Genomic DNA, 576,716 nt, shown 5'->3' with positions numbered 1-576,716 from the left:
TATAAAAAGGAAGTCCAAATCTAAAACCTGGGAAAACAAAGGAATAAAAGAGCAATCTTTGCAAGGTGGAGTGGTGATGGGTCCCAGATCGAGAAACATGAACAGAGACTCCAACCACAACCACCCTGCCCCTGCTCCAGGAGTAAAGTAAGACCTTATATCTGAAAACAGAAACCACTTTCATAGAGGAAACTGAGGACCATTTCAACCACCTGCGTATTGTCAGCTAATATTAAAATTAAGGAATGTGGAAGACTATACTTAGTATGAAGGTGCCAAAAGAAGGGGCCATTACACCAACATATTGTATACTGTCAGTCTAGCTAAAACAACCACATTGTGGGGGTGTCTCGTTACGCACGAGGAAACAATGAGCAATGTAGCGACGGCATAAGGCAGTGAACTCCTTCCGAGAGGAGCCAAAAGACCATGGGAGCGACAGAGACCTTAGGATCTTAGAATAGGTCGATCTTAATCCATGGTCGGGGTACCATCCAAGGGGGAGGTCAGTGAGGAAATATATAGGGCGCATTCCAGTGAGTGAAGATGAAGATCCCAACAGAGGAAAGGGAGACGCATTCCAACTGGCACCCACCCATGTGCAGTTATCAGGAGGGAGATATCCCGCATTTGCAAAGAGGACAGGGTACACGGGATGGTCAGGGAATCAGCGAATGGCAATTGCGTAAGAGACCAGCAGTTGGCTCCATCGTATTTGAGGAGGGGGAATCCCCACTTCTGCAAGGAGATTGTCAATGGGACTAGCGCGAAAGGCGCCAGAAGCCAGATGCACCCTACAGTGGTGAAGAGGGTCAAGTATTCTCGGAGTGGAAGGAGCCACTGAGCCATAAACTTGACTACCATAGTCTGGACAAGACCAGAGCACGATAAACATGCAGAAGAGTAGCACCCCAAGATGTGTGGGCCAGGAGGTGAAGCGCATTAATTTTCTGCGTGCATGTAGTCTTCAAGTGGCGAATATGGGGCAGCCAAATCAGCTTTTCATCAAAAATAAGGCCCAAGAAACGGGGCTGTGCTGGCCGCCTAAATAAATTTCTGGATCAGGGGGTCGACGACAAAGATGCCTAGCCTGCGTTTTGGAGGGAGAAAACTGGAATCCATGGAAAAAGGCACATGCAGAGACCCATTGGATGGCGCCTTGGAGCCGGCGCTCAGCAGATGCTATCGAGTGGGAGCTACACCAGATGCAAAAATCGTCGACGTACAACACGGGAACAGCAGCAGGGTAGCCAGAGGCCCAGCAGAGGTTACAAGTCGATTGATGGCTATGAGGAAGAGTGTGACAACACAGAACCCCATGGGATACCGTCCTCCTGAACCCGAGGGGTTTTGAGTGAAGTGCCAAATAGAAAAGCCGATGGGATATAAACTCCCGGAGAAAAATCGGAAGGGAGCCACGAAAACCCCATGGAGGGTAACTAAAATGTCATGACACCAAGCCGTGTCGTATGCCTTATGTAGGTCAAAGCAGACCGCAACAAGGTGCCAATGGTTAGTAAAAACCTGTCGCATTGCACTTTCCAATCTGAGTAAATGATCTGTTGGAGTTTGTCCTTTCCAGAAGCCACACTGATATGGGGACAAAACGCCCCGAGATTCGAGTACCCAACCTAATCGGAAGTTAACCATCCTTTCAATCAGTTTACAAAGAACGTTTGTCAGGCTAATCGGGCAGTAGCTCCCGAGAGATATCGGGATCTTCCCAGGTTTAAGGACGGGGATAACTGTACTGTCTCGCCATTGTGGTGGGAAAGCACGCATGAACCAAATGCGGTTGAAGACCCTGAGTAGATATTTCCTCTGAGTAACGTCCAAGTGTTTGATCATCTGGTTGTTGAGGGAATCCGGGCCTGGGGCTGTGTAATGTGAAGAGGTAAGAGCCTTCAAGAATTACCACTCACTGAAGAGTTCATTATAGGGTTCAGCTTGGTGGGGGTTGAAACGAAGGTGGGTTTGTTCAACTCAGCGTTTCTGATGGAGAAAGGTAGCAGGATAGGAAGAGGACCATGATACCGTCACAAAGTGTGTCGCGAGTTGTTCTGGAAGGACCAATGGATCAGTAAGACCCTAGACAGCTGACTGACGCTGGCGGCCCAGAAGGTTCCAGAGCTTGGACCAAACCTGCGATGAAGAGGCACACCTCCCCAGGGAGGAAAGATAAAGCTCCCAGCATTCCTTTACACCATGATTAATTAGGTAACGAGCTTAAAAACGAGGAGGTTTGTCTGTGAAGGGTGTCGTCAGCGGTCCTGGATAGCGACTGCTACGTCATTGGTCCACTACAATACCAGTCGACGACGAGGGGGACCTGTGGATAGGGGCAACAGTGCCAGCAGCATGAAAAATAGTGACAGAGACGCCCTGCACGACCGCATCAATGCAATCCGAGAGAGGTGTTAAAGTGAACAGCAGACGTATATAAAGAATTTCTAGTAATAAACAATAGCATCGAACAACGGTTGAAAAATTCTGACTCCTTCAGACTTTTGCACTATACATCTCAAGGTAAGTGTAATCAAAATGTCAAACACAATAGGTAAATAAAGGAAAACTTAGTCCATCCATCATACGTTACTTTTCTCAAAGAGTAATGAGAGATTGAATACTACAAAAAAACACAGTAATGTCCAATTGATTCAATGTATTTTATTCTGCTGAAGTGTAGGGTTCGCAGGGATCGAATGAGGGGTAGAGCCACGGGTCGTAACACATCTCAAATGTAACGTCCACTGTTCAAAGTGCCGTAAATGTGAACAAGAGGTGACCGAGATGTGTAACCAATGGCACCCTATACCATCACGACAGGTGATACGCCACTATGGCGATGACGAATACACGCTTCCAATGTGCGTTCGCCGTGATGTAGCCAAAGACGGATGCTACCATCATGATGCTGTAAACAGAACCTGGATTCATCAGATAAAAAGTTTTGCCATTCGTGCACCCAGGTTCCTCGCTGAGTACACCATCGCAGGCGCTCCTGTCTGTGATGCAGCGTCAAGGGTAACCGCAGCCATGGTCTCCGAGCTGATAGTCCATGCTGCTGAAAACGTCGTCGAACTGTTCGTGCAGATGGTTGTTGTCTTGCAAACGTCCCCAACTGTTGACTCAGGGATCGAGACGTGGCTGCACGATCCGTTACAGCCATGCGGATAAGATGCCTGTCATCTCGACTGCTAGTGATACGAGGCCGTTGGGATCCAGCATGGCGTTCCGTATTACCCTCCTGAACCTATCGATTCCATATTCTGCTAACAGTCATTGGATCTCGACCAACGCGAGCAGCAATGTCGCGATACGATAAACCGCAATCGCGATAGGCTACAATCCGACCTTTATAAAAATCGGAAGTGTGATGGTACGCATTTCTCCTCCTTACACGAGGCATCACAGCAACGTTTCACCAGGCAACGCCAGTCAACTGCTGTTTGTGTACGAGAAATAGGTTGGTAACTTTCCTCATGTCAGCACGTTGTAGGTGTCGCCACTGGCGCCAACCTTGTGTGAATACTGTGAAGAGCTAATCATTTGCATATCACAGCATCTTCTTCCAGTCGGTTAAATTTCGCGTCTGTAGCAAGTCATCTTCGTGGTGTAGCAATTTTAATGGCCAGTAGTGTATAACAGCCGTCGCAACGTTGCGATGCGAGCTGGCCTGTCGAGTTGTGGAAAGCCCGAGTAAGCGCATTTCCGAAGCGTATAAATACCCAGCCATGTTACACTGAAGTCACTTGTGTTGGTATCGCGCTCTGTCAGCACTGCGGGGTGACTACACACAGGAGGCCGCTGGCGGCCTCAGCTATGCAATACAGGAAGCGGCGGCTGGGGAGCCGTAATAGAGCAATTTAAAATTTCATGCTGTTTGTCTGGCGCGGCAAGGCGTCCCCCTGCACGGCAAATCCACCAGCTGTTGCAGACTGAGGCAATCGGTACTAACCATACCTTATACTAGCTTTTCAGATTTGAGCAGGGACTTCACCCATTTATAAACAAACAGACAATAGTCTGTCCAAAGAACTAAACAGCCCATAGTCCGACCAAATAAAGACACTAATCTTAACAACACCAGTAAGTCCCAGTATATGGCAGTATGCTTTAGTAGTAAAGCGCGCTAATTTATCACTAAAGAATTAGAACAGTTCTCCAAAATGGTGCAAATGGCTCTGAGCACTATGGGACTTAACTTCTGAGGTCATCAGTCCCCTAGAACTTAGAACTACTTAAACCTAACTAACCTAAGGACATCACACACATCCATGCCCGAGGCAGTTTAACATATTTTGTATGGGATCTAAAATTTAAAAAACCTCTCTCACACCGGCCTGATTTAGCTTCACTGATCAGGATAGTAAAAACATGCGTATAATAAGGGAATTTTCATAAACAAAGCAGGCTTATCACATTCACACAGTTCAATACTGTTCTATCCTGATTAAATTGAGCTTAACTTAAATTCCATAAGGCAGTGAAGCAATTTCAAAGTCTCGGTGCGACGAAAATTGTCAGTCGATCTCCTGGATACATTTGTAATAATTATTAACTTTCGGTGATCACATGGGGAAGACCGGAGATCTGCTGGTAAGACCGTGTTAGCCCATTTATTTGAAGTAACTGGATATCTTGAGCATACAAAACGGCAGGTTCGTCCAGTGTAAATCAGACGTTCCCCACTGATCCCGTGCAACACAGCGTAGTAAGCAGACACTGTCAATAATAATAATCCGTTAAATAATACGCGAACACACTTACTTTAGTTTAGTTCATGTATTAAATTCCTTCTCATACAGAATGTCATCAAGATGGCGACTAGCCCAACAATACATACATATACATCATTCTTTTACGACTAATCGGCAAGAAGTCCTCTTTTATTTTTCCTAAGAGAAAACATAGATAGCAGAGAAGCTATTCCATGGAGTAAATGGACGCTCCAAGGAATAATTGGGCTTGAAACTACTTTGCCTTGGTAATCGGTAAGATAAGAAGAGATATTTCGAGATATGTATTGAGTTATATGATTTATAAAATTTCTGTAAATATCGCGGAGAGACCGCTGCAAGAGACATTACATCGCCCCTCGCAGCGAGCAAAGTTGATATGTATCCACTTTGCGAGCTAACTATTGGCTTAGCTAACTCGTTAGAATTTGTGGAACATACGTTCCTATAAATTTTAAGAAGTTAGTAAGAATTTTTTGATTACAAGAATTGAAAGAGATTTGGTATCTTCGTTACCTAGATACCTAGTTGTTACTTTCACGTGTACTGGGGCATACCCGCATCCCACGTACACAACCAGGGAAGATGGACTTATATAGTTGTTAATCAGGTCTACCTATTCAGGAACTGGCCTTCGCAGGGAAACCCCGGAAAACCTGGAGGCTTAGACCCCAACTAGGTATCACAGATGATAGGAAAGTCAGAATAATTTAGAAATTTGAGAGTTATCTAGAATTCATAGGAAAGATAAAATCTGCCTCATAGCCAAAAAAAAAAAATCTTTACACATGCAAATTTTTTACAATCTTCTGAAAAATTTTCTTCATCGATGTCTTGCTGAACTGCGGTGAAAGTGATCGAACAGGAACATGGGACACGGCACGGAGGACAGGCGTCGCGTTGGCATACCGCACAGGAGACGTAACGGATTTGAGAGACCAGAAGGAACCTCAGGAACAGGTACTCAGGATTGTGGCATGAAACAATCGAAATTCGTCTAAGGAATGGTCAACTATTAGAGATTCCTGGAAGAGAATGGTTAGTCGAAATTTTCCAGATTCATTTTGAACTCAAATATGGACCTGATCCATCCAATCTTCCATCTGAGGAATGGGAAAATCCATTCGTCTTATACTTTCCACACCTAGGTGTCTTAATCGATACTGTAGTTGCACAATATCACAACTCCAGATCGGAAAACAATTTTGAAAACATGGATAATTTCATCCATCTTCTTGAGTAAGCCGAAAGGTTCTAATCCTGGTTTTAATTATTTATTTATTTATTTATTTTTCGTTGGCTTTTCCAGGTGGATGTAGATCTGAATCTTTCCTAATTTGGTTTCAAGTACGAATGTGGATAGCATGTCAGAATGTTAAAAACTTTATTATTGGAGACAATTTCCAAAAAAAATTATATCTTACTCATACATGATTAAAATGAAATTTTGCTGAAAGAGAACGTTTGATTAAGTCTTGCTGCATGACCTCTCCAGCTGAAATTAATTTTTCTCTTTTATACTCCAAATGCCGCATTTTCTCATGAACATATATGAATGCAATATAACAATAAACAAATCCAACTGGAAAATGACACATTATTATAAATTCAATGAAGAACTTTCTTATTAACTCTAATTTTATAAACACACACTAAGCTGGTTAATTAAATTCTCTTGAATAGAATTTAGCTCGCGCCAAAAGAAAACCAGCGAGTCTTTATATCTGTGGACAGTAGCAATCGATTCTAATTTCCTAACGCGGTTCATTTGTTCTCCTGTGAACTGTCAGTTTACAAACACTAACTTCACACGCAAGCGCCGTATTCGACCATATAGTTTCAGTAAACTTATTCTCACTGGAGATTAACACTCCCTGAATGTATATTATTTCACACGCACAAGCTTCTTTGGTGATCATCGCGTAGACAGATAAACCGTAAGTCTTCACAGCAGCAATTGTTGCAGTTCCACTTACTTTTCTAAATATTCCTATACTATCACAGAAGCAATCGCTTACTGTTCATTGAACTATCACAGATGCTTGGCATGCTGTCATTTAACCTATCACAGTAGCTGAGGCATACTGTCCTTCGCACCTCATTTTTAACACCCAAATACTTCATACAGACTTTTCATTTAATTTGAAACACTTTTCTTAAAAGTACCTCTTTAGGTCTACATGGGGAAATAATCCTTTTATTCTTCCAGAATCCGGATATGCTAATAAATACGCACCAGGATTCGGTATATCAACTATTATATATGGACCTGTATAAATTAGATTCCATTTTCTGATGGTCTTCTTCAACCTTGATGACTTGATGTGTCTTCTTAAAAGAATTTTTTGTCCGATATTGAAAGTCTGAATCCGTTTGATGTTTCTGTCATGGATTTCCTTTCGCTGTCTTGCTTTCTCCGTAATATTAATGAGAGCATTGCGAATTTTTTCTTCCCATGACATTTTGGTGTCCTCGAGTTTAGGCAAGTTATCTACCCAAAAGTTTCTTTCGTTATCTCTGAACATCAGTTCATTCGGGGTAAAGTTTGTAGAACTATGAGGTAAATTATTATAAATCTGCTCAAACTCGGTCAAATAGTTTATCCAGGTAGTTTGTTTATCATGACAGTACGTTCTCATGAATCTGTTTAGTTCTCGAAAAACCAGTTCAATTAAATTCCCTTGTGGATGATAGCAAGATGTAAATATCTGTTTTATTCCTAGTTGTGATACTAATTTTCTCCGTAAATATCCAGTAAATATCTTCGCATTGTCAGAGATTATAAATTTTGGAATCCCTGCATGAGGAATGTAGTCATTTACAAACTTTACTGCGGCAGCTCTTGCAGTTGCTGATTTTATAGGATATAGTTTAACATATTTTGTAAACACATCACAGAATCCAATAATGTACTTAACACCACCTCTGGCTCTAGGGAGTGGTCCACAAATATCACATGATATAAGTGATCTTGGTGCTTCAGGTATTATTGAGTGAAGCGCAATTTTATTTCCCTTGTTGTCCGGCTTAGCCTTTTGACAGAGAATACATTTCTGGATGACTTTGTGCACTTTTCACCTTATATTTGGGAAGTAACAATAATATCTAATCTTATTAGCACACTTTACAACACCAACATGACCACAGGTCAAATGTGTAAACCAAATTAATCGTTCTTCACATTCTTCGGGCATGCAGATACACCACTTTGGATTCTCAGCCTTCCCAGGTTTAAAAAATAAAATATTATTCACAAGTCGGTAGTATTCCAAATTGACCATAGGATTTTGTTGATTGAATTGTCGTATTATAGCATTCCATCGTCGATCCTTCTTCTGAAGCTGAGCCATTGTCTTACATAAATGAATATAGTATAACTTGTAATTATTTTCTTGAAGAAGAAGCACTGGAAATTCTGCCTTATTATTTACATCCAGTTCAGGTGTTATTCCTTCTGGAGATCTTGACAACGCCTCAGCTATAATATTTTCTTTTCCGGCTACATGAATAATTTGAAACTGATATTCTTGCAGCGCCAGCGTCCACCTTGACAAGCGAGGATGCAGCAACTTACAAGTTTGTAAAAAGGCTAGTGATTGGTGGCCACAGTAAACGGCTATCCTTGAGCCATATACATAATAATTAAACTTTTTCAAAGACCAAATAACTGCTAAAGCTTCTAATTCCGTAGTGGTATATGCTCTTTCACAGGTGGATAAAACTCTGCTAGCAAATGCAATTGGACAAAAGGTTTTTACACCATCGATGTACCTAATTTGAAATAAACAAGATCCTAATCCGACATCTGATGAATCAGTGGCTAAACAGAATCCAACATTCATATCAGGGTGGTATAATCAGTTGATCCTTAATTTCACAAAAAGCCTTTTCACAATCATTAGACCATTGCCATGGTACATCTTTCCTCAGGAGCCGGTTTAGTGCTTCAGAGTTCATTGCTTGAGTTTTAATAAATCGACGGAAAAATGAAGCCAAGCCTATAAAGCCTTTCAGTTGTCTTCTGTTTCTTGGAGTTGGAAAATTTTTTATCGCACTAATCTTCGCTTCTGTTGGAAGAATGCCTTTTGCATTAATCATATGTCCTAAGAATTTAATTCTCTGTAGAGAAAATTGGGATTTTTTTAGATTTGCAGCTATACCAGTTTGTTTGAACACAGCAAAAATCCTCCTAATAAGTTGTACATGTTCCTCCCAAGTTTTAGAGGCAATTAATAGATCGTCCACAAAAATTGTTATTCGACTACGTAGTTCTGGTCCTAGGGCATAGTCCAGCGCAGAAATAAAAACTGCAGAGCTGATATTGAGACCAAACGGAACGACCTTGAACTGATAGCTTCTCCCTCCATATGTAAAAGCAGTATATTTTCTTGAGTCCTTGTCTAACTGGACTTGCCAGAACGAACTTCTCAAATCAATACTGGTTAAATAGGATACATCTTGAAATTTCTGTATTAACTCATCGATGTTCTCCGGATGTGTGCGCACAGGTACTATAATTTTGTTAATTTCCCTTGCATCTAATACCAATCGAACTTTTCCTCCTGGCTTTGGTACAACAAGCAACGGAGAACAATATGGGCTGTTCGACGGTTCAATAAGATTCCAGTTTAACGTTTTTTGTATCTCTTCCTGAACTGGTTGTTTTAATCGCCAGGAAATGGGATAGTGTGTGCGGCAAAATGTCTTATGGGGCTTAATCTGTAATGTACAAACATATCCTCTAACAATTACGGGCTTTTCATCGAAAACTGACTCATATTCTGTTAATATATTGAATAATTGTTCCCTCTGACTATCCGTTAGGCAATCTGACTCAGCAATCTTCTGTTCGACTGTTTGTCTGAAATCCTCTTCTTGAATTGACTTGATCGGTCGTCGGCACATATTATTATTTTCAGCACAAATCAACTGCACAGCAGCACCACGGAAATATCGCTCATACACTGCCTCCTTTCTCAGTAAGATCAGTGTAACAAATTGATCTTCGATTTTAAAATGCACCTTTCCTTCTACCAAGTCCAACTTGCAATTGCAGGCTTGCAAAGTTCCAATGCCAAGAATACAATCTACTAACAACTTTTCCACTACAAGGAATGTGCATTGTTTAGCTACATTTCCCAATTTTATCTCTATAAGCGTTTGTATCTTGACGTTCCTGGATTTTGCTCCCAGATTTTGCTCCCACTGCACCTATAACTCGGCAATTTTGTACTGGTAGGACAGGGATTTTCTTAATTTTACTAATTCTGCGAAACAAAGTTCCGGATACTACGTCTGTAGATGAAGCTGTGTCCAATACAACATTGGTTAAAATTCCTCCCACTTCTGCGATGATCTCAGACACAGGAACCTTTTTATCTTCGACTACACAGGCCTCTAAGTCTCTTGTCAATTCATCTGTCATTAATTCGCCTTCATTATATCTCAACATGGCCACGGAATTAATTTCATTTAAAACAGGTTTGCCCCTTTTGTATTGCCCGGCCGACTTTACGGAGCATAAAGCGGCCCTCTTCAGTTTAAATGTCGATTATTATTTCCTCTTGAATCATCTACTACTTCTGTTATGACTGGTTGTTGTTGATGACTTGTTGTGTTATTTGCTTCAAATCTAGGGTCAGAATTTCTGTACGCATTATTATTATTTGAAGACTACTGGTTCTGGTAATCTCTTGCATTTCCAAACATTGGGTTGTATCTGCGACCCGTTCGATTATCTCTGAATATGCCCCTCGCAGCACTGTTATTGAAATTTCCATTTCCGTTGTAATTGTTTCCGTTGAATCTCTGACTATTCCTAGTATAATAATTATTAAATCCGTTTCCATTCCGGTTTGCATTTGGCGCCTCAATCGCTCTCCTCTGCATAACCGGTTGTCTTGGCCGATGTTCATCTTCCTCGATCATATCTATAGTGTCAAGCGTAGTCATGAAAGAGTCAAGGTCATGCTCATTAATATACAGCATTCTATTTCTGATGCTGGCCGGAAGTCGAGATTTTAATATGCCAATCACGTCTTGTAGAGGCATAGGCTTATCCCAATACCGCGATTTGTTTATATATTTCTCAAAGTATTTCTTTAAAGACCCACGTGAAAAAGAAAAAGGTTCCGGGTATCATACCTCCTGCCTTAAACGTTCTTGTACTCCTTCGGACCAGTATTTGGATAAAAATGCTCGTTCAAAATCTTCATATGTGTCCCAAGTTGATATCATATCAGATGCCCATATAGCTCCTGACCCCTGAATATAACCGGTCACGAAACTAACCTTTTGCCACTCACTCCAAATTTTTCGCAATACTCCCCTAAAACTTCTTATAAACACTACGGGATAAACATTTTTCTTGTCTGGGTTGTAGATCTGAAATTGACGTTGTTTCAGCATTTTCTCCTCAGTATTGCTTTTACAATTACAGGCATTATGACTACCCTCATAGTGTTGTGATTGATGTTGATTGCAAAAACGAACGTGTGCATTAATGTCCCTGTCTGTACTTGATCGGGTAAAAAATGTAGCTTCATTGATAGATCTTGTCATGGGTTCATTTCCTTGCGTGGAACACAAATCTCCTCGAGATAGATTTAAAGATTGGTTAAGTTCTTCGCCTAGTTGTTCTTTGGCTTCTCGAAAACTTTTATTAAATAAATTTTCTTCAGAACACTCGGTCATGGATTGTATAGCTACTCAACTAATACCGGAATTACCGCGATAGAACATTGCATCTGTTCTTGTGCTTGAACTATCTGTGGGATTGACTCGACCTGCTCTTTAATAGTATCAAGCTTAGTAGCAACATACTCAGTTAGCTCTAGGCGTAACTTCTTCGCATTTTCATTACACTGCTGAGTGACTTGCTCAATTTGAGCAGCTAATTTTAATTCTGTCTTTTCATTCTGAATTTTCAATTCTTCCGCAGTTTTATTTAATTTATCATCAAGTTTCTGGAAACTCTCTACTAATTTATTATTTAATTCCACTTTATTGGTTGCTAATTGTTCATTTATTTCCCTTTTAGTCTCTATTTGCGCTTTAGTTAATTCCCTTTTAGTCTCTATTTGCGCTTTAGTTAAGTCTGTTACATTTTTGGCTAACAGTGTTAACTGCTGCATGATTACAGTCAGTGGGTTTATTTCGTCCTGCTCAGATGACATCGAAACACTTAAGCTTTGTTGTGGGGCCTGACTAATGCTGCCGCGAGGCACTACTTCAGTTAAGCTAGCGTCTAATGTTTCACTAACCTCAGAAACAGGTGAGGGCTGTTGTGATTCGCTCTGCTGTTGCATTGCCATTTTATAAGCCGCCCTAGTAAGAACCATTAATACACAGAACAACAAACATATAAAGTCACTCGCATCTGAGTTAATAATGTCACTGACCTAAACTTTGTGTAATACTCACTTCTAATAAACACTTCGTATCTAAAGCTCAACCCAATCAATCTGATTCAAACCGATAGACATTTAAATAGTTATTATAAATTTCTATCTACAAAAATTTAATTGTATATTGTCTGGCCTGAACGACGTTCACGTAGGTTGTGGCGAAATTGTGTCTTCTGGAACAGGCCTCGTCTTCTTTTGTCTCGTGCACATGCAACATAAAATTCACACAATATTTAAGTAATGCTCAAAAATGAGTCCTGTCACAGTGAAGCCAAATTTAATATACATTTTGTATGGGATCTAAAATTTAAAAAACCTCTCTCACACCGGCCTGATTTAGCTTCACTGATCAGGATAGTAAAAACATGCGTATAATAAGGGAATTTTCGTAAACAAAGCAGGCTTATCACATTCACACAGTTCAATACTGTTCTATCCTGATTAAATTGAGCTTAACTTAAATTCCATAAGGCAGTGAAGCAATTTCAAAGTCTCGGTGCGACGAAAATTGTCAGTCGATCTCCTGGATACATTTGTAATAATTATTAACTTTCGGTGATCACATGGGGAAGACCGGAGATCTGCTGGTAAGACCGTGTTAGCCTATTTATTTGAAGTAACTGGATATCTTGAGCATACAAAACGGCAGGTTCGTCCAGTGTAAATCAGACGTTCCCCACTGATGCCGTGCAACACAGCGTAGTAAGCAGACACTGTCAATAATAATAATCCGTTAAATAATACGCGAACACACTTACTTTAGTTTAGTTCATGTATTAAATTCCTTCTCATACAGAATCTCATCAAGATGGCGACTAGCCCAACAATACATACATATACATCCTTCTTTCACGACTAATCGGCAAGAAGTCCTCTATTCTTTTTCCTAAGAGAAAACATAGATAGCAGAGAAGCTATTCCATGGAGTAAATGGACGCTCCAAGGAATAATTGGGCTTGAAACTACATCTACATCTACATCTACATCTGTACTCCGCGAGCCACCTTACGGTGTGTGGCGGAGGGTACTTATTGTACCACTATCTGATCCCCCCTTCCCTGTTCCATTCACGAATTGTGCGTGGGAAGAACGACTGCTTGTAAGTCTCCGTATTTGCTCTAATTTCTCGGATCTTTTCGTTGTGATCATTACGCGAGATGTATGTGGGCGGTAGTAATATGTTGCCCATCTCTTCCCGGAATGTGCTCTCTCGTAATTTCGATAATAAACCTCTCCGTATTGCGTAACGCCTTTCTTGAAGTGTCCGCCACTGGAGCTTGTTCAGCATCTCCGTAACGCTCTCGCGCTGACTAAATGTCCCCATGACGAATCGCGCTGCTTTTCGCTGGATCATGTCTATCTCTTCTATTAATCCAACCTGGTAAGGGTCCCATACTGATGAGCAATACTCAAGAATCGGACGAACAAGCGTTTTGTAAGCTACTTCTTTCATCGATGAGTCACATTTTCTTAGAATTCTTCCTATGAATCTCAACCTGGCGCCTGCTTTTCCCACTATTTGTTTTATGTGATCATTCCACTTCAGATCGCTCCGGATAGTAACTCCTAAGTATTTTACGGTCGTTACCGCTTCCAATGATTTACCACCTATGGCATAATCGTACTGGAATGGATTTCTGCCCCTATGTATGCGCATTATATTACATTTATCTACGTTTAGGGAAAGCTGCCAGCTGTCGCACCATTCATTAATCCTCTGCAGGTCTTCCTGGAGTACGTACGAGTCTTCTGATGTTGCTACTTTCTTGTAGACAACCGTGTCATCTGCAAATAGCCTCACGGAGCTACCGATGTTGTCAACTAAGTCATTTATGTATATTGTAAACAATAAAGGTCCTATCACGCTTCCTTGCGGTACTCCCGAAATTACCTCTACATCTGCAGATTTTGAACCGTTAAGAATGACATGTTGTGTTCTTTCTTCTAGGAAATCCTGAATCCAATCACAAACCTGGTCCGATATTCCGTAAGCTCGTATTTTTTTCACTAAACGTAAGTGCGGAACCGTATCAAATGCCTTCCTGAAGTCCAGGAATACGGCATCAATCTGCTCGCCAGTGTCTACGGCACTGTGAATTTCTTGGACAAATAGGGCGAGCTGAGTTTCACATGATCTCTGTTTGCGGAATCCATGTTGGTTATGATGAAGGAGATTTGTATTATCTAAGAACGTCATAATATGAGAACATAAAACATGTTCCATTATTCTACAACAGATTGACGTAAGCGAAATAGGCCTATAATTATTCGCATCTGATTTATGACCCTTCTTGGTAATGGGAACGACCTGCGCTTTCTTCCAGTCGCTAGGTACTTTACGTTCTTCCAGAGATCTACGATAAATTGCTGATAGAAAGGGGGCAAGTTCTTTAGCATAATCACTGTAGAATCTTACGGGTATCTCGTCTGGTCCGGATGCTTTTCCGCTACTAAGTGATAGCAGTTGTTTTTCAATTCCGATATCGTTTATTTCAATATTTTCCATTTTGGCGTCCGTGCGACGGCTGAAGTCAGGGACCGTGTTACGATTTTCCGCAGTGAAACAGTTTCGGAACACTGAATTCAGTATTTCTGCCTTTCTTCGGTCGTCCTCTGTTTCGGTGCCATCGTGGTCAACGAGTGACTGAATAGGGGATTTAGATCCGCTTACCGATTTTACATATGACCAAAACTTTTTAGGGTTCTTGTTTAGATTGTTTGCCAATGTTTTATGTTCGAATTCGTTGAATGCTTCTCTCATTGCTCTCTTTACGCTCTTTTTCGCTTCGTTCAGCTTTTCCTTATCAGCTATGATTCGACTACTCTTAAACCTATGATCCTTTGTTTCCGTAGTACCTTTCGTACATGATTGTTATACCATGGTGGATCTTTCCCCTCGCTTTGGACCTTAGTCGGTACGAACTTATCTAAGGCGTACTGGACGATGTTTCTGAATTTTTTCCATTTTTGTTCCACATCCTCTTCCTCAGAAATGAACGTTTGATGGTGGTCACTCAGATATTCTGCGATTTGTGCCCTATCACTCTTGTTAAGCAAATATATTTTCCTTCCTTTCTTGGCATTTCTTATTACACTTGTAGTCATTGATGCAACCACTGACTTATGATCACTGATACCCTCTTCTACATTCACGGAGTCGAAAAGTTCCGGTCTATTTGTTGCTATGAGGTCTAAAACGTTAGCTTCACGAGTTGGTTCTCTAACTATCTGCTCGAAGTAATTCTCGGACAAGGCAGTCAGGATAATGTCACAAGAGTCTCTGTCCCTGGCTCCAGTTCTGATTGTGTGACTATCCCATTCTATACCTGGTAGATTGAAGTCTCCCCCTATTACAATAGTATGATCACGAAACTTCTTCACGACGTTCTGCAGGTTCTCTCTGAGGCGCTCAACTACTACGGTTGCTGATGCAGGTGGTCTATAGAAGCATCCGACTATCATATCTGACCCACCTTTGATACTTAACTTAACCCAGATTATTTCACATTCGCATTCGCTAATAACTTCACTGGATATTATTGAATTCTTTACTGCTATAAATACTCCTCCACCATTGGCGTTTATCCTATCCTTGCGGTATATATTCCATTCTGTGTCTAGGATTTCGTTACTGTTCACTTCCGGTTTTAACCAACTTTCCGTTCCTAATACTATATGCGCACTATTTCCTTCAATAAGCGATACTAATTCAGGAACCTTGCCCTGGATACTCCTGCAGTTTACCAATATTACGTTAACTTTTCCTGTTTTTGGTCTCTGAGGACGGACGTTCTTTATCAACGATGCTGATGTTCTCTCTGGTAAGCCGTCAGGTATTTTATCGTTTCGCCCAAGGGGGGGTCCCTCTAACCTAAAAAACCCCCGTGTGCACGCCACACGTACTCTGCTACCCTAGTAGCTGCTTCCGGTGTGTAGTGCACGCCTGACCTGTCTAGGGGGGCCCTACAGTTCTCCACCCAATAACGGAGGTCGATGAATTTGCAACCATTATAGTCGCAGAGTCGTCTGAGCCTCTGGTTTAGACCCTCCACACGGCTCCAAACCAGAGGACCGCGATCGACTCTGGGCACTATGCTGCAGATATTAAGCTCAGCTTGCACTCCGCGTGCGATGCTGGTTGTCTTCACCAAATCAGCCAGCCGCCGGAAGGAACCAAGGATGGCCTCAGAACCCAAGCGGCAGGCGTCATTCGTTCCGACATGTGCTACTATCTGCAGCCGGTCACACCCAGTGCGTTCAATAGCTGCCGGAAGGGCCTCCTCCACATTACGGACGAGACCCCCCGGCAAGCACACCGAGTGCACACGCATTCTTCCCCGACCTACCCGCTATTTTCCTGAGGGGCTCCATAACCCGCCTAACGTTGGAGCTCCCTATAACTAATAGGCCCGCCCTCTGTGACTGTCGGGACCTTTGCCTTGATAATCGGTAAGATAAGAAGAGATATTTCGAGATATGTACTGAGTTATATGATTTATAAAATTTCTGTAAATATCGCGGATAGACCGCTGCAAGAGACATTACAGCAGGATTCGAACCTGCGACCGTAGCGGTGGCGCGGTTCCAGACTGTAGCGCCTAGAACTGCTCGGCCACTCCGGCCAGCAGAACAGTTCTCACTGTAGGACTTTGCAGATGAGACCTCTAAAGAGCCGCCATGGCAACGAACGCATATCCGTTGTTCCTAACGCAACGCAAGGGAACAACTTCATAGATATGCACACATCAGTAAGGTAAGCAACAGAGACAAATATACCAAATGTTCATATAACAAGCAACAAAGATCTAGTTCCAAGTCCCCAAGCCATGCGCTGATCAGGACACGACATCGACTTAAATGCGCTGACTTATATTCAACACACAAGTAATATCAAAATCGCGACGAGAATGCTGAAAGCAAACTGAACACGACAAGGCGATGAAGCAACTAAACATGCCTATGTTCGTCCAACAGCAGAAAAGTCAACGTTAACATAAATTAATAAAACGCAGCCCGTTAGGTTTAATACACTGTGGAACACAGCTGTCGCAAACCACGTGTCATCGAACAACACCACAGAGATATCACGTAACGCACAGTAGTGCCTCTACTCTTGATTTAGTTGCTCAGAGTTCGACATGAAAAAGCGAGATCTTCTTGCCGCTTCTCTCCTAAAACTTACTACGTCACCACTGAGGCACGGAATCAGATTTCAAACAGATACCACAAGGATCTCAAACAGCAGCTAATACAAGACACCAGACAAACTATAAACCACTAATTTCTCACGTTGTTGGACTACTAAAACACACGACACGTGTGTACGTAATCACCGATCACATGTCACAGCAGAACCCCTCACAATGGAGCTATTACCAAATGGTTCAAATGGCTCTGAGCATTATGGGACTTAACATCTGAGGTCATCAGTCCCCTAGAAGTTAGAACTACTTAAACCTAACTAACCTAGGGACATCACACACATCCATGCCCGAGGCAGGATTTGAACCTGCGACCGTAGCGGTCGCGCGGTACCAGACTGAAGCGCCTAGAACCGCACGGCCACACAGGCCGGTAGCTATAACCGATTCCCGAATAAGTGATACATAACAGACCAGGAAGACATACGCCAACCAATCCCCCTACAAACCCACGCTGACAACAGGTTACCGGCCGAGGTGGCCGAGCGGTTCAACACGCTACAGTCTCGAACCGCGCGACCGCTACGGTCGCAGGTTCGAATCCTGCCTCGGGCATGGATGTATGTGAGGTTCTTAGGTTAGTTAGGTTTAAGTAGTTCTAAGTTCTAGGGGACTGATGACCTCAGAAATTAAGTCCCATAGTGCTCAGAGCCATTTGAACCATTTGACAACAGGCTGTCGGTACCTGTCGCTGAAGACAAACTGCCCTGGTGCTAGAAGAACATGACCGAAGCTAGCCAGCACTTTAACATATCAAAATAAGTTACCAAGCATTGTGACAGGTTAGAGAGGGAACTCAAAAACACTTCCTATTCCAGGCGCATGCTGCATAAAACCTAATGCCGTGCTGATTTCGTTGCCCATGACCGAGCACAATACGCGTCTGCTGCAGTCACTATTACCGAAATCGAATACAGGATTTCAATCGAATTGCACAATTCAGATCGTAATGTACAGCTGAAAGTATTAAGCATCGGGAATAAACTTCAGGGAGGCTGAAACTCCATGCGTTACATACGTACCGCGAACGTAAATATCCCATTAGGAATGGAATTTCACGCTGGAGAACTCGCCAAGCGATTTCTTTAGACTTTGTGCCAAAATCTACCGTCAGCACACACGCTCACTGGTGCAAAACAATAGATTGACGCATAATTAAAACTATTCCTACACGCGATTTGCACACCAAACAAACACCTACTCCTAATCACTAATCACGTGTCGTTTGCTAAACCACTCCAAGTTTTCAAGAAAAGCTATCTATGACCTGTTGGGAACACACACACACACACACACACACGCACACACACACACACAACACACACACTACATTCACCGTAAATCACGAAGACGTTAACTTGACGATCCCTACACGAAACAGCTGTTACTACAGATAGCAAAATGTAAAAATTCGTTCCTAAGCTAACAATCGACGAATGAGTAAACACGATCAACCAGCGTTACAAAATACTTTAAGCACTTCAGTTACATGGAATACTAAAGAGTGCGCAATCCCAGTGACGACACAATGGAAAGCCTGTTATAACACACAGTAAATGACTTCACGCCTCGATGGGACAACGAGAAAAGCTATCATCACAACGTCTACATCTACATTTACATCTACATTTACATAGATACTCTGCAAGTCACATTCAAGTGCCTGGCAGAGGGTTCATCGAACCACCTTCACAATTCTCTATTATTCCAATCTCGTATAGCACGCGGATAGAATGAACACCTATATCTTTCCGTACGAGCTCTGATTTCTCTTATTTTATCGTGGTGATCGTTCCTCCCTATGTAGGTCGGTGTCAACAAAATATTTTCGCATTCGGAGGAGAAAGTTGGTGATTGGAATTTCGTGAGAAGATTCCGTCGCAATGAAAAACGCCTTTCTTTTAATGCTTTCCTGCCAAAATCCTGTATCATTTCTGTGACACTCTCTCCCATATTTCACGATAATACAAAACGTGCTGCATTTCTTTGAACTTTTTCAATGTACTCCGTCAGTCCTATCTGGTAAGGATCCCACACCGCGCAGCGGTATTCTAATAGAGGACGGACAAGCGCAGTGTAGGCAATCTCCTTAGTAGGTCTGTTACATTTTGTAAGTTCCTACCAATAAAACACAGTCTTTGGTTAGCCTTCCCCACAACGTTTTCTGTGTGTTCCTTCCAATTTAAGTTGTTCGTAATTGTAATACCTAGGTATTTAGTTGAATTTACGGCCTTTAGATTAGACTGATTTATCGTTAACCGAAGTTTAACGAGTTCCTTTTAGCACTCATGTGGATGATCTCACACTTTTCGTTATTTAGGGTCAACTGACACTTTTCGCACCATTCAGATATCTTTTCTAAATCGTTTTGCAGTTTGTTTTGATCATCTGATGACTTTATTAGTCGATAAACGACAGCGTCATCTGCAAACAACCGAATACCGTTGCTCAGATTGCCTCAAAAATCGTTTATATAGATAAGGAACAGCAAAGGACCTATAACACTACCTTGAGGAACGCCAGAAATCACTTTTGTTTTACTCGACGACTTTCAGTTAGTTACTACGAACTGTGACATCCAGCCACATAACAGAGACGATATTCCATAAGCATGCAATTTCACTACGAGCCGCTTGTGTGGTACAGTGTCAAAAGCCTTCCGGAAATCCAGACATACGGAATCGATATGAAATCCCTTGTCAATAGCACTCAACACTTCAAGTGAATAAAGAGCTAGTTGTGTTTCACAGAAACGACGTTTTCTAAATCCATGTTGACTGTGTGTCAATAGACCGTTTTGGTTCAAATGGCTCTGAGCACTATGGGACTTATCATCTCAGGTCATCAGTCCCCTAGAACTTAGAACTACTTAAACCTAACTAACCTAAGGACATCACACACATCCATGCCCGAGGCAGGATTCGAACCTGCGACCGTAGCGGTCGCGCGGTTCCAGACTGAAGCGCCTAGAACCGCTCGGCCACCAGAATAGACCGTTTTCTTCGATGTAATTCATAATGTTCGAACACAATATATGTTCTAAAATCCTGCTGCATATCGACGTTAACTATATGGGCCTGTAATGTAATGGATTACTCCTACTACCTCTCTTGAATATTGGTGTGACCTGTGCAACTTTCCAGTCTTTGGGTACGGATCTTTCGTCGAGCGAACGGTTGTATATGATTGTTAAGTATGGAGCTAATGCATCAGCATACTCCAAAAGGAATTAATTGGTATACAGTGTGGACCAGAAGACGATTCGAATTCTGGAATATTTTCTTCGTCTTCTTTTGTGAAGACTTTTCGGAAGGCTGGAAGATGAGGACTATACTGCTGGCTAGTGCCGCACTATTCCACGTCACTTAAGAGAATCCCTAGTCTCTGCTGTTGTACACCTCAGTTCGCGGAAACAACCACCAGAGAGCGTCATTTCAACAGCAGCACCGTACACGGCAGGTGGCGGGATTTTAAGTCATCAGAGGGTAGGACGACAAGGCACAAGCAGTACAGAAGAAATCAAATCTGGAGAAGAAGTTGACTGAACAGAGTAAGAACGAGAAGTAATAGGGTAAGATTAGCATACAAGATGGAAGGAAGAAATCTTGATTGATCAGGGAAAAGAACGGATAGTATTGACTTTGTAAGAGATAGTTATTCATTGCTTTGTAGACGGAAAACATGTGATATACGCTGAGTGAGAAACTAAAGACATGACTGAAGTTAAAGCTTTAATGTCTCCTTGAATGCAAAGGAACTCTGAATGAGACGTAGGTTTCTGGGTAATTTCGTAGGAAGTCGTATGGCTGAAAGGAGGAATGAGATGAAGAAAGATTTAGCGTTATGCAGAGGTGCAGCCAAGGTGCTGGACGTATCCGATTTTGTATTGCAGTAATGGAATGATAGATGGTATGTGTTTGCTATGCGAGGAGGTATACTGAGGACACTAGTCACTAAGAAACCGATGAAGAAGACAGAGCGTGTGAGAATCACGTCGCCTGTCTGGTCACATCCACTGTAACTGTGCAAACCTAGGACTGACATTGTCAGACATCTGGATATTATATGCATATTTTAAGCAAGCATTAATGGCTAGCTCGAAATTTGTGTCGAACTTTAGTGCTGCTTCAAGGTTCGTTAGGAAGGGTAGAGTTCATAATTTATTCCTGCCTCCGCCCCCCTTAAATATACAGGGTGTTTATCAATGAGTATCGGGATTTTAACGCTTTATAATACTTATTATATTAAACTTACAGTTATAAATGATATGTCAAATGAAAGAGTAACTCAAACAGTTTTACCAAGAACCTTATAAATGTTCAATGTGAGCACCATATGTCACACGGCACACATCAAGTCTATAGCCGAGTTCTTCCCAAACGTTGATAAGTGTGTCTTCAGTGATTGTAGCAACAGCTGCTTCAATCCGGTTTCTTAATTCAGGGAGGTCTGCTGGTAGCGGAGGCACGTATACTCTATCCTTGATGAAGCCCCAAAGAAAAAATCGCATGGCGTTCGGTCGGGTAAACGTGGAGGCCATGCAATGCAAGCCCTGTCATTGGGCCCCTTGCGAGCTATCCAGCGCGTGGTACAGTGAAGTTCAACCAGTCGCGTACTTCGCTATGCCAGTGAGGCGGCGCACCATCTTGCTGGAAAATGAAGTTCTCTGGCTCATCTTCTTCCAACTGAGAGAAGAACCATTGCCCTAGTGTATCAAGGTAAGAAGTGCCAGTTACAGTAGGTTCACCAAAAAAGAAAGGCCCATAAACTTTCCGCCGGGATTCCGCTTCATCAAGGATCGTGTGTACGTGTATCCGCTATAAGGTTCTTGGTAAAACTGTTTGAGTTGCTCTTTCATTTGACATATCATTTATAACTGTAAGTTTAATGTAAGAAATATTATAAAGCGTTAAAACCCCGATATTCATTTATAAACACCCTGTATTAGGTTGGTGCATAAGTTCGAAGCGCTTTTGTTTTGCATGTTGGTATTCCGGTTGCTGCGAGTTTATTTATCGGTTGACATTTTTTATTTGTAGTTCACTGTCGCTACTTGGGGCTACATATCTGAAGATAGTGAGTGGACCTGTGGACACTAGAAAGTGGAGTGCCAAATGGAGAATCGGAACATTCCCGCCATATTCTTCTGTTTGAATTCAATAGAGGGGTAACAGCAGAGGAGGCCGCCAGGAACATTTGCGCCGTGGATAGGTAAAATGCCATTGGACAGAGCGCGGACAGAAAATAGTTTTCCCCCTTTTAAAGTGATCGTTTTGACATTAGGGTCTCTCCACGTTCAGGAAGACCGAGATTTCATGAAGATCACTTAACCCCATTCATCCAGAACGATCCACGTCAGTGTACTAGAGAACTACGATCATTTCACCATCGTGCGACATATGTGTGCAGCGGGAAAGGTTGAGAAATCGGATGTATGTGTAACGTATGCCGGCCGTTGTGGCCGAGCGGTTCTAGGTACTTCAGTCCGGAACCGCGATGCTGCTACGAACGCAGGTTCGAATCCTGCCTCGGGCATGGATGTGTGTGATGTCCTTAGGTTAGTTAGGTTTAGGTAGTTCTAAGTCTAGCGGACTGATGTCCTCAGATGTTACGTCCCATAGTGGTTCAAATGGCTCTGAGCACTCCGGGCTAAAAATGGTTCAAATGGCTCTGAGCACTATGGGACTTAACATCTGAGGTCATCAGTCCCCTAGAACTTAGAACTACTTAAACCTAACTAACCTAAGGACATCACACACATCCATGCCCGAGGCAGGATTCGAACCTGCGACCGTAGCGGTCGCGCGGTTCCAGGCTGTAGCGCCTAGAACCGCTCGGCCACACCGGCCGGCGTCCCATAGTGCTCAGAACCATTTGAACCATTTTGTAACCTATGTTCTCAGCCAAAATCACAAAAATCAGCGGGTGACCATATGTGCTTTTGTGCTTGCTCGTCATTCGGCTCGTGATCAACGCCAACCACTCCTATCCAGTATCGTTACTGGTGATGATAAACAGTGTCTTTACGCTAACGTAAGGAAAAGAAAAGAATGGCTGAGCGCAAAAAATTCATGAAACGCCCCCGTACAAAGACCTGAGCGCACCCTCAAGAGAAAATATTATGCATCCGGTGGAACGGCGACGGTGTGGTGTACTGCGAATAGCTTCCCCGAAGTGTAACCATCGCTGCTGACATTTATTGTCAATGAGAGGTCTTGCGGACACAACCAAAAAACGATGACCAAGAATACTGCGTGAATTGATTCTGCTCCTCGATAACACCCGCCCGCTTTCTGCTAGACTTACAGAAAACACTATACATGCGTTGGGTTTGGAAGTCACTTCGTACCCGCCTTATTCACCTGATCTTGCGGTCATCTTCTCCACTCTCTATCGAACAACCTTCAAGGAACTTCCTTCCCGGAACATAGCTCTACGAGTTCTTCGCTTCGAAACACCTAATTTCTACAGTCGCAGAATCGAGAAGCTACCCCAACATTGGCAGACTGTTTTATATAGTGAAGAAGAATATGTTATTCATGACTAAAGTCTCTGTTATAAGTATGTGTTGCGTTTATTTAATTCGTGGAGAAACGCTACGAAATTATTCACCATTCCGATAACTTGTCGTCATCCCCCACTTTTAAACTGCCACGGATACCTACAAATTCTGAAAACAATAACAACAAAATATACGCACTTTTTTAACTAATAGCCGGCCGATGTAGCCGAGCGGTTCTAAGCATTTGAATCTGAAACCGCGCAACCGCTACGGTCGCAGGTCCGAATCCTGCCTCTGGCATGGATGTGTGTGATGTCCTTAGGTTAGTTAGGTTTAAGTAGTTGTAAGTTCTAGGGGACTGATGACCTCAGATGTTACGTCCCATAGTGCTCAGAGCCATTTGAACATTTTTTTTAACTAATAAAAATAATAATAAATTTTTAACTACAATAAAATATGCCTGTGAGTGTGTGTAAATGAGGGATTCTATTTCTTTCCATTGCTTCCTCCTGTGTTCCGTTTGTTAGTCTTTCAGTTTGTTTCTTTTTTTTCTGGCAGCAGGTACGGCTTGTCTATGAAAGGACGCATTTACGTCGATGAAATGCTGCTAGTCAGACAGCAGGTTTGTCGACGTGTTCAGGGCCTCTGCAAGCAACTGAAAGGTATTTGTGTCGAACCTAACTTGTAATTTCTGCATTTCCTAGGCTTTTGGGAGACACTTAGTTTTCAAGCTGCTTCATTCTCCAAACGTTAGTGGTAAATTTTGAAAATATATGTAAACTTATGAACACTTCAAAAATATACGAATATGTGGTTGCGCGGCGATATATGCTGATAAAATTCTTTCGAACTTCCAGCCGCATCTCGTGCTTTAAAATCCACGAACTTTCGGACGAGTCCACCTAGGCCATCGTCCAATGCTGTGTCTTTTGGTTGCTGCCACCTTCGTTAACATAGACGCGCCGCGTTCTGTGATGTCGCTAGTGCTCGTTCCAGCGACATGTAAGTAATGGTTTCGTTGCGCGCCCGCTTCAACCTTCCGTAGGTCGAGTCGCAAGCCCTTCTTAGCTGCAGGCCGCCGTCTTTATTGGGGGTGTTGTCAAAAACTTTCATATCGATTGCTTCTTTTATTACACTGTCCCAGAAAATATTGGTGCTTGTAATAAGAAATGTCTCGTAGAATGCAAAAAATGGTTCAAATGGCTCTGAGCACAATGGGACTTAACTTCTGAGGTCATCAGTCCCCTAGAACTTAGAACTACTTAAACCTAACTAACCTAAGGACAGCACATACATCCATACCCGAGGCAGGATTCGAACCTGCGACCGTAGCGGTCGCGCGTTTTCAGACTGTAGCGCCTAGAACCGCTCGGCCACGCGACCGGCTCGTCGAATGCAACACGATGTCTGCTTTCTAGAGCATGCTCTGCTACCGCTGGTTTCTCAGAGTACAGAAGGTGAAAACATATCTTGTGTTCTACATGGCACTGTTCAATATTACGCACTGTCTGTCAGACATAAAACTGTCCACGCCAACACGATATTTTCACCAGACAGACGGCGCCGCAATGGAAAGCCCATTAGCTCCAGTTATACCCAACATGTTTATGGAGTACTTTGAAGACATTGCCCTGGACACAGCTCATGCAAAACCTAGTCGCTTTTATCTTTACATCGACGACGATTTAGTTTTCTGGTCTCATGGACGTCAAAATCTGAGAGAATTCTCCGACCACATCAGTAATATCCATGTCAACATCAAGTTCGTGATGGAGAAGGTGCACCGCTTCTCGTCTGCTTGTGTCCATATTGGTTGACTCTAGACTGCTAGAAAACCATGACCTGGTCAGATTAGTCCCGATTTCAGTTGGTAAGAGCTGATGGTAGGGTTCGAGTGTGGTGCAGTCCCCACGAAGCGATGGACCCCAGTTGTCAATAAGGCACTGTGCAAAATGGCGGTGGCTCCATAATGGCGTGGGCTGTGTTTGCGCGGATCATTGACTGAAAATGATTATGTTCGGCTTGTTGGACACCATCTGCAGCCATTCGAAAGTCTTGTAGGCCATGTCGTGTAAGGGTAGCTGCACTACGCCGGGCAAAAGGAGGTTCAGCACGATATCAGGAAGTATCTCATGACTTCTGTCACATCAGTATATAAGGATAGTATCACCAACCTAAAGACCGTCACCTCTCGTCAGTAGCTCAGGACTACTTCGACGAATGAGCGTGGATTTTAAACCACCTGCCGCGGCTGGAAGCTCGATACAATTTTATCAGTTCTACTAAAATGTCTTTTTTTGGTACGAGACAAATACGACCCACATGAGACCCTACCCTTTCTCTCCCTCTTCGATCTGCAACTGGTCAAACTACATCACAATAGTAAAGATGTGGCCAGAGTAAGGACTACATTAATTTTGTTTTATCTATGATGAAAATTTCTCTAATTTTCTGGATTACATGTAGGACAAAATTTTCTGCAAGCTGTGGCGCTTTGTTTCTTCCAGTTTCGCTGTTCATCCAGGGTTATGATGAGGTTTTTTACCATTGGGGTGCCAGATGTGGCGATGGGGCGTAATTGTGGTAGACGGCTAGTGGCTCTTTAGCAATTGTCTGAGACTGCTAGATGTCAATCAGCAAGAGTGAAGCAGGGTCTGGCGTCTGGAGAGCTGAGTATTCTTTGCGTTGGCGGTGAACGTGCAATGACTCCACACCGAAACGACCTTCGGTGGTGCCCAGCCTGGCTATGGTCAAATGTTGGTTGCAGGCTCTCAACTGGCATCCTTTTAATCAACATAAGGCCACCACTGGCGACAAAGCAGAACCACCTTTCACCAGAAAACACAACGTTCTCCACCCTGCCCTCCAATGAGCTCTGGTTTGACACCATTGAAGTCACACATGGTGCTGGTTAGGGGTCAGGCAAAGGCCGCCTGACCCGGAGCTGTCCTTGAAATAACCAGTTTGTGAGAGTTAGTTTTGTCACTGTGGCTTTAACTGCTGCTCAGTTTCCTGCTACAGATGCAATACGATGCACCAGAACCATACGACGAACAGGATGGTCCTCCCTCACAGTAGCGCCATGTGGCCGTTCAGAGTCCGGTCTTCTTACGACCTTGTACTCCTGTGAACACAGCTGCCAGCAATCATGAACAGTGACTGCGTTCCTGCCAAGTCTTACTGCAATATCAGAAGGAATATCCAGCTTCTCCTAGCCCTATTACACGACCTCGTTCCAAATCACTGAGGTGTTGATAATAGAGTCTTTGTCGCCTGAAAGGCATTCTTGTCTAACGTCAGCTCACAAGGTCTAATCTCAAAGGTAGCTAACACGACCGTTACAACGTGTATTTAAAGCAAACCTGACGTACTTCTCCATGGTGGTGCTACTAGCGCCAATCTTATGCGTTGTTGTTGTTGTTGTTGTTGTTGTTGTTGTTGTGGTCTTCAGTCCTGAGACTGGTTTGATGCAGCTCTCCATGCTACTCTACCCTGTGCAAGCTTCATCATCTCCCGATACTTACTGCAACCTACATCCTTCTGAATCTGCTTAGTGTTATTCATCTCTTGGTCTCCCTCTACGATTTTTATCCTCCACGCTGCCCTCCAATGCTTAATTTGTGATCCCTTGATGCCTCAGAACATGTCCTACCAACCGGTCCCTTCTTCTTGTCAAGTTGCGCCACAAACTCCTCTTCTCCCCAATTCTATTCAATACCTCCTCAGGAAGAGCAGTTGAACGGGATGGACAGTGTCATCAAAGGAGGATATAAGATGAACATCAGCAAAAGCAAAACGAGGATAATGGAATGTAGTCGAATTAAGTTGGGTGATGCTGAGTGAATTAGATTAGGAAATGAGACACTTAAATTAGTAAAGGGGTTTTGCTATTTGGGGAGCAAAATAACTTATGATGGTCGAAGTAGAGAGGATATAAAATGTAGACTGGCAATGGCAAGGAAAGCGTTTCTGAAGAAGAGAAATTTGTTAACATCGAGTATAGATTTAAGTGTCATGAAGTCGTTTCTGAAAGTATTTGTATGGAGTGTAGCCATGTATGGAAGTGAAACATGGACGATAAATAGTTTGGACAAGAAGAGAATAGAAGCTTCCGAAATGTGGTGCTACAGAAGAATGCTGAAGATTCGTTTATGTCGCACAACTCCTTCTAAGTGTTGAGATTTTTTTCTATCAGTGTATGTAATCTTTGGGCTAATTCTTTCGTATGAGCCATAGGTGTGATCCAAAATGACTTACGACCCGTGAGTGAAGGACCTTTACTTACATATTGTACTGTGTTAATGCATAAATAACAGCAATGTCAGTCTGCTCACGTCTATTTACAAACAGTTCAGCTGTACATAAAATAAAATTTGTGAGGGGACGCAGTTGGCTAGTTTGACGCATTGGCATTTTTGTACACTTGCACATCTCAGGATATCGCCTGGAACATAGTCTACCATCAATAGAGGCGTGACCAGCAGGTTGCCGAAGCTCCAGCACCCACCAACAACACAATCTCGACAAGACTGTATGAGAGGAATAGTTCGGCTGACCACAACACGCTTGTTCGTTGTCAGGAAGAACTTTGGCGGACGTCGTGGAAACGGTAGGCACCCAATTCGCCAACAGGCAGCGCTAGTATCGCTGCTGGGGTCACAACATTCGCGGTCACTACTTCGCAACCGACCATCACAAGTCCACCGAATGTGGAACGGATATCCGTCCACTGGTCGTGTATTTAAGATGACGTACAGCTGATAAGAGGCACTTTAGTTCGCAAAGCCAAGCAATTTCGTCCCAGAGGCAAATCTGGATCTACACCTCGAAGGAACAGCAGTTCCAACCACCGCAGTAAACAGGAAGTTATGCCTCTGCAACCACTATGAGCAGCCAGCCGTCGGTTCCAAGCTGCTGTCTGTCCAGCATTAGCCACCTGTGGACTCTGAGCATCAGAACTTAATATCCGCTCATTGTTATTGACTTTTCTGGCTGTGTTCAAGGGCTGCTGTCCAAGACTGGGTCCGATTGGACTTAGACTTTTACTATTAAACCCTCTGCAGTACCAGCACAGAAAGGCCATTTTGGTTAGTGTTACAAGGCCAGATCAGTCAATCATCCAGACTGTTGCCCCTGCAGCTACTGAAAAGGCTGCTGCCCCACTTCAGGAACCACATGTTTGTCTGGCCTCTCAACAGATACCCCTCTGTTGTGGTTGCACCTACAGTACAGCTATCTGCATCGCTGAGGCACGCAAGCCTCCCCACCAACGGCAAGGTCCATGGTTCATGGGGGTGGGGGGGATCGTTAGAGAATTGATTATTCCGAGATCCACAGTGCCAAGAATACCAAATTTAGGCATTATCTCCAACCATGGACAACACAGTGGCCGACTGCCTTCACAGAACGACGGAGAGCATTGGTGTTTGCGTAGAGTTGTCAGTCCTAACAGACAAGCAACACTGCGTGAAATAACAGCAGAAACCAATGTGGGACGTGCGAAGAACATATTCGCCAGGACAGGCGGTGAGTGCCCTTGCTAACAGCACGATATTTGGTGCTGCACCTCTCCTGGGCTCATGACCATATCAGTTGGACCCTAGACGATTGCCTAAGCAGATGAGTTCCGATTTCAGCTGGTAAGAGCTGATGGTAGGGTTCGAGTTTGGCGCAGACCCCACGGAGCCATGGACCCAGGTTGTCGACAAGGCACTGTGCAAGTCGGTAGTGAGTTTACAATGGTGTGGGCTGTGTTTACATGGAATGGATTGGGTCCTCCCTTCCAACTGAACGTTCATTGACTGTAAATGGTTATGTTCGGATCCTTGGAGAGTATTTGCAGCCATTCATGGACTTCATGTTCCCAAACAACAATGGAATGGATGGCAATGCGCCTTGTCAATGGGCCACAAGTGTTCGCAATTTGTTTGAAGAACGTTCTGGACATTTCGAGTGAATGATCTGGTCAACCATTTCACCCGACGTGGATCCCATCGAACGTTTATTGTACATAATGGAGAGGTCAGTTTGTGGACAAAATCCTGCACTGGCAATTATTGAAAGCTATAGAGGCAGTTCGGCTCAGTATTTCTTCAGGGGACTTCAAGCGACTTGTTGACTCCATGCCACGTCGAGTTGCTGCACTTCGTCGGGAGAAAGTAGGCCTGGCATGATTTTAGGATATATCTCATGACTTTTGTCACCTCAGTGTACCTCTTCGGAGTGTGCGAGAGAGGATACCAGAAAACAGTGAATCACCATTTAGGTAACAGTGTGACGTAAACACAAAGCTACATGTACAGGGCTATTACAAATGATTGAAGCGATTTCATAAATTCACTGTAGCTCCATTCATTGACATATGGTCACGACACACTACAGATACGTAGAAAAAAACATAAAGTTTTGTTCGGCTGAAGCCGCACTTCAGGTTTCTGCCGCCAGAGCGCTCGAGAGCGCAGTGAGACAAAATGGCGACAGGAGCCGAGAAAGCGTATGTCGTGCTTGAAATGCACTCACATCAGTCAGTCATAACAGTGGAACGACACTTCAGGACGAAGTTCAACAAAGATCCACCTACTGCTAACTCCATTCGGCGGTGGTATACGCAGTTTAAAGCTTCTGGATGCCTCTGTATGGGGAAATCAACGGGTCGGCCTGCAGTGAGCGAAGAAACGGTTGAACGGGTGCGGGCAAGTTTCACGCGTAGCCCGCGGAAATTGGCTCATGCCACAACTGGAGACCGACAGCGCCGACTTCATCTTTCAACAGGATGGTGCTCCACCGCACTTCCATCATGATGTTCGGCATTTCTTAAACAGGAGATTGGAAAACCGATGGATCGATCGTGGTGGAGATCATGATCAGCAATTCATGTCATGGCCTCCACGCTCTCCCGACTTAACCCCATGCGATTTCTCTCTGTGGGGTTATGTGAAAGATTCAGTGTTTAAACCTCCTCTACCAAGAAACGTGCCAGAACTGCAAGCTCGCATCAACGATGCTTTCGAACTCATTGATGGGGACATGCTGCGCCGATTGTGGGAGAAACTTGATTATTGGCTTGATGTCTGCCGAATCACTAAAGGGGCACATATCGAACATTTGTGTATGCCTAAAAAAACTTTTTGAGTTTTTGTATGTGTGTGCAAAGCTTTGTGAAAATATCTCAAATAATAAAGTTATTGTAGAGCTGTGAAATCGCTTCACTCATTTGTAATAACCCTGTAGTAACTGCACCTAAAGATGAGACAAAAACGCCTTTCAGGAGGCAAACTTCGCATGAAGGATCTGTCTAAAGTCCTGAAGCTAAACTTTAGGCCAGTCAAGAGAGCTTGCAGGGTCAGAAAATGGCAGCACATTATTTCACTCATATAGGGGGACGTCATCGACTGCTATAAAATTCTCGCCTTCCTTCAACTCAGTCTCATTGCCTGACCATTTCATCTGCATTATGGATACCGATGGAAGGTCTGCTCTACTAGTTGCAGGATGCCCTGGTGCATACAACGAAATATCTACAGGCACCACCACCTTGGAGACCACTGCTACAAGTCTGCAGGAATCCGACTGTGGAGAGAACTTCGACTCTGTGAGCTGCACTCCTGCCAGTCACAATGGTGACTGAATATGAGCGCCAGGCCGGTCTTCCATGAATGAAGAACCGATCTTCCCAACTTGTTTGACTTGGGAGTATGGTGCTTGTGCCACCACTCCTGGGCAGTACGAGTACCGCCTTACCAGCTCTAAGCTGGGACTGTCACTCAGGCTGTCCCTCATGTCGCTGTTGGGTCTTCCACCTACACAACATCTCAGAAACCGACAACATGGACGTGCAGATTTCTGCAGTTGAGCCTAAGTGCAGCTTCTCTCAATGAGAGTGCCGACGCTCCAGCACACTTCCACAGCCATGCCCGGCTATAGCGACATGCCAGACGCAGGACCATCCTACAGCAGGGCTGCCGAAATAACCCTGGACTACGCCAGAACCTGCGCCTGCGACGAATTTCTCGCCAGTTGGTGACATGTTACTCTGTGCCTTTGTGCAATGTGAGCTCAGTACGACAGCTGCTATTCAGTGCCGAGAAGAATACAGAATGAATGTAAAACTCTTGCTAATATATGACTGCTGATTGAAAGATGTCTCATTAGCGTCCTGTCGCTCCACATGACTCCATCACTGTGCTCGTATGTCTTGCACTCGCGTAGGCGGTCACATCTGGTGGGATCTTACAAATTTGGCACCAACAAGCGGTCTTCTGGTAGGCTCGTGCCTACAACTTTGGTGTGAAGAAGTGGTTCTGACACGCTGCATTAGTGCCAGAATAACCTGCAGTCCTAAATGTTGGGCACCACAGATGCTGATGTCGGCTGTCACCGTCATCAAGGAACCACACCTGCCCATCAGCAGCCATCGACGGTGAGTGACCAGTTTGTGTTGACCTTTTTTTTCTAATATTGGTGTCATTTTGAGTCAGAAGGATCTGCATATGAATTTGAAAGTGACATTGCATAGGCGACAGATGTCTCCAGGTTCAAAATGGTTCAAATGGCTCTGAGCACTATGGGACTCAACTGCTGAGGTCATTAGTCCCCTAGAACTTAGGACTAGTTAAACCTAACTAACCTAAGGACATCACAAACATCCATGCCCGAGGCAGGATTCGAACCTGCGACCGTAGCGGTCTCGCGGTTCCAGACTGCAGCGTCTTTAACCGCACGGCCACTTCGGCCGGCAGATGTCTCCAGACCTTGCACAGTTCTGGGGTAACGGTAGCGACGGGTAATTACAGCCGACTAGGTGCCAGTGAAGTGTGAAACTCTTAGAAGGCTTGGCAATGAAGGACTGTAGTGCTGTGAGTCAAATGGCTCTGAGCACTATGGGACTTAACTTCTGAGGTCATCAGTCCCCTAGAGCTTAGAAAGCCTTAAACCTAACTAGTCTAAGGACATCGCACACATCCATGCCCGAGGCAGGATTCGAACCTGCGACCGTAGCGGTCGCGCGGTTCCAGACTGTAGCACTTAGAACCACTCGGCCACCCTGGCCGGCGCTGTGAGTCCCTCTGGGCTATAATATGTAGGAAAGAGTAAAACCGTTGAAGTTTTGGAATGTCCGGTAGTCACATTACTACAGAGTAAAACAGAACGAAGCCAGGCTACTGAAGAAATGCAGAGAGAGCTAGAAGCATTACGTGCCATGACCGGGTTGACGCAGTCGCAGGGAGATACCAAGACCGTAGTAAATGTATCTGTCCCATCCATTGACTCTTTTTGTTTCTTTTTTGCAGCTAGCCTCACTACGCCTTTTTCTAGGAAACCATCTGAGGATGTATCAGCCCTTCTCAATGATGTGATGGAAGCAACTAGATTAGGGCATCGCTCCAAAGGTAGATGGCCGGCCGCGGTGGTCTAGCGGTTCTGGCGCTGCAGTCCGGAACCGCGGGACTGCTACGGTCGCAGGTTCGAATCCTGCCTCGGGCATGGGTGTGTGTAATGTCCTTAGGTTAGTTAGGTTTAAGTAGTTCTAAGTTCTAGGGGAGTTATGACCTAAGATGTTGAGTCCCATAGTGCTCAGAGCCATTTGAACTATTTGAACCAAAGGTAGATGACTGTCTGCGGCTAAATTATGGTCAACAGGCAACGCTAAAATGTATGTCACGAAACCCTTGGTAAAACACAGACATTTGACCATTTGGGCGAAGGGCTTACTCAGCATCGCAAGCAAAATAGTGCATGATTTTTCAGGGAAAATCTCATGAGATTAACACAGAAACGCAATGAGTCTGCAGAGGCATTCTCTGAGAGAATTGGTAAGTCAAACTCAAAGACTTTCAAACTGATACACAACTGAAAGACGGTAAGTTATTGAGGATTGCGTCCTGTAATTTTTGATTAATTCAGTCAGGAGTATATACATTTATGAGTATGTATGCATTTAAGGTACAGTGATCTATGCAAGAAGGCATTAGAACATTAGGTCATTTAATAAATTTGGTCGACAGTGATCGCATAGTGCTCACCTCGGCGCCTAGTTGCTGTAGGTAATTACAAAATGGCTCTGAGCACTATGAGACTTAACATCTGAGGTCATCAGTCCCCTATACTTAGAACTAATTAAACCTAACTAACCTAAGGACATCACACACATCCATGCCCGAGGCAGGATTCGAACCTGCGATCGTAGCGGTCGCCCGGTTCCAGACTGTAGCGCCTAGAACCGCTCGGCCACTCCGACCGGCTAGGTAATTACAGATGACAGGTCTTTCTTTCTTCCGAGTACCCTTGAGAACTGTTTGTGTTGGTACTGTGTGTGGCGAAATACGTTTCTCAGAGAGTCACCACAGAGAGGCCTTAATGGGCTGCAGCTCTAGGAAGGTGGAGGCGCAGGGAGTCAGGTACAGTTCCAAGGGCAGTGCCGAAACCGCTCGCTGCTTTCGCATCACAGAGATGGCTTGCAGAAGACCAGTTCCAACAGGGAGAGTCTGAGGAACACGTCCTGTCCTTAATGCACTGTGGTGCGTTGTTCCCAGTGCTGTCCACAGCACTTTTCTTACAACTTTCAGCTCTTGACGCACAATGAGCCAGCGCCCTGGAAGTTGTTTTCTGTGAGCACAAAGAATTTCTTTGGAATTTGCAGGTTTTCGTGAACCTGTCTTCAGATGACCGTCTTTTTTTTTTTTTTTTTTGAGACAAGCATACCTGTTCAGCTGTTAAAACATTTCCCCTCATAACCTGAGATAGCCCCACATGCTGGGTGATAGACACTGTGGCATCAGTACAGCCGGCGTATTTTCTAGAGCTCTTGACTTTCTGGCACCAAGTGGTTTCCCATGCACACAAAAAATAAGTGTCGTGATTGGAAATGAGATGGTGATGTCAGAAGATATACTGCAGGCATCTGTAATTCTTGGCGGCAAGCCACTCTATTGGTGGGAATGATCTTGCCTGCCTCGCGGAGGAAGGCTGTGTGTCAGAATACGTTTATGCAACCGGCGTAGTGAAACCTGCCACATGTTCAGTTGTTAGTGTGTATTTTCAGTGACGCTCTACATGGAGCACATTTTCGGCGAGTATGTTTTTCCGAGAGAATTTTGGAGAGGGTTCATTCAGGGACACCAGTGTGAGAGTTGGTCTGAGGATGGCCTGGAGAGAGGATCGAGATAGCAGCGGTCACCTGGGGTGAGACAATCACAGTGGGATCCATCATTCCAGTCTGCCCAGGGGCGTGCAAGTCACACACTCGAAGATTTGCTGCTGCAAACACAGACCTACTCACGGGAGGCAATTGTGTACAGTGAGCATCTGGCAGCTTGATTAATTTCTACCCCAGAAGTAGTCTTTACACGGAACCACACTTAAGAAACACAACTGCAGGAATTTTCCAAGTGTTCCGTCGCCTCCAGCAGTGTATTCTTTCGATCCGCAGCAGCAGACTCTAGTTAATGCATGCACCACACTCTTATAGTATAGTGGTTCATGCTCACTGCCGCTAAGTATACTCGCAGAAACAATCAGACAGCGTTAATGCTGATACTCGAAAAAGAGAAGGCGTTGTGCACAGAGCTCCATCCCTTCAAGCCAACTTGATCAACATCTTTAGTACTTATATGATTTTGATATATAGATGAACTCCATACGTGCTTTTTTATTTTTGTGTTTAAATGTCAAATTACATCCACGATTTATTCAATAAATCCGTTGTCACGATGAATAACCTTTCATTTCATATAAATTAGCATACCTTGATCACTTAACAAATTTTGGTCTTTTTCTGTGGTGTGTTATTTATTATTTTATTATTTTATGAAAAGTTTTGTAACTTAGGATTCAGTAATAGGGCCACACATTTTTTTTAAAAAAATTTGCATTTATGCTGCATAGTCCATTGTTCAGAGATTATAGTTGTGTTTCTTATATGTGGTTCTGTGTCAAGACTACTTCTGGGACAGAAATTAATCACAGCTAGTTCCTACATTATCTTATCACTGAGTATCTTGTAGAATAGAGAGACAGAGTCCTGTTGTGGGAAGTAGAGAACGGAGCTTTAGATATATTTGTACAGGGTATGTTGTTACACACTAATGGAAACAAAGGGATTGATATGGTAAAACTTCTGCTCGCACACATTTATTTTCATACGTCCATGTACAGTTAAGAGTTATATCCGCTGCAGAGAGCAGCACAATCTACAGACCTAACAGAACACCAACAGATGGCGTAGGAGTCTTTATTCCCTGACATCCTCCCCACCCTGGTCCACCTCGAGCGGGATGACCAGCTGGACTGGTCGATAGATCTTCATACCATCTGGTTGGCGGAGGACAATACACTGTATTTTATTGTCTCTGCTGCGCCGCACTTCTTCCACCACAATCCTCTACCCCAAGTGCCATGATTTGCTGTCTTCTTGGAGCAGAACAACCTCTCCAATTCCCAGTTTCCTTTGCGAAGGGCATCCCTTCACCTCCTGGTATTGTCTTAGCAGCAGGAGGTATTCGGTCTTCCACCTACGCTAAATGCCCTCATTGACCTTTTGTCTAAGTCAGAACTGCTTGGCAAGGTCTCTTCTAGTTGTTGGCTCTGGCCCACATGGAATTGTTATTAATATCCCACCATTTAGAAAGTGGGCTGGCGTCAATGCAATATCGCTCTCTCCTTGATTGATGGGTCATGACTTTATTGCGGCTTCTATGCTGATCAAGGTGGTGTTCAAACTTTATCCACCTAGGAGCGACCAAGAATTTTCCTCAGGCAGTGTTTGACAGAGCCTATCATGTGTTCCCACCAGCATCCTCATCAAGCCGCACATGGTGGTATGAATTTCCAAGTAATTCCATGGTGGGCACAGAAGAGTTGTACTTTAGTATGCTGCATGGTTTCGAAAAGCTTTGACAGTTCTGAATTAGCTTCATGGAATTGCTTGAGTAGACAGTGACTGGTAGGCTCCTACATCCTGCAAGGCATTTCACTGCCATCAAAAATCTGTCAGTGGACGTATCAGTGGCAAGTTCAATATGAATGGCCTGTGTTGTGGCTCATGCGAATACGACCATGTAGGACTTCTTTCTTTGGTGTCCAGATTTCACATATAATGGTCCAGCAAAATCGATGCCAGTTACTGAAAATGGTCTCGAAGGTTGAACTCTGTACAGAGGTAGTGGAACCTCCATCTCTTCGTACCAGCGACTGTGCATTATCTTGCATGGTAGGCAAGAGTGAAGAACTCTCCAAACAGCTTGTCATCCTTGCATAATCGAAAATTCTTCTCGCAGTTCCCCTAACACAATCCGCACACAGATATGATGCAGTCTTACATGTGTGTGTCAGCTCAGTGAAATGGCGGCGTCCATCCAATATGACTGGATGCTTCTCTGAGTGTGACAGTGCAACACATTGCAGCCTATGACCAAGTCGAAGGATGCCATCAGATATCAAGGGATTGTATCGAGCGATTTTTGATTCCTTTGCGCAATTGTTCTCCCTTACGCAGTACAGACAGTTCAGTAATGAATATTTCCTCTTGAACTCTTCTGATCCAGTAGATGCATGCATTTTGTAATTCCAAAGCACTGATTCTATTATGAGTAAAAAATTCTATTACGATTAAAAAATACAAAGGCAGTTACATGCAGTACTCGCCAATGTGAACTAAACCTTGCTATGTCCAGCACGGGTTCAGTGATGGTGATCAGAGTGATATTTGCTCTTGTTTTGGCTTCTGGCACTGATGGAGGTGGGGCTGAGGTGTCCAGTGGCCAGAACTGCTTGTCCTCTGAAAGCCATAGTGGATCACACCACCAGATATCAAGAGTGACTAGCAGATTTGCTTCTAGTCCCCTTGTGAGATGATCTGCAGGATTTTGCTTCCCAGATAGTACCTCCATTGGCTGAGTGTGTCAGTATCTCTGTCACTCAATTACAAATAAAGGTTTTCTATTTGTTTGTATCACTCTTTACCCATTCAAAAGTGACTGTTGAGTCGCTCCACAAGGTAGCTCTGCTGGCATCAAACCCTGTTTCCTGGCAAAAGTAATCAAGGAGTCGTGATCCTAACAATGCACTAAGTAACTCCAACCTAGGCAGAGTTACCTTCTTGAAAGGAGCCAGTCTGTTCTTGCTACAGACAATCCGCACAGTGTATCCAGTTTCGGTAGCTGTCCTTATAAATTCAAAACAGCACAGTAGTCAATTTCAGATGCATCACAGAATACAAGCACCTCCACAGAGCTACCTCTGCCTGGCATCCCTATCCATCTAGGAATATGCAATGATGACAAATGATGAAGCTTTGAGACCCATGAATGACAACGACATGCAAGACCTGTCGGCAAAACTTCCTCCCATGCAAGACCCCTCAGTCATGTGTCTTGCAAAATTAGCTTTGAAACGATCCCAACAGGAGTGAACACACCAAGAGGATCATAAAAGTGAGTGGCTGCTCGAAGAAAATTTCTCTTGGTAACCAGTTTGTCCATTAGATCTTCAGCTATCTTCCTGTAGTCATTGCAGATAGAGCCATTTTCCGTGTTCCAATTAGTTCCTAAAACTTGGTTTGTGAACTTTGTTTCAAGGCCTTTGACATCCCATATTGCCTTCACATCATTTGAATTAGTCGCTCATTTGGACTGCACCTTCCTCCTTGAGAGGGATGAACTGCAAGTGGGTTCGAAAGCTGTTATCTCCAGAGTAGTGCTTCCAATGACACTCAATTGGAGAGATTCGGTCAGTGAATGGTGAATGAAACTCGATTGACTCCCTGTGTCCAGGATGGCACGTGTCTGTTTGCTCTTATCAGTTGGTCCTATGATACTCACAAGAGCAGTCTGCAGGTGTGTGAAGTTGTAAGTCATAGTTTCAATTTTATTTACTGTTATAGTATGGCTACAAATGGTGGAAATGTGATGCTCATCCTTACATTTCGCACAGGACGCCTTTCCCTGTTTGAAACACTGATTTTTGTTGCGGCCACGTCTAAGGTATAGGAAGCAGCGGTTCATTGTCTTGAGGGCGTCTATTCTTGCCTGCAAGCTTGCAATCTTTTGGCAGTCTTGGCCCCAGTGCCCTCTTTCGTCGCAATACATACAGTAGAGCTCTGACTTTTGTTGTTTCTTCTTTTTGTCCCCCTTAGTTTTAACCTTTAAATGGAAGGCAGATGCTGTTGGTACACGAATTTTTCGTTTGTTGATAGCTCCTTCCACATCTTCATTTAAGAACTCCATAAGGTGTGTGAGGTTCCCTTCTTCAATCTTTTGCCTTTGGGCATGCCCAAGCTAATTTTTGCAAATTTCTTCAGGAAAGACTCGAAGAAGTTTGGGTGCAAGCACTCTCCCATAAGAGTCCACTTTTTCTCCTACTGCTTGTAGTGCTTGGATGCGCTTATGGCACTCAATGTAGGTGGAATTGAGAGCCTCCGCACTGCCTGAAGTCAGAGTGTTAAGATTCTCCAAGAAATCCAGGTGACTTTCGATAATTCTGTTCTTATCCCCATATTTGGATTTCAAAATTTGCTTAGTCTGCTCATATGTCTCAGCTGCAACAGCAGTGCCATCGATCAAGTACTTAGGTTCCCCATCAAGATAACCGTGGACGAATAGATGCTTCTTCATAGTCGACACCATCGGATTCTCGTCTATTAAAGCTGTGAACTGCTCCCAAAATCGAGGCCAAGCTTCTGTCCCCTGAGAATAGGTGCAGTTTGATTTTATGTCCATACAAGCGTGTTGTTGAGCCACTGACGTTGCACTTCTGTCCCCTGAGCGCGCTCCTCCTAGAAGGCCTTTCGCGTTTTGGAGGACGCGTTTGCATTTATCAGTATATTCCTCACAAGCTTCTGTGTCGTCTTCGTATTCAGAGGCATCCAGCAAGTCTTGTATCGTCGAATCTGGCCAACTCTTCCTATGTTTCCTGTAGGCGTACCTGGAAGTGTTCGACTTCCTCTGTTACTGTAGAACCATCGAACGCGTTTACAGTATTTGGCTGACGAAACGCGTCGCGTTCGATCGCAAAGTCGTCTGCTTTCGTCGCAGCCTCTCCAAGTTTGTAACTACTGCTTCTGTCATGGCGAGTTGGTGGTTTTGCTTTCTGTCCCGAGAGTGAGTTCGAGGTCAAGACACCCCCATCAGTTGGATGCTGTCGCTAAGGGATGGCGCTGTCGCGGAGTGTGAGCCGTTAGCAGCCCCCAAGTGCAGTTCTCAACAGATGGCGCGGCCGTGCAGGATACATGTTCCGCAACCCTTAGAAGTGGTCGCTGTTGATAACAGATGCCGCTGCAGTCTGCTAATACTTAAGCAGTCCCCTTTGTGCTTTGCAAAAATACGCCAAATGCTCTATGTCGCTCTGCCACCAACGAACATGCACCAGGTAACACCATATACAAATCAGTCGACCTTTGGCGTTCTTTGTTACAGTTTCAGAGCAACGCCACAACTTATCTGTGTGAGCTGAATGTGACGTGACGTGACCGGCTTTTGAGATCGAAGTCGCTCGAAACCTTCTCTGCCAGCGTCGAGTCCTCTGTAATGTGTAGTAGCACTCTATCTCTTCATGTATTCCCGGCTTTTGGCAGCTAAATGTTGCCACACACTAGTGAAAACAAAGGGATCGGCATGGCAAAACTTCAGCTCACACACATTTCTCTTCACACGTCCATGCACAGTTAAGAACTTATATCCGCTAGAGGGCATCACAATCTACAGACTTAACAGAACACCAACAGATGGCGTAGGAGTCTTTATTCCCTGACAGGGTATTGGAGAGGGAGGATGGAGAATTCTAATGATTTGTCCTCAGCTATTAGAATTGCCACGCAGAGGGAGGAGGTAGACACGGCGACTTAGACATGGAGTAACCATGGTGTTTCTTCTTTGAGGTTAAATGCCACAGATGTGAATGACTGGGCCAATTGAAGAAGCAGTGCTGCCAACCACAGTGCTTTTAATTGGTGAAGTTGGACATAATGCATGTGATTGCAGAAGTGGGAAGCAGGATACGTGCAATGGAAAGAAGCTTGTGTTAAAAACAAATGGGGGTGCCTTGCACTGTTTGAGGTTAAATTGGTGATAGACACAAGTGCACATGTGTCAGCTGTTATTCTGAACCTCTTGGGTAGGAAGAGACTTCCATCTTCACAGTATACCAGAGGTTGAAAATACCACTGCAGTTACAAATTTCTTTTATTTTCACACGACCGGTTTCAGGCTCTCATAAGCCCGTCCTCAGGTGTCGCAACTGTGCTGTGGCCCCAGAGCGCCGCGGTGGACGTGTACTAGGTGCAGTGTGCTACCTATGAGCACAGAGAACCTATGAGAGCCCGAAACCGGTCGTGTGATAATTAAAGCAATTTTTAATTGAAGCAGTAGTTTCAACCTCTGGTATAATGCTCAGTTGACGATGTTCTTCCAACAGGACTGTTTGCTTCACAGTACTGGTTAACTAGAGTTGGTAACAACAAGGTGAAATCATTGGCACTGCTCACTTTTAGCATTGCGGCTGGAAAGTTTAAGGAGTGTATGGAGATGCTCTCATGTGTTGGTGAGAGTTACTGTGAAACTGTCAGACCTCAGTAAGGTCGTGCGGTAGCGTTCTCGCTTCCCACGCCCGGGTTCCCGGGTTCGATTCCCGGCGGGGTCAGGGATTTTCTCTGCCTCGTGATGGCTGGGTGTTGTGTGCTGTCCTTAGGTTAGTTAGGTTTAAGTAGTTCTAAGTTCTAGGGGACTGATGACCATAGATGTTAAGTCCCATAGTGCTCAGAGCCATTTGAACCATTTGAATCATCAGTAAGGGAGCCGCAGAAGTAATCAAATTTCTATTTTCAGAGGTTTTTTGCTGTAACGTATTTTATGTAAACCATGGCTACCCCGCCCCTCCACCCCCTCCCCACACAACTCAGCAGCAGACGGCAAATGTGGTGGATCTACCATACGCTTTTCAGTTTCAGTACCAACGAATTGCTGCTTTGCTGACGACGGTACAACAACTACTGGCTGAACAAGCTCTGTCTGCCGCACAACCAACCAACCAGCCCAACGAGTGCCGCCGACCAGCATGCCAACATTCCGGCAATTTAATGATACAGAAGAATACCTGACACAGTAACAAGCACATTGTGAAGTTCATCGTGTTCAAGGTTCTGTAAAGCTACAATACTTTCTTTCGATTGAGGAGTCCGCAGTGTTCAAGCTAATACAAAAACTATTCACAACCGCGTCTCCCGAAGAACTCAGCCGTGACAGAGTAATCGCTGCATTAACTCAGCACTATGACCAGCAGGTCCACGTAGCTGCAGCTAGATATCAGTTCTTTCGTTTGCAGAAAAAGCCGGAACAGACGTACCGTCAGTGGTTCACAGAATTAACGAGCATAACTAGGAAGTGTAAATTTAAGTATAGCTGTGGCAACTTTTATAATGATCTCATGCCACGTGATTCTATAACGTTCACCGTACCAGATAGTAAATGGCTCTGAGCACTATGGGACTCAGCTTCTCAGGTCATTAGTCCCCTAGAACTTAGAACTAGTTAAACCTCACTAACCTAAGGACATCACACACATCCATGCCCGAGGCAGGATTCGAACCTGCGACCGTAGCGGTCTCGCGGTTCCAGACTGCAGCGCCTAGAACCGCACGGCCACTTCGGCCGGCACCAGATAGTAGAAAACAGGAACAGATCTTAATGTTCTCAGCTCCATCACTTCCACAAGTATTGCATATCTTAGAGCAATATGATTCGCCGTCCGCTGTGACCGAGCGGTTCTAGGTACTTCAGTCCGGAAAGGCGCGACTGCTACGGTCGCAGGTTCGAATCCTGCCTCAGGCATGGATGTGTGTGATGTCCTTATGTTAGTTAGGTTTAAGTAGTTCTAAGTTCTAGGGGCTAATGACCTCAGATGTTAAGTCCCATAGTGCTCAGAGCCATTTGAACCATTTGAGCAATATGATTCGGGTGCCATACCGGCCCCGATTTGTCGGGTCCAGTCGCCCCTTGCTCGCGACCGCTCCAAGCAGCCACAACAACGAGCGCATACACAGCTGCGTGGACAGCCACGTAGACATGTAAACAGGCCTGTGAATTTAGTGAAGTCTTACCCTAGGTGTTTTGCTCGCCAAAAAGACAGGATTTCTCGTCAGGTAAAATGGTTCAAATGGCTCTAAGCACTATGGGACTTAACATCTGAGATCATCAGTCCCCTAGACTTAGGACTACTTAAACCTAACAAACATAAGAACATCACACATATCCATGCCCGAGGCAGGGTTCGAACCTGCGACCGTAGCAGTCGTGAGGTTCCGGACTGAAGCGCCTAGAACCCCTCGGCCACAGCGCCGACAGGTAACGCAGCGTGTTAGAAGCGTGGAAAAAAAGGTCGTATCTAAGCAGTTTGCAACGGCAAATAACCGCCAGTTCTGCCCGCTCCCAGAAAAAACATCCTCATGCGTACGCAGTGAACGCTATGTTTTCCAAACCTACAACATGTTCTGACAAAAGCAAAGAATAAGGGTGTGCCTCCTTCTCCGCCCTAGTGCTGTGCAACGACGTTCTAACAACCCGTTTGTCTCACTGCGAATTGTTGGCCGTCTTGTAAACTTTCAGTTAGACACAGGTGCCACAGTAACTTTGCTCAATCGTGCCAGTACGAACAGTTAGGCTCACCATGCCTTTCTAAATATAGCAAGCACCTCACTACTTACAACGGACGGGAAATTTCCTTGCTTGGACAATGTAGTTTGCCTGCCACTTACAAATCTCACAGCCGGCCGCGGTGGTCTAGCGGTTCTGGCGCTGCAGTCCGGAACCGCGGGACTGCTACGGTCGCAGGTTCGAATCCAGCCTCGGGCATGGATGTGTGTGATGTCCTTAGGTTAGTTAGGTTTAAGTAGTTCTAAGTTCTAGGGGACTTATGACCTAAGATGTTGAGTCCCATAGTGCTCAGAGCCATTTTTGAACAAATCTCACACCAAGACAGTGAATTTTACTGTGTTGAAATCAAGAGACAGTGAGAACATATTCGATTTAGATGTCTTTGATTTGTTTGGCCTAAGTATCCAAGACAATGTACTTTCAGTATCGGCCTGTGCGCCGAAAGACAGTGTCGCTAGCTTGCTTAAAGAATTTCCTGAACCGTTTTCCGAAGGAATAAGAAAATCTAATAACTTCGTAGCGCATATTACATTGAAAGACAATGTACAGCGTAAGTTTATCCGGGCCCGCCCCATTCCAACTGCTTTAAGAGACAAAGTAGCTAGTGAACTGAGATAATTGCAAGATAATGGTGTAATTGCTCCTATTCAAGCTAGTCGTCTCGTTTTGTTGCCTAAGCCTTCTGGTCGAATTCGCGTCTGTTTTGACTACAATCCTACAGTGAACCCACAGACAGTAGTTGACACTTATCCATTACCTCGCCATGGGGTTCATGGACAGGCTTGGTGCAGGACGTTAGTTTTCTAAGATAGATTTGAGTGATGCCTACTTGCAGATTGCTTTGGATGAAGAATTACAGAAAGTGTTTGTTGTAAATAAACACTTAGGACTGTTCAAGTATTTGCGTTTGCCCTTCGGCAATGATTCCACACCCACCATTTTTCACTGTTACTTGGAACAGCTGACTGCAAAAGTGCCACTTCGTTTAAAATACCTTAACGATATTGTCGTTTCAGGTCGTACACCAGAGCTGTGAGTATGGAGGACTGCATACTCCCGACCATACCCCGCCATCTGGCTTGCGAGGCAACAGGAACAGGCTCCAGAAAACTGCTACCAGGGCACACGTCCAGATCTGAGGGCACCTTCTGGGGCGATGACGGCGATGATGATGGCGATGGCTGGTCCTGGTCCATTGGGTCGGCGAGCTGGGACGGTGGGGACCAAGTTGCGAGTGTTGTCAGAAGCAGGACTCAAGTGTCCTCTCGTAAAATGTGACTTTTTTCAAATTGAACTGCAATACTTAGGTCATGTGATAAACAGGGTGTTCACCCCTTCCAGTCTCATTTGCTTGCAATCCGTGACCTGTCTGTTCCTCGAAATCTATCTGAACTAGGCAAGACGACATACTACATTCGATTCATACCGAATGCCGCTGAAATCGCTGCTCAATTGCATCGCAAAAACGTACCTCTCGTGTGGACCAAAGAGTGTCACGACGCATTTCAGAAACACAAAAATGCTTTGCTTAGTGGCAGATGTTTAGTGCGTTTTGGGTTGGGGTTGGGATGTGTGGGGAAGGAGACCAAACAGTGATGTCATCGGTCTCATCGGATTAGGGAAGGGCGCGGAAGGAAGTCGGCCGTGCCCTTTCAAAGGAATCATCCCGGCATTTGCCTGGAGCGATTGACAGGTGGCTACACTGAGCCACAGCGCCAGAGATCGCGCTAGAGAGTATTGTTCCGCCGCCTCCACTGGCAGTGATTATTGAGAACTCGTAGTGGGCAGTGCTTTGGGAGAACTCGTGGTAGTCAGTGCTGAGATGTCGTAGTGAGGAGTGTTTGTTGAGATGAGCTAGTAGGCAGTGCTTGCTGAGATGTGATACTGAAAAGTTCTTGTTGAGATGTGATAGTAGCGAGTCGGTGTGGAGAGATTGTAATGTCTAGAGTGCTTTTCATCAATATAAATTAAGGTAACAAACTACTTTTCTTTTCTTTCTCATTATTTCAATGTCCTGAATAATGCATCATTACAGGTTCAGTCAACAAAGCATCTGGCTTGTGTTCTTGTATTAGAGTGTAATTCTGGTTTTCTTGAGTAATTATGGTATTTCTATTTTCTTTAATTAATTCAGTATAAATGATATTTAAAATTTCTTGTGTTGTTGAAGAAGAACCGTGCCAGATGCGTACGTTGAGTCATACTTCCACACACAGAACAGTTACACTTGTGCTTTGGTTTCGTAGGTTTTATAGTTGCTGGGGACTTAATTAATTAATTGTGTTAATGAAAATTTCCATTTCATTCTTTGTTGTTGTTCTATGCAGTCAGATTGCGTAATAATACTAGTCAGGGCCAACCGTTACGAGACTTCGTAACCGAACAGACAGCTACTGAAGCAAAAAATTAAAATTATTTGCATTATTTTTTAATTAAGCCCCCATGCACGTAGCGACCGCTGCTTCGGATCGTCCCTTGGAATCTTCTGATTGTAAAAATAGTAGACAGTAGTATTGTTGTAGTAATTTGTAGTTTAGTAATTGTAGTCTATATTGCATGTGTAGATTTGGTAATTGGCATTCTTCTAATGGTATTTTTCAAAATTTAATTTTTTTTGCCTTGTATACGCGTTTGACAATTTAGTGCAATTATTTCAATTGTTCGTTAATCGTGTTTGAAGGAAACATTTCGTGTGAATGGTATTGTTGGAGATAAAGTGTCATTGTGTGCAATTTTCATATAGTGACGAATTTTGTATGTTTTATAAATGATTACGCGATCGATGAAAAAGGCAAAAATGATGGATAGTCAGAATGACGAAATTGTTGACATGGCGAACTCGCCAACACAAGAGAACAGTAGGTTGAATAATGAAGTGGAAAACAATTTAATAAGTCGGGAAAATAGTCCGGAACCATTTCAAAATTTTTCTCAATCAGAAAATTCACAGAATCCGAGATTAACGACAGAAGATTCTGGAATAGTATCGAATTCAGATAGCTTTACAGCTATGATGAAGGAAACTGGTTTCGCGGGAAATGTTACGAGCGAAAGGAATTTCGAACGAGTTAATATGGAGCAGTTGATGAGTGTAATATTAAATTTTCGATCTGAATTTAAAACTGAGATGGGAACAATGGGAACACGGTTAGACTCACAGGGATCACAAATAGGAACAATTAAAACTGAGATAGGAACAATTAGAACTGAGATGGGAACAATGGAAACACGGTTAGATTCACTGGGATCGCAGTTGGGATCACAAATAGGAACAATTAAAACAGAGATGGAAACAATGGAAACACGGTTAGATTCACGAATAGGGACATGTTTCAAAAACATGAAAGATGAATTAAAGAAAGAAATCAGAGAAGAAATACAACCGATTTTGAATTCTCACAATAATAGATTAATTGCAGTAGAGATTAGACAAAGGGAACAAGATAGAGAACAGGAAGAAAGAGATCGTGTGATAGTACAAAAATTTTCAGAGTTAAATTTACAACGTGCACACGATAAGGAAGAAATATTTGAGAGAATCGAGGAATCCGTACCAAATGACAGAATAAATAATCTAACACAACAATATGAACAGTTAACTACTAAATGTGTTAATACTGAAACCCGAGTCGCGACACTTGCGGAAGACGTAAATAAACAGAAAGAAAAAATAGGTGACTTATCGGAAAGAGTTGAGGAGATTTCAGACAAATTGACAAATCTTAGTTTAAATGGGGACAGAGATTCAGATGATACAGCACCATTGCCATTTGCAGAAACCGAAGAGTACCAGAACATAAAGAAGCATGTTGAAAATCAGGGAAAATTTAATGAACGCGTTAAAAGGGAAGTTGAGGCATTACGGAAGCAAGTCAAACAAATTGAAGGCGAAATCGTAGGGAAAGACAGCAAAAGAAATTTGGAATCACAGTTAGCAGAGGGGTTTGAAGAAAGTAATTTGTTTCATTTACGGGATGCAACAAGAGAGCGCCAGGCGCGCGAACTTGACAATAATCGACATTGGGACAGGGACAGACGCGGTAGGTCTTGTCGCCACGAGGCGAAAACTTTGACTATAAACACTTTTTGACTGTTCGGAAATTTAAGATCTTCCGCAATTCTAAGAATGACATACATCCATGTTCATGGTTAGATCAGTTTATGTACGCACTTCCACCAAATTGGCCACTAAGTCACAAACTGGAATTTATGTGTGGATATTTAGAAAATGAACCGGCGACGCGGATGCGCGCACTCATTAGAGATTGTAATAATCTGAATGATTTTTGTCATGCATTTCTATCGGCATATTGGTCCGAAAACACGCAAGACAGAGTCAAACACAGTCTTATTATGCTGCGTAATTTTAAACAGTCTGAGTTCCGCACGCCGGCAGAATACTTTGAAGACATGATTCGAAAGAATCAGTTCCTGTCCAACCCTTATAGTCCGACTGAATTAATTCGCATTTGTTTAATTAAGCTGCCACAATCCATAAGACAAATTGCTTTAGCAGGAAGATGTAAAGACGACATTTAGACTTTTAAGACTTTGTTACAAGAACTGGAGTATGACAACGACGACGGGACTTCTTGTAATTTTTTCAGTAACAGTAATTACAATAGATTGTCAGAGAAAAGGGATAGTGATCGGAACGGGCGTTATATGGGTAACTTTGAGAATGACAGACGTAACAGACAGGACAATAGATACCAGCCTTATGACAATAACAGACGTTCTAACAGAAATTACACAGACAATTATAATAACGGTAATTCGTACCGGAATGATCAATCATACGGAAACAGTAATCGGTATCATCAAGACAGAAATTATCCATACAGTAATAGAAATTCTTACTACAGAAATAACCAGGGTAGTAGGTCTAACAGTAATTTCAGAAGTGACAGTCGAAATTATACAAGAAGTAATTATGCAGACAGACAGGAAAACAGAAATTTTAATAACAGACACAACCAAGAATTTGCATCTAACAGACAGGAAGGACCTAATTGGCATCCTCCGCGTGACAGAAATTCAGAGAGACAAGTGGAAATAGTAGAAATTGATCCGCGAAATGACGGGAATAATCAAAGACGTGACGCAAACAATCGACCATGACTTGCAGCTTCGGGTTCTGGCAGCAATATAGACGGTTCAGAAAGTAATGACACTACAACTTTACACTACGTACGCCAGGAAGATATGAGAGACATTTTGCTAGGCGAAAAGGAAAATAATGTAGACGCATTTTTACATCCTGTTATTGAAGTATGTGTGGGTAAGAAAAAGTTCACTGCAGTTTTAGATTCTGGGAGCCCATTGAACGTCATTAGTGAATCAGTTTTTCGTATATGTGAAAGAACTATTGCCTGTCCTGTGTTACCTATTTCTAAAACTACAATTCGAGGAGCGATTTCTGGAAAAGGTGTGGAAGTTAAACAACAGACCAACCTAAATTTCATTGGTCAAGGATACGAATTGTCTGCTAATTTTATTATTGTTCCATTACTCAGTACACAGATTATATTAGGTATGGAGTTTCTTAACACACATAAGGCAATTTTGAACTTTAAAGAAGGAAGTGTGAATTTGACTGTTGCCGGAATGCCGAAATGTTTGAAATTTTTCGAGTGTTTAGCAAGATCTGAATCAGATACAAAATGTTTAAGGTTTCTTACTTCTGATGTTTTCGTTGAGCATTATGACGACAGTGTGTTTATTCATGACAATGACAATAGATACAGAGACGCGATGGAGGATGTAATTAGTAGCGAAGAATTAATTAATGAAAAGGTTAAGAAAGCTGAAGTGCCAGATGACGTTGCAAGAGAAGAGCTGCACCATATTTTGACTTCACATGCTACAGTGTTTAGTCATCACACAGGAACTATACAAGGCTTACAATATTTATATAAAGTAAAAGAACACACACCATTTCGCGGAAAAACGTACGCTATTCCTTTGGCTTACAGAGACAAGGTTAAGAATGAACTTCAATACATGTTAGATCAGGGCATTATTGAGCCAGCAGTCAGCCCTTATACCAGCCCATTACACGTTGTTCTTAAAAAGGATGGGTCAATTCGTTTGGTTCTGGATTCCAGACAGATAAATAATATTATTATTCCTGAAACTGACCGTCCACAAAATTTAGATGAACTTCTTCAACATTTCCATGGAATTAAAGTTTTATCCATGATTGATATGCGCGCAAGTTTTTGGCAAATAGAACTCCACCCTGATTGTAGAAAATATACTGCCTTTTTAGCCTTTGGTAACTGTTACCAGTTTCGGAAATTACCGTTTGGACTTACTGTATCTTCTGCAGCATTCATTCGTAGTTTAAATGAAATTTTACCTGTTTATCTTCGTGACAATATTACTTCATATGTTGACGATATTCTTATTGCTAAACGTTCTTGGAGTGAGCATAACAAAATTTTGGATTCATTATTACGTATTTTTGCACGAGTTGGCATGACAGTGAACTTGGAAAAATCTGAATTTGGTCGTTCTCAGGTGAAATTTCTCGGTCACATTATTTCTACAGAAGGTATTCTTCCTGATCCAGAGAAACTAGACGCTATTCGTAATTATGCTGTTCCTACCACAAAACGTGATGTTCGTAGTTTCCTTGGTGTCTGCAATTTTCTTAGACGCTTTGTTAGATTGGACAATTTGGCCACACCTCGTTTATGTGAACTATCTGGAAAAAATTCTAATTGTTGTTGGGATGAGGAAGCTCAATCAGAATTTGAACAACTTCGTGATGCTTTAGTTGCTGCTCCACTTCTTTCACATCCGGATTTATCTAAAGATTTTTGTTTGGCGACGGACTCATCATACAAAGGCCTAGGTGCACATTTATTTCAAGAGATAGAAGAAAACGGCGTTGTAGTACAGAAGACTATTGCATTTGGAAGTCGTGTTCTCTCTAAATCCGAAAAGAATTATTCGATTACGGAACTTGAAGCCTTGGCTGTTGTTTGGGCTTTCACAAAATTTCGCACATTTTTGTTCGGTAGACATACTAAGGTTTACACTGATCATCGAGCTTTGGAATTTCTTATGTCGACAAAATTAACTCATGGCAGATTGTCACGATGGGCGTTGTACCTACAGGAATTTGATTTTAGTATTGTTTACATACAGGGATCTTCAAATATTGTTGCTGATGCTTTATCACGTGCACCTATGGGTTTGAAACAAAGTGCTGAAGAGGACTGCAAAGAAAACCATTATTGTTTGATGTACATTCAAGGTGTTGCGTTTGAGAATTTTATTTCGTCTTCGCTCCAGGACATCGCTAAGGAGCAAAACAAGGATCCAATCTGGAAGGACATTAAGGAGAAGTGGAGGAGAAAGGAAAGCGTAGCGATCAGACAGTATTATTTAGTTCACAATGATATTCTTTTCAAACGAAAATCGTTCGACAACTCTATTTGGTTAGTTTGTATTCCTGATGAGTGGGTCAATAAATTGATTTGGTACACACATTTCAGTTATGCGCACTTTGGTCCCAGAAAATGCTTTCATAAATTGCGAGAAAATTGCTACTTCAGTAATATGGAAAAACGTATTCGATCTGTTCTTGCCAAATGCAAATTATGTCAAAAGGCTAAGCCGCCAACTGTTTCTCACAGAGCACCGTTGTTTCCTATCATTCCAGCGAAATTAAAGGACATGGCTGCAGTCGATTTGTTCGGTCCAGTGTTTCGTTCTACTAATGGTTTTGCGTATATTTTCGTAGCAGTGGAATTAACATCAAAATATGTGTGTTTTACACCTTTACGCAAAGCAACAGCTCGTTCAGTATCTAACGCTTTCATCAAACATTTTCTTAAAGAAGTGGGTCATGTTGATAAGGTTATATCAGATAATGGATCACAGTTTCGCTCTAAAATTTGGCTTCGTACTCTACGGCGTCGTAAGATTAAACCAATTTTTATTTCACTTTTTCACCCTCAATCTAATGCTTCAGAGAGATGGATGAAGGAAATCAATAAATTGTGCCGTCTTTATTGTCATCAGAATCACAGAACTTGGGATCAGTATCTTCATATTTTTCAAAACATTCTGAATGAACTTCCTAATGACTCAACTTCTTTACCGCCTCTATTGATATTAAAAAAAAAAGTACCAACAAATCGCATTTCTGAAATCGTTCCTTTTCCGCCTTCACGGAAACTGCGGCATTCTGAAGTTGTCAACCTGGCTCTACGAAATATTGCGTCTGCGGCTGCAAGAAGAGAGAAATCAGCTAAACGTCCTGGTCGTTTAAAAATTTTGTCAGTTGGTCAAAAGGTATTAATTAAGTCCCATCGTTTATCTCACAAAGGAAAAGGCTTGTGTCGCAAATTTTTTCTGCTTTATAACGGTCCATATAGAATTCGCAAAATTATTCATGATAACACTGTTGAAGTAGAAACTCTTAAATCTCGGCGCTCTAAGGGAATACATCATATATCGAACGCAAAAATTTTTGTGGAATTACATGCTTTAGAGAAACTAACAGCTACATATAAACATGGAGAGAGTACAAGGATACCGCGCTGTGTTTTGGCGGCGGCACATACTCAAAGCAACAGTCAGTCTGCGCGCCGCACAAGGCAGTCGTTGACCGCAAACAATCACTTTCTACGTCACGCGTCTACAGCTGATCAAGCGCTCAGTGCGAATGCACTGACAGACGTAAACAAATACACAGTCTAATTTCTCCGACTAAATTCTGTATAAAGCTATGGTGACTTTATAAATTATGTTATTAACGCTCAGTATTTTTCAGGATACGGTTGTATAAAATATTTAAGACCTTCAGGTAAATTCTGTGCATGTCCGACGTTAAGACGACTTGCTATGGAGAAAATTTCAGGAAGAATGTAATTTCAAAAAAAAAGTAATAAACTAAAAAAGGGTAACTATTAATTGAGTTTATTTTTCAGGTAACATATTTCCACTTAGGTACGTATTTTAGATGTAATTTGCTGCTTGCGATTACGTGACTCATACTTTGTGCTAAATTTCATGTTCTATGAATTTACCTGTGAAGCGACGTGCTTGCGTACATTTACTGATCTTGACAATGTTTTATTAATGAACAGTGTTATTACTTGCGTATATTATGCATCGCTTGGCTGCTATGCTTTTTCACTGATGTCATATTTTTTTTTATTATGTGCCTGCTGTGCTTATTTATTTAAATTATAATTGTCACATGATTAATTGTGCTGATATGGTTACGTATGTAAGTTACACTTTGTAATTTATCTGCTTGCGCCTTCATGTTTACTTATTAAGATTACGTATGAACATTTATTTGCTTATGCTGATATGATGATAATGGCCTGTTTATTATGTAAGATACATATTTGCTGCTTTGCGTATGGATTGCATATTTACACATTTCTGTTTTGTTGTCATAACTACTCTTCAATTTAGTATATAGAAATGCTGATATACTGTGTACAAATATAGAGTTTAGGTTACACTATTGTATTAATTGTAGATTGTTCGCTTGGCAGAGCCTCGTTATAGGGATTGTGCTGCATCCACTTGTTGACATTCTGTTCGCTACTGGTATGTTGTCGCGATATTGCATGTTTTGCTTACGCTCAGTGCCTTATATTTTTAAGATAAGATAATGAACTGCTATAATTCTACGAACGACATTAGTACAAGAAACTTCATAGAAGTCACATGAACTGGAGGTTTTATGGAAGCTGTATAAATTTATGCTAATAAGAAGGAAGCTAACGACATGACATACCAACACTAGGTTAGACCATTGACAGTTATTACACTGCATTTTTCGTGAGTAATTGAAATAGGAAGTAACACTTGACACAAGAAATACTCCACATGTTTGCTTCTGTTTGCCATAATTTTTGAAGTGGTGTACACACTGAAATATCACGATCATTAACACTTCGTAATCATACTTAATTACTGAGAGTTATTCGAACTAAGTCTGTTAGAGGTCATGTATGCATTTCTTTTATTTAATGATGGACAAGGAACCAAAATGTATCTTATAATTTATAATGAGTAGAAAATTTGGGTCAGATGGATTACACAGAGGTTGTGTGTGGACACTGTGTCTTCGGATTGTATGGGATGCTGAATTGAAGTTGCACTAGGATTTTGTCTGTACTTGTTCGAGGAGACTGACTAGAGGAAAGAGTTGTTATGGAAGTGAAATGATATTGGTGCTGAGGTTTATATGTATCAACGTATTGAAGAGATATTATAGAGGTATTGAGATTATGTGAAGTTGATGATTATTGGAGTTTTCGTGGACAAGAGGTAAGGTAAATGATTGCATCTGCGGCTGCAAGAAGAGAGAAATCAGCTAAACGCTTTGGTAGTTTAAAAATTTTGTCAGTTGGTCAAAAGGTGTTAATTAAGTCTCACCGTTTGTCTCATAAAGGAAAAGGCTTATGTCGCAAGAGGTTTATATGTATCAACGTATTGAAGAGGTATTATAGAGGTATTGAGATTATGTGAAGTTGTTGATTATTGGAGTTTTCGTGGACAAGAGGTAAGGTAAATGATATTGATGATAAGGTTTATATGTATCGACGTATTGAAGATGTATTATTGAAGTATTGAGATTATGTGATGCTGATGATTATTGGAGTTTTGGTGGATAAGAGGTAAAGTAAGTGAGGAGCATATTATTTTTTGTTGGTCTATATGGAACAAGGAGGATGAAGATAGCAGACTAGAACACTAAAGTAGAAGGAAGATAGTCTATACACACACTTTGTTAAATCACTAAGCAGTATATACTTTTTTTTGAAGAGAGGAAGTATTTGCATATCTTGGCTCACTGACAGTTGTTCAGCAACAGTACATTTGATCTGGCTTGGCAAACATTGGTCTTGACATGATGACTATGACGTTGACTTAACTATTATTGACTGTTATACATTGCTGCCACTACTACTTGATACACATGATGAACATCAAATTTTGACAGAATTACATTTACACAGTTAACACTATTCAACTACACAGGAGCACTAAATGTGGATGAAAGATGAGTGAGTGTGTTTTGTGTGTTTTCCTTTTATAATCCCAGAGAAGTGATCCCAACCTATCTCCTAAATATTATTTTACTTGTTTGTTGTGGCTTGCACTGACACCCATAAATATTATAGGTTTACTGCTATTTGTGTATTGTAATAGTTAACATGACAACTACCTGATATCATTTGTGCATCTATTATGATTTGTATGTTTAGTGTAAGAGCATTGATAATAATTTTGTTAATTGTGTGTACATTCAATCTATTGTTCATGACTGAACTGTCTCATTAGTGATAGGGAATATTATGGACTGTTATTTGCACTTTTTCTACATGATTGGTGCCACTAGGACATGTTTAATTTCTGCTCATGAACTGTGTGATTAGTGATAGGGAATATTATGGACTGTTATTTGCACTTTTTCTACATGATTGGTGCCACTAGAACATGTTTAATTTCTGCTGATGAACAGTGTGATTAGTGAAAGTGAATATTATGGACTGCGGTCAGCACCTGTTCAACATTGCTGGGTGCCACTGATGGACTGTTTCTACTGAAAAGATGTCACCTGTTGCTGTCTGCACCTGCTCAACATTGCTGGGTGCCACTGATGGACTGCTTCTACTAAAATGATGTCACTTGTTGGTGTCTGCACCTGTTTAACATTGCTGGGTGCCACTGATGGATTGCTTCTACTGAAAAGATGTCACCTGTTGATATCTGCACCTGTTCAACATTGCTGGTGCCACTAATGGAACTGCTTATACTGAAATGGTGTTACTTGTGGGTGTCTGCACCTGTTCAACATTACTGGGTGCCACTGATGGACTGCTTCTACTGAACAGATGTCACCTGATGCTGTCTGCACCTGTTCAACATTGCTGGGCGCCACTGATGGACTGCTTCTACTGAAATGATGTCACTTGTTGGTGTCTGCACCTGCTCAACATTGCTGGGTGCCACTGATGGACTGCTTCTACTGAAATGATGTCACTTGTTGGTGTCTGCACCCGTTCAACATTGCTGGGTGCCACTGATGGACTGCTTCTACTGAAATGATGTCACTTGTTGGTGTTTGCACCCGTTCAACATTGCTGGGTGCCACTGATGGACTGCTTCTACTGAAAAGATGTCACCTGTTGATATCTGCACCTGTTCAACATTGCTGGTGCCACTAATGGAACTGCTTATACTGAAATGGTGTTACTTGTTGGTGTCTGCACCTATTCAACATTACTGGGTGCCACTAATGGACTGTTTCGATTGAAATAATGTCACTTGTTGGTTTTTGCACCTGTTGACCATTGCTGGGTGCTACTGCTGGAACTGTCAACTACTTGTTTCTTGAGCTATGGAAAGCGTTTATGTGAATATTTGTATAAACTGATTTTTTTGTGTATTACTGTTTGTGAAAAGTTATGAGACTCTTACCTGCACATATTCGTCATTGATGACGCTATTGATTGAACTGTTTAACCACATAATACTTGTGTAAACTATTATGTAAAGTCACATGTATGAAAGAATTTGTATTGCTTACTGTATTCTATATATTAGGTTATTGAAAGGTCAGTGCAAAGCCAAAATTTTATCTAGTTGTATGATATTTACGCATTAATATTATCTTTTATTTTTGTCTGTATTTTTTTGACGAATTTGGTGGTATTTTCACCACCAATGCTGGCAAAAATACCATCAAATTCTAGCCCGTGGAGGAAGGGCATATGAAAGGTGGCTACACTGAGCCACAGCGCCAGAGATCGCGCTAGAGAGTATTGTTCCGCCGCCTCCACTGGCAATGATTATTGAGAACTCGTAGTGGGCATTGCTTTGGGAGAACTCGTGGTAGTCAGTGCTGAGATGTCGTAGTGAGGAGTGTTTGTTGAGATGAGCTAGTAGGCAGTGCTTGCTGAGATGTGATACTGAAAAGTTCTTGTTGAGATGTGATAGTAGCGAGTCGGTGTGGAGAGATTGTAATGTCTAGAGTGCTTTTCATCAATATAAATTAAGGTAACAAACTACTTTTCTTTTCTTTCTCATTATTTCAATGTCCTGAATAATGCGTCATTACAGGTTCAGTCAACAAAGCATCTGGCTTGTGTTCTTGTATTAGAGTGTAATTCTGGTTTTCTTGAGTAATTATGGTATTTCTATTTTCTTTAATTAATTCAGTATAAATGATATTTAAAATTTCTTGTGTTGTTGAAGAAGAACCGTGCCAGATGCGTACGTTGAGTCATACTTCCACACACAGAACAGTTACACTTGTGCTTTGGTTTCGTAGGTTTTATAGTTGCTGGGGACTTAATTAATTAATTGTGTTAATGAAAATTTCCATTTCATTCTTTGTTGTTGTTCTATGCAGTCAGATTGCGTAATAATACTAGTCAGGGCCAACCGTTACGAGACTTCGTAACCGAACAGACAGCTACTGAAGCAAAAAATTAAAAGTATTTGTATTTTATTTTAATAAGCCCCCATGCACGATTTAGGGAAATCACGGAAAATTTAAATCAGAATGGCCGGACGCGGAATTGGACCGTCGTCCTCCCGAATGCGAGTCCAGTGTGCTAGCCACTGCGCCACCTCGCTCGGTTAGTGCGTTTTTGCCCTGCTAAGCCGATAGTTTTGCAATCCTACAGAATCGGCGCTGTGCTTTCGCACAGAATTGGTGCACAAGACAGAGCTATTGCTTTTGTCTCAAAGTTATTAACTCAAACTCAGTGCAATTATTCTCAAATAGAAAAAGAAGCTCTCGTTATTGTGTATGGTGTGACACAAATCCATTACTATTTGTAAGGTCGCAGCTTCTTTTTACTGACAGATCACAAGCCTTTTCAGTCCTTGTTTCATCCGCCTAACCCGGTTCCTTCAAGTATTGCTCGAAAATTGCAGCGATGGGCCTTGTTGTTTTCGCAGCATCAGTGTGAAACAGTATACAGATCTACGGCAAAGCATGGCAATGCCGACGCCCTATCTCGCCTGCCGATTGGCTCAGACTCTGATTTTGATGCATCTGTCGCCTCTTGTTGCCACATCGACCCGCAGGACTCTGAATTGCTGGAAACTTTTCCCTTGTACTGCAGACAAATTGCGCAGGGCACGGGAGCAGACCAAAATCTCAAGATTCTGTTGCATTACATTCGCACGTCCTGGCCTCGTTCATTCAACAGTATCCAGAACTCGGTTGAGCGCCGATATTTTGCACGTTGGCATAATCTTTCAGTTCATCAGGGTATGAACCTTGTTCAAAATGACAGGGAACAACCGTGTGTGCTTATTCCCAAAGATTTGCAAAACAATGTGTTGCGATTGCTCCACCAAGGACATTGCAGAATTGTTGGCACTAAACACTAAGCGCGCCGGCACTGTACGTGGGAGGGCATAGACGCCCACATTGAACAGATGACGTCACAGAGTTGTGTATGCGCGGAAAAACAATCTGCTCCGCCACAAACTTTCTCAGCTTGGCCTAAAACTCAGCCGCCATGGCAATGAGTGCACATAGACTTTGCAGAGCCGTTTTGGAACACTCATTGGCTCATAGTGGTGTACTCTTAGAAATTCTCCATTTGCGGTGCCTGTGGATTTTACCACATCACATAGCACCATTCAAACGTTATCCTCCATATTTTGCATAGGTTTGCCAGAAGTCCTTATGTCAGGTGACGGACCACGGTTCACTTCAGGTGATTTTGAACAGTTTTGTGAACGAAATGGTATTCTTCATCTAACAAGTGCTCCATTACACCTCCAGTCCAATGAAGAAGCAGAACGCTTCCTAAGCACTTTTAAACAACAGATGGCCAAGCTCCGCACCACCCTCACTCGGGAACAGGCGCTGTACTCTTTCTCGCCTCCTATCGCTCCCACTCACGAGACGGCCCATCACCGGCGGAACTTCTGCAGGCCGCCACCATCCGACGCTACTCCACTTGCTACACCCACCGCAGCGCCACCAATGGTCGGCAAGTATCGCTTTGCGCGGCCCGATCTTGTTCTTTTCATGGTGTACGGCAACCTTGGGCGCTGGTAAAGAGTCGTAATCTATGAACGCATTGGCTCTTTTATGTACTTGATTGCAGGTCCTGATGGTTTTCAGGTCTGCCACCAGAACCAAATGCGTGCGTGTCATTTGCCGCGTGATTCTGCTGCTTTTCTTCCGCCAGACGCCCGCATCTCGTGGTCGTGCGGTAGCGTTCTCGCTTCCCACGCCCGGGTTCCCGGGTTCGATTCCCGGCGGGGTCAGGGATTTTCTCTGCCTCGTGATGGCTGGGTGTTGTGTGCTGTCCTTAGGTTAGTTAGGTTTAAGTAGTTCTAAGTTCTATGGGACTTATGACCACAGCAGTTGAGTCCCATAGTGCTCAGAGCCATTTGAACCATTTTTTCTTCCACCAGATTCACGGCCCTGGGGCCACCAGGACACCCCAGGAGGAGCGGATGGACGATGTGCCCCCACCGTCCCTTCTCGCCGACCCAATGGACCTGGACTCGCCATCGCCCCAGAACACGCCCTCAGGCCTGGACGTGTGCCCTGGCAGCAGTTTTCTGGAGAATGTTCCCTTGCCTTGCAAGCCAGATGGCCGGGTATGGTCAGGAGTACACAGTCCTCCACAATCAGGGCTCCCGACTCATCTCTACATCCAGCGTCCTTCCCCGTTGTCGTTCACATCTTCCCTACTTCCCTACACGACAGTGGTGCAACGTTTCGAGGGGGGAAGGGGGCTGGAGGAATGTGCTGGCGTAAACTGTCGCGAGCACACCAGTCCGCAAAGATGTAGCAGGAAGATCGATAGCAGGCGCTGGATCAAGCGCACATATCAGGAGAGAGGCCAAAGACAGACTCGCAAGCAACGCGCTGCCAAATATCCTCTTCACCGCAAGTATTTAGATCGCCACTGCTGACCGGAGGGCCTCAGTGTCAGTCACTAGAGCAGTCTCAGTCACCAGCTCAGTCTCTCAGTCACTAGCTCAGCCACTCAGTCACTGGCGTACTGATTCGCACTCCAAGTTGGCGTCTGTCAGTACATTGCGACCAAATTAGTGTACATAGTGGGACTTATGCTTTAGCCAAAGCATTATTAAAGTTTTTAGTAGCTGGAATACCGATATTGTCTACAAGATGACTATTCCGGAAGAGCTTGTATCACAACACATGGACTCTCTTAAAGATAAGTAGCTTCCTGTTTATGTAAATGAAGAACCCTGTTGATAGATGTGTACAGTTGTGTTTTAGCAAGAGGATGCCGGCCACCAAACAACATCCTCTCCCTTGGTTAATATGGTGCAAGACATTACAGTGGCGAAGAAGACACTACTGTGCAACGAGGATACCACAGTGGCGATGAGGACACTACAATCTTAATAATTTTGTGAGATATTTTGCGAAAATCCCTTGGGATATCTATTAAAAAAATAAGTGAAATTGGAGGGCAAAGCAGACTGTCAAGCCGCATTCTAGAAATTGAAACATGCTTTCATATCTAATCCTGGGTTTATATACTACTGGTCATTAAAATTGCTACACCAAGAAGAAATGCAGCTGATAAAAGGGTAATCATTGGACAAATATATTATACTAGAACTGACATGCGATTATATTTTCACGCAATTTGGGTGCACAGATCCTGAGAAATCAGTACCCAGAACAACCACCTCTGGCCGTAATAACGGTCTTGATGCGCCTGGGCATTGAGTCAGAGCTTGGATAGAGTGTACAGTTACAGCTGTCCATGCAGCTGCGACACGATACCACACTTCATCAAGAGTAGTGACTGGCGTATTGCGACGAGCCAGTTGCTCTGCCACTATTGACCAGACGTTTTCAATTGGTGAGAGATCTGGAGAATGTGCTGGCCAGGGCAGCAGTCGAACATTTTCTGTATCCAGAAAGGCCCGTACAGGACCTGCAACATGCTGTCGTGCATTATCCTGCTGAAATGTAGGGTTTCGCAGGAATCGAATGAAGGGTAGAGCCACGGGTCGTAACACATTTCAAATGTAACGTCCACTGTTCAAAGTGCCGTAAATGTGAACAAGAGGTGACCGAGACGTGTAACCAATGGCACCTTATACCATCACGCCAGGTGATACGCCAGTATGGCGATGACGAATACACGCTTCCAATGTGCGTTCGCCGCGATGTAGCCAAAGACGGATGCTACCATCATGATGCTGTAAACAGAACCTGGATTCATCAGATAAAAAGTTTTGCCATTCGTGCACCCAGGTTCCTCGTTGAGTACACCATTGCAGGCACTCCTGTCTGTGATGCAGCGTCAAGGGTAACCGCAGCCATAGTCTCCGAGCTGATAGTCCATGCTGCTGCAAACGTAGTCGAACTATTCGTGCAGATGGTTGTTGTCTTGCAAACGTCCCCATCTGTTGACTCAGGGATCGAGACGTGGCTGCACGATCCGTTACAGCTACGCGGATAAGATGCCTGTCATCTCGACTGCTAGTGATGCGAGGCCGTTGGGATCCAGCACGACGTTCCGTACTACCCTCATGAACTCACCGATTCCATATTCTGCTAACAGTCATTGGATCTCGACGAACGCGAGCAGCAATGTCGCGATACGATAAACCGCAATCGCGATAGGCTACAATCCGACCTTTATCAAAGTCGGAAACGTGATGGTACGCATTTCTCCTCCTTACACGAGGCATCGCAACAACGTTTCACCAGGCAACGCCGGTCAACTGCTGTTTGTGTATGAGAAATCGGTTGGAAACTTTCCTCATGCCAGCACGTTGTAGGTGTCGCCACCGGCGCCAACCTTGTGTGAATGCTCTGAAAAGCTAGTCATTTGCATATCACAGCATCTTCTTCATGTCGGTTAAATTTCGCGTCTGTAGCACATCTTCGTGGTGTAGCAATTTTAATGGCCAGTAGTGTATTTCCTAACTTCAAAAAAGAGTTCATCCTGTTGTGAATTTTAAAATTTTCCCGGCGAATTGACTGTTCAAACAAATGTCGGGCTTGCAGCCGGTCGTCGTTCAATAGCTCGCACGATATTTCAGCTGGGCACCTGCCATTCATCTGTCAGGTGCCCAGTTGAAATATCGTGCGAGATATTGAACGACGACCGGCTGCAAGCCCGAAAATTTGTTTGAAGAGTTCACCCTGTGGTGCAAGTAATATGGCAATCGGTTGTGTTTTGAGTAAAATCTTGTGTAACAGGGAACATCCAATAGCTTATGCAACGAGACAATTGAACACGGTAAAACACAACTATTCAATGACAAAAAGAGAAATGCTACTTGTTATTTACAGTACTAGTTGGGGTACATGGCTTCACTCAGGGAGTTGATATGAGGCTGAGTTGTATTAGGAATAAAAGGATAAACTGTGCAAGAGGTAAAAGGAATTATTGATAACATATTCTAACTATTTACAATACTTACTTATAAACAACATGTTTAATTTTATTATCGAAATTATATATGTACAAATTTTTCGAATTTCCACTTCGAGAGCGTTTTATGCATATTTGCCCACGAGAAAAGCAGGAGTCTTTGAGGTTGATGTCATAATATTTTAAAGTGTCTCCTTGCACTTTGTTAATTGTAAAATTGTAGGCTAATTTGATTTGAAATCAAAGCTTTTTTTTTAAATTGGAATGGCAGTGCAGTAGAGATCAGTAGTGTTCAGAGGTTAATGGTGTGTATCCTTTGCACTTTCCACTCATACATTTGACTTCTATGATGTTATTTGACAACTATTTGACAATCATTCTTGCTCGATTACATAGTTTTGGTGAGGTGTGATTTCTCAGTATTATGATCAGAGATCCAGTTTTAAGTTTCTTGTGATTGTCTTACGTAAAACATCCATTCCACTTCTAGTTTTGCATACGTATCTACCAGGAATTGTTGGAATAAACGGCGAGTGTCGAGAATGTGATTGTATATTTCATTACCTCTGACCATTAAGCGGTAAGGAAGGGAACCCCTTGGAAGTGACTTTCTTCTTTGTTACTGCATCTGTTTCAGGTGGGATCTGGTTCACATTAAAATATCTGTCCTCTCTGTGGTTAAATATTAATGGATATTGGGGGGCATCATATGAACAGTGTGTCTCTGCAACGCGTTATAGTCCTCTTCTTCATCGTACAAGTATGTCAAGGCTTGTGTTTTCACTGTCCACAATTACAATGGCTACTTCGTCTGTCTGAGGTGCATTAAACTAACGTTTGTGTTCTCCGTGTCGTCTTTTGTCAGCTCGAATTATCACTACATAGTCATCAGAAATCATTCGGTCAAGTGCTGTTTTGAATATGTGAATCAGTTTATTGTTTTCGTGTATGATCCCCTGTGCATCTCGGACTACTTCTCGTGTCCATCCACTGATATTTGTAAATCATTGATCACTTTCTGTTTCTTCATTTTCGATTAAATATACTTGGAGAAATTTATGGTCTTCATTGGATAGTGGTAGTAATGATCCCATGTTGTGATAGATTTGTCCTTGGATGGAAAAATCATAGTCGATTTCATCGCTGTTGGTGTTGACCGAAGTGACAGCAAAAGAAGTTATTTGGAAGCAGGCATTGTATACTTTTATATTTTGAAGGAAGTGTTTTGATCCTGGAGCTTCCCCAGTCATGTAATGTAAAATTCCTGCGGAAGTGCTTCCAGTGGTGGTAATCGAATTTTTCGGGTCAAGTGACAAAATACTCATGTTTTTCTAATGAATTTTTTCTCGTAGCAAAATTGCCAGATGCTAGCGATTCTTCCGATTACAATGTGTTTGTTATATTCCTTCGTCGGGCATAATGGAATGCTTCATTTGTTAGGCTGTACTGTTTACTTATTCTCATCTGCGCTTCTCGTAGGGTGATATTTTCATGGCTGGCTTGAATTCATAGTCTTTTATTATAAGATTGTGTTGCAATTCTTGACTCTTCAATCCGTTCTGTTCGTTGTTCATCGGTTTCTCTGTTTCTCATGCTGCTTATTCTCATTCTTTGGGAACTTAAACATGCTTCGCGCTCTTCGTCTGTTTTGTTTTTCGCTGTTCTTTTTGTTTTCGCCGTTTTGCTTCAGAACTGGCAAGATCTCCTTCTCTTTTACGTTTGGACATTGTCTAAAATATAAATAAAATTACATTTTATTAACAAATACACTAATACACTTTACATATTTCCACACTTTATTTTCGATTTATATTCAGTCACTCTATTACTTGGACTACTCACTCTTCAGTGTTTGTTTCTATTCACTCCACTACTTTTTCGATTCCTCCCCTCGTCACTGATAAGGAACTGACGTTCGAATTCACGACGAGTCTTCCTTTATACAGGTTGATTTTTTCCTCTGTGTGCAAAACTCTTGGGACTGATCGATGAGAGGATGCAGAATAAAAACGTCTTATGAATTTATGTTCGGAAATGTCATACATTGTAACAGAGTCTGCAATCTAATAAGCGCTGTACCATGCAACCACAGCTACAGTATGTGTTGAAAGTGGTTTCCATGTCCTCAACAATGCGTGTACACACCATAGCACTCTCTGTCTCACAGATTCACATTGGCCAGGTAGCATGCGAACAGTGTCAAAGGTAGCATTAATATGCTGCTCCACTGTCTCCACCTCCAGGATAAGCTCTGCGTACACGATACTTTTGAGATGGCCTCATAACCAGAAATCACATGGGTTGAGATCTGGTGAATGTACAGGCCATGCAACTTGAACCCCTGTCTGATCCACTGACCATGGAAGACATGATTGAAATGCGTGTGGACGTTAACGGCGAAGCGGGCTGGAGCACCACCCCTCGAATCATCAATGGCACTTCTTCCAGCAGGGGAGGCAAAGTCACCCCAAGAAACGCCAACAGTTCTGGACTGTTAGGCGACATTGAAAGAAGACTGGTCACAAAATACTGTCGTCAGTTATCCTGCCTCGCACATTCCGGCTGCACCAATACTGATGATTCTCTGTCTCCATACTGTGGGGGTTCTGCATATCATCCCACAGATGACAGTTATGAAAGTTGAAGATACCACTCCACGTAAAGATGTTCTCACCAGTGAATAGGATGGAAGACATAAATCCCGGAATTGGGGTTGCCTGGTGAAGAAACGAGTGATAAAACTGCCCTCAATGTGGAAAGTCTGTCGCTAGTGAGTGCTGCACACACTGTAAGTGACAACAATAGTAACTATTCTCATAGAGAATGTACCACACAGTCGTCTGGCTTACCCTGTACTGCCAGGCCAACTTCTGTTACTGACATGGCAATGGCCTTCAATAGTGTTAATCACATTTTCCTCCAAGTCTGGTGTCCAAACATTTTGGGTAAGTCCTTCATGATTTGCTGCTTCCTGAAAAGACCCTGTCTCAGACAAACGCTGAAGCACTGTTGCAAACATTGAATGCTGTGAAACTTCCTGGCAGATTAAAACTGTGTGCCCGACCGAGACTCGAACTCGGGTCCCGAGTTCGAGTCTCGGTCGGGCACACAGTTTTAATCTGCCAGGAAGTTTCATATCAGCGCACACTCCGCTGCAGAGTGAAAATCTCATTATTGAATGCTGTGGTTGTTGCCAGCAGGGATATGCCTCCTGATACAACATTGTTGCCCACTGTACATTGCCATTTCTCTTTCCATACATAAACAACATGTTGGCAAGATCTCGATTCGAATGCAGAACCATTATGTACAATGTTCTATCACATTTTAATACAAGACGAATCAGCAATAAAAGTGAATCTGACACAACATTACCGACTACTATGGTAGGAGAGAGCGTTAGGACATGATGTATGAGGAACAGTACCAGCGCTCTCTGAAATACCACACATACTGTAATTGTGGCCACTTGTTACAGTGCGTATTAGACCACAGTTTCTGTAGCAAAGCATGATTGAATAAATGGTCTCTAGCATGGAAACCATGAATTACCAGACACCAGTTCATTAGACCTTTTCTGTTCCATAACCTCTCATTAACCAATCCCTAGAGTTCGTGGAAAAAAATCACCCTTTATATTCCTACCAATGGGTAGACCCACCAGTGGCGGATTCCAAAAATCACCAAAAAGGCTTCGAATGATCCACAATGTTCCAGAATATTCCACGATATCTGGCAGTGTTCTGGAATGAGTCGCAATGATGTGGGATGATCCAGGATGTTCCAACCATTCTGGAATCTTCCTCAGTATTTCAGATTATTCACGAACATTCCAGAACATCCCAGAATATTGTAGAATATTCCAGAACCTTCTGGAATGTCGTGAAATTGTCCCTTTGCATTGGTAAATTTCGTGGAAAACTGATCCTGAAATGAAAATATCTTACTTTGTAATGTTATTCCTTGGAAACACTGTGCTTGCTGCTCTTTGTGGGCCAGCTAAAATTGCTAACTACAGTTGCTGAGAGCTTAGTGCAATGCTCCAGACAACAAGTACACTATTTTGTACACATCATTGAGCGAGACACTAGTTTACATAAAAATTACTTGGATCGAGGATGTGGAGAATGCTCTTAGATGAAATATTCCTTTAAAAAACTGTTTTTGAATTATCTGATGTATTATTACTTGTATGCAAATCATATTACAACACTCATTAACATTAACAAAAGCATCACTGATACAAAAATCTTACTCTCACAAATGTTAGACAAACCTTATGAACATGAAAAATACCTTAAGTGAAAATTACTCAGTCTTTATTGAAAAATTTAAACTTCCCTTATATGGATGTCTCATTTAACAATGATTTTAACTATTCTTTACTGCAGTGCCAACAAATAAAAATATTACCTTCATTCCTCTTTTCGCTCTAATTCACAAATCAAATACTTCTTCGCTGTTTCACAATATTCAAACACAAATAATTTTACTTAAACACAATGAACTTATTTTTATGTCTACATTACCACTAGCCTTCTGCTCAGCGTCTGTCTCACTACTACCCTAATGATAGAACCCCATGTTCCTCACTGCCATGCAGCCATGACAAAGCAAACACTTCTTCCACTGACAGAGCGACTCTGACCAAAAAATGTACGTGATTCAAAATTGTTGCTTAGCGTTTGAGACATCCAAAATATGTATGAATTCCAGAAATGCTAATGACAAATGTCCAGTAGACCTGTCTCACTACCCCACAGCCTCTCCAGCTAGTATTTTTCAGGATCATTTTTGCATATGGCAAGGATTGTACTGAATAATTAGACTCAACAATATTACACAAAAGTAGTAGTAAGGAAGTCGTAGAATATACCATAGAGACACATAAAAAGATTACAGAATATATATATATATCGCCGCGACGAAAAATGTCTTTGCTGTAATGACTTCCATCCCAATTCGCATATCATATCGGCCACACTCTCTCCCCTACTACGTGATAATACAAAACGAGCTGCCTTTTTTTGCACCCTTTCGATGTCCTCCGTCAATCCCACCTGGTAAGGATCCCACACCGCTCAGCAATATTCTAACAGAGGACGAACGAGTGTAGTGTAAGCTGTCTCTTTAGTGGACTTGTTGCATCTTCTAAGTGTCCTGCCAATGAAACGCAACCTTTGGCTCACCTTCCCCACAATAGTATCTATGTGGTCTTTCCGACTGAAGTTGTTCGTAATTTTAACATCCAGGTACTTAGTTGAATTGACAGCCTTGAGAATTGTACTATAAATGTCTTCATAACAATCATAAAACGTTCGCTATCCTCACTTCTTATTATCTCATCATACCCTCATTATAAAAATACATAAATAATACCTTCATATACTTAATCTATAATAAATGCTTAAGTCTTCACTTCAGATATGACACGTATAGCAAAATTCTTACAGTCAGTGAAGAAACCTGCATTATAGCTCAGTGTTAGCAGTCCAAGACGCTGAAATTAAATATCTCCCCCGCTTACTGACAGTACATGCTATACCTGTGCAAATATATAATACACTACATGTTTTATGATTACTATCTGGACTCTATTATTCCATACTTCTAAACATTAGCCTGTAAGAGAAATTTCATTATGACGTGAAAAACTAGATGTTATTGTTTCTCATGTTGCTTTCATCTTCTGTGGTGCCTTTGCTTTAAGGAAAAAATCATTGCTGTCCTCATTTATGTAAACTCTGCTTCTAAAATGATGGATTATAAAGATCTGGGTCAGATACTTAGAACATGATGTTCTATATATTCTGTAACAATCATTGTATCTATTACATAAAAGCCATAACACAGTGAAAATAAACATACGAAATGGCTTATACTTACAGTACTGTATGAGACAAAAAAACTGTTGTGGTTACATACACATGCATGTGAATAAAAACTACTAATTATGTACAAACTGTCGATGTCAAAAGTAAATGAAATACGTGTTGTCACAACGTGACTGCTATGGGAACAGAAAGTCAAATAATTATTCATTGAAGGTTTTTATATTTGTGGTGTGATGAAGATCGCTCGAAGCTTTTGTGCCTGGTGTTTCAAGATGTACACGTTGGGATGTGGAATTCGTCGAATCCGAAACGATCGGCTATAAAGTAACCCAAATTTCTGACACTTGTTCTTTGCATTACAAGAGAATGGGTGTGCTCAAACAAAAACTTAATGTCCAACTTCGGATTTTCTAGTGTGACTTACCTTCTTTTGTAGCATTTCCCTCTTCTCAGCTGCCTTTTTTATAGTAGTAATTGCAATGTCAATGTGGATACTGTGACTTGTGGAAAGAAACAAGTTCTTTTATTTTGTCTGGCAGATTTTTATTCTCTAAAACTAAATGTGGTGAGAGCGAAATTGAATCATTAGGAGTTGATATAATGGTATCCTGAAAAGTCTAAGTACATCTGTTCCATCCAATGTGTTGTTTGTGCAATAAAGTGTACATAGTTTTCCTATCTCTGTCATTATTCTTTCACAGGGGTTGTAGAAACTGGTGTACCTGAAAATACAAATGGGTTTAATGTTTCTGTTGTACAATGTACTTGTCCAAGTTGCGGAACGAAATTGTGTTACACTGTTAGATATAACCTTTTCTACATATCCTACATGTGGTAAAAATTAGCTATAGCTCTGTGAAGTGATGAAAAGGAAACAAATTTAGATGTTAGCTCAGCTGCAATAAATATATAAGAAAAACCTTTTTTGCTCTTTAGAGTAGACCTGTAGAGGTCGACCGCAACTAAATAACGTAATTTAATGGGGATAATCGGGAAAAGTGTGGCCAAATGTGATCTAGTGGAAGATTTTGCTTGCTGTCAGAGTTTACATTTCGCTAGAACACGTCTAATTCCTTTCTCCATGTTGATAAAATAGGAAGTTTGACAAAGTATGAGGAAACACTTTCTTGGTCCATAATGAGCATAGCTCAGATGTATAGGCCTATCAATTTGTTGACAAAATCATCAGGGGTACAGAGAAGCCAAGTAAAACGGTTGGGTGTTAAATGTTTGAAAAGGATGTGATTTTGTACCAAGTAATGACGTCTAATAGTAGAATTTTGTTGTTATGCCATAATTGTTTGTTATTCTTCCACACTGAATACTTACCCTGTTCTTTGGCAATATCTTTTACCACAGAAGACATGAAGTTTTCAAATGCAACTTGCTGGATGTAGAGAAGACTGAAGTTTGAATGACAAAATTGTGTGGAAGCAGTCGTTTGACAACCAGTAAGAGATCTTGATAAAGCGTCAGCGACTACATTTTTTGTGTCTAGAATATGGATGACAGTGAAATTAAATTCCTGTTGATAACGTTTCCATCGTTCCAGACGTTCAAGTGAAAATTTAGCTACCACAAGGAACTGAATTGCACTGTGGTCTGTATACATTTTAGTATGTTTGCCACACAAAAAATAACGAAATTTTTTAAAATCCAATACGACTGACAACTTTTAGAGCTCCGTAATAGAATTATTTCTTTCAGCTGGGGAAAGTACACAGCTGGAAAAGATAATTGGAGCTGTCTGTTGCAGTACAAAAATCTTTGGAAAGATCTGTGTGTGATAATAGAGGAGCTTTCAATAAAGCACATTTCAAAATTCAGAAATTCAATTAGTGCCTGATCATCCCAGGACTTAGCTCACAAAGTCTTGATATATCCAAAGCCATATAATGAATTAAACAGCTAAAAAAATTGATGAGGCCAAGAAAACTTCGCAGTTGTTTTTTAATTGTGGGAATAGTGATGTCTCAGATAGCTTGAAGTTTATCTGGGTCTGGTTCAATAATGTCAACAGAGATAATTTGGCCTAAAAACTTAATAGACGAATATCCAAAATCTGATTTATATAGACTGACGTAGTATCCTGGCATCAGAATGTATTGAGTAGTGCATTGAACTTACTGTTGTGTGTATGCCGAGTTGCTTCTGGGGTAAGTATGTCATGGACATACTTTGTGATTTTTTCTTTTAAATCAGATGGAGGAATAGTATTCATGCTACGAATGAAAGGTGCAGAAGATTGGTAAGGCCGGAAGGTAATTTGCAGAATTGATAACAATTATCAGAGCATAAGAAGGCAGTGCACTTACGACAATTGGGTGGGAAGTTCTATTTGGCAACATTAAGACTGAAAGTACTGTTAGTCTATGAAACGTTTGACACACTTCATCAAGTGTCTGTGGTCTGTCTGTTTCTGTAACTATAATGTCATCAATCTCTGGTGAATCTAACACAAGCCCTAATGATCTGTCTTTTTTTGGAACAACGTGTATGGGCTCATATACGGAGTTGCTGCCGATTCAATAATGCCTTGTGCTAGCATGGATTCTAGTTCTTCTTTCACTTTGTCTCCATAAATAAAAGGTATTGAAAAATATTTTGAAACAAAAGTCTTATAAGGTTTAACTTGGAAAACATACACAAATCCTCCCATAGTGCCAGGTTCATTGTCAAAAGCGTGTGAATGAGATTCTAAAACTTCTTGTAACTGTTGTCTGTCTGCAGCTGTTGCTATCTCACAATTGTCTACCTTGGTTTGGATTGTCTAGAGAACATCGCAATTAGTTTCTTCATCTGCATTGTCAGCAGAAAAGGATGTGCCAGTGAAAAATGATTTACACCATTGTGTATTCTTTGTATATGAAAAAAGCTCCAAACTATTAATTTCCTGTTTCTCCATCGAAATGCTCTGCTGAAACTATACTGCAATGTGCTCGTTATTGTTACATAGAAGAATATACACTGAAGGACCAAAGAAATTGGTATAAGCATGCGTATTCAAATACAGAGATATGGAAACAGGCAGAAACTGTGCTGCGGTCGGCAACGCCTATGTAAGACAACACGTGTCTGGTGCAGTTGTTACTCATAGATCAGTTACTGCTGCTACGCTGGCAAGTTATAAAGATTAAAGTGAGTTTGAACGTGGAGTCACAGTTGGCGCACGAGCGATAGGACACGGCATCTCCGAGATAGCGATGAAATGCGGATTTTCCCATACGACCATTTCACGAGTGTACCGTGAATATGAGGAATCCGCTAAAACATGAAATCTCCGACATAGGTGCGGCAGGAAAGATCCTGCAAGAACGGAACCAATGACAACTGAAGAGAATCGTTCAATGTGGCGGAAGTACAGCACTCCCGCAGATTGCTGCAGATTTCAATGCTAGCCATCAATAAGCGTTAGCAAGCAAACCATTCAACGAAACATCATCGATATGGGCTTTTGGAGCCGAAGTCCCACTCGTGTACCTTTGATGACCGCACGACTCAAAGCTTTATTCCTCGCCTGGGCCCGTCAACACTGACATTGCACTGTTGAAGACTGGAAACGTGTTGCCTGGTCAGACGAGTCTCTTTTAAATTGTATCGAGTGGATAGACGTGTATGGGTATGGAGCCAACCTCATGAATCCATGGACCTTGCATGTCAGCAGTGGACTTTTCAAGCTGGTGGAGGCTCTGTAATGGTGCAAGGCATGTACACTTGGAGTGATATGGGACCCCTGATACTTCTAGATACCTAATAGGTGACAGGTACACCCGACAGCAAAAAAAGTGGGTCACACCTCAATTCCAACGTGTAGGCTGCACCTGAATGTATACAACCAACATAGCATATCTGTGTTGCACATCGTCGCAACCCTCCACAGTACAGTCGTTGTGAGATACACAATGGGTACCACTATGGACTACTAGAGAACACCAGTCTTTATGACAGTCCGTCCAGATGTAAAATAACACCACAGTAGTACAGAAGAGATCAGACAGTCCTTATCGTTTGTAAACTAAACTTGATTACAATAAGTGACATTTCAAACGTTATGGGACAACTGATTTTGTCACATAAATCGTTCAGTAATCCTTAGGCACCATTAAATATTTGAAACAGTATATGGATTTATAAAGTTGTACGGCAATTGGAAACAAGTTCTTCGCTGTCTAAAAGGTTTACCCAACACATGCTGAACGTCGTTCAACGATCAACGGGGAGTGGTTTCTCATCAACTTTATGTAATACTAAGCAGTTAAAAGAAAACGTGATTAACGGCAGCAAGCAGTCTACGGAAATCCCAACATTAACAGCGAATCACAAGTAATATCACTGTTCACATTACTCATCAACAGTTACTTGTACACAAAGTTGTACTTTAAATGACATGACCAACGTCTTCGTTCTGGATCTGGATGCAAACCCAGAATGTAAAGCCATTGTTAACCAAGCAAAGATTTGTGCCTTATCGAGACTCGATCACTAGTCAGAAAGAGACGTCAAATATTGACGTTTCCACCAGTATCAGTTAACAATTCTCAACTTGAACGTAAATGACAATAATGTTTGTACGAAACCAAGAACCCTAACATGACAATTACCTTCTTGGTAATTAACCTCGAAAGACGCTGTATATTGTTGCATTGTCAAGGAACAAAGGATGCACATGTTTAAAATTGAAATGCCATCATGTAATGCTGGTGACAAGGATGCGAATCCAGCACCTAATCAGATTGTTGAATAAGTATGTAAAATCAGAATGTAGATATCACCGTTTGTCACCAGTAGTGAGGTTGGAACCTTAAATGATGACTGAAGTTGTATTGCCTGACCGGGATTCGAACCATGAGCCTACCGCCGTCGTTGTCTAACCAGGAACAGACGAGAAATGTCCAATGTTGGTCCACCATTAGTGAGATATGCGCACGTTTGACTAGAAATAAGGCGACGAAAACGTCTATGCTGACTGAGAGTCGAACGCTGCACACATGGTTATGAAGACACGTTAATAAACAAATTCTTATTCAATAGTAGCTAGCAGTAGCATGTTTAGTTGCAAACCTTAAGGCCTTTCTCTTCCCTAGTAACGTGTTGCCTAATATCTGCGATATCATGGTGTTAATTTACAGGTGGATTGACTGCCGTAAAGAGCAATGTTCTCTAGTAGTCGTGTATCATTGAGATGTGAATGCAGTGCCTCAGCAGAAAGTAATTTCCGTCTTGCAGCACGTATTGTTTCAGAGACACTGAGTACATGTTATAAGTGCACAAAACGTGTATTGCATACTACATATATACTATTATTTGGAGAAGCTGCCCCCAAACCTGTTTACTTTTACATTCCACTTAGTTGTCGTGGTTGAATACACGTTTTCTTATGGCTACATCTAATGCAGAGCGCATGCAAGAAAGAATAGTTTCCTGCGTCATGCTATTGCTAGCTAGGTGAAATATTTTGTGGTAGCTATGTTTAAAATGAATGTATTTTTGAACGTATTGTTCGTCAAATATTTGAATGAATCGTCAACTGTAGGTGTGCCTGCACATTTTATAGTATAATAGCTGCAGCTGCGTTGGTTTATACTAGAGACTTGGGTAGGTTAGGTGTAACTTTTGATCCTTCAAGGGGTCTGCGGCCCGGGTCTGTACTAGCAGCGGCTCGCGAGCTACGGGCCAGCCAGGCTGGCCGAGGCGAGACGGAAGTGAGCGAGCTGGCTGTGGCGGTGGTGGGCCAACAGCCCGGGACGAGCCAGCACGGCTGCGCCGCATGCCCCTGCCTCTGCCGCTCCGCTTGACGTAAATATGTTTACCTCCTCTCCTGGCATCAGTATAAGAGCGGCAAGCAAAAAAATGGCTCTGAGCACTATGGGACTTAACATCTGTGGCCATCAGTCCCCTAGAACTTAGAACTACTTAAACCTAAGGACATCACACACATCCATGCCCGAGGCAGGATTCGAACCTGCGACCGTAGCGGTCACGCGGTTCCAGACTGAAGCGCCTAGAACCACACGGCCTCACCGGCCGGCAGCGGCAAGCAGAAATACATATCGGGTTGTCTGCCGTAATGGCTCACTGGGAGAGGTCTATTCGAGATAGAGTCGTCGCTCTCATTGAAGAAGGAAGATGTTCCATCAGAGAAGCTGGCATACGGTATGGCGTACCACATACGACTGCAACGAGATGGTGGAGGATCTGTCTTGAAAGAGGCACCACCTTCAGGGCTCCTGGCTCAGGCAGGAAGAGAGTGAGCTCACAGCAGGAAGACAGGGACCTAGTGTCTATAATGAAGGATTCTGGATAAAATATTAGAGTCCTTAGATTGTTTTGTTATATCTTTTTTTTCGTCATTTTTCCTCATTGGGAGCTAGTGGAAGATCGCGTGGCAACAGAAAAGATACAATATGGGCTAGTTTTGCTTTGAGTTGCCATTTTAACCCAAATGGGTTTCTTTTGAATATATAGTTTGTTAAATATTCTATTTTGATTTAATTTATACCCTCTCTAGATACTTACAAACTAATCAGCGTGGATGGACTCTGTCACAGTATTTTTTGTTATTTCAAATACATCTCTCTCTTCCCCTCCATCCATGAATACACCCTCCGTCCTTCACACAATACGCAAACGATTTCATATTAAGTTTACTCGTTGTTAATATCTCCTCTATTCTCTCCCACACACTCTCTTTCTCTGACACTATCGCCGCAAGCGCCCTTCTATTCCATTCCCCCAAAACATTATAAACAAATCTAGCGGTTTCCACTGACGCTACATTTTCTCTTTTAATTGCTGCTGTCTCTACTCTCTATCATTCCTCTCAACACCTATAAAACCGTATTCTTTGATCCCCCATTCCCTATAACCCATTCTTCGTTCTGAAAACAGTCCTTCCTTATATCTCGGTCCTAAGATAAAACGAACTGTGGCACACATCTAAGTAAGCAATACTTCGCAAGCTTTTCACGCCTACTTGCACTTCTGCACTTCTATCCATTCCCAGATCCCGCCCTCTTTCCTGTTACCCGTCCCTTAACATCTGCATCTACATCTAAATGAATACTCTGCAGTTCACAATTATGCGCTTGGCAGGGGGTTCTGTGGTCTGGTGGTTTAATCTTGTATTGATGTGTAAAACGTGTAGGTTCACATCTATTGTCTGGCGTAGATTTGTAACACACACAAGTAACTCTCCTGGACTCCTAGTAACGCCAAGTGCAAAACGCCAGTAAGCTCCGTAGTTCAATATCCGCAGTAAAGGTAACATCCCTTCGCTGCCGACTGGGGCAGAGCGGCATTCGTTTGAGCTGTGACAGATGGAGAAACCCCGAAAGGCAGAGCCTCTGTCACCAGCAAGCCGTCGTAAACTAGAAAACGTATTTCATTTAATGAACCAATGGCCATACAAGTTCACAAGGCTCTTACTTTCCTTGAAACTGAGACGCTGAAAATTGTGGTGCTGGACTGGGATTCGAATTCGATTTCACTGTGTTCCCCAAGATTGCAAGCTCTTCTAGGCCTCCTCGAAAGGCACCCATCTGGTTTCGAATCCTGAGCAGCACAAAATATTTATTATTTCATTTCAAGCCCTAGCATGTGCACTCCAAACTGCTAGTGAAAAATAGTTGCACTTTCAACGTCTCTTCGTGCATTGTCAGCTGTAACATGTTCGCTTCAACTCACAGCCACATGATGAGCTTTCTATCACAACATTACAAAATCAAACGTTTCCTTACATCTTTTCAAGTTCAAACATTCCTCTCCATCCTACTGGCGAAAACGGATTTGGGTTTGACGTTTTGTTCGTTGTGATCACCAACGACGATATGTTGCGGATGCAACTTCTAGCCAGCAGAGTATTTTCCATCACATCATTGAAAGTACAAACATGCCACTCCTAGCTATTATTGGAAAAGAATTTGATAGTTAAAGTGTCTTCATGACCACGTATGCGGGGTTTGAATTCCAATCAGCACAGAAACATGCGCACATCTCGCTACGGTGAACTAACAATAGTTATTTATCGTCTGTTCCTGGCTAGAAAACGACGGCGCTAGATGCTGAGTTCGAATCCTAGTCAGGCAAAAACAATTCTATCGTCATTTAAGGTTCCAACATCTCGCTATTGGTGAAAACATTTGATATTTAACTTCTGATTTTACGTACTTCGTTAATAATCAGATTAGGTGCTGGGTTGGCATCCCTGTCACAAGCTTTACATGATGGCATTTCAATTTTAAACATGAGCATACCTTGTTCCTTGTGAATGACACCATATTAAACGTCGTTGGGGGTAGTTCCCAGGAAGGTAACTGTTATGACAGGATTCCCAGTTCAGTAGAAACATTTTCGTCATTTATTTTCAGGGTCTTAATTGATAACTGATACCGGTGCTAACGTCTATACTTCACGTCTCTTTATGCCTATTGATTGGATCTCAATAAGTCACAAACAAAGCTTAGCTTAGTTATCAATGGCTATAGTTGCTGGTTTTGAATCCACGTCGAGAATGACGATGTTGGTCATGTCATTTAAAAGTTCAAATTTGTGTACACGTAGCTGTTGATGTGTTACGAGAACAATGATATTACTGGTGATTCGCTGTTAATGTTGAGATTTCCGTAGAGTGCTTGTTGCCGTTAATCGCGTTTTTTACCGGTTCGTCCAATATCCAGTTTCCAGAGCCACTCGCCGTTGAGCGACGTTCAGCACATGGATGGAAAACCTTTTCGAGAGGGAAAAACTTTTTCCAATTGCCGTACAGCTTTGTAACTCCATATATTGTCTCAATTATTTAATTTTAACTAAGAATTACTGTACGATATATGTAAAATAATCCTTTTTCTCAGAACTTTTGGAATGTCACTTGTTGTAATTAAGGTTAGTTTATGAGTGTTATGGCGTGTCTCATCGCTAAGAACGTGTTTTCTAATACGTTTTGTATGACGATATTAGTTGACGCAAGACACTGCCATAAAGACCTTTGGTCTCTAGTAGTCTCTTGCGGTACCCATTGTGTGTAGTCAAACGACTGTACCCCACGGGGCTTTGGTGTTTAGAGGACCTGCAACACAGCTACGTTATGTTATGTTATGGTATTCGACAGCGACCCACTTTTTTTGCTGTCAAGTGTACGTAAGCATCCTGTCTGATCACCTACATCCATTCATGTCCATTGTGCATTCCGACGGACTTGGGAATTCCAGCAGATCGGTGCTACAGCCACACGTCAGAATTGTTACAGAGTGGCTCCAGGAACACTCTTCTGAGTTTAAACACTTCCTCTGGCCACCAAACTCCCCAGACATGAACACCACTGAGAATATCTGGGATGCGTTGTATCGTGCTGTTCAGAAGAGACCTCCACCCCCTCGTACTCTTACGGATTTATTGACAGCCCTGCAGGATTCATAGTGTCACTTCCCTCCACCACTACTTCAAACATTAATAGAGTCCATGCAACGTCGTGTTGCGGCACTTCTGCCAACTCACTGGGGCCCTACACGATATTAGACAGGTGTACCAGTTTCTTTGGCTCTTCAGTGTAAGAGTTTCTAAAATCCAAAATGGCTTTATGTTCTGTCAAGAAATACGTACCTATCATAATTTCAGTTATTAAAAGTGCGACAATACAAAAGATTTGCCTAAAATGTGTGGCCGTAAATGGCAAATTTACATCTACTTCTTTTACAGAAACTGCTTCTCTAACTTAAGTCTTTTTTAATGGGAATGCAGAGCAAGAATTATTCGCATTACATTTATTACATGCTACAGCACTAATCACCATAACTGGAGATCCAGACTCAATTACTGCGGTGAAATTATGTGAGTGAATTTGTATGTTGATAATCGTATGGTACACATCCGTTTGTGGCTGTTCTTTTTGCTGCAATGAAGTGTCGCTTACGTCTTCCAACGAGATAATACGTTCTGTTACTGTGTTCATATTGTCTGCAGATGATGTCTTGCTGTGGACAGCTACTGTATGCTGAGCTTCTAGTCATTGTCTGTCAGGAAGATGGAAGCGTCTATCTGGTTCATTCAACATGCAGTGTTGTTGCTGTCCATAACTATCATTTTGCTTGTTGTCATTGTGGTTGCTGCGTCTGTAATTCTGACTGTGGTTCTGTTGTATGTTGTCTTACTTTCTTGTGTATGCTACGTGACGACTGGAATGTAACTCATTATTTCGATGAACATCATTGTTTCCCTGATTATTATTACTGTAATTATGCTGTGACCCGTAATTTTGCTGAGACGACTTGTGATTGCTATTATCTTGCTGCTGAAACTGTTAGTTGTTGCCAGCAAAATTTTGGTTTTGTTGCCTAGTGTACTGAGGCTGTCCATTAAAATTGTTTCTCCTGTTGTAATTATACTGATACCGCTGAAAAAAATGTTCAAATGTGTGTGAAAACTTATGGGACTTAACTGCTAAGGTCATCAGTCCCTAAGCTTACACACTACTTAACCTAAATTATCCTAGGGACAAACACACACACCCATGCCGGAGGGAGGACTCGAACCTCCGCCGGGACCGCCGCACAGTCCACGACTGCAGCGCCCCAGACCGCTCGGCTAATCCCGCGCGGCGATACCGCTGACTATTACCGTGTCGTCTGTAGTGTCTATTATTAAATGATCTATTATAACCTTGATTCCTATTGCTATTGTAGCCTTCGTTGTTTTGAGAGAAATTTTATTGACGAAAGAATAGTCAGACTGCTGAATTTCAAGTAACTGAAGTAGGTCGCGGAATGCATTGATATTTTCTTAATGTTGACCTGTGAATAAAGAAACACCTGGTGAACGAGTAATTTTTGAGATACAGAGCCGAATGAGGACTGATTGACTGAATGGCTCTGTTAAAGGCTGGTTCTGTTGCACCACGTATTAAAACAAATTGCGTAATTTTCACGAATTGCGAATTCTCAAAACTGGGTCGGCTGATTAACTGATTTTTGACGACTGGCTGTGTCGTTTCCGATCAATAAGCACCTACAAATGCGTTCTGGAGTTCAACAGAATAGCATTGTCTGGCCATTGGGTACATTCACTTGGCGAGTCGCCTCCTAAAAAGCTACAGATGAACTCTAATTTGTGAGATAGTGGCCAAGGTGGAGGTAAAGACAAAGAGAATTTGCTGGATCCGATCTAATGGATGCAAGTCAGTATTAGCATTTTTAAAAACTTTGAATTTTTGTACGGAAAGAAAATGTTTATAGTCGAATCCGTCGTGTCTTGGAGAATTTTGTAGATCGTTTCCATTGTAAAATGTTTGCGATTATCGCTGTTCTGTTGCAAAGTCCTTGATTATTCTCATTTCGCCTACGTTTTGTTCATATGTAAATCCATCCGACTGACCATGAAAAGTATTTGGAGAATCACAAGGGTTTTGTTCATATGACATAGTTTTCGCAATGTTGGCAAGACTACTTTTTAATCTGTTAATCTCATGGAACTATAAAAGGATGGGAGGTTGCACTATTCCAAAAACACCTGAGGACGAAGTAAAAGCGCCCTAGAAGAACTGGGCCACACGATCATCTCGGTACATGAATACAAAAAGAGAAATCGAGGCACACGCGAACTGATCCACCAAGGGATGTACCAGGTTTCCACACCTATGCACACAGGAGCAGACCAACTATACGACGTACAATTCCTCCTCAACATGAAAATAGTCGTGGAAATGTACAGGCCCCGAACTGGACCCGCACAATGTCACAGGTGTCAAAGGTACGAACACATGGCCAACTATTGTAAGATGTCGGCCAGATGCCTACATTGTGCAGGACTACACCAGTCGAAGGACTGCGACAAGAACACGGAAACCCCAGTCTGCGCAAACTGCAAGGGGCCACACCTGGCAACCTTCAGAGGATGCGAAGAACACCAAAAACGCATCAAACCATTTCATCGCTTTCAACAAACACAACCCCTAAATCAAAGACGCTAAGGGTTCGCATCCTACTACACAACTAGAGCTGAGAATAGAAACGAGTTCCCGACACTGCCTCGAAACCAAACTGGGCACCAAGACACACAAGTCGCCCCAACAGCAACAACTCGCTCCTTTGCAAGGGCCGTGTCGAACGCCCCTGAACCAATGGGCAATACACATGAGCAACCTGAACCATGAGAGGCACACCAGTCAGAACAGCCACAAATTAAAACGCAAGAAAGCAGCCAACAACAGGACGAAAAACCAAGACAAAACTCCCAAGAACAGCGAGTGAGACACAACCCACAAGAACGCCCCCAACCCTGCGAGGCAAGCCGCCAGCAGAAAAATGAACAACCGATACAAAACCCTCAAGAACAACGAATAAGACACAACCCACAACAACCTACCCAACCCCGGGAGACTGAACTTGTATCCGCAATTAACGAAATCCTCAAAACACTACGGATATTCACCAAGGATACGTTCATTAGCACAATCATCACCACTGTCAACAGACTAAAAGCAACCCAGGACAAAACGGCAAAAGCCGCTATAATGTTGGAGGCAGTACTATTACTAATTGAATAGAAATGGCAGTCCAAAGATTGCAAAAAAGAGACACGACACTCTGTATTTGGAACGTGAATGGGATTAAGCGAAAGAAAACAGAACTGTAGGCCTTCATTTCTGAACACGACATGGACATACTCCTAGTAACAGAAACACACCTGCGACCTACAGACAGATGCAAAATAAGAAACTTGACTTGTCATCGCTATGACCGCCAAAATCAAAGAGGTGGTTGCACAGCCATATTCTTAAAAAAACTCCATTACCCATGATGTGGTGGTAACGCCGGAGCTACAAAACACAGAAGCCACCATCGACAAAATAAACTCACATGACAGGGTGATGTTTGCTAGGCGCTGTCTATCTGACCCAAACAGAGAGCTCCAAGACGAAGAACTACAAAAGCTCGTCGATTTCTACCCAAAAATCATACTTGAAGGAGATCTAAATGCGAAGCACCCGTTTTGGAACTCCCATGTAGCCAACCCCAAAGGGAAAAAACTAGCAGGGCTCGAAGACGCCCTACATATCACGGTGCAAGGCCACGACGACCCCACCCACTTCCCGCTAATGGCAGAACACAGCCCTGATGTACTGTATATTTTAATCACCAAAGGAGTCACGGAAAATATCACACTGGAAGTAAAAGAAGATCTAACATCCGATCACAATCCAGTACTCGCAAAAATCCATAAAATAACCCCATCTCCACCGGCAGCACAAAAACTTTATGAAACAGACTGGAACCAGTTCAGATCTCTCATCACTGAAGAAACTCAACCAACGATGGATCTCTCAAGAAGCGATAAAATAGATGCACCAATAGACACCATTACTAAAAACACCCAAAAAGCAAACCGCCTCTCTACCACAGCCATCACCCAGGACCAACAAAATGACAACTTTCCCCCACTCCTCCGCGAACTCCGCCGCCAGAAAAATAGAGCAAGACTGACATGGTAGCCCACCCGCGACCCTAGTTACCGAACAGAAACAAACCGTCTGCAGTGGGAACTAGAGAAGCGCCTAACAGATTGACGTGCCAAGGTGTGGGAGGACAAAATGGAGCTCATAAAACTCCAGCAGAGAGACGAGTGGCACATAGTAAAACGTCTCAAGGGCACCCAAACAGCAAATAGGGCTTTAGCAGGCAACCAAGGATCAGTATACGACGCCTTGTCGAGGGCTGCACTTCTAGCCAACACATTCGAAGCTCAGAACACCCTTCCAGAGTTCGATGTAAGATCCAGGGAAGACCATCAGCACGACATGGTGGTAGATCAGTCAGTCTCAGCGCTCAGAAACACGGTCCCAATCACTGCACCAAGACTTGCCACCCCTACAGAAATCCGCAAAGAAATCAGCAAGAGGAAAGGAAACTCTGCACTTGGCCTCGACAAGATCACACACATGCATCTCAAAAACCTCCCCCGAAAAACAATAGTGCTGTGAACGAGAGTCATCAACAGATGCATGCAGTTAAGTTCTTTTCCCTCAGCCTGGAAGCTAGAAACACGGTCCCAATCACTGCACCAAGACTTGCCACCCCTACAGAAATCCGCAAAGAAATCAGCAAGAGGAAAGGAAACTCTGCACTTGGCCTCGACAAGATCACACACATGCACCTCAAAAACCTCCCCCGAAAATCAATAGTGCTGTGAACGAGAGTCATCAACAGATGCATGCAGTTAAGTTCTTTTTCCTCAGCCTGGAAGCTAGCCAAACTGATCACAATCCGAAACTAGGAAAAGACCCAAGAAATCCAGCTAATAACAGACCCATCAGCCTACTGCCAACCATGGGAAAGATATTCGAAAGGATAATCCTGCGTAGAATCCAATCCACTCTTCTGGAAGACAGAACTATCAGGCCAGAACAATTCGGGTTTGAGCAAAAAGTCTCAGCTGAACTACAGGTACTCAGACTGACAGAGCATATCGTCCAAAACATGAACTTGAAAAACTCCATCCCAGCCATCTTCCTGGACTGGCATAAAGCCTTGGACAAGGTGTGGCACAACAATCTAACCGGGAAGATAATACAACACACCTCTATACCAGACACCTACGTTAAACTCCTTGATGACTTTCTTTCCAACAGGCATTTCATAGCTAAAGTACATGGCAAACACTCATCTCACAGAACACGCCATGCGGGTATACCACAAGGATCAGTAATCTCCCCAACAATATTTAATATCTACGCGAACGACATCCCCACCATTGAAGGCGTCCATATCGCCCAATTCGCGGACGACACCACCTTCATCACAAGTGGCAAACGACACCTGGTGAATATCAGAAAAGTCCAACAGCAACTCAACACAGTAGAGGTTGCATATGATGGGGAACAGCTAGCCAAACCAAAAGGTATGAATTGCAGACAATACAGAACAAAGTCCTCTGATGGATCCTAGATGCTCCCCTATGGACCAAAACTACAACCCTCCATGAAGCCGTGGAGATGGACATTGTCCAAAAAACAATAAAAAAGTTAGCCACAACTGTCTATACAAAGCTGGATATATACAGAGACAACAGACACCTGCAAAACGTCAGAACAATCCAACCAAGACGTAACACAAACAAAGAGCTCCATGAAGCAACATAGAGCCAGCAATATAGATTCGTGCCCGCCAGCACCAAAAGAAACCTCACTCCCTTAGAAAATCACCACCTAGGATAGGCCAATTACCAGCCCATACTAGATCAATAGGATGTAAACAAAATCATGGTGATAAACTAATTAGAATAGGCTTACTAAAATCCATTTTAGATCAGTAAGATGTAGGATAAATTCATGGTGTACAATCAAGTAAAATTGGCTATCCACAAACACAAGCTAGAAGTCTAAGTAAGTAATCTTAGATATAAATAAGTAATCTTAGATATAAGTCAAACCAAGACAACATAGGAATATTGACCTAGTGACAAAACTGCTAGAAAACGCATGAAGGAAAAAAATCAAAGCCTCAACCCAATAAGGCACAGAACACCACTTATGGCGGCGGATTGGCGAACTTTTAAGTTAGATAATTCATGATCCTGTTCCCAAAAGTTTAAATAAACGGTGCCACCACAGCACTAAAGTCACACCACAGGTGGAATGGAATGTTCAGGGTTCACGTAACGTACTGTATGCATCATGACCATGTGTTTGGTTTTCTTTTGTTTGTTTGTTGTGAAAATTTAATCAAGAGGTTTTTATTGTTTTGCTTGGGGGTTTGTTCCTCGTTATACTAGTTAGGTTAATGGCATTATACTGTCATAGTATTTGGTAGTATTTTATTATACACCAGCACTTTCAGAAGGAGGGAGGGAAGGCGATGAGAAATTGCTTCCTCTCAAGTGGCATGACAGCACGGGCAGCCACGAAGAATATGGTAATCTTGCTGTTCCTATATCTCATCCAGAGCAGAGTAGGGGGTGTTTTCAAGAAACAGTCTCTCAAATCAGGAATGGTGTTCTCCATGCAACCTGATGTCTGTTAACAAATCATCAGTGGATGCTGGAATTAACTTAGAATGTGTGGAAGATGATAAATGAGGCGTTCAGGTTAGAAGACACATTTGTGGATTACAGAAGGAAGCAGACAAAGAGGGAATTCTGGCAGAAGTCCAGGAAGAGTACTGCAGGTTGCAACTCTCATATGATAAACTGAGTAGCAGTTGAAAGAGGTAATCGACTTGGAGCCGAGAACACTGATCCAGAGAAATAGTGGATGAATAAAGGCAGGTGGAAAACTGTTGAAGATAGTGTTCGGAACAGCAGATGGCAAGAATATATGGAATTTAAAAAGTGCACTAGGCCAGGTACAAGCAGCAGCTGATGCTACAAAGACTAAGGTAGTATGGCATACCATCCAACTAGTTAACAAAGAGTGGCTGTTCTGAAATATACAAGGTTGCCAAGGGAATTGGCTATAGAATTGGTGTAATATATGCAAAACACGAAACAAACTTGATACAATAGCTGGGCATATAGTTGTTACAGATTTTGACAGACTGTATTGATGATGGAGTACTGGAAACAGCAGCATTACAGGAATCCATCTTCCATAGTATTTGTGGCAACTAAGTGCTACACTATTGCCAAACAGCAGTTCTTAGCAGGAGTATGGGAAGCACAGAAGAATTTTACAACTGATTACAGATTATAGTGGAACCAACTGAGGGAAATTTTGTTATTTTCCCACATGCTGGTAGTTGAAGTGAGGACAGGTGGAGTGAGACTGTATGTGTCACAACATTTTCTTGTAGTAGGCTCGAATGCCCTCTCTCAATGTTTTATTGTATAGATTCGTCCAGTAAAATGGGGCACTTTAAGGAAATAGGTGCAAGTACACTGATGTCAAGGCAGAGTTGTGGGGTTGTCAACAGGAGAGTGTCATGGTCTTTCCAACCTGAGTAGTGCTGACTGACACTTAGGAATGTGAGGTACAATTGTTCTTGGAGAAAACTGAAGCTACAGACTGTTGGAGACAAGCATTAACCCCCTACTTGCATTTTCAAAGAATGGGCATGCACTAAACATTTTTGTTACACACACAAGATATATAATTCTTAACTGTTACGAAAATGGAAAGCCACAGGATATGACAGTGGAATCTTAATGAATGGAACAGTTTGCGGCGTAGCCAAGATAACATTTTGCCTACCAGCCATAATTATGGGTACGACAATGACAGAGCTAACACATTCCTTGCTGTTTTGCCCAGAAAAGCCGTTAGAGATACTGTCAGTCCAAAACTTAACATTTCTAAATGATACCCCGTACCTGAATATCCTTCACTCATTAGACCAACTAATAGCACCACAGAAGTGGTGAATCTCCACCGAACAGAAGTTGCAACACAACCAATGGTACCATGAGAAACAGCGTAATCAGGTTGTGTACAAAATCACTTTCTGGTACTGTAATGATTCTAATCGCAAACTGTGTAATTTATGTTTGCTACAAGGGTAGAATGGTATCACACCAAGAAGTAAGTGTGTATTGGTTACCTATTGCCTGGTTTACAATATAACAGGAAGCGCTACAGAGTAATTAAAGCTAAATCATAGGTCTAAGCAGACTAAAGATCTGATTAACATAGTTTGATAATTGAATGGGATTAAGACTTATGAAATTAGCTTCAATTTTTGAAACATATATCCCATGCAGGATGAATTAAAAGAACATACATACTGGTTAGTAAAGTGCAAAATTCAGGATGTATTTTATGAAGGACAGAGAATGTTACACAGCAGAATAGTAATTACCTTTTAGAATAAAATTTTCTTACACCTATTTGGGACGACACTAAATGGAACACATCCACTAAGTACATAGCGGTGGCTAACCAATGTCAACACTGGAAAGGCCAAAGTAAGTAAGACAGGGAGCTTATTGCCTTATAGCACGTAAGAGAAGACTCCGGGAAACACCAGATTCATAACTTTACACAACAGTGTCCAGCAGGCCCTATCTAACGAGGTTACAAGTAGTAACTCAACATAAGGATGGCACAACAACGCCTTTCAAGTTGCAAACTTTGATTAGGGGAACGATCTGAAGTCGTGAAATGAAACATTAGGCCAGTCAAGAGTGCTGACAGGAGAGAAGACAGGAACACATTCAGTCACCCATATTGGGGGCGTGAGGAGAAATGTCGTTGACTGCTATAAAACCCTCGCCTTATTTCCATTCACTGTGAAAGTTATCTCACTCCATTTGCATCACAGATACTGATGGAATGTCCGATCTGCTAGTTGTAGGTTGCCCTGGTGAATACAACGAAATACCTACAGCTACCGCCACCTTGGAGTCCACTGCTACAAGTCTGCAGCAGTCTGGCTGTGGAGGGAACTTCGACTCTATGAGCTGCATCATTCCAGTCACAATGGCGACTGCTGAAGATGAGAGCCACACCAATCTTCCACGAATGAAGAACCGATCTTCCCATTTGCAACTTGTTTGACTTGGAAGCAGTGTGCCTGTGCCACCACTCCTGGGCAGTAGAAGTACCTCATTACCAACTGTATGCTGGGACCATCTGTCAGCCTGTCCTTCACATCGCTGTTGGGTCTTCCACCTATGCACCATCTTGGCAACAGACAACATGGGCATGCAGATTTCTGAAGTTGAGCCTAAGGGCACCTCCAGTCATCAGGGGCACTAAGGCTCCTACAGACATCCACAGCCACACTAGGCTTTAGCAATGTGACAGCTACCAGACCCTTTTAGGGGCACAGTACTGACTTCTGAAATTGCCAGAGCATGTGCCTGCAAATTCCTTGCCAGGCATTGATGTCCTACTCTGTACATTTGTGAATGTAAAACTCTTTCTAATAAATGATTGGTAATTGAATGATGTATCATTAGCATCCTTGTGCTTCAAAGGACTACATCACTGCACCTCCACTTGTCTGTCCTACACTCATGTTGGTCAGATCTGGCAGGTTCCTACAAATTTAGTGTCAACAATTAGCCCTCTGATACCTGGTGTCGACAGTACTAACAGTCAATTAACTACTCAAAAGTCAGTGAAACGCCACCACCTGTTTAATAGATCAATAGTTAGTGATAATTATTCCACAGCTTTTGTAACTACACAGGGCACCAGGGCAGAATAGTCATCATATGTCCCATTTGGCACATGTAGCTGCAATGACAGTTCATTCCATTCCGCCTTGAATAATGCTACTGAAGATTGCCACAAAAATTTATACAAATTACGCCCTGAGTGCTAAAGCACTGTCTGCACTGCAATGTAACGAACTATGTTTGCAACAAGAAGGGACAACTGACATCCATGGGGCTACGTTGGTCAGTGATTTTACTACACCACAATGTGTCACTGCACAAAATCGCCCCACTGTCCACTATACCTGCTGAAATTCATGGCAAGCTAACGATCGTCTTATAAAGTGGAGTTTACGAGTGCAGCAGTGTAACTCACGAATTTCAACACATATGAGAGTCTGCACTCACTGCTACACCTATCCCCTCAGAGGGATACCATTCTAAGGACAAATTAATTTAACAAAGAAGTACACTTAACTGTAGCATCACCAGCATCTGCTAACATTTTTGGCCTGAGTGGATTTCTGCCACCTGATTTGCAGAATCATGAACTTAATTCTCTCATCATATTCTGTTCAATGATCTTGAGCAGTTGTTTGAACCTCCACAGAGATTTTCAACTCTTCTCTCATTGGAAACTTCATTTCAGCCATATTTTATATCTGATTCTATGTCCTGAAGAATTGCTGGTTAAATTAGTTGGGGGGCAATTATTTCTCAAAAACAGATTTAGCAAATGTATATATGTAATTCCTACTAGGTGCTTAAATGCAAAGTGTTTTTCTGCTCAACATACCATTCGGAATGATCAAGTGCAATAGATTACCGTTTAGAGATGCAAGCAGGCCTGTCATTTTTCAAGTGTTTAGAACATTAGCACAGCTCATCTAAACACAATGTCCTAATTATTTGTATGATACCATCATGACATGGGATGCAAGGGATCAACACTTGAAGAATCTAGAAGTACTTTTTCAATTATGCCAAATGGTACCCACTGTTGGCTTGATAAATATAATTTCTTCTGGACAAATATAAAATATGTGCGATATATGTTAAGCAAAATGAAGCTCATGCCAAGAGCATCCATAGGCATACTAACAGCTCCTAAGAGTGTGAACATACTGACTTCCTTCCTGGGTTTAACCCCAAGATGGCGGAAACTGCCTACTCACTCAACCATTTACAGCAGAAGAGTACAAATTTATGTGGTCTGTGACCAGCTACTAAACTTTTATGCAATTGAAATGGTATCTTGGAACCACATTACGCATTCCCAAATTGTATAGGAGGCACTGGTCATTGTTTGTAGGTTCAAGAAATTTCAGGTTTAATTTTATGGCACAAAATTGCAATTCATGATGGACAATAAGCTTTCCCTGTTTGGGTAACTGGAGACCAAGTCTTAGTGTAACAGCCAAAAACTGATTTGCAAAGGAAAATAACAGGATGTTCTTGGCCTAACTGGCCTTACTCAAATGACCAAGTAATTTCCGTTTCTATCAGTTATCAAAAATCAGATCTAATACTAAATAGAAATTACCTGTTAAGTTCAGAGAAAGGCGACTGTGTTTAATGCCAGTGTGCTGGCTGTTTCCTGTAAATGATGCTGTAAGATCTGAAAATGCATTAATCATTGAATAAATAACAAATTGGAAACATTTATTCGAAAAGAATGAAACAAATGAACATCAACAACCATGTGCAATTTCATATTTTATCTCTGAACAATGGAAAAGATATACAGTTCCTAAAAGATTTCTAGTAAAGACAAAGAAAAATACAGTATTAGCATTATCTTCAAGAAAAACCAATTAATATCTCATTGACATTGCTAACATACAGTCTTCTCTTTCACAAAAATTCAACATTGTGTGAACTAGAATAAGGATACTTTTCTTGTTGTCATCAAACAACATGTCAAATATGATCCAGTTGTGATTAATCACAGAATTAGTTTCCATCTCCTTAAAATGCGAAAATAAAGACCACATACTGTTAGAGCATACCCCAGCCACCTGCATTTCATTCTAGAAATCTATATTTTCTGATAATACGTCAATATATACTTATTTATTACATATATCTTATGTTTTTTGGCTAGTAAAAAGTGTTTAAAACTGCATACTGGTACTTTAACAGTGATCCCATGAATCACTTATTTGAGATACCATTCTTATGACCATAATTGTATTGCAATAGATTAAAAAATACATTAAATCGTTGAAAGTACATTAAAGCCTAATTCCTTGCTTCGAACATCCTGCTAGCAAAGCATATGGAAGTGTGACTACTTTATATATTAACCTCTTTGAATATTTCCAAAAGCAAATTATAAAGCTTTGTGCCTTCACATCTCCACCACCTTAAATCAAACCAGTTACCAACGATATAAAATTCCAGAAAAAATATAAGAACGTTAATTTAATTGAACAAACCTAAAAGGTCATTTAAAAAATTCATAATGGAATTTTATAACTTCTTTATTTTTGTTAATAAGATGATATATAAACAGAGGTATTGTTTGCATCTTTTCCTGTGGTGTTTCTTGATTATATTGGTGCTAATTTTTTTTCTTATTTTGTGTCTTTATCTCTATGTACTACTGTTTATTTTTTTTATTTTCATTTTAACTGGACTTGTCTGTTATTAATTCTAAATAGGTCACTGTGAAATTCACTAAAGCAGAGAGTGTCTTGAACAATTCCAACACTTCCACATGTACAATCATTTCAGTATTAAGAATTAACACAGTCATGAATAGAGGTTATTAGCAATTACCACACAAAATGCATATTCTAGTGAAAACTCTTCCCATTAATGTTTTATGAGAAAAATTTGTTTTCCTATTAATTATCTTCAACTCACATAGTTGCAGTAATCTGCTAAAAGATTCTACTTCAATTTTCAATCTTACTCGTAAGATCCTGTCTCATAACTAGTAACTCATTTTCATTAGACCACAAGAACTTGTTTATTGTCAACAATACATTGTGATTTTAACAACAACACATAGTTTGTTTCACTTTTTATTCAACTATTCGATGAAGTGGGTGGATCATCACGCATTAAATGATAGCTGCACTTATGCACTGATGGATAAGACAAAAACCATGTATTTGACTGAAGGAATCTACACAGCAGTAACTAACATACTGATCACTTTATGGCTGCCAAATATACATCATCAATTAAGACTCGGATTATTCAAATGTGTGCTAATTTAACAGTAATTTTACTTCTAGTATGTGCAGCTAGGATGTTTTGGAATTTGGAGCATGTAATCTTACCATCCCACATATCACTATTATATTTTTCTTAGAGCCTTCATGAGTTTCAAAAACTTCGATAGGTGTAAGATATACAAAAGAAAAACCTTTTATTGATCTTCATTTTTTTTTGGTTGTTGTTGTTGTTGGCCGCAGTTCATGTCTATGGTTACATTCTTACAGCTGAAATTTTAACTTACTGGGTTCCAGGTAATTAAAAAAATGATGAAGTACTATCTGTTGTTTTCTTTTATTTTATCCCATTCTTCCACATCGCACTGACTTCACAATCTCCAATTACATACAACCATCAATTACACTGTTGTAGACAAAATCAAAGAACATGTGCACTTCCATCAGAGGCATGCCCACTACTGCTACATTCTGCATTACTCACACTATTCCAAAGAGTTTAAAAAGCAGAAGATTTTACAAAATTTCTTGCAAAAGAAGAATCATCACCAAGATAATACATTACTTTATAATTGAATCCAGAAATAAACTTAATAATTAGCTTTAGATTGTGCAATTAATAACAGGTATTTTAAATATGCTGATAATCCATAATTTCAAACATTTATAACAGAAGAGTAATTTTAACTGTATGTAAAGAGTACTAACAAATTAGTTTCCTTTTACATATTTTAGCCTGAAACATAACACATCGTATACAAAATTATATGAAGTTCATTCAGTTAAACAGCTGATATAATTTTCACCTATACAAGAATGGATAGTATACCTGGTACTGGTTATTTCTATAAAAAAGTAATGTTAGGAAAAGGTGTCCCATTATAAGCATCAGTTGCATAACAATTACCTTTTTGTTGACAATGTAGAGAAAACTTTTTTGTCTCCAAAACGACAAAAAACAAAATTTGATCAAAATGTGTATATTTCTAAAACAAACTGATTTAAGTCATTCATTTTCATACTTTAAAAAATACTTCTCTCATGGTAAAAGTGTTCCAAACGTTATTCAGTAGAAAATTTAGTTCCTACACCTGCCAAAAAATTTAATTTACTGTATTGTGGAGACATTTTGCAATACTATAACTACTACATATTACAGAAACAAAGAATTTCACAAGCAAAACAACATTTTCCAAAATGTGCTCAAGCAGTGATATATTTTCACTTTTTAATCTCATCATTTACGACAACTGTGCAGAAGAAGCCTTTTCCAGGTATCAGGCTAACCACAGTTACATAGTCTAAAGATCGAACTTAGAATAGGTGGCATTTGACTCATGCCGTAATATTATTTGCCATATTTTCATTTCATACTCAGATTTGATTATTCGTAGAAATCAAGCAAGGAAGTTTCTTTCCATCATCATTTTCCTCAGTACAGTCTATGTTTTATGCATATATGTTGGACTGTAGTATCCCATTACCATAATATCCATAGAAGTAATTTTCTACCTGGTTAGCGAATCATTTTATCACTGAGTAAAATGGTACTGTAGTTAGCACAGTGGACTCACATTCAGGAGGACGACAGTTTAAATCTGTGTCCAGCCATTCTGACTCAGGTTTTCCATGATTTCCCTAAATTGCTTTAGGTAAATGCTGGGATGATTCCTTTGAAGGGGCATGGCTGACTTCCTTCCCCTTCCTTCACTAACCTGATTGGACCTATGACCTCACTGTTTGGTCCCCTCCCCCAAATCAAACAAACCAATCCTTTATCAATATATTTGTTATTTTGTCTTGTGAAGTGCTCTAAGTGTCTGCAAAATTAAATTACTGATATCACTGTCAGTATATGGACTTATTGTATTTATTGCTGACACATGAGATTTTCCTATTGCTAAATAATGTTCACATTGGTACTCACATATTGTGGAAGATAGCTAGAGCTGAATGGGTAGTTTGAAATTATGTTTACTAACTGTTTCACAATCTTTGGAGGAAATGTATTCTTTTTCATGTATGATAGCCCAAAGGCCAATTCACATTGGCTGCCATGTCATGACACATCATGTCACTGTCACATTAGGATCTATTCACGCTATCTGTCACATCACATTGTGCCGCATCGGTTCACTTTGCCCTGTACTGAATGGTGAAAGTGAAGCTGTCATTTACTATCCATAATGCAGAAAATCGGAGTGTAATATTGGAATCGAATGACTAACAAGTATAACGTTTGCTAATGGCCAAAGCAAATTTCATAACATATGTTCTTGATCAGTTTTTTGTGGTAAAATGCCAAAAATGAAATAACAATGCAAAACACAGACATTTATTTTGTGGCAAAAATATGTACTTGCAGATATACCAAACAATATTTGTAAGAGTATAAATAAAGGCCATTTACCTTATCCAATGTGTTTTTTTGCTTAGGTAAGTAATAACATCGAAAGAAACTGTATTGTTCTTCTTCATTATAGCTGACTTTTTCACTTAAAATGTTATTTAATAATAACCGCTTTATCAACTAATGTTCTTATTTATACACAATGGGGGCATCAGTTCTGAGCTGTTATTGTAAAACCAGAGTCATTTTGCACTTTCTGATATCAGACTGTGTCTGTGAAAGAATAATTAATTGGAAAAATACACAACTTGTTTTGGAACATATGTAGTTTACCACTAAAAAAAGTATAATAGCAAAATAAAGTGAATATATGCAGTGAAATAAGTAAATTTCCGGCATTAGCAAACGGTGAAACCATCAAATCTTTCTTCCCATTAAACCTTGATGTGTCATGATGTTGACAGTTGTGTGAATATAGGCATTTGAAATGCATTATGAAATGTTTCGATGTGATGTGACATGAAGTGACAGCAAGTGTGAACTGGTCTTAATAGACTAATGTGCTAAATTTTTTTGGTCCTAAAAGTACATTGAGAGAAAAAAATGGCAGTTGTCTCTCATTTCATTGGAAATTTTCAGAAAAATTTTACAGGGAAATTTTCATATTTAGAAGCATTCTGGCATTCCTTAGAACACACATAATTATCCCTGAAAACGGAATTTTTAAGGGTATATTTGAATTTATAATTATGTTTAAAGTGTAATTTTCAGAAATTATGAAACTGTTGTAAATGATGATGTTCATTTTACATTTCATCACTGAGATGTAGAGAAGCACATGGTTTAGCATAGTTTTTTTGGCGCCCATTAACTAATTTATCCATTTGGATAACAGAGATAGACTCTGGAAAAGATTAATTACAATATTTTTTCAAATCTAAATTTTGTTGTAAGACATTGTTACTGAAACTGCTAACCTAGATACTAAATAATGAAATATACATATGATACTCAAAGTTAGTAATCACTGAATGGTGTTGAAAATCTGTTAACTTAATATTTGTGAACTAAATAAGCTAAAGCCTGTTATAAATTTATTAGTAGTCAGCTATTGTAAACGAAATACACATATTTGTAGATGAACTAAGTTTACAAAATAGTTAATTATTTAGGAAAAACGTATTTTTTCTTGTATATCATATGATACCAAGTATTTATTTGCCGCTCTTTAAGCTAATTTTTGTATGATACTCGTATAAGTATTCAGGTTGACAATTAACAACAAAAATTAACATGAGTGGTGCTTAAGATAAAATTTATTATATGCAATTATTTTTTTAGTCTTTATAGTTATATCACCAAGCTAACATTTCCCATTATATAAATGAGCTCTTCAAACATGACAATTCTAGAAATGATAGTCACACTTATACCCATTTATCAGGCTTTCTTCTTACAGAGGCACGTTGTTGCCATTTGTCGACATTAAAATTTTCCAACAAAATTTTTCTCTGGCGATGCAATAAAATGGCTTGGATTCTACAATTAATATTGAGTTGCCTTTATGCAGTAATAGTTAATCTACTATTATGTATTACTGTCATAATCATTTATGTTTTTACTAGTAGTATGCTCGGTATATGGTATTGGAAGACATTAATTATTTGGTCGCACACAATGTACGTCTTATTATTATTTTGCCACACATTAAACTTTCAGATACATCATGTATGCCTAAACAACTTTCAGTGGCACACTACACATAACTTGTTCACTATTTCTTCTGTGAAAATGTTTGTGACCATACTATGGTACTTTGAAACTAGTTATTCTGGTGTATTACAGTCCATATTCCGTGTTCCTAACTGTAATATACATAGTCCTGTAATATATTATGACTTTGCCTGACGTTTCACAACCTCTACTCTATGAAAATACCATACTTTATCGTTACTGGTGGACACATTTTGCCACTTACAAGAATTAATGCCTTGTACCTTTCCTTTCTAGAATACAGGAGGCTGTTGACGTCAGTACAAGACAAAAATTTAACATATAGGTTCTGAATTGCAGAACACTATTAACAAGGTTTCGTAAGGCATAATAGAGAGGTGGCAGTCGATTTCTTGATATCCCAAATAATCGTATACTGTTTGATGTAAAGTGCTACATCACCTGACTCCGTTTTACTACGACAGCGAAAAGTTTAAGTATCCCAGTTCCCTTCACTACTGCAATGAATTCTAGGGAGATGTTGCTAAAATGCTTTGAAGTGAATCCTGGAAATCTTCATTGGTATTCGCTAGGACACTTGTCTTTGTCTGTCAGTGTCGTAAATACCTGCAAAAATCGTTAAATTATGTTTCGAATGCTAAATTTCTTTTCCGGTTATTCATCAATTTGTTATGCCCAGCCCTCATTTGAATTTATATCTTGGAAGCTCACAGAAGACGATAGTTAAAAAGGAGAATTTGATGTAGCGAACGATATCATTTTCTTTGTCTGCCTTGGTGCATTATATTTTTCCATGATTTTGGCACTTATATTGTGTAATCTTTGCGCAGTTCTGATGTACTATCATTGAAGTTGCCGGTGAGACGTCATCTATGATTTGCTTTGTATCCAATGATTACAATTATATATAATATGGCGGGTTACATGTTTTGAAAAGATGTTGTGATAGTTGATAACAAAGGTGTTTCAGCACGATAATAGGTTGAAACGCAACAAGGTAATTACTGTTTAATATTGCCCCTATAAATCTCTAAATAAATGTGTGGCAGCTTTACAGTGTATTATTTCTTACAGGAGAGAATACAAGTGATAGAAGTCAACGTTGATGCATTGTTCCTTGATTTATTTGTTCTGTACATTATGTTTATGAGTATTCAAGAAAAAATGAAAATCGTTGTGTGATAGTAATAACAGTGCATTCTCATATTTACGTCTGACTCTTCAAGATAAGACACTATACGCAGTTTCGTGTGCACTAAGCCTTCCGACGCTTGGCTGTTGTGCTTCAGTGAAACTGAAATGTGAGGTTTAGTGTGTTGGACATGTGTGCTTTCTCTTTTATTTGAAAGTTGAAATTTGTCGCTCATTTTATGGCATTTTACATGTATCCTCGTTCGCGAGTGATTGCAGACATGCGTCTGGATGCTCTTCCAATAATTGTTCTTCTGTATCACCGTTGACGTTTTCCTCTTTTGTATTTGGTGCCTCACAGCCATTACCTGGTTCATGAACGTACTTTCTTTCGACGTTTTCTGTGATATGGATGTTGCACTCCTCTGTTTTTATGTCACTTTTGATTTGGCTACCTACGTCAGTTGATGTATATGTAATGCCACACATATGATTGGACTCTGCACTTTTTTCGTTATATGATTGTTGTGCTGTAGTGTCACATTGACGCTGAAGTGTCATACCTGCTTCCGTGTGTTTTTGTTCTTCTTGCTGCTTCATGAGGTACTTCTTGAATTCATCTCGAAAGTAACTGTCCATTGTCTTAAACACACTTGTGCTATACCATAATAAAATTCCTATGAGGAACACTCCTCGAAACATACCTGCGAGAGGAAACATAACCGTTACCAGTTTGCAAAACTTTGCAATCCCTGTGATTGTCTGATATGTGACCAGTGTTTTAATTTTACAGAATTTGAAATTTTCTTTTAGTTTTTGTGTAGTATCATTTAGTTCAGTCCTCAGAAAAATGACCTAATGATATCCAAAAACTGAGACATGTGTGGCCACGCCATTGTCAAAAAGACCACAAAAGAATTTGCTATAACAAAGAGTCTCATGTATTCCACGCCTTCCGAAGAACGCAGCCAACTTCCAAATCCTTGATTTTCATCACTATCAGAAAGGTCACCTGTGTCAATAGGCTGAGCTTTTTCTTCTGTAACTGCTTCTGTTGTGTTGTTTGCCTGTTTACGTTTCTTCATTATTAACTGTAAATAAAAACAATTCTGATAAAGAAGGTGGTTGTTGAGTGAAATCTTACAGGTGAAATATTTCTTCTGCCTAGTATTTTATGATATACACTTAAGTTTTACAGCAAACCATAACACTATAACTGGATGTCTTTGTTACTTAATACCTTTATTAATTGCTAAACTGCTCATTTAATTTATCTAATGTAGTCATATCTTTGCATATAAGGTGTCTTTGTTTTTACAGAAAATAATTTACAGCTGATTTGTGTTTCAGGTTTTGTATATATTCTCATTAGAAATTAAAAATTATATCCAAAGAAGTAAGTCTGAAATCTGTTCTTAGGGATAACACAGGTACATTACTGTTAATGTTGTGCAGTTTATTTTTTATGTATGGTTATATAATTGTATTACTCTTCAAAGATGATTTAAAATGGTTGAAAAGCCTGTTTAAAAGGTCTGTGTCATTATATAAGCGGTTTGGCAGGAGTATTGCAGACAAAATTTTTAATTATTTCTGAAACACAAAGCAGGCAGGAATGTGAGTGGCCAAATGAACTCCTAAACAAAACAACTATTGATAGTGTAATAGCACTGAAACATAATAGAAGCAGTCTTGCTGTACTTGAGATGGGACTGCCGGCCGTGGTGGCCGAGCATTTCTAGGCGCTTCAGTCCGGAACCACGCGACTGCTATGGTCGCAGGTTTGAATCCTGCCTCGGGCATGGATGTGTGTGATGTCCTTAAGTTAGTCAGGTTTAAGTAGTTCTAAGTTCTATGGGACTGATGACCTCAGATGTTAAGTTCCATAGTGCTCAGAGCCATTTGAGGTGGGACTCTCACATTTATTTACTGTTTAAACAAGTTTGGGCAAAATAATGCTTTTACAAATAACCTCAATATGATTAACCAGGTTAATTCCTCTGTTTTTCCTACAATGAAAATCAAGGAAGTAATGTTGCTAGATAAAAGACTGCTAGAATCAAGTTGAAAAAGGTGTGTCACACTGTGGGAGAGGACTTTGCTAGAATGAAGTTACTGTAGCATTAGTCCATAATAGGCAGGAGCTGATTTCATATTTGCACAATTGAATGTTTGCAGTTTACGAGACCTCATGTGCATAACTTCTCAGCACTGATGAACAGCTGTGAGGATGAGACGTGCATTGTTAGGACTGTAGAGTTTCCAATCAAAGAACAACAGAAGATGCTATGAAGCCTCAGAGTGTGGGTATGCGCTATGTTGTATCAGAGTAACTTAATAAATGTAAAGTTTTACTGCCTTCATTGTTTTGACGGTTGAAGGTTAGACAGTAGCAGCATATTTTACTTTTATGCTGGTAGTATCCCAGTCATTGTTGAAGAGAGAAGGAAGAAAGAAATTTTTTTTTCAAGACATTTCAAAGGCAGCCTTGCAATAACTTGCTCTGAGTGATAGTAAAGAAACATATAGTATTGACCTAGATCCTTCAGCTTGAATGGTGATGAAACAGTTAAAATAATCTTGTGTTTTTATGGGGGAGAGGGCTGATCACAGTAAATCAGTGTTGTGACATTCTCTAGGTCACACATTTCTGTAGAAGAGTTTGTATAGTAAGACATGTTGTCCCAGTCAAATACAACAGTGGCTTCTAAATTCAGATCCAGTCGTGTTGGTCAGTTCTGTTACTTAAGGGAAACTCCCCATTTCACCCCCTCAGATTTAGTGGTAAGTTGGTCCATTGGACGGTCTGTCAAAAACAGAACACAGATAAAGCATGAAAACAGGAAGAAAGTGTACTGAACTGTGGAAAAAAAGAAGAAAAATAGAAACAGTGAATGGTCCAAAATTAATATCTGCAACATTGTTATATGTAGTGTCTTGATTGTGTGATCATGGTGTCAGACCGTGAAGCAGCAGGTGTGGATTCAAATCTCTCTTGTAACCCATATACACAAAATCACAAACTGTCCATCTGGTCATTGACGTGTTTGTTCGCTGTCTTCAAATCTCCGTCTGTGCCGTGGCACAATATCGATTTGCAAGAGTGACATGTAGCAAAGGGACCTCCAGACGTATTTATCTCCTATTTGTTCTACATAGACAGGTACTACATGTTATGCTTCTTGCATTCTATTTTGGAAGCTTTGACTCTTGAATTCCTTCATTGTAACATAGTTCACACCTGTTCATTTGTTTTTGTCGTTTCTGTGAGAGATCTATTCGTAATCTTGCCTGCTCTCACTATTCATCAGAGAGTATGTCATGTGGCAAGAATACACTGACGTTGCAAGCAAATGTGATGAATAGTGAGAGCAGGTGAAATGCCACATAGACCTCTCACAGAAATGAAATCAACAAATAAATAAGTGTGAGCTATGTGACAACAAAGGAATTAAAGTGTCACAACGTCCCATGTTGCAGCAGACATTACACCATGACGCGCGCGCGTACACACACACACACACACACACACACACACACACACACACACACACACACTTGAATACAGCAAACACACACATCAATGACCAGGCAGACAGTTTGTAATTTTGTGGAGAGAAAAAAAATGTTCCTATTTTTCTTCTTTTTTCTACAGTTCAGTACACCTTCTTCCTTTTTTCATGCTGTATCTGTGTTCAGCTTTTGATGGGCTGTCCAATGGGCTAACTTACCACTAACTGTGAGGGGGCGGGGGGTGCAATGGGGAGTTCCCCTTTTCAGTTGGACATGTTACATGGCTGCGTGCAACTGATGTCTGTAGATGTGACATTGTTAGCTCCTAATCCTAAAAAAGAGCCAAGAGGGGACAAAGTTAGAACAGTACCAGTGATTGTTTGTAGTAATTTTGCTCTCTTTTCTCCATTGTCTTTCTTTCCCTTCTTGAAAATTTTGAAAATGCTTGATTATGAATATAGAGTTTCTCCTTTTCAGTATTTGATAGGGACATCTCTCTCTTTTAAGCCATTTTATCTTGCAGTTATTTATTTATTTGTATTGGTGAAATATATTTAGACACCATAAAAATATATGAAGAGAGAGAATGAAAGAAATAATCATATAGAACCATAACACTTTTTATACCAGTGCACAGTTTTGAATATGACTTGCTGGTAAGTTACATATGGCCCTGCAGGTGTAATTCTGCCACAAATATGTGTTCTTATGCCAACAATGGGTGCTGAGTATTAATTGTTCGCTCTAAGAAGACTCTTCGAATAGTGGCTGCAGGAGCAGCTTATCAATTGAAATCAAACATTTGACCCCTGTCAAATGTAAACAAGGCTGTATTATTAATTATAAATATTGAAACATGAATGTTCTCTGTATACAATTGTAACCATAGGAAAAAATTGCATGGAAACAATGTGGCTTTAGTGTACCAACACAGTATTGAAAGCTAAGGTTCATAATCATCAGAAACACATGAACATGTTTCAAAGTCATACACCATCTTCTAACTTTTTTGGAAATAGCTACTCTTGTCAGTTACTGTGTCAAGAGTCTTCTTAGACTGAACACTCAGTAAGTAGTGGTCTGCATTAGTAAATAAAGTTCATGATTAAAACTGTTTGCATATGTTTTAATTTTGGATCAACAGTTAATACCAAAGGTTATATAAAGCCTGAATAATATTTAGCTGTTATAGCTGGACATTTTGGGCATTCTGAGAAGTATAGGTAGAAAGGTCTCCCAGGCAATACTGCCATACCATCATCCTCTCCCACCCCCACACAAATAAGGTATGTCTACAAATTGTTCTGTCACTGTATATGATGCTCATGGATGTTGCTATTCAGGCTGTGATTTAATGTTTCAAATATCACCAGAACAGTTTCAGCACAAGCATACCAAGTCTGGAAAGTTGTTATTTAATTTTTATCCAATGAGAGTGGTATGATCTCCACAGGGTGGATGCAGAATTGCTAAAAGATTAGTGCTAATTGACAGTTTGTGAGTTTGAAAATGTATAATTGCTTTGGAAACTTTCAGTTGAATGTTGCTTCAATATATGAAAGTAAATTATTTGTGAAGATTAATGTTTATTGTATTAGCCAAAATCAGAATTTATCAAGGTGCACGCTCATGTGATCATGCCCATCCTAGTTTTTGATTCTTACAGAATCTGCTTTGCCCAATGGTTTCCTGAAACTAGAAGTAGAAATAATAACCATGATTGAACACACTGCCACTCTGTCTGGTATCACATTTGTCATCGCAGCATTATTTCTGAACCTGTTTCCCATTGGTAATGATATTTCAACATTTATCTGTTCTGATTAAAAAATATTTATCAACTGGCAGATAGTCTAGAATAGTTGCACTGCTATTACTTATTTGTTTTGTGCAGCAATGTTTGAATGTTTGCCATGTGGTGTTATGTGAGCACAAGGAAATATGTCAACTGTTGGTTGTTAGTACCCAATGAAAGAAGCATGGAGACAAATTGTGTCATAAGTACTTGCATAAAATCTGATCAGATACATAACTATTCAACGAATTAGCTAAAAGACAAATGGTGGTCATAACCTTTAAAGTTTACAATATTTTTTGTTCCATAGAAATAATAAGTTTGTGTCACATGATTTACAGTTGAAATCACAGTGTAAAGTATATTAAACATCAGAATAACGGAGTTACTGACAGCTAGTTGTTTACAGGGCAGCTATAACAATGAATCAGTGCATGAGTTTGGTCACACCTTCCCTCCTGTCCACAGTTGTCAAATCGTTCTACTGCTTCAGCTGTGGACGACAGTTGTGTTCCTTAATATTATCGTTGTTATTTTTTTGTTGTATTTTTTTGTTTCTCTGTTGGTGTGTTTCTTGTACAGAACATGTGAAATTAATTATTGAAGTGATAAGACTAGCATGTTCCTGCAAAGAGAACTTGATACTGTATGTTAATTGGGAACATATGAACGTACTCAGCATGGAACCGTACAGCAGAAGCCACTCGAGTCATATTGAGCTTGTGCGTAGCGGCGATCCAACATCCGTTCCCCCCTTTCATGCTTAACTGTCATTTTGTTAGATTGAGTCTGGTATAATGTCAGGTGTGGTGTCAACATTTGAACTGTGCAGTAGAAGTAGCTGAACTGCTAACATCCACATTCATTAGCATAACCAATTCTGTCAAATTGCCTCATTCCAACCTAACCTACAACTGAAGGTTGTGCTACAGATCAGTCTACCATCACCTCAACCTTCATTCTAAAAAAAGGGCTGTAGTTGTTTATAAAATTTGTTTGCAACTGTTTAAGGGAACCTCTTCTAACCTACTGTAAACCATGAATAATGTGCAAAGAATCTTCAATAATTTCAATTTTGACAATCAAAATGCATTGCCTCTGTTCTCATCTGTCATTACATACAAGATTGTGTTAAGTTTTTGGCTACGTTAAACTAATGCATGTGAAATTTACATACCATAGAGGTAATGTACCCTGTCTGACATTACTCCTATCTAGGCTGTATCTATGTTAGTTCCCAGGCATCACTTGCAGCAGCTTAGTAATGCAGAAATAGTTTTCATCTTCATGAGTTAAAGAATAATAATCCAGTATAGTAAGGTGCAATTGAATTGGCACAAAGTAAATAAATTTAGCCAGAAAATTGTGCTTAATGCAACTCAGGCTTATTGATGTCTAGTTTATTTGATGGCCATATTTTTATAGAGCAACATATTGTAACAAACAGCAACATAAACATGGCAGTGAATGTAATTTGTGTGATTTACCTTCTAGAGTTTTGTTCCTAGATCTGAAGCAAAATTGTTCAAGGCTCGTGGAAATGTTCTGTGCAATTTGCAGCATACACCCTTAAACAAAGAAATATGATTGTGATAAGCTGTCACACAAGATAGAGGCACGATAAGCAGAACACAAAATGAATCGAACTGAAAAAAATATTTTGTAAAATATACCCAGTAGTGTGAAATTATGTTCCATGTTAGTTTCTGGGTAACTTACATGTAGACCAGTAAGCTTTAAAGAGTTTGTGTGTTTATTGTACCTACTCTGTAATTTAAAATTAGGTGTAATTCACTAAATGCTCTCTCTCTCTCTCTCTCTCTCTCTCTCTCTCTCTCTCTGTGTGTGTGTGTGTGTGTGTGTGTGTGTGTGTGTGTGTGTGTGTGCGCTACATATGTACTGGTTTCATTGCTCTTTCATTAACACTTTCTGATAATTATCTGTTCGATAGCAAATAAGCTTGCATCGCCACGACCACCACCATCACCACCACCACAAAACTGCTAAGAAACAAAAAGTACTCGTTTCTGTAAGGTAATGTTTAATGTTAGGTGCATCCAGTTGGGCTGATAATATGGCATTTTGAAAGATATGAGCTGATATCTAAGAACATTTTCATGACAATTGAATTTTTGCTGTCAGCTACACTAAAAATAAAAGAAAACTGGGAGTGATATTTGCAGTAAGATGCTGAAATAATAAAAACTGCTAAAACGTGTGGAGGGATTATCTTCACTGAATGTTTCCGCATTTAAAACTGTTGCTTTTCTTAAAATAAAATAACTTGTGATGTGAAATACAGTACATTATTCTGATACTTGACGAATTTTGCTTCCGAAGAAATGAGAGAAACCTTGGACACCTGCAACTCCCCGCTCCCTGCCCTCTTGTAACTTATTCACTAAGCTGTTCATTTACTCTGCTGGTAAGTCTTTTAAAGTAGTTGGTTTGTATTTCTCGATAAACTAACAGTGAGTGACAGTTTATCTGTTCCTAATATTTAGATTTTTGAGACTTGGGCAAATATCGACAAACATATAGGGTGAAGTGGGGTAAGTGTAACCATGGGGTTAGTGTAACCACGGCTTATGGTGCCTTAAAGAAGCTGTATTTTTACCTCTGACCTATCACACATGTTAATTTACTCCTTTCTTTGTTATATTTAACCATAAGTTGTCAAATCTGACATAAATTGGTAATTAATTTTTGGACTTGAATTGGCGTCTACATTTTCACTCTGCGAGAGAGTGACATGCTCAGAATTTGGTGGTCTGTCATTTTTGCAGTTTTAAAGATAACTGCACAATTTTTTGGTTACAAACTAACTTTTGCATGATAATTTCAAATATGAGACTCGTTTTACTATACTGATAAAGCTCTTGATATGCCAGGTGTGGTTACACGTACCCCAACTTTTTCCCATGTGGGGCAAGTGTAACCAATCGGCTGGGGCAAGTGTAACCAGGAGGGTTACACTTGCCCCAAACAAACTTACCGGAACATATTTATTTATTAAGCCGTAACCCTGTTTTTGCCATCACACTAGATCAACTAAACTGGCCTTTCTGTGTGTGAAATCTACTTGGGACCAAAAGTTAACTCATCACCAGATACATCATCAAGGGGTAAAAATTAGCAAATGTGACTTTTCCAATCTCCTCACTGCTGTATGGAATGAAACACTACCTGAATTGTTGAAAAGTGGTTTTCAAAAGCAGGAATATTCCCTTACAGTAGAGAAGTAATTGATAAAACTAAATATGATCCGGAGGCATATAAAAGATATGTAGCTCATACCATATCTTTGGCAGAAACAAATCCATTGCCAGCTCACGATAATGCAGCCATAGACTGTGTGGAAGCTACGTCTCCAACAGAAAGTACTCAGATGTTTGGGAACCTTCCAGCTGAACAACCTCCAGAATGTTATAGGCCTACATCTACTGAGCCCCGTAGTTCTCCCAGTATCAGAGTTCTTTCTCAACCATTCCCAAGCTAACCAATGTTTCATTATGTTCTGGAACTTCTGATTTGTCATTTGAAAGGATATTATTGGAAACAGTCCAACAGTGTAGTCCCACTGGTAAAACAAAGAAGAAAAGGATTGCACCAGGAACTGAAGTTATCACTTTTCAAGATGCCATCTATAAAGAAAAAGATTTTAAAGGAAACAAGAATAATAACGAGAAAGCAAAACAAAAAAAGCATTATCGGCATAAAAAAGGGCTTGGTAATGAAAACTAAATCTTCCAAACAAAGTGCTTTTACTTCATCTGAAGTGGCATCTCAGAATGTTGTGGAAAAAAAAAAATCCTGGATTGCTCATGTGTATAACAAGAAAAAAATACTGGAAGTTGAAACAAGTGAAGAAAGTGAAACTGAAGGAGGCCTTTCTTTAATAAGTAGTGATGAAGATGATAACACTGGATGATCTCAGGAAAGAAATGATAAGCTGTGAAGAAGAAGAAAAAGAGGCAAACTTTTTTGAAGCCAAGCTGTGAAGAAGAAGAAGAAAAAGAGGCAAACTTTTTTGAAGCCAAAGATAAAATTACAGTTGGAAACTATGTTCTGGTAGCTTTTGCAACAAAATGTAAGAAAGTTCATTTTATTGGTCAAGTTACCAAAATTATTGATTTAGGAGATGCAGAAGTGATTTTCCTCAGATGCAAAAATAAGACAAAGCATGGCACCACATTCTATTGGGCTGATAGAAGAGATGAGACGCAAGTTCCCTCCTCTGATGTCATTTCAGTGCTGTCTGAGCCTACTTTGGGTCACAAGGGAGACTTGACATTTGGTGTTACATTTGATTCATACAACATTCAGTGACTAAATAATAGTTAGGGCCTAAGTGTGAATATATTAAGTTGAATTAGGGCAGTTTAGCATTAAACACAAATTGCCAACAACTTTAGTTCAATTACCATGAAAAATGATAGAAAGTGAACTTATAAAGAGTGATTTTTTCTTTTCTCTTGAGACTAGATATTTTATTCTTTTTGTTAAATTGCCTACTAAAGAAAAAAATATTACTTTTGTAGAATTTAAACTAATAAATTACTTGCCTAAAACAAAAATAAATCATTTATGATGCATTCTGTTTCAGTGTTTTATGGTTTAGGCTGACACTTATTTTTTAGTTTAGCTAACATTTTCTGTGTATTTCATAATATACACAGAGGCGTGTGCAAAAACGTTCATATCTTGAGTAAAATTTAAGATTTTTTAATAATCCTCAAATTCAGTAAAAATCGGGTAATCAGGTCACTTACCCCAAGTCTCTTTTACAATGCTCTGTATGGGTACAACAATGCGGGGTTACACTTGGCCCAAACCATGGGGCAAGTGTAACCTCACGACACAAAATTTTGAAAACAATTATTTGACCATATAATTTTTTCTTTCAAAAACAAAATGTATATTGTTTAAAAGTCAATAAGTCAAACTTTAAACATGGGAAATTTCAAAATCATATCTTCAATAACAAGTTGGCAATTTGGTGTCAAAGTTGAACTATGCCAAAACGTGGTTACACTTACTCCACTTCACCCTAAGCTTGCTTGTTGAAATGTCCAATAGTAATAGTTGCCAACATAAACTGTAGGCTTTGTGCAAGGAGAAATTTACTGAATCTAAGTTTGTTTTTGGAGCTGCGTCTGAAACACAAATGATTTTTTCTGTTACGGTCAGAGGGAATTGATTAAAAATGCATTTGGGAAAATTAATTTTTTCCTCAGGGTCCAGTTTACTGTAATGAATAATGATACAGGAGTTAGGCATGGTGACGGTCTCTCAAACCACTTCGCATCCTCAGAAATGTGGGATCTTCAACAGAACTTTGAAATAGCCATAAAAAAAGGTCCTGTTTAATGAAGAAAAAAGTTGAAATTCTTCTTCTCTTACAGATATGCTGTTTCAAAGATCAGATAACCTATTATTAATGTTGTGGATACGATGTGTGAAACTGCCACTTTTCACAATAATGGCAAGAATCTCTTTGACTCCATAGAAAAATGTTGATGAGAACCTGAAATTTTTTCTAATAAACAACATGATATCAGTGTTTTTATATGAACATTTGGTAATACTGTACTTTACAAATTGTACCATGAGAAACTGCCTGCGCATTTCATTATGGTCAACAGCACTTGAGTGTATGCTTTTTTTTTTGTTCCCCCCCTCAACTCTTAGTGTGAAGTACTTAGAACTGACTTGAGCAAATGCACATTTGAAAGGTGTGCCAGTGTATAAAACCCACTTGTTTTGATTTTTTTGCTATTATGTTGTTATGCCTGCACCTTGTGGCCCAGATCATTATCAAATGGACAAAGGAAAAAAACTGTTCCTTAGTTTGGGCTCAGACCATAAATTTTGAATGAGCAGCCACATACCATTATAAAACCCAATTGAATTTTGAATTTCAGTTTAGCATACTTCAGAAATGCCATTCCACACAAAAGAATCTGTGCACCCTATCATGTAACATAATGAATCAGTACATAAAAACTTTTACTAATGTTCCACAGACGAAGGATAACCCTGTTAGCAGTGTTATAACTGACATTATGCTTTCACTTTTTGCCCCAATAGTGGCTGCTGAGTTGTATGAAATGGAAAACTTAATTGCGTTCCTCTGAGTGGATAGTACTTTGTGTTGACTTTAACATCTTGAGTTTCAATGGAATACCTTTGCTGTACTTGAAAAGGTTCTCTGACAATTGCTTTTTCATCTGTCCCTGGATTTTGGGTTTAGAGACTCTAGTGAAATCTTGTACCAAATTCTCAGCTACATTGGTGCTTCTTTCTAAATTACTCACAAGGGAACCTCCCCATCGCACCCCCCTCAGATTTAGTTATATGTTGGCACAGTGGATAGGCCTTGAAAAACTAAACACAGATCAATCGAGAAAACAGGAAGAAGTTGTGTGGAACTATGAAAAAAATAAGCAAAATATACAAACTGAGTAGTCCATGCGCAAGATAGGCAACATCTAGGACCGTATGAGCACAGGAGCACCGTGGTTAGAGTGAGCAGCTGTGGAACAAGGGGTTCTTGGTTCAAGTTTTCCCTCGAGTGAAAATTTTAATTTTTTATTTTCAGACAATTATTATCTGACAAACTCTTATGTTTTCATCACTTTTTGAGAGTGATTATCACATACACAAGAAAACCTAAATCAGGCAAGGTAGAAGAATCTTTTTACCCATTCGCCAAGTGTAAAAGTTAGGTGGGTCGACAACATATTTCTGTCATGTGACGCACATGCTGTCACCAGTGTCTTATAGAATATATCAGACGTGTTTACCTATGGAGGAATCGGTTGACCTATGACCTTGCGATCAAATGTTTTCAGTTCCCATTGGAGAGGCACGTCCTTTCGTCTACTAATCGCACGGTTTTGCGGTGCGGTCGCAAAACACAGGCACTAAACTTACTACAGTGAACAGAGACGTCAATGAACGAACGGACAGATCATAACTTTGCGAAAATAAAAAAATTAAAATTTTCACTTGAGGGAAGACTTGAACCAAGAACCTCTCGTTCTGCAGCTGCTCACGCTAACCACGGGACCACGGCACTCCTGAGCTCTTACTGTCGTTGAAGTTGCTTATCTTGCCATGGACTACTCAGTATGTATATTTTGCTTATTTTTTTCATAGTTCCACACAACTTCTTCCTGTTTTCTCGATTGATCTGTGTTCAGTTTTTCAAGGCCTATCCACGTTGCCAACTTATAACTAAATCTGAGGGCGGGGGGGGGGGGGGGGGTGCGATGGGGATGTTCCCTTGTCAGTTGTTATTCTAGACTCATTTCGAAAGAAAATACATCTGTGATGCAAACTCATTGAATGTGCACTTACCTATCCTTGAATGCAATTCTTAATACCACATGGCATGTATTCCATTGTTGTTGTAGTTGTCTTCAGTCCTGAGACCGGTTTGATGCAGCTCTCCATGCTACTCTATCCTGTGCAAGCGTCTTCATCTCCCAGTACTTACTGCAACGTACATCCTTCTGAATCTGCTCAGTATATTCATCTCTTGGTCTTCCTCTACGATTTTTACCCTCCACGCTGCCCTCCAATGCTAAATTTGTGATCCCTTGATGCCTCAGAACATGTCCTACCAACCGGTCCCTTCTTCTTGTCAAGTTGTGCCACAAGCTCCTCTTCTCCCCAATCCTATTCAATACCTCCTCATTAGTTATGTGATCTACCCATCTAATCTTCTGCATTCTTCTGTAGCACCACATTTTGAAAGCTTCTACTCTCTTCTTGTCCAAACTATTTATCGTTCATGTTTCACTTCCATACATGGCTACACTCCATACAAATACTTTCAGAAACGACTTCCATATGGTGTCCGGAAATTTTTGGCAGTGTAGTGTATGAAGTATTAACTCATAAAATCCTTGGTTTGCTACATTCTTAAGCATTACCAGTCAGACAGCAATCCTTACAAACTGGAATTAGTGTAAAAGGGAAAATTTTGTGAAAAACTGTGCTGTTTCTGTGTACGATCATTTCAAAAAGAGCCCATTAACTCCTGTTGGAAATACTACAAGAAAGGCACTGTGCATTGTGGTAAGACTTATTTTATACTGTATTGAGCATGAATTTTATAAGACAAGTCATGTTGCTCTCTCCCACATACATCCATCTTCATCTTCAAGGCAGGAATTTTAGAGACATGTTGCATAATGTGAGTGTCTGTGGATGGCTGTTGTTTCCAAGCACATCTACAAATGATGGGGTTTTACTCTCACTTAAATGCAGCTTCTTTTTGTTATTGCCAGATGGATGACTGCAAGCAGATGATAACCACTAACATTTTTGTCTCACTACCAATTGGAGAAAAGTGTTTAGATACATCCTTTGAACTGTCAAATTAGTCTTCCGCAATGAGATTAACTATGTGTGTGTGTACTTCATTAATGGTATAGTTTGAAAGTGCCCTAATTTTGTATGTGATAAGATTATTATAAAAATGAGGCAGTGATTTTTCTGTCAACTTTAGTGCTGTGCACATTTTAGTAACCATTTTCTACTGGAACTGATTATCCAGCAACAAAGGCATATAACACTTCGAAATTCCAACATTGCTTATGTGTGAGTTCTACATTTCATTTATTTAATGTTGCTGATCATAATTTCATGGCATTTTATATGTAATAAACAATGCTCATCATGTGTTTCCAAATACTGTGTATAAAGTCCAGTGGACATCTCATGGTGGGTGGAATAGTTACATGAATGTTTCACTTCATGCCATTACCGTTCCAGCACACACAAAAAGCTGCTAAATGTAATTACAGAGAATAGAAAGACAATAACTAATAATTATCACCCTGTCTCAAAGTTTTTGAAGTGAGTTGGTCACATGTAAGTAGGTATATGGAAACTGATAGTATACAGGAGGCAGTCAGCTATGTATCTTTATGGCATATTGCTAAAATCGATTTTCTAGTCCGGTTCATAAGTTACAAAAAAGATAATGATTATATATGCAGAAGAATAAATGAGAAAGAACACACAGCCCTTCATGCACCACATTTTTCTGTTTAGATATTTCCACTTTTTGTTCTTTCTGCTATGTATGCAACATTCTACCTAAATTTTTGTAGGTGTTTTTTTAAGAACTTGTTAGTGTACAACAATGTACCCAATGCACATGAATGAAGTAATAAAGGGAATTTCAAGCTGAGTAGTCAGCAAGAAAAAATTTAATTAACACATCAGATTTAAACTAAATCAAAAATGAATGCAAAATTTGGAATTTCAACAATTTTGAATAAACTTGTTAATCCAAGTAAAAGTATTTAGAAGGGGAAAGTTTACTTATAAATAGTGATGCTGTTACTAAAAAGACAGTGTGTGCTGTGTGTCTTGTCTATATCACAAAATGATCTCCATAAGTAAAATGACAGATTTTCTGGAAACTGAGCTGAATTTGAATATTCTGTGAGAAGTTTTGTCACAGAAATCCAGAAGATTGAAATACTGCATGGTTATAAATGATGTGCAGCTACTCTCAGAGGTCCAGTATGAGCTGTAATTATCGTATAACAGTGAAACTGGATAGATGTGCTAATTCATTTATGTTGGAACAAATTAGTTCCAATTTTGGCCACCAGGTGTAAATCTGGCACTTTTTTTCGTTGATGTTTCCAGTGCTTTCACTGAACAAAATATGTAAGTAGAAGTTGTTGATTTTATCATCATAATGCCTTTGTCACTTGTCTAAGATTTTTTGCCCATGTCCTGTTCCTAATCCGTGACTCGTGGAAACATTTCTATACAACTTTCTTGCATTCACAACGCCAGATTTGCACCTGGTGGCCAAAACGGTAACTAATTTTTTCCCAGCGTAAATCGCTTCCACATTAAAGCGTTAGAATATCAACAAAATTTCACTGCCATATGACAATTACAGCCCATGCTGGACCTCTTTGGGTACATGCATGTTAATTGTTCTGTGTGATATACCCAACACACTTCAAAAAAGACACTACCCAGATCACCACTGATCTCCAGATCAGAATGTGTTAGCTGCTCGATGGCAGAGGCAGTTCAGGTTTCTTTGTGGAATGATATCTGTTGTGCATTTGAATATTCACCCAAACCAGTGTTTGCATCTTTCTTCAGTCACAGTTATTACATTTCTAACAGATCACTTGGGCCCGGATTTTAATGACTAGTCATATTTTTTTCTGAACTATAGGGTGAATTTTAGATTAATTTATACACAAATCTAGGCATTTTAGTGTCAAAAAATTATTTTGATTGTGCATATAAAATCATATTTCAACAAATTTTAGTAATAGGTCATATTGTAGTGAACTTTTAATACAATAGGTCATATTTCTGTCGACTTTTGCCAAAAATGCATATACTGTTTTTCTCCTATCTTATTGGACACACGAATAAGAAAATGAATATGTTGATCATGAGACAATATTTAACGTGCTATTATGAAAGACAAACAGATAAATTAGTACACAGCTTTATTTCTCAGGACTGTAGCGTGTACCTCAACAGTCGTTTCGCGAACATAAAACATTGTTGCGCAGTCGACAATACACTCTCAGAGCCAACAAAGGCGGCTTCTGCCGTGATGATCATCGGAGTCGCACAGGTGTTCCCAGTAACCAGTTTGAATACAGCCTTTGCCTTGTTCAACATGCCTAAAGGAAAGTGCTCCAACAGCGTGAAGTTGCGAGGATATGTTAGAGAATTTGGAGAGAAGTTCTTTAGTACTGATGGGAAAATATTATTTTGTAAACTGTGTGAAGTTAATGTTAGTGCAGAAAAGCACTTGAATGTGCATCAACACTGTAATACCGCTAAACACAGCAGCTGTGTGAAACGAAGTGCTGAAAATAACAGCAGGCAAACACTGTTATTTGAACAGACAGGTCAATCGTCAACCGTGCAATCATTCTGCCAGGATTTGTGTGAGATGATGGTGTCCTGCAACATCTTATTGGGAAAGCTGAAGAATCCACGCTTCAGGCGGTTCTTAGAGAAGTACACAACACATCCAGTTCCAGATGAATCTACACTGAGAAAGAACTTTTTATCCGTATGATACAATGATGTGTTCAACAAAATACGAATTACTATTGCTGAGAAAAAGACCTGGCTGTCGATAGATGAAACTACGGATATTAGTGGGCGATATATTGCAAATGTTGTTGTTGGTGTTCTAAAAGTTGATGGCCCTGGAGATATGTTCCTATTAATGTGTGAAGCTCTCGATAGAGTGAACAATTCGATTATTGGTATTTTGTTTGAGAACACTCTTAAGCTACTGTGGCCTGATGGTGTGAATAGAGACAACGTTTTGCTGCTTGTAACAGAAGGTGCTTCATATATGGCTAAAGCAGCCAAAGGGCTTCAGATTCTCTACCCCAGTATGGTGTACGCCACTTATCTTGCACAGAGTTGCCGAAGAGGTGCGATCAAATTACCATGACGTGGACAAATTAATTTCCTGTGGCAAGAAAATCTACATGAAGGCTCTGCTACGGGTGCAGAAATTCAAGGAACAAGCACCTTCAACACCACTCCCACCTAAACCTGTTCTTACATGATGGGGTTCTTGGCTTAATGCTGCTGAGTATTACTGCACCAATTACACCCAAATAAAGGCAGTCTTCTGTGAGCTTGATAGTGATGAATCAAGTGCTATCAAAATTGTGGAAGAAGTTTATACAGATACATTGTCTCGAAACTTGCCATACATCAACGCCAATTTTTCAGTGATATCAAAAGCCATCAAATGACTGGAAGCTGTTGACACTGGGCTATATGAGGCCCTGAGTATTGTGCAACATGTACAGAGGTAGTTGAGTCGAGCTCATGGTCATGTGGCTGACAAAGTGAAAACCAAATTGCAAAATGTTCTCCAACGGAATCCTTGGATATTCTACACTGTGCAAAATTAGTGACAGTCTTTCAGGGAATGCCACAACATTTGAAGATACTGAAACAAAGCTGAACTCCAGTGACCTGGCTGCCTTCAAATAGGCTCCAGTGACGTCTTGTGAAGTGGAGAGGAGCTTTTCCAGGCGCAAAACTATCCTCAGCGAAAACTGTAGATCTTTGACAATGGAAAACCTGAAAATGCACCTTGGATCCAGTGCAACTTTGCAGATACTGAAGATTGACATACGGTATTAAATGATGTGAAATGCTTTAAATACTATGTAGAAATAAAACATTGTTTTACTGGATGATCTTTTCACTGTACTTTGTGTTTAGAAAATAAAACATTCAGACATTCAAAAAATAGGTGCAAATTAGCCACAAACCCTACAGAAAGAAAGAACTATACTTACAATATTGTGAGAAGTGAATTTTGTATTACTTTATGATGAATAAAAAATTAAATAAACAAACAAAAATGCTTTAAATAAACTTCTATTAAGTCATATTTTATTTTTTAACGTCATAGTTATGGAAGTTTTAGGTCATAAATGCTTGCATATTTCACTGTTTTTGAGGTAGTTAAAATCCGGGCCCTACAGATCACCTATGGAACCAACAAAGCTATCATTGTGACCATTTTCCCATATGAATCAAAACTATCAACCTTCTGAATACTAGAATTGTTTCTGTTCTGCAAAAGTGTCTAGGGTGAGTGTACTACTTACATGCTGTAGATTAGGGGTGCATGTTGTTTTACATCCCCCAATAAGGACATTTTGGTTTATAAAATAAGCTACACAGTTATTTAGTGGAAGCACTATCAGTGGTTTTCTAAACTAATAGTCTGCACAGACATTAAATAGTAGGCAGTTTGTGAGGGTAATGACATATTTGATAAAATAGCTACACAATTTTTGATGAGTGACAGAAGCTTTTGTGATATAAAAACCCTGCACAACCCAAATGTCTGTATCATTGCATAGTAAACTTTAAATTTTAAGCAAGAATGTGCATGATAAAGGAAAAATAAGACAGTTTTTGTTAGTAATGTTTTCATATATACCTGATTGTCTGTTGTGTTACCTTTACTGAGAGGGACTGGCACAAACGACAGTGCAGGAAGTGCCTTTCTGTAATAAGATTTAGGCACATAATTAGATTGTAGAATAATCTTGTTAGACTGGTCTGCTTGCATGTGGTGCAAGAGAAATTATGTAAGCAAGCAAAAGACAAAGTAGTTGTACTTCTTTGATAGTCTAAGGTTATATTTGATAATTTGCAGTTTGATTACTCAGTATTTGCTATTTGATGAGTTATTATTGAATGTATAAATTCACTTAAACAAGTTTGTGTGTGTGTGTGTGTGTGTGTGTGTGTGTGTGTGAGAGAGAGAGAGAGAGAGAGAGAGAGAGAGAGAGAGGGGGGGGGAGGAATTCTTAATTTAAGTATTCTAATCAATTTATTTACATGTCTGTGAAAATTGTGCAGAATGTCATAGAGAAGATTCATGGATGGAGAGAACATTTTCCTCTCCTCATTCTTTCATATTTTCTTAATATCATTTTCCCTATTAAAATGAATACATAAAAGATGTGATACTATTTGTGATTCAAGACTTCTATGACTTTATCAAATTATTACTGTTATATTCATTAAAAAATATTTTAAAAATTGTGTTCAGTGACAACATTGTGCTTTAGAGCTCTGTAATTGCTGAAGGCTAGACATGAAAAAAGGAGATGTGGTTAAAATGCTACTGGCTTTTTTTAAAATGCTTTTAACTGTGCAATTTATAAGGTAATTAAATTACATGCGCTTAATGTACAGTGTGTGTGCGTGAGAGTTAAACAAAAATTCATGACAATGGTGAGGGTTATGTTCAACATAAATAACTACTTAAAACAAACAATTTGCAAATTGAATTGTGTTGTGGAAGAACAACCATGCATAGTCTATCATGCCCCTAAAATTGTCCTGAAAATAAGGCCAGGTGTATGTAGGAGTGAGCAGCACATCTTGACCTCTTACACAATTATTATTTAAATAAAGTTTATTAAATTTCCAAATTTTTCTGGTCGAGAAGCAAGTGTAAATTAAGTTACTTCTTACATTAATAACAGCAAGAACCTGAAGGTATTTTTCCATAATTGCATAACGAATGAGCAGCTAACCTGTTCCATCTTACTCTTTTTTTTCCATTTTAATGAATATAATAATGAATATACTAAAGTGTGTGCCAAATATCTGAAGTTTCATTAGTTATATTAGTTGCATGTTCTGTCAACTTATACTTACTACTATATACTGCAATTTAAGATTCCATACATATAAAGAACAGTTGATTTGAATTATAGCTTCTACCATGGTTTATTCAGTTGGTGGATTCAAGCACTGCTGTTAAGTAAAGGTGATCTTTCCTAACAGATAATTGCATGTGGACATATAACACAATATACTATTTATCTATATTATGGAAAGGATAGTTGCTATTCCCTATACAACGGACATACTGAGTTGCAGATAAGCACAACAAAAAGACCATCATAAAGTGGGCTATAGGCCAACAAGACCTTTGTTGAACACACACACACACACACACACACACACCACAATCAGAGTTTGCTGAGGGTTAGTCTCTCTCTCTCTCTCTCTCTCTCTCTCTCTCTCTCTCTCTCTCTGTGTGTGTGTGTGTGTGTGTGTGTGTGTGTGTGCGACGTAGGGTTTGCGCGCGCGCGCCCGACGTAGGGTTTGTTAGCTGAAAGCTCACTTTTCAACAGTGCTTTTGTTGTGCCTATCTGTGATGCAGCATCTCTGCTACACTGTGTGATCAAAAGTATCAAAAAACATAAGTTTTTCATATTAGGTGCATTGTGCTGCCACCTGCTGCTAGGTACTCCATATCAGCGACCTCTGTAGTCATTAGGCATTGTGAGAGAGAAGAATGGGGTGCTCCGCGGAACTCACTGACTTTGAACATGGTCAACTGATTGGGTGTGATTCGTGTCGTACATCTGTTGGCAAGATTTCTATACTCCTAAACATCCCTAGGTCCACTGTTTCTGATGCCACAATGAAGTGGAAACATGAAGGGGCACATACAGGGTGTGGTAGATAAGTAATGAGACTGGCTGCCGCGCGGCGCCCCAGTCGCTCGCAGGGCGGTCTCCACCTGTACGTCACGTGGTGGGGGATCTGAGCTAACAATAGAACCGGTTCGCAGTCACGTCGGAGCTCTGGTGCAGTGAGGGTCTAGCTTCGCGTATTACGTTGTTTGTGTGCCCGTGATACTTGTGAAAACGCTGAAGATGGATCGCTCGATAGAACAGCGGTATGCAATCAAATTTTGCTTTCACTTGGGCAAAACTGCTTCGGAAACTTTTGCTATGATTACGGAGGCCTACAAAGAAGACTCCCTATCAAGAGCTCAAGTGTTCTGGTGGTGTAATGAATTTAAAAACGGGAGGGAATCCGTTGAAGACATGGAACGATCTGGACGCCCTTCAACGAGTCGTGTGGATGAAACGGTGGCCAAAGTGAAAGAACTCCTGGACTCCGACCGTCGTTTAAGTCTCAAAATGATCGCCGATGAGGTCTCCGTTAATAAATTTACGGTTCACCAAATTGTTACGCAAGATTTGATGATGAGGAAAGTTTGCGCAAAATTGGTTCCCCGAGTGCTCACCGCCGAACAAAAGCAACAACGAGTGGACGTTTGCCGTGAGATGTTGAATGATTTGGAAAATAATCCACACTTTTTAGACAACATAGTAACAGGCGACGAATCGTGGACATTCCAGTACGACCCGGAGACGAAAGCCCAGAGCTCGGAGTGTCACACACCGGCATCCCCGCGGCCGAAGAAAGCAAGAATGTCAAAGTCCCGCATCAAGACAATGCTGATTGTGTTTTTCGACAAGCGGGGGTTAATTCACAAAGAGTTTGTCCCTCAGGGGAAGACTGTCAATGCCGAATTCTACAAAGAAGTCCTTCAGCGATTGCACAGAGCCGTCAAACGGAAGCGACAGGACCTTGCTCAACGCTGGCGTCTCCACCACGACAACGCTCCGGCGCACACAGCGTTCCTCGTGACCTCCTACTTGACCCGAATTGGAGTTGAAGTTTTGCCACAGCCACCATACAGCCCTGACTTGAGTCCTCCTGATTTCTTCCTATTTCCGAAGGTCAAAAGATGCCTGAAGGGTCATCGTTTCGACGATATTCCGAACTTCCAACGTGCTGTCACGAAGGCACTAACTGGGATAACTCAAACGGACTACAGTGGGGCCTATGAAGCTTGGAAAACGCGCTGGCAACGTTGTGTCGACGCCCAAGGCGAGTACTTTGAAGAATATTAACGTTTTGTACAAAATGGATCAATAAATTTGTTTTCCTAGACTGAGTCTCATTACTTATCTACCACACCCTGTACAGCACAAAAGCATAAAGGCCGACCTCGTCTGTTGACTGACAAACACCGCCGACATTTGAAGAGAGTCGTAATGTGTAATAGGCAGACATCTACCCAGACTGTCACTCAGGAATTCTAAACTGCATCAGGATCCACTGCAAGCACTATGACAGGTGGGAGGTGAGAAAACTTGGATTTCATGGTTGAGTGGCTACTCATGAGCCACACATCCCGCCGGTAAATTCCAAATGACGCCTCGCTTGGTGCAAGGAGCATAAACATTGGATGATTGAACAGTGGAACAATGTTGTGTGGAGTGACGAATCACGGTACACATTGTGGTGATCCGATGGCAGGGTGTGGTTAAGGTGAATGCCCGGTGAACGTCATCTGTCGACGTGGTGATATGGTGTGGTTGTTTTTCATGGAGGGGCTTGCACCTCTTGTTTTGTTGTGTGGCACTATCACAGCACAGGCATACATTGATGTTTTAAGCACCTTCTTGCTTCCCACTGTTGAAGAGTGATTCGGGGATGGTGATTGCATCTTTCAACATAATAGAGCACCTATTCAAAATGTACGGCCTGTGGTGCAGTGGTTACATGACAATAACATCCCTGTAATGGACTAGGCTGCACAGAGGCCTGACCTGAATCCTACAGAACACCTTTGGGATTTTTTGGAACACCGACTTTGTGCCAGGCCACACCAACAGACATCGATACCTCTCCTCAGCGTAGCACTCCATGAAAAACGGACTTCCATTCCCCAAGAAACCTTCCAGCACCTGATTGAACGTATGCCTGCATGAGTGGAATGTGCCATCAAGGCTAAGGGTGGGCCAACACCATATTGAATTCCAGCATTAACAATGGAGGGCACCACGAACTTGTAAGTCATTTTCAGCCAGGTGTCTGGATACTTTTGATCACATGGTGTATAAGGTGGGTAGCAACTAACCTTGTGATACATTGTTATATTCCATCATGGATTTTCAATTGTAAGATTTTATTTATAAGTCATGTATTTGCCTAAATTTGATGAATAGATGCTTCTAATCGTAGTCTTCGTAGCTTTGTTGCATTTTGCTTCTTAGTAGTTGGTTTTTATTCATAGCAAAGCATGGCAGCAATTATATTTATTCATTTGTAAGTTGTGACATCTATTCTGTATGTTTTGTCATTGATGTAACTTTGCTCATGGGATCCAACATGGCTGTAAGGAAGAAAATAGCTGAAGTATTGAAACTAGTATAGCCAATAAACAAAATTTATGTGAGCATTGACACCTTCATAATAAAGTTCAGTGAGCTCATAAATTCTCTATGCTAGCATGCTAAATATGAAGTTTTTGGATGTGACGAGAAAAGACTTTAAAGTGATCATTTTATTTGTAACATACATGTTTTGAGATTATTATTTCACACTCAGTGTCTGTCTCTGAAATGTAGAAAAATATATAAGGATGATCAGGTGTAGTTATGCAAGCAGTTGCTACTCTTATTGTAAGTGTTCAAATAAGTTTTATTTATATGTTATTATTACTGCTCATAACATGTGATTTTGTTTTACACAGCTGTATGTAAATGTGTGAATTTTTCACAATTATAAATCACATATTTTACAACATGTTAAATTGCTATTATTCATGTTAAATTCAAGTTACATGGTCACAAGCCACTGCTTGAGTTGCTTTTGTTAACAGCTTATCTTCATTTGGTAAAAAATTATAAAAAACAGCTATTTTAACTTGGGGCATTTTGCTTAAAATTAATTCTCTGTTAACCGTCCAAAAGTTTTTTATTTTATCATTTTCTATTTTATCATTTTTTATTTTATCATTTTTTATTTATTTTTTATTTTTTTTTCATATATGAGGAATGTGAATTCATGTGGTACTATTTAAGAACTTAGTATCTTCTTTCACTAGCAGAATGGTTTTCAGCGTATATGTGGCATGAACAGTGAGAATATTTAATTAAGTGAATAGGATTTTGTAAGTTGTTCATATCATGATGATCCTCAGGGCTCTCTGTCGCTGTATGAAACCACTTCTCAGATTAGTGTTGCAAATCTCATGCTACTCCATAAGACAAGAAATGGTATACTAATCCAAGATGTACAGTCCTTGGGGTTTCAGAATTAAGGTATGGTGATTATCTTGTTCATATGTACAGACCTCTTTTGCCATTTCGATGAATGTCTGTCTGTTATATATAAGCCCAAAAATTTACATTCCAAACAAGTGTAAGACAGAATTTCATCAATTGCAGTATTTGGACCACTTGGTTTAAAGTGCATAATATTTGTTTTTAAGTTGGCTCCTTCAAAGTGGTCTCTGTCTTTTCAGTAAAGTTTTCAATCTCTTCAATTAGGTGGGGCTCATTGTCTGCACATTATACACCAGATGTGTCATCAGCATCATAATGATCAAATGCTTATTATCTAGAGAACTTGGGAAAATATTTACATAACATGGGAATAGGAATGGATCTAAAATGGGGCCCTGAGGAACACCAAAAAGTATCCAGTATTTCTTCATAATTATATAGAATATCATGATGTATTTTATCAAAAGCTTTTGAGAGATGTGGGAGTACACTTGCTGCTTGGACATTTTCTTTGTTTGAAGTACTGAATGGACAAATTTTACTGTTGCTGACATACCAGTTCGACCTCTTCTGAAACAGTGTTGGGCATCACCTAAAATGTCAGCAGTGCTGTAATGTTTGAAGATTCCTTAAATATTATTGTCTCAGTAGTTTTGCTACGTGTTGAGATCAAGGCTTCTCACTTTATGACTGCAGCCAGATTCAGCTTTCAGGAAATACACCATCTTCGAGAACACAGTTCATTGGTTGACATAATGGTTTCACTAGTTCATGTTTGCGTTTCTTCAATATGTATGGAGAAATTTCATACAATCTTGAGTATTTTTTGAGGCTGCTTATTGCAAGTAGTGTACTGCAGTTCTTTTTGTTAGTGGACTCAAATGTATGTTGTTTATTCCATATTGTGCAGACATTTTTGACAGTATGTATAAAGTAATTATTAAAATATTGCTAACTTGAATGGGGTCAGAAATAACATCATTATTTACAGTCAATTCTACATTATTAATATTCAGTTTTTGTCGTGTTGCTTCTTATTTCATTTACAATTGACCAGTAGGACTTTTGAGACATTGTCAGGGCTTAGTACCTTCTGGCTAATTCTCCACATTTATTCTCCTGACATTGTTATACCGATACTTCTACTGCTTGTAGAGTTCTATATGTAACTCAAGAGTTAGTCAGTCTGTGTGAGCTATACATGTTTCCAATTTTTTCTTTCAGAACTTTCGTTCTAACTTCAAATCTCACACATTTTAATTTAAATGGTGGTTTTTTGAACACTCATTTTTTAAATAGGATGATAATATTTATTTGCCCAGTCAGAAGCTCTAAGAAAGAGTTCCATTTATTGTTGACCTCAGTGATGGTAATAACTGATTTCCAAGATTCATGACTTAACCTATGTCTTAGGTCTCACCTAAATCATTTGAGAAGTGACAATTTATGATGTCTGCTGAGAGGATAGGATCAGAATTTGCTGCAACATGATCTATTGAACCACGATGTGTGTTATCTATTCTAGTGGGTGCTAGTCCAAGTAGATCTTCAGCCCCGTTAGATGGAATACATTCTCTAAAATGTTCACTTTCCTGGCAGTCATGTAGTGTTGATACTCAAATCTCTAAGCAAGACAAGTTTTACACTTCTTAATTTACTCAAAACTTCTAGCAATTTCAGGAAAGTATCAAAATTGCCACCAGGGGGCTATAGTACTTATAACAAAGAAGGAGACAGAACAAAACATGAATTTGGGAATTGCAGTTTCGAATTATTTGGGTGAACAAGTTCTCTGTTGACAAATTAATTTTTCTGTGGATTTTCTATAAAATTTAACTTTCTCAAGTAAGTGGCAGCAACAATCACCATTGTTGAGTATTGATAGTTTATAGCCTTCTAACATGAAATAATGAATGTTTTCTACTGATTTCTGATGTTCAGTAGCAGCAACAACAACAACACTCCTGTGATAAATGATTCAGTAATGTCTGTTTAGTTTCCTAAACCCTGCACATTATAATGGAAAAATAGTAGGTTAGTATCGTGTGAATTTAAGGCTGCGTGAGATATAGGCCCGTATGGATCGTATACCCTGGCATTAAAGTCCACCTGCGCAATCAATACTTGTCTAGGCTGTTACTGTTGCTTACAATTTTGAACACAGCTTTCCTTGAATATGCCCCCAGCCCCCCACTGACTGTTAGTTATCTTTGATTTATATGATTTTGCACACGTCATTTACAGAATCGAACTATTTAGATGCAAGTGCGCTACTCTACTGTGCCAAGTTTGTTTCCTCTCATTTAGAGGTGTGATTACAGCACTGTGGCACAGGAATTTTGTTGTCTGCCAGAACCACAGACATGTACTAACAAACAAACTCAATCATGTAATTTTATATTTTCAAGGTGATATTTAAAACTTTCTTAAAATCCTTTGTAGAGTATAAAAGAAAAAAAATAGTAAAGTATTTGTTGATGTGTGTATTAAACTTTCATGCATACATATCTATAAATGTGCAGCAAGAACTCAAATATAAAATTAATCCATTTAAATAGCCCATAAATTGATTAGTAACACATCATTACAAAATGATGTAGCAATTTATGTTAGTTTGTAGCCGTTTATGGACCTAAAGATTTACATAAATGTAGAGAAACTGCACAAATACAGGGCGGAGCAAATAAAAATGGCCCAGAGAACAGAGTTTCAGGGCACAAAAAACCACAGCAGAGGAAAGGAAAAAACAGTACTAACCAGATTATATCAGATGTTGAAACTGACTAGCATTCACCTCTTGACACTTGTGGGCCCTGGTTGGCAAGTTTCGGAAAGCAGATTGAAGCTAGACTGCTGGGATTGCTGTGTTTCTTGAAGAACATGGGAGTTGTTGCAATATACCTTAGACTTAAGGGCTCCCCCCCCCTCCCCCCCCCACACACACACAAAGTAATTACACACTGATAGGTCAGGTGACCTGGGTGGCCAGCTAGGGCTGTGACCAGACTGACCTCTGCTAACAACTCTGTCAGGTGTGAAGACTGTGTAAATATACCCCAGGGTCCGACAGGCTGTAAGGGCAGTTGCTCCATCCTGTTAAAAGAAACTGTAGTATTTTCCTCTTCCATTAATGCTGCTACAAATTTGTGTCAGTTGTATCCACTCATCTGGGCCACTTTTATTTGCCCCACCCTGTAGGTGTAAGGCAGAAAAGGGGTTTTGTTCTGTATTTGTGAGGACATGAGCATGAACAGCTCACTGTTGAATGGGCTACAACATTTTAGATAATACTGTGAAAAGTTGGGAATAATATATGACTAGTTGGGAATAATATACAACTCATCTATTCCACTGAAAAATCAGTAAGGGAAATGAATTAATTTATTCATACTAGGATAGTGAGACTGGAAATTTTATTTGTTGCTGTATATTCAGTTCAATAGTTGTGACTGTTTTCTTTTATGTCTCTCTTTGATATCAAGAATGATAAAGAGAAGGTATATTTAAAACAATGGAAGTTTTATAAGAGATATGCACATTTTTATAAACCTTTAATTTCACTTAAAATGTATTGAACTGATAAATTTTTTGGTGCACAATTTGTGTGTTGATTTGTGGTATAGCATTTGCAGTATTGTATAGAAAAGACATTGAGTTTTGATTCCTGAAAGTATAATTAATGTTTATAAAAATTATGTTTCATTATGGGTTGATGTTTGAGTTCATTTGACAGAAGATTCCAAGAGTTCTTTCTGATGTTAAGGTGTGTTGTTGTTAAGAATTTCAACATTTTATAATAGAACCTAGAAGGTGGAATGTCATTCCGTTTTACTGAAGGAACTCCTACTGTGATAGTGACAACCCTGTATGAGGAGGTATTATTGCGGAGTCATTAGAGTTTTTGTTCTTGGTTATTGTAGATGGTGTTTGGAAGGGGACAGTTAGACTTGAATTGTTTCCAATCACATGAAAATTATGAGCACATTAATAACACTGCTTCAATACTTCTAGCTCTTATAATCTTCAGGAAGGTAATATTTAGTAATCTGTTGTGTAAAAGAAATCATCCCAGTTTGAGAATCACCTAGGAAGTAAGTTTCTAAGTAAACAGTGACAAAAGATCATTGTTCATACTGGTGCCCACTTTTGCACTACTTCTTTATGTAATTGCTACAACATTGTAACACACATTAGAATGAAAATAGTGGCTCAGGATTCCAGGGAGTGTGAGAAAACTGTTACCAACTGATATTTATGATTAGTTGTTATGCTGCAGCTGTAGTGTAAGGCCAAGCAGTGTTGTGCTTCAAAAAGACATTATGTATAAATATGCGAAGTCATCTATTGCGAATTGCATGATAGAAATCTTACTTCATTTCAGTACACCTCTTTGGTGCAAGAACCATGCGTTTTGGTTTTTTTTTTTTTTTTTTTTTTTTTTAAACCCTGTATATGTTGTCTTTAGTGTTTAGAGACTTGTCACTGAGGAGAGAAAACAGAGAATATGAGTACCTGCAGTACACACATTTTTGTTGAGTTCTATTATTAGAATGACCAATGACCCTGCTATGTCTTTTGGTTGTTATTCATATGGTACAGGAATTAATCATATGAAACAAATTACTGGGCGAAATGCAGCTTCCTGTCATTTCCTCTTCTGCTGTGACTGTCATTACCTGCAAAATGGTTTATAAAATTTTTGGAAAGTGGAATGAAAGCTTTAACACAACATAAGTTATATTAACTGTGTGACCCATTTCCACCAATTCCTTGATGGTTACGCAAATCATTCTTGATTGCAAAAATTGTTACATTCAGAACTGAATGTGAGCATGCATGTACAGTCCCAGTGCTAAGGAGCATACTCCAAACCAAACAAGTGGCTTTTATGTTGCATGTCTGGAGCAGGGCAATAACTCTTCTGCTGGGAAAGGGTCATTCCGTGAAAGTTAGTTGAGTTACATGTGCTGTACTTCCTGTTCCTGACCTTCACTGTGTACTGTCCCATTGAAGTTTATCTGTTTATTTTCATATTAATTCTTCAATGTTTCATTGTCAGTTGTACAGATGTTACATTGGTAATCATGGGGTGACCCAGAAGTAGACTACAGATCACTGGAAACAAATGTGCTTAAGTTGTATTTGTCTTATATGCAATATTAAAAGGCTAAACCTAAATATTTACATATTCATTTTTTTCATGTTATAAGGTTTTTCTGTTCTAAGAAGTTTCATGTTTTACCTGTGTGTTTGTAAAATTTTGCAAATCTCATATATCTTCCACTGTGATACAAGTCATTGCTCAAAAAACAACTTGGATGTGGGGGCACAAACATAACTAAAGTCAGGGTGCAGAGAAAAGTATGTAGTTGGTGATACAAGAATAGTGAACTCAGAAAATTGTGGGAACAAGAGTGAAAGTATTAGGACAGCAGAGACTAGCAGAGAGAATTTTAGGAGGTTACAAGACTGGAGGTTGCAGTGTTGTGGAATAGTTTCCTTATGTGCAATTCAGAGAAAGGGATGGGGTGTGTGTGGTTCAGATGTAGTAGGCTGTAAAGCACCTTCTGAAGTTCACCTTGTTTTGGTGACCTGCACAGTCTGTCAATGGCTGTTCAAAATTTTCCCAAAGCCAGATTGACAGTGTCCATTTATATAAGAAGGGACATCTAGTAGATGATTAGGGATGAATAAAAAACTGTGTATTTATTGCAGTGAAGTGCATGTATTGACACAGCTGTTTCCTTTGTTGAGCCTGCCCTTAAATGCAGGATGTTAGTGTGCCAGGACTTGAGTAGGAGGCATGGAAGCATAAATTAACTCTGTGGGTTTTGCATGAATATGATGTGTGTAGCAAAGAATCAAGATTAGGAGTGGCACAAGCTTGGAAGGATATTCCTCTAATGAAAATGTTGAATGACGATCAAAGCTGTTCTTCAGTGAGGACTTACTTTCCTTTATAACAAAATGAATTGAAAATAATAAGAAATGTGTGCAAAGTTTACTACTATGTACCCTGTGTTTAATTTATGCTTGTCTCAAAATATCAGTTGTAACATCAGATACATTTAAGAAAAAAAGAAACACCATAATTGCACATTGTTTCAGAGCACATAGGCTCTTCAGTTATGTATAGAGTAATATTGAAATTTGTGTCCATATCATTAAAAATGTGAAACAAGAGTTAATTCTAAATAAGACGTAATACTGTTCAGTCCATTCAGTGTTCCTGTAAATTTAAACTGAGTTTCTACCAGGCTCTGTTAATTTTTAGAGGCAGTAGTTCGCTCAATACTGTGAGAACAGCTATTTTTTGTTGCAATGTGACATAAGCAGAGCATCTTGACAGTATGCATTGTACATCATCAAAGTGAGAAACATCAGTGATTTATGTCTCCAAAGAACCTGTTAAAAATGTCTGTTGCAATAGCAAATTCTTTCAGTTGTAAGGAATGTGCAGTGTTGTGATTTCTGTTTGCAAAAGGTTTAAATGTTTTTGAAATTTCCCGTCAAATTACTGAAGTATATTGAGAATTTGTTATAAGTTAAGTAATGAGTGATGTCTTTCTCATTTGCCATGCATTATTAAAGTACTTTCTGTTTTTATTAGATGATACAAAAAATGAGTATTGTTGTCAGTACCTAATAATATTTTGAAAGCTGATAAAACAGTTAATCTGTTACACAAACTCTGTTGCACTGTGTGTGTGTGTGTGTGTGTGAGAGAGAGAGAGAGAGAGAGAGAGAGAGAGAGAGAGAGAGAGAGAGAGAGAAGGGTGGGTGGGCTAAAGTGAGGGAGTGTCAGCAGCCTTGTTACTTAGTGCATTGTATGCATGTAGGCTGCATGTTTATCAGTGTGACTTCTAACAGAAATGAATTAGAAATGCAAAATACATGATACAATAATTTGAGAGGTCACACAATTCACCTAATAAATTTCAGAATTGTTTGTTTATTTGTTAAGTGCAGTGAACGCTTGGAATGAGAAAGATTTGCTTTTTAGTCAACAAGTTGGAACAAGAAACCCTGAAGTGTTCTTCACGATGCTATTAAATCTGAGCTGACAGATTAGAATAAATGTAGTGTATTAAGTTATTAAATTAATTTTGTCTGTGACACTTACAGAAGAAGTATTATGCAACATACATGTAGTAGTACATCTCCACATTAATGGAGTAGGGAGGTACTAGACAAGATGGCACAGTGGCTGAAGCTCTGGATTGCCATCTAAGGAGTGCAGGGTTCTGTTTCCTGTCCAGCCCATGCTGATTTAGCTTTTCCTTGATTTCCCTAAATTAATTAAACCCTTACCAGAAGGGTTTCTTTAGTAATGGCACAACCATTTTTTCCCCAATCTGAACTAGTGTTCTATCTGTAGTAGACACCTCATTAACAAGACATTAAATCATAATATTCTTTCGTCCCTTTGAGGTACAAGTAGTATGCTCATTCACCTCGTAATTGTTAATTGTTTCAACAGGACTTTAAGTAATATCCGAAAGAAGTAAGAAATATCCTGGTCAAAAGTGTTTGCCATTGCTGAGGAAACAATCATCATTGTCAGTGGGCTGCTCCTGCCAATAGTAGAGGTGACATTAAGTAAGTGAAAATGTTTAAAACTTTGGAGGCCAGCCACTTAGAAGAATATCGGTCGTAGGAAGTTGACCACTTACACATTTTTTAAAGCGTTACTGGCACATATGTAATTTGATATATGTTTAAGAGTAATACATACCAAAAAATGACCAAGCTTCAAGATTTATTTTTCATATTTATGTTAGTTTTGTGATTGGTTACAAATTTTAATATAATGATGACAGTACAATCATCCTCCCAAGAAGAGCATGGCCCCTGTGCTAGAATGACATACAAAATCGTGAAGTGTTCTACATTTTTTGAGCTGCCAAGTCGTGTGTCATGCACTTGTGTTTGCATCATACCGTTCATCCAGAACCAGAACTTTATGTTAATAACGATCCACTCACTGTAGTGGAGACATGTGGATTCTTAGGACTGGTTTGCAACGCGCGATTGACTTGGTTACCTCACCTTCGTCAGCTGAAGTGGAAGTGCTGGCAGCACCTCAATACCCTTCACTGCTTGAGCAACACCAACTGGGGAGCAGATTGCTCTACTCCGCTGCAGCTCTACAGAGCCCTTGTTCAATCCCGCCTTGACTATAGGAATGTGGTTTATGGTTCTGTGGCGCCCTCAGAGTTGTGTTTACTCGACCCACTGCACTACTGTGGCGTTCGCCTAGTGATGGGAGCTTTTAGAACGAGTTCGGTGACCTCCTGGTGGAGGCCAGAGCCCCTCCATTGAAGGATAGTCATGCACAACTACTGGCCAGTTACGTTGCACACGTTTGTAATTCTCCTGTGCATCCGAATTACTGTCTCCTTTTCCCAACCATGGCGGTTCATCTCTCACATCGACGGCCCAGATCAGGGCTTATGATTGCGGTTCATGTTCGGTTCCTTCTGTATGAACTGGAGTCCTTACCATTACCAGCTCTCCTCGAGGTCCATTCACATTCACCTACTTGGTGTACACCTAAGCCGCAGATTCTTCTGGACCTTCCGCTGGCACTAAGGACTCCGTTAACCCTGCATCTCTCCGCTATCACTTCGTCTAGATTTTCGACGTGTACTGGGGCCATGAAGTGGTTTACACTGACGACTCGATGGCTGATGGTCATGTAGACTTTGCGTATGTTCATGTAGGACATATTGGACGCACTCCTTGCCAGATGGCTGCAGTGTTTTCACTGCAGAGCTGACGACCATATTTCGTGCTCTTGAGCACATCCACACGTGCCCTGGCGAGTCATTTCTCCTGTGTACTGACTCCTTAATCAGCCTCCAAGCTATCGACCATTGCTACTCTTGCCATCCTTTGGTAGCATCCATTCAGGAGTCCAGCTATGCCCTGGGGATGGTCCCATCGTTCAGTGGTGTTTGTGTAGACCCCAGGACACGTCGGAATCCCAGGCAACAAATTTGCCGACAGGCTACACGGAAACCACTTTGAGAGATGGGCATTTCCGAAACTGACCTGCATTCTCTCGTCCGCTGCATGTTTTTTCGGCTTTGGGAGATGGAATGGCATAACAGTACATACAACAAACTGCATGTCATTAAGGAGGCTATAAATGTGTGGAGGTCCTCCATGCGGGCCTCTTGCAGGGACTCAGTGGTTCTCTGCCGGCTCCACATTGGCCATGCTTGGGCATCCCACGGCTACCTTCTGCACCGTGAAGACCCACCTCAGTGTCAGTGCGGTACCCGGTTGACAGTGGCCCATATTCTGGTGCACTGTCCCAATTTGACTGCCCTGCAACAAAATCTTGGGTTACCGGACTTGTTGTCGCTAATTTTATCTGACAATGCCTCTTCAACTGATTGAGTTTTACATTTTATTTGTGAGGGTGGGTTTTATCATTTGATCTATGTTTTAGCACATGTCCTTTGTCCCTCTGTGTCCTCCACCCTGGTGCTTTTAGGGTGGAGGTTTTAATGTGTTGTGTTGCAAAGTGGCTGGCTTCTCCTTTTTATTCTCGTGGTCTGCCAGCCATTGTAATCTGCTCTCTTGTTTTGATCTCTTCTACACGTTTCGTACATTTCTCTATGGTTTTCTTGTCCGATTTTGTCCAGTGAAGTGTTTGTTGCCCTTCTGTCATTCTTGTGGTTTTCTCCTTTTTATCCAGCTGTGTTTTGTATGTCTCGATTATTTTACTCCCATCCTTGTGGAATTATTTTAATTGGAATGAGAGACTGATGATCTAGCAGTTTGGTCCCCCCACCCCGCTCTTTTAAACCAACCAACCAGTCCTCCCAAGAAAAGAGTGTGAGGTGAGGTATTGTGCAATTGTCTTGAGCTTCCAAAATTTCCTTTTCACAACAAACGTAACATATTTTTAGCAGAATTACAGCAAAAATCGAAACCTAACTGGTACACTTGTTAAACTATGTCAGTGCAGTTGTATTGGCTTAGCCATGCGCAAAGCAGTTATTATGTTTGCTAATGTTCTTTTCAAAATAATTATAGAAATTGTCAACAAAAGGCAGCACCAGTCTAGGAACGGGTAGCAAGACATTTGTACATTGTTCTCATGTGATATGAGTCCAGTTTTCAAGTGATAGATGGCTCACACGTTGAGAAAATTGCAGCCCAAACAATACTTGGGTGCAGTCTTTGTAACACAGGGTTGTGGGTCAAAGTATCCTGGGACTTGGTCTTCAGAGTGTTAATGTCTTGGAACTGGCATTTACATTGAAAGCTTGCTCGATAGTGCCATTTACTCTTGTACTGAAACCTTTCTAAGGAAAGCAAAAGAACTTGTTGCATACAATCTTGTTTGAAATTATTCTTACTCTGTCCATGAGAAGCAATGTGTGTGTGTGTGTGTGTGTGTGTGTGTGTGTGTGTGTGTGTGTGTGTGATTTAATAGGTATTTTCAGTTCCATTTCTTTTATGAAAGCGATTTCTTAGAACATTGTAAAGTAATTTTTATTAGATCTACGACTCAATTAATATTTTGTAGATGGACCACCCATTCATATTACCTAAATTAGTCGTCAGCATTTATGCTTAGTGTGCCTGTTCAGATCAAGCCTGTTCAGATCAAGCTGATACACCACACAGATGAAGACAGAAATGGGCGTGCGGATTTTGCAGAGAGGGTCTTTCTTTCAGTACTTTTAATAACTCTTTGGAACTTCGCAGAAGCTCCCCCAAATGGCTAATCCAGTACATGGCGTACATTTTCGGTTACAGGTTGCCTACCTGACTTCCTCCAGGGACAACAAAAATTTGATTTCAGGTGTTTAGTTTAATTATTGGCTGAACTTAGAAACTTAAATTTGTCATGGCACAGTCATTAAGAGGTACAATTGTATGTTAATGGTTTAACACAGTAAGAGAAGTATTACAGTTAGAAACTGCATGTGGGTCCTGTCAGCATGACTAGCTCCACACAAATTACCCGCACTATATTCGTAAAGTGCACTCAGCCTCCTGATGCCAATGAGGAGCTACTCAACCGAATAGTAGCGGCTTCGGTCAAGAATATCATCATAACGACCGGAAGAGTGGTGTGCTGACCCCACACCCCTCCTGTCCGCATCCTCCACTGGCGATGACACGGTGGTCGGATGGTCCCGATAGGCCACTCGTGGCCTGAAGACGGAGTGCTTTTTTATATTCGTCCATTATTTGAGTATGAGAAAACTTAGCAACTTGCAACAAACTTCAAACAATATTTTGAACCTTCCCTAAACTTTTTCACAGTTACATGCTTAATGCCAAATATTTAACACATTAACTCATCTGCAAAGTAGTCAAAATGTTTGAAGCCATTTTATATACAGGGGTTTAGTTCTTTACAGAATTGTGGGTTTCCTGGTATGTTGTAGGTTCAAGACTCTTGGGAGGAAATGTATTCTGGAAAATGACTTAGGCATAGCTTGGAAGTTGTTTTCTGAATCAATGTTTACCTTGGTTCCGGAGTGTATTCTGTACTGAATCTTCCTGACAAGTCAACATTGAGTACCAGGACTCCGACCCAGACCATAGCCATTCTTAGTTGAGCTAGAGTCATTGAAATCTTGATAAACCATTCACAGTACGGTGTATGATTTGATTTATCACTCTTCGGTGATACATTGTAAAGGGCAGGTAGAAACAATTTGAAAAGCTTGTAAGAGTGTTGCAGGGTAGATTGGACTGAGGAATAATTGTTCAGAAAAAAATTTGGCACATCGCAACATTCCCACGTTACTTAGTGTTGAAGATAGCCAATCAGGCGGCTGTGCATGCAAATTCAAGTGATCCACCAGATGCAGTTATTGTCAGTTGTTCTCATTGTGTAGATGATAACGCACAAGACTGCTCAGCCTTTGGATCAGGTTCGATCCTTACTGCCATCCAAAGTCCAATTTTTATGTCGCTCTATTGTTCGGCTGGTAAGAAACCAGACGAATAACGCGTTTGACATAGGTTCTGGCGGGCCACTCAGATTTTGTTCGTAATGGCCCATTTGACTAACTTCAGCACTAAATTACTTGGGAACACTGCAACAAATTTGATTTTTTTCTTACCATTTATTTCTCAGCACAACTTACCACACATCACCAGACAAGCTTTTCAGACTGTTTCTGACCATTTTGTATACATAGTACAACTTGACATTTATGTGGGAGCAGATGAATGTGTGAAAGCTAGTTGACTTAGGCCAGTATGATTTGTTTCCGCCCATTGGCAATCTTGGCAAGCAAACAGTTCAGTGCGGCACAGCAATACAGTATTGCCGTAGGCATTGTGAGTGTAATGTTTTTTCCAGTGTGCTGCCTGCCCTGCCAAGAGGAGGTTGGTCTTGTTTCTCCCATACCTCTTCTCCCCTCGCAGCGGCCAATGTGCTAGATAGCGATTGCATACTTAGTTCCCAGCGTGCCTGCGAAAACTGTCTAAATGAATTGTATTTATAGTAGACTTCAGGGTGTGAGTAACAGCTCGAATAATTTTAGATAACAGCATTTCATACATTTCATGCACAGATCACTTCTGGTTTTGCTATTTCGTTTGGTGAAACTATGCAAGGAATATCCAGTTCGTGGATTTGTTGCACGGTGTACCAACAATGAGTTATTAAGATAGCAGCAAGTTGACATACACTTAGGTGCATCAGAAAACTCCTTTCTGTGACTGAGGTCAGTATTACACCAAGCTCATAAATGAAGATCCTTAAAACGGCGTGGAGTCATGACAAATAGTGCTGCTGTTCCTCAACAATGGCAAAGGTTCCAGTATTGGCATATTACTGAGTTGAAGTAGAGCAACATGATCGATCTCTGGGAAATGGATCTATCTGTGTGTAATCAGTTGTTTAGATAATGGTCACATACAACATGATGAGCATTAGACTATTTAATATAGTCACAGAATGGTAATGATACCTATGTGGCTGTAATGGGCTGTACTTCTGTGTCCAGTATTTGCTCCATGCTGGAGCTCTACAGTGCACATTGGCACTGTTTTAATGATTTGACACAGTTTGCTGCAAGCTCTACTAGTGACACACATCCCATACTATTGGCTTCTGTGTGCCAGAAATCACAAACGTCTCAGCCTGCAGAGGACAGCTGATCATCATCCTGGCATGCCATGCGGCAGATGACTTCTTGTAAATGAGTACTACAGTTATTGTTACATAGATGTTACATGCCATCATGGTGGCCACTACTGACACCTTGAAGTGTTGAGTGGGATTGCAAACTCATTGATAGTTTGTGTCACCATGGTATACAATATGCACTTGTGATCCTCTGTATTTAGACCAATTGCAACAGGAAACACAGTGCTAGGTAGTTTTAGGCTGCATTGCCCTTCCTTCACGCAACTCCACACCCATATTTCAGCAGGATTAAGCCGGCTCCATAAAGTGAGGAATGCGCAAACTTTTTTGAAGAATAGCAGGCACCACGACTGCTTCCTTCTCCAGCATATTCCATGGTCAGCCTCATTTTGTTTGTGTGATGAGAAAACTGCTAATTTTCACTGTGGTGCACCACTCAACCATGGAGAGCTTCTGTAAATGGCTTCATCATTGTGGCACTCGAGCCATTTTATTGTAGTGCTTTAAAATCAATTTTAAACATTCATGCTTTTCGTAAATAATAATTTATAAATGACTAATTTCATTTCATTTTACTGTCTTTAAAGTGTAAGAATTATGTGTTTTATTTATTGCATTAGGTGTATATGTAATTCTCATGATACCTTATTTATGTTACAGACACAAATGCACCACATAAAAGAAGATAGAAGGGAAAGAGGTAAGATGACAGTATGCATTAAAAAAAAAAAATTAGAATTACTCTACTTGTGTGTGTTTTCTTATAGATATGATCTGAAAACTCTAATATAGAGCAGCTGAAATTTTGAACAACTAACAGAATACTGACACTGCATGCTAATCTCTACAGATCAATTGGAAGGAACATCTGACTCATTATACTTGCCAGTGTTCTACTCATGTAGGTTGCAATTTAGAGGATTTGTGTGCCAGAGTATTTTGTACAAAGTTGTTCTACACACTAAATATAAAGAATATTTTGTAATACCACAGTTAGAATAGAAAAAAATCTGCATGTGGGAATACTGAATGTACAGAAAAAAATTGGTCTGGAACACTGGTGACATAATGATATTGTGTGCAGGATCGAAACATGAGCACTAATTCCTGCCTCCAATAGAATTTGTGCGCTGCTGGAGTAATGGAGGGGGGGAGCAGAATTAAATAAGATTCCATCACAGAGTTTGAATGTACACATCAACTACCTTTAGTTGTGTTTAACATTTCATTCTCAATTCAGTTTTATTTGTGTGTAGTATAGAGGAGATGTTTTCAATCACTTATAGCCAACAACATTTATTGAACAGAAGTCCTTCCATAATAACAAATTAAAATAGTATGTTAATCCATAAACCAAACAGTACTGGCAGAACATTCATGTGAGTCACAATAGAAGTTAATATGAGATGATGGCTGATTAAGCTGAATGAAGTTCAAGCACTACTTTGTTGGCAAGCAGGTGTTTAATAGTCAGAGTTCCCTTAAGCCTAGCAGTGTTGAAAATCACACATTCATAATTCGTAACACTGTGCACCCAGTAAACTGTTGCTGTGGTCAGAGTACACAGACAGAGGTGATTAGGATGGCACCAGCTGAACAGGCTGGTACCGGGCAGCCTCATATTTGTCCACTGTGGAAATTCACATGACCAGCTGGCAATATCAACAATACACTTACTGTAGGTGCCCTTGCCAGAGGTTACACATATCATATGTCCGTATCTTATGTTTGCATGTGTGGCAGCATCACTAATTTTTCTCATTTAGTTGTTAATGGTTAATTGTTTCTGAAGAATTTTTCTGTTTTACTGGGCAACCTCTTGCCAACGTTTCAAAAGGCACTGTTATATTCTGTATCAGTGTCTAACTTGTTTTACATATTGATTACCTCTCTGCAGCCACACAGAAACTGAAAGCATTATATTGTCAGATGAGCATAACAGCAGGTAACAAAATTCTAGTATGATATTTCGAGACACTGTCCTATCTCAGCACATATTTATATACTGTCTCTCTCAAATGAATATGAGATTTTAAGGCTTTGTAGCTTTTATTACATTGAACTTAAAATTATAAATACTACTAAAAATGAAATAGAAATTCAAATTGCTTTTCCTATAATTCTTCAGTGTGAGCAGCATTATCACAGGGCACAGATTGGATTGATAGAAGTGTGCTTCCCAAATGTTGATCAGTGTGTCTGGAGTAACTGTTGCAACAACTGCTTCAATCCTGTTTCTTAACGGAGCAAGGTGACGCCATGTTCAGCACACTGGACTCGCTTTTGGAAGGATGACACTTCAAGCCCGTGCCCAGCCATCCAGATTTAGGTTTTCCATGATTTCCCTAAAATCACTGCTGGGATGGTTCCTTTGGAAGTACATGGCCGATTTCCTTCCCCGTGTGTGCTCCATCGCTAATGACTTCGATGTCCGCCTCCATAGTGTAGCGGTAACGTTTCCACCTACCACTGCAGGCAAATGCTGGGATGGTTCCTTTGGAAGTACATGGCCGATTTCCTTCCCTGTGTGTGCTCCATCGCTAATGACTTCGATGTCCGCCTCCATAGCATAGCGGTACCGTTTCCACCTACCACAAAGGGGGCCCAGGTTCGATTCCTGGCAGGTGACTGGGTGTTGTGTGTCCATCATTGTTTTCATCATCATTGATCCACAAGTCGCCAAAGTGGCGTCAACTAAAAAGGACTTGCAATATGGTGACTGAACTCCCCCGCATGGGGCCTCTTGGCCAACAATGCCATACAATCATTTCATTTCAATGACTTCGATGTCGCCGGGATGTTAAACCCAATCCTCCTCCTCCTCCTCCTCCTCCTCCTCCCGTTTCTTAAGTCTGGTAGATCAGCTGGTGGTGGAGACACGAACACGTAATTCTTTGTGGATCCCCAAGGGTAGAAATTGCATGTGTGAGATCGGGTGAATGTGGAGGCCATGTGAAACAAGCTCTGTCATCTAGACCCTTGCAGTCAGTCCATTAGTCGTGTACAACATCGTTTAACGAATTGCATACTGATTTATGCCATTGAGGCACACATCATCTTACCACCAAATAAAGTTCTGTCATTCAGCTGCTTCTATATGAGGAAAGAGCCATATTTCTAGTGAATCAAGAAACACCAATTGCAGCTGCTTCCCTGAGAAAGAAATGCCCATAACATTTCCACCAGGAAGTGCCACAAAAAAAACATTCAATTTAGGGGAGTCTCATTGCAATAGTACCATCTTATGGGGTGCTAGTGCCAAACCCTGTGGCAGGCCATTATTTGCAGCCATGTTTGTGCTGTTCATGCCATGAAGTGAAACCTTGATTTCCATATCTATTAACATGTTTTTGTATAAGGTGCAAATCTGTTAGCATTGGATGACTGTAGTTAGCTTAAGCAGTTGCCTCTCAATCCGTATTGTATTGTAAGCTGATGTGAGCTCATTTTGAACCACGCCAGTTTTCATTGTGTTTTGGAAGCCTTTCTAAGTGTAGATTGTGGGGAACAGTTCTCGAGCCCAACACTTTGTACACGTTCGAAAATCAACTTAGTATGTAGGAAGGTCGGCTTTGATGCAAGGAGTTAATCTAGTAAGTAATATTCTCTGGAATAATTTGTAGCTGGTACATAGTAGGGATATTTGTCTGAAATTCTTCGGGTTATCTCCGTTAAGTCCGACTGCTTTTCCTGTCTGCATTACTTTCAGGTCCTAAGTAAACTCTGATGTTTACACTTCTTTCACAATGCCGTGCACAGTTTTCAGTCATACCCCCCCCCCCCACACACACACACACACACTCACTCCTCCCCGCCCCTCACCCCCGCTCTCTTTCTTCATACGATAACAATGAGTATTTTGATGCCAAAACTTCAAACCACCAAGAGTAAGTAAATTTATTACAGTTTCATAAACCAACCTCCTACGTTGACAGAACCTCAGTTGATGGCCCCCTGTAGCTCTGTCTTCCAATCATCCCGAATGTCTCTCAATTACTAAAATAGTAGTCTCCATAGAATTCACACAAATGACAAATCAAAAGACAGTTTAGAATGAAATCACTCTTTCAATTTTGGGCAGGGTGGATTGATGAGTTTTCTGCACTGAAAATGAGCATTCTGTGTGCTATTACCATTGGCTGCTTTGCAAGTACAGAACTCAGCAAAACATCGTTAGGGAACTCTTGAGTGTTTATTTCTAATATTAAACCCTCCTTGGAAGACATTTGTCTGTAAGCCAGGCCAAAGGAGTCACTAATACTAACAATAACTGAACTTGTTTTTAATTTAGTATTGAAAAGTTAATTATTAAACACGTTGTATGGTACTAATGCAGCTCTGTTTATAAATGCATACATATATCAGTGTAACTGGGAATTTTAATTTTTTGTTGTTGTCATATTTTGATTTTGTTTTCTTTCAGTAACGTAAACAGTTTTTGATTTTGTATGTATGTGTGTGTGTGTGTGTGTGTGTGTGTGTGTGTGTGTGTGTCAGTGGGATTCAGGTCAGTAAATTAAGATAGCCATTCCTTGTGCTGAATTGTTTGCTGTTGAAAGTTGTCACCCTCAAGAATTTTTGATGTAAAATCATATAATGTACAGGCACAATGAGGTTCATAAATATTTGTGCACCATTTCAATCAAAGTGTCTGATGGAAAGATAGGGACTGTGTGTCCATCTAATGATACCATCCTACACACAGATCTGGCTTCAGCTGAAGGTATCACATTCACAAATGTTGATGAATGGTAATGAATGGTTCCATCTTGCCAATTCAAAACCTCATGTTTTTCTTCAGGGCTCCAAAAATTTGGAAATCATGTGGGGAGAGATGAAGATTGTATGGAGGATGAATGGGCTTTCCAGCGAAACTTCCACAGTGTATTCAAATCTAAAGGCACACCATCTTCAGGAAAGTCATGATGACCTTTTTCTTTGACTGCAAGGACCTGCAGCTCATTTATTTTCAGGAATATGGTGTCACGATTAACCCGCAACGGAATAATGTGGACACTTTGCAAAAATTGAAGCACTCCATCAAGTCCAAATTTCGAGGAGTGTTGACAGATGGCAGCATTCTGTTGCAGGATAATATCCACCCTGCATGTTGCCAAGGATGTTTAGAGTATGCTGCAGAAGTTCTGCTGGGAAGCCCTTACATATCCTTCTGCTCTGTCCCAATGTGATTTCCATATTTTTGCAGCCCTGAAGAAAGGCTTTCATGGCCATCAATTTGCTTCGGATGGAGAGATGCATGCCCTGGTGCAGTCATGGATCGGCAGGCAACTGCTAACATTTTCCATGAAGGCATTGTCCATCTTGTCTCACCATTGGATAAATATATTAACACTTACAGTGATTACTTTTGAAATAGTAAACAGTTTACTTTTTTCTATCTGTCTTGTTTTAATTTGACTGCTCCTTGTACATAATCTTGCACTCCCTTTATTTTACTCCAGCTACCTTCAGATTTTAAAGAGCATTTCAGTCAACATTGTCAAAAGCTCTCTCTAAGTTTACAAATGGTATAAATGTAGATTTGGCTTTTACTAACCTATCTTCTAAGATAATACATAAGGTGTACATAATTGTTACAATTAAAATATCTTGTAAGAAGTTCGTACTGTGAAGCTAAGCCCAAGTAGAATCACATTTCATCGGACTTTTCCCTAGATCAACTGATTTTGCTTGCCAAAACTTCTAAGTTCATATTTGTAACTGTCTCTAAGATGTTTCTAGTTCGATGTTGCTGTTCTAACTGAAAGAATAATAAAAGTGTGTTAGAAAATATGACCCTTTAACTTCCTACTGCTATAGAAATATGCAAGTAAATGAGCTGAGTAAACATCTATTATACTAACCAAACTGAAAATACCTTGCACTTCACTATGTTCGAGTAGCAAATTTAACAAGTTTCCTTCTGAATTATCTGAGTACTAGGATATCTTATTGCGCACTGGCATCATCATTTTGAATAGGAGTGTTGATTGAATCATTGCTGGTGAAAGAAGTTTTGGTGACCATATGGAAATCACTTGCTCTCGTTCTTTTACCAGTGCTGACTGTTTCTTGATTTAAATACATTATCAGTAAAATGGCAGCATTGTGCAGTTTCCCAAAGTGTGTATCATGTAAAGATAGAAAGCACATACATGTCCAGTGTCTTAAAAATTCTTGCAGCATTTTCTATATTTACAGGCAATATTATTATATTGCATTACAAACAGTTGCTGATGACAACAACAGTTTTTTTACCAGATTTGTTGACATCGTCAGTGTTGGAGTCAATTTATCTATCATAATTTTTTGTAACTGTTAACATCCATACAGAACATATAATCAAAATGACTTTACATCATTGATAACCAATCAAGTAGAACAAAAGTCATAGAACTAAGGCATTAGGCCTTTAAAGCTTAGAAACTGACACAATATAAATTAATCAGTATTTGCATTATATTGTAGCAGAGATCATCATGAGTATGTTATTACAATGTGGTATATGAGAATAACATTGCAGATGATGACCATTACAATGATCGACAAAAACATTTGAAATGCACTTTGTCCTCAATGTTTGTGGCCAGCACTGCAGTGAAAAGGGGACTGGCGGCCAATGTGATCGATAAGCTACTAGAGGTGATCATCACTTGGTGGCATTAGCAGTCAGCTATTTTACTTTTGTAGAATCTTAATATTCTAATAAAATGTAAAAGGACTAAAGATGTTAATGTATTTATAACAAAATTATATTCATCAGTACATTTTTAAGATTAACTGACCGAACAAGGCTTTAACAGATAACATGACACGATACTGGCCACACGTTTATATGACATGCAGTTCAGTAGTTGTGCTTCTTGATCGTTATAATGATTGTCAACTGCAATTTTATTCTCATATACCTTGTTGTGATAACGTACTCATGATGATCCCTGCTCTGAGGTAATACAAACACGGAGTAAAGTGTGTCAGTTATTGAGCTTTAATGGTATAACGCCTTAGTTATGCAGGGTGTATAAGCTCTGAGAGAACTGGGAAATCCGGGAAAAACTCGGAATTTTTTCATCCAGGTGAAAACCGGGAAAAACTTGGGAATTTTTTAGAATTCCGGGAATTTTTCATTGTTTCAGTCTTCAGTTACATTTTTGTAATTACTAATAAGACCTGATAAACAGCAAACTGTGTCAAAGGCTTTAGGATGAAGACTATGGAATACTTTCTAACAATAAACTGCTGCCGCCGAGCGTGACGTCACAACAGTTTACATTAAGTTTGTTTGAGCAGTTGCTCACGCACTTGCGCAGTTGAGTTGCATATGGGCAGTACCTTCTTCCGCTTCCAGCTATTTGAAGTGTGGCTGTTAGCTGTATCAGCAATTGGAACAAGCAGCCAGATGCTATCCGGAAAAAATTTTCTGGCACACCCAAGCTGCCAGATTCCCACATGCCCATAGCTGTCTGAGTTGTAGTGGGGAGGGGGTTAGTCTCCGTGTAAGCTGTGTTCATGTGTAGTGAATTTGCTGTTTCCTCTTCATTTACACTTCTCATGCCAAATGAAAACAAAATGGGATTCTGTGGTTGGGAGCTATCAAGTGAATTACAATACATTCACATAATTACAAAAGGCTAACATATGGTATTAGTTTCAGTTTTTTTATTTTATTTCATTTCCGTATTTTTGGCAGTCTGTCGCCTTGCAGAACAATGAAGTTATTTTTGTCAGTGTGCTAAATAAATGTGGCTTTTATTAGTATTTTCCCTTGAGGCAGTCAAGTTATTTGAAACGAAGTGTTTCATTCCACACTATTGGCTAGTTTCAACTGTTCACTGAATTTCTAGTGCACATTTTCATCTTCTGGCTATATGACATTATTTATTTATTGGTCCAAGAATCAGTTGCGTACATTGTTTGTACATGTGATAGGACAGTGGTAAACATAGTTAGTTTACAATACAGTAGTCATTTTGACTATATTCTTGACATAATAAAAATGCATAATAATGTAGGTTGGTGTACTACATTGCTTCTACATGTGTTAATAGCAGTTATTAAGCGAGATGACATGATAAGCACAATGTAAACTATATTATGAATTGAATTGACAATTAGTGAATTTGGTAAATGAGGTTTACTTATTATGATGTTCCATAAACTCAAAGAATAGAAGCAGTGGTCAAGCAAGAATTGTTTTAAAATTATTTTAAATGCATTTAATGTTGGTAAGCATTTTAGGTAAGAAGGCATATTGTTATATAACATAGCTCCAGAATGATACACTCCTCTTTTGCATAAGTTTGTATTTACTGTGTTCCTGTGTTGGTTCATCTTCTGTCTAGTTCATATGTGTGTATATCGTAGTTGTGTTTGAAGAGACTTTCCTTTTTTAAGATGCTTCCTTTTGTGAAAATTAGTATTTCATATATATACAAGCAAGGCAGTGGCAATATGTTCAAAGTTTTAAAAAGGGGTCTACAGGAATCCTCACATTTAGCTTTTTTTATCACACTGTTAATCTTTTTCTGTATTTTAAATGTTTTTGTAGTATTTGTGGAATTCCCCCCAAAAATTATTCTGTTCATAAGTAGCTACTGTATACTGAAATGATACATTGTCAGCACTGATGAGCAGCTTGTATTTTGAGTTAGGATCCTAACAGCATATGCTAGTGAATTGAGTGTCTTATTTGTTTAGGTGTACCTCCCACTTCAGATTTGCCTGAACATGTACACCTAGAAATTTTGTATGATTGACCTTCAACACATTTTTTCCTTCAATAGTGAAAAACAGGATTTGCAGGATGGAGTTTTTGTGTGGTATGAAAGTTAACTGCCACAGTTTTTTCAGAATTTATGATGATCCTATTGGTCTTGAACCAGTGTGTTAAGGTATGCATAACAGATACTGTAGCCTCCTGCAGATTTTCCTCATTCTGTGATTTAATGAGAATATTAGTGGTACCATCATGTATTTTAATAGCCAAGTCATTTACATACAGCAGAAATTGGACAGGTCCTAGAACTGACCCTTGTGGGACTCCATACTTGATTTTTTGGTCATCACTTGTAAAAACTAGAAATTTTTGTGTTTCACTATCTTTGTGTTTTATTTCTGTAATCTGCTGACTATTACTGAGGTACGACTGGATATACTTTTCAGACTGGCCTCTAATTCCATAATTACTTAATTTACACAAGAGAATGCCATGATCAGTTACATCAAAGGCTTTATTTAGATCCAGAAATATCCCAGATACATGTTGTTTATCATCCTCTGCTTTTAATACTTCATTTAAGAAGGCAAAAATTGCTGACTGAGTTTGCTTTCCAGCTCTGAACCCATGTTGGAAGTTACTTATCAGGCTCTCTTTATTTAAGAAAACTGTTAATCTTCTAAGGTACATTTTTTCCATAATTTTGCTGAAGTCTGACAAAACTGAAACTGGTCTATAATTAGCAATATCACTTTTGTACCCTTCTTATGTAAAGGTGTTACTTTTGCATTTCTTGGATTATTTGGAAATACACCACTCTCAAAAGATGAATTTACTGTGTCTGTCAGTGGTTCCACAATAAGTGTTGCTCTAGCTTTGATAATAGCATCTGGTATCTCATCAACACCTACTGAATATTTGTTAGGTAATTCTTTTAGGATTCTTGACAGTTCCTCGGGTGTTTCTGGATACAGGAATAATGTGTTTGAATGAATTTTTTGATCTGAGTGACTGGTTGGCTGTTCGTCGTGGTGTGTGTTTATTAACTGCTGTACTATATTTGAGAAATAATTGTTGAAAGCACTATCAACATGTTTGGGGTCAGTTTATTTTTATTCATAGTCAGCTCTATATTACTGTGATTTACTGGCCTGGTACCCATTTCTTGCCTTATAATGTGCCACGTTCCTTTAGTTGTGTTCTTGGAATCGCACACTATTTTGTCATTTTCTAGTTTTTTTACTTTTGAAATAACTCGTGTGAGTATTCTTTTGTATCTTTCGAAATATGCAATAGTCGGGACTGGTATTATGCTTGGAGTACTCATACAATCTTCTTTATGCCATAATGAAGAAACAAACATGAGATAATACACTACTACTACTACACATCCCGAAAACCACAGTGAAAAGTTTAATATCAGGTTGGGACCCCACTTCATTGTGAATCTGAACTTATGAATGTGCGCTTTGTGCCAAATAATGCATTTTAGTATGGTTTACGAAATGCTAATGCTCTTGGAGTATCCTATTTCTTTTATGACATCATGTAAGATCTCTTAATACTATACAGGGTGGTCCCAAATTCATGGTACAAACTTTAATGGTAGGTGCAGGACATTGTAACAAGGATATATTGTATAGGAATGTATAGTCCCAGGTGACGCGGTGAGGCGTAAACAGGGGAAATAACGGCCGAAAGGAAAACGAAAGATTTTATTGAAATCGTTGTTGACAAGTGTCATGTTTACAGTAAGTGTTCAAAATTGCGTCCACCATGAGCGATACATGCTTGACAGCGTCGGTGCAGCGATTGGCGTACACGTTCAAAGATGCCTGGTATTTCACGCACACCTGCAGCAGCTACAGATATGCGAGCAACGAGATCCTCATCTGAGTCAACTGGAGTCTCATAAACAAGGCTCTTAAGATGTCCCCATAAAAAGTAATCGAGGCAAGAGAAATCAGGAGATCGGGGTGGCCAAGGGACTGGTCCACCACGCCCAATCCATCTAGCACCAAACGTGGCATTCAGGTAATTCCGTACAGCAGTGCTGAAGTGTGCTGGCGCTCCATCGTGCTGAAACCACATGCGGTTACGAATGGCGAGCGGAACATCTTGCAGCAGTTCTGGTAACACTTCTTGCAGAAAAATAAGATAGCTTTCGCCACAGAGTCGCGTGGGTAGTAAGTATGGCCCAATCAAAAAGTCGTTCACAATACCAGCCCACACATTAATACCGAAACGTTGTTGATACGCATGTGGACGCGTTGCATGTGGATTATCTGTTGCCCACACATGGGAATTGTGCGCATTAAAGACACCCTCGCGTGAAAATGTCGCTTCATCTGTAAATAGCACATGACCTACGAAATCCGGCTGCAACGCACATTGCTGCAACAACCACTGGCAGAAGTTCACGCGAAGAGGATAATCTGCCGGATTCAATGCTTGTACTTTTTGAAAATGGAAGGGGTGTAAGCGATTTTCATTTAACACTCTGCATACAGTCTGATGACTCACATGTACGTCACGCGCAACAGTTCTTGTGCTTGACTCGGGTCTATCAGCCACTATGTTCAAGATGCGTTCTTCCAGTCTTGGAGTGCGTACAGCTCTTAATCGACCAGCGTCATGTCTGTTGACGTCGAACGTACCTGTTTCACAAAGTTGACGATGTAACCGTTGAAAACTTCTATGATCCGGCATTCGTCGATTAGGATACTCCGCGCGATACATTCGTAACGCAGCTCTGGCGTTACCATTTGCACGGCCGTACATGTAATGCATGTCTGCTTTTTCTGCATACGTAAAGTCACCCATCGTCTATGGCAGCACAATTGTGAATGGCGCTTGTCCCTACTGCGATACATCATGTTCATCTACTGCCCTCTACCGGCAGTGACACCAACCGATCACTCCATTTCTCTTTCCCCTGTTTACGCCTCACCGCGTCACCTGCGACTATACATTCCTATACAATAAATCCTTGTTACAATGTCCTGTACCTACCATTAAAGTTTGTACCATGAATTCGGGACCACCCTGTATACGTATGACCATTTGGGCTTCCTATGTCATTGTAGCTGCCCACATGCAGTAACACCTGTTTCCTGGCGCTCTCAGGCAACTGCTGAAATGAAGCTATTTATAACAGATTGCAGGGAAAATATTGCAAATGTTGCTTTGAAAAGTGTTAGTTCAAAGTAAATTTCATTTTACGCTAGACGAATTATATTATTTGTGCAAATGCGCAACGAATTTCTTAAATCACACAGCATTTGACTCTCATTTAAAACTTAACATATTGAGGAATAGCCACTTAGAATAATTTCAAGCCCTGAAGACCAGACATTAATGTCATTATTAAAAATTCTACTATCACATTTGTGCGATGTTCCTTAAAGTGTGACACGCGCAAAAGAGACCAATATTATATGTGAAAGCTTAACATTTCTGGTCGCTACATTAATGTACATTTATTCAAACCATAAAATTTTCCTATTTGTGTGTTCCCACTACTTAACAGTGATGTTGCTGTTGGCCGACTACGTCATGTGTCTTATGCTCTGGATATCTGCTATCATTGGCTGGTGAGAGCACGTGACATGAGCTATGATTGGCTTACAAAAGCACATTTAAATCTTAATTTCAATGCTTCGGAAACTAATGTGGTGTTTTGAATCTATACTTCCTTAATACAAATACAAAAATATGCAGTGGATCATAATATGAATTTACCATTCATAGGATTGATATTTTTCCAGCTTCAAGGGAAAGTATATTGTCAGTTATCATGGAAAAGTGTATTTTCCACGTTGGAAGAAGTGTATTTTCATGTGGGAAAAAGTGCTATTTTAACCGGGAAATCTGGGAAATTCGTGTGTGTGTGTGTGTGTGTGCGTGCGTGCGTGCGTGCGTGCGTGCGCAGAAGTATACATCCTGTTACATGACCTTCGTTCCACTTGACTGGTTATGTTACCTATACGTTCTGTATGAATGTTACCAGATTTTAATGGTGTGTGAATTTTTTATCATCTGAAGATGGCTCATTTCTAACCAAACGTGTAATCAGAATAAAAATTTAATTGTGATCTTGGCTTTGAGGATTTTTCAATCCTTAATAGAGAGAAATGTAGTTGTTGGTGTTGGAGTCTACAGTAAGCAATTTGATGGAGATGTGTTCAGCGTGTGTTGTATAAAAAACTTACGAATGGAAGTCTGTTACTACTACCACCAACTAAAATGCAAGGAATTTGGTCTGAATTATCGTGTCGTTTTGGGAAATAAAGCTTACAATTTGGTAGAGAATGTGACAAGATATCTTTTCCTTGTAGATATTTGGCTAAAAAGATGATCTGTACAGTAATGTGCATTCCACTGCAAGAAAAGTTGATGATGTGCATTTCATATAATGATGAATACGTACAGTCTACTGAAAAAGGAAATGGAAACATCCATGGCTATTGCTAATCATGTACTTGATTGCATTTATATTTTGTGTTCTGCAGGAAACCAATGTTGAAGCTGAACTGTTTTGTAACAGGTTGTATCATGATAACAAGGAACTCCACATTACATTCAAAGTCAGCCCGGAACTCATTTGTTGAATCTGAACTACATGACTTTGCCACTTCATTCAGTGATCTGGAAATTGTATTGCAGTTGTGGTATTCACCCAGTCCTTGATAGCAGATGGGTGGGTTGTGCCTAATTTCATTTACAAGTTGTTATACATCCATGATGTCAAGGACAGTGTGTGAACATCTGTCACAAACAACACAGTACCGACCTGCTAGTGCCTGACTTTGCAAGCCATTGCTATCTGGAGTGGATGCTTAACACCTCTTCCCCTTCCACCTGTCATGCATGCAACACCACACACTTGCATACATAGACTACAACAATTCATCCTAATTGGTTCAAGGTATCTGAAAGACCTTCCTGATAAATAACAACTTACAAGTAGAAAATATTTTACTATGTAGCCAATAATTAGAATTTATTCCTGCTAAAATGTTAAGAAACATCTTTCTTTCATAAAACGCAAGAAGAAACTGTTTTTCATGCAGTTCAAGAACTGCTGATGAAAAGGATACAGTGCTGCAAGGCTGATTAACATCAACACTTCTCATAAAAACAGATGAGAGATTGCATGCATTTTCTGCAGAAGCTGAAGTGTAGCTCTGCCATCTCTCAGCTGTTGCTGGAAATATCAAGCATTCTGAATGTTGCTGTTGCAACCTTGCCCACTCTGGCACTCTGATGCAGCCCAGCCACCAGTGTGAGTACTGAAATGCAAAACAGTGGGTCTGTTATTCTGGTCTGGCCTAGCATGGACCGATTCAATGTGCAGTGTGAACACTGCTTAACATGGCTGTTGGCTGAGACTGCAAACATATGAAAACTTAACAGTCTGAGAAGAAAGGAATGGTGCAGGGGAATAAGCCCCACCACCCTCTTGAGGGCAGTGAGTGTATGCCTTTTTTGTGAAAGCAGAACTCACACTTGGACATACAGACCAATGATCCCTCTGTGTGGTAATGCAAAGAAGGCATCTAGTCAGTGTGTCGACTTGCTGTGGTGTCCAGTACTGTTACATGCATCTCCAGGCGCACATACAAAATGCTGGTTAACCCGCCAGTCTGTGCATCAGTATCAACACCAACAGTGAGTCGTGCAAATTCTGGATGCTCTATATTCGTTCTCAAACAATTTTACAGAAAATATTGGATAAAAAATTTTATTCTTTTGTTATTTATAGCCTCATATGTCGGCTTCATGCTGAACTTCCTATCTTTTTGTTAATCGTAAGTGTGATTCTTCCCAGTTAACCCACCACCTGAAATTAGAATAGTTTGCAGTAGGAAAGAGGAGTTCTAAGAGTTTAAATCTATTGCACACGAGGTCACACCAATGAAGCCAATGAATTTCCTATTGAGAAGGACATAAAACAAGGTGGCTATATCCCCAAAACTGTTTTCAGCAGAAAAAGCAGTGTCAAAATTGAACTTGAAGACAAAGGGAATCCAAGTTCTGGGAAAGAGATTAAATAAACTGAGGTTTGCTGGTGATATTGTTCTATTTGCAAATAATGTAGAAAAACATAAAATATTGTTTAGCAAATTTATGTTAGTCTGACCTGAAGTTGATCTGAAAATGAACTATGATAAATCCAAGATCATGATGATGATGATGATGATGATGATTGGACTCTGCAGGGGAATAGACATACTGTGATCCTTTTCAGTTATGTACTATCTCAGTCAGCTTATAAATATGAAAAGCGACCTACAACTAGAAACATTTAGCTGTATTAAATTGGGCTGGTGAGCTTATGGAAGATATTCTTCAGGTTTGAAGTTTAAGATTTTGACTGAGCTGAAGAAAACAGTTTTTGACTAATGTATACTGCCGGTAATAACTTATGGCTTTGAAACATGGACATTAAATGATTTCATTGTTACAAAACTAATAGTAATGCAAAGTGGAATGGAAAGATCAAAGTTGGGCTACTTAAAGAAAGACAGAAAGAAAGCAGTTGATATTGGACATAAAACAAAGATCATTGACATAATGGAAAGAGTGAACATTTTGAAATAGCAGTGGGCTGATCATATTGCCTAAAGACAAGAAGGCAGACAGTCAAAACAAGTACGACATTGGAACCCAAATTATCAAAAAAGACCAAGGGTAAGACCACCGGACAGATGGGGCCATGGACTTGAGAAAGACAGCTGGATTTGTCTGGCAGCAGAAATGGAAGAACCTGCAAGAATTCTATGTTGCACACTGACTCAGAGATCACATCGTAAAGTTATTGAGTTGTTGTGGGTGATGGTGATGGTGATGAGGTGAGATGCAGAAGGAGGAGGAGCTCCTATATTGCTGTGTATGAAATTAGCTAACATACTGAATTTTCTTGTAGGCTTCTGAAGTTGTTTATATCTATCTCAAATCTCTAGATAATGTATTTTATGTAGAGCATGCACTTCCACATGTGTGCACTACAATAAAGAGAACTACTCATAAAATCCATTAAATTTCATAAGTGGTTCCAGATATCGAAATGATTATTTGGCAAATAGCAACACACAAATAGGAGACTATTTTGTTGTTTGATTAATATATGAACCTTTCATATATATAGATGGAAGTAGTAATAGATCTTTTTAATGAAATAATGTAATTTTTAAGGGCCATTTATAACGGATGAAAAAAGAAATTATGTGGGCTTTTTACGACATACATAAAGAAATTTGATTTTTTTAATACTGACAGTGAGCTTTTCATAAGCTGGTGACCCAGCTTGCCCTCAGTTGTTTGTGTCACAATTTCAGCGGAATTAGCTTATAGTAAATTTAAGTTGTGTAAACTGTGTTTTGGTAAAAGAAGCCAAAATTAACTTTGTAACAGGAGAAACCAACAACAATATTCACATATACATGCCAACATCACAAGGAGGAGATGGAGAGAGAGAGAGAGAGAGAGAGAGAATGTGTTTGAGGATGTTGAGCATGTAATGCTATATGTAAAGGGCAATGAAAATCTAATACTCAAAGGTGATGGAAATGTTGTAGCGGGCGGAAAGTTAGAAGACAATTACGGGCGAGTATGAGCTTGGTAGTGAGAGAGGAGAAAGTCTAATTGAGTTCTGCAACAAATTTCAGCTACTAATAGCAAATACACTGTTCAAAAATCTCAAGTTGAGGAGATTCACTTGGAATCTTTTCATGTCTGCAGCCTTTCTCTAACTGCTTTATATCATGCTCAGAAAGTGTTTCAAAAATCAGATATTGGATTGTAAGGTGTACATTGGAGCAGATAAGAGATGCTGATCACAATTTAGTAATAATGAAGGCTAGGCTGAGGTTTGGGAGAATCATCAAGGGAAAAAAATCAGTGTGAGAAGAGATACTGAAGTGAGATGCATTTGAAGTTTTCTAAGACTGTAAGATTCTCCAAAAATGAATACCACAACAGACAGTTCAGTTGAAGAGGAATGGACAATTCTAAAAAGGGCAATTACACAAATTGACAAGACAAATATAGGTACAAGGAAGGTAACTGTGGAGAAACCTTCAGGAGCAGAAGATTGTCAGTTTCTCCACAAAAGAATGAAGTATAGAAGTGTTCGGGAGAAGACGTGTCACTGAGAAACAAAATAAGAAAGAAGCACAGGAAAAAAGAAATTGGAGTTGATAATGGAAGACATAAGTGATCCAGTATTAAGAGTCAGAGTTCAATTAATATCTTTGGGAGATTGTACTCATATATGCAGAAAGCATATGTAACATTCCTTTGGGATTCCTAAAATAATCGGGTGATGTGGCAATAAAACGACTGTGAATGTTGGTTTTTTATAATCTATGCCTCTGGAGACACACCTCAGACTTGCAGAACAAATGTCATCCACACAATTCCAAAGCTAAAAAGGATGGAGAAGTGCAAGAATTGTTGCACAATCAACATAACATCTCATGCACTCAAGTTGCTGATGAGTAATATGCAGAGCATGGAAAAGAAAGTGGAAGATCTGTTATATGGCAATAAGTTCGACTATAAGAAAGGTAAAGACATCGTAGAGGCAGTTCTGGAAGGAAGCCTTAAGAAAAAATGAGACACATCCATAGGATTTGTCTGTGCAGGAAAATTATTTGACAGTATAAAATTGTGCCATATGAGATTTGAAACTCTGAGGAAAATAGGCATAAGCTATGGGGAGAGATGGGTGATACGACCTATGTACAAGAATCAAGAATGAAAAATAAGAATGGAAGACCAAGAATGAAGATTTCAGATTACAGATTACAGAGAGTGTAAGACAGGGCTGAAGTCTGTGCTCCTACTGTTCAGCTTAAACATCAAAGGAGCAATAATGGAGGTACAAGAAAGGTTCAGGATGTCAGTGATAAGATTCAAAACAGAAAAAACCATGATCAAATTCCCTGCTGACATTGCTATCAACAGTGAAAGTGAGGCAGAATTGCAGTACCTCTTGAATGAAATGAATAGTCTAGTGAGCACACACTTTGGAAAAAGAATGAAGTGAAGTAATATTGTAAGAATGAGTAATAGAACTGAGATTAGTAATAAACTTAACAACAGAATTGGGTGCCACAAAGTAGACAAGGTGAAAGAATTTTGATACCTTGGACACAAAATAACACGACACACAAAGCAGAGAGGACATAAAATGTATGATAGCACAGGTGAGGAGGGCATTCCTGGCCATAAGAAATCAACTAATATCAAGCAGACGCCTTATTTTGAGAGAGAAAATCCTATGGCTGAGGACACTTTACGTGCTACTGTCATTACCTCCCTTTCCTGTTCCAGTTGCGTATGGTTCGAGGGAAGAATGACTGCTGAAAAGCCTCTATGCGCACTTCAATCTCTCTAATTTTACATTCATGATCTCCTCAGGAGGTATAAGTAGGGGAAGCAATATATTTGATACCTCATCCAGAAACGCACTCTCTCAAAACCTGGACAGCAAGCTACACCGCCTCTCTTGCAGAGTCTGCCACTTGAGTTTGCTAAACATCTCCGCAATGCTATCGCACTTACCAAGTAACCCTGTGACGAAACACGCCGCTCTTCTTTGGATCTTCTCTGTCTCCTCTGTCAACCCGACCTGGTATGGATCCTACACTGATGAGCAATACTCACGTGTAGGTCGAACGAATGTTTTGTAAGCCAACTCCTTTGTGATGGACTACATTTTCTAAGGACTCTCCCAATGAATCTCAACCTGGCACCTGCCTTACCAACAATTAATTTTATATGATCATTCCACTTCAAATCGTTCCGCACGCATACTCCCAGATATTTTACAGAAGTAACTGCTACCAGTGTTTGTTCTGCTATCATATAATCATGCAATAAAGGATCCTTCTTTCTATGTATTCGCAATACATTACATTTGTCTATGATAAGGGTCAGTTGCCACTCCCTGCACCAAATGCCTATCCGCTGCAGATCTTCCTGCATTTCGCTGCAATTTTCTAATGCTGCAACTTCTCTGTATACTACAGCATCATCCGCGAAAAGCCGCATGGAACTTCCGACACTATCTGCTAGGTCATTTATATATATTGTGAAAAAGCAGTGGTCCCATAACACTCCCCTGTGGCACGCCAGAGGTTACTTTAACGTCTGTAGACGTCTCTCCATTGAGAACAACATGCTGTCTACTGTTTGCTAAAAACTCTTCAATCCAGCCACACAGCTGGTCTGATTTTCTGTAGGCTCTTACTTTATCAGGCAACAGTGCAGACTGTATCGAATGCCTTCCGGATTCAAGGAAAATGGCATCTACCTGGGAGCCTGTATCTAATATTTTCTGGGTCTCATGAACGAATAAAGCGAGTTGGGTCTCTCACAATCGCTGTTTCTGGAATCCATGTTGATTCCTACAGAGTAGATTCTGGATTTCCAGAAATGACATGATACGCGAGCAAAAAACGTGTTCTAAAATTCTACAACAGATCGATGTCAGATAGTTTTGCGCATCTGCTCAACGACCCTTCTTGAAGACTGGGACTAAGTGTGCGCTTTGTCAATCATTTGGAACCTTCTGTTCCTCTAGAGACTTGCAGTACACGGCTGTTAGAAGGGGGGCAAGTTGTTTCACGTAGTCTGGTAGAATCGAATTGGTATCCCGTCAGGTCCAGTGGACTTTCCTCTGTTGAGTGATTTCAGTTGCTTCTCTATTCCTTGGACACTGTGGGCGAGTCTAAGTCTTCACTAATAATCTATATGGAAGAGTGCCCATTCATAATTCTGGGAGATTAGAAATTTATATACAAGCCCTTGAGCACCATGACTTCATTTTGATTAGAAAACAAAAATCAGTAACAATGAGTACTTTCATATTTTCTTACCCTTATTCATATAAATAATGAAGCTTTAACATTGCTTTCTGCAGTTGTATTTTACTCGTAAAATATTATTAATTATTGTGTAGGCTTGTAGCATTAGTATGTTGATATTGGCTATCAACATACTAATGCTACATGTAAATTGTTATGTCAGCTGCTGCATATGTATTTAATAGCTGAAAAAACATGGCTGTATGAAGCAAGTAAAAAATTTGATACACCATTTGTAAAACTTAGATCTCTATCTTTCGATGGCAGTAAGCAACCAATTGCACTGTGAGAGCTCTCGACACGGACTGGCTCAAAGCTCTAACCTATGGTAGGCTTCCCATTACTTTCGAACTTCGCAGAGATTCTCCCATAGTATTGTTGGGCTGGTGCCTCCAGGAGAATGAATATTTTGCTGAGATTGTTTTCAACTAACACAGCTGTATACATGGACATCAATCTGTTTTACACATCACTTACTTCTCAGAATTTGATCTACAAGTATAGTATAGTAAATTAAAGTAACTGAAATGGTTGCTTGGTTATGAGTTACTTTTTGAAATGCAGATAAATTTAGAAAGATTAAATTTAATTATAATGTAATGTAAATTTTGTAAATATTCTGTGATCGGTACTGACAATGTAAAACCTAATTTTCCAATAGTCAGTAGTTTTTTGGGAATTATTAATTACGTGCTTCACAAATGCAGCTCCAAAGGACTTGCAGAGTGCAGACATCGTTAGAGGACAAAAACATAATTACTTGTGTAACATATACAAGAAGTCAGGCTAAATAAACAAAAAGGGTAAAAAAAACAATAGTAATAACAGTACTGGCAGAAGACGAACGATTGACAGTTACTGTTATCTTATTAACAAATCCTTGTTCACTGTAATGTGATGAATGCCTTGCCAGTGACTAAAGCTACTAAGGTGGTTGTTGTTCGGAATATCTCAAGATATTCTCACACTGCTAAATCAGCAAAGAAAACCTAATTGATTATAAGATGCAAGACTGAACTCTACTTTAAGAAATGGTGTGCTTCATCAACACATTTCGAAAATGTGCTACCATTTAAGGCATAAACATGTATTCTTCCTTTGTCAGTTTTTTTATATCACTGTCATCTGTCAGTAGTACCATATACTAATAAACATCAACATAAAGGAAAAAGAAGAAAACTAATTGTATTCTCAATAGATTATAAGAAGACTGTACTCACATGTGGTAACTGAGGACTGAATTTAATAGAAACAGTGCTCTTGTCAAACAAAATACTGAATTAAGTAGTAGATTTTAAAACTGACATAAAGCTGGTAACAGTACATGGAATAGCACGATATGTGCCGCTAAGGCCTGCGAGAGAGAACTGTCAGTGGAGGTGGCCTCAGACTAAGAGGCATGTAGACACACATGCTGAAGTTGCCACAACGTGGACATAAAACAAGTTGCGCCGTCTAGTAACAATTAGCTTCCTAGTTTTTGAAAAATATTTTAAATAGCGTATAAGTGTTCATCTCAAAAATCAGTAGCCAGTATTGTGCAAAATGAAAAATTATATGTGACAGTGCAACAACAAATATTAGGTATAATTAATTAAATTTTTGTATGTAATGATCACAGTGTAATAAATGAAAAGTGAGAGGAGGGAAATGCTTTATATCATTAAAAATTTTGTTATGTAATTATAAATGTTCATTAAGAACAAGAAAGGTGTTTGGAAATTTCTGACTCTTCAAGAATATTGAGTGTAAAGCCTTTCCTCTCTGTGCACAGTTTTACTGTTAGTTAACAGCTGTGTCAGTTTGGATGTCTTTAATTTTATTTAGTTTTAATATTAACTTCTTAATGAAGTAGTTTGTTGTGAGAGCATTATTGCTCTTAATTTTGTTTGTCAGTTACTTCATGCGAGTACAGTCTTCTTATGAAGCAGTTAGAAATAAAAACTGATTATTCTTCCATTTTCTCTGTGTTAATGTTCGTTCACAGTCGTTTTAGGTACTCATGAATACCTGGTAAAAGCAAAATTTTGTTGCAAGTAGTTGGCTGTTTGATACATGTTATGTTCTTGTACGTTTGCTGCCTCACAGACATGTTTAAAGTTGAGTGACATTATGGTTAATTCCTGTTTTTATTATTGTAGTATGTTAGTACAAGTGTCTCATGTAGCTCATTGGTAGGAAAGATGGTGAAAAATTTCTTCACTTTAAAACCTGCCGGCCAGATAATGAACCATCGTGTATGTCATATACATCTGAAAATTTCTGTGTGGCCATTCTTAAGAAGAAATTTGGTGAGGTGGCTGGTGATAGTAGTGGAATTGAGATATGTCCGGTTGCTACCTGTCATAGATTACAATGTGTACAGTGACATTGTTGCAACCATTCTGAACCCTACCATGCTGAGTTTAACATGTCATTAGATGAGACCGTTTAAAACTCAGTTAGAAATATTCCAGTGGTCATTAATTGTGCTTATCTTTCATATATGTAGATTCACTAAACACAGTGCTGGTTAAGCGACTGGATAGCTGTTGTTACGGTACTCGTCAAGGTCATTGGATTTGTATTGATTCAGCTACTCCCGTCATCTCAACCCCATTCCCTTAAATTGTCTTCTTAGAATGTGAGTATAGCATTTTCGCATCCTGCTTGGTCCTGCTGGTCACTGCATACTGCATACTTCTAGTAATCAGCAGCGAGAACTTACAGATCAGCACCAGTGGTAGTACGCTAACTTTGGCAGCATATGGAAAAAGCACTGATTGATATTTTTCATATGCATATTTAAGAACTTTTTTTCCCTTGGTATTCTACTTGAGTATCTGATTGCAAAGTTGGTGGTGGACATCTTGAGCATACCACATTGTATAATTATTTAGGAATAATACTAATGAGGGAAACTCCCCATCACACCCCCCTCAGATTTAGTGGTAAGATGGCCCAATGGATAACCCATCAAAAACTGAACACAGATAAAGCCTGAAAACAGGAAGGAGGTCTACTGAACTGTGAAAAAAATGCAAAATTGAAACAGTGAACGGTCCAAGCTTAACAAGTTCAGTATTCAAGGAAAATGAAGAGTCATGGTTAAGTGGTTGCAGTGATGGACTGTCAGGCAGACAAACCGTGTTAAAAACTCTTACGTACCATCTACTTTTATTTATTTATTTATTTATTTCACAATGTTATGAACTGTCCGTCCAGTCATTGATATGTTTGTTCTCTTTCTGTGGTCATGGTAGTTGTAGTACTATACATTGGTTATAGAATATGAGTTGTGTGGTAACAATATGGTTGGTTGGTTGGTTTGTTTGGGGAAGGAGACCAGACAGCGAGGTCATCGGTCTCATCGGATTAGGGAAGGACGGGGAAGGAAGTCGGCCGTGCCCTTTGAAAGGAACCATCCCGGCATTTGCCTGGAGCGATTTAGGGAAATCACGGAAAACCTAAATCGGGATGGCCGGACGCGGGATTGAACCGTCGTCCTCCCGAATGCGAGTCCAGTGTCCAACCACTGCGCCACCTCGCTCGGTGTAACAATATGGTACCATCGCAAGTAAACATGATGAATAGTGAGATCAGGATATAAACAACATAGATGTCTCACAGAAATGAAAACAACAAATAAACAGGTGTGTTTATTACAACAAAGGAATTCAAGAGTCAGTACTTCCAAAATGGAACGCAACTTCAAAAACTTTAAAAACATATGTTTTAACGGAACACAGAGAAACTGTATGATAGTGAAACTGCTGTTTGTTCATTGCTGCTTATGTGACAAACTACATGGAAGTGATCACATTCACATTCATATGAACACCTATTTTAGGCAAGTAGGCATATCTCACTCAATCGCCAGACTACAGATTACCTGTTGGCAAGAGATTCGTACCATTTGACACACGAACATTCACTAATGCCTAATGCCTTGTATGACTCACCAGACGTGTTTTCCAATGGAGGATTCGTTTGACTTGTTACCTTGTTATGAAATGTTTGTGGTACCCATTTGAAAGCCACTTCCTTTTAGCTGCTAATAGAGTAGTTGTGCAGAATTAACTGTGATTATAGGTCCCTTCCTAACACTTCACTGTTGCAAATGGACATTACACCTTGACACAGACACAAATTGGAATATTGGGGGCGGGGGGGGGGGGACAAGGGGGGGATTCGAACATTGCTCTTTCAGGCTGCTTTGTATTGCAGTTCCTGTCCATGGACCGTTCACTGTTTCTATTTTGCTTCTTTTTTTCTTAGTTCAGTATACCTTCCTATTTTCATGGTTGATCTATGTTCAGTTTTGGATGGGCTGTCCACTGGGCCTTCTTACCACTAAATCTGAGGGGGTGCGATGGGGAGCTTCCCTTGTAAGAACCATTGTGAAATGGGACAATCATATAAAATCACTGTTTGGAAAGGTGATTGGATAACTTAGATTCATTGGAAGGTTTCTGATAAAATGCAATGCTTCTGCACTTTCCCCCTTGGAATCTTGAGTACAGGCTTTTAATTTATTACCAAATTCTAACACATTTTCAGCATTGATTACACAGGTCTACAAATTTATACATTACAATTTTTTTCTTAATAATTGTAGGTGATTCTAATGCTCTTTGATTTGCCAAGTTCAGAAATGCTAAGGGTTTCCCTTTACCACATAAGATTTTTCACAAAGTAATGCATAATAACCAGAAAATTCATGCAAACACAAACATTTGAAAAATTCATTTACCCTTCGTGGGCGAGCCATTCAAACTTCCATCTTTAGGCACCTTGTGGCTTTTACATCGCACTTAGTATTAGATTTTTAACCATAGGAAAAATAATCTTCATATAACTGCTAGCTGCATTTTAATGGAGAGTACCTAGCATTACATGGCTCTATGAAAATAGTCTTTTGTTTATTTCTTGCCTTCGCTGTTGTGTGTTATTGTCATCGTAATTTATAAGTTGCCAGTATTCTTTGTTCCCTTTATGATTTTTTTTTAAATTGTATCGCTTAATTGCACTGACTTGTGTTAAAAGAAAGAAACAAGAGAACACATTGTGAAATGGATCACTCATAAACTCCCTCTCCTATTTATGATCGTGATTACGTTAGCTTCCATCTGCAGCTCACTTTCACATTGCACACATTTTGAGTATGTGACACTGTGTTTCTTGGAAACATTTTTAATGCATTTCACGCATATTGTTTTTGTTCTGTTGTTTTTATGCCTTCCACATCTGTAACAAAGTCCGGGTTTTGCTGGGTCCTTGGTCTGCTCTTCTTCGTGCCTGTACTTGGTCAAAAAGGCATGGATACTGTTGGGAAGTGGTTGAAATAACACCCACTGATTTAAATGCTTTTCCATCAGGCCAAGATCAGGATGTTTAGCAAATTTTCATCTTCTTGCTTTATTATCAGGATTGTTGATCATTTATCACAACAATATCTAGATGTCTGTAGAAAAGTTCAAGTGGCCATCATTGCATTATTCTAGAAGTGCTGTAGGATGAACACATCAGATCTACAGTATCTCTTCCTCCTTTGGTAACATTGTAGTCCAAATTCACTCCTGACTTTAGTCTCTTCATCTATTATATTTGTGCTGTGCATTGTCGACAAAAAAAAAATCACAGCTTTGTTCTTTTTAGTTGAGGCCATGCAAAAATCATATTAAAAATTGAAGAGATATGATTGGACTTCTCTGATGCTTTTGTTTTCTTCCCTTAAGGAATTTCCCCCCCCCCCCCCCCTTTTTTTTCCAAGAAAGTCAATCCATAGCCAAGAAGGTTTTCAGCCAGAGGGTAACTACTGCAGTAATCGTCAGTTGTAAGATTTCTGTTTGTTTTCTCTATTGGTGTTGCTAATCTTTGCAGAATGTCATTAAGCTGGCATCTGCTTGTCACAATGAATTTCTAAGTTCAGGGTATAAAATTTTTTGGCATCACACAACGCATAAATCTTCATCCCATATTTTGCAGAGTCATTAGAGATATACTGTAAAAGTCCTCAGTGGTCCTGAAAGGATGCAACATCTTGTCAGTAGTGACAGACTTGCTGACATTGTAGTGAGCTAGACAATTGTTAACAAATTCTTGATGGAAGTCCTGAATAGGTGCTAGTTTAGTGTAGTCTCTCATTCCAAGTTGTCGAACCTAAGAGCTCAAAGCAGAGAGCTCATAAAGTAATCATGCCTGTGCTGTCTAAATCCCACAGTTCACAGCAATTCATGTATTGTCCTTGATTTATACCTGTTATATGTAATGCACCTAAAACAATATCAAAGATTTTTTTTAAAAAAATAATGGAAACTGCAGATGGGAACTTTGATTTGATTTGAATCTTCATTAAAAACTAAAATAGAAGACAGATTGCCTTTAAATGAAAGAAAAACACAAGTATAGAAAATACTTCCTTTCACTAGGCACTTAGGAGGAAACTCACTCCAAACACAACACTCGCTTTCTGAAGATCAATAGTGATCATACTACTGTAAGCATGAACTGTGCAAATTTAGTAAGTGGTGACATCACAGATTGTTGTTACCTTTGCTATGACTACTTCTATGTTGAACATAGTTTCAAATGCCAATTTATGGTAACATCATATTGTTTTCCGCAATAGTGAAAAATAACTTATCTGGTCTGAAACATTGATTCTTTGCTTTGCAGCATTATAGTAAAGAATTACTGTAAGCTTAAATATTTCCTCGCCAGTTTTCTTGCTTTTCTTCCCAGTGGTTTGTATTTTGATGTCATGTTTAGAAGTGAGATATATGACATCTCTCTTGTTGAAATGCCTTCTGTTTTGACAACGGTGCATCCCTTGTTTACATATATTTGCATGTACTCTGGAAGTACTTTTTCTGCAAGATTTTTACTGACAGTGTACAGCTGTCCTGTGTAAGCAATCATCCTCAGTGTGTAACCACCTTGGTTACACAGTTTGAAAACTTTGATTCCATATTTATGCACTTTGCTGGGGATGTATTTACGAAATAAAAGTTGGCCATGAAAGGGCATCATTGACTGGTCTGCTGCTAGCATCTCTACCAGTTCATATTGTGAGCAAAATGTACTCTGGATCATATCAAGGAGTTTCCAGATTTTGAATATTTTTGTCTGTGGTTATGTTGTCCTCAAAATGAACAAATGTTAACAGCAGTTGAAACTGATTAAGGGACATAGCTCTAGCTACTGGATTACCCCTCTAGAGCATACTTGTGTCCAGTAGTCAGTAACGTATGGGTAGTGAACTAGCCCCATGTACATAATCATGCCAGATAACTTGAGCATCTCCTCAGCGTTTGTCTCCTTCCAAGCTGTAGCCCGTGCTTTACCGCAAAGCTGAGCAGTAGCCAAGAACCGAGCAGCATTTCTGTTTGTTACAGTGACAGTGAACCCTGAAATATCATCCCCGATTGAAAATCCTGAAGATATTCATAGGTTGCAGATCCTTCAGATTCTCGGGGCAACTTGAGTCATTATATTCAAAAGTTTCCATACTTTTGAATTTTATGTTCCCCAGTGTGATGCAGTCCACTTCAGCCCAGTTTTCATCTTTACTTCCTTCTAGAAATTGAGGAGAGAGAGGTTGTATAAATGAATGGCTCATTACCTTTTTCCAGTTCATCACTTTTATTGTCTGACAACAAGTGCTCATCATCATCATCAGCATTGAGAATTTTTAACAGCTCATCCTCTGTCAAGAAATCAGATATATCTTTCCATATCAGTTTACCAGTAGAGGGACCTTGGCTTGCATCTGCACCACACTTCTGTGGCCCACTACTTTCAGAATTAGAAGGCACCATTTACTGTATGGCAGACAGCAGAGCAATAACATGTCAAATTAAATTTTGTATTTAGCAGATGATTTACTAAAGAATAACTCGGAAAATGCCAAATAGTTACTCGAGATAGTCTTCTGTCACTTATTCCAACACTTACAATTACTTTGCTGTGCACTTAACACAAGAATATTTCACTAGAACCACAAAACATGGAGGAAAACTACATAGTGAACTAAAGCCACGTGCCAAGGTTCAAGAAGCAGTACCACTGCAGCCGTCTAACAAAATAACTATGAAAACAACATGTCAGAACCACATCACACATAAGACAGGGTTCTAAAACAAAATGGTGTTGCGATGTAGTGGCTACTGCAAGTACTATTGTGACATGGCCCCAAAGACCACAGAAAAGGCGGATTTGAGTTTACTGCCGGGCCGGACTGTTTCAGAGTCAATTGAAAATGTCATAAAAGCTATGGGAGCCGGCACCCTGATTGGCCTGTGAGGAACCCACTCATGAGAGCGAATGTGTTAAAGAACATTCAAGATGATCATTAAATTCATTCATTTTGTTTTCAGATGTTTTGTCTGCCATAAGTTTCTGAAGGTGAGGGCTGACAAAAACCACATTCTTTCGTCTTAGCCACGGTAACCTATTTGCCTACTTATTTGAATGTGCTACCCCTCCCCCCTCCAACTGCCCCCCCCCCACCCCTTTTTTTACTAGTGCTTGTCTTTGGAGGACTGTCCCATTTGCTCTGGATGCAGGGATCCTCCCTCACTTTTACGCATCTTTATGCCAAAGAATGCAAAATAGAACTGCTTTCACAAAGTCCGAGATTGTTCGGTGCTGCTTTTTCACTCTTAAGTTTGCAGCACTTGCATCAGAATTTGCAGCACTTGCATCGGAAGTGATCAGGCAAATCATTGTAATCTCTTGAAGCCATGAAATTGCCAAAAGCAGGTACACTTCGATTTATTGGTCATTGCCAAAGAAAAACAATATGTAAAGCAGACATTACATATATAGGTAGCTGTGCTATAACAGACAAAAGTAGACACTTTTTGTAACAGGTTACATTGCATACCTTCACAAAAGAATACTGGCACTATTGAAATGATTAAATAGCTACTGTTGCATACCTCACAGAAATTTTAAATCTTGTCAAAACAGCATGTTACTGAACATTCTAAGTACTTTACCTCAAAACAACACCCAAAAACACACCATAAAAGCCCATTATTTTTCAGGAAAAAAATCCATTGTTAACCATGTTATCAGTGACTTTTCTTAGCAGCAGGTTTAACAGCACTCATCCCGATGGAAAATACTGTGACTCCAGCAATCGATATATATATATATCCCAGGGGTGCACCACTGGATTGCAATAAATCTATGTAGCCCACAAGAAATTGAAACAGAAATGGTTGAGAAACTTCATTGGTATCCTTGGGAGAAAAACACCATAGTTTTCATGAAATTCTGTTGGATAAATATAGAGAAATGGCTCTGAGCACTATGGGACTTAACATCTGTGGTCATCAGTCCCCTAGAACTTAAAACTACTTAAACCTAACTAACCTAAGGACATCACACACATCCATGCCCGAGGCAGGATTCGAACCTGTGACCGTAGCAGTCGCGCGGTTCCGGACTGCGCGCCTAGAACCGCTAGACCACCGCGGCCGGCTAAATATAGAGAACATGCATTCGAAGAAGACTGACTGTTATGCTCCCACGATTATACTTCTGACTTTGGGATCACAAGAAGATAAGCAAGATTAGTGAATGTACAGAGTCGTGTAGATAGTCATTTTTCCCTCGCTCAATATGCGGGTGGAATAGGAAAAAAATAGATGATATTGATATGATGTACCCTCACTGTAGAGTTGCCTGCACAGTTACATGAAGATATAGAAGTAGACATGAATCTACATACACTTCTGCTTTTATGTGTATTTGTTGGGTTAATATCATTAATATTTGCAGCCATGTTAAGGTTTAATCATTATGATACACTGAAACAAAATTTTTAATTTTTGTTAGGTGTCAAGGAAAATATTGACAATTCTAATCTTTCTGGTTTCTAAATAATAATAATAATAATAATAATAATAATAAGGAAAACAAAGACAGAGGATGAGATGGTCAGATGAAGTTAATCGACACCTCATGTTCTGTTATTACCAAGCAACAAACCTAGGAACCAACACAACTGGATACAGATCACAAGTATACACAATATTTATTACCAGATACCCAGAATTAAAATTTTTAACAGAACAACGACTAGCTGATCAGATCCGCGTAATAATCAAAAATAACAGGATACCCCAGTCAGAATTAGAAAACATCAAACAACAAGTACAACAAATACTGGAACAAAATAATGTGCAATCAGAAGAAGAAGAAAATACAGTAATGGACTCAAACATCCCAGAGCAAACAAACAAAGAACAACACGCATCAATTAAACAATAAGAGGAAAACGGAATCTTAAGACAGCCACCAGAACAAGCACAAATAGAACACGAAGTGACACACATGTTAGATATAGAAGAAAAATTTCAGCTGACATATATAGAATACAAAGACACAAATACAGACATTAGACCATTCTTGCATAGACCGCCAAATAACCCACAAGCCGAAACAACACAATCATACACAACAAAATAAAAGAAAACACAACTATGGAAGAGTTACAACTACTGGTTTATATAGGAGCACTCACTACACTAAATATACACACTAGGCAGAGATCAGAACCAACCAACACACAGAAGAAACCCACAAAACCAGCATGGCAACACAGGCTACAGATCAGAATAGAAAAACAGAAAAGACATCGGACAGCTAACACAATTTATAAGAAATGAAATGTCAGAAAAAAAAACGAAAAAGGTTAGGTAAAATCTCACAACAAGAAGCGATAGAGCAATTAGATGAAAAGAAGCAGAAATTACAAGCATTGGCCAAATGACTTAGAAGATACAAAAAACGTGAAAATAGAAGGAAACAAAACCAAACATTCAACACAAACCAAAAGAAAATTTACCAGACATTAGATAACACACACATTAAAATAGACAACCCACCAAACATAACAGACATGGAACACTTCTGGAGCAACATCTGGTCAAACCCGGTACAACATAACAGACATGCACGGTGGATACAAGCAGAAACAGACACATACAAGATGTTACCACAAATGCCTGAAGTGATAATTTTGCAACATGAAGTCACCCAAGCAATTAATTCTACTCACAATTGGAAAGCCCCTGGAAAAGATAAAATAGCAAATTTCTGGCTAAAGAAGTTCACCTCAACACATTCACATCTAACTAAATTATTTAACAGTTACATTGCAGACCCATACACATTCCCTGATACCCTTACACATGGAATAACTTATCTGAAACCTAAAGATCAAGCAGACACAGCAAACCCAGCTAAATATCGCCCCATAACATGCCTACCAACAATATACAAAATATTAAATTCACTCATTACACAGAAATTAATGACACATACAACACAGAACAAAATTGTAAATGAAGAACAAAAAGCCTGTTGCAATGGAGCACGAGGATGTAAAGAGCAACTGATAATAGATGCAGAGGTGACATATCAAGCTAAAACTAAACAAAGGTCGCTACACTACGCATACATTGATTACCAAAAAGCTTTTGATAGTGTACCCCACTCATGGTTACTACAAATATTGGAAATATATAAAGTAGATCCTAACTTGATACAGTTCCTAAACATAGTAATGAAAAACTGGAAAACCACACTTAATAATATCCAAACAAATTCAAATAATATCACATCACAGCCAATACAGATTAAGCGTGGAATATACCAAGGAGACTCATTAAGTCCTTTCTGGTTCTGCCTTGCTCTGAACCCACTATCCAACATGCTAAATAACACAAATTATGGATACAATATTACTGGAACATACCCACACAAAATCACACATTTGCTATACATGGATGATCTAAAACTACTGGCAGCAACCAATCAACAACTCAACCAATTACTAAAGATAACAGAAGTATTCAGCAATGATATAAATATGGCTTTTGGAACAGACAAATGTAAGAAAAATAGCATAGTCAAGGGAAAACACACTAAACAAGAAGATTACATATTGGATAACCACAGCGACTGCATAGAAGCGATGGAAAAAACAGATGCCTATAAATATCTAGGATACAGACAAAAAATAGGAATAGATAATACAAATATTAAAGAAGAACTGAAAGAAAAATATAGACAAAGACTAACAAAAATACTGAAAACAGAATTGACAGCAAGAAACAAGACAAAAGCTATAAATACTTATGCTATACCAATATTGACCTACTCATCTGGAGTAGTGAAATGGAGTAACACAGACCTAGAAGCACTCAAAACACTTACACGATCACAATGCCACAAATATAGAATACATCACATACATTCAGCAACAGAAAGATTCACATTAAGCAGAAAGGAAGGAGGAAGGGGATTTATCGACATAAAAAAACCTACATTATGGACAGGTAGACAATTTAAGAAAATTCTTTCTAGAACGAGCAGAAACTAGCAAACTACACAAAGCAATCACTCATATAAATACATCGGCTACACCACTGCAATTTCATAACCACTTCTACAACCCTTTAGACCACATAACATCAACAGATACGAAGAAAGTAAATTGGAAAAAGAAAACACTACATGGCAAGCACCCGTATCATCTAACACAGCCACACATCGATCAAGACGCATCCAACACATGGCTAAGAAAAGGCAATATATACAGTGAGACGGAAGGATTCATGATTGCAATACAGGATCAAACAATAAACACTAGATACTACAGCAAGCATATTATTAAAGATCCCAATACCACAACAGATAAATGCAGACTTTGCAAACAACAAATAGAAACAGTAGATCACATCACAAGCGGATGTACAATACTAGCAAATACAGAATACCCCAGAAGACATGACAATGTAGCAAAAATAATACATCAACAGCTTGCCTTACAACATAAACTTATAAAACAACACGTTCCCACATACAAGTATGCACCACAAAATGTACTGGAGAATGATGAATACAAATTATACTGGAACAGAACCATTATAACTGATAAAACAACACCACATAACAAACCTGACATCATACTCAGCAATAAAAAGAAGAAATTAACACAACTAATCGAAATATCCGTACCCAATACAACAAATATACAAAAGAAAACAGGAGAAAAAATTGAAAAATACATCCAACTGGCTGAGGAAGCCAAGGACATGTGGCATCAGGATAAAGTTGACATTATACCAATTATACTATCAACTACAGGAGTCATACCACACAATATTCACCAGTACATCAATGCAATACAGCTACATCCAAACTTATATATACAACTACAGAAATCCGTAATTATTGATACATGTTCAATTACCCGAAAGTTCCTAAATGCAATATAACATATACCATACAGTTAAAAGGAAGTCACGCTTGATCAAGGTCCGCGTCACTTTCCATTTTTGACCAGACATAACGTCTGAGAAAAGAAAGAAATAAGAATAATAATAATAAGAAGAAGAAGCTGCAAAAAAAATATTTTTTGAAAGTTGTTTGAAATTTGATAACTGACTTTTATGTACTTTTCAGCGCTGATTTCAAAAATGCAATCCATTTTTTTCTATCGTGTCAGATTTTCTCACAAAAAGGGGAGTATTTTTTGGTATAATAAAATTTAAGCAATTTATCACTTTTTCCAACATTATAAAATTTTATTTCATTTATAAATCATGTTCTAAACATAATTTCCAGTACACTTCCATTTCTCTTTAAGCTCGAGCATGTCTGCGACGATTTGTCTTGTAGCTTGGATCTCTTTTGTTTCCTAGGAAACCGGTAACAACTGATTTAAAAAATGTCCATGCTGCCTTTTCTTTTGTTTCCATTTTGTCCACACAGTTGGGATCTGTCATTAGTTTCTAATGTCTTGCCCGACAAAGAGTCTTTCCTTTAGCTTTGCCTCTGATAAACCAGGAAACTATCCACAAAGATACCTGAAACATTCCACTTCTCTTTCTTCAGCCCCAACTTAATGTGAAGTGATGGAAGTAACACCTTTTTGGGATCCACAAGGCTTTACCTCTCAACCTTTTTATCCCCTACCTGTAAGGTTTTCCTCAAGGGCCAATCTTTTTTTTATGTAGTGTTGCTTTCTGTCTCTAGTGTCCCATTCACAGAGAAAGCAAGGGAACTTTGTATAGCCACTTTGTTGACCAAGCAGCATTGAAATCACTTTTAAATCACCACATAGTGTCCATTTGGGGTCTTAATATGAGTTTGCTTAAAACCAGTTCAAGGTTTTTGTAGAATTCTTTTAAGTGAACCTTGTGTCCAACTGGTATCGAATCATACTTATTGCCATTGTGTAGAAGTGCTGCTTTAAGGCTTCTTTTTGAAGAATTAATAAAAAGTCTCCACTCATCAGGAGCATATTCTATTTTGAAACATGCCATAAGTCCAGGAACATCACTGCAAAACACCAGGTCACCTTCTTGAGAGAAGAAAGATACAAACTCCTTTTCCGTCAATCGATACCAAGAAAAGGATAAAAGGATGTACCTGGAGCCAACATACGTTTATATTTAAATCTAGATCCTAAAACCTCTGCTGATTCTTTTGAAAGGCTTAGGTCTCTAACTAAATCGTTCAGTTCAGATTGTGAGAATGGAATGAAATCGGTTGTGTCAGGATTGTAGCAATCTCTGTCTTCTTCATTGTCACCATGCTGAGCCAATGGCTCGTGATCATATATATCATCCAAAGAATCTGGAGGAGAGGGTATTGGTACTTCCGGTCCATGAGGAACAGGGCGAATGGATGATTTTTTTTTCCCCCCAAATTGATACCTCGTATGTTGCAAGAACAAAAATAGCAGTCATCACTATGTTTTTTGCGCTCCCTCCAAACCATTGGTATTCCAAAATGTAGGGACTGCTTTTTACGTTGAAACCATTGCCTCAGTTCTTCAACACACACTGAACGAACTTTGTGTGGGGCCCAAGGCTTATCTTGACTGAGTAACTACATACCAAAATAGGCGAAATATACTTTTTCAACAAAATCGGAAATGTTTCTTTGTTGCTTTTTAAAGGTATAGTTACCACGAACGTAGCAAAAGCAATCTGGTGAGTTTATACATCCTCTGGTAGCCGTTGTCCGTTGTCCATAAAACAACTTCACAACACAAGAAAACAAGTCACTAGTTTAAAGCACTAGTAACAACAACACGTGAACAGCACAGAGTGAAGAGGTACTGTGAACTGAAGGACAATAGCAGAAGCTGACTGCTTGGTGATGGCGGGGGAAGGGGCAGTGCGACAGACAGGCACTGACATGAAAATACTGCTGGTTTCTCCTAATTACTCTCTATTTTATGTATATCTAGTATAAAAAGGGCTAAATAACAGTTTATGGAGATCCTAAAAATCAAAATTCAAACTCACTAGAGTGCTGAAATATCGAAAAAAGCTAAAACTAGACAAGCAGTTTGTGAAATAACTGTACGTGATGGAATTTTTTCACTATTTTCCTGAAATCAGCATTGAAAACACTATAAAAATCTCTTACTAAATTTAAAACATTTTTTACGTCGCAGACGTGTGTAATTTATTAACAATATCTGTAATACAGGTTAAAAATTCTACTCAACATTACATAAATTTATAGAAGTATTTTACGAAAATGGAATTGTTTCTTGCTTAAAATACTTCGAAATCAGTGCAAGAAATAGTTCACACGAGGCTCACAGATTTTCAGTTCATCCTCTTTGTTTCTGTGTTAGTTGAAGCAAACAGTTTCTGGAAATTAACTCTGAGCTAGAGATATAGAGCCTTTTGCTGTACAATCGCCCGCATCTCGTGGTCGTGCGGTAGCGTTCTCGCTTCCCACGCCCGGGTTCCCGGGTTCGATTCCCGGTGGGGTCAGGGATTTTCTCTGCCTCGTGATGGCTGGGTGTTGTGTGCTGTCCTTAGGTTAGTTAGGTTTAAGTAGTTCTAAGTTCTAGGGGACTGATGACCATAGCTGTTAAGTCCCATAGTGCTCAGAGCCATTTTTGCTGGACAATCTCAGTCTCCTCCTTGTACATAGCTACTTTCCTTCCAGTTTTAGGTGTGAAGTTACTGTTAGATGGTACAGTTTAGAGAACGTTACAGTAATGTGTAGATCTCGTTCAGAACAGTGTTCAGCTGTTTGTCTCACGACAACCAGTATCAAATTGGTTAAGCATAGTCTATCACCACATTACAATGAATCGTTGCCTACAACAGGATAGTTTGTTGGTGCACCTCAGTGTGCTCAAATAAGTTTACATGGCAGTTTGCTGTGTCGGTGTCTAATATTTAAGTTGATTCTTGAGGATGACTGTTCAAGATGAATCTGATATTTGAGAAGGTTATAAAAACTATAGATTGTCTTCTGAATGCCCTACTTTAAGCTGACAGTTTGCTACTTTGCTTTCCGCACCACAGTAATTTTGCAGCATTAGATCAAAGCTAGCTTAAAGTGTGACAACATTAGGGACATTGAAGAGACTTCGGGGATTTCACCATCACAGTTTCAGAACTAAAGCTTTATGTAACAGATCAATGTCAGCAGCATACAGAATATTCATGTGTAGGCTTGATGACTTACCTCTGATGAAATTATTGAGAGTTTTAGAATTACTTTCTTTCTTGTGGAAGATCATTTGGCAGCATATTCTGTTGAGTATGTTTATTTAGGAGGTGAAAAATTGTGTGTCCTTGGGTTGACTGGCGAACTTCATCAAATGTCTGTTCCTTGTCTAAATCTACACTTTGAATAGAAGCTAGTCTGTGCTCTGATTTAAAACATTTAGTTGGAAAGATTATACTTGAAGTGGAAACCATTCTTCAGCAAGTAGGACATTATCCCATAGCAAGCACATGTGTTGGTGTTCCCTGTACATAAGTATGACAAATATTACATAGCTGTGGCTTGAAGTGGCTGGTATCCTCTTGATTATATGTATGTTTTGCACTTTCATATAGGTGATGAAGCTTGTCAGCAAATTACTTATAACTGTTAACAGAATCCATTAATTCTGTTCATCAATGAAGCTATTGTCATGCATAATAATTTCAAAAGTATCCATAATTCACATTGGTGGTGCAGTGGAAATCTTTGTAGAGACGAATTTTAAGTAATGTTCCAGAGGTTATTTGAGTAGTTTTATTGCAAAGCGAGTTGCCTTTATTGGAAGATGTTCCTTCAGCTAAGCACATTCTGTCAGTATGCATATTGCAATTTAATCTATATCTGACATTTTTTGACAGATGAGTGCACTGGTTACATTCATTGGCCAAAAAAGTCGATGGGCTGTAGTCGGGTAGGTTTTTGTTAGAGTGGGTAGACAGAACACATCATCTACAGAGAAAAAGCAAACATAAGAGAGAAATAAATGGTTTACATAATGAATAGTGCTGTCCTCGTGGCAGTAGCCTATGTGGTCTTCACTTGAAAGAGATACACACAAAAAAGTTTCGAAAATGACTGAAAATTGTATTGAAGTCTTAAGCTAAGCTTTTGAAAATTTAATTTAGATTGTTAGAAATCATTCATGTATTTTTTTTCATAAATAAATTGCTTCAGTGGATTTTTTGTGCTCTCGTGGTGAGGTTTGTTCAATCTATAACATTCAACATTCAAATAGCTATAACTCTACATTCACTGAAAATTGCGCAAATAGTTATGTATATCAACTTTCTTTTAAACTAGAATGCAACTGCCTATACATGTAGTATAGCACTTGGTATGGGAAGCAGAATGGAAAGCAAAGAATCCTAGGGTTTGAAGAAGCAGCAGCGAATATATGATCAAAAATTAATAAAGTTCAAGTGAAATGCATAATGCTCACAAAGTCGTCTCCTACTGCTCGTGCAATCCCAGGCGGCCAGAATACAAAAGAACTTACCCAGTTTGCAGGCATGGTAATATTAACAGGCAACCGAGATTTAAAATTTATTTCTTATCCAGATCTGGCCGTGTAAGAGACCACCAATGTTCTCATTTGCATGAGGTCCCTGATTTGTTTGGATACTGGGAAATGTTGGAGAATATCACAACACTAATATGAAAGAAAGTAGGGAGTAACAGAGAAATACGCTGAAATAAGAACTGAGCGAAACACAATATTAAGCCGAGGGCAGCCTTCACTGCCGTTACACAATGATAAACGGCATTGAGTACATATATTGAATCTTAGCTAGACAGCCAGGACCACAGCCAGATCAAAGACAGAATGCTGAACCATGAGAAGCAGATAAAGGTGACAAAGGGGCAGACTTTGGTGAATCTTAACATATGGCTGGTGCCACTGGTTTGCAGTAGGACCGTACGATTCTCGAGCTCGCCAGGCGAACGAAAAGGCGAGTGAACTCTAAAGATATTTTTGTGTTCTATTCACAGCGATGAACAGCTAAACTGATCTCACTGCATGTGGTGGAAATGCCTACAGCAAGAAGTCGTGTGTGGTGAATAGGCTGCAGTTCATGGTCCGTCACAAAACTCAAGCTAGATGTGAGCAAGAAATCGCGTTATCTGCTACAAGTCACAGTGAGTGACAAGTCGCAGATATCACAATAACAACTTTACAGAATCTGGCTGCAATTTGAGTTAAAAGAAGAAGTCGTTGAAAGAGGCTGCAGAAGCTATGCTAGGAAGCCCGTAAGCTCCTCCACATCTCTCCCCGTGTGATTTCCGTGTTTTTGGACATACGAAAGAAAGACATTTGTGGCCATAAATTTGCTTCGGACTAAGAGGTGCACGTCTGGGTACAATCATAGTTCAGTAGGCAGTTGCAAACATTTTTCCTTGGAGGCATGGATCGTCTTGTCTCACAGTAGAGTAAATGTGTTAAGTTATGGCGATTACTTTTGAACTAATAGAAGGTTTACTTTTTTCCATATGTCTCGTTTCCATTTGACTGCTTTTTATACAATTAAGTCTGAAAATTGGGTTATCCTTGGTGTTCAGCTAGAGCATTTGTTGGTTCGTTATACATTGATACAAGTGATTTTAATATTAATATATACTTACATTAATATATGGCATGTACGATGACCTTAGAGAGAATGTCAACAATTTTTTGAAACTGCATTTTCTCGCAGTTAGCTTTTCTGAAAAGGCTTCCCATTTCTATATCAACAAATATCAGCGCCCTCACTGCTCAACAATAAACCCCCGTTAGACGAGTTCTAGGCATAGCAGCCCTATAAGGTTGGTTTCTGAAATGCACTGTTGCTCATAAGCCAATTGTCAGTTACCTTTGCCTTAATAGGTGTAACATGAACCAGGATAATAGCTGCAGTTCGCTGTTGCATCTGCGGGACGAAATCGTAAACTTAGCGATGCATCAGTTCCGAACCCCTTTCCACACTTCGTCCAGATTGTGAGAATGCTGCCTCTGATAATGTAGCGTATAGCTCAAGGTGGTCCTTGAAAATTTCCATGTGATTAAAATTCCGTATTTTGCAGGGTAGTCAAGATCTGATGACGGTTCGTCGTGTCAAGTAGGCAAAAGGTTTAGTCTAGTTGATGATAGAATTATTTTTCGAAGACGAGGGTAATTATTATATGGCGCTTGTTGAGAATACTGTTCTACGTGATATTCTAGATGCTCATGCTTAGTTTGACCGATTCAGGTTACCTGTAATTAAAACACCTCCAGAATATTGCGGGTAGGCAGAGCTAACTTTTTAGTTTGTGAACTTACTTTCGATATTTTAACTGATTTCTCAGTAGATTTATAGTCTTTACAGCTTAGTAAAATAACGCTAGTGTTGAACACTATCCCATTTTTGTCATTGGAACATCCTTAGTTATAGAGAGCTGTGCTTGCTTCTTCGGAGGACCGTCGGTTGCTGCTGAATAACTGGCTAGAAAGCAGGCAAGTTGGCGACGAAGTCGCGGCTACAAGTTCGTGGCTTTCGCCGCCCCCCTTTCAGGACGTTTCTGACCCAAAACCGGCGCAGTAGGGTAGTTGGAGACGTATCAAAGCCGTTACTTGGCCAGTCGGACTCCAGTTTCGCTTCACGCTCTCGACCGCTCCTCAGAAGTCGTTCAATAAAAATCGTAATCGCTCAACCGTGTGCGGTACCGACGAAAGAACTTCGGGCAAACATACACACAGTCGCCTGAGGCTACACGGAAAAGATGTGGCGTAGGAGATTCTGAAGCAAACAGAAGGAAGAATAAGCGGACCCTAACAACTTGAGTGTTAAATTCTTGTGGTAGATAGGTGACATGCAGTGAACGACTTAGTCACTCACGAAAAAGAAATATTAAAATTCTACGAGATATATATTCGGTTTCCTCACAGTCATAAGAACTGATCTCATGGATATTTATTAGAAGCGGGAGAGAAAAAAGTGATAACTGACAAACGAAAACATTTAGAAATGGTACGAACTCTTAAGGAATTGCGAAAGACAAAAGATGATGATGATGATGATGATATACCACCTGATCCGTTGAGTGAACCACGACATAGTAGATTACACGCATCGACTACACTTAACAATAAAGTCTGTGAAAGTGAGGATATTGATGTGTTGGTGAATGTGCCAACACCTTGTAGAGAGGAGGCCGAAAATGCACGCTATCTAACGCAGACGGGCGTAAATTCTGGAACAGGATAAGTAGTGAATTCTAATAAGAAAAGTATGCAGCTCCTTTAATACTTAACTTTTATTTATCCTTGTTGTGAATACAGCATTCTTGATGAGACATCTGGAGATTGTGGCGATACAAGTGCGACTCTTTAGATACAAGCTATCTAAGGCTAATGGCGCCTTGCTAGGTCGTAGACTTGGACTTAGCTGAAGGCTATTCTAACTGTCTCTCGGCAAATGAGAGCAAAGGCTTCGTCCGTATAGTCGCTAGCAACGTCGTCGTACAACTGGGGCGAGTTCTCGTACGTCTCTCGAGACCTGCCGTGTGGTGGCGCTAGGTCTACGATCACACAGTGGCGACACGCGGGTCCGACATGTACTAATGGACCGCGGCCGATTTAAGCTACCACCTAGCAAGTGTGGTGTCTGACAGTGACACCACAGATATAATCAAATGATTTTTTAGGTGTAACAATGAGTGTACTAGCAAAGATGACGACGACAAAGAGAGGCAGTAATTACATAGTATCTGTCTTATTTCGTAAATAGTAAGATTATTGCAAGCACGGTTTCTAAACGTTTGACGATATCAGTTCGGATTTAGGGCGGAAAAGGCGCAAGCCGCACTACTGGTCTGCCGAGAGTGATACTGAAAAGGATTTTAGAGACAAATACGGAGTTGTGTTTGTGTTAGATGGGCAAATAGCCTTTTGCCATTGGCAGCTGAGTCACATACCAGGAGATTACAAAAGCAGACTGTAGAGATTGAAGACTAATTTGCAGCCCATTCGTCGATCAAAACGAAAAATTATTTATGAGGGTCGTTGAAGACACCAGTAGTATTCTAATTGGAGGAGACGGAGACGGGTTACTTCATGCCTCCAAGTTTATTCATTATATACAATACTCGGTGAATGAGGCGTACGCATAATTTGGAAATTTTAAGGTAGGAGGCTGAACAAGAAGTCAGATGAATACTGCAGATGAGACAGCGGATGTTATAGACTAGCTGATATAGAGAGATAATATGGTATGTAAGTTGTTATTGAAAAAGACAAAGGTCTTCTAATACCTCGTAGTAATATGCGCTTTCATATTAGAGTAGAACCAACTTTTATTTATGAGTTTAAATATCTTGTAAGCCCCGTAACATGAGATACCTATTGTACCATTGAAATACTTTGTCAAATCTCCTTTGCCAGACATTCACAGAAAAGAAAATTTTGCCGACTAATAAGTTTATTTTCAAAATGAAGGAGAAAAGTTAATATTTCATTTGGAGTATGGGACTGTATGGACCAGAATCCTGGGCCCTAAGTGAAATCGACAGCCAATGTTTAACGTGTTTTGAAGTGTGATGTTGGAGAATGATATAAAAGCTATAATAATCTACGGAGAAGTGCTACGGTAGTGAAGGAAATGTATTGCGGCGAACAACTATCACAGAAATTTTGGTTGGTTGTACAATATTTTCCACTTAAGTATTTTCTACATAGTGTATACACTGAAGAGCCAAAGAAACTGGTACACCTGCCTAATATCGAGTAGGACCCCGCGAGTGCTCAGAAGTGGTGCAACACGACATGGCGTGGACTGGACTAATGTCTGAAGTAGTGCTGGAGTGAATTGATGGCATGAATCCTGCAGGGCTGTCCATAAATCCGCAAGAGTACGAGGGGGTGGAGATCTCTGAACAGCACGTTGCAACGTATCCCAGATAACGCTCAATAGTGTTCGTGCCTGGGGAGTTTGGTGGCCATGGGAAGTGTTTAAACTCAGAAGAGTATTCCTGGAGCCACTCCGTTGCAATTCTGGGCGTGTGGGGTCTCGCATTGTCCTTCTGGAATTGCCCTAGTCCGTCGGGATGCACACTGGACATGAATGGATGCAGGTGATCAGACAAGATGATTACGTCCGTGTCACGTGTTAGTCGTATCTAGATGTGTCAGGGGTCTCGTATCACTCGAAATGCACACGCCCCACACCATTACAGAGCCTCCACCAGCTTGAATAGTCCCCTGCTGACATTCAGGTTCCATGGACTCACGAGGTTGTCTCCATACCCGTACACGCCCTTCCGCTCGATACAACATGAAACGAGACTCGGCCGACCAGGCAACATGTTTCCAGTCATAAAGAGTACAATGCCGGTGTTGACGGGCCCGGGCGAGGCGTACAACTTTGTTCATGCAATCATCAAGGGTACACGAGTGGGCCTTCGGCTCCGAAAGCCCATGTAGATGATGTTTCGTTGAATGGTTCGCACGCTCACTCTTGTTGACGGCTCAGCATTGAAATCTGCAGCAATTTGCGGAACGGTTGCAACTTCTGTCTCGTTGAACGATTCTCTTCAGTCGTCGTCTGTCCCGTTCTTGCAGGATCTTTTTCCGTCCGCAGCGGTGTCGGAGATTTGATGTTTTACCGGATTCCTGATATTCATGGTACACTCGTGAAATGGTCGTACGGGAAAATCCCCACCTTATCGCTACCTTGGAGATGCTGTGTCCCATCGGTCGTGCGCCGACTGTAACACCACGTTCAACTCAATTAGATCTTGATAACCTGCCATTATAGCAGCAGTGTCCGACCTAACTACGCCAGACACATGTCTTATATAGACGTTGCCGACCGCAGCACCGTATTCTTTCTGTTTACATATCTCTGTATTTGAATACGCATCGCTATACCATTATTTTTGGCCCTTCAGTATAGAAGGTTAAAGCGGAATTGGAAGAAGATGAGCACAGGTGATCAGTAAATAGTATTATTGGCAATTGAAGAATGAATTTGAATGTCAAGGGAAACGGAAAAGAAGATTCATAGTCGAAACTAGCGGAAGAAGGGACGAATTCTCTTCACTGTCCACGGGTTTTTGAGCATCAGAACGCTGTTGGTGAAGTATCGCCCATGGCATGGGCGGTAAGTACACTCCTGGAAATGGAAAAAAGAACACATTGACACCGGTGTGTCAGACCCACCATACTTGCTCCGGACACTGCGAGAGGGCTGTACAAGCAATGATCACACGCACGGCACAGCGGACACACCAGGAACCGCGGTGTTGGCCGTCGAATGGCGCTAGCTGCGCAGCATTTGTGCACCGCCGCCGTCAGTGTCAGCCAGTTTGTCGTGGCATACGGAGCTCCATCGCAGTCTTTAACACTGGTAGCATGCCGCGACAGCGTGGACGTGAACCGTATGTGCAGTTGACGGACTTTGAGCGAGGGCGTATAGTGGGCATGCGGGAGGCCGGGTGGACGTACCGCCGAATTGCTCAACACGTGGGGCGTGAGGTCTCCACAGTACATCGATGTTGTCGCCAGTGGTCGGCGGAAGGTGCACGTGCCCGTCGACCTGGGACCGGACCGCAGCGACGCACGGATGCACGCCAAGACCGTAGGATCCTACGCAGTGCCGTAGGGGACCGCACCGCCACTTCCCAGCAAATTAGGGACACTGTTGCTCCTGGGGTATCGGCGAGGACCATTCGCAATCGTCTCCGTGAAGCTGGGCTACGGTCCCGCACACCGTTAGGCCGTCTTCCGCTCACGCCCCAACATCGTGCAGCCCGCCTCCAGTGGTGTCGCGACAGGCGTGAATGGAGGGACGAATGGAGACGTGTCGTCTTCAGCGATGAGAGTCGCTTCTGCCTTGGTGCCAATGATGGTCGTATGCGTGTTTGGCGCCGTGCAGGTGAGCGCCACAATCAGGACTGCATACGACCGAGGCACACAGGGCCAACACCCGGCATCATGGTGTGGGGAGCGATCTCCTACACTGGCCGTACACCACTGGTGATCGTCGAGGGGACACTGAATAGTGCACGGTACATCCAAACCGTCATCGAACCCATCGTTCTACCATTCCTAGACCGGCAAGGGAACTTGCTGTTCCAACAGGACAATGCACGTCCGCATGTATCCCGTGCCACCCAACGTGCTCTAGAAGGTGTAAGTCAACTACCCTGGCCAGCAAGATCTCCGGATCTGTCCCCCATTGAGCATGTTTGGGACTGGATGAAGCGTCGTCTCACGCGGTCTGCACGTCCAGCACGAACGCTGGTCCAACTGAGGCGCCAGGTGGAAATGGCATGGCAAGCCGTTCCACAGGACTACATCCAGCATCTCTACGATCGTCTCCATGGGAGAATAGCAGCCTGCATTGCTGCGAAAGGTGGATATACACTGTACTAGTGCCGACATTGTGCATGCTCTGTTGCCTGTGTCTATGTGCCTGTGGTTCTGTCAGTGTGATCATGTGATGTATCTGACCCCAGGAATGTGTCAATAAAGTTTCCCCTTCCTGGGACAATGAATTCACGGTGTTCTTATTTCAATTTCCAGGAGTGTATGTGCAGACGGCGTAAAATTCAAATCGTGTAATATCCGTCAAAGCTTCATTGAATGTTCTCAAGAACAAACTGCCGTGTACTTCTTGACTGTGGAGCTCGTTGCGTTTTGACTTAACTACACGGCTAAGTGCTAAGTAGAAATGATTATTTGAGATTACGTGTGCATTATTTTAATGTCTAAGGTTTTTTAGATTGTTATAAAATATACTGACTTCTGCGTAAAATGCAACTTGCGGTTGTGTGATTGATGCAGTAAACTAGGTAATATGTTTGGAAGACAATAGCAGACGCGAGGAAAGGTAGCGTAGCCTATTAGGATTGCCTCGAATGTTCGTTTGCCATTGGCGGCTCAAAAGTTCCTAACTTAAGTTTTGTTTTTCTTTCATACAGAATTGCCCGGCAGCATTTCGTGGTATTTTCATCGAATCTTTGATCACAAACAAATCAGTCTGCATCTTCACTATCGTTCGTACACGTTTTTTCTTGTGACTGCTTTTCAGTACAGTATTACGTATTCGTTCCTGTAAAACATTTGAAACATCGAATCTCTCTTCTCTTTGTTGAGGCGCTATTACTGCGTCTTACTGTGTACATAGCCTACTACTATTTTGTATTCCTACGCTAGCTAAAACATTCACCATACTAGCACCAAGTGTTGACAATGGTATAATTGTAATGTGGGCGTAATGGTCAGCTCTCATGCGTGAACCTGCCTATTTTAGTCGCCGAGATTTTATTAAAAAAGGATATGCTCTTGATCTCGTTTGTTCTACAGTACGGAAGCAGATTTTGGACCGAAGAAATGAGACACTGACTCATCTTATTTTCCTGACGTGTTCTTCCAGTCAGGAAAGCATTCATCATACTGGTAGATATTTTATCGAGTGCTTTGGGAGCGGGTGTATGTTGATTATTTCCTAATTAGTTGAGGTTTACACATGAAAAATAACTTGATCGTGATAACTCACAAACTATGACGGTCGAGGCCTCCACCATAAGAAAACTCTCTCTCTCTCTCTCTCTCTCTCTCTCTCTCTCTCTCTCTCGTTTTGAAAAGAGGGCGGATGAGCGAATGCGGGTACGGGAATCCTCTTGTTCTACAGCTGGAAAACCACATATAAATGTGGATTAGCCTATGTCGTCTGGAGTTTCCCTTGTTTTTGGCATTTTGAACTGCATTACAGTAGTAATGACTTCGAGATTACAGCCGTGACTCAATATGTTTTTTGGTGGAGGAAGTGATTTTCTAAATTTTCAAGTTGCGTATAAGAGAGAGAGAGAGAGAGAGGGGGGGAGAGAGAGAGAGAGAGAGAGAGAGAGAGAGAGAGAGAGAGAGAGAGATTGATTGTTTGATTGATTTCCTGCATGCTGCTAGAGTTTGCTGTTTTAAATGATGGTCAAGGATTACACGAGCTTCTTGTTTTTTTTTATAGCTTAATTGTATATCGTCAGGGCGTGTAAGAGAAACTATTTCCCAAAAATACTCTTGCTCAGCTTTCGGTGTGATATAAGGAACGCCAGTGACGTCTTAGGCTTCTGTTTAAGTCCCAGGTTATGTGCCCATCGATTTACTGAACATAGGTCTTACTCATACCTAATATCGGAGAAGCGGTGTTCTCGGGACTGGCGCTTAAAAGCAGCTGGATATTGACAGCATTTAAATGTTGGTTACAAGAATGTAGCATATGAAATAACATGTATATATCGTTTAAAATTTATCGATTCATAGTGATAACCGTGTATTGGAACTGTTTGGATATGAGACACTACCGCGCATTGGAAGCAATGCGGTAGTCGTCCGCGATTACATCAAGAGCGTAGCCTGCAACAGCTGGCAAGAATTACAGAATTTTGTGAGCCAGATAGTTCTTGGAAGTCAGAACTAACTGGATATGAATCCAGTAGTGCATTTATGGGGCTTAACTAAAAAAGAAGTCTTCATTTCCAAGAGACTTTCTGTGCCTGTGAATATTGGGGTGCCGTGGCCAGCTAATGAAATGGGGCTCACCGTTAAAGATTTAGTGTCGCAGCAGCTTGCTTTACTTCGTTGAGCTGAAGGAAACGCCCATGGTAATTCCAGGCACTATCCCACGACTTTGATCTTACCATTCTAGAACGTTTTATCAAAGATTTCGCAACTTACAGCTATTAAATTTTTTGTTGTTTAGTGTGGGACGACTTGACACAGTCGGATGCTTTTTCCAGCGTTATGCGCTCATTGACGACCTGTGGTTTCCAATGAGAGCTGTAAGGAATTGGGGCCCCGATAGTGGTGGACGTCGGGATGTGGTGACACTGGTGGTGTGCGTGCCGCATGCCGGCCTGTCCTCACACGCTCGCTGTGCACGCGAGGAACGCGGTAGCGCGTATCTCGGGGCGGGCAGGGCGCGGGCCCACCAGCCCCGGTCTCTTTCCCAGGCAACCACTGAACGCAATCTGCATACATGTACGATCGACGTACGTACGGAGCGCTAGGTTGTTAAGAGTTTTAAAACTTTTTGTTAATACTATTTAAAACACAAATATTCTTCTCCAATTCTGGCTCGGCCGGAAGCTATGTTATGTAGCGTCCTACTTGTAGCTGAATTAATACATTCTGGACCCTATTCCGAGGTGTCATACACAAGTATTTAAAACACAAATATATTTGCCATAATTTATAATCGTATTTGTAAATGGAAGAGACACAATACCTTCTAACCTTTGCCGGAGCACTCGAGGAGTCAGTGTAGTACAATCTCTCTCTCTCTCTCTCTCTCTCTCTCTCTCTCTCTCTCTCTCTGCGAAAAATAAAATGTGCATCCTGTCTCACCCTTTTATTTCAAAGATTGTTGCCGATAGTATTCGGGAGCTGTTAGGAGAGCATGATTGAAATGAAGTAGAAGGCGAGTAAATACATACAAAATGTCAATATATGCACTAAAAATTCGTAAAATATGCATAAACGATACGCAAAATATAAATGATCCAGTCAACAAATGGTACGATTAACAAATATTGTCATCATTTCTTCATAATTTAGTTACTTTTAAACAGTTACTGTAGAAAAGTAGTACACTTTTTAATTTAAAACTTAGAGAAATGAAATAAAAAAAGTTAGAAATGCACCGTATTGTCCAATTTAGCCGTTGCAATAGACGAGAAATGCCCTGATGTTTTCTGCGGTGAAACGTTATTCGTCTGTCACTAAAGGAGGTTTTGTGAAGTAAAAACGACATCTACGTCACGAGATGTCACCTGTACGCGAGACACACTCCAAATCGCTTTTTTACTGAGTTCTCTTTCACTTCGCACATTTCCCCGGCCAGGTGTTTCGCAATATCACAAACCGTTTTATAGCTTGTATTTTTACCAAGCGCATTCAGCGTATCAAAAGTAATTTTTGCATCTCCTTGTGTTTCAACGGTCAGTGCCTGCAACACCTGATTCACCAGGGACAATTATCGTTGCAATGAGTTATTCCCAGCCTGCAGTTTCTTTATGTTTCTGGTAGAATTGAAAATGACTGTGTATGTACTGCAATTTACGTACTGCAGTTTGTTTATCACTTGAGTTGAAACATTTTCGAGCTATATATGTAGAAGCTGCGTCCTCCAGACTAAACTGTGTACTGTTTTTTTCGTATCATTGAAATGTTCAACAGAACACCGTACGGCCTCCAACCACGGACTGCATCGTGTTAAACCAGGCTGAGGATGGAATGCTAACATTGGAGCCAGTTCTCTGATAACGGAAACTCTAGCGGTTGCTTTAATGAAAATTTTCTTGATATTCGAAACGAGACGGTAAACTTACGGATAGCTCACCATTTCTGCTTCACTGTGTAGACCATTGGCTTTTTTACGGTTCAGATGTATTAGTTCAGAGTAAAGAACTCCTATTGCAGTTCTTGCTTTTACGATGTATGGGGCAGTCTGTGTAAGAAATAACAGCACACTTTCGTCTTTTATCCCATACGACCGCAAAAATCTAGGGAATCTCTTTAAATTTTTGCAGTTGTTGGATGATTTTACCCTTCCATACCGGCTACTGCACTACATACACACTGATCTGCAGCGTCTGTGGTCTCGTCTATCAAAATTCAAATGTTTTCATGTTTTAACGATTCCCGGAAATGAAACACTCGGGCAAACACGTTTTACGAGGGGTAGATTGGTCCGACACTCTTTCATTAGTATATTTTTCTAAGACAATATTAAGATAAATATAATTTGTTCTACAGAGGAGTGTTTACACTTACAAATGCTGAATATAATTCCTTGGCGAATGAGTCGCGTGAACCTGTACTTATAAATTGTTGACGTAAAGCGGATTTTCTGGCTACATTTTGTTCGTGCTTCATAGTGTTGTACTACTTGGAACATGTTGTCAGAAGGAATACTTAGTTTACATTATAAACACAATAACACTTGCCCATTCACAATGAAATTATCACTCCCGAGACGCGCAAAAAGGAAAATATGACTTCACTAGTAAATTTTAATAAATATATATGCAGTATCTATTCCCCAAAACATACAATTCTATACCGTATACTACTGCACCAGTGATCTCGTAAAGGTGAGAACAGGAAAGAGTACTTCTAATGCATACATTTAGAATATTCAAAAACTCGGCAAATTTTGCGTAAAATCTAGGTTATAATATTCACTTCTACAATTGTATATTTTTATTGGAAATACAAAGGAAACTGGAACTAGTGGAAAGGTATGCAGATTGTATGACTCCTCTAGGCGAAGGAATAAATAAAAATGATAAAATGGAGCGCAATGCTGCTTAAGAGAGATATAATACTTTCGCAACGAATAACAAAATAGTTTTTAGATTCCACGACAAATGGTTGTAGGTAAACTAGTTATTTATCACGTGTATTAGCTTACTACAGACTGATCTTGAATTGGTGCGTCTGCTGTGTTTAGTTGTCCAGTTTTTCAAGAGGTGATTGGAGGAGAAGGTGGGGGGGAGTAGAAGTGACCTACACTGCCCCGCTAACGACACCCTTGTACGATGTGGGCTCCATAATACAACGAATCTGATCATAAATTAAAATCTTGGCTTTTGATTTGTATTCAACTGATGCCATGAAACTATTTTGTCAAAATTGAAGGTATTTATTCCTTGAGGTTAATTACTCATTCAAAGCATGTAGCGGCCATGTAGCGTGTCCCCCCTGCGGGCCCGGGGATTAGAATAGCCTGAGTTATTCCTGCCTGTCGTAAGAGGCGACTAAAAGGAGTGTCAAGCGTTTCAGTTTTCATGTGATGGTCCCCTGTAGGGTTTTACCTCCACTTTTCAAAATTTTTCTGAAGAGCGAGCCAATTGGGGAAGGGCGCCTTACGTGGTTTATCGTGTCCATCATGCGCTGAGATCTATAAGCATCCTTCATCGACGTGGATCTGCACTTCTGCTCATTATCCAACTGTTGGGTGAGGTCACCTTCCTGGGTGCGTATTTTTACACCAACTGTGCAGTATCGTTTTCTACGCCGACGATGATAATGGACTTGTTTGCTTGGTTGCACCTGATACCCAGCACAGTAGCAAGTCCGTTGGCCCCTGACCGCACAGGGATCGCTCTGCCGATGTCTGCGTTGTTAACTCCCCATGTATGCCGAGGAGTAGATGGCCGTAACCCTGGGGCATCGGGACTCTCGGCAATGGCCATCCTGACAGGTGGCCTTTGCTGCGGCTGCGCGGCGCCCTTAGGGAGGGCCCCAGGTCGGAGTGGGTGGTATCAGGGCGGATGACACACGATGAAGCGTAGTACATCATCTCTTGCTGGTGATCAAACATCAGCAGTCTCTAAGCGTTCACAGGCACAATTCAACGCACAGAAGTACGTACCCAAATCGTTCCCCTCCCGGCCACAACATGAGAGGAACGTCAGCCTAAGGATGGCAGCAGATCTTATTCGCCCCAGTACCTTCTGTGTTCCAGAGCTGATGGGGACTCTTTCATGACGATGAAGCCTCAGTTTTTTGTTGTTTAGAGGACAAGTTTGGGAAGGTGGAGGGCTTGTCCAAAATGAGATCAGGGTCAATCTTGATCAAAACAACATCCTGTGCCCAGTCACGGACTTCATTCGCTTGTGACAAGCTGGGGGATGTTTCTGTAACCATCACGCCCCATAAGAGCTTAAATATGTTCCACGGTATCATATTTCACAGGGACCTTCTTTTGCAGTCTGCCGATGAGCTGCACGCCAAATTAGAGCGGCGAGGAGTACATTTTGTTCGGCGTGTCCACTGGGGTCCGTGGGATAATCAGGTTGCCACATACATTACCCGAGAAGGTCAAAATGATGGTCTACCGCTGTGATGTAAAGCCCTATATGCCTTCCCCAACGCGGTGCTTTAAATGCCGGAAGTCCGGCCATATGTCTTCCCACCGTACTTCCAGCGTCACGTGTCGAGATTGCGGATGCCCATCACATCCCAATACTCATGTGCCCCCCTCCTATCTGTGTCAGCTGTGGAGAGCACCATTCACTTGTTCGCCTGACTGCAGGATTTTCCAGAAAGAAAGGATAATCATGGTTACAAGACCCTGGACCGACTAATCTACGCCGGCCGCGGTGGCCGAGCGGTTCTAGCGCTGCAGTCCGGAACCGCGAGACAGCTACGGTCGCAGGTTCGAATCCTGCCTCGGGCATGGGTGTGTGTGATGTCCTTAGGTTAGTTAGGTTTAAGTAGTTCTAAGTTCTAGGGGAGTTATGACCTAAGATGTTGAGTCCCATAGTGCCCAGAGCCATTTGACTAATCTACAATGAGGCTAAGAGGAAATTTGAACGCCTACATCCTGTATGTATGACATCGTCTTACGCCGCCGCTACAACAGTTCTAGCCCTATCAGCTTCGCCAACCCCAGTCACCTCTCAGAGCCGGAAGACTACACCTCTCTCCTTGATGGTGGGAGGGGGGGGCACCTCCCTCCCTGTTGCTTCTGCACCACCTTCTTCGGGAGCAACACCCCCCTCCCCTCCCCAACCATCGGGGAGTGTAAGACTTCCTCGGCTCTGCACTTTGTCTGTGGATGAGGTTGAAATTCTGGTGTCTGCTGAGGATCTAGATCTCGCCAGACCCTCAGAGACAATGTATATAGACTGCTCAGGAAATAAGTCGGTGGCAGCAGGTGACCCTGAGGCGTAAACTGCCTCATTGAATGCTTCATGCCTTCCCAGTCTCACGATGACGTCATTCTCCAGTGGAAATTTGGCCGTTTTTTCCACCGCCTGGCTGAGCTACGGCAGCTGTTCAACAGGTGTTCCCGGTGTTGACATAAATGGCCTGTGTTATCTACCAACGCAAACGCGATTGCAGAGCACTTTCCTGAGCGCTATGACCGAGCCTCTGCGTCGGGGGATCATCCCCCAGCCTTTCGCTCTCTCAAACAGCGGATGAAAGGGTAAGTCCTCTAGTACAGTACACGCCGCAGTGAATCCTATAACGCCTCAGTTACAGAGTGGGAGCTCCTCAGTGCCCTTACACAATGTCCTGACATTGCTCCTGGGCCAGTTGGGATCCACAGTCAGATGATTAAACATCTCTCATCTGACTACAGGCGACATCTCCTCATCTTCAACTGGATCTGGTGCGATGGCGTCTTTCCATCGCAATGGCGGGAGAGCACCATTATTCCGGTGCTTAAACCTGGTAAAAACACATTTGATGTGGATAACTAGTGGTCCATCAGCCTCACTAACGTTGTTTGTAAGCTGCTGGAACGTATGGTGTGTTGGCGGTTGGGTTGGGTCCTGGAGTCAGGTGGCCTACTGGCTCCATGTCAGGGCGGCTTTCGCCAGTGTCGCTCACCTCTGATTATCTTGTGGGCCTTGAGTCTGCCACCCGAACAGTCTTTTCCAGACGCCAACACCTGGTTGCCGTCTTTTTTGATTTACGAAAAGTGTATGTACGATCTGGTGACATCATATCCCTGCCACATTATACGAATGGGGTCTCCAAGGCCCACTCCCGATTTTTGTCCAAAATTTCCTGTCGCTTCGTATTTTCTGTGTCCAAGTTGGTGCCTCCCATAGTTCCCCCATATCCAGGAGAATGGCGTCCCGCAGGGCTCTGTATTGGGTGTATCTCTATTTTTAGTGACCATTAATGGTCCAGCACCAGCTGTAGGACCGTCCGTCCCACCTCTGTATGCAGACGACTTTGGCGTTTCGTACTGCGCCACCAGTACTGGTGTTGCTGAGCGGCGCCTACAGGGAGCCATCCACAAAGTGCAGTCATGGGCTCTAGCCCACGGTTTCCAGTTTTCGGCCGCAAAGTCGTGTGTTATGCACTTCTGTCGGTGTCGTACCGTTCATCCGAAATCAGAACTTCACCTTAATGACGATCCACTCACTGTAGTGGAGACATATCGATTTTTAGGAGCCGACCGGTGTGGCCGAGCCGTTCTAGGCGCTTCAGTGTGGAACCTCGCGACCACTACGGTCGCAGGTTCGAATCCTGCCTCGGGCATGGATGTGTGTGATGCCCTTAGGTTAGTTAGGTTTAAGTAGTTCTAAGTTCTAGGGGACTGATGACCTCAGATGTTAAGTCCCATAGTGCTCAGAGCCATTTGAACCCTTTGATTTGATTCTTAGGACTGGTTTTCGACGCCCGATTGACTTGGCTTCCTCACATTCGTCAGCTTAAGCGGAAGTGCTGGCAGTACCTCAGTGCCCTCCACTGCGTGAGCAACACCAACTGGGGTGCAGATCGCTCTACGCTGCTACTGCTCTACAGAGTCCTTGTTCAATGCCACCTTGATTGTGGGAGTGTGGTTTATGGTTCGGCGGCGCCCTCAGCATTGCATTTACTCAACCCAGTGCACCACTATGGCGTTTGCTTAGCGACAGGAGCTTTTAGGACGAGTCCGGTAACCAGCGTCATTTTTGAGACCGGAGTCCCTCCATTGCAGGTTAGGCGTGCACAACTGCTGGCCAGTTAACGTTGCACACGTTCGTAGTACTCCTGCGCATCCGAATTACCGTCTCCTCCTCCCACCCACGGTGGTTCATCTCTCGCATCAGCGGCCCAGGTCAGGGCTTACAATTGCCGTTCGTGTCCGATCCCTTCTTTCAGAACTGGAGTCCTTGCCTTTACCACCTATACAGGGCTATTACAAATGATTGAAGCGATTTCATAAATTCACTGTAGCTCCATTCATTGACATATGGTCACGACACACTACAGATAGGTAGAAAAACTCATATAAAGTTTTGTTCGACTGAAGCCGCACTTCAGGTTTGTGCCGCCAGAGCGCTCGAGAGCGCAGTGAGACAAAATGTCGGCAGGAGCCGAGAAAGCGTATGTCGTGCTTGAAATGCACTCACTTCAGGACGAAGTTCAACAAAGATCCACCAACTGCTAACTCCATTCGGCGATGGTATGCGTAGTTTAAAGCTTCTGGATGCCTCTGTAAGGGGAAATCAACGGGTCGGTCTGCAGTGAGCGAAGAAACGGTTGAACGCGTGCGGGCAAGTTTCACGCTTAGCCCGCGGAAGTCGGCGAATAAAGCAAGCAGGGAGCTAAACGTACCACAGCTGACGGTTTGGAAAATCTTACGGAAAAGGCTAAAGCAGAAGCCTTACCGTTTACAATTGCTACAAGCCCTGACACCCGATGACAAAGTCAAACGCTTTGAATTTTCGGCGCGGTTGCAACCGCTCATGGAAGAGGATGCGTTCTGTGCGAAACTTGTTTTCAGTGATGAAGCAACATTTTTTCTTAATGGTGAAGTGAACAGACACAATGTGCGAATCTGGGCGGTAGAGAAACCTCACGCATTCGTGCAGCATATTCGCAATTCAGCAAAAGTTAACGTGATTTGTGCAGTCTCACGGTTTAAAGTTTACGGCCCCTTTTTCTTCTGCGAAAAAAACGTTACAGGGCACGTGTATTTGGACATGCTGGAAAATTGGCTCATGCCACAACTGGAGACCGACAGCGCCGACTTCATCTTTCAACAGGATGGTGCTCCACCGCACTTCCATCATGATGTTCGGCATTCCTTAAACAGGAGATTGGAAAACCGATGGATCGGTCGTGGTGGAGATCACGATCAGCAATTCCTGTCATGGCCTTCACGCTCTCCCGACTTAACCCCATGCGATTTCTTTCTGTGGGGTTATGTGAAAGATTCGGTGTTTAAACCTCCTCTACCAAGAAACGTGCCAGAACTGCGAGCTTCCATCAACGATGCTTTCGAACTCATTAATGGGGACATGCTGCGCCGAGTGTGGGAGGAACTTGATTATCGGCTTGATGTCTGCCGAATCACTAAAGGGGCACATATCGAACATTTGTGAATGCCTAAAAAAACTTTTTGAGTTTTTGTATGTGTGTGCAAAGCATTGTGAAAATATCTCAAATAATAAAGTTATTGTAGAGCTGTAAAATCGCTTCAATCATTTGTAATAACCCTGTACTTCAGTTCCATTCACGTACACCTCCATGGTGTACACCTAGGCCGCGGCTTCGCCTGGATCTTTACATGGCCCTAGGGACTCTTAACCCCACGGCTCTCCGCTGCCACTTCCTCTCGATTGTTGACATGTACCAAGGCCATGAAGTGGTTTACACCGACGGCTCGATGGCTGATGATCACGCAGGCTTCGCGTACGTCCATGAAGGACACATATTGAACAGCATTCCTTGCCCTATGGTTGCAGTGTTTTCACTGCCTAGCTGGTGGCTATATCTCCTGATAGAGCACATCTGTTCATGCCCTGGGGAGTCGCTTCTTCTGTTTACTGACTCCTTTAGCAGTCTAGAAGCTACCCTTGTCATCCGTTGGTACCGTCCATCCAGGAGTCCATATATGCACTGGAACGGTCCAGTCGTTCAGTTGTGTTTGTCTGGACCCCAGGTCATCGTCGGAATCCCAAGCAACGAACTTTCCGACAGGCTTGCCAAACAGGCCACGCTGAAACCGCTTATGGAGATCGGCATCTGTGCAACTGACCTGCGTTCAGTACTACGCCGCAAGGTTTTGCGGCTTTGGGAGACGGAATGGCATAACGTCAGCACGCACAACAAACTGCGTGCCATTAAGGAGACTACGAATGTGTGGAAGACCTCCACGCGGGCCTCTCAGAGAGACTCCGTGGTTCTCTGTCGAATCCTCATTTTACACGTTTGGGTGACACACGGCCACCTCCTACGCCGTGATGACCCACCTCAGTCTCGGTGCGGCGCCCGGCTGACAGTGGCCCATATCTTGGTGAGCTGCCCTTCTTTGGCTGCCCTGCGGCGGAATCTTCAGTTACCGGACTCGTTGCCAGTAATTTTAGCTGACAGCACCTCATCGGCTAATTTAGTTTTACGTTTTATACGTGACGGTGGGTTTTATTACCGGGAACAGGGGACCTATGACATCGCAGTTTGGTTCCTTCCCCTCCCCCCCCCCCCCCTCCTTTAAGCCAACCAATCATGTAGCGTGTGTTGCTGAAACCTCTTGCAATATCTCGCATTCTGCAGGTCATCGTGATTAGTTTACAGCCAAACCTCAGAAAACTCAGACGTATAGGACTTACAAAGCTTCGACTTAAAGGGTTCTCGAGTACTTTTCACGGGTGTAGTTTTTCGAATTTGAAAAGCTTTGTAGCTTCTGGGGAGTCGTATTTTATAAGCGTGTTAAAATGGAATCGGATGGTGAAAACGGAAGCAACAGCCGAATTTTATAAACGCGTTAAAATGAAATCGGACGCTGAAAATGGAAGCATTAGCAGAGATTCCTGGGGTGAGACAAGATGAATAGTTGCAGTGAAACTGTCGGTGCGGTCAGGGAAAGTTATAGCGTGGCACATGAAGCGAACTGTGAGGTAGTGGAAGAAAGTAGATGTCATGAAGAAATACAGGAAAATGTAGTTCTTGCAGAAGTAGAAGAAAGAGGTGAAAGAAGTGACGACGAGGAACATGATTTCACCCAAAAAAGCGATCACCAACAAGGCAGAGAATCTTCTCGTGTTCATCTACGTCTACGTGATTATTCTGCTATTCACAATAAAGTGCCTGGCAGAGGGTTCAATGAACCACCTTCATGTTGTCTCTCTACCGTTCCAGTCTCGAACTGCACGCGGGAAAAACGAGCACTTAAATTTTTCTGTGCGAGCCCTGATTTCTCTTATTTTATCGTGATGATCATTTCTCCCTATGTAGGTGGCTGCCAACAGAATGTTTTCGCAATCGGAGGAGAAAACTGGTGATTGAAATTTCATGAGAAGACCCCGTCGCAACGAAAATCGCCTTTGTTTTAATGATTGCCACTCCAATTCACGTATCATGTCTGAGGCACTATCTCCGCTATTTCGCGATAGTACAAAACGAGCCGCCCTTCTTTGAACTTTTCCGATGTCACCCGTCAGCCTCACCTGATGCGGATCCCACACCGCACAGCAATACTCCAGAATAGGGCGGACAAGCGTAGTGTAAGCAGTCTCTTTGGTAGACCTGTTGCACCTTCTAAGTGTTCTGCCAAATAATCGCAGTCTTTGGTTTGCTCCACCCACAATATTATCTATGCGATCGTTCCAATTTAGGTTATTTGTAATTGTGCTCCCTAAGTATTTAGTTGAATTTACAGCCCTTAGATTTGTGTGACTTATCGCGTAATCAAAATTTAGCTGATTTCTTTTAATACTCATGTGAATAACTTCACACTTTTCTTTATTCAGGGTCAGTTGCCACTTTTCGCACCATACAGATATCTTATCTAAATTATTTTGTAAGTCGTTTTGATCATCTGATGACTTTACAAGACGGTAAATGACAGCATCATCTGCAGACAATCTAAGACGGCTACTCAGATTGTCTCCTATGTCGTTAATATAGATTAGGAACAATAGAGGGCCTATAACACTTCCTTGGGCAACGCCGGATATTACTTCTGTTTTACTCGATGACTTTCCGTCTAGTACTACAAACTGTGTTCTTTCTGACAGGAGATCGTGAATCCAGTCGCACAACTGAGGCGATACTCTGTAGGCACACACTTTGGTTAGAAGTCGCTTGTGAGGAACGGTGTCGAATCCATGATGTCATGAGAATTTGATGTCGTGGATGAATTTGACCATAATGAAGAATAGGAAGATGATGTTTCAGATGTATCTGTTGAAGAAATAGAAGTTACGTCACAGGAAGGTCTGCCGGAAGAACTCAAGAAGGAAAAAAAAAAAATTGTGAAGAGAATTGAGGAAATGGGAAAGTGGTGAAGGTGAACTGACATTCAGAAATGAAAGCGATGTGTTGTAGAGGAACTAGACCACAGTCATTTTGAGATGCTGCTGATGGTTGGGTTCAGATGAATGACAGTAGGAAAATGAAATGATCGTATGGCATTGTTGGCCGGGAGGCCCCGTGCGGGGAAGTTCGGCCGCCGTATTGCAAGTCCTTTCTAGTTGACGCCACTTCGGCGACTTGCGAGTCAATGATGAAATGATGATGAAGAACACACAACACCCAGTCATCACGAGGCAGAGAATCCCTAACCCCGCCGGGAATCGAACCCGGGACCCCGTGCGCTGGAAGCGAGAACGCTACCGCAAGACAACGAGCTGCGGACATGACAATAGTGATAGCCTGTTTTCATGCATAAACAAACATGTGTAAGTACATTTGTCAAACCATACTTCCTTGGACCGGAAGCGCAATGAGATTACAACGAATGCTATACCATACCTGTAGTACCGCTGAGCTCTGGAATCAAAGGATGCAACTACTTAAACACCTCCAGAACATCCGTCAGAGAAATCTGATGGGACAGAGCCGAGAAATAACAGTGCATAAAATGCAGTGTTTCCAAATGCTTCCATTAAAATACTCCGAGAGAACAAGGAGAGATAGTTGCCAAGACCCCACATAAGACAGAGAATACTGTCAGATTTTCCAGTTCAAAGATGTGAAGTTCTCAGGTTTAAGTCCTGGACAGAAAGCGTGAAACAGACTGAACAAGAAAAGCAAAATTTGCAGCTACAGTACCGACTTTACCAGAAACAACAAAGTACATTAAATTTTCTGTTGATAATTCTTGCTGTTGAGAAAATGGTCATACAAGGAAAGGGTGAATTATGAATCCAAAAGGGAAGTGTTCTGCACGCGTTGAAGAAACGTTTAAGGAGATAAAAGAATTTAACTGCATCCTGATGGGCTACCGTTTCAATAAATAGCAAGCGGTATGGTATTGGATTTGGAATAAACAAGAAAAAAGCAAAATCAAAAGCTGTAAAGCAACCCTGGAAATTTTAATTCCCTAAATGAGAGAACAAAATTGTCCCGTGAAAGAGATAGGGCAAAATCTGAACAGGTTCATGAGACTCATACCTGTCTTCATTTGACGATGTCATGATAAAAGATCAACGAGTAGCCGAACTTTGCCCCAAAACCACGGAACCATCTCCATATACTATACTCCTAACATATTTGCAATGGAACTGTGGAGTGGAGGAAATTCTTATAAAATATGAGAGAAATGTTCTCATGCAACAAAGAAATTAATTCATAATGACTGTTGATGGCCACATAACAAACGTTACGTGCAAGAACAAACGAGATGGAAAACAAAGGACATCACAAACTATCTTATAGGCCCATTATCCACGTACTACAAGCAGGGGGTATCTGCTACGACTGCATGGTCGTCGTTCACTTAAAAGCACGAAGGAGGGAAGACAACAGGAGTTTACGTTACTGTAGAGTAAAGTTGCAGTTAATTCTACAAATACCACTATACTGAACAAATTAAACGCTGAAATGAAAAAACTAAGAGATATGAAGGCTTCCACCCAACCAGTCTGAAAATATTCCCGTAATGATGTCTGTTTACTGTCATGTGGTCCTGATTGGAACACTTGACATCCGACCCTAAGTAACTCTCACCCAAACAAAATGCGATGACAGTGGTTATCTATACGCAAGTTAACAACAGATAAAAATATCATCATTACTGAAATTAGGGGTCGTATTGAGTCGGCATCATAGTTTTAAAAGAAAGATCTGGAACTTGAGTCTTCACAAGCTGACGTTCATTCTTTTGTAGCAAAAAGAAGTAAAATAATAAGAGGGCAAGAATAAGTGGTTTATAATCCCACACGAGCGTTAAAGATAAGCGAAGTCCAAAAGAGAAGCATTGGAAACGTGTTTAATTGCACTACTGTTAGTAATATGTAAAACGCATGTAGATTTGTGAGCAACGCAATAGAGCGAGCTGAACAGTAATGCCTCCGGATTTCTTTTATGTGAAAACTCTTCACTGTAGAATGTTTGACATTATTGACAGAGCCACAACCTCAATTCTGCTTGCACCGTTTAATCACTATCAAAGTTAAGCAAATTTTGGAAGCATGAACCATGGACCTTGCCGTTGGTGGGGAGCCTTTTCAGTAGTTGCAGGGGCAACAGTCTGGATGATTGACTGATCTGGCCTTGTAACATTAACCAAAACGGCCTTGCTGTGCTGGTACTGCGAACGGCTGAAAGCAAGGGGAAACTACAGCCGTAATTTTTCCCGAGGACATGCAGGTTTACTGTATGATTAAATGATGATGGCGTCCTCTTGGGTAAAATATTCCGGAGGTAAAATAGTCCCCCATTCGGATCTCCGGGCGGGGACTACTCAAGAGGACGTCGTTATCAGGAGAAAGAAAACTGGCATTCTACGGATCGGAGCGTGGAATGTCAGATCCCTTAATCGGGCAGGTAGGTTAGAAAATTTAAAAAGGGAGATGGATAGGTTAAAGTTAGATATAGTGGGAATTAGTGAATTTCGGTGGCAGGAGGAACAAGACTTCTGGTCAGGTGACTACAGGGTTATAAACACAAAATCAAATAGGGGTAATGCAGGAGTAGGTTTAATAATGAATAAAAAAAATAGGAGTGCGGGTTAGCTACTACAAACAGCATAGTGAACGCATTATTGTGGCCAAGATAGACACAAAGCCCATGCCTACTACAGTAGTACAAGTTTATATGCCAACTAGCTCTGCAGATGATGAAGAAATAGATGAAATGTATGACGAGATAAAAGAAATTATTCAGGTAGTGAAGGGAGACGAAAATTTAATAGTCATGGGTGACCGGAATTCGTCGATAGGAAAAGGGAGAGAAGGAAACATAGTAGGTGAATATGGATTGGGGGGAAGAAATGAAAGAGGAAGCGGCCTTGTAGAATTTTGCACAGAGCATGACTTGATCATAGCTAACACTTGGTTCAAGAATCATAAAAGAAGGGTGTATACCTGGAAGAATCCTGGAGATAATAAAAGGTATCAGATAGATTATATAATGGTAAGACAGAGATTTAGGAACCAGGTTTTAAATTGTAAGACATTTCCAGTGGCAGATGTGGATTCTGACCACAATCTATTGGTTATGAACTGCAGATTGAAACTGAAGAAATTGCAAAAAGGTGGGAATTTAAGGAGATGGGACCTGGATAAACTGAAAGAACCAGAGGTTGTAGAGAGTTTCAGGGAGAGCATAAGGGAACAATTGACAGGAATGGGGGAAAGAAATACAGTAGAAAAGAATGGGTAGCTCTGAGGGATGAAGTAGTGAAGGCAGCAGAGGATCAAGTAGGTAAAAAGACGAGGGCTAATAGAAGTCCTTGGGTAACAGAAGAAATATTGAATTTAATTGATGAAAGGAGAAAATATAAAAATGCAGTAAATGAATCAGGCAAAAAGGAATACAAACGTCTCAAAAATGAGATCGACAGGAAGTGCAAAATGGCTAAGCAGGGATGGCTAGAGGACAAATGTAAGGATGTAGAGGCTTGTCTCACTCTACAGGAAAATTAAAGAGACCTTTGGAGAGAAGAGAACCACTTGTATGAATATCAAGAGCTCAGATGGCAACCCAGTTCTAAGCAAAGAAGGGAAGGCAGAAAGGTGGAAGGAGTATATAGAGGGTTTATACAAGGGCGATGTACTTGAGGACAATATTATGGAAATGGAAGAGGATGTAGATGAAGATGAAATGGGAGATAAGATACTGCGTGAAGAGTTTGTTTGACAGAGCACTGAAAGACCTGAGTCGAAACAAGGCCCCGGGAGTAGACAACATTCCATTAGAACTACTGATGGCCTTGGGTGAGCCAGTCATGACAAAACTCTACCATCTGGTGAGCAAGATGTATGAGACAGGCGAAATACCCACAGACTTCAAGAAGAATATAATAATTCCAATCCCAAAGAAAGCAGGTGTTGACAGATGTGAAAATTACCGAACTATCAGTTTAATAAGTCACAGCTGCAAAATACTAACGCGAATTCTTTACAGACGAATGGAAAAACTGGTAGAAGCGGACCTCGGGGAAGATCAGTTTGGATTCCGTAGAAATGTTGGAACACGTGAGGCAATACTAACCTTACGACTTATCTTAGAAGAAAGATTAAGAAAAGGCAAACCTACGTTTCTAGCATTTGTAGACTTAGAGAAAGCTTTTGACAACGTTAACTGGAATACTCTCTTTCAATTTCTGAAGGTGGCAGGGGTAAAATACAAGGCGCGAAAGGCTATTTACAATTTGTACAGAAACCACATGGCAGTTATAAGAGTCGAGGGGCATGAAAGGAAAGCAGTGGTTGGGAAAGGAGTGAGACAGGGTTGTAGCCTCTCCCCAATGTTATTCAACCTGTATATTGAGCAAGCAGTAAAGGAAACAAAAGAAAAATTCGGAGTAGGTATTAAAATCCATGGAGAAGAAATAAAAACTTTAAGGTTCGCCGATGACATTGTAATTCTGTCAGAGACAGCAAAGGACTTGGAAGAGCAGTTGAACGGAATGGACAGCGTCTTGAGAGGAGGATATAAGATGAACATCAACAAAAGCAAAACGTGGATAATGGAATGTAGTCAAATTAAATCGGGTGATGCTGAGGGGATTAGATTAGGAAATGAGACACTTAAAGTAGTAAAGGAGTTTTGCTATTTAGGGAGTAAAATAACTGATGATGGTCGAAGTAGAGAGGATATGAAATGTAGACTGGCATTGGCAAGGAAATCGTTTCTGAAGAAGAGAAATTTGTTAACATCGAGTATAGATTTAAGTGTCAGGAAGTCGTTTCTGAAAGTATTTGTATGGAGTGTAGCCATGTATGGAAGTGAAACATGGACGATAACCGGTTTGGACAAGAAGAGAATAGAAGCTTTCGAAATGTGGTGCTACAGAAGAATGTTGGAGATAAGGTGGGTAGATCACGTAACTAATGAGGGAGGTATTGAATAGGATTGGGGAGAAAGACGTTTGTGGCACAACTTGACTAGAAGAAGGGATCGGTTGGTAGGACATGTTTTGAGGCATCAAGGTATCACAAATTTAGCATTGTAGGGCAGCGTGGAAGGTAAAAAATCGTAGAGGGAGACCAAGAGATCAATACACTAAGCAGATTCAGAAGGATGTAGGTTGCAGTAGGTACTGGGAGATGAAGAAGCTTGCACAGGATAGAGTAGCATGGAGAGCTGCATCAAACCAGTCTCAGGACTGAAGACCACAACAACAACAACAACAACAACAACAATGAAAATGGGACGAGGCTAAGTTCGGACTGTATGGAGCAGCCTGTTCCAGCTCGTCGGCTCCGTTGTGAGCCGCGGAGCGCTCCCTGCTCCAGGGTGCCGCGTCGCTCGCTGTGACCATTCCAGTGGGCCGGCACGTGGCACGGCTGGCTGAGGCAGGCGGCAAGGCAAGCGTTTTGATGTGCCAGCTGCGTCTTACAAGATCGACAACCTCATACTCTTAGCTGCTAAGACGTGGTGACATGCTACACCAAGCAATACAATGTTCAGGAAATAAATAAAGACTTCAAGCTCAGCATGTGCGGTGCTTTCGTCAAGCGCAAGCGATAATGCAACAAAGCTCTGCGCCTTTTTCCTGAGCTGTCTCTCTAAATCCACTGCCATATCCACGATTCGACGAGACGTTGTTTGCTTTGACAAGTAAACCCCTTCAATTGTCTGAACATCCCTTGGAAACAAACATTCTACAACTGCTACCATTCACGATTTTACGAGTGGTCCCACCGAAAACGGCTTGCCACTTGTCGCAATGATGTGAGCGACTCTGTAGCTTTCTCGAATTGCAGATTCAGTAGTGTTTTCTCCGCTCTCGTTCACCTGAAAATTATAAACACATTACAGAACACGAATTATGTTGCATGTTTTGATACCCTCCGTATTACGAAAACGTTTTTAGACTTACGTCTCCTGGTATGTCGTTCGTAAGCCTGTCTACCAGTTCTCTGCGTGCAACGCCTTCTACCTGATCGTAGTGCGCTGAGTGAAGACGTGTATAATGTCGTTGTAGATTGTACCTCTTCGCAGAATTAAATACTTTATGACATACAAGACACTGCAGACGACCATCCCTCTCAGTGAATAGAAAGTTATCCTCCAATAGAGGTACAGGGTTCCCGCGGCTAGTCATAGCTGTCATTGAGTACGGATTATTGCGTCAGTTGCGGCTGCATGCGGCCAGGGGGCAGTGAGTTCGCTTTCCCCCTCCACGCCGGCTCCGAGCTGCAGCAGTGAGCGCTCCGGCTCCCTGGAGCTCGGTTGGAACAGCCTGGTATGGAGGATGATTGTTGCAGACGTCGCAGGGTTCTTGTGCAGTGTTGCATTGTCTCGCTGAAGAGAGGGTGCCCCATGTCTGGAAAACCGTTCGATTTCGTGATGCCAGGATCACAGTACCTTGCAGAGGTTACAGTGGCTTTAGAAAATTTCAAATGCGCTACACCTTGAACATCCCATAATTCTGTAAGCATTACTTAGCTTGCCGATGTGATGATCTTGAACTTTTTGGCGTCGGTGATGCTTTGTGAACTCCATTGCTGCTCTCTTGTTATCGGGGTCAAAAAGGCGAACTTAGCTTTCAATGCCGGTTACATTGTTGTAAAGAAACCCATAACCCTCACGCTCAAAAAGTACTCAGCTTTCATTCCTCTATGCACTTCAATTGGAGGTACATTTCCTGCGGTTAGAAACTTGATTACAGCACGCTGTTCATCACGCACCGATATACAGTGGCGGTCGAAATAATAGAGCCACCTCTATTGACGAGATTAAGAACTAGGATATCTATTAGTTCGCGAAATCGCCACGGGTGCCGTGTTGTCAGTCCCTTGTAGACAACATCAGGGAAGACGTTGCTGCTATCTTTAGTCGTCCGAAAGGAAGCGTTTGAGCTAGACGTGTGAAAAGAGGCATAAAGGTAAGAATCTTATGGGTCAAAATAATAGAGCCGCTTTACACATGTGCCTTTAAATTGATTTTTATGCAGTTGTTTTGTATGTAAATTGACGTGTGGTTTTGTTTACATTCGTCTAGAGCAAAGCATACCAGTGGAGATGAGCGTATAGTAATGTTCCGGATGTTCAAAAGTGGGATGTCCATGAATAAAATAGCCAATGTCTTGCACGTTTCGCGAAAACGAGTCCAGAACGCCATGAGACGGTCAAAACAAACAAAGCCGCAGGTGGAGAACAGGGGGCGACCTCGTGTAACTACTCCTCGCGTAGACAGACTCATCACTAGGGAAGTGAAGAAAGACCCATTTTTGTCAACACCACGACTGAAAGCCATTTTGTTTAGCGACGAACATGATGTTCAACCATCAACCTCAACGATTCAAAGACGACTGAGATCTGCAAAATTGAATGGGCGCATTGCAAGAAAGAAGCCACATGTTTCACAAGCTAATGTTCGGAAAAGGTTAGCCTTTGCCCGGAGAAATGAACAAAAACCTAATACTTGGTGGAGGAACATCCTTTGGTCCGATGAATCCAAGTTTAATAGGTTTGCCTCAGACGGAAAAGTCTATAGTATGTGCGCCGCCCACCAAACCAGGAATTTAATCCCAAGTACACTTTAAAAACTGTGAAATGCGGTGGCGGAAGTGTTATGGTATGGGGATGTTTTTCGTGGTACGGCATTGGTCCAATACACCGTATCAACGGCATAATGAACGCAGAAATGTACAAAGACATCTTGGCAAATGTGATGCTGCCTTATGCTGAAGAGGAAATGCCGCTGAAATGGAAATTTCAGCACGATAACGATCCAAAGCATACTGCAAGGATCATAAGGCAGTTTGTTCAAGAGCACAATATCGAAGTATTAACCTCAGTCCCCTGACGCATCACCCATTGAGAACTTATGGGAGATCTTAGACAAGAGAATTGACCGCTCAAAAGCTACATCTTCAGAAAAACTGTGGGAAGAAATCCAGAGAGCCTGGTATGCGATCAGTAGTGACGAATGCAGGCGTTTAGTAGACTCTATGGGTAAGAGGTGCAGGGCAATCCTCAAATATAAGGGTTACCCCACGAAGTACTAATGCAGTCCTATGCAAAAAAGACTGTTCCTGTACGTTTCATAAGACTGAGATCAGGTACAGTATATTTGTTTCAATTGGCTCTATTTTTTTGACCCTGTGGTCTGGTATTCTTTTGAATATTATTGATTCTTACTGATTATTTTGTGTTGTGTTATCTATATAACTGACTATAGTACAATGTGACTCGGTTGTAATGGTTTCCATCATAGTTCAAACATGTCTAGTAATAAATGTGCACTTTATTCCAAACCTTTGCCAGGTGGCTCTATTATTTTGACCGCCACTGTAGTTACTTTGACAAACTGCCTATTGGCTTCTGTCTCGGGTTCTTCGGCCGACGTTCATCTAATGATTTTTCTGACGTTTCGCCAGCACGAGTGGCTGGCATTGTCAAAGCTTCACCCTCCATTGCCGGTGGTGAACTGGAGCCGAGCTCGCGGGCGCAGGCTATATGTACCTGGCGCGCCAACGTCCGAGGGCTTCTCCGCGGTCATTTCCGGTGCGGTTCTCCTCTTGCTACCTGCGACGGTCGTTCGCTGCAGTACGGGAAGCCAGGATCCGTTGACCTTAAGGCTTTCCTCTTTCTTGTTCAAACTGTTCGCGTGTTTTTGTATTTCTACAGCTTCTCTGAACAAGCGCGTGTGATAGTGCTTCTCTTACAGCCAGAACTTCCGTGTCGACGAATTTCATTACGTGGTCGGTCTCATTCGGTGCGTGCTCTGCCACGGCCGATTTCTCCACCTGCCCCAACCTGCAATGTCGCTTATGCTCTTTGATCCTGGTGTTCATTGATCGTCCAGTCATTCCGACATAAACTTTTCCGCATGTGCATGGTATACGGTATATTCCCGACATTGCAAGTGGGTCTCTTTTCTCCTTCGCCGATCTAAGACACTCTTTGATCTTCCTTGTCGGTTTGAAAATCGTCTTTACGCCATGTTTGCACAATATACGGCCGATTCTGTACGTCACTCTGGGAATGTATGGCAGAAAGGCCGTACCCGACATTTCTTTTTCTGGTTCCTTACTTCGCCGAGTGTTTGGCTCTGTTACACTTCTAATGTAATTTGTGAAGTACCCATTGCTCCTCAGAACCGTTTCCAGGTGTTGCATTTCTCGTTTGAGGTGTTGCGGCTCACATATTCGTCCTGCTCTCGTTACGAGCGTACTAATCATGCCTCTTTTCTGGCTCGGGTGGTGGTTTGACAGTTTGTGTAGGTATCGGTCCGTGTGTGTCGGTTTTCGATACACGCTGTGTCCCAGGTTTTCGCCTTCCCTTGTGACCAGCACATCTAGAAATGGCAGTTTCTTGTCCTTTTCTACTTCCATGGTAAATGTTATGTTGGCATGGAGGCTGTTCAAGTGTCTTAGGAAGTCACCGAGCTGCTCTTCACCATGGCTCCACACCACGAAAGTATCATCGACGTACCTGTACCACACCTTAGGTTTGCAAGTCGCCGAGTCCAGTGCCTGTGCTTCGAATTGTTCCATGAAGAAGTTGGCCACCACTGGACTGAGAGGACTACCCATGGCGACGCCTTCCAGCTGTTCGTAGAAATCGCCATTCCACGTGAAATAGCTCGTGGTGAGACATGCATGGAAGAGCTTTCTGATGTCTAGCGGAAAAATGGAACCGATGTGCTCCAGAGCGTCACTGAGTGGCACTTTCGTAAATAACGAAACAACATCAAAGCTGACCAGGATGTCGTTTGGTGCAAGTTTCAGTTTCTTCAGCTTCTCAATGAAATGTCCTGAGTCCTTAATGTATGTGTCGGTCTTCCCCACGTGTGGCTGGAGCAGAGAGGCCAAGTGTTTTGCCAGTTTATATGTCGGTGATCCAGGAGCGCTAACGATCGGTCTCAGTGGAACGTTGTTCTTATGGATCTTGGGTAATCCATACAGCCGAGGTGGTAGGGCTTCTGTGTTGCGCAGGTTTCTCTGTATGTCCGCCGGCAGAGAAGACGCCTTGATTAATCGATTCGTATTCCGTGTGATACGTTGCGTCGGATCTGCGCTTAGTTTTCGGTACGTCGTCGGATCTAATAGGTCTCGGATCTTTTGCTCATAATCTTCGGTCTTCATTACGACGGTCGCATTCCCCTTATCGGCAGGCAGTACCAATATACTCTTGTCGGCGTTGAGATTCTTAATGGCTTGTACCTCTTCTTTCTTCAGGTTGCAAGCTGGTGGTTTTGCTCGGCGCAGTATCCTGGCTGTTTCCGTGCGTATTTCCTCTGCCCTTTCACAAGGAAGGGTACGAATGGCTGCTTCGGTGTTGGCAATGATGTCCTCCATAGGTATAGTTCTCGGGATGATAGCGAAATTCCCTCCTTTTTGAAGAACAGACACTTCCTCTTCGGTCAATTGTCGTTCAGTGAGGTTGACCACTGTGTGTGACATGTCGGGAGTCGCCTTGTCGGTGTGCTTCCGGCATCTTTCAAACTTTTTCTTCTGTCGATCGGTGCAGCGCTCGAGTTCGTTCTGCATCACTCACAGGAGCATGCAGAACGAACTCTAGCGCTGCACCGATCGACAGAAGAAAAAGTTTGAAAGATGCCGGAAGCACACCGACAAGGCGACTCCCGACATGTCACACACAGTGGTCAACCTCACTGAACGACAATTGACCGAAGAGGAAGTGTCTGTTCTTCAAAAAGGAGGGAATTTCGCTATCATCCCGAGAACTATACCTATGGAGGACATCATTGCCAACACCGAAGCAGCCATTCGTACCCTTCCTTGTGAAAGGGCAGAGGAAATACGCACGGAAACAGCCAGGATACTGCGCCGAGCAAAACCACCAGCTTGCAACCTGAAGAAAGAAGAGGTACAAGCCATTAAGAATCTCAACGCCGACAAGAGTATATTGGTACTGCCTGCCGATAAGGGGAATGCGACCGTCGTAATGAAGACCGAAGATTATGAGCAAAAGATCCGAGACCTATTAGATCCGACGACGTACCGAAAACTAAGCGCAGATCCGACGCAACGTATCACACGGAATACGAATCGATTAATCAAGGCGTCTTCTCTGCCGGCGGACATACAGAGAAACCTGCGCAATACAGAAGCCCTACCACCTCGGCTGTATGGATTACCCAAGATCCATAAGAACAACGTTCCACTGAGACCGATCGTTAGCGCTCCTGGATCACCGACATATAAACTGGCAAAACACTTGGCCTCTCTGCTCCAGCCACACGTGGGGAAGACCGACACATACATTAAGGACTCAGGACATTTCATTGAGCAGCTGAAGAAACTGAAACTTGCACCAAACGACATCCTGGTCAGCTTTGATGTTGTTTCGTTATTTACGAAAGTGCCACTCAGTGACGCTCTGGAGCACATCGGTTCCATTTTTCCGCTAGACATCAGAAAGCTCTTCCATGCATGTCTCACCACGAGCTATTTCACGTGGAATGGCGATTTCTACGAACAGCTGGAAGGCGTCGCCATGGGTAGTCCTCTCAGTCCAGTGGTGGCCAACTTCTTCATGGAACAATTCGAAGCACAGGCACTGGACTCGGCGACTTACAAACCTAAGGTGTGGTACAGGTACGTCGATGATACTTTCGTGGTGTGGAGCCATGGTGAAGAACAGCTCAGTGACTTCCTAAGACACTTGAACAGCCTCCATGCCAACATAACATTTACCATGGAAGTAGAAAAGGACAAGAAACTGCCATTTCTAGATGTTCTGGTCACAAGGGACGGCGAAGATCTGGGACACAGCGTGTATCGAAAACCGACTCACACGGGCCGATACCTGCACAAACTGTCAAACCACCACCCGAGCCAGAAAAGAGGCATGATTAGTACGCTCGTAACGAGAGCAGGACGAATATGTGAGCCGCAACACCTCAAACGAGAAATGCAACACCTGGAAACTGTCCTGAGGAGCAATGGTTACTCCACAAATTATATTAGAAGTGTAACAGAGCCCAACCCTCGGCGAAGTAAGGAACCGGAAAAAGAATTGTCGGGTACGGCCTTTCTGCCATACATTCCCAGAGTGACGGACAGAATCGGCCGTATATTGCGCAAACATGGCGTAAAGACGATTTTCAAACCGACAAGGAAGATCAAAGAGTGTCTTAGATCGGCGAAGGAGAAAAGAGACCCACTTGCAATGTCGGGAATATACCGCATACCATGCACATGCGGAAAAGTTTATGTCGGAATGACTGGACGATCCATTAACACCAGGATCAAAGAGCATAAGCGACATTGCAGGTTGGGGCAGGTGGAGAAATCGGCCGTGGCAGAGCACGCACTGAATGAGACCGATCATGTAATAAAATTCGCCGACACGGAAGTTCTGGCTGTAGAGAAGCACTATCACACGTGCTTGTTCAGAGAAGCTGTAGAAATACAAAAATACGCGAACGGTTTGAACAAGAAAGAGGAAAGCCTTAAGGTCAACGGATCCTGGCTTCCCGTACTGCAGCGAACGACCGTCGCAGGTAGCAAGAGGAGAACCGCACCGGAAATGACCGCGGAGAAGCCCTTGGACGTTGGCGCGCCAGGTACATATAGCCTGCGCCCGCGAGCTCGGCTCCAGTTCACCACCGGCAATGGAGGGTGAAGCTTTGACAATGCCAGCCACTCGTGCTGGCGAAACGTCAGAAAAATCATTAGATGAACGTCGGCCGAAGAACCAGAGACAGAAGCCAATAGGCAGTTTGTCAACAAGTGGCCACGAAAGCCTCAACAATTTTGTATAGTTACTTGACTTATAAACTTCAGCTCGTAGCCGTCTAGCGGTAGAGGTCTGTAACTTGTGTCAGTAAAGCGGGAAAAGTCGACCTAGTACTGTGCACGGCATCTAATACCTCAACCGATATCGACAACAGAATGAAAAATTCGAAGGCAGCACACCCACGTATCTCAATTAATGTAAATTGTGCCAGCTTTCTCCTCATTTCGTGATTTTTCGTTAGATCCTACGAAGAATCTCAGTAATTTGAAATGCCCAAGATTCAGCAATAAAATGTAAGCGGACGGTGAAAATGGAAGCAATTCCTAAATTTTATAAACGCATTAAATGGAATATTCTTTTCTGTTGTTACTGATATCACCATAAATACTGTATTCTTTAAATTGTTATCTTTACTCCATGTACTATATCGTTCAACGAAAATGTTATTCTTATTTCAATGATTGAGTAATATCTACTTCAAATGCCAAATGTGGGATGCAACAGATTTTCCTGATGTGCAGATGAATTCTTTGTATCCCTCTGTCAGCATTTGCAAATCTCAGCAAAAAAAAAAACATTTTGGTATTCCCAAAAAAAGCGCCTACTAAAGTTATTGTTTAAGTGTGAGTGTGATTCATTGTTCAGGACTAACAGTTTCATCAGAACATATTAGCCAGTGTTTTATTTTATTATGATATGAATATTATTTTTTCAAGTCACGAGGAAACTGATGTTTTTGTATTTATTTTTATGAGAGTTATATAATGTAAAATATATTGGCAATTTTATTTGAGAAAAACAAAGGGATTCAAAGGTTTGTGGTACGATCATTGGTTAACCTTAGGATTTTTAATCTGTCATTCATCTCTGGCCTAGGTGCACTGTGGTTTGGAATCATTGTTAAACTATCCCTACAACAGGTATCGTAAGTCAGCTCAAAGATCGCAGTAAGACAACGGCGTTTATTCAAATAGGGCAATGACTAGTACACGATGACGGCTTTACTTTTGATCATCAGCTAAACGAAAAATCCTCAGTGCAGCAACAAACGTGACAAAAGTACTGGAGGCGCCGGGTATCGATCCCGGTACCTCTCACATGCTAAGCGAGCGCTCTACCATCTGAGCTACGCCCCCAGTTGCGTTTGGTACTCCGCCAGTGGGTACCAGCCGAGCAACTTTCGTCGTTCGCCGGAGAGTGACGTAACAAGAAATCGAGGTCCCGTTACAAGGACGTACATGCCACTCCTCAAGATACCGGCTCAGTGTTGCTGTACTGGGGGCGTAGCTCAGATGGTAGAGCGCTCGCTTAGCATGTGAGAGGTACCGGGATCGATACCCGGCGCCTCCAGAAATTTTTTTATTGCTAGTTTGAGAGTTATGGTATATTTCAACTACTACCGTACTGGCAAGTGTACTATCACTAAGACGTTTCCCGTGATATTTATATGCGTCCATTTCAGATTCATCACCCATTAACGCTCATTTTACGTCTCGGCAGATGATGTTACCTGGTTAATGTATCGTAGGATACGTATTACTTTTAAACGTATTGGAGATATTTTGTGATTTTGATTTTAAAGTTCACTGTCAAGAATTTGCCCTAATTTCACTCATGTTATTTGGTAATTGCTGCAGATTTGACGTTGTAATTGAAAATGTGAGTAATGCGTAACAATCCGAAGGAATTAAGTGGACCTGTTATGATCGTGAATCGAAGAGGAGCTAGTACATATTTTTTCTAGACAGCTTTGGCCGCTACAAGCATAGGCCTTGTAACGGGACATCCTCCGTTACTTTCCTCAACAGTAGTTCTGGATACCAGTAGTATTTTTCGAATTTTGAACAGTTCAGTATTGTCTCAGCTGCTTTTCTAAAAACTTTCATATAATTTTATACACAGTATGTTATTTCAAGCTAAAATTTATGAAAAGGAATTACATTATTTTGGATGTTGTAATCTATAGGTACTAGTTCTGAACGTACAGTTATAATTATTTTTTTTCTTAGAAACATTTGAAATTACGAATTATTTGGCACACTTAAAATTTCTATTATTAATTACGCAATATAGTACTGTTTACTAGGTTTGTTTCTGGATTCATTTCTGAAATAATAATCGAAACTAATAGAAAATCGTTTGTCAAGAAAAATCGTAAACCCTGTGGTATATTATTATTGGAATATTGTTATTTCCGCTGAGTCAGAGGGTAGCAAGCATGCCTCTGATGTGATCGGACGATTTTTGTATTTTGTGCGAACAGTGTAAATCCGGCTTTGTCAATGTGAATGTGTATGATATACTAAAATGTGACAAAATATATTAACGTAACAACAAAAATTCTGCAACGATCTTCAATTCAACCATGAGGCACTAAAATGAATTTCAGCTTCAAGAATCAGACCCCTAGACAAGAAGAACTTGAGCCAACTCTACGTGAATAGATACGCAAACTAGAAAATTTATTGTAATTTTCGCTCCTCACAAATCTTCATAAAAGACTAATGTGGATAATAGCTGCAAGTAGGAAGGACTGTCCCATAATCACTTACAAAACGCATCTTTCGTGCTTCTGCATAGTACCATCACTTTTAGTGTAGTTCTTCTGAAACTTTCTTAATGTACCTGTCGCCGGTTGTCAGTAGTAACTGAAGGAAGAAAAGAAAAAAAAAAAAAGAAAACGATCCTTGTGTTTACACTGGAGGAAGGAACTACACAGACTGTAGGTCACGATGACACGTAAATTCTGCGGTCATGGCTAAACCATGGAAGAACGTGGATAATCGATGTACACGCCAACCAGTGTTGTTATTTTTACGTATAGCATGATACTGGACAGAAACAATTTCGGGCTTCATGCTACCAGACCGACCTTCTTCTCAAAATAATTACGAAAGCCAACGGAATATGTATTTTTTACATTTCCAATATTTTTAAGTTTCGTTGTACACTTATTACGTATTCTGCATTTCCTTAAAGGAGGTGGTGTCTCTGCGGGAGTAAACCGTCGATTCATGAGGAGGTAAGTAATGCATTTCGCTAACCCCGGTCAACCAAAAACTTTGGCTTGTATATGGCGTGATTACCGTAATAGATGAACCGAACTTTATCACGAAGGAATTTTGTTCTGTTGCGTAATGTGTGAGATTCAGTTGAATTATGCGCAAGGAATAATGTAAGTAAATGGCGTTTCTGTGTGGAATTGATGGCCTGCGATTGTCGCTTCGCTTGAGTGATATTTGTTTCTCGCCGATCTTTTAAGAAAATCGTATCCTCTGTGTGTCATTCTCCCCTCCTCTTACTCACTTCCATGAATCTTCACACTTTCGGTGCTCCCTCCCTCCCTCGTTATTATCAAGAGCGTTGGTTACATTTTTGAAAAATGTAGAGATTTAAATTCTATACATTGCCACCCCCTCTGGAAGGAAGAGCATTCGTAATATCCACAAGATATCTGTACTGTAAATAACATCTGCAGACGTTGTAAGATATGAGGGAAAAGTATTATCGCGTGACATCATATAGCAGCTAATGCGCAGATAGTTGTTTGTGACTGTGTCGGTATATCTGTTTTACTTATACGCTGCCTATCATTGTGAAGTTCATGACGAGGAATAATTTTTTATTGCACCATGTATGAAGTTTTATTCCAGTTTCGTTGAGCGCGGAGTTTGGGAAGAAGGCGACTTGCTCGCCCCTGTGCGAGCTTTTATGATTCCAATTTTATCAGCAGGATATCTACAGGATCGGTACTTCATGAGTTAAAAATTGTTCCGATTTCTGCAGAGATAGAGAAAGTGTGACCATTCCCGCCGGTCTTCTTCGTATACGCCTTGTTACGACTTATGCTACGGGGCCCTCACATCTCAGTATTTATTGTACAGCACAGGATTACATGAAGATATCGCGAAACTGCCAGGGCAAGAGAGGCGCAATATTACATGTAAATTGGAGCGGGATCACTGCTGTCAGCTACAGAGGGACATTAAGCGAAAATGTGAACTGAACTGGGATGCGAACCCGGTATCTCCTGATACTAGGCAGATGCTGTTAACCACTGCGCTATCCAGGACACAGCGTGACTATCTCGGCACGCCTCACGGCCGATCAACAATCCCACAGGGCGCCACTTAATCCGCGGTCCGTGTCCAGTACGCTTCCGTACGCTACTCCGAAGCATAATGCGGGTAGGTGACGCTCGGTGGGAGTCTATGATTTATAGGATAAGCTGGCTTATCCGCCTGTGAGGTGCAGAAGTGCGAATTCAGGAACATCAGTCTGTGAGGCGGGTGAATATTTTGCCTTCCTGGAACCTGTGAGGCGGTGTGTCGAGAATGGAAGCAAATTTTCTTGGGTAAATCGGCACAGCGAGGCACGTGACCACTGCAATACGACTAAACACCAAATGAGACCCTCTTAGCCGGCTAGAACCTTGGGGCGATTTTAGAGACTGTATCTGCCTGTCAGACGGGTGTTCGTTCTAAGTATTACAGCGCAATACCCGGTGTAGTGCAATAAATATTGAACGTATGACGGGACCATTCATTATTCATACCTAAGGTTGTCGTCATTTAAACTGCCGATCCCGGACAAAGGCGTTGCAAAACTCGTACATTTTAGTCAAATGGGATTATTTTCGCGGATACGTGTGTGTGTGTGTGTGGGGGGGGGGAATTTGCCTTGCCACCTGTGAATTCCTCGAAAGAAACGAGTGATCAAAATGATGAAGACGGAAGTGTAGGTACTGAATCTTTAGCTAAAGATTCTGCTAGAAATATATTTAGTTGAGACAGATATCGCTGGTCGTCTAAGCCTCTTCCAACGATGGCCAGTGGCATTATTAATCCGCAAGTTGGACATAATGGCAACTCATTGGCGACATCACAGATAAGAAGCGAATCAACCACTATCACATACCATGTGAACTTCGTGCAACCATCCACTGTGTTTTGGGTATAGCAGAACCAAGAATAAAAGTCGTTGTACAAAGACTGGAAAAAACGCAAAAAATGCTCCATCTGTGACCCAGAAAAGAAGAGAAAGGTGCCTTGTCATTGTTGCAAGAAGCCAGTCTTGATTTCCCTACAAAAATTTCTAGCTAGTGTAAAGAAAACCTCTGAGAACGAAACTAAAAATCTGCAAAGTACTAGTGTAATTTTCATTTTTGTGATGTTTATGGAAGTTGTTTTATGTTTTTGTTGTTACAAGTATAAAGAAAGAAAAATATAACAAAAATTAAAATTTATAGTGCAAGTATTTGATTTTAATACCATTAACATTACCACGTAATATTATGTTCATTTTGTGCATTTTTTGCTTAAATGCATTTCTTCGTAAAAATAAATTTTAATGTTTATTTCGATATTTTTTGTGTGGTATTAACAGTAGCTTTCACATAAAGAACTTAACTTTCACTAAAATTGCTGAATGCAATTTTTATGGCTATTTAAATATAGCAGACTGTCAGACCGCACCTGGGACAGAGTGTGACAAAGAAAAAAGACCTGGGAGGATAAGGGTTAGATGTGACAGGAACAATTTTTTGAACGGTCACTGTGGCCGCAGATATACATTGTGTAAGTGGTCTGTCACTGAGTGTGGAGCCATTTATGTGGAAGTAGCACGTACGAATGACGTTTTACTAACGGAAGACTCTTAAGAGGAAGCAGTGATAGAACAACTCAACCGTGAAAGTGATGTAGTTGACATCCATGATGAAAGTTATTCCCTAGCTTTTGCTCCTGCAGCAGTTACGGGCAATGGCGGAAGTGATCGGTCTGTCGAATTTCAGACAGGAATGAAGAAAACTGTCCACTGTACGAATGGCAACTGTTGTATCACAGCTGTCCCTAATAGGCCTATTAGCTGCCGAAACTTTGTAGCCCGTATTCCATAAACGGTGGAAATAATGAATGAACTGATTTATGAATAATTGAGAACTCCAAAAATATTCGTGTTGTAAGTGCATTTCCTTAAATGAATATTATCTTCACCTAATTATACTACAAAGAAAGTCTTAGATCCGAAAAGCTTTCAAGTTTCTTCATTGAAAAGTTTCCATGACCTTTCTGGATGCATTAAAGTTAATACTGACTGAAAAAGTACGTAAGAGCTGTGGCTTGAATTTAGTACAAGAGTGCCCAATTTCATTCTAAAATAATCCATATTCACGCAATTGCTCTAGCAAACAATTAAGGATCGTTGTGTTGGACCCTGATGTACACTTCTTGTAACAATTTCAAAGGGTATACACTACTAGGGTTAAAAAATCAAAGGCAAACATGTTCAGACACTCTCCTATAAACGTATTTTCCTTGCTTCTTCGTTGAGAAACCGCCGACAATCGACGATCGCATACACCGCCCACAGCCCCCCCCCCCCCCCCCCCCCGCCCCACCGCGCGCACCACTATGCCCTCAGGGAGGCCGACCGTAAACATTTTCAGAACAATGTATATAGAAACTTACATTTTATCCGTCGCAAATTCTTCAGCTATTTGATTGTCAAGAGAAAGTAATGAAAGATATCGATATGCTGGAACTACTTGGTAGTCTTCACTACTTCAACAGATTCAGAGTGGCGTTTGTTACGCCACAGTGACGTTCCATTCGATAGTAGCGCACAAGGCTTTTGGAATACACTATTAAATATTTTTTCTGTTTTCTACTGCACAATGAATTTATTAGGCCATTATTTATCTACACGACGAGTCTCGTTTCAGCAGTTTGTAATTTCCAAGTTATCCTGCAATATGCAATGTACAGATTTTCTCGTATTAAATTCTGTCTTCGTAGATATTTACGCTTTTATGTATTAGAATACTGATTTGGAGTGTCAGTTGAGATTGAAAATTTGTAAAGTGGTCCTCTCAGATTAAGATCAATCATATATTTTTATGAGTCTCCAAACCACATCCTTATGAGCATAACCCAAAATACATAAATAATTGATTCCAATACCATCTGCAATTAATTGCATTGATAGCCTATCCTGTACTTTAAGTAATAAATACATTACGAACCAAGTGATATACATACAGTAAAAATACACTATCAAAATTCTAAGATATTAGCTCACACTGTAAAAGACATACAGATCCCCTAAGGAGGAAAATTTATATCACTTAATATAACCGGCTACACACAGACACACACACACACACACACACACACACACACACACACACACACAAAACTGTAAACAACTGTCTACGCTACACTGTAGAGAAATTAACTTTCACCGCGTGGGACTATTCGAACTCGATGCTATACCTCAGCATTATAACGTCAGACGACGCGCGCGCGTCAGAAACAATGAGATAATAAAGAAAAAACTTTATATTCCACAGAAAAATGTCCACTATTGATGCATATGAAATAACTCAATTACTGGAACTCACGGTATCACAAACTATTTCGAATTTGAAGAAAAAAAATACAAACAATTAGGTGGAACGGCAATGGGTATTTGCATAGGAGGCACAGTTGCTGATAAGGGAAGGGCATTCAATAAGTAATGCAATACTTTGGCAAATTTCCGTTGACAAAAATACGGAATTTATTGTGGTTCATCGTGGAATATTCAATCCCTATAGTTACATTAAGTTGCGATAGAGGATGGCGGTGCTAAATGTAACCTTTAAAACAGTTTCTGTAACGACGGTGCGTTCGGGGGAGCTGTCATTGAGCTGAGCTGGGCATCGCAGGCAGGCATAGGCAGTTGCTGAATGTTTACGGAAGCGGACTACGAACAAAAGCACGGTGAGTCATTAAGCGAGGCGTCTGTCGTCGCAACAAGGTCGTGTAAAACATGTCCGATCTTACGCGTGCTGGCCGGCTGTGGCTCCTGCAATATGGAACGTGCGGACACTCTCATTCGAGATGGGCGACGGATCACAAACACCTCGCTGCACAAATGGACGTCCCTGCTGACACATTCGTCCAACAGTTGGGATACTTAAAGTTGTATGCTCACTGGGCTCCTCGCCACCTAAGAGAAAACCATAAAGGGCAAACGAGGGATTCCTTGCGCGTGACGAAGCGGATAGTGATTATGGGACTCTGAACTCGTTATTCTGTTTGTGTTTCCTCCTGAAGTGTATTATGCTACCCTCAGGAAACCGAAGAAACGACTTCAGCTTGTTCGCCGTGTAAGGGGTCCGCAGGCCCCTACTGCTAAGTTTGCGCTCACACAGGTCGACAGGGCAACTATCGAGTAGTGTGTGCAGGGCGCGAGATCTAGAGGGGATTCACCGGAGTGCCGAGTGCTGCTTGGGTAGATTCCCGCGAGGCGGGAAGAACTGGGCGGAGAGTTAGAGTTGAGATGTGCTGAAGTAAAGGTGTGGTAGGTTCCCGCGAGGCGGGCAGAGCTGTACAGAAGCCAGCAGTTGAATTAATGTAAATTATCGACAAAGGGAGTGGCCATCGCCGCGGTTTAACCCCTTTGTGTTAGTATTATACGGGAAAGTGAGAAAGTTTAATTACAGAGTGATTTCAGTGATATTAAGTGCCGCTATTGAACTTCCGCGTCTACCGCGTCGGCATTACTTGGATTACAGTGATTGGATGTCGCGTGTGACGATTAAGAATAACTAAAGAAACCTGTGCTGATATTAGCCGTCATTTACAGTGTATTGACGAAGGCAGTGGCTGTCTCCTTATTTTGTGCTTTTGCTGAGAATATAGATCTTGTTTGTGAAACTGTGTTGTGTCCTTCTTACCACCAAACAGTACGTATTACCATATTTGCGAAGGACAATACGGAATGTAACATCCCCTGAGCAGTCCAATCCGATTGCCAGCCCATTAGGTACACGGTCACATTAAGTAATTATCTAAATTTGGGCTGCTATTTTGATCCCGAACGAGCGGATAAATAAAAGGGTATGTTACACCCTTGGCTTACCGTGAAAGGACAAGTGCAATTTTCGGACGAGTCATACTAATTTTTCAATGTGGAATCGGGACAGTGCATGAACGTTAAGATCGCGATAAGGAACAGTGCATTTTTTGAACAATACGAAGTAATAATATCTCACGATCGTGACTAAACTGTTTTTCTGGCCATATTAAACTATGTTGTAAAGTGCAAATGCGAAAATCCGCACGAAAAACTGTGAAAAGTGGACGCTAAAGAAAGACATGTGTGAACAGTAAAATAGTGAGACGAGACAAGATTTCGTCATACAAGTCGTCAGAAAGGTGTTTTGTGGTAATATGTTGACCGAAATTGCCTTTTGAACGGTGAAAATCGGACGGTTTCGTGTGGACCCAGAAACTGGTATGCTGACGATAACGTATTGTGGCGACGCAATTAGTGAGTGACGTCACGCAGCCACGTAGCAGTCGCACCAAAGAACTTCGATCCGCGAGGTGATTTCACACGACACCACGGCGAGCGACGCAACTTCGAGACAACGAGCGCAGTCCCGGCATCTAGCGGCCGAACTACGAACTACGCCCGCCTGGAGCGCCACGGAGCGGCCGACGGGGAACTACGTCGCCTTGCAGCTGATCTTCAACTTCACGCGAGCTCCAGCGGTGGCACAGCCACGCCCATCTCAAACATCAAAACATCGCGACTCGCGGTAACGTCGGTTGGTGAGTGAAGACGACGGGTTAACATAACAGTAAATTGCAGTGTGCAGTATTCGCGATAAATAAACAGTTTTTAACTGGTATTTACGTTAGAAAAAAAAAATGCTAAATTGCAGTAATTTCCGAAAAGTTTGTGAAACATACTCTGAAGTATAGCAAGCTTACGTATGCACACTGCACTGAATAAATGGTAATTGTTTTGGTGATTTTGCATTGATAGATTTTGTGAGTGTTGTGATTATCTTGTTTAAAACATTTTTACATAAACTGTGTATGTGGACATTGTTATTGAAAATTTAGGTTTGTGAGAGCTGTTATGTTCGGTACTCGTGCATGTTGTATCATTTTGGGAATTTACTGAAAGGACTGTAGGTACTGTTTGATCAGTTTCATGTAATTAGGAGTGTTTTGGGTTATTGGAGGTTATTTTGTATTACTTGCCTGGGCATTAAATATAAACCAAAAAAAAAATGTCTTTTGAAGATAAGCAGGTCTGTGAGGCAGTAGTTGAAAGGAAAGGAATAGGACAGGAAGACAGAAATGATTCAGGAATTTGTGATTGTGGATTGTCATTAGGAAGCCCATTAGCACATTCAACTAGTTATCCTGAGACACCGGGACAAACGATGAAAGCTGAGCCAGTTTCAGAGGATGCAGAAATACGATCAATGTTGGCAACCTTGCTAAAAGAAAGTAGAGAGAGGGAAGAAAGGTTACTCAAATCAATAGACTTGATAAAGAAGAGTTCACAAGAAACAAGAGAATCGTTAGAGAAGCGTTTACAAGAAATTAACGCATCGTTAGAGAAGAGTTCACGAGAAAGTTACAAATCATTAAAGGAAGATTTACAAGATACTATAGTACGAGAAATCAGAACATCTTCCACAGAGATGGAAGGTAATCTGAGGAAGGAAATACAGGAGGTACCAAAACGACTGAAGATGAATGTCGACGAGAGAGAAAATAAGCTACAGACAAATATAGACCAGGTCCAGGGAGACGTGGAGAAGATGGAAGGAAAGTTAACAGAGAAGATAGAAGAAGATGTTGAAGAAACTAAAACCGAATTGGGAGGAAAGATCACCGAGGTGACGCAAATGCAGAGACACTGCAACAATATGGTTGAGGGGATAGGAGAAAAGCAAAACCAATTGGCAGTCAATCCGAGAAATGCTATAGCCGTGCAGCGAGAAGAAGATGACCAGTGGGTTGCAATCGAAGGTGAGGACTTCACTTGTGGAATCAAGAGGAAGAAAGGGACTACTAATTATGTTCAGTTTGGAGGAGGATTATTGAAGAAATGCTGGCCCAAAAGTCGTCAGTGTGCAGCACTTGAGGACCCACTACGATGCAGACCACTTAGTAATTGGAAAGGAACGTCGGAAGAATTTGCCAAACATTCGTGGAAATTGAACGAGACTTTGGAACAACCCCTGAGTGATAACGTAATGGTATCTGCGATAAAAAGAAGATTGAATCAGAAAAGGCAAGGAACCGTATCCAGGAGCCTAATTAAAGGTAGAGAGGCCTTAATGAAGATACTGGACCAATTGGAGTCTATTAGATCACAGAAATACAAGCAAGCTAATGATCGAAACAGAGAAGGGAGTAATGACCCAAGGATTCATATTAATCATTCGTCTGATTTCCGAGGAAGAGGCGGAGGAACCGAAAAACCGAATGACAATCCAGGTGAGGTCCGGTCAAGAGTGGGGGCTAACAGGACCCGAATAAACCTGCTAAGACATGGTTAGGACATTTAGCTGTAAAATGGACTTTTGAAAGAGGGAAGTGTTTATTTACATTGTGTTTTGTGATGCATTACAATTAGAGTTGCATATTTCATGTCGAAGATTGTCTCAGAATGAATATAAAACCTGTAATAACTAAAATGGTAGAGTAATAATTCATATATTCTGTGTTTAGGTAATAATATTTGAGTGTACATGTTGTGTGTTGTCATCTGATATTGGACCACAGGGGACTATTGCTGGTTGAGATGAAAAATTGTAATTTTGGACAATGCCATTTATGTGATGTAATAACCTTTTTGTAGAAACTATTGTGGAGGCAGCCCACTACCGGAGTCCAGGACTATTTTAACAATTGTAAATTCATTAATTATTTGTATTGCATGTTCTGTTCAAATGTGACAATGTTTTTTTTCTTTTTTTTTTTTTTTAATCCCTTGCCGATTCTTTTTCACCTGCGGTTCAAAATAAGTTTTTGAGGGCGGGGATGTAAGGGGTCCGCAGGCCCTTACTGCTAAGTTTGCGCTCACACAGGTCGACAGGGCAACTATCGAGTAGTGTGTGCAGGGCGCGAGAGCTAGAGGGGATTCACCGGAGTGCCGAGTGCTGCTTGGGTAGATTCCCGCGAGGCGGGAAGAACTGGGCGGAGAGTTAGAGTTGAGATGTGCTGAAGTAAAGGTGTGGTAGGTTCCCGCGAGGCGGGCAGAGCTGTGCAGAAGCCAGCAGTTGAATTAATGTAAATTATCGACAAAGGGAGTGGCCATCGCCGCGGTTTAACCCCTTTGTGTTAGTATTATACGGGAAAGTGAGAAAGTTTAATTACAGAGTGATTTCAGTGATATTAAGTGCCGCTATTGAACTTCCGCGTCTACCGCGTCGGCATTACTTGGATTACAGTGATAGGATGTCGCTTGTGACGATTAAGAATAACTAAAGAAACCTGTGCTGATATTAGCCGTCATTTACAGTGTATTGACGAAGGCAGTGGCTGTCTCCTTATTTTGTGCTTTTGCTGAGAATATAGATCTTGTTTGTGAAACTGTGTTGTGTCCTTCTTACCACCAAACAGTACGTATTACCATATTTGCGAAGGACAATACGGAATGTAACATCCCCTGAGCAGTCCAATCCGATTGCCAGCCCATTAGGTACACGGTCACATTAAGTAATTATCTAAATTTGGGCTGCTATTTTGATCCCGAACGAGCGGATAAATAAAAGGGTATGTTACAGCCGCCACAGAAGTGCAAACGAACTTCTTCATGACAACGCAAGGTCTCTCTCAGGTCTGCGCATCCTAGAGGTGGTCACAAAACTTAAGTGGACGGTTCCTCATCCACCCTGTAGCCCAGATCGCGCATCATCCGGCTTTTGTCTGTTTGACCCACTGAAGGATGCACTCCGAGGGAATCAGTACGTGAATGCTGCGGAGGTTATGGATGTAGAAAGACGTAGGCTCCGACGTCGACCAGTAGAGTGGTACCATGCAGGCATACAGGCCCAGTAAGGTGGCGTAAGGCCGCCACATTGGACGGAGATTGTTGATAAATAGGGATTTGTAGCCGAAAGAGTGCGGAATAATGTGGTGATTGTTGAAAAATGGGTTTTTTAGCGAAAAGAGTGAGGAATAATGTGATGTATTGGCAACCTCAATAAAATTGAACTGCTTTCAGAGAAAAATGTGTTGCATTACTTATGAACGCTCCTCGTATTTATTAACAGACTAGAAGTATTTTTTTCCAATTGAAACTGGTCCAATTCAGATAAATTGATGTATTGTCATAGATACGTAAACATACAAATGATCCACCAAAAATTTAACAGCTTACAGCCTAAGATAAAATGTACGAGTTCGTAATTTCCAAGAAGCTACCTAATTCCTCAAATCGTCGTTTGGCAATAACCCAAACCCCCAACAAAACAGTAAACAACTGTCTACGCTACACTGTAGAGGAATTAACTTCCACCGCGTGGGACTATTCGAACTCGATGCTATACCCGATTCAATCAGCATCATAACGTTAGACGACGTTCCCCTGTCAACGCAAAAAAACAGTGCATATTTGCCGCCTCGAGAGTCGCGCGTACATATGTATCGGTCGGAGGCAGGCTACGACTTCGAAATTAAAGTTTCTTGAAATTACCGACAACATAATGCTTCTAACTCCGCAGTAATACCAGGACAATAATCAAGGCGTACAATCAAAATCACAAAATATAAATAGAAAAATAAGAGAAGAAAAATCACAAAACGCACATACGTGAAAACACCATACGTTGGCCATATTTCAGGAAATCTCAATAAAAAAGGTAAAGAGACGAATTGAAAAGGGCTTTCCGCACCGTAGCGCGCTGCAAACGGAAATACAATCAGGAATAACTAAAATCCCATTTTGCATTGGACAAACAGATAAGATCATCTCAATTAAAGAACGCAAACTGAAAGTAATCAATCCAAATTCTACATACACTTCCGCACCATAAATACAAAGCAGAGCAAATAGAAAATGCAACAAAAATTCTACATCTTGTACCTAAAGGAACAATAATGAATATTTTGGAAGAACTGTAAATTTATATCCCCACAGTTGTATTTACAGAAAATTCTTAAAGAGCAAACGGAACTAAAGCACAAACAATATTTAAAAAAAACTTTGTTGGCTTCCTGAAAGAGAGAGGATAATTTTCAGCACCTCGCGATGCTCCGAGGAAAAAAAAAAAATTATAATTCTGGAGACAAATTATGTCATTGCACAGTACATGAAAGCATAGAATAGCAGATCTTTGTATGTAACTCTTATCGCTGGGATTCCTGCTAGTGGCCCCATAATTACCATATAAGACGTTGAAGCCTTGTAGGTGTAGCATATCCTTTGGTTTTTGCCGTCTCCAACTTCTGGAAAGGCTTTAGTGTTAGTGGCATTGAATCTTTAAGTTCAAACGTATTTACTGACCAATTTTTTTTTTTCCATCGAGTACAACGGATAGACCTCCAGCAACTCAACAACAAACTGCCGACGACCCACTGGCGGAAGATGCTAGCAAACCTGCAGATGACAATGTGGAGAATATTGGACATAAGAAAAGATCAGCATACAGAAATTCCGCGTACTGTGCAAGTTTGGCCATGTTTTAATATTGGTGCAAGGAAAACAACAAGATGTAAAAAGAGACGAAAATCAACTTTTCTTACCAATAGACCAGTTAAACAACAATTAGAATCAGCACCAAAAGACAGAAGATGAAAGCAGTTGCCAAAAAGGGATACATTCAACGAATTAAAGCCTTTAGTCAAACTCCAAATATTGGATGAGAGCAGCAGCAACTCTAAAGATTGTGTGTGTGTTGTATATTGATTTCTCTGATACTGTCTGGGACACAAATGGTGATGAAAATTTAGAAACAGTGAAAAAAAAAGGGGACTAGGGAGAACTGCCATGAGTGGTCACTGATATGTGCTCAAGTCATTAAAATGTGTGATGATGGTCGTGAATGGCCCAGGTTTCCCTACATCTAAATTTGAAGAACATTAGAAGTGAAATAGTGCGGAAACTTACCCAGCAGGGTACAGCAATGTGACAAAATTCATTCAAAAATGCCGACCAAACAGTAACACCAATTTCAATAGGATAATAAAGTATACTTTTAAAATACAGTATGATCATTCACAACACTGCCTGAAAGCTACAGTACGTCATTATTCTACTGCTTTAAAGAAGTCGGCTTTCTTTGACAGGCCACTTCACGCGCTTCCTTTCTTTAGCGCGTACGGTTCATTTTGTCGTTCCATCCATGTAATCACTTTGTGTATATTACCCAATATTTCACGTGTAATGGGAACATCGATACTTTCTTCTCAGCTTCATCATCTTTCTCCTCGACTGCTTCACTACTCTCATTTCGAACAGCGGCAGTAATTTCCTTGTCATCTATGATCTCCGAAATCGATTCTTTGTTGTCGACGAGTACCCAAAGGTTCAAGTCTTCAAGATCAATATTTTTGCACTGTAGAACGTCACACGCAGAGTGGGTGTCACTCATGTTGAAATCTGTGTCACTACAGCGTTCATCTGTTGCGTTTTCTTCAATGAAACACTTTTTTGCAGCAATTCCTAATTGTGATCAGACCGGTGCTTTGGCACGCCATGACTGCTGAATTTGCAACACTCTTTAAGATTTACTGATTGCAAGAACATTTCCATTTCTTCATCTGAATTTAGTATTGAAGTGAGCCGGCGATTGCAACACATCAGTAAGTGGGTGAGTTGGATAGTTACGAAGGGTTAGTAGAGCTGTTTCTGAGAGCTCAAGTGACCGTGGATACTTTCTCACTGATAGAACAAACTCTTCTTGAAACAAATTGGTGAAAATGTCATCGAAGCATTCTTTAAGTACCTGTAAGCGAATTGTAATGATAAGTTTGCATGTTTGCAACATCTCGGGCTGTCACTTTTACCTACTAAAGAAGTTTATCTTATAGCTGCTCGATTTAGTTGTGGGAAAGAGGGAGGTTATTCTGTCTTTATTCATTTTCAAACATGCCTTATTTCCTGGTTTTTAAATCCAGAGTTCTGGTTGAAAGCAATCGATAGTAAAGTGCCGTTTCATCGCAATTATACACGCGATGATCATTCGAAATTTTCATCTACCATTAATTTGTTTAGAATTTCAGGGAACTATGGCGGATTCACTGCCGCAAGACTTTGCTTCCTCCTTCATTGGTCGTTTGGCAAATTCTATTGCGACATTTTCATCTTGAAACCATCCGTCGGAAAGTATAAAATCTTTGTTAACATGCAAATACACTCCTGGAAATGGAAAAAAGAACACATTGACACCGGTGTGTCAGACCCACCATACTTGCTCCAGACACTGCGAGAGGGCTGTACAAGCAATGATCACACGCACGGCACAGCGGACACACCAGGAACCGCGGTGTTGGCCGTCGAATGGCGCTAGCTGCGCAGCATTTGTGCACCGCCGCCGTCAGTGTCAGCCAGTTTGCCGTGGCATACGGAGCTCCATCGCAGTCTTTAACACTGGTAGCATGCCGCGACAGCGTGGACGTGAACCGTATGTGCAGTTGACGGACTTTGAGCGAGGGCGTATAGTGGGCATGCGGGAGGCCGGGTGGACGTACAGCCGAATTGCTCAACACGTGGGGCGTGAGGTCTCCACAGTACATCGATGTTGTCGCCAGTGGTCGGCGGAAGGTGCACGTGCCCGTCGACCTGGGACCGGACCGCAGCGACGCACGGATGCACGCCAAGACCGTAGGATCCTACGCAGTGCCGTAGGGGACCGCACCGCCACTTCCCAGCAAATTAGGGACACTGTTGCTCCTGGGGTATCGGCGAGGACCATTCGCAACCGTCTCCATGAAGCTGGGCTACGGTCCCGCACACCGTTAGGCCGTCTTCCGCTCACGCCCCAACATCTTGCAGCCCGCCTCCAGTGGTGTCGCGACAGGCGTGAATGGAGGGACGAATGGAGACGTGTCGTCTTCAGCGATGAGAGTCGCTTCTGCCTTGGTGCCAATGATGGTCGTATGCGTGTTTGGCGCCGTGCAGGTGAGCGCCACAATCAGGACTGCATACGACCGAGGCACACAGGGCCAACACCCGGCATCATGGTGTGGGGAGCGATCTCCTACACTGGCCGTACACCACTGGTGATCGTCGAGGGGACACTGAATAGTGCACGGTACATCCAAACCGTCATCGAACCCATCGTTCTACCATTCCTAGACCGGCAAGGGAACTTGCTGTTCCAACAGGACAATGCACGTCCGCATGTATCCCGTGCCACCCAACGTGCTCTAGAAGGTGTAAGTCAACTACCCTGGCCAGCAAGATCTCCGGATCTGTCCCCCATTGAGCATGTTTGGAACTGGATGAAGCGTCGTCTCACGCGGTCTGCACGTCCAGCACGAACGCTGGTCCAACTGAGGCGCCAGGTGGAAATGGCATGGCAAGCCGTTCCACAGGACTACATCCAGCATCTCTACGATCGTCTCCATGGGAGAATAGCAGCCTGCATTGCTGCGAAAGGTGGATATACACTGTACTAGTGCCGACATTGTGCATGCTCTGTTGCCTGTGTCTATGTGCCTGTGGTTCTGTCAGTGTGATCATGTGATGTATCTGACCCCAGGAATGTGTCAATAAAGTTTCCCCTTCCTGGGACAATGAATTCACGGTGTTCTTATTTCAATTTCCAGGAGTGTACAAGTGAAATTTTTCAGCTTGGGCTTTAATGACTGACCCGGCAAGTGGCACATCTTCACTTCTCCTCACCTGTAAAGGCATTCGTCGAGTTCACTGTCTTTTTCCATTTAGATCGTTTTTCTGTACATTCCTATACCATTTTCAATCGCGTTTATAGAACTTCTAAGTTTATTCTCTCCTGTTTAGCCCATCCCCTGATAGTTCCTTAAGGATAGGAATATTAAATAAGGAGATTCTAAGCCAGTCACTCCTCTTTTATTGCAGTTTTTGTGGAATGTTTTAAACATGACTCATTCTAGTACCGCTGTGGATTAAGCTTTTCGAACAGTTAAATTTGACAACAAACACTTCATGTGGACTATTACATTCAAAAGATTTGTTATAGAATGGCAGTTGTAATTCATCTCCAGTAACTTGTACAATGAAGCTTGGTATGTATGATGGCAGTGAAGAAGAGGCAGAAGAAAATTAATTCATTGGCGTCACTCACCAGAAGGGGAGAGATAATATGAGAGTCAGATTCACTAGTTTTCAAGCCATATTCGTTAGCTGTTCCTCTTTTTTTTTTCAGTTGTTAACTTTGCGGCACACATTTTTCCTGTCATTTGTAGTTATGCTCACAGTTGTGAAAAACTTTCCATACCTTACACAGTTGCACATTTATTGTTTTTAAAATGATTTTACGTAATTTTCTTCTTCAAACTAATTTTGCATAAGAGACCACTTCTTTCTTTCATTGGGAACACTAATGCAAACGTCGGCCAGAGTGGCCGAGCGGTTCTAGGCGCTACAGTCTGGAACCACGCGGCCGCTACGGTCGCAGGTTCGAATCCTGCCGCGGGCATGGATGTGTGTGATGTCCTTAGGTTAGTTAGGTTTAAGTAGTTCTAAGTTCTAGGGGACTGATGACCTCAGCTGTTAAGTCCCATAGTGCTCAGAGCCATTTGAACCATTTGAACTAATGCAAACATACTGCGAAAACAACTAGAGGGAAAGATACTTACTTATTTGATGCTGCTTATGTTCAGAAAAAAAATTCAAGAACGCAGCCGGAATTCGAACGCGAAACCCTTGAACGGCAAAAAGTGCTATACCAACAAAGCCAAGCCGTCGTTTTAGTAACTAGTATAGGGCATTCAGTTCCAAAATAGTAACAGACCGCGCAGAGAAGAGATGCGAACAATGAAAACTAATCACTGTTGGTACGTTACCATCTCCTGCAACTGACTATGGCAGGTAGCATCCGAGGTTGCAGAGCGATTAAAAAAAAAAAAAAAAAAAAACGGCGAAAGAATGGAAGGCGTGACCAAGTTCATTCTGTGATTGGTTGTTGCTATAGCAGCTGTAGTGTAAACAAGTAACTGTCAAACTGTGTTACTCTAATCCAGGTTTATGTACCAAAATTTAGTTATTTTAGCATTCTCGTATTTGATGTATTCGTTTCATGTTCCTGATTACATGTTGGCCCAGAAGCTCCGTTACAGTACCAAATTACCGCTGCCAAGCGAAAATGTAAGTGTTGTGATCTAGCATATTTGCAGAGCAAATTGATTGAATTTGGTTACTGTCCATCGCTGACTGACTCAGTGGCAGCGCGGTCCTGTCTCAGCCATGCCGTAAGGGGTTTGGGATGCAGAGGTGGGCAAGGGTGGGGGCGGTCCAGGCGGAGGCACGCGGCGGTCACGAGGTTGCCAGGCCTGCGGCTCACCCGGCGTCCGGCCGCACCGCATACTTCGTGTTACGGCACTCGCACCCCATTAGCTGCGGTCTCACCTGCTGGTTGCCCCCTGCTGGATGCGTGTGCGGGTGGAACGAAGCGAGTGAGGCATACCAGGGTGATATGGGAAATTCTCTGCCAGACAGTTGCGAAAATGAGAATTTATGTTTTCAAAAACCTCCTTTATTTTTCTACTTACATACACTTCAACGACATCATTCCATCCTGAAGTGTTCCTTAGAAAGTGTTGCAAAATAGCTGCAATCGCTTCTTAGTTAAGCAAAAAAACAAAAATGGCTCTGAGAACTATGGGACTTAATTTCTGAGGTCATCAGTCCCCTAGAACTTAGAACTACTTAAACCTAACTAACCTAAGGACATCACACACATCCATGCCCACAGGATTCGAACCTGCAGCCGTAGCGGTCGCGCGGTTCCATACTGTAGCGCCTAGAACCGCTCGGCCATCCCGGCCGGCAAGCGAAAAACACTGACCCGCAAGGAAGACTGGCATTTTGTAAGAGACGGAAGTCTGAGGAACTAAACCTGGGAACAGGGCAGGTGTGCTTTCCCTCAATTTTCCCTTTACGAAGACCCTTTCGTGGGCAGGTGCGCTGCTTGATAAAATTGTTTTCTGCAAACCAGGTTCTTTTTCTCGATTTTTTTCATTCAGGTCCGTAAGAAGATTAAAAATACGTTTTTTTAAAGGTAGTCAGTTATCAGAATAATTATCGTATCCCAAACCACTGATCCTGCCACCTTTCCCGCCGATGACATCGTCTTCGTCTACTTTGGAGCTAAAGAAAAGCTTCTGTCCACTGTTGCGTTTGTCGTTTTGATTCTAATGCGTAGCGGTGAATCCATGTACATCCTTTGCCACATGCCGATGCAAGTCATCTTTGTTTCTACATAAACGCGCCAAATACTGTCCGTTTTTGATACACCTTTAAGGGGAGTCGTACCGCCCTATCTCGACAATGTTAAATTGGCTATATAAATGCCCCGTTTTCTCAGGAATTGTTGAGTACATAAATGTGTTTTTACCACATGTTCTGCTATGTTTTGTGACTGTATTGATCTACAATCACTTTAAAATAACAACTGGAAAAAAAGTTATGATTTTTCCCTAAACATGTAATTTTTATGTAAATTTTCACAATTTTAATGTCTTGAATTTTAACTATTACAATAAGTACTACTAAAGTAGAGCTACAACATCATTGTACTATGCTATGCTATGATTGTGTTGTTTACACGTAACTTTTATGTTATCATGTATACTTGTGTTCCTTTGTATTTACTAGATGCATGTAGTATGGGTTTCTCACAACTGCTTGGTCTGATTTAAACATGTCGCTGTCTATAACCAATAGCGTAGCGTACATCTTCATGTTCTTGGCCATGTCCTTTAGAGCTGACTCGGAAAAGGATGGTTTAGATGGTGGGAATAACTTGGGATGTTGGGTTGTGGGTGGAGGGAGGCTGGATGGTGGGACGCTGTGTGTGTGTGTGTGTGTGTGTGTGTGTGTGCGCGCGCGCACGCGTTTTCCATCACTGTGTGATAAAAACCAACATGGCGATCTTATACAATAACAACAGAAGGAAACATTTTCCACGATCCCTCCCCTCAATCAGCCCTAAAGCATATGAATCAGAACATGAAGCCGTATGCTACAGTATAGTTTATGGACAGCGAAATGTTTATATGTGACATACCATTTGAAGTAAGTGTACTGCATGCGTCTAGTACTTACAGAGGAGCACATACATACATATGTAGAGCAGAATAATGAACGTTAAGTTAATTTAAATGAGCTGTCAACAATCACTACAAATCTCTTATCAAAAAAAGTGCAATTAAATAATTTTCTTGTGCGTTATAGACCACTGAAGGTGCCCAGCATATCGAAGCAGAACATGGCTGGTACACACAAATAAAGCAGTCAGTTGCAAAAGCTGAATTTTCTTACCTGTACGGTAAAGCATATATAAATGTAAGTGGTAAGAGACTTACTACTACTGACAAGGAGAAGTCCCTGCGGTGGAATCGACATACGGTGATGTAGGTTAAGCTCCCAGGCACCATACCCAGCAACCATTCACCCCGATAGACCCTTGTTTGTCACTAATCGAATAAAACAAATTTTGCATCATGACCAGCAGCTTTAGTAAAGAAACATTATGGTGATTGATTGCGTGGTGTAATAGTTACGAGAGTCTTCGTTGTGAGTTCAAATCTGGTCAGGTGCTTTAATTTTTTTTATTTTCGAGTCCTTATCGAAATAAAATTGGCCGTTATTTTTATTCAGTTAATTGCCTTAAATGTGATTTTTATTTTATTCCTTTGTCACATTTTAATCACTGTATTCACGTTTAAAATTGCTCTCATTCTTTTTCCATTTGTAATTTGTGACCATGTGCATTTAATTGCTTTTATTTTGTCATAATATTTAAACATTAGGAAACACCAATCTACATCTACATGGATACTCTGCAAATCACACTTAAGCGTCTGACGGATGTTAAAAAAACAAAAGACAAAATAATCTGAATAAAAGAAAGGATTATAAGTAAAGCGAAATTAAAACAAAATGAGGAATAGAAATAATGTAGGATTGTAAAAACGTAAGAAATTAAATCGAGGTTTTAACACAGAAATATAACGGCGGGAAGAAAAATATGAGAGCAATTTGAAAAAGTTAATATGATGATAAAATGTGGCAGAGGAAAAGAAATAAAAACATTTAAACAAATTAATTGAATAAAAAACTGGTTAGTGTTTTTTCGTTACAGATTTAAAAATAAAAAAAATTAAAGCACCTGACCAGATTTGAACTCACAACGAAGACTCTCGTAACTATTACACCACAAATTCCTGCACATAAGGACTCTGTGTTAACCGTGACGCTGTGCAACCAAGAACCATAACATTCCTTTATTAAAGCTGTTGATCATCACGCGAAATTCCCAAGTTTTTCTGAGTCGATTAATCACAAACGAGGGTCGAACAGGGTGAATGGCTGTGATACCTGGAACCTTAACCAACATCACCGTGTAAATGTTTTCAAAACGTCGAAGCCATTGCAGGGGACCTCTCCTTGTAACAAAAGCAACACAGATTCGCAATGCTTGCGGTTTTGGAGCTTGTTGTGAATTTATGTTTCTCACTGATTTTCTCGTCATGGTGACATTGCTTGGTTCGCATGTTTCCCAGACGTCAACATGTGTGTACTATAATCATAAGACACTGCGGAGATTTTCGGAATTTAATCCAGGACATTGGCGCAAAGACTTGTGAGAGGAACTTTACCACCACCACACCACCACCACCATGACCACTCCTCAGCCGGAAAGGAAAAAGGAAAATTGTCAACAGCACGCAGCGTACCCGAACTTTCACCAATCCCAAGTATTGGCCCATCTCGACGGTGCTTGACTTGATCTGGATGAAACTGGTACATCTATCGCGGACGTTGACCGTGTACTATGGTGTTACCTTAAACACCACGTACACTTGGCGAACTTAATGGATGCCATTCGTCAGAAAATCTGTCAAATCAAAGTTTTGGGGCTCATTTTTGGCATCTTCGACTGGACTTGAAGACAGCGTTGCGAATGATGGACACCACTTCGACATCATTTTCAATTTCAAAGACTTTTTTAAGCAATAAACGTTTCTAATTTAGTGTTATAAGCGAGTTATTAATTTAAAAGCGTCAGATCCTTTTGACGAACCGTGTATGATTTTCCTTCAAAATCACGCACCGAAAATTTTATTTAGGTGTCTTAAGTGAACTCCCAACCCTGATTCTTCAAAAAATCGAACTTCCATATACAAAACGTCGTACATCTCGAACTCATTGTCGTAAAGTGATATAATTTTGCAGCTATGTTCAGTGGTCTATGCGAATACTGTCTTCCAAAATGTGTTGCGAAAAGAGGTATCAGTAAAGAAGTAATTAATTAAAACATTGTGACTGGTGTTGCAGTTTCAGTTTTACTTTCTCGCGAAAATACAGGAAACGATAAACTTTTTTGTGGGGGGTGGGGGGATTGAGTGTAAGCAAGTCAGTTTCGTAAAGATTTAAAATTATGTATAAAGTTCGTTGGAAATGCTGCCTTAGACATGTTCACTGTTCCTAACTGTAATATTTCTCTTTCTGTTTTAAAGCTTTACCATAAAACTATAAGTCTTAATGAGAAGATTATGACAGCATTTTAAAATTGTAGATTCTGTTAGTAACTGTACGAAATATTGAGAATCCAGTTTTGCTTGCCCTTGAAGCCGTTAGAAACCCAACCTGCAAGTGGGGTTGACCCCATTTTAGCCGTGTAATGATATGGATTAGGATTCTTCGAGTTACTTGTGACTCTACGTGACAGGCGGCTGAAACGAACCTTCTACAAGCAGGAAATTGGGACGAAACCTGAAACTAAGAAATGGTACCATTACAGAGCAACTTTTACGTTGATATGTAGAACTATCTGCGTATGTTTTGGGTGGGTTAGGTTTTGCACGACGTAACGTAACAGGTAATAAATTTAATGTATTAATGGAATAAAGTTAAAGATTTATTTCCTTTTAACAAAAACGTCGCCCGGATTATGTCTGTGTAACAGTTAATGGTGGAAACAGTGCGAACCTACAATCATACGTCTTTCGACGTAGCTTAAGAGGAAATATTATCGGTAAAAAGTCATTTTCCATCTGTTGCTGTCTTCCGTGGCACTTAAGCGCCGAGAATATCAGCATTGCTACGCTTTGTTCGGTTGTAATTAGTAGTTTGTCGGCTGTGTGAACTTTCTTCGAACGCTAATGGAATGTGACGCAGATTAAACGATGTCTGCCGTCGAGTCCAATCTCCGCACCATGAAGCCCAATTGAATGAATCACATTACGATGAGATTGGCGCTAATGCTGCTACAGGTCCGGGGCGTGGCCGGGCACAAATTTTAAGCATTCTGTTCACCTGCCTGTAGCAGTTACCTTCCATTTTTGCACTGAGATGGCAGTTATCCTGACATACTTTCGGGGAACTTGTTAGTTTATTATATTAATCAATTAATTCTGAAAGTATCCTTTGTGCCCCACTCTATGTTCCAGTGGCAGTCATCGGTAATGTGTCAGTGACCGTTATCGAGGCCGCATTGTCTTATCGTTTCATAACATACTTTTCTTAATTAATAGCAGATGAGTTTTGTAATGTGTTTTGGATGATTAACAGACATTACAGTTAGCTGTGTAGTAGAGTTATCCAAAATTAGTTGCAAATTTTCGCTACATGTGAAACGACTATGCGAGCATGGAATGCTAATAAATTATTCCCCCCCCCCCCCTGTATTTTCAAATAAGTTGGTTTAGTGGTTAAAAAAAGGTGGAATTACATGAGGAGCAAGATTGAAATTCCCATCAGGTCATCTGATTTAGGTTTCTATCGAATGCCAGAATGATCCCTCCAGAAAAGCAAAGGCTGATTCCTTCCTCATTCCTTGCCATCTGATGACCTCCATTTCAGTGACACACTAGGCCCTAACCAACCATCTCTCCTCCCCCCTCTTTTTCTCCCCCTCCCTCCCGTTACATGTTTTTTGCCGATGGAGAATGACACTGTTTTAAGGATACAGGGTACTTATAAATAGTGGAAAAATCGGAATTTTTATGACTTTATTAAATTCTATAGTCTTTCCTGATTACATTGATACATACATTATAGGGTTTCAAATGAAAAATGACCTACATATGCCCAATTTTAAAGTCTTGAAACTTTCCCTGCCACAGCCATTTGAAACATTCATTTTTCTTCCTGATACACAGCGTATATATCTGTATAGTTGACATAACATTTACTTGTAAATAGTCCTGACACACAGTGTAAACACTGCAAATGCAAACATACTTGCTTGTCAGTGAAGTGTGGTTCCCAGTAGTTAATGAGTGCGAAAGGTGGGAAAAGTTTCAGAGTTAACGAAGGACCAATAATCTTCGGAAACTTCTTTCTAGAGAAGATTGTTAACGATTCCTGGAAGATGCTCAATTAGCACGGTCGGCATAGCACATTACAGGACCCTTGCTTACTGTTTCCACGCCGGAACCTAATTAGCTGAATTGCCAGAGAGGACGGGACGAAAGGAGGGGTCCTTTAGCTGATGAACCAATTCCTGCGAGTGCCGCCACCGGAGGCCGAAATGCTTCCACGTAACGAGTAAATAACCCGCCAGCAGCAGCACCCCAGGGAGCAGGGAGCGCCGCAAACACCCTGTTGTTTCCAGGCCCTGCGGTCAGCCAACAAAGCGGTGGCCAGCTTAGTTCGCGCACGTTTCAAAACTAAAGGTTGTTCTCGCGCACGTTTCAAAACTAAAGGTTGTTCTTTCTCGCAAGCAGCCAGTGTTGGGTTGTAAGAATTGTGCCGTGATGTTATACTATTTGTTCGTTCGCGGCTTACGGTAAGGTGAGAGAAACGGCGGTTGGTCACCACTTTGCCTCTACCCCACCTTGTCAGTTACAGTACGGAACAATGATGTATATCTCAAAAACGGATTAAAATTTTACCTGTGTTAATTTATACATTACTTGGCTGACGTACTTAAAAAAAAACCTCCTTGATCAGTCCATGAGGGTCGCGAGATGCTGACAAGCCTTTGCGTCATCCTCTGCCAATGGCGTAATTTGGATACAATGTGGAGGGCATCAAGTCCCTATACTCAGCCGTTGCCCGCTAGTCACTTTGCTGAAACAACCTCCTTGCACTCCGCCCAGTAAAGAAAAATCCATTGCAGTAACGTGTATTGAACACTGCTCCGTCGCACCACATTCAAGCACGGTGGGCACCCAGTTACGGAAGGGGACTCTTGGCGCGTTTGTACTGATGTAAACTAACATAATTGTCCTTCCTGTGACGATGAACGTAACAAGATAGTATTGTTTGGTAATTAAATTTCTAGACATAACGATTCGTCATCGTCCCCAAAGGAGTTGTCGCTGCACTGAATGAATTTTTTTTTAATGGGACTGCAAATGTGAAACTTATAATTTTATCCAGCATTCTTTAGTATTACTGGTTACTGGAATGTGATAACATTGCGCTATCTGTAAAACCATTTGTTCGTTACTGAAGCAGATACATGTACACAGAGTTTTTGATTTTATAACGACACGACATGTCACGGGATAAATCCGTAACAGCGTAACCTGGCCCTATACTCAAAGGAATAACGAATCAGTTCGCCTTTCATAGAGTATTCTCACACCGAAGATACACTGAAGAACCAAAGAAACGAGTACACCTGCCTAATATCGTGTAGGGCCCCCGCGAGCACGCAGAAGTGCCACAATACGACGTGGCTTGAACTCTACTAATGTCTGAAGTGCTGGAGGAAATTGACACAATGAATACTGCAGGGGTGTCCATAAATCCGTAAGAGTCCGATGGGATGGACATCTCTTCTGAAAAGCACGCTGTAAGGCATCCCAGATATGCTCAAGCGGAAGTGTTTAAACTCGGAAGAGTGTTCCTGGAGGCCCTCATTAGCAATTCTGGACGTGTGGGGTGTCGCATTGCCCTACTGGAGTTGAGCAACTTGTCGGAATGCTTAATTAACATGAATGGATGCAGGTGATCAGACAGGATGCTTACGTACGTGTCACCTGTCAAGAGTCGTATGTAGATGTATCAGGGGACCCATATCACTCCAACTGCACAACCCCACACCATTACAGAGCCTCCACCAGCTTGAACAGTCCCCTGCTGACGTGCAGGGTCCATAGATTCATGCGGTTGTCTCCATGCCCGTACACGTCCATCCACTCGAAACAATTTTAAATAAGACTCGCCCGACATGCTTCCAGTCATCAAAAGTCCAATGTCGGTGTTGACGGGCCCAGGCAAGACGTGAAACTTTGTTCGTGCAGTCATCAATGGTACACGAGTGGGCATTCGGTTCCGAAAGGCCATATCGATGATGTTTTGTTGAATGGTTCCCCACACTGACACTTGTTGATGGGACAGCATTGAAATTCGCAGCAGTTTGCGGAAGGGTTGCACTTCTCTCACGTTGAACGACTCTCTTCAGTCGTCTTGGTCCCGTTCTTGGAGGATTTTTTTCCCGCCGCAGCGATGTCGGGGATTTGATGTTTTACCGGATTCCTGATATTCATAGTACACTTGTGACGTGGTTGTACGGGAAAATCCCCACTTCATCGCTACCTCGCTCGTGCGCCGACTATAACACCACGTTCAAACTCAATCTTGGTAACCTGCCATTGTAGTAGCAGTAACCGATCTAACAAATGCGCCACACTCTGTTTGTCTTATATAGAAGTTGCCGACCGCAGCGCCATATTCTGCCTCTTTACATATCTCTGTATTTGACTACGCATGTCTGTACGAGTTTCTTTATCGCTTCAGTTGTTTATGCTAGCAGTCAGCAGGAATCTAAACACAGTATTGCTGTATGTTTTGCGTTGGTACTCTACAAGCAAATAGCCACAAGCACGTGACAATTGAAACCCCGCTCCATACATCTGTTAACACATAGGATACCAAAACGTTCATTGTGCTGGTAAGTTATACGAACCATTATGAAACCCGATAGCCACAGAAAATGGATCCTCACATTCTATTCATTTGATACGACAGACGCTCACCAGCAGCATGCTGACCTGTACAGAAATATTGAATCATGTCCATTTATTAAGTGTCATTTGTCTGTAACGTTTTACGGGTGGAGAGCTTTAAGCACAGATTACTCCAGCACGCCCCGCCAAATACACAGTTGGATTTCTATCTGTGCGACGTTTTGGCTATACAATCATGTGCAAAGTGGTCATTAAGCCATTTTTGGGCATAATATGCTCTGTGGGCGAGTATGATTATAAAATATTGCCAGAAGATTATAAGTTACTGTCAACTTCCAGGGTTTTGTTTACTTACCTCAGCTACGTTAACCTACTATCTAGAAAGCTATAATGGGTCATCAGTGTTAGTCACGGTGCCCGCCGACGTGAAGTCGCAAACGGCTTCTAACAAGGGATACATCTAGCTTGCAACTTCAGATGGAGCAGCGGACTATATGGATTTTCCGACTAGCGTTTCCGACCCTATTGTAAGTGCTACTGGTACCGTGACGCTTCCGACCAACCACCTTGGCACAATACACGTCGACATTGTGAGCACAGAAGAGGAGACGAATATGTTTCCTGTTTTAATTGCTTGCTCCCAGACACAATTCAAAATACAAATGACAGTTCTTTCTTCCTGATTAAAAAATAAGTTGCGAGGGTGGTCATCGAAAGTGAGATTTCGAGATGGCTACAGTTACAGTATGAAAACAGTGTTCCCCGAAACATGCCTTTCCGATTGCAGTTCACACAAGAACAAAATACAAGACCTGGGATTAACGGAGGATTACAGAGATGGAGAAGTAGTAAGATGTGCACGATGTGTCAGTGCTAAATAACACGGCTCGATGAAACTGGGACCATACATAGAAAGAAATGCTAGAGTTTAGCGCAATTTATTCGAAGGCAATAATTACACTAAAGTCGTTGCGATTTATGGTGCCCCTGGACATTACAAAAGACAGGACATGGCTCGTAATGTGCTGTGTGATCAACGGACGGCAGTGCATGCTCTGCAACGTGCACCCATGCTTATTACAAGGTAGCAAAGGTGGTCTCGTGATGGGCCGTTCCACACACCCCTCCCCTGCACAGTTGACAACTTTTGGGTTGGCGTTGGTGTATGTGGACGTGCTGCAATACGTCTTCCCACCGTATCCCCCACGTTCTCGATGGTACACACGTCAGGAGAACTGGCAGGGCAGTCCATTCGCTGATTATACATTCATTCCAAAAGTTCCTCCACCTCGTTCGATGCGGTCGCGCTTTGTCATTCATAAAAATGAAGTCAGAACCAAATACTCTCCCGAAGAGACGCACATGGAGTAGGAGAAGCGTTTAAGCTAGAAAATAAAGTAATGTTCACAGAAAATGCACAGATCAAAATTTACATTTGTGCAGAATATGAAAAGTTTGTCCAAAATTCTGCTGGTAGAAAATTGTATAAATTGTACTATTAAAGATGATTGTAAAAGTGAAATATATGTATATTGAATAAGCTAACAGTAATCTGCGACATAAAATTTTATTATTTTTTATATTAACTTTTACTCACGTAGATCCACACATTCCATACACATCGCATTTGAATATGTGGGTTTCATACAAGCTCCACACAATGTATGCCTTTTCAGAATCAAACCTTTTCTACAAAAAGACGATTTCCGATTTCTGTTCATGCAGGTAAACCGTCCATCGCAGTCAGTTGTGTGCAGGGGAATGCTAGTGGCGTATTCTATAATTAAATCCATAAGAGAGAATCGTTCTCTCATCTGACGAATCTACTGTACACCACCTTCGTAAACAATGCGCATTCCAACAACAGATAATTTAAGTTTATAGATGTGCAGAATTAATTAGTGTGTATATGTCTGTGATTTGCTTATTGCCATACTCGTCATCACTTCTGTAGTTTTTGGGATGCAGTACATTACAACTCCTATCTTCTCTAAACCACCTTAGTCTCCCATTTAAATTTATAAGCAGATTATCCAAGAATTTGCAAACCGTGTGCTTTGTAACACTTCTATGCTGCAATGAATCTTGTATCAGGTTTCCAAGAAACTAGACCCATCTTCTTGACATTTCGGAGATACTTTATCAGTAAAAGAGCTGTGAATAGGACCAGATTTCAGTTTAAGGTTCTCAAGCCCATGTATACCTGCTTTCAAGCAAATTTGTTTGCTCTGTGATTTAAATTTGACTTTTGAAATGCCAAGCACAGTTTGTTAACAAGAAACATGACATCTTTCATAAAGACGATACTGACAAAAATTTAAGACACTTAACAGTTTTTAGCAAGCCAGCAGCTACTGATCTTTTTCCACCACAGATACCAAAGAATTCCAATGTGCATACTGTGAATTTACCGTCTCTCCCAATGAAATCAAGCTACTATAACAAATTTTTCCGTGGTCTATTAACTATTTCTTGCATATCTTTTAATACTTTCGAATTCTTTGGTGACTGTTCAGAGTAGCTATAAATTCTGTTCAGAATATCTTGAAAGTTTAATAAAAGCTCCAAACAGTATTCAGCTGCTTGACTGTTTGCTAGAACTAATCGATGGGCCACACAATGTTCAAAAATATATTAGAAGACTCGTCTATCATAACTGAATACCATCTAGCTGACTTCTATTTTCGATAAAATATCCTCAGTAATTATTTTACACAATGCATCCTCCATATCATGCATACTATCATAACTTCCACAATTTGCACTGCCACTGAAAGTTAAGTTGGTCAAAGAAAGATATCTTAAGTCTGTACACAGTTCTTTTATTCCGGGGAAATTTCTTTTGCAATCCTGTCCTCCTTTATTATGTAGATGATTATGTATCGTAGCGGTTACTACACTTTCCTCATCGTTTTTACAGGATGCAGCCGAGACTTTGATAAAATTTGGTGCCTCTAACGACTCTCGCAGTGATTTCTTATGCTGCGCCGATTCATGCCTCCTTCGCCCGTTACCCTCGCGGATGACACACTGATTTTCCTGGTCTTTTTTGTCTAAATGTGTTGGATGTAGTCCGCGCCATTTTCATTACATGTATGTTAACTCTCCATCCGTTAGTTTCGGCCATCAATGGCTATCAGGTCTACAACTTGCTTTTTTATATGAATCATAGCCTGAAGGACATTTACATTTGCACGAGTATTGTTACTAAATTCTGAATCAAGACAAGTGTATGTTTCTGTATTGCTTTCCTAGATTCAACACAACTTTCAAATGTTTCTTTATTGCTCTCCCAGATCCAATAAAACTTTCATGTGCATAATTTTAGGGGTTTCTAAACTGATTACAGTTAATTTGCTTTGTACCAAGAATACTTTTTGTAGAATAAATATCAAAGCTAAAAAAAAGTACACCTTAGACGAAAACTGGAATGGTTGTATGGGCTGATTGATGAAGATCTGACAGTGGTAGTACTGACTCAAAGAACGAAGATTGTGTTTATGAAAGCTGTCATGATTTAGGCACAGAACAGTAAGTGTCAGAAAATAATGTATTTGAATCCCAGAAGAAGTAATTCAAGAGGTCTTATTTTTTTCAACAAACGATGTAATAGCCAAATGGAGGAAAAGTAAATATCCTACCAATGTTAGAACGAAATCTTGTAATATTACGCGTTAAGGTGGACCAAAAAATGAAGCTCGTATAACAACGACAGAGACAGATATTACGACGTTATTCTTGGATGAAATTTACTGCAGTAGGTAGTAGTAGTATTTACGGCAATGAAGTTCGTGGTAACTTTTCGAGGGAAAGGGTTGCTTAAGAAACAGATGTCAGAGAGATCAGAACTTTCACTGGTTTCTGCTATCTGTGTGGATCTCTGAGACTTTCTAGAAAGAGTTCACCCAAGTTGTGGGATAACTCACTGGGCAACGGACTTGAATGATGCTACCTTATGCATCAGTGAAAATCGATTCAGGTTGCACTTTAGATGCGTCAGGTTTGATAGGTGTTCGGCTGCTGTCTAGAGGTAGTGGAGCTATTCACGAAGAACAGTTGCCAAAAATATTCAACGCCGAGTGTTTCAAATGGCTCTGAGCACTATGGGACTTAACATCTGAGGTCATCAGTCCCCTAGAACTTAGAACTACTTAAACCTAACTAACCTAAGGACATCACACACATCCATGCCCGAGGCAGGATTCGAACCTGCGACCGTAGCGGTCACGCGGTTCCAGACTGAAGCGCCTAGAAACGCACGGCCACACCGGCCGGCCAAAACCGAGTGTATACCTTACTGTATTTGTGTATTAAATGTGTTACATTTAGATTTAAATAAAACACTTCTAAAATAATTCATATATACCTATGAAAGTGGCCAAATACGCCGTTTATGTTGTGGATGATACCTGTAATTCGCGCAAGTAAACGTGTCAAGAATGATCACGCGAGTAACGGAGGCTTAATGTATCGTCTACTTACGAATAATGGAAGTTCTCCAGAATACTGCACTTTGCAACAATTATACAACACTTGCCACTTCTCCTCGAATTGTTTATTTGGTATGTCTATTTTAGTATCAAATTTTGTTTATTTTGTATGTCTATTTTTAGTTGCAGCAGGACTTAGTTCCCTTTTCTGCCATAAAACAAATTTGATCCGTCACTTCTTAAAATGCACCAACATACAGTGTGCATTTGACAAGAATAAGTGAACCTCGCAGACCCGATCAGTAATGAGATCCACTAGCTCACTAGCTGAGAGGGACACGGCATATCGTTTGTGTGGGTGACATATTGTTACAGCATGTTGAAACTCGAAAGGTTGTATGTTTAGCCTCTATTGTTTGGTTCTGTGGTAGACTTGTCGCATTCTGTGAGGAAAGGCGGCGTTTCGTTTGATTCTTTGACATTGTTCAGGCTTATTTGAGTTTATAGCCTAATTAGGGTTGACCTTGCACAACTGTCAACTTTCGCATGGCTCAAAAGAACAAAGTTCCACGCGCGCCGGCTCTCTTCTCTTGGAGAGAGAATGAAAGGTAAGACACATTTTCGAGAATGCTGCTATAAAGTTCGTCTCATTCTTCGACCTCGAGTAGCAAAAAGCGACTGTGTTAAGAGTACAGCGTCACAATAACGTTGACAAGTGAGAGTACCGTGTTTAAAGATTTGGAGGTCAATACACCAATGTAATATTATGCCTCTTCACACCACAACACCTGGACCACCAAGACGATCATGTTCGACAATGCTGGACCCTTATAAGGCGAGATTTGAGAACACGTAATGCTCAGCGTCTTGACTTGGGGCTTTAAAATGAGTTTTAAAACCTCTGGCTTTCTGAATGAGAAATTAAAATTCATAAAATACAACAAAAAGTTTTTAATCATTTGCTGCAACAGTGTTATGGAAAAAATTCAATATGCCTCTATTCTACGTGATTAGCCAGTCCTAAGCCCGGCGTAATGGACTGTCGCGACATAGTCGTCCAAGCTGGCATAAGATTCGCTGTAAGCTTACTTGCCGGCTCGCCCGACGGCTCCCTTACAGGTTCTGTCGTCTGCTAGACGGCTGCCTCACAGGGAGCTGTGCATGTTTTCCTGGTAGCTCCGGTGCTATTTTCCTTGTGAAGGCTTGGTTGCCTGAATCCTGCCTGCGCTCGCGAATCAGGAAGCGCCTGTGTTGAAAGGTTAATAACGCCTCTTTGCCCTGACTGTTAGTCTTGTTATTCCTACATTAAATTCTGATGATGCGTCAGCGTTTCAGAAGAACTGATTTGAGCTTTAGTTTTGGTACGAGGAATATCAGTAAATGTTTTAAGAACCGTCTTGTGCCTGCCCGTCTCAACTTTTACTTATTACTAACTGGCTGTATTATATATGCTGAAACTATCCTTATTTTTCTTTTGCAGTTCTGGTAACAGCTTTGTGCAGAAGTTTCATAACACCAAGGAACAAATCAGTGAATTATTACGGAACGGTGAGTAATTTGTGCTCTACGCTTTTTTATTTCTGTAAGTACTGTTGTCATTGTCACAGTGATCAATTGAATGAAAAATTTAAAAAAGGGTCCTGTCGTTACGACATGTCTTGGAAACCCTGGACGTTCCACAATCAACAATCTGATGTATCACCTCATCAGAACGATCGGAGAGCTCAAAACTAGTGTCTTGTTGTCCCATTTATTTGGACGTTATCACCATAAAGGTGTTAAACAGTGTGACCAGGGACACCAAGATACTACGCTTTCTTGCCGTTAAATCGTACGGGTGTCGGATAAATAGTCAATTCTCCATATGACGAGCATCACAGTGAAAAGACCAGATCTTAATTCTCCCTCCCCCCCCCCTCTCTCTCTCTCTCTCTCTCTCTCTCTCTCTCTCTCTCTCTCTCTCTCTCTCTCTGTTTCTCTCTCTCTGTCATATTGTTTATGGAAAGGTCTTCGGAGAAAACTTATTTTGATGGACTCATTCGCAAACTTGATAAACGAGAAGCCACTACATCCACAAATGCTCCAGCAAAAAGCAATGGAAAATACGGCCATGTGACACACGAAAGCAATTCTAAAAGTAACGTCCGTTTCTAACATTTCTTTTAGCGTCTCTTCGTGGAATCTTTTCTTGTTCTTCTGCTGGTTGGTAATGGTACTCAAAAATTTGTCGAACAATAGTTTTGTGAGTGAACTCCTTTGTGGGCTTCCTTCCTTATGATTCTATCCGATAAATCTGCAAGACATCTACATTCCGCACGATTAGATTTGTGGTTGGCCTCCATAAATTACTCCGAATAGGTACTCCAATAGGCACTTAAAGCTCATTCGTGATTTCACTAATTAACAAAGGATCGTTTGGTCAAAGGGTATCGCGGCTTTTTGTCCATATAAACCCATAACATAACAATTATCTATGTAGGTTAGCCGACAGTCTTAGCACCAACTTTGTGTAGAAATTTTGTAATGATGTGACCACCTAGCACGCAACTCGCTGTCTTAATGTGGTAAAAACGTTGTGTGCCAGGTCATTTATGTATAGTGTATAACAACATGGACGGCTAAAGTTTCACGACACAGCCGGCCGCGGTGGTCTTGCGGTTCTAGGCGCTGCAGTCCGGAACCGCGGGCCTGCTACGGTCGCAGGTTCGAATCCTGCCTCGGGCATGGATGTGTGTGATGTCCTTAGGTTCGTTAGGTTTAAGTAGTTCTAAGTTCTAGGTGACTGATGACCTAAGATGTTAAGTCCAATAGTGCTCAGAGCCATTTGAACCATTTCACGACACATTTCTTGCTCATAACAGAAGAAAATACTTTCGTTAACGTGGATATGGAAACGCTTTATTTCCGTGTCAGTAGGCCTACTTTCTTTTTCTACAGCCCTTCATAACCCATCAGTCAAGGGAAACACACACGCGCAGAACGTTCTAGAATTCCACATGAAACTTTCTTGCGGGAAATGTTTAAAAAGTCTCCTGTTAACATTGACATGTGCGTCAGCTTGCCTTCGCATTTAATCCCGGATGTGCTGATGTACCCCATAGTATATTGCGCATAGTGTTGCTGTCTTCCACAATAATGGCAAGAAGACACTGCATTTTTGACCTAGTTTGCAGCACTCAGAGTGTCACAAATGCCCCAAAAGGTTAATGGATTTAGATTGGTAGAATATGGAAACCAGGGAATTCATCTACCTACTCCGATGAATATTTCATGTACATGTCATTTAGGAGCCGAAGGGGTTAACACAGAAATGGATATTAGTTTCATCGTACACGAACCACCTTTTTCGTCATACTGCTGAAGAAACATCTAAATCAGGTAAACTATAATCGGAAAAAGCAAAGTAATTTCGACAGTTGGCGGAAGAGCACAAAGCTAAACAAAATCACCAACTATTCCCTCCCAAATATCAATCGAGAATCTTTCTTGATTCCGTGCTTCAGCATTAATCATCTGCTCCGTTGATTATTGGTACAATATTTTATACATTACTGGAGAACCCGGCAATGCTTTGCAATTGCAAAATATCCATAGAAATTGCATATACGTCCTAATCTCCTTTCCTACCCTCTTTCTGTCACTCTCTCTCCACCTCCTCCGTCTGCTCCTCTCTCCCCTTCGTGTTTATTCCCTCTCCTCTCTGCCCATTGTCGTCCCCCCTCCCCTCTGTCTCTATCACCTTGGCTCTTGTTTATTGTTATTGCCAAGGAAATCTTGATGGGAAATGAAGTCGCTTAAAATGAGTGGCGAAATCAGTCAGGATCACTGGTATACAGGGACTAGGTATCCCCCCTGCGGGTCCGGGGATTAGAATAGGCCCGAGGTATTCCTGCCTGTCGTAAGAGGCGACTAAAAGGAGTCCCACCCCCTCAAGGGGGTCGTTAGCGCCTGCGTCCGGAGACGGACGGTTCCACGACATCTATTTGCGGTCATTTTGCTTTTTCACTTCTCGTTTCTTCCTTCCTTTGGTTGGTTCCTTTCTTTGCTCTTCTCCACCTCACTGTCTTCCTTACTCTTTCCCTTGTCTTCTTCTCATTGCCTTCTTCGCCTTGCCTTCTCATTGCCTTCTTCTCCTTGCCTTCTCATTGCCTTCTTCTCCCTGCCTTCTCATTGCCTTCTTCTCCCTGCCTTCTCTAGTCTCCGCCTCGGCGTTTGAGACAGTCTGTCCTCTCTCTCCCTCTCTCTCTCTTCTTTTTCCTCTTCTTCCTTCCTCCCTGTGCGTGCCTGAAGGCCGACCCACGCGTTCGCACGCGTAGCCGGTGACGGGGTAACGCGTAATTCCCCGCCCTGGGTAGACATGTAAGGCACGCACGTACCCCCTGGTAAAGGCCAGTAAGGCACGCACGTACCCCCTGGTAAAGGCCAGGCCCAGGGAGGGGTGATTGCCTGAGCTGATACCTTCTGACCATGCCGATTGGCCCCTCCGTCTGTTTCTCGGGAGGTGTGACCTGAGGTGTAAACATTCATCTAAGGCGGGAGTGCCCTCTGAGAGGGTCCCCACAAGGAAGGAGCGCGCCATCGGAGACGCTGGCAATCATGGGGGATTCCTCCGCAATGGATTTCACTCCATCTCTCTCGACTTCTGCCCAAAAACGGAAACATGACCCGCCACCAGTGACAAAAGTACTACCGCCTGCCCCACAGTTCCTCGTCGTTTCTCGCTCTGAGGACGGAAAGGATTTTTCCTCTGTCAACCCTTTCGTTATCCAGAAGGGCGTAGATGCCATAGCCGGATCTGTAAAATCTTGTACCAGGTTGCGTAACGGTACCTTATTACTAGAAACTGAGAGCGCCTTTCAGGCACAAAAACTGCTTCGGGCCACACTCCTGTACACGTTCCCTGTCCGGGTGGAGGCTCACCGAACTTTGAATTCGTCTCGTGGTGTAGTCTATACTAGCTCCCTCGACGGATTGACTGACGAGGAGATTCAATCTTTCCTCGCTGAGCAGGGCGTGACGGCTGTCCATAGGGTCATGAAAAAGGTCAACAATGACCTTGTACCGACCCGGACACTTTTCTTGACTTTCAATAGTGTTAAGCTGCCATCGCGCATCAAGGCGGGCTACGAGGTTATTTCTGTTCGCCCCTATGTCCCGACACCTACGCGCTGCTACCAGTGTCAGCGTTTCAATTACACTCGACAGTCTTGTTCCAATGCGGCTAAATGTGTCACTTGTGGCAGGGATGCCCATGAGGGTGACTGTCCACCTCCGTCTCCTCGTTGTGTGAACTGTCAGGGTGACCATGCCGCATCCTCCCGCGACTGTCCTGTCTATAAGGAAGAACGCTGTATCCAAGAAATTCGGGTCAAAGAGAAAGTGTCCACCTCGGCTGCTCGCAAGCTATTGGCTAGTAGGAAGCCCACGCTGCTCCCAACGGGGAAATACAGTACTGTCCTCGCCTCTCCTCGGACTACCAGGGAGGTGGCAACCCAGACATGCGATCTGACCTTCAGCACCACGGTTGTCCATTCGGCCAGTGCTAAGATCGCGCGGTCGACGTCTCCTCTTCGTCCCATCACCCCACAGACACCAGCCCCTTCATCAGCTTCTGCTAAGACGAAGACCCAGAAGTCTGATGCACGGGCCTTCAAGAAGGAACCGTCCCGTGCAGACTTCCTACGTACCTCGACCCCCCAGCCTTCGCCCGGTACTTCCACCAAACGTCCTTCCAAGAAGGCTCATAAGAAGCACAGTTCTCCTTCTCCGCCACGGCGCATTTCTTCTCCTGCGCCACCCAGCGGTTGCCGCCCCAGGCCGTCATCCGTTTCGCCTGGCCGCACCGCTGGTAGCCGAACATCTGGCCGTTCACCGGCGGAGGAAGCTCCCCCTCCCGGCCATCTTCCCAAGATGGCCGATGAACCTATAGACCCAATGGACGATGACTGTCCGCCTACTGATAGCGGCGGCAGTGCTCGCTCGAAGTCAGGCCCTCAGCGGCCTTCGAGGTGACCCCTTCTTTCATCTTCCTTTTCTTCTTACGATGGCACTTATTCACTGGAATATTCGCAGCATTCGCTCCAACCGAGAGGACTTGAAGTTGCTGCTCCGCTTGCACCGTCCGCTCGTCGTAGCCCTCCAGGAAACGAAGCTACGCCCATGCAATCAAATTGCCTTGGCACACTACACCTCTGTGCGTTTTGACCTACCCCCTGTGGTAGGTATCCCGGCTCATGGAGGGGTTATGTTGCTGGTCCGGGATGATATTTACTACGATCCCATCACGTTGCACACCGGCCTGCAGGCAGTTGCCATCCGCATTACTCTCCCCACTTTCACATTTTCCATTTGTACCGTTTACACTCCATCGTCATCTGCCGTTACCAGGGCAGACATGATGCAACTTATTGCTCAGCTACCTGCACCATTTTTGTTAACTGGCGACTTCAATGCCCACCATCCCCTTTGGGGCTCTCCAGCATCCTGCCCGAGGGGCTCCCTGTTAGCAGACCTTTTCAACCAGCTCAATCTTGTCTGCCTCAATACTGGCGCCCCTACTTTTCTTTCGGACACGTCTCACACCTATTCCCATTTAGACCTCTCTATATGTACTCCCCAACTTGCACGCCGGTTTGAGTGGTATGCACTTTCTGATACATATTCGAGCGACCACTTCCCGTGTGTTATCCATCTCCTGCAGCATACCCCCTCTCCGTGCTCATCTAGTTGGACCATCTCCAAAGCAGACTGGGGGCTCTTCTCTTCCAGGGCGACCTTTCAGGATCAAACCTTCACAAGCTGCGATCGTCAGGTCGCACACCTCACGGAAGTCATTCTCGCTGCTGCTGAATATTCCATCCCTCACCCTACTTCTTCTCCACGTCGCGTACCGGTCCCCTGGTGGACCGCAGCATGTAGAGACGCTTTACGTGCTCGTCGACGTGCTTTACGCACCTTTAAACGCCACCCTACAGTGGCGAATTGTATCAATTATAAACGATTACGTGCACAGTGTCGTCGTATTATTAAAGAAAGCAAGAAAGCCAGCTGGGCTGCTTTCACAAGCACCTTCAACAGTTTTACTCCTTCTGTTGTCTGGGGTAGCCTGCGCCGGCTAACTGGCACTAAGGTCCACTCACCAGTTTCTGGCTTGACGGTCGCGAATGACGTCCTTGTGGCCCCTGAGGATGTCTCCAATGCCTTCGGCCGCTTTTTCGCCGAGGTTTCGAGCTCCGCTCATTACCACCCTGCCTTCCTCCCCCGCAAACAGGCAGAGGAGGCTAGGCCACCTAACTTCCGCTCCTCGAATCGTGAAAGTTATAATGCCCCATTCACCATGCGGGAACTCGAAAACGCACTTGGCCGATCACGGTCCTCCGCTCCAGGGCCTGATTCTATTCATATTCAGATGCTGAAGAACCTTTCTCCTGCGGGTAAAGGTTTCTTCTTCGTACTTACAATCGCATCTGGATTGAGGGACATGTTCCCGCATGCTGGCGCGAGTCTGTTGTTGTCCCGATTCCTAAGCCGGGGAAGGACAAGCACTTGCCTTCCAGTTATCGACCCATCTCGCTTAACAGCTGTGTCTGTAAAGTGATGGAGCGAATGGTTAACTCTCGATTGGTTTGTCTGCTCGAGTCTCGACGCCTACTTACCAATGTACAATGTGGATTTCGTAGGCGCCGCTCTGCTGTTGACCATCTGGTTACCTTGTCGACCTTCATTATGAATAACTTCTTGCGGAAGCGCCCGACCGCGGCTGTGTTCTTTGATTTGGAGAAGGCTTACGACACCTGTTGGAGGGCGGGCATTCTCCGCACCATGCATACATGGGGCCTTCGCGGTCGCCTCCCTCTTTTTATTCGTTCCTTTTTAATGGATCGACAGTTCAGGGTACGTGTGGGTTCTGTCCTGTCAGACACCTTTCGCCAGGAGAATGGGGTGCCACAGGGCTCAGTTTTGAGCGTCGCTCTCTTCGCCATCGCGATCAATCCAATAATGGATTGCCTCCCAGCTGATGTATCAGGCTCCCTTTTCGTGGACGATTTTACCATCTATTGCAGCGCGCAGTGTACACGTGTCCTGGAGCGCTGTCTTCAGCGTTCTCTTGACCGTCTTTACTCCTGGAGTGTCGCCAATGGCTTCCGTTTTTCTGCCGGGAAGACGGTCTGTATTAACTTCTGGCGCTACAAAGAGTTTCTCCCACCGTCCTTACGACTCGGTCCCGTTGCTCTCCCAATCGTGGAGACAACAAAATTTTTAGGTCTTACATTTGACAGGAAACTTAGCTGGTCTCCACATGTGTCATATTTGGCTGCCCGTTGTACCCGTTCTTTAAATGTCCTCCGTGTTCTCAGTGGTATGTCGTGGGGAGCGGATCGAACCGTCCTGCTTCGTCTATATCGGTCGATCGTCCGCTCCAAGCTGGATTATGGGAGCTTCGTATACTCCTCTGCACGGCCATCCATCTTACGCCGCCTCAACTCCATACAACATCGGGGTTTACGACTTGCGATCGGAGCATTTTATACTAGTCCCGTAGAGAGTCTTCATGCTGACGCTGGCGAATTGCCACTCACCTACCGGCGCGATATACTGCTTTGTCGGTATGCCTGTCGGCTACTGTCAATGCCCGACCACCCGTCTTATCGTTCCTTTTTTGACGACTCTCTCGACCGTCAATACGGGTTGTATGTCTCTGCCCTGCTACCCCCTGGAGTTCGCTTTCGTCGCCTCCTTCAACACCTTAATTTTTCACTCCCTGCAACCTTTCGAGTGGGCGAGAGCCACACGCCACCTTGGCTCCAGGCTCAGGTCCGCGTTCACCTTGACCTCAGCTCGCTCCCAAAAGAGGTTACCCCCGGTTCGGTCTACCACTCCCGTTTTGTTGAACTTCGTTCGAAGTTCATCAATATGACCTTCATTTATACAGATGGCTCAAAGACCAATGACGGGGTCGGGTGTTCTTTTATTGTCGGGGCACAAAGTTTCAAATACCGGCTCCATGGCCATTGTTCGGTCTTCACAGCTGAACTCTTTGCCCTCTACCAGGCTGTTCTTTACATCTGCCGCCACCGACATTCTGCTTATGTCATCTGCTCCGATTCCCTGAGCGCCATCCAGAGCCTCAGTGATCCGTATCCGGTTCACCCTTTCGTGCACCGGATCCAACGCTCTCTTCAGCAGCTGGTGGACGTCGGTTCTCCGGTTAGCTTTATGTGGGTCCCTGGCCATGTCGGTATCCCTGGGAACGAAGCTGCAGATGCCGCGGCCAAGGCTGCGGTCCTCCAGCCTCGGACAGCTTCTTGTTGTGTCCCTTCGTCGGATTGTAGCAGGGTAATTTGTCGGCGCATTTTATCGCTGTGGCATGCTGATTGGGCTGCACTTACAGACAACAAGCTTCGGGCCTTGAAACCTCTTCCCGCGGCTTGGACGTCCTCCTCCCGCCCTTCTCGGCGGGAGGAGGTCGTTTTGGCCCGGTTACGCATTGGCCACTGCCGGTTCAGCCATCGCCATCTGCTGACGGCTGCGCCGGCGCCGTTCTGCCCATGTGGGCAATTGCTGACGGTCCGCGACATTTTAATGTCCTGTCCGGATTTTAACACACTGCGTCTAGATCTTAACCTGCCATGTACTCTAGATGCCATTTTAGCGGATGACCCACGAGCAGCTGCTCACGTTCTTCGTTTTATCAATTTGACAAACCTCTCTAAGGACATTTGATGATGCAGTTTTTTAATCCTTTGCCTGTCAGTCTGTCTTTTATCGTGTTTTCCCTTTTAGTTGTTGTTTTAAACTTGTGCCTCGCGGTGCATTCTTAACGTAGTCAGGGCGCTAATGACCATTGAATTTGTGCGCCCTAAAACCACAAAAAAAAAAGGACTAGGTATGAGAGAACTCTTTCGCTGCAGGACCTTTGAGGATGGTAACTAAAGTGACAATGTTTTGCCTAGTTCTCATCTGCAAACTGGTAGGATTACAATTTTTCGGGCGATCCACATTCTGTACCACGAAAACCCGACCCTGAGTACTAGACTGCTTATTGTCATCCGCTAATTGTCATCTATTGTTTACAAGCAGTTGCAACTACGGTTTGTACTACCATTATTTGTATTATAGCTACGAAAGCCATAGCGACTTCGTTAACCCTTAACTTCCCACGTCATTTATTTGTCACGATGCTGTCTGATAGACGCTATATTCAAATAGTCATAAAAATTTCATTCAGTAATTTCAGTGAAACAATTCCGTTTTTAATGTAAAAGGTTAGAGTAATACTACACAAAAAATATTCAGATAAATCTTAAAGTTTGTTTTTACGAAACAGAAAACGGCACAAAATGAATATAATAGTACTTCATATAAAAAATCAAATACCTTGCACTTCAAAATTTAGTCATTGCTATATTTTTATTGTTTATTACACACGTGATAATAAAAACATAAGAAACTACTCTAAAATATTTTAAAAAATAAAAATTTCACTAGTATTTCGTAGGTTTTTTAGTTTCATTCTCAGAAGGGTTTTTTTGCACCCGCTCCAAATTTTTGCCGAGTATTCAAGGCAGATTGGCTTCTTTCATCAATGGCAAATATAAGACGTCTTCCTCTTCTTTTTGGGCTCACATGTGGAACATGTTTTGCGTTTTTTCAGTTGTTCTACGACGACTTCTGCTACACTTAAAACACGGCGAATGGATGCACGAAAAATGCTGTTAGTTCACATAAATCAGCTTCATACCAAATATGTGGATATTCTCAGACTTCTCGTTTTAAAATACGATGTGCAAAATATTGGCAGCCATAAGCAAATTCCAAATGGTAAGAGGATCTGGCTTATTACCTACTTGAGCAGGGGTCGCGCTGTTTTCAAACGAATGATGTTACGTTGCCGAACACGAAATTGTTTGAGAAGAGGCTTCGACGACAAGCAATATTTGTTTCGACCAAATATATTTCTAGCAGAACCTGTAGCTAGTGATTCAGTCTCGACACTTCCGTCTTCATCACTTTTAACCACTTACTTCATTCAAGGAATTCACAGGTAGCAAAACAAATTCATCTTCACTTTCAGACTGTTCCGATTCTGAATTATGTTCACTTTCGATTCCCTTATCCCTATCTGATCCAATATCACTTCCTAAACTGCGCTCTAACCACTTAAAAACAGTATCCTCAAAGTCGGGTCTGTAAAACGAACAGTAGACGAAGACCTGGTCGCTGAAGACAACGCAACCCCTGGTGCGGTGGAAACTGCTAGCACGAAAATGGTAGTAATAATATCGGCCCAAATCACCCTCAAGTTGCTGCCAACAAGGGAAACCACGGCAGCTCCGGGACAGAAAAACCAGACAACACCATAATCTTCTGCCCCACCCGTATGCATTAGCAACAAAGTAACAATAAACGCTAGCGGTATGTGAGACCGCACCTGGGGCGTTAATGGTCAAGATGTGTGAAGTAAATACCTCAGCGAGATGTACCCTCTTGAAGAAAGAATCGCAATAGTGGAGGCGTACGTGTCCGCCGGTTCATTTGAGGATAGGCTGGACATTTTTGCAAAGAAGTTTTCCGAACGCTTCCATACCAGCAAAGTGCAGTATACAGGGTATGATGTCAAAGTGGCGCAAACGCTAAAAGAAACGAGCTTTGATCGTGGATATTCGGACACGAATGATCCAGAAGAGTCCCTTTGAAGCCGACACGTAAATTTTCGCAAGAAGTGAACGTTTCGTATGGGTCTTATCATATCACCAAGAACTTAAGGAGAAAGATAAGGCACAATGTGTGAATTACTGTACGTGGTTATGTCAAACAATGAGAGTTGAATTTTGGATCAGTTGCTGCATTTAATGGGTGATGGAAGTCTGGTTCCATTTGACAGGACATGTAAACCCCCAGTACACCAGATACTGGTCACAATCAGCCCCTACACGTTCAATGAGGAACCTTCGCACAGCGAAAAAATTAGAGTATTGTGTGCCGTGTCAGCAAGTCGGGTTGTGGGTCCGTATTTTTTGGAAACACTGGTAAACACTGTTGTGTGTATGAGAATCTTCGAGGAGTTTTACGCACAGTTGACCCCCCAGTGGACGTACGTATGCTGCCTTTCAACAGGGTGGAGCGAGCTCCCACATCTCACGCGAGTCAGTCTCACGAATTCATGAAAAATTCGCAGAATAAAGGACTGTCACCAAAGGATTGTGGCTGCCGTTTTCGCCGGGCCTAACCACTTGGGCCTCTTATTTGTGGGGCAGACTAAAAGGAAAAGTATACGCAAGCCACCGAATAACGTTAGAAGGCTTGAAGGGCAGTATTCATAACGAAATTTTGAGAATTGATGCGGCAGAGTTGAATATTTTAAAATAGTTCATCTACAGAGTATCTCGGTTTGTTTCCAAAGATGACAGTTGTTCATGTTTGAAGACTAAAACGAGAGGAATTATTTCAGGAAAATAGCGATGTAAAACTACCTTAAATAATGAATTACATGACAAATTCCAACAACTGTTGTGAGAAGAATAGTAAGTTGACAGTGGTACACTTTGGTGACTTGTTCCAAGGTGTTAACTAAACATGAGAATCTTGTCCTTAACATGTCCGATATTACAAGCAGGTACAATACAGCATGTGAGACTGAACAGCTAAGTAAAACAACGGTAATTATAGAGAGGAAAATTTTTTAACAGGGCAAGTGAAACTACAGAAATTGAAGTCAAGGAAAAAGGTGGCGTATCAGTAGGAGGGATTATTTACATAGTGGTGTGGATAAAATTATTAGGAGCATCTGCAGTTAGAAGTGGCGAGTAATGGAACTGTGGTCATTCAGTACAAAGCTTGGGCAAGTGGATATATGTTTATTAATTGCCATTATTTCGAGGTAGTTCATCTTCCTCAGTTTGTTGATTTTATAACGTCAGTCCACACTTCTTGATTTTTCAGATTTACTATCTGATTACGTCGAAACAACGCTTCACACTATTTTACTAAAATGACTGACAGATTATTGAATAAAGCATTAGCAGAAGCGTACCTATGCAAGAAAAATCAATTCTTAATAGTAGCTGCATACGCTGAAAACGGTGTAGATGCATAAGGTTATGAAATAATACTCGCCAGTCATGTTTAGAGGTGTACAAGTTCCCCTTGTAACCCGCTTGCCCCTAGCTCCTCTGCAACCATTCATGCAGGTCAGCCTGCCGCAACTTAAACACAAGAGTGCGCGTGTACTGAGGCATAGTGGGTAATGCGGCCGACTTGGGCTCCCGCAAGCCCGTGCTACCTGGGTTCCCGCAGGCCTGCCAAGCTTCACGGGACCCGCTCAGCTTGCCTCACCCGACAGGTTGCGCTGTCATGCTAGCGTGACTAGAGTAGCCAGTTAGTTAGCCCGCAGTTCATTTATCGCAACGGTGGAGGCTGCACAGTGAATAGGTCGAACTTTAGTGAGATTGAAAAAAAAAATTGACAACTGGCGAATACATGCTGGTAACGGAACAGATCACAAGTGCCGCACGGGAAACGTTTTCGTGTGTACATGAGGCCGCTTCAAATAAATCGGTAGGTGTGTCTCAATGCAAACTATGAAAAAAGCTCTTAAGTACTTATTCAGAAACCTAGAGTATGTTACGACATGTGTGCGAATTTGACAAGCAGTTCCCTCACTCAGTAAATATCCTGAAAGAGGACAAAGATTTAGTGGCCGAAAACTGCGTCGAAATGTGTGCTAAGGACCTGAGACCATTTAGCAGTATAGAGGGAGAAGGATTTCTTAATTTAGGGCAGACACTAATCGACATAGGTAAAAAATATGTCTCAGTTGATATTAAAAATATTATGCCTTCCCGAGTGAGAGTAGCTAGGAAAGTTCAAACCTTAGCTGATAAAGTGCGCATCAAAATGCTCCCCGATATAGTGCATGCGATTCGTTCTGGTATATGTGCCAGTACAATTGATCTATCGACAGACAATTACAAAGGGGTGCATTGCATTACATGTTCGTGACAATGCATTACATAAATTCAGACTGGTGTTTGAATAAATATGTACTGATGTGCTCTGCGTTTCCTGACTGCCCAAAAACTGGCTCGAATATTCGAAACGAGTTGGAAGATCGCTTAGAAACTATGGGTGTTTCTCGTGAAGACATTGCCAAAATTACTTTTGTCACATACCAGGGCAGTAACATTGTCAAAGCTCTCGAAATATATCAGCATCTTCCATGCATGGTTCATAGTATAAACACAGTCTTGAAACATGTTCTGAGCGAACAGGTTTTGAAAGAATATGTTCCAAATATTTTAGCCATTCGTAATACAGTGCGGGCTACGGTTTCCTACTTCAAGAGAAGAGGTCTCTGTGTGAGACTGAACTCGTCTTTAAAGCAGTGGGTTTCAACTCGTTGGAATAGTTATTTTGACATGCTTGTATCAGTCCATTCTCAGATTGAATCAGTGAAGGCTGTCTTACATAACGAAGGTGCCTCTGATAAGATGCTGGGTTATGATCACCATATAACTGGCCTGCTTATAGCATTTCTTAAGCCGTTTAAAGAAGCCACAATTGATCTAGAGGTTGACAAGGAGCCAACCCTACATTTAGTTGTACCGTGGTTTTATGCCTTAAAAGCTCACTGTACTGTACGGGATAACGATGAAGAGGTTTGTAATTTTATTCCATCTGAATATTATAGAACCACTTGTGAAATATGTATGTTGATGAAATGTATTTTCAGGACATGAAACCTTTGAAACAAGCCGCCGGTGCCTTCCTAGAATAGAAAATGTGCGTTAGTATGTTGCATAAAATTGCAACGTTTATAGGTCCTAACAACCGTTCATTAAGAAAGTTAACCGAGGATGAAAAAATTGATGTTTACCAAGCGGCACGACAGATGTTTGCTGAAAGTAAACTCCTAAGATAATGCATATATTCTTCATCTACATGTACATCGGTACTCTGCAAGTCACACGCAAGTGCTTGGTTGAGGGTTCATCGAACCACTTTCAACTTATTTGTCTCCTATTCTCGAATTTCGCGCGGGGTAAAACACCTACATCTCTCCGTCTGAGCGTTGCTTTTTTGTATTTTATTCTGATGCTCATTTCTTCCAATGTAGACGGGACTCAACATTATATCTTCGAATTCGGAGGTGTAAGTTGGTGATCGAAATTTCATATATAGATCGCGCAACGTCAAAAAACGCCATTGTTGTAATGATTCCCACCCCAACTCCTGTATAATTTCCGCGACACTCTTTCCCCTGTTTCACGATAATACCAAACGAGCTGCCCTTCTTTAGACTCTTTCGCCCTCCTCCACCAATCGTACCAGAAAAGGCTCTCCAACTGCGTAGCAATACTCCAAAAGAGTGTTTTGTCATTAAAACGCGTACATTTTCTGTGTGTCCATTCCTATTTAAGTAGGTCGTAATTGTAATCAGAGGTATTAAGTAGAATCTACAGCCTTTAGACTCGACTGGTCGATCTTGTAAACGAAGTTTAACGGACTTAGTTTAGTACACACAGGGATAACCTCGCTCTTTTCATTATTTATTGCCAACTGCCAATTTTCACACCAAAAATATATATCTTAGTTAAATCGTCCTGCAGTTAATTTATAACACCTAAGTGGTGTTGGCTACAGAAAAAAAATTATACCATCCAACTTCAGTTGGGACAAAAAAAATACACATATTACAAATATACAGTATATACACTAAGGAGATTCATACACTTCTTTCAAAAACATTTTCAAAGTAAAGCATTTACAGTAATTTTCATCCACAGACTGGTTTAAGGAAATTAATTTTCATCAATACACAGGATACCTTCAAGCATGTTCATTTCATACATACACAGTTCAAATAAAAGACAAAACCTTACACAAAATAATCTACATATTAATAGAAAAGGTATAGCCTTCAAATAAAATAAAAAAGTAAACACACATACAATAGCACAGAACATTTTAACATAACAAAGCAGAAATTTGTCTTTCAATAATTTTAAAGGAATGTAAATATTCAGACACACAAGCATGTTAATGATCATAGTACTTTTCACAGGGTTCAGTAGTTAATGTAATGTTCAAAATTTCAGTTTGCATTCACATATGTACTAATATTTACACAAAACAGCTATGAGAAATTTTTCCAACTGATTCCTTAAACACAAAATTAACTTTTCAAGGTTCTCTCAAAACAATTAACTTTAAAGCTGCTCTTCATTAATAGCAGCCCAAAATGTTTGTTGCACATAAACACATTAACCTATTCAGAACTTATCTGTAATCATCACTGCTGTGTTTTAAAACAGAAAGTCCAGAACTTTAAGTTATTCCAAAAACCTAGTATCAAAACATCTACATCCATTTGAATGAGAATGCATATATATTTTTTAATAAATTTTCACTGACTTCAGAAAAATAGTCAGTTCATAACACATTGACCAATAAACCTAACTAAGTTCACTGCTTGCCTCAGCACTAGCAGTCCATGTTACACATTCTGCCTCTCATTGGCTTGGCAGTCTTTGCCTATAAACATTTAGACACAAAAACACAATTTAGATTAAGAACACTAAAACAAACATTTTTCAATTAGTACACTGCCCCATCCTCTAGGTTTGGCAGTTCGTAACCACTTATCAACTTTTTGCCCCACAATGGCAAGTCCTTTGGCTACTGCTCACATAGCATATATGGTAGTCCTCAACTTAAGGACTACAGCATTTTTATTGTTTTGTATTGTTTTGCTGCCCAATAATATATTTTTGAGCAGTTTATAGTCATCATCTCCAAGTTTTTCCATCATTATGTCATATTTTTTGTACAATTGCATTAATGGTATAAAAGATAAAACCTGCAACTTTGAAACAGCAATTAGACACTGGTAATATTAAATTTTTTCTTTTCAAATGACAACACCAGGTAACATATACATTAATCAAGAAACAATTAAATGTCATACTTGGGGTCAAGTCAGGATTAAGAATTTCTTTACTACTCCTTTACCATTCCTTTTCCACACACAGTTAGGTCATTACATACATCAAGATCAGGACAGTAATTTCATATCCTATTGCAAGTGATTTCTGCCAACCCTTTTGGTGGCACTAGACACATACCTCACACATCTATTTCATATACATTAGCCAGGTTCATCTCCTCAGTTTTTGACACACACAGTTTTTCAACATCATAATTATCCCTATTTTCAAAAACATTTACATTTAGTCATAATATAGTATTCATTTACCCTGTTTTCAGTATTCTTACCTTTTCTCATCTATACTTCTATTTCCAATTACTTTTCCCTTACATTTTTTTCTTTTACAATACTCACTATACTTTCATTATTCTTGGTCATTTTCTAGTATACCCAATTTAATTATTCATTTACTTGTCCACAAACAATAAACAGTACTTACATTATTTCCACACTTTTCAGTTTACTCTGATAGAGAAGAAGGAAAGAGGATAGTAAAAGTTCTGAATGATGAAGAGGAAGGTTGGCAGCACGAAAAGAAACGGAAGTAGTACTGGCAACGACTCGGGCCCCTGGTGCTCATCAGGCACCTGACAATGCAAAGAGTGCATTGTCCCCTGAGGGTATTTCTTTTGAAGTCAATATTCAGTTTAATTACACATTTAGGTTATCAGATATGTCAAGCTCAGAACAATAATTTTACATCCTACTGTGAGTTCTGCCCACTTTTGGTGGCACTAGACACATACCTATCTAATCTATATCATGTACACTAGTCAGGTTTCTCTCCTCAGTTTTGACACAGAACATTTTTCATCACCGTTCTTACCCATTTCTATACAACCATCTTTAGACATTAATCAAATTAGATTATTCACTTTAAACATTACCTTTATTCACACTTGCATCTTTCTGCATAGAACCATTTATTCATTTACTTTAACTGCATGTTCCTATTCCTTTTTACGGTACCCACTATACTTTCATTATTCTTAGTCATTTTCTAGTGTACCCATTTTAATTATTCATTTACTTGTCCACAAAAAAATGCACAGTATATTACCTTATTTTTACACTATTCAGTTTACTCTGATAGAGAAGAAGGAAAGAAGATAGTAAAAGTTCTGAATGATGAAGAGGAAGGTTGGCAGCACAAAAAGAAATGGAAGTAGTGCTGGCAGCGACTCGGGTCCCTGGTGCTCGTCAGGCACCTGACAATGCAAGGAGTGCATGTCCCCTGAGGGTTGAACAACTCTCATCTGAGGACATGAATCTTTAAATAAACCACATACTGCAAACATAAGCCCTTTCTGATTTTTAAGCATATTAGAAATAAATTATTATCTTGTGGAGTTCTTTGCACTTGCATAAAGTAACCATAATCATCATTATTCACAAAGTTCTCATGTTTCTCACACTACATGGCCCTCTCTTCATAATTAGGCTGGCAACAATAAGTATTCAATTGAAAATAAACAGTTCCTAGGCAAAGTCAAACAGTATACTACAGTAAATAAACAACAAACTTCCACAGGCCTCAAGGTCAACAAAACAATAATTCACTTTCAGATAACACTCAGATACAATAATAATACTAAAGTCATGCATTATATTAACAAAATATATACATACATCCTGCCCCCAGTCTCTTTATTAACAAGGCAGTCTTTTATGGTTCAAAAACCGTGACTTAAATCTGGTGGCTTTTTAGGCCTCCTATCTTCTACATCTTTCACTAAGCTATTCAGATCTTGCCAACGTTTTGTTTCATCAGGTGGCTTTTTTGGTCTTGGAATTTCGAAGTCCTTAGCAAGGTACATGATCTCCTGTTCTGATATTAACTTACCAGGTGGTTCTTTTTGTTCCTGTAATTCACACCCTTTCAAAACATTTGTTAAGGCTTGCCCCAGTATAGTATCATCTGGAGGTTCCTGTAAATTATGCCCCTGTATTACATTACGGAATAATTCCTTCGGTTTTGGCCCATTTTCACTTTCTGTATCTTGCTTGGGAAAAATGTCACTAATTTTTTCGTACCCTCTGTCAGTAAAAGTATATTCACTTTCGTTTATACCTGAAAATTCATCTTCACTGGAGTCATCACTACTCCCTTCCTCACCATCAGATTCACTTAAGTACGCTACTTTTGAACAACAGGGAAAGTTAGTATATTCATTCTTATCTGTATTCATATACCCTTCATCACCTGATCATTGATTTCATTTTCGTCACCAGATTCTAGTAGGAAAGCAACTTTTAGACAGTGGAGCAGATTATCACTAGATGTTTCAGCCACTTTGTTTTTCGACTCATTTTCTACACAATGCACATCGTTTGGACACGCAGGCACTTTAGTTGTATTATTTTGAACAATTTCAGACTTAGTTTCGTACATAGTATACTCGTCATATACTTCGATAACTTTCATTTCATTTTCTTCCATGCTGTCATTTTCAGGTAATCGTGCGAAATCCCTACCAGACCCTTCTGCATCAGAACCACTAAACACCTTTCCATCAACAATAATTTCACCTGCACTGCTTATAATGCAATGTTCACTAACGTCCTCCTTCACATCACTTTCACCTATTATTAATTGTGCACACGTCTTTTGCGTGGCATATTTTACCTTCCTTTCCATTTTAATCATCATAACCTTCCCCACATCTACGTCTTTTACCTCATACACATCATTAACAGTGCCAATATTTCCCTTTTCACTCGCCTTTTCTGTCTCCCTTTCATTCTTTAATAAAGTCTTTTCGCACGAATCCGATACTGAGTTATCTTTATCATATGACATATTAACTTTATTTTCATTTCTACATTCATCTACTACTGAAACCGGCCATCGGAAGTGTCCGATCCCGCCTCTTCTGTTTCTCTCTACGGCAGCCATCTTGTTCTGATGTCTGCCATTTGTGTCGGCTGCCAAGTGCAATGTACGCTGCTCCGGCAACCGCTGGCCCGAGCACGAACGGTCACGTGACTTCGCACTGGGAACGCCACTATGTATCACTCCGCGCCCGTCTGCTATAGGCGCGCCCTTAACCTTCCTGCCCCGTAGTTTACATCTTTCCTTCTCGAATCTAATATTTGACATCTTTTCTTTGGGCCCAAAAACGGTTTCCGCGTGAATCCGGCCGTAACACACGCGGTTTTCAGTTTTCCATTTCGTCTATTTTGGAAATTCCGCGGCATGTATCCTCTGCCGCGCGTAGTATAATTTCCTCTACCTCTCGCGCGACCTCTCTGAATTGTGTTTACACGATATCTATCGTTTTCAGGTCGTTCGTTTTGGTCATTGCTTTCGCGCGAGTAATTGTTGTTATTATGAGGACGGGGCTCGCGATTCCTTCGCCAATGATCTTCATCCTCTACCCTTTCCAAAAACGCAGAAAAACTTCTGTGTGTACTTCCAACATATCGTTTAGAATCCTCAGGCAGTTTCTGCCAAAGAACCCAAACGATCTCAGCTTCAGTCCTTCTAGCCTTCAAATGTATCGGTTTTCTGTACCATGATTCGCAGAATTCTTTCATGGTTTGCCTACCTCTGACATCATACAGTCTGGCCATTAGAAATTCACGCCACAACTGGTCTTGTTTTTGTTCTGACCAGTATTCGTCAATAAATTTTTGTTTAAAGGTCTCAAAAGACATCTGGTTATTATCCAGATTCAAACCCCACCTTTTTGCTTCTCCTGTTAGTGCACTAATTACTACATTAATTTTTTCCTGGTCGGACAAATATTCAGGAAAATTTCTTTCGCAATTCTTTATAAAGTCTAGGGGGTGCCATCCGTTATGCCTCTTCGCAGGGTCGAATTTCTCTTCGCCCACTAATATTTTACTGAGAGGCATTCTTTCAGTAATATTTGTAGGTCCGGTTTGTATTTTTCTTTCCAAGTCATACATTTTGCCTTGGATTTGTGAAGTGTATGTTCACACTTCTTTTCGCAAGTAAGAATCTGTTTGGTTAGAGCTCTGCTTGTTTCTGTTACAGACTGTTTGATCTGTGCAAATTCCTCGTTACATTCGGTTTGTATTTCGGATTTAATACCGAATACCTTTTCATCCACTTTAGTACAGACTAAGGGTTCTATTTGATCTTGGATTTTAATTACTTCAGTGTCAAATCTTTCGTTAATGTCATCAATTTGTCCTTGTATGTTGGCAATATTGCCATTGATGACAATAATTTCGCTTTTGAGGTTTTTAATTTCATTATTCACAATGTCTACTTTTACATCAACCTTCTCAATCTGTTTACTAAGATTCTTGCCCTGCTCTTGCATTTGTTTACTAATATCACTACCTAGTGCTGCGTTTTGCGCTGTAATTTGTGCCTTAATATTGTCATTTTGTGCTGCAATTTGTTGCCCCTGTGCTGCAATTTGTGCAGACAACATTTTTAACAAATCAGTCACATCTGGTGTCTTTTCACTTTTGGTTTCAACTGCATTTTCGTGTTCAGATTCTACACCCCTCTCAGTTTCTGGTGATTCGAACATATCCCGCGATTCATTAACATAGCCACTGTCTTCCACAACATCGCTCATATTGCCTTGCATAGTACGAGCGACATTCATAGCTTCTATCTGTTTATTGACATCGACATGGTATCGTACGTAATTTAACTCGCGCGTAATGCCATCTGTTGGTGTGCTGCCTGAACTACTCTCGATTGCATTCTGCTCTCGCGTATTTAGATTCATTTCTAGTTCCCTGTCCATTGTAGCTATTACTCAGTACTGATACCTTTAATTTTCAATTTAAGCTGAACTTTCACTATCCGTTCTGTTAACTAATGTACAGGTTCGTGCCGCTGGACGTTCTATGTTCACTCTGTGTTTGTAAAATGCTTACTACTTATAATTTTTTCCGGCTGTAGGTGGAAATTGAACGTCGTCCTGTCACGCGGCGCCACGTATAACACAACAACAGCGTATTTACGTAGCTTATACTATGAAGTACCAAGTTTGGTTTATTACGTAGTATATCCCCAACAGAACAAATAGTCCTGTCACGGGAAAGCCACGTATAACACTCCCGTCTGCTACTGTTATACCATAACCTCAATGCTAGAAACAGGTTGTGACATAAAACTATTTTGTAAAAGCAATTATGGTACAAAGCAACAGAGCAGTGTTACCCTCTGAGAGGAATTTTGTTATGTTGACCGTGTTCTCCCTAACGGAGGTGGCTTATCGGAAATGAAAGTCAGAATTACGTAAATATTTGAACAGTACCAAACAAAATTTTGCCTATCTGCACTGTTCAACGGATAAAGAAAACGGCCGCCAGCCTAACTAGGCAAGAGAATGATTAACATTCTCGTTCAAGAAAGTAGTTATTAGTAACTCTAATGGGTAAACACAACCTATACTTGACCACAAGAGAGTGCAATGAACTCTGACACACTCATATGTTTACGGTAAGAGTGAAACTAACAGTTGGATCAGCACAAACTATTTGCAAAATTATAACAGGTACAGAAAAACACTATCACTTTCAGGGCTTACACAAACTGAGTGGTCTTTATACTGTTAATATGCACACAAGAGAGACAAGCACTTAGTAATCATGAACATACGAGGGTCAGTCAAAAAGTAATGCCTCCTATTTTTTTTTTTCTACGTTTAATTGTCAGGAAATTTAAATGCAATTACATAGGTTGAAAACCACAACATTGAGGATCATTTTGTCATTTTTCAATGTAATCTCCGCCCATCTCTACAGTTTTGGTCCATCTTTGAACAAGGGCATGTATCCCAGCACGGTAAAAATCACAGCTCTGCTTCCTAAGCCATTGACGCACGGATGTTTTGACGGCCTCCTCATCTTCAAAATGAATCCCACGATGAGCTTCTTTTAGTGGCCCGAACAGATGGAAGTGTGATGGTGCCAGGTCAGGGCTGTATGGGGGATGAGGCGAAACTTCCCATCCAATTTTGACAATCTCGTCAGAGGTGTGACGACTGGTGTGTGGTCTTGCATTGTCATGCAAAAGAAGAACATCTGCCATTGATTTTGTTGGGCGAACTCGCTGAAGACGTGCTTTAAGTTTTTTGAGGGTTGTGACGTATTGAACAGAATTTATTGTGCATCCCTGTCCCAAAAAATCAACCAGAATCACACCCTCTGTATCCCAGAAAACTGTTGCCATAACTTTCCCTGCCGATCGCACAGTTTTGAATTTTTTCTTCCTCGGCGAGCTTGTGTGACGCCACTCCATTGACTGCCTCTTTGATTCGGGTTCAAAAAAATGCACCCATGTTTCGTCCCCGGTCACAATTTTTTTCAGAAACTCATCTCCCTCCAAACGGAAGCGCTGCAAGTGTTGGGAGGCTATTGTTTTCCTTGCCTCTTTATTCTGATCGGTTAACATTCTTGGAACCCACCGTGCACAAACTTTTGAGTACCCCAATTGTTTAATAATCGTGATCACACTGCCTTTACTAAGAGAAATAATGCGACACACTTCATCTGCAGTCACCCGACGGTCACCACGAATGATGTCATCAACTTGCTGAATGTTGTGTGGAGTCACTGCACTCACCGGCCTGCCGCTCCGCTTTTCGTCAGTCAACGGTGTTTGCCCTTCAGCTTCCTTACAACGACGAACCCATCGTCTAACAGTGCTGACATCCACTGTCACAACACCATACACCTTCTTCAGTCTTTCATGAATGCGTATGGGCGTTTCACCTTCTGCATTCAAGAATTCAATCACACAACGCTGTCTCAAACGAACATCGATGTCGGCCATCTTACAAACCTCTGCTGTGCTGCCACCTGTTGACACAGAAAGTTACTACTGCAGTGGATTGCAGAAGAAGGTTTGAGGAATGGCGCCAAATTCAAATTTTTCACTTAACTTAATTTCTTTAAGTAGAAAAAAAATGGGAGGCATTACTTTTTGACCGACCCTCGTATAATTTCCTACTATGCAGTTTTCTACTTTTACTAACGTGAGGCATAAAATTAACATTAATGTAAGATACTGACCCACTTTCTGAGATCAACAACAGGCAGTAATGTGATCATTTACTAAGCAAAACTTTATAAGCCTGAGTCTTAAGAACTTTTAATTTTGCAGTTGGCAACAGCACTTTAGTAAGCAGTTTTAATAGGAAAATTATTTCAGCAAGCATCATTAACTTTATCTCACTCTCTTGCCACATTAACTTCAACTTTCTCTTTACTATGTTCAAAGGGCATCAATTAGAAAACTGGGTTTTAATGTACTTTCAGTAAGGACACTCGGTAATCACTTTAGTTCAAACGGAGAGGACCCTGAGAGGTGTTATGATGAGGAGAAAAATCAAGGTAGGTACATAAATTCAGATAAAATTTACCTTATATTTGAGCACAGTAACACATCCATTAAGCTGATCCTTCACTGTACATCTTTATAGTGTTACGTTGCAATGATTGCGCAATGTGGTGGCAACTGCATGTTGGTAGGTGGAATTGCAGGACTCTGTCATTTCTTGGTGGCGAAGATAGATACAAATTCCAGAATAGTTCCAGCTATTTATCCATCCATCTCAGGCCTTGGAAAGAAGCAGGAAAAGCCTCTCTCGGGATCAGCACAATATGCATCTTTTACATGGCAGTGCACGGACTCGTAGCTCGTCCCCGACTGCTGACTCGTCCCCGACTGACTATCAGTTCCACCTTTTCCACCTAGGTCAACCACAATTTGCGCGCGCTACACAGTTCCGTTCCCGGGGGGAACCACAACAACTTTTACACATAGAATAACTAAGAGCCCTAAGTGAGGATCGGCAATTTACATAACGGCAATCAAATACATTAAATAAAACAGAACATTTGCACATATTGACATTTCTACCAAAAATTATTCACACAAAATTACAATCATGTACAGTAAGTTTTATTCCCTCCAAATGGGACAAAGCATTTAAACGAGAGATATGCTACACAGCATACAATCAGACCATGACTCAAAGTTTGTGCAAAGAAAGAAATATACAGTTTTATGTTATCGATTCAATCGCACACAGTTACAGGAGCTCAGCGATGTAACATTAAATGAACCAAAAGTAAAAATAAATCAGCACAGCAGTAGATCTATGGTGTTACAAGTTTTGATCTTCTGGTGACTTTACTCGACAATAAATGATAGCATCATCTAAAAACTATTATAATTTCAACTATGTGTAGTACGATCTTCACATTATTCTGCAAATATTAATTGCAACCTGTATAGTTTCAGTACAAGTGCCCAATCACAACACCCAAGAAACAAATCCAGGACCGTACAAAATGGCGAAATTTGAGGACTGGGCAGAAGAGTCTCCTCTCCTACATGATGAAGTCAGCAGATACTTGCAAGAACACTTTGTGAACGAGGGAGATATTCTACAGTGGTGGAAAAATAACTCCCAACGACTTCCTCGACTTGCGTGTGTGGCAAGAAAAATATTGAATATACCAGCCACTAGTGACTCTAGTGAGAGAATTTTTAGTTGCGCTGGAAACCTAATTAGCGAAAAACGATCACGTCTTAATGCAGACAGACTTAACGATCTCTTCATAATTAATTCAAACACTAATCAGTAGACACATTGAGAATACAGGAAACTATGAGTTTGAGTGCAAATTTACTAATTAAGACTGCAGTTTTCTTTCTTGTGCTTTCTGGGCGTCAATTTCTGAGACAGAAATTTTGTAATGCATACAGTTCATTTTTATTTTAGACTACACTTTTTCATTTCAATCCTCCCAAGTGACATTTATTATTGTTTGTAAACCATTTTCTGTTACTTGCGTGTGCAAAAGTAACCAAATATTTTTAGGAGTATCTGGTTTGGTCTAAATAATACTTTCAGGGGAACTGAAGGAAAATTTGTAAATATTTTATATTGAAAAGTGTTCTGCAAAATAAAATATTCATTTTTGGATTAAGGCAATACGTATTATGAATTTAAATTACAATTTATTTTGTTGAGTTCCACACACATTGCGAAATGTAATTTTATTCCTGTATTTCAATATTAAGGGGAATCCCACAAGCAGGGTCAAGATGCTGAAGACCTAGACACTACAAATGTTTTTAAAATGAAGAGCGTCTTTTTGCACGAATGTATTGTAGTAGAAATATAATGGAAACACTGAGCCACTCTCCACAGCGTCTACGCCTGCGTCATGAGGGTTCAGACTCGTCGTTTAAGTCTGTGTTATGAGGGTATACAATCGTCGTTTAGGTTTGCATCATGCAAGTAAACACTCGTCGTCTAAGTCTTCATCATGAGGGTCCGAACTATGGTCCCTCATGACGCAGACCTAGACTACAAGTGTGGACTCTCATGGCGCAAACGTAGACGCCGCGAAAAATGGCTCAGAGTCGCCATAGTATTCCCAGTACTATTGTTTTTAGACGAACTGGATACGAAACAAGTGCTTCGATTTTGTTAAAATGCATTTTGGCAATTTAGAATGTTTTGCCAACTTCGAATGAATTCACAGAACCAGTAAAACATACATCCTGGAAAAGTAGTTAAATGTTTGTATAACTGGTGTCATACTTGACTGAAACATACTAAAGTTAAATAATCTAGACTTCCAAAATCTTAATTTGGTTCTCATTGCAGTACAGTGTTTATCAGGCGCGTAGATAATTTATTCTTCTGTGTTGAAAACTGCAACACAGACTACATTGCGTTCTACTAAAACAAAAAACACTATGTTCATGGCCTCGTTATCTACGCCCCTGGTGATTATCTGTAGCTTTTAGTGTACAAAGGTGCTCCATTTTCAGTGATTGTTCTGCTTGCTACACAAACCTGAGATGTGATCTGATGGTGGTTCGAATTGAGAATATCCAGTATTGAGAGATTGTGAAGTCTCGAAGAAATCCTTTTATATTTGACAACTAGCTGAAAACCCGGCGTTGCCTGGGCATTTATTTATTCCATACTCTCGTAGTCCATCTTCCCTCCCTTATTTTCTCTCTATCCATTTATTCCTCCCCCACTATCTCTCTGTTCACCTTCCCCCCTCCTCATCCCTTGGCCCATCCCCCCCACCCCACCCTCTGTCCTTCTCCTCGTCCTCTCTGTTGGACTCCGCCACCTCAGTTCATCTCCTCTTCATCTATCTATGAAAACTCATATATATCTGTCAACTTTTGTGGTGATCAGTGAAGCAGTGTCAAAGTTTATTGCTACATAGCATTTATTGTAATACTTTTTGATACGCAGCATTGATAGTTTTGTTTTCTGCTGCGTAAACAAATTATGTTGAAGATGTCCCCACAGGGGAATATGCGACATACAATTGGCCATGTGAAAAACATGATTTTCAAGATTGACTCCACAAACATATAACGACTGCCCTTGCGATTTATCTATCGACAATGCAAATGCAAGCTGCACTGAAAATTATGACGGTTTAAAGTCGAATGGCATGTCGGTCGGAATCATAGCGATACGTGGAGTCAAACTGTCTTCACCTTTGTACTTTCCTTTTAAAATTGTGGCTTCGATTACGTTGTTCTTCAATTTCTTCACTGCAAGCCGGGTGCCATTACAAGGACGTGGCTGGTTTACCTTTCGCAACATAATGATTGCCGATTGGGAGGCGGTAATCCGGGCAAATCCAGCGAATTTAAAAATTCTGTAGGATAGTTGACTACATCATCTTGGTTAGTAACGGAATAAACCGACTTGTATGTCGCGTACATGAGCCAACTTTCATGGTAACCTGCAAACGATGTCAAAATCTTTTGTAATGTACTCTATTCCATGCACTGTCCGAAATATTATGTAGACAGTGATGTTTCTCTTGATGGTCAAGTGTGCAAAATTTCTTCAAGATCAGAATAAAATTGTAGGTTGATGTAGAAGTGTGTAAATAAAGTACCCTCCGCTATGCACCATTCAGAATTTGAAGCAGACAGCGCCCTTCATCCTGCTTTGAATATCAAGTGTGCCAAATTTCATCAAGATCGGAATAAAAACGTACAATTTGTCGAATTCCGTTAGGTAAAGTAACCTCTGCCATTCACCCTACGAAATTTTATGTAAAGTGTGACCTTCCTCTTGGTTTCAAGGTATAGTGTGCAAAATTTCATCAAGATTGTATGCAATACAAACACACGGACACAATGAATAAGCACTTTCAGTTTTTCTCAAATTTTCCAATTTTTCGGTCGATTTTCCAAAAATTTTATTTCATAAAAACCTTTTCCTCAGAATTACGAACACAGCAAAAAAAAAATTGCCAAATTGGTCCAGCCGTTCTCGAGCTTTACGCTTATCACAACACATTTGGCAATAAAAATGAATTGCCAAATGTGTTGATAAGCGTATATATATATATATATATATATATATATATATATATATACAGGGTGAGTCACCTAACATTACCGCCGGATATATTTCGTAAACCACATCAATTACTGACGAACCGATTCCACAGACCGAACGTGAGGAGAGGGGCTAGTGTAATTGGTTAATACAAACCATAAAGAAATGCACGGAAGTATGTTTTTTAACACAAACCTACGTTTTTTTTAAATGGAACCCCGTGAGTTTTGTTAGCACATCTGAACATATAAACAAATACGTAATCAGTGCCGTTTGTTGCATTGTAAAATGTTAATTATATCCGGAGATATTGTAACCTAAAGTTGACGCTTGAGTACCACTCCTCCGCTGTTCGATCGTGTGTATCGGAGAGCACCGAATTACGTAGGGATCCAAAGGGAACGGTGATGGACCTTAGGTACAGAAGAGACTGAAACAGCACATTACGTCCACATGCTAACACCCTTTTATTGGTCTTTTTCACTGACCCACATGTACGTTACCATGAGGGTTGAGGTACACGTACACACGTGGTTTCCGTTTTCAATTACGGAGTGGAATAGAGTGTGTCCCGACATGTCAGACCAATAGATGTTCAATGTGGTGGCCATCATTTGCTGCACACAATTGCAATCACTGGCGTAATGAATGTCGTACACGCCGCAGTACATCTGGTGTAATGTAGCCGCAGGCTGCCACAATACGTTGTTTCATATCCTCTGGGGTTGTAGGCACATCACGGTACACATTCTCCTTTAACGTACCCCACAGAAAGAAGTCCAGAGGTGTAAGATCAGGAGAACGGGCTGGCCAATTTATGTGTCCCCCACGTCCTATGAAACGCCCGTCGAACATCCTGTCAAGGGTCAGCCTAGTGTTAATTGCGATGCTGATACCACATACGTCGACGCGTTTCCAGTGGGACATTTTCGAGCAACGTTGGCAGATCATTCTGTAGAAACGCGATGTATGTTGCAGCTGTTTGTGCCCCTGCAATGAAGCGAGGACCAATGAGGTGGTCGCCAATGATTCCGCACCATACATTTACAGTCCACGGTCGCTGTCGCTCTACTTGTCTGAGCCAGCGAGGATTGTCCACGGACCAGTTATGCATGTTCCGTAGATTCACTGCCCCGTGGTTTGTGAAACCCGCTTCATCGGTAAACAGGTAGAACTGCAACGCATTCTCTGTTGATGCCCATTGACAGAATTGCACTCGATGATTAAAGTCATCACCATGTAATTGCTGATGTAGCGACACATGAAACGGGTGAAAGCGATGACGATGCAGTATGCGCATGACACTACTTTGACTCAATCCACCGGCTCTCGCAATGTCCCGTGTACTCATGTGTGGGTTCATGGCAACAGCATCTAACACACCAACTGCACCCGCTTCTCCTGTGACGAGCCTGTTACGGACCCGTTTGCGTGCTACGACCATACCTGTTGCATACAGTTGGCGGTAGATGTTTTGCAATGTGCGGCACGTTGGATGCTCTCTGTCCGGGTACCGTTCTGCATTCACCCTGCAGGCTTCAGCTGCATTTCGTCGACACTCGCAATAGATGAGTATCATCTCCGCCTTTTCAGAGCTCGAATACACCATGGTCACATTTCCTACAACACTACACTATCACAGACGTCTGGTAACACGGTGCACTACAGTTGGTCTGCGTGCGGAGACGAATGCAGAATAACAATAGCAGCAAGCGTTACATGCGGACACTGCGACAGCTAGACCAAACCACAACAGTGCACTACAGCCACACTCGCAAGCACGGTCGTTATCGTAAACATGTCCCTGCAGATGCTGCTCGCCGACTGTGGCCCGTGTTTGTTACAACACGCAACTGAACGTCGGAGGTTTCAAGGGTCAACTTTAGGTTACAATATCTCCGGATGTAATTAACATTTTACAATGCAACAAACGGCACTGATTACGTATTTGATTATATGTTCAGATGTGCTAACAAAACTAACGTGGTTCCATTTAAAAAAACGTAGGTTTGTATTAAAAAACATACTTCCGTGCATTTTTGTATGGTTTCCTCACGTTCGGTCTGTGGAATCGGTTCGTCAGTATTTGATGTGGTTTACGAAATATATCTAGCGGTAACGTTGGGGTTTGTCTTTTGGTGCTCAGGTAAAATAAAAACTTTTAATTAACGTTCATAATAACACAATGACGCGCGCAGACTAAACGGCTGCGTAGCGCAGCTCAGCAGTAATATGGGCAGGCAAGCAAGTTTCCCGGAGCCTGCCAGGGTTGGGTTCTGCTTGGCTTGGCTGGGAGTGAAGCAGCCTGCCTGTTCTGTTGACAACGCGTGGCGGCCTGGCCACCGGGCAAGCATGGGCGGGTTAAAAGCGGAACATGTACACCACTGGTCATGTTACAACTGCTTGCAGTGACAGCAGGATCTTCGTCAACTGCAAGAATTATCTGCTTCACTTTCTGTGTACTCGTCCTTCTAGACCTCCCTCAGTCGCAAATAGAAGGCTTAGATGACACTTTCGCGTTAATACGTCATACATTGCTTCAATCATGGACCCTTCGAGGCACATTCCTGAAACAAACGACCAACGATACAGCCATGACTATGCTAGTCTTTCCGTGAAATGGGCAGCGAGAAACTCCGCATGTTTGTATATTTCCATTACAGTTTTATGGAAATCAAGTACGTAAGGAACACTAGTATAAACACTTACTTTTTGAGATACACCGCGTCTAACGTTGTCTCCCCATTGAGAACGAGATACTGGATCCGCTATCTATTTCCTAAATAAACAGAAAAATGTTACTTTCGTTGGATCGTAATTTGCGTAATCTGAGCTTCTTGCAGACGATCTGTTCTGTCTCCACACGGAAGCATGAAATATATTCTAGAATTTTATAGCACTATAATACATGGGAGACATCACCATACGAGTTTTCTTGTCTTTTCCGACTCTATTAGTGCACTTGTAAGCACTTCACCAAATGTATCCGGTAGACCCGCAGATTCAGCTCATCCATGACTCCTTAACAGCGGCTCCAATGCCGTGACAAGAAGGTGATCTTTTGCTGGGTACCTTGCGACGTTGGGATACAGGGTAACGACATGGCTGACAAAGCTGCCAAGGAAGCATGCTGGGATGGTGCTGTCCATCAAGGTCCCATTCCGTTGCACGGCATTATCTCATTTTCTGACAGATGCATCCTGCGTTAGTGGGAGACTGAATGGTTGCAGGTGTCAGACAACAAACTGCGGTCGCTCAAATCGACCACAAAGACTTGCCGGACTTAGTGTCAGCCTCGCCGCTGGAAGGAGGTTTTGCGTACCACACTATAGCCCTTTCACACATGGCTTCCTCCTCCGGCGGGAGGATCCACCATTCTGTGAAGTTTCTGGCGTGGCGCTTTCAGTTCAGCATATTGTAGCTACGTGTACCCTGTATACTGATATCAGGGCAGCACTCGGTCTCTCTGGAGAGCTGCCCACCATCCTCGCAGATGCCGATACCAGTTTTAACAGAGTGGTGAAATTTTGAGAACTGTCAGGCCTCATCCCTAAACTGGTAGGGAAGGGCGGCAGACTTAGTACGTTATAAAATGCTCCGCATGTGGGGACAGACTTCGTCCCCACCCGTAAGATTTCATGTTGACTTTTCGTCAGGGCGCTGATGACTACGATGTCGAGTGCCCCCTCAACTAAATCATCATCATCATCATATAATTTATGGGGTCCTGCGGTTTCTCGTAGTAATGGAACGGCATTCTGCATGAGAATGGGCCATTTCAACGGCACATTCGATAGAGAATTAAAAGGATACCCTAATATGCTCAGCCACTCCTCCTCCCCCCCCCCCCCTCCCCAAAAAAAGTGTTTCTTAAGTTGATTTTCAGTTCTGAACATATGTATTTCTGTTTCGACTTATTTCCACAAGTCCGTTCATACTTTCCCTATAAAACCCACCAAGTGGTAACGCACATACTTCTCAGTCTGCGAGACATACCGGCACTTGCCTCAGAAGATTTTCCTTTCATTGACCTTTCCAGTCGTACGAAAGGGTATTTCTGCGCCTGCGTGTACGTCATCATCGTGCTCTGTTAACCTCTTTTTTTCTGTATACTGTTTTACACAGACGGTGGGATTTACCTATGCAAAAAAGCCCACATGCTCGTGCTGTATGGAAGATGTAGGAAGAATGTATTTCGTTCTTGTACGCTGTGTGCGGCAGTATATCCCAATAGACGTCAATCATCTCGCCAGTTGTTTGTAAACGTCTTCAACCAGTTACGTGAAAGAGGTAATGTAACGCCAAGACAACGAAACAGAGGGCAACCAGTGGCGACAGAAGAGAGGTAAATTAATTTTTGTACTGCTGCTGCAGTTGATCCGCACGCCAGCAATCGCGCGAGCAAGTGGTGTTAGTCAGGCAAGTGCCCTACCCACTGTCAATCGACATAGGTTCCATCCCTGTTCAAATGGCTGTGAACATCTGGGTTCATCAGTCCCCTAGAACTTAGAACTATTAAGCCTAACTAACCTAAGGACATCACACTCATCTATGCCCGAGGCAGGATTCGAACCTGCGATCGTAGCGGTCGCGCGGTTCCAGGCTGAAGCGCCTAGAACCGCTCGGCCACACTGGCCGGCTCCGTCTCTGTCACATGTCTCCCCATCAAGAGCTGCATCAAAACGATTATGAGAGTTTTTTTAACTTACGTACATGGACGTTAAGACAAGATACGCCAGATATATCATGCACCTTCATCAAGTTATCTTGCACTAGGAATATGGATGCACTCAACGACTGTGATATGAGTTTCGAAATGATGGAGCTCAGCAATCAGTCGTCCTTTCCTTTCAGGTTTTATTAAGCATATGTAGATTTCGGCTAGTGCCTAGCCATTATCAATGCCCTATTTCATAGTATCAAAGCCTGTCCTAGTGCATCAGCCCCCTGTTGTTCGAGCTTCTGTCACAGTTCGTTCAAAAATGATTGCTGTGCTCCATCATTTTGAAATATCACCTACCTTGTTTCGTGATGAAGCCACATTTACCAGTCACACCGCTGAAACAAGAACTATTGGTCTGTTGACAGTCCCCGTTGGCTTCGTCAGATGTTACGTCAACGTCCATGGAGTGTAAACATGTGGTGTGGGATAGAGAACCATCAGCTCATAGGTCTGTGTTTCATAGACGGAACACTGAACGCGGAAAAGTATCGCAGCCTCCTAACGGACCGTCTTCCACGGATGTTAGAAGTCGTTCTTCTGAAGCCTAGGAGGAACCTGTGATACCAATATGATGGCTGTCCAGCCCATAGTGCACTAAGTACTACAGCATGCCATCACGAATTTTTTCTAAGTCGTTGGATTGTACGCACAGGACCCTTACCTTGTCCTGCCCGTTCCCCGTGTTTGACACCTGTACACTTTTTTTCCGTTGGGAAAGCTGAAGGAAGCTTCCCACAAGGACGTAACAACTACACCCGATGATTTGCTACGACATTACTGCAGCCTGGTCGGACATCTTTGCTTAAATGCTAGCACGTCTGCAGCAGTCGTTCCATACCTGAGTGCAAGAGTGTATTGCCGCTGTCTGTTGTGATTTTGAACAGAACCTGTGATGGTCACTTGTCTCATTACTGATCAAAATCCGCATAACTAATGTACGTTCTTGTGTTGATGTATAGGGTGTCCTACCACAGATTTTTACAAGTGTCGCGTGGGAACTTTTTAAAAGTAGGATACCTCGCAAACGACTCGCACTAGGATCCTGCAACGAACGCCACTGACGTTGTAATTTACCCTACTTCTGGTTTGTCAATGACAGTAGGCTATTTAAAAGTGTATGTTTGCGGAAAAAATACACTTTCTAAGTATTATTACGTACTGTTAATTGCGTAATAACAAAAGCCCCTGACTACAGATCCATTCTGCGAAAACCGCTCATCAATAGGCACTTTCCATTTCCGCAATATTTGCGTACAAGTTTTAGGTGATTTACCCTGCATATCAAAACTGGACAATTAATGACCATCTGTGTTGTGTTGAAGTGTTGCTGATGTCTGAAGGACGCATTTAGATGGAGACTTAATAAGTACTGAAGTCTTTACTCGTTATGTCGAAGACAGTAACTATCAACATGCGCAGTCTTCCTGTACTGTTTTGTATGTATTTATTTATTTATTTTTAACTGTTCGGTAATTGCGATGACCCTGCCCGTGGCTTTTATGTGCTTGAAGATAAGGAGGGTGTTATTGAGACGTTGTATTCGATTTATTAAGCTTTTTGGACTCGTAGCTAAAGGAAGCGTAGGATAGGCGGCGCATGTGGCGCAGATGGCTGTCTGGTGTTCGGGTAGGCGGTGTGAGGGTGTAGCAGTGAGCGCAGGGCAGCCGACGAACAGCGCGGGCTGGCTCTGACCACTAATCAGGCGCGGCCGCGGGGGAAATCCGCCGACCAGGCCGCCGCGGGAGCCCGGGCCCAGGCCCGCTGCTTCGATTCACAACGGAGAACAAATCGAAAATTTCCTCCAAACAACCTCTGCGTTTGACATCTCTCCTCCCTTGTAATTACAACCCTGTTCACAGTTCTAGCGGAGCGACCCCATTTTTCAGAGCTGTGACTCGTTCTCTCGTGTTCGCCGAATAACGTCCATCAGGACCTCATTGCATTTGGGGAATTAGATACAAATGGTTGTTTCAAATTATAAGTGGAGAGCTTCCTCGAAAATTATTCAAAAGTGAATCTTTTTATTGCTCTCTATAATATACCTTGTTTTGAATTCTCTCACCAATCATTATATACCGTAGGCCAGTATGGACCGAGGAAGGTTGTGAGGAATAGGAAATGTCCGCCGCGATTCAGCAGCCGTGTTAAGAAAGCTGCTACGTCAATCAAGAATGTTTCATCGCGGGTTTAAGCGAAATCAAAGCCTAGTTGACGAACAAAAGCCGAACGAAGCCGAAAATAAACGTACGGAGAGCAATGAGAGGAGCGTTCAGTGAATTCGAAAATAAAATGTTGCTACATGATCGGGGATAAAAATCCTAAGATAATTTAGCCTTACGTCAAGCCACTGAGCGGATCGAAATCATATATTCCGTCGCTTGGTCATCGTGCTTGTACCGAAACGAAACACGACACAAAGAAAGCCGAAATATTGAAATTGTTTAAGTGCGGAAGATCACGTCGGCTCCAATAGTTCATTGCTGGAGTAGCGAAGGGTACTTAGCGATTGGTAAAAAGTGCAGGTGAATCCTGTTTCTAAGAAGGGTCTTTGGTCATATAGACACAAGCTGAAAAATGCTCCTGTCTGAGTACAAAAAGATGAATATGTTCCTCTTTATAACTCTCTCACACGAAAGTGTGGAACCACTTGCCACAGTCTTCATTCTGCCTTGTTCATCAAAAATTGTAGCATGCGAACTTATTCGTGCTCTTTCAACACGGAACATTCTAAATTCTTTTACCCAGTTCCTCTTTGTAGTTGAGCTTTCATACTCAGCATCTCAGTCCCACTGCCGCTTCTGATGTATGTGTCTATCCCACTGTCTCCTTTTTTCGCGTTGATTTACGGTATTATCCCACTTCCAGTGTGTCCTCTCACTTACACTGTCTTATTGCGTCTTTCTTTCCCACTTTCATTGTCTCCACCATACCTCTTCAGCTTAAAAATTCTTTGGTGTACAACTTAAGTTTTGCCCCCATACCCAAGTGTTTGAAGTTTCGGTGCAAAATGCCCTCTCTCTTATACCTATGTGTTACAGTTCTGCTTCTCCTCTCCCACCACCACTTCTCTCTCTCTCTCCCCCTCTCCCTCTCTCCCTCTCTCCCTCTCTCCCTCTCTCTCCCTCCCTCCCTCCCTCCCTCCCTCCCTCCCTCTCCCTCCCCCTCCCCCTCCCCCCTCCACTGCTACTGTCTGCTCCCTCTCTCTTCCACTTCACACTCGGCCACTCCCTTTCAGTACAAAAGGGCAAATGTGTTCGTATGCCAAAATATTTGGTGAGGTAGCTGGAAAGAGAATTGAGGCAGCTGGTTCCCCCGTTCTACTGTCAGAGTCTTTTAAAGGGGAACATATACGCCTTTTTGTGCTCCGAAAGGAACATTTTTCTGCTGGTTCCCGTACTCTCCCAACTACAGAAGGATTTGCTGGTTATATAAAACGAATTCTGAAGGTCAGTAAAGTTGTAAGAATTTACTTATATACTTCCACAAATTTATACACTTGACACATAAACGACAAGTATGTGCATATAATGAAAGGTTAACACTGCAGAGGGGCCGAGCGGAGACCCCAGTGTGAGGTCAGAATGGTTGTTGGCAATCTGTGAAGTATTTTGGGCCCTAGTAAAACATTATTAAAATACAGTCAGTTATTCGCTTTGTATAAAATTCGTTGCTCCCCGCACCAGCTTCGGTCGATGTTTCACCCAGCTGCGTGTTGAATTCCATCTGACGTATGTTTAGTCAGCTGAGCGTCTGCGCGGCCAGGTGATGGTGTTAACGACGTAGGCGCCACGACGGGTTGCCGGTTGGAAGGCGGCCTTGACCAGTGCGAAAGTTTCGTCTGTAGTTGGCCGCTGGAGTGTCCTCGGGGCCACTCTGAATACTACGATGACCCTCGGTGACCCATCAGCGATGTACCTGGTGTTGGTAGTCGTGCGCTCGGTTGATCTTCTCCCTACCAACCTTGGGTTTTCAGCACCTGCAGGTGCCCGGGTTTTGAACAGGAATGTAGAAGTTTCTGCGTTGAAGTTTAGTGCTGTCAGCACCCTGCGTTGTGGTGTTGTTGGAAGACAATGGTAGGTGGCAAGCAGTGTGAAGTTCATCAGGTGAAGACCATCGCCTCGAATACATCTTTCACTAGTTCATAGACTGTGCTGGAGCATTTGAGACATAACATTCACTACAGTATCATAATCGTAGAACTCAGTGCTGTCACTGTGAATTGACGAACGAGCCAGTGAAAATGTTTCTCTCTCTTCCCTTTCTGTCGAAGTTTTCTTTCTGCTGAATGCATATTTTGTACCTCAGCGGATGACGTCGTATTGTGTCCTTGATATACTTGCGACGTACCAGTGCGCTTCCTGTTTTAGCCTGTTTCTCTGGCTTAACTTCATATTGCGTATGAAAGTGCGAATGAGTTTTGATAAATATTTCTAATTTCTTATCCTTTACTGTTCTGTGGTGTAACAGCACAAAATAATTTGGTTAAGATTAAAAAAAATTTTTTTTTGATAAACATGCATCGGTTTCAATTCACCGAAAATGCCCGGCTTATGATTTGTATCTTAAAACAGAAAAAAATTGCTGGAAATATTTGCAGTCTTCGCCCTTTTAAATAGTTAAGTTTTAGGCATGTTAAGGCCCTTTTTATTCTATTTTTTGCCATTGTATCACGTTGAGCTTGAAACAGCGTGTCATAAAGTTTTATTTGTGAAAATATGCTGACTAAAATAGTAGGGTACTGGAGCTCCTGATGCAATTTTGATATCAAATTGATGCGCACATTAATTAAATTGATCAGCCGTCATGTGGGCCCCATCCTTCAGCCTTCCCCTACCCCACCTACTGGCAGGAATTTCGTATTGTGGTGGGAATTTCTTTCTCCCAGGGCTGTGCTAATATCCCACCCCACCCCACCCACCCACCTGGGAATTGACGAGAAATTAAAAATGGCGGTGCCCTTTCTGGGACTCGAACCATGGTCCTTCTGGTTGAAAAGTCAAAGAGCACTGCCCCACCCGAGCACTTGGAAACTGCGTGGATGCAGGAGAGGAAGTTTACGTTAGTGTAATTTCTTTATTTTGGTTGGGGAACTGAAGTAAAGATCAGACCTAATTGTGTAATTAATCATAAAGATTGCTCCTAATAACACAACTGTATGCATAGCAGTACACAGGGACTGCCTAAAATTACAATACAGCTCAAAAATTGACGATGCCATACAACCAGTGTTATCCTGCTGGGAAAAAATTCACTGTGCCACTCGAAACTAGTGGCAAATGTTCTCAAACTCCATCCTTCATCTACCAGCTGGAGGGAGAAAAAGCTTCGAGTGTACTATATTTAGTTATTTGTTTGGTGGAACACATTTCAACTGATGAGACGCTGGTGTTGGACAGAGATATGTTTAATAAGTATATTACCTGTAAGCATACAGCTGGGAACTGTATCTGTCGCTGTTTGAAGTCAGAGTTCGCTACAGACGCCACATGTTGCAGCCCAGATAATTGAAGCTGAGACATGCTTTTGAAACTGATGGAAAATGCTTCTTCTAATTACAGTTCTAAATTGTTGTGAAAAAAAAAACACCACTTGTAATGAATGGGTCATAATGCAACACGTGTACTGGGGAAAATCATCGTCCCAAAAGATTGCAGATGGGCGGCAGTTGAATGTGCGTTCTCCTCCATGTACGATCACATGCTGCCGAAATTAGAGGCCCTCTTACCTTCCCTCATCCCTCGGTCTCTCTCCCTCCTTCCAGATACTGTGGTAACACGACTTTTTCAAATGGTCAATTGCATCCGCCACGCAATGGCGGTTTTTCTGCGGCGTACCGTCCTTCCGCCAATGGACGAGCTTTCCGCGGTTGCTAATAGTCTTGAAGCGATGATCCTTTTTCAGCATAAAAGCGTAAAATTTATGGGCACAGCAGCCCTGCCACATTTGCCGCCCCCCACCCCCCCACCCCCCTGCACCTGACTGTACGGCTGCACAATCGCGACAATAGTAAAGTGCCTTCCACGAAAATAGGCCCAATCCATTTTCTTTCAGTTTTATGACCAAAATCGTTATACGTTATACGTTTGACTGCGGGATACAATTTGCGTCTCATTATTTTGCAACATCCTACGAAGTACACTGCCACCAGTTGCAGATGACCAAAATGTCAGAGGTCGGGCTATACACTCCCTATACACATCCATCCTGAGTAAAATGCGCAAAAAAAAACACCTTTCACTATTTTGCTGTGAAAACTACCGATCAGCACAGAATATACTTGTTTCTTCGCAACCATCATACGAGTAAAGAAAAAGCGAGAATTTAAACTCTGAACAAAAAACTTCTGTGATAAGCAATTTCTTTCAGCTTGATGGACAAATTACACGACTTGAGAACATCTCTCGAGTTCAAATCAGTGTTTGTAAATAATCTGTCATGTGCGCGTGTATTATAAACATTTAGACACATGAAATAACATTACAGAATACAATCTCTCATGCCATTAATCACATGTCGGAAAAAAAACAATCATTTTACGTTTGACAACAGCAAGCCATAATTGAAGAGGACGTTGCTGTTTTGTATACTATGGACGGTTCCGTTTTACTAGTGCGATGCTACATCACACTGGCATTTACGAAACAAATTGTGAGAAAGCCTGTCTTGTAATGGAGACTCCTGTAAGATTTTACCGTCTCTCTCTTTTCCGATACATTGAAATAAGATACCATCTGCGTGCTTACATCTGACATTTCTGATCCATGACTCATCTCTGCCTACATTTCAGCAAAGTCTCTATCATACAGCAGATTATTGGTTTTAGTTTTGTAACTGCATGGACGCACTCCAGCCAAAAAAAAGCACAGTATTGAACTGAACTGCTTATGAAACAATGCAGGAGCCCTGTCTTGCAGTCGATAGTCTGTTGGATATGGTCGTCCTGGGTACAGTTGATAAACTTAACACAGGTCTGTGCAAGGGAATTCAACCACTGGTCACCTGCCCCAAAGGAGCTATATGTGTATATGTAATATGCTCGATGTCAGCATGCAGACAGGATTTGTTTTCCGATGTATCAGAAGAGATAGAAGCAGTAAAATTTTACAGGAGGTACTATTAATAGGCGTCGTATAACTGGCCAAAGTTTGAATGCAGATAGTTCTCTCAAAACTACACCGCCTTTGCTCATAAAACTAATAGAAATAGGCTGTATCTGTTCTCGTGGGATCATTACTGTTATTATTATTATTATTATTATTATCATTATCATCATCATCATCATCATCATCATGATTGCCTGTTGAAAAATAGGTGTTACCGCAAATGTTATCTCATACCTCATAACCTCTAATTATAGACACCACTTTAATTATAGCTCGTTGTGGAACCCACAGATAATAGTGTTTCTTCCCAACATGTGAGTAGATTGCGTGAAACAGGATGTGATTATCAAATTACTTACAAAACTAAAACCAATAATCTGCTGTATGATAGAAACTTTACTGATGTGTAGGCAGAGGTAAGTTACGGATCAAAAATCTCAGATGTAATCACGTAGGCAGTATCTGATTTCAATGTATCGGAAGAGACAGACATTATAAAATCTTTTAGGAGCTTCTGTTACAAGACATGCTCCCTTACAATTTGTTTCGTAAACGCCAGTGTCAAATGGTTCAAATGGCTCTGAGCACTATGGGACTCAACTGCTGTGGTCATAAGGCCCCTAGAACTTAGAACTACTTAAACCTAACTAACCTAAGGACACCACACACATCCATGCCCGAGGCAGGATTCGAACCTGCGACCGTAGCGGTCACGCGTTTCCAGACTGTAGCGCCTAGAACCGCACGGCCACTCTGGCCGAAACGCCAGTGTCACGTAGCATCGCACTAGTAAATCGGAACCGCCCATAGTATACAAAACAGCAACGTCCTCTTGAATTATAGCTTGCTGTTGTCAAGCGTTAAATGATTGTTTTTTCCGACATGTGACGAATGGCTTGAGAGATTGTATTCTGTAATGTTGTTTCATGTGTCTGAAATGTTTTTAATACACACGCACATGACAGCTTATTTACAAACACTGATTTGAACGCGAGAGATGCTGAGGGTCGTGTAGTTTGTCCATCAAGTTGAAAGAAATTGCTTACCATAAATGCTTTTTCTTCAGAGTTTAAATTCTCGCTTTCTCTTTACTCCGTTGACGGTTTCGAAGTAACGAGTATATTCGGTGGTGACAGGTAATTTTCGCAGCAAAATAGTGGAAGTTTTTTCTCCAATTTTACACAGAGTGGACATGTACCGGGAGTATATAGCCCGACCTCTGTAACAGGCGACAATGCCCTTCGTTGGATGTTGCAAAATAATGAGACAGGAAAAAACTATACCGATTTTGCTCATAAAAGTAAAAGAAAATGGATTGCGCTTATTTTCGTGGAAAGGGGACATTTATTATCATCGCGATTGTGTTTTCCTTTTTAATAGATGATCGATTATAGTACCTGCGTTGACATGAAATAACAATTGTTACACTGCAATGTTTCCCCTCAGAATGGTGGGCTCTTGTGGGGGCAGTTTGTGGTCGCTCTAGGCAGCTGTGCTTTGGTCTGGTGGCGGCTTGTGGGACAAAGCTGTGAACAGAAAAGACGAACAAACAACTTGCACTTGGAGCAGCCATCCATTTATCTCCTGTTGTTTAGTTGACTATCCATGATTTTGTGTTGGCGAAGGACAGTCGTCTCAAGGTGGTCAGCGACCATGGCGCGTCCGTCGACGGAAGAAGACAGGCCGCAGAAAAACCGCGAGGCGTGCAGCAGTAGCAGCTGACCATTTGAAAAAGCCTGTGTACAGGGAGTGCTGAGGGTAGGCTAGAGGGCCTCTGATTGCGACAGTTTGTGATCGTACATCGAGGAGAGTGCACTTCTTTTCGGACGGCGATTTTCACCAGTATGTGTGTTGCATTATGACCCGTTCATTACAAGTGTTGTTTTTTTTTTCCACGAAAACTTCGCCATTAAGAGCAGTGAAGCATTTTCCACCAGTTGTGGTAGCACGTTTTGGCTTCGATTACCCAGGCTGCAGCATGAGGCATCTTTGGCGAACTCTGACTTCAAACGGCGATAGATATAGTTCTCAGCCGTATTCTTACAAGAAATATACTTGTTAAACTCTTCTCTGTCCAACACCAGCTTCTCGTCAGAGGAACATATTTCCTACAAAAAAGAAAGTAAAGCCTTTTCCTCTCTGCAGCTTGTAGATGAAGGGTAGAGTTTGGGTATGTCTGCCGCTGGTTTCGAATGGTATTGTGAAATTTTTTCCCAGCGGGATAGCACCCGTTGTATGGCATTAGCAATTTTTGAGTTGTATTGCGATTTTAGGCAGTCCTTGTGTAACACTATGCACTTAGTTGTGTAATTAGGCGCGATCTTTATGATAAATTACACAATTGAGACAAAGTTTTGCTTCAGTTTTCCAAACAAAATAAATGAAGTCTAGTCTAATCTTCCTGTACTGCATCTGGATAGTTTCCATGCTTTTGTTGGGGGGGGGGGGGGGGGAGAGTTGCACTTGGGCGTTCCATCCAGAAGGACAAGGGCTCTAGTCCCAGAAACGGCACCGCCTTTTTAATTTCCCGCCAATTCCCAGGTCGGGCGTGGCGTGGGACATCAGCAAAGTTCTGGGACAAAGAAAGTCACACCAGTGGGATAGATTCTGGAGGGGGGAGAGGGGAGGGCCGGGGAAGACTGTGCAGGCTGAGGAAAACCACATGACGCGTCGTCTGGGGGACGGGGGTTGGTTGGGGTAATTAATTGATCAGTTTAATTAATTTGCATATCAATTTGATATCAATATTGTACTAGGAGCCCCAGTACTCCACTACTGACTAAAACATAGTTTGATGACTTCAGAATATTTGCGATGTGACTGGATATTACTTGTTTAGATGTGATAACTTTCAACCTTGTATCTCGGTAAAGGATGATAATATTGAAAAACGCAGTTCCGTGAGAATTTTATCTTAAGTACACGTTGTAATAATTTCTAAGGTTTGCTGTGCGTAGAAATTACAGAAGTGGCCATCCCCACAATTGGAATTTTTTGTATACAAAAATCATTGGGATTTATCAGGAACCGCGTATGAACAAATGGTGCTTTTATAGCCTGCGATAGGTCCACATTAGACCTCATCTAAATTAAAAGAACCGACCGATTTAATCAAATTGCTTGAGCTGGAGGAAGTGTGTAATGTTAAAATTTCGACCCCGTACTGTAGAAAAGCAACAGTATGCTCATTCTTCCGACAGGCATACAAATGGTCGCTAGGCGAAGGGTAGCCAAAACATGTGTTCCCTTATCTCTGTGACCAATAGAACCCGATGGATGACGGCCTGAAAAATCGCGTATCTGCTCGCGACTTTTGAAACATATTGGTACAGTGCACTGTAGGCACGAACTGATAATTGCAACCCTGTATCACTGACGTCGATCTGTTGTAAATTATGGAAAATGTTTGACATGTGTTATGAAGTTTCGGGAGAAAAAAAATTCTTCTAAAAAACCAACATGCTTTGCGCAAACTGAGATCTTTTCGAAACCCAGCTTCTATTGTTCGTCCATGAGATCCAGAACGCTGTGGACAACAGCGCCCGAGTTGGTGTTGCCTTGACTTCAGTCATTTAGTGAACAAAATACGGACCTACCCAATATCGGATCAGACTGATAATCGGTACGACTTCCTTGCAAATAGAACTTAACATGACGTTCTTAACGGAACAAAATGTATACATGGAAATTTCGGCAGTACGCCAGGGAAGTTTGATAGGGCCATTACAGATTACATTATATAGAAATAATGTAGAGGGTAATGGCGGAAATTCCATGAAACTGTTGGCAGACGATGCAGTTCTCTGCACGAAATTCGCAGCGCCCGAGTATTAATAAATTAGTCACTAAAAATCATTAAACATTACACGAAAATGCTTCCAATAAAATTATTATCCCTATTTGAAAATATTGCCAACGCTACATTTCCAGAATTTCGTGTGCGCCAGAAACTGATTTCAGGTGGGAAATCTACTGTACAACAGATCGCTATGGTGTCTCTCCTAATGAGTGCTTAATTGGAAAAAAATGATGTTTCTAATCAACAAATTTTTCAATAAACTATGTATATTATTAGAAGAAAATGGTAAGACGCGAAACTTTCATCGAAATATTAAGTACGTGTGCTTTCATGGCATTGCTGTCAAATAACTATAAGCAACATACAAACGACTCGACATTTTACCGCACTGGCCTGAGGCTATCAAAGGTTTTTTAGATAGCGATGAGTGTGTCAACTCACCATATGCAGTTTTTCACTTGAAGGCAGGCAGCATCGGTGCTATCTACGCTCGACCCAGTTTGTTGCCCTGGGCAAGGATGTGTGTCCCCTTTTTCGTCATGGCGTGGCCATTATTCTTGTGGTGCCCGCGGCTCACCCCTTTTGCCTTGAGTGTGCTGTCTACTGTTCGCTGAAGAATAGGCGCACAGTCTCTTCAGCATTTGTGTATAACGCGGCGACTACTGCGACACTTCCAAAATAAAGGAAGCAAACGGCGCTGACTCTTAGAATTAACACAGATATATTCTAAATTAGTGTACGACTCTAAAATGTCTAACAAAACATGATGGTTGCCTCGAATGAGAAAGCGGTCTAATAATCGGTCACACACGAGAAAACACACATTTTAATTTGCTCGTATGCCTCTGTGTACATTCTGAAAACTAAATGTTGTGCCTACCGATTCCACTAAATATGATTCCACCAAATATATTAATCTACCGCTTCGCCGCAAATCATGAGTTATGACTAAAGTTAATATTCATCTCGATTCGTTGCAGCTTTGAAACGTATGCTGATAGTGGCCCTGTTTCGCCATGTTTTCAACGGCTGTCGAATCCATAGAATGTGACTGTGACTGAACATACGCGTTTGCTTTCGGAGAGTGTGATGGAGAATGATGAAAGAGGTATCAGCAGTTTCCTGAGTAGCGCGACAGAGACCTTTGGTTACGAGCTCAGATCAGTGTTTGCTCGACATTCTCTGCGTAATAACCCCGTTTCCGGGGAATAAGGACGTTTCTTTCTAGACAAAGAGCGTATCCTAAAAGTCTAGCTTCCAAAAGGTGCTGACAATAATAAAATATTTGCATTTAACAGAAACAGCGAATGAATAAATGGTTCTAAAATATTACCGACGTCAACGGCCCGCATTAAGGGTTAGCACGCCCACTAGTTGTCTTCCTACTATCACATAGCCTTTAGGTTTATCATCGCTAAGTAGATTGCCCAATACCGTTCTTGCAAATAACAGTAGTATTTTTTTTTTTTTTTTGTTGCATTTGTGGCTGCTGCGGATGTTCAGTGGGATGCTATGGTCATTGAGTGGGAGACTGCTGAAGCGCGCGGAGTTGATGCTAGTGGACTGCTCGAAGCTACTATATTCCTATTGAAATTTGTGATTGACATTTCAGCGAGTCGAGTGGTAGGGGCGAGCCACCATCCGATCGTAGTTATTTCTCGAGAGCCACGTGCTCTCAGTGTTGCCTGCTTTGTTGGTACTTGAAGAACCTTTGGTCCAGTCAACGAAGGGAAATCAGGAGAAAAATTCGTTCAGTCGCCAATTTTTGTACAGTGGTAGGAGGGAATGTCATGAACAGCATACTAAAAATCCCCACCTGTGAGGTGGTGGGTGAGCGTTTGGAGGTCACTATTTTATGTTTTTCTTGAGTAACTCGAAAACCACGCCTTCCAGCGAAAATGTTTCCTAGTACAAATTAAACGACTTTAAATTTCCTACAGAAAATACCTTACCATTTTTTTCTAGGCCTAATAGTTTCCGCGTTGTAGGGGATGGATGAATAGCAAGTTATTGGAAATAGTGTTTTAATGGTATAAAATTAATGTTTCTGTTAAACGAAGTGGGTTAAGAACAAGTATTAAATGTGTGTATCACGTCTAAATGCAATAGAGCTTTACTAAGGGATAAATTGTGTTCTGTGGGTGTAACAGGGTGGAAAGGACAGGGGTGAAGATAGAAGTGCGAGGGAAGGTAGGTCGCTACGGCGTTTTGTGTCACGCAGTTCACTCGTTCATAGGTCTGCAAACTGAAGAGGGAGCAGATGATTTCTCACTCCATCTATTCCACTGCGTCACAAGAAGCACCTACAGAACGTTTCACGAAGTTACATCAACCCTCCGCAGTGCGCCTTATTAACCACTGGCGACGCAGTGCGCAGACGTGCCCACGTTTGTTTATTTTCCACAAACTTCATTAGCACTGGATGGAGAATAGATATGAGCTACTAATAATATTAACGCAAAAAACACGTATGGACAGAATCTACGTAAATCTCTGTACCCTGTTCGAGACTGCTAGAGGTGAAACTAATTCTTAGTTACCCTGTACGGCTACTGTAACGTTCTTCCCAGAAAGGCATCTTCACCACACCAAGAGTGCTGCTCGTTTTTCAGTTTACAGACTGACTATACCTTCAGAGGATCTGCTGTCCAGTTGTCTTATGTGAGCAGACAAAATAAATTCACTGAGATCGTGCTTACATAATGGAGTTATTTTCAATTTATAAAATGAGTACTTATTTGCAACTGTTAAGTGAGCTTGTTTGTAAAATACATTGCTATAAATACAAGCAGTGCCTGAGAAGTGTATAATTTGTGATGATGATGTCAGTGACCTTTACAGTGTTGGTAAGGGGACTGGGTTGGTAAATGTGGCACCTCGCTGCTGTCTACCGTTGGCAACGTATTGTAAAGCCTTTTAACCGTGTTGTAGTCACTGAATTAATGAATGACCAGAATGTTACTACACTTCCCTCACTAATAATCGTGTTACTGCATAACTCACTTCCATATAGGAACTGCTCGCACCGTTAGAGTGGACTTGACAGAGTGGCACCCCTTAACACACATCCACAGTATACCTTCCAAGGTGAGTGAGTCCACAAAATGAAACTGGTGGCGAACATGAAACTGACATTGTGGAATACATATTGACAGCATGTTACAGTTGGGGTAGGCTCTTCAGTGTCGTAGACACTTCACAGCTCCGGCTGTTGAATTTTTTTACAAAATAGCTCACTTAACAATTACGCACTTGATAAAACTGGACAGCAAATGGTGGTGAGGTATAGACTATCTGCAAAATAAAAAGCGAGCAGCGCTCGTGATGGGGGAAGTTGCCTTTCCCGAAAGAACGCTACAGTTGCCGTGCCCTACAGGATGACTAAGAATTAGTGTCCCCTTCAGCACTGAAGAGTAGTGTGCAGAGATTCATGCAGATTATGTCCATATGCCTTGCTTGCGCTAGTATTATTAGTAACTAATATGTTTTCTAGTCAGTGTTAATGGAGTTTGTGGAAAATAAACATCCATAAGGCGCTCTGCGGAGGGTCGGTATAACTTCGTGAAACACCCTGTATTTGCTTCCTGTGACGTAGTGGTTTCGTTAGGGTGGGAAATAACATGTTCCTCTTCAGTTAGCAGATATATGAAAAGAGTGAATTGCATGAACACAATCCGAAGATCTACTTTACCTCGCGCTTCTACCCTGTTACATGTCCAGAACACAATTTATCCCTTAGTACCGCTCTACTGCACTTAGAAGTGGTACATTCATTTAATATACTATTAAAAACTGTTTTTAATAATTTGCGATTTGTCCATTGTCTACAACGCGGAAACTTAGTCATAGAGAAAAGGAATAGGACCTTTTCTGTAGGAACTTTGTTTTGTACTGGCAAACATTTAACCACCACGCTCACACCCCACCGGTTTGGATTTTTGTTATGTTGTTCATGGCACGCCTTCCTACCACTGTACAGAAATTTGCCTTTTTCTGCCTAATCGACTTTTTATTTATTTATTTTTTTTCCGTTGACGTGGCAGTGCGGCTGGCTGCATGCCGGCAGCACTGCAACCTGTCAAGTCACAAAGTAGTTTTAATAGGAGTACACCGCTAATTTGTTCCAGCACCATCCTTTGCTCAAGAGCGTAATGACGCTCCTAGGCGCAGTGGCCTAACGGATTTTTGAACGTTCATCTCGCTTCTCTGTTTTTCGTTGTCTTCTTTTCAGATTCTTTCGATGTTTACTGTTCCTGCGATGGAAGTGGTAACAATTTATTCCTGCGGAATATATTTGGCTCATTCTTATCTTCAGATGGTGGACTACATCACTTACTACTTTATTGTAATTCCGTGTGTACGGAAAGCCCGATTTTTCTGTTTAGTTTAATTGTAGTATTACATGCCAGACATTGTTTTGTGTATTTAGTTGTTCCGTTCTGTAGAAGACGTAGGACACTCAGAGAAACGACGTGCTTATGAAGGGCGGAAGACTATACCATGCATTCCTCGTTGGTACTCTATATATTTCTAATAAGGGATAGAGTATATTGGTACTGGAGACGACTGGGTAAGTTTGCGTCGAGGACACAATAAGTGATGCAGCTTGTGCATTAAAATTGAAAATTTAATGATATCATATGGGAGATACATGCAGGACATGAACGAACTGGAAAAACTGGTATGTCCTCAGCCGCCTGTCATAGGCGTACGATAATGAACACCCCCATTTTCTCCTGCAGCCTACCGTGTTCAGTAAGACAAAAAGGTGTTCGACTGTCCCGTAAGTTATCTAGTTACACCAGTCGTAATCAGCACATCTGAGACGCCGTTGAAAGGATTTTATCGCTCTGGGTCCTGCTCTGTTCAATCTCATTGCATTAGGAGGCCGTTGTTTGTTTCTTGCATGACATTCCATCTCATTTTACGTTGTACAGGGGAACGAATGGGACTTAATAAGCTCTCGTCTTTCCCATAGTCATATGACTTTCGACTGGTTCGATGCTGTTCTGCACCGCAGACGATCTTCTAAAAATATACTAATGTTTGCATGCTTACTACAACCAACGTTCTGTTTAATCGGGTGAACACGTTCCAAAATTTGATGCTCGTACAAATTTTCCTACAACCGCTTTTGTCAGTGCCAGGTTAACTGTTTCTGCATGCCTTCGTATGATGACCACTGATTGGTAAGGGGCTATCCAGGATCTTCGTTCGTTTTATTTAATTATTTTTCATGTCTTATTTCATCTGCCTATATATTTTGCAGGGTGTTAATCAGCCTGATGTTTCATAGGGTTCTAGTTACATGTACTCCAGTTTTCTGAACTAGTTACACCTACTCCAGTTTTCTAAAGATCGACTTCTCACTTAGCGCTTCAAACTTTAACCTTAAAGTACACGCGCTGTTTTTGCGAACACGTGTGGTGTCTAGAAGGACCCTAACAGAATTTAGGTATGTTTATAAACAATTATTGGAAATAACTTGCATACTGATAAATTTACATAATAAAAGAATGTATTATTTAAATCGATTATTGTGCTTACAATAATCAGTCTTAAGAGAAATTTTGAGTTACTACAAAAGCATGTGTTTTTGGTTGTTTATTTTTGTAGTGCAGATTGAATGACATAAAAATCAACTCAAAAATTAACTTCTAATGAAACTCTTGTTTAACAGAATTGTAACATAGAGGAGACGAGGTACTGGCGGAAGTAAAGCTGTGAAGACGGGTCGTGAGTCGTGAAAATTTCAGGTTTAATTGATTGTTGATTTACAGACACTTCGTAATGCATAGAATATGGTAAAACTACATGTTTATGCTTCTTTGGAACGAATGACACCAACGCCTTGTCTCGCACAAATCCTAATAATGATGGTTCAGTGGGTCTTCTTTTATTAGGCAAAAACGCTAGAGGAATTTACCGTTTGTTTTTTCGTGTAGTACCCACTTATGTTAGTCAAATAAAGAATGGGGGGTTTACGAGGGTTTTATAACAATATGCATGTTGCAACTAACAGCCGAATCCAAAAACGTTCTCATCTCAAGACCATCTTACCCAGTTAAAAAACCTTGCAACGACAGACTGATGTGTCCTTCATTTTAATTGGCCTTGCTGAATTCGGGCCGAATTATGTAAATGTGGCCGCTTACCTTAGGGGCAGAGGGGTAAGTGAAGAGGCCATTGCGGGGTTAGAGGATGTGAGAAGGAATGTTCTATTGTTCGTCTTCCAGTGCTAAAAACTCGTACCGATCAGCTACTTAAAATTTTTGACGCAGTTTTAACATGAATTTGTGGATGCGCCTTACAGAGACGGTCATATTCAAAAGCAGAACTTACTTGCAGCAAGGAACATTATATTAATCAATGACCTTGTAATACAGCGCAGTGAATAGAAAAAAGGCATTCAAAACATTTAGTAAACATTTGTGACTGTGTCGTATTGCATAATGCATTCAGATATAGTGCAAGTACTGTTAATCAGTCATCCGCTCACACAGACAACACAACACGGCGTTAGGCAACTACAGTGCCAAACTTTTTAGGCTCTGACACGGGCAGAAATCTGAAACAGAGAACAGTCGACAGGAAGTGTTTCGAATGGTGCCTACTTTTTTTCTGCCAATTTATCGCGCCCTTACTGTAGCTAGCGTATAGGGGGTTCATAACAAACTAATTTATGTAGATTACCAGTTAGTAACAAGATCCATGCACGTGCGGCCCGTCGTGTCGCCCCTCATAATGTCAAAGGATGTCTTTAATTTTCTATTTTTGTTTGAGATCAAATCATTCATATCTGTACAAGATGTGTCTGCATTAATGATCATCTACTTCATCCAAGTCAGTCTCTTCTTCTTCCTCCAGCATGCTATGGGGTAGCAGTACTACTTCCAAATGGCTGTCTTTGTATGTATCAACTCATGCCATCTACCTGTACTTTCTAGACGTGTCTCTCAAATCCACTTCCTAGGTTTAAACCTGTGTTTCTTTTCCTTCCCAAAGTGGCTTTCTGTCTTCCTGTACGTAACTTCCATGTTTCTGTTAATTTCGACAAATAATACACAAAACAATATTTGCGTGTTTCCTTCTTCTGCCGGTGAGTTGAAATTTTGAAATCAGTTTTCTGATTTTTCTCTTACGTGCAACAGTGGTAGCCTTCATAATATTTATTGTATTATATTGTTCCGTACCGTCACCGCTGTTATCAGTCGGGAGTAATGCAGAAATCTGTTGGTCGAGCAACGTGTGTGTGGTTAGTCTTCAAAAAATGGTTCAAATGGCTCTGAGCACTATGGGACTTAACATCTATGGTCATCAGTCCCCTAGAACTTAGAACTACTTAAACCTAACTAACCTAAGGACATCACACAACACCCAGCCATCACGAGGCAGAGAAAATCCCTGACCCCGCCGGGAATCGAACCCGGGCGCGGGAAGCGAGAACGCTACCGCACGACCACGAGCTGCGGGCGGTTAGTCTTCAGAGTAAATACAGTTCGTTACGCTACAACTGATTTTACTTTCTTTCTATTTTATTTTCTGTATTTCGTTTCAGCTTTATCCGACGATCAAACACTTGTGAAATCTCATCGCAGGTTAGCACAGTGACTACTTAGGAAGAGGCACAGTGAATAAAACGAGCATCGGCGGCGGGGATAACAGTCGAGTGTAACCGATACAACGGCTTTTCTAATTGATGGCGAAGAAGAGATGCTCTTTCCAATTCTTGATTGAATTTAGTATCCTGTTTAACGGACCCGGATTGCTTGGCGCATTGCATTATGAGCCACTGCCGATTTACAAAAGAAATTGCATCTTACACTTAAAGGAAGGAGAGAGGAAATTTTACTCCCAATTTCTAGCCTCCCATTTTCCAGTCAGGAAATGAATTTGCGGCGATGAAGAGCGGTATAATGATGCCCTTTTGTCTGAATTGATTTCCACGTCGTGCTTCGAGAGTGAAGTCCATCTCGTGGAAATTAATGAAGCTTATACCTTACGGGAGACGGCTGTTTCATAAATTGAAAAATTTCATAGCTTTTCTTTCGACTGCGTAATGCGAGGAACTGCCTTCCTTAATAATTTTGTGCATTCTGCAACGGTATCACACTTCAGGAAAATTGTTTCGGACAGTTTTAATTATTTCCGTTCTCTGTGGTAGGAACAGTCTTTCCTTCCACTAGATATCTGCTGCTTTAAACGACAAGAGTGTAATATTTAGAAGCGCCGATTCGTTGCAGCTTGTACAAATTAGATTACTACGAATACGTCGTTGTTGCGAATTTATTATGCAAATACTCTCTCAAGGAGCACTTTATGAACTTTCCTAACAGATTCTTGAGACCTTAACTCGGATTCTTATCTGTGGCGAGTAACACCGTATCATCTGAACGCGTATTAATGATTGAGTCAAAACATCAATCTGCCAGGAATCTCCTTTGAGTAACCTATAGTTGTTTAGGAGCATGTCCTACATATTAGGGGCATCTTCTTGTAGAAATAGTAAATAGCCAATCAGTTACAAATTGGAAGAATTATTGAGACCCCTTTACCATTGTTTCAACGTGTATAAAAACGTCTTCGTGAGGAAGAAATAGGGACGACTGGATTACATGTAGCGGCAGAGGTAAGGTAAAGTATAAAGGGAGGCGTCAGTCAAATATAAAATTTCACCTCCATAATAAATTAAAACATACGTAGCATGGTTGTTGTCATATTGTACTTCCCCACCAATGCGTGTCTACTGTACATTGGTGAGGAAATACCGCATGACAACCACCATGTGCATATTTTAATTTGTTAAGGTGAAATTTTATATTGGACCGACGTCTCTCGGCTATATTTTAACGCACCTTTGCCACAACGTGTAATCCAGTTGCCTATATTTCCTTCTGAAGAAGAGGTTTCCATAAACGTTAATACCATTGTAAAGGGCTTTTAATAAACCTTCCAATTTGCAATTGATTGACTGTTTACTATTTCTACAAGATGATTTCATTCTACGGTTGCTACTCAAGCCATGTACAAAAATTTAAAATATTAAGGCAGTCAAATGAAAATGAGAGCTCCTTGCCACGGTTCGCGCGGCTTCCCCCGTCGGATTTTCGAGTCCTCTCTCGGGCGCGCGCGCTCATGTGTGTGTGTGTGTGTGTGTGTGTGTGTGTGTGTGTGTGTTGTCCTTAGTGTAAGTTAGTTTAAGTCAGATTAAGTAGTGTGTAAGTCTAGTGAGTTCCTATGAACTTACCACCACCATGAAAATGAGGCAGGTGGACAAACTAAATTGTTCGTTATGTCAAAAGTAATCGCCATAATTGTTTTTTGCTAAATTCCATTGCGACACAGAACTTTAACTGGACCTAAAACCGGACAACCCAAGAATGTTTCATTATTATTATTATTATTATTATTATTATTATTATTCACAATTCATTACACAATACATAGATTATAGCCGCTACAACAGGAAACATACGATGCTCACTGTTAATACTGCGAAGTCAGCCATTTCTCCTTGCCTCCAGTTTCTTTGCTAGTTATATTGTGAAGTTATACTTCTTTTCCGATTTCACGACTTTAACTAGTTCTTTCCTGTTGGATTTTAGAAATTTAGCAAATTCAGCACATTACATACGGTAGTTAAAATTCACAAATAGTTGAGCTTTCACCATTTCCAATTTATCTGTTTTCTTTCATTGCTCATTTAGCATCATACAAAGAAAAATACGCTCTACAAACGCATTGGACGATGCCATTTTTTCTAACACATGCTGAACAAGTTCCAGCAAATTATGTGCTTTGCATCTCTTAAACAATGCCACCTAGTTATTTTAAATGTTTGAGTCTGGTAATTCCTTAATGAATGGCAAGACGTCATTCAGTGCACATATTGCAAAAAATAGTTCGTCACCGTTAATATTTATCTTAAAATGATCTGTAAGTTTCCTTATGTTCACCACTTTAAGGGACTCTTCGGGATATAACTTGGAGCTAAGCTTGAAAATTGAATCTTTACTGAAGTCATTTTTCTACATATTCTAGAATCCTATAGACTTGATGAGCTTCTCTTGCATGTTCATGTTGCGGAGATTTTTTTCAACTCTTATGGTATCTTGAATATCGGAAGAAATTATTTCTTTGTCTATTAATTATTTCTGTACGCAGCTTTACGAATACAGACTATTTCAGTTATCTGTATGTAATAATTTTCCACGTGTTTTACGGTTGTATTAAATAAATGCATAACATTGTGGACAAAATAAATGTATATCTCTGGGAGTGGTACTTCATCGTCCACTTCAGTGTCGTTTTCACAGGCTACGAATGTCCAAATGAATTTGGCAGTATTGTCTTCACCCTGGCTCATAAAATAGGATTTCAACAATGACCAGTTCTGAGCAGTCTCTCTGAAGCAGAAAAAAAGAGTCAAAAAGCGTGCAGGAATATGCCGGAGTAGTGTGTAGTAGGCTGACAGTAGGAACTCAAAACGTTTTTCAGCTCACTCACCTTCTTCACACTTGGAGAAAACTCATTAAATACACTAACGACTAACGGTTCAACATTGTACGGCAGTAGTTTTAGTCCATATTTCGCAGTATTGTACAGTATATGCATGTGACAGTGTCCTGCAATAAGATGTGGTGCTTCAAATGTTTTTTTTTTTTTTCCAACTCCTCGAAAACAGTTTGGTTTTTCCCTTAATTGGCGGAACAGTTGTGTGCACCGTAAGAAACTAGTTGTGATCCTTGAGGATCAGTCTTAATGAGCTCCCCTTAAGGGGCTCCGGAACGCCCTATACTTGCAATGTTAAAATAACGCTTATAAATTACATCTTTCCTCACAAAGTATTTGAGGTAGGAAGTTGAACTTTTTACAGATTATTTATTGGAATATGGGCTACAACGTAACACAGGGATTTTACAAAATTTTAGTTCAGTTATTAAAGATGATTTTTTTTCAATTGTAATGAAAATTCACAACATTTTTTTGCAATTTTTTATTTATATATTCAAAAATATACAGTTTTTTGGAAAAAGGCTGTGTTAAATTATGCAGAAGGTACTGTGTAACATTTACTGAAAGTTTGAAACAAATATGTTTGGAAGATCCTTAGAAAACATGTAATTAGTATGAGAAAATAAAAGTTTTGGGAATCGAGCGACAAAGATTGGATTAACTTTTTAGTGCATTCCAGGTCCATAGGATGGATTATCTTCATCCTCTGCAAACTCCTCCTGCTTCCTCTTGTTCCTCCTCCTGTTTACTCTTGCTTGTATTTCTAGACTCTTTACAGCCCTGTCTGCAGCCCGAAGGCGATCCTTGTCTAAAGCAAGCATCGCTCGTACCATGTTAGAACCTATCTTCATTCCCATATTTCTAAATACCTTGCACCTTACAATGTTGCCATCATTGAAAGTCGCAACAGCATCATACACACCAAAGTGAAGTGTTTCTATTCCAACAAATACAGTCTTTGGGATTCTCGACCATATAACACTATTTACACTTTCATTGGGGTTTTGAGTTTTTCCGTGAATACACTTTTTCAACAGTTCAGGTGCTGCTAAGTCTCTGAAAATAGGTTTTATCACCTCCATTATTGCATGAGGCAGACTATGCTTATGAGTGTACACTTCACCAGTTAGCAATCCTTTGTTATATTTACACCAACTGTCTTCTTCTTTGGGACACAAGCTATGTTGGGGATTTTCATCGTCTTTATTGTTTACAGTAATAACACATACATTTGGCTTTCCAACATTTCTCCTTTTCTTAAAAGCCTTCAGAGGATTTCTAATAACTTTACTTTTACTCATTATTATACTTCAACAAAACAGAGACTCAAGAAACATAATTAATTACGAATATTTTCGAGATAACGACAGAGTAAATAAACATGAAACAATCGACAATCACACCAGTGATATATATTGAACCATCACAGGTTAGCCACAACACATACTTTATCTCACATCACTAAAATGTACCTGATGAACACGGACGTTAATAATAACACCATTTGACAGCAGTTTAACAGCGCCACAGTGGGTCACGCCCATGTAGAACACATTTCAAAAAAAATTTAAAAATAGTTGTAGTCTTCGGAATTGAATAAATTATATATCTATTAAAAGGTAATAGTCTGCAGATTCAGAAAACTCAAAAAAGTAAAAATTGAACTTTTCATGATTTTGAGCCTTTCCGGAGCCCCTTAAGCTTCTTGCCTGTAGAAGTTGATGTATCGTCAGCGTCTTCGTAAAAATCTATAACAGCTGAATTCGTTCCTATGTCTTGGTCGAAGTACCGGATAGCAGCTGGAAATAATTTCTTATTTCCTTTGTGTGAAGCATCACGGGCACTCGAAAATGGAGTTGTAGTAGCTATTTTTCAGAATTTGTTGCAGAGAATGTGAAAACAATGCATTCTCTACTATAGCTTTGGCCCGTCGACAGGGAATTTTGGATGATAGTTTCGAATCTTGAAACAAGAAGTGAAATAGAGCATTTCCACAGTCTTGTGAAAGGTAACTGTTATGATGTTTCACTCAATTATGTGTTAATATTAGTTCCGTTGCTGACACGTGCTCTTCCTGACTATTTCCCGCTGGCGCGAAATACCTCTGAGCATGGCAGAGGGCATTTCGTACCAATATTAACACTGTTCTGTAAGAGTAACTGTGCTGTTCCATGTGTGGTTAGGTTATATAACTTGGCATGCACCTTCATCCCCCGTATCTTATTCCTATGATATGTTACTGAAGTGCACGAGGGAAGAAACAGAAATCTTGCACAATCTAGTGAAATACGGTTCTCTAAATTTACATAGTACAGTTCCCTAAATTTACATAGTAGGGGAGGCTCACGGGCTTAACAATTTTCCAAAGATCGTCTCATAGGATTCCTGAGTATCGTTCTGGATGTTCTAACCTGTTGCAAGGGTAGCTGTTAGTCTTTGAATTTTTGCAATGTTTGCTGTCACACAGCATACTTTGTAAAGGTTCCAAAAACTGAGGCAATAAACTGGAATTGGTAGCACTGCCGCCTTGTTTGCAATTTCCAGTTTGGGTAGCTCACACCAGCCTAGAACTCTCGGAACAAATTTTGAGTCCTTTATTTCTTTTCCCGAATTCGCCCACTTCATATTGCTTCTTAGTATTACTCGTGGATATTTAAACGGTGTGACAGATTCCACTGTTGGAGTAATACCATTGATATGCCAGGTTCTCTCTTTGTGTGAGTTGCGATATTTCATGTATGTACAATTATTTATGTAGCGTATGGCTAATATAGGCATATCATAAGATTAAATTACACATACATATGTACGTATTGACACACAAGAAACTTAAGTTTGTCGTTACAACTGAATATCCAGTCCTTCAATCCAGCGCACTGCATCTGGAGTTGCTAGCAGGAAGTCCTCTTCAGCACCGTCATAGGCTCGAATCCTGCATTCACTGAAAATGTGGTGAACAGTCTGGTATGGAGCCCCGCAGTCACAAGCTGGATCAGGCAGCTTCTTCCACTTAAAGAGAGCATCCATGCATCGCCCATGGCCGGTACGGATTCTGTTGGGAGTAGTCCAGGTCTTGCGTGGTAGGTCGAATTCACTTGGAAGTTTAGCACCTGAGAAGATGTTATGCTGGCGCACATCAGCCACTGCTTCCCACCGACCTTCCCATTGTTCAAGAGGTTTGAAATCCTTAGCAACCATGTCAGCAGCATTGCACAGAGTTGGATGGCGTGATTTCAGTCTCTTACGATTTAAAAGTGGCAGGACGCTATGCACGGGTAGGTTGGAATTCCCGGAGATCTTGTGGAATTCTCTCATAAGGGCAGTACATCTGCGTAGATCAGGAGGCATTATACCGGCTAACAGTGGAAGCCAATAAACTGGAGTAGATCTGACTGCGCCAGATATTTATGCGCATTGTCGTACGCAGCTGGGTGTCAACAAACCTTGTATGATGACTGTTCATCCAAACAGGTGCACAATACTCAGCACTTGAGTACACCCAGCCCAGAGCTGAAGATCACAGTGTGGTTGCTGAAGATCCCCAGGTAGTTCCGCATAGCTTATGGAGGATGTTGTTCTCAACTTTTGAGCTAAGTTAAGAAGGTGTTGTTTGAGGCATAGTGTACGGTCCAGGATGACACCAAGATTTTTTGGGTTCCAGTTATGACGAAGAATTCTGCTTCTGAAACTTACTTCCAGTTTTACGTTCGCCAACCGATTATTCAAATGGAAACAGCACACTTCTGTTTTACTCTCACTGGGTTGGAGTCTCCAGATTTTGAAGTAATTATCTAATGCAGACAGGTCATCGGTTAGAATCTCTTCTGTTGTCTTCATTTCCTGGTGTCGTACGGCTAGAGCCAGATCATCGGCATAGCAGTATTTTCTGGACGAAGTGTCAGGTAGATCAGATGGATATAGGTTGAACATAATGGTGAGGGAACTGATCCTTGAGGCAATCCGTTGTTCAGCTTCCTCTCCTTACTTATGTTGCTTCCAGTGATTACCTGGAACTCTCGATCGCTTAGCATGCTGTTAATCAGTCGAGCCATTATTCATACAGGGTATGATGCGGAGGAATTTGTTCATTTGGTTTCCTGACTCCATGAAGAATGTGAGAGACAATACTTGGTCGCAGCAGCTATGCCTTGGTGTGAAGCCTGCCTGATCAACTGGAGCGTTCTCTAGGATAGCGCTACTTATTCTGTTATATACTAGCCTTTCAAAAAGCTTGTAGCAGCGGCTAAGTAGGGCAGTGGGGCGATAGCTTTCTGCCATGTTGCTGGGTTTGCCAGGTTTCAGAACAGATATTATCTTCGCCTTTTTAAACTCCAATGGAAGTTGACCAGTCAGCAGGATGTCAGTGAAGAATTCTGCCAGCCATTTCTTAGCTTTTCCTCCCATGTGGGTCCGGAATTCTGGATGGATACCATCGAATCCAGACGCCTTAAGAGGTTTGACGTCCTTCAGTCCAGAGTCAATGTCTGAAACTGTGAAGGGATGGGTATACTCAGATGAGGGAGATGCCATCTTTTTCAGGTCACGTAGCTGTCGCCTGGTATGTCCTGTATGTTTCTTGTCAGGAGGCACTCTTGAGGTAGTAATGATGTGAGAAGCAATTTGGTCTGGTGTTACTTACGAATTTTTCTGCATGCTGGTGCACTTCCTTCCAGTTTTCTCAGAAGACTCCATGATTTCCTACTCGAGTGGGTAACGTCCATATTTTTGGGTAAAGTCCATATTTTCGACTGTTTCTTCCCATTTCTGCCTCCGAGACATGCCCAAGCTGGACAATAGTTCCGTAGCTATCTTTGGGTCACGAGTATAGCACGAGTATTCCACCCATCGTAGAAGCAAGTTATGCTTCGTGAAAGAGTAGCCAGCAGTGACCAACTACCGCATTTTTTAAATGCGCCTTAAGCGTTCTGTTTAATTGCTTTGTTTCGCCTGTATGTGAAGTAGCCCAAGGATTTGAAATGGTTTGCTTTTTTTTATTACCGATTAAGTTTTCAGTCTTTCATGACTGAGTCTCCATTGGTTTTCTGAAATGTTACATATTCTATGAGATGCGTTTTAGCGATTGTTTTTATTAATTTGAGAGACATACTTTCGCCCCGCGGACCTCTGCCGGAAGTCAGAGAGACTTTCAGGAAGTGTATCATCTTCTGTCCTTCCAGTTCTTAAGGAAGATTATCATTCTAAGTTCCTCTAAAGATATCTCCTTCAGGATTTTGCAAAAAAAAAAAAAAAAAAATGGTTCAAATGGCTCTGAGCACTATGGGACTTAACATCTGTGGTCATCAGCCCCCTAGAACTTAGAACTACTTAAACCTAACGAACCTAAGGACATCACAAACATCCATGCCCCAGGCAGGATTCGAACCTGCGACCGTAGCAGTCGCGCGGTTCCGGACTGAGCGCCTAGAACCGCTAGACCACCGCGGCCGGCAGGATTTTGCAAAACTTACCTTTCCATGTATGTGACTTTGTGGCAGGGGAATCGTAGTCTTTACGTGATTTTTTAAAATTGAAATCGTCGACGTTGTTACTCAATTTGGTGAACATTTGGGCCAAGCCGTAACAAAGCTGTTGTGCCGTATCCCAATGGGGTCGAAAGCCAGACGGATGGCCGGCTGACACGAGCCAATTACTCGCAACATGACGCGGACGGCACGCCGCACTGCGACCTCGCCTCGCGCTTTCTGGTAGGGTTGCCATATCTAGCTGGAACCTCGTCGGGACACTCTGAGGTAGGGGGTGTAGAAATTAAATAAAAAATTTATTTAATATAATTACTTTTTATTTAGTACACTATTACATGGAACTTCTTGCGTCAGAAGTAGTTTTTCCTTTTACGTAATTGTAAAACCCCTTGTAGTTAAACTGGAACTGTAAGACTGATTCCATAGTCCCTGGCAACAGTCGATTTCTTTCATCGGCCCACTGGGCCTACGTCAGGGAAACTACTCTTTCCACAGAAAACAAGTATTCGCATAATTTTAGCAGTTGGCATTTGCGTTCAGTGCTTTCAGTTTCCGTAAGAAGTAAATTCACCTCTCTTCCACCTAGTGTTTAGACTTCCATTCTTTCGAGTTAAGCCTAGCTTGTAAAAAGCTCTTCAGATACATATATTCCTGAAAACAGTTGTCGCCTGAAATCTTCACACCATTTTTAGTCAGGTATATAAGTGTTTTCAATCATCAGATCTGGAGTTTCAGATGGCGTCATCGAATCAGATACTTGATATTTATTAAAAGAAAACAAATGCTATGGATAGAATTCCGTTTTCTCTTCCTCAAATTTCCAAATCAAATTGATTATTTCCTGGATAGGGTTCTCATTCTTTAATTTGTTCAAATTCTTCATGGATTGCATGCCAATAAAATTGGCAGTCTTTCTTTCATTCAGACATTTTTTAATGTCGATTAATATTTTTGTTATTTCAATTACCGAGACTTTATTCTTGTCTACACTTATTTATATATATATATATATATATATATATATATATATATATATATATATATATATATATATATATATATATATATATATATATATATATATATAATTTTTTCAGACAGAGCCAGGTTTGGCTGCAGAAACATTTAATGATTGGACTGCTGAAAAAATCTGAAATTATTTTAGGGGGCCTGTCTTTGGCATCAAAAAATTGTTTTAATGGAATCCAAAGCGTGTGAATTCCCACAGTTGCTGACATTAACGACAGCTGTCTTGTTTTTGAATGAAATTGGAAGAGTCTGATGATTGACATCAACGTATAAGCAAACCTCTTTCATCTTCTCTGTCCTTACCGTGCATATTGGAAAAATAATTAAATATTTTCATGACAATTATTTCAGTGTCGATAGTTAACGAGTCCAGTAGCGCTTGATATAGTATTTTGGAGAGTGTGGGCAGGACAGCCAGTTCCTTCTACGTGTTTTCATAGTTCATCTTTAATTTTGTGAAGCACATTGTGCCGGCCACATCGATTAAGCCCTCCGAAGTTGGTATTGTCTCGGCCGAAGTTGGTATTGTCTCCGCAAAAAACGATTAATTTATGTAATGGAATTTGCAGTTGTCTTAAAATGTATATACAAAAATTTACAATTTTTTCCGATGTTTCGTTATTCAGCGAATTAAACTTCAAAAGCTTCTGTTGGATTCCGTTAGTTTCAGTAAAGTACAGAACAACTAAAGGAAACATTTTTTCAGTCACGGTTCGATACGTGGCGCCTATGTCCTAAAATGAAACTTCTTGCAATTGTTTTATGCATTCGAACACGGTGTGTGGTGCAAGAATATTTTTAACACCCGCTGTAGCTTTGGCACTGGCTGTACACTGCTTTGCGGCGAGTATGGAGTCAGGATATATTGCGGCATTCAGTTTTACGCTACAGTCTAGACAGCTGGACTGATGATGCTTGACAACTTTATAAGGTGTTGTTGGTTAGGCAGCAGCAGCGAGAAATTCTTCCTGGGGATCTTCTTCAATTACGGCTGTAGAAACAGGCTTTGATTCGATGCTACCGCGAATTTATTTGTATGATTGTTGATAGAAATATGATGCCTTGACATCTGCCTTACCTCCGTGAATCCCTGAGATGAAACAGCTGTAAATCTCACACAACGCTTCCTGATCCGTACGTGCTTTCTTCACAAAAGACCACTCTTTCGTGTAATCATCCGAAAACTCTGTTTCCATCCTCAGACATTTTTGTAAGCTATTATAAGTTTATTAGACGGTAAACAGTCGACAGTAACACTTTAGTCATGGAATTACATGTCGCTATACACTTCACGCCCTATATACGTGCAGTAAACAGTTCAAACATTACTATCAAAAAAATAATTTCCATCGTTGTTCGTATTACGCTTAGAAAGAATCGTCTTATCAGATCGCTATTCAAGTGGGAACTGCCCGTTTTTTCCGCGTGGCGATGCATAAATGGTTCCAATCTCGTACTACTGGACAAGTCAGGCATTTTCTAGAATGAGGGCGCTTAATCTGAGAGGTGCTAGTCAATATAGGATACGCAACTTGCAACGCCGGCTGAGAGACTTGTTCAGCATAAACTTGTTGACACAACTGAGGCTGCATTTACATGTTGCGCAAACAGATGGCGTTACTTCAGTACTTGAATCAAGCTCGTAACAGTATTTTACAGAATCGGGACAAAATTGAGTCTTGTACGGATGACAAGAAGGTCCATAACAGTGACGGTCCCGATATATCGGGGCGAGTGGCAATCCTAGGGTCGCCTGACGTCGTTGCTGCCGGACCACTGCGGCAGAAGAGCGACAGTATCATTGTTTCTGGACGTGACCTTCAAAGTTGTGTTCGAGAGGCAGTTCGGAAAATTTTAACAATTCGAAACACTTCTTTTCAACAGTGAAACGAGCAGCGTATAAAATAAACTGTTACTCTGTTGACGAAGTGAAGTCGTCGTAAAGGCGCAAGACATAGTTCTGATGAGCTACTAAAACAGCTATAACAGGCATGTGTGTTCGTTTTACAGAAAGTGTAACAAATTGAATACTGTTTTTGTGGTAATGGCTGTGGTGGAATACCGGTCAGGATAGGCTGGTAAACGACTGTGGATATCAGACGTGTCAAAATTTGAACAGTAATTAAGAATCGTCACAATGGGCATTGTGAAGTGCTGTACCCGTTTACACCCGAAATCAAAGAGAGTAATCTGCAGTAAATGTTTTCCAGAAGAGATATACCTAAGAGATGTGGAGACTATGGATTAGGTTGCATAGTTCTCGACAAAAGTCACCAATGTATTTGCTGTGGCAACTTATTCGTACTGTTAGATACTGGCCCCGAAAATCTCGTGAGGCATTGCCCTCCAGGAGGACACCGCCTCATCGACTTCACCTTCAAATGTCCGGCGGAAGAGTTTCCGTGCCTCAATGACGAGGGCTGCGCCAGCGGTACCGTAGCTATTAGCAGGCCAACCAAGCCGGACAAGCCTTACCTGAGAGGTTTGATGAAGGCTGGTTCACAACTTTGGGAAGGCAGAACTGTTTTTCTCCAAAGGATGCTGCGACAGCAGTGATTTGGCCCGAGCATGCCGATCCCAGATTTCCCGAACTGGGGACTGGCCAGCGCTCCATCCCCTTACTACCGTAAACTCTGGGCATATTTCAGGGACCTTTGTTAGGCGTCCTCTCACAGGACGTGAAAACATTCGTGGGCGAGGAGTATGTGACGTCACAGTGCGAAGCTGCACGTTCCACTCCATTGAGAAGCTTGAAATAAAGAATCTGCCGTGTCGGTTTTTTGCCTCGTGGAGAGGAACGTGGCCAGTCAGATGTAGCATCGGTTTTATGTCACAGGCAGAACTTAGGAGACTCTATATTATATTAAGAGCTGAACTCTGTATTTGGTGATTTATATATTACAGCGTACAAAAGTTGTTTCAGAGCATCAGCACACTAAGAATCTCTAGAAAAATTGTCATTTTAGGAACGATTTGTTACAATAAAATGACAGGAAATAACATATCAGAAGTTATAATTTGCGTGCTACGAAAGTATACTTTTCCACTGCTACTGCGCAATGATGATCTATGGGAAGCGCGTCGTTTTTGACACAAGTTGCAAGTTCGCGTCTAGCTACAACCAATTTCTTTTACCTTTTCTTTTCTGAAAGATAACGGATCTTTTTTATTAATTTAATAGACTTATTATTCACAATAGCCCAAGTTATTTATTATTCATTAATGTATTATTATTTATTAATGTATTTGCTGCAGTTCTTTTTCCATGGGCCAGCGATCCTTAGCATCGGTTTGTTGTAGAATCTAAAAACATTTTCTGGGCTCAAGCATAATGAAGTAACTTGAACAGAACCTCAGTGCCAACCACCATGGATCCCGAAAACATAAATCATGTGAAACCCAATTCGCACTTTTCTCAGGTGACATACAGGAAGCTTTGGATCAAAGCAGTCAGGTAGAAGCAGCATTTCTCGGTTTCCGAAAAGCATTTGACTCAGTATCACATCCACACTTATTGTCAAGTGAAACTTGTGACTGGATTGAGTAGTTTTTGGTAGGAGGGACGCAGCATGTTATCTTGGATGTAGAGTAATTGTCAGATGTAAAGGTAACTTCAGGTACACCCCAAGGAAGTATGTTGGTGCCCTTGCCGTTCATGTTGTATATTAATAACCTTGCAGACAATATTAATTGTAAACTCAGACTTTATGCGGATGATGCAGTTATCTTTGATGAAGTACCATCTGAAAGAAGCTGCATAAATATTCAGTCATATCTTGATAAGATTTCAAAATGGTGGAAATATTGACAACTTCGTTTAAATGTACATGAATGTAAAATTGTGCACTTCACGAAACGAAAAAACGTGGTATTCTATGACTACAATGTCAATGGATAACTGTTGAAATCGGACAAATCATACAAATACAGAGTGTACATAAAGTCCGGGAACACTTTCAATTATTTATTGCACAAGAGCCAAACATTGTACAGCTATCATACATGTGTAATTTTGAATAGAAACCCTGAAAGCTTTTTTTCATTTATACCGCCACAGCGTAGTTTGGTAATTTGCCGATAGTCAGCGGTAGTCGCAAACATGGCGGCTGTGCTACAGAAGGGGACAGCTGCTTCATGAAATGGCCTTTCCAATCACCAGATTTCACTCCGTGTGACTTTTTCCTGAGGGGACACATTAAAGATCTGGTGTATGTACCGCCTCACCACGTGATGTCGCAGCGCTCCGGGAGAGAACACGGGAAGCGACTGCCCACAGTCGACGATGCTGGGACTGGTATGCCAAGAATTCGATTACCGTGTTGACGTCTGCCGGGTCACTCATGGTTCGCATATCGAATGTAAAAAAGAAAAAAAAACTTAAAGAGTTTCTCTTCAAAATGCAATATCTATGACAGCTGTACAATGTTTAGTTCTTATGCAGTAAATAATTGAAACTGTTCCCGGATTTTATGAATACCCTGTACTTGGATGTAGGCATATGAGATGGAATGATCACATAGCTCTGTTGTGGGTAAAGCAGGTGGCAAAATTCGGTTTATTGGTAGCATACTGGGGATGTGCAGGAGATTGCTTACGAATCACTCGTGCAACTAGAATATTGCTTAGGCGTGTGCGACTCGTTACAAATAGGACTAACATGGGATGTTCAGTGTATACAGAGCATGGCAGCTCAAATGGTCACAGGTTTGTTTGACCCGTGGGAGAGTGTCACAGAGATACTGATAGAACTGAGCTGGAACACGCTTGAAGGGAGACGTAGACTATCCTGAGAAAGTCTGTTAATGGAGTGCCAAGAACCGGCTTTAAATGATGGTACTAAATATCACTGACATAAGGATCGTGAGGATAAGATTAGAATAATTACTGCTAAGACAATGCATCGGTAAAATATGCATATCAGTAGGGCCGCATATCCCGATTATGCAAAGTTTCACATTGTGATGAAGAAAGAGGTCTTTCCTTCTGATAACCAGGATTCGATGGGGAGACTTCGTGAAACCAATTTGCCCAATATAACGGCATTTAGCAACATATTCACAGGCACTGCCATAATGAATGCGGTGTATAGGCAAGTGGTGAATGTGTGGCAGGAGTACAACATTTCTGATTTAGAGGGATACACTGAAATGTACCTGGAGAAGACATATGTGCCTGCTCGCTGACATTTTTGAGAAATTCCGAAGCGTATGTCTCAGCACATACACTCTGGCTCCTGCTTTACGTTACACTGTGCCTAGGCCTCCATGGAACACAGTCTTAAAGAGACACGTGTCAGTATCGAACAGTTGACTGATGTTGGTATGTTGCTTTTTTACGAGCACACTATTTACAGGGGACTTTACCATTGTGTGCACAGGTGCGCCAAGGCAAGTAACCTGCGACTGAGTGAGAAAGAGTACAGGCAATCTAACGATCTCAGTTACTTCCTTTACTTCCATGTAAACAGTCTCTAGGGCACACCATGCAACACACTCTATCGTATGGAGGGTTCCTGCGGCTCTCCGAAGCTCAAATAGTCTGTTGGAAGAAGAGATCTGAGATGTGGCTGGGGATGCCGGTGAGGCATATGTCTTGGAGGCAGACCTGGCATATCCCACAAATTTTTATGGCGGTCACAGCAGTTTGCCGCAGTGTCCAGAGTGCATAGTCTTGCAAAATGGTTCTGTCCCCAAGCTGATGATAATGCTGGGGAATAAGCAGAGGTTAGTCTAGATTACGGAACCCTCCAGCAGTGTCTCAGGTTGGGGACGAGACTTAATAAAGTCATCAGTGTCCCTGGTCGAAGGAGTACACGGATGTTACTACCGAAAAGAGGGCTCTCACGACATGTGATTTGAGAAGGCTTTTTACAAATAATGAATAATTCTACTTCTGGTAAAACCATGGAAGATGTAATGTTGTTGTTGTTGTTGTTGTTGTGATCTTCAGTCCTGTGACTGGTTTGATGCAGCTCTCCATGCTACTCTATCCTGTGCAAGCCCCTTCATCTCCCAGTACCTACCGCAACATACATCCTTCAGAATGTGCTTAGTGTATTCAGCTCTTGGTCTCCCTCTACGATTTTTACCCTCCACGCTGCCCTCCAGTACTAAATTGGTGATCCCTTGATGTCTCAGAACATGTCCTACTAACCGATCCCTTCTCCTAGTCAAGTTGTGCCACAAACTTCTCTTCTCCCCAATCCTATTCTATACTTCCTCATTAGTTATGTGATCTACCCATCTAATCTTCAACATTCTTCTGTAGCACCACATTTCAAAAGCTTCTATTCTCTTCTTGTCCAAATTATTTATCGTCCATGTTTCACTTCCATACATGGCTACACTCCATACAAATACTTTCAGAAATGTCTTCCTGACACTTAAATCTATACTCGATGTTAACAAATTTCTCTTCTTCAGAAACGCTTTCCTTGCCATTGCCAGCCGGCCGCGGTGGTCTAGCGGTTCTAGGCGCTCAGTCCGGAACCGCGCGACTGCTCCGGTCGCAGGTTCGAATCCTGCCTCGGGCATGGATGTGTGTGATGTCCTTAGGTTAGTTAGGTTTAAGTAGTTCTAAGTTCTAGGGGACTGATGACCACAGATGTTAAGTCCCATAGTGCTCAGAGCCATTTGCCATTGCCAGTCTACATTTTATATCCGCTCTACTTCGACCATCATAAGTTATTTTGCTCCCCAAATAGCAAAACTCCTTTACTACTTTAAGTGTCTTATTTCCTAATCTAATTCCCTCAGCATCACCCGATTTAATTAGACTACATTCCATTATCCTCGTTTTGCTTTTGTTGATGTTCATCTTATATCCTCCTTTCAAGACATTATCCATTCCGTTCAACTGCTCTTCCAAGTCCTTTGCTGTCTCTGACAGAATTACAATGTCATCGGCGAACCTCCAAATTTTTATTTCTTCTCCATGGATTTTAATTCCTACTCAAAATTTTTCTTTTGTTTTCTTTACTGCTTGCTCAATATACAGATTGAATAACATCGGGGATAGGCTACAACCCTGTCTCACTCCCTTCCCAACCACTGCTTCCCTTTCGTGTCCCTCGACTCTTATAACTGCCATCTGGTTTCTGTACAATTTGTAAATAGCCTTTCTCTTCCTGTATTTTACCCCTGCCACCTTCAGAATTTGAAAGAGAGTATTCCAGTCAACATTCTCAAAAGCTTTCTCTAAGTCTACAAATGTTAGAAAAGTAGGTTTGCCTTTCCTTAATCTAGCTTCTAAGATAAGTCGTAGGGTCAGTGTTGCCTCACGTGTTCCAATATTTCTACGGAATCCAAATTGATCTTCCCCGAGGTCGGCTTCAGCTAGTTTTTCCATTCGTCTGTAAAGAATTCGCGTTAGTATTTTGCAGCCGTGACTTATTAAACTGATAGTTCGGTAATTTTCACATCTGTCAACACCTGCTTTCTTTGGGATTGGAATTACTATATTCTTCTTGAAGTCTGAGGGTATTTCGCCTGTTTCATACATCTTGCTCACCAGGTGGTAGAGTTTTGTCAGGACTGGCTCTCCCAAGGCCGTCAGTAGTTCTAATGGAATGTTGTCTACTCCGGGGGCCTTGTTTCGACTCAGGTCTTTCAGTGCTCTGTCAAACTCTTCACGCAGTATCGTATCTCCCATTTCATCCTCATCTACATCCTCTTCCATTTCCATTATATTGTCCTCAAGTACTTCGCCCTTGTATAGTCCCTCTATATAGTCCTTCCGCCTTTCTGCCTTCCCTTCTTTGCTTAGAACTGGATTGCCATCTGAGCTCTTGATATTCATACAAGTGGTTTTCTTCTCTCCAAAGGTCTCTTTAATTTTCCTGTAGGCAGTATCTATCTTACCCCTAGTGAGACAAGCCTCTACATCCTTACATTTGTCCTCTAGCCATCCCTGCGTAGCCATTTTGCACTTCCTGTCGATCTCATTTTTGAGACGTTTGTGTTCCTTTTTGCTTGCTTCATTTACTGCATGTTTATATTTTCTCCTTTCATCAATTAAATTCAATATTTCTTCTGTCACCCAAGGATTTCTACTAGCCCTCGTCTTTTTACCTACTTGATCCTCTGCTGCCTTCACTACTTCCTCCCTCAAAGCTACCCATCCTTCTTCTACTGTATTTCTTTCCCCCATTCCTGTCAATTATTTCCTTATGCTCTCCCTGAAACTCTGTACAACCTCTGGTTTAGTCTGTTTATCCAGGTCCCATCTCCTTAAATTCCCACCTTTTTGCAGTTTCTTCAGTTTTAATCTACATAACCAATAGATTGTGGTCAGAGTCCACATGTGCCCCTGGAAATGTCTTACAATTTAAAACCTGGTTCCGAAATCTGTGTCTTACCATTATATAATCTATCTGAAACCTGTCAGTATCTCCAGGCTTCTTCCATGTATACAGCCTTCTTTTATGATTCTTGAACCAAGTGTTAGCTATGATGAAGTTGTGCTCTGTGCAAAATTCTACCATGCGGCTTCCTCCTTCTTCCCTTCTCTCCCTTTTCCTACTACCGAATTCCAGTCACCCATGACTATTAAATTTTCGTCACCCTTCACTATCTGAATAATTTCTTTTATTTCATCATACATTTTTTCAATTTCTTCGTTATCTGCAGAGCTAGTTGGCATATAAACTTGTACTACTGTAGTAGGCGTGGGCTTCGTGTCTATCTTGGCCACAATAATGCGTTCACTATGCTGTTTGTAGTAGCTTACCCGTACTCCTATTTTTTTATTCATTATTAAACCTACTCCTGCATTACCTCTATTTGATTTTGTGTTTATAATCCTGTAGTCACCTGACCAGAAGTCTTGTTCCTCCTGCCACCGAAATTCACTAATTCCCACTAAATCTAACTTTAACCTATCCATCTCCCTTTTTAAATTTTCTAACCTACCTGCCCGATTAAGGGATCTGACATTCCACGCTCCAATCCGTAGAACGCCAGTTTTCTTTCACCTGATAATGACGTCCTCTTGAGTAGTCCCCGCCCGTAGATCCGAATGGGGGACTATTTTACCTCCGGAATATTTTACCCAAGAGGACGCCATCATCATTTAACCATACAGTAAAGATGCATGCCCTCGGGAAAAATTACTGCCGTAGTTTCCCCTTGCTTTCAGCCGTTCGCAGTACCAATACAGCAAGGCCGTTTTGGTTAGTGTTACAAGGCCAGATCAGTCAATCATCCAGATTGTTGCCCTTGCAACTACTGAAAAGGCTGCTGCCCCTCTTCAGGAACCACACGTTTGTCTGGCCTCTCAACAGATACCCCTCCGTTGTGGTTGCACCTACGGTACGGCCATCTGTATCGCTGAGGCACGCAAGCCTCCCCACCAACGGCAAGGTCCATGGTTCATTGGGGGGGAGGGGGGGAAGATGTAATAACCACTGTGAAATTAATTTAGGTTAACAACGGGATGGATCTTACGCAAAAAGAGAATTCATCGTTAGGCAAGATTTTAAGTGGGCCACAGTTTTCAGGGAAGGACTACTAGCTATGGAAATGGGTAAGTTACAGTGGAGTTCGCGAAGCCTGTCTGTCGGTATGTATAGTCTGGAGCTCTCCAAACTTCATGTAGCAATTTCACTGTGTGTGTGTAAAACAAAGCTTTGCTAACACCAAGTTGCTTTATACGATACAGTCTGTGTCATCTAATCGGTAAAAGGCTGCTATCAGTATGAAGTCATTAGGTACAATCCTGAGAAATTCGACATGTTTGGATATGCAGCTGATAATTCTTACGGGATAACACCTCAGAGTAAGCATGGTACTGGCGTGATGAGAGAAGGTGAATGGCTCCCAGGTTGTGGAGCTCACACCCAAACCTCCACATGTCAAACACTCAGATCGGTACCAAACTTCGTGTGTCGATAGTGTCTCACCTAAAACACCGACTTAGTTTGTGCTATGTGCTGTCGTCCTGTAGAAGATGCGTAAATGGTAATTAAAAATAACACCAGAACTACGGAGTATAGGCGAACCATATCTGTGAGCTCTGAAAGTGAAGCTCTCTGGTAGAGCGTTAGACTGTCGTGCTAGAAGTCACGAGGTCGAAACCCATTGATGGTGGATTTTTTTTTTAACAGATTGGCATGAAATTGTTATATGGAAGAACATTTTTCTGCCACGTAAAATGACGTTTCGGAGTTGGTAGCAATGTTCTTTTGATAGCCTAGTTTCGCTACGTTAGTTGAAAGTAGCATACCTATACAGTACATTTGTAATGGTAGGTGTGGTGTTATTCCAAACCAAAATACCGGTTACTCCGAGCCCAAAACATTTAATTTTAATACGTTCCACTGAATTCGTAGCATTTTCAAAAATTTGCGCGTTTCGAACTTTCTTAGCGTTTGAGGGAAAGTGCACCATAGGAGGCGAAATAGTTGAAAGCGTCAGTCGCAGGAGGGCGATGCGGAAGGAATGAGATGTGCTTGGAGCCAGGCGGCTGCCAGCCGACTGCTCGATCGGACGTGCGAGTGCTGAGCCTGAGCGCCTGGCCGGGTCGCAGCTCCGCCGTCGCCGAATTATCCGTTGCTGAAGAGGTCTGCCGCCTGCCGCAGATGAACTTCCTGCCAAACGGTTACTCTCAAAATTTCATTTCGCTGCCACCTAAACCGATTTGCTCGCTGCAGGCGCGACCAAAATAAACAGCGCAGGCCCGAGACGCGAAGCAAACGGCAGCCGTCGTAGAGTTCGCGTCGATTGGCTTCACTTAGGGAACTCAGTTGCCGCTGAGAGAGCTAAGCGTCTTCGCTTCATTCGCTACATAATAACGGTTCTAATAGATAAGTAGTGTAGCTAGCTGCAAAACTCGTCTCTCGCACACTAACAGACGAACAGAAAGTTCTGTCGAAGAACCAAATGTGATCCCACGTTCCTTTCAAGGATTATTGGTGCGGATGAAAGTTATGCTTCCAGTATGACCCTCAAACGAAGCATCAAAGTACTGAATGGCGGAGTCCTGAGTCACCAGCCTCGGAAAAAATCAAACGACAACCTTCGAGAACATAGACAAACGTTGACCGCATTGTTTGGTAGTAAAGGATTATTCACCGTAAGTATGTTCCTCCAGCTCAGACAGTGACCGAAACTAGTTACATCGAAGTCTTGAAGCGTTTGCAACAAGCAACTCAGCGTCGCCGCACTGATTTGTTACATTCTTAGGACCGGTTCTCACTGCATGAAAATGCAAGATCCCAAACTGCTTTTCCTGTTACCGAATATCTATCCATACATTCTGTTATTGCCATACTACATACGCCATATTCGCCCGACCTCTCGCACTACGATTTTTTTTCTGATTTCCGCGACTGAAATGGCGACAGGAAGGAAAGCTTCATCAAGATATCGCTGACATCTAACGGGCTGAGACAAATGAGCTTACAAGCATCGCAGTTGAAAATTTCGCTGCTTGCTTGCAAGACCTCCAGAAATGTTGGCAACTTTGTATGGATAGCCGAGGGTACTACTTTGGTAGGAGCTAGGATCATTACTTGGTAAGAGCAATTTTCTATTTTTTAAAATAAATCTGTCCTGGAACTTTTCTGACAAAGGGAGTATATTCCTCACCCATTCAACGGAAGTTGTACAGCCTCTTCAGTGGCCGTCACGGACGTGAAGGCACTAACGAATGAAAAAAAGCGAAGAATTTAATATGAAAACATACAAAATAAGTTTATCATTATGTGTGAGTGGAAATAGCCAAAAACATCATGAAACTCGTGGTTGCCAGCGGCATCCTTCCGCTGAATGTGAGTAGTGGTTGGTAGCCTACGCGCCGTTCACATGTGATGAGACACTGACGGTGCGGACGGGAGCAGGAGCCTGAGCGCCGGCGACTGCACTCGGCCGTGTAATAGCCGTGCCGCGCGGCTGCGATGATTGATGAAAGCCACGAGCCGTTAGCGACGCTGCCCGCCCTCATCCGTCTTGATTACCGGCACGCCTCGCGCCCTCCTGCTTGTCCACTCGCCGCAGCCGCGTGCACCTCCGTTATCTCTTAGCGACTCCTCCAGCGTGCCAAACTTGTCAGTGTCTCGGGCCTTCGCTAAGCTGTGCGGCGCTGATAAAACATTTTGCTTCAGCTGTGCCGCGGTAATGGAATGGACATTTTGGCATTCGAGTTCACAACGGCCCTCATTATTGAACTTACTCGGGTCCCGTTTTAAGTAAAATGCAACAGTTGAGTTTCCTTTGCCTTTTTGAAACAATAATTCTGTTCAGTCCTTGATTATAGTGCATAAAATGTTCATTTTCTCGTGATGTCGTTTTTTTATTATTTTTTTAAAGAATGTATAGAAAAATTGTTTCAAAATAGTGCGGCTAGTTTGGCGTCGCCATCAACTGTAAATCATCGTCTTCGATGCAGGCAACGTGCACATTGGCCTTATTGCACTACACTTCCATTCTCTTCCAACTCAGCGTTCGCCACATTGGGTAGCCAAGAGTACAGCCACCCTTGCTTTTGGGAGGATAAGACTTCCTACACACGTTACGTCATTTTTACGTCACATACTTTATCGAAGACGGATTATTTATTATTTATTTAGCGTATGGCTAATACAGACATATCATGAAATTACATATACATATGTACATATTGACACACAAGAAACTTAAGTTTGTCTTTACAACTGAATATCCAGTCCTTCAATCCAGCGCACTGCATCTGGAGTTGCTAGCAGGAAGTCCTCTTTGGCGCCGTGATAGGCTCGAATCCTGCATTCACTGAAAATGTGGTGAACAGTCTGGTATGGAGCCCCGCAGTCACAAGCTGGATCAGGCAGCTTCTTCCACTTAAAGAGAGCATCCCTGCATCGCCCATGGCTGGTACGGATTCTGTTGAGAGTAGACCACATCTTGCGTGGTAAGTCGAATCCACTTGGAAGTTTAGCACCTGAGAAGATGTTATGCAGGTGCACATCTGTCACTGCTTCCCACCGACCTTTCCATTCTTCAAGAGGTTTGAAATTCTTAGCAACCATGTCAGCAGCATCGCACAGAGTTGGATGACGTGATTTCAGTCTCTTGCGGTTTAAAAGTGGCAGGTCGCTATGCACGGGTAGGTTAGAATTCCTGGAGATCTTGTGGAATTCTCTCATAAGGGCAGTACATCTGCGTAGATCAGGAGGCATTATACCGGTTAACAGTGGAAGCCAATAAACTGGAGTAGATCTGATTGTGCCAGATATTATGCGCATTGTCGTATTCAGCTGGGTATCAACAAGCCTTGTATGATGACTATTCATCCAAACAGGTGCACAATACTCAGCACTTGAGTATACCAAGCCCAGAGCTGAAGTTGGCAGGGTGGTTGCTGAAGATCCCCAGGTAGTTCCGCATAGCTTATAGAGGATGTTGTTTCGAGTCCTCAGCTTTTGAGCTAAGTTAAGAAGGTGTTGTTTGAAGCATAGTGTACGATCCAGGATGACACCAAGATATTTTGGGTTCCAGTTGTGACGAAGACGGAAAGAGCTGCCTATAGACTTTCCTGTTCATTTGGTTAACAGCAAGTGAGGCGAACCTGAAGCTCAAAACACTAACGTTCATCTAAAGTAGAGAGAACTGCAGGTTATGCTCTTCCTTCACTGCGGGCAACGTTAACCTCGATGCTACGTTGTTTACAAATGTGTAAAGTTCTGTGTTCATGTGGACTGGGTAGCGAATAACGGAGAGATTAAAGTGCTTGCTAGAATAAATTCCGAAACTTGCTGAAAAAGTTGTACCAACTATTTTTCGTAATATGTCTTCATCAACCCCGAAAACCGGGCGACTTGCTGATTTAGAAGCAAAAGAACAATAGTCGCTTCGCCAAGGCACATCGAATGCTGCGATTAGCTGTTCATTTGTGTGCACGTAAAGTACTGATACCCCGACAGCTCCTTTTGGTAATTCATTCTTCTGATTCCTCGCACCACTGTTCCTTTCCGAGAGGCTGCCACCGAATCTCATCCGGTGAATGAATGTGCTAACCAAAGATTCCAGATGATGGTGGTCGTCCCCCCTCCCCCCCCCTCCCCGTCTTTACGCCTCATTTTAGTCACCTACGATATTCTAAAGTTTATCTGAGTTTATTGTATGGAGATAGAAAAATGCCACACATTGAAACGTTCATTGCCGGAGATAACGTGTTTCGTTACTGTTGCCGAAATTTGCTATGTTTGCTATAATGGCTTTCAGTTCAATGTGCCTTACAACCATTGCAGACGAATACTAAAAAGTTATTTGCTGTAGCGGAATTCTGAAACATAAAAATGTTTCGAGAATGAATGTTCACTCTGAAGTGGAGTGTGCCAAAGTTTAAAACTTCGTGGCTGATTAAAATCGTGTGCCGGACTGCAACTCAATCTTGGCGTCTCTTCTTTTCGCGAGCAAGTGCTCTGTCGACTGAGCTGTGCTATCCAAGTACGCTTCACGACCTGCACTCGCAGTTTTACTCCCGCCAGTACCTCTTCACTACTGTACTAATTGATTCAGTCCCCTCCCCCCCCCCACAAAAAAACGTGTGTTCTTGAACAGTTCTGTAACAAAGGCAGGTCTGATATGAGGCAAATACAACGATGATAATTGCGAACCTGACCGCAGCAGCCTGGCGTCTATCAACATGATGTAGAGAAACGCTGAAATAAAACCACACTTAACGCGTGTACAGTAATATGAGTAATTGCATACCACGCACCCATTACACAATAGAAATATTTATGAAACAGTTGCGTTAGTCCTGCATGTTGCTAGTTCTGGTATCTAAATGCCTGTGTTAAACAGATCATCACTCAACCCTTGTGCAATGCTGCGGGTTAAATGTTAGTTTTAATAACGAGCATATATCCATTATGAAGTGGCAATGAAATGTGGGGCTGTAGTAATGGCCCTAGCTAGCAACATTCAACTTAAAATCATGCGTAATTTTTTTCGTGAGTGAAAGGAGTTCCCTGTGTAGCCTTGTAGCGACATGACTGGGCCCACTCTACATTCGTTCTCCATGCGTCAAGTTTAATTAACGCAATCCCACTGCATTGTATCAGCAGTCAACCAGAGTATTAGACCGACCACTTCAGTGTCTGGGAACAGCATCGCCTGGATGTCAGACAAGTGCGGCGTGCCTGATAACAGCAAACTGAGTCCGTACTTAATTATTGCTCTGCGAGGCTCTTTACTTGACTGTTCTAACGAGCGCATTCAGATCATACGTATTCCTTACTTCCATTCGACATATTTCTTACTCGATTTTGTTACTACAGTCATAGACTATTTATAACAAATTTTAGGTGCTTTTACAATGTGATGGAATGCAGCGCTTTTTAATAAATTATGCTGTACTACAAACGTTTTCACAAAGTTGCGGAATGAATTGTCGTCGGCATACTACGTTTTCACATTGTACTTTCACATGTTATTGATGTTCCCGGCTAAGTGAAACCCACCGAAAACACACTTTCTTGTTTCTGAATCACAGTTTGCGTTATTTTCTGTTGTGGCCGTGGTTGTTTCAAAAATGTTCTATTTCTTGAGTTTGAATGAAGTCATTGCACGGATTAATTACTAGATTCCACCTTGACACATTTGTAAACAACATTCAAGATGTGAGGAAGGAAAATTCATCTCCATCCCTCTGTTCTCCTCACTCTTTGATACACAAAGGAAAGCAACAAAGGTCTGAGGAACTTAGGATACTCGTGCACTAAGGTTTTACTGTTCAAGCACATCCTCATCTATCATATTTTTTATTTAATCTGTCTTAAATTTGATAAATCCTCGTAACATGTATGAAACGGAAGATATTGGTATCACCTCGCGGTAAATGAAGCCAACCAGTATTCTAAAAAGAAAAGTGGATTATGGTGACGTTATTTAACCAGTTAAAGAATTATTCTACTTTCAGCACAAGAAACAACTAAGAGATGGACGCCGAAAGAAAGAAACGAAAGAAAGAGAGGAAAATAAGTTACCCTCATTCGAATTCGTTGTACTTTCATCCTGGGGTACATTATTCTTTGTCCCAAAATTATTCTGGTCAATGGGCAGGACTGTTACTCCATTTACTGATCTCATTTGCGTATTTACAGTTTTGCTCCAGTAACTCTCAGTTCTTCACCCTTCCTCTGACAGATTCCTTACCTTACTTGCAAGCATGGGTAGATCTGTAAACAGTTGGATATTGAGGGGGAACTAATACAGCTAAACAGTGTAAAGCGCAAGTCTCATGTGTGTGGCGACTTCGGGTCGAGCCCCATATGTGGATGCCGATTCATATTTCACACAGTTTCATTAATAGCCCTGGTGGGCAAACGACAATGAGAAACCATGCAGAAATTTTCATTGTGAAACGGCGCCACCACATGTGTACTTAGTTGTAGACTTAGGTTTGGAAGACTATTGTAATGTCTTGCCGTTCTCCAGATGAACTTCTCTAATAACGTAACTATCGATGTGACAAATGATGTGTGATAACTCTTACATAGTTCGATACTGGAAACTTGTATAATTCGCATTTAAGATATGAATATAGCAAGATATTAATCTGGATAACTCTTGTTTTAGATCACCCCCCCCCCCCCCCCAGCTTTGAATGCCTGTAATATCTCTTCGACTTTTGGAGATATAGTGGGGAAACATGAAAACATCTGCATTTTGTTTCTCACAATCACTAAACGGTAACTAATTTTGTTTTCGTATTTCATACATAAATGAAATAATTACTGTTAAAATAGCAATAACTGTAGATGTTTTGTTGAACGCAAGTTCAAGGTTGAGAACAAAGTCAATATGCAACGCTGAAAAATTGTGGCCGTTTCCTTCGAACTTTACTAACTCTTATGGCAGCGACGAAAAAGGCATCTGTTTGAATGTGACACACAGCTAGTTACATCTGTAGCAGGAACGAATTAGTATTCGGCGCAGCAGTTTCACTGGTGCATTAATTTCCATCCTGTGTCAGCATGCCAGCGAACAAAGAAACCGCCATCTGGAACGGGTTAGTGGCTGCGACTGGATGGCGCTAACTGCCACTCCAGAGTTGGCGGCAGCAGTTCCGGCAGCTATCGCCTCATTTTTCTTGCGGAGTGGGAGCTGCTTCTGCGTTCGACACCGAAAGGTCCTTCAACTCTCGTCTGCATTATCTCTACGTTGGCCACACCTGAATGGATACATTTGCATCTGCTTGGCAATGGTTGGTTGAACGGAGACCTCTCGCTATGTTGCGCAGGTGTAGAAGTTAAACGTGCAATGATATCAGTCAGTTGAAATCAGAAGTTATCAGAGGCAATTGATTGTAGAACGCTAAAATACAGGATTTGAAAAATATTCTTGGTGTTGCCAGGAGAGAAGCGATAAGAAAGACCTACAGAGGGTAGCCTGTGACAAAGGACAATGAGAAGCTGAGAAGCGATGCAGAAACTTTTGTTGTGAAATGGCGCCACCATTAAGTGTGTTTAGTTGTAGAGTTAGGTTGCAGGTATGTAAGATGGGAAGAGGAGAAAGCTCTCTGCAAACAATACCGAGTGGTGTGCAAAAAAAAGAGAGAAAGCGATCTCTCTCTCTCTCTCTCTCTCTCTCTCTCTCTCTCTCTCTCTGGACACTTCTTGGAATTTCCGATCTAGAAATTTGAAAAACGAGGCATCGTAAGATGCGCGATGTCCCCTCTGTAGTGTATCTCACAGGAGACACACTAACACTTACATGATGCTTTCACACTGACCAACCAAACCAGCGACTAATCGCAGAAGCCTGTTTTAAATCTTCTCTATCTGATCCTTTGATTAAAACTGATAAAGGGTTATTCACTGTCGAACGGTACTCATCAATCGGTCAAATCAGGTTTTTTTGTAAGTAATTTTCATCTTGAATGATCCTCCAAACTTACTTTTATCTGGATGTCGCAGTAACACGCAGCATTTTAAAGGCTTGTAGCTTTCTATGGATTGATTTGGTCAGCCCACTGCCTCTACATTATATTCGAGAAAATTCTTATCGAGTGTTCACGTCACTTGCCACGGGAACAGCTGTGGAATCCGCCACACTACTTCTTCGCTTATTGAAACACCAGTTGCACAACATATCTTACCTAAGGTAAATGCTGGTTCATTGATATAAGAGGAATACTCTCATCAAAATATTTGAACGAAAGAAGATTTTCATGTTAAGGGTGAAAATGGTTGTTCGTCGAAGAAGAATATTATGGTACATTCTGCGTAGCCAAGACAGTGTAGTAAGAAGGGACCTTAAATAAATACGCAAACACTGTCATATTGTGACTGGCGCGAAACGCAGTTGAATTAATTTATTGAATTTGCAAAAGCCCGATCGCCAATTGATTTCGCAGCGTCAGATAATTGATTACCCGTTTGCGGTATTGTTTTCTGAGGTGTTTTTTTTTTATCTTCGTCGCAGTTGGAAATTGCAGCTTCTTCTCTGAAGTTCCACATTTTGCTGCTCCATATTGATGTCATAAGTATGTTGATTATGGCATTACTTTAGCAGGATACTGTTTGTAGAATAGTTAACGTCAGAACATTATTTCAGGAGCCATCAGAGAGATTATCTTGTACTAGGGTCTACGAATGAATTTTGAGAACTGCGTGGTTGCTTCTAATACAAGATAATTGCAGGCGTAACGTAGCGGATGGGATACGTTCTTGACATGCAGAACATTGTGGATTCGAATCCGAACAGGTATTTTGAAATTTTTCATTTTTACGTCTTTATCTAAATGACTTTCATCACTATTTGTGTTCAGTTGATGAGTGTCAATGTGTTTTTTTTTTACACGTCATTTTAAACATTGTATTAACGATTACATTAGCTCTCACTTTTCTTGTCGTCATGCGTTTCTCATTTGGAATCCTTGTGCTTCTGATTTATTTTTATTTAACTGTCATAATATTTAAATGTTTAAAACGCTGATCAATCAGTAAAAAAAAAAGACAAATTAATTTATTTTTGTTTGTTGTGCAGTGGGATCAAAAATGTATTGTTACAAGATGTAATTTTTTTGGGTGATGATCGCTATACAAACATTTAAAACGTAAATTCTTGTTGCCCTATGCACAAAATAATGCAAATGGAGATTTAAACGAAAACTAATTTCAAGCAAAATGGATGCGAAAATATGGACGCAATTATAAAATGGTAAAATGGAAGAAATAAAAATCCAGGTTAGTACATAAAAATAATTTATATCACGTCAGCAGTGATTCCAAATGAAAAAAGAAAGACAGGAGAAAATGGGAACTACTAAAAAAGCTAATACGATGTTTAAATGGCGCGACAAAGGATTATAAACAAAAATATTACATTTAAATGAATTGGAAAAATAGTGATCAGTCATTCTGCTAAACATTTGAAAATATAAAATATCAAAGTACGTGGTAGGATTCGACCCGCAAACTTCTGCACGTCAAAAATGTGTCCTATCCAGTAAGCTGTGCCGCCTTGTCTACATAGTATTGTTATTTTTAAGGACCCAGACCGTCATGCGAAATTCCGAATTTTTTTTCGTAAATAGCTCGCAAATGAGGGTCCATCAGGGTGAATGGCTCCAGGGTATGATACCTGGGAGCCTAACCTGCACCAACGTATGTATGATTTCCGAAAATCGATCCCACCCCTGAGGACATCTCCTTTCAGACTTCGCAGATTTCATTTGCTCGCAATACCAGGGATATAGTCACCTGTGACGCTTAACCCTTGCTTTTACAGGAAAATTAATAATATGCGTGAACCAAGCAGACGACGTAATGAATTGACAATATTTTATTTCTACAAAGTTAGGGTATGAATTCCGAACATGCTTTCTTAGTTCTTCACGATACAAATTGTTTGAAATCACACATCGTTCTGTTTTTCATCCATTGACACACATGGTGTTTTTTTCCACTGTACAAGAATCGTTTGAGGGATGGAGTTAGGAAAGTTATGGCTTCAACTGCTGACTTTGTCTTACGTGGAAACGCTTTCGCAGTAGGAGGCATATTTCGTGACTGTAGGCGTGTCGTTGTTCGCTATTTTAGGCTCTAAATTAATCTCGCCGTTGCGTTTGTGTTAACTGCAATACGACAGTGAATCAAAGCTCACAGTTCTAATGGACTTGCAGTAGTTACCATGCCGTGGTTAGCCATTGCACAAATTTCAAAATTAACAACAAATTACCATACTCAAACAATTACCGAGGGAGGCATGGCCGGAATTTTCACAGATTTGTCCAGTAACCAATGTCAGATCGCCTCAATGAACAATTTTTACGTAGAGGGTTTGCAAATGATGGTATTCATATATAAATAAAATTGTAGCACCATATTGACCAACGAAGCATACTTTCCAACCTCTGTTACTATTCTTGATTTCTTATTTCCTGCGTTTCTAAGTACTTTCCATTGTGTCCCTACCTTTTCTTTCGTCTCTCTACAGTGCTTCAGAATGCTTGTTTTTTCGTTTTATGCCCCCTCTTAACTTTTAAGACAAAGTATTTCTCTGTGTAACTTCTGATTCTTATTTTTTTATATTGGAATCTATTTCATTGTCATGAAATAAGCTAATTTGGTTCTTCTTTCCAAAAATGCTGGAATATTTCTTTGCCATTACTTCAGATATTTTCTGTATATTTTTGTAGATTTCATCGTTACTTCTGACATTCCAATCATCTGTTGCTTGTATTGCACCTATTGTTTTTCTAATAATCTGTCTTTCAGGCACCGCTATCCTATCTACCTGTTGTACGACGTTAGGATGGATATAAACGTTCTGGTCGTACAGTTGCGTAGTAGTGTTTTCGTTGTGCTTTTTTAGGTACTACGTTGTAGCCTCTTTGTTGAGGATAAATGTTGTCAGCAGAAACTAATAAAAATAAACAACATCTTTACGAAATATTTATTTTGTCGGTAGTAGCTTAAATAAATGGTCTTAAAATTGTGTGTGTGTGTGTGTGTGTGTGTGTGTGTGTGTGTGTGAGTGAGTGAGTGACTCAGTTTGTTCAAAATTATAAACATTGACCAGAACTTACCTTCATTTCGATGCTTTGCTGCAGATCACTCCTCCTGTAAGTTTCTGAAGACGTACCAGAGACTACGACGATTCTCAGAAGACGTGAAAAGTCAGTTACTGTTTCAGGTTTACAGTTTATTACGTCACACATTGCTGCTCAAGATCTTACATAGTACTGGCAACCCCCCCCCCGCCCCCCCCCCCCCGACCCACGATTTCTCGTGGGCTTTATTTATTTTTTATTTATTTATGCATTTATTTTACCTGGCAAGATTAGGGCCTTCAGGCCCTCTCTTACACCTAACCAGGCATACTCAGATTGAACGAATTTCGGTTTCTACAGAACATTAAGGACATATAACGTGTTATACAGTATTAATGTCAAAGAAAGAAAATAGAGATTATAACAGTAGTACAATGATAATTATAACAATCAAAAAATAATTATAACAATCAAGAATAATAATAATAATAGTAATGACTATGTATATGAAAGTAAACATATTTTTCTTTTGTGAATGTCAGTCCTATTGCTAGTTGGGAATTTTCTCGTTATGTTCTTGCAGCTTGTGAGTTATTCTCAACGAGCAGAGACATAAGACGATAGAATGGGGTGAAAGAGATATAGAAGAGGTAGATAGGTTAGAGGAAGAGAAATAGAATGGTAAAATTCGAAGCTATGATGGAGAGGAGAAAGAAAGAGATGAGAGGGGCATAACAATAGTGGCTATACCGTCCCTAATATGTAAGTTTTGAGTTCCCTCTTGAACGTTGAGTGGTTCTGGATAAGACGCAGATCACAGGGGAGCGCGTTACATAGTCGGATGACTGAGATGGAGAATGACACGGAGAAAGATTTTGTGTTATGTAAAGGTACAGCCAAGATGCTAGACGTATCCGATCTGGTATTGCGGTTGTGGAATGATGATAGGTGTTTAATGTGGGAAGATAAGTATTGGGGGCACCAGTGGCTGAGAAATCGATGAAGTAAGCACATCGTGTGGAGATCGCGTGCCTTATGTTGGCGTATCCAACCTAGCTGGGAGTATGAAGGACTGATATGATCATACAACCATATATTGCACACGTATCTAACGCAAGCATTCATGACTAGCTCGAGGCATCTCGAATTTTCACTATTTGTGCCGTGTTGAACTACATCACAGTACTAAAGATTAGGCAAGACTAGTGTTTGGACTAATTTTTGTTCAACATGGGTTGGAAATATTTTTCTAAATTTTTGAATTGCATGTAGGGAGGAGAGCGATTTCCGGCAAGCTGTGACTGTTTGTTCTTCCCAGTTTAGGTGTTCATCCAAGATTATTCCTAGGTCTTTTACTGTTTTTTGGTATGGTAGTTAAGTACCATTGAGGAGTATTTGAGGGACTGTTTCGCGAAAGTACCGGCTGATTAACTTTGGATGAGATATAAGTATGACCTGGGATTTCTTGGGGTTTAGTTTCAGACCTAGGTTCTGTGCCCGTCGAGAAACAGAGCAAAGATCTGCGTTCATACTCGCTACTGCGTCAGCAATGTTCTTGGGGCTTGCACTTACGTACAGTTGGATGTCGTCGGCATATAGATGGTAGTTGCAGGAGTGAATCACTGAAGAAATATCATTAATGTACAGTGAGAAGAGTAATGGGCCAAGGACGGAGCCTTGGGGAACTCCAGAGCGCACGTTTTTCCATGATGACTTTCCCGACCCACAAATGACTTGTTGACTTCTGTTTTTGAGGTAGCTGTCGAACCAGTGTATTGCGCTGTTCGAGAAATTCAGCTGTTTCATTTTAATTAGTAATATATCAAAGTCAGCTGTATCAAAAGCCTTGCTAAAGTCAAGCAGTGTTAGGATGGTAGCTTCACGTCTGTCCATAGCATGTTTAATGTCATCAGTTACTTTGATTAATGCAGTTGCGGTACTATGGTGCTTTCGAAAGCCTGACTGATATTTGTCATGGATGTTATGAGTTTTGAGGTAATCCGTCAGCTGTTCATGGACGATGTATTCTAGGGCTTTAGATATTGCAGGTAGTATGCTGATCGGACTGTAGTCACCTGGCGACTTAGGGTTGTCAGTCTTGGGTATAGGTTGAATTAAACTATGCTTCCACTCAGTAGGATATGTACTACTGACAAGAGACAGGTTGAAGATGTCTGTGATAACTGGAATAATAGTGTCTACGACGTTCTTAATCATGCCAATGCTCACTCCATCATTTCCTACTGCCTCGGAAGAGATTCTCATAATTGCCTTGTGTACTGTGCCGGTAGTGACTTGTTTAAGGAAAAACTTGTCTCTCGAGAGATTGATATCTTGGGGCTTGTAATTTGTCGCTGCGTGGCAGTTTACAGCTGTTGAGAAGAAATCGTTTAATTCTTCTGCAGACGCTTGATAAACAGCGTCAGATCTTCGCTTCGCTATACCGAAACTGCGCAGCTTTTTCCACAGTGCAGCAGGTTTTGATATGCCGCATACGACAGAGCGGGCATGTCTGATTTCGGCATTCCTCACGCTTTGCTTGGTTCTGTTTCGGAGTTTCCTGTAAGTTTCGTACGCCTCGGTGTTGGGTTACGCTTGAAGGCCCTATGTGCAGCATCACGTTTATTCATTAACTGGCGTAACGAAGTGGTGAGCCACGGAGCGGGAGCTCTTTACCTTGACAGTGCGTTGAGGAGCATGTTTATCATACAGTGCAATAATTTTGCGACATAATTCCCGGATTTTTCCGTCTAAAGTCGGTTCATTGCTTATATCATACCAAGGGATGTCTGAGCAATCCTTTTGAAGAGCGTCATGGTTAACATTTTTTAGGTTTCTGTAGGTTACCAGGTGAGATTTTTCTTTGCCAGTATGCACTGAGTAATTTAAGAATATCACGTCATGAGCAGAGAGTCCCGGAGCGGATGTCTGATTGGCGCGAATTATTTTATCTGGTCGCTTTGTTGCTATTATATCTAAGAGTGTATGGCTGTGTGGCGTGTGATGAGTTGGGTCCAGCGGTGTTAAACTCATATCATAGGAGTAGAACAGTCTCCTTAACTTTTCTGCAGAGGGAGATTTTAACTGTAAGTCGATGTTTGTGTCGCCCATAATGATTATGTGTTCATACTGTGTCACGAGCGAGGACAGGGCAGACTGAAAGGAGGACATAGCACCGACGTTTGGAGGTTTATAGATTACTCCAATTGGCATTTTCTGATTTGATGTATTTATTTCGAAAAACAAGAACTCTGCTTCTCCTTCGCCCTTTGCATCCGATGTGCATAGTATAGTAGGTGTCAGATCAGTGCGAACGTAAGGCACCCACACCACCCCCGCGTCGTGCTTCACGATCTGCCCTTAGGAGAGAGTAACCAGTGATTCGGATAGCGTCGGAAGAAATGTTTGGTTTCAACCCAGTTTCAGAGACGAGGATAACATGGAACAGCGATTGGCAGAACAGGTCACAGAACTCGTCGAAGTGAACCGTTAGCGACTGCGTGTTCGCGTGGGCCACAAAGAGCCCGCCGCCGGAACCGGTCCGTCCCATTGTGGCCGCCTGTAGGACCGAGCGCGCTCCGTTTACCTGCTGGCCGGAAGAGGGAGGGACAAAGCTGGATTTCGCGGGGGAAGACACATTTACAGGTGTGTCCATGGTCGTGGCTGACTCAAGCGTCTGTGGGCTAAAGGTGAAAGACAGGCTGGAGGTATCGGAGAAGGGAGCGAAAAGAAAGATGGAAAGCGGCAGTAGTGGTTACGAAAAAGATAATAGTAGTAGTAGTGGTAGTGACGAGCCGGCCGCGGTGGTCTAGCGGTTCTAGGCGCGCAGTCCGGAACCGCGCGACTGCTACGGTCGCAGGTTCGAATCCTGCCTCGGGCATGGATGTGTGTGATGTCCTTAGGTTAGTTAGGTTTAAGTAGTTCTAAGTTCTAGGGGACTGATGACCACAGATGTTAAGTCCCATAGTGCTCAGAGCCATTTGGTAGTGACGAGGATGAAAATAACAGATATAGAAAAGCGGTTTTAAGGAGATTCCTGTTAATGGAGAATGTTAATTCCCGTTTAACTGACAATATGAATATACATGAGCACTTATGATAGACAAATAAAGAAGCAGTATTTATGTGAAACAATTGACTGATTTTAAATAGAGTACTTATGGTACTTATAGAAATAACGAAGCAATATTTACGTCAAAAAAATGAAAAGAAAGAATAAAAATTAACTTATATTACAGAGTACAATATGAGACTTTGTCTCTCGTGAGATTTCGCTCAGTCTTTCAGTTCGAACATGTTCGTCACCGTTTTCCTCCCTCCTTCCGTCTTGACTACGATCCTGCCATCCTGGGTCCATACATTTTGAATGCCAAACTGTGTGACCGCAGAGTTCAAAACTTTTAGTCTTTCGCGCGTCAGATCTTCCCTCAGGGTAACCCCACTCTTGGCGAGTTTTCTTTTCTGAGCAAACGCTTCAGCTCTTTTCCGGTATGACACAAATTTAATTATGATGGGCCTGGGTTTCATGGCACCTGCTATCCTGCGCCCAACACGGTGGCTTCTGTCAATATCGGCCACGTCGATCTGCACGCCAAGTTTCTCACGCACGAGGCTAATGGCCCGGTCGTCGGTGTTTTCACGATCGGTTTCAGCTACCCCGAACAAGCGCAAGCTCTTCCTTCGCTGATACTGCTCGATTTAATCGGTGGCAGCAGACAGTTTAGCTTCTAGGTCGGCGGCTTTTTTCTCTTGTGCGGCCAGGGACTTTATAAGAGACTGGATTTCGGTGCTGTTGCGCACGACAGACTCTTGCAGTTTGTCCATGACCGCGGCCGTCACAGAGTCCGTGATGGATTGCACGATTACGTCTAGCGTGTCTTTGCTGTGCAGCGCCGCACTCACCTGGGACCGGACGAGCTCCCCGATGTCGGGAAGCGAGGCCTCACCTGCCGCCGGAGACCGGGCGCCCGCGCTGCCTGCGCCCCTGTAGCCCGCCTGCTGCCGCTTACTCGTGCTCTTCCCATTTTTCACTCACTTATCACTTGTGGTAATCAACGGAGAACAATACACTACGGCAAGTAACACTCGTTTAGTCGGATGCACACGTTGTGGACTTCCCCACTTCTCTGTAACACCTTCAATGAGCGGAAAAACTCGCGAGCCGAAGAAACACGCGTCACTCAGTGGCCGCCATTTTACATGTTCTTCCTAACAATTAATGTGTTGTTCCGTGAATAAATTCGCTAATTTCAATTACAGAAATTGATGATCATTGCAAAAAAATTATCGTCTGGTCGTTGCAATTGAAATGCGTGGCATAAGACACAAAGACAAATTACAGATCTCTTATTCTTGTGGAAAAGTAAGTGGAATGATGCGAATAAACAATGATGATTACATTTTTGGAAATTATACTGAAACTACATTATCCCAAATATTCCTACCATGTTTTCTGTTTGGAATTTGATTACAATCAATGTAGATCGTGCCAGAAATAAATCAGTTAAGAAGTAGAAACAAGCATCTTGAATTCAGTATTGCTGGGTTACTTTGAAATATTAAGATATTTGTATAGAGATCGCATTGCCAACTTGAATCACTATCGCCCGTAGCTCCCTTCACAACCAATGCTATTAAAACGTAATTACGGGCCTAAGGGCTTGTAAGAAGTTGGAAATACAACTAAGATACTAACGAGAAACCACAGCGGTAATAAAATTGTTGCTTTTAGTACAAAATAGAGGAAGTAGGTGGAGTAGCAGTCATTTGAAACAAGAGCATTAAGTGGTACAGAGGTACCCTGACTGGTAAAAAGTTACCGTGATTGACTGTACATTATTTTTTAGTGAAAACAGAATTTCAGTATATAACACAGCAACCTAAATGAACACTTTTACATTGTTAATCTGTTTTCGTTTTATGAATTACAATAAATATGAGGTAATTTGTATGTTGTATTAACCACTAGCTAGTAAGCGGACAGTATGGTAAAGAGAGTTGTTACAGGTTTCAAACATTATAATTACTCGATTGTTCGTAAATGAAAAACCCTAATTGCAATTAAATGATTTGACAATATATGTTCCTGCCAATGGATGGATGTAATATTAGCGGTTACTTTGACATGGGGCCGGCCGAAGTGGCCGTGCGGTTAAAGGCGCTGCAGTCTGGAACCGCAGGACCGCTACGGTCGCAGGTTCGAATCCTGCCTCGGGCATGGATGTTTGTGATGTCCTTAGGTTAGTTAGGTTTAACTAGTTCTAAGTTCTAGGGGACTAATGACCTCAGCAGTTGAGTCCCATAGTGCTCAGAGCCATTTGAACTTTGACATGGAATTGTTGAAAATTATATTACAGAGCTCAGAAGCAAAATTACTTACTAGGGTCCTACCTAGTGACATAACAGTTAATCAAACAATCCAAATAGTCTTTGAAATCGTATGGAAAATGAGCTGTTACATTTCAGTACGCATTTGTTGTTCGTAGATTTTTTTTCTGCCAAACCGTATCCTCTTTCAGTTTTATTAACTTTTACATCCATTGCAAATTTTTCTAGTTTCTCCAAGGTATTTAAATATACTAACTCCCTCTATTTTTCCTATTTGTATTATAAATTTTTGTGCATGGTTTTTTTTTCAGAATATTTGAGTAACTGTTTCTGCCAGATTTTCTGCAAGTATTGCAACATCTTTTCCAAAAGACAGGCAATTTGCTTCATGCTATTTGTTTTCCTTCTCAGAATTATTGGTTCAGTATTGTTATACGCACACAATTTTATTTGTAAACTGTAGTTACGCAGGAAGGGTTATGAACCGCCGCGTAGTCTAATGCCTGGTTTTATTTCAAATGGCTGAGATACTTCTCCCCTATACTTAACGGAAGATGCCATATCTTTTAGAGTTTCACGAATTAGGTTTGTGAATTTGCTATAACATCCAATTCTGAAATGATTCTGTCTATTGTGTCCCTGTGTACCAAATCAAATGCTTTCTTGAAATCAATATCTGATACAATTGCAGGTTTTCTGGTTAACATGCTGTTATGAATTATCCGTTTCAAGTTAAAAATGTGTTCCATGTACGATCTCCCCTTTCGGAAACCACCCTCATATTTTCCCAGTTCGCACCAATTCTGTTTTTGCTACTGTTTTTGGTGCATCCCGAGTATGTCCAGGTTATAATTCGTTGTTAGTGTTAACATGCACATAAACATTCTGGTCAGAAAACCATTGTTGTTGTTGTTGTTATAGTATAGTAGTAGTAGTAGTAGTTATTATTGTTAATACTGAGGTTTAATTTCTAGCTTTGCAGTTATTGCACGGAACTTTCTCATTATTTGGGTGCAGTCCTTGTGCAAAACTTGTACTAGTTATAGAACGAAACAGACCGCTTAATGGTTGTGGTCTTGGTGTTTGTTTCAGCCATCTTGTTTACCATAGTGCTAAGGGTACATTGGCACAGACTGCAGCGCAGTGTCATCGTCATTCCTTTTGTAGTAAGTACATACTGCTTCATAAATATTTTCAAACGATAACAGTGTATAGCAAGAAACATCTTCTACGCGATATTGATATTCACTATTCCTTTCACTCGACACATGAGTGAAGGTATTTTATGTTCTGCGTAAGAATTAATTTTCTTTTCCCTAATCGCTTCTCGTTCTTTCAGCACTTAAAACGAACTCTTGTCGTAAGATAGTTCTCGCAAGAATACGTCTAAAAGCTGTGAAATTTGCCACCATATTATTTTATTTAATGCGACACAGATACTGGGGAACATATGAAAATCTTCATCAGCATCACTTATTTTTAAACTGACATCAGGAATGTTTCGAAGTTGACCCGATCCCGTCCGTGGGATTCTAATACATTCTGTATATGTATGAACATAGCGCGTAATTCTTTACGAATTAAAGAGTTTGCTGTTTAGGTTATCAAATGAAGCTTGTTTTCGTGTCGGGAGTAATTCATATATAATCTGAGCCAGTGATGGGATATCTACTACGGCCAAAGTTGCTGAAATCCATCGTTGTAGTATTCTACAGAAAGTGAAGTGTCTGCAGCTGTTACAGTTGTGCATCATAATTTTGAAATACGCGTACGTATTTGTAAAACTACATTATTTATGACATCGACGGAACTTCAGATGACAGTGGATTCGAGAATGTCTGGCACAATCTTTCAGCAAGAGTAGTAAGTGTGTCACCTGTTTAGAGAATGACAAAGCAGTTTTTTTGCTGTAAGCGTAAAAAAGAACATAGTTTACAATTGTTGTGTAGAATTTCGTCGTGATCATTCTTCCGTCAGCAGTGAATTTTAGAAAGGTCGACCGTTAATCGACTGCTTGAATGAACTATAAATGGCGCTGTACGCTACATAATTAAGAGGGCACGTGGAGTTCCATTAGGCACAGACGTCCTTAGGCGTGTCGAAGACTTCAGTACGTTCAGTTTTGAACGAAAATTTAGTTGTGGAAAAGATCTCCGATGGAATCCTCAAAATTTGACCGAAACTTAAAACCAAATTCGTGTCAGTGCTAAATCAGCACACAACATTGTAACAAGAGATAAAATTTGGGTAAATTTTTCGCGAGCTGCGAAATATCCATTACATACCAAAACAGTACGAGTGCCACTCTTATTCTCACGGCACGTGAAGGAAAAGTGATGGCGTTTTTCTTTGGTTACATTGGATGTGTGGCGGCCATTGTTTTAAAAGACCGAAGAATAACTAACACTGAATGCTGTAAAAAAAATTTATTTGCAATGCGTCATTGATGAAATGAGGAAAAACAAGAGAACCGTCACACCATTCACCATCATGACAATGCCAGCTGCACACAATACTTGAAACGGTTAATTAGTTGACGGAGAAAACCACGGAGTCCGTACCTCACTGCGTGTATTCACCTGGTATCGCCTTTTGTTCTTTCATACAAAAAAATGCGTAGACAGATATTTTCATAGCACTTCTTTCACAAGCTGCGACATGGTCGCGGATTGAACAGTGACTAGAATATAGAATAAATTCCCTTTATCTCTATGGGAAAAACACAAATACACTAGCAGATTGCCTAAAGCCTAAAACAATAGACCAGTTTTATTGTTTTAAGCTGTATACAATCTTCTAGTGTATTTGTGTCTTTCCCATATTTTGCAGCAGATCGTAAGATGGTTATTATAGACTGAAAGCGGTAGTCTGATGACAAAGAATTTTTGATCATAGACGTGAAGTAAAGGAAATTTACTAGATATTTTCATCACCTCAGGGTGCTGTTGATCCTTCCAAAACCTTGCTTTCAAGGTACCAAGTTAGAGTGCAAAAAATTGTCTCTATGATCGGTTCAACAGCTTGCAAAAGTGTGTAAGTTGTAAAAGCGAATATATTTTGACAAACAATAAAGCGAATTTGTACAAAATTAATGTATCTCTAGCAAATATTTACCAAATAAATGGCGGGGGAAGTGGCCTTTTCCGGAAGGTCCCTGGAACTGCCCTACCAGGTACACCAAATATCAGTCGCCCTTTCCTGTCTAGCAGTGTAGTGTAGCGTGCGGTGATTTACATCAATTCTGTTCGTGGGATTTTAGTTACCAGCATCAGTCATTCATGTTTGTATATTTGGTGATAAACATAGGTAAGAAAAAGACACAATATGAAGAGAAAGCCCTTACGGAGTAAAGAGCGTTCGGTCACCTCTAGCTTGTATTAAAGAGTCGCTACAAAAAGAACTTGGCCTATATTGCCAATCTCCATTCGAAAGGCTGCAGTTTATGCAAAAGTCAGAGTTGTGCAAATAAAATATAATTGAAAATATAGAACAAATCAGAAAGGAAGCCTGAAAATAAACCATATGGTTTACTGGTATCGCCGAAAAAGAGCGCTGAGAATTTTAGGAGGAAACGCATCGTTATAGACAACTTCACAAAATAGGCTATTAGACAGACGCTGGAGGACTTAATAAATCAAAAAAGTGCCGACATTACGCAAATAAGCTATTCTTCTATAACAAAAAATCCATGTTCCTCGCCAGAAGATGTTTTGCACAAGACACAGCATGAAATAGGTTTTATCTGCAAGTAAAAGAGAAATTCTGGTTGAGCAGGCTGCAAATACTTCACACGACTAAGGAAATGAAGAATATCGACGAAACTTAGGTGGGCAACAACATTATTTACCGAAATCTTTGGAAGGGTCCTGGTGTTGATGTCATCACGTACATTATTAGTGGAAACAGCAGGAGTATTGTGGTGGGTAGTGGGTGTAATGCTGGGTTTTTACACAACGCGCGATTTATTTATTAAGCGGGGAACTATTACGGTCAAATTTAGCACGAAAATTTTACAAATTGGGATTTCGATGAAAGTAAATCCGAATCTGCCGCTCAACATTGTTGTTGTAATGGACAGTGCTTCATACCACATCAAGGAGCGTAAGAAAGCTGTAACTAGGTCGTGGAATAAAAGGGAAATGATTGGTTATTAAAAAATAACGTAGATGCTGACTTGTCAATAAGAAAAACGTTATGTGATAGGATTATACAACATAAGCCGAAAGAAATGATTTTAAATGAAACTTTTGAAGCCCATAGACGCACTACTGTGGCTTCCAGTAAAGAATTCAACTTAAATGTAATTGAACTGACATAAGCAAAGCTTAAAAATTGCGTTAGAGGGAGAAATATTAACGTAAATATTTGAATGACTATGGTATTGCGGTTGGCGAAAGAAAGTAAGTAGGAGTTTTCCGCATTTTTATTTTCTTACCTTGTGACAAAAACTCAATGGTGCTCTATGTCATTAACATTGAAGAAGACAGTGAGCATAACCTTCACATTTGATCACACCTGTCGAGCTTTTTTCGGTCGCGGCAATTCAGAATATTTCCACTGAGACGATCGAGCCTTTGTTTCAACGTCATATCCGTAAACTTAACGTTTCATCATCTGTTATGACATGTTTCAGTATTCGGCATCGTTTTTGACTCCATGCAGCGACTCCTAACCAACTCGCGTCCGCCGCTGGTCTTTTTGTTTTTTTCTCTCTCTCTCCGAAATTCAGCTGCTTGGGAACATATTTACTGGAAACATCCGAATTTCATGTCATGAGCCGGTTGATAGGCAACCATTAACAGCGACTTCTCTGATTGCGATTCGGCAATCGTTTGTAGTCATTTCGTTCACTTTTTCCACGATTTCATCGGTTATCGTGCTGGGACGTCCAGGACCCTCGTCATCTTCACGATATCCTTCGAACTCGTAAACCCATGTTTTAATCATGCAGAATCACCAGAAACAGTATTTAACGTTTCTAGAACTTTGATTCACTGTATTACGTTCTTAGAGCAAAATTTAACACGTTCTGTCATCCATTTCTACACAAAACAGCCAATCACCGATACTACTAAAACACATGTAACCTTTTTGACAGCTGACGATTAAGTAAGTATCCCGTATGGCTAACATTGTACAGATACTCTACAGACATTTTTATCGTCACAATGACAAAAATGTCGTGCTAATCTAATACAACACGCGAAATTAAAGTTCCCCGTTACTTCCCTAACACTCCTCTTATGGTAAGAGTAGTTGCGTTACAACCCTGCCCGTCTAAGAAAACGTTTACCTCTTAGCGGAAACATAGAGCAAGAAATAGTTTTAAATAGGGGAAAGTCGGGAAAGAGTATGCACGTAGTATTTAACCCCTCATATCTAGTAGATGAGAAGGTTAAAACAAACTTTTCTTATAACAAATTATTTTTGATTTATTTGGGAACAGATATATTTTCAGTTACAGCTGCTAAACTTTCAACATAAACCTTAAATACCAACATACGTCAATTCTGTACGTTCGTACTCCTAAGCCGCATCGATACCGACCAGCCGCCGTGTCATCCTCATCACACAGACGTCATTGGATGCGGATATGGAGGGGCATGTGGCCAGCACACCACTCTCCCGGCTGTATGTCAATTTACGAGACCGGAGCCGCTACTTCTCATTCAGATAGCTACTATGTTTGCCTCGCAAGGGCTGTGTGCACCCGCATGCCAACAGCTCTTGGCAGACTGGGTGGTCACCCATCAAAGTGCTAGCGCAGCCCGACAGCGCTGAACTTCGATAATCAGACAGGAACCGGTGTTACCACTGCGGCAAGGCCGTCAGACGTCACCACACCCTAAGCAATTCAAAACACCAGATCTCCCCTTGGATTTGGATTTCGTCTCTTCTTGATTTTGTCTGATTCAGCTTGTTTGTCTAAGAATGCATTTTTCTCGGATTGTTTTGACGTTTTCTTCTTTGTTGTGAGTCGATCATATTTTGGCCGTGAATAATAGTGGATAGGCCTGCAACCGTTCGTACATTAGCTCTCTGAAGTTCATATCTAATACGTTCTTGGTTTTTTCCTGCTGACTGCACAGACAAATCGTCTGTCACTGAGGAGCAGCATTGTCGACGGGCTCCTGTTAAACTCCTTTGTCTTCTTGAGTTGTTGGAAATTCGGTTAATTCGTTTCTCTCAGTGAATTCTGTTGGAGCGAAGTTTTCTTCTGTGGAGACATCCCCTACACTCAAAGAAATTCTCAACAGTTTGGATTGCGCTACTCTAGAATATGCAGCTCGAAACGAAGGACTCCCATCTGTCTGCGTAACGGGTTTTCCTGGATTAGAAGCAGTTCGAAACACAGAAGAAAGGGGGGAGGGGGGATTAATAGTACGCGCGTAATCTTTCCCGCTGTTTTACAGCGTGCTCTTAACCGATGCGCTACACAGTTCAAAAAAATATCACAAATGGCAGTCTGCTTGGTTCCGCTGTTTGCCCTGTCGTGGTTTGTTCCTCCAAGAACGGTGAATCTTTCGTCAAATAACTTTATATCTCTATTGGTTATGAACTGCAGATTAAAACTGAAGAAACTGCAAAAAGGTGGGAATCTAAGGAGATGGGACCTGGGTAAACTGAAAGAACCAGAGGTTGTACAGAGTTTCAGGGAGAGCATAAGGGAACAATTGACAGGAATGGGGGAAAGAAATACAGTAGAAGAAGAATGGGTAGCTTTGAGGGATGAAGTAGTGAAGGCAGCAGAGGATCAAGTAGGTAAAAAGACGAGGGCTAGTAGAAATCCTTGGGTGACAGAAGAAATATTGAATTTAATTGACGAAAGGAGAAAATATAAAAACGCAGTAAATGAAGCAGGCAAAAAGGAATACAAACATCTCAAAAATGAGATTGACAGGAAGTGCAAAATGGCTAAGCAGGGATGGCTAGTGGACAAATGTGAGGATGTAGAGGCTTATCTCACTAGGGGTAAGATAGATACTGCCTACAGGAAAATTAAAGAGACCTTTGGAGAGAAGAGAACCACTTGCATGAATATCAAGAACTCAGATGGACACCCAGTTCTAAGCAAAGAAGGGAAAGCAGAAAGATGGAAGGAGTATATAGAGGGTCTATACAAGGGCGATGTACTCGAGGGCAATGTTATGGAAATGGAAGAGGATGTAGATGAAGACGAAATGGGAGATATCATACTGCGTGAAGAGTTTGATAGAGCACTGAAAGACCTAAGTCGAAACAAGGCCCCGGGAGTAGACAACATTCCATTAGAAATACTGACATCCTTGGGAGAGCCAGTCCTGACAAAACTCTACCATCTGGTGAGCAAAATGTATGAGACAGGCGAAATACCCTCAGACTTCAAGAAGAATATAATAATTCCAATCCCAAAGAAAGCAGGTGTTGACAGATGTGAAAAATAACCGAACTATCAGTTTAATAAGTCACGGCTGCAAAATACTAACGCGAATTCTTTACAGACGAATGGAAAAACTGGTAGAAGCCGACCTCGGGGAAGATCAGTTTGTATTCCGTAGAAATATCGGAACACGTGAGGCAATACTGACCCTACTACTCATCTTAGAAGCTAGATTAAGGAAGGTCAAACCTACGTTTCTAGCATTTGCAGACTTAGAGAAAGTTTTTGACAATGTTGACAGGAATACTCTGTTTCAAATTCTGAAGTTGGCAGGTGTAAAATACAGGGAGCGAAAGGCTATTTACAATTTGTACAGAAAGCAGATGGCAGTTATAATAGTCGAGGGACATAAAAGGGAAGCAGTGGTTGGGATGGGAGTGAGACAGGGTTGTAGCCTCTCCCCAATGTTATTGAATCTGTATATTGAGCAAGCAGTAAAAGAAAAATTCGGAGTAGGTATTAAAATCCATGGAGAAGAAATAAAAACTTTAAGGTTTGCCGATGACATTGTATTTCTGCCAGAGACAGCAAAGGACTTGGAAGAGCAGTTGAACGAAATATAAGATGAACATCAACAAAAGCAAAACGAGGATAATGGAATGTAGTCAAATTAAATCGGGTGATGCTGAGGGGATTAGATTAGGAAATGAGACACTTAAAGTAGTAAAGGAGTTTTGCTATTTGGGGAGCAAAATAACTGATGATGGTCGAAGTAGAGAGGATATAAAATGTACACTGGCAATGGCAAGGAAAGCGTTTCTGAAGAAGAGAAATTTGTTAACATCAAGTATAGATTTAATTGTCAGGAAGTCGTTTCTGAAAGTATTTGTATGGAGTGTAGCCATGTATAGAAGTGAAACATGGACGATAAATAGTTTGGACAAGAAGAGAATAGAAGCTTTCGAAATGTGGTGCTACAGAAGAATGCTGAAGATTAGATGGGTAGATCACATAACTAATGAGGACGTATTGAATAGAATTGGAGAGAAGAGGAGTTTGTGGCACAACTTGACTAGAAGAAGGGATCGGTTGGTAGGACATGTTCTGAAGCAACAAGGGATCACCAATTTAGTATTGGAGGGCAGAGTGGAGGGTAAAAATCGTAGAGGGAGACCAAGGGATGAATACTCTAAGCAGATTCAGAGGGATGTAGGTTGCAGTACGTACTGGGAGATGAAGCAGCTTGCACAGGATAGAGTAGCATGGAGAGCTGCATCAAACCAGTCTCAGGACTGTAGACCACAGCAACAATAACCTACATAGTACTTAACTGCGCACGACATACAACGTAAAAATTACATAATTTGAAACAGAAACTTACATTCATCAGTCACAACCAATAAATCTGTCGGAGTTTGTGAAGATAACATGTGACGGCGACAATATAGAAGCAACAGTTGAATATAGTCTTTCGTTGTCGGTCAGTGTTGCCAATGCAGAAAACTGCCACTGCGAACTCTTACTACCAGAAGTGTACTATGTTGGAAAACGTACAGAATATATCCATCGGCGTAGGAGGAGAGAGAAGACGAACATGCATTCAGATGAACTGCCGTACTGTCCGACATTTGTAGTAGATGTATGGATATTGACATACGACTTCCGTTGCTATTGTATTGTGGTTAAGCATATCCACTCGCACGGATCCTGAGTGCCTCTCAAAATTTTGGACGTAACTGGTACTTCGCTTCAGAGTTCATAGTATAAGTCCCAAATACGATATTTTTGTCATTTTTCTAGTGCAGTTATTTGTAACGGGGAGATTAAGGTATGAAGGATGTTTTTATAAGGCGAATTTGTGTCTAGTAATTCCTAAGTTAACGACCCATTGGATTAAAAAATGGTCCAAATGGCTCTGAGAACTATGGGACTTAACTGCTGGGGTCATCAGTCCCCTAGAACTCAGAACTACTTAAACCTAACTAACGTAAGGACATCACACACATCCATGCCCGAGGCAGGATTCGAACCTGCGACCGCTCGGCCACCCCGACCGGCCTCATTGGATACATTTTTCATAAATTAATATATGTTCGTTTCTTTCTGAGCAAGGAACTCTACTTCTGGCTGTCTGGATTGTGTCCTAGCTTTCAGCCATAATGACGACAGTTTTCGAAAAAAATTACGTTCCTTTGTTTCTGGATTGTTCGTGTTTTTTTTTTTTTTTGTGTGTCTCATCCTCTTTACACAACGGCTTTTGCATCCAGCGTCGATGTTTTGGCCTCCAGAGGCTATAATTTTCTTGTTTATCCTATCACACGGTACTAAATTTGCTATTTGAGGCGATTGCTCCTTGCTAGATCTTGCACTAGGGGACAGTGACATTGAGTACTGCGTGACTTTTTTTTATCAGTCATTGAACCAGACAGATGACTGATGATTACAGAAATAAAAATGAACATGGCGCACTTACGTTCAGTTAAGCCATTATATTCGTGATCGAGGGAAAAATAGTGACCCTAACACTTCGATTTATTTTCCCGGTGGTTTTCGTAAATCATCTCGTAGGAATAATTGGAAGGGTACCAACAATTACCCTGTCCCATCATTATCAATCACCTTTCAAAGCTCTAAAACTAAAGCCCTGTATCTAAAGGAACGAGCGATATCTTCGGTTTGACTGTTCAAATATTAGATTAATAATTTAACTAGTTGCGCTTAGAAAACTATCTCATTTCATGTAGCTGAAGTGTCTGATTCATTCCTTCGTTCATGCGTAAATCTTAGACGGTGTGCTCGTCTGTTGTGGGCGTTGGTATTTTTTGAGGTGTTCGTAAGCACCGTTTCCAGAACGAAAAGAGCGCACCAAAAATTTCCGTATGTTTCTGGATGAGTCACGAGTAGGATTGGTCTGCAAAGTGACGGTTATGTGGCTGCATTTGTTCTCAAGTGTTATCAACGAAATACAGTAGACTGAGAAAAATATTGTGACTTGCATATCTGATGCTTGGAGTATATTACTTGTTACTGCTCCGAAGTTGTTTACCCAACGTCATACTTGCAATATCGTTTTTAACTATTTCATCAGTTAATTAATTATGAAACTTAAGAGTCCCTAATTTGTTGTACTGATACTCTTTCACTCGGATGATTACCTATTTGACTAGTACATCAACTCACTTAAACAATATCGTGGTGGGTCTGTTTAATTCTGGAATTCCAATAGTCACTACAGAACTTCTGTAGTAGGGTGTTAGCTATTGCTGCCTTGTTTATAGATAATGAAACCCTGTAAATTGCCGGCAATCCGAATTGTGCTCTCTAGAAAGGACGTAGTAGACCCATTCCTTGCACAGTTTATGCAGACGTCGAGCGAATCTATTCTTCGCTGTCAGCGTCGTACTTCGACCAATGCGAGGGCACAAATTCTGGGCAATTCTGCACAAAGCAGGATGAAAGGCGCATATTTCACCTGCGGGCAGCTTCGCTGGCACCTCTGGCGCGCACAGGCCGTCCCAGTGCCATTCCATTTGCTTTCTGGTGCTCTCAAATCAATTCTGTGACGCCCTTTCCAGGGATAGTATTTCTTAACCGATTCGAAAACATCGATGCAGCTGACGGGGCTATGAAATATATTAGCCAGCTCACTTGAAAGGGAACTGGTGTCTTCATCTTTCTCTGTCCTCTTTATTGTAGGATAGTGCTTGCCCCTCTGCATGTTATTCATTGTACGTTTTCGCAGTTGCGGCACCTCCGACCTACAACAGCAGTGAAACACAATAAAATAACTTAATTAAGACATTGTGATTTGATAATCATTCCTGTGGAACTGGTATATACTCAAATTTGTTATCCGTGAAGTTTTTAGTGCTCTCCGTAAGAACATTTGGATGATTAGTCAAATAGCTACATAGTCGATTGCATTTCCCGTTGATAATGTTAAGATTACTCGCCCTCGTTCTTGTTGCAATTATGGATATACATTTTATACTTATGTTTTAGTTCCATCATTTCATCGTGATCCGTTTCAATAGGGATAGTAAGCCTGTTACTGCTGGAACTGTGTTCTGTTTTCCGTATCTGTTACCTGCCATCCTGAAATCATTCAAGGGAATATATGGATAGACGTCTGAAAAAAGACGATCTGTCGAGTTCTCCGTCCTTGTCACGTATGAGCCACTCTTAAATATCTCACTGTCGTCAAGGCATTAAATAATAATGCACAGAAAAAACGGATGTAAAATTTCACCCACTGAGTTGTCCAAAGTTCCTTCACCTTTTTTACACACCGTTTATATCCCCTTTCTCACGCAAGTGGCCGGCTTTACCCTTTTTACTAAAATATTTCCCGTTTTCCGCCCCTTCCAAGCGAATCATCTCAATTTTACTCCACTATTGTAGTATTTCTGTATGTATTTTGAACTTTCTGGTGTTTATAGGTGAAAATATATTTGGTTAAGACCTAATTTCCATTTCTAACAACAGCTATGTCTCGATATTAAGACTTAACACAGTCTTCTATATTAAAGTTTCTTGTTGGTGTTGGTGCATAATTGTGATGGTGTCGATCTGGGACTCCCAAACGTTGCGTTGATAGGGCTATTCATTTGTTTGTAGATAACTTCGATAAAAGTGTTAAACTCAGTTGTATAAAAGAGGCTATTAAGGTTTTTCCTCTTTTTGTTTTTTTCCATGAAGTGCTTCATTATTTTCCTACACGTCATCCATTGGCTATCTGGGAACTGCAGTCTCTACACACGATTTTTACATGATATTCCGCGATTTTCGATGTTGTGCCATCAAGTTTTCAATTTCTTTCAGTTTTTTCTTATCTGCAGTTTTCGGGGCGTGTAAACTGATGATTCTATGCACTTCGTTTACCACTTTAAATCGAACAGTGCTAGGATGTTTATATACAAGTAGAAAATGAGGAGTAACACGGTTATGCTGCCCTTGATATGGGTATGTTAAAACAGTCGTGAGCAACCCAAGTTGTTGCGTCTAACATGTAGCAGCCGCTTATGCGCTGATGAAGATCAATAAGTGTACATACCGCTCAAGACCCCCCTATGTGCAGTACAGCAATGAGACCAGTTGATCGAAAGGGAGGCGGCGCGGAAGTGTACACAGCAGTACAGCACCATCACGGTTGTGGAATGTTTCTCTTACCATTCGAGAGCGATGGGGTTGTGCTTTGTGTTGTTGAAGGTACAGGTTGCCTGCTGCAATGTACCGTAGAAATCAAACGGATGCACGTCACATGACAGTGAGAGACTGGGCTGAATGGGTTGCATTTCATTGCAACTGAACATCCCGCGAGCGAGAGTGTCTCCACCACTTACCTGAACTGTACCATTTTAACAATTAAGATACGGCGCCTCATGTGATTCTCGACGTAATCGTAGCCTGCCATCATCGGTGTGTACCAGGTTATATCACAACTTATCAATCGAGATGATCTTTGTATATGCTAATCGCCATGCTGTTGCCCACTTGCTATTATCTATCTCTTCCGATGTTTGTGAAACAGATGCACTCATGTCGGGTGGTTGGTTTTTGTATTTTATAGCGAGTAGGCGACCCGGGATGATAAGACTGTTCACTAGGTATTTTTTATCCATTTTCGTACTGATTCGCGACTGTCAACGGCGATCCCAGTCGTTAGAAATTAATACAGCAGTTGTATCTGATGGCAGCGGTTTTCCCCAAATTTAGGTACTTGCGCTAAACCCTTATCACAGTAAAACGTGAAATATCCACAGCAGCCAGCAATATACCATTTTGCATTTTTTGGAAACATTGGTCGTATATTTTTAAAAAATTTTAGCCGTAGAAGGCGTCTCGCTAACAAGCATCTGGGATGCAGAGATTCTTCTCTACGTGATGGTTTCAGTATCTGCTGATTCTTCCAACAAACAGTTCCGAAGTTTCGTACAACATGCTCTATGAAGTAAGTAGACTGGTGGGAAGGTGTACGCATTTCCAAGAATTACATCTATAAGATTGATAACATTAAAGTTTATTTTAAGCCGTTCATAATGTGGCGAACAGAAAGCTTTCCGTTACGAAGGGGATACTCCGGTTCCTCCGGTGGAAATACTTTAATGATGTTCGCAGAGAAGCCATAAGAGCCTGTGCCTTCTGAAATTTTAAGTGACAAAAGTTACCGATTTTCCTCGTGTAACTGAAATGAGAGAAAAAAACTCGTGTATCCAAATGGTGGTAGGGTTCAGGGCGGACATTTGCGTTTTTTGGGGTTCGTGCTTCAGTCGGTAAAAACGAAACCCTTATAGTTGTCCGTCCGTCCGTTAGTCTGCACTGTCCGTCCGTCCGTTTTTTTTAGGAACGGATGGACGTATCAGCTTGAAATTTACGTTACACACTGTGATCTACGGTCCCTTGGCGGTATACTAAACGTTAACTTCTAAGTCAACGCAGTCAAAAGGTAGGGCCATTTATGTCCTGTATTTTGACAGTCGCAAACTCCCACGTGTAAACCTATAGGATGCTTCCTGTTGATCAACAATGATGAAATTTGGCAAGAAGAAGGGTTTCACGTTAGAAATAAAGGAGAAAATCCGAAAATAGTTAATTGTAATTATACCACATGAAAAAATATTTTGTCGTTTGTTGTCCGACATAGAACTTGAAATTATATCAATCAGTAGTTGTGCATTCAGACTGAGTGGGTCGCAATGGTAAAAGTCAAACACCAGGCAAGGAATGACTTTATTGCTCATATTACGCGTTTCGGAATTAACCCATCATCAGATATCCATGAGCGAGAACAACACGTAGATATGACGTTTCAAGTTGTATGGGAAACGCCAATATACTTGCAGTAATCGCTCCAGGATAGCTCATCATGGATAAACTGCAAAACGCGTCAGTGGAACAAGAAAGTCATTCCTGCCTGATATTGGACTTCTACGATTGCGACCCAGTCAACCTGAATGGAGAACTGTTTATTACGATAATGGTCATCTGCCTCCTGCATGATTTTGTCACATTTACATTATTCAAATTAAAACATTATCTAAAGTCTAGGAATCCCTGGGATTGATATTTCACGTATGTCAATTTCTACGACAGCTGCTACACCCTTGTTGCTACTTTCATGTGCTCTTTAAAACTCGACTTAGTTTCAGAGACTACGCAACAGAAAGCAGCCCGGCATTATAGCGAGAATCTCGACCATTTTTGATTCTCGCTATAATGCCGGGCTGCTTTCTGTTGCGTAGTCTCTGACACTAAGTCGAGTTTTAAAGAGCACATGAAAGTAGCAACAAGGGTGTAGCAGCTGTCGTAGAAATTGACAGTAGTGATTTCTGTGATAAAAGTTTAATGGGCCTCAGTTTTACCTCCAAAGTAAGTAACAGATAGGAAAGAGCGCTGAGAAGTTGTCAGCAATGTTTTGATCAGTAATTTCAGGCAATACTTAGTTCTTAAGTCAGCGAAGGTTGCTAGTTGCCAAGCGATCGCCTCTTCGCTCCTTAAAAAAAAATCTAAAAACCAGATTCTGTTTTTGTAAACAGCTCTGTTACTGGATGGTCGTGACATCGTAACAGATATGGGATTACTGCACTCGTAACAGATATGGGATTACTGCACTAAGTAGAAGAACGATATTGTTCCAAGTTGTGACTACGTCAGGGCCCGACGTTCGGAAAAGAAGAGTAGCTGGGTAAAATGTACCGGCGGCGGGACGGCGTGCTCGTTAAATCGCAATCTCTGCGCGCCGGTAGCGGGGGCGGATTTGACGGCGTGTGCATAAGGGGCGGCGTCGTCTCTGGCACGGGCCCAGGCCGGGACGCAGATTGGCCCCGGCTGTTTTACGCCTTCGCGAGCGTTTGAATAGAGCGGCGCTCGGGTGGCTGCCAGCTGCTAAAGCTTTCAGTCGCGATGGCCCGCCTTCCACTCGATATATGGCACCCACCCCCATTTCTCTATTTCCTTACTGCCCATTTTAACCCGATACTGCCCCCTCAGTATTTAGTCTGCTATCGTATCTGTACGTCATCCCTGTGCACTTACAGACAGTGACGCAATAATTACACAGTGAAATGGAGATTATACACATGCAAAACACGTTGTAATTATTACCAACAGTAGGGATCTGGCGTCATAGCAGTAGTCGTCATGACTTCGCGCAATGTGAAAAGGAGGGCGTTTGCTCACGTTTGACTCACGGCTATCTTGGGAAAAGGATAAGTTTATCCGAGTTTCAACTAACTACGGTGTTCGACTGCACTGTCTGAAATCTCAAGCGAATGGAAGGGCGCAGGGCACCTCATATAATTACAAGTGTTCACAATGACTGTTGGTTACAAGTACGAGGGCAGTTCAATAAGTAATGCAACACATTTTTTTTCTCGGCCAATTTTGGTTGAAAAAACCGGAAATTTCTTGTGGAATATTTTCAAACATTCCCGCTTCGTCTCGTATAGTTTCATTGACTTCCGACAGGTGGCAGCGCTGTACGGAGCTGTTAAAATGGCGTCTGTAACGGATGTGCGTTGCAAACAACGGGCAGTGATGGAGTTTCTTTTGGCGGAAAACCAGGACATCTCAGATATTCATAGGCGCTTGCAGAATGTCTACGGTGATCTGGCAGTGGACAAAAGCACGGTGAGTCGTTGGGCAAAGCGTGTGTCATCATCGCCGCAAGGTCAAGCAAGACTGTCTGATCTCCCGCGTGCGGGCCGGCCGTGCACAGCTGTGACTCCTGCAATGGCGGAGCGTGCGAACACACTCGTTCGAGATGATCGACGGATCACCATCAAACAACTCAGTGCTCAACTTGACATCTCTGTTGGTAGTGCTGTCACAATTGTTCACCAGTTGGGATATTCAAAGGTTTGTTCCCGCTGGGTCCCTCGTTGTCTAACCGAACACCATAAAGAGCAAAGGAGAACCATCTGTGCGGAATTACTTGCTCGTCATGTGGCTGAGGGTGACAATTTCTTGTCAAAGATTGTTACAGGCGATGAAACATGGGTTCATCACTTCGAACCTGAAACAAAACGGCAATCAATGGAGTGGCGCCACACCCACTCCCCTACCAAGAAAAAGTTTAAAGCCATACCCTCAGCCGGTAAAGTCATGGTTACAGTCTTCTGGGACGCTGAAGGGGTTATTCTGTTCGATGTCCTTCCCCATGGTCAAACGATCAACTCTGAAGTGTATTGTGCTACTCTTCAGAAATTGAAGAAACGACTTCAGCGTGTTCGTAGGCACAAAAATCAGAACGAACTTCTCCTTCTTCATGACAACGCAAGACCTCACACAAGTCTTCGCACCCGAGAGGAGCTCACAAAACTTCAGTGGACTGTTCTTCCTCATGCACCCTACAGCCCCGATCTCGCACCGTCGGATTTCCATATGTTTGGCCCAATGAAGGACGCAATCCGTGGGACGCACTACGCGGATGATGAAGAAGTTATTGATGCAGTACGACGTTGGCTCCGACATCGACCAGTGGAATGGTACCGTGCAGGCATACAGGCCCTCATTTCAAGGTGGCGTAAGGCCGTAGCATTGAATGGAGATTACGTTAAAAATAGTGTTGTGTAGCTAAAAGATTGGGGAATAACCTGGTGTATTTCAATGCTGAATAAAACAACCCCTGTTTCAGAAAAAAAATGTGTTGCATTACTTATTGAACTGCCCTCGTATTAACAACGATTATTGGAGCAGACGAGGTAACCACGTTATGTAAATATACGGCGGTAACATGCTTGTAAGGAAGTAACAAACTGAGAGCAAGGTTAAGACCCTGATAGGATGACGGCATAGCAGAGTTCACGCCCGAGAAACAGGGATAGATCGGAGGAAGAGCGTACAGCCAAGTATTCTTACAAGTGGAGTGCCCAGACGGCACATGTCTACACGTCAATGCCTGTCTCCATGCCTTGCCATCTGAACACTGACAGGCACTTATACTTAATTGTGTATGAATCCATCTTTCATCTGAATAGTGCACTGAACTTTTTAATTCCGATGTTTCATTTATTCGTAAAAATTTAATGACCATGCCTGTTTTTGAACCTGTTTTCGCTGTTTGAACCTGTTTTCGCTCATTATGACGCTGGCAACATTTTAAAAAATCCCGTAAAAGCAACTAGTTTCCAGCTCTGGGGCATAAAGGTTGTGAAGTTTTCACGAAGTTGGTATTTCATTTGTTGTTCATAATATCACGGAAATTTGGTGCCTAATAACACATAGCGACATCGTTCGTGGGATATTTATTATGCGCTCTTTGCTTATTCCTCTTTGAGGCCAATACTTCAAACCCACTTCGCTTATTGTCGTGCCGATGCTCCCGTAACTTACACACGATCGACGTACTCTTACCTTAAAATTTTGTTTACGTGTTCCGTCATTTTTTCCGACAATAGTGTCATTTTCCGACAATAGTGTCACTCCTTCCTCCTCCTGGTCGTCGATAAATTTAGGGATATTAACAACAAGCCATCGCCAATGCTTGCGAAAGCATTTTCCACGATCACTGTTTGTGTTCGGACTGCGATGAACAGCGTGCGCTACGTTGAACTGGAACGTGGCTTTCATATATTCTGACGTGACGAGGAGAAAACGACAAGTGCCTTAATCTGATTTCCCCGAAAATTCACTCAGTGTAAGAGAGGTCAAAATAAGCGAACACGTGTAACGGATTATACGTAGATACTCGACAGTTTCTAAGAGAACGGCGGTCAAGGTTTTCGAGCTACTTTATGTGCTTGTAACGAGTAAATTGTTCAATTGAATCAGTGGCTCAGTGGTTAGCGTTGCATCTTCACATTTTGCGGCCTGTGTTCGAGATTTGATTATTACATTTATTTTTGTGTTCCATTTATATAGCCATATCCGTAGATTACACGTACTTCACGAATGTTCGCCATTGTACACTGAAATGACGTCGTCCTTATTCGACTACTAATTATCTGTCAGCTGAATGAATTAAAAAAAGCAATAAATGAATGCGAAAATTGTTTCCGGACTAATTCATGTTGTGTATCTAGATTCATAATACATTGCAAGCACCAGTTTTCGGAAAAGTCATCCGTAATGCGTGGTTTGCCGCGACATTGTTGACAACGCGTGAAATCTTCAGTAGTGTTAACTACGTTTCATTCCCGAGTGAGTCATACGAAGAAATGTCACTGTAGCAAACCTGCCTTCGCGCGATGCTTGTGGTCTTCGGAATTTCTATGTTCCAAATGCTTCTCCTATCGGTTTCATCCAAGGGAATGCACCAACACTCCGTGAAGAATAAACATAAGAACGAAATATAAGAATATGAGAATTTAAAACATCGTAATAAGTGAAAACAGCGCGCGCACGCACACGCACGCACACACACACACACACACACACACACACACACACACACACACACACACACACACACAATTTTAGAATTGCTGTAACGCACTTGTAACCCCTATCGTGATAAGAAACATTCGTGTAGTAACCTTCTACAAACATGGGTTGATAAATTAAAAAATTACAAATAAAATAAATAAAACCAATAATCAAATTTCGAACACGGGACGCAAAACTAGGAGGCCCCTGCACTAGCCACTGTGCCACTATTTCGGCTGAGATGATCACCCTCAAAAAGGCATCCAAATTACGTCGAAAACTTCAGCCGTCGTCTTCTCAGAATCGGTAGCGTATGTACAGATAAGTCGAGACAAGCATTCACTTATTTTGACTCATCTTCCATTGAGCGAAGTTTCTGGGAAATTGGGTTATGACACTTATTGTGTTCTCCTCTTAAGGCCGGGTTCGCTTAGTCGAGTATTACTTGCAGGTAATTTGTAGTATACTTCGTATATACCAAGATGGGTACTCCAAAATAGACGTCTAAATGCTTAATGACATGAAAGGACAACCGTAAGCATCATCCCGAATACTCTTGGTCACAACAGGCGGCCAACATTGGTTTGCATTGCATGTCATCGATTAAGTGCGCTCATTGAGGAGATACTCAGTTATTTTAACATTATTCAAGAAGTACAGCATATTTCTGTGGAAAAGTACCGTAAGGTGGTCGAAAAAATGCAATACGCCTTTCAAGGGCATTTCACATGTTCGATTGGCTTCAAGCTTAGGGAGGCTGGCCACGGCATTAGGCTTACATCATCCCACAACTGACGCATGTAGCTACGATTTCAGCCTTCCGTAAAAGAGAGAAAATCGCCAAATGCTCCAACATATAGCCGAAACAATCATTCTTTGCTGTGTGTACAAGTCGTTGAAGTATTTAAGATGAAGTGGACGCTCCTACGTAGTCGATCATCACGATATTGCTATCTACCACTTACAAATGTGGGGCTGTTTAGCGTTGTATACTCTTTCTAGACGTAAAACACCCATTTTCCAGAGTCTCTGCTAAATTTCAATTCATTAGAGAACAAAACCTGTCTGCATTTGGTGTGCCACCTTCTCAGTGTTCCCCAAACAGCGAGATGAGCCAATGCAGTGATCGTTATCAGTGGCACCATCGGCCTATAATGCATTCATACCGTGTTTTACGATGAGGATTGCGAAAAGCCAAATAGAAATTTCAATCTTATCCATTAAGTTGAAAATGTTTGAGCCTGTGGTTTGTCGCCGAAGTGGCATCTAATTGAAAGCCTTGGACCAAGACTTTCCGGAATACGGCATTATTATTATTATTATTATTATTATTATGAATAGAAGTACAGGGGTGGTTATAATTAAAGTTAAACTTTCAAACCGCTGTAGAAATAACACCACTGGTCAGAATGACGTCAAATTGCAACGGAATATTATCGGAGAGGGGGGAAGACACATGGCAGAAGAAAAACAAAATTTTACAAAATGTGGCAATAGATAGCGCTGTAAGCTTCATAATTTAATAGTGGTAGACTACACATGACAACTGAGTCATACAAGAATGCCTAAGATATATGTTTGACGTTAAACAAACTGTACTACTCAGTGTGCATGGGTGTACAGGCGTGATACTGTTAGTTACGTAAGCCCATCCACCACGGCAATTTTAAATCACATCGGAAGGGAAAAATTAGCTTTTAACTGTCCTAAGGCCAAAAACCGCATAAAAAGCGTCAATCAAAATCAAATCGGATTATTAATCTCCGTGTGACTGGCGCAAAACAGGTTCAATATACTGTCCACCGTTTTGTGCAACAAGTTGAAACCGAGAAACAGCGTGCTCCACAACTGATCGAAGTGTTTCCGGTATCACGTTCAGATTGTGTTGCGCATTGCAGCTAAGTTTGCAATCGGAACACTGAACATATCTTTCAGATAGCCCCACAGTCAGAAGTCACACGGGTTAAGATCAGGTGATCGGGATGGCCAGGCTGCAGGGAAATGGCGGCTGATAATTCTAGCAATTCCGAGATTGCGCTTAAGCAACTGATTAACTGGATTTGCAATGTGCGGAGGTGCGCCATCTTGCATCAAAATGATCCCATCCACACATACACGCTGTTGGAGAGCTGGAATGACGTGATTGCGCAAAAGACACTCATAGCGCTTACCAGTGACGGTACAGGTAACAGGACAGGAAGCACCTGTCTCTTCGAAAAAATATGGCCCTATGTTACATGTTGCCGTAAGCCCGCACCACACAGTGACATTTTTCAGGATGAAATGGTACTGGTTGATTTGCGTGTGGATTTTCCGTTGCCCATATTCGACAGTTCTGTGTATTGACATATCCTGCCAGATGGAAGTTGGCTTCGTCTGTCCACAAAATCTTCCACGGCCAATCATTGTCCACTTCCACGCAAACAAGAAATTCTAAACAAAGGTCTCTCTTGCTGGCAGGTCAACAGGAAGCAACTCGTGCACATGGGTAATTCTGAGTGGATAGCAAAGAAGGATGTTTCGTAGGATTTTACGCACCGTGCTCACGGGTACGTCCAACGTTCGGGCAATTCTCCGTGCACTACACCTTTGCACACCACCACTGGCTTCTAATCAGTTCGTTTCCTCCCTCTACCAAGTTGCACACCAAAAGAAAGCGTCTTTTCGAATTGCCGAATCATTTTCTCCAGACCCACGGCAGTCATCGGACCAACGTCTTTTTTCAAACCCTTCAGTGTCCGGAACTTCTTCAGAGCGACGTGTGCACAGTCATCATTCTTGTAATACAGCTTTACCAGCAGAGCGCGATCCTGCATTGAGGCAGTCATGGCGAAAGTCGCAGACGCGAAAGGAGGAAAAGCCGTATACCCGGCGTGTTTATATCAACTTCAATGAGTCATGCGCATGACAGGAGTATTCATTTACGTATTCTGACACATACAGCGCCATCTATTGATTAATTTTCACACTTTTTTTCTTCAGCCATACGTTTTCCCCCTTCTCTGATAGTATTCCGTTGCAATTTGACGTCATTCTCACCAGAGGTGTTATTTTTACAGCGTTTTGAAACTTTAACTTTAATTATAATCACACTGAACATGGAGGAGCACAACTAAAAGTTGGAGTAGTCAGTCCAAAAGTTCTGTTCAGTTCCTATGCTAATCATTCCTTTAAATCTTTGTGGAGTTCATGCATTTCCTTTACCGTCATCTGTTTTGGAAATAGATGAGTAATTAATTCTTTTCTGCATATAGCCGGGAATTACTAGCAGGAAAAACAGGTAGAAATTTGAAACGATTGTCTAATACTTGCTGGAATGTTCATTACGGTACAGTCAAAGCTATAAAAGAAAACATGGAAACACTTGTGAACACTTTGGAAGATACGTAAGATCCATCCAAGGCAAACCTTCACACTAGACCTGCAGCAACCTTGCTCCTTCCAGCTACAGTTGATTTTAACTTTTTGATTTATATTATGTTTTCACATACCATACCGGATTAAATAAATTTAGTCCAAAAACATCTAATCTGCAGAAACGACGAAGGTAAAGGATTCACGAAATTATCAAACCTGAATGACTTTTTAGTGACGGAGATAATTACAATTAGACAATGCTGCTACTTTTGGGACTAAAAATGCAGTGATATGGACAGTCGTTAACGGATGAGAAAGACAGGTAAATAAAACAAAGTGGCGTGAACGAGAGCATAACGGTCGACCTACATGCAACTGATACGAGAATAGACATTGCTGCTATATGGGCAGTCTAAGAAATCCGTTACAGTTAGGTGGAACTTCAGTGAACCATTATCCCATGCTTGACTTATAATCCAGTACTCGTTGACCATTTGTGTCTCAGTCACGTCATGCGAGAGATGTGTTCCTAAACTGAAACTAAAAAAAATTTTTTGCTCTGCGATGAATCAAGAACGACTATCGTCCATTTTATCAACTACAAGATAAGTTTCAAATTAAATAAATTTTTGTTACTGAGAATTTCAATAAAAGAAAGGAACAAAATGTTATATAGTAATATCAGTAATAACTATTTGTGCTAGGTTACTAAACTGATATTGAACGAGCTTTGTTTTCAGACACAAAAAAGGTAAATTTCTTTTGCCATCCTGTATATCTTTTCCGTGCATCAGAGTAAAAGAGATCCACGTATTCGGGAAATGGTAGAATGTAACGTACTAACATCATTACAACACAAAAAACCACAATATAAACATTACAGGTCGACAAACCAAAAATTACAGTTCCGGTACAAAAATGTTCATTGAAACTGCTCACTGTATCTAAAGATATAAACTTAAAGACGCTACTAGACTGTTACATTTTAGTCTACATACATTCCTATTAATTTCCAGAATGAAATTTTAACTCTGCAGTGGAGTGGCCGCTAATATGAAACTTCGTGACAGATTAAAACCGTGTGCCGATCCGAGATTCGAACTCGGAACCTATGCCTTCCGCGTGCAAGTGGTCTAGCGACTTAAGCTACCCAAGCACGACTCACGACCAGTCCTCGCAGCTTTAATTCTGTCAGTACCTTCCAAACTTCACAGGAGCTCTCCATCGAAACTTACAAGACTAGCACTTCTGGAAGAAAGGCTATTGTGGAGATATGACTTAGCCACAGCCTGGAGGATGTTTCCAAGATGAAATTTTCACTCTGCTGAATGTCAAGAGGAGGCAAATGCAAAAGGGTAGGGTTTATTATTCATTGGCAGTTAAAACGTACGGTGACTTATGGTACACCTTAGGAAAATGGCAACAAGGGACAGGAAAGGATACCAGGTGCCCTCAGTGTGTGTGCCTGGTGGGCTCATTCAACATATTGAAGAGGCTATTCCAGCAGTCATTGAAGGAACAGGGTACAATCAACTGCAGACGCGGCGCATATTGGAACAAATGATGCCTGTCGTCTGAGCTCATAGGTCGTACTTCGGTCATTCCAGCGAGTGGCAGAGAAGGTTGACAAGACCAGCCTTGTGCATGGGGTTTCAGCGAAGCTCACAATTTGCAGCATTGGTTCCACACATGATCGTTGCGCATCGATTCTGAGTCGAGTGGAAGGACTGATCGAGAGATTTCGAAGCTGTGACAAGCTAGGCTGCGAATTCGTGGACTTGAGCCGTAGGGTTGAGAACTGTAGGGTCTCCGTAAGTGGTTCAGGTGTGCACTACACGTCAGAGGCTGATACTCAGATAGCTGACTGTGTGTGATAGCTGTAGGAAACCCAGAAGTGTCGGTGTAAGATAGAAAGAAATGCCTCCCTCAGTGAGAGTGTTTAAATCCTAATGGTAAACTGCTGAAGCATTCGCAACAAAGTGCCATAGTTTGAAGCGCTCCTGAAAAGTAGTAAAGCTCACATAATACTACGTACAGAAAGCTGGTTGAAACCTGAAATTGATAGAAGTGAGATTTTGGTGGAAAATTTGAGACTATATCGAAAGGATAGGCAATTGAGAAGTGAAGGTAGTGTATTTGTCTTAGTAGGCAAGGAACTCAAATCCATTCGGATAGAAATTGAAGCTGCATGTGAGATTGTTTAGGCAAGATTCAGTCTCAAGTGCGGGCATAAAATGTTAATTGGATCCTTCAATCCCCCACTAAGACTCATCTCCTGATATTAACGAAGGTTTTAGGGAAAACTTCAGTTCATTTGAACGCAAGTTCCCCCATCATACCGTAACCATGGATGGAGACTTAAATCATCCAACAATCAGTTGCGAAAATTACAGTTCTATTAGTGATGGGCGAAAATAGGCACCTCAGTGTCGTCTGACCATCCTACAGCATTGCCAGTTTGTGATAATTTCAGATGTTAATAAAAATTCCGAAAAAAATATTGGGCATCTCTATTTTCAATTTAGAATATTACGCAGTACTTTCCAAAAGGTAGTTCTTGCCAGCTGCAACGAAATGAAATGATCATGTGTAATTGTTGGCCGGAAGGGGCCCTAACCGGCTAAGTTCAACCGCCGAGTGCTAGACTTAATTCAGTCCACGCTACATTGGGCGACTTACGTGCCGGTGATGAGGATGAAATGGTGATGAGGACAACACAACTCCCAATCCACGAGCGGAGAAAAACACCAACCCGGCCGGGAATCGAACCCGGGCCCACTGCATGGTAGGCGAGCATGTTACCACTCAGCTAAGCAAGCAGACTGTTATGAAATAAACTACCGCTACAAGAAATTCTAAAGAATCTGTGGAAAAAACGGAACTGCTGACATATTAGGACTGAAAATAATATATGAACATAAGGTACTCAAAGAGTATAGAAGCATGTGTTACGTATTTTATCGCGAAAACATAAAAGTATTCCGAGATAAAAAGTAGAGTACCGTAAGAGGTGTGAAACTGATCGGCTCTAACGAAAAATGTCTTCGCTGTTGGATTCACATACTGTTGAAGCTTGTAGAAACTTCCAGCGAGAAAGTTGTTAACAAAACTATGAAATTAATTTTGATGACATATGAGATCATTACTGTAGCGTATCCCATATGAACGCATTTTATTTACGAGAGATTCCGTGCGCGACAGCGCACGAGTACTTCTATGACGCCGCCAGGATTTTAGTTCCAACGCCTCGCCTTAATACTACTGAAAAAATTCCCTACATCCCGAAAATGTGTTATTTGCAGCTTTTGCTGACCCTTCGTCACTACACTCCTCACCGGAACAGCAGATGTACCCTGTACTTTCAGACCAATCTTTCCATTGAAGTCGAGCAAAACATATTTTTGCGTGTACTTTCGAGAAACCCAAGCGTTAACGAAGTACACTACAAGACTATTCTCCTCAGCACGGCGAACGTGCAACCGCAAAGACCCGTCTGAATAAATCTAAACTGAGAGGATGTGCAAAACAGTTTAACAGCAGGACATAAATAACAATGCAGAGAGGAGTCGCACACGTAGGCCCAGTAGCACCCTCTCTCTCTGTGTGTCTGTAAAGCTGGATAATGGGTTGTCATACAATATGGAAACGGGAAATCAAGCTTTTAATGCGCTGTTGTAGCTATCAAGGGCGGGTACGAGCCCAGGGGATACGGGTGAAGGCAACCCGCAGGTTCAGTGATACGGTACAGCTGTAACTAAACAGCAATTGTTCTTCATTGCCGGTTCAAGCTACGATAACTATCTTATCACTTTCATTGTCAGGTTATGCTGCCGGTGTCAGGTTACACACTTGGGCGACTTACAATCGATTATACCTTATATAATACTAGCTTAGCGCCTACCGCTTCGCTCGCATAGAGTGTATGGTCTCCACAGATTTTTTAATTGAATTTTTATGTTGTTCACAAATTGCAACACTCCCTTAACGTTTCACGCTAATTAAGACCGTAGGAGCATGGTCTTCTCGGAATGTACTTCTGACAAAAAAGCGGTTCTGCTAGCTGGAGTCAAAGTGTTTTTTTTTTTTTCCTCCGTAATGCTGCTTGTGTTCTTGTGATATTTTCGTAGAAACTTTCATTCCCTAACACACATTTCTTCATATCGAACCGAGATGTGAAATACCACTTTTCATAGATTCAGCTTTGAACATTTCTTAATTTAACGAAATATTTTATTAAAAGTTTATCCACCGTTTCACTCCATTAGGGGTTGAAACACGTAATTTTTTTTCCAACGGAGAAGCCAAATACAGATTTTCGTAGATTTAGCTTTGAAAATGCTTTCATAATGAAATAATTTCATAAAATTTTTCATCCCCTATTTCAGTCCCTTAGGGGGTTGAATTTCCAAAAAAGTGAAATATGTATTTATTCATTTCCAACCAAGAAACCAAATACGAATTTTCAAAGATTTTGCTGTAGAACACTTTCACAATGAAACATTTTCTTTAAACATTTCATGCCTTTAGGGATTGAATTCCCAAAAACAGTGAAATGCGTTTTTTTTTTTTTTACCGTAAAATATTTCATTCCCTATTTCACCCCTTGACGGGTTGAATTTCCAGAAACACTGAAACGTGTTGTGTTTTTTGTTGCCGACGAGTCAAATACGAGTTTTCATAGATATAACTTAATAATTTAGTAGTGCTTTACTAATGGTTTGCATTTTAAAAAAAAACTTCCACCATTTCACCACCACAATGATTAAATTTCCAAAAGTCCTGAAACACGGTTATCATTATTTGTGACCGAGAAACCAAATATCAATTTTCGTAGGTCTAGCTTCGAAATTGCCTTAATAGCGAGATATTTTCAAAAATATCCCATCCTCCATTTCTCAGACTCTTTAAGCATGGAACTTTAAAATCCTTTCTAAACGACGCCAACAGCATAAGATACACACCCCCTGCAAATATTCTGTCCTTAGTGATATGAGCTGGGCAATGAGGAGTCAATGACTCAATCAACTCATTTTATTTACAAAGTTATTTTTTTATGACACGTCTGTCAGATACGCTAAATTCTCCATTATTTTTCTATAGCAGCATAAGGTGAAGAAAAACTACACACACACACACACACACACACACACACACACACACACACACACACACACACGCGCGCGCGCGCGCGCACAGAGTGAATAATGTAAGGGAGGGTGCCAATCTCACCCCTATAGATGAACCGCTTGTCGTCATGATGTGACAGCTATACTTTCAGTTGCAGTGCAGCATGTACCCATGACGTCACGATCGAAAGATTACCTCGCGTACCATATGTGGAGCGGTGCCAACGCCGTCGAGAAGACATCTCTCGTAATCCTTGATCGTGAGAGCGTTTGAGGCCCCGTGATGTACACACTTAGCCCGCCTGTGGGGACAGATGCAGTGTGCATAAATTTTCGATTTGAGCCGTACAACCTCCTCAACTTGCGAACTATTCGCCTCGACTTTCATCAGGATAATTTTCTTGCTGTGTGGAGTTATTGCAAAAGGTTTGTGGGTCGCATATCCGGACATATTGAATTCGTCGTGATTGTACTTAGTTCCTTCACGTGGCTTACAGCTTGTAGTCAAGTAAATGTTGCCTCTATCCATATAAAGCAGCTTGGGATTGGCGAAGTTCGACTTTGCAAACTTGTGGTGGAATCTATACATGTGGGGTTTGGAAGGTCCAGCACATACACATCCAGGCTTCTTTAACTGCACTGAACTGTTGGCTATCTCTATAGCTACTGGTCCTTCATTGAAGATGATGAACCGCTTGACGTTTGGTCTGGCCATGTAATCTCTTGCGCTATGACGCCCATTCCATTGGTAAACCAAAGGAACTTCCCAATATTTGCCAACTTTTTGCTTTACTTTTTTCGAAAATTGAATTATTTGTTAAGTTGCAAAAGTCTTTCTCAAAGTCACTAGTCGCGAGGGCCTTCTGTTCTGTGTTTACATCAATGTACTCCTTCAACTAGCAACGCTGCTTGAAGGAGATGCCGTGGGTGGTACTAACAAATTCCATCCTCAACCTGAGGCATTGCTGGAGGTTTCTGTAGTGCAGAAAATACCGCTTCTTGTTCCCCAGCATTGCCAACAGCCTCGAGATGGAACCATTTCACGGAACTAGGCACTCCAGACACAGCGGAAAGTCGCTGCCCGTCTCATGCAAATGCATGGGATATGCCGGTTATGCCTCCAGAACATGTCCCTTTGCAGCATCCTTAGCTTAGATCTTTTCCTTCAATCTGATGATTTTTCCTTTGGACATCCATCAGAACACTCCTAACTTTGTGGCATGGCGTACCTGTAGAGGTTGTTCACATCCAACTAAGGGATGTAACTTAAATCGTCAGATGACGTGTATCCCTCGTCACTGAGTAGTGGATTATTAGCCTTGGTGTACCTGTGCACGCTCTGGAAAAGTCCAAGATTGAAAGAAGAACAGCATGTGAACATAGGCCAACAGTTCAGTGCTGACGCATGTTCTTCCAACAAAAGTCGTATTACGGTGCTATCGAAGGCAGGAACCAAAGAATATTTGCCCAGGTATACATTCCGGAATTTCTCGAAAGTGTGCGTGAGCAGGTGTATATCAGTGTTTATGTATAGTCTTGCATCTTCTCCTATAGCAGAGATGTCGAATGCCTGCCAAACATTTTCCATATGCTCATACTCCCATCTGTTACGGCATTGCCTGTTAGTTTATCGACAATGCAGCTGTGTTGGACAGCTTGGTTTCGTACAGCCTCCATCGGATCCAGGTAGTCGTATGGGAGACTGTCTTTTTCGTCAAAAGCTGAAACTGTGCATCACTGGGGTACGCAGCTCTGGTGATATTCATGTACTCTTGAGACATTGTCTTATCGAGTTTCTGAAGAGACGCATGCGCGAAACAAAGAGACTCAGGGAAGGGGAGAGGGCTTTTTTCCCCTGATTCTGTTGGAAAAAGAAACTTACTTTCAACGGTATCAGAAATGGCACTGATGTCATCAACCTTCATACTGAAATCACCCAAGTGTTCAGCAAGAAAGTGAGCATTATTCCGCTCAAATTGTGAAAGAAGGTGGGTATGTGCTGTGGCAATAGGAGCTTAACCAACAACTATCTCACATGATTATGACATTTGATTAGATTTTTTTGTGACTGGAGTCATGCGAGCATACAAACTGATGTGTTGCCGCCTTCGCATGTTCCTTTCTGTGAAAGTACTGTGGAAGGCAGTGGGGTCGTCTTCATAACTCACCAGAGGAGCTAGGAGGCTCTTGAAGTTGGCGTATCTGATGAAGGGACATGGCTCTTGCTGCACAGTGTTCTTAAATTTTAAGAAATTCTTATTCTTTCTGCACGTAGCGGTTCCTGTCACTTTCGGTCAGTGAGGCCCCTTTCTAGAACCTCATTCTTGTTAAAAGAGCTGCATGGCGAAAGAGATTTAATTTTCGACCGCGGACACAGGTTGTCCAGAAAACGCCAAACGATCTCTTAATAAAGGGGGATTGTTGTAATTTAACATTTTACCATTCCGCTACGTTTGTGGTTTTTTTAAACAACGTTCCAAGTTCACTATCATTATTCATTAGCATGCTACCCACTCACTAATTCCGTCAGGCTCCCATGTCTCGAGTAATTTCAAGATCCTGCGACGCGAACTAAAGCCACAGAAAGAAAATGTTTTCCATGGCCTAGAAAAGCACAAACGTCTCGGATTACCACGTAAACGTAAACGTCGCCGCTGGAGTTTAGGGTGGCAGACTGTTTATTTTCTGACAGCTATTGCTCCAACCTATAGTCATTGTTGCATACATTTTAGACGCTACGGCACTGTGATCGTTATCGTTGACGAGCAGCATAGCGGTCTGACGTTAAGTTTAATGATTGGAGAACCATTGAGCACAAGATATGCTACATTACGTATTGAGGGCAGCCAACCTATTCAGTAAATTCTACACCAAGAAGATAGTAATGCTTGGAAGATTGCACTCTTTCATGTAATACCACCCAAAATTTTAAGCAGGTCTATTCCAAGCCACACTTGAGTGAAATATGTGATCTTTCTTCAAAGAACTATAGAGACCACCGCTACCCAGTCCTGCGATTTTGTCCGACATGTTGCCCACTGTATATGTCAGTTCCTGCTTTGTGGCTTACAAACAAGCTGCGTTGAGGAAGAATCGCAAAGACATATTCCGCTCCCTTTAGAGAGTAATAACGTTACGTGGGTACTCCATGCCATTCTGGATTATCATTCCTAAGACTGAGAGCCATGTTTCGTACTCCTGTAGCACACCTCTGCCTCCACCCCGCCAACGGCACCACGCAATAAAGAGACAAATATGAAATCCTGTGTGTCCCGAAATAACTGTGAGGTTGAGAAATACACTGTAAGCAGCATAAAGTTAAACGTTTTCTTTGCTCGTGTGTAGCGTTGTGTATTTCGAAACTAGCTTGCTAAATGTATAGAACGGCAAGATCTCTACAAAGACACTAATGTACAGGGTGTTATGGGTATAAGTGAAGGTATTCTGATCATTGGCATTGTAATATGTACCCACTTCAATGTGTTAGTTGCTTTTTCTCTGCGTCTGTCAGTCTTCCCACAGACACGTCACATAATTTGTTACCTGTTGTTTTCTGCACGGTCGTAACTGTACCACTAAGTGGACAGTCTAGATCGACAGTTTTGCGTCCACCCTTCAACACCTGACCTGCTGCCCAGGGGCAATAGACATTAGTGGCTTGCTCTTGCCACATGTACTTGGAGAACTAATCAACCTTAAAAAATATTACTCCTATTAGCTATAATTATTAGTTTAAAAATAAAGTAAATACTGATGTAAAGATCTTCAGTATATTGTCCTCAGTCACCAGTAAAAGTACCGGCACGTATAACGTCCGTAAAGTACCGAAATTGGGATCAAAAAGGTCAAGATTAAAACTAGAATTGTAGTCGACAGCTTGCGGATCAAATACGACACAGTGTGGGGAATACATTACATTGATTGATGATATTGAACATACAAACAACTTTTATACTGCACCTCAGGAATGGAAGAATATCGTCCAGCTTCTCTCGAAGCGAACAGGAGGGGCAGAAGGTATGATAGGACCAAAAGAAAACAGGACGGATGTAACAAAACGGGAAAGAGAGCTTGATCTGTGGTGTTGGTGGAGGCGTGGAGTCCGTCAGTAAAAAGGAGACCTAATAGCGAAATTTCCTTCTGCTGTAAAAATTCTTCTGGAAACCAGAACTGAAATTATACGATTAAAAATCTGTAAATACCTATGGCCATTGTGTGACTTTGTGATTCTCCTGTGGAGTTTGTATACCCGTCTTAGCAACTTCTCTACTCCATTCCGGGCAGTCCTGTTACTGACTGTTTGAAGAGCGCTCTTGTTTAAAGCGAAATTCCACATATACATGCTGATACTGAACCGTGGGAGTAAATTCAGTTGTCAGCTGCGAGGTGGTCGCATGCCGTGGCCGCCAGACTGCACTGTGGAACAGGCGAACGTAACGGTGTGGTACGGACTGGTGCGTGTGGGCAACTTGCCGTAAAAGTTAAACAGCTGACTACTAAATTTGTAACACGAAAATTTAGTAGTATATGATTTTCCCGAAATCGGTCGTGTTTATAATAAAATGAAGTCACAGCTGAAGTGAATATTTTCCATCTCACCATCCCACTCAGTTGCGGATAGTCTGTAAACAAAATCCCAATGGGAACAAGTTGTGGGAGAAGATTTTGCAAAGAATAAGTAGAGTTTAATGATATGCTTCAGTAAACGCATGGTTTCCATGACAGCAACTTGTACAGTACGATCAAGTGGCGAACCGGCTCCATTGCAACCTTAAAGGACGTGTTATGAATAACTTCCGGGGAGCACCGAATCGTACAGGCAGCAACAGTGTGCTGTACCTTTTTGACAAGAAAGGGGTTCAAACGTTTGAGGAGTACCCGCCTCGGGCAACTAGGCAAATGGGGAATACTTTGTACAGATACCTTTTCACTGTAACTAAGTTATTGCCGATGGGACGTGTTAGGGCAGCGAGCCATTGTGTCCTGTACCAAGAGCAGGCGCCGCGAATGGTGACCAGACCGACATGGCGATCGCCAATAATCCCTGCCCAAACCCTGCGTCTGAGCCGATATTATGGTGTATGGTGATCACTAACAAGGGGAGGCCACGATGTTGGGATCACGGACTTACTTCAAACTTTGTATGCAGTTAGTAGGTTATTAAAACAACATAATGTGCGAGAACTAAGGTGCACTACTCTGGCAATTCCGAGAAAATTGCAAGAGAAATTTTAGCGTCTATTATGTATCTGATGCATCTATGCGAATATGCTGGTCTAAGAAGTCGTAATGGTCAAGCGGTTAGCGCACGTGTGTTGCAAGCTGGTTGTGCACGAGGCGGCTGTTCGAATACCGCTACCACTTTCTTTTTAATCGGTTTCTTCATCATTGGTTACATTATTTAATTCATATGACATTTGGGTGGTAATATAATGAAAAAAACATGAATTTTCATGAAGTTGTTGTGAATGGCATGTCTTATTTGACCATTTACTATTTGTAATTAAATTTTCAAGGACGAGGGTCAGGCTAGGAAAGCCCAAGTCAAACCTCGATAAATAATGATGCAAATAACGTTATTCACAATCAGTAATATAGTAAGTCACAATGTGCCAGACCACAAGAGTAATGTAGCTCTCGACACCACATGATGGTACTCGTCATACAGACATGGAAAACATAAATTGAAACTTCAAGCAAATACACATGTTTTTATCATTATATTATCCCTCAAAGGTCGTATAAATTAAATAATATGACCAGTGATGAAAAAATAGATTAATAAATAAGTCTGAGCGAGAGTCGAAACGTCTCCTTATACAGTTTTGTATCACGAAGCTCGAACGCTGATCACTGATCGCCATGAACTTCAACCCCGGCTCCTTTGCACAAGCCACATAATATACACGTAAAACTTGTCTTGCAGGTTCTCAGAATCGCCAAAGTAGTGCACTGTACTACTTGCACATTATGTTGTTTTAATGACCTACAAAAGGCGTACATAGTTTGAAGTAAATCTGATCCCAACGTCGTGGTCTCCTCTTGTAAGTCATGTAGATTCTCCGTAGCCCAGATATCATTATTGTGGGCCATGTCGCCCCAGTGCTGCGTTGTGTAAATAAAATTGCTTCTAGTATAGAAACCACACTATTCGAGCATAGGCTCATCAGACCTTATTTGTTTCTGATTCTTTGCCTCCATTGTTAAAAAGCACTCTGCAGGATTTGAGCTTACAAAGTTGCGCGCAGAAACGTGATTAGTACCGCAGCGCGTTTAGAGGGTACGAAGTCGACGGCCTGATCGGCGCGCTCCAGCTGCGGGGGCGACGCGGGCGCAGGCGCGCCGGAGCGCGACCCATTGAGGGCTGAGCGCGGCGCGGCAGGTGGGGGTGGCATCGATTGTGCGCCGCCCCCGCCAGCAGGCAGAGGCAGTAGGCGCGCGGCTCGCTCGCTGGCCACTCTGCGCTCGGCCCGCGGCTCGCGTCGCAGCCGCCGCCCGACGCCCGCCAACCGCGTCTCACGCGCTGCTACCGTGTTACACATTTGCAGCAAGTTAAGTGCCAAGCAACGCGTGGGGGCACTTAGTAACCAACAACCGACCGATCACTAGGTGCGATTGCGTCATTTATCTGAACGACACTGGGTAAAAGTGTGTCTCAGTTTCTCCACTGCAAGGGTTTTAACTCGTGTGCTTTTGGAGTAGTGTCAGCGAATATGGTCGTTGCGTATATAAAGAGAACATTAAGAAACTGTCGAAGTGACTTCTTGAACATTTAGAACGTTCAACATCGATGTCGTACGTTTTATTCCTGCTTTTCGTAGGAATAGCAGGAACGTACACGGTGTTGATTTTTTTCACGTTTTCCAGTAGTTTGTTATCTCGTCCCGTTTTTATTTCTTTGCCTGGCTCTCTTTAATGCAAAGAGTCTTAACTGAACTGCTTGCCCATACAGGCGTTTTGTTAACACGCGCAGCTGGTCCTGTGAAGTTTAATAGCGTCAGCTGTGGCCTGCGGCGCGCCGCAGCACTGCAGTGTACATTTCCGGCTTCGCGCTGACGTTAATTACGCGAACATAGCCGCCGGACTTCATTTGCCTAATCAGTCTTCCCGAGTTTGAGGCTTCAACTTGCCAAGTTCCGTACCAGAGCCCGGCCGCAGTTAGCCCGTAGTTCCGAATTGTTTCCACAGTTGGAAGACTGGATCTGCAGTGTAACAACTAAGATACGGAGCAATAAGCTTTATTGATACGAGTCCCATAAATGCTACGTTGCGTTAAAGTTAACTGATTGTTGGTCAGCCCACATTTCTGTAACCTCGTAGTTTGTCGCTTGAAGTCAACAGGCAACTGCTAGCTAGATATGGAGAGGTGGAAGACCCTAGTAAGTGATATATAGCTGCTGGACACGATACGAAATTTACTTTTCTTCTCTCTCTCTCTCTCTCTCTCTCTCTCTCTCTCTCTCTCTCTCACACACACACACACACACACACACACACACAAACACGTGTATGTTGTATTTTTCCTGGCTTTATTTGCGTTTTGCAAATGATTCGCATGTTTGGTAGCGCGTAGTGTATTTTTTCAGTAGAGGTCGTACCTCACTACATTTAGGAGAAAAGAGACCTATTGTAGTTGGAGAAACTGGAGACATAGTACACGGTGTGGTACGATTTAGCTTCGTAATTTAATGTGCATCGGTGTAGCACGACACTTACTCTGCTGGTAGGCATGGAGTGGTGAGAGCATTAATATTGCACTTTGATTCACAGTTCGCCGCTATACGTGCCTGCCATTCGACTTGCCATTTAAGGGTGCGCTCAGAGAAGTCTGCGATAGACTGTCAGCTAGAGGAGGAGTAGTAGTACGCTGTGCCCGGCGCTGCCCCGCCTAGCGCCCGCCCGCCCACTATGGTCGCGTCGGCCGGCGGCCGCTAAGCGCGCAACATGCAGCTGCTGGCGCTCAACTCGCTGCTCATGTTCGACGTGGTGTTCGTGTTCTTCCTGTTCCTCGTGGGCGTGTCGTGCCTGCTGCACTACCTGCCGCCCGCGCGGCGGCACGCCGCCGCCGACGCGGCCGCGCCCCCGCCCTCGCCCGCCCCCGCCACTGTGGTGGTGACGGCGCCCGCGTCGCCGCGGGACGCGCGCGGCGCACCTGTTGCCCACGTCTAGCAGCGCAGGCGAGTACCTCACTGCACGTGCTCTCTGCCTCACAGCCCTGCGAGCCGTGCGAGTGCGTGTGTCTGTGCTCCGCACTTGCAGGAACCGAATCTGCGATCACTCTTAGCGAAATGATGAAAAACTACGTCGATACAATAGACACATTAAATTATGTATACGTGCTTACAAACAGAGAAAGAAAGAAATGAAAACACCGGTACTTACAAGGAAGTTGGAAACCGTGCGGCGAAGTTCTAATTTTTTTTTTTTTTTTTTTTTTTTTTTTTTTTTTTTTTTGCATGCATGGTGAATCTCCTTAACTTGTACCCTTCGGGAACTGTTCCAGAAACAGAAACGAAGTTTTCGGCATGTGATAGTACGCAGAGAAGCGCGTAATTTTGTTTGTGTTTAATCTACTTACATCTAGCATCAACCGAAATATCGAAGCAAGTATGAGTTTTTTAAAAGGGGGCGGTATACCTTTTTACGGCATTTGAAATGTCTCGAAAAATATAGTGACATAAAGCATGATAATGTTGGCGTTTTAATTTTTCGCAAAAGTGTTGAAGACGTAAGATAAAATTGAAAGGCATGATGGGAGGAGCCGTCTGTTACGGTGAGAAACCAAGTGGAGCTCTCATGCCAGGCTCCTGCGTTGTGTGCACCGAGATTATGTATGAGTAGATACTCGTGTTCAACTGAACAGCTTTTGTGGAAACTAACAAACACTCTAAATGCCCGATGCAACGGCGCAGACTCTCATGAGAGCGTCCTTGGCCGGCCGAGGTGGCCGAGCGGTTCTAGGCGCTACAGTCTGGAACCGCGCGACCGCTACGGTCGCAGGTTCGAATCCTGCCTCGGGCATGGATGTGTGTGATGTCCTTAGGTTAGTTAGGTTTAAGTAGTTCTAAGTTCTAGGGGACTGATGACCTCAGAAGTTAAGTCCCATAGTGCTCAGAGCCATTTGAAGAGCGTCCTTGGGGAATGTGTGCAGCTCAATAGCGTATTCCGGCCGCCTTGTCTGTAAATTTTTGTTAATTTCCCAGATTTTTTAATCTGAGAACTATAACCGCCAAAATTAACAAGCTCTAAATCACTGTAGTGAGCTTTCGAATGCCATTAAAAGTACATCGCTTCGCACGCAATAAAGTTTCGTGTCCTTCTGCGTAATATCATAACCCAAACCCTGGTCTCGATATCTTGAATGGTTCATGAACTAAACGAAACAAATTTTTTAGGTGATTTACCTTGTGTAAGAGTCTTCTTGGCCAAATTTTATTTAGTCAACTGTGCATAAACTGAAGTACAAGTAAAAGTTACTTGATGACATCTGTTCACCTTCTTTGGAGGTTCGCTCAACTGAAATACAAGTAAAAGTTACTTGATGAAAATCTGGAGAATACAGGAAATGACTGAGGGCTTGAGGTTCCTACCTGTGGATATAGCAATGTACCATGAAGGCGATAATCTGGGTAACCTTTTGTAGGAATTCACGGTAGCATGTAATTTTTTCTTCTTGCTTTCAAGAATGCGAGAGACGTTTCTCATAAATTCCTTAAGCGAATACGAAACTTCCTTGTACGCGAGAATTTAGTATGCCACTTCCCTTCCAGGGAACTCACACTGTAACACAGACATTTGATTTTAATTATTGCAACTGAGACACTGAGAGCACTTTTATCACTACACTTCGATCTGATCGGTGGCCTGCGTTACTCGTATGATAACAAATCTTCAGAGAGATCATTTTGTCTCACAGGAAAATACTGTAAGTAATCTGTTGTGACTAAATTGTCATAAATTCCGATGAAAGATTCTTTGTACCATTTTTTGCTCGCACATTAAAGTATAGGGTGATTCGGTTTAGTAAATTACAACTATCTCAGTGTCTCTCACTATACATGAGTACACAGACCTGAAGATGGTCGTAATCAACTGAATGTGGCCGGCCGGAGTGGCCGTGCGGTTCTAGGCGCTACAGTCTGGAACCGAGCGACCGCTGCGGTCGCAGGTTCGAATCCTGCCTCGGGCATGGATGTGTGTGATGTCCTTAGGTTAGTTAGGTTTAATTAGTTCTAAGTTCTAGGCGATTGATGACCTCAGAAGTTAAGTCGCATAGTGCTCAGAGCCATTTTTGAACTGAAAGTGGACACTATTGTACCGTGCGATCAGTGACTGGGATAAAGAACTTCTCCGACAATTTTGAATCACGTCATCCTCCGTAGTTACGATGTTACATTCCATCAGTTCTGAAGAAATCGTAGTGCTGTCTGGCGTAGGATTTGTTTTAACGAGAACTCTGTTCAGAGTTTTCCAACAAGTTTTCATGTCCTGGCAACTAATGAGATGAGATGGGCATAAACTATAACTATGCTAGGGGCGTGTGTATTTTGTTAAGCCTTGTTGTTTGCTGTGTGTGTTACTTTCATTCTATTAGTCAAGTCTTTCGTCTGTATTGTCAGGCATTGTTTAAACTTGAGCTAAAAATCGTGTAGATAAATAGCCTCTTACTTCCATTGATGTTTTTGATACGTCCTCTAGAACTGATTACTTCCTGTACCCCTCTCCAGAGTCTTCTTTCTACTGCCCGTAAGCAGCCCTCTCACCACACTCGTCCCATAGTTTGTTCATTTCGCACGTAGTTTTCCAATGTAAAGTAAATTTAAATATTTATACAACAACAAGTAATCCATTTTCATCAAGTACACGGAACGTAATTTTGGCAGTTATGGTTTGTTGTAGTAGTGTTATTTTTTGGTAGCGTCGAAGAAGGTGGTAGTAGCAGCTCATCTTTCAAATACAATAGGTTACATACCGTATACGACTGCGGAAACAAGGACTTATAACAAAAAGACACAAGTTCGTTTTTCTTTTAATTCTGTAGAAATCCTGTAAATTCGTGTTAACTTCATCGTGTATTTTTGCATAGTTTTGTAAGTGTGATAGCCATATGTAGTTACTCTGATTATAGTGTTTCAGAATTTTTCAGATTTACTGAATCAAAATGAAAGTTCTGTGGTTTAATGCTAGATGCTTCTGATCTTCCGTTTAATTGCAGTAGACTATTTTTGTCAAATTTCCTTTATCTTTCAGTTTGCGGGCCCGTTCTGAAACTAAAAACGTATGTACGTTTCCTCTGCTTCTGTTCTGGGGATAATGTGCTAGAGCGTCCTACAGTCTTGTTCCATTCTCTGTAAAAAAAAAAAAAAAAAAAAAAAAAAAAACCAGGTCATAAACTATTGTATATTAATCATTTTTAGGTTATGACGGTCTGTATGGAACTGAAGTAAGGTAATAATTGTTTTGGCGGACGCATTTCGTTTCAGTTCAGTAAGACATCGTCAGTTGCTGTGTGTATTGTAGTTACTGTAATACATAGTCACTGATGATGCCGTAATAAATTGAGGCAGAACGCATGTGGCAAAACATTGCCTTTATTCACTTGCATACAGGCGACTGTACAGGAAAAAAATCGTTAGTTTTTTCTTTTTTTTTTACAGCAACTGAGAATTAAAAGATCAACAACATTAAAGACGTTGTCTAACGAGCTCTACACAAAGACCGCGTCACACTTAGATGTAAATATTAAGAGGTATTTAACAGTACTACGAAACGCGTAAGGTGGCATAAAAAACTCTTTCATCATCAATCAACTCAACGATCACTGAAATACTGCGACATAGATAACATCATATATTTTTAACTTTTGCGGCGTTATTGTGTTTGCCCCTAAACAACAATAGAAAGGAAGCTGCTTAACCAAGTCGAGAGTATAACGCCATTTCCAGTAAGTGCTGTAAATAGTCGTAATTTACCAAAAAGCTATTCATGTTTGCCATATTACTGGCCAAGAGCATAAGCCAACATTTTTCTTTTTCATTATGGGACTGAAATACGTAAATATTCTGTGGCGAAACCGTTTTCGATTTACCAGCCATTTTCAATTTATCACTCATTTTCCCAATCCACTATAGGACCCTCACACTGGTACTGTCTCGATTTTTTTGATGCTGCTTTCTGTCCACTGTTATTGTCGGGCTGTTGAAAATCATTGATAAGCGGAAATCAGCGTAGCTATTGAAATATTTTGTGCGAGTATTTGACTGAAATAATCTTTATTGTTAAAATACACTACTGAGACAATATCCATTGCTTGTGTCCCGGAATTGAATTCAATTGAAGCGTTGGTGCCTCGATGTGACAAAACACCCGTAGTCGTTCGTGCCTTGTGCCCTACGTCCACGAATGCACTGTTCGTTTATAAATAAATAATTGAAGGAACCAATTCTTTTTTTGTCCACTGACTACACTTTCAAGATTTTTAGTTAAAATCTTTCAGCGTATCAGTAATTGTGAATCAGTAGTTGATTCGCGCTAATCAACGTGCGGGACGTAGCGAATAGGAATAAATTGTTTCGTGTAGGACTCAATGATGAGTTGTGGCAATTACTTCGTTGATTCATTTAAGCAATTAATATTCTTTGGTACTATATAGCAGAATATTTCTGTGTTGTCCGTGAAATGCAATCTCCGGGGATGATTCTTCCATGTCACTCCTTGAAGCGACACGGAGTCCTGCGGTGTCGCTGTCAAATTTAAAAATTACCCTATAAATAGTTTGTCTATATTCTGTAATGTTGTACAAAAGCAATAATCCAGACTTCATTTGATACTCCCACGCTGCTAAATGTTTGAAAAGTTTGAATTCACAGCAGCGTTGAAACATACACAACTTCTGCTGTTGTCAGTGGAAAGAAGCTACAGTGCATCTTAAACCAATTTAGAAATTGCGGAGTCCCGACTCCAGTGCGCGAGCTGTTCGTTATTCCGACTACGTGGAACACCTGTTGCCAGTAGCTCGAACTAAGTCAAAGGACTCACTTGTTGCAGGTATCTGTTGCCTCTTTTCTTTTCATCATATAAGGGTTTTAGCTTGAGCGCTTGCTCAAACGATGATTTTGATAAAAAGCTTGTGAATGTAACTACTACGCCAGTCCTTTCTAGGCAGTATGTCGGGCAGATTGTCCCAGAAATGTCTAGGTGAGCGCGGTCTAGTTCCTGTGATACACTTCGTAAAAAAATAAAAATAATGCTCGTGATGCAAAATATCGAAAGCTTCTATAATGAATCAGAACGGTGCGCCGCCCAAGTGTAGGGAAGACAAATAAGCGACTTGGATACATAGTAAGATTTGTGAGGTACGATGAAGCAGCTACATTACAAATCACATGCAATACTGTTGTGCTACGTATTATTGAATGTTTAACTCGTTGATTGCAGAGCCGATTTTACTGGGCTTGAAGTTGCGGAAATTACATTACGTGTTTTAGGAGTATAAACAGGCGCGTAACTGTGCGCCTGCAGGCGAGCAACCCTTCAGACGGCGGCGTGGTAGTAACCACCTAGCACACAGGCGTTATCGTGGAAAATATTCGCTCGGCAGCTGCCGCCTAGCTGGGTAAGTAAACAGTATGTAAGTACACCACTTGACGATTGTTGCGTTGGAGTAAAACGGGCGTGCTGCGGTAAGAAGCAAACGTCTAGGGAACGCCCAGTCAGAGAAAGCCGCAGTTGTGTATGGAGGGACTAGTTTCACAGCGATTATTTTCAAAAAGTTTTGTAGCAAAAACGTCGCGAGGAGAAGTCAGTGATTCATCGAGTGCTTTATTTGTACCTCGTAAACGTCGCAGTGCAATGCAGTTGCCATCATTCGAAAGTGAGAATTCTTCTAATGGTTCAGTAAGTGGTCAAAGTACGCAGTTTAATCCTCGAAGCAACCAACCTAATATTGTGCATTTTACGAGTGCCCGTGGTGCCAAAGTGCGTGATGAAAATGAGCAAAGTTGTAAGAAAGACGAAGACTTTTGTGGACTTTTTGTCACTTAATGAAATATTTTAACACATCAGTGAGCAAGCAAATATTTATGCTACACAATCGCTAATAATTTCCAACCGTTTGAATCAATGGGTGACAGCAAACAAGGATTGAAATAAAGCGGTTTTTTGGATTGATTTTGTGCGTGGGATTGGTGAAACTTCCATCCAGGCATTTGTTTTGATCCAAGGATCCACTGTTTATTCAAAGATTCCGCGAAAGATATTGAGTACAGATTGTTTCGAAATTCTTTTCAGAATGCCGCATTTCGCATTCATCTTCGACGAATGGAATCAAACTTTTAAAAAATATTGTGAGCCTGTCGAAATATTTTGTACCGACGAGTCTCATAATACCATTTAAAGGACGAATTATATTGAAAAAATATTTGAAACAAAGAGAGACAATTATAGCATCAAAATGTTTAATTTGTGCCACGATAATGGGTTCTGCTACAGTTTTCGATTTTACATTGCCAAAGAACTTGATCCGAAAAAAAAATACCACACCAACAAATGTTGCAACGAATTCAGTAAAGGCCATAGAACATGTACCGATAATTGATATGCCAGTTTTGATTTAGCAAGCAAACTCATAACAAAGAATACGCATTTGGTTGGTTCCCTTCGACTAAACGTCAAAAAATGTTGAAAAGTGGGGAAGTGATTCCTAAAGAGAAAATTCAAGGAGATACGGTCCTTAAGTGGAAAGACAAAAGAAACGTTTCGGTTTTTTCCACCAAATATTAGGGTGAAATGGGTGTGACGACCAGAAGATGGTTTTATCGAAAACAAAAAATTGTTACTGAATACAATAATGGAAAACCATTATTAGCCCTTCTGATTAGATGAATGCATACAGCAAATCATTGAGACAGTAAAATGGTATCGAAAATTAGCATTCGATCTTTTTTTGTACATAGCTGTTGTGGACGCGTCTTCGGTGTTGCAGGATGTTACAGGACGGAAAAATGTCAATCACAATATTTCGGAAACATACGGCTTCCACGTGATGAAATTACGATCAGTGTCGATGCAAGAAGAAGCCAACACCAATTGGAAACAAAGGAAGGCAAGGCGCATAAAGTGCGTAGATATTGTTCTGAATGTTATAAGACAAACATAAAAACATTCAGGCGCATTGCAGCTAGAAAATTAACTACACACCTTTTCTAATATGTGCAAATCTAAACCTTATCTTTGAACTGAATGTTTTTTAAAGCTTATTAAGATTACAATAACGGACTCACTTTGTCGAAACGAAAAGTACACTGTACGTCTCACTGCACTTGACGGCGCGCTAAATGTATTAACTTGAAGTGGTCGTGTTAAGCAGCAGTTCGAAGGAAATTAAAGACTTGTTCCTTTACCTACTTCTGTACACCAAAGCCACCGCACGGTATGTGATTGAAAGTACGTACTGAACCAGCATCCACTCCCGATCTCCTATCCCTGTTGCATTCGCGAATGATAAGCTGAAAGGCTGGCCGAAGTGGCCGAGCGGTTCTAGGCGCTACAGTCTGGAACCGCGCGACGGCTACGGTCGCAGGTTCGAATCCTGCCTCGGGCATGGATGTGTGTGATGTCCTTTGGTTAGTTAGGTTTAAGTAGTTCTAAGTTCTAGGGGACTGATGACCTCAGAAGTTAAGTCCCATAGTGCTCAGAGCCCTTTTTTTAAGCTGAAAGGAAGACTGTCGATATCCATCCGCACACCCCGACTTTCTCTTATTTCAGCGTCGTGATCATCACCCGGATTGTATATTGGAGGCTGTAGTATGTTTCTTGACTTGTTTTCAAGGCGGGCTCCTGGAGCTTTTGGTGGCAAGACTCTCCGCGATGTACAACGCGAACCACTGCAGATTGTTGAGCATTTCCGTGACTCACAGTGGCTACAGAACGGGCTATGAATCGTGCAGCTCTTCTACGAATATTTTCTGTCTTTCGTCAATCGAAATTGGTATAGGACGTGCACCAAGGAACGGTACTCAGATTTGTCGATCGGAGGTACTGTAAGCGACCGCTTTCTTGAGCGAATTAGACTTTTATAGGATTCTTCCAATGATTCTGAGTCTGCCATCTGCCTTCACCGGAAATTACTCCGGAGAGAAATTGCTAGATACTTGGAGGTTGTGACTGATTCCAGTACTGCTCACCGATCTCTAAGTCATACAGTATCTAAACTTTTCGTCTCTTATACTCACATAACTTTACTTTTATTTATACGTAGAGTCAGCTCGGAACGTGTAAGATCTGTGGTGCTTGATGTATGGGTTATTCGGACTCCACAAATATTATGATACGCGAAATCAGTGTATGTTTCTTAAGTGTACAAAAATCGACGTCAGTGAAATAGATCTATAGTTCTGCGTGTCAGTTTTCGTACACTTTGTATACTGAAATGGCCCGCACCTTACTCCAATCACGTGGAACGCTTCATTCTTCCAACGATTTTCAGAAAAACGATGCTAGATGTGGGGCTTTTTCCTCCACATATTCGATACAGAATCCAACAGGCATCCTATCTGGCCAGGTGGCGTTTCCACTGAGTGGTTTGGGCTGTTTAGAGTTCCGCGCTCACGTAGATATTTGTAATTGCGCGATGGTCGTAGACAGAAATTGCGTTTTTACGGTCTTCGATGAAGCAGTGTGGGATGACAAAATTTAGTAATTTGGCTTGCATTCGATCAATATCTGTTTCGGTAGCACTATGTCACCGTGCATTTGTACGGACGACGTAGTTCACATTTGGCTGTCTGCTTGTGTAAACTGCGGTTGTTGCAGGGTTGCTCGTGTGACGTCCCACTGTACCCTGCGTACATATGACGTAATGACACACAACATTGTTGTATCATGGATTTCTGACTTAGTTCAAGATTACAGCAAGGCTGCAGTGCAGTAAATAGTAAATATTTGCTTGAAAAGTGAGCTACACTATAGCAGTTTCGGCTTGACAGTACTCTGCTAATGAATTCAAGAAGAGACAAAACAGTTCTGTCATGTGTTTCGTAACAAATGGATATTTTATTTAATGCTACTCTTCTGGGCTATTAGAAATAGTCTTGATCAAGCAGTATTAAAAAGGCTGTTATATGTACCATTATATTGCCGTAAGTATAATTGAAAATTAATCACATACAATGTTGTCTCGTACCGAAACTATAATTTTGTTACGTTCGCTATTTTACTTTCGGCCTTCAATGAAAATACTGCAATGCCTGTAAGTTTGCTATTGTTTGTAGAATTTTAAACAGAATGCTCCTTAATAACTTTAGCGTTTTGTAGATCAGTACTATTTACCTGACATCGTGAAAACTGATATTCATTCTCTACCCCAAGAGATGGGGCTGGCTGTTCTAATAATGGTAATATCGAGGAGGGGGGGGGGGGGGGAGTGATGTCCAGTTACAACATTTGCCTACGACCTAGGGCAACCTCCCGAAATCTTGGACAGACAAGGGGTGGAAATTATTTTTTAATATGACAGTGGGACAGTACTTTCCCGCAAAAAGGGACATATGTAACTGTATTTGTTCATGAAAACGCTTGTAAAGTTGATGATTTGCTCGACATGTGCAGTGTGCCTATGTCACACGAAGATGTATTTCTGACAGATGTGATATTAATACTGAATCAAAAGCAGAATAACCATTGGAGTATCAGCATTTAGACAGAGAGAAAAAAAATTGAATTACGCGCTGCAGTGTAACACAATACTTGAACGGCGTAAATTGCGAGAAAACTCTCGGCCTCTGAAACACAGTTTTACTTGAGTGTTAAAAGGTAACGTCGCTTCGTGCACCTTTAACTGAAACTTAATATTCTGACCAGTGAACATTTAGTGCAGTTTCGTGTCCGTAAATCTTTTGCAGTACGAGTCAAAACTAGGACAAGAAGCAAATGAGAAGATTTTAGTGATTAACTTTTCGGGTGTCAATATACATTTGAAGGCCTCGGCTGTAAACAGTCATAATGGACAGTCTGTGACAAATATAGTTGTTGCACGTGGAGCATGGCACATGATCCGCTTTATACATGTAAGTTGATAGTTCCACGATAAATCAGAAAATGCGAGTTCTAGCTTTAATTTCAGAGTATTGCTAATGACAACTTCGTCAACCTGTGCGCATGTTAACAGTGGTAATTGCAAAACACGTGGCTACCAGTAGTAGTAGTAACGTGTGCGACGTTCTTGTCAGGAAAATGCATGTCAGGGACGATTTCTACAAATCTGAGAATGGCGAATAAGTACGACACAAGTAAAGCTCATAATTACACTGAAGAGCCAGAGAAACTGGTACTCCTGCCTAATGTCGTGTAGGCCCCCCGCGAGCACGCAGATGTGCCACAACACGACGTGGCATGTCTGAAGTGGTGCTGGAGGGAAGTGACACTATGTATCCTGCAGCACTGTCCATAAATCAGTAATTGTACGAGGGGGTAGATCTCTAATGAGCAGCACGTTGCAAGGCATCCCAGATATGCTCAAAAATGTTCATATCTGCGGAGTTTCGTGGGCAGAGGAAGTGTTCAAACTCAGAAGAGTGTTCCGCGAGCCACACTGTAGTAATTCAGCTCTTGTGGGGTGTCGCATTGTCCTGCTGGAATTGTCCAAGTTTGTCGGAATGCACAATGGACATGAAAGGATGCAGGTGATAAGGCAGGATGCTTTGTACGTGTCACCTGTCAGAGTCGTATCTAGACGTATCAGGGGTCCCATATCACTCCAAGTGCACACGCCCCACACCATTACAGAGCCTCCACCAGCTTGAACAGTCCCCTGCTGACATGCAGGGTCCATGGATTCATGCGGTTGTCTCCATGTCCGTATACGTCCACCTGCTCGATGCAATTTGATACGAGACTCGTCCGATCAGGCAACGTGTTTCCAGTCATCAGCAGTTCAGTGTCAGTGTTGACAGGCCCAGGCGAGACGTAAAGCTTTGTTCATGCAGTCATCTAGGGGACACGAGTGGGCCATCGGTTGCGAAAGCCCATATCGATGATGTTTCGTTGTATGGTTCGCACGCTGACATTTGTTAATGGAGCAGCATTTGAAGTCTGCAGCAATGTGCGGAAGGCTTGCAATTGTGTCATGTTGAACGATTCTCTTCGGTAGTCGTTGGTCCTGTTCTTGTAGGGTCTTTTTCCGGCAGCATTGATGTTTTACCGGATTCCTGATATTCAGGGTACACTCATGAAATGCTCGGACGGGAAAATCCCTGTTTCATCGCTACCTCGGAGATGCTGTGTCCTATCGCACGTGCGCCGACTTTAACATCACGTCCAAACTCACTTAAATCTTGGTAACGGCCATTGTAGCAGCAATAGCCGGTCTAACAACTGCACCAGACTCTTGTTGTCTTATATAGTCGTTGCCGACTGCAGCGCCGTCTTCTACCTATTCATATATCTCAGTATTTGATTATGCATGCGTATACCAGATCTTTAGCGCTTGAGTGTATATTTCTGAACACAAATGCGCATCAAAAGTTGCTGCTAATGAGGTAAATTTGAATAATTACGAAAGCAAGAAAACGATGTTGTGTGCAATACCATAGTTTACGCGAATTTGTCTGACAGTGTGATGGCAGAAATCTTAAGAACCATGATTAACATTACTTACGTGTTGTACTAAGGCGACAGTAAAATTAATTTTATATTGTGCTGAATGACAGATTAATTATTGAGTTTGCCAATATTTGCAATAATAAAGTATACCAATCTAGATCATAGTATCCTAAACTGCAACATTACGGATATTGAAACAACCTGGTAGATTAAAACTGTGTGCCGGACCATGACTCGAACTCGCGACTTTTGCCTGGCAGAATTGAAGGCTAACAGAATAGAAGCTGTTAGGACGGGTCGTGAGTCGTGGTTGGGAAGCTCAGTTGGTAGAGTACTTGCCCGCGAAAGGCAAAGGTCCCGAGTTCGAGTCTCGGTCCGGCAGACAATTTTAATCTGCCAGGAAGTTACATATCAGTGCACACTCCGCTGCAGAGTGAAAATCTCATTCTGAAATATGGATGTTGTAAATGTGTGTTTTTGAGACAGTACTATTTCGTTACTTCGCCTAGCAAGTACACAGTGGTAAGTTAATGCTAACCCATGTTGAGTGCATTCAGCCTGCAACTAAGCAGTGTTAATTAACCATTGACTTATTTGTAAGCGTATAATTTTGGATAGCATTTACGATTTTGGAAGTATGTTTTTACTCAAGAAATATTTGAAAACACTTACTTATCTGAGTAAAATGATTACAGTGGATGTGCTTCAGATATTTGAGATTTTGCTGAAACGTTATCACACAATTTCTCAAAACAGCCAAATTGTCCCTTACCAAAATGTACAACCGTGGTGTAAATTGAAATTTAGTCTACACAAAATAAACTACGATTAACATATCCTTGCAATCACTATGCGCTACTGCGAAGCTCTAAGAAACGACTCCACAAAATAGGACATGTCAAGTGCTAGTAGTGACTCCGTTAGTCGGAGTGGATCAGTAAATTCTTCCGTATTACTATACAGTTCGGCATAGGATATGCGTAGGTGTTGCATACACAAACGGAAATTGTGCGCTGTCTAAAAACTACTGGAAGCAGCGTTTGCCACGGTCGACCTGCTTCATGTTGCTGCACTGGACAACAGCGACGCTGGGGCATTTCTGTGGCACCTCTGGTGCCTCTGAAATATCTCAGTAACTTCGAAGAGCGCTCACTCCACTACAGGATCCCTCGTATGTTCCACATGTAGACGATTCTCCAAATAACTCTGGACAAGCACAGAGAGTGGTTATGTTGGTCATCGGGAGCCAACGTTAGGCTGGTAGAGGAGCGGGCATCAGAATTGTCGGTAGAGAAAGCCACTTTGTTACTTTAGACGACTGACATCTAGCCTCGCACTCGGGGTGGGAGCACGGCCCACTTATTTACATTGTAATACCCAGAAGCACTCCTTCGGTTTGGAGCCGAATGGAGGGCGTATACCAGCTGCTCCGCCGATTCTGCAGTGATCTCTGGAGCTATCGGGCGGAGAATTGTAGGACTCATTTCTCGGGTAGATGTGCACTACTTATTAGTGGCTAATTAGGTAGCGAGTAAGTATGCGTGCATACTGGGATTTTTAGGTTAGAGGAACCGCTCTGTAACCTCGATAGTGAATTGTATACCCTATTACTGAAAAGAGAAGATCAGAAAATTCGCCCTTGAAGATCGGAAGGAAAAATGTTGATGTTGTATTAGTTAACTAAAGGAACGCTCATTGTAAAATCCAAAAATTAGCCTCACTTATTAACGTTAGTAATGCCTACATAGTAACAGGAATGTTTTTATAGACCGCGTGCGTTAAGCGCTATAGTGGTGTTTTAGGGAAAAATTTGACAATATTGTCGGTAGGATTCCTGTCCGTTCTGTGTTATGCAGCGGGACCAAGGACAACAGTGATTCTTCCGTGTTCTATGATTTGGAGAACATATGACAGCAGTACGGAAGGTAGTGATCCACATTTACCTGACCAACGTAACTTAACATGGCTATGACGTTGTACTTGTTAACTTGTCCTTTCAAGATGTTTTTATTATATTTTTTTACGGCGACTTGAAATATAGCTTCTGGTGAAACATCTATTTCTTCTCATGTCTTAAACTGTGGAGCACGTTTTACCTAAAATGTTTTACAAATTACTGACCCACGTAAAACAGTTCATGAAATACTAGAACCGGCGAATTAATTTCAGGGGCACCTTCAGTTCTGCAGGTTTTACTACTAAACATTTTCGCAGTGCTTCGAACAAACTGCAAGTGGTCAACGTCTTTTACTTCCGTCATTAAGAGAGGATTTTCTTTGATGCCCATCCGGTGTACCTGGGAAGGAGTTTGACCCTGTTTTGTGGGACATTGTTACTACGGTAGTTATCAGTTTCCTACTCGCCCGATATTCTCAAAAACCAGGGAGAGTTTATAATAATGGCTTGAATTGTAGCGTGAACTATACGGCACGTTGAAATGTGTGAATCTTCTTTCAGTCCCTCAGCAGTCACTTTTCATAGCCAAATATTAAAACCAGATAGTGGTAAAATGATGTTAATTACAGGGACAGACTAAATTGTCGTGGTAAACCACGAATAGATGAGCTGAGGCTCGTAGAAAGCGGATGTCCATACATTTCCTTTTCATAGGTAGTGTGTTGCTCACACAGCTTGCCCGGTCTGGTGCGTACATCAAATGCACAGTCTTCTAAGATACGAGAATGAAGTATGACATTGCTTGTACTGAGCCAAGTCAGATAGTATCATTGTGACGTTTTCTTTATTGTACTGTCCTCACATGAACAGCCGAAAACTTCGGTAATAAACATTTTTCGTCAATGCTGAGACATTGTGCCCAAAAGCTGAGATGGACCCCGGTATGTAACACAAGACCCTGGTTGTAACACAACAAAATGGCTCGCTACACCTCTGAATGCGACGTTAATGTGCGTACAGACGATCTTCGCGTGGGGCGCGTCTACTAGCTCTGCCGCAAGCTTACGACACATGTGATGATGCTTTAAATGGACTACGCGCTACTGACGTCAAATGTGAGAGATGGTTACGGTACTGGTAAAAGTAGTATCAGCAGTGCTAAAAGGTAGAACAGTATGCTGCGCGCTAAAGCGATGGATCCTTGGTTCGATTAAAACAAAACTCTGGCAAGATTTGTCCCATTGGTACTGTAAGGAGAAAACTGCCCAAGACTAGACATTTCCGTAGCAAACTAACATTGTGAACCGGATTAGAAGTAAAATCCGATTACATAGCTTCATGACCATGCTAATCGTCATTGTATTCGTAATATGGATATGCTTCTTAATGTTCCTCTAGCCACACAGTACCAATTTTAGCCCCATGGATACAAGAAAACTCAGCTTGGTATTGAGATGTTTACGTTACGGTCTTCGTCGAGAGAGCAGTGACCGAGATGGCGCAATGATGAGGCATTGGACTCCTTTTCGGAAAATCTCAACATTCAGACACTCGATCAGTCTGGTGGTTTCTCTAAACCTTTTGACGTGAATGCCGATGCAGTTCCTTCGAAATGGCCGACACGGCTAATCTGCTGTCAAATCCGAGCTTACGAATATAGCCGTCACTAAAGAGCTCGTCACCTAAAGGAGTTTGAATGCTAATGTTCCATTCATACAGAAAACGGGGGAACTCTCAACCTTGATAGTTAAGCAACTCGAAATAGCCGTTCTGCTTCAGTGTACCTGTCACCTGCACCATAGGACCCGTACCCGCGTATTTACCATGTCCCATAACATCACAGCACCTGCTCCAGCTTGCACCAAAGCCCCACTCATTTTTCCCAGAAGGTTTCCGGTGTTCCTCACACACAAACATAAAAATTAGTTGTCTCACCAAATTGTCAGTTTCCGGATCTCGAATGCGAGTATCAGTGTCTTTTCGTTGATTATAATTGGACACTTTGTGTGCAGGAATCTTCAGATACGTGAAGTTACTATCAGCTTCATTCGACGTTTATGTGACTGTACGAGTAGACCATAAGGGCTCTACTGGACGTCACTGACTGTGCGATTGATATAAACATTGACTCCTAATCAAAGAATTTTATCACAAATATGCAGCCAATGACCCCTCTGCAGCCCCCCCCCCCCCCACCAACCTCCACAGTAAAAATATCGCTTAATACGACTAGTTATTTACAAGGAGTACAGTTATGAAGATAAGGCACAGTAACAACAGCCACATATGAATCGAGATTCCAGTTTTGGGGTTACAGGAACGAGTATTTTTAACGCAAAGATAATTTTATGATCTCATCACAAACTGAGTATGGAATTGACGGCATAGTATGTATTCATCAGGCGTATAAAGTATACTGTTGTGGTCTTCAGTCGGCAGACTGGCTTGATGCAACTCTCCACGCTAGTCTCTCTTGCTCTCTTGTGCAAGTCTTTTCATCTCTGCATAGCTACTACAACGTACATCCATTTGAACTTGCGTACTGTATTCTAGCGTTGGTCCCCTCTACAACTTAAACAGTAAGCCTACCCCCCACCCCACCCTCCCCCAACCGACACACACACACACACACACACACACACACACACACACACACACACACACACACACAAAAGCACACTGTGAGTAGTAGCTTTTTCATAAAGAAATAAATTCAATGTAAAACACAGTTGCTATATTCATCCACCTCCACAATAGGCAAGATAAATTTAAGAAACATCTGTTAAAATAAATAAGAAAAATTGCATTCCCGTCCACATTTTAGCTACGCAAAAGAACGACAGGAGTGAGGGGAAACTGTTATGTCTGTCGAATAACTGCCAAAAGTTGAATGTGTGCGCATCCATAATGAAAAAGCGATAAAGTGCTCAGTACGAGTTATCAGGCCTTGAGAGGCCGCCTGTAGTAGTGACGAAAAGTTCGTCACTAGTCCTTCACCGCTTAGTACTACTTCTACGAGTCTAGAAGTGAACAGATTTAATCAGCGGTATTGTAGTGTGACTTGCACTCCTAAGATTATGTTGTTACACACATCTTCGAATTTCCCCAAACATAACGAATTAGAATTTTTATATGCACTGTTTTTCTTTTTCAGTTCTACCTTCGTGTGGCCGACTGTTGTGCGTACTTCTGTTCTTTACTGTACCATGTTCTGCCACTTAACTTTTCTGGTGCTGGACTACCAATTCAGAATTGCGCACGCGCGATTTTGTGTGTGTGTGTGTGTGTGTGTGTGTGTGTGTGTGTGTGTGTGTGTGTGTGTGTTTTCTAATTCGTGGGAAGATGAGCGTACTTACTTTACTTTTCGTGTCCGGAGATTTGTTTCAAAGCCTTTCAGCCCAATGTCGGGCCAAGTCCAATGTTTCTCTTTTCTCAAGCCATAGTTCGTCAAGGGTACACCTTGTGGGGCAGATGGAACACTGTAGAAGGTGTTCCATATCCTGAACTTCACCACAGTCGCATTTGTTGTCTCCTTCGCCCTTGAAGCCCCATTTGACTAGGTTTGCTTTAACTGGTGCTACGCCTGTTCTGATGCGGTTCAGTGTTTGTTTTTGGTGATACCCTCTACGTTTAGGCTTGCAATCGTCAGAGTTGGCTCTGAGAAGGGCCCATTCGTTTTGCTTTTCCGGTGTTGGATGGATTGGCCGTTGTCTTTTATTGCAACGTTTCCGGGGGACGCCGGCATTATCTGACAGATGATTCTCGGTCTCTTATCTCAGATAGTGCACGCGTGGAGGCTCCTTCCTTGTCATCCAGCTATTGCAGTTGTAACTGCTCCTCGATTTCTGCACTAGAACAGGTGTATGTTCATGTTAAGACCGAACTTGAGCTACGGCGTAACTAAGCTATCGCCGTCAATTATGGCAAGAAAGCACCGTGACTGAGAGGCGGAGAACACTTGAAACCTTATAATACTCATGCTTTTCCCGACTTTATCTTCATCAACGGCGCTGAATTGGATTGCATCGATGCTTATAATGGACCAACGACAAAATTTCTCGACCTGGCGTGTAGATTATACTGAAGCCAATGACATTGTAATTTTTTTTGTTTTTGTATCGAATTGGCTCCATGTGCATTTTGAGCTGTTGCTGAAAGCAAAGGGCTCATGTAGCTATTTCCTATATTCAGAGCATTAAGATTACGTTGAGATCACTGAGGATGAAATGAAAACAGGAAAGAACGCCAAACAAGGCATAAGATAGCAACATAAATGTTTAAGATAGGAGGGAAAAAGCTGCAGAGAAAATCCCAAGAGACTAGAAGTCATTTGCAATTGGGTGGTTTTGGAAATCAGTCTTATTCAAACACAATTAGTTTATTCTTTATATTTACCCAGACATGTTTGACACCCATGTGTCATCTTCAGTGGGTCAAATTTTTATTACTGTAAAGGACATTGGTGTCGAAACATGTCTGGGTAAATGTAAAGAATAAACTAATTGTGTTTGCATAAAGCTGATTTCCAAAACCACTCAGTTTTTAAATCGCAAACACGGAAGAAAGAAAAGAGGAGCTTCAAACCTTAGTAAAATGAGTATCATTTGTAATTATCCCTACACACAGTAAGAACAGCAAAAGGGGTTGTAACAGTTCTCATTCTGGCCACATGTTTATATTACTCGAAGGCACGTTACTCTGTCCACTGTCTGAGCCTGTACAACGTCCTGAAGGAACAATGATGTATCCAGAAATGTAGTGGGCACAGCGAGAGCATGTTCAATACAGACAAGACCAAAGGTGAAATACCAAGAAGAAACATCCAGGCAAGTTTGCGACAGGGTGACTCTGTTTCGCTCATGCTATTACATAAAGTGCAGGAGAAAGTCATCCCAGAAGCGGAAAGCATTGAGGAAGATGTGAAACTCAATAGAAAAACACATTTATTACGATACAATGATGACATCGCAGTCCTGACGGAATCTGAAGCTGAGATGTTGGAAACCGTAAACTACCAAACACAAAATGTAAGCACAGGCGCCCTGAAAACAACGCTTACAACACGGAAGTTAGGGCACTAACCGGAGCAGCAGTAGAGAGAGCCCAGTTACAAGTTGGAGATTTGAGTTGGTCTAAGGCATAAAACAATAAGTGCCAGGTATCTTGATTAACAATCACAGAAACGTAATAAAACAGCAGACTATTAACGCATCCAGAACATACTTAAACATGAAACAGTTAATATCACGCATGCTCTCTATCAAAACTAAACTCAAAACTCAAGGCTACGAAGTAATACGGAATGGGGCAAATAAAAATGACCCCGACGAGTGGACGTGCATGTATGAATATAACCACACCCCATGAGGCGCACATCACGTGCACGCCTGGCCTGTGTCAGTGCGAGTGGAGCAGTGCAAAAGGGAACGATGGTACACACAGTGGAGCAGCAGTTGTTGGCTGTGGAAAGTTACGTGAGAACAAAGTCGAGCAAACGGTGTGGTCAGTTGTTTATTGAGGAGTTTAATGGTGTCAAGTACCAGCAAAGACTGCCATGCAAAGCTTAGTCCGAAAATGGCGTTAGATAGGATCTGTTTTTAACAAGTCAAAAAACATTCCTAAACGTGCCTGAATACGATAAAATGTGGTTTCATTTCGTCATAAGATGCTTTAGAGTCCTACCAAATCAACCCTACGCCCATGGCAAGAGACCGGAATATCACGTGGATCATGCGGACGGATACTGCACATGGAGCTGCACATGCATTAAAACCAGCTGCTTCTCAGCGTCTGCAATTTTGTGAGTGGCTGTTCACTGAGATGATAATGTGTGGCTTGGACATGGATCTCTTCTTTATGTTTGATGAAACCTGGTTTCACCCGAGTGGTTATGTCAGCTCAAAGTATCTAAGTTCTGGGCAGCGGAGAAACCGCATAATTTCCACGAAACACCACTACATGATCGGAAGGTTGGGATTTGGTGTGCAGTGTCTGCACGGCGCTTTATTAGTCCCATCGTCTTTCGTCAGATGCTGACTTCGGCGTATTACATTGCCAACATTTTGAGATCATTTGTGCCAGCATTAACGGAGTTACTCGTACTTTCAACAGGATGGAGCAACTGCCCATACAGCCGACCGAGCCTTGTAGCACCTTTACGCAGTCTTAACGCATGATAGAGTTGTTAGCAGAGGTCAGTCTTCTCGCGGCCCCAAGTGACCACCCAGGTCATTTGATCTGTCAGTACGCGATTACTTTGTGTGGGGAGCTCTAAAGTTCAAGGTGTATCGAACGACCGTCATAGTCTTCAAGAACCGCAAAAGAACGTTTCGGTTGAGATTGCAGCAATTCCAGCAGTTCAGCTTCGATTCGCCTGTAGCAACTTGATGACTAGGGCCCAGAAGTGCCAAGGGACGAATGGTGATCACTCTCAACATCTTCTGTAGTGAATTAGTACTGTATTTCCTTTCCGCTGCTGTGTTTCTATGTATCCTGGAACTCTATTCTCCAGGCCACTTTTATTTGCCCCACCCTGTAGTTCCACTAGCGTTGTATGCAACAAATAACCCAGTGTGAGATGGGGACGGCTGGAAAAGAAAGAAGCAGAAACTGTACGAACTCGTGTGGAAACCGAAAATAGTTCATAAAATGAAATGGGCAGAACATGGGGCTCGCATGCTTTCAACGTCTTAGAGCGAAAGCTGCAAAGTTGTAAAAAGCTGAAGGGATACCTCCGGCTGACAAACCAGAAAGCGATGGGTGGATGATAGTTCAAGAGCGCCGAATAAGTGGTACATGCTGCGCAATAATGCAATAATGTAATTCATATGTCGACGCGATGTAATAAATGCCTTCATTATGTGTCGTTTTGATTTAGTACAGTTGTGTGTGCTTTGTTGAAAGGGAGACACTCAAAATAATGCAATTTTAGCAGCAGTTGGCACCACAACGAAACAACGAACTGTTACAAATCGGTTACTTCAAGAACAGCTCTGAGCAAAACGCCCTGTGGCGTGCATTCCACAGACTCCAAACCACCGCCATTTGCGACTTTAGTGGTGCCAAGGGAGAGCTCGTTGGAGAGCGAAGTGGAAATTGGTTGTGTTTTTGATGACTGCCTTTTCTGCATCGGTGCCAGCGATGGCTGGCTGTTGGTTAGAAGAAAGCCAGCTGAGCGCCTGCAAGCAGCCTGTTTACGACCTAGACACACTGGACCTACGACTGCAGTTACAGTCTGGAGTGTGATTTCCTATGACAGCAGGAGCACTCTCGTTACCCCACGTACCCTGGTTGCAAATTTGTATGTCAATCTGGCCTGCTCGATCATCAGATTTGACTCCAATCGAGCGCATATGGGACATCATCGGACGACAACTCCAGCGTCATGAGCAAACAGCATTAACCGTCCCTGTATTGACGGACCAAGTGCAGCAGGCATGGAACTCCGTCCCACAAACTGACGTGCGGCACCTGTGCAACACAGTACATGCACACCTGCTTGCATTCGACATTCTGGCGGTTACACTGTTATTAATACACCAGTTTTTCCCATTTGCAATGGCTTATCTTGCTCTTAAATTAACCTGTAATCTTGCAATGTTAATCATTTAAGAATGTTACCTAGACTAATGTAATCTCGAAATGTCATTACATTAATAACACTTGGGTGTCGCGATTTTTTTTCCGTCGATATAGTTTTTTTACGAGAATTAATAGTCCACATCTATTAATCCAACTGGATAAGTGTCTCAGTCTGAGGAGCAAATCTTGTATTTTTTCGTAACACATCACGAAAATCCAAAACAAGTTACGCATGTTATAAATAATTACAGAGTCATTGGGTCTTCATAGGTACGGGAGAATATCGGAAAGTAACGCACAATAATTTTATTGCCAAAAAAGTTTAATAGGTAACAAAACGAAGTTACAAACGGGCTTACATCTCCCATCGTGGTCTCAATTTCAGTATACCCTGTCCGTGTAAGTCCGTTTGGACTGTTGATTTCACTTCTGCATCTGTCGCAAAGCGTTGGCCGGCCAGGACTTTCTTCTTGGTACCAAACACATGAAAGTCAGACGTTGCAAGGTCCGGATTGTATGTTGGATGATGTATTTGGCGATTATCCTACGAACAGGAACAGTAACTTGGGTCGAGCATAATCATGAAGTAGTTTGATGCTGTCAGCGTTGATGTTGTGGCGTTTGTCACGAAGGGCACAACGCAACTTAACCAAAGTTTTAATGCAGACTGCAGCATTCAGCAAAATCTACCAATAACACACTATGCATGTCCCAGACAATGTCGCAAGCACTTTCATAGCACATTGAGTGACTTTTTTCGTACGGGGGAACCAGCATGTTTCCGCTCCATAAAGGCCTCCTTGGTTTCAGAAACTCATGCCTTTCTGCGGCTAATGTTCCAAGCTTGTGATCATCTGCTTGCCGTTCTGGTTGTCTGTAAGATTCTTAATCCAACGAGCATCAACTTAACGAAATTTTAACGTGTCATGAACAATATCGTACACCGCATCATAGGAAATGTTGAAATGCTGCAATAAGGTTCACAGTTGCACATGCCGATCGTTCAAAATTGCGGCCTTATAATGACTTCTGCATTCTGCGGGGTTGCAAGTGTTGCCGGCCACCCGGAGCGTGGCGAATTACTAAGGTTCACACGGACCTCTTGGAAGAATGCATATCACCTGAAGACATCGCTACGGTCCATACAGTCGTCCCCATACAGACCACGATGTCACTGTGGCTTTCAATCTGTTTAAGCCCTTTGTCCCACAAATATCGGACTACACTTCGCTGCTCTTCAAAAGTTGAACGTGCGCACCGGTTTTGTTTCATAGTTCAGAGCTGCACATGAAAACAAAATACCCACTGTAGCGCAAATTTCAAATTATATCGTCGTGAAATTTTAACATTACAGCTGTAATACCAGGGAAGAGAAAAAAATTATTATGCGTTACTTTCAGATCCTCCCTTGTATTTATTTATGACATCATACTGACATTAGCGCTGTTTGCTGGAAGCATAACACATCTTCACATATATAGCTATCTGTTGTTACAGCATTAGCTTAACAACACATCTGGAAAGACCATAGTTGCAAGTGCATAATAAAACATGTTTCCCGATCTTAGATCAATGGGAAGTATCCAACGCCAGTAACATAGCTGACGGATTGATTAGATGCAAGTCAGTTATCCAGCAGAATTGCATAGAATTACACCATTAGATCGCCTATAAGATATTTGTCATTACCACTTTTTGCGTGTTCATTTTCCACGTTAAATAAATGAAACTATATGCATGCAGCGCGTAGTTTAAAACCCATTATCGCCCTGTTTTTTTATTTTTTTTTTATCGAAGTATGATATTGCATCCTGCCATTACCGAATACTATAGTCTTCCAGAACATGTACACGCCCAGCTAAAACACATATTCCGATCTTAGGGGTCATAAAAGGAAAAGATATCATGATGACGTGATCAACATATGAACTCGTATTACTTCCCAGTAGACAAATTTCAAAACGACGTTAGGACTATAATAAGAAAACTTTAATAGATAGTGATTTAAATCTGCGTGGCACATTGCCTACTTTACGTATATCTTCGCTAGCAAGACAGTCGGGTCCACTAGAGATGCATAACTGTACTTTGCATTATCAAATTTACTGTCACTAGAATTTTCCGTATTCTTAGCACTAGCAAAACCTTCTGGGAAAGTATTTTATCCCATACTGGTTTTGAACTGTGGTTTGCTTACGATAACTAGACGTCATACGGTAGTTGGTGTAATCGATTTCCAGGCTAAATAATTAAAATTATAGACATACAGAGCATAACGTTATAGCTAATTATCAGTCGTGTTTACCTGGAATTTATATACATCCAAATAAGTGAACAGTATTTACTTTAATTCTTCAAAATGCGCTGGTTTAGATCGCAAGTTTATCTGTCTTATTATTCGTAAATTTGTTGGACGAACACTGGAATGCATTTTAGCGTGGCAGTATGATCAGATTGAAACTAACAGCAAAGGTCTTTTATTGATTACGATTATTCACACTAATAGCAAAAACCTGCAGCAGTCACGTGATCTTCGGGTCATACCTTCTAAATGTGATTGTATTTACAATGCAGTTACACTGTTTTCTTTGTGCTGCGATATGGTTACCCCGAGGCCAAAGGGGATGGACACGTATTTTGTTTGTATGCATAGTGCTACTTTGTGCACCACAAAAACAGTTCTTAGTTTATGTATATTTATTGAAGTATCAGTCCCGATGTCAAAAAAGTGTGAGATGGTACTCCCAAGCCCGACAACCGTATGGAAGTACGCGATAATCCTATCCTAGTTTGGAGCGTCGTCATGGTGTATGGATGATATCATTTCAGGCAGAACTAAGACGCCTTACATGGGTCGTCAACCCAAGGCTTTTATATCCTGTGTAGTTGTAAATGTCTCAGAGTACATTATTTAATTTATACGTGAACACCAGCAGAACGAGTTTGTATAGTGGATTTCCAGGCTACATTATTAAAATCATAGACAGAATATTTTTTTTTTTATTGTGACTCCCAGTTGTCAAACAGAGTTTAGTAGACTATTCATATTACTAGGAAAACTCTTCGAGTAAAGACCCAAGATTGCAGCACTTCCGGTCACACTTGGTGCTATTCAACACACCAAAACGCATACTGATGGAGGAAATCCACTTTAAAAGTCACCCAGGTCCACTTCATAGCAAATGTGTAAGTTCTTACTGAGGTCATGATAATGTACGATAGTAAAATGTTAAAACATTAAAAACATAAGATGCTGACATGCGGTCACAAGCTGGCAGATACAGCTACTGGGCGACCCTGGCGATTCAGCTGCGAGAGACGTAACTTCCCACACCGTAGCGATGGGATAAGAAACAGCAGTCGGGCTGACAGTCTCTCTCTCTCTCTCTCTCTCTCTCTCTCTCTCGTGTACGTTAATTCTCGAAAACAGTGAATTTTATATACGTCAAAAGGACAAAATGCCCCACAACTGATACTACCGGAGAGAACAATAACAAAAATGGTTAAATGTAGGATAAATGGTTAAAAAGAGATTAGACAGGCGCCAAGCAGTTGTTATACGTCCTAACCTAGGTCATGCAGATGAAATGTATGTTATCCGTGTTGTGCAGTGTGTCCTTTCGTCCTCTGTCAACAAACTTCTGATTTCATCTGTGATAGTGTCAATATTGATCCATATGTATCAATTTACACTGCATCCAAATATTTTTACGATTCCAAATACGTATAACTTGCAACTAGTAAATAGCATTACGTTTCTTCAAGCACACAGAACTAGACGCGGTATGACAGTTTCGTCTTGCCACAACGTCTCTCTCAAATGCACCGTGTTTGCACTATTAAAGCACATGTGTTGTCATTCCCTCTGTAATATTGGCCGAGACCATCGTGACGATGTCACAACGCAACATGATGCTATGTGATGTTGACGTAAAGTCAGTTGCGGTGGACGGAACTTGAATAATTGGGTAAAATACGTAAAATTGTGAGGGAAAAGTACGAAAAATTGTAAAAGTGTAAAAAAATACGTATAATTGTGGTAAATATGGAAATATGTACTGGAAATATACTTCCTTATCTACTTGGTTATCTCGAAATACGAGAATTGCGTAATATTAAATTTAATTTGTTGTTGACAAATAGATGTGACTTAACGTAATTACAATAACATTAATTTGTTATTAACAAAGAGACACACACCCTACCTATGGTGTACCAAGAACACACCCACTCGAGTCCCCAGTTATAAAAGGTGATTAGGGGGGAGATGTTTAAATCTTATTGGTCCAGGAGGAGGGAGGGGGGCGGGAGTGGCTATTGACCGTGAAGAGAAGTCTCCCAAATGTGTAACATGACACTGGAAGTCCTTATTAGTGACCTTCAGATAAGAGACCGGTTATATCTGGATCATGGGTAGAACACTCCCTGATAATCTCGCATAGACCAAAGTCACAATTACTCCATACCAGCAGCTTTTGTGCCATGATTCCGCATTCGATTCGGGCACTAAGATGGGGAAAAAAATGTAGCAGACCCATGTCAGTACAAAAGATTACATACACTGTGTGTTCAAAAGTATCCGGACACCTGGCTGAAAATGACTTACAAATGAAGCCCTCCACCGGTAATGCTGGAATTGAATAAGGTGTTGGCTCACCCTTAGCCTTGATGACATGTTCCACTCTCGTAGGCATACGTTCAATCAGGTGCTGTAAGGTTTCTTGGGGAATGGTAGCCCATTCTTCACTGAATGCTGCACTGAGAAGAGGTATCGATGTCGGTCGGTGAGGCCTGGCATGAAGTCGGCGTTCCAGAACATCCCAGAGGTGTTCTGTAGGTTTCATGCCAGGACTCTGTGCAGGGCAGTCCATTACAGGGATGTTATTGTTGTGTAACTACTACGCCACAGGCCGTGCATTATGAACAGGTGCTCGATCGTGTTGAAAGATGCAGTCGCCATCCCCGCATTGCTGTTCAATAGTGGGAAGCAAGAAGGCGCTTAAAACATCAACGTAGGCCTGTGCTGTGATAGTGCCACGCAAAACAACAAGGGGTGCAAGCCCTCTCCATGAAAAACACGACCACACTATATAACACCGCCGCCTCCGAATTTTATTGTTGACACTACACACGCTGGCAGATGACGTTCACCGGGCATTCGCAGTACCCACACCGTTCCATCGGATCGCCACATTGTGTTCCGTGATTCGTCACTCCACACAACGTTTTTCCACTGTTCAATCGTCCAGTGTAACGCTCCTTACACCAAGCGAGGCGTCGTTTGGCATTTACCGGCGTGGTGTGTGGCTTATGAACAGCCGCTCGACCATGAAATCCAAGTTTTCTCACCCCCCGCCTAACAGTCATAGTACTTGCAGTGGACCCTGATGCAGTTTGGAATTCCTGTGTAATAGTCTGGATAGATATCTGCCTATTAAACATTACGACCCTCTTCAACTGTCGGCGGTCTCTGTCAGTCAACAGACGAGGTCAGCCTGTAAGCTTTTGTGCTGTACGTGTCCCTTCACGTTTCCACTTCACTATTACATCGGAAACAGTGGACCTAGGGATGTTTAGGAGTGTGGAAATCTCGCCTACAGTCGTATGACACAATTGACACCCAATCACATGACCACGTTCGAAGTCCGTGAGTTCCGCGGACCGCTCCATTTTGCTCTCTCACGATGTCTAATGACTGCTGAGGACGCTGATATGTAGTACCTGGCAGTAGGTGGCAGCACAATGCACCTAGTATGAAAAACATGTTTTTCGTGGTGTCCGTTGATCATAGTGTATATATCAGATGGAAAGAGAGGGAGTTCCGAGTGATTTCTTCCTAGTATTAGCAAGGGGGAAGATGATAATGACACTACGTTCCAGATTTCCCGGTTCATGCACTTGTACCACGTAACATGCAGAGTACACGAACGGATAAAGCGAAATGCCATCAGCAGTCTAGTGTCAGCGGTTGAGACATGGCGCGCGCGGAGTAATTCCGCTAGGGAGAGTAGGCAGTCTTGCCTGAGGCGAGTCTTTTAATTGCTTCTCGCGCTCCGTAAGAATGGCCGGGTTTTAATCTCCCCAGATGCTAGTATCTTACGACAAGAATTTTGTAATTATTTCCCACTTTCTTGCACCAGCTCGCTCCAGAACCTGACGAAAGGAGAATTCACAGGAAAAGTATAAATTAACATTCTCGTACTTTTAGTGCCGACGACTTGCAGAAATGGAAAGTTCCTCTCGTATACATCGTAAATTTACGTCGTATCTTTCCTTTTAGTTCATCGGTTTGAGAGAAGTGGATACTGTATGTGTTGAAATGTTATTTGACTTTAACTAAAGCAATGTAAAGAGTTATTCATTAGAGATATGACACTGCGAGAATAATTTGATAGAGCACTGGAAGATCTAAGTGGAAAAAAAGCTTCTAGAGGAGACGTCATTCTCTCTCAATTATTTATATCATTGGCGGAGCCAATTTTGATGAAGCTATTCCATGTGATATGCAAGATACGTGAGGCGGTCGAAACACCCTCATACTTACGGAGTGATGTAATAGTTCCAAAGAAGGCAGGTACTTACAGTGATGAATACTACCGGACCATAAGTTCAGTTAGTAATGGTTGAAAAACATTAAGACGAATTATCTACGGAAAATATGGAAAAACTGGCAGAAGCCGACTTCGGGAAACGTATGTATGTTAGGATTTCATAGCACTGAAGAACACATGAGGCAATAATGACCCTACAACTTGTCGTAGTAGATAGGTTGAAAGAAGGAAAGATACTTTTGTAGCATTTATAAGTTTAGAGAAAGCGACAGTGATTAGTAGAACACACTCTTTAAAATTCTTAAGATAGCAGGGTTCAAAATACAGGGGCGAAACATTATTTACAACTTGTATAGAAACCAGACTGGAGCTACAAGACTCGAAGGTAATGAGACGGAAGCAGTAGTCGCGAAGGGAGACAGACAGGGTTGTAGCCTATCTCCTATGTTGCTCAATCTGTTCGCTAAATAAGCGTTAAACGAAACCGAAGTGAAATTTGGAAACGAAATGAATGTTCAAAGGAGAAGAAGTAAGAACTTCGAGGTTTCTCGATAACATTGTAATTCTGTCAGATTGCAAAAGATTTGGATGATCACTTCAACGGGATATACTGTATTTTACGGACTTATAGGACGCACTTTTTTCTTCAAAAATCGCCTCCAAAATATAGGTGCGTCTTAAACTCGAAATTAATTAAAAAATCGAGTGTTTGGTTTAAAATTCCCGCATCTCAAAAATGACCAAATATTTGATGCAGCGGAAAACCTATCTCTATCTGGCAACATTGGATTCAACTGACAGCAGCAGTGCACCGATGCGACGAACATGAGTTGCGGGGATTCACAAGCTTGCAACACTGTCTCCCTCCCACCCCGCATCACAAACCCAGAACCGTCTACGGTGCCTGTGAACTTGAATTGAAAGTGATTTGTGTTATCGGTAACAATACAATATATTTGTTAGTTGCTAGTTTGGTAATGGGAAAAAACAGGTATTCATATGATGCAGGCTATAAATTGAAAGTAATAGCAGCATGAAAGCAAACCAGCTGAGCGGCATTTCAGCCCACCACCAACAGAAGAACCATTCGCGATTGGCGGGCTGGTAAAGAACAGCTGACAAAAATAAGGAAGCCTTAATTGGTCAAATAGAGCTGAATGCAAAATTACCCATAACTAGGATTTTAAAGGTTAGTTCGGCTTTATAAACTAAAAATTTCATTTAGCCTGGCTTTTCAGGATAATAATAAAAATGTTACTCTTCAAAAAAAAAAAAAAAAAAAAAAAATTAAGGTGCGTCGTACAATCCGTAAAATATGGTATGTGTCTTCAGAAAGAGATTATAGACAAACATCAACAAAACGTTGTAATGCAGTAGAATTAAAGTGGGCTCTGCTAATTGAGCTGGATTAGGAAATGAGACATTAAAAGTAGTGGATGTGATTTGGGATTTGGACAATAAAATAAGACAATATCCAAGGTAGTGAAGATACCCAATCCACACTGGCGATAGCACGAAAATCATTTGTGAAAGAGAACAATTTGGTAACACTAATGTCAATGTTAGGAAGTGTTTTCTGAATATATTTTCTGGGGTGTAACCTTGTATGGAAGTGAAACATGGGCGATAAGCACTTCAGACAAGAAAAGAATAGAAGCCGTGAAAAAATTCTGAAGATTTAGATGGACGGTTCCTGTAACTAATAAGGTGATGCTAAATTGAAAGGAGTAAAGTTGCAATTTATGGCTCAACTTGACTAAAAGAAGGGTCCCGTTGGGAGGACACATCCTGAGGCGTAAAGGAGTAGTCAGTTTGTTAATGGAAGGCCTGAGTATTGTAAGCAGGTTCAAATGAATTGATGTTGTGGTAGTTTTTCATAGATGAAGAGGCTTGTATCAAACCAGTCTTCGGACTAAAAGCCTCAACCTACACCATGCCCGGGGATCAGTAGACTGACTGGCAAAATCTACAACACATACAGGAAAATAGGATAGGGCATGTCTCAAGGTTTCGCTTCTTAATACGCACAGTGACGTAGAAGCGGAGTGCCTCACCAGGGGCAGGCACGTAGAGAACTAGGCGTAAAATGGAGCGATGATTGCGTTTTATGTGCTTGAATTCGTAAAATGTGAATAATTTGAGACTCCGCAATGACGGTTTGGTTATCAGGTTAAAGCTGTCGCAGACAAAGCTGTCCGTGGGTGCTACAACACATTCCGTTAACCTGAATGCTTATGTGGTGCGAAGAAAACAGGTCGACCGGAAGAGGAGGTTGAGCGGGAATGATTCCTTATGATCCCAAGGAAATTGACGACCCGTGCGAGAAGAGAAATGCAGATATTATGGTAAACTGTTCGGCATATTCTTCTCAAACGTGTAAAATGATTTCTGCTGCAGTTGTTTAATGCGCTGACTACTGAGGACAATGAGCTCCGTTGTGACGTTTATCATTACTTGCAACCGCTACAGAAATTGGATTTTCAGTGACGATGCTACGTTTCCTGTTTTTGGAAAGGTGAGTCGTCATAACGTGCATGTTTGGGGCATCCAGAGGAGAATGTGGAACACATTCGTGATTCAAATGAAGTTAACATATTTTCCGCCATATCTTCTTCAAACGTTTGTGGTATTTGGAAACTGGTTTCGTGTACCTGGACAGGCTGCAGCAGTGGCTCATGTCACAGTTACCGCAAGAAAGTAGATACTTTATTTGACAGGAAGACAGTGCTTCACCACACTTCCTTTCCCACGTTGGTAATTACCTCATTGCCGAACTGCCTCACCATTGGATTGGGCATACTTTCCATCGTAACCATCCTCTTCCTTAATGACTCCCGCAGCCACCTGATTTCACTTCATGTGCATTCTTTTTACAAGGTTACTTTAAAGATAGTGTGTTTCTGCTTAATCTGCTACTTAATTTTCCAGAGTTGCTTGGAAGGATAGTTAATGAGGTAGCTGATACCAACCGTGACGTCTTGGAACGTGTTTGGCAAGAGTTAGACAATCGTATTGACGTTTGCTTCCACGTCACAAACGGTGCATATATTGAGCACTAATGTGAGTTAATGGAGAGATTAGCGCCGAGGCCTCTTCTGAAAACATGGAGGCTATTAATGAATAACGCAGTATTTATATCAGAGTATTACTCCTCATTGGGTATCTAACATGCTCACTCGTACATGGAATTTAATTGTTCTAGAAGTGCGATTTCAGTACTGCCGTCCAGTTATCAATAGAGTACTCATTCGAAGGTCATGGTGCCATAGGGAGCAGTCTCACGTATGAAACGTCACTCAAGAGTTCTCTGCGGGGGATTCGTTGATGTACTCACTCATCACGTGATGTCAGCACAACGAAATCGAAATTCGTGAGAAAGTTGGAATGCATTCTAATAATAGTTGACTTATCTATCCTTTGAAGTTTCAAACTAAGCCAGTGAGCCTAACGTTACAGTTAATGGCATCCATTCATTCGTAAGAAGAGTAACACAAGTTCAGACGTGCATATTCACGCTTCTGCGTTCAAAAATACCTGACTTACTGCCAGTCCCAGTTTAGTAGATACAAAGTTTGTATTTTTTTAATGGACGTTATTTATGAATTTACAGATTATAGTGTTTGTATGTAATAACAGTACACATAATTTGACCACGGAGATTGTTTTGCAAATGCTAAGTAAAATTGCGTTTTGGAGTTCGTTTTTCGTTTGAGAGAGACTTCTGTAGTGTTTACTAAATTAACGATATGAACATCCTAACAGAATTCTGTTTTAACAAGAGTTCAGACGAGGCATTTCTGAAGTTGTGAATTACAACGCAATTTAAATGTTGTATATTTCGGTAAAATTTCAATCCAGCAAGATTGGCAAGAAATAAAATGCGTTCTGGAATCTCCATGACCTAAGCTTGTTTGTGGGCTGTCAATTTTGAGAAGCTAATTAATATTAACAAAATATGATGTTTCATTAATTTGCGTTTCTTTAATGTCCTCAGTGTCTCAGATGTTGCGGTCATTATCAGACTAGATTGAATGCTGTTGTTATTTAAATTGCTTCCTAATCTATAGGCTTTGGATTATTACGTATCTCAAACACGGCTGTAATTAGGGATTGTCAACAAACATCGTTTTCTTTGCTGTACGTTAGAATACAAGACGAATACTGTGATCTTAAGGAAGTATAGGTATTTCAGATATTTCGAAAACTGACTTATTGTTTGCAAACATTCGTTGAAAACAAAGTGAAAACTTCTAGTGAAGATTTCGGTACCCAGCAACATGTGGTGTAAAATTCAGTACCTGACTGGAGTAAATAAAAAAAAGTTTTTCTACAAATTGATATTTTTCGAAAGTGTTACATTTTACACAAATTTTGCAATGCAGATATGTTCTAAATGAATTAATGTATTTATTTACTTACGTTTGGTGTACATTTCATTCAACTAATGCCGTAGTTCATCGGTGATGCGTTTGATGATTAAAAAAAGTGTAAGAACATACAGAGCATATAACATTGGATAAGGGACTACACTAACACCATGCTAAGTGACAAAAAATAAAAATTCGTTAGGTTATGCAAAGAATTGTACATATTCGCTGATTTGTTTTGAAGTGGGATTGCTATCTCTGGTTATCTTATGTTTTCCATAAGGTGAAGATCAGTATCATCTGCAAGATAGCCTATGTAATTTTAAAGAAGCTCCTCAAGTGAATAGACACGCAACTACTTTTGCTGGTTACTCTCTGTTGAAAAGTCCTTGATGATTCTGTAAGTTGTTGCTTTTCTTTCGCATGGATCGTGGTAGTTCTAGTAAAAAGTTGTTTCAATTTGCATAATTTCGCAAAAAATGGCTTCTGGTCGTGATATCTTTGGGTAGTCTGACAGCTATCTTGTGTAGCTAACTGATGACGTAATTATGATGGACGTCTACCGCATAGTAAATCTGTAAACCATGATTTTTTTTATGGGGGAGGACATATGTTGTAAATTATAATTCTAGCTTCCTCAGTGCCCTAATGTTTCTTGCCATTCTTCTTTTGTTTGTCAAACGTCCTCGCGTTCGGTTGAGAGATGTGGTGGAACACGCTGAAATAGGGGCTAAACACGAGCCTGTTGCGTGTTGCGTCCTTTACGAGAAAGCCAACATACTTCCTTTGTTGGATTCGTGGGGTGCGCTAGTATCCACATTCATTTTAATGTGTACTGTTATTTTCGTACATCATAAAACAAAGGCTAAAATTATTGGAATGAAGGATCTCACGGACTGTAGATCCTAGTAGTTTCGATGTAGAAATATCCCGCCAGGAAACAGTGGTGGCCGCTCAGCCAGTAATGTGGTGAGGTAAGAAGATAAAGCTCTAGCACCTAATTGATGATCGGATCCCTCCCACGCAAATCTCTGAATAATTCCACTTTTCCTCGTTCTTCCAGCTCTAATCTTCCATTTATGTAGAATAGCACAGTCGGTCATTTGCATACTTTGACTGCTGCAACTTCACTGATGTCAAAATATTTTTCATTTTCATTACGTTTTTCCTTTTTTATTTTTGGTTTCATAGTTCTATAGTTGTTGAAGTTTTCCCTCTTGATTTACACAACACAGTATTGGCTTAACTCGGCGCGATTCCTGGACTTATTTATACAATTGGTTGTATAATTTTAGCTTTTTTCCACTTCTTTAAAGTCGCTGTCAGTAGATAAGGAAGTGAGCATAATACTCACTATCATCATTCATGCACAAGAAAACATGGCACAGTATAGATTAAAAATAGCGTTATTTTTGCCGTATTCTGAACACTGATCTGAAAACAAAACCATTTTTCTTTTATGGCGCGTTTTTCCGGGTACTTCCGATGCGCTATACAAGCATAGTGCCACTTCAGCGGGCCCCTGAATGCCATACTTTCTGGAGCATACACGGTTGCCAGAGTTGTATACCCGAAGCTACCTGATATTTAATGTGCTTCAGTCAAGTTCTTTCGGCTGGAAAATGTTTATACGTTACCAGATAATAATCACATTCCTTTTTTACCCAGTTTGAATTTTTAAAGTAAACCGGAACCTGCTTCAGCTTAGCCACATTAAGTCTTATATCAAGGTGTATTTCTTCGTTCACTGAAGCAGTCCATTTATCTCATGTTTTGCTTGTATCAGACAGGGGTAATTGACATGACATTTTAAAGTTTGTATTAAAGACACTAAAATGTATTGTGATGCAAGTCCTACGTCTCTATTTTAACATTCCTTGTCATAGGGTTGATACCCCTCAGCTGTAAAATTGATATTGTTTGTGTGGACTTGTTAGGATTGTCACGACGAGAATAATTTGTGGTGCATTTGTAAACGTTCCTACGTGATCCTTGACTCCAATAACTTTTTAAAATTGCGTTTTGTGTCTTAGGTTTCCGTTCTGAGGTGCTGTGAAGTTTTCTCGCCCTTCATTACCAAGATCATTATCATAAGCATCTCTCTCATTTCCATTCCGTGAAAAGTCTTTTTTCCCGAAATGTCGGAAACGTGACCAATAGCTTTCATGCAAACGGTTATATTCTCCACTTTACGTAGTACTTCCGTCTTACTCAAGAATCTCTTCAGCCACGTACGTACATTATAATAGCAAGTACACATCTTCCATCAAATTAAACTATATAATTTTGATGTTACAATAATTAATTGGATTTCTTTAGCAATCTTTATTTCTTGTCATCTAATAAAGCATAATAGCACCAGTTGAGCTTCGATTTTACGGTACGGCTGGTACACACGCAACGAGCACCTCCCTCACGATCCCAAATACGTATTTATTTGCATAGGTTCCTCGTCACAATTTCGTTTCCATTTCGTTACGCGTTTTTTCCGCGACTTTTATTTGGACTTCCGTCTTTTCTCAATACAACATCGTTACGCTATACATTGCCCATAACTTTATTTATATTCATAAATGCCTTGGTGTACTGATTTGCTATTCTTTCCGTCACCCTGTAAGGTTAAATACATATGTCTTTCCTGGCGTCAGCATATCTGAAGCCTTTTTTCTGAAAATTTTGTTACACATGAATGAAACATAGAGTTTTACGTTTCGTTGACGACAAGGTCACTAAAGATGAAGCACAGCGTCGGATATGGTATTGACGGGTAATCAGTTTGACTGTGACATTTTCAAACGACCATCTCGCTATTCCCCGTAATCAATTCAAGGAAAGTACAGGAAGTGTGAATCAGGATGGGAATTTAACCGCACTGTTTCTGAGTAAAGAGTCCAGAGTTTTGACCGCTGTGCCAATTCACTTGATTTTATCCTGTAGCGTATCGTTCTAGACGACCGTATCGAGAGCCTCTCTCTTGAATGTGCACGAGTTGTGAAATTATCTGCTCGTGTTTCGTCGTACGACCATTTTATCCCATCCTCCTCTCACATTTCTCGTACATGGTGTGTGGCTGAAAACGAACGCTAGGTTTGATCGAAGTAACGCAGTGTCTGAAACATTGGACTTAAATTTGGAATAGCAGGGTTCATATCTTCGTTCAACCATCCATATTGGTTTACCTTATTTTTCCTAAATCTGTTAAGGCGAATGTCGAAATTTTTCCCTTGAAAACTATACTGTCGATTTCATTTTCAGTCATTTCGTATCCGAGCTTTTGCTTCTTTTCTAACTACCTCGTCGTTGACGGATGTTAAACGCTAATATTCCGTCCATAAAACGTTCAAATATGAAGGGAGACATATTTGGAATGAGAAGCTCTCATTATGGGGGACTGTTATATGAGCCATCCTCATTGATTAAACAGGTAGTTTGCAGCACAAAGTAGCAAAATGTAAATACAGAGTGGTTCCATGATGATGGTGCGAAGTTTCAGGGATGTCGGGGAAGGGCAAAAGTATCCGGACAGTGGTCCGGAAACGACCGGGTCGGATGTTATAAGCGAAAAATCGTCCTGATATTTCTGACCATGGAGCTCTTCTCCTGCAAACTCTTGCTTTCCATATTTTGAGAGGTGGTAGTATGGATACAAACAGAAGAATGTGTCTCTTAAACATTGGCTCTGTAATGCATACCGTAAGAGCTGTAAGCACTTCTTCAATAGAAGAGATTTGTTCACAGTAGTAAAAATGAACAAATGCTCATAGTTCGTAAGGTATTCATTTTAGAGCCATTTTTCCTAGACACATTCTTCTTGTTTCTGTCCTTAATACCTCCTCTCAAAATATGGAAAGCAAAGAGCTTGCAGTAGAAGAAGTCCACTGCCAGAGTTATCAGAAAGATTTTTCGCTTATAACTCTCGACTTGGTCTTTTCTGGACCACGGCCCGCGTACATTTACCCTTCCCCACTATCCGTAAAAAGTGCGTTGCATCATCACCCTGTGTGATAGTATCAAAAGAACGACCTGTTTATGGTTCGGTTTGTGATGAGTGGTTTGTTTTGTAAGAGTAGTTTGATGTTAATGAGGGAATTTGAGGTCAAGCACATAATTCATAAATTGTTGGTCCCACACTTCTTATTTCGTTTTTTCTATCTTCGTTTTATTCATAGTTTATAGTCGGCGGCCATATCAGATTCTAAATTTGTATCCAGGTTAAGATATGGACGCGTATTTTTATCCGTTTAACGCCGAGTAATCGTAGTTCGGTATTTCATCAGCCAAACGCAGCTTTCATTGTAAACATGAAAGCTTGTGCAATTGTGATGGTCAGTGGTGGTCTTGCTTCACTTCTGAGAAGACTAACTCTGTTACTACAATTTTAGAGCTAACCCATTCTGTTATGAACTCCCTATTGCATACAGTTTCGACGCTTTGTAACTTAAATTACTAATGATGTGTTTATTACTAGTGCGCTACAGTCGGCAGATTGGAATTTCTGTCCTCTCTTGGTATCACTTTAGGGTCTCGCCATTGAGTAATCCTCTATGATTCGAATGGAAAACTATTGGCCATGTGAAATATTTTACGGAGGAAAATGCCACCATGATGAGATTTAAATACCTGTGCGTTTTTGTGGATGAACTTCATGCCTATGTGACACACGCTTGGAAGTTTTCTGTGTATGTGATTCCTTATTTTTAAATTGTGTTTGTAATATTTTAATGAAGGAAAGTCATTTTGTATTTATTTACGTTGGCGGACGGTAGTACGTGGCACGGCCTGGATTCTACAGTCGTTTGGATATGCTCCAGTACGAAATTTCAGTCTTTCGTGCAAGGCCATGTACTAATTTGAAACACTGAATCAAATCAGAGTTTATCAGGGAGCTTTATACTATTTATCCAGTTTTCACACGGAGGCTAATGACCACAGTTGATAGCGCCGTAACCCAATCAAGTAATAACCTTTACATGTGTCTTGAAGAAAAATCGGAACAATGCTCATTCACAGAAATTTTGTTAGATACGAATCCGGCCATGGATTTCTAAAACGCTGCATTGGAGATAATCTTTCAACAGCAGGCAACTCGGGACATTGTCCAGCTTTTGTCTAGATACCTTGACTCTATGTATAGTCGATTTTCGACGCATTGTTGTGAAGCGCACACGTGTCTATGGGTTTGGGTATTCAGAAATCTTGTCTTATATGGTTCACACAAACCTGTTTCTGCATCTGTGTGCCATCGTATGTGGGGTATCTGTTTCTCAATGATATAACTTCCGCCTGTGATGACAAGCATTATTATTATTTTATCTTAAAATATGTTGTTGGATCTGGGGAAGCAATATGATTTTTTATTTATAATTTGCATTGCATTCTCCGAAGGTTAAACTGGTTCGAGGTTTAAAGAATTGAAGACCTCGGTTATTGGTCAGGTAGTGAAGCCAGGAGTAATTCCAATTGAAGTACAAACTGAGTTCCGAGAAATTTGTAACAAAGATTACGTCGACTGGTGAGGCGGGAAGAGGTTAATGAATTGCCATAGCAGCAAGAGAACAAGTAATGCTACTTTTGTTAAGGATTTAGCGGCAATAAGCGCTTTGAGAAGCGTGGTAATATTGTGTGTAACTGAGAAATACACTTAACTAATGTCACGCGCAAATTTGAATTTAGGTACATTCGCTTCGTACTATATGCATTTTGAAGTGGTAAAAGTATCAGGAGATTCATCGTGGATACTGCTGGATAAATCATTTTAGTCCTCCACGCGCGGATGTTTACAATTTCCGTCTTCTCATTTAGTTGTGCGTGCAGTCAGTACTGGTATTATACCAAAACATTGTTGGACTAACTCGATAGCGTGCAATTGTGTAGCACTAATTATAATTCGACCTAAGTATGTTGTGTCGGAGACTGGTGTGTAGAAGTGCTGAAAGTAATGAATAAAATAGCACATTGTTGACAAACTATTAAATCTGAGATATGTTGCAGCATGGGTTTTGTGAAATTACTTCCGTTTTGAAACTTAAGGAGCATCTAACGAGACTTCTGCTAGTATCTGGAGTTTGCAGTCCATTAACTCCGACGATAAGGTAGAGCTCTCTGGACATAGGGCTGTGCCAAGAGTTATTGATTTGGCTTTCCAACCACCTTCTCAATAATCTCCTTGGAGAGAGGTGTTCTTCGGCGGAGTTTTTGCAATTCGTCTTTCCCCGTTTTTCATGGATGTCATATGCCTGAATGAAATTGACTTTCTCCTTACTGATACTGCACATATTCGGACCGCTACTTGGCGAAAGCCTGTTCACAAAAGTTTCTTACGTAACTTGCAGAAATGATGGCTCGGTAAGAGTGATACATTCTTACGTCTAATTTCTTTTAAATTTTCTGTTTTACAATTAGCTGATACATTTACATACACTGATTTGTTAAGGGTCATTTAATTTTACTGGACGCTTGCGCCAAGTTGCCAGTTTTCTGAGAATCACTGAGTCCTTCACTGTTCCGAATACTGCACTGTTGAAAACAGTTACTTTGGTAGATCAGGTATTCTGATACACCTACAGGACAAAGAATGCAAACACCGCGAAGAAATGCATGCTTGAAAATAAATGCAGATGCTGGCGAAATCTGCGCTTGTTCTACGAACGGCTCTCCGCAATGTTCTCAGTACGCTACAAAGTGTCAATCCTGGTCAGAATAGTGCTCTGTGGAGCTGTGAGTGCATTATGTTGGAGCTAAGTGAATTCAAACTTGGGCAAATTGTTGGTGCTGTTATGTTGGACGCTTCCCTAACCAAGCTAGCAGAAGTATTTGGTATTCCAAGAGATGCCATATAGAAGAGTTATGCCACATACTGGGAAAGCGGAAAACAGCGTCCGCTAAGACGGTCATTGAAGGGGATACTGATGAAAAATAAGAGGAACAGCAATAGTTACTGCAGAATTGAATGTCACACTCGCTAACCTTGTCAACGCCAAAAGAACACGAAAGGAGCTCCAGAAGTAGAGAGTTGCAAAGCGAACTGGAATTCCAAAACCACTTATTAGTGCTGCAAATGCCTGTAACTGGAGAACATGATACTGAAGCCCTAGAATCTGGACTTTTGGAGCAATGGAAGAACGTAATTTGGTCGGATGATTCTTGTTTCACACTGTTTCCAACATCAGGTCCAGTTTACGTTCTAAATGTGAAAAATAGCAGGGGGTCAGTGGTCATTTGGGTAGACATATCGTGGTAAACAGTGGTCCCCATGGTTACTCTGCAAGGTCGCATTACTGCCAATGATTATATTACCATTTTGGATGATCAGGTCAGTCCCATGATATTTGTTCCCCAGTGGCGATGTTGTGTTCCAAGACGATGGGGCACTGTTCGCATCGTCCAGGAATAGCTTTGTGAGCACGAGGATGAATTGTCGCACCTCCCGTGGTCTACTTACGAGAGAAGGGTATGTGATCGCTTTTCACCTCCGTCATCGTTACCTGAACTTATTTTGCAGGAAGAATAGTATAAGGTTCCCTTGAAGGCAACACAGGACCTATATTTATCCATTTCGAGACTACTGGAAGCTGTTTTAAATGCCAACTGTTTCCCTAACCGAGTGGCTCGGTAAGGTATTGTGGTTTTGGTGTGTTCATGTTTTTGTCCACAACCTGTAGACAAGAATATTGGCGCGTCATGAAAGTTTTGGAGTACAGATACACCGTATAATAGAATAGGAAAAAGGGATTATACGGCCACGTAAACATATCAACTTGACACCAGTTTGATAAGTGGGGCGTTGCTCAATTGGAAGGACTACAGAAGTCATTCATGTACTGTGCTACAATGTTTATTCGATGAGAGTGAAGGTGGTGAAGTGAGCGACCATTAGTAGATATGCTAATCAGCCACAACTTGAGACAACAAATGTCCTTTTAAGAAATGCCATTGGTGGTTTCATAATACTCCCATTTTCTCCCAACGACTATGCCGCAAATATTATACTAATAAAAATTTCCTAATGATTTTAATAATTACGTACACATTGCAGTTGTGTCGTTCGCTGTCCATGCAGACTTAGAATCGGTCGTCATTCCTCTGTCAGGCTGTGAAAGTGACCCATAGACGAGATAGGCGCATAGATCTCTCCACAGTGTATCACATAGTACTATCATACGATTGAGACCAAAATCGCGGTAGCTGTCTAAAACGCACTCTTTCACTCCTCTCTGCATAAATGACAAGATATTCTTTTTATTTTTATTGTAAATTTTGAGGCTCTTCAAGTCTCTTTCCAGAAATGCAAGGGTCATTATTTGTACCTAGTATTAATTGCTAACTTTTATCAAATTTCTAGTCGAAAATTTTTATCCTGTAACATAAATAAATGTTGGAAACAAAACGAGATTTTCTGTGGCGGCTTTGTCTTATTGATCCTCTCACGGTTCTAATTGGTTCCCCTTGAGACTCTGTGCAGCACTGGCCCTTATGTGTGGGACTTTGGGGAAGAATTTCTGTATGGTAAATCAATCAAGTATTATTCTATGTGCGGAACACATAGCTTGTTTTACACGAATGCCGCTGTTCCAGACATACAACACTGTAATCTTCTGGTAGAGATGTGGAGTAGCGATGTAAAGTGTAGCTACTTCCCATCCTGCTATTAGAAAAGAAATTATTCACCATCACATTTTATGAAGGGTTTTGGGACTTCCTTATTAATTTAATAGAAGTATATTCTGTAATATTTGATGTTACGTAAATATGACACCACACTTTAACATGATTGAGTTTGTTCAATTTTGTGAAAATGCCAAGGAATGTGGACCACTGAACTGCAAGAGCCCTTTCTACATCACGGCTTGATTCGATCGCAGTTCAACATTTATTGATTCATCGAAAAAATGTTATAGATTTTAAGGTACATAACTTTTTCATAAGTCGTGTTTATATCGTGCATTTCCTTCCAACACACACACACACACACACACACACACACACACACACACACACACACACACACACACAGAAATATATACAATTTGATGAGCTACAGAAATGTAACAATAATATTACCGTAAATATATTATTTTTAAAAGAGAGCCTGTAGTAGGATATTTTGCACTTTCCTGTTTCAAGTCACGTGTTTCGTATATTGTAAAAATTCCGTTACTTAATAGAAGCAGCGAGACAGAGATTGACCGTAGGGTTTTATTGAAAAATGAGAATGCCAGTGATTGGATTAGGTCAGATTCTAAATTTTTTCATTTAGATATGCTACGTTTGGCAGTAGAAATAATTCCAGAGGTGTTGTTGTTGTGGTCTTCAGTCCAGAGACTGGTTTGATGTAGCTCTCCATGCTACTCTATCCTGTGCAAGCTTCTTCATCTCCCAGTACCTACTGCAACCTACATCCTTCTGACTATGTTTAGTGTACTCATCCCTTGGTCTCTCTCTACGATTTTTACCCTCCACGCTGCCCTCAATACTAAATTGGTGATCCCTTGATGCCTCAGAATATGCCCTACCAACCGATCCCTTCTTCTAGTCAGGCTATGCCACAAATTTCTCTTCTGTCCAATTCTATTCCATACCTCCTCATTAATTATGTGATCTAGCCATCTAATCTTCAGCATTATTCTGTAGCACCACATTTCGAAAGCTTCTATTCTCTTCTTGTCTAAACTATTTATCCTCCACGTTTCACTTCCATACATGGCTACACTCCATACAAATACTTCCAGAAACGACTTCCTGACAATTAAATCTATACTCGATTTTAACAAATTTCTCTTCTTCAAAAACGCTTTCCTTGCCTTTGCCAGACTACATTTTATATCCTCTCTACTTCGACCATCATCAGTTATTTTGCTCCCCAAATAGCAAAACTCATTTACTACTTTAAGAATCTCATTTCCTAATCTAATTCCCGCAGCATCATCCGATTTAATTCGACTACATTCCATTATCCTCGTTTTGCTTTCCTCATCTTTGTTGATGTTCGTCTTATATCCTCCCTTCAAGACACTGTCCATTCCGTTCAGCTGCTCTTCCAGATCCTTTGCTGTCTCTGGATTTTAATTCCTACTCTTTTTTTTTATTTTTTTTTTTTTTTTTTTTATTTTACTGCTTGCTCAGTATACAGATTGAATAATACCGGGGATAGGCTACAATCCTGTCTCACTCCCTTCCCAACCACTGCTTCCCTTTCATGCCCCTCTACTCTTATAACTGCCATCTGGTTTCTGTACAAACTGTAAATAGCCTTTCGCTCCCTGTATTGTATCCCTGCCACCTTCAGAATTTGAAAGTCACATCTGCCAATACAAATGCGATTGTGATACGCACTGTAATCGTGACTGATAGATGGACGGCTGACCCTGTTATGTCACCTGTAGTCCTATTGATTAATAACCCTCTTCTCTGAAGTTCAACCCTTGTGGCATCAGCTTCCGTTGTTCGTAACAACTTGCCACTACTACCATGTTATCGTAAGTGAAGTAAAGCGAATGAAAACCTGCTTCCTGGAAATGTAGTCTGGATTCCACGATATCCCTCGGCTAACCTGGTCCCTTCTATTTGGCTGAGAACAACTGTACCATGCACGTGCTCTGGTTTGCATTATGCGGTTGGACGTACTGTGACTTCTCTCCTTCGACGACATTGTAATTCCTCCTCTATCATTATTACATATCTGCTACCATCTTCAAACATTAATAATATCCCGTGGATCCTCAACTGCACGAATTTTACTAGAACTCCCCACTTCACTGGGTATCTGTGAGTGGCGTAACACACAAACTGTGCATGTCTTTCTGTTACCAAGACTCGAATAAAAATATACAGTAGTCCTCAGTCAGTTTCCGCTTCTGTTGATGCTATGAATTACTTCCATTCTTCTCCTTGGCGTGTTGCAACCTATGGACAGGGGCTAACGTCATCCTTCCTTCGTCCTCAGAAGGTTGTTGCCATTCGCAAGCCAACACACAACAAAATAACGGAAAGAATCTTCACACTAACGTAACTTATTCACTGCAATCCTGTACATAAGTAAAAATATGAGAGAAAGGAAATCCTTGAAAAACCCCTCATACTCTCGATCTTGCACAGGCTAGCCGGCCGAAGTGGCCGTGCGGTTAAAGGCGCTGCAGTCTGGAACCGCAAGACCGCTACGGTCGCAGGTTCGAATCCTGCCTCGGGCATGGAAGTTTGTGATGTCCTTAGGTTAGTTAGGTTTAACTAGTTCTAAGTTCTAGGGGACTAATGACCTCAGCAGTAGAGTCCCATAGTGCTCAGAACCATTTGAACCATTTTGCACAGGCTCGTCAACATCTTCATGTCCCTTCCTCTGATTCCTTGTACTCGTGTTTCTCTCTGGCTCTGTCCCTAAAACTCCAGGAATCGACTCTGAACTATATCGAAAAGATCATAGACCCCCCAGCAGGTACTGTTGTACTCGTTGACAACTGAAGCTTCACGTTGGCGGGGGAAGTAGTCTCCACCACCGGATGGGGTCCTTGAAATCTTTTGATGAACTTCTTCGTCTTGCGTTTTTGGCGCGTACAGAATGAATTACATCACCCATTGTGCTACTTCATACTGCCATACACTTGCCGTATCTGTCACTGAGTCGTCCTGCTTTCCTGACGCCTTTGTATTCGCCTTCTGTACTTATTGCCATACTTCTCGTACTGTTTTTGCAAACATGCGGACCGATTGCCCGCATTTATCTTGCTTTGCCTTTATCACCGTACACCACCTCAGATGTGAACAACCCAGTCATTGTGTGTATTTTTGAATTATATGTTGACACGACACGACATTCGTTAGAATGTATCCCGCCCCGGTCGGTGTGATGTGCTTTCACAGAGTAACTTAACATACTCAAATTTTTTTGCGTATTCATTCCATTCTACCATTGGCTTGTGGATGAAGATGACTAATTCATAACTTCTTCACATGCATCAATCGACACAGCTCCCTCAGTAACTCTGATGTGAAATTCGTACCATGGTCTGTAGTTATCGTACCTGGCACTTCAAAATTCAGCATCCAGTTGTTAACCATTGCATGTGTGATTATCACTGTCTGCTGGTTCAGCATATCAACCATCTCCACGTACTGCAAAAAGTGATGTATTATTGTTAGTACAAATCTGTTTCCTGCAGATGTACGATTGAACAACCCTAATACATAAAATCCAACAATTTCAGATAGTTTTGATTCTTCCGGTAACCTCTGCAGTGGCACTCGCTTACAAATCAAGACTGCTCACTGTGCACACTGTATGCAGTTCCTCACGGATTGAGCTACATTTACTTTCCTTCCTCTCCACCAGTATCTCTTGGCCACTCTGGTTTGTTCCTCTGCAAACTCCATGACCAGTTAACACATTATCATGTGTTTCCTTTATAATATCTTCCTAAAACTTCGCAGGTACTGCTGCTCACACCCCTAATCTCGTTTCCTTGCGCGACAATCTGTCACATGGGCTACCCTGTATTGCTTAGTTTCTGAGCTGCCTACCACCCCGCAAGAGCACAACGCAGAACTTTCAACACTGCTACGTTCCTGCTTAATGTGTCTGCATTCTTCCTTTGCGTGTATACTAATTCATAGTCGAATTCGCCAAGTCTCAGGGCCAATCTTATCAGTCTGCTAGACATGTCCTTTAGTCCAGTAACCAATTCAAAGCAGAGCGGTCGGTCACTACTCGATATTTTTGGTTGTGCTATGTCAGCAAACTCTTACACGAATTTTCTGTAGTAATTTGAAAGTCCCAAAAAAGATTGCATTTCCTTAGTCGATTTATGCACTGGGAACTCTCGTACAGCTTGCACTAGCCTTGGTCTGTCCTTACTCTATCTTAATTACACTACCTCTTCTAAGGAAAAATGGCACTTCTCTGCGCTCAGTATCAGATGTGCTAGCCCTCAATCTCTTATAAACTTCCTTCAGATATTGTCTTTGCTGCTTCATGTCTAGTGAGAATATGATGGCGTCATCTAAGTAAACCAAACTAGAGGCGAGGTGGGAGGCCAGAAGGCTCCAGAGAAATGCAGCTGCAAAGGTAACAAGTTCTTTAAGAAGCATTATCTGTGATGCATTGTATACCAGGTCAGTGGCCAGCTGGCCGCTGATTCCTGCTGGACTGTGTGCTTGCACGCTCCGCGATGCTGACGCGGAGTCTCCTCTGCGGGCGCCTCATTACGTTAGCTGACAGTGCGATTTCGCACCAATAGCGTGTATAATCGACAGCTCCCTACCTGCTGCAGCCCCAGGCGGCACCTCCACTTCGTCACAGTGGGATAAGGGCACTGCGATGAGTCGCCCATCCTGCGAATGGTGGTAGTCGGATGGTGTGCATGGGGAGCGACCTGCCCCCCTCAAGGCAAGATTGGACCGTACTGCTGAAGTATGCTTACAGGTCCATGTGGCGATCTTGTCCTGCACTGCCCTGTCATCATGGTAGAGATGCGAGGCAGAATAATTTCGTTAGAAACTGTCTGGTACTTGTAGTTAGCAGCAGTGCTCGTGTTACGCATGCTCGCCACTACCAATTACGTATCTAGAACGCCACTGCCAGTATGGTAATCTGTCTTTGCTGCACGATTTTTTGCAGTACTGCTGAGTTCGTTGTTTCAGCAAGATAACCTGCCGCGCGACATTGCATCGCCCTTGTTGAATTGTTATAGTGACAGTATTCAGTGCTCAACTGCTGTAAGTGCTGCTGCAATACACTGCTCAGGCTCACGCTATTATGTGGTTGAAATGCTGCAGTGTGTTTTCATTGAAGAACTAACATAGGATTTTTAAGCTCGTTCATTTTTGTAAACAAACAGTGTGATTTGCTAGCCAGATACAGCAGACAACTATCTGTTCCCACCAATATTCCTATAATCCCGTTGAGGTGTCCACCTGCATCGTCCTTACCCCATTGGGGCTGCCTAAATTGCCTCTGAAGATCCCCAGTCATCCAAATCTATTACACTTTGCATTAGTGGAAAACACTTCTTGCTTCTTCTGCACTCCTGTTGTTATATCAGCCCGCGCGGGGTTTGCCGAGCGGTCTAGGGGCTGCCGTCATGGACTGTGCGGCTGGTCCCGGCGGAGGTTTGAGTCCTCCCTCGGGCATGGGTGTGTGTGTTTGTCCTTAGGATAATTTAGGTTACGTAGTGTGTAAGCTTAGGGACTGATGACCTTAGCAGATAAGTCCCATAAGATTTCCCACACATTTGAACATTTTTTTGTTATACCAGGTTTCTCAAACTCTAGCCAACTTGACAACAGTGTACAGGTCTTTTGGGGTACCTGTCTAGACATATCGGGTGACAAGCACCTCAACGAGGAGTGAACAGCCCTATGTTTGGCTTCTGAAGTACCATATTATCTTATTTGCCTGTTCCTTCTCCCCTAATTCGTATGTTTCACTGTTAATCTTACTTATTCTGACTGCAAAACTTAACACTGACTCAATGTGTCTTCGTCACTCTTAACTGCTCGCGGTAAAATCTCGCGCTGTTTGTCCTTCAACTGGTTAAAAGCTTGTGGATTCATTTACCCTTCTGTACACATGACAAACGTCTTTGCCTTTCCAACCGGCCGTAATTTTGTTAAGTGCAGCATTGATCATCTGACTAACCACCCATCTTTGCAGATGATTTCGGATGATCAAAAACACATTGCGTCTTCATCTGGCTTACCAGAAAAGGAAGTAATCAGGTTGGCGGTAGCTGGATCTCTCTGAGAATAAGACTGATCGAGTATTGCTAATTACTCATGCTTGTCTCTATTCGCCACAGTAATTTCATCTTGTCGGCTGTCAACTCAAGTACCTCATTAAGGAAAAACTGCGTAGTGTCCTGCTGCAGAAAACCTGTGTCTTCGGACTCGGTCATTGTATCGGATTCTGTCATTGTAGAACCTTGGCCCTCCATACACAATAAGTACGACACAGTATCAGTTCACTCTACTCGCACATTTAAAATAACAACTTATATTCTGTGCCTATCATTAGCCACCTAGATTTCGTAAGCCGCCTAGCACGATATGGTAATAAAGGTTGTACGTAAAACATTCTACTGATACTGATTCTGCATAAGGTAAACTATGCCCACACGATGCATTGATAACATCTCACCAGCTACAAATAGTACTGCCTGCAGTTTCAACAAAATTGCAACACATCAACCGATTCCACTGGTTTGACCAACGCAACTTTCATGTCACAGTGCTGTTCCTGCCTTGATCCCATCCACACAAGTAGAATTAACTGTGTACTCACTCCCCCCGCTGTGCGATGCAAACCACAGCTGTGAGTACGTTCTGCGTGGTCCACCTGAGTCAACGCAGCACTTTTGACACCAACTGAAGTGGTCCGGAGGTGCATAACCATTTCTGTGTGGGGTTGGATCGCATCGGTGTGACGAGGCAAAGGAACGGGCCGTTAGTAGCTTAGACAAACTGTGTATAACGTCAAAACATTTTATTAAGACTGACAGAGGCGGCGGCCACGTCCTCTCACTGCACGTGGTGAGGACCGTGTGTGGGGGCGGCGAGCTGAAGGCTACCGCGCTGTGACGTTGGCGCATAGGAATGCTGGATTCTAGGAGCTTACACAGCAGCGTGCAGCCTAGTTATCAAGACAAGGCCGCTCGTGGACGGAGCCAACGGCGCTGAAGAGTGCTGTGTTGCTTGCTGGAGATGCCAGTCTCCAGTGGGGGATCTCGCCCCCCCTTGCGGGTAACGGCACGTGGCGCCTAGGCATACACAAGCCAGCACGGAAGGATCGGTGGCTGTACTGTTCCGCTCTCGTTTCGTTTCCCTTCGGCGCATGCGTCTGGCCGCTGCTCGTGTAGGGGAGGAGGCAGCTTACTGGTGGAGAAGTTCCCAGTCAAAGAAGGAAGACTTGACACTAGCAGATGGTGTGATGGTGGAGGCCCAAACTTGTAATAGCGACGTGCTGTGCCTTATCGCTCGGTCGTCCGGCGTGACCCTCTTGTCCCCGTAGGCTCTGCTGGACTGTTAATGTCTCTGCTAAAATTAGTGGTTATTTATTCAGCTTTATGGCCCACTTGTGACGACGCGCTGTTTCCAGTCCCCCTCAGGACAACTAATCCGTGGCCCGGTGGTGTGGAAAGAGCTTGGGTCGTCCTGCATGAGCTCCGTTACACCGCTGCGTTGAATACTTGCGATGCTTGTCCTAGTCCGACTCGTACCGTATGAACAGTCCCGATGTCGAAGTTATGCAGCCCGCCGGCTGCGTCCAGCTGCTTGGCGAAAAGGCTGGTATCTGCAGTAACGCCCTAAAAATGGCAGTGCTATACTATATTCCCCGTGAGTGATTCAGATGTGAACTCGGTCAAGATCTCTGAACGACCGTTCATGGCTTAATCATTGTAGCTTACGAGAAACGTAACAGCTGAAGCACTGTGTTATCCGTCATATTTATATTTGGCATTTCATTTTTCTTATGACAAGTAGTTTCCGAATATGCACTCATGAATTCATATATACTCACACATAATCATACACTGTCACAAAAACAGTACACAAATTAATTGCAAATATGTTTGAAAGAGCAGTGAAAGATAAATGGCACTCTAGCAACATATTGACATCATATAATCTATATTTCGCTACAGAAACTTCTCATAAGTCACATTTTCCAAAAGGAAACAACTTGTTGGTGCGGAAGGTAATGTTATCATTTCATTCACACCACCGTCTTTGGTTGACTTGGGTGAATAAACCGCATTGCTTAATTCATCATGCTTTAACGATGTACTGTTGCATCAATATCGTCTCCTTAAAATAGATACGCATGTACAGCGATCACACGACATGAACAGTTAATTGGTAATGTGAAAAAGGCGTTCCCTGTCACGGCCTGCGACTATTTTACATTCTGAACACGGACGATCTGGTAATATTAATTTCGAAACAGTTTTTCTGCCTAGTATTGTGTTGCATACAGTTCTCGTCTGCGTTGATTTTGCACGATCTTCCAAGGTTTAAGGCGCCTACTTCCCTGCACATTTATCTTCGCCGTATCCGCCCATCTGTCCTCGCGACGTACAGGATGCATCTTTCATCTGCGGTAAGGTTGCTCAAGTCGTACGCCTTAAGTGGGAAATATTATATTTGGTAGGCTAATTTAAATAACATACTTTGTTTTGCGTATACTGAATCTTTATGTTTTAAGCTATCAACCAGTTACACGCAAATACAAAAATATTTTCTCAAAATGAGTTTTCATACTTTTTCAAATCCATACTTTGGTACGATTAATGTGCCTAGCTTCGAAATCCACACCCTCTATAACCTAACTCGCATTTTCGATAAGAAGTCAGCGACGACAAAATAAATCCAGGAAATATGGAGCAAAACGTCACAATAACAATTTACAAACTATGAACGTAATGTTACTTCCGTGGTTACACGCAGTGAAATTACTCACAGGAAAAAACTGTAAAATTAACAAATTAAATTGCTGCAACTCGCATATCGAAAATCAGCTTATTTGAACTCGTGTATTGCGGAAATACTTTTTTATTTTACTATCCAGGCCAGCTCATAGATCGTGTAGCCAACTTTTTATAAGTTTGTGCAAAGTTTTTTCATTTGCTTTTGTTCTTTTCTGTGGCTTCTGTTTCCTTTCTGCAAGGACTTGATGTTAATTCCATTGTTGATTTAGATCGTTTCGTCTTTACTTGATAATTGTTGTTATACAGGGAATAGGAGATGAAATGATCAAGTAACACTTCATTTGTTGCTGTTAATTTCGGCAACTGTTGCCATGTTGTTTTCGGGTCCACATTCTTTAGACATTGTAGAAAGTCCATATTGATCATTGAGTGGTATTGCAATGTTAGACAGCCTTCCAGAATTCCTCGTTGTTTCGTCAGTTCCATCAACTGGTTCTTGGTGTCATCGTTAAGGGGGGTAGGACGTCAAACGGGCCGACTTGGAGCGGGAGAGGCACCACAGGACATTAAACAGCACGCACGGTAGTAGTCACAAAGTACCGTGCTTCTACATTTTTATCACATGACTATAAGCCTGTTGCCTTAAAACAGTTAAATGCTATCTCGCTATTTCCATACAAGCAGATCCTGGTGTATGCATTATCCAGGAGATAATGTTAGCTTGTTTTATGACATTGCCAGGATTTGTATGTAGCCACGAAGATGCCGCTTTGTTGGAACTCTTTATTTAGTATTACAAAGAACGATCCGTTAAATGACTATAGACGATGTGTCGCGTGACAAGGAAACGATAGCATTATTATACCGTAATCACGAGGCAGCTGAATTGCGTGTAAAATTTTTGGTGTGTGCTACGTTTATACAGTAAAAGCAAAATATGTTTCTGGTCCCTTTTTTCTAATTCCAGGCATATCATGAAATGTTGTAGCTATCGGACGTTCAGTTCTGATGTTATCCATCCATTTGTCGAGCATCCAAATGCTGAGTTTGGCGGGGCTTCCCTTTTTGAGACATAATTTGCTCTGCTGCGCTTAAATATTAACATCGAAGGTATTAATTGGCCTTCCGCATTCATTGCACCTACACATGTCGGTGTAATATCCCTTTCTCCGCTTGTGATTGCGTCCACGTATGTTTGAAATTTCGGTCACTAACTTCAGACGGTTTGTGAATTGTGGATAATGCTGTTTCATATTCGGCCATCAGCAAAGTTATGTTCGTGTAGTGTTTCCTCCACATATTTATTTAAAAAAAAACTCGCTAATCCGCTCTTTATTAAACCTCTTCCTTCTATATTGCTTCGGGAACTCTCAAGGACAAAGTTGGATGATCTTTCATAAACCTGCAATACCATTTTTACTACTTTTTTTATCGAAGCAGTGCGGTGGCTCAGCAAATTGGTAGGCAAGTTTCATTACTTCGATAACAGTTACTCTGAAGAAACTAGACTATAAATTAATTATTTGCTGTGCTAATTCATTTCCATCTCTGCTGTCGTATCATTAGGTCTTTCAGATTTTGATGTTTTATTTAAACCCTTCAAATGATGATGCAGTGTAGGCTTCGTATATTGTTTTTCCTACATCCTTCATTACATCCAATTTCACAATGCCGATGTTTTAATAAAGCTTCGTTCATATCCTTCCGCTCCCACTTATTGTACTCTCTGTTCACATATTGATCAGCTGAAACGAACAGTGTTCAGTTGGTATGCAATTTCCATCAACACCTACTGTATCAGTACGATTAACGGTTTCTCCACAGGCTCCATTACCGGCACAGTGACTCCATTACCGTTTCAAACCAGAACTACAGGCATAACCTCGAAGTTTTGTACCGTTTGATTATGTTCATCTCTAAAATTGCTTACAAAAGAGCGAGAGAAAGTAATAAAAACAACTAACTTCGTTATTAATTATAGTCCTGTCACGACAACCAGCGCTCCGCCCACGTGTTTTCGCTTACATACTTGACAGCTTAGTTCAGTATTAGACCACGTATCGCATTTTACGAACCTGTGATCAGATATTACCGGATTATGACTTAGCTGTGGTGCGACTAACGCAACTTTATCCTACTCTCTATCTCCATCATATCCACAATAGCAATGATTCAGGTTCATTGGCAGAAAGCAGAAAGAGTTTCAAAAAGTGGTAGGCATATTACAAAATATTTGGCAGCACAATATGTATATTCAGAAATTTGTGAAGCAGGAAAAAGCCAACTGTGAAGTAGTATTTTTTTTTTAAAAAAGTAATGGTATAGTTTGTATTCGTGATAATCACAAGTTCCATATGATTCCCTCGGATTGTTATTTATGTATAACATTTCCTCATAGAAACGCTCAAACACAGTAATTAGAATGAAAAATGATTGCTTAAAAATAACAATATCTACGGTAATTGTACTTGCAGTACACATTATGCGATACATGTAGACAATATCTTCCGAGAAGTAAAATGTGCTCGAATGGATGATGAATGTGAGATAGATTCGCCTGAATTAAGCTGAAAGAGCAGTGTTAATGACTGGTAGAGAAATCTTAAAGTATACCGTAGTCACAAAAAATGGTTCACTGTGATAATAGAGAAAAGTCACAGATAGAACGACGCATAAACTGACAAAATATAAAAAAGGCCTGGAGGCGCCGGGTATCGATCCCGGTACCTCTCACATGCTAAGCGAGCGCTCTACCATCTGAGCTACGCCCCCAGATATGGGCGGGTTCTGCTGAGGTAGTATGTCGTTCCTTGTAGCAGACTCGATTTCTCGTTGCGTCACTCGCGGCTGGGCGGTGAAAGTTGCTTAACCTTATCACCATTGTCGCGGCGGAATTTTACACTGGGGGCGTAGCTCAGATGGTAGAGCGCTCGCTTAGCATGTGAGAGGTACCGGGATCGATACCCGGCGCCTCCAGACTTTTTCCTACAAAAGTGTCAAGGTTTTTTCGACAAAAATGTCTGTTGGAATGAGGTAACAACCTTTACAATGGTCTGAAAACTAGTAATTTTTCGCTTTGAAACTATTGCTTGCTTCATTGGCATAAAAGGAGGAGATAGAATGTTGATAAGTGAGATTACTTTACGAGTAATTGATCATTAACTGTATTTTGAGGTGATGCCTGAGAACGATTCACTGTGGCTTGCAGAGTACGTTGATGACCGACTAGCTTCCAAGTTGGTGATACGCCACAGCAAAACGCGTCCAGCCGAGCGCTACACGGTTCTTGCTGCAAGTTGACCTATAATAATAAAAACTTTTAATTTCTCAAAATAAGTTATGGTCCTGTTGAATTATTGGGGAAAATGTAATTTTGATAATTATAAGAATGTAACTCAAAATGGAAATGGTTAATTGATTTTGTAATCTTTTTAATTTGATAGGTAATATGTTTCATCGTATTGTAACAAGTTCAGATGCAAATATATGATGTATTATTAATAAAAACTTGGTTAGATGTATTAAGCAGAAGTAGAAACATAAGACAGGCGGAACAAGGTCCGATCTGGCTTAAAAAAAAGTGTACTTTTCTATGACCTATACAGTGTGACACTATTAGTTGTACTGTCTTTTGCATATACTTCACAACGAGCTAGCGAACAGTCGCACCTTGATACGTCTTCAGATTTTTTTACTACGCCACATAGGATATAGTAAGATAAAGACTCGGTTTGCCTTCCGTATCCGACTCTACGTCCTCGTTTGCCCCACCGTCTGCACAGATAGAATCTGGTAGATGTACAAAGGCTTCTGCGTGTTCCAATTACTCACCATATACTGTTGGCTTTTCCTGTTTTTCAGTTCGCGTTCCCATTTCATTAGTTTTCTGAACATACACTGTCAGTCCTGCAGTTTCTGCTTCGCCTTACAGTCTTGCAAGCTTTTCTTCCATGTCACGATATCTTTGTGAGAAATCAGACAGATGTCATCAACAAAATCAACTACTTCAAGCCTGTTTTGCATTCACCATCGAATGCCTCTTCCCCTACCATCAACAAATCATTTCGTTACGTTTTTCAGCACCATCAGGATAAGACAGGTTAAAGAATACATCCCTGTCCCTCCCCAGCATTTATTTGGATAGTTCCAGTAGGTTTTCCATTGTGCAGCATCCTAATTTGATATCCCTCAAACAGTGGTTTCAAAAATGGTTCAAATGGCTCTGAGCACTATGGGACTTAACTTCAGAGGTCATCAGTCCCCTAGACGTAGAACTACTTAAACCTAACTAACCTAAGGACATCACACACATCCATGCTCGAGGCAGGATTCGAACCTGCGACCGTAGCGCTCGTGCGGATCCAGACTGTAGCGCCTAGAACCGCTCGGCCGCCCCGGCCGGCCAAACAGTGGTTTAATAACATTGATAATCATTTATTGTATTCCGTATTTTTCAAAGCCATGCCACCTAATTCTCCTAATAAGAGAGTCAAAAGCCTTTTTCTAAATAAATAAACGTAAGGTACAGTATGCTTCGCCATTCTGCGCCCTGCTCAAGTATTACGCGTCGAATGTAGATCAGATCGGCACAACTTCACTGTTATCTTTCCGTAGCCATGCCTCCACACTGTCCTTATTACGATTTAGCATTAACCTACAGAATACTTTACGTGGTTCAAATAAAAGGCTGATGCCTCGGTGTTTTTTTTTTTTTTAATGGTTGATAGTATCACGTGTGCTTGGCAACTTAAGAATCAATTCTTTTTTCCAGTCGTTTGGTTGTTTCTCTTCTGCACACAGCTTCTGAAACAATGGATGCAGTAGATTTGCGGTGGTGCCAGTGTTTGCTTTTAGCAGCTCAGATGCAGTATTATCCATTCGTGGAGCCTTGCTGTTACTTATGTGTTTGGGGGCTACTTTGATGTTTGCGTTTATTTTCTCACTGGCATTTAGCACATTCCACTGTCTCAAGCCGTTTTCAGGTTGCTCTCGGTTAAGGATCGGAAAAATATTGTGCTCATCTCCTAAGTTTGTTTTCTTCTATCGTCAACTATCGGCCCTCCTGACCTTCACAGGTCTGTTCTTGTTGAAAGCTTCTTTTTTTTGAAAAAGCCTTATCCTAGTGATGCCGTACACTTCTGTACCGTCGGTCCTCGCTGCGGATCTCTCTGTACTCAGAGCTTGTTCACCCATCCACTTTTTACTATTAGCCCTCAACCCTCACACTCCACTTTACTACAGTGTCAGTAGCTGCGTAGTCAGCTTGTGTTTGAATTTTCTGTTACCTTGTTTTACTCATATTTCGTTTTGCGTTAATCCCCTTTCCTTTTTTTTGTCATCAGTCTACTGACTGGTTTGATGCGGCCCGCCACGAATTCCTTTCCTGTGCTAACCTCTTCATCTCAGAGTAGCACTTGCAACCTACGTCCTCAATTATTTGCTTGACGTATTCCAATCTCTGTCTTCCTCTACAGTTTTTGCCCTCTACAGCTCCCTGTAGTACCATGGAAGTCATTCCCTCATGTCTTAGCAGATGTCCTATCATCCTGTCCCTTCTCCTTATCAGTGTTTTCCACATATTTCTTTCCTCTCCGATTCTGCATAGAACCTCCTCATTCCTTACCTTATCAATCCACCTAATTTTCAACATTCGTCTATAGCACCACATCTCAAATGCTTCGATTCTCTTCTGTTCCGGTTTTCCCACAGGCCATGTTTCACTACCATACAATGCTGTACTCCAGACGTACATCCTCAGAAATTTCTTCCTCAAATTAAGGCCGGTATTTGATATTAGTAGACTTCTCTTGGCCAGAAATGCCTTTTTTGCCATAGCGAGCCTGCTTTTGATGTCCTCCTTGCTCCGTCCGTCATTGGTTATTTTACTGCCTAGGTAGCAGAATTCCTTAACTTCATTGACTAAGTGACCATCAATCCTGATATTAAGTTTCTCGCTGTTCTCATTTCTACTACTTCTCATTACCTTCGTCTTTCTCCGATTTACTCTCAAACCATACTGTGTACTCATTAGACTGTTCATTCCGTTCAGCAGATCATGTAATTCTTCTTCACTTTCACTCAGGATAGCAATGTCATCAGCGAATCGTATCATTGATATCCTTTCACCTTGTATTTTAATTCCACTCCTGAACCTTTCTTTTATTTCCATCATTGCGTCCTCGATGTACAGATTGAAGAGTAGGGGCGAAAGGCTACAGCCTTGTCTTACACCCTTCTTAATACGAGCACTTCGTTCTTGATTGTCCACTCTTATTATTCCCTCTTGGTTGTTGTACATATTGTATACTACCCGTCTCTCCCTATAGCTTACCCCTACTTTTTTCAGAATCTCGAACAGCTTGTACCATTTTATATTGTCGAACGCATTTGCCAGGTCGACAAATCCTATGAAAGTGTCTTGATTTTTCTTTAGCCTTGCTTCCATTATTAGCCGTAACGTCAGAATTGCCTCTCTCGTCCCTTTACTTTTCCTAAAGCCAAACTGATCGTCACCTAGCGCGTTCTCAATTTTCTTTTCCATTCTTCTGTATATTATTCTTGTAAGCAGCTTCGATGCATGAGCTGTTAAGCTGATTGTGCGATAATTCTCGCACTTGTCAGCTCTTGCCGTCTTCGGAATTGTGTGGATGATGCTTTTCCGAAAGTCAGATGGTATGTCGCCAGACTCATATATTCTACACACCAACGTGAATAGTCGTTTTGTTGCCACTTCCCCCAATGATTTTAGAAATTCTGATGGAATGTTATCTATCCCTTCTGCCTTATTTGACCGTAAGTCCTCCAAAGCTCTTCTAAATTCCGATTCTAATACTGGATCCCCTATCTCTTCTAAATCGACTCCTGTTTCTTCTTCTATCACATCAGACAAATCTTCACCCTCATAGAGGCTTTCAATTGTATTCTTTCCACCTATCTGCTCTCTCCTCTGCATTTAACAGTGGAATTCCCGTTGCACTCTTAATGTTACCACCGTTGCTTTTAATGTCACCAAAGGTTGTTTTCTGTATGCTGAGTCTGTCCTTCCGACAATCATATCATATTCGATGTCTTTACATGTTTTCCTGCAGCCATTTCGTCTTAGCTTCCCTGCACTTCCTATTTATTTCATTCCTCTGCGACTTGTATTTCTGTATTCCTGATTTTCCCGGAACATGTTTGTACTTCCTCCTGTCGTCAATCAACTGAAGTATTTCTTCTGTTGTCCATGGTTTCTTCGCAGCTACCTTCTTTGTACATATGTTTTCCTTCCCAACTTCTGTGATGGCCCTTTTTAGAGATGTCCATTCCTCTTCAACTGTACTGCCTACTGCGCTATTCCTTCTTGCTGTATCTATAGCGTTAGAGAACTTCAAACGTATCTCGTCATTCCTTAGTACTTCCGTATCCCACTTCTTTGCGTATTGATTCTTCCTGACTAATGTCTTGAACTTCAGCCTACTCTTCATCACTACTATATTGTGATCTGAGTCTATATCTGCCCCTGGGTACGCCTTAACAGTCCAGTATCTGATTTCGGAATCTCTGTCTGACCATGATGTAATCTAATTGAAATCTTCCCGTATCTCCCGGCCTTTTCCAAGTATACCTCCTCCTCTTGTGATTCTTGAACAGGGTATTCGCTATTAGTAGCTGAAACTTGTTACAGAACTCAATTAGTCTTTCTCCTCTTTCATTCCTTGTCCCAAGCCCATATTCTCCTGTAACCTTTTCTTCTACTCCTTCCCCTACAACTGCATTCCAGTCGCCCATGACTATTAGATTTTCGTCCCCCTTTACATACTGCATTACCCTTTAAATATCCTCATACACTTTCTCTGTCTGTTGATCTTCAGCTTGCGACGTCGCCATGTATACCTGAACTATCGTTGTCGGTGTTGGTCTGCTGTCGATTCTGATTAGAACAACCCGGTCACTGAACTGTTCACAGTAACACACCCTCTGCCCTACCTTCCTATTCATAACGAATCCTACACCTGTTATACCATTTTCTGCTGCTGTTGATATTACCCGATACTCATCTGACCATAAATCCTTGTCTTCCTTCCACTTCACTGACCCCTACTATATCTAGATTGAGCCTTTGCATTTCCCTTTTCAGTTTTTCTAGTTTCCCTACCACGTTCAAGCTTCTGACATTCCACGCCCCGACTCGTAGAATGTTATCCTTTCGTTGATTATTCAATCTTTTTCTCAGGGTGACCTCCCCCTTGGCAGTCCCCTCCCGGAGATCCGAATGGGGGACTATTCCGGAATCTTTTGCCAATGGAGAGATCATCATGACACTTCTTCAGTTACAGGCCACATGTCCTGTGGATACACGTTACGTGTCTTTAATGCAGTGGTTTCTATTGCCTTCTGCATCCCCATGTCGTTTATCATTGCTGATTCTTCCGCCTTTAGGGGCAATTTCCCACCCCTAGGACATCCGCTCCTCCGCCCTCTTTGACAAGGCCGTTGGCAGAATGAGGCTGACTTCTTATGCCGGAAGTCTTCGGCCGCCAATGCTGATTATTTATCAAAATTTAGGCAGTGGCGGGGATCGAACCCGGGACCGAAGACGTTTTGATTATGAATCAAAGACGCTACCCCTTTCTATATTGATCAAATTCCATGTACTTCAGACAACCAATCTTTCTTCAAATAGTGTTTGGTCCCAAGTGCCTGTTGGCTCACGTTGCCGCAGCTGTCCCTACCCTAAGTACACAGGTATCATCATTATTTGCAAAATCTTCCCGTGCTTCTTGGAGTTCTTCAAAGCAGTTTCATAGTCCAATACGGAGTTATTTTTCTTTCGCCGTTAATCTTAAGTCTTTCCGCATCACATTTTTTGTTCCGTTGTTCGAGCTTTATATTTGTAGCCAGGATTTTTAGTCTAAAATTTGCGACAGTAAGGTGATTCTGACTGCGAACATTAGCTCCACGTTTATTTTGCACTTCCATCAGCGACCTTCCAAAGACTGGTGCGGAAGTTTGAAAACATATCCTCATTTTCATTCATGTATCCAATTCCATGGGCTCCCATTACATGCTCTTGGCCTTAATTGTTGTTTCCAACTCTTGCATATAGGTCTTCCGTGATAGTCACGATGCCTGTTTTGCTGTTTCTTGTAATACTGTTGTTTTGAAGGTGGTAAAATTCTTTTCTGGTCAATATCTGAAGAGCATATCAGTGGATAATACTGACATTACAAGTCTTAAGTTAAAGCGTGCTGTTAGTAGTCTTTCTGAAAGCGGCTTCCATTCCGTTTTTGCTGTTTTGGTTAGCAAAAATTCTATATATTTTCTCCAGATACTCCAGAGGTTAAAAAGGTGCATCCAAAATCTAACCGTGTCATCTCACCAAGAATGCATGCCCAGATAGCAAGGGCAGACTGTGTTTTTATGGCATCCACAGATCAAATAGTATGTCCATGTTATAACTTCTGAATTTGTTCGTATAATTTATAGATCGAGGAAAAATGACGGTGAAACGGTCCAGTTGACGCACGTTAATGTTTCCACGCGGAGAATTTGCGCAAACGCACGGAGTCACGCTGATGGAGCTGCAGCTGCTGCCCCTAATTGCTTCCTCCCCAGCAATCACGCGTCGCTGTAAATACCTCCGTACTAGAGCCGTCGCCATTCATGTGAAATACTACAACGATATGCGCCACCTCACTACTTCTCATCTCATCTCTAGTTGATATAGTCGATAAGTAGAAGCTTTCATTTCTGCTTAATTTTTTTTCCAGCTTGAATAACCGAGAATTCTTACAGGAAAATCCGAAGAAATTCTGGTCGTATGTAAAGTACACAAGCGGCAAGACGCAGTCAATACCTTCGCTGCGCAGGGAAGAGGAATGGAATATTCCAGAATTTGAAACACGAACAGCTGCTAGCATGAGTTTCTTAGAAGTAGATACCTTAGGGGTTGCGAAGCAACTCAAATCGCTTGATACGGGCAAGTCTTCAGGTCCAGATTGTATACCGATTAGGTTCCTTTTAGATTACGCTGATACAATAGCTCCCTACTTAGCAATTATATACAACCGCTCGCTCACCGGTAGATCTGTACCTATAGATTGGAAAATTGCGCAGGTCGCCCCCAGTCTTTAAGAAGGGTAGTAGGAGTAACCCATCGAACTACAGACCTATATCATTGACGTCGGTTTGCAGTAGGGTTTTGGAGCATATACTGTATTCAAACGTTATGGATCACCTCGAAGGGAACGATCTATTGATACGTAATCAGCATGGTTTCAGAAAACATCGTTCTTGTGCAACGCAGCTAGCTCTTTATTCGCACGAAGTAATGGCCACTATCGACAGGGGATCTCAGGCTGATTCCGTATTTCTGGATTTCCGGAAAGCTTTTGACACCGTTCCTCACGAGCGACTTCTAATCAAGCTGCGGGCCTATGGGGTATCGTCTCAGTTGTGCGACTGGATTCGTGATTTCCTGTCAGGAAGGTCGCAGTTCGTAGTAATAGACGGAAAATCATCGAGTAAAACTGAAGTGATATAGGTGTTCCCCAGGGAAGCGTCCTGGGACCTCTGCTGTTCCTGATCTATATAAATGACCTGGGTGACAATCTGAGCAGTTCTCTTAGGTTGTTCGCAGATGATGCTGTAATTTACCGTCTAGTAAGGTCAACCGAAGACCAGTATCAGTTGCAAAGCGATTTAGAAAAGATTTCTGTATGTTGTGGCAGGTGGCAGTTGACGCTAAATAACGAAAAGTGTGAGGTGATCCACATGAGTTCCAAAAGAAATCCGTTGGAATTCGATTACTTGATAAATAGTACAATTCTCAAGGCTGTCAATTCAACTAAGTACCTGGGTGTTAAAATTACGAATAACTTCAGTTGGAAAGACCACATAGACAGTATTGTGGGGAAGGCGAGCCAAAGGTTGCGTTTCATTGGCAGGACCCTTAGAAGATGCAACAAGTCCACTAATGAGACAGCTTACACTACTCGTTCGTCCTCTGTTAGAATATTGCCGCGCGGTGTGGGATCCTTACCAGGTGTTATTGACGGAGGACATCAGGGTAGCTCGTTTTGTATTATCACGTAATAGGGGAGAGAGTGTGGCAGATATGATACGCGGGTTGGGATGGAAGTCATTAAAGCAAAGACGTTTTTCGTCGCGGCGAGATCTATTTACGAAATTTCAGTCACCAACTTGCTCTTCCGAATGCGAAAATATTTTGTTGAGCCCAACCTACATAGGTAGGAATGATCATCAAAATAAAATAAGAGAAATCAGAGCTCGAACAGAAAGGTTTAGGTGTTCGTTTTTCCCGCGCGCTGTTCGGGAGTGGAATGGTAGAGAGATAGTATGATTGTGGTTCGATGAACCCTCTGCCAAGCACTTAAATGTGAATTGCAGAGTAGTCATGTAGATGTATATGTAGACAGTCTAGTGCTGCTCGAGTCGGGGACAGTGAATTTAACCCTGCTACTAGAAAGTATCACCTCAGAATCAGATCGGTGAGATAAGGATTGGTGACGGCATAGTGCTGCTGACCATTATGCTGGACCGCAACAAGACCCGTTAAAATCCAAGACTCCGTCCAGGGTGTTAATTGAGTTATGGCTTGTAGCACTGTAGGTGGTGATCCATATGACTGTCTCACTACGGCAGTATGCGACTGGTGTGAAATGGCGCGCCCCGTCGCATGCAGGAAATACTGCGCACTGAAGGAAACACAGCTGTCCACGGTAATGTAATTCAATCGTGACTCATTGACATTCTCAGACGCGAGTGTTCCTTACATTCATTGTACTAAGTGAATTATTTGTATACTTATATGTTTGAGATGATCACACAGTAAAAAACATACGTAGGACAAAGGACGCCAGAAAAAAAATTAGAAGGTAAAAAAATTAAAAGAAACTGCATTGGCCTTCCATTAAAGAATCCGTAACTCAAGTATTCAGTAAAGGCGTCGAAACATTTTTTTATTCCTGGTCCGTGCGCGAGATTGGTTGGTACCAATGTAGTCCAAAACGCCGCGCGCGAAAATACGATTTATCATGGTGTCATATCTCGTGTTCTGTTGATCACAGACGTAAGGGGACAAGTGTTTAGAATAGCCCTTAGCCTAGCGCCCCCAGGGGCTCAGCATTCATTTGCTGGGTACGGGCTTGGCGACCCCGGGGTTCCTGAGCTGGGGACTGGTAAGCGCCGCCTGTCCCCTGTCACCGTAACCTCTGGGCATACTTCAACGACCACCGTGCGGCGCGGCGGTGGAACGTTGTGTGTCTCAGGGAATGGGGATCTTGGCTTGACCGCCCGGATCGCGAGGATGGAATAAACCTCTATAAAAAACCCCTCAATCTCAAGGTGTGCTGCGCGCCGATGAGATGCATGGCTGTTGAGGTGGAACAGTCGATAGCGGGCAACCTCTGGGGAACCTGCCGCACCTCAGTTGTATAAGGCTTACCTAGGCACGCGGGGCTCTGTCTAGGTGGATTTCTAGTTCCCTAGCTGCTCGTGGGACCGAGATGGATCCTTCGAAACCCTCTTTTCTTCCTCCCAGCGGAAAGGGTGGGCCGCTGGAAGGTTCTAACACCCAGTCTCTTAAGAGGGCCCGTGCAGTCAGTCCCCCTGACTCCGGCGCTTCTTTGAAAAGTCCAGTCTTAGGTAACAGAATGCATTCTGGTAATCCGAATGTGTTTCTCATTGTGAAACGGAAGGAGGGTAGTTTCGAGAAGGTTTCGCCCTTCTATATTCAAAAGGGATTGGAGGGAATCTGTGGCTCCTTAAAATCGGTGAAGCGCTTACGTAATGGGACCTTGCTAGTGGAAACTTCCACTTCTCAGCAAGCAACTAACCTCCAATCTGCTAAATGCCTTGGAGAGTATGCCATAGACACTGAACTGCACAGCACCTTGAACTATAGCAAAGGTGTTGTGACATGCCGGGATCTAGCTGATATTCCCAAGGAAGAACTGCAACGTGAGTGGGCTCCGGAATGTATCGTTGATGTCCAACACATCATGAAGAGGGTTGATGGCACTCTTGTCAAATCCGACTCCTTTATTCTGACCTTCAGTAGCACAAAACTTCCTGAACATGTTAAAGCTGGCTTCCTTCGCCTTAGTGTGAGGCCTTATGTCCCGGCCCCAATGCGCTGTTTCAAATGCCAGCGTTTTGGGCATACCACCTTAGGCTGTAAAGGCGAAGCGACTTGTGGAAACTGTGGTCAGGCTGCTCATGAAGGAGTTGGTTGCTCGTCTCCGGCTAAATGTATTAATTGCTCCGGGAACCACCCTGTTTGGAGTAGGGACTGCCGCATATTTTTAGAGGAACGCAAGGTCCAGGAAATAAAAACAACCAAGCGTATCCCTTATGGTGAGGCCAAGAAGATTTATAAGTCGATGCAACCTCCCACATTTGCTACATCTTTTGCATCCCTGGTACAGAAGCCTACTCCAAAAGTCGATGCCTCAACGCAGACTGAGGTGGTGAGTGTTGGCACAAACACCTGTAGCTGTCAGTGCACTTTCAACGCAGCCAGTGTTCCAGAGCCAGTAGCCCCTCCTCGCACGGCAGACAAAGGTACAGTGGCGGACTTGGTCCAGCCCCTCGCGCCTCCAACAGCTGAGGTTGTCCCCAAGCCCAGTGCGCCAATTACCACTCCCACATCCGCTCCCCCAAAGTCCACCAAGCCACAGAAAGCTACTGTGCAGCAGCAACAGCGGGTCAAATCCCGTGGTAAACCATCTGACCATGCGGATGTTGTTTTACGCGAGGCTTCATCTGACTCCTCCCCAGAGTTGATGGAGTACGATGTATGTGTGGGGCAATCATCTCGTCCCACGCCTGCCCCTCCACCTGCTGCGGTCTCCCCACCCCGTCGGAGAGACAGGATGAAGGTGCTACCCCCAACATAAATGGCTCCCATACTCCAGTGGAACTTGCAAGGGTTCAGGACGCATGTGGAGGAACTTCGTCTACTTTCTCAGGGTAGACCACTGTGTCTCTGTCTCCAGGAGACGTATTTCCATCCATCATACTCCCCTGAGATACGAGGCTATACACTCCACAAAAAGGACGACCTGAGTGGAGAGAGAGCTAGAGGAGGCGTAGGTATTTTCGTCAGGATGGACTACCATTCCTCGCCTCTCTCACTCACGACGACTCTACAGGCCGTCGCTGTGTCCGTGCACGTGCGTCATCCATTGACTGTATGCTCACTTTACTTGCCCCCACATGATGCTCTTGATGAAGCGGCCCTTACCGACCTTCTTACACAGCTCCCCCAGCCATTCATTATTTGTGGTGATTTTAATGCCCACAATGTACTTTGGGGCTCTGCAATTACCTGCCCCAGGGGTAGAGCAATTGAGAGGCTTCTGCTGTCATCCTGTGCCTACTTGCTCAATGGAGGACAGAGTACTCATTTCTGCACAGCGACTGGGTCGTTCTCTGCCATAGATCTCTCGTTTTGCTCTCCAGCTCTTGCCGCTAGTGCTCACTGGGAAGTGGTCGCTGACTTGCACGGCAGTGATCATTTCCCAATCTGGATTCACCTGCCAGATGGCGTGGGCCCCGAAAGGAGACCACCACGATGGGTGCTCAGTGGAGCTGACTGGACACTTTATAGCCAGTTGGCCCAATTCGAACACTGTGCGAATGTTGAGGTGTGGGTGGATCATATTACCAAAACGGTCCACCACGCCGCTGCAGCATCCATTCCACAGTCCACAGGCCACCGGAAAAGGCCACCTGTGCCTTGGAGGAGTGACGAATGCCGCTCTGCAATCAGGACCAGGCGTGCGGCCCTGCGGCGGTTCAAGTGTCGGCCGACTGCTGAGAATCTTGCAGCCTTTCGGGTGGCGAGGGCGAGATGTCGCCGCATTATTCGTGAGAGCAAGAAGAGGTCGTGGTAAAAGTTCCTGAACACCATTAATCGTTCCACCAAAAGTTCCATTGTGTGGGAGACCATTAGGAGAATTTCTGGCAGAGGAGGGAGGTGCCCCATAGCTGCTGTAATGAATAACGGCACTCTCCACACTGATCCGCGAGACATTGCCCAGACTATGGCAGCATATTTTGCGACAGTTACTGCCACAACCAGTCAGGATCCAGGTTTCCAGCGCCATAGAGCGGTTGCTGAGAGGTGTAGTCTGAACTTCCAGCCCACCTCTCATGAAGTTTACAACTGCCCTTTTTCTATGTGGGAACTGGATTCTGCATTGTCTGGAGCTCGTGACACTTCCCCTGGTCACGACAGGATCCATTACAGTATGCTGTGGCACCTCACAATGCGCAACAAAGAAATCCTCCTCGCACTTTTTAATGCCATTTGGGCGACGGGTCACTTTCCTGACGCGTGGCGTGAGGCAGTTTTAATCCCTTTTTTAAAACCTGGGAAAGACCGCACGAGCCCAAGTAGCTACCGTAGTATTGCCCTCACTAGTTGCATAGGGAAGACCTTGGAGCGGATGGTCAACCGCCGCCTTGTCTGGATGTTAGAATCCCGGCAACTCCTTAGTCGCTTTCAGTGTGGGTTCAGGAGGTTTCGTTCCACCTTCGATAACCTTGCCCTCCTGGAGGCGGCTATACAACAAGCTTTCCTACGCCGTCATCACCTTATAGGTGTATTTTTCGACATCGAGAAGGCCTACGATACCACTTGGAGGCGTCTCATCCTGGAGCAGCTTCACGAATGGGGTTTTCGTGGTTGTCTTCCTCTTTTTATTCAGTCTTTCCTCTCGCCACGATCTTTTAGATACCGAATTGGTGACGTCCTGTCTGATCGCTTTGAGCAGGAGAATGGTGTCCCTCAGGGTAGCGTTTTAAGTGTGACTCTCTTTGCCATCGCTATTAATAGCATTACGTCCATAGTGAAAAGTCCTGTCCAGTGTTCTTTGTTTGTGGATGATTTCTCTTTGTTCTGCTCTTCTTCAAGCCTTGCAACGACAACTCGTCAGTTGCAACTTACGATTAGGCGTTTGGATGACTGGGCGCTGAAGAGTGGATTTAAGTTTTCCACCGAGAAGTCTGTATGTGTTCTTTTTAACCGTTCTCGTTCGATTTTCACCTTTCCTGAGTTGCGCTTGAGGGACACTATTCTGTCTTTTAAAGACACGGTGAGATTTCTGGGGCTCATTTTTGACTCGAGGCTCACGTGGTTACCTCATCTTAAAGACCTGAAACGGCGGTCGCTTCAGGCTTTAAGTATTTTAAAATGTCTTAGCCACAGTACATGGGGAGCTGACAGGACTTGTCTGCTCCAGTTTTACAGGGCGTTTGTGCGATCTCGGCTCGATTATGGGTGCACGGTGTATGGGTCCGCGAGGCCTTCTTATTTAACGATGTTGGACGTTGTGCACCATGAAGGGCTTCGGTTGGCCACTGGGGCATTCCGAACTAGCCCCATACCAAGCCTCTGTGCAGAGGCTGGTGAACCGCCACTTCATATGCGGCGACGGCTACTTACGGTCCGCCAGGCGTATAAAACTTTGTCCACACCATACACCCCTGCATACCATACCGTTGCTCAGCCTCCTCTGGCACGGTTATTTCATAACCGGCAACGTGCCACGCAGCCCTATGGGATTCGCGCACAGGATTGCCTCGCTGCAATGTCTATGGCTGGTCTTCGTGTTTTACGTCGCGGTTGGAGCAGATCTCCACCTTGGCTCCTCCGAAGACCCAAACTTATTTTAGATTTGACTCGTTTTAAGAAGGATGGCACGCCGGATTTTACATTCCAGTCACTGTTTTTTAACATTTTAGATGTGCATCACGGTTTCACTGTCGTTTATACCGATGGCTCCAAACAGGAGACTTCCCTTGGCTGTTCTGTGGTGTTCCCTGATCGTGTTACCCGGATTCGCCTCCCTGCTGAATATACCGTTTTCGCAGCGGAGCTCCACGCGATCCTGAAGGCACTGGAGCAGATGAATCGTGTTCGGGGCGATCGATTTCTTCTCTGCTCCGATTCTCTTAGTGCCTTACAATCACTGCAGAACCTATACCCGACTGAGGAGATGGTCCAGCTGATACATGGCCAACTGTACTTGCTCCAACAGCGGGGTAAAGAGGTGTCCTTCTGCTGGGTGCCTGGTCATGTCGGCATATGGGGCAATGAACAGGCTGATCGGGCTGCCAAGGAGGCCTGCAGAGAGCAGGATGTGGTCCAGTGTCCTATCCCCTTGCAGTCAGTCATCGCTGCACTCCACAGGAAGTGCATGGAGTTGTGGGAGGACGAATGGCTGGCGGTGACGGCCAATAAACTGCGGTCGGTAAAGTCAACCACTCGGCCGTGGCGTTCCTCCTGCCGGTTGCTCAGGCGGGAGGAGGTGGCCCTCACACGTCTGCGGATCGGGCACTGTCCTGTGACGCATGGCTATTTATTACGGCGGGAGGATCCTCCGTTTTGTGATGCCTGTGGTGTGCACATCTCTGTCCGGCACATTTTAACAGACTGCATTTTATACCGTGATGCAAGGGCAGCGGCACAAGTTGATGGGGATCTGCCCTGTGTTTTAGCCAACGATGAGACGTGTGTGTCTAGGGTTTTTAAGTTTTGTGATGTGTCTGGACTCTGGCCTAAACTTTTAGGCTGGAGGTTTTAGTGTATTGCAGAGTGGCTGACTCCTCCCTTTTTTTCCTTGCGGTCAGCCAGCCACTTCCATCTGCTACATTGTTTTAGCTCCCTCTCTCATTTTCTTCCTGTGTTGTCCATGTTTTACTGCTGACGCCCTGCTTCATCCCACGCTTCGGTGTGGGTGAGCACATATTTTCCAATGATTGTTCCCCGTGTTTTATGTTCCGTTTTATGTAAATGTTCTGAGCTTTTTTTTTTTTTCTTGACACCCGTCTCACTGGGATACTGAACGGGCGCTGAAGACCTTGCTGTCGTGCGCCCACCAAACCCCTCTACTACTACTACTACTACTACTACTACTACTACTACTACTTAGCCTAGCGACCGTTTGTATACCTCTAGGAAGGACGGCCATACTGTAGCTATCCTATGGTACAGGGTCAAAATTTAAACATTACACACTTCTTCCAGCCAAGGCAACTTGAGTAGATTGGTTGGTTCCTGTGAATTGGAAGTTGTCTAGTGTGGATGTTAGGTGGTTTGTAAAAGCACCGTTTGTTCAGGGGCGGTTCTCGAGAAAACCCCGAAAAACTATGATTTTTCAGTACGAAAATTACCAGTTCTGTGGATGGTACTTCATAATTTTTGTTCGTTCCAGATCGTCGAAATTTTTTACCATTTTTTTCTTAAGATGATGATCTCAGAGAACATCGAATCTTTTTTCGATACCATAATCCGTTAGCGAGAGCCAAAGGTTCAGTTACACCGTTTTATGCACATAATTTTCGATCTTATCTAATTTTAACTGACGTAGTGAACACATGGCAAGTGTTGGGGTCATTGAAAGGTTTCTGCGGTCATCAGCCGTTTTTCACCATTAAAACATTATGACGTTCTATCTGTGAATAATGAGCACTTCACGCTTACGCAGGCTGTCTCGAGTTGGAAATTGTGCTATGATAACATCTGGCAACGTAAGCACCTTACAAAAATTATTTTATTATACGAAATTTTTGTACTTGCAAATAAAACACTGCGTGTTTTGGTGTACTGTTTATATGTGTCAAAGTATGTAAATGTGTCGAAGTACATAAATAATCAAAACTTTAGTGATCTACAGAATTCGTTTTATATGATTGGCCGCGCGGTTTGAGGCATCGTGTCATGGACTGCGCGGCCCTTCCCGCTGGAGGTTCGTGTGTGTGTGTGTGTGTGTGTGTGTGTGTGTGTGTGTGTGTGTGTGTGTGTGTGTGTGTTCTTAGCATAAGTTAGTTTAAGTAATGTGTAAATCTAGGAACCGATTAAAAGACTCTGACCGAAAAGAGGGGAATCCTCATTCCGCCTTACTCACCATAAAAGTTTGGCCTGCGAACATAATCGCGCTTTTTGCACTGAAAGAGAGTAGCAGAGTGGCAGTTACTGTGGGAGCGAAAGAGAAAGGTAACAATGATGTTGGGAGAAACATTGAAAGAAAAAGAGAGATGAATAGAGATACTGACAGTGGGACAAAAGAGAGATCACACAGCGGAAATGGAAAGGAGATGAGTGGAGATCATATATAGGCTTGATGTGTCCTTCCCACGCCGGTGAACTTTACCACGAAATCATTTCCTCAGTTTCCTCCTTTTCCCATGCCTACGTGTTGCAGTTTCTCTGTCTAGAGGTCAAAACCGCGAGAAAATCATCCCCAAGTATATGCTTGTAGAGGAGACAATAGTTGTTGAACAGAAAGGCAGCAAACTTTAAGCGGGAAAGAAAGAGAGAGGGGTAATCTGAGAGAAAAGTATGGGACAAAGACAGTGGCAGTGGGACAGAGAGACAGTGAAAGTGGCGGAGAAGGAGATAAGAAAGTGCGATAGATTGGGGTGAAGGCAGAGACAGTGGGAGAGACAGACAAAAGAAAAGGAGACGGTGGAAGAGAGACGTTCATAGACAGTGGCAATGGCAGTGAGAGTGAGGTGTGAAGGCCTTCAGTTTTTTTTTTTAAACAAATGAGTGGTGTTTGACGAATTGCAATGTTCCGTTTTCTCTGCTTATTTCCACTCATCACGCCATTCGTACTTCACAGTAGTTTTCATTTGCCGCAGACGGTTAATCGACGTAAGAACTGAGATACTTCGTAATTTTCAGTTAGTTTATTAAGGCAAGCTTTAAATCTAGCATGTATGGAAGAGCTGATCTATAAAAAGAATATTTGTACCTATGAAACAGATTGAATCGTGCTGAAAGATGGTGCACGTTGATGCGATGTTCACACATCTTGCGGAGCTCGATTCGATTCCTATATTTACAGGGAAAAGGCATCCCATACGCTCGTCAGCCGAAAAGGGGTGTTTGTTAGATTTCTGCACTTATTTTGTCGCGAGCTTGACGATATTGTGCCTGTTAATGCATAACTTTAACGTCAAATTAAACAGTATAGTTGTAGTACGATAGTATCTCGCTGGTATCTAACACTGAATTGAAACATTCCACAGCTGTATGTTTTTACTTACAGGTTAAATGAAATTTTCGTAATTCCATTTAAATAACAATTTTTTGAGGTCTGAAAATGAATTTATCATACTCTTGCTTCATTAAAATATGTCGGGAAGGGGAAGGGAGAAAATGTTTTTCAAGTGCCAGTTATCGATCTAATTACGTCTCAGGAGCTAAGCAACAGTACTACCATGCATGCATGCATGCATGCATGCATGCATGTGAATGACGCACACGTGGTCCCCAGCCGGAGGAGGAGGCCACACATGTCTTCAAAGGTGAAAGTTGGCTATGCTGCTGTTCACTTTTCAGGGTGGATACATACAATGCATCTCGGGCGTAGCGCAGTTGGTAGAGAGGTCATTTAGCTTGTGAGAGGTATCGGGAGCAGTACATGACGCCTCCACAGATTTTCAGATTTTTAAAAATAATTTCCACTTCATAATTTTCATTTATCAGCTGTAGTTTCATCATCTTCACAGCCGTTAATATTACAGTTTTTCTGTGCCTTGATGGCGTATTAAAATTTCGAAAAGTAGTATTTAATGATCGAATGCATGACTGTAGCCATAAATTTATGATTTTAACTAATGATTAAAAATATCTAAAAGTTATTACAAGTTACATATTATAAGCTGTTGAATAGCCTCTAAGTAAAGGGAAAAAAATCATTCCCCTCATAATTGGTGGTTTTCATCGATCGACAAAATCCCTTATGCCAATACTTGATTTAGCTCTAATCTAATATACATGAAAATGAATGTTTGTTTGTTGGCTCATCTTCTGTGTGTTTCCGCACTATTCATCCGATGGCGGTGACACTTCGGTGAGTATTTGTGCGCGCACCTTTGAAGGTTTTTTGTAGAGATGATAACCTAACTACCTCCCGTAGGTGTGGGGGTGAAAACGGGTTGACACAGATAACTCAGGAATGTCTGGAGCAATTTCTGTCACTTTTTTTTTTTTTTGTATACATGATTCATTACTTGTATAAGTTGGGATGGGGATGAGGGTAAGGCGACGTGACATGTAAAAATATTCGACAATGACCGCTATTAGTATCAAATCCATAGTGTTTGAGTTCGCTAAACTTATTGATAAATCACACTTACGGTGACGTTTCACCGCTAATGTTGCGGAGAGAGGGCAAGGGTGTGAAAAGATGATGACATATCAGAATATCTCTGTAACGTCTGAAGTAACTTCTACAAAATTGACACGTGTAACACCTGCTACGTGGAAAAATTTACTGTAACAGATTATATGATAGCGGAACAAACACTGATAGCAGTTACTTCTGTAAAATATCTGGGAGTATGCGTGCGGAACGATTTGAAGTGGAATGATAATATAAAATTAATTGTTGGTAAGGCGGGTACCAGGTTGAGATTCATTGGGAGAGTGCTTAGAAAATGTAGTCCATCAACAAAGGAGGTGGCTTACAAAACACTCGTTCGACCTATACTTGAGTATTGCTCATCAGTGTGGGATCCGTACCAGATCGGGTTGACGGAGGAGGTAGAGAAGATCCAAAGAAGAGCGGCGCGTTTCGTCACAGGGTTATTTGGTAACCGTGATAGCGTTACGGAGATGTTTAATAAACTCAAGTGGCAGACTCTGCAAGAGAGGCGCTCTGCATCGCGGTGTAGCTTGCTCGCCAGGTTTCGAGAGGGTGCGTTTCTGGATGTGGTATCGAATATATTGCTTCCCCCTACTTATACCTCCCGAGGAGATCACGAATGTAAAATTAGAGAGATTAGAGCGCGCACGGAGGCTTTCAGACAGTCGTTCTTCCCGCGAACCATACGCGACTGGAACAGGAAAGGGAGGTAATGACAGTGGCGCGTAAAGTGCCCTCCGCCACACACCGTTGGGTGGCTTGCGGAGTATAAATGTAGATGTAGATGTAGATATTCATAAACCCCTGTGGCTGAAAGTTTAGGGTCAAAAGGTGTGACATAAAAGCAAAACTCAGGAACGCTTGGAAAGGTTTCAACCAAAATTTTAATATATAGACGGCTCATTACTGGTATTAAAATATTATAGAAGAAAGGTGCTCCATTAGATATATTTAACGATGAAACAGCAGGGCGAATTTCGCTAGTTATAGGGATGAAACACGTCTGCATTTATATTGCGTAACACGCATGTTTTGGCGAAGCCGCGAGCAAAACATTAGCACACTATAGAATAATCCCTGTTTGTTAACTTCGATTCTCTTTCAGTATTTTCGTTACATCATGACGTATGCATTTTATAGTAACCCACTCCCAGTAGTGTCCTCACTACGTTCATGATTGTCGAACACTGTCTTTTGCATTTGCAACGAAATTGTTCTTCGTTAGATGTAGTGAAGGTTCGACAAAGATGTTTTTATTTTACTCAGATTTATTCAAGGAGTAACTTCCGCTTAGACTTACTTTTCTAACACACTTACATCTACATGGCTACTCTGCATATCACAGTTAAGTGCCTGGCATAGGGTTCATCGAACCTACTTCACTGTAATTCTCTGTTATTCCACTCTTGAACATGCACGGAAAAAGCGTATGTGCGGTCTGCGATCTCATATTTTCCTTATTTTATTATGATTATCGTTTTTCCCTATGTAGGGCGCCGTCAACAAAACATTTTCGTATTGGGAAGAGAAAGTTGTTGATTGAAATTTCATGAGAAGATCCTGCCGCAACGAGAAGCGCCTTCGTTTCAGTGATGTCTACCCCAAATCCTGCATCATGCCCGTCACACTCTCTCCCCTATTTCTCGATAATAGAAAACGTGCTGCTCTTCTTTGAACTTCTTCGGTTTACTCCGTTAATCCTATCTGGTAAGGATCCCACACTGTGCAGCAGTACTCCAAAAGAGGACGGACAAGCGCAGTGGCAGGCATTCTCTATAGGAAATCTGTTGCATCTTCTAGGTGTTATGCCAATAAAACGCAATCTTTGGTTCGTCTTTCCCACAACGTTTCTTGTGTTCCTTCCAAATTAATTAGTAATTCCTAGGTATTTACCTGAATTCACGGCCCTTAGATTTGACTCATTTATCGTGTAACCGGAGGTTATATATGACGGTAGTATCTGTTCCCGAAAGAACAGTTACCGTGGATGACCATGCAGCTTTGCTAGAAATGAAATGGTGTCCATTTAATTATCATTTCATAACCGGAGGTTAATGGATTCCTTTTAGCACTCACGGGAATGACCTCACACCAACACTACCTTGTTGAATGCCAGAAATCATTTCTGTTTTACTCATTGACTTTCCGTCAGTTGCTACGAACTGTGAGTGTGTCTGACAGGAAATCTCGAATTCAGTCGCATAACTGAGAGAATATTCCATAAGCTCACATTTTGATTACAAGCCGCTTGTGTGATACAGTGTCAAAAGTTTCTGGAAACCTGGAATCACGGAATTAATTTGAAATCCCTTGTCCATAGCACTCAACACTTCGTGTGAGTAAAGAGGTAATTGTGTTTCACAAAAATGGTTCAAATGGCTCTGAGCACTATGGGACTCAACTGCTGTGGTCATAAGTCCCCTAGAACTTAGAACTACTTAAACCTAACTAACCTAAGGACAGCACACAACACCCAGCCATCACGAGGCAGAGAAAATCCCTGACCCCGCCGGGAATCGAACCCGGGAACCCGGGCGTGGGAAGCGAGAACGCTACCGCACGACCACGAGATGCGGGCGTGTTTCACAGGAACGATTTTTCTAACTCGATCTTCGAAGTAATGCATAATTTTCGAATACAATATATGTTCCAAAATCGTGCTGCACATCGACGACGTTATTGATTAATGGGATTAGTCCTATTACTTTCCTTGAATATTGGTGTGACCTGTCCAACTTAGTCTTTGGGTGAGGATCTTTCGTCGAGCGAACGGTTCTATGCAGCTATTGCATCAGCACACTCTGAAAGGAATCTAGTTGCTATCTGGAAGACTTGATCTTATTAAGTGATTTAAGTTGCTTCTGTATTCCGCGGATATCTACTTCTAAGTTACTCATGTTGGCAGCGTTCTTGATTCGAATTCTGGAATATTTGCTTCGCCTCCTATGGTGGAGGAATTTCGGAAGGCTGTGTTTAGTAACTCTGCGTTAGCAGCACTGACACTGATAGTATTTCCATGCCTATCGCGCAGGAAGGCATCGATTGTGCCTTGCCACTAGCATGCTTTATATACGACCAGAATCTCTTTGGATTTTGTGCCAGGTGCCGAGACAAAGTTCCGTTGTGGAAACTATAGTAAGCATCTCGCATTAAAGTTCACGCCAAATTTCGAGCTTCTGTAAAAGGTCTCCATTCGTTTAAATTTGGCATGCTTTTTTCGTTGTTCCTGCTGCAACTGTGTTCTGACCTGTTTTGTGTATCATGGGGGATCGGCTACGTCGTTTGTTAATTTATTTGGTGTAAATCTCTAGCCCGCATCTTGTGGTCGTGCGGTAGCGTTCTCGCTTCCCACGCTCGGGTTCCCGGGTTCGATTCCCGGCGGGGTCAGGGATTTTCTCTGTCTCGTGATGGCTGGGTGTTGTGCGAAGTCCTTAGGTTAGTTAGGTTTGAGTAGTTCTAAGTTCTAGGGGACTGATGACCATAGATGTTTAGTCCCATAGTGCTCAGAGCCTTTTTTTTTTTTTAATCTCTCAATTGCTGTCGATGCTATTTCTTTGAATTCAATCCACATTTGGTCTATACTTCCATTGTTAATTTGAAAGGAGTGTAGATTCTCTCTCAGGAAGGCGTCAAGCGTATTTTTATCCGTTTTCTGAACAGATATATTCTTCGTTTATTTTGGTGGATTCGGGAGTTACGGTATTCAGTCTCCCTGCGACAACCCTGTGTTCACTAATCCTCGTATCCGTTTTGATGCTCGTTATTAGCACAAAATTATTTGTTACTAAAACCAAACCTCCAGATGTCAGACACTCAGATCGGCACCAAACTTTGTATGTAGATAGAACGAACTAAATCGGTGTTTTGGTTTATACAGTGTAGAATACGCGCAAACGGCAATTAAAAGTTCAAAAATGTTCAAATGTGTATGTGAAAACTTACGGGACTTAACTGCTAAGGTCATCAGTCCCTAAGCTTACACACTATTTAACCTAAATTATCCTAAGGACAAACACACACACCTATGCCCGAGGGAGGACTCGAACCTCCGCCGGGACCAAATTAAAAGTAACACCACAACTACGAAGCACATGAAAGGCATATCTGTGAGTGACAATGTTGTAATCTCTCGTGGGTAAGTTGATAGAGCGGGGTTCGTCCTACCAAGGGTCCCTCGCTCAAACCGCACAATGACAGTTTGTTTTACCTGTTTACGCGTGAAACTGTTATGTGAGTGATCATTTGCCTGGCGTGTGGCAGGACTTTCCGGAGTTTGAAGCAATGTTCTTTTGGCAGTCTGCTTTCGCTTAGTTAGTTGAAAGAAGCAAACCTGTAGAGCACATGTGTGTAGACAGGTGTGGTGTTCTGTCGGACATGTGCGACAGAACAGACACCACTCGTGATGAAGTAGCTAGTCGATATGTTGTTTCACAGAATAAAAATGAACAATCGGAACATTAGAATAAAGAAACAATTGCTTCGCACCTGCGGATATATTAATGGTCCCATACAACCCTTTCAAGCATAATGCAGTAAAAAATAATTAATTGTCATCATTGGAGTATGATACCGGGACCCGTGGTATGACGACCTAACGCTATACGAACTTCGCCGCGGAAGGTATACGTATTAGTTAATCACAGTTATGCGTTTCCTGTGCTCCGTAGTTCTGGGGTGACTGTAATTAATGTTTACGCGCGTTCTGATGGACGACATCACATAGTACGAACTAAATCGGAGTTTCCCAGTTGCCAAGAATAATCTCTACCCATACTAACTCGCAGGAACTATCTACGTCAATTTCGCTACAAAATACGCTACTTCTAACAGCAACAAACAAGCCACCGCCAACTGTATTTAGCCTGTCCTCTCTGAACACCGGTAGGTCCTTCGCAAAAAATTCTGCTGAGCTTATCTCCGGCTTTAGCCTGTTTTCAGTGGCGATAACGGTTTGAGCATCAGTGCTTTCTGCAAGCGCTTGGAGCTCTGGTACTTTCCCAATACAGCTACGAAAATTTACAACTTTTATAACCGATGGTTCCTAGATCTCAGCTCTTCCTGTTTTTCGCGTGCACTTTTTGAGACTGAGGCCTTTCCCCGAGGCCGTCTACATTACTTAAAAAAAAATTGTTTGTACTTCTTCTTTTCAATTAGTGGTTTAGGTGCAATCCATGGCTTCCGAGCATGACTAGCTCTGCTTTTTAGATTTGATGGTCTCCCCCCCCCCCTCGTCATAGGATCTCACATTACCCTCTGAGGATATTCTCCACTCTAGTTAATTTAGAAACAATACATTTCGACTGTTTAAAAGCACAAAAACAAACATCACAAGTAATCTATCAAACATATTGTTTGTTTGGATGCACATAAGATGACTCCTACTTTCTCACTGGCGAAGGACATGTGCAATTGTTACAGTGTATGTGTGTAGTGTTTTTTTGTGTGTATATGTGTACCAGTTTACTTGTAAAATCAAAAATATTAATTCGAAAAGTAAGGGCTGACAATGATAGAAGCTGAAGAAATGGATTAAAATTTGTGTCATGGCGGTGACTTGGGAACCTGGCTCTCTTGCTTATTAGGCACATGTGTTAGCCATTACACCACAGTAGCATTAGAGGTAACACAGCTGCATGCACTACTCTAGTACTAGAGTAGCAAGAGAGCCAGCCCTCCCTAAACAAACTCCAGTTTACACCTTCAGTGCATTGACTACGATATCCGTGCAGCTGTGTTACTTATACTGCTACGGTGGTGTAATGGCTAACACATCTGCCTAGTCAGCAGGAGACAAGGTCACCGACCGTGACACAAATTTTAATTTATTTCTTCAGCTTTTATCATTATCATAGATAGAGTTGAGACTCATGTCCCAAGGAATGTCTGACATTTCAGTGATATTTACTTTTGTATTTGTTGCAGGTCAGTGAATTTGCACGACTGGTGTGTGTGTTTGGAGTCATCAGAGGTAGATAGCCACGGTAAGTTAAATATTTTGAACACTTGTTCTTACAACTGTATTTACAGAGACGCTATATTCATGTCGAGTCCATATTTAATATTTTATCTTGGGTAATACTTAAATAACTGCAGTCATTTTTGTACATGTAGGCTCGGATGTCAGAATGTAGAGACTGCGCCATAGAAGAACTGCGTTGTGCATTTTTTGAGAGAAAGCTCCTGTTGTTTTTGAGGACACTCCACTTTCAAGCTTTACAATAACAATGAGAGCAGGAAAATCCATACATGAGGAAATAAAAGTTAATTTAGACAGACTAGGTACTCCACTGTTTCATATTTCTCAGTATACGAGTTTGTGAAAAAAGTACGATGATTATGTGCTGTATGTCATATTTGTGCGGTAGCTGATGATTCATAAGATCGACAGCTGGCGTTAGACCTTGCCGCTGGAGGAGTTGCAAGTTGTTAAGTTTCTTTCCACCACTTGGGATATTCTTACCTCCTGCAGGCAACTCAAGTTATTACAGCCATAAGTACTGTCCAAATTCGTCTAATACAATAGTGTCGGCTTCTGTGGAATTCAGCACCAACACAAACAAGGAAGGAGAGAAGTTGCGATGGCCGGTGGCAGAAGTCCAAAATCATACACTCCTGGAAATTGAAATAAGAACACCGTGAATTCATTGTCCCAGGAAGGGGAAACTTTATTGACACATTCCTGGGGTCAGATACATCACATGATCACACTGACAGAACCACAGGCAAATAGACACAGGCAACGGAGCATGCACAATGTCGGCACTAGTACAGTGTATATCCACCTTTCGCAGCAATGCAGGCTGCTATTCTCCCATGGAGACGATCGTAGAGATGCTGGATGTAGTCCTGTGGAACGGCTTGCCATGCCATTTCCACCTGGCGCCTCAGTTGGACCAGCGTTCGTGCTGGACGTGCAGACCGCGTGAGACGACGCTTCATCCAGTCCCAAACATGCTCAATGGGGGACAGATCCGGAGATCTTGCTGGCCAGGGTAGTTGACTTACACCTTCTAGAGCACGTTGGGTGGCACGGGACACATGCGGACGTGCATTGTCCTGTTGGAACAGCAAGTTCCCTTGCCGGTCTAGGAATGGTAGAACGATGGGTTCGATGACGGTTTGGATGTACCGTGCACTATTCAGTGTCCCCTCGACGATCACCAGTGGTGTACGGCCAGTGTAGGAGATCGCTCCCCACACCATGATGCCGGGAGTTGGCCCTGTGTGCCTCGGTCGTATGCAGTCCTGATTGTGGCGCTCACCTGCACGGCGCCAAACACGCATACGACCATCATTGGCACCAAGGCAGAAGCGACTCTCATCGCTGAAGACGACACGTCTCCATTCGTCCCTCCATTCACGCCTGTCGCGACACCACTGGAGGCGGGCTGCACGATATTGGGGCGTGAGCGGAAGACGGCCTAACGGTGTGCGGGACCGTAGCCCAGCTTCGTGGAGACGGTTGCGAATGGTCCTCGCCGATACCCCAGGAGCAACAGTGTCCCTAATTTTCTGGGAAGTGGCGGTGCGGTCCCCTACGGCACTGCGTAGGATCCTACGGTCTTGGCGTGCATCCGTGCGTCGCTGCGGTCCGGTCCCAGGTCGACGGGCACGTGCACCTTCCGCCGACCACTGGCGACAACATCGATGTACTGTGGAGACCTCACGCCCCACGTGTTGAGCAATTCGGCGGTACGTCCACCCGGCCTCCCGCATGCCCGCTATACACCCTCGCTCAAAGTCCGTCAACTGCACATACGGTTCACGTCCACGCTGTCGCGGCATGCTACCAGTGTTAAAGACTGCGATGGAGCTCCGTATGCCACGGCAAACTGGCTGACACTGACGGCGGCGGTGCACAAATGCTGCGCAGCTAGCGCCATTCGACGGCCAACACCGCGGTTCCTGGTGTGTCCGCTGTGCCGTGCGTGTGATCATTGCTTGTACAGCCCTCTCGCAGTGTCCGGAGCAAGTATGGTGGGTCTGACACACCGGTGTCAATGTGTTCTTTTTTCCATTTCCAGGAGTGTATGTACGTAACACTTGCAGATTAATGGAACACTTTATTCCTAAAAAGGAAGAAACATAACTTCTTGTTATGATGTGACGTGATGTGTTTCCTGTGCCTCCTACATGCAATTAGTTTTTCACTCTACTACTACTGGCAGAATGCAGGCCAAGTTTGGTCTTCCTATTAACTCAGTACTGCTGATCTCGAAGTCTGAGACCGAACTGGGCCGACCAACGAAGGGCGGCTGGTCGGTGTGCAGTTGATGTTTATTACTGCACAAGAGTAATTTTGACAATTTTTGCATGAATTAGTACTATTAAAAACTGAAACTCCCAGATTTGTACCATATCACGGCCTTAGTACTTCGAATAAATACATTAAAAAGGAAGTAATCGAATAGCGTGAATTGTTCTTTTGAAGAAAATTATTCGTGTCGTGGTCTGTTAGAACGATCCAAAATTATTGCTACCATATCTATTTTCTGCTTGCTTTTGTGCATGTAAGCAGAAATTTAATTGGTACATTGAAGACAGGTCAAAACTTTTGCAGCTTTCGTCACCTGTTTGTGATTTCATTAGCGCCAATCCGACTAATAGCAATGCCCCTTTAATAGGACGGAATATCATGGGTGGAAGCTGCCAGAGATTTGCAGAATCAGTGACTGCTGCGCTACCTCTCCTCTCCTCTTCCCTCCCTCCAATTTTACCGTAATTTTGTGCTTTTGTATATAGTTGCGTGCTGCACTTTGAAGTCATTTAAACGGAAAATGATACATTTTATTCTTTCCGCTTCTCAAATTTCACAGCACCAGTGAGCATATCTCTCATGAGACGCATGTTTTCGTGACGTAATAATACCTTCGTTTTTAACGTAGGTTCTTCATATTATGTGAATAAGTCTCTCCGCAATTAACATAGCCTTTCGTGCAGCGTCTCCTGTTGTAGTTCAAGCCTTCTTCTGAGACTCTGACGCTGACAAAGAGAATCTACAATTAAACACGCAGCTTTTCTAGGAATTTTCTTTTTCTGTTCTGTTAATAAAATTTGATAAGGGTCCCATATCGTTTAAGAGCACTCAACACATGGCCGAACGAGGGTTTTGTAAACGACCACTTTAGCGCGTGAGTTGACTGTCGTCGTATTCTTCTAGTAAGTCAAGCAACTGCCTAGTCCATGGCTAGATTTGTACAGCCTTTCCATCATAAATTACTCCGACAGATGCACTTGTCTGTTCAAAAGTATGCGGTAACTCCTATGTAATGCCGAATTGGTCAGTAGATGTCGCGAGAGGCAGACCCACAAGTGTGAAAGGAGGCTGGGAGTATTGGGTTACCAGTTGAGAAGCAGTAACAGCAGAGAGGGTCTGTCAGGAGAGCTCAGTGACTCCGAACGTGGATCTAACATGGGTAATAATCCATCAGGGACATTTCACCCCCTTCTAAACCTGTAGGTCTATTGTTGGTGATACGATTTGTGAAGTGGAAACGCGAAGGAGCAGTCGCAGCTAAACCAATCGCTGGCATACTTCATGTACATACGGACGGGAACCGTCGATCATGGCGAAAGGTGGTTGTAAAAAATCTCGCGTGAAATCAGTGGAAGGGATCACTCGGGAGTTCGGAATTGGTACCAGCAGTCCAGCTAGCACAGTGATTGTGCGCAGGGAATTAAAAAGAATGGGGTACAGTGGCCAGCAGCTCCCCATAAGCCAAACATTTCTGTAGTCAGTGCTGAGTGTCGCTTGAAAGAGCGATGCCACTGGACAGTGTAAGGCCGGAAGCAAGTGATATGGAGTAACGAATCACGCTATGCTCTGTGGATACCCGATGGAATGGTTTGAGTTTGGCCAATGCCTGGAGAACATTACCAGCCATTATGTGAGGTGCCAACAGAGAAGTAAGGAGGAGGTTGTGGTACTGTATGGGGCGTTTCGGTTACAGTGTGGTTCTCTTATTGCAGTTAAGAAAACTCTAAATCCGCAGGAATGTGAACGCTTTTTATAGCATTGTGTACTGCGTTTAGTAGAGGAAGGGTTCGGAGACGATGATTATTCTTATCAGCGTGACAGTGCACCGTCTCACAAAGCAACACATGTGAGGAAGGGATTTGTGGGCAGTAACATTCCTGAAAGAGACTGGCCAGCCCAAGACTTGTACTCAACGGAACACTTGTGAGATAATTTAAAACGCCGACTTCGCTCCAAACCCCGGTTTCCAACATCACTACCTTCTTTACTTTCTGACTCTTCCACATGCATTCAGGCACCTCATTGAAAGTGCCCCACGGAATTCAAGTCGCCATAATGGCGAAGGATGGATACATTCCATATTAATGTCCACTACTAGGTTTCCGGATACTTTTGAACAGATAATGTATTTCTATGTATGTATTTGTTTTTACTGAGTCCAACGGCTGATGGCATATCGGATCTTTTCATTTCTTTACACGCATTAAATTTATTTATATTTAAGAGAAGTTACTAATATTCATACTAGGTGTTGTTCTTCAGCGGTCTCTACGTTTTGCGACAAGTTCCTAATGATTTCACATCCGTGTACACAACTGCGTCGTCTGTGAAATACCTGAGGAGGACAGCAGAAGTTATTTTCTAAGTGATTGACATACGTTATAAACATTGCTCGGACCTACCGCGCTGGCACTTCTCTAGTAATCGGTGCTTCCGATCTTTTTCAGATGAAATTCATATTGACAAATCATTCCTCTTTGAATTTCTGAAGTTTCATTTTCTCCATTTTCCAGCAGCTTCTAGGGAAGCCAAGTTTCACCACTCTCTTGTTTCTTATCGGTTTGCTAAAACGCATTGTACCTAAGAAAGACTCAGCATTTTCGAGATAAGGTCCCTGTACGTTAGGTCTGAAGCGATGCTCATCGGACGCTACTTCCGCATCCGATGACACTTCCCCATTAGGACGATGCAGTAAGTTCTGTTTGCAAGGAGGACTTCAGTTCAGTCGCTTACCTGTTCGAATATTCGATATGTAATTATTTTGGTTACTAGGCGACTGTATCGAAGGCTCTCTGGAACCAAAGAAACACGCCGTCTTGTTCCTTCCGGACGTTCTAGTTAGAAGAGCAAGCTTGGTTCCACGCGATCGGACATTGCGGATGCAATGTTATTGTGGGATGCAAAGTTGTTGTCGGATGTGCAGAAAATGCATCATGTGCGATGACAAATGAAGTCAGTGAGATAAGTCTATTCTTCTGCGGAGATTCGACTCTTCTTTTATATAGCAAAACGACCATCATATTTTTTTTTCAGTCGTGTAATTTGTTTTGTTGTTTCAACAGCCTACCATACACCGTTGCTAAACATGAGGTCAGTTCTCCTACCTTACTAAATTTGATCTTACGTTGGATTTACTGACTGCTCGATTTCATTGAATTCTTCAAACATTAACAATCTTTGCGCTTGTTTTCATTTGGTCAGCTTTTGTAGTAACTTTGTGATTATGTTATTGATCTGTCTAGAGTTCTGTCAGTCCCTTTCTATCACTCAGGAATAAACTGTATAAGTACATGCCAAAGACCCGTCAACTCTCTTCCTCAAGAGTTGATTGTTTGCTGTTGGCAGCTCGATTGGTTTCTAATTGTTTGAATACATTTTTGCTATGTTTACAGCAGTGCAAAATTTGAGCATTTGTGGTGTCGTAAAAATGCTATACCTTTTTCGTGTTAAAACCCGGTTAATTATAACAAAATAAATGTAAAAGCGATAGGCATTCTCATAAGTAATATTATGCCACTAATGTGTTGTTTTATAGTGAATGTTATTTCGAACTGGCTGGTACCTTATAAATATGCATTTTTTGCGTTAAAATTCATTTTTACTTTGACTCTGAGGAAACTTTGTAAGAAGCTGTGAATTAAGTTTTGCACTGCACCAGATTCGTTAGTGTCGACTAATTTATTGAAAATTATAATACTTATTTGTCTGATAACTGATTCCATATTGATATTTTACTAAAGCTATTCTGTCTTGTTCATATCTTAATTTAAAGACATATACAATGAAACTGAATGTGAATTTTATTTTTTTTAATTATTTCTTTTTGTTCTTTTGATAAACTAGAGTACACTGAAGACTGGAGGAATCCTTAAGGAAGAAGCCAGCCAAAATCAGCATCTACAAGGCACTTACTGGAAGAGTACGCGGCGGCTTAGCAGCGATTACGTGACTCCGAAACCAGTGATCGTGTGAAACTGTAATGAGCAATAGCTTTTGATTAATTTTATGGACACTAGGATGGAAAATACTAAACCAGATGTGCTGCAGGACGGTCCGCTGGACCAACAGCGGAAGGATAATGATGATGTTGGAGATGCCAATAATTCGTTGCCGTCTGAAGCTTCTGTTGTGGAAGACAATCGCAATGAAGAAGTGAAGTTTCAGAGAGACAAAGTACATACTGATCCTACCGTATTCTCCCCGCTGAAGAACTTTTCGTCCCGCCCGCCAACAGATTCAGTAACTCATCCAAACGCTGGGAAACCGTTGCTACTGCGGCCGTCCGTGCTATCGGGAAGTTCCGCTGAATTGGGAAGTGCCGCATCGAAACCGGACAGTGGTTCCTTTTCTTCTGCATTTGGTGTGAGGCCCATGGCGTTTTCCTTTGCGACGGCAACTAAAGATCAGGCAGGATCGGCGAGGCCTTTCCTTCTGCGTCCCTCGAAACTGACAGCTCCCGTTTCGGAGCAAAACGACGGAACGGGAAAATCTGCTGTAACGTCTAGCTTATTCGGGGCCAAGCCCTCCATTTCTTCCGATTTATCTAAGGAGCCTGCTGCCGGGTCAAGTCCGAGCAAGCCCATTTTTCTTAGGCCCTCAAAGTTGGCCGTATCTTCACCGGAGAAGGGGTCAGATCCCACTGCAGGTAATGATTCTGTTGGAGACGAATCAAAGAATGTCGCTTCTTCTGAGTCGGGCTCAGATGTTAAAGACGAAACAAATGCGACGAAATCTGCAGTACTTAGACCTTCTCAGCTGGCTGCTACTACGGCAGATTTGCAGATATCAGAAAAAACTGCACCTCCGAAGAACCCGTTCGCTAGAGTACCCGCTTTTAGCGAAGATAAAGAGGAGAAGGAAGAGAAGGGATTGGGAGAGAGTGGTGATAGTCAGTGTGCATCAGAAACTCAGGTTTCCAGCTCGACATCGCTCCCAAAGTTTGTTCGGCTTACCACCGGATCGTCTGTTGTCACTCCTGTGGTGTCGGTACCACCGGTCGTCAATCCTGTTGTGACAGTGGCGTCTGCGCCCCCTACTTTTGTGTTCGGGCAGAACTTGTTAGACAGAGTAGAAACGAAGGAAAACAATGCAGCAACTCAACAGCATTTAGAATCTAATGGAGCTAACTCCTCCGAAATGTTGTTCACGTCGGTGATCAGGAAGGAGGACAGCAACGACGGAAGCAACAGCGAAGGCGCGGAGAGACCGCCGTCCAAGAGCCTGAGCGACGCGGCGAGAGAGTACGAAGAATCGCGGGCCGCCAAGAGGAAGTACGAGGAGGTGGCCGTGGTCACCGGCGAGGAGGACGAGGCGAACGTGGTGCAGATGAACTGCAAGCTGTACGCGTTCGAGAAGTCCAAGGGCACGTGGGTTGAGCGCGGCCGCGGCACATTGCGTCTCAACGACCGCGAATCGGCGCTGGGCGCACAGTCGCGCGTCGTGGTGCGCACGGCGGGCAACCTGCGCGTCGTCATTAACACGAAGGTGTGGGCCGGCATGGTGGTGGAGCGCGCCAGTCCCAAGAGCGTGCGCCTCACCGCCATGGACACGACCGGCGAGGTCAAGGTCTTCCTCGTGTCCGGCTCCCAGAAGGAGACGGAGCAGCTGTACAAGTCGCTGGTGGCCCGCGTCGAGCGGCAGCGGGCTGCTAACGCGCACGCCGCGCCGCCCGCGCGCACGGACTCGGACGCCCCGCCGGCCAACCCAGAGCCGAAGCGCGTCGCGCAGGACGCCGACACGGGGGAGCCGACCGCGACGCTCTAGGCACTGCCTTAGCTCTCTGCTGCTAGTTAGAGTCTGCCTTGTTCGTGTCGTGGCCTATACATGATCGTCATTGTTCACAATTCCTTTCCTTTCACACCCCTGCAGATTAACACCACCCATTTGCGCCATTCGTCCTTCTGACAGCTTCGTCCTAGACACTGTTCTTTTTTCCAGTTTATTTACTTGTCACGGTGTGTGTATTTATTTATCCAGTTATGTGACGATAAATGATCACATCATGTGAACAGGAAACCGCTCGTTTATAGGTCCACGCTGCAGAATAGCGCTTTAAATGTGGATGGCGCCCTCCCCCGGGTGGCAGGTTACGTAATCTGAATGACGGAGTGATGTTGTTGTTAATAAAACACCGTCTGTAGGTACTGCCTCTCTGGATGTTTCATTATCTGTTATAATTTCGTGGAATGCCTTTATTGGCATTTCGGACAAACGGGTTATTGTGCTGAATTTGGGATACTGGTAGCCTCATCCTCGGGGCCCACAGTGGCAGTGCTGACGTGAAAATGTTAATGAGCCCTGGGCCCTCAAATGTCAGCTTTCTGAGTTTGACTTTGTGTTAACTGACACTCAGCTGCTTTGGACAGTGTCTCCTCTAACTAACCTGTTTCCCGCGGAAGTGCCGAAGTAAAGAGGCCGCTAAAAGGCGTTACACAATTTCTTATTTTCATTTAAATATTTTACAATTGCAGATCTTTGCCCAATCTTTTTTTTTTTTTTTTTTTTTTTTTTTTTTTTTTTTTTTTTTTTTTTTTTTTTTAAGCAATTCATTGTAATAGATATATTGGCGGCAATGATCGATGTGTTCGCTATTATCACTTGCTTCTCAGAAGCAATGTCTTGTGTTTGTTTGTGTAATTTAGTACTTGCCTGTACGTGTCCTACATAGACTCGGAGACTAGTGGCACCTATTAAAACTTGAAGTTTATTGCTGTCCGTATACTTCTTTGTTCTGTGATTTGTTTCTATGATTAAATTAGGAAATAAAATTATCTTGTATGGCCTTAACAGATGAATGTACTGAGACAAATAATGTAACAATGTAGATGTCGTTGGCGAAATGACAAGCATATCAAATGGCGTACTGAAAATGATTGTTTATGGAATAAAGAAAATAATTTTTGATTTGGTGCTTTATTATTCCTTAAACAGGGAGCATGTACCAAACTAAAATCTCTTAAATTATTGCTCACTCTGTGATACAATTAACAAAATAATAATAAAAACAGAGAGACAGGGACATTAACTTGCTGTTCTTCCATGGAATAACTGTGCTCTTTCTAGCCACATGTTGATTTTATGTGTGTGACAAACTACACCTGATAAGATCTGAGCTCAGGTGTCAGTAGGCAGACATTTGTAAGGGATTTCGTGACATTTGAAGCTGCCATTTGTTCTCAAATTTCTTCTAAAATAAACCGTCTCCACACATTATTTACTGACTTCCTTTTTAAATCTGTAGTGAAACTGCAAACATTGAAATTAAAAACTAAAACCAGTACCAATTATTTATTCATGTGATGCACATGTCCTTATGTGAAGATTTGTAGAACTATTACAGACACGCTAGAGGCTGAGAAGGCTATATGAAACAAAAGACTACAAGATGGAAAATATTCACTTTCTTTTGTGCTTTAAGAAGGTGACCACACACAAAGTACATACGAAACACATGATGTTGATGGATCACTCATTTCGTATTTCATTTATTGAGTGTGCAGAACACGTTAATTAGCTGACAAAATAGATGTTGCCTGTGCCTGGTGATAGCTTTTGATTAAAAAAGGGAAATAAAAGAGTTTTTCATGACACACCAATGTTGAAAACCACATCTTGCAAATACATAATATATATTCTGCAATTGACAGAAACAAGTGGAGCCAAAAATTTCTTTATTTTTACTATTATTACTGGTGTTGCTATTTATTTCTAAAGAACTGTAGTCTGCAGACATAAAAACACTTTGGCATTGTGTGTCTATGAGATAAACAAGTTCGTATGAAGAGTGGAATATAGTGGCTGCCTTAATGTTAAATTTTTGATTTCTAACAAAATTGTGTTACGGTGATTTTTTAAGGCAAAGGCTTCACAGATGTAGAAATCGGATATCTGAACTACATGACAGTTCAAGAAAGCCGTATTGATACAAGAGTTATACAACTAAGTTATTGGTTAAGGTTTATTACTATGAAACGTGTATTTACAGAATATTTTTTACAGCATAAAGTTATCACAGTCGAATTGCAACTGATGAGTGACAGTCCGTGAATCTGTGAGGGAAAGAAACAAGAAGAAAGAGGGAGATGTAACATCCTTAACATTATATTCACTCTTCAACTATTCCCGGCGGGGTCAGGGATTTTCTCTGCCTCGTGATGACTGGGTGTTGTGTGGTGTCCTTAGGTTAGTTAGGTTTAAGTAGTTCTAAGTTCTAGGGTACTGATGACCATAGATGTTAAGTCCCATAGTGCTCAGAGCCATTTGAACCACTCTTCAACTAACCAAAAAAGTCCAGTGGGAAAGGTAAGAACAAGACGCAACACTTTGTGCGCCACATTCTGTCATCAATGCTCTTCTGCTACATCCAAATATGAACTCCGCAAGACATTGTACTGTGACGGAGCCTACTTCAAACCAACATTAGCTATCCCATTCGATCAATGTAATGAGCAAGGTAAAAATGAATGTTTGCGCCTAAATTTACACCTTATTTTCCTGGTTCATACACGAGATATGTGATCGTAGGAGCTAAATTGTTGCACAGTCTCTAATTCCAGTCCTTTAAATTTATCGAAAAAGGTTCTGCAGAAGACACAGGAAACTTTGGAAGAAAGACAAATGTTAAATTACCTGAGCATTGTCACTTTCATATGGGCTTGATCGACCTGTTACAATTATAGGAGTGCTCCTCAGATTTCAAAGTATGCTGTCATATGAATCTTGTAATGACTCCATTTCGTGGAACAAGCTCTAGAATTGGTCACATGAGCACCTGGTATGTGCTTTCCTTTACAGATGCACTGAGCTGCGCACTCACATAAAGTAACTGGGCATACGTTTATCTCCAACCACACAGAGGTGATGGGAGTACAACCATCTTCGTTCTGAGCATAAGGAATGTTATGCCTCGTGTAAGGAGGAGGAAATTCAACCAGCACATATCGGATTTCAGCAGTGGCGGGATTGTGACCCATCGAGACGGCTGTTCATTATACCACGATACTGTTGCTCACGTTGGACAGGATCATGTGAATATGGAATTAATGGATTTAGGAGAGCCGTTCTCAGTGTAATGAAGTATCTGAACAGTTCCAGGAGACTAGTGCCTGAGAAGATCGACATTGATTCACTCCAAAGTGCAGTGTCGTAGTGTCACGTCATTTACCGTGAGCCAGTGAGTTTGGCAGCCATTGAAGCAGCTTTCCTTGATGATGGGGCATCAGAGAAGAGCACTGACAGTGATGTGTCAAACTACACTGATAAACGCTACAGCATCGTTTTGTTTCAGACTAGTCTCGGTTCTGTGTAAATCATTATGATGACCGTATCTGTGTTGCAGCTCCAAGGAAAACGAACGCTGCCATTTAACATTCAAAATTCTTCGTAGGGGTCCAGCGTCAGTGGTGATGGTATGAGGTTCCATTAGGTGTACAACATGATCACCTCTGGTTTGGACGGAAGTCATTGCATTTCTGACGTAGTACAATCGGTGATTGTGCCCTATCTTTCTGACATGTGTCAATGTGACAGCTTCTAGGCATACTGTCGTCGTCGTCGTCGTCGTCGTCGTCGTCGTCGTCATCATCATGCCATATCATCATCATCATCCTCATCGTCATTATCATCTAACTCGCTACGAAGGGAATTCGACTGTTGTGCTGGTCAACACGCGTAAGGTTACAATCTTCTCAATTGGTAGCGCACTCTGAAATTCCTATTTTTGGGTATCTGTTTTTCTGCCGTTTCTGATTCATCTTGCCAGAAAAAAAAGGGCTCTAGGCACTATGGGACTTAACAGCTGAGGTCATCAGTCACCTAGAACTTAGAACTACTTAAACCTAACTAACCTAAGAACATTACACACATCCATGCCCGAGGCAGGATTCGAACCTGCGACCGTAGTGGTCGCGCGGTTCCTGACTGAAGCGCCTAGAACAGCTCGGCCACTCTGGCCGGCTGTCAGAAACATGCACATCAACGATTTACTTGTGGTAGTACAATAAAAACACTTAAATATAGGGGATAGGCCGCAGGAACATAGGCCTACATAGACGCACTCGTATTTTTATCTTTTTCATATGATGAGAGCGCTTGGAAACACATGAAAGTGCGTCATTGCAGCACTGCCAAGAACCAACCAATATATTGTTCTGGCGCCAGAAGTCAAGCATGTAACAGGCGACAGTCGCGAAGTTTAAATCTAAAGATGTCACCGAAGGTTTCATCACTATCTGATATTGACAACTTAATCTTTATAAAAACCACCTGTGTAATTTGATTTAATGCGAGACGTATTGTATATCGCTCTCTCTTGTTTGTAGGGTGGTGTTAGTTTAAGATGTACCTGCTGAGAGATCAGCTTTTACTATCGATTGATTGACAGCTTAATCCATAAAACATTATTCTATACAGTGTTTATAAGAAAAAAAATCAGGGGTTATTAGAAACTAACTGGTTTGTAATGTATAGCTGAGTGGTAAATGTAAAGGAGGAATTTCAGTATAGTTGCTGTGTTTGCAATTAAAGAATATTTTCGTTCTCATGTGGGATAGAAATTTATTTATTTAAAATCATTAACCGTGTGGGGAATCAGTTATTGGTTAATTAACTCGTCTAGAAGGGAAATCTGTTCACTTCTAGTTTCAATTGACGAACAGACAAGCGAAAAGAACTGTACCAAAATATCATCAATAATAACTCTTGTCAACGTGACTAAACACAGGTGGAGTATTCAATTTAATCTTTATAGGTAATCCTAGAAACAAATCTGAGCTGGCAGAACATCGCTTCAAGAGAAGAGGTAAGCTGATATTTTTTTTTTTTTAATTCACATACACTGTTACCACCACGATCTACTAACATCCTTCCAAGAATCTGTGAAATTTGTTGAAATATCGTACTCACCAGCAACTATGATCGATAATTTCTGATACTGATTTGAAACCAGGTGGAATGGCGTACTCATGTCTGTCATTCAAGCTGGGGTTGACTCTTATGGTTCAAATGGCTCTGAGCACTATGGGACTCAACTGCTGTCATTAGTCCCCTAGAACTTAGAACTAGTTAAACCTAACTAACCTAAGGACATCACAAACATCCATGCCCGCGGCAGGATTCGAACCTGCGACCGTAGTGGTCTTGCGGTTCCAGACTGCAGCGCCTTTAACCGCACGGCCACTTCGGCCGGCCTGACTCTTATGTCCAGCGGGTTAGTGACGTAGCACCTGCAGAGTTGGCAGCTCCGTGTAGTAAATTTCACACCCTTTTACGTCCCCAAATCACCGTTAAGTTTAGTCATGTGTTCTTTCTGCTATACCGTATACCCATAACAAGTAAAACTTCGCTGTATGCTATTCTATCGGCTGTTCCAATTTTAATAGCGGGCAACGTATTGTTACGTGGTCATTCCACTATAGATCGCCCTGAACGGTTACTGCTTGGCATTTGCAAATCCCAGTGATTTGTCTGCAGTACTGTAATCGCGGGTGGATTCCCTAGTAACATTAGACACCTAAGTTGGCTATGCACCTCTGTAACGCTCTCGCGCTGACTAAGCGAACGCTTCACGATCCAAGGAGATCGCCTTGGAATCTCCTGTATCGCCTTTACTAAATTCACTCTCAGACCGGTGAACAGTACTCAATAAATGACCGAACGAAGGTTCTATGTATAAACGTTCTCCCTCGTGCATTAATTTCATTTAGTTAAGAGTTCTTCCTGTAAATCGTATTATGGCGTTTGCGTTCCCCGAGGACAAATTTGTATCTTCCTTTTAGCTTAAATCACTCCATGCACAAACTCGCAGAGACTTGCTTCATGTAATTCACTGCCGATCGTTTAATCATTTTGGGTGTCTACGTACGTTACATTGTATTCAGTTATGTTTAAGGTCTGCTGCCAATCGGCCGTACCAAGCGCGGGTCATCTGGAAGCTACTCACAAGGGAACCTCCCCATCGCACCTCTCTCAGATTTAATTATAAGTTGGCACAGTGGATAGGCCTTGAAAAACTGAAGACAGATCAATCGAGAAAACAGGAAGAAGTTGTGTGGAACTATGAAAAAAATAAGCAAAATATACAAACTGAGTAGTCCATGCGCAAGATAGGCAACATCAAGGAGAGTGTGAACGTAGAAGCGCCGTGGTCCCGTGATTAGCGTGAGCAACTGCGGAACGAGAGGTCCTTGGTTCAAATCTTCCCTCGAGTGAAAAGTTAACTTTCTTTATTTTCGCGAAGTATTGATCTGTCCGTTCGTTCATTGACGTCTCTGTTCACTGTAATAAGTTTAGTGTCTGTGTTTTGCGACCGCACCGCAAAACCGTGCGATTAGTAGACGAAAGGACGTGCCTCTCCAATGGGAACCGAAAACATTTGATCGCAAGGTCATAGGTCAACCGATTCCTCCACAGGAACATACGTCTGATATATTCTATAAGACACTGGTGACGGCATGTGCGTCACATGTCAGGAATATGTTGTCGACCCACCTAACTTGTACACTTGGCGAATGGGTAAAAAGAATCTCCTACCTTGCCCGATTTAGGTTTATTTGTGGATGTGATAATCACTCCCAAAAAAGTGATGAAAACATAAGAGTTTTCACATAAACTGAAAATAAAAAATTAAACTTTTCACTCGAGGGAAGATTTGAACCAAGGACTTCTCGTTCCGCAGCTGCTCACGCTAACCACGGGACCACGGCGCTTCTACATTCACACTCTCCTTGATGTTGCCTATCTTGCGCATGGACTACTCAGTTTGTATATTTTGCTTATTTTTTTCATAGTTCCACACTTCTTCCTGTTTTCTCGATTGATCTGTCTTCAGTTTTTCAAGGCCTATCCACTGTGCCAACTTATAACTAAATCTGAGGGGGGTGCGATGGGGAGGTTCCCTTGTCAGTAGTTCGCAGTCGTTTTCTCTTTGCTTGACCTCCAAGTACAGATGTACGCGTTTTGAGAGCAGTCTGAAGAGTAAAAGTATTTTTATCCAGATAAAAAAAACTATAAAAAAGTCAGTTAATGAATATGAACTGAACTGAATATTTTTGATAGGACGACGACAGGTACGGATTAATGCGCAACGCCTTGTGAACCATAGCATGTGGCGGCCCAAAATATATATATATATCTCTCTCTCTCGTCTTAATAACGTTATAATAAAGTTTACTGGACTCTGGTGGATCTTTCCCCTCCCCACTGTCCTACATGACACGAAGTATCTAGCATGTGGCTGACTGGGACTGATGACCTCAGAAGTTAAGTCCCATAGTGCTCAGAGCCATTTGTGGCTGACAGTACTGCTGAATTTCTGAGCATTCTGTTCACAAAAGCAGATTGTTTACTTCTGGCTGCTCTACTAGTTTATAATTATTTTCTAGTCGACCTTATCAAGCAGAAATATTTTCCTACGTTTCTCATTTACACATAAACAAATCATTACAATTTCAGAAAAGTTAAATGATTTAATCAAGAGAAAGCGCTTCATAGATAGAGCAGTATAATGCCCGCCGACATAGGGCGAGAGGTTCAACTGCTTGGTCTTCGTGCTTCCCAAACCCCACCTTGTCTAGTAAGGTCGCTGGATGTCTCCCAAATTGAGAACTTTTGGAGCATTATGGGCAGGGCCTTTCAACCAGCTCGGGATGGACAGAATTTGGCCGGTTATCCCTCAGGAAGACATCCATCAACTATGTCAATCAGTGCCAAGCCGAAAAACTGCTTGCATAAGGGCTAGAGGTGGACCAATTCATTATTGACTTACTCAATTTCTGAAACACTTTGTCGAGAATAAATCATCCAGTTTTTCTGAGACTGTAATCATTTGTCTGTACAAGTATGTTACATCTACCTATCTACTTACTACGTAAGTGTAAACTCGATGTGATTTGAATTTAGAGAAATACACGAAAGAGCAACAGAAACTGGCACACCTTCTTAATATCGTGTAGGGCCCTCGCGAGCGCACAGAAGTGCCGCAACACGCCGTGGCACGGACTCGACTAATGTCTGAATTAGTGCTGGAGGGAACTGATACCATGAATCCTGCAGGGCTGTCCATAAATCCGTAGGAGTACGAGGGGCTGGAGATCTCTTCTGAACAGCACGTTGCAAGGCATCCCAGATATGCTCAATAATGTTCATGTCTGGGGAGTTTGGTGACCAGCGCAAGTATTTAAACTGAGAAGTGTGTTCTTGGAACCTCTCTCTAGCAATTGTAGACGCGTGGGGTGCCGCATTGTCCTGCTGGAATTGCCCAAGTCAATAGGAATGCACAGTGGACATGAATGGATGCAGGTGATCGACAGGATACTTACATACGCGTCACCTGTCAGAGTCGTATCTAGATGTATCAGCGGTCCCGTATCACTCCAAATGCACACGCCCCACATCATTACAGAGCCTTCACCAGCTTGAACAGTCCCCTGCTGACATGCAGGTTCCATGGACTCACGAGGCTGTCTCCATACCCGTACATGCCCTTCCTCTCGATACAACATGAAACGAGACTCGGTCGACCAGGCAACATGTTTACAATCATCAACGGTCCAATGTCGGTGTTGACGGGCCCAAGCGAGACGTAAAGCTTTGTTCGTGCACTCATCAAGAGTACACGAGTGGGGCTTCGGCTCCGAAAGCCCATATCGATGATGTTTCGTTGAATGGTCCACCTCCGTAGCGCAGCAGTAGTGTTACCGCCTACCACGCAAGGGAGCTCGGGTTCGATTCCCGGCAGGGGACACGCAAGTAGCCGAAGTGGCGTCAACTAAAAAGACTTGCAATACGGCGGCCGAACTCGAAGGGCATATACCGGCCATTAAATACCTTACGATCATTCCATTTTTCGTTCAATGGTTCGCAAACTGACACTTGCTGATGGCCCAGCATTGAAATCTGCAGCAGTTTGCGGAAGGGTTGCACTTCTGTCTCGTTGAACGGTTATCTTCAGTCGTCGTTGGCCCCGTTCTTACAGGATCTTTTTACGGCCATAGCAGTGTCGAGGATTTGATGTTTTACCGGATTCCTGATATTCACGGTACACTTGTGAAATGGTCTTATGGGAAAATCCACACTTCATCGCTACCTCGAAGATGATGTGTCCCATCGCTCCTGCGCCGACTATAACACTACGTTCAAACTAATTTAAATATTGATAACCTGACATTGGAGCAGCAGTTACTGATCTAACAACTACGCCAGACACTTGTTGTCTTCTGTAGGAGTTGCCGACCGCAGAGCCATGTTCTGTCTGCTTACATGTCTCTGTATTTAAATACGCATGCCTATACCATTTTCTTTGGCGATTAACTATAGTATCGATGGCAATTGAAGGATAAATACCAAGTAATTTAGCAAGAGATGGTACTGATGCTCCAAGGTACACAAAACGTGTCAGTTCACTGTTGTAGAAGCTAGGAAAAGAGCTTCCCAACTTCAAAACAACACAAAATCTCTCCAAGATTCTAGAAGTTTTACAGAAGCTCCAAATTTAGCGCGGACCTCGATACAATTAACACAACGATACTCTTGTCTCTAGAACTGCCAGAAAACCCATAAAGATCCTGGTCATAGGTCAAGTACAGCAGTGATAACAGTGGTGATGTCACTGATGAGAGTGCCACTAGAGTACAGCTATTAAACGCGGTTTTCCGGAACTCCTTAAACAGAGAAGACGAAATAACTATTCCAGAATTCGTATCTAGAACAACTGCTAACATGAGTAACTGAGAAGTAGATATCCTCGGTGTAGCGAAGCACCTTAAATCACTTAATAAAGGCAAGACCTCCGGTCCAGATTGTATACCAGTCAGGTTCCTTTCAGCATATGCTGATTCAGTAGCACAACTCTTTGTATACAACCGCTTGTTCGTCGAGATATCCGTAACCTAAAACTTGAAAGTTGCCAAGTCACACAAATATCCAATAAAGGAAATAGGAGTAATCAGCTGAGTTAGAGATCTATATCACTGACGTCGATTTGCAATAGGATTTTGGAACATTTACTGTGTTCGATAATTATGAATTACCGCGAAGAAAACGACATATTGACAAATAATCAGAACCAATTCTGAAAATTAGTTTTTGTGAAACAAGTAGCTCTTTATTCTCACGAAGTAATGAGTGCTATCGATACGGCATGTTAAACTGATTCCACATTTTTAGTTTTCCAGAAGGCTTTTAACAACGTTCTCCATATGCGACTTCTAATCAAATTGCATACCTAAGGAGTATCGCCTCAGTTGTGCGACTGGATTCGTGATTCCTGCCAGAATTGTCACAGTTCGTAGTAACTGACGGAAAGTCAGCGTGTAAAACAGAAGTAATACGAGGGGCGTTCAATAAGTAACAAATCACTTTTTTTCTCTGAAAGCAAGTTGGTTTTATTCAGGATTCCAATACAGTATGTTATTCTCCAGTAATTTTACTACAAAACCGTATTTTACGACATAATCTCCGTTAATGCGACGGCCTTGCGACACCTTTCTGGGAGGTCCTGAATGGTGCGACTCTACTGGTAGACGCCGCAGCTAACGTCTCGCTGCATCAATAACTTCTCCATCATCCACGTGCTGCCTCCCCCGCAGTGCATCCTACACTGGGACAAACAGATGAAAGTCGGAATGTGGGAGATCCGGGCTGTAGGATAGATGAGGAAGAATAGTCAATGAAGTTTTGTGAGTTCCTCTAATATGCAAAGGTTTGTATGAGGCCATGTGTTCTTACGGAGAAGGAGAAATTCGTCTTCATTTTGTGGCGACGAACACGGTGAAGTCGTACCTTCAGTTTCCTGAGGGTATCGTAGTACACTTCAGAGTTGATCGTTGCACCGTGAAGAGTGGACATTAAACAGAATAATCCCTTCAGAGTCCCAGAAAACCGTCGCCATGACTTAACCGGCTGATGCTGTGAGTTTTAACTCTTTCTTCGGAGGAGAGGTTCTGTGGCGCCACTCCATAGACTGCCGTTTCGTTTCCAGTTCGAAGTGGTGAAACCATGTTCGACAAAAAATTGTCACGATCAACCTCGTAGCGCGCAAGAAATACCGCACAGATAGTCCTACGTTGCTCTTTACCCACCAGGGTAGCCGACCGCGCTAACGCGCTGCTTCCTGGATTCGAGTAGGCGCGCCGGCCCCGGATCGAATCCGCCCGGCGGATTAACGACGAGGGCCAGTGTGCTGGCCAGCCTGGATGTAGTTTTTAGGCGGTTTTCCACATCCCGCTAGGTGGATACCGCGCTGGTCCTCACGTTCCGCCTCAGTTACACGCGTCGCAGACATTTGAAACACGTCCGCACTATTTCACGATTTACACTAGACGCAGACAGTTGAGGTACACTGATTCCGTCCTGAGGGGTACGGGATGGCGGCAGGAAGGGCATCCGGCCATCCCCAACACTAACACTGCCAAATCCGTTGTAACCACGCCGACCCTGCGATCGTTGCGGGACTGTGGCGTAAGCGAAAGAAGAAGAAAGTCCTATCTTCTGTTAGCCGGGAAGGGACCCACAGGGCACACACCTTTGCGTACCCTATTAGTAGACGAGTGTGTAAGCATTACCAACAGAGACGTCCAGCTGAGCAGCGAGGTGTTAAACTCCAACGTTGCACTCTGGACATGGGACAGGTTTGCGCGACGTTGTTGCGATGTTGTCAGACTCTTCGCCCAACGACTAGCCGTGCTTTTGTTCACTACCAGGTCTCCGTAGTCATTCTGCAAGCGTCTATGAATACCTGTGATGCTTTGGTTTTCCATCATAAGAAACTCAATGAGTTGGAACGCACCTCCGTTAGAGACGCCATTTGGAAGGCTACATGTGGCGCCGCCATCTATCGGAGATTAATGAAACTGTAGGGGCTGAAGCAGGAATATTCCTCCACGATGTTCCACATCAAATTTCGAATTTTTTAAACCGAAACTGGCCGCGAAAAAATGTATTTGGTTACTTATTGGACACCCCTCGTATCTGGCGTCCCCAAAGGAAGTGTGCTACAGGCTCTCCGCTGGTCCGGATCTACTTACACAACTTAGGAGATAATCTGAACAGCGCTCTTAGATTATTTGCAGATGACGCTGCTATTTACCTTCTTGTATAGCCATCAGATGATCAAAACCAGTTGCAAAATTAATGTAGACAGGATATCTTTATGGTGCGAAAACAGGGAATTGACTCTACGTAATGAAAATGGTGAAGTCATCCACATGTGTACTGAAAGAAATCCGCTGAATTTCGGTTACACACAAATCTGAAGGCCGTAAATTCAGCTAAATACTGAAGGATTACAATTACGATTAACTTAAATTGGAACGATCTCTTATATAACGTCGTGGGGAAAGCAAACCAAAGACGGTGATTTATAGGCAGAACTCTTAGAAAGGTAGCATGTGTATAAGGACATTGCTTAGGTCACGCTTGTCCACCCTCTTCTGCAGAAATGCTGTGCCGTGTGGTATCCGCATCAGACGGGACTGGCGAAGGACATTGCAAAAGTTCAAAGAAGGGCAGCTCATTTTGTATTATCGCGAAATAGTGGAGAGAGTACCACGGCCATGATACGTGGATTAGGGTGTGATATTTAGGGGTGAGACCAATGTCAGTTTTGACAGTTCCCGTACCCAGCAACAGATGGCAACACTTATTTCTAAGTTTTTACATTTGAGGGTTAGCCCGTTTTTTCGCCCATGTCTTCAGTTATACTGTAGTAACCCAACGGTCACTGATTTCTTACTCTACGGGAAGCGTAGTCCCACTATCTTACGACGGTATTTACCCACACAATTCTGAATTTTTCACTGCGTTACGCATAACAAATCGGAAACTGCAGACGTCTTACGTTCTATAGCAGTTCCATATACTCCGTACGCGCCGAAAAGGAAATCCCAGTTCTATCTCGAGACATTCGTGGACTTCTTCAATTCAAAGAGAGTTTTACAGTACTGGTTTCACGTCAGTGTTGTAATTAAATTATTATCATATAGTCTATACATTTGTTGAATTCCTCATACGGTTTCGCTCCTTTTAATTGGAGAAATTTATCAGTAACACTGAGTTGTTAAATGTGTTCAGCATGAATATTCGTTCAGATTCCAGTCACTGACTAAACAATTAAGTCCCCACAAGATAGGATTGTATCTGACATAGCGATTCGTTCGTGCACATATCAGCGGTGGGTATTATGTGAATAACGATGTTGCAGGCGATGCGTCTGCGACAGGATTGTGATGCAACTAATTAGATGCGAGAGAGCTGAGAAGGCACCTTCGGAGCGTCATGTGGTGACGTAAGTAGTAAGCAAATACAGAGAATAACTTTCATTCGCATTACATAGTGGTATCAAGGATACTAAAGGATGCCTTCTATATGTCTCAATGTGGCTATATTGTTGAAATGGCGTGACGGAAGTCACCTTTCTGACGTTGGACTCAGTCGACGAGTGGGGTAACTACAAACATAATGCATTCTGATAGGCCATTTCTGCAGAAATGCCTTTTTGTGTGCCGTACAGGACACAGTGGCATCATTTCTGAATGTGTCACAAGAGCCGAGGAAAGAACGTTGGATGATCAACGAGGCGACGCGAGATGTGATGTAGTACAACTGTTGTGGAGTGCTGCGGCTTTCTTACTCCGTGCATCATTGTGTACCACGTGGTCGACAGTGACAGTAATTCGACCGGCCATTTGAAGAGAGTACCATATAACACCGACGTGAGATGTTCGACCTGATCCACCGCTGTTAATTGGCTTGTCCACTACACGAAGGCTCATCCATGATGAAACATCTCACAGTAATTATACTAGGATTATAATAAAATGTTTTAAACGCAACCAGCAACTTAACACGCGCACTCGCATATGCAAAATACCGTCCAAAACAAAGAACAGTGCGAGCGAAGAGCGGCTGAGAGCCGCGAGGGGCGAGCCAGAGATGATTTGGGGATTCCCCGTTCGTACAGGCAGCAACGTACGTTCCGATTTGGCAAAATTAGTTCAGACTAGGACTTACCAGTTTATCCTAAAGCATGTAAATTCTGACTACGATAAACCGATTCGACCTTGGCTAAACTGTTTTATCCTATCGGCAACAGGATGAACGAGTTTAACCTAGGCGAAACTAGTTCATCCGAAAATCGGGTTTGGCCGGTAACACATGCATAAAAAGGTGCCGTCACTTTTTCACCAGATCATTGTACAAATATGTTGCTGCTGTCGTCACTGTGCTCGTTGTTAGTTGTATTCGTTAAACTTGAATATTTTTCTATTGAAATTAGTGTAACTGGTGCCATTCCACTGTGATTTTCAAACACAGTAAAGTGAGCAGTGTTTCGGACTATGCCACACAACTTCGCTGCAAGAGCAAGTTACTGCTGAATTAGTGGATATCAACGCAAAATTGTCCCACTGAGGAAGATATTATTGCGGTTCCTCTTCTAAACTGCCCTGCGAACGCCAGAATGATGTACCGAAAAAACCATGGGATAGTAAAGCAGCCGAATCATTCAACAGGGGAACGGCTACTGGACCTGACGGGGTACCAGTACAGTTCTCTGTAGAATATACGGAAAAACTTGCTCCTCTCCCAGGAATAGTGTACCGTAGGTTGCTAGAGGAGCAAAGCATTGCTAGTGATTGGAGAAAAGCGCACGCCTTTCTTGCTTTGAAGAAAAACAAAATGGCTCAAATGGCTCTGAGCACTATGGGACTCAACATCTGAGGTCATCAGTCCCCTAGAACTTAGAACTACTTAAACCTAACTAGCCGAAGGACATCACACACATCCATGCACGAGGCAGGATTCGAACCTGCGACCGTAGCGGTCGCGCGGTTCCAGACTGTAGCGCCTAGAACCGCTCGGCCGACCCGAGCTTTGAAGAAGTTTCGGTGAACAGACGAACAAAATTACAGGCCTTCATCTCCAACACCATTCTGTTGTAGAATTCTGAAACAAGTTTTATGCTCGCGTTTTATAACATTTCCAGAGACTGAAAGTCATTGTAAGAATCAATTTGGGTTCCGAAAACAACGGTCATGTGAAATCCTGATCGCTCCATTCATCCATGAGACCCAGAAGGCAGTAGATACTGACGCCCAAGTTGATGCCATGTTACGTGACCTCCAGAAGGTGTTCCATTCAGTTCCGCACTTTCCCACAATGAATACAATGTGAGCGTACGAAATATCAAACAGCTGCGTTACTGGATTGAAGAGAAAACAGAGCATAGCATGTGATTCTTAACGGAGAGAAACCTCCTTCAGAGGTAATAGTAACTTCGGGCGTATCCCAAGCGAGTGTTACAGAACCATTCCTTTTCACAATACACGTAAATCACCTTGTGGACAACGTAGGAAGGTCAGCGAGGCTGTTCATGACATGCAGTTGTAAACGGAGGGACCAAACTGCTGAGTCCCTCGGTCCATAGGCTTGCACACTAATTAAACTAACTTATGTTAAGAACAATGCGAACGCTCTCTCTCTCTCTCTCTCTCTCTCTCTCTCTCTCTCTCATACACACACACACACACACACACACACACACACACACACACACACACACACACACACACACCGATGCCCGAGGGAGGACTCGAATCTCCGGCGAGAGAGGCCGCGCAATCCGTGACATGGCGCCACAAACACTAGAAAATTTTAGCGAAACGCAGGAAGACCTATGGAGGATCAACGTTTCGTACATTGTTGACCATTGTGTGTTGTTACAGGGTTGCAGAATAACCACTGGAAGTAGTCAGATCCATTAAATATCTGGGAATATAAACACGTGAAACGACCGCGTAAAACTGATCGCAGGTATGGCAGATGCCAGACTGAGAATCATTGATTGAATTTTCTCGTTTTGAGAACACTGAAGGGCATTCTGTTTTAATTGTAAAAAAACAACATTTTACGCGAACTTGGGTATTGAATGGTTTTTTGAGATTCATTGGCAGCATCCTCTGAAACTTTAGTCCACCCACAAAGCAGGTAGCTCACAAAACCCTCGTCCAACCTATAATTGAGTATTGCTGGTCAGTCTAGGATCAGTAGTATCGAAAAATTCAGAGAAGATCCAAAGGAGAACAACGCTTTTCCTCACAGGTTCTTTTAGTAAGTGCGAAAGTGACATGGAGAATCTCATCCAAATCCAGTGAGAGACGGTACAAGACTGACGCGTTGTGCTTCACGGTATAGTTTACTGTCAAAATCCTAAGACGTACATTCCTAGAAGAATCAATCGACATGTTGCTTCCTCCTATGTATGAGGTGCATTCAAGTTCTAAGGCCTCCGATTTTTTTTCTCCGGACTGCAAAGAGATAGAAACATGTGCATTGTTTTAAAATGAGGCCACGTTCATTGTCAATACATCCCAGAGATGGCAGAACTGTACGGCAGATGGAATTTTACCGCCAGCGGCGAGAATGAGAACTGTTTTAAATACTTAAAATGGCAACGTTTTCCTTACTTGAACAGCGTGCAATCATTCGTTTTCTGAATTTGCGTGGTGTGAAACCAACTGAAATTCATCAACAGTTGAAGGAGACATGTGGTGATGGAGTTATGGATGTGTCGAAAGTGCGTTCGTGGGTGCGACAGGTTAATGAAGGCAGAACATCGTGTGACAACAAACCGAAACAACCTCGGGCTCGCACAAGCCGGTCTGACGACATGATCGAGAAAGTGGAGATAATTGTTTTGGGGGATCGCCGAATGACTGTTGAACAGATCGCCTCCAGAGTTGGCATTTCTGTGGGTTCTGTGCACACAATCCTGCATGACGACCTGAAAATGCGAAAAGTGTCATCCAGGTGGGTGCCACAAATGCTGACGGGCGACCACATGGCTGCCCGTGTGGCATGTTGCCAAGCAATGTTGACGTGCAACGACAGCATGAATGGGACTTTCTTTTCTTTGGTTGTGACAATGGATGAGACGTGGATGCCATTTTTCAATCCAGAAACAAAGCGCCAGACAGCTCAATGGAAGCACACAGATTCACCGCCACCAAAAAAATTTCGGGTAACTGCCAGTGCTGAAAAGATGATGGTGTCCATGTTCTGGGACAGCGCCGGCGTAATCCTTACCCATTGCGTTCCAAAGGACACTACGGTAACAGGTGCATCCTACGAAAATGTTTTGAAGAACAAATTCCTTCCTGCACTGCAACAAAAACGTCCGGGAAGGGCTGCGCGTGTGCTGTTTCACCAAGACAACGCACCTGCACATCGAGCTAACGTTATGTAACAGTTTCTTCGTGATAACAACTTTGAAGTGATTCCTCATGCTCCCTACTCACCTGACCTGGCTCCTAGTGACTTTTGGCTTTTTCCAACAATGAAAGACACTCTCCGTGGCCGCACATTCACCAGCCGTGCTGCTATTGCCTCAGCGATTTTCCAGTGGTCAAAACAGACTCCTAAAGAAGCCTTCGCCGCTGCCATGGAATCATGGCGTCAGCGTTGTGAAAAATGTGTACGTCTGCAGGGCGATTACGTCGAGAAGTAACGCCAGTTTCATCGATTTCGGGTGAGTAGTTAATTAGAAAAAAAATCGGAGGCCTTAGAACTTGAATGCACCTCGTAGGTCTGTAACTCGTAAAAATAACCGTGGAGGTAAAATTAGAGAGATTCGAGCTAACGTGGAGGCTTACTAATAGCCGTCCTTCCTGAGGACCATTCGTGACTGGAACACAAGAAAACAGAGAGAATGGTACATAAAGTACCCTCCGCCACACAATGTAAGGTGACTTTTGGGGTCTAGATGTAGACGATGTGACATAGATTTGGAAATGTTAAAAATAAATACACCCATCAAAAAGAGTTTTGCAGAACTCCTGAAGATAGACGTTGACTCCCTCTGACTGTTCAGAGGTCTCTCTAAACCGGCCCAAAAATGTAAACAACCGTGTATGAGCAGCGCCTATTAGACGGAGGGTGTCCGACAGCCGATCAGTTCCAGTCATTCCACCAGGAAGGAGGTACATGGCTCGTGGTGTCTGTAGTTAAACAATGCCTAGACGGTCAGTACCAAGGTTTGATCACGTCCGCATTGTTACTTTCTGCCAGGAAGGGCTCTCAACAGGGGGAGTGTCCAGGCGTCTCTGAGTGAACCAAAGAGATGTTGTTCGGACATGGAGGAGATACAGAGAGACAGTAACTGTCGATGACATGCCTCGCTCAGACAGTGGATGAGCGCTACCAACGGATTATGGCTCGGAGGAACCCTGGCAGCACGCCACCATGTTGAATGAAGCTTTTTGTGTAGTCAAAGGACGTCGTGTTGCGCAATAGGTTGCATGGTGCACAACTTCACTTCCGACGTGGATGGCGAGGTCCATCTTTGCAACCACGACACCATGCAGCGCGGTACAGAGGGGCCCAACAACATGCCGAATCGACCGCTCAGGATTGGCATCACGTTCTTTTTAACGATGAGTGTCGCATATGTCTTCAAGCAGACGTCCGTCGGAGACGTGTTTGGAGGCAACCTGGTCAGGCTGAATGCCTTAGACACACTGTCCAGCGAAAGGAGCAAGGTGTTTTGGGGTGGCATTATGTGGGGCCGACGTACTCCTCTGGTGGTCATGGAAGGCGCCGTAACGGCTGTACGATATGTGAATGCCATCCTGCGACCGACAGTGCAACCATATCGGCAGCGTATTGGTGAGGCATTCGTCTTCATGGACGACAATTCGCGCCCCCATCATGCACATCTTGTGAATGACTTCTTTCAGGATAACGACATCTTTCGACTAGAGCATGTTCTCCAGACATGAACACTATCGATCATGCCTGGGATAGACTGAAAAGGGCTCTGAGGGATCTACGCCGAATTGCCGTTGAGTAGTGGGACAATCTAGATCAACAGTGCCTTGATGAACTTGTGGATAGTATGCCACGACGAATACAGGCATGCATCAATGCAAGAGTACCAGTGCGTACAGCAATCTGGACTACCAGCTCTGAAGGTCTCACTGTATGGTGGTGAAACATGCAACGTGTGGTTTTCATGAGCAATAAAAAAAAGGCGCAAATGATGTTTGTGTTGATCTCTATTCCAATTTTCTGTTCAGGTTCCGAAACTCTCGGAACCGAAGTGATGTGTATTAAGAAACATCACTCACATCGGAAAACAAGTTTTATTAATCGAGATCGGGAAAAGAATCGGCAATTATTTGTACTACCGTTCATGATATGGGTATATGAAACAGTGAAAGTAAAATGTGCATTTGGCTAAATAGACATTAATTCGGTTGTTGGTGACAGACACATGTCAACTCGTCTTAAAATGTGTCACTTGTTTTAATTCGCTGGATTTCGTAGACAGGCTTTCTACGCTGTAATTTCACAACTGTCCAAGCATTTCCTAGTTCTTGTAGACTATGTTATACATTTGTGCTGTGGGGCTCTACGAGAGGAGCGCTATTGTTGAGACTCCCATGTTATCAAAGAAATTATGTCTGCATCTACATCTTGCTGTCAGTATATTTGTTAGCAATTATTTCAGCACTGCAAAGGGGAAAATTCTGACGTTCCTAGAAGTGTCAACCAATATATTACTTTCTCCTAGACATACCTCGCGGAAAGATCTAGGACGAAGTATTAGAGGGATTGGTGTTCACGCGGGGGCTTATCAACAATCGGTTTTCCGGCAAACCGTTGCCGATTGGAATGAGAAAGGGGCGAGGGGGGACGCTACATTGACAACCAGAGTGCCCTCCGAAACGCACCGTGGGGTGGCTCGCGGTGAACAGACGTAGGGTTAGAAAGTAATTGCTGGGCAAATCTGATGCGTTGGAGCCTGCCCAGTTGTCAAAGATGGGGTGTCTAGGAAACCTGTTTCTCGGATCATTAGACAACAATTCAAACAAATCGTATTGATGAGTTTTATTACAGAAAATAAATTACCACACATAACTTTGAGAAATACAGAGGGTCGCAAGCAAAGGGCGACATGCACAATAAACAATGTTCTTCAGTATATGCAACTCCTAAGTCGCTGGTTTTGAAGTGCCTAATCTTGATGCTGCCGTAGAAGTGGGCCGCGACCAGCCGGCGTGGCGCTAATGTCCTCTTCGTGTTGTCCTGGAGAGGGGTCGGTCAGCGTGCTATTGGCTGACGTCTTCTTCACAGCCCCCTCTGCTCTCTCGTTTCCAACTGGCGTGCCGGCGTTTGGCTTTACGCCGCAACTTGATTACAATTACGGAGTGATCAGAGCATTCAGTAATGAAGTTCTCAGCGCCCCTAATAAAATGTTTTGTATTGCTGGTAAATAAAATCTTTAGCATCGCATTCAAAAAGTGTCTCAAATTAAAATAACATCCTTTCTCTTCCATTTCCTTTAACATGCACACAGACGGACTTAGTTCTTAAAAACTGACAGTGAAACCCAGTTGTAAAGCCTCTTGTTAAAATAGCATAACAGCAATTGCAGGCAACCATGAGTACCTCGTCATCTGCCACGACACGATGAGCCTTTGCTCTGATAACACACTATTATCGTCTAGTCAACAAATCAGGTAAAGTCCTGAGAAACACACAAAATCTTAAAAATTCGTTCCGCGTCCATCAGGAGATAAGATAAAATAGTGATCAGTTCCCTTGTCATGTTAAAATTTGCAGTTAATTAACACGTGGCGAGAAGAAATCCAGACGCCATGAGCACTTTTTGCTGTATTATAGGTCAGCATCTGTCTGGAAACGCTGTCAGTCTCTGAGTGACAGGAGTGAGGAATAAATCTACGGGGGTCGTCAGCTCCATTGACCGCGCCATTTCGCTTTTACAGCTGTGCGTTGGCATACTGAGAAGACAATACTGGATGGCCAGGATTCGTTCCTATGCTGTGTACACGCGCCAGCTGGTTTCAGCTGCAGTCAAGGACTCTGAGCAAATGACGTATTCCACAGAGTGATATAACACTTCCTCCTGTGTTTCCAGAATTGCAAACAGCTGTGTATGGAACGCAATGAATTCTTTAGGTAAGCGAATCTTGAAGGCACAATCAAAGAATATTAAGAGTAGCCGAAGAAGCTTGGACGCTACAATATAGTTACTGTCCTCTGCTAGAATACAAAAAGTGGACTTCTAATACATGAACTCAGGTGCAATTCTTTCTGTACCCCGTTGAGTCCACGAAGATTCTGGGCATTCTTATTTACCAAGAAGGGCTCGACAACTCGGATAAGTAAGTACCGTCGCATGACCCGCTCCTAAAGCTTGTTGAGAAATCTAAGTGGCATTGTTCGCGTTGGTTACTGAAAATAACCCTTCTATTGCAGGGCAACTAGCGATATGGAATCACAATGACTATCCGGTCTACAAAACGTTACTTGCATGATGCACCATGGGGAAATACTACCAGACAGTAAATTCGTGTTTGATAGTCACACAAGAGGAACTGTACGTAGCACTGGTCTAAATGCCTCTGCCGCCAGCCTAAACACCTCACGGTTAACAGCTTAGATGGTTTTAAGATATGTGGATTTCATTGATAAACGGTCACATAGGTACGCCAGAATGAAAGATCTGTAAAGCTTGAGTAGACTTACTTTGCCTGAAAGAGGAAAGAAAGAGAGATTAGGGGTCGTCGATGAAGAAGTCTTCAGAGCACAGTCCGGATTAGAAAAGGGTAGGGAAATAAACTCCTCGTGTCGTTTTCAAAGGAACTATCCCTACATTCACCTAAAGCGGTTTAAGGAAACTACAGAAAACCCAGATGTGGATAACTAGACGAGAATTTGAGCGGCCTTTCACCTGAACGCGAGTCCGCTGTCTTACCAATGTGCATGGGAGTACATAGAAACTTTTCCAAAAGGGGGTAAGATTGAAAACTTATCATTTTTTATGTAACTGATTCGACGAGTTTAAAAACGTGCTGTACCACAAAAACAAAATTTGACACAAGGAGTACACCAAGCTTATGATATCTCAAAAGAGTGATAGTTATCTATATAAAACTTCTAAGGTAAATTGCTTAGGTACCTAAACGGTAAGCATGTCAACAATAGTACATGCAAAGTACATATTTTTATTATAATAATACGAACATGGACGACCGTTCTGGTAAAACCATCTGAATATACATTGTCTTACGATTAAATCAAGGGTTTCCAAAGATTTATGAAATAAAGCTAGAAAATATCCACAAAAATAATTTATTCGCACTTCCAAAGCGATAGGGTAAAACTGAAGATAAAAAAAATCTGAAATACAAAAATCAGAAAGTTCGAGAGAAAATCTTGCTGGATATGAACAAAACTGTCACATTAATACCCCCTCGAAGTAGGGAATTAGGGAATAAGATTTTAAAAAAGTTTATTCAAATTTGATGTCATCGTTAATATTATTTTTGCTAATAAAACTTCGCTTCTCTTCAGGTAACAGATTTAATGCACTATTTCCACGATTTCCCTTTTTCAGTGTCGACTGGAATAACTGAAATTGAACAAAATGTGTATTGAAAGATACATTTTTTTAGTTGATTTGGTAAAGTGTAGCCAACGGCTTGTTTACCAGTAGATAAATGTTGGAAATCTCCCAAAACCACCCTCAAAATCTGCCAGTCGACCGCACGTGTGCTGATGCCATATTTGTGTGTTGGGATTTGGCGACGAAATCCGCACGCCAGGACAAGATATTGGCTTCTTTCTGGAGCTCGGTAAAGGACTGAACGATCCGTTTTCATACTTGCTGGTGTGTGACAGCACTAGTCAGTCAGTAGCGAGTTAGTTGTCGTAGAGGACAGACGTGCTGCAAATTCTGAAGAAATTATGATCGTATTCGCAAGGTTTAGGAGGGAATTTCCTCACCGACTGGCCGAGTTAAGTGTCTGAGATTTCACGGAACTTTTCGACTTCAGAGACATTTAAATCGAATATCTTGACATATTCGCGCTTTTTTTCTTATTATTACCCATGTCATGTAATATAAAGCATCGTGTCAAGTAAGGTAATATGACACGTGATGTCATTCTCCCAGCAACAAATCCCCCCTCACAAATTTTATCCCCCAGAAAAACGTTTTTTGGCTATTACAGGTATGCTCTCCTGCCATGTCTTCTGGAATTTGGGCACAGAATCAGGGACTTTAGTCTATAAATTGCAAGAAACAGGTTTGCCAACACCTTGCAGCTAAGATGGCCATTGCGTTGGGAAAGTCGATTTAACTCAAAAAACGCGAGTATGTCAAGATGTTTGGATCTAAATGTCTTTCAAGCTGCCAGATAATTCGAAAAGCTAGTTGCCATTTTTACATCCTTAACTCTTCCCAGGACATGTTCGCCCTTTTTTAGTGCTATGATAGGAGCATTTTTCATTCTGGTTCCAAACTTTTACTGTACGACGATTTTGACATTAGACCGATATAGCTTGGCAAAGCAATGTAGATTTTTATTGAGTCGGGCGACGACTGATCCTGTACAGGTTTTCTTTATTCTCTTTCGAACCATTTTGCTTTTATCGTGACAACGGAAAAAGCTTTCACAAAACAACAGGATGACCATTAATTACATGTATTTGTCTATCTTCTTACAAAATTTTAACGGATTCGCACAAGTCTGAACACAGAGGAGGCGCGCGTAAAAAGCTCACAAAAACGCGTTTTTTTGCGAGTAAAACATGAAGGGTGCACATAAAAATGGTGCCATTACCCGAGCATTAATTTCAGCTCAAATAACATCTTTTCCAAAAGAAAGTAATCGACTCACGCAATTTGTCTTGGCGCCAGCTCCGTTTTGTCGCTTAAACCTTGTTTAATATACTGTAATATAGTTACAATAAGGCAGATACTCGAATGACTGCACAAATGGCCTCTAGTGCGGGCTAAACCAAATGTTTTGTACCCAATGTTCACCCGCAAACTGTGGTTCTGTGTGCGGCCTTCTCAAACATATTTGTTACACCGTCTCCGCGTTGTAACGACTTTGTTATGTAATGGGAATGCAAAGGAATTAACAAGAAACCGAGTGATGCAAGCGATAGATAGGTTAATGATAATGGCGTGTGGAGTGTTTAATGCTAGTCAGACATGTTTACACCTGAAAGGCATGGTGCGTATCTTTCACTACCGCTTTAGGACAGTTGGCGCATGAAAGCAATTGGTGAGAAATCGCAAACTTAACATTGTTGTACGACAGTATCGCGCTTATAGTGTGTTACAGTTTGTCTAAATCACCTGTGATGTTCTTGCAGGTTAAACACGTCATGCCGAACAAGTGTAATCGCATAACGAATCGAGCTTCTTGGAGAGAGATGATTTGGGAAATACGACCAAGAAATACGGCCAATGCTGTAATAACTCAGAGGTGTTCAATGAAGGTGACTGTCTAGAACGTCTGGAACTTTCCTCCGATCTAAAGCTGACTGGTTACAACGTGTAGTGTGCAAACGGTGGCTGCATGAAGATTGTTCAATTTAGAACATCAGTATGCCCTTTGTAAAAGGAATGAAAAGAAAAAGCAGTAAACAATTACAGTTATACAAAGAAAGAACAATACTTCCTGTCTCGTAATTTTTGTATTTGTTTAGTTACCTATCTATGAATAATTTCATTCAGATTTTACGTTTGCATCAGTTACCACATGCGTGTGTAATAGTTAAGTGTCATTCACACTCCTTCATTGTTTCCATTGGCGTGAAATTACAATAAAAGCTTCTTAAGCCTGTTGTAAACGAGTGGACTAGACTTGTCTTTATAATTAAACGAACCAGTTTCAATGTACAATGAGACATCTCTCCTACCTATTGTGCTTCATCTTAGCTACCCGAGGACGAGAATTGTCAAAATACAGTCTTTTCAGATACTGTTTAAAATTGGGATCCTTTCCTCAAAGATGAGAAATGTGTGACAGATTCCAGGAAGGCGAAAGTGTCCGCTCTTGCGCCATTCCCCCCACCCTTTCAACCTTTGCGGACGTTTAAACCCTGTGCCATTGCGCCACCTCACACTCGTTGCGCTCGGTCTGGATTCCATGACGGGCGGCTTTAGGCCTCTAAATTATCTTTTCATCGCAAGTTTGGCCCAGAAAACATACAATAGTATTGCTTATTTTCTTTTAGTTGCAGTAAAGGTAGACTAAAAAGGCGTTGGGAAGTTACATCTAGTTCCCTAACAAAAATTTTAAACACAGAGCCATATGCCCACTCAAGAGATCGCCTTCTTGTAGCTGAAACTGATACGCAGTCGTTTTAAAGTTGGAGGAGGAACACAAGCAATGAGCGTTAAACTTGGTACTGGCCACAAACGGTACACCATTAATTATCACAAATCATATTGGCACTTAGAACAGCTGGTTGATATGTATTGATTTGACAGCTGAAAATTTGTATTGAGAAGAAAGACTTCAGAAAATCCATTTGTCGAGTCGCTTCAGGCAGGATTGTAGGCCTTATGACAGTCTGCATTTGAGATGTTGTGCTATACAAGAATGTTGAAAAATTTTGGTGGACTGGTAAAGTGAGGGATGAGGAAGTTCTCCGCAGAATCGCCAAGGAAAGGAATACGTGGAAAAACATTGACAAGAAGAAGGGACAGGGTAATAGGACATCTGTTAAGACGTCAGGGAGTAATTCCGTGGTACTAAAGGAAGACAGAGATCGAAATACATCCAGAAAATAATGGAAGACGTAGACTGCAAGTGCTACTCTAAGATGAAAAGGTTGAGACAGGAGAGGAATTCGTGGCGGACCGCATCAAACCAGTCAGAAGACTGATGACTGAAGAAAGCCCGCTGTTGTGGCCGAGCGCTTCTAGGAGCTTCAGTCCGGAACCGCGCTGCTGCTACGGTCGCAGGTTCGAATCCTGCCTGCGGCAGGGATGTGTGTCATGTCCTTATGTTAGTTAGGTTTAGGTAGTTCTAAGTCTAGGGTACTGATGACCTCAGGTGTTAAGTCCCATAGTGCTTAGAGCCATTTGAACCATTTTTGAACTGAAGAAAAAATGACAATCTAGGAACACATTATACATTCTTGTGAAAGGAAAACGACCGCAATAGGATAATGTCAAGGAATGAACGATACAAATATTCTGCAGATAAAGTAATAAGTAGCTGAGGCTGAATCGATGACACATTAGCATTTATGAGTAAATTCGCGGCTGTGATACTCGTGTGAAGAAAATTGTTGAACGATTGCTCCTGTATTTAATTACCCATGTTCTATTTATGCAATGAACGCTGTTGTCTCCAACAGTCTCTCTGGGTACTGGCTGACCACATCTCTTTCAGCACAGGGCTCATTGGTGACATTTCTTGCTTTTACAGAAATCCTCCAGTTACTGCATTAGTGGAACAAATGATTGAGCCTAGAGATTCTTGCCTGGGCTGTTTTACTTGATCTCTCCAACTGTTATTCGTACCTTTGCTCTAACTATCCAAGAAATTACTAGGATCTCTGGAGATGACTGGACGTTAAACAGTTGCACGCCTCATCCCAAATGCACAGCAACATTCGTCGTTCCACTATGATACCCCCTGACTCTGCGGCAGGTGTATAAGCAGCATGTCAGTCGATTTCTGCAGCAAAGTACGCTCTCGGGATTTTAAAAAGTGTAGCACACTGTGATGCAGCACACTTGTGCTCCTGCGTCTGCCCCTGGAGTTAGCTGAACACCTCTGTGATCCTTTCGCGCTTACCAAATGAACCTACATCGAAGTGTGTTGCTCTTGGATGGATCGCTATCAGGCTCATCTGGTACAGATGCCTGATGGACGACCAGTATTCGAGTGTTAATCGAACTGGGTCTGTGGGCAGTAGGTCCAAGTTTTTTAATTAAAATACACAATTAAATGGTTCAAATGGCTCTGAGCACTATGGGACATAACAGCTGAGGTCATCAGTTCCCTAGAGCTTAGAACTACTTAAACCTAACTAACCGAAGGACATCACACACATCCATGCCCGACGCAGGATTCGAACCTGCGACCGTAGCGATCGCGCGGTTCCAGACTGAAGCGCCTAGAACCGCTCGGCCACTCCGGCCGGCCGCAATTAAATGTTAACATTTTTGTAATAATAGTGTTGAATCAAGCAAAATAGATTTCCACCTCTTTATAAAAAATATGATCATTTAGTTAAGACTTTGGGGTCCGATCTAATCACTGGAAAACTGCTACAGAGTTTCGTCACTCCCAAGCTTAAGGTTGTACTCACATAATGGTCTCAGCACCGCAGGTGGAACCAAGTGGTGCAAAGCGTTCAAGTCTTATTCAGGAAGAATCTGGTACGAAAGCTTGTCTTCTCATCCCGACACGGGTTTTCTGATTAACTTTGGGCGAATGCTGGAGCTATTCTTCCCTCTAAGTCACAAGCGATTCATTCGCCACACTTGTTTAAGTCGTTTCTGCACTGGCAGTGAAACATTTGTTAAAGCCGTTGTCACACGGCACAAGGCAGCTAACGTTGACGTGCAACCAGATGGGATGTCCAGCGTCACGAGACGCAGCATCATCGGCACACAGGCCGAGCTCGCTAACGTGATATTGCGCTCTCAGTGCTCTCCAGCGGCAGTTGTCGGCTTTATTGGACTAGCAGACTATACAGATTGTTCACGAAAATATATGCTTGTAAAGTTTCTGCGTTAGCTCTATTAAAATTCATATCTTCTCCCTTGTCCATATGCTGATCATATTGTTCTGCGTGTGGTATACATAAGTAAAAACTTAAGAACCGTGAACATGTAATAAGACAGAAAGGAAAGATACGTGTCCAGTTAGACAGGGCGTTAGCTTATAAAAGTTCACGAAATCGAACAAACTGGGACTCATACTCGGGAACTATGCCTTTTGCAGGCAAGTGCTCTATTGATTCAGCTACCCAAGCACGACACACGACCCTTTCGCACAGCGGTACTCCTGCCAGGACCTCGTCTCCTACCTTCCAAATTGCTATTAATTTTATGAGGAAGTCCCATAGCCTTTTAGGAAACACGAAGGCGATGGGGGAGTCAGATGCAGCGGGACGCGTACACTCTACAATATAGCCTCAGTTTCGTAACGTGGCGCGTTTGCTAACTACGACCTTGTTATTTATGTTACGGTCTTCTAAAGGCTGTGGTGCGTACGTCACAACACCTGATACTGCAGACCTGACGTATTAGTAACTGACATATAATCATAGAAAATCCTGACAAGAGGGACACATTTTTCCATGACTCTTCAATGTGCCTTTGCCTAAAAACAGCTTACTTTCGTAATACACGAGTTATAAGGCGAAAGTAACCGAACACGAAAGTCCTTTATTCACTAATATAACGTTTCCCGTCATTTTGTTACAACAAATCCTGCCATTAACTATTCGTTCTGGAGAATTCAATGTAGTGGTTCTTACAAACAAAATACATTCAGAAGGTGTAAGGTACAACATGGGCTTCTATTGAACACGAAAAATGCTAATTATATGGCGTCTCGCTTTCTGCTTGTGACGTAGGAAGCGTTCTTGCTTCACACTGTTCTACTTTACGTGGCACGTTGCCGAAATATCGCAGAACCGAAGCCCAGGAGAAAGATAGGCTGTGGCGTGTACGTCACAACACCTGATGCTGCAGGCCTTACGAGCGCCAGTAGTAGTCTCCGGCGGGGAGCGATTAACTACAGTGAAGAGCCAAAGAAACTGGTGCTCTTGCCTAATATCGTGTATGGCTCCCCGAGCACGCAGAAGCGGCGCGACACGACGTGACCTGGACTCGACTAATGTCTTAAGTAGTGATGGAGGGAATTAACACCATGAATCCTGCGGGGCTGTCCATAAATCCGTAAGAGTACGTGGGGATGGAGATCTCTTCTGAACAGCATGTTGCAAGGAATCTCAGATAAGCTCAATAATGTTCATGTCTGGGGAGTTTTGTGGCCAGTGGAAGTGTTTAAACTCAGAAGAAAATTTTCCTGGAGCCCCTCTATAGCAGTTCCGGACGTATGGGGTGTCATATTTTCCTGCTGGAATTGCCCACGTCCGTTGGAATGCACAATGGACAGGAATGGATACAAGTGATCAGACAGGATGCTTACGTACATTCACCTCACAGAGTCGTATCTAGACACACACGCTCCACATTATTACAGACTCCTCATCAAATTGAACAGTGTCATGCTGACATGCAGGGTCAATGGATTCATGAGGTTGTCTCCATACCCTTACATGTCCATCCTCTCGATACAGTTTGAAACGAGATTCGTCCGACTAGGCAACATGTTTCCAGTCAGCAACAGTCTAATGTCGGTGTTGACAGGCCGAGGCGAGGCATAAAGCTTTGTTCGTGCAGTCATCAAGGGCACACGAGTGAGCCTTCAGTTCCAAAAGCCCATATCGATGACGTTTCTTTGAATGGTTCGCACGCTGACACTTGTTGATGGCCCATCATTGAAATCTGCAGAAATTTGCGGAAGGGTTGCATTTCTGTAACGTTGAACGGATCTTTTCAGTCGTCGTCGGCCGCTATCTTGCAGGACCTTTTTCCGGCCGCAGCGATGTCGGAGATTTTATGTTTTACGGAATACCTAATATTTACGGTACGCTCGTGATATGGTCGTACGGGAAAATCCCCACTTCATCGCTACCTCGGAGTGATGTGTCCAACAGATCGTGCGCCGACTATAGCACCACGCTCAAACTCACTCACATCTCGATACCCTGCTATTGTAGCAGCAGCAACCGATCTAACGATTGCTCCAGACACTTCTATTACATAGGCTTTGCCGACCGCAGCGCCGCATTCTGACTGTTTACGTATCTCCGTATTTGAATACTCATGCCTGTACCAGTTTCTTTGGCGCTTCAGTGTATTTCAGGCGAGTCTAATAATTCTTGACTGCGTTTTTAGATGCATGCAAGTTCTCCACAGCACAAGACCAAGTTAAGACCTTTACTGGGAATCTTTTCAGAGCAGTGGACGTTACAAGTTCGTTGCAGGGCGGATATATTTCATTGGCCCGTGCAGAACTTATATTGCGTTTCACGTGATGAAATGGTTCCTCAACGCAAAACAGCAGAAGTGACGTCTTAAAACTCGTAGAGCGCCACGTCAACGTTAGTTAACTCGTCCCATGTGACGACGGTTTAATAGGTGTGGCGATTCTCCGTGAAACAAACGTTTTTCGGTTGCACCGTGGAAAGAATTCCACGCCAGTTTAACCTGACACTTAAAACCGTTCAAAAAAATCGGTTTCTCAAGTAACCGATTCTAGTTTTTTATTCGTATTATTTCCTGTAATTAAGGTATAAATCGAACGAAGATTGAGAAATTTTGATTCTCTCACGTAGTGTAAAGATACATAGAAGCAAAATATTAAATAACGTAGGCAAATAAAACGAAGTCCTTTCACGGCCTGCTGGGTCTGTCGCAAACCTGCGACCGTAGCAGGCGCGCGGTTCCGGACTGAAGTGCCTAGAACCGCCCGGTCACAACGGCCGACGGTTGCAGGTTCGAATCCTGCCTCGGGGATGGATGTGTGTGATGTCCTTATGTTAGTTAGGTTTAAGTAGTTCTAAGTTCTAGGGGACTGATGACCTCAGATGTTAAGTCTCACAGTGCTTACAACCATTTTTTTTTTTTTTTTGTAGGTTGAAGAACTCTGTTTTTCGTGCGTATTTGTCTGTTTTCAAGGGCTGCAAGCAGATAAAGGCACATAATGTAGACACAAGCAGCGGATCAGCTACTTTGTATTTTTATTGTATACTACACTCCTGGAAATTGAAATAAGAACACCGTGAATTCATTGTCCCAGGAAGGGGAAACTTTATTGACACATTCCTGGGGTCAGATACATCACATGATCACACTGACAGAACCACAGGCACATAGACACAGGCAACAGAGCATGCACAATGTCGGCACTAGTACAGTGTATATCCACCTTTCGCAGCAATGCAGGCTGCTATTCTCCCATGGAGACGATCGTAGAGATGCTGGATGTAGTCCTGTGGAACGGCTTGCCATGCCATTTCCACCTGGCGCCTCAGTTGGACCAGCGTTCGTGCTGGACGTGCAGACCGCGTGAGACGACGCTTCATCCAGTCCCAAACATGCTCAATGGGGGACAGATCCGGAGATCTTGCTGGCCAGGGTAGTTGACTTACACCTTCTAGAGCACGTTGGGTGGCACGGGATACATGCGGACGTGCATTGTCCTGTTGGAACAGCAAGTTCCCTTGCCGGTCTAGGAATGGTAGAACGATGGGTTCGATGACGGTTTGGATGTACCGTGCACTATTCAGTGTCCCCTCGACGATCACCAGTGGTGTACGGCCAGTGTAGGAGATCGCTCCCCACACGATGATGCCGGGTGTTGGCCCTGTGTGCCTCGGTCGTATGCAGTCCTCATTGTGGCGCTCACCTGCACGGCGCCAAACACGCATACGACCATCATTGGCACCAAGGCAGAAGCGACTCTCATCGCTGAAGACGACACGTCTCCATTCGTCCCTCCATTCACGCCTGTCGCGACACCACTGGAGGCGGGCTGCACGATGTTGGGGCGTGAGCGGAAGACGGCCTAACGGTGTGCGGGACCGTAGCCCAGCTTCATGGAGACGGTTGCGAATGGTCCTCGCCGATACCCCAGGAGCAACAGTGTCCCTAATTTGCTGGGAAGTGGCGGTGCGGTCCCCTACGGCACTGCGTAGGATCCTACGGTCTTGGCGTGCATCCGTGCGTCGCTGCGGTCCGGTCCCAGGTCGACGGGCACGTGCACCTTCCGCCGACCACTGGCGACAACATCGATGTACTGTGGAGACCTCACGCCCCACGTGTTGAGCAATTCGGCGGTACGTCCACCCGGCCTCCCGCATGCCCACTATACGCCCTCGCTCAAAGTCCGTCAACTGCACATACGGTTCACGTCCACGCTGTCGCGGCATGCTACCAGTGATAAAGACTGCGATGGAGCTCCGTATGCCACGGCAAACTGGCTGACACTGACGGCGGCGGTGCACAAATGCTGCGCAGCTAGCGCCATTCGACGGCCAACACCGCGGTTCCTGGTGTGTCCGCTGTGCCGTGCGTGTGATCATTGCTTGTACAGCCCTCTCGCAGTGTCCGGAGCAAGTATGGTGGGTCTGACACACCGGTGTCAATGTGTTATTTTTTCCATTTCCAGGAGTGTATAATAAACTGTTGTTAAGTGTTAGTTTATTACTGTTACCATAATTTTCTTCCTCTTTTATCATTTCATGGAAATGGCAGACAATTCTTTTATCTTTTAAACGAAATGAAGCGTTCTACCTCATCGTTACGTCATTTAGTAAAAATATTTCCAGGCTAGGGTTGGGGCCATTCTACAACACAGGAGGTGTCCGTCGGCGACAGCGAGAAACAACGGTATAGACCAGGTGGTGGCAAGTCTTCCACACTGCATGTACACGCCTGCCTTAAGGCATGACACACGGAAACAGGGACATCATTATCTCGGCAGCGCTGTGCCATTTCTTGTGCCGCATGTTTATTGATCGTTTCTGTTGGCATTCTTGTTAAAATACCACTGATTTCGTTTCCCACTTTCTGTAACGACGCAACATTTTAAACCAAAGCAAATTTTATCAATAAAAATTACTCTTTTTTAAAAAGAAATATTTAAAATCAAAAAATTTTGGCACTCCTACAATTGGTAACTGATTTTGTGTTTTTTTTTACTCGGTTGTTAGTAAGACATAAAAAACACGTGGTATAACCCAGACGAGACAAATACCAAAAAAATACGGGATATTCAGAACTGAAATCCCTGTATCGGTTTTGGTTCAAATGGCTCTGAGCACTATGGGACTTAACATCTGAGGTCATCAGTCCCCTAGACTTAGAACTACTTAAACCTAACTTTCAAATTCTGAAGGTGGCAGGGGTAAAATACAGGGAGCGAAAGGCTATTTACAGTTTCTACAGAAACCAGGTGGCAGTTATAAGAGTTGAGGGGCATGAAAGGGAAGCAGTGGTTGGGAAGGGAGTGAGACAGGGTTGTACCCTATCCCCGATGTTATTCAATCTCTATATTGAGCAAGCAGTGAAGGAAACAAAACAAAAATTCGGAGTCGGTATTAAAATCCATGGAGAAGAAATAAAAACTTTGAGGTTCGCCGATGACATTGTAATTCTGTCAGAGACAGCAGAAAGGACGTGGAAGAGCAGTTGAACGGAATGGACAGTGTCATGAAAGGAGGGTATAAGATGAACATCAACAAAAGCAAAACGAGGATAATGGAATGTAGTCGAATTAAGTCGGGTGATGCTGAGGGAATTAGTTTAGGAAATGAGACACTTGAAGTAGTAAAGGAGTTTTGCTATTTGGGGAGCAAAATAACTGATGATGGTCGAAGTAGAGAGGATATAAAATGTAGACTGGCAATGGCAAGGAAAGCGTTTCTGAAGAAGAGAAATTTGTTAACATCGGGTATAGATTTGTCAGGAAGTCGTTTCTGAAAGTATTTGTATGGAGTGTAGCCATGTATGTAAGTGAAACACGGACGATAATTAGTTTGGACAAGAAGAGAATAGAAGCTTTCGAAATGTGGTGCTACAGAAGAATGCTGAAGATTAGATGGCTAGATCACATAATTAATGAGGAGGTATGGAATAGAATTGGACAGAAGAGAAATTTGTGGCATAGCCTGACTAGAAGAAGGGATCGGTTGGTAGGGCATATTCTGAGGCATCAAGGGATCACCAATTTACTATTGGAGGGCAGCGTGGAGGGTAAAAATCGTAGAGAGAGACCAAGGGATGAGTACACTAAACATAGTCAGAAGGATGTAGGTTGCAGTAGGTACTGGGAGATGAAGAAGCTTGCACAGAATAGAGTAGCATGGAGAGCTGCATCAAACCAGTCTCGGGACTGAAGACCACAACAACAACAACAACAACAACAAACCTAACTAACCTAAGGACATCACACACATCCATGCCGGTGGCAGGATTCCAACCTGCGACCGTAGTGGTCACGCGGTTCCAGACTGAAGCGCCTAGAACCGCTCGGCCACATCGGCCGGCGTATCGGTTTTAACAGGTCAGTTTTCCCCATCGATACGACTTAAGCATGCGGCAATCAACGTGTTAGCTGATGGAATTCTCTGTTAAGATACCGCAATCCGTATAGGATATTAAAGTGTAACGAAAGCGAGGATGTTTACCATTTGTTTGGACGCTGTGGGATGGGAGGTGGGCAGAGAGAAACGGGATAGCTGTCAGACGGGGCGCGCCACGTGGCTGCCAGGCTGTTCGGCCGGACAAATGGACCGCCGTGGCCCGCCCCTTCTACTGGCGCGGGCCTCGCCTCTCTATGAATTATTTATGCGGGAGTCCTCCTCACTCCGTGCTCCGGCTCACCAGCGCCGTGTTAATACTGCAGCCACACCGACAGTACGTCGACGATGAGGACCTCTCACGGCAGACAGCGTTACCTGCGAAACTGCCAAGCAGCATTGTCTCCTCCTTGCCTCGTGAATAGATTAAGAATCTCGTTATCTGAGATGCAGTGTTGCCGACCATTAAAAGTGCAACTCCAGGAGAGACAGCGAATGACGAAATTTACTTATTGTACATTTACGGCAGAAAAATACATTACTACATCTGAATGTGAGTTTTGGATGTGCATGGAGCTGCCACTTGGGCAACAGCAGCAGTTTTAACCCGGCTGAGCATTGAGTCTAATCTAGCTTTAATAACACATACGGGCACTATGTTCCATGTTTTTTAAACTCTGTATAGGATTCGTGAATTGTAGCAGTGGCGTGCCAGTCTCTCAGCAATCTCTTACAAGATGTTTTGAATGCGTGAGAAATCCGGAGAATTTTCTGACCAGGGCGGCAGTCGAACACCCTCTGTTGTATGAAACGGCGAAGCAATTTCTGTGTACCATCGTCATTGTGACAAGTCCAAGGCTAGAATAAACATGGAAAAGTACATCGGTGACAGGTTATTTATTCTCAGGAGAGGTCTCATATGCTTACGGTAATAGACTCAGTACAATAGAAACGTCGGCTTAGACCCTGTTGTATGAAATGGCGAAGCAATTTGTGTGTACCATCATCATTGTGGCAGGTAAAAGGCTAGAATAAACGTGGAAAAGTGCATCGGTTACAAGTTATTTATACTCATGATAGGTTTAATGCACTTACCGTAACCGCCTCAGTATAATAGGTCAGGACAGCATAGGCCACATACAGTCTTGCATTATTTTGTTGAAAGATACCATTGTGCAGAAATCGAAGATAGGCCATAATCACTGGTCTCAACACGTAATAAATATGACATGTGCTGTACAAATTATCGGCTATCGGCAGCAGAGCTGATTGTGTAATGTACCCAGTGGCACCCTACGCCACCACATCAGGTACTGCGCCCATATGACGATGACGGATGCAATGTGGCACTGCTCGTTCTCCTCAGAGCCTCCACATATGGGTAAATCCAGCATGATGCTGTATACAGAATGAAGACTCTTCTGAAAGGATGATGCGGTGCCACTCCTATGTCAAGTGTTTTGGTAGGCCGCACCAGTTGCCGCACGTGTCTCTGCTATTGTGTCAAGGCAAGACACTACATTGGTCACCATGCTTGGTGCACAAGACGTTGTCACAGTACCCATGTGTATACTTGTTTCGCTGCAAGCAAACCTATTGCCTGGCTCAGAGTATATCACTAGGCTGTACGACTCTAGTTTCCGTACTCACATGACTGTCACAGGATCCAACCCAATGTGATCAGCAATATCATGGAACAATGAACTTCAGCCACGAAAGGCCACGATCCGCCCACTACTCCTCTATCGAATTCCGATATGTGCTGGTAGACTTTTCTCCTTCTTACACGCGGCACGACACGATCTTCTCACAAACAATATTCAAATGTGCGAAATAGTACCAGCTGCGTAAAATTCGTCTGTGTAGTTTCACTGAAATGATAATCATCTGCATACATCTAGTACATACATAAGCCAATTCACATTTTTACATGCCATCTTCATGGTGTTGCAATTCTAACACGCAGCGTGCCAAGGGCCATGGCGCAGCGGTATCACCGGTTCGCGTCTGGACAAGTGCTCTCAAACTGGGCTAACACTTGGATAGGTGACCGTCTGAGTCTGCTGAGCGCTGTTGCCAAGAGAGGTGCACTCACCCCTTGTCAGGCTAATTGAGGAGCTACTTGAGTGAGAAATATCAGCTCTGGTCGCGAAAGCTGACAGCGGCCAGGACGGCGGTATGCTGACCAGAAGCCCCCATATCCGCATTCAGTGACGCCTGTCGGCTAGGATGACACGGCAGTCGGTCGGTAACGTTGTGATTTCCAAGATCTGTTCGGACGTTCTTTAGTTTAGTTTTTAGTAGTGCACATACGAATAATGTTGATATTAATAAGATCCTGCACCACTTATTATGATACATTTATCATGTCACAAGCCGGCCGGTGTGACCGTGCGGTTCTAGACGCTTCAGTCTGGAACAGCGTGACCGCTACGGTCGCAGGTTCTAATCCTGCCTCGGGCATGGATGTGTGTGATGTCCTTAGGTTTGTTAGGTTTAAATAGTTCTAAGTTCTAGGGGACTGATGACCCCAGATGTTAAGTCCCATAGTGCTTAGAGCCATTTGCACCATTTATCATGTCACAATGGCTTTGACAGTGAACAGCACCAGGTGACCTGCACAGACAGCGCCACGTAAACAGGTAAGCACGTAAACAGCCTGATTACTACCTATCGACTACGATATATCGATTGTAGGATATCGTATCACAAACAAAGATACTACCGTTAATTGCAGAGATGACACGTCAATGGAATGGATACCATCCAGTTATTATAACAAATTTCAAAAATGCACACAAACAAAAGCAGAACAAAGCAATTATGTACAGTAAAATAGGAAGAAATGCCAGTACTGTTAACATCGAGTATAGATTTAAATGTCAGGAAGTCGTTTCTGAAAGTATTTGTGTGGAGTGTAGCCATGTATGGAAGTAAAACATGGACGATAAATAGTTTAGACAAGAAGAGAATAGTAGCTTTCGAAATGTGGTGCTACAGAAGAATGCTGAAGATTAGCTGGGTAGACCACATAACTAATGAGGAGGTATTGAACAGAAATGGGGAGAAGAGAAATTTGTGGCACAACGTGACTAGAAGAAGGGATCGGTTGGTAGGACATGTTCTGAGGCATCAAGGGATCACCAATTTAGTATTGGAGGGCAGCGTGGAGGGTAAAAATCGTAGAGGGAGACCAAGAGATGAATACACTAAGCAGATTCAGAAGGATGGAGGTTGCAAAAGGTACTGGGAGATGAAGAAGCTTGCACAGGATAGAGTAGCATGGAGAGCTGCATCAAACCAGTCTCTGGACTGAAGAGGACAACACCAAAAACAACACAAAATTATCTCGTTCCTTGAAGGGAAAACATTAAGTGATTGATTACAAAAAACGATTGTGACTAATGGATATAAAAAACCGAGATTACAAAAAATCGTGTCCTCATTACATTTGTAAGACATTGGAATTACCTAATTTGATGTGTGCAGTCATCTAGTTAATAACAAAATTAGATCACAAGCAATTATATGAAATTTAATGGTTTTACCATAGTTATTTCGATACCACAAAATAAGTAAAACTGATTACGAAAAGCGTATTATCAATGGACGCCGGCCGCTGGTGGCCGAGCGGTTCTGGCGCTACAGTCTGGAACCGCGCGACGGCTACGGTCGCAGGTTCGAATCCTGCCTCGGGCATGGATGTGTGTGTTGTCCTTAGGTTAGTTAGGTTTAATTAGTTCTAAGTTCTCGGGGACTTATGACCTCAGCAGTTGAGTCCCATAGTGCTCAGAGCCATTTGAACCATTTGAACCATCAATGGACACGAAAACAATTAACATAACTGAATTAGATGATTTCAGCCGTATGTCGTTAACAAAATGAAAACCTCGATACGTTTAAGTTCCTAAAGCGTGTTAAGGAAGAACGTTCCATAATAAAAGCTGAACTACAATTCAAAATAGAGCGAGAAATCGCAGGTGTACATACAACTCTCAAGAAGAGCATGATAACCAGATTATACATCAGCACGTGAGGAGTAGAATAAGTTAAGTAGCAAGAGTGTATATCACATCAAATAAAAGGAAGATTGATTTCCAAAAAATAAACGAATTTGTCTCTACTGAAAACCAACTACTCCACTAGCAGCAGCGTCTCTGCATTTCACCGGACGTCCGTGTATGCTCTACAGTTTACAACACAGTCCATGTGAAATATGGTAATAACCAATAACTTTTCCATGTCATGATTGCGCCACGTCACTACAGTTATTTTGATGATAATCTGCTGACTGGAAGCAACCGTATTGTGTACTGAACACAATACACAACATACACTGATCAGCCAGAACACTGACCACCGACCTGCTATCGATATAAACCGCCCGGGAGATAGCAGCGTCACCTGGCGAGGAATGACTCTTATCCAAACACACGCACAGTGCATGTAGTATCTGTGAGCGTGCTGCCCACGTGTAGAATGGAGAAGGTGCTTGATCTATCTTAATCTGACAGAGGGCACATGGTGATGGCAAGGAGGCTCGGCACGAGCACTTCAGAAACTTCACAACTTGTCGGGTGTTCGAGGAGTGCTGCCGTGAGTGTCTTTAACACTTGGCGAAATCAAGGCGAAACCACGTCCAGAGGTTGTGGGGTTGGGCGGCCACCGCTCATTACAGATGTCAGACGTCGTATGCTGGGCAGACTGGAAAAACAGGACAGGTTGTAACTGTGTCTGCACCGTGCACGGTGCACCGAACACTCCCAACGAAGGGCCTCCTCAGCCAATGACCCATGCATCTGCCAATATTAACACAACGACATCGGCAACTACGACTGAAACGGCCACGTGACAATTGGCACTGGACATTGGCGCAGTGTCAGAGGTTTGCATGGTCTGATGAATCCCGATACCTTCTTCATTCTTCCATCGTCTTCCAGGGGGCAGCTCCTTGACACCTGCCCGGCGGGACAGAGTCAAACTGGCAGTAGCTCCATTATGCTCTGGGGAACCTTCACTTGGGAACCCATAGGTCCTGTGGAGTTTGTGCAGTGCACCATGACAGCCAAGGAGTATCGTACACTGGTTGCAAATCATGTACACTCCTACATGACAGTGTACACCCCTTCATGTCGTTCGTGTTTCCTGACGGCTGTGGCATTTTTCAACAAGATAATGTGCCATGTCACAAGGCTAGCAATGTGGTGGACTGGTTCGAATCACACAGTGGCGAGTTCCAGTTGATGTGCTGGCCCTCCAACGCGCCAGATCTGCACGCGATCGAACACATCTGGGATGTGATTGAACGTGTCGTCAGAGCTCATCGCCCCCTTTTCCGGAATTTAAGAGTTAGGTGACTTGTGTAGTGTAGTGTCATCTCCTTCCAGCGATTTACTGCGACCTCTTTGCTTCCACGTCACGATGTGTCGTCACTGTTATCCATGCCAAAGGTGGACATCCTGGCTATTAAGTAGGTGGCCATAATGTCCTGGGTGATCAGTGTTCATACAGTATACTGAAGTCTATATGGCATGGGCCCAACAAAACACAACAACCATCTATGATCAATCAGTGGCTACTGTAATGGTACTTGAATTACTTAACCATTACGGCACCTCACCTCAACCTCTCGATACCAGCAATATTCTACTGCGTTTCTGTAAAGTAGTTAACATATTTCTGAGACAACATTCAGATTTGATTTCATTAATGTAGAGTTACTTTGATACATCGATATGTTTATATTGCAATGATATTATTCTTATGTGAATTCTTTCTTTTGTCACTATGATCTTTGACGTACTTGTAACTCTGATTTTTGGGCGCGTAAGCGGTTATTGGAGAGTCAAGTCTTGGTCGTCATGTTGAAAAGACGCAAATTGTAGTCAGTTTATGAAATGTGAACTTTAACAGTGAGGAAGATATTTTCAATTATGTTTATACCTTGAAGTGATGTTTTGTGAGTTACGTGATATTACAACAAAAGTAATAAAAAAGAAGTGTAACTTAAATTCGGAGTGCCGATTACTTTTTTACATCACCATTGTCTTAACTTGCAAAAGTTTAATCTTGAAGAATGGTTTATGAAGCACATCTATAAAACTTTTGAATATCGCAGAATAACACCTAGCCCTCTTTGCATCCGAGCTTGGAATCATCACCACCTAGATTTTCAACGATTGAACCATGAGTTCACAACGAGACCAGCGTGGGAAACACGAAAAGATGAGTGCCTAGTTTATCCATTATTTCATGAAATGACTTTATTAACTGTGCTCTAATGACACATGCCACATAATATAACTTTGTTGTTGCCCGAAAATGCAATATTTAGGCCAGCCGGTGTGGCCGTGCGGTTCTGGGCGCTACAGTCTGGAGCCGAGCGACCGCTACGGTCGCAGGTTCGAATCCTGCCTCGGGCATGGATGTGTGTGATGTCCTTAGTTTAGTTAGGTTTAATTAGTTCTAAGTTCTAGGCGACTGATGACCTCAGAAGTTAAGTCGCATAGTGCTCAGAGCCATTTTGTAATATTTAGCAGCGTGAGCAACACTACAATCATAATTAAATTTTTGACCTTTGTTGTGGTAGGGTTGTTAGACTACTCACAGTTCATTGAGACTCACGAGCGATCCCAACAGGTTACAAGGCAGCCACAAATCTCTATGCATGTCTTACTGGGTAGATGATTTCGAAGCAGGTAAGTGTCATCACGCATGTATGCAAGTGATAGGGCTCGTACATTTTTCACTGGAGGTACAAATCCCCAGTGGGAGGCTGCAGGAGAACGAAAGTGGGTGAGTAATTTGCCAACAGAATCCTGTATTGTTTATTTTCAGGGTACGATGCAGGACATTCCAGATAATCCGATTCACTCCATGTAATATTTCGTCACAAGAGATTACCATCCTTGATCTGACAGATATCCTGCTGGTCCAGGCACCTTTTCCTCGTGCTAAATGAGGGCGTCTCTGCTTTACATACCTTGCAGTTAGCTCAAGTATTCATGTGAGATGGAGGCCTCGTACTTGAAGTAACACGGAATTGCTCCTCATTGTAGCTATACCTCACTGAATAGGTGAAAGGTATATTTTAGCCCATCCGTCCTTTGTCAGAATCCGAGGTGACAGACAATGAATGACCCATGCCATCCGTACTTGACCTTACGGTTTTCAGAAAGAACTGGTTAAATACTGTTGGTGGTAGTGTGTTTCTTACTGTTAGAAGTGTTCTATCTTCTAGCGAAATTGAAGTAGATAGTTCCTGTGAGTTAGTAGGGGTACAGGTAATAGATGACAACCGGAATAAATTAGTAATTCGTTCCTTTTACCGACCTCCCGACTCAGACTATATAGTTTCTGAACAGTTCAAAGAAGACTTGAGTCTCATTTGAAATAGGTACCCCAGTCATGCAATTATATAAGTACTTGGTGATGACTTCAATTTACCCTTGATAGATTGGCGAAATTACATATGTAAAGTCAGTGGTAGACACAAAGCATCGTCCGACATTGTACTACATGCTTTCTCCGAAAGTTATTTTGAACAATTAGTATAGGAGCCCACTCCACGTGTAAATGTTGGGAAAACACACTCGAATTCTTAGCATTACCTATCTAAAAAAAAAAAATAAAAAAAAAATAAGCTGATAAGAATTCGCTTGTCACCTTCCTAAGTGACAGCCTCCATTCCTTACGACCAGATATGGCCTAAATTCAAATAAATATAACTGATAGCAATGGGGAGACTTATGCCAAATAGATTAATAATAGATTGAACTGATTTCGCTCTGACCCCCAGTGTAAACAAACACGTCAAAACACTATTACAGAAGCAACGAAAGAAGCATGCCAAATTTAAAAGAACGCAAAGATCTCAAGACTGGCGAAATTTTATAGAAGCTTCGAATTTAGAGCGAACATTAATACGAGACGTTTTTAATAGTTTCCACAACGAACCTGTCCCGAAATCTGGCAGAAAATCCGAAGAGATTCTAGTGGTATACCAACGGCAAGACACAAACAATACTTTCACTGCACTGTAGCAAAAGGTCATGTGCCACGAAAGCGGAGTTACTAAAAACAGTTTTGCCAAATGCTTTCACCAAACAAGACGACATGAGAATTCCGGATTTCGAATCAAGAACTGGTGCCAACTTGAGTCACTTGGAAGTAGATAAACTCGGGGTAGCAAAGCAACTTAAATCACTGAACAAAGGCAAGTCCTCTAGTCTGGATTGTATACCAATTGGATTACTTTCAGTGAATATAATAGCTCCGTACTTGCCAATCTCCTTGCTCGACGAAATGTCTGTATCTAAAGACTCAAAAGTTGCCCTGGTCACACCAATACTCAAGAAAGAAAGTAATCTGATGAATTATTTACCCTTATCACTGACGTCGATTTGCAATAGGATTTTGGGACATATATTGTGTTCAATACTTGTGAATTACCTCGATTAAAACGATCTACACTCCTGGAAATTGAAATAAGAACACCGGGAATTCATTGTCCCAGGAAGGGGAAACTTTATTGACACATTCCTGGGGTCAGATACATCACATGATCACACTGACAGAACCACAGGCACATAGACACAGGCAACAGAGCATGCACAATGTCGGCACTAGTACAGTGTATATCCACCTTTCGCAGCAATGCAGGCTGCTATTCTCCCATGGAGACGATCGTAGAGATGCTGGATGTAGTCCTGTGGAACGGCTTGCCATGACATTTCCACCTGGCGCCTCAGTTGGACCACCGTTCGTGCTGGACGTGCAGACCGTGTGAGACAACGCTTCATCCAGTCCCAAACATGCTCAATGGGGGACAGATCCGGAGATCTTGCTGGCCAGGGTAGTTGACTTACACCTTCTAGAGCACGTTGGGTGGCACAGGATACATGCGGACGTGCATTGTCCTGTTGGAACAGCAAGTTCCCTTGCCGGTCTAGGAATGGTAGAACGATGGGTTCGATGACGGTTTGGATGTACCGTGCACTATTCAGTGTCCCCTCGACGATCACCAGTGGTGTACGGCCAGTGTAGGAGATCGCTCCCCACACCATGATGCCGGGTGTTGGCCCTGTGTGCCTCGGTCGTATGCAGTCCTGATTGTGGCGCTCACCTGCACGGCGCCAAACACGCATACGACCATCATTGGCACCAAGGCAGAAGCGACTCTCATCGCTGAAGACGACACGTCTCCATTCGTCCTTCCATTCACACCTGTCGCGACACCACTGGAAGCGGGCTGCACGATGTTGGGGCGTGAGCGGAAGACGGCCTAACGGTGTGCGGGACCGTAGCCCAGCTCCATGGAGACGGTTGCGAATGGCCCTCGCCGATACCCCAGGAGCAACAGTGTCCCTAATTTGCTGGGAAGTGGCGGTGCGGTCCCCTACGGCACTGCGTAGGATCCTACGGTCTTGGCGTGCATCCGTGCGTCGCTGCGGTCCGGTCCCAGGTCGACGGGCACGTGCACCTTCCGCCGACCACTGGCGACAACATCGATGTACTGTGGAGACCTCACGCCCCACGTGTTGAGCAATTCGGCGGTACGTCCACCCGGCCTCCCGCATGCCCACTATACGCCCTCGCTCAAAGTCCGTCAACTGCACATACGGTTCACGTCCACGCTGTCGCGGCATGCTACCAGTGTTAAAGACTGCGATGGAGCTCCGTATGCCACGGCAAACTGGCTGACACTGACGGCGGCGGTGCACAAATGCTGCGCAGCTAGCGCCATTCGACGGCCAACACCGCGGTTCCTGGTGTGTCCGCTGTGCCGTGCGTGTGATCATTGCTTGTACAGCCCTCTCACAGTGTCCGGAGCAAGTATGGTGGGTCTGACACACCGGTGTCAATGTGTTCTTTTTTCCATTTCCAGGAGTGTATTAACACAGTGATCAAGAATACAGAAGATATCGTTCTTATGAAATTTAACTCGCTCCTTATTCTCACGAAGTAATGAGTGTTGTCGACAGGAGGTCTCAAATTGATTCCATATTCCTAGTTTCCAAAAGACATTTGATACCGGTCCTTACAAGCGGCTTATAATCAAGTTGCGTGCCTATGGAGTATCGTCTCAGTTACGTGACTGGATTCGTGATTTCCTATCAGAAAGATCACAGTTCTTAGTAAATGACAAAAAGTTGTCAAGTAAGACAGAAGTGATCTCTGGCTTTCCCCAAGGAAGTGTTATAGAATCTTTGCTCTTCCTGATCTACATCTCCGTTTGCAAATAAGTGATGCTGTCCAATGCTGCAAAGCTATGACTACGTCTATTCATTACACGGTGTTTACAATATGTGACAAGTACTTCTTCGAGACGTTCTAAAGTGTTATGAAATGTGTAATTTAATATATGACACGTAAAATCTGGTAAGAGCTGAAAATTGGCCCTCAACAAGACTCCTGTTTTTTTGTTTATTACTGATGTCCGACAAATTCCTGAGACCAGAACTGTTGAGGTAAATAAACAATAAGCACACGAATATGATATAGTATTTTTTGTCAGTTCAGTCCTTTTAGGTATTTCTACGTGAAGGCAAAATATTTTGACGTAGTTCGAGACATATCTGGGGGCAATTCTCCATATTTCCCGACCTGAGTAGCCCACAATGTCGTAAATTAAGTAGTTATTGCATAATGGATGCAAAATTTTAAAATACTGACGTATAAGGCTCTGATTTGCGACTGAATAGGAACACTTCCTCCTTTGTGTTATATCTACATCTAAATAATTACCCTTCAATCCATAATTAAGCGCCTAACAGAGAGTTCATCGAAACACCTTCATGCTATTTCTCTACCGTTCCACATGAAAAGCGCGCTTGAAAATCGAACGCTTAAATCTTTCCGTGCGTGCTCTGATTTCTTTTATTTTATTACAATGATCATTTCTCCCTATGTAGGTGGGCGCCAACAAAATATTTTAGCATTCGGAAGAGAAAGATAGTGATCGAAATTTCACGAGCAGATTACGCAACGAAAAAGGCCTTTGTTTTAATGATTGCCACACCAATTAGAGTATCAAATGCGTGAAAATTTCCATGTTTACTTGTCCGAAGCAATCTGTTCATGGCAGTTTAGTGTATAATTATGAAGCATCTTGTATATATACTAATGCAGAATTTCATGTTTATGTTTATTGATATGAGTTACTGAGAGAGACTAGGAGCCAAATAAATGTTCTTGTGGGTAGAACCATTTGTGCACTGAATTCCGTAACTGGATAACGTCTGCATATGCTAACATAATCAAATTACGATGAATTTCTTTCGAATTGCTGTATCATATGTAGAGCATTACAGACGAACATTTAAATACAGGAAAGTTCTAATTAAACTTCCGCTACTTGAGCCAGTGTAGACTGTAAACTATTCACCGTATGGGTACCCAACTTTGTAGGAATGCTGTTCGGACTGTGTGCTGCAGGATTTGCGTTGTTAGCAGGGTATTACGACTTACCGTTATACGTTGGTACTAATACGCCGGAGTAGGGGTGAAACACAAGCCTTGCCGTGCGTTACAGCTGCAGACAGTCAACATGGTCTGGAAGAGGTGAGCAGTGCTTTACACATAAAGCTATTTTATCAAAACAACAGCAATAGAATTCCTGCTCTTCCAGAGTATCGACGCATTAAAGGAGTACGGAGAGGTCCTCTTTCCGCGTCGGGTTTGAAAAACATAATTCTGAAGCTGGAATTAAATGGTGACTTGGGAATTGCTCCTGGGAGAGACATAAATTGTCGAAGAAATTACTGTTAGCATGGCTGAGAATACTGGACCAATGGGCGATCTTTAAGCAGTGCACAAGCTGTGTGAAGACAGCTGAACACTCCATCATCCACCGTTGTTTCGAGGAGGAGTAGGGCAATCTCCAGTGCGGTTCCAGGCTGTCGCGGATGCAGATAGTCGTCACATCGAGCAACGTTTGTAACCTGGACGTAAATATGGCACGCAATTAGCAAATGTTACCCTTATACATAGAAATTCAAATATGCGTCTATCAATGTGTATTCGTTATTTCTCTTTCCCTTGTCCTTACAAACGTTTCCACTAAGTTTAATTGTCCTACTCTCTCTTGTTTGTCATGGGGGCCCTACGACAGCTTAATTATAACCATCCAATATTTTCAAGTCGTTGTAGATAGTTTCCGAACAATTAATCTGATCTAGGACATTTCGGCAACAAATGGCGAGAAATATTGACATATGGCACTTGTTATTTATCTGAGAGGCTCCATATGACAAGATTTTAAACATGGCTGAAACAGCAACTGTTGAAATTCTTCACGGTAAATGATGACAGCCAAAACAGTTGCAGGATAAAGATTTATTAAAATTCTTGACCATGTTTTCGGTATATCTAAATATACCTTCATCAGAAGTAAAATACAGCAGAATCACATCCTGCAATGGAGATTCAGTAGTTAACTACTGACGACGCCTTTGGCACGATTTTTTTATGAATCTCCATTGCAGGATGTGATTTTAGTGTATTTTACTTCTGATGAAGGTGTTTTTTAGATATACCGAAACCGTGGTCAATAATTTTAATAAATCTTTATACTGCAACTGTTTTGGCTGTCATCATTTACGTTGAAGACTCAATGTGATCTAATCATTATTTACGGGCTCGTGTTGGGATAGACAGCAGTTCAGGTCCCTGTCCCGTTATCTGGATTTAGGTTTTCCGTAATTTCCGCTATCGATTAAGGCAAATGCCGAGATGGCCCCTCTGAACGGACACGATCGATTTCATCGTTCGTGTTGCAGCGCTCAAGGATTAGCTTGAACAATTGAGTAATAATCTTGCATGCGCTCCCATATCTCCCCTGCATTTAGATAGTCGACTTCGACTGAATTCTCGCGTGCTATCGAGAGACCGGACAGGTAAAAATCAGTTCGGTTTAAATTTGGTGTTTTGAGCGACTCACCTCTCCCAACAGATTGCCCTGAATACCGTGCACTGATGTACTGCAAGCATATGCAGGGCGATTCATGTAAATCTGAAGTACTTCAGTGGGCCGTAACTTCCCTCTGCAAGCTCATAGAAAGGGGAATTTAATGATCTCAGTAGCTCTGGGTGAATCAGAAGTACCGCCCGTTGTTGGCAAGTTGTTCCAGCGCATGAGGTTCTTTGTCCGATATAACGGCGCGCTCGCTCGGCTCGTGTTAGTTCGTTCGTAGCTTAGCCTTTTGGTCGCTGTTTGTGAAGTATGTGAGTGTGAAGTTACCGCGGCGTGACAATAACGAGCATATTAGTGAAATGTTCGCATTCTTCAGTCGGCAGAAACATTGCACTACACACTTCAAGAATGGGTTTTTATTGTGAAAACATATCGGAAGACAGTTTTTGAAGCTCTGTCTCTTGAACAGATCACCTAATTTTTCTGTTGGTCGTCTGCATATGTACGTCACCTCTACCAAATTCCGTCCCATTCGGATAATTTATTCGTGGTGCGGTTGTGTCGCGTGTTTTTTTTTTTTTTTGGTCTTAAAGGGTGTATGTAAGAGACACAAAAACAATTCCGGAATCCATGAAATGCGTTCACAGCTGCGAATACGGACCACCTTAAGCTCTATAATGAAATGACAACAATGAAAGTTTGTGCCAGACCGGGACTTGAACACGGATTTCCCAATTTCCCACTTAATGTGAGCGATCACCTTAACCTTTTTTCTGTATTTGGTCGTAGCGGACGTTACGTGATATCCGTTGTTGATCACTTCACTCAATTTTTTTTACCGTACCGACTAACCTCCGACAGGGGCAGCCGCGTGAACCGTGGCAAGGCGCCTCAAACCACGCGGCTACCCCGCTATACAAGCACGACTCACGGACAGACCCAAAATTCCACAAGTCGACGTCGATGAGTTTACAACCTGCACTCGTACACATTATGTAATTCTCGCACAGGGGAGACATTTATTTGGAAGTCGCTGGTCTAGTTATGGCCGGTAAATACGGTGTTCGAAGCATCGTACTTCCTACCAACGTAGACACTGAAATATTGTAATCCTGGAATCTTTTTGTCATTTATAATATCACTTGGGAGATCTGATTCATCTGAACAGGGTAAGATACCTTCATTTTCTAGTGCCGGAATCGTTGAAATTCGTAGCAGAAAGGGTAGGGAACTGTACTATCTACTGAAGATAAATTATTAGTTTAAATCTTCAGTATTTATTACATATAAAAGTCGAACAGTTGAACTGTATAAGATTTCATAGGGTTTATAGATGGATGAATGAAAAATGCAATTATTAACCCAGTATCCTTATGAATTTACTGACACGAAACATGATCATTCTCGTGTTTGGGGCCGCAAGGAAGAACGACCAAGGGAAGAGAATTTAAATTCTCCACTTCTAACATGTGCAGTCACAAGGCTTGTACATTCTCGCAGTTCCAGGAGACATCTGTTTCGATCAACGTCATACTAACATTAAGAAAGCGGCTAACTTATGAATGGAAAAAGGAAAGCAACATCGCCCAGTCGACACTTCATGAGCAGTTCTTTCAAAGTACGCATATGGGCACTACCAACTAGGCTGTGGTCTATTCACGAACTCAGGATAAAGAATTTCGTGAATTAGCTGAAATTAAACCGAGTAAAACGTGCGTCTCGAGACTGTTTCCTCAGAATGGATTGAGAGGTATCAATTTCACTTCGACAAGCCGCACTTATTCTCTGAAGAATCGATACATCTTATGCTTGTGCCTGCCTCCTTCCAAATCGAATACTAGGATGCATCACGTCCGCTTTCTTCTTGGATCAACAACAGAACTAGAACGAGCAAGAATCATTCCACTTCGTCCCCAAGCTCAACTTGTGCCCTGCATAAGAAAATGCTTATGTTCGTTTGCTAACTAATCACGTTCCAAGAGCTATTCAAAAAATTCAAATGGCTCTGAGCACTATGGGACTTAACTGCTGAGGTCATCAGTCCCCTAGAACTTAGAACTACTTAAACCTAACTAACCTAAGGACATCACACACATCCATGCCCGAGGCAGGATTTGAACCTGCGACCGTAGCGGTCGAGCGGTTCCAGACTGTAGCGCCTAGAACCGCTCGGCCACTCCGGCCGGCCCAAGAGCTATTGTTCCACCAATTGGACAATAAGCTGTTTTCATTACATCCCCCCCCCCACCTGCAATATTAATTTTCGGAGGCGAGCCAATGGGACAAGGGTAAAGAAAGAAGAAGGCAAGACGCAAGCGAGACACGAGGTATTTATGTGAACAACTCTCTGGCATCTCGTTGTATGGGAATTTCATGTCCTTTCAGAAATTCTATTGTAAGGTTTCTTTTCTACTTCCACTTTTTAACTCGAGTAGTGTCCGAATGTGTATTAAGGTGTCGTATTTGCTCAATTCCGCCCTTCTGCGCGCCGCCCGTTCGACGAGCCCATTATCAGACCAGCAGCGGAGGCGTCACTGCCTAGGGGGCCTCGCAACTATGACGTCAGCAATCGAAGTACCTGAAGCAGAGTCAGCTCACCTACACGAAACACGTAACTTTGCTCCTGTTGTTTGTGGGACTTACCGTAGTGCGGCCGCAGCCTTAGTGGCGTCTCTGCCTATGCAAAACACGCTCTAGGAGGCAGTCTGATTCCACATATGAACTCTCCTTGCATTGGGACCCGCAACAGCGGCGCCTTGAAGCCAAAAGGCTAAAATCACGTGTAGATACTTTCTCCCTTACATCAAGTGATCAGAACTCCCCAATATTTGCCTGTACCGTAACAGGCGTCTAAAATTAGGAAGCTGGGTTAAGTGAAATGTTATTTTTACAATTTCTGCAATTGCTCTTGTTAATTGGTGTCGTCATTCTCACTCCCTTCCCATTATATGAGGACATAGATTAAATTTTAAGCAGAGGTGAGCACAGAGCGTAATGAAACGTCCCTGCCAGCAGTTGGAGACGAGAGCTATAGAAGAGGACAGAGGGTGCTGCATATTCGAAGAAGGAGAAAGGGCTTTAAGAAAAATGAAGAATCATAAAGCAAATGGAAGTGATGTATTATCAGCAGAGGTGTTTAAGGGTTTTGAGTACAGTGACATGAAAAAATTAAGGTATATGAAAAACGCGAATCGCCGGATGACTTTCTGTCAGAAATAATGATACCGACTGAGAAGAAAAGCAATGCCCAGAAATGTGGGGATTTTAGAACCATTAGTTTGATTTCTCTTGCAGCAAAAGTTCTACTAAACCTTTGTTAGAGTAGAGTGGAATAAATTAATGAACACTGCAAGGAAGACTGGAGGCAACTGGAGGGATAGAAGGCTGATTAAGAATGAGTACCTACAACAGAAAATGCGAGTACCGATTGGCAATGAGATGACAGAGGAAAGCACAGTTGGAAGACAGAAAATCCTTATAAAGGTTTTTGACCATGACGCTCTTATTAGAAAATTGTCTACGTAGATCGATCTACACAGATAAGCTTATTTTTTCTTTTTTTTTATTGAATAGAGGAAAGTGTGAGGACCTCCACACACGCACCAAAAATTTCTCATTCAATTTATGTTGCACGTTAACAGATACAAATTTAAAGATTGTCGATTTAATAGAATTATCTTTCGGTCATCAGTCTTCTTATAGGTTTGATGATTCCCGCCATAGCACATACAATTTTTAACATCCTACTTCAACACCATATCTCAGACACTTCTATCCTTTTGCAAGGGGTGTTCGATAAGTGATGTAATACATTTTTTTTTATGAAAGTAGGTTGGTTTTATTCAGGATTGCGATACACCATATTGTTCCCCACATTCCCCACTCTTTTGGGTACAAAACCCTTATTTTTCAACGTAATCGCCGTTCAATGCGACGGCCTTACGCCTTCTCACTGGGAGGACGTGTGCGTGGTACGACTCTACTAGTTGACGTTAGAGCTAATGTCTTGTTGCATCAATAAACTCCCCGCCATCCACGTACTGCTTTGCGTGGAGTGCATCCTTCATTGGGCCAAATAGAGGGAAGTCGGAAGGTCCGAGATCCGGGCTCTAGGTTGGATGAGTAAGAACTGTCCAGTGAAGTTCTGCGAGTTCCTCTCTGGTGCGGAGACTTGTGTGGGGCTTGTGTTGTCATGGAGAAGGTGAAGTTCATTTGCATTTTTGTGGCGACGAACACGCTAAAGTCGTTTCTTCCATTTCCTGATGGTAGCGCAATACACTTCAGAGTTATCGTTGCACCATGAAGGAGGACATCGAACAGAATAATCCCTTCAGCGTTACAGAAGACGGCCGCCACGATTTCACTGGCTGAGGGTGCGACTTTGAACTTCTTTTTGCGGAGGAGAGGTTGGGTGGTGTCACTCCATGGATTGACGTTTTGTTTCTGGTTCTAAGTGATGAACCCATGTTTCATCGCCTGTGGCGTTATTCGATAAAAAAATTGTCACGATCAGTTCCATAACGCGCAAGCAAATCCACACAATCCTTCGTTGCTCTTTATGGTATTCTGTCAGGCGCTCAGGAACACAGCGGGGACACACCTTTGAGTATCCCAACTCGTGGACGAGTCTGTCAGCACTACCAACAGAGAAGCACAGTTCAAAAAAATGGCTCTGAGCACTATGGGACTTAACTTCTGAGGTCATCAGTCCCCTAGAACTTAGAACTACTTAAACCTAACTAACCTAAGGACATCACACACATCCATGCCCGAGGCAGGATTCGAACCTGCGACCGTAGCGGTCGCGCGATTCCAGACTGTAGCGCCTAGAACCGCTCGGCCACACCGGCCGGCGAAGCACAGTTGTACATCAGTATGGCTGATTGTGATTCGTTGATGACCTCGAATGAGAGTAATTAGAATTATATTAATACCTCCAGCTGCTGACAGGGGTTGATATATATCAACGGGGACAAGTGAAAATGTGTGCCCCGACCGGGACTTGAAACCGGGATCTCCTGCTTACATGGCAGACGCTCTGTCCATCTGAGCCACCGAGGGCACAGAGGATAGTGCGACTGCAGGGACTATCTCGCGCACTCCTCCTGCCAGACCCACATTCTCACCTTGTATGTCCACACACTACATCCATAGTGTCCCTACCCAACACACTCATTACTCGTAGAAGACATTCTTACCAAGTCCCGTAAGAGTTTGGGAGATATGTGTACATCCGCACAGAAGACGAAGAAGGTCATGGCCGGTATTGCCAGAACTATATACTTATATGGGTATGGTGTCCGAAAGAACAGACACCATATCCATATAAGTATATCGAATGAGTGTCCGCACGTTTCAACATTGCAGGAGTCAGAGCTGTGTGCGGCAGACCGGCACGCGGGAGATCGGACAGGTTTGTAGTGACGACAGTCCGCCTCGCCGAACGACTCACTGTGCATTTGTTCAGTGCCAGTTCACCGTAGACAAATTGAAAGCGCCTATGAGTATCTGAAATGCTCTGGTTTTCCACTAAAAGAAACTCGACGAGAGCTCTTTGTTCGGAACGGTCTTCCGTTACAGACGCCATTTTGAAGGCTACATATAACGCCGCCACCTATCGGAACTTCTTGAAAGCATAGAGGCTGAAGCGGGAATATTCCTCGATGTCTCACAACAAAGTCTGCATTATTTCCAACCGAAATTAGCCGAGAAAAATAGTGTTCTATTACTTGAAACTTCCTCGCAGATTAAAACTGTGTGCCAGACCGAGACCTAACTCGGGACCTTTGCCTTACGCGGGCAAGTGCTCTACCCAAGCACAACTCCCGCCCTGTCCTCACTGCTTTACTTCCGCCAGTACCTCGTCTCCTACTTTCCAAACTTTACAGGAGCTCTCCTGCGACCTTGCAGAACCAGCACTCCTGGAAGAAAGGATATGCGGAGACATGGATTAGCCGCAGCCTGGGGTATGTTTCCAGAATGAGATTTCCACTCTGCAGCGGACTGTGTGCTGCTATGAAACTTCCTGGCAGATTAAAACTGTGTGCCGGACCGAGACTCGAACTCGGGATCTTGCAGAACTGTGAAGTTTGGAAAGTAGGAGACGAGGTACTGGTGGAAGTAAAGCTGTGAGGACGGGGCGTCAGTCGTGCTTGGGTAACGCAGATGGTAGAGCACTTGCCCGCGAAAGGCAAAGGTCCCGAGTTCGAGTCTCGGTCCGGCACGGAGTTTTAATCTACCAGGAAGTTTCATATCAGCGCACACTCCGGTGTAGAGTGAAAATCTCATTATGGTTGTGTCACTAATTTAACGCTCCTCGTATTTTCCGGTTTACCCACAGTCCATGATTCATTTTCACACAATGCTCTGCTCCAGAAGGACACTCTCAGAAATTTCTTCCTTCTCTTCTTTTCTCGAGCAAAGCACTTTTTGCCTGTGCTGATCTGCTTTTTACGTGCTCCTTGCTTCGTCCGTCATGCGTGACTTCCTTTCCAGAATAGCATAATTTCTTAACTTCCTCTACTATATCGTCCCAAATTCCCATATTATACTTAGCGCTAATATCGCTTTATCTACTCATCATTATTTTCGTCTTCCTTTGGTTTACTCTCAATCCACAATGTGTGCTTGTCAGACTTGTTCTGTCCAACGGTTACCGAGGTTTTTCCTCACTTTTACTGTAGTCCGGCCCCGGTAGCTGAGTGATCAGCCTAGGAATTATCTTCGCTTCAGACATTCGACGCACGGCGGCACTGAGTTAGACATCTTCTGCAAACAATTCGTGCGAGTGTCCGAAGTCACAGGTTAAGGGCACTGGACATGATACAACGGGTCACCTTTGCCAACACTTATCTAACGTCTCGCATCCCCCACCTGGCATAAGTTCTTCCTATGCCGGTGGTATTGGCCCGCCGAATCCTGGCGGCACTAGGATATTTTGTGAGCACAGGTCTGCTTTTTAAGGTAGGATACGAAACCCTCACCCTTCCTCGTAGTCGTGGGGGTCTTGGACTAGTCCACGTACGCGACCGAGCAGTGGCTATTTATGTAACCACAATGATAAAGATGTGGACACGCCACCAGACAAGTCTGACGGGCACCTTGATAGATGAACTCGCTCCACCTTCTCGTTCGGCTCCGGTAGCGGTGGCTCACATCTCACCATCTCTTGCCCATGTGCGAACCTTTTTTGTGGAACACAGTTATGTACATATGGAACTACCGACTACCAGGACGGCAACGGCACGTGATATACATCACATCTTGACTCGACGACGGCCGAATAATGCCGTAGAGCGCCGCCAACCAACAGTTACGTGGTCAGTCGTATGGCGTACCGTGCACCACCCACACCTTGATACGGGAACGCGTGCTCTATGGTATCAGGTGGTAAATGGGAAATACGTGACTCGTTCCAGGTTGCATACAATTCATATGGCGGACGAGCCACTGTGTCCGCAGTGCAATGTTATAGACACTGAGGAGCATCGCCTGATATGCGGACCTTCGGCGGACGTATGGTGTTTGGTCAAAAAAATGATCGCCTTCCTCCTTCGGGTGGGGCCGCAAACAATAGCACCACGCATACTACTTCTCCCAGATAGGACATATTATCCCCGAACAAAGACAAACGCAGTGACTTGGATTCGAGGTTTGACTGTGCGTTATCTTTTCCGAGACGGCAGTAAGAATGTGCTCGACTTTTGGGCCTTACTCCAAGAACACCACTCACAGCTTATGAGACATCCGAGATATCGAACATATTACGCAAATTTTTTAGGGAGTGCCTTGCTTGATCCCCCACCCAGTTGGGGTGTCCCGGGTAGGAGAATGTAATTATTGTCTATAAGTATCAGAACAAGAAAGGACCAGGACAGTGGAGAGGATCCACAACCACACGTGAAGACGTACCCGACACCAACGCGAGGTATAACGGGATTAGCGAGGTACGCGCCCAAAAGAGGAACGTAGACCGTTATTGTTTTGTACTGACAGAAGCAGGATTTTTTTTCACTATTATATAAAAAAAGAAGTCCATTTATTTACGTTTCCCAGAAAAATTTTATTTTATAAAATTCATCGTCTTATATTTTTTTAAAAAATGCTAGAAGCAGTTTATGTTTGTTATTGTTACACCATTCTGCAAAAAAAAAAAAAAGGAATCCACTTATTTACGTTTCCCAGAAATATTTTCTTTCATAAAGGTCATCGTCTTATATAAAAAAAATTCAAGCAGCAGTTTATGTTTGTTATTGTTACTCCATTATGTAAAAAAAAAAGCGGTCTGGGCGCTGTAGTCATGGACTGTGCGGCTGGTCCCGGCGGAGGTTCGAGTCCTCCCTTGGGCATGGGTATAAAAAATAAATAAAAAGTGGTCAGCGCGACAGAATGTCAATCCTAAGGGCCCGGGTTCGATTCCCGGCTGGGTCGGAGATTTTCTCCGCTCAGTTGTCCTAATCATCATCATTTCATCCCCATCGACGCGCAAGTCGCCGAAGTCGCGTCAAATCCAAAGACTTGCATCTGGCGAACGGTCTACCCGACGGGAGGCCCTAGTCACACGACATTTACATTTTTACTTGTACTGTAGACAGCAGTGTCATGAGCGAATGTTATCACTGATATCCTTTAATTCTGTATTTTAATCTCACTCCTGAACTTTTCTAAATACCTAGGGATTACAAGAAGGGCGTTCAGTGAGTCATGCAAAACATCTTTTTCTTGGTACACATCGGTTGAAAAAATGCGGCATTTGTTATGGGACATCGTGGAATATTCACGCTTTAGCCTCTAGTTTCATGATGTTCCAAAAGGTAGCGGCACCATACGTAGCTTCAAAGTGGCGTACGTACTTAATGGAGGTGTGTTCCACGCAGAGACCTGTCACTGAGTTTCTTTTGGCGGAAAACCATAGCATGGCAGATATTCACAGGCGCTTACAGAAGATCTACGGATAGCTGACAGTGAACAAAAGCACAGTGATTCGTTGTGCGAGGCGTTTGTTATGTTCTCAACATGGTCGCGCAAACCTGTCCAGTCTCCCGCATGCTGGCCGGCCGCACACAGCTGCGACTCTTGCAATGCTGAAACGTACGGACACTCTCATTCGAGGTGATCGACGGATCACAATAAAACACCTCGCTGATCAACTGATGTCTTTTGGTAGCGCTGACACAGTCGTCCACCAGTTGGGGTTCTCAGAGGTGTCTGCTTGCTGGGTTCCTCGCCTCTTAACAGAGTACAATAAACAGCAACAAAGGACCATCGGTGCAGAACGGCAGAACGTGCTATGAGGCTGAGTGTGACAGGCGATGAAACATGGGTCCCTCACTTCCAACCGGAAACAAAACGGCAATCCATGGAGTGGTGTTACACCGTCTCTCCTCCGAAGAAAAAGTTCAAAGGCACCTCATCAGCCAGTAAAGTCGTGGCGATGGTCTTCTAGGACTCTGAAGGGGTTATTCTGATTGATGGTGCAACGACCAACTCTGAAGTGTATTCTGCTACCATCAGGAAATTGAAGAAACGACTTCAGCGTGTTCGTGGTCACAAAAATGCAAACTACCTTCTCTTTCCCGCCACTAGTCTGCCCATCTGAGAGCAGCTCACAAAATTTCATTGAACTGTTCTTTCTCAACCACCCTACAGCCCTTATCTCGCACCTTCCGAATTCCATCGTTTTGGCCCAATGAAGGATGCACTCCATGGCAAGTAACACGTGGATGGCGGAGAGATTACTGATGCAGGAAGTGGTAGCATATCATGTGGGCCCACAGGCCCTCTCAGATAGCTGGCGTAAGGTCGTCACACTAAACGGAGATTATGTTGAAAAATAAGATTTTCTAGTCAAAAGAGTGGAGGATAATGTAGTGTATTGGAATCCTGAATAAGGCCAACATGCTTTCGAAAAAAAAAGTGTTGCGTTACTAATTGAACGCCCCTCGTAAATACGAACAACTCAAGATGGAACCATCACTTAGAAACTGTTGTAGGGGAGGTGAACCAAAGACAGTGTTTCATTGGTAGAGCACTTAGAAAGTGAAAGAAATTCACCAAAGAGACTCCTACATTAAGGTGCAACAAATTTCCATCCTCTTCTGCTGTCGTGCATGAGACGAGACAGACAGAGGACATACAAAATGTCCAAACAAGCGCAACTCCTTTTATACTATCAAGGCAGATGGGAGAGAATGTCACGGATATAATAAGCGAATTGGAGCTGCAATCATTAAAACAAAGACGCGCCTTTCTTGCAGCGAGATCTTTTCAAAGAATTTCAATCATAAACTTTCTTCTTCTAATTCAAAAATATTTTGTTGATTCCCATCTACACCAGCAGAAGCGACCACAGTATAAAATATGAGACATCACAGCTCTTGCGGAAAGATTAAGTGTTTGTTTTTTCCTCGATTTGTTGGAGAATGAAACGTTACAAAATACGAGAAACGGCATGTTTGCCTTCAGCTGTACAAATTTATTCTTTATTTTATAGCAATATTGGTCGTAGCTATCATTTTCACGGGGAAAAAAAGCCGTAATTTCATTGGGTAAGTTAAAAGCTATCAGAGCAACAAAACGTTTGCAGTATCACGTATAACATCCCATGATTTCGATACGAGCACTAAATTTATCTCACTATGATTAAACAGAGCGATCATTAAAGGTAGTAACACTGTCGGTCCTCTTGGAACAAATAAAGACGACTGCTTCTCCGAGCTCAAGACAAAAGTACACTCCTGGAAATGGAAAAAAGAACACATTGACACCGGTGTGTCAGACCCACCATACTTGCTCCGGACACTGCGAGAGGGCTGTACAAGCAATGATCACACGCACGGCACAGCGGACACACCAGGAACCGCGGTGTTGGCCGTCGAATGGCGCTAGCTGCGCAGCATTTGTGCACCGCCGCCGTCAGTGTCAGCCAGTTTGCCGTGGCATACGGAGCTCCATCGCAGTCTTTAACACTGGTAGCATGCCGCGACAGCGTGGACGTGAACCGTATGTGCAGTTGACGGACTTTGAGCGAGGGCGTATAGTGGGCATGCGGGAGGCCGGGTGGACGTACCGCCGAATTGCTCAACACGTGGGGCGTGAGGTCTCCACAGTACATCGATGTTGTCGCCAGTGGTCGGCGGAAGGTGCACGTGCCCGTCGACCTGGGACCGGACCGCAGCGACGCACGGATGCACGCCAAGACCGTAGGATCCTACGCAGTGCCGTAGGGGACCGCACCACCACTTCCCAGCAAATTAGGGACACTGTTGCTCCTGGGGAATCGGCGAGGACCATTCGCAACCGTCTCCATGAAGCTGGGCTACGGTCCCGCACACCGTTAGGCCGTCTTCCGCTCACGCCCCAACATCGTGCAGCCCGCCTCCAGTGGTGTCGCGACAGGCGTGAATGGAGGGACGAATGGAGACGTGTCGTCTTCAGCGATGAGAGTCGCTTCTGCCTTGGTGCCAATGATGGTCGTATGAGTGTTTGGCGCCGTGCAGGTGAGCGCCACAATCAGGACTGCATACGACCGAGGCACACAGGGCCAACACCCGGCATCATGGTGTGGGGAGCGATCTCCTACACTGGCCGTACACCACTGGTGATCGTCGAGGGGACACTGAATAGTGCACGGTACATCCAAACCGTCATCGAACCCATCGTTCTACCATCCCTAGACCGGCAAGGGAACTTGCTGTTCCAACAGGACAATGCACGTCCGCATGTATCCCGTGCCACCCAACGTGCTCTAGAAGGTGTAAGTCAACTACCCTGGCCAGCAAGATCTCCGGATCTGTCCCCCATTGAGCATGTTTGGGACTGGATGAAGCGTCGTCTCACGCGGTCTGCACGTCCAGCACGAACGCTGGTCCAACTGAGGCGCCAGGTGGAAATGGCATGGCAAGCCGTTCCACAGGACTACATCCAGCATCTCTACGATCGACTCCATGGGAGAATAGCAGCCTGCATTGCTGCGAAAGGTGGATATACACTGTACTAGTGCCGACATTGTGCATGCTCTGTTGCCTGTGTCTATGTGCCTGTGGTTCTGTCAGTGTGATCATGTGATGTATCTGACCCCAGGAATGTGTCAATAAAGTTTCCCCTTCCTAGGACAATGAATTCCCGGTGTTCTTATTTCAATTTCCAGGAGTGTATTGGTGTTTACGAGTTAACTGACGTAATGTGCATCTATTTATCTTTATTCTTCTTAGTAATAGCAACACGCCAGCCTTCACTTCATCATTTGTGGTGCTTTCATTTATAATACAGTCCATTCTCGATATCGTGAAGTTTCTCCGGGTCCATAACTTTGAACTTCCCGAGTAGCTGCTGTCGTCCCCTGTACACCGCCGAGCTAATATAATAAAAACATTTGTCTTTCTCTGAGTTGCGAAAAAGTGACTTCGTTATGCAAATAGCTTCTCAGCACGCTCCTGATGTCAACAGAGCTTCGTTCCATCCGGCAAGAGTTTATTATTAAATGAGATGTTCTCGGGACCGTAGTCGGGGTAACGGAAGACTATCTTGGGCGCACTGTTTCGGCTTTGTGCATTGCAGGAAGTACCGAGTGGGAATAGAAATATAGATGGATCACGGAGCAATGCCAAGTAATCCATTTTGTTGAGCGATGCAGTCAATATGAAAAGGTAAAAAAAGCCTCAAGAACATTTGAGAACTTAAATCAAAGGGTCCAAAGTTTAATTTATCCAATTCCTATGCCATCTCAGCATCTATATACACACTCTGCAAACCACTGTGCAGTGCATAGCGGAGGCTACTTTGTACCGTTGTTAGTTATTCCCGTTGCTGTTCCACTCGCAAATAGACCAAGAGACAAATTAGTGTCTGTATGCCTCGATTTATTTTTCCTTCTTTGTTATTTCATTCTTAGCTTTAACGCACGAGAGTGCAGAGTTAAAATATTAAATGATGAAATATGTGCATCTTTTTAAAAATCGTTAAAAAGTGTGGTTTTACATTGAATCTATGAAACAGAAGACTTTTGTCTTTTAAAATACAAAAATTGATGGCAGTTTTCATAATAAAAACGAAACACTTCACTGAATTGAGCTGTAGGAGGTGTATTCTCACCGGTGGTATCATGGAAAGGATGTTGTTTAGATAGATGGGAAAGAGAAATCTGAACCAAATTGTTGGAAAGGAAGGGAGGAAGTGAGAGACAGGCAGTCTTTCACGGAGAGGAAAATGTATGTTCTGTTGAAGCTGGAAGGACGGATTAATCCCTGGGCAGCTTTTGTGTCCATATAGGGGGAAGTAGTCAAAGTTTCAGTGTAATAGGATTTGGAGTGTGTGTATGAGTAAGGTATAGGAATGCTTTGGTACGAACACGGTTAAGAACGAGGGTTGGTAAACAGGGATGAAACTACAGGGCAGTTGCAGACAATATAGGAAATCTGAAGGTGTTCACTGAGGCAGAAAGGAGGGGTAAGGGAAATTCATAACTTGCAAAAAAAAAAAATGTTCAAATGTGTATGAAATCTTATGGGACTTAGCTACTAAGGTCATCAGTCCCTAAGCCTACACACTACTTAACCTAAATTATCCTAAGGAAAAACACACACACCCATGCCCGAGGAGGACTCGAACCTCCGCCGGGACCAGCCGCACAGTCCATGACATAACTTGCACCAGTCGAGGATGATAGACTATGAATGGGGAGACTTGAATGTATGGAGTCAGAGGTATGGAAGGAGTGATACGAATTTGGTGCAGATGAAAACAGGCGATACTACCATGACAGGCTAGATCGACTTTAGACAATGTAGGTGAAGAAGATCGTGGAACGATGCAATCCCCGTGATTGACCGGTCAGTAGTTTAAGTCTGTTGTGGGATTTTTTGTTTGGTTTGTGGGTGCTGTTTCCATGTTAGTTTGCCATCGAAATATTTTAATGTTTTATTTAACTGTATAGTACAGTCCTAAATGACGAAGCTGAAGTCATGAGGCGGAAGCTACGAGTGGTTTGTCCTTTAATTATTGCCGGGGCCTTGGAAGGGTTGATCTGGAGGAGATACTGGTGCTCCAAGAGACAGACACTGTTGACAAAAAAAAAGTGAAGGTCGGATGTTAATGAAGCTTCTACACTTACTATCGGTGGATATGTAAATGATCAGACTTGCTATTGTCTGTTACAAGTAGAACGGCCACTAGAGTGCGTTAGTGTAATGTGTGTTTAGTGTTGTTAGTAGATCTGATAGGGTGTATAAGAAGCATGAGTAGCTTCGGATCTCTGTGAAGGAGAGGGAGATGCCGCATGACCATGTGAGACAGCGTTATCGGCACCTGATAGAGTTTGAAAGTGACGTAATTGTGGATTTCATTAGGTCGGCTGGTCGAATCGTCCAGTATCCTGATTTATGGGGGATTTGGGTGTGACAGTGACGCGGTGTTAGACTGCATGGGAACGTGAGGGCAGGGGTACTCGTCCCTAAGTTTCCGTCCTTCCGATCAACCACGTCCGACAACAAGGGGGGAATCGCTGTATTGTGCACCAAGCACATCAAACCCCCTCACATCTGCACGTGCCATCCTATAAAGAGTAATGGACTCCTTCTAACACTGTGTCATCCCACACGATTGGTCGGAGGTTTGCGGCATCTGACCCAGAGAATTACCATCCCATGGGTAGGCTGCTGTTAAGATCACAACACAAACGGCTGCTTTTGGAATGGTACCATGATCGTGAAGCATGAACTGGTGATGCCTTGTGTTCAGCGATGAATCACAGGTCTGCACTAGTCCTGATGATCATTGTCTGCGAGTACGGCTGCGACCTGGGAAGAGGTCCCATTCTTCCAATGTTTTGGAGAGACACACAGGTTTTACTCCTGGCGCCATGGTATGGGGGAACTATGCGGTATGACTTCTGGTTACGGCTGGTAGCAACTGAGGGAACTATGAGGGCTCAACGGTACGTCACGAATAGCTGGCACCCTCACGTGTTATCTCTCACGCAACAGTATCGTGGTGTCAGGTTTCAACAGGTCATAGTTCTTCTACACATGGCACGTGTCTCTATGCGTGCCGCTGACGTACCCAGTTTTGTTCCCAATAGGACGTGTGTGGGACAAGTTCGGACGTCAACTCAGTACCAGTGCCAGTATCTAGGATAACAAAGACCAACTACGACAGTTTTGGACCAGCCTGTCTCAGGAGAGCGTACAATGGCTTTATGACAGCATTCCCAATGGAATCAGTGCATGCATCCAGGTCAGAGGAGATGCAACGTTGTACTGATAAGTGGGCTCATACTGCCGAGTTTTATGTCCGTTTGACACGAGTTTACGATCAGTGAAATAACATATCATACCCTCTCAAACAGTGAAGTTTCATTTCTTTTCTCCGGTACATCTGGGTTCCTCAATTTTTTTTTGTCAGGCAGCGCATATCCGTTACGATACACACTCTGTTACGAACTGTGTTTTTTTGCTTTTATTTTGATGTAATTTCTCAATTTCAGTCGAAACTCGTTAACTTGTTCCCATCATGCATCGACTAGTTGTGTTGTAGCCAGTTGTAAGTAAACCGAAGAGGTATGGTCTTCCGGTGACTTAGAGCCGAACTTTGGAAATTTTAGGTAACGATCAATACACCTTGTAGCTTTTAAATATACGTGTTGATTTACCGTTTCTGTCCATCGTAATTGTTTTCGCATATGCAACGTGAAACGTGCATCATGAAATTGAACCGTGCTGCCTCATCCTGTGTGATTATCTTCTTACGAATTTATATTTCTATACAACCCACCAGAGAGCGAAGATAGCAGTCATATCAGTTGTAAGTGCATCTGTACTTCTTGAAAATATCCCGGTATATCGTTGTAGAAACTTTTTGTTCTCGCAGCGTGGTGTGATTGACAGCGCGAGCACTACTCACTGTTGAAGAGCGATGTATTTGTTTCAAATAGCGTTTTTGTGTTGAGTAATTGGGTAGGGAAGGAGATAACATATCTCTTGTACGCCATGGTCAACTTGAAAGCCATTCTAATCCAAGTTTCAGTGCACACACATCATCCGCGAGTAAGGGAAGAGATCTAGATTGATTCTGCAAGGGACATACAACAATTATTCTCGACACCTTTCTATTAATTTTATATGTACAGCAACTCTTCCTGGACGACACCGCCTCTTCCTCCCCCTCTCCACATTACTATACTGTCTTTTATTTTAAATACATGTGGCTGCTATAAATATGTCACTCCGTTTCCATTCTGAAGGTCATTGAACCACGAAGGAAAATCCAGTGTCGTCCATTTTCTTGAGAATGAAGACGTGGAAAACAGTTGTTTCTATTGAGGAGTAGAAGTGTGCCAGCAAAGCGCTTATTAAGCTCATCCATAAATGCTGACAGCGAACTCTCGACTTTTCCGATAAACTTTTGTCAGAGTGACATTCCGGCAAAATTAATCACAATACGCTGTTACTATTGTGGAGCTATTCTTTTTTTCGTTCACCTCGTAATTTTACCCACCGAGAGTTACCGTTCGATGTAGGGGATTGTGGTTGCCCTGAGGTGACAATGGAGCTGAACTTATTGTTCGTTGTTTAGACAATGCCTTATTACAGCCGTTGTCAACCAAAGATCAGCAATACTTGCATCGTCAATCAAAGACATAACTGTCGCATTACACGTACTACGCTCAAAACAGTGAGTTGTTATGAATGACGCTGTAATTCTTTTTTACCTTGCCCTTCCGAGCTTTTGTTATGCTCACAGTATCTTGCTGGATGTGTATAATATGATCATGCCATGATTCCCGAACATTCCTATCATTATTGTGCTTTAACACTGCTGATTAGCTACATTAATGAGAAGCGATGCTATGTCATGATGGAGGCGTAAGGAGCGGTCTATATCTACGCACATACTCCGCAAGCCATCTAGTGTGCACAGGGCTGGGTTAACCTGACTAAATCATTGTCAGAGAAACAGGAACACAACCGGCCGATTTTCGAAGTGTAATTTTTCCTCCTATCTAAGTAGTTCTCAATTCGTTCGAGCAATCAGTCATTCATAATATGAAACACAGTCATAGCTCATTCACTCAAAATGATTCAGAAATTTTACTTGTTAGAATGAAATCAGGCGATGATTCTTCTTCTCTGGAGGCTCGTGCTTTACGGCAGTCTGCTAATCTGAACAAATAAAATACCTCGTAATTTTTGGGAGCGTTGTATAATCGGTCGGGAAACCTCAGATCAAGCGGATAGTTGGCTTTGATGAAGTTTAACCTTCCGAAGAAATAATGGATTATTAATGGATTATTAAATGCAGGTTCGTATCCAGTCTTTCGGAAGTTCCCTTCTGATTAACAACTACGCAATATATCGATGAATATCATTAAATCTCAATTGTCAAATACACACCTTTTGTATAAAGGAGCAATATATATATATTTCCCTTTTAATCGTACAATTTCGTCTCAGTCATTCAAGGGTAGAATTGTATCAGAATAATTCATCGAATATAAAGAGATATTACAATTGCCCCTCGCAGCGAGCAAAGTTAACATTAATACACTTTGCGAACTAACAGGAAAATTTTGTTGGGTTGTTTATTCAAAAGAGGAATATTTTGAATTAATAGAATTTTACTGTAGAGAGTATGGGTAACATGTTAAGACAGTAAGTTAGAGAATACCTAAGCTGTAGCTTTTACATGTACCGGGGTATACCCGCATCCCGAGTACATAACCAGGGAAGATGTAGATTGGTGTAATTACGAAAAAGGTCTACCCATTTGGGAACTGGCCTTCACAGGGAAACCCTGGAAAACCCGGAAGAATAGATCCAGCTCAGGTATTAAAGAAGATAGGAAAGCCTAAATCCAGTAATTTTGAAATATATAGAAGCTCCATAGATTAGATCGAAGGAAAAGTGCCTCATAGCCACAAAAAAAGTTTACAATATTGCTCAAAAAAATTTTCAAAATTCTTCTTTCGACGATGTAGCCGGCGATCTCGTTGTGAAGTCGATGGAACAGGAACACTGGATACGTACAGCGGGTAGGCGACGTACAGCGTTTGGTGGAGGCGGCACGGAGGACAGGCGATGGCTTATGGTACAGGACAGAAGCTGGTAATGTGCCGTAGAAACAAGATGATCTCAGGAACAGATGGTCAGGGATGTGAACACGGAACAGATTTAAAGTGGAATAAGAAAAGGTTCTGACTGAATAAATCCCTGGAAGAGAGTGGATTAAGGCAACGAAGTCCATATTTCATCGTTGAACTCAAAATCGGAGTGGGTCTTATATTCTTCCATCTGTACTAGACTGGAACATTAATCAGTCCTGACAATCGCGAATTTTTTTGTAGTCCTCAATACCAAAGTTGTTTTGCATTACAACTGCTGATTGTCCAAATTATTGCCAAATAGACTGTGGGCATTTAAATTTTATTGTAGCTCATATCGAAGGTATTCCTCTCAAAAATTTTTTAAAATCTAATCTTCGTTTTGTTATAGTGCAGGTGGAAGTAGAGCATTGAATCTGTCCGAGGTTTGCTTTCAATTACGAAATTATGGATAAAATTTAAGTTTACACCTGATGAAAAATTTTAAGCATAGGCATATGACACTGACTCCACAAAAGGAATAATTTCTAGAAAAAAAGTTCTCTGAAAAATTTTCATTATTCTTATAATTAATTGATTTATAGATCCACCTGCAAATAAATATCATTAATGATGACGTATGTTCATTTAACAAATCATCCACTCGCAGAATCTTCTTCATCCTCTCATGAACATTTATGGAAATATATTTCAACAATTACGTCCATAATATGAAATACACAAACTGCTATTCTTAAAATATTAATTAAAATTCTTAAATTAATTCTCCTGGTAGAGAAGGCATAATGAAAAATCTAAAAATTACAATAATTTTCTCTCGCGCAACCAGAGAGTTTCTTCAATTGTTTGTAGCAGTGACAATATCGACTGTTGCTCCGTTTCACAGTTCATTTGTTTTCTCGCGCGAACAGCGCACATCATACACATAGCGTATTTACCTACATATCCCGCACTGTTCAAGTTTCATACGCAATTCTCACATAGGCCTAAGTGCCGTGTCTTGAGGAAATGTATATGCACTTTCATTGTATATCACTATGGCTTCTGCTCATAGTCCACACTTACACACACTATTAATTAACAATTTCTTCTACCTATCTTAAAATTTTGTGCTAAACTATCACAGGAATAATCTCACTGCCTCTTAACCTATCACAGGAGTAATCTCACTGTCTTTTAACCTATCACAGGAGTAATCTCACTGTCTCTTAACCTATCACAGAAGCAATCTCACTGTCTCTTACCCTCTAGACAACATAAACTTCTTGATATTTATATACACATTCGACTCACAGTCAAATTCCACCCTAAATTCTTCTCCATATTTGGTGTCACAGATCTGCGATCCTTCAAAAAATTTCTTAATATCATTATGCGGGAATAATCCCTTTATTTTTTTCGATTCGGGATATGCCAACAAGTATGATCCAGGATTTGGTATATTTACAATAACCTATGGTCCGGTATAAATAAGATTCCATTTCTTTATGTTCTTCATCAGTTTCGAGGAATGGATGTGTCGCCTCAATAAAACCTTTTCTCCAAGATGAAACGTCTGAATCCGGTGAATCCGTTTATCATATGTCAATTTCTGTTGTATTGCCTTTTTAGTTAAATTGACAAGTGCGAGTCGAATCTTTTCCTCCCATTTTAAATTCTCGTCTTCATACTTTTCTTCCGTTGCCTCCAGGTTTTGGAACGACTAAGAGTGGAGAACAATATGGATTAGTTGATGGCTCAATCAAGTTCCATTCTAACATTCTATTTATCTCTCTTTGAACAGGTTTTTTTAAACGCCAGGGGATCGGATAGTGCGTGTAACAGTAAGTCTGATGTGGCTTCACTTGTAGGTGACAAATATACCCTTTAATAATTCCTGGTTTCTCATCAAAAATCTCTTCATATGACTCTAACAAATAATGAAGCTGCTGCCTTTGTTCTCCGGTAAGCTGATTTGATTCACCAGCTTTTATCATTGTTGTTTGGTTAAAGTCCTCCTGTTGTATCAAATCCTTTGAAAGCTCCTTCCAACGACCGTTTGTAGTGTCAATTAATTAAATTATGGCACCGCGACAATATTTCTCATGCACAGTTTCCTTTCCATTTAAATCCAGTGCTATCTCTTCTCCATTTAATCTAAATTTAACTATTCCTTCCAAAAAATCAATCTGACAATCGTACTCCTGCATACTCCCAATACTAAGAATACAGTCCACTAACAACTTCTCCACTACAAGGAACTTGCATTTTATCGCTACATTTCCCATTTTCATCTCTAATTGTGTTTGTATTTTGACAATGGGAGAGCGTACTCCAACAGCTCCGATGATTTTGCAGTTCTGTACCGGCAAAATTGATACCTTCTTCTTCCTAATAATTCTCCTAAAAAGAGCGCCTGAGATGACATTGGCGGAAGCGGCGGTGTCTAATATCACATTCGTTGGAACTTCCTCTATTTCAACAAATACTTCCGATACCGGAACACTCGATCTGTCATTATGACACGTTATTAAATCCTTTGTTAACTCTACAGTCAACAGCTCACCATCATTATATCTTAACAATTGTAATTTTACTGTTTGCCCCTAACAGATCCCCTGACCGCTCCTCCGGGGCACGATGCGGTCATGTTTAGTTTGACTGATTGTTGATCCGATTGGTATTTTTCTCTTCAGCTACTTCAGTGATTATCGGTTGTTGTGGTGAATTCGGTCTATATTGTCTTACTTGATTCGTGTAATTATTGTTGTTGTTCTGCTGGTGTTGGTAGAACTGTCTTGTGTTGTCATACATTGGATTATATCGATTACAATTCCTATTGTTCCTAAAATAGCCCCTCGCTGCACCATTACTAAAGTTTCCATTGTGGTAATAATTATTGTTTGCATTTTGTCCAATTCTAAGTCTCCTCAGAGAGTGTAGTTGGTTATGATTATTGTTACTGGTACCATTATTGCCATTCCCATTCGAGTTGCTGCTCGGATTCGCTTCTATTACCCTTCTTTGATATGACATTTCTCTTGACCTTTTATTGTCCTCCTCAATTATATCAATATGATCAAGTGTAGTCATAAATGAGTCTATATCCTTATCATTTATATATAACAGCTGATTCCTTATACTGGTGGGTAGTCTGGACTTGAGTATCCTAAGTATATCCGGCAAAGGAATCGGTAAATCCCAATACAGAGATTTATTAATGTATTTCTCAAAATATCTCTTTAGAGATCCTCTAGAAAATGAGAAAGGCTCAGGATATAATACTTCCTGCCTAAGTCTTTCATGTATTCCAGCAGACCAATATTTTGCTAGAAAAGCCTGCTTAAATTCTTTGTAACATTTACAAGAAGATGTTTGTTCGGATGCCCACAATGCTCGTGATCCTTGTATATATCCAGATACAAAACTAATCTTTTGCCATTCTGTCAAAGATCGTGGAAATAGACCTCTGAAACTTCGAATAAAGACTACAGGATGAACATTCTTTTTGTCAGGGTTAAAGATTTGAAATTGTCTCTGTTTAATCATCTTTCCCTCAATTGTACTACGATTCCAAAAATCATCCTGTTCGTACTCTTCCCTTTGGCTATCCGTTATATCGAATCTAACTTGTGACGTTCCAGTTCTGTCTACATCGGATCTTGACGTGGACGGAATATCATGCGCAGATTGAGAGTTTTGTTTCCTACTTCTCGCTGTTTCTAAATCCTCCTGCGAGAGATTTAGTGATCTTCCGATTATTCCTTTCCAACGCGAGAATTCTTCGCCAAGTTGTTCACGAACTTCCTTTAACCCTTTGTTGAAAAAATTCTCCTCGGAACTCTCCGAAATTGACTGTAAAGCTACTTTCACAGTTTCTTCTATGGTTTCCGAAGGAAAATTTTGCCGCTCTAATGTCATTTCTGAAAACTTTCCCGCAAGTACATTCATTCTATGTTCCACTGTCGTCTGTTTTTCCTTCACTTCGTCAAATTGCTCCTTTAGGTTATCTTGGGATTCTATAATTTCTGGTATCATAGCTACGGAACACTGTATGTCCTCTTGAGCTTGTATTACTTGAGGAAACAATTCTACTTGTTTTTGTATCGTGTCAATTTTGACGGATACATATTCGGTTAGTTCCGCTTTTAATTTACTGTTGTTTTCTTGGCAGTGTTGGCGGACCTGCTCAGTTTGAGCAATAAGATTCTGTTCGGTCCCTACTGCCTGTTCTTTTATTTCCTGTGTCTGGGTATTTAATCTCTGATCTAATTCGGTAAAGGTTTCTCTTAATTGATTTTGTAATTCTGTTTGATTTTCGGCTAATTGATTTTGGAGTTCATTTTGTATAACGGATAAGTCTTGTTTTATCTCCGCTTGGCCTTCGGCTAATAGAGACAACTGTTGCATAATAACAACTAATGTGTCAACAACAATCTGATCAGCTGTTGTATGAATGTTTTCTGAACCAGAGGGATTATTTATATTGCTACCGCTAGGCACAACAGTCTCAGAATTGCTATCCGTGGCCTCTGCTTCTGCGCAAACAGCTGAAGGCTGTTGCACGTCTCGTTGCTGATTCAATGACATTTTAAATGCCGCTCTAGTCAATACCATTAAATAACTGTCAATATCAGGTTCTAATCACTAAATACAGTTTCAAATTTACTGTCGTACACACACTTAACTTTCAATTACTTCACAGATGGTATAAAGTTCAATGTACAGATACGGAAATCACACAATATACAGTTCTACAATCTAACTGCTATCTGGAAAAAAGTTCTTTCTAAATTGATTTCAAACTATTTTAACTACAGGATAAAAAAAATTAGATTTCTCTGGCCTTGTTCTGTAGTCTCGGTGTTGTCCAATAGTTGAAATCGTTTCTTGGTATCAGCAATCTTTTACTATGGGCACCGTATCTCACTTCGGGTCAACAGAAAGGTCCGATCTTACTCGTCGGCTTTGACCCGTGACGTAAGCGTGTTGTGGTGTGTGACGTCATTACGGCGCGGAAAACCTAATACATGGTTTGATGTACTCTTGTTTAAAGAACATGTATACGTAATATGAAGCAATTTGATGAACATATTGATCTGTAGCGTAGCCCACTTGAGGTTAGGTTGGGAGTTTTTTTTTTTTTTGGAATGCGGCCGCGGCAGCGGCCGCCTATGATTCGAAAATATTGATTTGACACTAATGAAGCCTGTGGGGGGATGGGGGGGGCACTGCAGACTCCCCCCACCGCATAACGACATATTTAGTTTCTCCCCACCCAAAAACCCCCAATTTCCCACGCTTGTCCCGTTACAGTCATTAGGCTTTTTGTGAAACTTGTGTATTTCAGTGTTTACAATACGTATTCGATGTTTTTATATCCGCCATATTGGAATTGTTGTTTATGGTCGTTTCCGCGGTATTTGTGACGTCATGGGTCAAAGCCGACGGGTAAGATCGGACGCTTCTGTATTTCCCTCACTTCAGATTAGTTACCTCTCGTTCTCGTTGGGTTTCATGAAACAAAATACATTTATTATATAACGATCCAAGAGAGTCCTGTCACACTAACGCCACTGTAATTTTTCCTCCTATCTATATAGTTCTCAATTCGTTCGAGCAATCAGTCATTCATAGTATGAAACACAGTCATAGCTCATTCACTCAAAATGATTCAGAAATTTTACTTGTTAGAATGAAATCAGGCGATGATTCTTCTTCTCTGGAGGCTCGTGCTTTACGGCAGTCTGCTAATCTGTACAAATAAAATGCCTCGTAATTTTTGGGAGCGTTGTATAATCAGTCGGGAAACCTCAGATCAAGCGGATATTTGGCTTTGATGAAGTTTAACCTTCCGAAGAAATAATGGATTATTAATGGATTATTAAATGCAGGTTCGTATCCAGTCTTTCGGAAGTTCCCTTCTGATTAACAACTACGCAATATATCGATGAATATCATTAAATCTCAATTGTCAAATACACACCTTTTGTATAAAGGAGCAATATATATATATTTCCCTTTTAATCATACAATTTCGTCTCAGGTATCTTCTGTCATAAATCTCAATAATCAGATTACAATTCTTCAAACGAAGCTCAGGCTAATCGGCACGAAGACAATCTCGGAAGATTTTTTTTTTTTTTTTTTTTACAACCACCAGAGAGAATACTACACAGAATAATTATGCGCTCATGGCATAGCTATTGTATGAAACTATTTTGCGCATGGATTCTGCGAGTATGGAGATAGAAAATTAGTAAACGTCATTCAAGGGTAGAATTGTATCAGAATAATTCATCGAATATAAAGAGATATTACAGAAGGAAGGAAGGAAGATTGGGTTTAACATCCCGTCGACATTCAGTTCATTAGAGACGGAACACAAGCTCGTAGTGTGTCAAGGATAGGGAAGAAAATCAGCCGGGCTCTTTCAAAAGAACTGGCATTTGCCGTGAGTGATTTAGGGAAATCATAGAAAACCTAAATCGGGATGGTCGGACGCGGGTTTGAACCGTCGGCCCGTGTTTTCGAATGACACACTACTTTCATACCTATATTCAGTACCTACATAATTGCTAAACTCCTTATGCTTCTCTGTTCTAACTGTTGTATAGAAAATTACAAAACTATCTCTACAATGATAGTTTCAGCATCACAGCTCAGACTATCAGCAGATGTCTGCACGCAGTAGTGCAAAGTATGTGCAGGGCAGCCTGTCCATTCAATGTTTTCATGCAATGTTGTCTTAAATTTGATAAATACGTTACATTTGCCTTGCCTTTTTAAACCCCTGAAGTTGGTGTTCTTGTTGTATCCACTAAGTGCCATAAAGTTATTTTGTTAGAGATCAGATAATTGAAATGTTGAAATTTCTTAGATATTTCATTAGGTAGCTAACTCACCTCGAAATTTGGATCAATTTTCTTAATTAATATCGATAAACTGAACAACAAACGGAGATATTTTAGCAGCTTAATGATTGCTAACATCGGTGGATATCCCGCAGGAACAAGACTTATTGATATTCTCAACGCTTACCTAACTCTGGTGAGCAGTAACTCCTTTTACTGAGGCTGACACTCTTGTTCTTGCCGAGCTGAACGCTTTTGCAGTGAAAGAATCATCAAACATAACGCTACTAAACTTATTAGTACATTTACTAGATGTAAAAGTTTGGTGATGTTTTGCCGTATGGTAGCCTAGTGTAAGCTCGACTCTCAAGTTTTTGTGTCTTCATTAGACTGAAGAGCTACAAAATAATTTTTTTGAGTTTTTCTGCAGCTCGGTGCACTAAATCTGTTAATGTGTTTCTTTGACTTGAGATCAAATATGTCAAACGCCAACCATGACTGACAAAATAGTTAGTTATCGAACACTTTCCTTCGTAATCAAATCGACCTTTCTTGATAAAATTCCACTCCTTACAATAAATGTCACTGAATTTGCAGGCATATTTCAGCTTTGCGTTTTGCAGCTCAGTGGTAACAATACAACTAATAGGAGAAGCCACCGGTATAGTTTATCTGACGTAACAGCAACAGGTAAGCTATTCTGACAATGAAACTCTTAAGTGTCGCGACAATCGGACAGTTTTCATAACTCTTCTCAAGCTGCAGTGTCTGGAACTGTTACAACAATACAACTACCCTCCAATCACTGTACCGCTGCTACATCTACATATATACTCCGCCAGCCACCAAACGGTGTGTGGCGGAGGGCACAATTCGCGCCAAAGTCATACCCCCCCTCTCCCCCTCTGTTCTACTCACGGATCGCGCGAGGGGAAAACGACTGTCTGAACGCCTCAGTACGAGCTCTTATTTCCCTTATCTTTGAATGGTGATCATTGCGCGATGTGAAAGTTGGTGGTAATAATAAATGCTCTACATCCTCGGTGAAGATCGGATTTCGGAATTTAGTGAGCAGCCCCTTCTGTTCAGCGCACCATTCTCTGCAAATGTGTCCCACTTCAAACTTTCTATGAGATTTGTAACGCTCTCGCGATGGCTAAATGTACCAGACACGAATCTTGCCACTCTTCTTTGGACCTTCTCAATCTCTTGAATCAGACCCAACTGGTAAGGGTCCCATACAAACGAACAATACTCCAAGACCGGACGAACTAACGGATTGTAAGCTATTTCCTTCGTTGAAGGACTGCATCTCTTCAGAATTCTACCAATAAACCGCAATCTAGAGTTCGCCTTACCCGTTACTTGTGCAATCTGATCATTCCATTTGAGATCATTTCGAATAGTCACACCCAGGTACTTGACGGACGTTACCGCTTCCAAAGACTGGGCAATTATTTTGTACTCGTACATTAAGTATTTTATTTTTTCACTGTATCAATATTGATGCTGAGATTACTGTGGACTATGGAAATTAGAGGAAGCTGAAATATATTAATTTATCGTGTCGTAAACAGTTTAATCCAGCAAAATCTCTAAAAATTTGTAGAAATCCGCGAAATATATTCAAAAACAATCCCTCGACTATTGATCGTCCCGAAACAATTTTTCTGGACACCATATGTATAAATGAAAAAATGGGACAATCCTGGCTTTCCGGGTTGTTTGGACAGGCTAGGCTGGGTATCTTGTACTGCTGCCAGTCATTTCCTTTCCTGTTCCACTCATGAAAGGAGCCAGGGAAAAACAATTATCTATATGCCGCCGAAGAGCCGTAATTTCCATTGTCATGTCTCAACACTCATTACACGAAATGTACGTTGGTGGCAGTAGGATCGTTCTGCAGTCAGTTACAAATGCCGGTTCTCTAAATTTTCTCAATAGTGAGTCGCGAAAAGTACGCCGTCTTTGGCCCAGGGATTCCGATTTGAGTTCACGGGGTATTTCCGTGACACCCGCTCGTTGATCGAATCTACCGTTATCAAATCCAGTAGCACGCGTCTGAAATACTTCTGTGTCTTTCTTCACTACGACCTGACGAGGATTCCCAAACCGGGAACAATACTCAACGAAGGATCACATTAACGTTCTGTATGGAGTCTCCTTAATAGATCAGCTACACTTCTCTAGAATTCTGCTAATGAGTTCAAAAAAATGGTTCAAATGGCTCTGAGAACTATGGGACTTAACATCTGAGGTCATCAGTCCCCTAGAACTTAGAACTACTTAAACTTAACTAACCTAAGGACATCACACACATCCATGCCCGAGGCAGGATTCACAACCTGCGACCGTAGCAGTCTCGCGGTTCCGGACGGAAGCGCCTAGAACCCCTCGGCCACCGCGGCCGGCTTGCTAATGAGTCGAAGTCGACTCTTCGCCGTCCCTGCAACCAATCTTAGACTCTCCCGTCATTTCACTGCACTTTGGAACGTTACACCTTGGTCGACATAAGTGTGTCAAACGGCACACCACTAATATTTTGTTCGAATATTACAAGATTGATTATCCTACTCATTTTCATGAACTTACATTTTTTCACATTTAGAGGAAGCTGCCATTCATCATACCGTCGGTATATTTTAAAATTTGGTATCTAAAACAAGAAAGTGGAGTAAAACAGCTGACTTCAAAGGTTTAGAGTTACGAATTTTGAGAACCGAGCAAAATGCCCTAGTTAAATCACTTGGCTCTTTCCCAGAGGAGTGAAGTCTGATCTCCGTTCCGCTGAATTAGGTTTTCCAAGAAGTCACTAAATCGCTTCAGCCGAATGCCGGGATGGTTCATTCGAAACAGCTGCCACCTGACTCTTATCATTATGGTCCAAACTAAGCAAAGTTGGTGACCATCTCTAATGTTGTTAAAATCTTAGCTTCATTCCTATTTCTCCTTTTTTCTTGATTCACGGGACAAATACAGAGAAACGCTTTTCCTTTTCTAGCTTTCTTTCGTAGTGTTACACTTTTTTCTTTTAGGACATCAGTCAGATTCAGAATGACATCAATACTTTGTACCAGTCTGTTAGTTGTGTCAGTGGGAAGACAACATGTCGGAAAGATGTCGTTCCATTAGCCACGAAAAAACTGAGATAAAGTGTACTACCCAAAGTTAGTCTTGGAATAGCCGCGCGGTTAGAGGCGCCATGTCGTTAATTGCGCGGCCCCTCCCGCCGGAGGTTCGAGTCCTCCCTCGGGCATTGGTGTGTGTTTGTGTTGTTCTTAGCATAAGTTAGTTTAAGTAGTGTGTAAGTCCAGGGACCGATGACCTCAGCAGTTTGGCCCCTTAGGAATTCACACACATTTAGTCTTGGAATATCTACTTCCGTAACCCATGCAGATTGGAGCAGTTGCGCTGAATCTAAAAAGAGCTGACTATAAACCCTGTGGTGGAAAACATTGTCATTACCCAGATTTCCTCGGCAAAAGAAGAATATGTGATGGCGTACAGTTTCTGATAGTCAAATTATGTGCGCGCGCTTCCCTTCTGGATTTGGTCCCATATCTCTCTACCGTATATTCTGTCGTCGGCTGAGAGGATGTGCCAGTATTGATGATGATTCGTCCAACGGTAAGCATATTGGTAAGTAGTCATATAACACTGTATTTGCACTGGTTAATTTTCAGTGAGCTAAGAAGAGAGGGGAATCATGATATTTCGTTTCTAGTATGTGGTGTCAGAAATGGTGGAAAGATATATTATCGTGGGCAAAGTCTTTTTACACACATTTAAAACAGCTGTAATTAAGATCCAGAATCATCTGAGGGCACTGGATGAGAAAGTAGTAGCAGCCATTTTGCAACGGGAACTGGCTAATAGCTTCGGAGATTGCAAAATGGAAGCAGAAACGGCACAGAAGGCAATTCATCATCCACACATGGACAGCTAAGTGCGACGTTGTTAACACAACAGCAGTTTCTAATAGGAAACAGTGAACAGAAAAAGAATTTCCGACACGGTTGGGCCACGTTGTACCTATGGTAAGAAGTAATATAGCATTTTTCGTTCCTGTTTCCACAAGTAAGGTTTATTCGGATCAGGCTAGAGAATACATTAACATAAAATTTCCATTATTAGACTTAAACTCACGTTGTCGATGTTTTACGATCCCCTCATGTCCAGTCAAAATGAAGCTTATCAATAGCTGGGTTCAAGTTCAAACTGGCGAAATGTTCTTGTTTCAAAACAAAGGGATGCATATATTATTGTGTTAGTCACTATTTGCCCACCTCAGCTAGTACATACCGCCAAGTGATCGTCTGAAATTCAGTTATTCCTACGAAATCTGGAAGCACCAGGGTGCAAAAGAGTAGTATCAATGTCACAACCACACTTTCAGTTGATTGGAAATCATTGAATCCATTCCATGTTCTCGCAAGAAACAGTAATAGTAAATTGCTACAATAATAAAACATTTACGGATGTGGGAAAACTAGAGTTAAGCCAGAGTAGGTTATTAGTTCATGGAACCAAGTGTGATGTAGCCAGAACTCAGTTTCACCTTCCTGCTACAATTACAGCAACCACGATGATTACACAAAACCCGGCCAATGTTATAATAGCTGGACAAACCTTTAAGTGCGTTACCCATACAAAACCTAACGTTCCTGAGCAGTACCTTGGATCCCACTTTACTGCAGACGATAGATGGCGTAATAATTTCAGAGAAAGGACAAATTTCTGTAGTTTAAATCTTACAGCATGTATGAAAATACCAATAGAAACGTAGACGTAATACTGTTACGATCAGAGTACCAACGTCTAGTGTTATCGGGATACTAGCATTAGTTTGTGCAGTTTATTTTAGTCTAAAAAGGAAAATCACTCATGCAAAAGAAGCAAGTGTTCACGAAATTCCTATGGAGTTGGTTCACACTAGCAAGTAAGAGAGTTTAGAGGGCACAATTTATCAAGAAGCAAACTAGGAAGATACTATTTAAACTAACATAAGGTTTCTTGTAGTTAAAGGAACCTAAGGTTCAGAGCAAATGTAAATATGTGGTATAGTTCACTAGTAAGGTAAGAAAGAGTATAACTCAGTACGAATTTTATTAAAGTGGTGGGAAGTGTTACACATCAAGAAAGTTGGGAAACGGGAAAGCGAAATTTTTAAGCTTGAACAGAACGGCAGTGCTTAAGCACATGGAACTATCAACACGAGCTAGCCGGTAGCCGTAAACATTAAGACACGATTAGTCAGTGACCAAGAGCGTGACATCAACACTTCTGTGTGTAATTGCGAACAAGCTCAGTGGAAAAGTGTTAGATGAGTGCAGACAAAGTTGCCTCCGTTACTCTCGTAACATTATGTAATTATTGCTAAGGAGGATGCAACAACACCCATAGGGATTTGACAAGCACTGAAGACACTGAAACAATTTGGTCAAGCAAATGTGGCAGAAAAGACGACCGCTGACAACTTGTAAAGAGCTGAACCGATTCGGATTGTTGTACTGTAACATTTTGTGTACGAGGTTGTTCCAGGACCCTTGACAGGTAGTCCAGGAACGTACCTACACCGTTCCAGCGTGGAGCACAAACTGCTTTAAAATCCAGCATCGCTTTGGTCAGATGGCCCACAGAACAAGCGGGTCAGGATCAGCATTCGACACGCCTTCGCAGCATCCGACATCGCGGTCCATCTGCTGGCGTAACACGGGTAGTGTCCTGGGAGGGACAGAGTGTTCTCAGAACGGCGTGTGAGAGACAACGCACAGGCGAGCAGAGCTTCTGACGCGGCGTGCCTTCCACAATCCAAACCGACTGTACTGAAAAGGTGGTTGGTTGCCTACCATGTATGTACGGGAAACGTATTTGCGACAAAGCAGGCGGTGCGGAATGCCCCACATATAAACAGTTACTTGAAAAACTGATCGCTAACAAAGACTACAATTATCAAAACTGTGTCTACTAAGAGGACCTTCATTCTACACATCTCGACAGCGGATACCAAGACATTCACCGCCGGAAACACAAGATTCCAGCCATCAGGGCGACGTCAAGGAGCCGCTCATTTGCATGGTGGCAACAAACGGGCTTCCTCCCGGAGGCGTTCGATGGCTCGTATTGCAGACAGACGTGGTCACACCCCATGCTGAGCACGTCAGCCAGTTGTCGGAATGTGTGTGCAAATCTCTTAAGTTGGAAAAAACGAAGAACATTTTTGTTTACTACCACCTGTTTACACTGTTTCGTAGCAAAATAAACGCAACTTTGCAATATTTCCGTTTGTTGCTTTAATTTTGGACACGAGTGTTTCAAGAAACATAGTAGTAACCTCATTTTGTTTCCATCATATCTTAGTTACTACTCCGCTTGTGCTTGCATTTTAAATCGAACTCTCAGCTCGTGCTGAGCCCTGGAATAGGTCCTTTCTTTGAAAGGCAGGAGATGCTAGAAATCTATCAAAATTCGAAACTCCTCCGACTAGAACTATGGTCGTTTTGAAATAAGACAATAGATAATTTTTTCAGGAGTGTTGCAGATATCGTTACGTAACTGTAGTAACTGACAGCATTTACTACACTAAATGGCTATAAGTTTCTGCAACCTTTTGCTATTTACCCAAGGAAACCAGTTATATAACTAATGGTGCGACCAATGACCTTACCGTTACTACATTAATCTTTGAAAGAGTTTGCACGGAATTCCGGTGCAATGAAGTCAGAATTTGTATTCTTCAATCCTGAAATGTGGTGACATTTATTCGTGGGTTTATGGAAGCACTGAACTCCTGTACTACCGACGCTCTGGGGATGATTTCTGGATTTTGAACAGACTAGTCCAGCAAACGCATCTTACTTCTTTCGAACAATAATGAAATGGTTCCAGCTTTAAGGGCCGAATCGTTCATTATAATGCTGACAAGGTTAATGTCAGTATTTAACGATTTTATTCAGGGTGACCCAGAACTACATCGACAAATTTCAAAAGTTTATTCGGGGATACCTTCTGAGTGTTTTGGTGTAAAGGACCCTCGGTCTCCGGCGGCTCGTTACACAGTTATAATGTAATTATGATTTATTCGGTTTGTTACCGCTATCACCCTAGTTTCTATGAAAACACTTTCACAACAGTGGAGAAGCCTGTAATATGCAATAACTGAAATGTGCAACACACAACACACAATAGTGTAACAACCCTCAGATAAAACACTTACACTTTTATCACGGCGTGTTCAGTCTGTTCTACCAGTATACAGCATAGCACATAAAGAATGCAAAATTATTCTTTACAGGTATTGTTTAGAATGATCACGGCAGAGTGTACAACGCACCATCGACTGTCTTACAAGCTGAAGAACTGCAGAAGTCGGCTTTACTACTACTGCGGCTCCGATAATCCTAACAACCATGCCCGTGCGAGTTTGGACCAGAGTCTCGCAAACTACGCTTTTCATAGGCCCGCAGAAGAATAAGTCCATTGGTGTCATGTCCGTTGACCGAGGTGCCGTGGTACTGGAACACTCCAATGTGGTTCCTAATATCGAGTTCAAAGTGTGCCGGCGCCCCGTCATGGTGAAACCACGTAATATGACGAATTCTGAGCGGCACATCTCCTAAGAACTGTGGGAGGACGAAACAATACTTAGTAAATGACTCCGTTCAGTGCATCAGTAAGTATGAGGGGCGTTCAATCTGTAATGAAACATATTTTTTTTTTCTGAAAGTAGGTTGATTTTATTCAGGATTTCAATACACCGTATTATTCCCCTCTCTTTTGGGTACAAAGCCCTATATTACTACACAATGTCCGTTCAGTGCGACGGCCTTATGCCGCCTTAACGGAAGGGGCCGTATGACCGTATGGTACCACTCAATTGGACGACGTCGGAGCCAACATCTTGCTGCATCAGTAAACTCCACATCATCCACATACTGCTTCCCGCGAAGTGCGTCCTTCATTGGGCCAAACAGATGGTTGTTGCGAGATGTGAACTGCGGGCTTTAGGGTGGATGAGAGAGAAAAGTCCGTGAGGTAACGGGCGAGTTGTGGCGCCCTGAAAATAGTCTAAGTTCGGAGTTGGGGGCCACTGCTGGGGCCGCTCGGCAAGCTGCGGCTCGTTAGCATTCGCGTGACGCCGCACAACGGCCGGACCATGTGGTCCATCGGCCGTGTGGCTGGAAATTCTATGGTGACGCTGTGTCAAAGAAGGAGGACTTTGTGAAACGTTAATGGCAGACATTTCATAGTTCGTGTAGAAATTAATAGCAGCCAGATGAATCATGGTACCGCAAAAAGAAACATGTACCTTACCATTATTTGTACGACGATTCTGATGGTGTAATCAGATTTTCAATATCTCTATTAGTTTAAAGTTTAGTATCTGACGATAAATTATACTAGTAACACCCAGCAACGAATTTCCAAAATGTAAACGGTTCATCCGATTTTGTCAATCGACGTGCCGTTAGAACCCTATTAGTGTAAACCTAAATTGTTATAAATTTCAGGTATCTAACTTGAACAGTACGTGAGTTATTGGAGGTCAAAGTGGCCGATTACTATCGATCGCGTCAGGCCATAAGTACTCTACAATTACACGAAAAAACGGTAGCAGCATGCTTATAAATATATTTATTCATCTATGTCTTTGTTTATATCCGATATATAGTATTCACGAAGAAATTGGCCAGTTATTTACTGTGTTTGAGGAAGCACAGAGACATTAGGCTACTGGCTTACTGCTGCTCTATTCCTTTGATATATGTGTATTTAATTTGTTATGTATTTAATAATGTGTGTTAGAGCGTGTTTATAGTCCAGCCCTAGAAATGATTTATTTAATTTCAAGTTATTTAAATGTAAATCCAGTATTTCGAATGTGTTTCAAAATGTTTGTGAGTTTGCATTGGCTTGGGGGCATGACGGGAGCGCTATCGCCAATCACAGCGCTCGTTGCTAAGGGAGGCGACTGCCGAAGTGAATGGAGGGGCGAGGGACAGTCGCACAGGACACGTGGAGTGCTGGACGTGAAGGGGCGACGTACGGTCGCAGCTCAGAGTTACAAGTAAATAAGGCGTTTACGTTTTACAGTCACACTTATGGGATGTTATAAGAGCACAGGCGTTGTGATAGGGGTTCCAATACCGCAAGTGAGCGATGTGCACGCTTCCAATACAATTTGGCAACACTACTGTACACCATGACTCATGTGGACATTGTGTTAATGTAGAAACCAGACGCGATTTTAATTGACGTTCGTTGCTTCTGCGTGCTCTTGCTTTGCTTCACGTTTTACATGAACGAGCGTCTTGGCGGTTGGCATTGAATGAATGTGAGGTGGAGTGTTGAAACTGAAGAAGTGTTATTATTATGCACGTTTGCTCCTTCACAAATGGGTACTGCACCTGGAATAACAAACCTAATAACTTTTGTTACATTTGTGGATATGTTACTTTTTGTTCAAGAAGGCGGCCGTTATCCATAGTAGTGAAAGAAGCGAATGCCTTGTTTTTTGTGTACCGAGTTGGAGACCAAGATAAATTGCGGGCTCCACACGGATGAGGCACTTCGTGTTCGTCTACACTAAATGCTTGGATACATGGTAAAAACGTCTTCATGAGGTTCTGTGTGTCTGTTATTTGACATGATACCACAAATCATGCATCGGATTGCTATTTTTGTGTAGTGTCTCCCTTGACGAAAGGAGTGAATGCCAGGAGGAAGAGGAATATTCAGTAGCTTGACATCCTATCTGTCTTTCACCCTGTGGCCCTCGGCGAAGGACTGTCGTCAGTTACTGATTCCCACCTGAACCACCATCAAGTCGTGATAGCGATGACCAGTAACCGACACATACCGCAGAAAAAATGCAATCGTCTGCCAGCGATACTTGAAACGTCCCCTTCGAAAAATTACTGACACACAATATTTTTTAGCGCAACGCTATCTGACTTTCAATAATCCCTACAAAAGAATGCCCCTGACTAACATTAACCTATACCTTTCACAAATCACTTACCTCACAAAAATCTTGGTTACTCGAACTACTGCAATACAGCAAGCGCCACTACTGCCAACTAAATAAAAGATTCAAACTACGGAAGCCACTCACTACTGATAGGCATAGTTAGCAAATGAAAGATTTTAATAGAGAACAAACAATGTATTTACCTTAATAGTGTTGAAAAATCATAATATACATAGCAGTTCATGACATCCAGTCTTACAAATTTCAAAACTCCGCCATTTCTCTTCCCACATCCACCACTGCTGGCAGCTCACCTCCAACTGCGCAACGCTATGCGCTGTTCGCATCCAGCTGCCCAACACTACAATGGCAGACAACAATGCAAACTAGCCACAGACTGCACACAGCACAGCCAGTGATTTTCATACAGAGCGCTACGTAACGTTGCCAATAAGAAAACATAAACAGCCTACTTACATACTGACCCTACATTTATACCACATCGTCATCTGGAGAACCACACCAGTGTCAGCTCAGTGACCTGATTAGGGATTTAGATCTTCCAAAGCGTAAAGCCAAACTGTTGGCCTCATGGCTACGCAGTATTTGTGTCTGCGTTCTGGGAGCGTCATAAAAAGCTGAAATGTCTTTTCAGTACTGAAGGCGACATTATATTTTACAGTGTCATTGACGGTTTCTTGGAAGACCTCAACATTATACACAAACCAGACTAGTGGAGACTCTCTATAGATAGCTCGAAAACAATCCTGATGGCAATATTGTTACACAATAGTAATGAAAGGCTATTCATCCCTGTCACATTGCTGCCTTACCTAAAGAATGATATACCATCCGGAAATCCGTTGTAAAGTGTGTTAATGACAATAAGCGTGAGTGACTGGTATGTAGAGATTAGTTGCTGTTGCATTTGCAAGAGGACTACGATAAGTACTGCTGCTACCTCCGTGAGTTGAACAATCACGCAAGAGAAAAACACTACACAGATAGGGAATAGCTTCTACGAACAGCTCTGGTGCCTGGGTTAAAAAAATGTTGTTGAACAAATCCGACCACTGCACATTGTGTTGGGACTTACGACAGCATTTATTAAGGCTGTGAACAAGAATGAAGCAGCATTTCGGTATTTGTTTAAGAACTGTCCACAACTCAGCACAGAGAAGATCATTGATGGGATATTCATTGGTCCAAAGATACGCCAGGTGTTGGAGGACACACACTTTGTGGCCACTATAACCCCCGGTCATCTACATGAGTGCGATTGTTTTCACTACGTGAGAATACTGTTCTTGGGGAGCAGGAGAGCCAAAAATTATAGGGACCTTGTGATCGGACTCATTCATGCTGTTAAGGTCACCAACTCCAACATGAACGTGAAGTGCACTTTCTTTACTCCCACCTCGACTTGTTCCCAGAGAACTGTGGTGCATTCAGTGATGAGCACGGCAAGTGGTTCCACCAGGTCACTTTCTCATGGAACAGCGGTACGCAGGATGGTGGACCACTGCTATGCTGGCTGATTTCTACTGGATGCCATAGAGACATACTCCAGACACTACCCACAAGAAAAAAGAAAAGAAATGGTGCGAAGAAACTAGGTAAGTTCAGTTAATATACTTATCTTATTGATAAAGGTAATCCTAAATTACTTGTAACTCCCAATTAGAAGACAATTTTAGTCATGATATTCGTGTTCAGTGCATCGAAATTTTTGAAGGTCATCAACTTTTACAGATAACGTGGAACATCTCTAAGCAACAAAAGCTGTCAAGCTAATCATTGTCCTCAACTCTGAACAGTGGCTTCAATAGCAAGACATTGCACAAGCTACAAAACGCCATAAAAGCAAAATACAAAACATTAAAAATAAAACAAAAAACAACACATAACAGTAACACAACTGATATTCACAACCAAAAAATTATTCCTCAACACAAACACAAAACGACACACATATCACAACGAACTCTCAAATGCAGATAGTAACATCTTTAGATATCATAGAATTGATACATCCTTAAAGGCAAATAGCACAATACAAAATATGGCAAAACTAAGACAGAAACGAAAGATAAATACAATAGTTCAGCAATATGGAAATTTAAATGTAATTGCTGCAAGTCTAACTGTATTGGGATGACTCCAAGAAATTTTAATATCAGGTGCAAAAAACATAGTGACAGAAAAGTGGCAACACCGAGAAGGAATTGTACGACTTAAAGGGAAAGTTGGTAGGCGTGTTTCTACATCTGAAAAATGAAGTTATTCAAATTTCGCGCCAGTCGCATAAGAGTGGCAATAGCAGCTCCTCTATGAGGATGCAAATCAGGTTTGTTTTGAAACTGTTAGCGTTTCACGTTTACGGATGTACGCACTGTAACACGAAAAAAAAAAATAAAAATAAAAAGACAACGCACAAGGAAAGAATCATCCCAATTGGACGGAAAACGATGTGATGTAGTAGTAGTAGTTGTTGTTGTTGTTGTGGTGTTCAGTCCTGAGACTGGTTTGATGCAGCTCTCCATGCTACTCTATCCCGTGCAAGCTCCTTCATCTCCCAGTATCTACTGCAACCTACATCCTTCTGAATCTGCTTAGTGTAATCATCTCTTGGTCTCCCTCTACGATTTTTACCCTCCACGCTGCCCTCCAATGCTAAATTTGTGATCCCTTGATGCCTCAGGACATGTCCTACCAACCAATCCCTTCTTCTAGTCAAGTTGTGCCACAAACTTCTCTTCTCCCCAATCCTATTCAATAGCTCCTCATTAGTTACGTGATCTACCCACCTAATCTTCAACATTCTTCTGTAGCACCACATTTCGAAAGCTTCTATTCTCTTCTTGTCCAAACTATTTATCGTCCATGTTTCACTTCCGTACATGGCTACACTCCATACAAATACTTTCAGAAACAACTTCCTGACACTTAAATCTATACTCGATGTTAACAAATTTCTCTTCTTCAGAAACGCTTTCCTTGCCATTGCCAGTCTACATTTTATATTCTCTCTACTTCGACCATCGATGTAGATGTACATACAAACAAATAATTACAACTGAGAGAAATTGGACTATTTTTTTTTCAAGACCAAGAGCTTCACAAATTGAGCAAGACAATAATGCGTTGATCCGCTCTGGCCCTTATGCAAGCAGTTATTCGGCTTGGTATCGATTGAAAGAGCTGTTCGATGCTCTCCTGAGGAATATCGTATGAAATTCTCTCCAATTGGTGCGTTAGTTCGTCAAAATCCCGAAATTGTTGAATGGGTCTGCCCATAATGCTGCAAACGTTCTTAACTGAGCAGATATCCAGCGCCCTTGCTACCCACTGTAGCTCTTGGCAAGCACGAAGGCAAGCAGTAGAAACTCTCGAAGTAGGCGGCCGGGCATCACCTTGCTGAAAAGTTGGCCCAGGATGGTTTATCATGAAGGGTAACAAAACGGAGCGTAAAATGTCTCCGACGTACTGCTGTAGTGTAAGGGCGCCATGGATGACAACCAAAGGGATCCTACGACGAACAGAAACAACGCCCCAGACCACTACTCCTGGTTGTCGGGTTGTATGGCGGGCGACAGTCAGCTTTGTACCCCACCGCTGTCTTATTGACTGGACTAGAATTGTCTTCAGTGACGAGTCCCGCTTATAATTGTGTACAGATGACCAGCGAAGAGATATCTGGAGACGCCCCAGACAGCAGTGGGATACAAACCTGACTGTCGCCCGCCCTACGGTGCCATTTCATTTTCATAGCAGGACCCCTTTTGTTGTCATTCGCGGCAACCTTACAGCACAGCAGAACATCGATGATGTTCTGTGCCCCATTATGTTGCCCTTAATCGCAAGCCATCCTGGGCTTACATTTTAGCAAGGTAATGCCCACTCGCAAACGGCGAGAGTTTCTCCTGTTTGTCTTCCTGCTTGCCAAACCCTACCTTGTCCAGCAAGGCTCTTTCCCCAACTGAGAAAATTTGGAGAAGTGTGGGCAGGGCCCTCCAACGAGCTCGGGATTTTGACGATCTAATGTGCCAACTGGACAGAGTTCGGCACGATATTCCTCAGGAGAACATCTGACAACTCTATCAGTCAGTGCCAAGCCCAATAACTGCTTGCGTAAGGACCAGAGGTGGACCAACGATTTATTGTCTTACTGAATTTATGATATTCTTTGTGTTGAATAAACCCATTTTTGTAAAATTATAATCATTTGTTTGTCTGTACATGTACATCACATCTACCAATTTCCGTCCCATTCGGATAATTCCTCCATTGTGCGTCGTTTTTTTTCCCCTAGAGTGTACAAATATTTCATATCCAAATAACAGTTTCAGCTGTAGCTTCCAAGATGTCACTCCATTTGTCAGAGCGCCTTCTCTTGGAACACTATTGGGCGCTTTGTCCCACGGCCTGCTCTACTGCCCGACGGTCACGGTCAGGGCTATCGACGATGTTCCATCAGTGTGAGGTACACCTTATACTGGCGTGGCCTGTTAGGATCCATTTTATGCGTCACCAAATCATCCTGGATAATTCGAACACTGACTTACCTATAGCGGGATGTTAGTAACCGTTACTTTGGAAACCTCTGAAGAACTTTCATCTCTTACCATGCTTCCCTTCATCAGAAAGGGTTGGCGCTGTAGCAGGTGATCACCTTCCCATACACCTGTACGAGACTTTGGGCGGGAGCGTGAAGAGTTAGAATGTGCGCTCTCGATCGTAACCATGAAGCTGTAAGGTGGTTATAATTTCGCACCTTAAAAACACTCATTCACATACTTTGCCGTGATCTACAAACACAATTAGGTTTCATGTGATAGGTTGTACATCGTATATATGAATATATAAAGGACACTGACTGAATCGTGATCTATTATTTCAAAGAATATTCTTAAATTTTTTTTTATTTACTAGCGATTGATCAACAACATTAACACATTTAATCACACTTTATGAGCGTGGAAGTAGTTACCGGGGAGTAACTGATGAAATCAAAATCAAATTGCTATTAACAAATGGGAATTTTATTCCTAAAAGTTTTTTTTAAAGATACAGGTTTAAAATTATAAGCAGAAAGCATCCTCTAAATATCAAGTTACAATTTATTCAGAGGCAGAAAGAAACAAATTTTTGACAGTATGAGCTTTTGGGCTGAGAACTTTGCCGCTCCCTTTTGACACGACCGTAGTCACGACCGCTCACAACAACCTCTGAAAGACTACACTGGTGCAAATCTGCAACACACCAGATTACCTGCAAGTAAAAGTTTTAATAATTTACACAAGCACACAAACTATGCACCCCATACGAGGGATGGAAATGGTACAAAACACTAAAATTAAAAGATTAACTTGCCACCGAAGGTGCAACTTGATTTTAACTTCTACAGAAAGTCTTACGGTGAAAGGGTAGCAACTTTATATACTAAAATGATCATTTAAATAAAAGCCTATAAAATGCAATCTTATATAAAATTCTACCAGGTTGGCCAAACAAATTAAGAAGCTCTACAGTACACAGATACCGCCTCTCAAGATGATAGGCAAGATCAAAACATATTTCAGGTTTTAGGCCGTTACACTCCAAGCAATAAATCCGTTAACACACCAAATCCGACAAACATGACAGAGGCAGCTCCGAACGACAGACAGACACTAACTGCCTAACAAATGCGGACTAGAGACACACGAGCAAGCTGGGGACGAGAGACTGACCAAGAAAACAAGTAGAACTTAACAAGAGTAAATAACAGAACATATCACCAATCACTTAACTTCTAATAAACTGCGATTTCTCGAGAAGACCTGGCGCAGACCCCCCCCCCCCCCCCAAATCGCTCTCCCGAACCGTCCGCTGCCAGCCGCTTCAACGGACGCAGGAAGGCGCGCCGATCTCCCGTCTCTCCTGGTCCGCACCAACCGACCGACTGCCCGCTGCTCCGTCGCGACTGCACTGCTGGTGCGTCTCCCACTCACTTCCAGACACACGACGGCGGAAATACTGGCTCGGACCCAACCACGCAGAGGAAACACGCCCACTGGCAAAACGACATCCCTGCACCAGGAAAGGACCGAGCCAAGCTCCATAAGATGGTAACTGAAGGGGCCCAGTTACACCACGGCGTCGCAGCTCGCACCGGCCAGACCGATGTCGTGGGTTGACTCCTGTTGCTCTCGTGTCGACCGCGAAGCCACTACCCCTCGCTATACGGCGCGGCCCACTGGACTCACGTGGCGACCTCACATGCTCCGACACTCAAGACGGACAAGTCATCTTGTGTCTCAGCGCGCGACCGACCAACCGATCGATCCAACCGCCAATGACCATTGCTTGAGCAAACTCGAGCAGACTGGCGGCCTAACGCGCAGACTCAGATGCAGGAACTAAGCCCCGACCGGGCGACCACTCGCTGAGTTCTCTTACTGGCGGAGTGGAAAGACTCTCATTTTGGCAGCTGTAAAGGTTGATCCGAACGATAGACATACTAGCACTTCGACTGACAGACAGACACTAAGCGCCTCACAACTGCGGACGAGGGACAGACTAGCAAGCTGGGGACGAGAGACTGACCCAGACTGACCCCAGACTAACTCCGACAGACCGGCTGACTCAGACTGACCAACTGCGAGCTCGTAGCGCTCCTTAAATGCACGTGAACAGGCATCCTTTCCCCTTTTCCACCAGAGGGAGACACCAAAGTTGCCATTGCCACAGCGGCGCCACCGCCAGTAACGTAGGGCGACTGCTTCACACAACGCGCTGCGGCGCGCTCTTCAAAACAACAATTTTTACCACGGCTCACTGACATTGTCACGTTCGCCTTGTAAATAATTGTTAACGCTCATTGCATGAAAGGAGATGGAGTGTCTTTATTATCAGAACTGCGTAATGAATGATTGCCTGTACTAGTAGAGGTTGAAATGACAGTGGAAATGAAACAGCAGGCGGGAATGAAGCCCTGGCTGGAAGGCCCACACAGGTGTGGTGGTCCAGCTCCAGACGGACAGTCTGGATACCTGAGCGCGAAGACACAATACAGGCGCGGCCGGCCGCTATCGGCCGCTTTTCCAGTAGAAATGACTCTGACCACTATGGGACTTAACTGCTGAGGTCATCAGACCCCTAGAACTTAGAACTACTTAAACCTAACTGACCTAAGGACATCACACACATCCATGCCCGAGGCAGGATAAACCTGCGACCGTGGCGGTCGCGCGGTTCCAGACTGTAGCGCCTAGAACCGCTCGGCCACACAGGCCGGCGCGCTCGTTGGAGGGCCCTGCCCATAATTCTCCAAATGTTCTCAGTTGCGGAGAGATCTTTGGTGGCCAAGGTAGCGTTTGGCAAGCAGGAAGAGAAACAGTAGAAACTCTTGTCGTGTGCGGGTGAACATTACCATGCTAACAAAATAAGCCCACGATGGCTTGCCACGAAGGGTAACATAACGGGTTGCAGAACATCATCGCAGCGATGCTTTCGTTATTTTGTTATTTCTGATCTTTAGTTTTTCTCTAATAAGCTGTAAGTTTTTTTACGCATTAGGAAAGTATCAGTGTGTATTCGATGTTGTTATATAACTGTTTACAAATTAAGGGGGGAAACCACATTAGGAGGTTCAAAAAATGCGATTTTTATTGCATAAATCGTTAGCTTAACTATCCAAGAACACGCTGTCAAAATTTCAAAGCGAAATTCGCATTCGTTTGGATTTTATGAGCATAGAACCGAATGCACATCTTCCAATATATAAAGATTTATCAAGGGGTGAATTACTGGAGAGATGATTAGGTCGCCAGACACAAAATACGAATGAAAGTTTTAATTCCACTATTTGGCGGTTAGCTGCTAAACACTTGCACTCTGGACTAAAAGTCGTTGAACTGGCATCGTATTTAGCAGCGGGCTTGTTAAATGAAGGAAATTCATCCCTTCTGATGGTCATGAATGAGGCAGGAAAACTTCAATTATGCCGAACAAATGGATAACCAGCGCGTGAGCCGGCAGAATCGACGCAGTTTATTGGAATCGAAGGAAGGTCGAAAAGCTCGTAAAGCACCGCTGCAAGTGCAATGCCTATGAGGAAGGAGAAGGATTATTATATGGTGCTGGAATCGCAGATTAATCGGTAAGCATTTTACATTATTGTTAACTTCTTTGAATTTGTAGTATCCGAGAATTTATTTTTCAAACGCGTTTACCTCGAAATGACTTTTTTGCGTGCAGTCTAACTCAAAAAGTATAGAGCCAATCTTCATGAATTGCGAATTATATGAACCAACTTGTTAGATGATATTACGATTTTAAAGGTACTTTTCTTTGCATAATTAGAGAAGAAAACAGAAGTAAATTGTTCCAACGCCTGCAAAATTTTTAATTTTCATTATTTTCACCTGCATTGAGGTTCATATTCTTAGAAAACAGGTTATTAATGTAAAATCGAAACCTTTTTGACTTCAGATGGAAATCGGAATGGCTACACTGGACGCAATTGGAGAACTATACTCACAACCTTGAGTGGACATCACAGCGTAACTTTGATATTTTTGGATGAAATTATTAAAAAAATTCACGAAAACTGTTCTAAATATGAATGAAATGATGTCAAAATTTGATTAAATTCTATTTATTTCTTCCCATCGAAAAAAATCCCAAAAAATCTGTGTCAAACAGCCTCCTAATGTGGTTTCCCTCCTTAAAGCAGGCAGCATCGTCCATGATATCAGTTCCACGTCGATGGTCGCGTGCGTCTTCCTACTTGATTAAATTCCGTCATTTTTGGTGATAAAATAACTTGCATATCAGAGACAGGAAGATAATAGGTTCATAGTTTTTATTTGTGGCTCTCGTCTTCTGAGAAACTTTATAACAGTTTTGAGGAATTGTTTTCTTTCGTAAACTTCGTGTAAATAATTCTGTAAATTCATTTAGCGTTAGTTTGTTTTCAGCTTCAGTCATTTATGTCAAAATACCATCATCTCCACACGTCTACAGACGTTTAAAGAAATTTTTGAATGCCTGCACTTAAGTGGAAATGCTCTGTATTGATTGAAAGCCATTCTAGTTTCTTTATTTGGTTCCGTAATAGAACTGACTAAATGATTCCTTGAGCTATGTCGCTGTCATTTTTAGGACATGGGAAATACAGCCGAGCACGTTGGTCTTCCGTTTACGATCCAAATGGCGCCTCAGCGCACACTCACACGTTTAAATTATTGAGCTCCTTCAGCGGGTGAAACAGCAAGACAGTGCTGTCCGGCGAGATGCCGCGCAACCATGCAACAGGCGTATGAACTCAGTTTGCCTACGGCACACTTCCAGTTGCCGTTCTAACTGGTTAGCTGAAAGGCGTTTAACTGGTTGACTTGACAACATTCCGGAGGAATCCTAACCGACTGTCTTGTAACGTAAGGCCAGAGTCTTCAACACTCGTTCAGCACAGGCGTCACCTGAGGACTGCGACACTAAGGCGGCGTGCAGTGGGGCCGATGGGAAGCATGCGTAGCATTGAATTTCTGTAGAATTTGTTTCACAGTGGTTTTCTGTTGCGTGACTTGTAAGTTCAAAAATAGGTCTAAGCACTATCGGACTTATCTGAGGTCATCAATTCCTAACCTAAGGACATCACACACATCCATGTCCGAGGCAGGACTGGAACCTGCGACCTTAGAAACAGCGCAGTTCCGGGCTGAAGCGCACAGAACCGCTCGGCCACGGTGGCCGGCCGACGTGTAAGTCTTGCATTGAATAGTGACAATGCAGATCAAACTTAAAGAGAAAAACCGCTTTATCTACACCAGGAAATAGTGATTTCGATGCGTGCTCTTGCGTTTTCTAAAGAAACTGTTTCAACTGATACGGTTCCGCAAGAGGAAAATTATTTTGCTTGTAGGCAAGTCGTCTAGAATACCTCTGTTTTTATTTTCCTACTAATATTATTTCGAACTGGCCATTGCGGAAGTATAGTGTTCAACTTCTGTTAGGAATGCATCTTAATACTCAGACAGGAATCATTCGTTGTCTGCCATTTCAGTGTCCTCTCCCGCCCCCGAAGAATAAGTGACTTCTTACGGGGCGATTTATCTCGGAATCTCATCTGGGTCAGAATACTTCTGAAACATACTCGGTGTTTGACACGGTCTTCTGTTATGCCACATTCGACAATATCTGCATCTGCGTCTACATATATACTACACAACCCACAAAAAGTACATGGCACAGGATACTTGGTACCAATATCGATGATTTTCTGTCTTATTACACCGGCACCACAGTAGGCGCACTCATCTCTATTACTCTCATTATCACTATGCAATGTAAAAGGAGATGGCAGCAAAGTTGTTCCAAAATTCTCCCTCGAAATATATTTTACAATTATTCGGCTGGATTTCGCGAAGACAATATTCCCCTACAGTATTTCCACGTATGTTCCCAGAGTACCTCTGTTACAGTTTTGTATCGGCAGTAGCGACCTGTTACCATTATAACCACATCTCAGAATTGATTCGCTGCCTGCTGTTATGGCTATTTGACGAGCACTCCAAACGTTGGAGTAGTTCTCTAGACATGGTCGCACCCACGTCTGGTATACTATTTCCATAAGAGATGCTCTGCACTTTCTCAGAACCCTTCCAACAAATCAGGATACGTTCGTGTTCCTTGCTAGTGACTTAAGTTAGTCACGTTGTTTAGTATCTGTTCATACTCTAAACCCCTAAATATTTAAACGAAGTAACGGACCCAAATAGTTCCAATTAGATACTATCGGATTTTTTGTGTTTGTTATTTGGATTATGCTACATTTATCATATTTATGGAACACGTTTTATTCTGATGTGTTGTGACATTTGTGGAGATCTAAAAACTTCTATGTAGGAATCAACACTGGTTCCGGAAACAGCTCGCTCTGTTCGTCCACTAGACCCAGAAAGCAGGAGACTCCGGCACTTTGGTTGCTGCCATGTTTCTTGACTTTCAGAAGGCGCTCTATATATTTCCGTAATGCCTCCTAGTTAATAAAATACGAGCGTACGAATATAGACCACTTGTTTGACTGGGTTGAAGAGTTTCTAGAAAAGCAAGAAAGCATGTAATTCTCGACGGAAATATATTTTCAGTCGTAAAATTATCTTTGGGCTTCCCGAAGGGAGTGTTTTGGACCATTACCTTTCACAAGTGAATAACGTCGGAAGTTTCATGAGGCTTTTGTCGGACGATGCTGTTGTATACAGAGCCGGCCGGTGTGGCCGTGCTGTTCTAGGCGCTTCAGTCCGGAACCGCGTGACCGCTACGGTCGCAGGTTCGAGTCCTGCCTCGGGCATGGATGTGTGTGATGTCCTTAGGTTAGTTAGGTTTAAGTAGTTCTAAGTTCTAGGGTACTGATGACCACAGATGTTAAGTCCCATAGTGCTCAGACCATTTTTGTTGTATACAGAGACGTCAGAGCGCTTGAGAACTGCAGCGAAATGCAACACGACTCGCAGAGAATTGACGCTTGGTGCAGGGATTGACAGTTGATCTTCAGGATTAACAAATGTAACGTGTTGCATATAAATAAGGAGTTTTCAAATTTGCTGATGACAGGGGAATCCTGCTAGAGATACCAAATGACTTGGAAGAGTAGTTGAACGGAATGGATAGTGTCTTGAAAGGAGTATACAAGCTGAACGTCAACAAAAGCAAAACAAGGATAACAGAGCACGGTAGAATTAAATCAGGCGATGCTAAGGGAATTAGACTAGGAAACGAGACACTGAAAGTAGTAGATGAGTTTTGCTATTTGGGCACCAAAGTAACTGAAGATGGCCGAAGTAGAGACGATATAAAATGTAGACTGTCAATGGCAATAAAGTCGTTTCTGTAGAAAAGAAATTTGTTATTATCTTGTGTAGATTTAAGTGTTAGGAAGTCTTTTCTGAAAGTATTTGTATGGGGCGTAACCATGTATGGAAATGAAACATGGACGATAAACAGTTTCGACAAGGAGAAATTAGAAACTTTGGAAATGTGGTGCTACAGAAGACTGCTGAACATTAGGTGGATAGAACGCGTAACTAACGAGGGGGGACTGAATCGATTTCAGTAAACATGAAATTTGTGGCATAACTTGACTAAAAGAAGTGATCGGTTGGTAGGACACATTCTGTGAAGGCACCAATTTAATACTGGAGTGAAGTGTGTGTGTGTGTGTGTGTGTGTGTGTGCGTGGGGCGGCGGGTGGGGGGGGGAGGGGGGAGGTCGACAGTTGAGAGACAGACTATGAGACGAATAGAGTAAGCATATTCAGAAGGATGTACGTTACATAGTTATTCGGAGATCAAGAGGCTTCCACATGATAGAGTAGCAAGCAGAGCTGTATTAAACCAGTCTTCAGACTGAACACCACAACAATAACAAGCAGAAAGGCCCATTATTATATGATTATATGAATTCAGAACAGTCTTTGGAAGCAGTAGGAACGATTATATAAAACTAATAGCAGGAAAGGTATGTGCCACATGTGATTCATTGGAAGAATCCTCAGAAGCTACAGGTCATCCGCAAAGAACGTAACTTAACAAACCATCATTAGACCTATCTATCTATCTATCGCTTGCGCCTTGTCCCGCAGTTACGCAAGGTCGGCCCGGGTTAACCGTATTTGGCATATTAATTTGAAGAGGTGGCCGGATGCCCTTGCTGCCGCCCCCCCCCCCCCCCCCCAGGACGGAATTAGTGTACCCCAGCTGTCTGCGTCGAGTGTAGATCGGGAAATAGTGTGAATGTGTTTCAAATATTCGAGTACTGGTCCTCAGACTGGGATCCGTACCAGAAAGGGCCGCTAGAGGAAATAGGAAAGATCCAAAGAAGAACACGTTTCGTTATAGGATCATTCGGTAACCACGAAAACGTCGCTGAAATGCTCAACTAACTCCAGTGACAGGACCAGCAGAAGAGGCGTCTCTGCACCTCGAGTTCTTTACTGTTAATGTTCCAGGAGCGTACGTTCCTATTTTGTAAATACCGATGATCACAGAACATCCCTGGTGTTAGCTGTTGATTGACTTTATACCATGTGTCTCTCCTATGGGTCGTCAGGCGCATTTTCTCTGACATTTCGCCAGATATTAGCAATTTCCTTTTTTGAGACGTGTAGCTGGTGTCAGGCCAAACAAATGCTGCTCATGAGGTCCTACATTAGACAGCCAGCGTCGAGGGAAAGCGTCTGTTTGTTACTCATTACAAACAAAATTATTTTTAAATTCGAATTTTACATATCCATTCGACAGAGCGGTCTCAGAATAGTGCGTTATTCGTTTTAGCGATATGTATTAATAGAGACAGTAGAACACGAGGAATAACGATTACTCCAGCAGTGACTGAGCAGCACTTCTGCACGGCGGTAGCAGTCAGTGGGTGGCAGTGCGGTCTTGTCACTGCTGGAGTACTCGTTGTTCCTCGTGTTCTACTGTCCCTGTTAACACATATCGCTAAAACGAATAACGCACTACTCTGAGACCGCTCTGTCGAATCGAGACGCAAATTCCTCTTCAAAATCATTTTGTTTGTAACGTGAAACGTACCCAAGCTTTCCATCGGCGCTGGGGATCGCAATGGAAGACTTATTAGCATGATTTCTTTGGGCTGACTCCACCTACACATTGCAAAAATAACTGCAAACATCTGCCGAAACAACGGAGGAAATACGCCTCAAGACTCTTAGGAGAAACACCCTGTGTATGAGCAGAACTTCCGAGCGCTTTGTGACAAATATTACGACTGTATTTTGGCATGGAAATACTGAGGGCTTTACACGTAGTTCTTGCGGATGCACGATTTGCGATAAAGTTTTCTGTTTCCACAGATTCTCTTTCGTAACGAGAAAGTGTAAGTCTTCGTCTTTGCAATATTCTCCGCTGGGTCCTATTAGGCCGTGGTGGGTCTTTTACGTGGTGTTGTAGGTAGTTTTGCTGGAGTACCTAGTTCAAGTTTTTATCAAAGTTAGCAATATTCTTAAAGAACTTTTTAAAGTTACGAAGAATTACATGTTTAAAAGTTGCTGTGCTAATTTATTATTACATACTGCCACTAAACGTATTCATTCCCAGACTGTTTGTACTTAAATTTATGTTTTTAATAATTAGAATCAACATACCGGCCTATTATTCAATCTGCACTTCTTTTGTAAGAAATCTGATACTGTCTAGATAGCGCTGGTTAAACGCTGTCAGCCGTCGCTTCATTTCGCTTAAGGCGTTTAGAACTTCATAATGTTTGCACAAAAGTTAGATTCAGATCTTCACTGTCTGTAGGTGATGTATTATTCTACATATAGAGAGAGTCTTTAAAAGTGATTCATAACCTCGTCTGGTTTTACTCCCTATTTTATGGCTTTATGGGTACGGGTCTTAGTCTTGCAACGAAAGCGTTTAACATTGTGGTTATACCTGGGTTTTATATTTAATAGTACATGTGACCAACCTGCCACTCACGTAAATGCTGCTAAACTTGATAGATATGTTAAGAACTGTATTATGCAATACGCAGCTATAGCGGTATATTTTATTAGAGAATATTGATTCCGGTCTAGGATCTGACCGTCATCAGGTCCAAAAACCATTTCAGTGATCGTCTCTAATAAAACGGACCGTTACAGCTGCGTATTGCATAATGCAGCTCTTAAAATTCATTAAAGCTGTACAACACCACCTCCATAAAATATTGATACATACAGTTATGATTGTGTCAATCGGGTGCTATCACATTTTACTGTCCCAGTTAATATTTTTACAGTTTAACAGGGAGCGGTCTTTCGGCCTCGCTACCAGTGTGTTTTATTTTCATAGCTCAGTTTCGCAGCCCTCCAGTAAGGGTCGGGATCCCCCCAGTAAGCAGGAAGCTACTCTCAATCTTAACGAGCCGCTTCTTCCTCAGTCAGCATTATGTTCTTCTGGTATTCCATTTCCACACCGCTAAAAGCAGTATCCTGAATGCTTCAGATTCTGAATATTTATTATCTCTTTCTATTTCCGGAAATGGTCTTCTCATGTCTTTAACTCGCTCACATTTCCCAAGTTGTTAAAAACCCTTGGCTTAATTTTACCTTCCTGTAATTATTTTCCTTCCTGGGCCTCGTTATTACACAAAGCCGCAAAACAATAAAGCGCCACCGAAGACGATAAAAAATGGTTCAAATGGCTCTGAGCACTATGGGACTCAACTGCTGAGGTCATTAGTCCCCTAGAACTTAGAACTAGTTAAACCTAACTAACCTAAGGACATCACACACATCCATGCTCGAGGCAGGATTCGAACCTGCGACCGTAGCGGTCTCGCGGTTCCAGACTGCAGCGCCAGAACCGCGCGGCCACGTCGGCCGGCGAAGACGATAAAACCATTATTAGTAGGACATAATCAAAATTCTATTAGTGTTAACATTTTCTGATTTAAATTATTTGTTCCGTGCAGTGACTTTGACCTTCAACAATGCAGTTAAAGTACTGGACACATTTCGACGATATGTCCGACGAATAAAACTATGAAAAGGCAGCTCCTGCTTAAGGTTAATTACTGTACATAAATTTTACAGCAGACAGATGTAGGTATTAATACTTTACAGTTAATGAATCTATTGTAAATAAGCAAACCGGGAAAAAATATTGGTCACCCCCTTAATGAAGCACACTGGTACTTTGGAGCCTTTTAGTTGGTGTGAAACTGGTACCACACATATCATGTGTCTCCATCTCCCACCCTCAAGGTAATGAAGTGTCATGTCTATGCCAGTCAGTTGTATGCAGCCGGTCTGTAAGAATCAAACAATGGAAACTCCAGGGTGGAATGTAACAATATTATGAAAAGGAAAGCCGGCCGCTGGTGGCCGAGCGGTTCTGGCGCTACACTCTGGAACCGCGCGACCGTTACGGTCGCAGGTTCGAATCCTGCCTCGGGCATGGATGTGTGTGTTGTCCTTAGGTTAGTTAGGTTTAAGTAGTTCTAAGTTCTAGGGGACTTATGACCTCAGCAGTTGAGTCCCATAGTGCTCAGAGCCATTTTTTTTTAAAAGGAAAGCTGCTACTCACCATACAGCGGAGACGCTGAGTCACAGATAGCCACAACAAAAAGACTGTCACAAATAAATAAAGCTTTAGGCCACGAAGGCCATTATCAACAGAAGACGTAGGCACACACCACACATAGACATGCCCACACACAAACGTAACTCACACACATGATTACAATCTCAGGCAACTGAAACCACACTGCAAGCAGCAGCACCAGTGCACGATGGGAGTGGCGGCTGGGTGGAAGTAAGGAGGAGGCTGGGGTGGGGAGAGGGAGGGATAATATGGTGGGGGTGGCGGACAGTGAAGTGCTGTAGGTTAGATGGTGGGCAGGGGAGAGGTGGGCAGGGGAAGGGGGGAGCTGCGGAAAAGGAGAGAAGTAAACAGACTAGGTGTGGTGGTCGAATGACAGCTGTCTAGTGCTGGAATGGGAGCAAGGAAGGTACTGGATGAGTGAGGACAGTGACTAACGAAGGTTGAGGCCAGGAGGGTTATGGGAACGTAGGACGTATTGCAGTGAAAGTTCTGACCTGCACAATTCAGAAAAGCTGGTGTTGGTGGGAAGGATCCATATGGCACAGGCTGTGCAGCAGTAATTGAGATGAAGGATGTCATGTTTGGCAGCATGTTCAGCAGCAGGGTGGTCCACTTGTTTCTTGGCCACAGTTTGTCGGTGGCCATTCTTGTGGAGAGACAGTTTGTTGGTAGTCATGCCCACATAGAATGCAGCATAGTTGTTGCAGCTGATGCAGATGGAACACGATGTTCTTGACCCTTTACAAAGAAAATTAATGAGCAAAGTAAAACCATAGATGTAATACAAAAGAAAATTACTGTAACATGGAAGTAATTGAATTCAAAGCAAATTGTTTAACAGCCCTAATGCTTTTTTAATTCTTTACATTTCACCCATACCACATCAAAAGATCTGATGAAGCTCTTGCATGGCGGGTAGGACTAGCATGTAATATTAAAGCATTTTACACTTTTCTGTTAGTCTGAAAGTTTTTATTGTGGAATTAATTGGCTCAACACACTCTCGGAATTCGTTGAGGAGGATCTATCTGCTTTGCATGTGACATAACTTTGAAATCAGGAACCACAGAAGTTTCAGATTACTTGCGTTGTGAAGTTTGTTTCTGGTTTTACTTTTTATACAGTGTAAGAAGGAAAAGCCTTTTTGTACAGATATATGGACGAGACAGGTAACAAATCTGTTACCGCTTTATTTGATAGCACAGGAAACTCCGCCTTTAAACTTAACCAGAAACTTATCGGTGACAAAGATTTATTTTCTGAAATTTAGACACTAGAAGTTTCGAATAGCTGCTCGTTTCAATTTACACGTTATGTGGATTCCAAAATTATTGTCTTTTCCTAGCTACTGCAAATCCAGTTATCGTTACTGGATAGAACAGGGAAATAGTGTTTGAAACTTTTCAAATCGCTTCAAATGTTCCTTAATTTTATTCTTGACATTTACGTTCGGAGTAAGATGAATTTCTACACAACTGACCATTAAAATTGCTACACCACGAAGATGAAGTGCTAGAGACGCGAAATTTAACCGACAGGAAGAAGATGCTGTGATAGGCAAATGATTAGCTTTTCAGAGCATTCACACAAGGTTGGCGCCGGTAGCGACACCTACAACGTGCTGACACGAGGAAAGTTTCCAACCGATTTCTCATACACAAACAGCAGTTCACCGGCGTTGCCTGGTGAAACGTTGTTGTGATGCCTCGTGTAAGGAGGAGAAATGCGTAACATCACGTTTCCGACTTTGATAAAGGTCGGATTGTAGCCTATCGCGATTGCGGTTTATAGTATCGCGACATTGCTGCTCGCATTGGTCGATATCAGTGCTTTGATTCCCGTCATTATTTTATACTACACTACTGGCCATTAAAATTGCTACACCAAGAAGAAATGCAGATGATAAATGGGTATTCATTAGACAAATATATTATACTGGAACTGACATGTGATTACATTTTCACGAAGTTTGGGTGCATAGATCCTGAGAAATCAGTACCCAGATCAACCACCTCTGGCCTTACTAACGGCCTCCATAAGCCTGGGCATTGAGTCAAACAGAGCTTGGATGGCGTGTACAGGTACATCCGCCCATGCAGCTTCAACACGATACCACAGTTCATCAAAAGTAGTGACTGGCGTATTGTGACGAGCCAGTTGCTCGGCCACCATTGACCAGACGTTTTCAATTGGTGAGAGATCTGGAGAATGTGCTGGCCAGGGCAGCAGTCGAACATTTTCTGTATCCAGAAAGGTCCGTACAGGACCTTCAACATGCGGTCGTGCACTATCCTGCTGAAATGTACGGTTTCGCAGGGATCGAATGAATGGTAGAGCCACGGGTCGTAACACATCTGAAATATAACGTCCACTGTTCTAAGTACCGTCAGTGCGAACAGGAGATGACCGAGACGTATAACCAATGGTACCCCGTACCATCATGCTGGGTGATATGCCAGTATGGCGATGACGAATACACGCTTCCAATGTGCGTTCACCGCGATGTCGCCAAACACGGATGCGACCGTCATGACGCTGTAAACCGAACCTGGATTCATCCGAATAAATGACGTTTTGCCATTCGTGCACCCAGGTTCGTCGTTGAGTATACCATCGCAGGCGCTTCTGTCTGTGATGCAGCGTCAAGGGTAACCGCAGTCACGGTCTCCGACCTGATAGTCCATGCTGCTGCAAACGTCGTCGAACTGTTTGTGCAGATGGTTGTTGTCTTGCAAACGTCCCCATCTGTTGACTCAGGGATCGAGACATGGCTGAACGATCGATGACTGCCACGCTGATAAGATGCCTGTCATCTCGACTGCTAGTGATAAGAGGCCGTTGGGATCCAGCACGGCGTTCCGTATTACCCTCCTGAACCCACCTAGTCGATATTCTGCTAACAGTCATTGGATCTCGACCAACGTGAGCAGCTATGTCGCGATACGATAAACTGCAATCGCGATAGTCTATAATCCGACCTTTATCAAAGTCGGAAACGTGATGTTACGCATTTCTCCTCCTTACACGAGGCATCACAACAACGTTTCACCAGGCAACGCCGGTGAACTGCTGTTTGTGTATGAGAAATCGGTTGGAAACTTTCCTCATGTCAGCACGTTGTAGGTGTCGCCACCGGCGCCTACCTTGTGTGAATGCTCTCAAAAGCTGATCGTTTGCATATCACAGCATCTTCTTCCTGTCGGTTAAATTTCGCGTCTCTAGCACGTCATCTTCGTGGTGTAGCTATTCTAATGGGCTGTAGTGTATTAAATCTGAGACCATATATATGTTTTTCTGATAAGAAAAATCATCTCTGGTATGGATATTAAATATTTTTCTTTCTCGATATAAATTGAAAATTCTTTTAATTCTGAAATATTACTTCATCAGGCTGAAGCCCAAGTTAATACAAGCTTCTCTTACTGTGGTTATATGTAAAGATAAGTTTTCAATAATCGAAGATAACCGTGCTGTGTTGATTGAAAATCGGACTTCGTGAACAACTTTAAAATTCAGTTTCTTCAGAATGTTGAGCGCGAGTAATGAAAGAAAATTAATTTTAAGCTACTTCTGGAATTAAATTAAAATACTACACAAGCTTCCATCAGTACAAAGCATTGACCACATTTACGTAAGTGGTGAGGAGAGGAAATGATTTCCGTTCCAAAACAAGAACTAATTTTTAAAAATCAACGCTGATAATTATTATTTAATGGTATCTCGATTTACAAGAATAGCCAGCAAGCCTCTGTTCATCGAATGGCATACAGAGCCACGAGTGCAAGACAAGAGCTAAGCAACAAGATCGAAAAGACAAACGATAACAGAGAGATAACATGGTGTCTTTCCTTTGTATAGTAGTTCACGGAATCTTCATATGTCACCGACAAATCTGAATTTTCAATACACTACTTGAGATAAATATTCTTTGCTGAGCGCATATCGTTGTAATTATTTTAACCACTAATTAGAGGCGTCACAATAGATGCTACCGCATGACGAAAATGTTCAAATGTGTGTGAAATCTTATGGGACTTAACTGCTACGGTCATCAGTCTCTAAGCCTACACACTACTTAACTTAATTATCCTAAGGACAAACACACACACCCATGCCCGAGGGAGGACTCGAACCTCCGCCGGGACCAGCCGCACAGTCCATGACTGCAGCGCCTGACACCGCTCGGCTAAGCACCCGCGGCCCGCATGACGACTGGTCCGTTAAATCACCTGCTATTAATCAAATAGAAAATTTCTGGGCTGTTAGGAATAGCGAATGAAACATAGCATTCAACGTCTCCGCAGTTTGGTAGATCTGTAGCATCCAGTCATCAGTGAATGGCTTCAGCTGATTATGGCATACCTCAAAGCCAGAGGCGGTGTTACACCGAATAAGTATGATATCTCCTGCGGCTGAGCATTTTTTCCGGTTTATTTAAATGAGCAACCCATCTAATTAAGATTTAACTTGCCTCAAGCGATCATCGCCCAGTGCGCAGTAGGACTCCACCTTAGCCTAACGCTAATTCGAAATTTTAATGTATTTAATTAGTGTTTCAACACTTAAATTCTATTACAAATGTTGCATACTTTGAAGGTTACATGGAAACATCAAGGAATAAATAAACGAGTTCAGAAATAAAGAAGGTGATAAGTAATTGAAACTCTCAGCTGCCGACAGCTGTTGTTGACATACCTTGATGGGGACAGCTGAAAATGCGTGCCCCGACCGGGACTCGAACCCGAGATCTCCTGCTTACATGGCAGGTGAGCCAACGAGGACACAGATAAATAGCGCGACTGTAGGAACTTATCCCTTGCACGCTTGCCGTGAGACCCACATTCCCAACTGTCCACAATCTACATACGTAATGTTCCTAATAGATACATTGCCCATCCACTCATTAGTCGCGCCCACTAAGGTGACGATCTCCTGCCATGTAAGCAGGAGATCACGGGTTCGAGTCCCGGTCGGGGCACACATTTTCAGCTGTCCCCATCGATGTATGTCAACAACAGCTGTCGGCAGCTGAGAGTTTCAATTAATTATCATTTCTTCTAGAGAAGCTGTACGGTCTTCAGTGGTATCTGTTCTTTCGAGAATGGTTACTATCTTCATATGAAATAATGAAGGTAATATTTTCTGCAATTATGCTTTTAAGTCGTAACCAAACAACCTTCGTCATTACTGAAAAAACTTTGGGGACTATTGCTACTCTATCTGTAACAGAGTTGGAGCGACGCGGTTCGTTTGGCCATCAAAACAGTAATACTGACAGCTTCTCGGCCCGGGTGAAATTCTTCGACCTTGAGACTGAATTAATCCTGTAACATTCTTAACCTTTTATTTTACATATAGACATAGCAGCAATTCCTCATTGTCATCCCATATAGCCACAGTTATGCACAATTCCACGTGTAATAATCTAGATGACTTTCATGACTTTCAGATATTATATTTCGCGTCACTGACGACGTACTTAAGACCACTGTCGATATAAAAGTACCATTTTTGATTTGGATTACAGAAACGTATGCTTTTGAGCATTGTTCAAATGTGTGTGAAATCTAATGGGACTTAACTGCTAAGGTCATCAGTCCCTAGGCTTACACACTACTTAACCTAAATTATCCTAAGGAGAAACACACACATCCATGCCCGAGGGGGGACGCGAACCTCCGCCGGGACCAGCAGCACATTGAGCGTTGTCCTGGCTCACATACACTGTAGTAAAGGTACTTTAAACTTTTCCCTGTCGACTCCATGACTTCGTCAGATCTGTGTCCGTCCCCGGCAGTGTCGCAAGGCGTTATTTTTCTCTTGTGCTCTCCTCGCTGGTTTGCTTTTCCCGCCACAAGAAAGCCCTCGCGTTGACTGGGTGACGTTCCATTGTCTCTGTGAATACTCTTAAATTAATTTAGGATCGCTACGATGGTCATGGTCTTTTCTAAATACATACAGTTATTGATAATCCTGTTTTACACATTTTACATATCGTTTTTGCTTTCGCAACAATTATTAAATTATCCTTTTGTTTTCAAATAATTTACTTTTCCTGTTGAATATTCTAACCACTCTGAAGCCATCTCGGCTTCGGAACTTTAACCTCACTTCATTCGCATATTAAAAAAAAAAATGGTTCAAATGGCTCTGAGCACTATGGGACTTAACATATGAGGTCATCAGTCCCCTAGACTTAGAACTACTTAAACCTAACTAACCAAAGGACATTACACACTTCCATGCCCGAGGCAGGATTCGAACCTACGACCGTAGCAGCAGCGCAGTTCCCGACTGACTCGTCTAGAACCGCTCGGCCACAATGATTACCATACAAGGCAATGTTGCGGTTCTCCGGAATTTTTCACTGCGTGAATGAGAGAGATAGAAAGCTTTTACTGCGCCACCGGGACTCAGGTTGCAAAATCTTCAGAAACGTTACGTATACATATCGGAAATGACGCATACTGTTTGCTCCTGTGTTCCAAGAACAACGAAAGGTGTTACATGATTATCATAAAATACTTTTCTTTGTGTAGCCTTTTGAAAACAGTGAAAAATCGACTACAGATACCTGTGCTTTATCCAGTTCTGCGTTTTTGCTGGGTAGCCCGTTCGTCTTCTGCTACATCTTGAAAGTTGCCTGTTAAAGGGCCACTTTCGATTTTCAGTGATATTCTTTCATTAACTGGCCATCTTCTATTTGCTCACACTTTACAAAGATTTCTCTGAAACCAGTATCGATACATTCAGTGTAAATCTTTAAGGTGTCTTTCTGAGATGTCTGACGGAAACTTTCGGTCACGAGTTTTCGGGAGTCACAGTTTATCTGCAAGAGGCTATTGAATGAGTGGGTAAATATCTTCTACAAAACTTGGAAATTCTGAGAGGTGGAAGAACATGGTGAGCTTTAGATGGTCGCATATGCCTTAGGAGCACTGGGAGGAGTGTTTTACTTGTTTTTTTTCTGCAGGTAAACTATTTCTGGTGGCCTTTAAGTTCATATGGTCTGACTCAAAGTAAGGACCACAGTCAATGGAGAGCTTCTTGACCAGTCCTTGAAACCCTACGTCATGGCATGACTATAGTTGAGGTGAAGCAGAGTTGCCTTCCCCCGACTGTCATACTGGCGACTGAGAAAGCCAAGGCTTTGAAAATGTAACAGAAATGCCAGCTTTTTTAGAGGCTGAAAGTTGTCTAAGTTGCGTATTTCCATATACTGTGTTTATTATCTGTCTACCACTCGTAAGTAATTTTGTCAGTCATATTTGCATACACTGCTCGCTTTATATATATTCACTGCTGCGTCTGCTACAGTAGTTTATCTTGCCCAAAACCACAGAGGGGAGAGCTGTCTCGGCCACTGACAACTGAAGGTGTTGAGACGCTCCACATTGCTTGCAAGTTTGAAAGAGTACAAAGCTTTCTCCCTCGTTGTATTACGCTTGAGCTATTCGGGAGTGAAGTCGCGCCTTTGCTTGTGCGTGATATGGTGTGCCGTTGAGCTTGGCTGCTTTGTATTATACAGAGAAAGATGGACAGCGATATCTGTAAACAGCTCGCGGTTTGTATTCATGGAGGGGTAGTGAAAATTTTACACAATACCTTTCCGAAGATATAATCTCGAATACAAGGTAATATGTTTTGTTATGTGAGTCATACTAGGAAAGTAATGTTCCATGGTCACTAAAGCAAAATGAACTGCAGAATGTTATTCGTGATTACAATTAATAGGAGGCAGCTTCCGTTCTGTTTAAATGCTGTATTTGTTCACAATTGAATTTAGCAAGCCAGGATGTTTGCAATTTGCAGGTTTCAGGAATATACAAAAGAGTAGGTCTTAGTATGATAGTGTCGTGTGTTATGTTAATCTTATTGTCCCATGTAAAAATATTTATATTCAACGGTAATTAATAATCACAAGTAAAAAAATCTCGTTTCTTTATTGAGATCTCATTTTTTCTTGAATTTAATTTAATAAAGTATACTTCTCATGATAGTGACAGTGAGTAAACGTGAGGGCTTGCACTAATGCCTTACGTAGGAATAATAAGAGAAATGATCTGACTTTCAGCTCAATCATTAGGTCGATGATAATCACTTCCCATGTTGTACGAAATGTACGACTAGCAAGTATTTCATGAATCAGAAGTTAAGTTTGCCCCTAGAATTCTTGACCACCAGTTATATGCCGTATTAATACAATGTTTAGTGGGAATACGAGCCACACTTGAATCCATGCTATGATAATTGTCCTGATTGGTGGGAATACTTATGGGTTCAAAGGTTAGATTCACTGATAAGAAAGTTGCTCATTTAACAGCAGTAAATCATTTCGGATGCCAAAAAATATTCTTTGCACCAAATATATGTGCCTGCATGGAACCATAACTGAAGGACAGTCAGATCGCGTAATTGTATTATCCTTTCTGGTTTTATTCACTTAGTAAAGACAGCATATTTTAATCGGGGTGGGGACCACTAATGTAAAATGTAAACTTTCACGGCCGGAAATGTCACAAGTAATAAAATGTTCCGGGCTATTATGCCGTGGTCGAACGGATTTCATTTTAAAACCGTATCTGTGGAGTAAATTTTCAAGTGGGATAGTAGCTTTGTTGAACGTCCGATTTACACCCTGGATCGGTACTGACTACAGCAAAATTCGCTCCCGTGAGCTTCCGCGCAGTGGCGTGACGTCACATGTTTTGAATCGAGGCCTACGAGAAAGACAGGCCGCGGCGCGTACGTCACGAAGGTAGTCTTGCGCTTGCTCGCTCGCTCAAATCAGCAGACAAACTACGTTTCTACACCTGTTAACTCTTAACTAGGCGTGTCTGTACTAACTAAAACTGAATCTTCTACTGGACTCCACTATTATGGAATCTTACTGTTATTAGTCCTATAATTATGGGAAGTCCATGGGCCTACTTATAATTTGTTACAACAAAATAAAATCATGCTAAAATGATTATCACGGCTGAAAGCAAGGGGAAACTACAGTCGTAATTTTTACCGAGGGCGTGCAGCTTTACTGTATGATTAAATGATGATGGCGTCCTCTTGGGTAAAATATTCCGGAGGTAAAATAGTCCCCCATTCGGATCTCCGGGCAGGGACTGCTCAAGAGGACGTCGTTATCAGGAGAAAGAAAACTGGCGTTCTACGGATCGGAGCGTGGAATGTCAGATCCCTTAATCGGGCAGGTAGGTTACGAAATTTAAAAAGGGAAATGGATAGGTTAAAGTTAGATATAGTGGGAATTAGTGAAGTTCGGTGGCAGCAGGAACAAGACTTTTGGTCAGGTGAATACAGGGTTATAAATACAAAAGCAAATAGGGGTAATGCAGGCGTAGGTTTAATAATGAACAAAAAAATAGGAGTACGGGTAAGCTTACTCGTACAAACAGCATAGTGAACGCATTATTGTGGCCAAGATAGACACAAAGCCCATGCCTACTACAGTAGTACAAGTTTATATGCCAACTAGCTCTGCAGATGATGAAGAAATTGATGATATGTTTGAAGAGATAAAAGAAATTTTTCAGGTAGTGAAGGGAGACGAAAATTTAATAGACATGGGTGACTGGAAATCGTCAGTAGGAAAAGGGAGAGAAGGAAACATAGTAGGTGAATATGGATTGGGGCTAAGAAATGAAAGAGGAAGCCGTCTGGTAGAAATTTGCGTAGACCATAACTTAATCATAGCTAACACTTGGTTCAAGAATCATGAAAGAAGGTTGTATACATGGAAGAACCCTGGAGATACTAAAAGGTATCAGATAGATTATATAATGGTAAGACAGAGATTTAGGAACCAGGTTTTAAATTGTAAGACATTTCCAGGGGCAGATGTGGACTCTGACCACAATCTGTTGGTTATGAACTGTAGATTAAAACTGAAGAAACTGCAAAAAGGTGGGAATTTAAGGAGATGGGACCTGGATAAACTGAAAGAACCAGATGTTGTACAGAGTTTCAGGGAGAGCATAGGGGAACAATTGACAGGAATGGGGGAAACAAATACAGTAGAAGAAGAATGGGTAGCTTTGAGGGATGAAATAGGGAAGGCAGCAGAGGATCAAATAGGTAAAAAGACGAGGGCTTGTAGAAACCATTGGGTAACAGAAGAAATATTGAATTTAATTGATGAAAGGAGAAAATATAAAAATGCAGTGAATGAAGCAGGCAAAAAGGAATACAAACGTCTCAAAAATGAGATCGACAGAAAGTGCAAAATGGCTAAGCAGGGATGGCTAGAGGACAAATGTAAGGATGTAGAGGCTTATCTCACTAGAGGTAAAATAGATACTGCTTACAGGAAAATTAAAGAGACCTTTGGAGAAAGAAGAACCACTTGCATGAATATCAAGAGGTTTGATGGAAACCCAGTTCTAAGCAAAGAAGGGAAAGCAGAAAGGTGGAAGGAGTATATAGAGAGTCTATACAAGGGCGACGTACTTGAGGACAATATTATGGAAATAGAAGAGGATGCAGATGAAGATGAAATGGGAGATATGATACTGCGTAAAGAGTTTAACAGATCACTGAAAGACCTGAGTCGAAACAAGGCCCCCGGAGTAGACAACATTCCATTAGAACTACTGACAGCCTTGGGAGAGCCAGTCCTGACAAAACTCTACCATCTGGTGAGCAAAATGTATGAGACAGGCGAAATACCCTCAGACTTCAAGAAGAATATAATAATTCCAATCCCAAAGAAAGCAGGTGTTGACAGATGTGAAAATTACCGAACTATCAGTTTAATAAGTCACAGCTGCAAAATTCTAACGCGAATTCTTTACAGACGAATGGAAAAACTGATAGAACCCGACCTTCAGGGAAGATCAGTTTGGATTCCATAGAAATGTTGGAACACGTGAGGCAATACTGACCCTACGACTTATCTTAGAACAAAGATTAAGGAAAGGCAAACCTACGTTTCTAGCATTTGAGAGAAAGCTTTTGACAATGTTGATTGGAATACTCTCTTTCAAATTCTGAAGGTGGCAGGGGTAACATACAGGGAGCGAAAGGCTATTTACAATTTGTACAGAAACCAGATGGCAGTTGTAAGAGTCGAGGGGTATGAAAGGGAAGCAGTGGTTGGGAAGGGAGTGAGACAGGGCTGTAGTCTATCCCCGATGTTATTCAATCTGTATATTGAGCAAGCAATAAAGGAAACGAAAGAAAAGTTCGGAGTCGGTATTAAAATCCATGGAGAAGAAATAAAAACTTTGAGGTTCGCCGATGACATTGTAGTTCTGTCAGAGACAGCAAAGGACCTGGAAGAGCAGCTGAACGGAATGGACAGTGTCTTGAAAGGAGGATATAAGATGAACATCAACAAAAGAAAAACGAGGATAATGGAATGTAGTCGACTTAAGTCGGGTGATGCTGGTGGAATTAGATTAGGAAATGAGACACTTAAAGTAGTAAAGTAGTTTTGCTATTTGGGGAGCAAAGTAACTGACGATGGTCGAAGTAGAGAGGATATAAAATGTAGACTGGCAATGGCAAGGAAAGCGTTTCTGAAGAAGAAAAATTTGTTAACATCGAGTATAGATTTAAATGTCAGGAAGTCGTTTCTGAAAGTATTTGTATGGAGTGTAGCCATGTATGTAAGTGACACGTGGACGATAAATAGTTTAGACAAGAAGAAAATAGAAGCTATCGCAATGTGGTGCTATAGAAAATGCTGAAGATTAGATGGGTAGATCACATAACTAATGAGGAGATATTGAATAGAATTGGGGAGAAGAGAAGTTTGTGGCACAACTTGACTAGAAGAAGGGATCGGTTGGTAGGACATGTTCTGAGACATCGAGGGATCACCAATTTAGTATTGGAGGGCAGCGTGGAGGGTAAAAATCGTAGAGGGAGACCAAGAGATGAATACATTAAGCTGATTCAGAAGGATGTAGGCTGCAGTAGGTACTGGGAGATGAAGAAGCTTGCACAGGATAGAGTAGCATGGAGAGCTGCATCAAACCAGTCTCAGGACTGAAGACCACAACAACAACAACTAAATGATTATCAGTTGCATAAGGCTTAAGCAGAAGAGACTAAATGCTATAAACAACCCGTTATACCATTTATATCGAATATTGATCTTAAATTAAATTTTGCTGTGATACTGTTGGCTCTAAGCACTATGGGACTTAAAATCTGAGGTCGTGAGTCCCCTAGACTTAGAACTACTTAAACCTAACTAACCTAAGAACATCACGCACATCCATGCCCGAGGCAGGATTCGAACCTGCAACCTTAGCAGCAATGCGGTTCCGGACTGAAGCGCCTAAACCCTCTCGCCCACAGCGGCCGGCTATGGTAGTGTTAATCAGTAAGACTTCATAATAGCAGATTCCAGTGGAAGATGCAATTCTCGTTAGTTCTTACACGCCCAGCTGCGAGTTAACAGGATTAAAAACGCATTTTGTCTGCTGAGCTGAGCGAAAGAGCGAGTTCAGGACTACCTTCGTGACGTACACGATGCGGCCTGTCTTTCTCGTAGGCCTCGTTTTGAATACGCGAGCGCAATTGGCCGTTGTCGACTCCCGTCGTCCGCTGTTGCTGTCATCCCATGGTGGAAGACTGGAGCACATCTTCGTCAGCATCGGAATCCAAATTCATTCGATTTCACGCCGTCCTTCTTTCTATTGAAATTGTTGGGGTGTTTTGCAAGCTCTACGGCCTCTCTGTATAACCTTTCTGAGAATCCACTTGTGGCTGCCAGTACTTGAGTCCTATCAAAATTAATGTGCTGGTCTTCTGGATGGAAAGCTTATTCCGCAACAGCTGATCTGTCAGTCTCCCCTCTTCTGCAATTGCCCTTGTGCTCTTCGAGTGGTTTTTTGACAGTTCTTTTTGTAGTACCCACGTAGACCACCCCACCACTACACAGAATCCTATAAATTCCAGCTTTTTCCAGCGCTTGGCCAGCATGCGTCGCCGATTTTAAGTCATCTTTCGTGTAGGTGAGTAGATTACCTCAATATTCCCCTTTTTCAGGACTTTTCCTATGCGGTCAGTCACGTCCATAATGAATGGCAGCAAAACTTTAGATTTCACCTGCACTTGAGCATCGCTATAATTTTTACGTGGTGGTCTTAACGCTTTTTTCACCTCAGTGAACGAATAACCATTCTTGAGCAATGCACTGGTGAGATGTTTTAATCCTGCATCAAGCAGTCCTGGTTCGCAGATTTTCCTTGATCTATCCGCCAACGATTTTATGATGCCTCGCTTTTGTTGTAGGTGGTGGTTGGAATCCCGGTGTAGGTAACGGTCTGAGTGCGTGGGTTTCCGGTAAACCGTGTGGCCCAAGCTACCATCTTCTTTCTTGAAAACTACCACATCAAGAAAATTCAATCTTTTGCCTGCCTCCTCCTCCCTCGCTAAACTGAATCTTCGCATTGATCCCGTTCAGATGTTTGTGGAAGCGAACCAGTTCCTCCCTGCCATTCCGCCACTGTACAAACGTATCGTTTACGTAATGGAACCAGATATTCGGTTTATTGTTCGCAGTTTTCTAATGCCGGATCCTCGAATTTTTCCATAAAGAATTCGCTACAACCGGCCTTACGTTTCCCCTCATAGTGACACCAACCGTCTGTTGACAGAACCCTTCATTCCATTTGAAATACGTAGTTGTGGGGCTGTCCTCTAGCTGTACCACTATGCCGTTTAATTTACTGATAAAATGTGCCGAATTCTTGATATAGGAATCCAGTCGGCCCACATACGGTCGCAATAATGTCAAGAACTTGGCAATCGAATACGTGGGCGAACCAATAGCACTCACTATAGACCTTAGAGGAAAACTTAACAGTTCTAAGAACTTTGTCAATGGGGTCTTTACTTAGTTTCCTGAGTGTTTGCGGATCTAATCTTACTATAACGGTCTGTCACATTCAAAACAAACGTTGCATTTCCCTTGTCAGCAGGGAAAATGTTAACACTGTCGTCCTCATTCAAGCGTTTTACGGCATTTCTCTCACCACAGTCAAATTACGTTTTGGAGGCTTTGGGCGGGACTCTTACAGCTTCTACACGGATTTGTTCGGCCGTAACCTTGTCCACACTGCGAATACCGGCTTCTACACTGGCTATTATTTCTTCCGAGGGTACAACACGTGCGCTAATGTTAAAATTTCCACAGATCTCTCATCGTCAGATAACGAACGTCCGAATAAATTGACAGCCTTGCTGGATTCGTCTAAATGGCGAATCAACATATTGGGTTGCAAATTATCAAGTTTCTTCCTCTATCTATTAGACGTTGTCAACATACTCTTCCTAATAGTATCGATCGTGCAACAGCCTGTCAATTCCATCCCTATCACTACCACACAATTTATTGCTGATACTCATATAGAGAGACATTAACTTGCGGTCTGTGGCTGTCAGGTCCCGGCGGGTCTGATGAATCCGCTCTCGTAGTAAAGCCTCTTCCGTCCGTCTGAAAGTCCTCTGCGACTCGGGCGAGCTGCGTAGTCGCTTAATCCTCAAAAACTTCGGAACAACACTGGCCGCTCTGCAACGAGACAGAAATGTGGGGGAACACGAAATTTACACTCTCTTCTTCTGGAGAGCTTCCATGCGTCGCATATTCCTTCACGTATCCTCCCCGTAGAGGCGTCCTATTGTAAAATGTAAACTTTCACGGCCGGAAATGTCACAATTAATAATGCCGGCCGCGGTGGTCTAGCGGTTGTAGGTGCGCAGTCCGGAACCGCGCGACTTCTACGGTCGCAGGTTCGAATCCTGCCTCGGGCATGGATGTGTGTGATGTCCTTAGGTTAGTTAGGTTTAAGTAGTTCTAAGTTCTAGGGGACTGATGACCACAGATGTTAAGTCCCATAGTGCTCAGAGCCATTTGAACCATTTTGAATTTGAACAATTAATAATATGTTCCGGACTATTATGCTGTGGTCGAATAGATATCGCTTAAGAAGCCCCACAACCATGTATTTCAAATGGAACGAAGAGTTCTATGAACAGACGGATGGTGTGCTTATGAGGGGACCTTAAGCCCGGCTATAGCGAATTCTTTATGGAAAAATTCGAGTAGCGGGCATTGAAAACTGCGAACAAGAAACCTACTATCTGACTCAGTTACGTAGATGATACGTTTGTACAGTGGCGGAATGGCAGGGAGGAACTGGATCGCTTTCACAAACATCTGAATGGGATCAATGCGAATCACTTCAGTTTACCAAGGAGGAGGAGGCAGGTGGAAGATTAAATTTTTGTGATGCGCTGTGGCCTGGGCCGCACGGCTTACCCGAAACCCACGCTCGCAGACCGTCACCTACACCGGGATTCGAACCACCACCCACAACAAAAGCGAGGCATCATAAAAACGCTGGTGGATAGATCAAGGAAAATCTGCGAACCAGGACTGCTTGATGCAGGATTAAAACATCTCACCAATGCATTGCTCAAGAATGGTTATTCGTTCACTGAGGTGAAAAAAGCATTAAGAACACCACGTAGAAATTATAGCGATGCTCAAGTGCCGGTGAAATCGAATGTTTTCCTGCCATTCATTAAGGACGTGACTGACCGCATAGGAAAAATTCTGAAAAAGGGGAATATTGAGGTAATCTACTCACCTACACGGAAGATCACGTAAAATCGGCGAAGTATGCTCGCCAAGCGCTGAAAAAAGCTGGAATTTATAGGATTCTGTGTAGTGGTGGGGAGGTCTACGTGGGTACTACAAAAAGAACTGTCAAAAAATGACTCGAAGAGCACAAGGGCAATTGCAGAAGAGGAGAGACTGACAGATCAGCTGTACGGAACATGCTTTCCTGCCAGGAAACCAGCAAATTCATTTTGATAGGACTCAAGTACTGGCAGTCACAAGCGGATACCACGAAAGGCTATACAGAGAGGCCGTAGAGCTTGCAAAACACCCCAAGAACTTCAATAGAAAGGAGAAGAGCGGTGAAATCGAATGAATTTGGATTCCAGTGTTACAGAAGGTGTGCTCCAGTCTTCCACTGTGGGATGACAGCAACAGCGGACGACGAGAGTCGATAACGGCCAATTGCGCTCGCGCATTCAAAACACGACTCTGCCAATGCGCAGAATCTGGCAGAAACGAAATTTTTCTGTACTCAGTAACGAGAGAGGGTGTGAATCGGACATTCAACAAAGCTACGGTCCCTCTTGAAAATATGATCTGCAAATGGGGACGAAACGCCTGGTTTTAAAGTGGAATCCATTCGACCGCCCCATAATAGTTCGGAACTTTTTGTTAATAGGAAAGGAGCACTACTCCAGAAAACGGATTTTACAGGCACATTGCATAGTAGGTTTGGCGCTTTAAACGCAGCGTTGCCCGTAAGGAATATATGAGGGGCGTTCATTGAGCAGTGGAACACTTTTTCTGAAGACTGGTTGGTTTTATTCAGGATTCCAATACGCCATATCATTCCCTACTCTTTTAGCTACAAAAGCTTATATTTCAACATAATCTTCTTACAATGCGACGGTCTTACGCCACTTTACCGGGAGGGCCTGTTTGCCGAAGTGGGGCCGAGGCAGTTTCAGATAACTTTTTACAGTCTGACGATAATTTATGGATTTGCAGTTTTAGCTGGACGATGTCCACTATGGACAAACGGTAGTTACTTTTATTGTGAAGAAGGTTGGGTTATCCCGACTGAAACTTAGATAAATCTAAGTAAACTTTGCAACTGAGGTTGTTGGTTTTTAAAATTAAAATTAATATTTATACAGTTGCTGACAGGGCCGCGAAATGTTGAAAATATTATTTCTTATCGCAATGAAGACTATTAAAATTTTTAACTTGTATATTGTTTGATGCACGATAAACTCATTTTTAGCCACTCACTTAGGTAGGATACAGTTCAGATCCACATATATACTTAGAAGATTACGTGCGTGCAATTTCCGACAATTTGGTGTAGATGACACACCTATACGAAAAAAAAAACAGTTTAGGTTTGAAATAGCCCTTTGGAGAAAAAAGAACCACTTGCATGAATATCAAGAGCTCAGATGGAAACCCAGTTCTAAGAAAAGAAAGGAAAGCAGAAAGGTGGAAGGAGAATATAGAGGGTCTATACAAGGGCGATGTTCTTGAGGACAATATTATGAAAAAGGAAGAGGAGATAGAACAAGATGAAGTGGGAGATATGATACTGCGTGAAGAGTTTGACAGAGCACTGAAAGACCTAAGTTGAAACAAGGCCCCGGGAGTAGACAACATTCCATTAGAACTACTGATAGCCTTGGGAGAGCCAGCCCTGACAAAACTACCATCTGGTGAGGTATTAGACAGACAAAATACCCTCAGACTTCAAGAAGAATATAATAATACCCATCCCAAAGAGAGCAGGTGCTGACAGATATGAAAATAACCGAACTATAGGTTTAATAAGCTACGGCTGCAAAATAACAAGACGAATTCTTTACAGACAAATGGAGAAACTGGTAGATGCCGACCTCGGGGAAGATCAGTTTGGATTCCGTAAAAATGTTGGAACACGTGAGCCAATGCTGACCCTACGACTTATGTTAGAGAATAGATTAAGGAAAGGCAAGCCTACGTTTCTAGCATTTGCAGACGTAGAGAACGCTTTTGACAATGTTGACTGGAATACTCTCTTTCAAATTCTGAAGGTGGCAGGGGTAAAATACAGGGAGCGAAAGGCTATTTACAATTTCTACAGAAACCAGATGGCAGTTATAAGAGTCGGGGGGCATGAAAGGGAAGCAGTGGTTGGGAAGGACACAGAGTTGTAGCCTGTCCCCGATGTTATTCAATCTGTATATTGAGCAAGCAGTAAAGGAAACAAAAGAAAAATTCGGAGTAGGAATTAAAATCCGTGGAGAAGAAATAAAAACTTTGAGGTTCGCCGATGACATTGTAATTCTGTCAAAGACAGCAAAGGACCTGGAAGAGCAGCTGAACGGAATGGACTGTGTCTTGAAAGGAGGATATAAGATGAACATCAACAAAAGCAAAACGAGGATAATGGAATGTAGTCGACTTAAGTCGGGTGATGCTGAGGGAATTAGATTAGGGAATGAGATACTTAAAGTAGTAAAGTAGTTTTGCTATTTGGGGAGCAAAATAACTGACGATGGTCGGAGTAGAGAGGATATAAAATGTAGACTGGCAATGGCAAGAAAAGCGTTTCTGAAGAAGAGAAATTTGTTAACATCGAGTATAGATTTTAGTGTCAGGAAGTCGTTTCTGAAAGTATTTGTATGGAGTATAGCCATGTATGGAAGTGAAACGTGGACGATAAATAGTTTAGACAAGAAGAGAATAGAAGCTTTCGAAATGTGGTGCTATAGAAGAATGCTGAAGATTAGATGGGTAGATCACATAACTAATGAGGAGATATTGAATAGAATTGAGGAGGAGAGGAGTTTGTGGCACAACTTGACTAGAAGAAGGGATCGGTTGGTAGGACATATTCTGAGGCATCGAGGGATCACCATTCAGTATTGGAGGGCAGCGTGGAGGGTAAAAATCGTAGAGGGAGACCAAGAGATGAATACACAAAGCAGATTCAGAAGAATGTAGGCTGCAGGAGATACTGGGAGATGAAGAAGCTTGCACAGGATAGGGTAGCATGGAGAGCTGTATCAAACAAGTCTTTGGACTGAAGACCACAACAACAAGAATGAAATAGCATCCACGGCTGCACTTGTGCAGCGGTCTTTGAGACGGTTGCTGCATTCGTTAGTACCAACGACGCTCGTTGCCAAACTTCAGACGGCGGATTACGTTTTCTCCATTGAGTGCGGGAACGAGACAGTGGCGGCCGGCGCAGCGGCCTGCGGCGCCACACAATGTGACTGCGCCACGGCCGCGTCCATCTCGCAGATTGCCGGCAGGGCAGGCAGCAACCGGGAGCCAGCAGGTATCGGCTTTTGGCGGCCCCCGGGGTCTCGGCGCTGCGTGGGCCTCCGCGGTGCCGCCGACAGGGGGGATCAATCCTCAGCAGCCAGCAGCCAGCAGCCAGCAGCCAGTTCCTTCCCTCGCCTCGTCACGCACGCCGCAGCACAGCACAGCAGAGTCGTATCAGCAAACTTCACGACCTCTCTCACCCCCCTCCCCCCCAACGCTTTTCTTTTCGTTCCTTCACCCGATAAGAGAGGGTAAGCGTGCCCCGCGGAACACCTCTGTACGTTACTGGCCATTAAAATTTCTACACCAAGAAGAAATGCAGATGATAAACGGCTATTCAATGGACAAATATATTATACTAGAACTGACATGTGATTACATTTTCACGCAATTTGGGTGCACAGATCCTGAGAAATTAGTACCCAGAACGACCACTTCTGGCCGTAATAACGGCCTTGATACGCCTGGGCATTGAGTCAAACAGAGCTTGGATGGCGTGTACAGGAACAGCTGCCCATGCAGCTTCAACACGATTCCACAGTTCATCAAGAGTAGTGACTGGCGTATTGTGAGGAGCGAGTTGCTCGGCCACCATTGACCAGACGTTTTCAATTGGTGAGAGATCTGCAGAATTTGCTGGCAAGGGCAGCAGCCGAATATTTTCTGTATGCAGAGAGACTCGTACAGGACCTGCAACATGCGGTCGTGCATTATCCTGCTGAACTGTAGGGTTTCGCAGGGATCAAATGAAGGGTAGAGCCACGGGTCGTAGCACATCTGAAATGTAACGTCCACTGTTCAAAGTGCCGCCAATGCGAACAAGAAGACCGAGACGTGTAACCAATGGCACCGCATACCATCACGACGGGTGATACGCCAGTATGGCGATGACGAATACACGCTTCCAATGTGTGTTCACCGCGATGTCGCCAAACACGGATGCGGCCATCAAGATGCTGTAAACCGAACCTGGATTCATCCGAAAAAATGACGTTTTGCCATTCGTGCACCCAGGTTCGTTGTTGAGTACACCATCGCAGGCGTTCCTGTCTGTGATGCAGCGTCAAGGCTAACCGCAGCCATGGTCTCCGAGCCGATAGTGCACGCTGCTGCAAACGTAGTCGAACTGTTCGCGCAGATGGTTGTTGTCTTGCAAATGTTCCCATCTGTTGAGTCAGGGATCGAGACGTGGTTGCACGATCCGTTACAGTCATGCAGATAAGATGCCTGTCATCTCGACTGCTAGTGATACGAGGCCGCTGGGATCCAGCACGGCGTTCCGTATTACCCTCCTGAATCCACCGATTCGATATTCTGCTAACAGCCATTGGATCTCGACCAAAGCGAGCAGCAATGTCGCGATACTATAAACCGCAATCGCGACAGTGTACAATCCGCCCTTTATCAAAGTCGGAAGCGTGATGGCACGCATTTCTCCTCCTTACACGAGGCATCACAACAACGTTTCCCCAGGCAAAGCCGGAGAACTGCTGTTTGTGTATGAGAAATCGGTTCGAAACTTTCCTCATGTCAGTACGTTGTAGGTGTCGCCACCGGCGCCATCCTTGTGTGAATGCTCTAAAAAGCTGATCATTTGCATATCACAGCATCTTCTTCCTGTCGGTTAAATTTCGCGTCTGTAGCACGTCATCTTCGTGGTGAAGCAACTTTAATGGTCAGTAGTGTATCTTTCACTACATTGTAGGGACCGCAACCGAGCATCCCGAATATTTCCCTTTGAAATGTCTTTCAAGCACTTTACTGTATCGCGAATTCATTATTCCTAATTATTTCTCCAGCTGATTTGCGGTCTTACCGCACAAGACGTTGATTGTAGTACTCCAGTACTGCAAAAACGCTCACTGCACAGAATACTACGCACCACCTTAAACGAACAATCTGGTCTCTTGGAGCGCTGTAGACTGTGCACGACTGGTAATCCGTCACCGGTGTCGTAAGTCGTGGCAGATAAACGGTGTGTGTCTGTCGGTTGTATGGTATCAGTTCAGATAGATGAACGTGGAGACGTAAAATACAGAGGGGTCCAAAAAAATGCATCCACTGTTTAAAAGTCCATAACTTGCAAACTAATTGACGGAGTTGTCTAATTTTTGGTGAAAGTAAGTCCAGCTTAAAGATATCACTGTAGGTGTTCGAAATGGTCACCATTAACATCCACACACAAACGATGCCGCCGAACTGCAGCACGAACTACTGACTGCAACGTGTTCAGTTGGATATTTGCACGTGAATCTACGATGGATTCTCGAGGTTCATCCAATGTGCGTGGCTTTTGTCAATAAACGACGTCCTTTAGTGTTCCCCACAGGTAGAGGTCCAGAGGAGTTAGGTCTGGGGAACGTGGTGGATACTCCACAGCACCTCTACGGCCTATCCATCTTACTGGTAGTTCTTCGTTGAGATGCGCCCTAACACGATTTTGGTAGTGGTCTGGGACACCATCTTGTTGAAAGTAAACTCTTTCGGCTCCATACAAGTCTCGGATGGCAGGTAAAATGGATGTCTGAAGCTTCTGAAGGTACACTTCACCGGTAACTGTGCCGTCAAAGAAGAGTGGCCCAATCAAGCTCCGGTAAGACAACCCACACCATACATTTACTCCTGGCAAATTCGCGGCTTTGTCTACATGGACGTTGGATTTTCGGCGGCCTAGTAGATGCAATTGTGGCGATTTATTGTACCACTGAGTTTGAACTGTGCCTCAGCAGACCAGACAATGATCTCTGCAAACTCTTCATCGTTGCGCACCATGTTATTAAACCACTCGCTGTACTCTATTCTACGATCTGGGCCCTCCTCGTTCATTGCGTGTAGCAATAGTGGGATGTAGCACTTCCACTTTGCTGTCTTCAGAACACTAAAGGTTGTCGTTTATCGACAAAAGCCACGCACATTGGATGAACTTCGAGAATCCATCATACATTTATGTGCAAATATCCAACTGAACACGTTGAAGTCAGTAATTCGTGCTGCAGTTCGGCGGCATCGTTTGTGTGTGGATGCTAATGGTGACCATTTCGAACACCTACAGTGATATCTTTAAGTTGGAATTTAAGTTACAGTTAAACCAAAAATGAGACAACTCCGTCAATTAGTGTGCAAGTTATGGACTTTTAAACAGTGGATACATTTTTTTGGACCCCTCTCTAGAGAAAGGAGCTATCGTGCGAAAGGACGTGCCTGTGAACACACCAAGAATGAAACTACCCAATTTGTTGATGTAAGAAAACGCATACTGGCCACTTTTTCTACAAGAAACAATATACTACTCACCACCATGTAAGAAGGCACAAGAACAGTGGCCGTAAAAGATCCTTATCGATGTAAATGTGGTATTCTATTCTTGACTGGGATATCCCACGGGGTGCGCTCAGCAGTCTGTCGGAAATATTCCTCCACGACACATACTGGCTCATTTTCTTGCAGTTATGTAAGAGGTGTGTCGTATGCACATTTGTAGAGCGTGGATGAGCGTAATGAATGCGTTTATACTGTAGTGTTCTGTTTGTGTATCATGATAATGAGAGAATGGAGAGAAATTTGTTGCTGGCGCATAGCCTACTCCTCTCGAATAATCCCATTGGGGCTGCCGACATTACTGTTCCCTATCCAGCTGACGGTCTCCATTGACAGCGTCAAGTACCCTCACTCTATGACACACTGCGGGAGGTTTGGATTTTAATGCAGAACATCTGCGCAATGACTGATGACCCGGAACTGTACACCCCCACCTCTCCTTCCCTTGCCGGCCAAATAATGGCTGCGATAATTTCATCCATCACCAGGATTCTAATCGGCTTAGCTCCTAGTCGAGCAACTCTGCACACGCAACGGTGGTTCGCTGCAGTACGGGAAGCAAGGATCCGTTTACCTTAAGGCTTTCCTCTTTCTAGTTGAAGCTATTCGCGTGTTTTTGTATTTCTACAGCTTCTCTGAACAAGAGGATGTGATAGTGCTTCTCTGCAGCCAGAACTTCGATGTCGGCGAATTTTATTACATGGTCGGTCTCACTCAGTGCGTGCTCTGCCACGGCCGATTTGTCCACCTGACCCAACCTGCAATGTCGTTTATGTTCTTTGATCCTGGTGTTGATTAATCGTCCAGTCATTCCGACACAAACTTTTCCGTATGTGCATGGTATACGGTATATTCCCCACGTTGCAAGTTGGTCCCTTTTCTCCTTTGCCGATCTAAGACACTTTTTAATCTTCCTTGTCGCTTTGAAAATCGTCTTTAGCCGTGTTTGCGCAATATACGGCCGATTATGTCTGTCACTCTGGCAATGTAGGGCAGAAAGACCGTACCCGACATTTCTTTTTCTGATTTCTTATTCGCCGAGTGTTTGGTTCTCTTACACTTCTAAAATACACTACTGGCCATTAAAATTGCTACACCACGAAGATGACGTGCTACAGACGCGAAATTAAACCGACAGGAAGACGATGCTGTGATAAGCAAACGATTAGCTTCTCAGAGCATTCACACAAGGTTGGCGCCCTTGGCGACAACTACAACATGCTTACATGAGGAAAGTTTCCAACCGATTTCTCATACACAAACAGCAGTTGACCGGCGTTGCCTAGGGAAACGTTGTTGTGATGCCTCGTGGAAGGAGGAGAAATGCTTACCATCACGTTTCCGACTTTGATAAAGATCGGATTGTAGCCTATCGTGATTGCGGTTTATCGTATCGCGACTTTGCTGCTCGCGTTGGTCGAGATCCACTGACTGTTAGCAGAATATCGAATCGGTGGTTTCAGGAGGGTAATGCGGAACTCCTTGCTGGATCCCAACGGCCTCGTATCACTAGCAGTCGAGATGACAGGCATCTTTTCCGCATGGCTGTAACGGATCGTGCAGCCACGTCTCGATCCCTGAGTCAACAGATGGGGACGTTTGCAAGACAACAACCATCTGCACGAACAATTCGACGACGTTTGCAGCAGAGTGGACTATCAGCTCGGAGACCATGGCTGTGGTTACTCTTGACGCTGCATCACAGACAGGAGCGCCTGCGATGGTGTACCCAGCGACGAACCTGGGTGCACGAATGGCAAAACGTAATTTTTTCGGGTGAATCCAGGTTCAGTTTACAGCATCATGATGGTCGCATCAGTGTTTGTCAACATCGGGGTGAACGCACATTGGAAGCGTGTATTCGTCATCCCCATACTGGCTATCACCCAGCGTGATGGTATGGGATGCCATTGGCTACACGTCTCGGTCACCTCTTGTTTGCATTGACGGCACTTTGAACAGCGGTCGTTACGTTTCAGATGTGTTACGACCCGTGGCTCTACCCTTCATTCGATCCCTGCGAAACCCTACAGTTCAGCAGGATAATGCACGACCGCATGTTGCAGGTCCTGTACTGCCTTTCTGGATAAAGAAAATGTTCGACTGCTGCCCTGGCCACCCCATTCTCCAGATCTCTCACAAATTGATAACGTGTGGTCAATGGTGGCCGAGCAAGTGGCTCGTCACAATACGCCAGTCACTACTCTTGATGAACTGTGGTATCGCGTTGAAGCTGCATGGGCAGCTGTACCTGTTAACGCCGGCCAAGCTCTGTTTGACTCAATGCCCAGGCGTATCAAGGGCGTTATTACGGCCAGAGTTGGTTGTTCTGGGTACTGATTTCTCAGGATCTGTGCACCCAAATTGCGTGAAAATGTAATCACATGTCAGTTCTAGTATAATATATTTGTCCAATGAATCCCCGTTAATCATCTGCATTTCTTCTTGGTGTAGCAATTTTAATGGCCAGTAGTGTATTTTGTGGAATACCCATTGCTCCTCAGAACACTTTCCAGATGTTGCATTTCGCATCTGAGGTGCTGCGGCTCAAATATTCGTCCTGCTCGCGTTACGAGCTTATTAATGATGTCTCTTTTCTGGCTCTGGTGATGGTTTGATAGTTTGTGCATGTATCGGTCCGTGTGTGTCGGTTTTCGATACATGCTGTGTCCCAGATTTTCGCCGTCTCTTGTAACCAGCACATCTAAGAATGGCAGTTTTTTTCCTTTTCTACTTCCATGGTAAATTTTATGTTGGCATGGAGGCTGTTCAGGTTTCTTGGGAAGTCACCGAGCTGTTCTTCACCGTGGCTCCACACAACGGAAGTATCATCGACGTATCTATACCACGCCTTAGGTTTGCAAGTCGCCAAGTCCAGTGCCTGTGCTTCGAAATGTTCCATGAAGAAGTTGGTCACCACTGGACTAAGAGGACTACCCATGGCGACGCTTTCCAGCTGTTCGTAGAAATTGCCATTCCACGTCAAATAGCTCTTAGTGAGACATGCATGGAAGAGCTTTATGATGTCTTGCGGGACAATGGAGCCGATGTGCTAGAGATCGTCACTGAGTGGCACTTTCGTAAACAAAGAAACAACACCAAAGCTGACCAGGATGTCGTTTGGTGCAAGTTTCAGTTTCTTCAGCTTCTCAATGAAATATCCTGAGCCCGTTATGTATGTGGCGGTCTTCCCCACGTGCGGCTGGAGCAGAGAGCCAAGTCTTTTGCCAGTTTATATATCGGTGAGCCAGGCGCGCTAACAATCGGTCTTAATGTAACGTTGTTCTTATGGACCTTAGGTAATCCACACAGCCGGGGTTGTAGGGCTTCTGTGTTGCGTAGGTTTCTCTGTATGTCCGCCGATAGAGAAGACGCCTTGATTAACCGATTGGTATTCCGTGTGATACGCTGCGTCGTATCTGCGCTTAGTTTTCGGTACGTGTTCGGATCTAATAAGTCTCGGATCTTTTGCTCGTAATTTAGGGTCTTCATTACGACGGTTCCATTCCCCTTATGGGCAGGCAGTACCAATATACTCTCGTCGGCGTTGAGATTCGTAATAGCTTGTACCTCTTCTTTCTTCAGGTTGCAAGCTGGTGGTTTTGATCGGCGCAGTATCCTGGCTGTTTCAATGCGTATCTTCAGATGAACGACGGCTGAAGAACACGAGACAGAAGCCAACCGGCAGTTTCTCAACAAGTGGCCACGAAAGACTCAACAATTTTATTATCACTTTTCCTGAAGCCACCGTCTAACGGCTCCTGTGTGTGCAATCGTTTTAAGTGCAAACTATACCAAGTATGAAAATACCAGCTCACTTGGATGCTCTATTACAGTTTATAAGATACCGTATGTCAAGAACTATTCTATGTTGAGAATAATTTGTGCAGCAGCGTCTGTGGTGTGCATAAGACGCAGTCTAGAACAGTCTACTGCGCACCGTTCTAAAAACACTCGCGTGAATGCAATTCTGTCAGAATTGTAACTGCAACTGACTTGATGAGATTCGAGCGACCGAGGTACACTCCTCTGTGAAACTTAAGGGTGAGACAGATGAAATAACACATTAACAATTCGGAGGAAACATGTTGCCAGAGTCCTTCCACTCTTGTACAGAAAGCTGGACGTCACGCGGCGTGAAATCAACGTGACTACTATAGCGCCAAATGAGACCGTCCCCACAACACGAGACAGTTGAGAGAACGGGAGAAGGAAGGATGTATCAAACAGCGAGCACTTGTGGTGAAGTGTGACTGTGTTCTTTATTGCAACATGGTCCATAGACAACACCTGGATGATTTCACACGGGGAAGTATAATGGGGAAATTAGAAGAAAGGCGAAGTGTGCCGAGTATAACCCAGGAGTCTAGTACTACTCACAGCGTTGTTTCTCGTGAATGCGGAGTGTTCAGAAAAATGGTTCAAATGGCTCTGAGCACTATGGGACTTAACATCTGAGTCATCAGTCCCCTAGACTTAGAACTACTTAAACCTAACTAACCTAAGGACAACACACACATCCATGCCCGAGGCAGGATTCGAACCTGCTACCATAACAGCAGCGCGGTTCCGGACTGAAGCGTCTAGAACCGCTCAGCCACAGCAGCCTGCGGAGCGTTCAGAAAACGAAGGCACTGCTGCCTGAAGGAGAGGAGGTGGTCGATCACGACAAATGCAGTTGCAGATGACCGCTACATTGAGCAACAGAAAAGAAGAAACCTACGACAAAGGCAGGGTGAAAATGCAAGCAAATTAAACAGAACTGTAAGGCACGCACTCTAACGCTCCACAATGGCACGACGACCGACAAAAATAGCCGCATACGCATTTGTCATGCAGCTCTTCTTGTCTGTTTCAAATACCCTGTAATCTTATTTTTCAACTTGGACCAATCAGACGTATTTTTGTCAATGATTGTGTCAATAGTGCTTTCCTATGTTTCCGTTTCCTCAATACGAGGGTTGACTGAAAAGTAATGCTTCTACCTTCGTAAATCTTCAACAGTTGGCAACATTGGTATGTGTTGTTCCGTAGCCTCTTCTCTACAGCTCCAGTTAGCGGGAAGCCTTTGCATTGAACGATTGTGTTGTTACAGTGTAAAGTATGGAACCGTGCGCAGACAGTCGATCAATGCCATTTAAGCAACGTGTAGTCAATGAATTCTTGACAGTAGAAGGTGTCACCCCAAAGGAGATCCCTCAGATAATGAAAGCAGTTTATGGTGATTGTGTTGATGTGAGTACTGTGCGCCGTTGAGCGAGTAAGTTTAAAGATGTTGAGGCGGGAACATCTGACCTGCGTGACAAACAAAGAGTTGGACATCCTGTGACAGAAATCACCGAGTTTCACAAGCAAAATGCTGACAGATTGATTCAGGACAATCGTCGTATCACTCAGAGCGTAACATCACAACGCTGCGAACTCCGAAACGACCACTAACAAGGTTCCGAAAGGAAAAGGGACATGTTTTCCTGAAGCATGGCAATCCCAAACCACACACTTCACGTGCCACACAGTATAACTTCAGAGACTGGATGTCACCATCGTACGGCATCCTCCATACAGTCCAGATTATCACCGTCTGACTTCCATCTGTTCCCGATCATGAAAGACGAGCTGCGGGGACATCGTTATGCTAATACACTCCTGGAAATTGAAATAAGAACACCGTGGATTCATTGTCCCAGGAAGGGGAAACTTTATTGACACATTCCTGGGGTCAGATACATCACATGATCACACTGACAGAACCACAGGCACATAGACACAGGCAACAGAGCATGCACAATGTCGGCACTAGTACAGTGTATATCCACCTTTCGCAGCAATGCAGGCTGCTATTCTCCCATGGAGACGATCGTAGAGATGCTGGGTGTAGTCCTGTGGAACGGCTTGCCATGCCATTTCCACCTGGCGCCTCAGTTGGACCAGCGTTCGTGCTGGACGTGCAGACCGCGTGAGTGACGCTTCATCCAGTCCCAAACATGCTCAATGGGGGACAGATCCGGAGATCTTGCTGGCCCGGGTAGTTGACTTACACCTTCTAGAGCACGTTGGGTGGCACGGGATACATGCGGACGTGCATTGTTCTGTTGGAACAGCAAGTTCCCTTGCCGGTCTAGGAATGGTAGAACGATGGGTTCGATGACGGTTTGGATGTACCGTGCACTATTCAGTGTCCCCTCGACGATCACCAGTGGTGTACGGCCAGTGTAGGAGATCGCTCCCCACACCATGATGCCGGGTGTTGGCCCTGTGTGCCTCGGTCGTATGCAGTCCTGATTGTGGCGCTCACCTGCACGGCGCCAAACACGCATACGACCATCATTGGCACCAAGGCAGAAGCGACTCTCATCGCTGAAGACGACACGTCTCCATTCGTCCCTCCATTCACGCCTGTCGCGACACCACTGGAGGCGGGCTGCACGATGTTGGGGCGTGAGCGGAAGACGGCCTAACGGTGTGCGGGACCGTAGCCCAGCTTCATGGAGACGGTTGCGAATGGTCCTCGCCGATACCCCAGGAGCAACAGTGTCCCTAATTTGCTGGGAAGTGGCGGTGCGGTCCCCTACGGCACTGCGTAGGATCCTACAGTCTTGGCGTGCATCCGTGCGTCGCTGCGGTCCGGTCCCAGGTCGACGGGCACGTGCACCTTCCGCCGACCACTGGCGACAACATCGATGTACTGTGGAGACCTCACGCCTCACGTGTTGAGCAATTCGGCGGTACGTCCACCCGGCCTCCCGCATGCCCACTATACGCCCTCGCTCAAAGTCCGTCAACTGCACATACGGTTCACGTCCACGCTGTCGCGGCATGCTACCAGTGTTAAAGACTGCGATGGAGCTACGTATGCCACGGCAAACTGGCTGACACTGACGGCGGCGGTGCACAAATGCTGCGCAGCTAGCGCCATTCGACGGCCAACTCCGCGGTTCGTGGTGTGTCCGCTGTGCCGTGCGTGTGATCATTGCTTGTACAGCCCTCTCGCAGTGTCCGGAGCAAGTATGGTGGGTCTGACACACCGGTGTCAATGTGTTCTTTTTCCATTTCCAGGAGTGTATATAAGAAACTATCAGCCTCGATTGCAGTAATGAAACCAACCTTTACCTAGGTTTCAGCCCAAGTATTGGAGCCTTCTTCAGAAGATAAACCTTAGTTTCACGTGAGCTCCCGAGGCCCACCGCATGTGGTCCATGGAGAGGAGGCGCTCGCCGGAGCTTAAGTTAAGTCTTGGTGGTGACTTAGTACCGCATTTTTAAGATGTGACTGCGTCTATTCAGGCTGTTTTAGTTTTATTTCTAGACCATGCTCTAGTAACCATATCATAGAATCAGGTTTATCTTCTGAAGAAGGCTCAATTACTTTGGCTGAAACCTAGGTAAAGGTTGGTTTCATTACCGCAGTCGAGTTTGATACTTTCTTATATATTAGATTATCACGATTCCTGACTGGGCTGCAATGCTGAAAGTACTAAAATACATCATTACGCTTCTGATGAAGACGATGAGAGAACCGTGAGACTGTGGTTGCGCAAATGGAGTGTCGACTTCTTCCGTGATGGCTTCAGAAAACTTGTTCATCGTTGGCAGAAATGTATCCAGTTGGCTGGTGATTATGTGGAAAAGTGAATATTGGTAATTAAAGAACACATTATATCGATTATTTCTGCGTTTGATTTATTAAAATATTCCCATCCGCACCCAATTAACGAAGGTGGAGGCATTGCTTTTCAAAAAATGGTTCAAATGGCTCTGAGCACTATGGGACTTAACTTCTGAGGTCATCAGTCCCCTAGAACTTAGAACTACTTAAACCTAACTAGCCTAAGGACATCACACACATCGTTGCCAGAGGCAGGATTCGAACCTGCGACCGTAGCATTACTTTTCATTGAACACTCGTATGTAAGATATTTAAACTCGAGTTTCGTATCAGATGATAGCTCGTAACCGAAACAGGCAGAACAATAAAAGAACCAAATACAACTGTGTGTTTGAATTTTGTGAAACGTTTTTACGCTGTTGAGATATGACTAAAGAAAATGTTCTACGTTCTATTCCGTTTGCACCCGCACATCGGCGGCTTTATTTGCCGTGGTACCAAAAGCACAGGGACTGAACAACGAGGGCTGGGATATCAGATGACAGCAGATTCAGTTTGAGCAGTGATTCTGGGCGTACACACACGTGGCGAGAGATGGGGACATGTAATGCACCCACGACCAATTTTCGTTTCCGTGGTCCACGTGTCATGCTGTGGAGGCATAATGTTTCATGGCCGTACTCACCTCAAAATCGTTGAACACGTTACACTCTCCAGTCAAAATAATCGTGTTTTCTGCAGACAACCTTACGTTGATAATTGTCGCAGACGCCAGTGGTGGCTACAGAGGTCGACGCGGAATTTGGGCCGGCCGAAGTGGCCGTGCGGTTAAAGGCGCTGCAGTCTGGAACCGCAAGACCGCTACGGTCGCAGGTTCGAATCCTGCCTCGGGCATGGATGTTTGTGATGTCCTTAGGTTAGTTAGGTTTAACTAGTTCTAAGTTCTAGGGGACTAATGACCTCAGCAGTTGAGTCCCATAGTGCTCAGAGCCATTTGAACCATTTTGCGGAATTTGGCTCGTCGAGTTGTGCGAGTGATTAAAAAAGTTGCACGCCTACAGTGTGCGGGAATCCGGAACCGTGCGCCGGCATTTCATTAGTGCAGCCACGCCGCCTGCAGGCATGGCCGTGTGACACGTGGCACGAGCTGCGTGCTACGGCTCTGTTGCCCGGCGAGCTCTTCGCCTCGTGACAGACACGTGGACCTCAGTTGCCGAAGAAAGCATCATCCGACCTCACACACACACACACACACACACACACATAAACATAAACACTGAATCGGATTACACAAAGAGGAAGAGAAATTGGTGAAGTTATTATTACTCCAGAACGAATTTACACTTAGCAGCGGAGTGTGCACTGATTTGAAACTTCCTGGCAAATTAAAACTGTGTGCCGCAGCCTAGGGAATATTTTCAGAATTAATTTTCATTCTGCAGGAGAGTGTGCGCTGATACGTGACTCCGTGCCCCTGTAGCTCAGTCGGTGGAGCATTTTCCCGCGAAAAACAAAGACCCCTATTTTGAGTCCTGCTGCAGCACTCAGTTGTAATCTGTCAGGAAGTTTCATAACAGCCCGCGCACCGTTCACCGTTGTAGAGTGAAAATTCCTTCTGGTAAGATTCCCTAGGCTGTGGCGAAACCTCTTCTCTGTAATGTATTGTCTTCCGGGGGTGCTACTCGCGCAACGTACGCAGGAGAACTTCCGTGAAGTTTGGGAGCAGATAACTTACTCACCCAATCCGGCACATGGTTTTCATTTTCAAGCTATTCATTATTATGACTGTTAAAATAAAGCTGATAGTGTTCTCTGATATTATTGTTTATCAAGTAGATAAGAAAAATAATATAGCTAAATAAAATTATTTATTGGGAGATCTTTCGCGATTCTTAGTATCTCCTTCAAATTATCTAACTACTTGGAAATGTATGGTTGTAATTTGTCACTCACATTCATTTTATACCCTTTTCACGTATTCATTTCTGTAGGTACTAGATGCACATATAAAAATTTTCTATTAACATACCAAATTCATTTATTTCATTATTCACAACCTACTCTGTTCCACTCTGCACATGGTCTTGCTCACATGCTGTAAAGTTGATTGACATATCATTTGAGTTGTAGAGTTTTATGGTGTTTTTCTGTTGTTTAGCGTGTTTTTCATTTTTGTTTATGACCTTTTGCATGAAATATTCTTCCGGGAGGTAGATGCCCGGGCCGCGCGGGTTTGGCCGAGCGGTCTAGGGCGCTGCAGTCATGGACTATGCGGCTGGTCCCGGCTGAGGTTCGAGTCCTCCCTCGGGCATGGGTGTGTGTGTTTGTCCTTAGGATCAAAAAGGTTAAGTAGTGTGTAAGCTTAGGGACTGATGACCTTAGCAATTAAGTCCCATAAGATTTCACACACATTTGAACATTTGTAGATGCCCGAGGCAGGATTCGAACCTGCGACCGTAGCAGCAGCACGGTTCCGGACTGAAGCGCCTAGCGGCTGGCTGGAGTTAGAGAAAAGACTTTATTTTGCTGTTATGGAGTAAGAATGCCATTGTGGAGTGTGTACATTCACTCCCCAGTGCCATTATAAACTGACGGAAAGAAATCGCAACACCAAAAAATAGTTAACGTAGAATAATAAATTTCCAGAACACATTCTTCTAGGTAACATATGTAGGTGATTAACATTGCAAGTTCACAGCTTAATGTAAGCGCAAGAAAAGCCGCTGCAAATGTGAAATGCTGGTACATTCATAACCGGTGTAACCGCCAGAACGCTGAATGCAAGCATGCAGACGTGCATGTATTGTGTTGTATAGGTGCCGGATGTGGCTTTGGAGGATGTGGGATGGAAGTCCATGCCTGCTCGGTTAGCTACTGGGTCGGCTAATGCTGCTTGTGGATGATGCTGGAGTTGTCGTCCGATAATGTTCTATATGTGCTCGATTGGAGACAGATCTGGTGATCTGGAACATGTCGACGCCCTGTAGAGCATGTTGGGTTACAACAGCGGTATGCGAGCCAGCGTTATCCTGTTGGAAAACACCTCCTAGAAGGCTGTTCATGAATGGGAGCACAACAGGTCGAATTACGAAATTGACGCACAGTTTTGCAGTCAGGGTGCTTGGGATAATCACGAGAGTGCTCCTGCAGTCATACAAAATCGCACCCCAGACCACAACTCCAGGTGCCAGTTCTGTGAGTCTAGCAAGCAGACACGTTGGGTAAAGGTCCTCAAATGGCCTCCTTCTAACCAACGTATGGCCATCACTGCCACTGAAGCAGAACCAGTTTACCACTGCCCTCCAATGAGCTCTCGCTTGACATCACTGAAATCGAAAATGACAATGCTTTGGGGTCAGTGGAATGCACATTTGCACAGCAACTGGCTCGGAGCTGTCCTTGAAGAAACCGATTTGTAACAGTTCGTTGTGTCACTGTGATGTCAACTGCCGCTCAAGTTGCGGCTGCAAATGCAGTACGATGCGCCAGAGCCATACGCCGAACACGGTGGGTTCTCGGTGATGCCACGTGGCCGTCCGGAGACCGGTCTTCTTGCGAGCGTACATTCCTGCGACCACCGTTGCCAGCAGTCATGTACAGTGACTACATTCCTGCCAAGTATTTCCACAATACTGCAGAAGAAACATCCAGCTTCTCGTACCCTATCACATATTGATTCGCTAACAGTGCTAGCCCCAGACTACCAACCCACTCTGTGAAATTCGCACATCAGTAGCACTTTCCATTCCACAAATTTTAGGTGAATGATCCTCTATATACCTCATCCCGTACGAGTCCTTTCAACTTACCCTTAAAACATTGTATCCTGTTCTTATCAATAAGCCTGACTGTTTTGGTGGTGTTACACTACGGAGGCGAATTTCGTGGTTAGGGCATGATCACCTTCTTGTGCTTAAGAAAACGCGAAAATCAGAATGATATGAAAATATTTACATCACTGTGTACTACATACAGTATTGGAAGAGCTGGGACACGATCGCTATTTGTACAGGGTTGTTGTTGTTGTGGTCTTCAGTCCTGAGACTGGTTTGATGCAGCTCTCCATGCTACTCTATCCTGTGCAAGCTTCTTCATCTCCCAGTACTTGCTGCAACCTACGTCCTTCTGAATTTGCTTAGTATATTCATCTCTTGGTCGCCCTCTATGATTTTTACCCTCCACACTGCCTTCCAATGCTAAATTTGTGATCCCCTGATGCCTCAGAACATGTCCTACCAACCGGTCCCTTCTTCTTGTCAAGTTGCGCCACAAACTCCTCTCCTCCCCAATTCTATTCAATACCTCCTCATTAGTTATGTGATCTACCCATCTAATCTTCAGCATTCTTCAGTAGCACCACTTTTTGAAAGCTTCTATTCTCTTCTTGTCCAAACTGGTTATCGTCCATGTTTCACTTCCATACATGGCTACACTCCATACAAATACTTTCAGAAACGACTTCCTGACACTTAAATCTATACTCGATGTTAACAAATTTCTCTTCTTCAGAAACGCTTTCTTGCCATTGCCAGTCTACCTTTTATATCCTCTCTACTTCGACCATCATCAGTTATTTTGCTCCCCAAATAGCAAAACTCCTTTACTACTTTAAGTGTCTCATTTCCTAATCTAAATCCCTCAGCATCACCAGAGTTAATTCGACTACATTCCATTATCCTCGTTTTGCTTTTGTTGATGTTCATCTTATATCCTCCTTTCAAGACACTGTCCATTCCGTTCAACTGCTCTTCCAAGTCCTTTGCTGTCTCTGACAGAATTGCAATGTCATCGGCGACAGGGTGACAGGTATTAAACTATATGAAATAAAATCATCATAACTTCTGAACAGTTTGAATTAGACGTTCCAACAGCACGGTTGGCAGCGGTGCATGATGGAAATTAGTATCGTTTGGTTTATCGACGAAGTCCACTTTCCTTTGGATGGGTTCGTCAATAATCAAAATTGGCGCATTTGGGGGACTGAGAATCCGCATTTCGCGATCGAAAAGTCTCTTCACCCCAACGGGTGACTCTGTGGTGTGCACGGTCACGGGATAATCGGTGAGACATTCTTTGACGACACGGCGACTACCGAACGGTACGTGAAGGTTTTGAGAGATGATTCCCCATTATCCAAAGTAACCCTGATTTCGACATGATGTGGGTCATGCAAGACGGAGCTCACCCCATCGAAGCAGGAGAGTGATGTCCTGGAGGAGCACTTTGTGGACCGCATTCTGGCTCTTGGGTACCCAGAGACCACTGGCATCGATTGGCAGCCATATTCTCCGAATCTGAATACATGCGACTCGTTTTTGTGGGGCTATATTAAGTAGAACGTGTACAGCAATATTCAAAAAACCATTCCTGAGCTGAAAACAGCCATTCAGAAGGTCATCGACAGCATCGATATTCCAACACTTCAGCGGGTCATGCAGAATTTCGCTGTTAGTCTGCACCACATCATGGCCACTGATGTCAGGCATATCGTACATGTCATAATCTAAAACCGAATCTGTAGTGACGTTTGAATGTTGAATAAAGTTTGTGCACAACTTAGTTTGTAACTAATGTACTTTTTTTTCATATAGTTCAATAATTGTCACCCTATACGTCATCTACGATATTAGTGTCACGGATGCCGGCCCACTTGACCGAGCGGTTCTAGGCGCTTCAGTCCGAAACCGCGCTGCTGCTACGGTCGCAGGTTCGAATCCTGCCTCGGGCATGGATGTATGTGATGTCCTTAGGTTAGTTAGGTTTAAGTAGTTCTAAGTCTAGGGGACTGATGACCTCAGATGTCAAGTCCCATAGTGCTTAGAGCTATTTGAACCATTTGTCACGTGATAAAGAATG

General features: G+C 42.1%; 1 protein-coding gene, 4 non-coding genes and 1 pseudogene across 10 annotated transcripts; 4 read left to right on the top strand and 2 right to left on the bottom strand.

Moving 5' to 3' along the window:
- Nucleotides 1-94,902: 94,902 nt before the first annotated feature.
- On the top strand, nucleotides 94,903-444,051 carry LOC126255530 (ran-binding protein 3). Of its 6 annotated transcripts, none has more exons than XM_049955406.1 (7): nucleotides 94,903-95,054; nucleotides 97,367-97,491; nucleotides 132,738-132,777; nucleotides 236,318-236,385; nucleotides 324,208-324,281; nucleotides 434,814-434,872; nucleotides 440,992-444,051. In XM_049955406.1, the coding sequence occupies exon 7, from the start codon at nucleotides 441,154-441,156 to the stop codon at nucleotides 442,909-442,911; it is 1,758 nt and encodes a 585-aa protein (XP_049811363.1). In that variant the 5' UTR covers nucleotides 94,903-95,054; nucleotides 97,367-97,491; nucleotides 132,738-132,777; nucleotides 236,318-236,385; nucleotides 324,208-324,281; nucleotides 434,814-434,872; nucleotides 440,992-441,153; the 3' UTR covers nucleotides 442,912-444,051. The 6 variants fall into 6 exon arrangements, with proteins under 6 accessions (XP_049811363.1, XP_049811360.1, XP_049811366.1 ...); XM_049955403.1 differs by having other exon boundaries at nucleotides 97,367-97,495; XM_049955407.1 differs by lacking the exon at nucleotides 97,367-97,491 and adding an exon at nucleotides 102,448-102,530 and having other exon boundaries at nucleotides 94,994-95,054.
- LOC126205622 (U6 spliceosomal RNA) lies at nucleotides 126,728-126,841 on the top strand (annotated as a pseudogene).
- Nucleotides 203,605-203,677, bottom strand: Trnaa-agc (transfer RNA alanine (anticodon AGC)). The gene has a single exon. It is a non-coding gene; the product is annotated as a tRNA-Ala (tRNA).
- On the top strand, nucleotides 203,819-203,891 carry Trnaa-agc (transfer RNA alanine (anticodon AGC)). Its single transcript has one exon. It is a non-coding gene; the product is annotated as a tRNA-Ala (tRNA).
- On the bottom strand, nucleotides 410,427-410,499 carry Trnaa-agc (transfer RNA alanine (anticodon AGC)). Its single transcript has one exon. It is a non-coding gene; the product is annotated as a tRNA-Ala (tRNA).
- Nucleotides 410,631-410,703, top strand: Trnaa-agc (transfer RNA alanine (anticodon AGC)). Its single transcript has one exon. It is a non-coding gene; the product is annotated as a tRNA-Ala (tRNA).
- Nucleotides 444,052-576,716: the final 132,665 nt, after the last annotated feature.

The sequence above is a fragment of the Schistocerca nitens genome, chromosome 1 (genome assembly GCF_023898315.1).
Source record: "Schistocerca nitens isolate TAMUIC-IGC-003100 chromosome 1, iqSchNite1.1, whole genome shotgun sequence".
Taxonomy (NCBI): domain Eukaryota; kingdom Metazoa; phylum Arthropoda; class Insecta; order Orthoptera; family Acrididae; genus Schistocerca; species Schistocerca nitens.
This window is presented reverse-complemented; position numbering and strand designations above follow the sequence as displayed.

What these genes read in the sequence shown, in the direction of transcription:
- LOC126255530 (XM_049955406.1), top strand. Translation starts at nt 441,154, where the DNA reads ATGGACACTAGGATGGAAAATACTAAACCAGATGTGCTGCAGGACGGT.